Consider the following 473711-nt stretch of genomic DNA (forward strand, 5'->3'; position numbering starts at 1 on the left):
TATGAATTTATGACTCCTATATGCCTCCCATTACTCCTTGTTTGGAACAGGAACGTCTACAGCAGCTATCCTATGGGAGTCCCGTTATTGAATGTTGGGTGTGTGTGGAGAAGATAACTTGTCTTTCTTCACAGGTCTTCAGCTTGAGAGGAACTGTACTCAAAAGAATGTTTTCTTAAGGAACATCCTAAAGGTCAGATTAACACCTGGACCATCTAAATGAGAAGGAGACTCTAGACTCTGAGTTGATGCTGTAATAGGATGAGACTTTTTGAGGCCTCCAAAAAAAGGTGAGTATATTTTGTATGAGTGAGGGTTATGAATCACTGGAAACCAGAGAGAAGACTGGTTGTCAGGCTTCAACAAATGATTCTCACCTTCTAGTATTCATGGATTTATATAATCCTTTCCAAATGGAATAAGGCTGGCTTATAACCAGCCAATAACCTGTTCTTTCTTTTTTTTTTTTTTAAAGATTTTATTTATTTATTTGACAGAGAGAGACACAGCGAGAGAGGGAACACAAGCAGGGGGAGTGGGAGAGGGAGAAGCAGGCTCCCCGCAGAGCAGGGAGCCCGATGCGGCACTCGATCCCAGGACCGTGGGATCATGACCTGAGCTGAAGGCAATCGCTTAACCAACTGAGCCACCCAGGCACCCAACCTGTTCTTTCTTAATTCACTCATTCTTTTCATTGCACATGGAGCACACACATAGAGCACAAGATAGACTATATGTTAGGCAACAAAACAAGTCGCAATAAACTTTAAAAGATTCCAATGATACGAAGTATCTTTTCAATGACAGTGGAATAAAATTAGAAATGAATAACAAAAGGAAATCTGGAAAAGTCACACATATGTGGAAATTAAACAACATGTTATTAAGCAACCAAAGAGTCAAAGGAAAATTGAAAGGTAAATAAGAAAATACTTTGAGATAAAATGAAAAAACAACGTACCAAAACTTATGGGATGCAGTGAAAGCAGTGCTCAAAGGGAAATTTATAGCTATAAAAGACTATATGAAAAAAGAATAAAGATCTAAAATCAATAACCTAGACTTCTACATTACGGAACTAGAAAAAAAAGAGCAAAGTAAAGACAAAGTAGAAGGGAGGAAATAATAAAGATTAAAGTAGAGATAAACAGGGGCACCTGGGTCGCTCAGTCAGTTAAGCATTTGCCTTCGACTCAGGTCATGATCCCAGCGTCCTGGGATCAAGCCCCATGTTGGGCTCCATGCTCAGTGAGGAGTCTGCTTCTCCCTCCCTCCCCCACTCATGCTCTCTCTCTCTTGCTCTCTTTCACTCTCTTTCTCTCTCTCAAATAAATAAATAAAATCTTAAAAAAATAAAGTAGAGATAAGCAAAATAGAGAATAAACAAAACCAAAATTTAATTCTTTAAAAAAAAAATCAACAAAATTGATTAACCTTAATCTAGGAATAGAAGGGAACTCCATCAACCTAATAAAGGGCATCTATGAAAAATTCACAGCTATCATACTTAATGGGAGAAACTTTACACCTAAAATCAGGAACAAAGTAAGGATGTCCACTCTCCCCATTTCTATTAAACATTTTACTGGAAGTCTGAGCCAGGACAATTGGGGAGGGAAGGAAGGAAGAAAGGGAAGAAGGAAGGAAGGGAGGGAGGGAGGGAGAAAAGTACCCAAGTTGGAAAGAAAAAAAGTATAACTATCTCTAGATGACATGATCTCATAAATAGAAAACTGAAAGACTCCACATAGATGTTATTAGTACTCATAAACCAGTTCAGGAAAGTTGTAAGACACATCAACATACAAAATCAGTTTTGCAACAATCCAAAAATAGAATTAAGAAAATAATTCTAGCATCAAAATCAATAAAATACTTAGGTGTAAATGTAACCAAGGAGGTGCAAAACTTATACCTTGAAAACAACAAAACATGTTGAAAGAAGTTTAAAAACACCTATATAAATGGAAAGACATTCTGTGTTCATGCATTGGAAGACTTGGTATTGTTAAAATATCAATACTATCAGAAGTGATCTACAGAGTCAATGGAACGCCTACCAAAATACCAACTGTCTTTTTGTAGAAATTAACAAGCTGAACCTAAAATTCATATGGTAGTGCAAGGGACCTTGAAGAGCCAAAGCAATCTTGAAAAAAGGAGCGAAGTTGAAAGACTCATACTTCCCAATTTCAAAATTTACTTCAAAGCTATAGTAGTCAAAACAGTGTGTTACTAGGGCGCCTGGGTGGCTCAGTTGGTTAAGCAACTGCCTTTGGCTCAGGTCATGATCCTGGAGTCCCGGGATCGAGTCCCACATTGGGCTCCCTGCTCAGTAGGGAGTCTGCTTCTCCCTCTGACCCTCCTCCCTCTCATGTACTCTCTCTCATTCTCGCTCTCTCAAATAAATAAATAAAATCTTTAAAAAAAAAATTTTTTTTTAATTTAAAAAACAGTGTTACTAGTGGAAGAATAGACATATAGATCAAAGAAAAAGAATTGAGTCCAGGGATAAACCCATACATCTGTGGGTAATTAATTTTTTGATAGGGACACCAGTACATTCAATGGAAAAAGAGTAGTCTTTTCAAAAATGATGCTCAGACAATTGGATAGGCACATGCTCCAAGAATGAAGTTGGACCTCAACCACACACCACATATAAAAATTAACTCAAAATGGATCAAAGACCTAAGTTTAAGAGCGGAAACTCTTAGAAGCAAACATAAGGTTTAATATTTATGACCTTAGATTAAGCAATGTTTCTTAAATATGATACCACAAGCATAAGCAACAACAACAAAAAAAACAGATAAATTTGACTTCAGCACAATTAAAAACTTATGTACATTTAAAGGGCGCTATCAAGAGAGTGAAAAGACACCCAGACAATGAGAGAAAATATTTGCAAATCATATATCTAATGTATTGATAATCATATATCTGATTAAGACTATTTAAGGAACTCTTACAACTCAACAACAAAAAGACAAATAACCCAATTAAAAATTGGGCAAAGAACCTGAATAGGCATTTCTCCAAATTAGATATACAACTGGCCAATGAGCATATGAAAATATGCTCAAAATCATTATCTTTAGGGAAATGCCAATCAAAATCACAATGAAATTCCACTTCACACCCACTGGACTGGCTAGAAAAAAAAAAAAAAGAAAATAACAAGTATTGGTGAGAATGTGGTGATATTGCAACTCTCATACATTTTTGACTGGTCAATAAAATGGTGCAGTTGTAGAAAATAGTTTGGCAGTTCCTCAAAAATAAAACATAGGATCATTGTAGGATATAGCAATTCCCCTCCTACATATATACCCAAAAGAATTGAAAAGATATGTTCAAACAAAAACTTGTACATAACTATTCATAGCAGTCTTATTCATAATAGTCAAAAAGTGAATCAACCCTAATGTCCATCAACTGATGTAGAGATTAACAAAAGTGGTATACACAATCAATGGCATATTATTCAGCCATAAAAAATGGAGTATTAATACATGCTGCAACAGGATGAACCTTGAAAATATTATGCTAAATGAAAAAAAACAGAAACTAAAGGCTATATATTATATGATTCCATTTGTTTGAAATGTCCAGAGTAGGCAAATCCATAGAGACACCCAGAAAGCATATTATTAGTGTTTTCCAGGGGCTGGGGGTAGGAGGGAATAGAAAATGACTGTTTAGTGACTACAAGGTTTCTTTATGGGTAATAAAAATGTTCTGTGACAGATATACTAAAAGCCATCGAATGGTAAAAGTAAATTTTATGTTATGTAAATTTTACCTTAATTAATTTTTTGTTGACAAATACTACAAACATAACAAAATCTCAAAAAAATAACATAACATACTATACCTCTATTATAGTCTTTTCCCTATAATTTTCATCTAGGTGTTCTTTGTATAATTATCTCTTTACATAACAATAATTTCATACTATCATTCTCTATGGAGAAGTATAAGCAACTCAAATGCATTTTTAATGCCACTACTGAGCTGCATAATTGTTTAATTAAGTTACCCTATGCTATGTACAGTAAGTTACGCAGTAAGTTATGGATGAATATGTGTACGTATTTTTCAACAGGGATATTTAGGCTACTTTGCTGTGATTTTAGCATTTTAAATGACATTTTTTCTAGAATTGCCAGGCTTCATCAAGGTAAGGTATATCGGATGTGCTAAGACCAATTCAATACATTGGAAGCATAAAAATGCTCCTTCATAGTTTATAATATTGCTTTACGTTTGTGCTGGATAAACACAGGAATTATGATAAGTTCTGTTTTGCCTTCTTACTTAACAAGTATATTAGTGGAGGAAAAAAATCGATGGGGAAGAAAGGAATTATTTAGACCAGCATTCCATAAGAGCAAGAGCTAAAAAAGAACACCATTAACCTATTCAGTGCCTCTAAAGACAATAGGACTGAAAGATGAAAGCATAGAACGCACGCCATCAAGATGTTCCCTAATAGGAAAATAAACAAATAAAGCAAGAGTATGTTGATGCTGCACCTGGGGACTGTAAGAAGTGCTACTGGACTACAGTGTCTCCTTAGCTAGGGAAACAGGTTAGGGTAGACAGTGATTAGAGGAGCCTTCACAGAGGAGCTAATACCACAACTTAACTTTGAGGGATGAGCTGGATTTCTCTGCACACAACAGAAGTTAAAGAATACTACAAACAGAAGACTTTTTATGGGCAACACATACAGGAAAATGAAACAAGATGTCAGATCCTTGGAACTGTAGCAACTTCAGAGGGACTCACCTGCATCCAGTAGAACCATGAGAGATCGAAGTGAAGAAACAGTAGAGGCCAGATAAAGCTCATTGTTTTTTTTGTTCCAGGAATAATTAGATTTAGGAAGAGGCATAAATATATATTCACCCTTTTATCCAATTATCCCATTTCTGACCATTTATTCCATAAAAATAATTCAAAAAACTGAAAGACATTATATGCATGAAAATGTTTATTTCAGCTTTAAATATAAATGCAAAAAAATTATAATCAATTTAAAAGCCTTCAGGGATGTGGAGTGACTTAAAAAGTACTCCAATGCAATTATATGCAACTATTTTAAAAAGTGAGGGATTGAGGACTGCAGAATGTAGAAAATAGAACACAATGGTAAATGGAATAAAGCAGATGCAACAATATATATATGATTGTAAATATGTAAAAATGCCTGTCCCAGATATGGTAGGTCTGGTAGTGGACAGTGGCCAATTTCATAATAGGCCAAGTGGCCTCATGAAAAAAGTGATATCTGTGCCTACTTAATTATGTGTAATTAATAATGCAATTAATAATATGCATAGTCACTCATGACACTCCCCCTTCCATTCTCAAGAGGGTCCCAGAGAGCACATGAATTGTATGGTCATCTTCCTCATCTGATAAAACTTTAGCCCGAGGAAAGAGGATCAGGGCCCATTAGTCTGGACAACAATTATGGGTCATCAGAGCAGGGAAAAAGTAATTTTGAGCAAAGAGAAGGTAGACTTCTCAAATTCTTTTGGTCCTACACCTCATCCCTTAAACTGTTAGGCTCTTACACAAAATAAATTAAACATTAAAGAGTAAAAATTTAGATCACAAGGAAAGTTATGTCATAGCTATAACACAGCATAATACTAGAGTGCGGAAGGGATGTTTTCCCCATTCCTGTGATGAATATTGAAGCAAGGAACAGAGATGCCAAAGTCCACCTCACCTGAGTCAAAAAACCAGCAGAGAGAACATCAGATACCAGGTTATAGTAGAGGTGAAGGAGTTAAGGCAAAAAGAAATTGGTATGTAGGGGAGCGCCTGGGTGGCTCAGTCCTTAAGCGTCTGCCTTCGGCTAAGGTCGTGATCCCGTGGTCCTGGGATCAAGCCCCGCATCCGGCTCCCTGCTCCGCTGGAAGCCTGCTTCTCCCTCTCCCATTCCCCCTGCTTGTGTTCCCTCTCTCACTGTCTCTCTCTCAGTCAAAATAAATAAATAAAACCTTTTAAAAAAAAGAAAAAAAAATTGATATGTAGGGATGCACAAATTTTTGTTTGTACTTGTGCTTTTCATTTTAACGTATATCTGTGGGAAAGGACCAGAAGGTGATGTAGTCACCTTAAAAAACAGTGTAATGAGCACTGGGTATTATATAAGACTGATGAATCACAGACCTGAAACAAATAATATATGTTAATTAATTGAATTTACATTTTTAAAAAGCTGTTGTTTTAAGGTAAGGGGATTATAAGTGTCTTTTTCCATTTAAAAATCTTTATAGTTATTAATTTGTGACTCCCATAACAATACTTTTATCTAAAATGTTACTGGTTGTATCAGGGCACAGTCAGAGAAGCAGAACCACTAGGGTATAACACCCCCTTGCTCAATTATCTGATCACCCTTGGTATCTGACTGGGTTCCTCACCCTCCACCATCCCCTAAGTGATGTTTGATCACTCTGGCCTGTCTTCAGCAAGAATCCTGTGAGGTGGGTTAAACCCAGACTCCATTTTACCCCTAATGTTTCCTCTTAATAATTTTTTATCCACTGACCCCCTGGTTAGTTATAAATTCCCACTTGCCCATGTGTTTTTAGAGTTGGCCCAATCTTTCTCACCCACTGCAAAATTCATCACAGTGGTCCCTAAACTTATCGCCACAACCCCCTTCCTTGAATAAAGCCTTTCTTACAGTGACTTTGAGTACTTTTTCTTTAACTGAAATTTATTATGAAAAGATGTTGAAACCATAGAAAACCAGGCTTCAGTCTAGAAATCAAGAGAACAATGCCCATAATTATGGCACAGAACCGGTTTAGAGAGGAAATTACTACTGTTGCTTCTAAACTCTGCCCACTGTAATCTGCCAACACCACTGACTCTTGATATTGGAACCCCCCAGTAGTTTCACAACCTCCGCTGTTCAGGGATAGTCTTGCTTCCACCACTGCTGCTGGAAAACAGATTCCTTGTGATCCCCCTTTTTTCAAGTCACTAACTTTCATTGCAAGTCTGCAGAGAATGCATATGATCAGAGAAGACTCTTATGCCCACTCACCTCTTAGCTGCAGAAGAAGCTGGGGAAATGATTATCTAGTATCCTTCTGAGTCTCCTAAGTGGGGAATTCACACATAGAATGGATTTCTGAAGCTGGACAGACCAAAAGAACAACAATATCCACTAGACGCATCCAGCCAATTGGTTTGAGGATTGTCTCTGACAGTGAATCTGAAGAGTTTAGCAAGTCCTGGCTATAACTATGGAGCATCTGCTGCTTGCCTAGCAGGATGTTAAGTCCTTTGCTGGGTCGAAAGAAGTCAGGGTCCCTCTGCTCCAAGAAATCACATTCAATCCCCCAAATGGTCAAAACCTGACCTTCCCATAAGGTCAACACTTTTATCACTGCCCAGTGTCCAGGGAGAGCAAACTCTGCCTTTTGCTTTCAGAAGACCTCACTACTGTTATTGAAAAGAACATTTGGGTCAGATATAAACAATGGAATGTTTCCACTTTCGTGTTTAGAAAGCTATTTAGAGAAGAGGGAAGAGAGTGAGCAGGGTTGATGGTGATGTGATGGATGACAAAAGTTCCACTCCATGCCGCAATGGCCCAGAAAAGGCAACAGTCACACACGTAATGCTCGTTACTGCTAATGGGAGTTGGGTCTGGCATCCAGAGAAGAACATGCCCTTGGAGCTGTACTTCCCTCTGTGGACAAATTGACATTGAGAGAACCTTTGTCATAAATAATCCCTGCCATTCAAAAGAACATTTAGCCCATTTCTGCAGAGGGAAGACAAAAGAGTCACTGAAGTTTCACAGACTCCGGGAGCTCTCTTCAGGAAGACTAACAAAGGCACAACAGGCTTCTGAACGGCAATGATGGATAAAAGAAGGGGTTCTGCAGTGCTGAGACTTGTGATGGCTGTAGAATATACATGTTGCCAAATATCTAGGTACAAAATTCAGTTACTGTTCCCCAAAACTGTGGTCTCCTGCTTTGTGTAGCATGTTCTTAAAACACAGATACGTAAAATTAAAATAAATAAATAAAACATTGTCACAGTCCATTCAACCAAGGATCCTGTCCCTGGAAGAGTCTTTAGAAGTATTTGGTGAATGACAACGTTGGGCCATGTTATGTAAATAATAAATAAGTGAAGGAAGATTGACTGATTGACCGATTGATTGATTAAAAGACTCAATAGCCAGCTTCACTGAACCCCTTTGCCTGTCACCCATCTCCAAGAATCTTTCAGGGAGTTCATTTTAAATTCTAAAAGAGTTGAAGATCAGTGGCCTAAACTCTCCTCAAGCCTAAGTATTCAGTTTTGAGGGTAAATTGCATGAAACATAAGTAGGATATAGAGTTCTTTCAGAAAACCTTATCTAAATGGAGTACAGTTTATCAGAAGTTTCAGCTTAACAACTGTACCCATTCTTTCAACATCCTCATGTCGCACACTCCCTCATGCTCATTATGCTCTGACCACATTGGCTTTGCTCTACTCCCTAAATAGATGCAGCTCCTGTCTGCATCGGGGACTTTGAACATCTTTTTTCCTCTGGCCGTGCTTCAACCCCACCACGGCTCAGCCTTTCAGCCCCTCGCTAACAAGAAGACTGACTTTGGGCTCATCAGAAGCATTACCACCGCTGAGAAGACTCTTCTGATCACTCCATTTGCAGGAGACCTTCTCCCTTAGCTCAGTCCTTTGTTTTCTTCATAGCACTTCTGATCATGTGTGTTGATAGGGTTCAGAACATATCACCCTGAAGGATGCCATTTTAGTATATGGGTTATTTTGAGCTAAGGATAATCAGAACCAGCAAATACAGGAAAAGTTCTTTACCTCTCCCTCACCTGCCTAAAATGAACTGCATATTTCCCCTTTTGTAAAGGAAATTTACATTTATAAAGGAAATTTTCTCTAGTAAAGGTATTTGTGCTAGGAAGAAACCTACTCCCAGAGATACAATTTTTTTCCACACGAGACTTATCTTCATAACAAGGCAACCATTTTTTACCATATATGTCCTCCCTTCCCCTCCCCTAATTTGCTCCCTCCAACCAAGCACCAAACCCCTATTTCTTTCTGTAGCTCAGGATAGTATACAAGTCTCAATCACCTGGCCACCTTCGTCAGTCTCATTATTTTTGCAAAACTCCTGTGTGTACATACATAATTAAAATTATTTTTTTCCTCTCCTGTTATTCTGTCTTATGTCAATTTAATTCTTAGACCAGCCTTAGAAGCTAGAAGGGTAGAAGGAATACTTTTTCTTCCCCATCAATGTCTTTATTTTTTTGTATATGTTTTGCTTTTTCTTTTCTTCAAGCTCCATGAGGGTCTACCTGACTCCTTATTTTATCCTCAGGGCTAGTAGAGTAACTATCATATGATATGAAGTAAATAAACAAATGTTGAATAAACAAATGAATATATTCCCATCCCTCTTACTACAGTTGCAAGAAAATTAGGAGAACAAAAGAAAACAAGTTTATATTAATGGATACATTTAGAACAAAATTTTTCAGAGTATATCCTATAGGCAATAAATATTCACCCTAACCATTATATCTTTTATACTTATAGCCAAACACTAAACAAAAATAGCTCATTTAACAGGAAAATTTTGAAAGGCAGTATGAGAACTAACATTTATTTATCTCACAGATATTATAGGATCGATATCATTTCTTATAATTCCTCCAGTAATCCTGGGATAGATATAATTAGAAAAGCAAGTCTTACTATTTTGTTGTCTTTCCTTATCTGCAGATGTGAAACATTTAAACAACAAAAAGAAATACCATGTGTAGATGTACATCAGGAAAAAGTGGAATCAGTATGGATGCGAATGCTTGGAAGTGGCTTCATAGGAAATGTGGGGTTTATTTATTTATTTATTTATTTTAAAGATTTTATTTATTTATTTGACAGAGAGAGACACAGTGAAAGAGGGAACACAAGCAGAGGGAGTGGGAGAGGGAGAAGCAGGCTTCCCGCAGAGCAGGGAGCCCGATGCGGGGCTCAATCCCAGGACCCTGGGATCATGACCTGAGCCGAAGGCAGATGCTTAACAACTGAGCCACTCAGGTGCCCCAAAATGTGGGGTTTAAATGGAGTCTTGAAGAATGAGGGATATTCAGAAGGTAGAAAGAGAAGGACGGCCCATCTATGCAGATAGAGAGCATGAACAAAGTACAAATAGTGAAGGAGTCAGCACAGAGAATTGGGAAAAACGGTAAAGAGACCACAACGGTGGCCCATATCAAGAAGAAGTTTGAAAGATAAGTTCTACCTGCATGCTGGAATTCCTTAAATTCTAGGCTGAGGAGACCAGATTTTATTATGCTCCACATAAAAACAAACTGTAGAAGGTTTGGTTATGAAAATGACATTTGTGGAAAATGAATTTCTTCATGAATAGGTGAACTGTCATAAAGAGAAGCCAGAAAAGGGAGTGATTCTTAACAAAGCTAATGTTCTTATCCAGATGTTTGGTAGTTGAAGTAGGAGTAGTGTAATTCAATTGTATTATTCAGGGTTCATTCAGAAAAACAGAAACCACTCTAAGTACTTTAAACAAAGGGAATTTAATGTAGAGAATTAGCTACACAGATGATATAAAAGCTGAGAAGTAAAATGGAACAGTGAGACAAATCGGGTTAACACCAAGTAGCTGTTACCACCCTCAAGATTGGTGCAACAATGGGAAGAAGGGTATTACTAGAGTCTAGGATCTGGAACTATTTCTTATAAGCTGGAAACAAAGAGAGCCTGTCAGGATGTAGAAACTGTTTATCAGATCATGGAGCCATGGAGCAGCTCTACCTGGTGCTGGAGATGCTGCCCAATGAAAGAAAGCAAGAGGAAGAAAATGCCGTGGCCTCTCCCTCCACCAACCTCCCCCACCAGTGGTTCATTGGCTGACCCTAGACAGAAAGCAACTAACAAGGTATCTTGGAGAATGAAGTTCCTTGCAAGTCAAAGCAGAAGAAGAGGTTGGGGAATGAATCTGAGAGTTAAAAGGCAAAAAGACCAGCACATCAATTAAAGAGAAGAAAACTGGGATTTTGTGACTAGTAGTTTACAAGGGGTTAGGAAGAAAATGTGCCCAAGAATATGCTTCAGTCATACCATTAAAAGGAAATAACGAAATAAGGAGAAAAGGTTTAGAAGGAAGAACATCTATTTTAGTCACAGTTCTCCAGAGAAATAGAACCAATAGAGTGCACATGTGCATGCACGCACATGTGTGTGTGTGTGTGTGTGTGTGTGTGTGTGGAGAGAGAGAGATCATAAGGAATTGGTTCATGTGATTATGCAGACACAGTCCCAAGATCTGCTGGGTGAGTTGACAAGCTCAAGACCCAGGAGAGCCCAGGGTATAGCTCCAGTTCAAAGACTGGCAGGCTCAAGACCCAGGAAGAGCAATGTTTCAGTTTGAGTTGGATGACAGGAAAACTCATGTCCCAATCTGAAGTCAATAAAGCAGGAGGAATTCCCTCTTATTCAGGGGTAGATTCAGCCTTTTTGTTCTACTCAGGCTTTCAGCTGATTAGATGAGGCCCACCCATATGAGGGAGACCAATCTGCTTTACTAAATCTACCAATCTAAATGTTAATCTCAACCAAAAACACCCTCACAGAAAGACTCAGAATTATGTTTGGCCAAATATCTGGACACCCCATGGCCCAGTAAAATTGACACATAAAATTAGCCATCACAGCATCTAAGCTGAATCTGAGTTAACAGCACTCTATGTGGAAATTCCATGAAAAGGTGTAGAGCTTAAAGAGGTGGTCAAGATTGGAAAAATAAATTTAGGAGTTGTCCAATATACATGGAACAAACTGAGCCACGGACAGGAGCAAGAGAAGATGATAGCTAGAATCATAACCTGGAGGCATTATAAGTGTCTCCATCTAGAAACATTAAACAGTATTTGCTATATTATTATTACTAAGACAGATGAGTCTAAGTTAGTTTAAATAGACTTTCACCCACACAGGCTGAAAAGGTTTTCTTGTTGGCCTTCAGTTAACCAAAACATTCTACTTTCCAGAGCAGCTAAGCCCTAGTGATAATGAAATCTTGCTATATTGCTTTTTATTTAAACTAAACCATTTAATGGACACTGGGGAGGGTATGTGCTATGGTGAGCATTGTGAATTGTGTAAGACTGATGAATCACAGACCTGTACCTCTGAAACAAATAATACATTATATGTTAAAAAAAAAAAGAAGAAGAAGAAGAAGATAGTGGGAAGGGAAAAATGAAAGGGGGGAAATCGGAGGGGGAGATGAACCATGAGAGACTATGGTCTCTGAGAAACAAACTGAGGGTTTTGTGGGAGGGATGGGTCAGCCCAGTGATGGGTATTAAGGAGGCACATATTGAATGGACCACTGGGTGTTATATGCAAACAATGAATCATGGAACACTACATCAAAAACTAATGATGTAATGTATGGTGACTAATATAACATAATAAAATAAAATTTAAAAAATTAAAATAAATAAATAAACTAAACCATCTAGCTCAATTCCCAAATTTGTATCCTTGATTCTGAGATTTAGTGAGCCTGTCTGAACTCATCATGTGCACACCCTTATAGTTTTATAATCATTTATCTATATTGTTTAGAACAGCCCAACCTATTGTAACATTAACCACAAAATCTCAGTGACTTAAGATAATAAAAGTTTATTTCTTCCCATGTCATTCTCTGAGACTGCTGATGGTAATGGGCTCTGCTCCACACAGCCATTCAGGGACCCAGGCTCTTTCCACCTCTCCCAGTAGCCTTTGGAATCCTTCACTGGATCCTCAGGATCCAACCAGTAGATGAAGGAAAAGAATAAACTGGTGGACTGAGTGGGAGGTTTATAGGCCAGGTCCACAGATGATGTACATAATATGTTCTCACATCTCACTGGCAAGTACTTATTCACAGGACCACACTTTTGTGGGGGAAGCCAGGAGTATGATCTAGATATGTGCCTGGAAGCCAAAGGAAAATGGTTTGATGAGCAGCTAAGTATGTTCAACCATGTTGATCTGGCCCTTCTTAAACTATTTTCCAATTTGAAGCATCCTATACTTTTAAACTTTTATTCCCATGACTGTCTGACCACCCTCCCCTGTAAATTCTCCAGCTCAGTTATGCTTCTCATGACCTGAGACATCAGAACTACACTGCAAGCTAGCAGGGATAAAGGAGGAGGAGGTAAAAGGAGAACAGAGAACTTCTGAATTGAAAAAGACCTGAGGAGAAATGCATCTCAAACACCTCACTGCACAGAAGAGGACACTGAGTGCCAGAGAGGAGAAGTGACTTGCCCAAGGCCACACATCTTTAAATGTAAAACTGGGACTTCAACCCAGCTCTTTTCACTTTTCTGCTCAGGATTCATATTAATACACTATTATTTCAAATGTGTGTATGTCAAAATTTGGTAGAAAGATATAATAACATTTCCATGCGTTTTTAAACACTCTGAAGCTATATAATGATGTTGGACATTTTGCTGGTACTTTTGATCTGGGAAGTATATATTTGATAAGCAATCCTAGAGTCCAAACTAAAAATCCAGAGCCTTTCATTTGAACCATTATTGTTAAAAGTATTTTTCACCAAGTATTTACTAGGATGCATGTATGCCCTAAGTAGCCTTCTGAAAAGAAGTATTTGTAGTTTTTTGTTTTTGTTTTTTTTTTTGTTTTTTTTTTTTTTTTTTTTAAGATTTTTATTTATTTATTCATGAGAGACAGAGAGAAACAGAGGGAGAAGCAGGCTCCCAAGGAGCGGGAAGCCCGATGCGGGACTCGATCCCAGGACCCTGGGATCACGACCCGAGCCGAAGGCAGACGCCTAACCATCTGAGCCAACCAGGTGCCCTTGTTTTTGTTTTTAATTTCCCTACTTGCTACATTAGAATTCTTTCAATTGCTAACAAGTGCTTTCAACTCAAACTAGCTCAATTTTTTAAAAAGGAATCTACTGAATCATGTAGATATTGCAGGATTCAGAGATAGCCAGTATCATCAGAGCTCTGTCAGCCCATCACTCATGTCTACTAATTTTCAATTCTCTTTCTAGGCTGTCCTGATTCCCTTTTCTTTCATGTTGAAAATGATGGCCACTGGCAACACCAGTCCTACAAGTTTTAACTTGAGATCCAGAGAGAAGAGAGAGTCTTTCCTTACAGCAGCAATAGAAAAGCCCGACTGGACTCTACCGGGCCCACCCTCAGTCACCTGCCTTTCAATGAGTGGATATGGGTGGGGGTGCAGGGAGAGGGAGCAGATATTATGATGGACATCCCACCAGACATGGAAGGAGTGGTGAAGGATTCCCCGCCAGAAACCAGAAAAGGGGTTACGGAACATGCTGAGCAGAGAAAAATATTAACTATCACAGTCCATTCTGCTTGCTGATTAGGAAAAGGATATTAAAGATAGAAAAATAGAATCTATTTCTAATATACAACTAGACACATGATATATTAAGCATATACTTCTATCCTATCAAAGAGCCAACATGCAAATTCAGGACACTTTCCCTCCTCTCTTTTAAATTAAAAATTCAGAACATTAGACAGCACAAGATATAGTTGCTCTGTCAAATATCTCTTGCTATTTACAGTTATTCCATGACAAATATCAAATTTATAGTTAATTTGGTTACTTACGCAAAAACTAATCATTAAGATAGCCTCCCACCTTAAAAAAAAAAAAAAAGTAGAGCTAAGTATTGGGTTTAGGAAAGGGCTATGAAATAGTCTGGTTCATCTTTTTCATTTTGCAGATTATGGAATTAAAGACCAGAGAAGTGAAGTTAGCTGGCTCAGTTATGCAGCTTTTTATTGAATGAATCCTGGGTTAAAACTCAAGTTTCCTTCCAGGTAGTGCAGTACTTTTCCCATTGTATATCACTGTTCAAGTTTTGTACATGTTCCTCACATTATAAAAGATGTAGAAGCAAATAGACAATTGTCAATTGAAAAGAGAATTTATTGGATCTGTCATTCAAAAATTTTTATGCAACAAGTTTTAACAGAAGTTCTCCTCTAGCCATATTTTTGAATACACAATTCTGTCATACCTAGAAAAAATGGTGGCTTCTATGAACCAAGGTTCAAACCGTGTGTTAAATGCCTGTAAACGTAATTACCACATGGCATTAAAGTGACATGCATCATGAGGAATGTTTTTGCTACTTGGCTTCAGAGTTTCGTGGGTTTTGTTTTTTTTTCTAAAAAGTTTATCTCCTGCTGTGTCTTTATGCAATTATACACAGCATGATTAGATGGAAAAAAAGATTCCCTAAATACCATGAACAGCCAAAATACAGTTCTAATCAATTCACTTGACGTTAAATTGTTTCAAAATATATCCTGGGTACTAACACAAGCATTCTTAGCTTCTCTTATTTTTAGTAGAAATTAACTTCTGTTTTCCTTGACCAATAAACTTCTGCTCAAGGTAAAATATTAAGATCCTTAAAACCCTAATCAGAAAATGCAAATTAAAATGAGATACTACCTTTTGCCTTTCGGGTTGTAATGATTAAGAAAGAAAGTGTTTAGTTTAGCAAGAATGGGGGGAAAAAGGCAACCTTATATACTTTTAGGGCAAGTATAATCACTACACTTTAGGGTAAGTGTAGGAATTATACTCCTTCTGCAGGCCAACTTAGCAATATATATTTAGGACCATTAAGAGATAGCCATGTCTTTTAATCCAGTAATTCAACTTTTAGTAGTTTGCCCTAAGGAAATTATCAAATATATACAAAAATGTTCATCACCATATTATATATCATGAAAAAAATAACATTAAAAATCAGAAAAGAAGGTGTGGCTAAATAAATCAGTGATAGCATATATGATAGAATATTTTCTGACCTGAATGACTAAAACTAAAAGATTGGTAAATAAATTTTGTCTCTCAGTATGAGAAAATACTAGGTTGCACTTTTTTTGAAGATTTTATTTATTTATTTGACAGAGAGAGAGAGAGACAGCGAGAGAGGAAACACAAGCAGGGGGAGTGGGAGAGGGAGAGGGAGAAGCGGGCTTCCTGCTGAGCAGGGAGCCCGAGGTGGGGCTTGATCGCAAGACCGTGGGATCATGACCTGAGCCGAAGGCAGACGCTTAACAACTGAGCCACCCAGGCACCCCACTATTTTTTAAAAGGTAGAAATATCTTACAATATAATAGAATTCTTGTCAACTTTGTATGACATACATATGTCTCGCTGTACACACACACACACACACAAAGAATAAATACAAATACTTTACAAGTATATGCCCCAAAAATATTCATAGAAGTTATCTCTACTTCAAAATGTTGATGCCAGGATTCAATGTAATATATGTGTTATATGTGCGTGTGTGTTATATGCAATATATTATTCAATATATAGTACATATATGTAATATATAATATATGCAATATATAATGCACATATGTAATATGCAACATATGCAATATAATGCATATATGTAATATATAAAATATGCAATATAATGTACATGTGATATATAATAAAATAATATATACACATACACATATGTAATTGACATATATAATTATATATTATTTATTGTATATATTTATAGGTTATATATTTATTAACAATATTATGTGTAGTATATAAAATCTCCCCATCAGAGGGCCTGGAAAATATCAGACCTTCAAAGAATGATAGTCACCTTCTTGCCTTCACAATGTTTTCCTTATGTGACACCCACCCCACACTATCCTACGTCTAACATGATTTGGCTCCAAGAACACAATCAGAGAAGTACCTCAGGAAGAGAAATAAGTCAGGCAGAGAACTAATAAGCCTCTGGAGCTCTTTGCAGTATCTCTGCACATATCCTGTCAAGCCAAAGCTTTAAGCTGATGTCAGTTTTCAAATGATAACAGGATGGCAGGGCTTCATACCCCAGTGTGTGATCTTAAAGTCTACCTTACTGATGAATAGAGACTAAGGATAACCTTTTTTTCAGAAAGTGTTCTTATTACCTTTTAAAAGCATAAATCAGACCCTGGAAAAGATTAGGTTCATTACTTTAAAATAACCACGTGAAGGTACCCATGGCCACATATCCAAGCCTAATGGATTTTGCCCTCTGAAAGAGGCATAATTTTGGATTCTCCTTCGAGGTCCCTGTTGGGTTTCCATGGGAACAAATGTTTCAGGGTCAACTCTACTCATCTTGGGGTTGGGGAGTTATATGAACAAGTAAGGGAGACAAAATCTGTCTTCTTTGGGAACTGATTCAGTCTAACTAGGGGCATATATTTGGCCATAACAGAGGAATGGAAGGGTCTGATGTGATAGGAGGTTTTAAGGCCAAAGCAGTGAAAGCTCACTGAAGTATGACATAAATTTTTAGCCCCTCAAATTGCTACCTGTTCTCTGACCACCTTTAGTCTGCCTTCCCCTTTGTTCAGAGAAAGGGTAGATGGTATCTTTTCAGGCTATTCAACACAAAGGGAAAAAGGACTCACACCCCATTCTGCAATCTGACTTAATGGAAATAAAAGTCAAACTGAATGGAACATCAAGGTGTTAGTTACTTCACTGTGAAATAAATTAAACTTCAACACACACAATGACCTAAACTACAGGTTAACTCATTGTTGCAAATGTATATTCCAATAGGGACTTCCATTCACCCTCCAAGAAACTGCATTAGAATGCTAGGGGAGATTTAGACCATAATGAGTGGAGAATGCAAACTCCAAAGTAATTCTTTTGGCCAAAGTAGCAGATGTTACAATCAACCAGTAATTCCCGGGAAAATACGTAAAACATGATTGAAAATGCTAAACATAGGTGAGAGAGGAGACACTTCAAGAAAGGCCAAGTTCCACTCAGAACTTTCTGGTGAATGCCAGTAAAAAGTTTGTCTGAATCAAATGCTCATCACAGTAAACTTACCGTTACCATATGCCTGTTCTTTTTATACTGACCCAATATTGATCACTTCTTACCACCATAAGATACAACCTCCCAGGAAGAAGGTGTTTGGATGAGTATAGCTATAGCTTTTCTCCTACAATTTAATCTATGAAAAGATCTCTGGGGTCTATAATCAAGATTCCTGATAACAGCTTCCCCCCACAAAGCCCCACATTTTGTTAGTACATATGTCTATGTATAAGTATGACCTTCATAATCTTGAAGTCTCTAAAAATTAGGAAAGCAAACTTCAGTGGCTAGTTTGCATTTTAGGGAAAGAAAAAAAAAGAAAGGAAGGGTTTGCTATGTCAAGCTATACCCTTAGAGATTTGAGAAAGTGTAGTTACCTGTGGCCAAGCCTTTCCTCTTTCAAATTCCAAAAGCATTTGTTTCTGTCTCTCATTTTTATTCATTCAACAAGAATTCATGTGCAACTGGGATGAGTCAAAGCTAAATGCTGCTGCTTAGTCACTGACTGATGACATCTCTTGCCCTGCCTTGTACTTGAAAAGCTGGCATGTCTCTTCCCTCTCAACAAGGTCCATGTTTCTCGAGGACTGGCACCATGGCACATCTTTACCTAGAGAATAAAGATCTGACTCTCATTCCTCCATGAAGTGGCAATGACCCATCTTCCCAGCACCATCCCCTTAACTTCCTATGTCCCCTGTATGCCAAACAACCCCGGTTCTTTCTCATTACCAAATGAATTCTGTACTTCTCTGTTAAAATGTCCTGACTCAGGCTGATTGTTCCACATGAATGCCCTTGTTCAAACTCTTTCCTTTTATATTATGCCCATTCTTTGGTGTCTTTCCCAGCCAATATCTTATCTATGAAACCTCTGGCGGGCCTCCAGAACCTGAATCACTCTTTTCTTCCCCTATGTTCCTACAGAACTGTTGTTTCAATGCTTGCTTTTGGAACTTATTCTGTTATGTCTTTATTTTGAGCCAGTGGTGTCATCTCTTCTGTTAAATTAAAAGATTATGTAATAATGTTGTACTTCTCAGTGTGTACTTCATGTTGCACATAGCAGACACTTAATAAATTTTTGAATAAATTTTTGAATAAATTCATCGATCCTAGCCATCACGATGACTAATAAGGTCTCAGCAAGCTCAAATTAATTATCCAATAACAAAGTCTTGCTTACATATTTATTGTACAGCCACAAAACAGAATACTCTGCAGTCATTAAAAATGAATTAGAAGAGATTTCCAAGTTATCACTCTTTTTCTTTTCTCCTGAGTCGTTTTTTCAAACTACTTACACCATCCCAAACTCCTGAACTCACCACCTTTCTCTTCACTTTCAGCAAGATGAATTTACCTCCTAATTCACGGCGAAAATGAAAAACCAGATTAGGTTTTTTCAAAATTCTGTCACCAAACACACAACCTCACCTGCATGTGGGTCCACCCTGTTCTTCTTCCATGTGGTTACACTGGAAGAGATTTTCCTTCATCTTGTTTTAAAACTAATTTCCCCATATGTGTGTGCAATGTTATTGCCCACTGTATTCTCCCATCCCTCGCTCTTTTGATTATCCCCTCTTTTTATTTATCTTCAGGCTTGCTCAAAATCTCTCCCTCTGTCTTCTCCTCTTCTCTCTCCCCTCCTTCCCAATGGCATTTAGAGAAGTTCATATATTTGTGCTCAAGAAAATAATCACCTCACATTACTCTGCCTCCTGTTCATAGAAAAACTTTTCAATGGAGTCAGTTCTCTCCTATTTCCTGAATTTCAACCACTGTGTACTTCCCCTCACACTGAGAGTTAGCTCCCTTCTCCTCCACTAAAAAGACAAACAACGAAACAAACAGAAAACCAAACCAAAACATACAAAAAAAGGTCATCAAAATCATTACTTACCTCCTTATCACTAGAACTTTTTATTACTTCAAACTTTAAGCAGTACATGATAATTTGGACAGTTCCTTCATGCAGCACACTTTTTTTCCAGGTGTTCTCAAACTATACTTTATGTGGTTTTGCTTCTGCCTTTTTCTTTTTTTTAAAGCAGACTCCATGCCCAGCATGGAGCCCAACATAGGCCTTGAACCCACGACCCTGAGATCAAGACCTGAACTGAGATCAAGAGTTGGATACTTGGGGCGCCTGGGTGGCTCAGTCGTTAAGCGTCTGCCTTCGGCTCAGGTCATGATCCCAGGGTCCTGGGATTGAGTCCCACATCGGGCTCCCTGCTCGGCGGGAAGCCTGCTTCTCCCTCTCCTACTCCCCCTGCTTGTGTTCCCTCTCTCGCTGTGTATCTCTCTGTCAAATAAATAAATAAAATCTTTAAAAAAAAAAAAAAAAGAGCTGGATACTTAACCGACTGGGCCCCCCAGGTGCCCTGCTTCTGCTTTTCTTGATTCCCCATTGTGGAATCCCCTTCCTCTGAGATCCCTTAAATCTACTTATTTCTGGGGATATCCAGCCAGATCCTCTTCTTTTCCTACTCCACACATCACCCACAGGCATTCTCATCCACCATAACTTCAATTACTATCTCTGTGCTGTCAGTCTACAGTTTCTGCCCAGATCACTCTTTTCAGCTCCAGTCTCTTACATCCAACTGCCCCATTGACATCTCCACGAGGTTGTCCTATGAGCACCATATCCCAGCACTTTCCAGACTGAACCCATAATGCCCCACCCCACCACACCAGCATGATCCTCCTTTGCTTCCTTTCCCAATGGACAGCCTCACCACCATCCAAGTAAGAAACTCAGACAGAATTCTTAGTTCCTCTCACTTCTCACTTTCAATATTCATTCAATCATCATAGCATATAGAATCCACCTCCTCAATATTTCTTAAATCCGTCAGCATCACTCCATCCCCACTGACAGTACCCTATTTCAGGCCACCATTATCTCTTGCCAGGATTCCTGAAACTGTCTAACAATGAATTTTCCTACAGTCATGCCACATTCCAGTCTGTTCCCTATATAACAACCACCATGGCATTTCTAAAGTATATGTCACATCCCTCCTGAAAACCCTTTCAGTGCCATCCCATTGCCTTCAGAATGAGCTACAAAACCCTTATTATGGTCTCTGGGTTCCATATTAGTATGATACTTACTTACCTGTATGAGTTTCATCTTTCAAATGCTACCTTTCTTTCCTTTCCATGTTCCTAACATCCCCAAAATCCTTAAGTTCATTAAGGGACCCATTCTGTCTCACACTGTATGGCCTTTGCTTATTTTGCTCACTTTGCCTATAACATTTTCCTTTCTTCCAAGACCACCCTCCTATACCTGCTAACTGCACCTGGCTAACTCCTACTCACACTGCTCCTTTCAGGTAGCCTCATGCCTATAAGTCCAGTTTGGGGGCTTCTTTTTACTCCCATAACATCTAGAAACTCTATCATAATACCTAACCCAAGACATAATAATTTATATTACCTGTCTACATACTGTATTATAAAATTCTTGAGAACATATATTGTGTCTATGTCTACCATTCATCAATTCAACAGGGACTATTGTAGTACTGGTTCTAGAATTAACAATCAATAAAAAGGAAAACCAGGTATGCGAGTTCTTTTATGTCTCTTACAGCCTATGGAGGGAAACAGACATTGATCAAGTGGTCACACACAAAACTGAACTCTGGTAAATACTACAAAGGAAAATTAGGTTTGATGAAGCCTATCATGAGGAGACTGACATAGTCAAGATGGCCCAGGCAAGGAAGACCTTCTTGCTTCTGGACGATATGATGACTGAGGGGAGATCTGAGACTGAGAGGTAATTAATGAACAGAGAGGAAATGCTCCATTTTAGGGAACAGCATGTGTCAAGGCCCCAGGGTCAGATTCAAGGAAATGAAAAAGATTCAGTGTGATTGGAGCACAAAGAGAAAAAATTCAGATTAGTTAAGGCTGGAAAGTAAAAGTATAAATGTTCATATTTACATACTTGACCTACAGTCATGGAAGGATTTCCCATAGAGATTACGTGATCAGACTTTTGGTTTGAGAGATCAGTCTGATTGTCGAACAGAGGATGGATTGGATGGACCCAGGAACAGATGTCAGTATGCCTATCAGGATTCTGACTATGGCCGTAACCTCAAGGGCAGATGATGGGGGCATGGATTACATCGGTGGTGTTGAAGAGAGAAAGAAAGGGAAGACCTGAGAGATATTTGGGAGGTGAAATTAGTAGACTTGGTGATGGATTAGATGTGGAAGTTAGGGAGAAGAAATTCCCTAGAGTGGTATCTGGCAAAGAGTGGCATTCTAGCAAGTATCTCTCCAATAAATTTTTACATAATATTTACATTATGTAATGTATGATATTTTTTACTTTTAAATATATATACATATGAACCTAAGTACAAATTCCAGCTCTTTCACTTACTGGATAAGTTTGATCAAATCACTTAACTTCTATGTGACTACATTTCTTCATCTATTAAATGGGGACAAATATAGTAAAAAAAAACTCATAGGGCATTTTCACCAGAATAAAATGTGAAAATTCACATTAAGCACTTAGCCCAATCCTTATTATTTAGTAAATGTTCAATATATGTGAGCTTTAAAAATATGTATATAACTGCTATACATTATTATTACATAAACTGGACAAAAATATATTAAGGGTGTAGATCAGGTTTTTTAAAAGGATTACTGTGGTGGGTATGTGAAGAAAGGAAAGAAGAAGGAACCAAAAAGACAAAAACTACACCAGAAAAACAATAGATACAATATGACCATATTTATGAATTATAAAATTATGTGTCTTTATATACACTCTAAGACAAATGTTGAATGTTTTCAATAAAAATAAATGTCTTATTTATAAATTTATCTTCTTTATATATGCATATTTTAAAATCTTTTCTGCAATAAATATATACGTTGCTTATAATAAGAAAAAAATAATTTCAAACTACATTTTATATTTCACCTTCTGCAACTATAAAGAGCCTTGAAGTGTCCATTTTTTTATTCAGTGACTTTGAAATTTTATTCTCTTACGGCCTAATCTAGCCATTGGTATCATGTAGTAACTCAGAGTTAATTTCCCTAGATTTGAGGGTGCTAAATTTTCCCCTAATCTTGCCTGTATTTCTGTTTTAAACATTAAAGAGCTGAAATGCAAAAGAACTTCAAATATGTGTGTATCTAACCATAATGAAGGGAATATAATATTACTGAAGACAATGGCAGGGAAAATTAACCAAATAAAGCAGACCTTTGTATTTAAACAATGTGAACTCACAGCCAGTGACAGATAATAGCCCCCAAAACTGATGTAATTAAGTAAGAAAAAGATAGTCTGTAATAATTACCCCTCTTTGTTAATCAAAAGTACTCAAACAAATTCCCCCAAAACACAGTGGAAGCTTGCTTTAATACTGCATTTTGCAATCAAATGGACAAGCAGAGGAAGGACAAAATTAAGAAACTTATAATATTGAACATTTCATGTTATTTCCCAAAGCAGAGAAGTCCTAGGTTTATAAACACATATCTAAAGATTATGAGTGCAAGCAAGCAATCTGATTACAGGAACTATTTGGAAGAAAGAAAGTTGAAGGATATAACCTAAACTAAATGAAGGTCAAGATAGACTAGAATAAAATCATCAGAGTTTTGAGTTCAAAGATTTTTTGAATAACAACCATATTCGAGGTACTGTACTAAATACATTGCAAATGATACCTCACTCAATTTGCACAAACAACCCATTGAATTACTTTATGAGGAATCCAGACACAGAGAAAGGATAACATGCAAATGAATCCAAGTCCTTGAATTTTCTCTTTGTTCCCACAGTGTGAGTGTTGGAGAAGAGGAACTAAATTTCAGATTTCACTTGAGAAAATCTCTGCTGAGTATAAAGGCAGAATTATAAAGTGGCATTTGGAAGTGTCCACCCATCCCTTAAGATCAGATGACTTTTGTATGATTTTTTTAAAAGAAGAAATTTGGATGATAATTCTAACATGATAAAGCTTGGAGGAGATTATGCTAAGTGAAATAAGTCAAGTAGAGAAAGTTAATTATCATATAGTTTCACTTATTTGTGGAACATAAGGAATAGCATGGAGGACATTAGGAAAATGAAGGGAAAAACGAAGGGGGGGAAATCAGAGGGGGGAAGAGCCATGAGAGACTATGGACTCCGGGAAACAAACAAAGGGTTTTAGAGGGGAGGAGGATGGGGGGATGGGTTAGCCAGTGATGGGTATTAAGGAGGACAGGTATTGCATGGTGCACTGGGTTGTTAACGCAAACAGTGAATCATGGAACACTACATCAAAAACTAATGATGTATTGTATGGTGACTAACATAACATAATAATAAAAAAAAACAGTACTATTAATAAACTTCAAAGCTGCAAAAAAAAAAATGCTTGAACTCTGACATTTGAGCATGTTGGTTGTATCAAAGGGCAGACAGGCTCAAAGAGTTTAACTGAAAAGAATTTAACGAAGAGGCTATTTCCAGAGATGAGGGAGGGTTAAAGAGACCAAGAAATTATGGTAAGTAACCCAGTGCTAATAGTACCTCAGCCTTGAGTGGTGCCCTAACAAGCAGCCTGTCAAGAGCAGGTAATGGATCTATGGGAATGGAACATAGCAACACATTAGGGATACCTTCACTGCAAATGTTTAGAGGGCTGGAGACATCACCTGAAAGAGAATGAAATGGAACACACCTCAAAAAACACACAAAATTTAAAGCAGAAATACTAAGGGTATCCTCTTGGCTTTTGGTGGATACTGGTATGATAACAAAGATTTTTATCATGGAAAGATGGTATCTATTGTTAACTCCAAATAGTTATCAGGAGAGTGAGATGCAAGTACAATCTATCTGTGTTTGGAATAATTGTGAAACAACATCCCAGAGACTGCATCATCTGAAGATGTTAAAGGAACAGAAGCAAAAACCAAGAGATACTGAACTGGGACCTTTTCTGTACTGAAATATCCACAATTTCTCATTTTAAGAATGAGTAAAAGCTGAGAGAAGCAATGCTAAGGCAAAGCTAAGTACACATTTATAAGCAATGATTATTTAGGATGAAACATAGCTATTAGAGGGCTGGCTACCAATCCAATAGCCTTCCCATTAAACCATTCTGTCATTACTTCCTGGTGTCATTTTTGCATGGTTTAGGTATTAACATAATATTATGTAGAATTGTTCTAATTGTTTCCAAGCACAAATATTATAATAAATAAGAACTTGATCCATAAACAGCAGCCTTGTTCCCTGAACCCTTATTCAAAACTACCAGAAAAGTAGACTACTAATAAAAATACACAGCAAAAAGATGTATCTACTAAGTCAATGGAGGAAATATGATAAAATCATGTAAAATGATTTTAGGCAAGAAAAGAGGTAAAAAGCAACAGAAAATAGATGGGACAAAGAGAAAACAAATTGTAACACAGTAGATTTAAATCCAACTATCTCAATAATCACAAGAAATATACTGTCCCTCTCAAAAAAAGAAGAGATTGTCAAATTGTATTAAAAAAAAACGCATGATCCAACTTTATGTTGTCTATAAATCTTTAAATATAAACATAGGTAGAAAGAATAAAAGGATGTAGAAAGATATGTCACACAAACACTAATCAGCTGGAATGACTATATTAATATTTCAGAACAAGGAATAGTATCAGTAATATAAAGGGGCATTATCTAATGATAAATTAACGAATTTCTCATGAGGGCATAACAATTCGAAATGTGTATGCACCTAATAGCCATTTCAATGTACATGAAAGACAAACTATCAGACAGAGAGAATAAATAGACAAATCCATAATTATAGCTGGAGATTTTATCACCTCTTTCAATGTTTGATAGAACAGGTATACAGAAAATCAAAAGGATGTAGAAGGCCTAACAATATATTGGCCTTAATTGTAATGTATTCAACACTCCAACCAACAAAAACATACTATGCATTCTTTGCAAGTAAGCGTGGAACACTGACCAATATGGACCATATGATGGACGTGAAAAGAAGACTCAATAGATTTGTAACTATTGAAGTCATATAAATTATATTCTCCAAGCATAACAAATTAAACTGAAAATCAATAATCAATATCTGGAAAATTTCCAAATATTTGGAAACAGAACATCACCCTTCTAAACAACCAATGAGTCAAAGAAGAATTCAAAAGGAAAATTAGAAAGTATTTATAACTGAGTGAGAATAAAAATACAGCATATCAAAATATGTGCATGCTGTTAAGATAGTGCTCAGGGGTAAATTTATACCTCAAATGCTAAAAGAGAAAGAAAGAAGGCAGCCTCAAATCAATGATCCAAGCTTCCACCTTAATAAACAAGAAAAAAAAAAAAAAAAAGAACAAATTAACCCTAAATTTAGCAGAACAGAAAATAATAAAGGACATTTTAAAATCAATGAAACAGAAAATGTAAAAACAACAGGGACCATCAATGAACTCAAAACGGGATCAACGAAATTAATAAACCTCTAGCCAGATTGATCAAGAAAAAAGAAAGGACACAATTTGCCAAAAACAGTAATAAAAATAAGGATAACACTAAAGATCCTACAGGTATTAAAAATAATAATAAGTGAATATTGTGAATATCTTTATGTTAATAAACAGTATAACAATAAATAACAACTAAGGTGAAACAAAAATTACTTAAAATACACATACTAGGGGCGCCTGGGTGGCTCAGTTCGTTAAGCGACTGCCTTCAGCTCGGGTCATGATCCTGGAGTCCCAGGATCGAGTCCCACATCGGGCTCCCTGCTCAGCGGGGAGTCTGCTTCTCTCTCTGACCCTCTTCCCTCTCATGCTCTCTCTCATTCTCTCTCGCACAAATAAATAAAATCTTAAAAAAAAAAAATTAAAAAATACACATACTAATCAAAAAGAAATAGATAATCTGAACACCCTATATTCAAGAAAATGAATTTTTCATTAAAAACCTTCTCATACAAAAATAGCCAGCCAAATGGCTTCATTGGAAATTTCCACCAATATTTAAAGAGGAAATAATACCAATTCTACACAAATTCTTCCAAGAAAGGAAGGAAACATTCCCCAACTTGTTCTATGAGGCCAGAATTGCCTTGATACTAAAATCAAAGAGGTTACAAGAAAACCATACCAAAAGCCCTTAAGAATATTGATGCAAACATTCTTTAAAATTTTTTTAACAAATTGAATTCATCAAACATGAAAAAGATAATACATTATGACCAAATATTTATTCCAGGAATGCAAAAATGATTTAACATTTGAAAAATCAATGTAATCCCATCAATAGAGGAAAGGAAAACATATCACCCCAATACATGCAAAAAAAATCATTTGACAAAATTCAATTCTTATTCATGATTTAAAAAAAAATAAACTCTCAGCATACTTAGAAGGAAAATTCCATAAATAACAAAAAGTATCTATAAAAAAACCTACAACTAACATCATCCTCATGCTTTACCCTTAAAGGATTGGAACAAGGCAAAAATACCTCCCCTCACAACATCTATTCAACATTGTACTACTGGTGGTGCTAGCTCATGCAGTAAAGCAAGAAACAATAATAAAATGCCTGCAGATTGGAAAGGAAGAAGTAAAGTTTCCTTATTTGCAGGACACATAATTGTCTATACAGAATATACCAAAAGAAAATACTGAGTTTTGCTAGATTGTAGATAACAAGATCAACACAGAAAATCTGTATATCCTATTACAATTGAAAATTTTATAATAGGCCATTTACAAAACCACAAAATATGAAAAAAATAGAAATCAATTTAAGAAAAACTATGCAAGACTTGTAAGCTAAAGTGACAAAATATTGCTGAGAGAAATTAAAGATCTAAATAAATGGAGAGATATACCATAGATTGGAAGACTAATTAAGATGTCAATTCTCCCCAATCTATAAATTCAATGCAATTGCATTTGAAATTCCAGTAGTCACTTTTGTGAAAACTGGAAAGCCTATTCTAAAATGTATATGAAATGACAAAGGAACTAGTATAGCCCAAAATATTGACAAAGAAGAACAAAGTCAGAGGACTTACACAACCTGACTTTAAAGCTTCCATCCAAGGTAAAATAATCAAAGCAGTGGGGTATTGGTGTAAAGATAGATATATAGATCAATAGCATAGAATAGAGACCCCAGAAGTAAAACCATGCATCTATCTGGTCAATTCATTTTAAGAAAGATACCAATGTAATTCAATGAGGATAGATAATACTGTCAAGAAATGTTTGAACAATTGAATATCCAAATGCAAAAAGAAAAACAAATATGAACCGCAACCCTTGCATCATACCACATGTAAAAATTAGTTCAAATGAGTCATAGACTTAAATGTAAGAGGTAATAGGATCAAGCTTTAATTAAAAAAAACACATAAAAATCTTAGCAACTCTGAATTCAGCAAAAACTAAATAGATTTAATAAACAGGACCCACAAAGCATGGGATACAGGAGAAAAAAATCAACAAATTTGACTTCATTGAAATTTAACCTTTTGCTCTTTAAAAGACATTGTTAACAATAAAGAATTCTTACAATAATGAGAAGACAAATAACCTGACTAAAAATATGGACAAAAGATTATAGTTTACCAAAATAAAGTATACAAATAGCAGAAAAGCCTGCGAAAATATGCTTATCATTCATCCTTACAGAAATGCAAACTAATGGGCGCCTGGGTGGCTCAGTCGGTTAAGCGACTGCCTTCGGCTCAGGTCATGATCCTGGAGTCCCGGGATCGAGTCCCGCATCGGGCTCCCTGCTCAGCAGGGGGTCTGCTTCTCCCTCTGACCCTCCTCCCTCTCATGCTCTCTGTCTCCCATTCTCTCTCTCAGATAAATAAATAAAATCTTAAAAAAAAAAAAACCTGGTAAAACCAGGGGCGCCTGGGTGGCTCAGTCGGTTAGCGTCTGCCTTCGGCTCAGGTCATGATCCTGGAGTCCCAGGATCGAGTCCCGCATCGGGCTCCCTGCTCGACGGGGAGTCTGCTTCTCCTTCTGACCCTCCCGACCCTCCCCTCTCTCATGCTCTCTCTCTCTCTCTCAAATAAATAAAATCTTTAAAAAAAAAAAAGCAAACTAAAACCACAATGAGGTATCATTACACACTCATTACGAGAGCTAGAATTAAAACGACTGACAATACCAATTACTGACAGGTACATGGGACCACTAGAGCTCTCCTACATTGTTCCTGAGAATGCACACGAAAACAGCAACAATTTCTCTAAAAGTTATACATATTCTTCCCACATCGTCACAGATTCCATTCCTAGGTATTCATCCAAGAAATATGGGACCATTGGTTAACCCTTGTACTCAAAAAAGCAGATTTATTCATTATACTCCCAAACTGGAAAGAATCTAAGCTTCCATCCGTATCTGAATTGGAAAGAATCTAAGCTTCCATCCGTATCTGAATTGCGATACGAGTATCCCCCACTTTTCAAACACTTGCGTTGTAACACTTTGCTTTCATGACACGCCTGCATGGTTACCTGACTTCTCGAACTGACGCAAATCCGAAGAGGATGCTCACTTTTACGACAGAAGACGAAAAGCGAAAATGGCGTCCGGCGTTGGTTTTGCAGCAGCCGCTGTAAGAAGCGGCCCGACCCCAGCAGCAGCGTCCCGGCATCAAGTCGCCGGAGTTTCGCTTGTGTCTGGTGAGCATCTGTGCTTTATCTCGATTTATTTTGTGCCTGTGTTAGCAAGATGTGTCCGAAGGGATCAGAGAAGTCTGAGAGGTGATTTTTTGGGGGTCTGACAATGCTCAGAATTTTGTCCGTATAAGTTAATCATAATTGCTTCTTTGCTTTTATGCCATTTTGGTTTACAAAAGGTCTCATGGAAATGCTCTACTTTGGGATAGTTGTGGAAACCTGTATATACGTATAATGAAATACAACGCAGCAATAAGAAGCAATGAACTGCTGATAAAAAGCAATGACATGAATAAATCTCAAGAACATTTTGCTAAAAACACCCAGACAAAAAAATACTACCTACTGTGTAATTTCATTCATGTAAAATTCTAGAAAAACCACAATTATAGTAAAAAAAAAAAAAAAGATCAGTATCTACCAAGAACCAGTAGTCAGGAAGAAGAGACTGTTTTGTTTTGTTTTGTTTTGTTTTTGAAAGATTTATTTACGGGCGCCTGGGTGGCTCAGTTGGTTAAGCGACTGCCTTCGGCTCAGGTCATGATCCTGGAGTCCCGGGATCGAGTCCCGCATCGGGCTCCCTGCTCGGCGGGGAGTCTGCTTCTCCCTCTGACCCTCCTCCCTCTCATGCTCTCTGTCTCTCATTCTCTCTCTCTCAAATAAATAAAATAAATAAAATCTTTAAAATGGAGATGTTAAGAGGGCGCCTGGGTGGCTCAGTTGGTTAAGCGACTGCCTTCGGCTCAGGTCATGGTCCTGGAGTCCCGGGATCGAGTCCCGCATCGGGCTCCCTGCTCGGCGGGGAGTCTGCTTCTCCCTCTGATCCTCCCCCCTCTCATGTGCTCTCTCTCTCATTCTCTCTCTCAAATAAATAAATAAAATCTTAAAAAAAAAAAAAAGAAAGATTTATTTATTTGAGAGAGAGCGAAAGAGCGCGAGGAGGAGGGGCAGAGGGAGAGAGAATCCCAAGCCGACTCAGTTCTGAGTGCAGAGCCCCCTGCTGGGCTTCATCTCACCACCCTGAGATCACGACCTGAGCCGAAACCAAGGGACGGATGCTCAACGGACTGTGCCACCCAGATGCCCTAGAAGAGGTTGACTTTAAAGCTATGTAGAGGAGATTTTTAGAGTGATGAAAATATCCTGACTACCATAGAGGTTACACAACTGTATATAATTTTCAAAACTCAACAGTTTTTACACATAGATTAGTGAATTTTATTGGGTGTGACTTACACTTCAATTATGTTGATTTTTTAAAATGCAGGGAAAAGCACCCACAGCTGTAGTGATTTGTCAATGGGAATTTTTTTCTTGAAATTTAGTCATCAATGGAATTGTCTTAACTATGAAAATGTAATCCTTTGCTGATTAATAAGTTACATGCAATGACACATGATATGATAATGAAACTGTACTTAAAATACAGATTATTCTAAGGAGTCATGGTAACGATACCAAGTGTCATTGAGGACATAGAGCAACCATAACTCTCAAACGCTGCTGTGGGAGTTGTACCAAATTGGCACAACTGCTTTGGAAAATTCTTTTAAGTTATCTATTAACCTTAAAGATAAACACACCTTATGACCCAACAGTTTCACATGTAAGTTTGTATGTAATAAAAATAAGCTCTTCAGGGCACCTGGCTGCCTCAGTCAGTGGGGCATCTGACCCTTGATTTGGCTCAGGCCATGATCTCAGGGTCTTGGGATTGAGCCCTGCATCGGGCTACCTGCTCAGTGGGTGCTCTGCTTGAGGATTCTCTCTCTCCCTCTCCCTCTGCTCCTTGCCCCATCTCTTTCTAAAATAAATAAATAAAACTTAAAAAAATAAGCTCTTCTGTCCATCAAATAAAATATATAAGAATTTCATAGATGCTTGATTCATAATACCCCCAAATAAGAAATTCATGAAATGTCTAAAACCAAAATATATAGAAATAAATTGTACTATACTCACAAAATGGAACACTATTCAGTAATAAAAAAATGAATGACTGTTACCCACAACAATATAGATAAATGTCATAAACAATGTTGAACAAAAAAGCCAGACCCCAGTTTCATTCAAAGTAAGTTAAGAATAAGCAAAATGAATCTAAGTTGGTAGAAGTCGGGATGGTGCTGTTTTGGTGGAGAATATTGTCTAGAAGGGGGCATGAGGGAGCCTTCTGCAGTGCTGAAAATATTCTTTCTTGATCTGGGTGCTGGTAATATGGCTATATACACATGTAAAAATTCTTTGAATTGCACACTTAAAATTGGTGCCCTTTTTGTGTGAATTACAATTTAAAAGATTTTGAAAGTTTAAATCATGTTTTAAAAATTTATGAAAAAGAGAAAAAAAATCATAGTCTTAGACTGATAAATACTACTCTTGTTCTGTGGATAAGAAGCTGAAGGGAGAATGCTTTTGGAACATTCTCTTTGTAAAAATCCCTCTGGAGGGTACTAGGGAATTCCCAGCAGCAGATCAGGTGAGCCTGCAAGCCGTAAGAGAAGAAAGCTTGTATTTTATTAAATTATAATGTCAACACTTTCCTTATTTCTCCAGTGGTTATTTCTTTTTGGTTTCCCATAAGGGTTGACAGTGGACATCTGTCGACTTGGCCTGACTGGGGATCAGCAGATTATCCTTTAAGCCCCCTCTACTTCTGAGTAGTGGTATATACTTGGAGGGGTCAGTTACCCTCCCTGTGATTTCAGCTTATCAATTGATAAAAATATTATTACTAGCAATAATGAGAACAGCTCCTGACTAATAGCTCTTGAATATTTGTTCTGAGCTGGCCACTGTGATGGCATCTTTGTACACAGCACCTCCAACGTTGTATGGTAGGTCTTACTATAGAGAGGCAATATAAGAGTATGTTCTCTGGAGTCAGATTCCCTGAGTTAAAAACCTGGTTCTGCTTCTTTTCATATGTATAAACTTGGACCCTGGTCTCTTCATCTGTAAAATGGGAATTAAAAAAAAAATACCTTCCTCCCAAGATTATTGCTAGGATTAAACAGATTCATATTAAAGCATTGAGAATATGCCTGGCACATACTAAGGGCTATAAATGTATTTGCTAAATAAAATGATAAAAGTAAAAGCGCTGAGTGACACAACTACGGATCCATGGCCTGCAATTCAAATCCATATCCATCAAATTTTAAAGTCTGTACAACCTGAACCTCTTCTAAGGGCCATTTTTGTTCTTCAAATACATCTTTTGAATCCCTATCTGCTGTATATAATATTTACGCCTTCTTTGAGACATTTTTTTATTCAAGAAATAAATAGTAATATCTACCAATGTACTGGGTTCTGGGTTCTGTTCTAGCCACTGGGCATACAGCAGTGAACAAGACAGCTTCCTCTCTCTCTTAGAGCTGACGTTCTAGTAGGGTGAGACAGAAAATAAATAAACAAATGCATTGTTTTCAGATGACAATAAGTAAATGAGGAAATAAACCAGGCTGATGGGCCCAAGCTGTGCTGCCCAACGAAGTAACCCTTAGTCACATGTCCCTATTGGGTAGTTAAAATGTGATTAGCACAAATTGAATTGCGATGTGTGTGTGAAACACATATGATTTCAAAGACAGTACTAAAGAAAGAGGGTGAAATATCTCATTTATATATTTATGCATGTTGATAAGACCAAGACTCCTTCATGTGTAAAACAACATATATACCACATCCAGTGTTCTTTAATATTTTCTATAGCGCAGATTTGCCAGTGATGAATTTTCTCAGATTGTGTTCATCTGAAAAAGTCTTTATTTCTCTTTTATTTTATTTTTCTAAAGATTTTATTTTTAAGTAATCTCTATACCCAGCATGGGGCTCAAACTTACAACCCTGAGATCAAGAGTTGCATGCTCTACCAACTAAGCCCGCCAGGCACACCTCTTTTATTTTTTAAAGTTATTTTCACTGAATAGAGAATTCAGGGTAGATGGCTTTTGTTCTTTTAGCACTTTGAAAATGTCTTTCTATTGTCTTCTGGCCTACATTGTTTCTGATTAGAAATCCACAGATTTGTATCTTTTACTCTGTATGTAATGTGTATTTCTTTTCCCTGGCTGCTTTTAAGATTTACTTTTTTTTTTTTTTAAAGATTTTATTTATTTATTTGAGACAGAATGAGAGAGAGAGAGAGAGCACATGAGAGGGGGGAGGGTCAGAGGGAGAAGCAGGCTCCCTGCTGAGCAGGGAGCCTGATGCGGGACTCGATCCAGGGGCTCTATCCAGGGACTCCAGGATCATGACCTGAGCCGAAGGCAGTCGCTTAACCAACTGAGCCACGCAGGCGCCCCTAAGATTTACTTTTTATCATGGGTTTTCAAAACTTTTATTATAATATGTGAGGCTTTTCCTTGCTCCACTTGCTTGGGGTTCTATTGAGCATCTTGAATGTGTGGATTGATAGTTTTCCTCAAATTTGCAACAAATATTATCAGTGTTTTTTCAAATAATTTTCTCTTTTTTCCCCTCTCCCATTTTTATGAAACTCTGAGTACACATATGTTGACACTTCATATTGTCCCCCAGCCACTAAGGCTCCGTTCATTGGTCTTTTTTTCCCTGTGTGTTTCAGTTTGCATAGTTTCCATTGCTATGCTTTCAAATTCAGTGCTTTTTCTTTTCTTCTTAGAGTCTAATCAGTTGTTAATCCTCCCAGTGAGATTTTCCATTTCGGGTATTGTTTCATTTCTAGAAATTTCATTTTTTAAAGTCCTTCAGTCCTCTCCTCATTAAGCTTATGTTTCCCTTGAAATCCTTAAAGGTATTTATATTAGCTGTTTTAAGATCCTTGTCTACTAATGCCATTACCTCTGTCACTGTTTATCTTCTTTATAGTGAGTGACTGATACTTCTCCTTGTAGTCAGTTGTATTTTTTCTACTTTTTCAAATGTCCAATATTTTTTTCTTTTATTAGTTTCTGGATGTTGTGCATTTTATAATGTTGAGTACTGGATTTTTTAAAGAATATGCAATCCTTTAAAAGAAATTGGACTTTATTTGGGCAGGCACTTAAATTACTTGTTATTCAGCCTGAGCTTTTTAAAGTTTTCTTGTAAGCTTTTTTTAGGGCAGGTGTTGAGTGTCCTTGACTGTAGAGCTAGTTTATTTTCTCTCATAAGACATGACCCTCCATTGTCACCACTGAATTCCTCAGGGTTTCAACAAGGACTCTTTACTCTGGTTGACCCAAATTCAGACATGTCCCAGCCCTGTGTGTGTTCCAGGAACTCCTCAGTTTACAGTTGTGTGGTTATTCTTTGCCCAGCCAGCCTCATGGACTCTCACCCGTCACATCTGTGGTTTAGTATTCAACACCATCTTCAAGGGGACCTTTATGCAGATTTTGGAGCTCCTTCTCCAGGCAGTTCCTTCCTCCCTGGTACTCTGACCTTCAAATTCCAGACACCTAACTCTTCCAAAATTCCAACCCCTGTCTCCTGCCTTCACTGCAATCTGAAAAGTGCCTCCAGACAGAAAGACCAGATGCTCAGAAAGTCCACATTGCTTGTTTCCCTTCTCTCCTGAATCACAGTCCTGCACTGCCTCTGGTCTAATGTGCAGAAACAGTTACCCCCATTAGGCTTCCTCCAGTTTTCTCATTGTTTACCGTAAGAGGGTATTCCCATCACGGTGACTACATCGCAGCCAGAGGCAAAAGTAAGCCTGTATGAAATTTGACAATTTATAAAAATAAAAATGTTTTATTTACTTTTTAAATTTTGTAAGTGTTTTATTTTTTATTTATTTTTGTAAAGATTTTATTTATTTATTCGACAGAGAGAGTGAGAGAGCACAAGCAGGGAGGAGGAGTAGAGGGAGAGAGAGAAGCAGGCCTCCCGCTGAGCAGGGAGCCCGATGTGGGGCTCGATCCCAGGACCCTGGGATCATGACTCGAGCCGAAGGCAGATGCTTAACCATCTGAGCCACCCAGGCGCCCAGGTGTTTTATTTTTAAAAAGTAAATGAATTACAAAGGCATCTCATCATAAGAAACATCTAATCTAGTACACTGACTTTCAAACTTGGTTGCAGCTTGGAACAACCTGGAGTATCACTCCCAGAACTTCTGCTTTAAATAGTCTGAGATGTCATTTAAGGCTCAGAAATGTTTAAAGCCCCCTTGGTGATTCTACTCTGTAGTCAAGCTTGAGAACCACTGGTTTGGTATACTGAAGTAGTCAGTAACTGACACCATACTATGGAGCAGTGGGTGTAGTGTATTTGTGGGTGTAGAGGTGTTTGGGTACACACATGACTGAGTATACATGTATACATGGAGTATACCCTCCACCTAGCTCTCCGGATCAGTAGCTCTCAAACATGACTGTTAGAGAAACCCTGCTCAAGATAAATGCCTAGCAAAGGATTTTCTTCCAGTTCAGGATGTCCCTAGCTAGGCCTAAGAAAAGAGTAGAGAATGCTGTTCAGGTGGTTAGGGACCCCTAGGAGCAGCTGTTTACAAATGAGTAAGGGCTTATATTTCATGGATCAACCTTTTGATCGTCCGTTCATTAACACGAATCAGAGTGGCTACACCAGAATCAGACCAGAGAAGGCATATATCTAGAATACCAGGGCTCAGAATAGAGCTCATGTCCCTCTCCTCTGTTCTCCAGTTGCTTAAGTTTTTCAGACCAAACCCACCACATAAAGGAATATTGATGGTTAATCTGTCTCTATCGAATCAGAGATTGCATTGAAAAACTTCACACCCTAAACTGAATTTTCTTCTCTGGATATATTCAAAAAGAATAAAAATATGGAGGAAAATACACATTCATTGATAGGCAGGTAGTTCATATATGTCAGCTCAATAATAGCACCAACCATCTTAGGGGATAGGATAGCCTCACTGTAAAGAAGAAACCAAGGAAAGCTTTAGAACCTTCTTTCTCATGATTTTACTCAGTGAGCACAGAGGAAAAATACAACTGATGGAAGTATATCTGCCCTCGACGAAGCAGATGAGCCCCCCTAAGGCCAGCCTAGTGTCTCTTTGCTCCTCATGGAATCCCAGAGGCTCCTGGGTCAAACTGCTAGTTCTCCACTGAGTACACAGCATGAAAACTATTTCTAGATAAGGACCATTCCAGGTCTAATGTCCTGTGATCCTGTTGTTACAGAATCTTGCCCAGGCTAGGCAGCTAATTAATGTTTATAGAATATGACTTATTCTTGGGCACCTGGGTGGCTCATTCAGTTAAGCGTCTGCCTTCGGCTCAGGTCATGATCCCGGGGTCCCGGGATCGAGTCCTGCATCTGGCTTCTTGCTCAGCGGAGAACCTGCTTCTCCTTTGCCTGCTGCTCCCCCTGCTTGTGCTTTCTCTCTCTCTCTCTGACAAATAAATAAATAAAAATCTTTAAAAAAAAACCAAACAGAATATGACTTATTTTTCCCTCATCTCACAGAGGGATCCCTCCCAGCTAAAGAAAGCCCCTTAATTTTACCCATGAAAACTCATACAGGCTGGCATTATGCAAAGGATATAGGCATCTTCAAATCCCAGAGCCAACTATTTCTAGTTACGTGCGTGTGGGCATGTTACAAAGAAATCTCTAAAATTCATTTATCCCATTTACGAAAGGAGAATGAAAACATAGTGTGTGGGTCACTCAAGAGGACATCCTGAATTTGGTAATTGATGAGAATTTAATAAAAGGACTATTCACAGAGGTGTGGGCAGGGTTTAGGGGAACCCACAGAGTAGAGCAATTATGAGAGTCAGCCTGAAGGGGGTCGGGCAGAGTTACTGGGACCTAGCTGTATGGAGAGAGTGCTTAACAGAAGCGGCATGTCCTGGCAGAGGGATGCAGCCAACCCAGCATGACCCAGAGAAGTAAATACCTGACCTCACTCTCCTCTCACCTTCCAATTGCATGTCACTGCCTTGCATTAACCAAACCCAGTGGGAAGATAGAGGACAAAGGAGAAGGGTAGACAAGGATAGAGAGTAGAACTTGGAGCGGGGGCACATTAATAGTACAGTACCTACATAATGTGCTCTGAGGATTAAATAGCCCGGCTGCAATGGATGCTTAGTGTGTGGCAGCTCATTTCTTTCCTCTGGCACTTAGCTCCTTCCTCTTAGCTCATATCTCCTGTCATTCTTCTCCTCCTCTGACTTTCCTCCTCCCTCCTCCCCCGCCCCAATATAATTCTTCCCAGAAGCCTGGCTCCGACTCTGACCACCCAGCCTTTACTACCTCCATCTGTTCTTGACATACTTGCCATTTGTGAAGAATTGTAGTATCACATTCTTTTACCTGGAGGGCAGTCTGTCCCTGGCTAAAACCCCTTCCCCCTCTACCCTGAAAACATCCACAATTGAAGTAAATGGGGAAAGGAATGAATTCTGGCTACAGAGTAAACAACACCCTTATTCAACCTTGTACTTTAGGGATGCCCGGGTGGCTCAGTTGGTAAGTGTCTGCCTTTGGCTCAGGTCATGATCCCAGGGTCCCGGGATCAAGCCTCACATCAGGCTCTCTGCTCAGCGGGGAGTCTGTTTCTCTCTCTCCCTCTGCCTCTCACTCCCTCTGCTTGTGCTCTCTCTCTCTGTCAAATAAATAAAATCTTTAAAAAAAAAAAAACAAAAAAAACTTGTGGGATGCCTGGGTGGCTCAGTTGGTTAAGTGTTTGCCTTCGGCTCAGGTCATGATCCCAGAGTCCTGGGATCGAGTCCTACTTCGGGCTCCTTGCTCATCAGGAAGCCTCCTTCTCCCTCTGTCTGCCACTCCCCCCTACTTGTGCTCTGTCTCTCTCTCTCTCTCTGACAAATAAAATCCTGAAAAAAACCTTGTACTTTACTATGTGGACACAAGACCTTTGCTACAGTTTTAACTTGTTCAATTGTCTGGTTGTTTAGGCCAGAAAGATTGGCACCAGCAAACAGAAAAGGAAAAAAAAAAAAAAAGGAAAAGAGAAAGAAAGGATCTGCAAACATGGTGGGAGTGATGACTGAGATTCAGACTAAGAGGAAAGAGAGAAAGACAGAAGAACTAAACGGAAGCCCCAAGGACATCCATGAGCAAAATAAAGATGTTCCAATCCTTGAACAAAGGTAAAATTATGTTCAAAGTTTTCTGGTTAAAAATGCAGAAAGTAATATAATGTTTTACTGTATGGTTTCTCTCAAATGATGGTGAAAATCAAAATTATATTGAAACTTGCAGAAATATTGCCTAAGTTACCTGGAAAATTCACTCAGGTGGCATACTTCGTTCTAAAGATAATAAGGAGTTAATAATACTGTCTTACATTGGTCATTTTTATTTCTTATTTTGGCCATCTCTCCTTTGTGTGTAGAGTCCAAAGACTGTCATCTTTGGGCCCCTCTGAGGTTACCATGGAGGTGGATACATGGTAATTCTTCCCAGCAGAAGAATAAACAGCTATTGAATCAGGCAAACTTGAGTTCAAATCCCACCATTAAATAATATCAGTTAAGTCTGAATATGATTACTTGCAGATTGGTCCAAACTGAAGGGCAGAATGAGGGAGCAAAGAAGATAAAACCTGTTTCAAAACATACCTTTATGTAATGCACAAGTTACCCCCACCATACACGGATTCAATTGAGAAACCATTATTGGAAGTCTTCTATTTTCACTAGGGTATCCCTAGCATTTAGAAAGGTTCTGGCAAGACAAATAGCACAACATTATCAAAAAATAGGTCTTTATTTCCTGCCTGTCACAAACGACAATCAATCAATAATAGATCATGAACAACTAAAAAGAAAGGAGAGAGAAAGAGAGAAAAGAAAGAAAAAGAAAGAAAGAAGAAAGAAAGAAAGAAAGAAAGAAAGAAAGAAAGAAAGAAAGAAAGAAGAAAAGAAAAAGAAAGAAAGAAAGAAAGAAAGAAAGAAAGAAAGAAAGAAAGAAAGAAAGAAAGAAAGAAAGAAAGAAAGAAAGAAAGAAAAGTAGGTTCTGGCACATAGTAGTCACTCAGTAAGTGTTCAGGTACTGGAGGTTTAAAGATGAATATGGGTCACTGTTATCTAAAGGTTTTGGAAAACAATGAGAAAGTGTTTAGATTACCTCCATCTTTTTTTCACCCAGATCCCTGAATATCTCCTCATCTCTCCTTTTATGCAAGGCTAAGTGTGGATCCAAATGCTCTAAGACTCCTAGTCGGAGGAGTCTTTAGGAGGCTTGGCTATTTACAGCAAGGGTTTGTCTTCTTGTTGATAGGCCTGGTTTATCCTACTAATATGTGTTGAGTCACTTCCTGTCAGGGTAAGTTGTGTGATCATATTCAAACCTCCTGAGGTAATATTATGCCATAAGAGATAATATTATTCCCAAATTTACTGATCAGAAAATTAAGGCTCTGAGAGGTTAAATAATTTTTCAAAAGTTACAGCTAGAAATAATGTAACCAAGATTCCAAACAAACATCTGCCTTTCAGATATTCTAATTTTCATATCACAGCTATAACAGAACAAATCAACTAGCTTCCCATAGAACCTCTGGACTTGGGGTCCAGGCATGACCCTTAGGGTTTAAGCCAGGTCTCCAACACTTACTCAGTTTGTTTTAGTCCAGATGATAAACAGGGTGACTAAGAGAGTTGTGACCAGGGCAGAGTTTACAAAGGTATTTGCAACCAATCAAATCCCAAGGGTGGGAGTCTGCTGTAATGGAAAGGAGTTCAGACACCTGGTTTTTAGACCCAGCTGTATCAATTAATGTCAGATGGTGGTACAGTTATTTACTTATTATATTTGTTAGGAAGCTCACATGATGTAATGTAGAAAAAATCATAATAACAATATAGTTAATTCCTTTATTTAAAAAAAGAAGAAGAATCATGGACCACTACATCAAAACTGATGATGTAATGTATGGTGACTAACATAACATAATAAGAGAAAATTTTAAAAAAATTAAAAAATTAAAAAAGAAGAAGAAAAATGTGATAAAACTTTAAAGAAGGTGCTGTTTAGCCTTTTATGAAAACATTTGGTGGAAGCAGTATTTTAGACCATTGATTACAGTGAGAGTTTTCATCTATCTTTGGTTTTAATTTGTTCTGGCCTTTTTCCTATCACTCATTAACATGAATCATTAAGGTCTACTTCAAGGTCCTGCACAAACTTGTATATTCAGTATGATCACAACTATGTTAAAAAAATAAATGATTCACTTAAGAAACTGGAAGGAAATACACTCAAACGCTAGCACTGATTATCACTGAGTGATGAGGTTTTTTTTTCCTTTTCATAAGAGCATTCTTTTCATAATGAACACATACTATTTTCTGAGTGAAAAAATAATACATGTTCATTTTGAGTCCTGTTGGTACTCACTCAAATATGTGCCTTCAAACAAACAACAATGAAGTAATTGAACAAGTAAAGAGTGTCTCAAATATCTATAAATATGATCTACTTAGAAATAAATCAAAAAGGAAAAGGAAAAGATTATTCTGTCAAATATACCCATAATTTTTATAACTATGATTTTATTTCTGGAATGCTACTGATCCCTGAAGGCAGAGGTTTCTCCATAGGATATTTCAATGTTGCAAAATATCTCAAATTATTACCCACCCAGAATTGTGGCCACAGAACAGAATAACCCATAATCAGCACAAGCTATGAGCTACTCACTAGAAATATCTGACAATATCTACCTTAGCCAGGGTTTTCTTGTGGGTGGGTGTTCACTGAGCTGGGCACGAAGTTAGAAGAGCACATGTTTGAAAGTTCCATGTATATATTCCATTTTCTTTGAATACAGGAAAGTATCCACAGTCCAGTCATGTGGACCAAGTTCAAGGTGTACCCCACCTCCCTATACACACACACTGTTGCTTTAAATACTCAACATCAGTTGATGCCCAGTCTTGTTGAAGGCTGGCTGAGGTTCTTCACCACTCCTTCCTCAACTTCAAATATTTGTTCAGCTGCTACCTTCCAGTTTAAGCCATTTTTCCAGGAGAAAAAAAATAAGACAGAAGTATTTGTATTTAAACCTGTCAAATGTTCTGGATGCTGCAATGGTCTAAGTGAAATAAACCCAAAATATGGGTAGTCACAGGTGACTGGGAGCATGTTTTGGTGATGCCACCATATTTGTAGACAATTCACCGTCCAACTGGAAATTTAGTGTCAACTCATCATTACCTTATGAGACATAAAAAGGTTTCATAATCACTTGTCATTTTTTGCTATTTGGCAATCAGTTTATTACTTTCCCTCTGACTCTGTTGTGTTTTTTCTGATAGAATATCTTTTCTCAGCAACTGTTTTGAACAAAGCACTCTCATCTGTTGTGGTAAAGGGAAGAATTAAGGCTAATCTGTTGGCACTTTTATCTTTGCTTCAACCTCCTAAGGGAATGTGAAGCATGTGTGATTCCTCTTTCAGAACATTTGCTTTACATGTCATTTCTATAGTGTACTTCTATCATTTCTTAATAATGACAATGATATAAAATTTTCAAATACTTCTCATAATTTTCTCATGTGATACCTATAGGATTATTACTGGTTATGTTTTATGATGTAGAGATATTATAGATACCCAAACCAGGTCTACGTTTTTTATTCACTCTACAAACATGTCAAATACTGGGGAGTGAAATCCCTAGAGGGTGAGTCTTGACCAATGAAAGACAGGAGACAGGAAAGAACCTTGTCAGTTCCAGTTCAAGATAGTGACACAGGAAGATCCTGAACTCATCTCTTCCCAGAGACACACTGAATCTATAGCTATGTATCGAATAATTTCCTCTGAGAAGAGAAACAAATAAACCCTTTTACATCAGGCAAATGAAAGAGAAACCGCATTGAAGTGAGTACGTAGGACTGAGACATAAGGAAAAAAGAGAAAAGAGAAAGAAAAAGGAGAACAACAAGAAGATGGCACTTGTTTCCTTTTTTCTTTTTTTCTTTTTTTGGGAAGTGCCATCTTTGTTCTCCCCAACTGTCCTGCTTCAACCAGTGGGAACTGTCTTTTCACCCACCCTCTGCCATGTTCCAGAGCACCACTGTCTTCCAGAGGGGAGCTTACACACACCAGGGTCTGGTGCCCTGGTTTTTACATATGGTGACCTTGTTTTTGCAGCTGCTACCCAGGAAACACCCTTTGATCACCTGGCTTTGGAGGCCAGGAGGGCTTGCACTCCAGGGTCCCTTGGGACTGTAACATTTGGAGACACAGTTCTGGATAGAATTTCCAGGGCACTGGGAATAAAATGCCTAGGAATAAATTTAACCAAGGAAGTAAAAGATCTATACACTACTAATTATAAGACATTGATAAAAGAAATCCAAGAAGATATAAATAAATAGAAAGATATTCTGTGCTCATGGATTGGAAGAATTAATATTATTAAAATGTCCATACTGCCCAAAGCAATCTACAGATTCAGTGCAATCCCTATCAAAATTCCAGTGGCATTTTTTTTTTTACAGAACTAGAACAAACAATTATAAAATTTGTATGGAATCACAAAAGACCCCAAATAGCCAAAGCAATCTTGAAAAAGAAAAACAAAGCTGAAGGCATCACATTCCCTGATTTCAAACTATATTACAAATCTGTAGTAATCAAAACAGTATGACATTAACACAAAAGCGGACATATAGATCAATGGAACAGATAGACAGCCCAGGAGTAAGCTCATGCATGTATGGTCAATTAATTTATGACAAAGGAGCCAAGAATATATAATGGGGAAATTGTAATCTCTTTAATGAATTGTTCTGCGAAAACTGGATAGCCACATGCAAAAGAATGAAACTAGACCATATCTTACACCATACCCCCAAATTAACTCAAAATGGTTGAAAGACTTGAATGTAAGATGTGAAACCATAAAAACTCCTAGAAGAAAACATAGTAAACTCTCTGATATTGATCTTAGCAATGAGTTTTTGGGTTTGACACAAAAAACAAAGGCTATGAAAGCAAAAATCAACAAGTGGGACTACATTAAACTAAAAAGCTTCTTCACATCAAAGGAAACCACAACAAGATGAAAAGGACTTAATGGGAGAAAATATTTGCAAATCATATGTCTGATAAGGGCTTAATATCTAAAATATATAAAGAAGGCATACAACTCAATAGCAAAAAACAATCTGATTGAAAAATGGGCAGAAGGTCTGCATAGGCATTTTTCCAAAGAAGACATACAGAATACAGATGGCCAATAGGTACTTGAAAAAGTACTCAGCATCACTAATCATCAGGGAAATGCAAATCAAAACCACAATGAGATATCACCTCATATCTGTTAGAATGGCTATTATCAAAAAGACAAGAAATAATAAGCATTGGCAAGGATGTGGAGAAAAGGGAAACCTTGTGAACTATTAGTGGAAATGTAAATTTATGCAGCCACTGTGGAAAACAATATGAAGATTCCTCAAAATATTAAAAATAGAACTGCCATATGATCCAGCACTTCTACTTTTGTTTTTTTTTTAAGATTTTTATTTATTTATTTAACAGAGATAGAGAGAGAGCACAAGTAGGCAGAGCCGCAGACAGAGGGAGAGGGAGAAGCAGGCTCTCTGCTGAGCAGGGAGCCCGATGCGGGGCTCGATCCCAGGACCCTGGGATCATGACCTGAGCCAAAGGCAGCTGCTTAACCTACTGAGCCACTCAGGCGCCCCCTACTTTTGGGTTTTTATCTGAAGAAAATGAAAAGATATATGCATCCCATGTTCATTGCAGCATTATTTACAATAGCCAAGATAAGGAAAAAAACTTAAGTGTCCATTGATGGATGAATGAATAAGGAAATTGTGGGATGTGTGTGTGTGTGCATGTGTGTGTATAAAATGGAATATGCAGCCATAAAAAGGGATGAAATCTCGCCATTTGTGACAACATGGATGGACCTTGAGAGCATTATGCTAAGTGAAATAAATTAGAGAGAGAAAGACAAATACTATATAATCTCTCTTATAAGTGGAATCTGGAAAGAAAAAAAAAACAACACAAGCTCATAGATACAAAGAACAAACTCATGTTTACCAAAAGCAGGGGATGGGAGGTGGGCAAAATGGGCTAAGGGACTCAAAAGGTATAAACTTCCAGTTACAAAATAGATTAAGTCATGGGGATGTAATATACAGCATGGAGACTATAGTTAATAATACTGCATTGCATTTTGAAAGTTGTTAAAGTTGTTAAACTTCTCATCACGAGAAAAAGAAAGTCTGTCACTATGGTGATTAATGTTAACTAGACTTATTGTGGTGATTGTTTCACAGTGTACGAAAATATTAAATCATTTTGTTGTACATCTGAAACTAATAGAATGTTGTATGAAAATTAAACCTCAATTAAAAAAAGAAGGGAGTCACCTTCTCTAAATTCATTCCACAAACTCGTAGTGAGCACCTAATATATTTTAGGCACTGTATCTGCTTAATGATATTACATGGACCTTTGATGTAGGCCAGATATTCCTGTTTCTCTTTATGGTAAAAGAAAGATTTTTTTCTCCTTTATCCTGGAGCTACTTAAAAAGTGGAGTCAATGGGAATAAAATAAATGGGTTTGAATGCACAATATCTTCCCAATTCAGCCATTTCTCTTAGTGATAGCAAGTCTTGGAAAGCTGGCTGGAAGCTACATGACTCTTTTAAAATACACAAGATCTCATCTTCCCATAATGATAGTATCAGGTGAAGAAGAAATCTTAGAGATCAAGAGGATTATAAGGGTCAGGACACTTTTAAAAACTAAGAACTAATGCAGAGATACCAAATTTCCAATTTTTTGTTTCCAATGAGAGCATTCAAAAGTAAACTCAAACTACTACTACACAATTTCATAGTATAAAGAACATTTTAACCCCATAGGAAGGAAATGATCTCACAATTCTAGAATTCTGTTATAAACTTAACATTATAAAAAACTCATTAAATATTATTTTCTCATTTCACTCCCACTCTGGTTACCCTGATACTAGACCTTTCAGTAAGGTCTAAATCATGAGCTTTGTCGTAGACTCTGTTTTCTAAGAAAATTCTGCTTATGCTGTGCTATTCTTTTATCCTCATTTTAGAGATTAAGACAAATGAGACTCAAGCAGGTTTGTTCAAGGTTACATAGCCAGTGAACTGCACCCCTGGGTTTCAACAGCAGCTGGCCCAATATGTCTGATTATTCTGTAATGTTTCATTGTCCCAAAATATTTGTTCTGATAATACAGAATCATGTAACTTAAGACAATGGCTTATAAATATTTCTTTGTTTGGTAATTGTGAATTTTGTGAGAAGTATCAGATGTGTTTGACAGTATCTGTGTTAAAATAAAATCAAATGTGTTAAGATTGAAAATAAGAAAAATTATGGCAGATACCTAACCCATATTTAGTTTCTCCTTCTTCCTCAGTATAAAAGCTAAGAAATACTTGGTTTGGGATACCTTCATATTTTTCAGCTTCCTTTACAGCTAAAGGTTACTATGTGACACAGTCAAGAATGAGGAGATGTAATTGGAAACCACTAGGAAAGGATTCTGGGAAAGCTCTTTAATAGGAAACACTCAGCTAAAATGTGCTCCTTGCCCTTCACCTTTTTCCTTCATTCTACCTAGATTGTAAACTTGATGTTGGGAAAGGAGCATTCGTCTTTCTTTTTTATTATTTTTTTTAGATTTTTATTTATTTATTTGACAGAGAGAGAGAACAAATGAGCACAAGCAGGCGGAGCAGCAAAGGGAGAGGGAGAAGCAGACTGTCCACTGAGCAGGGCTCGATCCCAGGACCCTGGGATCATGATCTGAGCCGAAGGCAGATGCTTAACCAACTGAGCCACCCAGGAGCTACAAGGAACATTCATCTTTCAATGCTAAACAACATTTTGCAAATGAAAACCACATGCCAAGCAATCCCTAACTGATCAATGATACAGACATGCCTTTTAAAAAATAATAAAAGGATTGAAAATGTGGGTGCACATTAAGGAATTATGAGGGTATCAAGTAAAGAATCTGGATGCATAAATGTAGGCACTGGAATTGTCAACAGATGTAAATAGGACACCTTCTAAGGTGGAAAAATGGAGCAAGGGAAGAAGAAAAGAAAATTGTGCATTTGAGTGAAGAAAAGATCAAGAGATGGACCCGATGGTGGATATTAAAAGCTGAAAACATACAACCTCAGCCATCAATGTCTAGACTAAATTAACATGAGCTTCTGAGTCCACGGACAGATGAGGCTTCCACCAACCTAAACCTAATGGGACAGCATGAACTCAACTGATCATACTCTTCAACGGTATGTAATACTCCCTCTGCCCACACTTACATAAAGTAAGTCTGAACCAAATCTGGTTTAAGCTGATGTGAAATGCAGAGACTGAGTCAGAAGTTACCAATGAAGATAACAGATTTGTGGGGATCAAGAGCTGTCAGGACTCAAGGCTCCTTCAGGCTTTCTTCAGTAGTTCAAGCTTTAGTTGATTTTTCACTCATTTTTTCAATAAACATACGCTGAGTGCCTGGTATGTTCCAGGCATTGCTAGCAAAAGACGGAGATCCCTAAGTACTGTCAAAGCATGATTTTCAAAAAGTTAAAAACATGACTCACATGATCAGTGTATTTAACTAATTTAGTATAGAATGATCAATTTATTAATTCACATGGAATGATCAGTTTATCTAAGAGGGAATCAGCAGAAGCATAAACCATTATCAAAGAGCATATGAGGAACTGAGGCTTTATAGAGATTAAAGAAAGAATATTCAAGCAAAATTGCTAGGTTAGATATAAAATGAATAAACTGTCCTCTGCAGTTAAATTTTCTACTAGACAGAAATATGCATCGCTATTTGAAAGAAATCTTCAAGTTAAAATGTAACATCACAGAGTCAGGGCCCTGATCCACAAAAAAATAGAATTCTCAAACTACAGGCATTTTCTCCTCAATTATTGAATAGTCCTTGGGTAGGTCCAGAATGACACTGAAAGGACATGCAGTCCTCTTTGCCTTGTTTCTGAGTATCAGATAATTTTGAAAACAAAAAGCAGATTCTTAGGGCTGGTCTATTACAACAATACTTCCCAACTTCAGGAAAGGAAAAAAAAGGGGGGTAACGAAAAAGAATGAAGTCCTCAGTATAAATATACACCTGCAACTTGCACAGGAAACTTCATTTCACTCACCTGAACAAAGTGATTATTATTAAACTTTAAAAATGAAAAAATCGAAACTGAAAGCACCGAGATCACCCAATAAGAGGAGCCACTCGTTTCAAATCTGTACACGTCCATTCGAACCTCCAAGTTCTGTCCACCAGGCCACACGGCCACTCATGAAACTCACCAATTTGTGGAACCAGTCACTCACTGGTTAATCGGACAGTATTTACTGACCTCCTCCCACACACTCAGCTCTGAACGAAATATTTAGGTTCTATACTCATTCAGTCTCCGTCTCCCACAGCTCACATTCCAAGGGGGTCCCAGAGCTTCACTGTAGCCAGCTGTCACCACAAGAATTAACCACTGACATATTTTTTAAAAGGGGGTGGGGGATCCAGTAATATAAAGCGCTTCCGTTTTCTTTTTAGAAGCGCGTTCCTCTTGCTGCCCTTGCCGCACACAGATGCCTGCCCCTTTTATCCAGCGGCCTCTGCCTCTTGCTACCTCATCTTCCCCTTCCCAAGCCATTTCATTCCCGAGCTCAGAGCTGCAGAGCTCTCCTTGTAAGTCAGACAGACACCTCACACACTGGATTCAGAGGTTTCAGATGCCTAACGGACCAGCAGCTGCTCTGGGGCAACCCGAGCCAGGAGCCCTTTCAAGCTGCCGCCCCACCAATGCCCCTCCCTCTGGGGACAGGTGTATGCTGGGCCCGGGCTGGACAGAAAGTCAGCCCAGGCTAGAGCTCGGTTTTCACTTAGGACACGTGTCTCAGGAAGCTGTTCCTTATTACAAAATGTCACAGCTACGTGTCCAGTGTGAGCATAACTCAGACAGCTCTCCGGTGGTCGGCCCCCCACTCCCACCCCCGGATTGCGTCACTGGTGCAACAGAGCCCAAAGGCAGGCTCCACGGTGGTCCAGGTGTGGAAGGGATGACTTTGGCGCTCAGGAAGAATGCAAAACAGCAAGAGCATGTACCTTTACAACTCATGCAGACTTTCCTTACTTCCTTGGAAACTGATAAAACGCATTTCCTGCCCCTGAGCTGCAATGATGTGATTGTGCAGTGCTTGAGCCACAGGCCATGAAATTTTAGACCTGTAAGGACCAAGGACCATAGAAAAGAAAGAAAGAGAGAGAGAGAGAGAGAAAGAAAGAAAGAAAGAAAGAGAGAGAGAGAGAGAGGGAAGGAAGGAAGGAAGGAAGGAAGGAAAGAAGAAAGAGAAAGAAAGAAAGAAAGAAGGAAGGAAGGAAGGAAGGAAGGAAGGAAGGAAAGGAAGGAAGGAAAGGAAGGAAGGAAGGAAGAAAGAAAATGAAAAAAAGAAGGAGGGAGAGGGAGGGAGGGAGGAAGGGAAGAAGGAAGGAAAGAAAGAAAGCAAAAGAAAGAGAGAAAGGTAACTACCAAGGTGATGGCTGTATTAATTAGCTTGATCGTATTGATTATTTCATCAAGTTCTACATCTTAAATATTTACAATTGTCATTTGTCAATTATACCTCCCACCTTCTCCCTCAATCAGCCATTCCACAGTTTAAGGGTATCTGCTGCCAAACTGTTTATCTCCTGGGGCATAAGTGAAATCTCTCAAACAAACCACAGCTTAATAGTTCCTCCATCCTCTTGTTCTGTGTTTGTGGAGATGGCATGAGACTGGTCAGTATCCACCAAAGTATAACTCACTGCAAACATTTAAGCACAGACTTCTCTTCTGTAAATATCCTCAATCCCCAAGTGTCTAGAATTACATGGCTGTTCTAGGTGAGCCATGAAGTTGGACGAGAATCCAGTTTCAGTACGTTTCCTGTGGGTCTAAAACCGGAGGTTCTAACTAACCTGTGGGAAAAGGCCTGACAGGGCCAGGTCCACTCCTACAATTGCTAGACCAAAGGCTAGGAGACAAAGGGAGGCCCATGTGCCATATACCTATCTATCTCTATATATTTTTTAAAGATTTTATTTATTTATTTGACAGAGAGAGAGCAAGCACAAGCAGGGGAAGCAGCAAGCAGTGGGAGAGAGAGAAGCAGGCTCCCTGCGGAGCAGGGAATCTGATGTGGGGTTCAATCCCAGGACCCTGGGATCATGACCTGAGCCATCCAGGCACCCCTCAATATATTTTAAAGAATAAAACAAGCTAACAAGCTTTGTTAAGATATGTTCTTTCTTCCTTGTTTGAAAAGTATACTTTCATAATGCCAAAGTTGAAAAATATTTCTAATACTGTTTATTTTAAAAAGACTGAAAGTCAATATAACATGAAAGATAATTTAATTCAAGTAGGGGTATTCTGTTGCTAAACTGCCAGTGTTAGAATGAGTTCTAAAGCAAACACATACAATTTGTAAATTATTATTTTTTTCCTAAAAGTATTTTCTTGCCTTATTTCAGCACATCACTAATTATATTGTTAAAGATTTTTCACATAATTTGGATTCTACTGACAGCAAAGCAACATTAGACATACTTTCTTGAGTCATTGTAGTTCTTAGATTTTTTTTTATTTTTATTTTTTTAAAGATTTTATTTATTTATTTGAGAGAGAGAGAATGAGAGAGAGCACATGAGAGGGGGGAGGGTCAGAGGGAGAAGCAGACTCCCTGCCGAGCAGAGAGCCCGATGCGGGACTCGATCCCAGGACCCCGGGATCATGACCTGAGCCGAAGGCAGACGCTTAACCATCTGAGCCACCCAGGCGCCCCCCTACTTTTTTTTTTTTTTTAAGATTTTATTTATTTGAGAGAGAGAGAATGAGGGAGAGCGAGCACATGAGAGGGGGGAGGGTCAGAGGGAGAAGCAGGCTCCCTGCCGAGCAGAGAGCCCGATGCGGGACTCGATCCAGGGACTCTAGGATCATGACCTGAGCCGAAGGCAGTCGCTTAACCAACTGAGCCACCCAGGCGCCCAATTTTTTTTTAAATTAACTTCAATTTACAGAAATGTTTGTCTTCTGGGATAATAGCAATTGGAATTGTCAACGAATTCTTGAAGCAATACCTAGACTCAGAAGTTATAATTTTACGTATTATGTTAAGACATTTTAATGTGGTCACATACAATAAATTATCTTTACAAAAATGTCATAAAATATCTTAATTTTAGCACATAAGGTACAATTGCATTGTAATCTTATCATCTCTTTATGCAATAGTCAAATTCATAAGATCTGTGTTTCATGTAGCTATTCTAGTGAATCTCATGTGTTATCTAAATTTAATCTAGTTGTTTTAACAGTGTTTAGTCATTATTCTCAGCAGCCCATGTCTGAGAGTAGTTATGACATTAGTCCTGGTATGTGTTTCTTCAAGATGTCTCTCCTTTGACTCGATCCAGAAAACATTGCATATAATCTCTGAATTGTTCCCAATGTCATTACTATAAGCATTGTGGAGGCCATTCTCCTAGTAATAAATTCCAATTATGTACCTTACATAAGGGCATAATTGTGCATAATTGTGCATATATAAGGGCACAAAAAATGTTTCTGTGTTTTGGCCGACATTCTACTTTGAGCACTTTTCTCCTTACCCACTAAGTTTGTGCCATTACCCTACCCCTTTCCTTGGTGATCTTTTAATTACTTAAATAAGCTGAATATAGTTTTTTTATTTGTTAAATTGTATTAAATATTTTTATAAAAATAAAACTATTTGCAATTTTAGCTCCAGTACCAATCTAACTGCCAATGTGAAGAATCAGTATCATGCTCCATATCTGCTAACTCTAGACCAGGGCTGTTCACCAGAATTTTCTGCAGTGATGGAGATGTTCTTATTTGAACTGTCCAATATTGCAACCAGACTGCACGTGTGGTTATGGAGCACTTGAAATGTGGTAAGTGAAACCAAGAACCTACACTTTTAATTTTGTTTAATTTCAGCTTATTTAAATTTAAATAGCCACATGAGACTACTACATCGGATAGCATAGATCTTGACCTATGTACAAATTTAAAAGTAATATGAATTTTTCATATTGCAAAATATTTCTCAGTTGCCAATGTTGTGCTAATAAATGAATGCCTCTTTGTCCCTACTTGGAAACCCTCTTTCATTATGCAAAATTTATTGACTTCATACTACCCGAAAGGGAAGATTTATTAATTAATTTATCTTTCTCTTACTTAAGAGTTCTGCCACTCAAATTATTCCCATACTGTGATATAGTATCCGTCTCCACTGTATTGTCCCACCCAGGACAGAGATGTGGAGTACTGTTTTGCTGGGGCCTTACCTGTTTTTGTGCTACATGAGACCTTCTAAAATGAAATCCTTTGTCAAGGGCTCCTCTTGATGGGTGGGTGAGGCATGTGGATGAGGCATGTGGATATAAAGGAGGATACTGAAGTGAAAAGAAGGTGAGGAGAAGAGGAAGGACAGTAGAGCACAGAGATTGCCTTATCCTCTCCTCACCCCTTAATTTTTCTACTCTGGATGCCCAGTTGTGGAAATAAATGGTAGTTGGCAGCTTCCTGACCACAACTTTCTTTCCATGAAAGTGTTCTCTATTCTGAAGGAGAAGGCTAGGACTTTGCATAATTAATACTCAATAAGTAATAATTGATTAAATGAATGAACAAAGGGCACCTGGGTGGCTCAGTTGGTTAAGCGACTGCCTTCGGCTCAGGTCATGATCCTGGAGTCCCGGGATCGAGTCCCGCATCAGACTCCCTGCTCAGCAGGGAGTCTGCTTCTCCCTCTGACCCTCCCCCCTCTCATGCTCTCTGTCTCTCATTCTCTCTCTCTCAAATAAATAAATAAAATCTTTAAAAAATAATAAAATAAAATAAATGAATGAACAAAGCCTACATCCATACCACCCCCATCAACACTAGGAGGGGTTTTGCAATCAGCCACCTTTGCAGTCTAACAATTGGACACATTTTGCTATAGTCCTGAGAATCCTGGGATTCAGTTTTATCTGTAAATGAAGAAGTTTGCATATTAGGAAAAAAAGAACCCATCTTGATCTTCACTAAGGTGTTTTAATGTTTGATGTCTGGATTTCTAATACAATTGTTGGATCTGTCACATGAGAAGACAATAAAAAAGGTACATCCAAGAATTCCTCATTATAGGAACACCATTTCAGAAACACTGTATTTGTTTGCTAGGGCAGCCATTGTTGGTAGGACCATGCTCCCTCTGAAAGCACTAAGGAGGGATCTGTTCCAGGCCTCCCTCCTGGCTTCTGGTAGTTCCATGGCTTGTGGCAACATAACTCCGGTCTTCATGTAGCATTCTCCCTATGCATGTGTGTGTCTATGTCCAAATTTCTCCTTTTTTTTTTTTTTTTTTTATGGGGACACCAGTCCTACTGAGTTATGGTGCCCACTCTACTTCACTAAGACTTTATCTTAACCAATTACAACTACAATAATTCTATTTCCAAATAAGGTCATACTCTGAAGTTCTGGGGTTTGGAACTTCAACATATGAATCTGGGAGGGACACAATTCAACCCACCACATACACACTCCAGATTCATCTGTTTTTAAATATATTGCTATGTTGCACTCACCTAGTACCTTCTCCTTTTCTAAAAATTTCATATATTTTGCCGATAGATCATGTATCATTTTCATTTTATAGATACGAGGTAAGAAGAGCATAAAGTAGGAAAGTGACATTCCTAAATTCACACAATTGTTTCCAATACTAGTTTCCAAGTGTCCTGATTTCTAGGCCAGTGATTTAACTCCAAGATTAGATTATATTGCCTTTTCTCCATACATAATTTATTTTTTTAAAGCCACCATTATTGCTATTGTTCTAATTCCCAACCAAACTGAATGTTCAAATCCACTCAGTCTTGCCTGTTTTGTGTTCCCATAAAAATTTCCAACTTCATCTTTTGTTTTCCTGTTTGGTCTGAAGAACAAGATAAAAATTTTCGCAGAGATTGACACTGGGTCCTGAGTCGTCCTGGAGGCAAATCAGGTGATTTGTTACTCTGAACTTCAAGGCAAGCCTTGGTTCCTCAGAGTCATCAGAGTATCCTGGGCATCTGGCTGATGGAATCTCTGCAGTTCCTTAAGGGCAAATCACAGAGAAGGTAGCAAAAACCAAAAATCTGAAGTCAGGCAGGACCTGGCTAAAGTTCCACCATGACCACATACTAGCTGTAAGTAACATCTCGGACTTACTACAATTTCAGTAATATAATAGGACTCATCAAAACCCATATAGGAGCATTTTATAAATCATAAAGCACTATACAAATGCTAGCTCTTCATGTAATAGTAAGTATATTCCTCTAATGTCCCACTGAGCATTTGAGCTAGATGTTCTGGCCCTAACACCACCTCCAGCCATATAGGTGTTCAGAACACTCCTCTCTGTTTCTGAGCATCCTGCCCATGGATAGTGTGTTGTCTACACGAGGTGAGTCAGGGAAGAACTAAGTAAGTGTGGGGCACAGTTGGGTACCATTTCTGCTGATGACCAGCACATGATGAGGCTGTGGATGGGGAGACCTGTCCAGAGTAGATGGTCTGGGAAAAGGACTATCCCCATGCTGCTTCCTGGCCCTAGCTCCAGATGTTCCATCCTCTGTCTTTAGAACACTGTCTTACCCGTAGAGTCCTTCCCATCTCTCTTTCCTCTGTACCATGCAGTCTTCACCTAGTCTAAAGTAGGGAAAGTTTCAGTACGGTCTGGGGAAGTTATAGTGGATCAAATATCCTTCTAGTTCTTTTTGAAATTTTCAAAGCAGAAAATCAAGGGTTTGACTGCTCTCTGATTCTCTCTATTGACCTTCCTCATGCTAACAGATAATATATATTTAGATATCTGGTGATAGGAAGGGCTTCAGGCCTCAGAAGGAAAGTGGACTGTGTGAAATATATATATCAACTCTAAGATATATTATTATTGAAAAATCTGGTCGATACATAATTCATAGTGGAGACTTCCTCTGCCCCATTAGAAGACAAAATCACAGATTTACTCCATTAACTCTAGTATTTGCATGTGGGATAAGAGATCCCTGGGGCAGACAAGGGGAAAGAAAGCCTCCAGGAGAAACCACGACAAGAACTGAGTGGTATGAAAGAGAGTCAGAGGGGCATCACAGCAAATTCTAGCATGTCCCTTTAATGTTCAACAGCCTTGCTCTCCTGGGAAGGGTGAATGAAATCACCCCTAACAGTGAAGAAACACTGTAGAAGTAGGTGACTTTCAGAAAGGCTATATCAAATGGGAAGCCAATTTACTTCTATGCTCTGCCAGAATAAAAATCAAAGGACCAGAAGGAATCCAAAGGACTCCCTTTCTTAATGATTCATTCATCCATTTATGAAATATTTATTGGAGTGCTTCCTTGTGTGCCATTCAACATTCAGTCATTCAACAAATACTACAGGGGGCATACTGTGTATCAAATATTGTTCTAAGAACTTGAAATCCAGATAAAATCCAGAAAGATCCTATCCTTGATGAGCACTGGTTGGGGGTTGGGGGGACATGTTGTGATGAAAAATAAATCAGGGATGAGGAACAGGAAATGGGGTGGGAGGTGGTGTTCATGGTTGAACAGAGAAGGTCTCACAGAAGATATATTTGAGAAAAGCCCTAAAGTGGGTGAAGGCAAGCCTTGGGCATTTACTTAAAGAGCTTCCCCAGCAGAGAGTGACAAGAACTGATGACCACTGTTTTCAGTGAATCTAGAGAACCCTCTCTCCTCAGAGCTTGATTACTTGATTTAAAAATAAGCGTATTCTCTTCTGCTTTGCCTTATTTCACAATTATTTGGAAATGGAAAATATGAGAATCTGTTTAACTCTAAGGAAAGCTCAAGGATGGGGAATCCTACATTGGTGAAGAATTGGTTCTACCAGTAAGTCCCTTCTCTACCATTTTTAGCAATAAAGAAAGCAAAAGGAACCTATTCAGGCAAATATCCCAAAAGCAAAAGTTGAGCCACTGTGGGGCTTTAGTCTCCAAAGGGCAAATTCCTTGACAGGAAGCTGAAGGGAAGGAAGCACCGTAACCAGGGCAGCAGAAGCTTCTAAGCTCCACGCTGATTTTCAGCACTGTGATGTGATTTCCCTTTTATCATTTTTGGACCAGTCCCCCTTTCCAATTAGGGATCACAGCTGCTAAGAATAAAGTGGTGTCTGTTTAACTGGCAGAAGGCACAATGGCCCACTCACGCCATCAATGGGAGTCATTGTTCAGGAAATATTACCGCTGAGATTTTTTAAAATGCTAATGGAATTAATTTCTCCTTCAATGCTGATTGTCACCCAGTTCTTTTTTTTTTTTTTTTAATGCAGGCGGGTTTGTCTCTTTTTTAATTGTAGTAGATCAAAAACATTTCTTCTGAAACTACAGATTCAGAATTTTTAAACTTCTAGGAATCTTTGCTATTATGTGTTTAACCAACTTATTTATAGAGGAGAATGCAGTGCAGAAAGGCTGAGGAACTTGGTGAAAGCACCATTGCTACTTAATGATGGACTTGGAACTGGGAATGAGGAACCAGCCTCTTTGCTCTTTACCTAGAGTTCTGTTTACTCTAACAGGCTGGACAGTCAGAAATAATTTTGTTGGAGAGATCTCTAATTCACCATTAAATTTTCTTTGCCATAAATAAGTGCCAAGTGTCTTCTCCCAGCAATCTTTTCTTAGTGCTCAAATATGCTGTTCAGTCAAATTTCACATGGTCTTCTTGTTGGATGGGTGCTACCTTTTCCACTGGGGAAAGAATGTCCTGGTGCACCAGATGGCCTCAGGGAATCGAAGGAATGTGTTGCTCTTTCAAATACAGGCATGTTTCCTAACACAGCATATTCTGTGGCTTATGTGGACTTTGGATATCAAGGGTTTGTCCTCTTTGAGAGATCTATCAGCTTTTTGTTGTGGGTAAGTCATTCTTTCCGGATAGGGGAGGATGCTTCAGCCCTCTGAATGCTGAAGACTGTGCACTCAATGAGCCTCATTTGAAAAGGGGATCCCTCGGGGCGCCTGGGTGGCTCAGTGGGTTAAACGGCCAGCTCTTGTGTTTGGTTCAGTTCATGACCTCACCGTGCTGGGATTGTGCTCTGCGCTCAGCATGGAGTCTGCTTCAGGGTTCTCTCTCTCCCTCTCCCTCTGGCCCTCCCCCCCCTCACTCTCTCTCTCTCTGGAATAAATAAATCTTAAAAAAGGGGGGAATCCCTTTAATATTCTGGACAATGCAAGTGTAATTCGCTTTACATTAACATTAAGCAAGCTTTATTTTATTTGCTTATCCATAATTCTGCTCTCATTGGCAAAAAACAGGCCCCTGGGCGCCTGGGTGGCTCAGTTGGTGTCTGACTTCGGCTCAGGTCATGATCTCAAGGTCCTGGGATCAAGCCCCATGTTGGGCTCCCTGCTCAGCGGGGAGCCTGCTTCTCCCTCTCCCTCTGCCTTCCTCTCCCCCTGCTTGTGCTCTCTCTCTCTCTCTCCAATAAATGAATAAAATCTTAAATAAAAGGAACAAAATTACTAAGAGGAAACATCAGGAGTTGGGGAGGAAGAGGAGAGATTCTTGCTAAACCAACCTAAAAAAATTCTCGCTGAAGGCAGGCCAGGATGATCAGACATCATTTAGGGGATGATGGAAGATGAGGAACCCAATTAGATATCAAGGGTGATCAGATATTGAGGATGGGGGATTCTGACTAACCCTACCTGGCAGGATACTTGCTAAAATCGGACAGTACAGAAACAAACATGGAAATCCAAAAGTTGAGGCCTAGTTGAAAAACAATTCAGGAGTGCCTGAGTAGAGTTTGCTTAAGAAGAGAATCTTTTGTTAGAGGCAATACGGGATATTGTTGACTTTAGACAGGTTTCCTGCTCTACCATGATTTGCACTGTGACCTTTGAAAAATCCATTTTATATCTCTCAGCCTGGGTTTTCTCATCTTTTAATACTTGCCTTGAGATATTCATACACAAAACATCAATACCTTATAAACTGAATCACGTTTCACATGCAATGAAGATTTTAAATACAGCTCTTTGGGGGATGCTAGTTGATAACAGTAATATGCCAGGCACAGTATTAGGGTAATGTAACCATTTCAACATCCCACCAGGTAGGTAGCACTATTTCCTTACCACCAGAGTAACTGAGGCTCAGTGAGGTGAAGTGTTTGTCCAAGTTCCCAAGACCAGGAGAGACAGCTCCTGGGATTCAAAGCACTCTGTGATGTGGAAGGCTCTGCAGTGATGGGCATACATATGTGACTTCTACAAAACAGGCCTGCCTTCAATTGAGCAAGAAAAAAACATAAATGGCTGTAAAACCTTAGAGTAAACTAACCAAACTTGTTTGTAAAATTTCATGCACTTAACGATGATGCACATCCCCTGTCCCCAGCAATAGAAACTGCCTCCCAGAGCCAAACATCTTATCTCTTGATACAAATTCCAGAACCATCAAAACTATACTTGAAATCATATCTCCAGTCAATCAGTCTACAAATTTGACAGCTTAATCAAGAGATGTGTGGTCTCCATTGTCAAAAAAGTGTGTGTGTGTGTGTGTGTGTGTGTGTACGTCCAAGCAATTTCAGTATGATAAACTCAGAAAAAATAAAGTTTAGCTGGGGCTCCTACAGAGATTTTCAGGAACTGACCTTTGCAGGCTGAGACACTTTTTTTTTAAACCACACGTGAAAAATCAAAATCAAAACAGAACAAAGAAGCCTGAAAAACTGGCAACAAAAATTTCTCCCTCGATAGCTGTTCTTTAGAATATTAAACACCCAAGAAGAATTATCAGGAAACAAAGCTGTCTGTGAGTTTGCACTCATCTTTCCTTTAAGGGGTCACCAAAGGTGCTACTTGTGAAAGCAGACAAATAAACCTACAGGTAGCCTTGACTGGAGTCAGGGAGACATGTAGGCCCATCGTGGTGTGGCAAATTTGTAGCCACACTCCTGCTCCTAAGAAATAAACCAAATTCTAACCTGTGGCAACCTTGCAGGGTTAATTCCAGGATGTCTTAGGTAGAAGAGGTGTGCAGAGAAATCATGTCATCAGATGTGATTATCGGGCAACTTCAGCTTCCCCTGGGAGCCTGAAACACGTCTATCAGGGTTAGAACACATCGAATGCAAAGAAAAAAGAGCAAATAAAGACCAAAGCTGTGAGTCAAGGCCAAAGAGCAATAGTTGGACTCAGTTCCAAATACCATCCAGAACCAATATTAACATCACTATTTCTCCACTCTGAAAGTGACTTTTATTTAATTCATTAAAATAATTCAATCACACTATCTTTTTAAATTCGCATTTTTAAGATATTTTTCCCTCTGTGCTTTTGTAGTCCATCTGCCAGACTGCAGAAAGTGCTCACTTAGGCACAAATCCTCACTTGGCCCATATATACGCCACATGTATGTTATATTTATCATGCCACGTAGTCCAAAGTTGGAGATAAATGTGTTCATTACTGTGCCCTGAAATGTCCAAAGGCATTGTATTGCTTTTCACTCATAGCAAACCCCATACATGTTCTGTCTCTTTCTGTTTAGCCTATGAAAAATCCTGCAAAGTAACTGAAAAGGGTACCATCGCTCCCATTTTACAGATGAGAACACAAAGACTCCAAGTGGTGAAGTGACGTGCCTTATAAAGGCTAATAGATTCAATGTCATATGTAGGAAGGACGTAGACTCTGGAGCTGAGAAGACCGATCACTGAACTTACACCTGCTTTTCTTTCCTCTCTTCCTCCATCCCTCACTTCTCTCCTTTCTCCAGCTAGTCCGTAACTATTGAACTCCTTGAGTTGTATTTGCTTCAGGCATTGATTGGCAAATCTGCAGCCAAGCTCCTGTTCCAATAATCCAAAGGTAATAATGCCAAACTTGACCTGTGCCAACCTTAAAATTTTAGCTCCATCACGTCTTCCAAAACCTGACCTTACCTTGTACATCTTAGCTGTCATAAGTATTTTTACTGGCTAATATGGATAAACATGGACACTGTTTAATGGCGCACATAATCTCATCACAACTATGTTGTGATTACATAAGTATTCTTTTGTCTCCAAGTATCCTTGAGAACAATGATTTAAGGCTACAAAGTTTGAAGTCATAAACTGAGCAGACTTCCTTATTGGAGAACAACTCACTGGAGACTTGAGGAATGAAATGGAGGTTTCACTCCCATCTCCAGCAGACCTCCCCCATTCTTTTAAACACCCTCACAATGCAGCTATGTTTTGTGTTTAGCAATAATGCAGTCGTTACCATTGTTCTTTATCACATGACCTGGGGCAAGCTTCTGACCCCTCTATCTTGTTCCTGCCGTAAAGATACATATCAATTACTTCATTGTAAAGTCTGAATGAGACTGTTGGAAGGCAATCAGCATTTTTTATGATTAATATCAATAGCAAGGAGATGGAGACAGAAAGAAGAGACATGAGAAGCAGTAGCATGGGAAACTACAAAATTCTACTTGTTAGTCAATTACAGATTTCCACATTTAGTTCCTCCTTGGAGGGAGAAAAATTAGTCTTTCCCAGAGTATGTGTAAAGACATGATACTGAGCAGGCTTTACCACAAAGAAAGGGGAGGAGGGGAAGAGGGCGGGAGGTCTTCTAGTCAATAACTGGGCTAAATAACATTTGAAGTATTCTCTATTTATAAACTTTAATATGTAAATGAGAATTGTAAGACAAATTGAGTACAGAATAATTCGGACTTACCAAACTGATGTGATTGTGGAAATGTTTTCTCACAGTCTATGTCACAGAATGTTCTGTGAAACACACTTTGCTCAGTTATAACAGTTATAACTAAGAAAAAAAGGAACTAAAAAAATAGAGAGATAAGAACTTCAGATAAAATACAGTTGAATTACTCACATTCACACAGTAATTTAGTTTGTCAAATACTTAACTGACATAATCTCAGTATATGATATTTTGATCTCACTGCCCTCCCAAATTTCTCCTAATTCCACATGGCCCAATGAAAGCAGCTCATGACCTATGTAAACGATAGCAGAATTCTTTCTCTGTCTCCCTCCATTTGCTCCCATTCTTTTCATTCCTATGTTCTCTCCTTTTTCTCTAAATACTGGGTACACGGCCAAGGGAAAAGACACCTCCTTACTCCTGGACCCCAGGTCCAGTACTTTCTTTTCTGGTAGGATCCTAAAGAGAAGGGGAGTCCCAGGAGTGCAGCTAGTTAATAGCCCAACTGATACTAGTTGGTGATGTTCGGGAGGCACCATGCTCCTGACACTTGGAAATACGGGGATAAAATAAGAACAAAACACAACTATCTATGCGGAAAGGTAAATTCAAATTAGATTCATATTCCAGCTTCATTGCTGCTTTTGGACAAGAAAAGGAGACAAAGGACGAGTTTTTCTTTGCCACTTTACATTATAGACATTGCTGGTCTCTGGACAGAGCAGGTAAAAAATAACTATCTGGTAACCTCTACATCATTTTTACCAGCTTGGCATCTATAGGAGACATTTGGTACCTTTGTGTGTGTGTCTCTCACAACATCTCTTTCTTTTGGAGAATCATGCCTTCTCCCAACTCTTGGGTCCATATGGTGTGGAAAGGAGGATTCCATCTTCCTGATCCAGTAGAGAAGACACATGGTGAACAACTTCCTTTGGTCAAAGGGATCAATTGAGGGATAGGCACATGATGTCAGCAGGTCAATTAGTGTTAACCCTCAGGACTTTTGCAAAAACTCTCAGGAAAGAGGAGTTCTTTGTTCTCTGTGATCCCTAGCTATGAGGATGATGTAACCTAGAAATTCTGGTGACCATGTTAACCACTACATTAGAGTAGTTTCATATGAATGACTCCAAAACTGAGGAAGGCAGGGTCAAAACAGAGAAAGAACAAGGCAATTTACTGATGGCATTGTTTGAACTACTGGATCAGCCCTCCTGAAGCTAGAAACACTTCTAGTTTTATGAGCCAATAAATCCTTTTATCTAGAGAAGTTCGATGTGAAATTGCAACTTAATGGATTTTGATTAAGGCACTTTAGAATTCTAAACCTCTATAAACTGAAGAATATATCATTTTAGCATTTTTGCCAAAGATGATTGGAAGGAGAGAAAACGTTCGCCTTCTGTAGAAGCTTAATATATAGTGGTATTTTAATGATTTTACTACATTTTATTTTAAATTTAAAATGTTAATGAAATCATTAACATGGGAAAATAATTTCACTGTCATTGTAGAAATTGTCCACCTCCTCTAATTTTTAAGAAAGTATTGCCATAAAAATATTCATTAGAATTTCTTTTTAAAAACTCTATTGTATATACTTATTCCCAATTCCCTTGCTCCCAATTATGTATATTTGTGTATTCTCTCTCTCTCTTTTTTTTTTAATCAATTGGTTCCTAGGTTTGTCTATGTTGTTATTCTTTACATTGAGTCAATTTGGGGCTTATGTCCTCTCTATTTTTTTTGTTTCCTACTTCATTTATTTCTGCTTTTAAATTTATTATTTCTTTCCCTCTACTGGTTTGTGTTTAAATTGCTGGGATTTTTTTCCTAACAATTCCCTGTAGTACTATTTTAGATTCTTGATATGTAAGAAGTTCATGATTTCCATTTTAAATACTTTCTGAACTCCATATGACTACTTTTTAATCAGTGGGTAATTAGGAAGTTTCATTTTTTAATTTGTTTTGCTTTCCAATCACATCTGGTGACTTTTTAAGTTTTTTTAAAAGACTTTATTTGAGAGTGAGAGAGTGAGAGAGAGAGAGCATGCACACAGGAGGATGGGGGGTGAGGGGCAGAGGGAGAGGGAGAAACAGGCTCCAAGCTGAGCCCAGAGCCCAGCTCAGGCTCAATCCCAGGACTCCAGGATCATGACCTGAGTGGAAGGAAGATGCTTAACCTACTGAGCACCCCCAGGCACCCCTGGTAATTTTTTAGTTTTATTTTGCTTTTGTTTTCTAATTATATTGTGGTTACAGGAAGGAGTTAGTATATTACTACTGAAACTCTGGTTTTTCACTGAGATGTGCTTTGGAGGTAAATACATAATTAGTTTTGGCAAATGATCAATATATTTTTGCAAAAAAATGTGTATTTGCTAATTGCTAAATACAGAGTTTGATATAGGTCCATTAGGTCAAGCTTGTTAGCTGTGTGTTTTTAATTATTCTGTATTTCTCCTCACTTTTATTTTGGCTTGATTTATTCATTCATGCATTCATTTACTCAACAAATGTTTATTTAATAGCTACTACTGGCTTGGGTAATGCCAAGCACTACTTTAGAATCTTAAGATATAGTGATAAAAACAATAAAAAAATCAAAGTTCCTGGCATCATGAAGTTTTCTTTCCAACGGGGGAGAAGTAAGATATTTAATATCTTGATATTTTAGGGGAACGGGAGGGTAAGAATGAAGTATATAGAATTTAGATATTGATAAGAATCATGGAAAAAATTAAAGAACAAGGATAAGGATGGGTGGGAAAGGGAAGGAGGCTGGATTTTAAGTAGGATTGACAAGAAAAGGCTTACTGAAAGAAGCACACTTGAATAAAGACTCAAGAAAGTGAGGGCATGAGCTATGCGGATATCTAAAGTAAGAGAAATTAGCAAGTACAAAGGTCCTAAAGTGGGAGATTCTTTTTTTTTTTTTTTAAGATTTTATTTATTTGAGAGAGAGAATGAGAGAGAGAGAGCACATGAGAGGGGGAAGGGTCAGAGGGAGAAGCAGACCCCCTGCTGAGCAAGGAGCCCGATATGGGACCCGATCCCGGGACTCCAGGATCATGACCTGAGTCGAAGGCAGTCGCTTAACCAACTGAGCCACCCAGGCGCCCAAAGTGGGAGATTCTTGTTATGATCAATGAACACTAGGGAGCCAGTGAAGCTACAGTGGAATATGTAAGGGAGAAAGTAGGGGTTGATGAGTGCAGCAGGAAAGGCACTGGGTTGGAAGTGGGAGGAGATTATGTGGGGACTTTTAGCTATTTTCACATCTTTGGCTTTTATGCTGAGTGAGATAGAAAGTTTTGGTGTTTTGGGTGTGGTTTTTTGTTTTTTTGGGTTTTTTTGAGATGTAAAGTTATTGGGGAGATGCAGAGTGATAAATATTAATATTATCATAACCAGGTCTACTCAGATGCCTTTTTTATTTTGTGGAGATAAAGGTGGGGGGCGGGTATAGAAAGAGCAAAGGGCGGAACCAAGGAGAACAGTTGGAAGGTAATTGAAATGTACATGCAAAAAAGTACTATGGCCTGGGCCAGGAAGGTATTAGTGGAGGTGGTTAAGATGATATTCTGAATATGGCTTGAAGATGTAGCTAGCAAGACTTGCTAACAGATTAGACTTGGAGTATGAGGGGAGCAAAAATGATTCCAAGGGAAGTTAATCTTTTCCCTCCCTGCATCACACCAAAGAGGCTGAAAATTTTCACTTTGCCATGCCTTTTCTTTTTATATGTTTCTTTTCCAGAATTTTACTTCCTTCTTGCTTTACACCCTCCAAGTGAATCATTATTATTTTATTGTTTTATATATGGCCACTGCCATTTAGATTTGACCACAATATTAACTGTTGGGTTTTTGACTCATCTAAGTTCTTGTGTTACACTCCTTCCCTCTGTCCTTCTGTATGCTACTTCCTTTTATCTGAAGTTTATTATGTCAGCTATCAATTTATTGCTTCTCAGATCCAATTTCTCCCTTTAATAATTGCTTTGTGATAATGGAAGAAATTCCTTTAAGATTTCTTTACAGTTGAATGTGATTTTAAGCTTTTCAGTAGAGGGCAAGGAGGGGTATAACAGTAGGAAGGAGTTCTGCTGTTTCTGGATGCACCGTCAATCAGTGACATGAATATGAGGACATTCAGTGGTGATTTGTCCTAGCCACACACACAGAACATATGGACCCTTGGCAATCTTGTAGTTGCAGCCTGGTCTGTGATCACTTTTCATGGTCCTCTCAGTGGGGACACTGAATTCTGCCCACACTGGCACCCCAACTCTCTCTGCATACCCTCCCCCACCCAGAGGTGTTTCTCTCATGACACTGTGCCTCTGTGCCAGGCTTCCCACCCATTCTGGCATCCTGAGTCCCTCTGCTTGCTTCTGCTCTGCAAGGCTTGTCTTTTGCAACCTTCCTGATGCTAACAGCCCTCACGACAGGAATGGCACACAATGTGCTTCAGACCTCTTGCCCACACCAGTGCCCCCATCTGCCCTGCAAATCTGCATGCCTGGCCACCCCCTGTAGCATGCAGTGGTTTGCCTCTGTACTCTGGAGTGTTTACAGGGTACTCTGTCATTTTCATTTTCATTCTAGCTGCTTTTAAGATAATCTCTTTGTCTATGGTGTTCTGCAGTTTAACAGAGATGTATCTAACCCCTTTCCATCCTATTAGGTTCTTCTTGAACTTCCAAATATGAGAATCCATACCTTTTATCAAATCTAGAATATTTTCACCCATTTTCTCTTTAAACATTGCTTCTTCCTAGAAATTCTCCCTACCTTTTTCTCCTGTACTCTTATTAAATGTACTTTAGGCCTCTTCGTTCTAACCTGAATCTCTTTAACCTCTCTTTCCTATTACCTGTTTACCCCTCTGTGCTGATAATTTCCTCAGATATACTTTCTACTTTCCCTAATTCTCTCTTCCAATGTATCTAATCTGGAATTTAATCTATTCATTGAGTTCCTGAGTACTTGACTGCAGTTTACATTTCCAGAACTTCTATTTGATTCATTTTTTATTTTTCCTATTCTTTTTTCATAGTTTCTTATTCTTTTATCTTTTATTAAAGGCTTTTGTAGTTCTGTGATCATTTTAAATGCACACATGCTGCAGTTTCTATACATCAATTTTATCATTTAAATTTCCTGCTATTTGTTGTGTCTGCTAATTCTCATGGTGAATTTTTTTCCTCAATTGCTTTGTAATTTTTCATTGTTTTTCTTCAGAAAGGATTTCTCTGTAAAAATCCTGTGTCATAGTGCTCGCTTCGGCAGCACATATACTAAAATCCTGTGTCATAGTTGAGAGTACATCCTTCAGAAGAAAAATTTGACCTTCTGAAAAATGTCAGAACCATTTTTATGTTTTCACCATGGAATTCTCAAACCATGCAGACAGTAAAAAGTACAGTCTCTTATCCAAGTGAGAAAATGTCCATGGTTAAATTTATCCAAAGAAACTGTTCCCACTCAAATTCCAAGCTGACAGACAAGGTTCCTCGTTATCTCACTGTGCCAATAGGCCATTTGTGTCTAGTCTATCCTTTCTCTAAAATGATAGCCCTTGAAGAGTTTAGGCCTAACACAGTGGTCTCACTTACAATCCTTTGTCTCATGTGGGCTCATCTTTCTCTTGTCTCAGTGTACACACCTAACACCCTAGGTTACTAAAACTGACAACCACTCACTTTAGGATGTACACAATTCCAAGGTATCAACTCACTTTTTAATAGTTCTCTTGGTATCTTGTGTCTTCCCTTACTTACTGATAATCTAAGCCATCTATACTTTCAAAAGAATGTTGTTTGTATCTTAACTGGTATTTTGAAGTGCTTTTGTTAGGAGAATCTCAGGTTATCAATTCTACCATGCTTTACAACTATTATTTTAAAATATGTTTCCCATAGTAAAATGTAGGTTGTCCTCATTCTGACACAAGCAGTTGTAAAAAAAAAAAAAAAAGCTGTAATACAACCAGAATTACAACTGGCAAAAGAGAAATGTAATTTTTCTATTGATCATTCTTTGTTTCCCAAAGTGCTAAAAGTTTAAAGACAGAGAGCATGTTTTTATTTGAGTCTTCTGAGTCATATTAATTAGTCAGTGTTTTCAAAGTGTTTTTGAGATGAAACCATTATTCATGAGCAAACCCAAGATTTTTGTTATCATAATGATGACTCCTTTTAAAGATGCTAATTGGCCCACCTGCCGTGAAAGAACAATTTCACCTTTGCATTAATGCCTGAAAACAACATACCTAGGTATCCTACTTATGAATTCATAAGTGAGGACTTCATAGGCAAAATATATATGATTTTACTGTTACCAGAGCGATGAAAATTCACTGCAATGAAAGCAAACATTTTGGCAACGCTTTACACCTCCTGAAAATAGAATGTTGCTTATGTGAGAGCCACAAGAGAAAACCCATTATTATCACTGTTTCCATATCATTGTTTCTACATATATGAGAAATATTTCCATATTTGTCAGCAGACTACACCTTACTGAAGTAGTCCATTCTCAACACCTGTTCTATGAATATTGTTTTATGCTATTTCTATTCTGTTTCTATAGAGGAGAAAGAGCTATTAAATGATATTTTCAGCATTTAAATGAAAATAACAGTAACGAATAACTAGACAGTAACATGAAGAAACTTTCTCTCAGATTCTTTTCTAACGTGCAAAGAGAGACTATTATGCTCTATATAATGTTATCCAAATATTCTTTAGCATTTTTTTTCAAAATTATATTTTTAGCCACACTGTATTTCATTGGATATCAAATGTTTGATATGGTATTTGAACTGACTTAATTTTTTCCCAAGGGCTAAAATGATTTTTTTAAACCTTCTCTACAGAAACAAAACTATTTGGAAGGCAACATTAATAGCCCTCTCATCTGAGAAAAGTGAGAGGGCTATAAAAATCTAGCATACAGAGCCAAGTACACTGCAGTTCTTGTAAACCTTAAATCTAAAAATAAACTTTTTCATGACACTTGTTTGAAAAAAGAGTTGTTCTAAGAGAATATTCTAGAAATAAATTTAATCCAAATGTCTCATTTAAAAAAAATTAGTTTTGAAGACTTTGTTCCATAATAAAACAGCCTAGTATATGAGCAATTCACTAGTTGTCAAGTAGGCATTTGGGGATCATAGGTTAACTCTTTTTTGGACCCAGATGCCCTGGAATGGAATGATGTATTCATTTACTAAAATGGCACCCCAAGTTCAGTAGAGCTAAGGGAACACCTAAATCACTGTCAGCAACCAGATTCTATCTCGAGATAATCTATCTGCTTCATATATAAAATGAATCCAACTGAAATTTTTAAAAATCTGATGATATATAATGTTGAAAATCTAGCTTTTAAACAAAAATCTTTTTTCTTAATTTCAAAAATTGATCAGACTGGCTTAGGAGTTTTCATACTACAGAAGCTACACTGTCTAAATAAGGAATTTTAAATACTGGGCAAAGAAACTCTCAGCCATCAAAGAAGTTAATTAGATACAGTTTGGGGAGCTGCAAGTATGTCTATAATTTAAGATTTGGATGTGTTTTGTGTTGGGTGTTGGATACATAAGAGGTGAATATACAACCTCTGCGGTCAATAGTCCCAAGTCGAGAGGGAAGGCAGACATCTAAATCTGCCTGTTATAAATAATGTAATAAATAGAATGACAAAACATGCTTCAAAGTGCCTTGATGGCCAAAAGGAGTGATCAGTTCTACTGGGGAAGCTCAGAGAGGTCTTCCATAGGAGATGTTTGCACTAAGAGTGAAAGCTACGGAGGAGTTCTGTAGGTAGGCAAGGGGAACAAGGGGCATCCCAGCAGAGGTGTGAAATTTGATGGTTGATTTGGAGAATTATTAATTTCAGTGTGATTGGAGCATTAAGTAAACCCAGGAGAACAGTGGGAATTGAGGTTCCAAAGACACACACCTATATATATTTACACTTCAGTATTTCAGCTATTTTTTTCAAAGGGCCCAAGGATCAGATTATGTTAAGGAAGATATACTTTGCAACAAATTACTACAAATTTAGTGGCTAAAACAACACACATTTATTATCTCATAGTTTTCATGGGTTAGGAGTCTAGGCATGGCTTAGTTGGGTCCTCTGCTCAAGCTCTACAGGAATACAGTCAAGATGTCTATTGGCTGTATTTTCACCTGGAGGCTTATGTGAGGAAAAATTCACTTCCAAGCTCTTTCAGGTTGTTGGAAGAACCAATTTCTCTGTGGTTGTAAGGGTGTCAGATCTTTGCTGGCATAGCTAGAAGTCACCCTCACATCTTAGAGGCTGCCCACAGTATGTGGCTCTCACAATATGGCAGTGTGCTTTTTTCAAGGTCAGTAAGAGAGTTTCTCTCTCCAGCTTGCTGAAACAAAGTCTTACATAATGTAGCCTAATCAAAGAAGTGATAACCCACCGCTACCATATTCTATTGGTTGCAAGGAACCCATTAGTTCTTCCTACAGTCAAGGGGAGGGAATGAATTCTAGAAGAGTGTGACTCATTGAGGGGTCACTAGAGGGTGTATCCAACTCAGAGGGCTTGAAAGAATCTTTCAGTGGAATCAAATAGAAACTGAGTAGGCAAACTGTTTGATTATTATTTTCAATTCCTAATTTTCCAAAGACTTGTATTATAAAATTGGAGGTAAATTCCTTGGGAAAATGACTGGCCCTAAAATATAACGTGACACATAGAAACATAGCAAATATTCTCAAATCAAAATAAAGACTCGATGAACTAACAGTGCTCAAAATAGTTCAGAAAAATTCACACACTAGAAATAGTATCAATTCTGTGTTTGACATAACAAGTTAATATCTGAAGGAAGGCAAAAATGACAAAGTCACATTGGATTCCATCATCACAACCCTTTCCGTGGTCCACAGTGGAGAATCCAGCACTTTGTAGAAACTATCTGGCTTCTGGAAATGATCAGGAGTAAGTGAGATATGAAATAAAGCAAGAGAAGTAACAATTCCAAAAGCAACAAGTGATTACATAGGGTGACTTTATTGAAACTAGAGAGAAGAAAAACTTAAAACTTCAATTTATTCCCTCAGCAAATATTGACACTTCTAACATGCCAGGCACTGTGGAAGGCACTGAGGACATGATGCCAATCAAGGCGGACTTAGTCCATGTCCTCAAGGAGTTCATGACCTTGTAACGTGCAAGTATAAAGTGAGCTCCTTGCTCTGTCCTTATGGTAGCCACTGACTACATGTGGTCTTATATTGAGTACTTAAAATGTGGCTAGTCAGAATTGAGATATAAGTATAAGATATTCACTAGAATTCACAAATTTGCTACCAAAAATATATATCTTATCAGTAATTTGTATATCAATGACAGTAAAATAATATTTTTGATGCATTGAGTTAAATAAATATATAGACTATATTATTCAAATTAATTATATTATTCAAATATATAGACTATATTACTCAAAGTAATTTTCTTTTCATGTGGCTCATATTTGTGGCTTGCATTATATTTTTATAACATTTTATTGGACAGTCCTCTAGACTGGGCTTCTCATTTCTGTAACTTTTGTGCCTAAGATGGTGCCTGATACAAATTTATTCTGTACCCATAAGGAAACAGAAAGGCCACCTGGAACTGTGTAATACAGTAAAGGACAGTTGTTGTCAACTAGACAGTGGTGACCCACCAGATAAAATACAATAATGGTCTCTTCTCAGGTTTGGGGGTTGGAGGAAGTCAAAAGAAATAATTTTCTTAAACTAGTATTTTTTTGCTCATCCATTTTTCTGAATCCTTTGTTACCAGTTATTGCTTTTGTGCTGTAAAATAAATAAGAAGTTAGTATGATCAGTGGAAAAACTGGAAACAGCCCTCATCTACCACACACTGAGAGTTTCCCTAGAGAACGGTTTTTCTGGTCCCTCTGTGACTTATTTCCAGACTTTTTCCATTTCAGTCCAGTTTGTGCTTGGTTTCTGACCTTCAGTCTCATGTCCTGTTTCGGATCCTCTTCTGCCCTTTGGACAGAAGTCAGTATTTGGTTTTGCTAGCTTTAATGTTTGGTGCTATTGATGTTGGTTCTGTTTTCCTCTTCTGGCCTTGGGTAGGGGGAATCATATTCCAGTTTTGGCCTCTTAGCCTTCCCAGCTAATTCTAAATTATACTCACAAAACCATAAGGTGTTAGACTAAGGAGACATTATTGCTTTTAGCTTTTTGCCTTAGGCAGTATGAATCATTCCTAAGCATCTAAGAAAAGAGCATCTTCTCCCATAGTTCACTTGATTCCACAGATGACATTGTCATACTCCCTACAAGGAGAGAGAACATTTTCTCCCCAGAAATCCAAGGCGGTTAGGAGCTTTGGGAAGTTATTGAGAATCTAATAAGTTACCTGTTCTTCAGATTACTTGTCAGGAGAGTGGGATGCTGAGAAAGAAGACTTACATGATACAGAATGCATAAACTAAGACCTATAAGAAGTATTACTTCTCTTGTTTTCTTTAATTCAACTTGACTCTGATTCTCCTCCCCATCCTACCAGGCTGCCAGAATATCCAATCTCAGGCATTATTGGGGTCCCCTCTCTGTCCCAGGTTTGCACCAGAATATGGGAAATATAAGTAATATCTAAAATACACACACACAGATAAGACAGAGGGAGAGAGGGGGAGAGAGAGAGACACCAGGGTGAGAGAGAGAGAGAGAGAGGGGAGGTGTTCTAATCTCCAGTCTATATGAAGACCACTGATGTCTCAGAGTCCAAGCCCATAGTAGCCCCCCTGGCCTCTGATGGTTGTTGACTTCTGTGTCACTAATGGGGTCTGGGAACTCCTCCTAAAGCTGACAACTTTCACATTATAGGTCCCACCCTCCCTAGGCATTCATCATAGTTTTAACTTCTAAAGTCATGTCTCCTTTTCAGGGACAGCCACAGAGCAGTATATAGTATACAGATCGCTACTGGTCTGGGGACACACAAATTCCTCTCCCATTTCCTTGACTTCAAAAGCCTTCACCCTCTCATCTCTTCCTCTGGGATACAATCTTTTTAAATACCTACAGGATTTTTATAAAAGACGAAAGAGTTTTGACTTCAAGTTGCTTTTACCAAAGCTCTGGCTTCTACCTGACATTGTAAAACTACAGATTTAGACAATGGCTTTTTTGTTTTTTCATATGTCTCTAGTGACTAGTGTAGTACTTGGTTCAATAAACATAGATTATATAAGAGAATGAATGAAAATTTTATTTTATTTATTTGACACAGAGAGGCATCCATTTGGCTCTTACATACGAGCAGCCAGTTGATATGGGCAACATTATTTATACTACTTCATCTTTCCACAGATAGGTAGCCCCACTAGAGTAATGTTCTTGGCCTCCTTCCCCACCCTCTTACTCACTTCTCTTCATGAGAGAAGTGATTTCTCTAACTGAGGAGTTTGGGAGAAGAGATGAGACAACCCCATTCCATAACAGCTATTGGGATAGCTCTGCTTTTGTGAGGGGTAAGAGGGTGTCTTGGACCAACTGACCCTGTGATTGAGTAAGTAGGTCTGCCTTATCCTAGAGCTCAGTGTTAGGAAGTAACATCCTCCAACTCAACTGTGGGACCCCTTAAAACTCCCAACACTACTATGTCGTGTTCGCTGTGACAGCCATTGGAAATACAAATACCAATAAGTCATGGTCCCTTTACTCAAAAAACTCATGGGTCATAGTGGGGACCAGGCATATTCACATAATTACAATATAATGTGGTAAGTAATGACTCAAATGAGGATTGAGTACTGTGAGAACACAGAAGAAAGACACCTAATCCAACCTGAGGGGTTCCAAGAAAGCTCAAGAAGCAAGCTGAGTCTTAAATGAGAATTAAAATTTAACCGTCAAAACAATAAATAAAACAACTACCATTTTTTTTTAAAGATTTTATTTATTTATTTGAGAGAGAGAGACACAGTGAGGGAGGGAACACAAGCAGGGGGAGTGGGAGAGGGAAAAGCAGGCTTCCCGCGGAGCAGGGAGCCCAATGCGGGGCTCGATCCCAGGACTCTGGGATCATGACCCGAGCCGAAGGCAGGTGCTTAATGACTGAGCCACCCAGGCGCCCAAACAACTACCATTTATTAACAGTGTGTAATGTTCTAGGTAAGTGCTTTACATTTAACTATTAATTTAATCCTCAGAACAGTCTATGAAGTAGGTTAATATTCTCATCTGAACAATGAGGATGTTGAGACTCAAAAAGCAAATTTTTTGAGTTCATACAACGCATAAGTGACGAAGATGGAGGCATGCATTTTTTGGTATTTTAAAACAGGATTCAGTGAACTTTTTCTATGAAGGGCTCGATGTTACAACTACTCTCAACTCTGCTAGAGAGCCGACGTAGTGCATAGAGCATGCATAAATCAGTGGGCGTGGCTGTGTTCCCATTAAATTTCATGGACACTGAAATTTGAATTTCATATAATTTTCCTGTGTCTCTAAGTATTTTTCTTCTCCTAATTTTTTTTTCAACTGTTTAAAAAGACAAAAGCCATTCTTAGCTAGGTAAAAACAAGCCATATTCAAAGATTGGGCCAGATTTGGCCCATGGGCCATGATTGCCAATCTCTGAATTAAATTATTTTATACCCAAATTCTTCTCTGATTCTTGCTTGCAGTTTTCCCCCTTCTTTGTGATGGCTGGGATTTTAGTTGGCTTTATTTTGTCTTTATTGTTGTGAGTTATTGGATTTTCTTTGATGTTTTCTAAGGTGGAAAATAATTTTTAAGCCTTCCCAAAGTGCCAGTTAGCTGAAAGTAAGGAAGCTTGTGCGGGCGCCCATTAGGAACCATTACAGTCTGTCTGCCCTGCTGTGACTCTGAAATATTTGGCAGAACTTTACTTCTTGTTCTTTCAGCCCATTTTGGTTTTTCCTCACTATTCTCTGGTATATCCCTCTGAGTTAAGAAGTTCCTTTCTTTATAAGTCCAGATGGGGAAGCTGATAATAAACAGACTGGCGACTTCACAAAATGACCTGTCAGTTTTTACTACATGGAGGTTTTGGGTGAGCCATAGAACATTCCTTCTATTTTCCAAAGATGAGGAGTTAAAGGCTCTTATACATTGTGATATGGAAGCCTTCTTGTAGGAAAGGCCCAAGTAACGTAAAATTGTCAAAGTTCAAATCTGACTCTTACGAAAATTATGAAGAGATAGAACTTACTTTTTGAGCACTTCCATCCTTTCTTAGAGTTTGTTATGCCTGCTTAACATCTGCTTACCTACCTGCACCCTGAGGTGCCCAGGACCCTCAAATGTCCCTTGGTCAGCTACTCAGATCAGTCATAAGTAGAATGGTTTTTAGTCTTTTGAAACTGTTGGATGAGAACTCCTCCAGACAACCAAAAATGGATCATTTTTGGCAGAACTACTACTTGCCTCCCTAATATCCATTGTCCCTTTCTTCCTTAGTAATAGAACCCCAGATTGTTACCCAGACAAATGACTGTCTAGAAATAAAGACTAATTTTCATAGCTTCTTTATAACCAGCTGTGAACAAATGGCTATGTTCAAACAATGATACATATGGGAAATTGACCTTCAGCAGCTTTCATGAAGCACACTTAGGTCTCTGGTATGCACCACTGCTATCTCTTCTTTTTGTCTCTTTGTCCTTGAAATAAGGAACCTATGGCTGAAGCTCCAATAGCCACTTTGACCGTGAGTATGAAGGCCACATACAAGGGATGGTGGGTGAAGAGCTGAAAGAAGGAATCCTGGCCCCTAATTTCCTACAGCCACCAAAATAATTCTGGATGACCTCTGGATTTCTTGTATATGGGGAAAAAATAAATCTTTATCTTATTTAAATAATCACTTTATTGTGTTCCTATCATTCACAGCTCCCTTAACTCTAACTGATACAATAATCAAGTTAGCCAAACTCCTATGGGTAGAAATATTATCTCTCTGGCTTTTTGAGGCAGTCCAACTCATGTATCACCAGGTACCCAGTGGCTGGGAAAGGTGATCAGGGGCACCTCCACAACTGTTACAGCAATTTCCTGGCTCCTCCTTGTCAGTTTCAGGTCAGTCGTCAGCTCAGCTTTGAACTTGGATGTCTTCCATTTTACCTAGAGACACAGGGTAGGAGAGAGGCCAAGAGCAGAAACTCAAGACTTCTCTCGCCCATACCTGCCCAACCACTTATTCCCTGCTTGTCCTTGAGTAAGTTAACCTCTTTATGCCTCAGTTCCTCATCACTAAAATGGTGGCGTGAGTAGTTAACTACTTTATAAGATTATCATAAGGATGAAGTGAGATAATGTATGGGATGTGCTGAAGACAGTGTCTAGCACAAAGGAGTGCTAAGTCTGTGTTTGTTACTATTATTATTATCATTAAGGTATTTGATGCTTTGGATGTGATGTTGATAGCACTTTATCTTCCTGGTATAGAGTTACTGTTTTTCATTTTATTCCTTTATAAGTTCATTTAAAATATGTGTCCAAATCTGCCCATCTCATCCCCTCTCCCATCTACTTAGAACAAGGGCATTTGGAGCCAAGACCCTGAGGCCCAGATGCCAACTGAGTGGCTGGTGTCAGAAATCAGAGGGGATTGAATTACAACAGGTGTCCCTTGTGAGGTGCCTCAGGCACAGAAAGCCAGAATCCTTGAAGAAACGGCAAGACATAAACAAAAGTTATCCTATTAAAAAAAACCCAAACAAATAAAACAGACGATAAATTTCCAAAAAGCTCTTCAGCCTCACTTGCAATGTAAGTTAAAACAATAAAGAATCATTTTTCATCTCTCAGGTTGACAAAGATTTAAGAAGTTTGATAATGCTTAATCTTAAAGACAGTGTAGGAACATAATGAATTCGGGTTCTGTCTCCCCATGTGATCTTTAAGCACACAGAGACATATGTAGGGAGAAAGAGAGACATATATGGATAAACAGATCCTTTTGTTGTTTTATTTGAAAAAATAGCTCATCCTATACCTCCTATTTTATTATTTGCTGTTTTGACTTAAAATGATTGTTTTTAAAATAAGATACCATCAACATGTAACATTGTATTAGTTTTAGGTGCACAGTATAATGATTCGATATTTGTATATATTGTGAAAGGATCACCACACTAAGTTTAGTTAACATCTGTTACCTCACACGGATGCAGTTTTTCTTCGTGTGATGAGAACTTCTAAGATCTACTCTCTCAGCAACTTTCAAATATCCAGTGCAGTATTAACTGTACTGTCATCGAGGTGTATGTTACATCCCCAGGTCTTATTTATCTTATAACTGGAAGTCTGTACCTTTTGACTTAATATTATTTTGACATCTTTAAAAATATTTGTCTAGCATTCCCAATTTTGGACACCTCAAACATTTCCAGTTTTGTACTACTATAAAAAATGCTGCACTGAACTCCCTCACATGGTTCCTTTGTGCACTTGTGTGAGGGCAGATGTCAGAAAAATTCCCAAAAACGGACTTGTTGGGTCAAAGTGTATGTGCATCATAGTGCTGAAAAGCTCTCTCAAAAGTTTGTTTTATTGCCATTTCTTCGCGGATTCTGGCTTTCTGTGTCTGAGCCACCTCGCACAGGGACCCCTGCTGTACTTCAGTCTTCTGATTTCTGACATCAGCCATTCAGTTGGCATCTGGGCCTGACTATCCTGGCTTCAGATGTCCTTGTTCTAAGTGGATGGGGAGGGGATCAGAGGGGATCAGGTTTGGACACACTCATCCAGGAGAGTTAGTTAGGTGACAGAATGAAAAACTGTAGATCTTCTTTTTCTAAGTCATGCCTCCTCCACAAGGAAGAGGGAATAGGCTATATAAGCCCCTAGGCATCTCCAAGCTGGTGTAAGTCTTCACCCAGCTCCAAAGTCTCCAACTGCACAATGTGGCCTCTTGAGAAGCCATTACTCTGTACTGAGGACTATTCAGAAAGCCCAAAAAGTTCTCCCATCCTGCTATCATCCTATGCCAGAATTACCAGAATTGAATCCCTTAGGGAATGTTGAGAAGCGCCGGATTCTCCAGGCAGTAAGATCTCCCCAGCCTGGGGCCTTTAGAGCCCACAAATTTAACTCTGGCTAATACATTTCCCAGAGCTCCTGGCATCCCCTCCTAGCACCAACTACAGCAGATGACACATTAGAGAAAATAGAGTCCAGAAAACTATGTTCCCACTTTTCAAATAATGCAGATCAAGTAAAATCCATCTGTGGGTCACAGTTTGGGTGGGTACAAACTTTGAATCACTTTTTCAAGAACTTGTGCAAAGCCCTGTGTTGTGAAATAGGTATATATACAGCAGCCTTCAGAGGCCTCCTAAACCCCTTTCACCAATCCCCTGAGAAAAGGCATGGTTCAATGCATCCTTCCTTAGGGGAGCCTCTCTTCTCCCACGGATATTGCAAAATCTTGCTTTTCCTAAACCCCTTTCACCAATCCCCTGAGAAAAGGCATGGTTCAATGCATCCTTCCTTAGGGGAGCCTCTCTTCTCCCACGGATATTGCAAAATCTTGCTTTTCCTAAACCCCTTTCACCAATCCCCTGAGAAAAGGCATGGTTCAATGCATCCTTCCTTAGGGGAGCCTCTCTTCTCCCACGGATATTGCAAAATCTTGCTTTTCAACCACTCCAGGGAGTACCTGAACTCAGGAAGCTAGGGCATTTGGCAAAAGCAACAAATTCCCCTTCAGAACAAAGAGGCAGAGTGATAAACCCAGGTCTAAGAACACACCGTGCTAACCTGTAGCTCTCTCGCCAGGTAAGCCACCTGAGCTCTGAGAATGACTGCATCACACAGCTTAACCAATCACCCAGCCGTGACTCCTGCTTCTCCAGTCAACCTGTGCCCTCCTCACCATCACCAGCTCTGGTCTGCATGCATCCGCTGTCACCACGTCTTTCAAGTTCTAACTCAACACTCACTTCTCTGGCCCTGCCCTTCTCTGCGGATGCCCACCTTCCACATTCTCCCAGACACCGAAGTGTTCAATCTCCACCAGAGTGGGTTCCTGTGTGTGTTCAGAGAATCGGAATGACACAGTGAACCTCTCCAGGACTTTGACATCTGGCAGACGTGTGGTTGAATTCCAGCTCTGGCAGTAGCCAGCTATGACCTTGGGCAAGTTACTTAATAGTTGCCTCCACTGTCAGATGGATTATCACAGTTGCCTTGGAGAGTTGTTTCAAGGATTAAATCAGATAATACACGTAAAGACCTTAGCTCTGTTCTTGACTCATGCTATCAGACCTATTATTCTTAGTGTTACCTCTATTTCTCTAATTTCTAATGTCACATAATTATTTTTTTTAATTCAGATTGTCCATCCCTTGAAACAGAAACCAAGTCCTGTGTTTTTTAATCCCATAAAAGCATCTAACAGGCTATTTATGGATTAGTCAATAATAGTTTCTGAAATTATTGAAATATTTACATAATATTGAGGTCAAAGGTGAGAGGGACATATGAATCAGGTTTAAAAGTTGATGGCCTCAACAGAATTAGCACAGTATTGTATAGAGACTAAAGAAAAATGCTCAAGCTTAACTCAGAAAACCTGAGTTGTGGTAACCTTCCTAAAGTCTCACAGCCATGCTAAGCTTTTGTGTCCTCAGCAGAAATGATGCTTAACAATATCTGACCTGCTTACCTTACCAGGCATTTTGAGGATCTGTTGCCATCATCATCATGAAAACATTGTCAAACAGTAATATAAAAAATGAAAGACCTGAGAATGGTTGGGTAAATTAGACTTATTATGATTACCTAGGAAAGGAAGAAATAGGCAGGCTCTTTCTCCTGGAAACTGCTAGACCTCTGAGCATTGTTCAAATTTGTAGCCTTGAAATGTGTGCCTCCTGTGGATGATGGAAGGGCAGGCTGTACTTCCCAAGGCTGCTCAGAACCAGATCTGCTTGCTCCTTAAACTCTGCCCCTGCCCCTGCATTAAGCCTGTGGTGTGGCTAAAGCTAATTTCTAAAATATTAGGGGCATTCAGAGGGAACAAAGTCCAGAAATGTTCTCTGGGTTGACTACATTTACCGAGAATAGAATTCTGAAACTCCTATAGATTCAAAGAAACCTAAACTTCACCTCTATACAAATCCCATTTTTAACACTCCTTGGTTCGTGTTATTTGGGTTTCCTTTCATTTGTTTTTGCTACAAGTGTTTGGAAGTGTTTGCTTCTTGACAACTGGGAGTTTGAAAAGAGGTGGAAAATTACTATCAGATAGCTGTTCCATGCCCTTTTTTGGTAAGAACCTAATATAAAATCATCTGGTCTGGTGCTGAACCATGAGCAGGAAACAAAATGTCTGCCATCTTATTTCTGTCAATAGCTTGGGCATGGATATAGGTTGAAGGAGCACACCATGAAGCAGAAGGAAGGTCAGCTGGCTAGCTGCAAGAAAACCTACCTTGTAAGCTTTACATTTAGTATATGAGCAGGGATGGGTAGACCTTGGAGCTCAGACACTTGATTCTATGAGAACATGAGATTGTATCAGAGTACCGAGGATAGAACTGCCATATGCAAACTTCCCAGAGACAGATACAGAAACCCAGACCCTCGCTTCAGTTCCTTTCACTGGGAGATACAAAGGCATGATCTAAAGATCAAAACCAGACTGTATATGTCTTTGGTTTGCTTGTGTTTTTTTCATTTGTGGGGCCAAATTACATTCAACACAATTTTAAGCCAAATTTTTTCCAGCTTAATTGAAATAAAATTGACATATAACATTGTGTATGTTTAAGGTGTGCAACGTGATGATTTGATATACATCTATACTGTAAAATGATTAAGTAACCTGAAGGTTACTTAACATACCCATCACTCACATAGTTACATGTTTTTACTTTGTGGTGAGAACTTTTAAGACCTACTGCCTTAGCAACTTTCAGGTATATAGCAGTGTATTGGGTAACTAGAGTCACCATGCTGTACATTACAACTCCAGAACTCAATCATCTTATAACTGGAAGTGTGTATCCTTTGACCACCTTCACCCATTTTCCTCACTGTCCCCCTACACCAATGTACTCTCTGTTCCTATGAGTTCATTCTTTAGATTTCACATATAGGAGAGATCATACAGTACTTGTCTCTCTCTGTCTGACGTATTTTACTTATCATAATGCCCTCAAGTTTCATCCGTGTTGTCACAATTGACATGATTGCCTTCTTTTTTATGGCTGAATAATATTCTACTGTATTCATATATACCCCATATTCTTTATCCTTTTATCCCCTGACACTAAGGTTGTTTCCATACTTGGCTATTGGGAATAATGCTATAATGAACATGGAAGTACAAATATCTCTTCAAGATAGTGATCTTATTTCCTTCAGATATATACCCAGAAGCAGGATTGCTGGGTCATATGATTGTTCTATTGTTAATTTCTTGAAGAACCTCCAGACTATATTCCATAATGGCTGTACCAATTTACATTTCCACCAATAGGGCACACGGGTTCCTTTTCTCCACATCCTCACCAGCCTTTGTTAGCTCTTGTCTTCTCGATAGTAGCCATTCTAATTGGTTGAGCCAAATTTTAAGAATCATTTAAACGTAGGTTTCTTGATTGTCTTGGGAGATCAGAAGACCTGGCACCTCTGCTTTCCCAGATGGCAACAATCCTCATTGCTGAGCAATGGTGCCCTTTCCAGGAAGTTTGTGCCCTCTAGATTTACACATCTGTTACCACTGATTATTACCCAACACTGGGGCCATTTATCACGGCACTTGCATGGTTTTTCTTACAATAGAGAAATATCTCTTCTACACTTATGTCTCTATCAAAATTTAGAAAACAGAATAGAAAATTAGAAGGCAGAGTATTTCTTTCTTTTTTTAAGATTTTACCCATTTATCTGACAGAGAGAGAGCACAGGCAGGGGGAGCAGCAGGCAGAGGGAGAGGGAGAAGTAGGCCCCCTGCGGAGCAGGGAGCCTGATGCGGGACTCGAACCCAGGACCCCGGGATCATGACCTGAGCCGAAGGTGGACGCTTAACTGACTGTGCCACCCAGGTGCCCCTAGAAGGCAGAGTATTTAAAGAAAATTGAAAGAGGCCATACTTCCTTTTGGAGGTGAAGAATAACAGAAACAATAATAAACAGAATAATGTACCGTAATAATGTAAATATATATAATATGTATAAAATAGTACATATATTATTTGCACTGTCACAAATCTCTCCATCCCTAACGTAAAACTGCAATAATTTCAGCCTTGAAAGAATTTTAGATTTCATTGGTTACACCACCGGACTTTTTGTGATAGAATCTAAGTTCACTCTAAGTAGATTCTATTGGGAAAAACAAGAAAAAAGAAAGAAAGAAAGAAAGAGAGAAAGAGAGAAAGAGAGAAAGAGAGAAAGAAAGAAAGAAAGAAAGAAAGAAAGAAAGAAAGAAAGAAAGAAAGAGAAAGAAAGAAAGAAAGAAAGGAAGGAAAAGAGTAAAAAGAAAGAAAGAGAAAAAAGGAAGGAAGGAAAGAGAAAAAAGGAAGGAAGGAAGGAAAGAGAGAGAAAAAGAAAGAGGGAGGGAGGGAGGAAGGAGAAAGGAGGAAGGAAGGAAGGAAGGAAGGAAGGAAGGAAGGAAGGAAGGAAGGAAGGAAGGAAGGAAGGAAGGAAGGAAGGAGGAAGGAAGGAATCAAGGAATCCCCAATAACCCCCAAATAAATTTTTCAGCTGCTAGACTTTTTGGAAAAAAGAAAATTGCAATAAAGTTGTTTTTGCTTTTGTGCAAAAAGAGGACACCCTTGCTCTGATTGTAATCTAAAGCTGCTTTTACTTGGGGCATTGACGTTGGTGACACCAAGAGGAACAACCACAGTTTTTTAACCTTTCAGAAAGCCTGTGAGACAGAGTTCAAAACACAGCAAATGTTAAGGGTGCCAAAGACTCACTCTGGAAGAGAGGTTGATCCTCTGGAGGGCTTCCCTTTAAAAATGATTTAAAGGCCTTCACTCAGAAGACCACAGATGTAAAATCAGAGCTTCGGTCAACTGAAGCTTAAAAGGTGGCAAAGGGAGCAAGGTAACCCAGCGGAAAAGGGACATGATGTGGAGTTTGTCAGACTTTAGTCTGAATTCCAATTCTTCCACCCCAAACTGCTGTAACCTTGAGTGGGTTTCTACAAAGTTGATGTGAATAGTACACGAGAAAACATAAACTGGCCTTTTGTAAGTACTTTCACATGCTGGTTCTGATTCTCTTCTCTGTTTCCTTGATACCTACTAATGGTGGCTATCACGGCCTGGAATGCCCACTGTTTGCCAGACCAAACAGTCCCTTCACCGAGTTCCAGGTTCCCTTGCTTTTCAAGTGGCTTCAGACCTTTTCTCAGCATTTTAATGCATTGGAGCAGGGGGCATTCCCTTTCTGTAAAGGGCCCGCTTAGAAATACTTTTATATTTGTGACTCTCTCTACAGTCAAAGGGCTCAAGGGTCAGAGGGCTCTACATTTTCTGTCACAATTACTCCACTCTGCCTGCCACTGAGTGTGAAAGCAGCCAGAGACAATATGTGCACAAACGGGCATGGCTGTGTTCCAAAAATACTTAACTTACAAAAACAAGAAGCTGGACCAGGGGCCATAGTTGGCCAACCCTCGTACTTGACTATGAATCTTTGCATCCCATACACAGTTCCTGCTTTCCGAATGCACACTTTAAAAATTTCAATGTGTTTTAGGAATGAGGGAGGAGGGCTGAGAGGAAGGGACAGAAGAAATAGCAAGAGACCTCAAGTGAATTTCTATATGCATAAAAAGAATGGATTATCCACTTATACCTTGCTAGGTTCTTGGAAAGATTGCAACAGTGAAAGTATGTGAAAGTGCTTGGGTCAGAATCAGGGAGCATTAAATCAGTTCCTTTTTCTTTCTCTACCTACCGTTCAAGATTATCCACAATTACTAAATATTTGTTGAGTACCCACTATCTCTTCAGGTTTGACTGAGCTAGAACCACTGAATCCTAGAAGAAGGGAGATTTAGTCCTGGCTTTGCCTCCAAGGAAGTGTGACTTTATGGAGTCTTTGGCCTTAGGTTTCCACACCTGTAAAATGACACATATCTCCTCAGCCCTTTTAAGAATGCGATCATATTTGCATTTACATTTGGAAAAAATATACATTTTTCAGACCCTACCTAGGACATCTGAATCCTTTGGGATGGGGCTTAGTTTTCTGCATTATTATCCTCAACTCTATTTTGGAAAAAAAAAAAGGCAAAACAAAACAGTATTAAACCTACAAAAAAGTTAAAAGAATCATACAATGAACCCCCATTTACCTCTCACTAGATTCACTTATTCTTATTTTTGCCATATTTGCTTCATAGATCTTTCTTTTGCTCTTGCTGTCTTTTTCTGTCTCTATATTTGGAAGTCAGTTGATAGTTTGCCACATTTTCTTGGTAATTACTCTCTTTCCCCATTTGAAAGCCAGTTCCAGACATCATTTCACACCTAAAGACATCAGTGCATATCTTCTAAGAATGAAGACATTCTGTAACGATAATGCTGTTATCACATCCAAGGAATTTAATTAACATTGATGCAATTATATTATCAAATATATAGTCTATATTTATTTATTTATTTATTTTTTAAAGATTTTATTTATTTATTTGACAGAGAGAGACACAGCGAGAGAGGGAACACAAGCAGAGGGAGTGGGAGAGGGAGAAGCAGGCCTCCCGCGGAGCAGGGAGCCTGATGAGGGGCTCGATCCCAGGACCCTGGGATCATGACCTGAGCCGAAGGCAGACGTTTAACGACTGAGCCACCCAGGCGCCCCTATAGTCTATATTTAAATGTCTTTGATTGCCACCAAAAAAAGTCCTTGTATGTTCTCTTTGATGATCTAGTCCAAGATCCTTCCTTTTATTTGGTTTTCATGTCTCTTTAGCTTCCTTTCATTTAGAAAATTCCATCATGTTTTTTTGTCTTCCATGACTTGACATTTTCAGGAAATCCAGGCCGCTCGCTTTGTAGAATGCACCCCACCCCCGTTCTGGTTCTGCCTGTTTTCCCATATCTAGATATTTAGATGGTAAATTGGATCAAGCATCTATATGTTATTTTGTGTACCTTTATTGGAATATATTCTAAAGACAAAACGAATTGCAAAGAAATTTTGAACTTACTAGGTAAGTTTGTTGTTGGTATGGAATAGTGATAGTAACTCTGAAACAATTTCTTTCTATATTGCAGGACACATTCACAACAATGAATACGTTGACATTTTTGGAAACCAGATTCTCATGTATCAGAAGACAAAAATATGGAATAAGGAAAAGTAAGAAAGTACCTTATGGTGTTGGATTCAAATTGGGGATATGAGTACAAACTCAATCTACCTGCCACCATAGTAGAGATAAGCACATCTAGTCTCCAGATCTTGGTTTTTAAATAACATTTCATACTAAAAGGAACCAGGGCTCCTTAAGGAATGGCTGATCCCAGGGCTAGGCAGATAACATACAAGTTATAGCTTATTATGCCAGAAAACAAAAGGAAAAAAAATGTATGCTTAAAGACAATGGGGGTCTATCAAAAGTACACAGGAGTCAGCTTGAGGAGGCTTGTGCTGGCCAAATATGGTATATCTAAGCAAAAAACAGAATAATAATAGTAATGGAATATAGCACATTAGATAAGAATCCATCAGAGTGAAATTAAAAAACAATAGCAACAAAAAAGACTATATAAAAGGAAGACCCTCATTTCAGATGGATGTCTGTTAATAAATGCAGAAGGAATTACTGAATTCAGTATCATTTTTAATATGCTCCCCAGGTGGTTCTCATTCCCTCCCAAGTTTGGGAACAACTGCTAGATGTTTCCTTGAAGCTCTTTAATTCTACAACAGCTATAAAACCTTAAGTGCAGCCCCTGCCTTGGAAAAACTAATAATAGAAATGTAGGAAAAACAGAAATTCTAGTCAGCCTGTTGACAACGTGTTTCCTATAAAGTACTCCTGAAAGTATTTTTCCCCACTATTTAATATCCAGTCATCCGGGCTACTCTTGACACTTGCCGTTCTATTCTAGCATGGTCCTAGGGGAACTCCTTCCTTCCAAAACCAATGGAGATATTGGCAGTACAAAATACTGACAAAATATTGACACCCAATGGAAATATTGGGTACAAAATATTGACACCCAATGGAAACAGGAAAAGGAGGCAGCTACCTGGGATTGTTTCCAGGCTCTGCCTTTTGCTTGCTCCTACTTTTCTTTGTCCCTTCACCAGGCAGACAAGAGCTTTCAGGCATCAAGGCATTCTTGGAGTTTAGTCCAGTGGACCCTCTATGTAAATCCAGTGTCTTGTGATACCTCAGAGGGCTTTAATTTCCATTCCAGAAGTAGGGCAATAACCCTTTGCTTTTGAATGTGTCTTCTGCCTCTGGGCTTCCAAGTTTTCTAATTAATTGGGGCTATTTATTTTATAGTTCTAGTATAATCATGCAGAGAAGCAATTTAAAAGTGAGCATATAGTTATGAATTTCTCTGCCCATAATCAATCTTTTCCTTGGCTTCCCACATCCAATGGCTGGACTCTAATAATTCTGCTTTTAACATTTTTCAAGCATCATCCTTTGACTTTCCATTTTCTTGCCTTCATTACCAAAGAGCCACTGCTGTTTTCTCTTTAAAGTTTCTCCCTTGATCATGTTAGACTCTAGTCGAAGCAAATGACACCAAAATACCCTTATCCAGGCCCTTGACTTCAGTGCCTTTAGGACACTACTTGTTGCTTGCTCTACCTTTCCCTCGAACTCAACAAATCTAAAAGGAACCCATACCACCTCTTGACCAGTTCTGCCACCTCCTTCCTGGCCACCTAAGCTCATTTAGTATATTGTAACAATTAAAAAGCATGAGTTTGGAATCAAACAGAACAATTAGAACGAGGCTTAAATTCCAACTTATAAGCAGTGTGATCTTGTTTTTTTTTTTCCATGTGATCTTGTTGAGCTCAACATTCTCATCTGTAATATGGGGATAACATGACATATGTCAAATGGTTGCTGTTTGGAATCAATGACATGCTTTGTATGTACAGGGCCTAACAAAGTATAAAGATTTAATAAAACTATTTCATTGGCTTCTCTTCCTCTTTCTAGTTCCGTATATGGTAAATTATCACAATCTGTTCAATATTTCTTTAAACTCTTTCATTTCCACACAAACAAGCTTAGGTTACTGAATAATCTTTCCAAGTTGTTTTCTTGTCTTCAGTAGCCCCAGAGACTTGTGTTCCTTATGTGTGCAAAGAATCTTGCTAAGACACTTCAGTCTTTCCAACTAACCCATTCCTCATTCTGTCAACAGATTAATCTTCCCTAGGATCTGTTTTTATTGTGCCTCTCCCTTGATTAGGAAGAATCAGTGGCTTCCCAGGACCTTTAGGATAAATTCCACACATGGGGTAAATAGGCTCCAACTTATCTGTAGTGGAGAATTATAATTTGGTCTGGCCCAGTCCTTTTTCCTGCCTTATTCTAGTAAATATATCCCTTTATTTTGGTGAATTGCTTATTATCCCCATTCCAGCCATGGAGCTACATTGGGAGCTGTCAATCATCGTATCTATCTTCAGCCATCAGAGTAGATATGTGATCCAAGCTGAACCATCTTTTTCCCTTTGGATACTTTCTAATTGAGGTGAGGGCAAGAGACCTTTCCTTCTTGGAAGCTGAGTTGGGTACTCTAAACCTTGGCATTGCCAGTGGCCATGGTTTGGCCTTGTGCAATCCGAAAGAATGAAGTGCACTAGTATCAGTTCCAGCTGTACTCAAGGCTAGCCTTTCTCTTGCCCTTAGCGAATTGGCTATGTGAGCACATGCATTTCCCATTTGGTGTTTGGTGTCGGTTGAGGTTCTATCATTTGGAGCCAAGCATTCTGACTAATAATACTATCTTTTCACCAGATCTCTGTCGTACTTCTTTCTCAAACCCATCTAAGCTGATCAACCCACTGCTCAGTGAAGATAATCTGTTCATGCTTTTCTTCCTGCCTTTGACCAAGTTGTTCCCCCTGTCAGGAATGTTTGTTCTCTCTTACCTCATTCTCCAAAGTCTGTGCTTCCCTAAGACTCAACTCAAAACCTTTACCTTTCCTGGAGCTCAGTGTGTCCTTCATGAGCACTAGGGAGTATTCCCTTAGCTTAACATCTAAGCTTTAGATTCCAAACCCTAAAAGTCATCCGATATTTAGTTACTAATTGGATCATTCATCCTTGTTATTTCCTACCTTTCTATCAAATTAGAATAAAAATTCCAAGCTCAACTAAGGTCTAGAGGTGAAGGAACTAGTTCCAAATCACAAACCCTATTTGGGGCAGAATACATTGAAGTTTCCTTAAAAATACTCATGTCTGACTGATGATAGTGGAGGAATGAATTTAAAAAGGAAAAATGAACCAGGAGCTTAAATTATCTGAAAATGTCTAGATTGCTAGGGTTTTGGGGGGAAGACAACATAATTTAAAGAAAGTGCTAGAGTTTATTAAATGATGAAAAACAGAAAACCATAAACATTCCATGATCTGGAGGTATTACTAGGCATCACAAATATTGGTGTAATGTCTGAGAGCCTTCCAGGGCTGTCAATGAAGGTGAGGCTCTTGACAGAGAAGGCAGTAGGTGGGAGATATGGTATTTGGGAACTAGCCCAAGTTTCAATTACAGTTTCAGTTAGAATAGAAGGAATGGGTGAGAAATCAGTCTAGGATAAAAGAGGATCTGTGCATAGCCATGCTGATGGACTAAGAGTTCAGAACAATGAGTTAACAGGGATATTATCTAGGGGAACACAGCTATAGTAGGAGGGAATAAATTGGGTGTTGAACAAAAATGGGCTATCAGGTTGTGAGGTAGAGTATGAGAGGAAGTTTCTCATGGGGTCAAGGGGGATACAGGGGGATGACTCCATAAAGGGAGTAGAGACATCATGGAAAAATTGAGTTTCCCTCACTTTTCTGACTCCAAAGGTTCTGAACGTAATTTAATAATCAACTTCTTTAGGAGTCTAAGGAGCAGCTTAGCAAGATCCTGGAATAGTTATTTGAACTTTCATGTCTATTTCATTTGCTGTTATTTGAAAGATGTGTATGGAAGAAACTTTGATTTCTTATTCCTCTTGACCCTCGGACCAGGACATGATTTATGCCTACCTAAGCCAACTTGCTAAAGTTCCTAGGATGTGGAGGGTTCTCTTACCTACTGGGATTTCAAAGAGCAATTTTGTTCTATGTATCTTTAATATAAGATCTAACCTACCACTCACAGTTTTAAAAAGGATCAACTGTAGGGAACTTTCCAGAACGCTCGGTGAGACGCGGAGGAGCGGCGGCTGCCCGAGCTGCGCCCAGCAACGCGCTCCTTCCTGCTCCCCCACACCGGCCTCGGCCCTCTCACCGGCTGTAGAAAATGGTGAAAGAAACCACTTACTATGATGTTTTGGGGGTCAAACCCAATGCCACCCAAGAGGAATTGAAAAAGGCCTACAGGAAACTGGCCTTGAAGTATCACCCTGATAAGAATCCAAATGAAGGAGAGAAGTTCAAACAGATTTCTCAAGCTTACGAAGTGCTCTCTGATGCAAAGAAAAGGGAATTATATGACAAAGGAGGAGAACAGGCAATTAAAGAAGGTGGAGCTGGTGGTGGTTTTGGCTCCCCCATGGACATCTTTGATATGTTTTTTGGAGGAGGAGGAAGGATGCAGAGAGAAAGGAGAGGTAAAAATGTTGTGCATCAGCTCTCAGTAACCTTAGAAGATTTATATAATGGTGCAACACGAAAACTAGCTCTGCAAAAGAATGTGATTTGCGATAAATGTGAAGGCCGAGGTGGTAAGAAAGGAGCAGTCGAATGTTGTCCCAATTGCCGAGGTACTGGAATGCAAATAAGAATTCATCAGATAGGACCTGGAATGGTTCAGCAAATTCAGTCTGTGTGCATGGAGTGCCAGGGCCATGGGGAACGGATCAGTCCCAAAGATAGATGTAAAAGCTGCAATGGGAGGAAGATAGTTCGAGAGAAGAAGATTCTAGAAGTTCATATTGACAAAGGCATGAAGGATGGCCAGAAGATAACATTCCATGGTGAAGGAGACCAAGAACCAGGACTGGAACCAGGAGATATTATCATTGTTTTAGATCAGAAGGACCACGCTGTTTTTACTCGGCGAGGAGAAGACCTTTTCATGTGTATGGACATACAGCTGGTTGAAGCACTGTGCGGCTTTCAAAAGCCAATATCTACTCTTGACAACCGAACCATCGTCATCACCTCTCACCCAGGTCAAATTGTCAAGCATGGAGATATCAAGTGTGTGCTAAATGAAGGCATGCCAATTTATCGTAGACCATATGAGAAGGGTCGCCTAATCATCGAATTTAAGGTAAACTTTCCTGAGAATGGCTTTCTCTCTCCTGATAAACTCTCTTTGCTGGAAAAACTCCTACCTGAGAGGAAAGAAGTAGAAGAGACTGATGAAATGGACCAGGTAGAACTGGTGGACTTTGATCCAAATCAGGAAAGACGGCGCCATTACAATGGGGAAGCCTATGAGGATGATGAACATCATCCCAGGGGTGGTGTTCAGTGTCAGACCTCTTAATGGGGCCAGTGAATAACACTGCTGGCATTTTATATGCAGTAGTGAATGAGTGAAGGACTATAATCATAGCTCACTACTTGCTATTGTTTTTGTTTTAATATTCAACTATAGTAGTGTTTTAAAAGTTAAATGAAGAATAAACTCAAATATAAAAAAAAAAAAAAAAAAAAAAAAAAAGGATCAACTGTATAATCCCTTAGGAAAAGTGCCTTAAATTTACATCATAGGTATTGAAAGACTGGTATAAGGTTTGTTTCCCCTGCAGGTTGTTATGGAAGGGAAGTAAAGGGGGTGGAACTCAGGAGGAGAACCTGGAAGATAAACATCTAAGTACGTTCAGTTCTGCCCTGGGCTAGCCCTGCTCCTAAAAACGTGCCCCGTGCAGCATTCTGACAACAGTGTGAGCAATCACAGAACTCTCACCTGACTGTCCGGCCAGGCTGATAGCCTGGGTGGTGGTCTATCTGGTTTACCAAGGACCCTCCCAGAAAAGCCAGGCACATGCAATAGAGGGTGTTGCCAACCCTCTTCAAATTGATGAAGGACCTGTTAGCCAACTGGGGCATACCAGAGAATTAAGAACCTGCTTAGCCTTCTTTCTACTCAGTGCCATCCCCCAGTCTCGGTGCTTCACCTCTGAAGTGAGAATCTCTAAGCCAGCATTTTGATTTAGCTGTTTCCACTGATTTCACACTCAGCACTGCAGCTGGCTCCTTCTCCCCGTGTACTCTGTGTTCATGTCTGTCCTCTTGTCTGAATGATCTTTGCATCCTAGCGTGGGCCTCCTGCTGCTTCCTCGTACTCCACAAGCCTTTCGCCAATTGTATTGACATCACTAGGTCTCACCTCAGGAGTTTTGCATTTCAAGTACCCCTCCTGCAAACTCACCCTCTCTCTCTCTCTTTTTCATTCTTTCTCTTTCTCTCTCACTCTTGTTCTGCTCTCTAATCCCCCCTCCCCCAGATATTAAGAAACTCTTTGTCTCCTCTTCTTCACTATTCACCTTGTATCCGCTGTCCATCCTGCAGATTGGACAAATCTCCCTAAAGATGCTCTACCTACTCTTTAGGAAACAGTGCCAAAAATACAGTGATGATATTTTCCAAACCCAAATTTTGGATCACGTGTTCAACCCAATAGAAGTTTACTCAGGAGCTAATAGTAAGTAACATTTTAATCAAGACTGACACTGACAATCCAAAATGTTTGGTTGTTGAAGCTCAAAGAGGACAAGGAGGAAGGTCTGTGTTGCAATCCTCCAAGGCCCTACCTTGTGATCTGGTCCAGCCTCCCTCTCTGATCTTGCCCCTACCTCTCTCTTCCTCCCACAGGCTGCCCCAGCCACGCTGACCTCCTTCTGGTTCCATGAGCCAGACAAGCTGGGTTCTGTCTCAGGTGCATTGTACCGGCACATCCTTCTTCCTAGGACCTTTTTCCCTAGATCTTTGCAAGACTCCCCTCTTCTTACCATCCACGGCTCACTCCCAAGTCACCCCCTCCCAAAGCCTTTCCTTAACAGCGCCACTCCTGGTCTCCCTGTAGTCGCTTGCCCTGGTTACTCTTGACTCTATCACATTGCTCTGGTTTCCCTCTAGTATTTACTTGTGCAAGAAAATATCTTACGTGTTTGTAGTCTTTCTCTATGTCCACTCTACCACCCACTACAACGTAAGCTCCATAGGGCTCGCCTTTGCCGGTTTCTCTGCTCCAGATCATAATGCCTAGAACACTGCCTAGGATGTAGTAGCAACCAAACTCTGTGGGATGACTGAATGAACACATGCTGCTCCTTGTGCATGTACCCTTGGTGTCGTGGAGCTGAGGATTCTGTGACCTGCTCTTGCAAGGCTACGTTCACACAAACCTCTGGAGGAAAAGGCAAGTCCCGCAGGAAGGGACCCACAGAGGAGGATCCCAGTTCTGGCAGGGTGGGAAATGAAAATCAAAAGCTTAGGCCAGAAGGCGGAAACTGAACAGGAGACAGAGCTAAGCAAGAGAAACCTGGTTTAAGAAAAAGGGGGTCGGGGAGCTTCAGGTATAATTTCGGGAATACGGAGTTGGACTGGTAGTCACGAGAACCCAGTTGCAGCTTTGCCACAACTCTGTGGCCTTGGGTCCATCGTTGCTCCACTCTGAGCTTTAAATGGCACACTTATAAAATGAGGAAGGGGCGCCTGGGTGGCTCAGTCGGTTAAGCGTCGGCCTTCAGCTCAGGTCATGATCCTAGAGCCCTGGGATAGAGCCCCGAGTTGAGCCCTGCGTAGGGCTCCCTGCTCCACAGGGAGTCTGCTTCTCCCTCTGCTCCTCCCCCACTCGTTCTTGCAATCTCTCAAATAAATAAATAAAATCTTTAAAACAATAAAATGAGGAAGCTGGAAGTCTTTTCAGTATTTTCCAGTGATCATTCTTTTAAAAAATAAAGGAGATGTAGGAGGGGATAATCTGTTTAACTGCAAGTACTAAGGAGCTACAGGGCACTAGTCTCAAGTCCTGCGAAGAACTAAGAAATGAGGTAAAGAAGGTTTACTCTTGAGAATCCGCGTTGCCAATCAGAGGCCAGAGATGCAGAGCTATCTGAGGAATGAGATAAGACTTTTAGGCCCGTAAGACCACAACAGTCACCAGTTTCAGTATTTTAACATGTCTACCCCCCCCAAAAAAAACCTGTCAATGAGGGGAGGGCAGAGTGTTCTCTAACCCTGGATAGAGGGAGAGGCCAGAGAAAGGGGCGGGCCCTACCCCTCTACATTCAGGGCGGCTGGGTGCTCCCTTCCAGTGGAAAGGGTGGCCTCACAGCAGGATGCACCCTGTAGCTAATAGGCTCCAAGTCTTTAGGAGAGTGTAGGATAGTGGTTCAGAGTCCAGACTCTTCATATCTGGCTTCGGATCCTGATTGCCATCGACTAGCTACAGAACCCAGGCCAGTTATTAAACCTGTATCTCTACTTATTCACCTATGAAATGGGAATGATGATAGTGGTAAGGATCCGCAAGAATCCCTGGGAGGATTAAATTAATATGTGTAAAGCACGCAGAATAGAGGCTGTTCATATAATTCCACGACAAAGCCACCTCCAGCTAACAAGCATGCCTCAGGCCTAAAGATATTCAGTATTTGTCTCCCCTCCTTCTGATGCCACTTTCAACAAGCTACCTACTTCTTTCCACGTAGGTTTGCTTACACAGGAAAAAAATGTGTTGATCACAGAAATTCTGAGAAATTACCATTCCAGAGCCTGCGCGATATCTTATGGCAAATCAGTAAGTTACTTGGAGTTGTGTCTGGACCTCCCACGTTGCTTGACCACTGAGGTAGGACACAGACATGATGGAAATGGAGGATATCAGTTCCGGCAGGAGGATATCAGTTTTGATTTCCAAATCATCACGCTGGGGTTCTGGTGCCTAGCTCCTCCTTAGTGTTTTGGGTTATTGCATAGACACTCAGGCTCTGATTTCCCTAAAGAGTGAGAGGAGTGAATCCTCAGCCTCTAAAACGGAGGGCATTTCCAACTGGATTTCCCAATCCACAGGGGTACACCCCTATGGGCTCCCTATCTGACCCTGTGGTTGCTGTCCCTGCAGCCGTGGGTACTTTACAGGAAAGAACACAGACCTTCCAGAAAACTGGTGGATTAAAAATGTAGGAAAGGAGGGAGCTGCAAAAGAAAGCTTTAATCCAAGGGTCTCCACTCACCTGCCTCCGGTGACTTCTCAAAAGAAGTCCAAATGTTTTCATGTCATCCGGGGACCCTGCCTGGAACTCCAGCTACCCTTTAGGGGTTCATCTGAGTTTTAAAGCATTGTCAATTAGAAGTGTGGGTCATTCTGGAAGGGTTAGAGAATGTTCGGTGATGTCAATGGTGATACACATCAGTGGGAATGTGTTTGATAAGATTTCTTTCCTCTGGACACCTTGCTGGGTTGGGTTTACCTTAAGGAATGAGCAGATTTGTGAGTTTTGTTTTGCTTTGATTTTGGACAGAGGGGAGAGAGGTGTAAAGGGGCAGGGGGTTACATGAGAGACTTAAAACTCTTAAGGAGGCCCATGACACCTGATTAGGGTGGGGGGTGAACCTGAGAGGTTCAAGGACCAGGAGGACTCTGGGAGGTTCAGCTGTGACCTGGGTTATGTTGGCATTTCCGGATTGGCCTAGTAAGGTAACCAATAATTATCATATTGTTCCCCTGGAAAAATGCAGCCTGAGCTCCAAATAAGTAACTAGTAAAGGAACTTTTCAGATACATTCAATCCATTGACACTGAGTTCTCAAATGGTGGACTTCCTATAGTGGATCTTGGGAAGAAAGAAAGTCCCAGGAAACATTTGGTATGGCGCTGGGGGAAAAAAGGTCAGAAGCGTAGAGTATATTCGGTGTGAAAGCTGGAAAGACACCAGTTCCTGGGGTCTGGGGCAGACAGTGACCTGCTGAAAACCCCCACCAGCACAGACAGCTTTCCAGAGATCCGGCAGAAAAATGTCCTGCATTTAAAGAGAGGCAGTTTCGGGCACTCGGGTTATGCTGCCGTTTCTTGCGGGTTCCCGGGACAGCCTTCCCTCGTGACTCTCAGGGAACCCGGGGCCCCGGTCCGAGTCTACCTGAGAATCGTCGCGCGAAGGAGAGACAGGTGAGAACTCAGCAGGGGAAGCCAAGCTTCGGTTTGAGGAAGCCAGCGTGAGGAGACCTGGATACAGATATAGTTGGGGGTGAGGACTGAGGGACGACCCGGGGGACGGGTGTGAAAGGGAAGGGGTCAGGAGCGTCGGGTTCGGGGACGTCGGCAGGACGAGCGGTCCCGGCAAAGGAGCGGTGTGGGCACCCGCGGGGAGGGAGGGTCGGAGGAGAGGCCCGGGCTGGGCGGAGAGCTGGCGCGAGGAAGCCGGCCCCGCGGCGCCGTGGGCTCCCGGGAGCGAGGCGGCGGGGGTCTGGGCCGGCGCGCGGCCGGCGAGCGAGCGCCGGGGCTGCGGCGGCTGGAACAGGTGAGCGGCCGCCGCGCGGCGGGCCCCGCCCCTCCCCGCGGGCGTGCCGCCGCCTCCCGCCCCTCCCGGCGCCGAGCTGCTCCGCGGCTCCCCTCGGTTCGGGCTGTCGCGGCTGGCAGCTGGCTTGTTTCCCCTGCCCTGTGTCTGTCTCTCCTGCTTTTAGGTCGCTCCACCCCGCCCAGGATCGGGCGAGGGGGAACGGGCTGGCTGCGGCCGCCAACTCGCGCCGAGCGCGTGTGCGAACTCCCCGAGCGGCGGCCGGCGCCCGGCCTCCTCCCTGCGGGGCGCGCGCTCCTCGCTGCCCGGGCCCGCGGCCTCCCCCGCAGCCCTTCCCCACTTTTCCCCCCTGTGGCAATCACATGGCATTTTAAGAATGCCGGAAAGATGGCGGTAGCGGCGGCGGCGGCGGCGGCGGCGGCGGGGCCGAGCGGCGGGGGAGGCGGCCGGGCGCCGCGGAGCGGGCTGCTGGAAGTTTTGGTGCGGGATCGCTGGCACAAAGTTCTGGTGAACTTGAGCGAGGACGCCCTGGTTCTGAGCTGCGAGGAGGGCGCCGCGGCGTACAACGGCATCGGGACCGCCACCAATGGCTCGTTCTGCAGGGGCGCCGGCGGCGCGCAGCCCCCGGACTCGCCCGCCGGGGTCCGCACCGCCTTCACCGACCTGCCGGAGCAGGTGCCCGAGTCCATCTCCAACCAGAAGCGCGGCGTGAAGGTGCTGAAGCAGGAACTGGGCGGGCTGGGCATCAGCATCAAGGGGGGCAAGGAGAACAAGATGCCCATCCTCATCAGCAAGATCTTCAAGGGGCTGGCGGCGGATCAGACTCAAGCCCTGTACGTGGGCGACGCCATCCTGTCGGTGAACGGGGCCGACCTGCGGGACGCCACCCACGACGAGGCGGTGCAGGCGCTGAAGCGCGCCGGCAAGGAGGTGCTGCTGGAAGGTAAGGGGTTAACGCCGCGCGGGCCGCGCACACACCCCCTCACCCTCCCACCACACCCGCACACTCCCCCACGTGCCGGCACAGCCCAGGGGCCCGGCGTGGGGGGGTGGGGTGGCGGGGAGTCTGGACCACTTTAACCCACCTGGGGGCAAGTTGTCGCTACCCTAGAGTCGCTGCAGGCTTGGACCCAGCAGGGGTGTGTGCAGAGGCTCGGCGAGCAGGGTTTCTTGAGCTACGTGGCAGGCGCAGGGTCGGATGCTTAGGGCACGGTGTCTCATTTTTCCCCGCGGATAATCCGAGGGTAGCGTAGGGGCCGGGAAGTGGGACTGGAAATGAAGGGCAGCCGTCCACGCCACGGTGAGAGCTCACTGAATAAACGCACCTCTCCTAGTTTTCTGCTTTCGCACCATGTTCTCCAAGAAGCCTGGGCAATCCATTTACAAGGGTTCAGTCCTAAAGAAGACAGAGAGGAGTGGCAGTGTTTGAACGCTAAAACCCAGTCATCCTTCTGGACTTCCCTCCTCTCAGATTGGAACCCGGGATTATGCTGGGGAGTTGTGCCAAGAGCTGGGAAGTATGTTGCAGCTTTATGCACAAGTTCCCTTCTGGTGCCAGGTGTTGGGCCGGTCAGTCTGGATTCCAGGCTGCTCTGGGTGGAGGGTTGCTTGAGGCAGTTTTTCTGCCTGCCTTTTCCCGGGATTTTTCCCGAGTGGGGTGGAAACAGTTTTGCATTTGGTAAGTTTCCCCTGAGTGTGAGGCTTCTTAGAAAGGACTTTCTTGAGATCCTGTGTGCCCAATCCCCTAATTTTTCAAGTGAATAGAATAGGTAGCTGCGTTATTGTACCCTTTTCCGATTATGTACAGAAAGGCAGTAGGGTATTAAGTGGATAATCACTCTCCTTTCCCACTATGTCTGTATTTCTTACTTGGTAACTGCCTCCCTGCCCCATACCTTTGTACTTACCTCAGCACAAATATCATGTAATTATTTTTGTCTATTTACTCAGCTTCCCCCTCACTGTAGAGGGGTCTTTTATTTATTTAGTTATGGGTCATTTCCCTTGAGTTTAGGTGCTCAGTGATAAGCATCCTGAGTGAATAAATCAATGAACCCATAGCCACAGAAACAGTGTTTCAACCCAGATCTTGTAAACTGGTGGTTGGTTTAAATCCTAAATTAAGGACTTAAGTCAATTTCCTGCTCACCAGATGTGGTGCTGGTGTGTGAAACTGAGAAAGTTCAGAGTTGGGAAACCAGCTTTGTTACATGTGACAGCTGATGCAACTGCTCTGGTACATGATCGTCCGCCTCCTGCCTAGAATACGGAGGGCTCCCCACACCACACATCTTTATTTATCTAGAGGATTTGTGATGTCTTCATATTTAATTGCTACCCTGGATCCAGAAAGGGGAAGGCTATTTGCTTTGGCTTGATGATTAACATAAATAAACAGAAAAAAGTTTTCTTGACTCAAGTGTGTGTTGGTTTGGTGACAAGGGGCAGGTGGGATCTGGGGCAAGTGTAGTTTGGACTACAAACCACTGGGCACCTGCTCAGCCTGCAATGTTTACTATAAACTATCAGGGGGGACAAAAGGCAGGTCATTTCTATTTCAAGGCCCTGCCCTTCATTATGTCTTTTCTTCTCCTTGGTTTCAATGTAATGAATGATGACTTAGCAAAGAGATATCTCTCACCCAAAAAGAGGAAGGAAAGGTGACTCCCTGCAGTTGAAAATAAACTTAAAGAAAAAGAAAGAGAACAGTTATGTGGCTTTTATGGATGCAGCAACTGAAGAGTGAGTTTTGTAAAAAACCTCTAACATGACATTCTTGGAACACATCATCCTTTGTTGCAGGCAGGACCTCTGGGGGAAGGCCTGTGGGCCTCCTAGACGTGAACCACCTGGGCTTGGGGCAGCAGTTTTATTCCCAGCCTGAGTTTTCAAGAGATCCACTGCAGTCAAGAGAAGCAAGTAGAGGCCCCCCTCAAACCAATGTCTCTCATACTGAGTTGAAGTGTTGGTTCGGAGTGCAGTAGGAGAGATCATATACCATCAAAGCAAATATCACACATCCCCTCTTTTGTAGCTTGGACTGTTACATGGATTCCCAACTGAAGGGGCATATCAGAACCACCGGAAGGGCCTTTTAAAATCTCATACCTACTTGCCCATATTGTGAAATGCAATCTTGATTGCTGAATTTCTACTCAGGAATGGCTTTGTAGATGTAATCAGCTGGGACGAGAGGCTTAGGGAGATGTTTTAAAGATATGTTTATATGGAAAATACACAGTTTTTTACTTAGATTGCTTTTTTTGTTTTGGGGGTGGTTTTTTGAGCCAGCCGAGTCCCTCAACTACAGCCAATACACACCCCATTGCATGACATGCGCCCCCTAGTGGAGAATCAATGCCACTGCTAGTGGAACACCCTGAAGTGAAAAGCTGAAAGGCAAGTTTCAAAGCCCGAGTTCTAGTTACTGAGTCAGTCACAGACTTAATCTTAACCTCTTTGAGCCTCAGTGTCTTCTGAAAAAATGGGAATAAGGAGATCGGCTGGACATTCTTACTCTACAGGGCTGCTGTATGGAAGAGAATCTGAGAGTAAAAGAAAAAAAAACATGTATCAAGTGGCTGCTATGATTCATTATAATTCCATGAAATGAAGCTGAAATTGCCCCTCCCGAGGGGTAGTCCATTCCTCATACTGTACTCAAGTTTATAGTTCTTATTTTTAGTCTACTTATTATTATTATTATTACGTAACTGTAATGTTAGGAGACCATTCCTCTGTGGGAAGGGAATCATGACGACAGCTAACCTTTCTTGACTCTTGTATGTGCCAGGCTTTACTTGCATTCGTTCCTTACACTTTTAGTAACTCTGTGAGGCTAGTACTGTTGGTTATTTGCTTAAAGTAACCGGGAGGAGGCTTCCAGGTCTGTCTGACTTCAAAGCTCAGCCTTGTAACTTCTGGCTGAAATTGATACTCCGAGCTTCTCCTTCATCTGTGTACTTAAGCCAGTTGAAGCTTCTTCAGTTCTTGGGCTCAAGATGTTCTTCCCCACTTCTCAAAAATGCTGAAGTGCTCGGGACAGCCTTGAGCAGGAAAAGCAATTGTGTGGGCTACTCAAAAGGGAGGGACAGGAAAGAGGATTGAGTCTAAAAACCTTCATCCACCCAGTGTCTGGCTATATCAAAGGGAGCTCCCGCCACAGTGACCCAACTTCACAATGAGGCAGGGTCTCTGTCATTGAACACCAGGCCAGCAAGGAGATTACGCTGTAATTCAAGCTGAAAATAAAGCGTGGATACACTGTGCCAGTGAAGTCAGTGTTTAACCGGATAGTCATCCAAGTTAAGATCAGACATCTTCACGTTATGAACTCATTTTCCTTTTGGGGGAGGAGGAGCAGGGACCCTGCATTCAGCCATGGAGATATTGAACCATAGAACTGCAGGGGATACCGCATACACAGAGTACAGAGTGAGTGGCCCCCTGTGGAGTGGAGCTGGGCCCAGCTGCATAAATATCCCTGGTAGTTCTGGGTCAGGGGAAGGATGAGGTTTTTTTGCCCTTAGATGGATAGCAAAATAGTAATTTGGAATCTGTCAACCTTTTTATAACTGAAACTACAGTAAAGTTAGTTTCTCCATAACTTTGTCCAGGTTGGAGAGTGCAGAATGTTCTGGAAGACTCCTCTTGGGGTATGGAAGGTGGGGGTGGGTGATGAACAGAATCTTATCTGGGTCCAAAAGGTATCCTAGGGAGCTGGACCAGAAGAAGTGGAAATTCAAAGGAGAAGGTCAGAGACTGTTGTTGACGTGAACCCTGTCCATCAAAGCTCCTCCCCCAGCACTGCTCCCAGGAATGCTTGGCTGCTGAGATCATCTAAAATGTCACTTGCACAGTCACTTCCTTTAGTGGTAGAAGTAGGGATGGCAGGATAGGGAGATGGGGTATGAGGCAGAGGCAATGGATTTGTTGGTATGAAATCTCAGAATTGGACAAGAATTTGTATTTTAGAGAATCTTACTTTATTTAGGATGTACAGAATCTTTTTTTAAAAGATTTTATTTTTTGAGAGAGAGCACGAGTTGCGGGGGGAGAGGGAGAAGCAGGCTCATCGCTGAACAGGGAGCCTGAACGTGGGGCTTTATCCCAGGATTCGGATCATGACCTGAGCAGGTTTCAAACGCTTAACGAACTGAGCCATCCAGGCACCCCTAGGATGTACAGATTCTTAAAGAATATCCAAGAACTCTGGAATTTAGAGTCTTGAAACTTGGACGCTTATATTTTAACTAGCAGTTACTCTTTTCACAAGATGCTTTATCTTGTTGGGCCTTGATTTTCTTCATTGGGAAGCTAAGGAGCTAGGTTAAGCCATCTCTGAACCTTATTTCACTTCACATCCTATAAATTCAGACCCAACACACTTTTTTTTTTTAAGATTTTATTTATTTATTTGACAGTGAGGAAGAGGAGAGAGAGAGAGAGAGCGCGCGCACAAGCAGGGGGAGTGGCAGGCAGAGGGAGAGGGAGAAGCAGGCTCCCCGCTCAGACGTGGGGCTCCATCCCAGGACCCTGGGATCATGACCTGACCCGAAGGCAGACGCTTAACTGACTGAGGCACCCAGGTGCCCCCCAACACACTTCTAATAACAAATCTTTCTAACCCCCCTTTTATTTTTATGAAACAAATTTCATAAATAATATAACCTAACCGTAGTTTAAATTTAAGAATCAACATAATGCCCTATTATTATATTATTACGAATATTAATAAAATAAAAAAATGAGTAAATTATTTTTAAAAAGTTTCAATTGATAAGCACATAGTACAACTACCCCAGAGATCATAATGAAGGAGGTAGATGCTAGTACATGTACATAAAATCACCAGCAATGAATAGCTACAACTGAAGATGGGTGGGGGTGTGTGGTGTCTTTTGGGATCTGGAAAAATCTTGCACTGTGAAGGGCTACCTCAGATGTTGCAAGATGTCTAGCATCTTTGGCTCCTATCACTAAATGCTAGGAGTATGCCCCTGCCACTCCCCTTGATCTCTAAATGCCTCCATAAATATCCGAACTGCTACTGAGAAGGACTGTATTGACCCTCCACCCTCTTGATGAACCCATATTCTATAAGAACGCTGATTCTGGGGGCGCCTGGGGTGGGCGCAGTCGGTTAAGTGTCCAACTCCTGGTTTCAGCTCAGGTTGTGATCTCAGGGTCATGATGTTGAGCCCTGTGTCAGTCTCTGTGCTCAGCAGAGTCTGCTTCAGATTCTCTCTCCCTCTCCCTCTGCCCCTCCCGCTCGTGCTCTCTCTTTCTCTCTCTCTCAAATAAATAAACAGATCTTTGATAAAAAGAATGCTGATTCTGCTTTACCACTTTACACAGTAGTCCCCCTTATCCGGGGTTTTGCTTTCCACGGTTTCAGTTTCCCATGGTTTCAGTTTCCCAAGGTTCCCTGCAGCCTGGAATCAGATGATCCTTCTCTGACAAACCATCAGAAGGTCACGGTAGCCTAACGCTCTGTCACAGCACCTGCATCATCCTCCTCGCTTCATCTCATCACATAGGCGTGTTAGCATCTGCCATCATTATGGGAAGGGCGAGTACAGGACAATAAGATATTTGGAGAGAGGGAAAGGCCACATTCACAGAACTTTTATGACAGTATATTTTTGTAATTGTTCTATTTTATTATTATTGTTGGCGATAACTAATTTATTATTAGTGCCTAATTTATAAATTAAACCTCATCATAGGTATGTGTGTATAGGAAAAAAACCATAGTATATATAGGGTTCAGGTCTGTCTGTGGTCTCAAGCAGGCAGCCACTGGGGGTCTTGGAAGGTGTCCCCTGCAGGACCCTGCGGTGCCTAACCTTTTGCAGACTCTTTACATATGTGATAAAAACTAACATTTATATAATACTTGCATCACGCCTGATGCTGTTGTAAGCACTTTGCATGGACTAAATCACTGGATTCTCACAATAACCCAAAACTATTTACAGATGAGAAGACTGAGGCACAGATCATTGAAGTCACTTGCCAAAGAAACACAGTGAATAAGTTCCGATGCTGAGATCCAAACGCAGACCTTATCGCTTTGGATCCTCGTGAACAGCCTTATGCGAGAAGCGGATTAGGGACCCATATCCCCCGTTTGTTGATTAAGAGGGTGAAGTCTAAGAGGCCCCATGATTTGTCCTATTCAGGTCTTCTGCTTTCTTGTCTAGTATATTCGTTTTCTTTTCTTTTTTATTTTTTAAAGATTTTATTTATTTTATTTGACAGAGAGAATGAGAGAGAGAGCATATGAGAGGGGGGAGGGTCAGAGGGAGAAGCAGACTCCCTGCCGAGCAGGGAGCCCGATGCGGGACTCGATCCAGGGACTCCAGGATCATGACCTGAGCCGAAGGCAGTCGCTTAACCAACTGAGCCACCCAGGCTCAGTATATTTGTTTTCTACTGCTGCTCTAATAAATTACCCAAAACCTTAGTAAATTAAAACACAAATTTATTATCTTACAGTTTTTTAAAGTCAGAAGTCTGATGCAGATCTCACTGAGCTAGCATCAAGGTGTCCACAGTGCTGCATTCCTTTCTGGAGGCCCTAAAAGAGAATCTGTCCCCTTGCTTTTTCCAGAAGCTTCTAGAGACCACTCAAATGCTTTGGCTCATGGCTCCCTTACATTTTTAAGCCTGTGGTGGCAACTTGAATCTTTCTCACATCAAAACACTCTAGCTGGGGTGCCTGGGTGGCTCAGTCGATTTAGCATCTTCCTTCAGCTCAGGACATGATCTCCAGGTCCTGGGATCGAGCCCCACATCGGGGCTTCCTGCCCAACAGGGAGTCTGCTTTTCTCCCTCTCTCTGCCCCTCCCCACTGCTCGTTCTTTCTCTCTCTCTCTCAAATATATAAATAAAATCTTAAAAAAAAAACCAAACAAACAACACTCCAACCTTCATTCTGCCTCCTTCTATTTTTAAGGACTTGTAATTACCTCAGTCATATCTAGATAATCCAAGATAATTTCCCCTTTTTTTTTTTAATATTTTATTTATTTGACAGAGACACAGTGAGAGAGGGAACACAGCAGGGGGAGTGGGAGAGGGAGAAGCACGCTTCCCGCTGAGCAGGGAGCCCGATGTGGGGCTCAATCCCAGGACCCTGGGATCATGACCTGAGCCGAAGGCAGACGCCTAATGACTGAGCCACCCAGGTACCCCGATAATTTCCCTTTTTAAAATATTTTTTAAATTATAACTTCCCTGATAAGCAACGTTAATTCACTTTGCAACCCTCATTAATCTTGGCCATACAAGGTAACGAACGTATGGTTAGGATCTGGAGACTAGGAGGTGTGCATCTTGGGGGTGGCAGTAGGGGCATTTTCCTGCATATTATGTCTGGTTTGCTGAAATGGTGATGGTACAGAGTTCCCGGGTAGCTCTTCAAGAATATCCTCAACCACAGTAAACAGTCCTGTCCTGTCATGTGGCAGAGGAGTTCCTCATTCATTCATTTGACTGTCTAACAGGTAACTTACTGAGCGTCCTCTATGTGTCATGTACCACCAGGGCATTGGCCTTGAGAAACAGTGTTACAGTGACAGATGCAGATAAGCACCAAGCCGGCAGTCACAGGATGGAGTAGAAAGAGCTACATCAAGGGCGTTATGGGATGCTGTGGGAGCCTCAGGGAAGGGCATCCGGCCCATTCTTGGACAGGGCTATGCAAGGCCAAGGTCTCAAGGCAGCCCAACGAGAGCGTGGCTACCAGCTGTAGCTCAGTGTGGTGATGTGGGAGGAATGTGGCCTTCAGGCCTTGCTAAGGGGCAAGAATGAAAAAAAAAGACCAGAGGCTTGAGCAGGAACCAAGGCTTCTAGGCCTTGTTATAGACTTAGCTGTCCTTCTCAGGGTGAAGTGTGATAAGCAGGGAAATGTCACGCTGAGTTTCACATTTCAAGAGCGTGAGATGGGCCCGGCTCTCGTGAGTGACCGGCTTCACGTGCCCAGCCAGCAACACCAGTGTTCAGACCCTGACCCCGAGTTGTGCTTCGGAGCACCTTGCACAGCGAGGCTTAGGTTTGTCAACGTGGCTTCGCTCACATTATGATTTTGTCACCAGGCCACCCCTCTGTGCATGATCGGACTGGTGTAATTTGTAGAGGAGGACATGGAAGTACCAGAGATGAGGTGACTGGTCTGAGGTTACCTCCTTGTACATGAGGGAGCTGGACATCAGATTATCTGACACCCGTCAAACTCTAGCTAGTGCATATTGCACGAGACATTGTGGCAGGACATGGCACAGTGGGCAAAAGGAGGTCTAAGAGGTATAAGGCAGGGAGTTGCAGTTATTAAGGAGGTGGGGGCATTTGAGGCTGATTGTAAAGTTCTTGAGATTCGTCATACAAATGGCATGATTTTCACCCCAGCCTATGTAGCATAGTACCCGGCACCTATTAGGCTGATTTTAAAATGTCTTAGGAAGGAAAAAATAGTAGGACAGAAGGGAAGAAGAAGGGAAGGAGAGAGTGAGGGAGGGAGTAACGGAGGGAGAAGGCAAGGAAAGACAGCAAGAAAGGCAGGAAGGGAAGAGGGAAAGCAGTCTGGGGACTTGGTGACCTTTCTCGATGACTTCCATCCTCTAGCACTAATGCTGTTGGACTCTGGTAATGATGAAAACCCTATCTGGGGCTGTAGTGAAGAAGAATACAGAAGTCAGGGCGCCTGGGTGGCTCAGTTGGTTAAGCGACTGCCTTCGGCTCAGGTCATGATCCTGGAGTCCCGGGATTGAGTCCCGCATCGGGCTCCCTGCTCGGCAGGGAGTCTGCTTCTCCCTCTGACCCTCCCCCCTCTCATGTGCTCTCTCTCATTCTCTCTCTCTCAAATAAATAAATAAAATCTTAAAAAAAAAAAAAAAGAATACAGAAGTCACTTTATAGAGCTGGGAAGCACTTACTTAACATAGACGAGTCTTGAAAGACAAAAGAGGAGCCAGACGTGATTTTAAAAGTTACTGGAAAATGTGATTATCCTTTTAATGTTATATTTATAACCACCCTTCCTTTGCCCCCCTGTGGCTCAGAGACCTACAAGTCTGAATAAATAAGAACACTTTCTACCTGTGGAGAAGAAAACTGTCTGCTTAGATATTTTAATTGTTTCTTTTTTGAAGCTTATATATCAGCCTGAAAATTCAGACCATATTCCTATGTGAAGCCGCTCAGACGAAGCGGATCAGGACTGTCCTTCAGTTTCCTCTTTCTGCCGTGGAGGGAAATGCTTTTTACGTTCCGGGGTGCGCTGTAGCATTCACCTCATGGAGTGTGTATTAAAAATAACTCACTGCACACAGCTCCACATTTGTGAAAGGCATCTAGCCGAAGCCGCCGCTGGTCTGGTGGGTGAAGGGAAATTATTCTCTGGCAGCTAGTGGCCTACTAAGAATTCTATTTCAAATGATGCATTTCAAAGCAGTTAATGTTAAAGAAAAGCCAGAATTTTCCCTGCATTTATACCAAGTGTTTTATATACTGAACCTCATTACCCACTTCACTGGCTTTGATCTATAATAATAGCTTGCCTTTAGCTCCGGCCTGCAGGTTGCGACTTCAGAGAAAATATGTAACACACACCACGAAGTAAATGCCCTAACAGACCCATGCAGATGAGCCCCGCTCCCAAAGTGGGATAGACAAGATGGAAAAGTTCATGCTCAATAGTGATTATTATGGGAATTAAGATGATGACCCATCCTGTGGCTCAGTGCTTTTTTTTTTTTTTTAAAGATTTTATTTATTTATTTGAGAGAGAGAATGAGACAGAGAGAGCATGAGATGGAGGATCAGAGGGAGAAGCAGACTCCCTGCCGAGCAGGGAGCCCGACGCGGGACTCGATCCCGGGACTCCAGGATCATGACCTGAGCCGAAGGCAGTTGCTTAACCAACTGAGCCACCCAGGCGCCCGGCTCAGTGCTTTTTAAAACTACTTCCCCTTCCTGTGATTTGAAGCATTGTTCATAGCTTGTTGATAAATGTGGGAAGCTCCATCTCAAATGTGATGACTGGTTGCTGAGTGTTACTACAGTTGACACATACTCTGCTCCTGGGCTTGCTCTTCAAACCCGCCTTGTTTCTTGCCCTTGCAATTTCTTTCTCACGGCAGTGACATATAAAATATGTCATGTCACATGCTTAGCTAAGTACTGTTTGCAGATAGAGGGTTCAAGCACAGAAGTGAAATGATGGGGCTAAGCATATGTGATAGAAAGGCCTTTTGGGGAACACAAAGGACAGTTTGGGATTTGCCATGTTTGGGAACCGAAGGATGCAACTGATGGCCTGGGAGAGTTGGTTTGCCTTGTAGAGGTGAATTAGGATCCCACAAGGGTATATTTCATTGATGATTTTTAGCAGCATCAGATGTTTTCCATCAACCAAGTCACAATGTAGGCTGCTGTGGTTTTTGGTGGGCAAATGCGAACTTTGTCTCAAAATGCTGATCTGCAGGAACATGCAGAAAAGTGTTTTGTAAAGGGAAAGTGGGCAAGTACGGATTTAATCTACACAGCAAAATTCACAATTCTTTGAAAAATTGTCTAGGACTTAGAGGAACGTGGAGGTCTTATTAGCCAAAAGAAGCCCAAATGTTTCTTTTGTTAAAAATGTGAAATATTTGTACAACTGTTACTAAGCTAGCGTTATACTTTAGTTTTTTATTCTTTTATTTAATACTGTCTTTCATGGAATCCGAGGGACAACCCAGTGGAAGATAGATCATTGTTTATGTGCCCTCGAAAAAGAAAAGCTAATGTTTAAGATGGGGGGTGTCTAATAGGGTATCTGCTTAGAGTTGTGATGTCAGGGGCTATCCCTTCAGTACAGGGATAAGTGAAAAATAAATCCATCGCACAGAAAGGGACAACAAGGGAATTCACACATCTCAGATTTGGTTTTGGTAGAAGGAAGAAAAAATATATCTACTAAGATTTTGAATTGCAAGTTTGTTCTAATAAATATTGAGGTCTGAATGTACAGTGTCAGCGTAAGTTAAAAAAAAATACATAGGCAGATGATGTAAAGTGGTTTCAGGTTGGGAGGGCCCCTGATGAATGATAGGAGTGGTTGTAAATTCTGTCTGCAAGAACTCAGCTTCCATCTGGGCCTCCAGCGATGTTGAGGCACATTCCTCAAATCAGAAATGATAAAACGTGAAAAAAAATGGACAGTTTAGATTGATGACATATGGTGTATAGTAGTTACACAACTAGTTATTAAAATAATTTTTCTTGTAATATTTGTAAGGTGGCACCTTGTCAGTAGATTGAAGGAAGAATCTGCAGGGGGATGAGATGAAATTCCTCTTCTTCTGAAATTGAACATTCCAGAGGGAGACAGGTGTGGAGTAGTAAATCACATTTATATAAATTACAACTATATTCTATAATAATAATAATTTATAAGTTATGTAAATGCTGTAGCAGAACTTAGGGAGTATCTGAAGCTGCTAAGGATACCTGGTGTGCAAAGGAATGCCTTACAAAACAGGTGACTTGTACAGTAGGGTTACATAAGCAAAGTGAAGTTTAAAATATAGGTAATTACTTGGCTATTTGGGACCCTGCATTTCAAATACTTTCATCTGAAAGCTTTTCGTCTGAAATAAAAATCAAGGTTAATGATTTTTCTTTTTTGCTTGCAGTATCCACGTACTATCCTCTGTTCCCTACTTCATGTTTAGAATTTGTCTATGTGCTTATAGCATTCCTATGCCCACCCTAGCCTAGTACCTTCTCTATTTTCCCCCAGAATGTTAGAATATATGTTTTGGTTTTTTTATTATGTTCAGTTAGCCAGTCAGAATGGCAAAAATTAACAAGGCAGGAAACGACAAATGTTGGTGAGGATGTGGAGAAAGGGGAACCCTCTTACGCTGTTGGTGGGAATGCAAGCTGGTGCAGCCACTCTGGAAAACAGCATGGAGGTTCCTCAAGATGTTAAAAATAGAGCTACCCTACAACCCAGCAATTGCACTACTGGGTATTTACCCCAAAGATACAGATGTTGTGAAAAGAAGGGGCACATGCACCCCAATGTTCATAGCAGCAATGTCCATCCACAATAGCCAAACTGTGGAAGGAGCCCAGATGCCCTTCAACAGATGAATGGATAAAGATGTGGTCCATATATACAATGGAATATTACTCAACCATCCGAAAGGATGAATACCCACCATTTGCATTGACATGGATGGAACTGAAGGGGATTATGCTAAGTGAAATAAGTCAAGCAGAGAAAGTCAATTATCATATGGTTTCACTCATATGTAGAACATAAAGAATAGCACGGAGGACCACAGGGGAAGGGAGGGAAAACTGAATGGGAAGAAATCAGAGAGGGAGACAAACCATGAGAGACTCTGGACTCCAGGAAACAAACTGAGGGTTACAGAAGGAGGGGGATGGGAGGATGGGGTAGCCAGGTGATGGGTATTAAGGAGGGCACGTGTTGTGACGAGCACTGAGTGTTATATGCAACTGATGAATTGTTGAACACTACACTAATGATGTACTATATGTTGGCTAACTGAACATAATAATCCAGTCAAAAAATGGGCAGAAGACATGAACAGACACTTCTCAAAAGAAGACATGTAAATGGCTAGCAGACACATGAAAAAATGTTCAACATCACTAGCCATCAGGGAAATACAAATCAAAACCACAATGAGATACCACCTTACACCAGTTAGAATGGCAAAAATTAAGGTAGAATATATGTTTTAATTAATAACTTAATTTAGTGATTTTTATTAAAATACATATTCTAATAGCAGTATAAGCATATAATATTTGGAATATTAGAATATATTTCTAATTCTAATATACATATATAAATATATATTCTAATATTCCAAATATAATATGCCTATGCACTGCTACTTCATTTATCAGTGTCAGCCATTATTGACTAAATCAGTCTATTTTTATAAAATTGTGATCATTTCAACATTGTTCCATTTTCCAACCATGGGATAGTCTATGATTAGGTTTCTTGCAGTTACTAACAGCTTCTTTTTTTTCCATTTGCTTCATTTTCTTATACCTATCGAAATTTTTTTTTTTCCCCAAAAGCAGCACTAGAGTTATCAAATTTCTAGGAATACTTCTTTTTCAAATGCTCTTACATGTCAAATCACACACCCGTTCTGTTGATATTCCTGCCCTGCCACGGTGGACTGGTTCTCTCTTGGTCTGGTGCATGGCGATCTTCCTCAGGCTGTCCTGGGCTTTCTCCTCCGTCTGTTTTCTTGGATCCTCTGTCACCTTCACTTGTGGTTTACTCCCTAGTTTTGTGGAGCACATTCATCAGTAGCTTCCTGAGAAAGAATGTGTGGGAGTTAAATAGGTGAAAATATCTTTAATCTGCTCTCTCACTGGACTGATACTTTGGGTGTGATAAGTCTGAATGAGCATTTTCCCTCAGCAGTTTTCAGAGTTTTTGTGAGAAGTCTTTCTGTGATGAAATGTCTCATTCTCTTTCTTTTACGTGTGGCCTACTTTTTATTTCTGGAAATTTGTAATTCTTCTTTTTGTCACTGATATTCTGAGTTGTATCTAGTGATTGGCCTTGGTGTGGGATTTTTGTTCATCGGTTTTCTACGCCCTTGATGGGCACAGATAGGCTAAAGCTACGGTTCCCAAACTGTGTGCCAAGGTGCCGTAGGGTGCCCCAGTGAACTCAAAAGGGGGCCATGGAATATTTTGAAATTTTGAGGAAAACAGCAACATCTGTTGGACACTAGGCAAACCATTAACTGGAGACTCAATATTAGATTGCTACATTCCTTCCATGATGTCCAAATCTTTGCAAAACTGTTTTTTTGCAGTTGCTGTGATTTCAAAACAAACAAAAACAAGTACCACACAATACAAAAAGTAGTGTGGAATAGGAAATGAGGCGTGGCAGTATCCAGTATGATTCCAAGGTTTGGGGAGTTGTATAATACCCAACAGGTGCTAAGTTTTTAGGACATGAAGATGTACATTGTTTGGATTTAACTACTTAAAACACTGAATTGGAAGATATCTCTTTGGGCCTAGGGGTGTCATAAAAACAAAGACTGAGACATTAAAGGTGCCATTTAATGAGTAGACTGGGACGTGGACCTGTAGTCTGAATACTCTTACACTTCGGTTCTGGAACATTTTCTTGTTTTATCTCTTTGACAGTTCCTCTTTTCCCTTTTCTTTGCTCTCTGTGCATGGGAATTCTTTTGGTTGGATGTTAGACCCTCCGTACTGATACTGAACTGAAAAATAAGCTGATTTTTGTTGTTGTCTTGTTGCTTTTTCTCCATTGTCCTTCTCTGTTTATTTTTATTCTTTTTCATGGAGGATTACTAGATTTTTATCTGCAGCTCTTGTATTGATTTTTTTTTTTTTTTACATTTCATCTGTCATACCACTAAGTTCCAAGAACATTTTCTTATTCTCATTGTTCACCTTTTTAATAGCATCCTCTTGTTGTTTTGTGGATGCAATGTCTTTGCTGATCTCTCTGAGCATATTAATAGTTTTTTGAAGATTTTTTTTTTCACCAGTATTGACTCGGATGTCTCCAAGTTCCTTTCTCTCTGCTTCACTTTTCAGTGTGTTGTGCATATCTAATAGTTTCATCTATTTTGAGATTTTTTCCATTTTTGTATTCCCCTAGAGGCAACAACTGAGATGAGGATGTCAGGGTAAGAAGTTTATTTGGGATATAATCCCAGGAAGCACAGGTGGTAGAGTGGGGACAGGAGATAGTAAAGGGAACGAGCCCATCAAGACCATCAAGGCCTCACCGTGGGCCACTTGGTCACTCTGGCACTTAGTGTATTATCCCCTGAGGTGCGATCAAACAGATAAAACCTACAACTCTCCACTCACCATTTGGTTAAGGGCTACTGCTAGGGGCATTACCTCTCTGGTACTTCTGCTTGGCATCTCTGTGAGGTCACGAGTACTCCCCTGCCAAAAAGATGCCCCCAGGCAGAGGAGTGCAGGCATTCCCTGTCACAACCTCCTGCGTGTAGCCGGACTGCAGAGGAGACACGTTTGAACGGGCTCCAGTAGCACCACAGTGCCTAATTTAAAAGTGTTCAGAGGAAATCCTAGTGGAAGATGGACTGCACTCAGATCCAAATCTTTCATAAAGGCCAGTTCGGGCACGATCAAGATGGCGTATACCGCCCTCGGAAAGCTTTGCAAAAGCACAACTTTGGCTACCTATGCTTGGTTTTTAATTTCTTTAAATGTGTGCTTAGTAGAGAGTCTTGCCCATCTAGTTAGTTGATTGCAGTTCCTGTAAGTCGATTATGTGCGAGTTAGATAGAGCCAAAGGGGAGTATTGTGTTTCTCAACCTCAGTCCTATTGACATTTTTAGATAAGGACTGGGCATGAGCAAAGTGGACAAACTAGGTGTGTGACCTTGGCAATAGCCTTACCTGCCTAGAACTCAGTTTTCTCATGGATCACAGGGGATGACAATAGTACTTTCTTTATAGGACTGATACGGGAATACAAACAGTTAATACAGAACTCATTACAGTATCTAGCACAAAGAGTTCAAAGTGTGTTGGCGATCTTTATACTGTGTTTGTCTATTTGTCTTTCCCCACTAGACTGTGATTCTAAAAGAAGGGATCAAGTCTTTTCCATCTTAGAACTTTAGAGAACTGGGCGCCTGGGTGGCTCAGTCATTAAGTGTCTGCCTTCAGCTCAGGTCATGATCTCAGGGTCCTGGGATCAAATCCCACATTGGGCTCCCTGCTCAGCTGGAAGCCTACTTCTCCCTCTCCCACTCCCCGACTTGTGTTCCCTCTCTCGCTGTGTCTCTCTCTGTCAAATAAATAAAATCTTAAAAAAAAAAAACAAAAACTTTAGAGAACTGAAGAGAATTGACCCATTGGCAATTGTGTTGGTCATTAGCCATGGCCCTAACATGGCAGGATTTAGGCAAAAGCAAGAAAGAAACAACTTTGCTTGGTGAGACTGTAAAATAACGTACATGGGTCCACAACTGCTCAGGAACGTCTTCAGGCTATAGGCCTGTATTATCTCAATCCTTGGTTGAAAGAGGGCCTAAGTTAACAAAGCCAGGTGATCCTTCCCTTTCAAACTTGGAAAATAGAATTTTGCAGTAGATTTACTAGTTTTCAAATAGTTTAAAAACTTAAAAATTTTTTATATGGGTACATTTTATTTTGAGTTATAACTCATGTCACCGAATCATTATTTCTCATTTTGCCAGAAAATGTACTCTCCACCAATTTGCCTCAATAATAATGAAGTGACAGGAGATGGTGTGTTCCTGGTATGGTATGTGTATCAGTCTGTATCTATCAGGGAAAAATAGTTAATATAATTTTATAACTGCTCTAAGAACTCACTTAAGTTGTATATTCTTTGAAAAGGCCGGTAAAGCCTGGAAGAATGATCCGAAAGAAGAAACGTTTTTTTTTAAAGATTTTATTTGTTTATTAGAGAGAGAGAGAGCACAAGCAGGGGGAGCGGCAGGCAGAGGGAGAGGGAGAATCAGACTCCCCGCTGAGCAGGGAGCCCGATGCGGGGCTCGATCCCAGGACCCTGAGATCACTACCTGAGCCAAAGGCAGACACTTAACCAACTGAGCCACCCAGGGGCCCCAAGAAGAAATTTTTTAAAGAAGGAATCTCACACACTGATTTGTAAGATTCCTGTGTGCATCTAATGTAAAACATGCATGCAAAATATACTTGGGGACAATCAGAAGGTTCCCCGATACAGTTGTAGAGACACAATGTACGGAAGGAAACGCATATAACAGTTTTGCCAGAGGTGTGTTACAGAGAGTAAATATTATACACAGAGTGAGGGAGGGATCCTGTAAGTGGGGGACAGTGGGCCATGATTTCGCAGAGCCAGCCAGGGCCTGAACCGGACCCAGAGTACGTCGTTCTGGTCTACCACTGCCTACTTCCAGGCTGTGTCAAGGCAGCATCCTTGCCGTGCGGAGCTGCTTTCCTCTGCCGCTCACCAGCCTCTTCCCGACGGTGTGGAATGGACAGACTCTTGCGGCAGGACCCAGGCCCTGGGAGCCTCCCACTTCCCACACCCTGCCTGTTAGTTTTCATATACAGACGTGTTCTGCTTGGTTTTTGGCTTCCCTCTCCAGTCTTTCTGACACTTCTACGGATTTACCCCCATTATAGGTTGACTGCATCCCCTCCAAATTCCTACACTGAAGTGCAAACCCCTTAGAACCTCAGAATGTGGCATCTGGAAATACGGTCAGTGCAGATATGATTGGTCAAGATGAGGTCACACTGGAGTAGGGGGAGCCCCCAGTCCAGTATGACCTCTGTCCTTGTAAAGAGGGGACGTTTGGACACAGACACCACACACAGAGAATACCATAGGAACATGAAGGCAGAGATTGGGGTGATGCATCTATAAGCCAAGAAACTCTAAAGATTGCCAGGAAACCGCTGGAAGTCCGAGGAGGCCTAGAACAGACTCGCCCTCCCAGAAGGAACCAGTCCTGGCAACACTCTGACTTCAGAACTGGGAGAGAATGCTTCTATGCCGTAAGCCACCCAGCTGGTGGCACTTTGTTATAGCAGCCCTAGAAAAAATAAATAAATAAATAAATAAATAAATAAATAAAATGCACCTCCCATGGGAGGCTTTGGAATACATTTCGTAAAATTTGGCAGGGAGTTTAGGGAGTGAGCAAATAGTAATTGAGATCTCGCGCAATTTTTCTCTCTTCGTCAAATGTCTAATGAGACCAGCTGTCTTTCCTAAGTGTTCAGATAGATTTCTCGAGGTATGTGAGTCAGCACTGAAAGGGCGAGGCATCGGCAAAGGTTGTGAGAGGTTGTTGCCGTGAGTCCACACGGCGCTGCTAAATTTTGCTCTCATGCATGTTAGCCTCGCCCATAGTACTGTTATTGGGAGCAATTTCTCTATTTTTTGTGTGAGTCAGAACTTGATATCCATGCTCCTGAAATCATTAATCTAGTTCCCAGAGTCTTCACATGCAGGGTCCTGGATAAAAAACACAGTTATTGGATACAAATCATTTTTCTAAGTATAAATATGTCCCAGATACTGCATGGGACATACATATGCTAAAAAATGTTTGTTGCTTATCTGCAGGTCCCATTTAACTGGGCATCCTATGTTTCTATATGCTAGAGCTGGCCACTTTATTTACATGGCTTTCAAAATTGTGGCCTTGCTGGGATGCATGGGTGGCTCAGTCGTTAAGTGTCTGCCTTTGGCTCAGGTCATGATCCCAGGGTCCTGGGATCGAGCCCCACGTCGGGCAGTTAGTTAGAAAGAAGGGGTTTACCCTCTGAGCTTTCTATGGGAAGGCCTGAAAAATTTCTTCTGCTGTGAATTAACTTGGGCTGCTGGGGCCTGAAAGCCGTGGGGGGAGAAGTTTAGACAGAGCAAGATCCTTTAGTCCAAAATTTCCTGCATTTCATTGGAAGTTAGTGAGTTGTGTCCGGCTTTGGGATGTTGTAGGGTCTAAGGGACTTCTTGAAGTCTCTCAAGCTTCTTGCTAACTGGTGGTGAAGTTGCCCTTCTTCATACTGAATCCACCAGCTGTTTGCTCATTCTTCCAGTTTGATTCACAAAGGGAAAAAGAGACACATGGGAAGAAGATTTCATTTCCTGGATCTTACCCTATTATTGTTACAACTAAACCCAGTTGCAGGATTTTTTTTCTTTCCACAACTTGAAAAAATTTTTTTTTATCATGCTTGACCTATATTAAAAATAAGTTGAAGCATGTATTTATCACTGAGAAAGACACTGTGAGCTAGTCACAGTTATAAAAGTTCTTTGAGGGGTGCCTGGGTGGCTCAGTCTGTTAAATATCCACCTTCGGCTCAGGCTGTGATCTCAGAGTCCTGGGATCGAGCCCCCGCCCCCCATTGGGTTCCCTGCTCAGTGGAGAACCTGCTTCTCCCTCTCCCTCTGCCCCTCCCCCTGCTCCTGCTCTCTCCCTCCCTCTCTCTCAAATAAATACAGAAAATCTTTTTTAAAAAAGTTCTTTCATGTGCTTCAGATAACAAATATATGAAGATGACAAAACAACTCCAGTTTTTTTCACTGTTGTTCTTTGGCAGCGGCATTAAAATTCAGATTAAATCTTTGATTGTTAATATGTTCTAGAATCTTGTAAATAGGATTTTTTTTTAATCACCTTAGAAAAATAGGTATTTGACTAGTTAAAACAGTGTAGGGTTTGAAGTTAAATAGCTGATTTGCACAACAACTTGGACCCTGACTGCCCAAATCTTTATAATTCTAGTTGTCCGAAGCCTAGGACTGGGCAGCAGGGCGGGGGGCGGGGGGGAGTTTTTGAATCAGAGTTGGTCCCTGAGTGGAACACTTGATAGATTGTGTGCTGATAGATTACATTTGGGGACAGCGTTTCTTCACGGGCAGCCTGTGTCCTCCCTCTCAGACCCCAGCCTGCCTTATCTTTTTAGCAGCATGATTAGAAGTGGTTGCCGAAAAGCTTGCTATGGAAAAATCCACCAGGAGGTTATCATATTTAATGTTTCAGAAAAACTTCTTTTGAAGGCGATAACAGTATTTCTTAATCACGGTGCCGTTGGGCAAGCACAGGTGTGTTGCATACCGTTAAATCACTCTGTCCTTAGGACATAGTGTTGTTCTTTGAAAGTATTTGGCTCTCTTTCCACCTTTTTCCTCCAACCCCCTCTTTATGCCAAAGAAAGCGCATTTCCCAGACTTACTCTCCACACCCAGCAAGGTATTCTTTCAGAAATCCTGAGTGATTATTATTTTTTTTAACTCATTCCACCCCAGTTGCATCTCACAATGCAAGCTCACGATGCATGTTTCTTACTTGGTTTTGGTCTGCACATATTGACTGAGGATCTCCTATGTTCCAAGCATTATAGCAGATGACAGAGGTAGAAACTTATTAACAAAGCACCTCCCCTCAAGGTGCTTACCATCCACTGAGGGAGGAGCCCCATAGAGAGGACATGTTCTTCTCTTTTTTTCCATTGGAGTTTGCCGTGCACTGAATCCAGGAGAACCATGGTATGAGAGATAGTTCAATCCTCATAATAAAAAAGGTGGGTTGGAATTGTATTTCAGTCCATTTTGGTTACATTCAAGGTATGAGTCATAAAAGGCAAGTGATGGAAAAGCAGAGGGCTTCTCTTCACGAACCGGTTCAGAAACATTTTGTAATGCCAGCTTCTTTTTCCATTGTAACTGCAACATAAAACCCAAATTTTTGGTCTGTCATCTGAACCTGCTACAATTTTAGCCTCAACCTACTTTTCTAACTTTCCAGGTAAACATGATGCTTTAGCTAAATTCTTCTACTTCCTACCTCCTGAAAACACTGTACCATATAGGACCTGCCTCAGTACCAGGCAATTAGTAAGTATTCAGAGGATGAATGAATGAATATGAATGTAGGTGTTTCCTGGGCCATGCTGTTTTTTCTGCATCATTTTGCATTATGTGCCGAGAGTATTGCAATTCCAAATTCCTGACGGAGAGGGACTCTGATTGGTGTGACCTGAGTCAGGTGCTTCTCTCCTTTGTCCAGATAGCTGTGTCCAGGAAAGCAGGCCACATGGCCAGGTGCTCACTCAGCAGGGATTCTAAGCACATTCTCCGGGAAGGGTGTCATGAGTATGACTTGCCACACCTCTGAATAGCTTAAGGGACAGAGTTCATTGAGAGATTGTAGGGGTTCAAGTATGTGGAAGGGACAGTAGGGAACGAGGAGCTTGCTGATTTTTCTTCTTTGCCCTTGAAGGTGGACAGAAGTCAAGGAAACGGTGCAGAACTGGAAAGAGTTACAAAGGAAGTGGTATTTTCTGGAAATACCAGGAAAGCCTGGCTTCTGGAAAGCCAGGCTTCCATCAGGGCAAGTAGAAGGAGGAGAAGGAAGTGTTAAAAAAGATTAAAGATAAGGAGAAAGAATTCTTTTTTATGACAAAGCATAATTCATTTTATTTTATGCTTTAATTACAAGTGTTGACATATTTTTTGCTCGTTGTCTCATTTTGATTACATTGGCGTTTATTGAATATGCAAGGCCAAGTCTAATGTGTAATATCGCTTTTATTTTAAACAATGCCTTCCAGTTCTAAACAGTAATACTATAAATTTGAGGTAATCGACCGACTTTTAGGTTAGGCTTTGCCAATGATTGTTGAGTGACTCGGTGCAAAGTGAGTGAATGAAAAGAATGAGTCAGCAAAAACAAACTAAGAGTGAGAAGTAGGTGTATTTGGAAAATTATCAGCTTTATATAATTTACTCTCATGAGAAATATTTGCTACTCTCTCTCTGAGTTTGCTGCTAGAGCCCTTGTTTTCAAAATTAACCCAGAAGAGTTGTCCCAGGCTGGACATATTTGCAAAAGCTCTTTAAGCTAATAAACAATTGCTTATTTTAGGAGAACTATTGCTTAGACAGACTGAATAAGAGGAAATTGTTCCCCTTTTAAGTTTCCTGTAATGTGGGTGCGCTTGCTGCAAAGACCCCTGTAGTAGAAGATCTGACTAGAAATCAAAAGGAAACCTGTTGTCCTGGTTTTTCTTTCTGCATGAAAAGCAAAAGGTCAGTATCATGGTCAAATGAAAAAGTAAACTGGATTTTAAATTTTTATGTGTGTTTCCACGGGTTAAGGTGCTCCGACTTCATTCAGCCATCGGTTATAATTGACAAGACCCCCTAAAATGTGACATATCCACCTGAGGGTTGAATCTTTTAATGTAGTTATTAGGTGAATGCTTTTACTTTGTTGGGTGATGACGTCAGTGTGTAACATCTGTTACATTTAAAACATTTGGTGTGTGGGGGTAAATGTATACATGTTTATGTATAATTTAAATTATTATTACTTTTTTTGATCCCAAAGCATTCTAGAGTATATATTCACTTTGAGGCCATAATATTATGGTTAGCATTCTCCATTTTATTTAGTGGAGGGTTCAAAACTAGGTAACGTAAAATGAATTTCGAACCAGTAAATATTGGTTTCCAATTGATTTTAAATTTTAATGGGATATATCCCCAGGGGGAGAAAAAAATCTGTAGTAAACTCTATAAATATTTGGGGAAAAACTTCAAGGATTTGGTCATCTCCTAGTGTTATGGGTTGAATTATATCCCCTCCCCCCACCACCAATTCATATGTTGAAGTCCTAACCCACCCCCCTCCCCATACCACAAAAAATGACCTTATTTGGAAACCGAATTGTTGCAGATGCAATTAGTTAAGAGAGGTCATACAGGAGTAGGGTGAGCCCATAATAATTATAAAAATCTTGTAAGAAAGAAAATTTGGACAGGCAGCCATCCACAGAAAGAAGACCATGTGAAGGGACACAGGGAGAAGTTGGTATCTCCCAGCCATTGAGAGAGCCCCAGAACACAGCCCTCAAAGGAAACCAACCCTTCCAACACCTTGAGTTATTTAAGATTTTATTTATTTATTTGAGAGAGAGAGATAGCAAGAGAGAGCATGAGGGGGGTGGGGAGCAGCAGAGGGAGAGGGAGAAGCAGGCTCTCTACTGAGCCCGGAGCCCGATGCGGGGCTTGATCCCGGGACCCTGAGATCATGACCTGAGCCGAAGGCAGACGCTTAACTGACTGAGCCACCCAGGCACCCCTTCTCTGTAACATTTCTGATGTCTAATAAGGCTGAGCTGTGATAGAATAATGCTCCAGGAGGGCCTATAGTATAGTCTGAAACTTCCCGAGTAAGAATAAATCCATTTCCTGTTTTGGGAAATTCATCAAAAGAGGCAGTTTGGGAGTCCGTGGATAAAACACAGACCTACTGGAGTGGCTGGATTCTTGCTTTGGCTGTACTGTTTATGGCCTTAGGTAGTGCGCATAACCTATTTGGGTCTCAGTCTTTTTATTAAAGACTATTTCTTAAAATAGAAGATAATCTCTATCTTTTTGCTTTGTGGTTGTAAATCCAAAAATCTGTATCACACAAGATGAAGTAAGCGTACATGCAATAGTAACATTTAAGTGCTTTTTCTCACTTTCATATTATCCAAATAAAAATGCCCATTGGTTAAAAAAATTGCAAATACAGAATGTTTTATAATGGAAATCACAGACTCTTGCTTCAGCCATCCCCACCCTCCCCAGCTCCCAGCCCACTTCCCAGAGGAAACCACTTTTAACAGTTTCCATATTTAGCTCTTTCAGTGGTTACCACCCTAACTTTAATAATATGCGTATGCTACATTTCCTTGATGATCAACTGTAGACATTATCTCTTCACTCCACCAGCACTTACTAGTTTTAAAGTGAAGAATCACTGATTCAGCAGACATTCCTGATAGCCTATAGGTCATTGGGCCTCTTTAGGGCTCTTACTCTCTATGGATCTAATTTGGAAAAAGAGCTTTAGCCTCAGTCAGAGGGAAACCAGGGATGAGATGATCTTCACAGGGCACAATACAAGACGAGAAGAGCTTGGTTTAATTACTCAAGCTCAAATTGGGCCCGAGTTGTTAATGTTTTTGCTCTTTTATATTTTTCTGTCTGCATATATTTATTTTAAATGAAATAAAATAAAGCACAAACTGAACTTAGAATATCCCGTGTTACTTTTATAAAAGGAAAAATGTCTATCCTGATAGCTTGAAAAGATTAAGAGATGTTTAACAGATAAGATGCTTTTGCTTCAGACTTAAGTACTAGCCAAACTGCTGTATGTCAGTTGACGTTCATTTGTGGCACTAGCTTGATTTGTTTTTGTACCTTACCCTTTCCAGAAAATTGCAGCTGGTTATCCAAAGAGTAAGACAGGGAGCCAAAGAAACCATTACTGTTTCTTGGAAACACAGCATTTCTGTAATTCAGATTTTTCTGGAAATGCTGTTAAGCAAATGACTCTGACTTATAATTTAGAAAACCTCTTTGCCATCCATGAGGACAAGTAAGATACACTTTACAAGGGTTTTCACGTTCACCTCTTGGGGTTCCTTTGAGCCCATTCAAATTTCTAGCCCTTGATCACATTGGATATCTCACCAGCACTGGTGTTAATAGGCTCTTGGACTCAACTATTATAATGACTATAGCCACAGATCAGAATTCAGGCATAGCTTGAAAAGGTGTTAAAGGATGTGTCTGCAAATGGGACAAACAAATTTGGTTGGGGGGGTGGGTGAAAGGAATGTGGAAGGGCTTGTGTTTCAGTGCTTTCTGCTATTTACCAGCCCTCTTTCTGGAAACTCTCTCTTGCCTTGTTGACTTCATACTAGCAGCCTTTCCTAGTTCTCCTGTTCTGTCGCTTATCTCTTTTCACGAGGTCATCATCCCCCGTATGTCTCTAATGGGCTTTGGTAAGGTTCTATCTGTATCTGCTTCTTTTCTACTTCAATTGTTTCACCTGTCACTTATCTGCACACAACGCTCAAATCCCTTTCTCTAGCTGCTGCCTCTATCCTGAACTTCACGAAGGCCCACTGGACATTCTTGCATGAACGACCCAGAAGTGTCTCAAATGTGGTATGCCCCCAGCTTGTCCTCTTTCACTTTCCTGCTCAAACTTACCTCCTCCAAGACCCTTCAGCTGGGTCACAGACTCACACCTTTCCCATTGATCCAAATCAGGAAACTGAGGCTCGGGCGCTCTGTACCTGCCCATCTCTCAGAGCTCTGTTCATTGTCCCTAGGCGGTTTGCAAATCCTTAGGCCTCCCTCTCTGCCCACTGCCCCTGTCCTAGTCAGGTCTTACCATCCTGTTTCTCCACTGTAGCAATGTCTTCATGGCTGTGCTGTCACTCATCGGCCTCGCTAATCCTCCATTTTCAAATTTTATTTTTGGCCAGAACTATTTATTTTTTTTTTTAAAGATTTTATTTATTTGACAGAGAGAGACAGCGAGAGCAGGAACACAAGCAGGGGGAATGGGAGAGGGAGAAGCAGGCTTCCCGCCGAGCAGGGAGCCCGATGTGGGACTCGATCCCGGGACCCCAGGATCATGACCTGAGCCGAAGGCAGACGCTTAACGACTGAGCCACCCAGGCGCCCTGGCCAGAACTATTTTACTTGATAGAAGTTGTGATCATGTCATTGGCAGCTCAGAAATCCTTGGCTGGATCCCTAGTGACATCAGGACATAAGTGAAACTGTATAGCCTGACATCAGCTACTTTTTCATCGTCCCCACAGGCTTCATTTGATACAACATGTCCAGGGCCTCATGTGGAGCCTGGTGCACCGTAGAGGCCTGAGAACACATGCATAATGCATAAAGGAATGATTGAATGAATACATGAATGAATGACTCAACAGGTAATAGGTACTGAGCTTGGCAAACATGCATGTCTCATGCTGCCAGGAGAGCTCCTTCCTGCCTTCTAAAGTGAATGAAATTCTATTCAGTATGTCATTTTGTGAAGTTTTTCATGACTGTCTAGTCTCGCGGTCCTCCCAGTTTGTGATTTGGGGGCATTTTATTCATGCCACAGTCATAACACTTAAAGAGATGTCATGGTGATTTATTATATTTTAATTTATTTTTAAAATATTTTATTTATTTATTTGTCAGAGAGAGAGAGAGGGAAAGAGAGAGAGCACGAGCAGGGGGAGTGGCAGGCAGAGGGAAAACAGGATCCCTGCTGAGCAAGGTGCCCGATGCGGGACTCGATCCCAGGACCCCGAGATCATGACCTGAGCCAAAGGCAGATGCTTAACCAACTGAGCCACCCAGGCGTCCCTGTCATGGTGTGATTTATTTGTGTGCTGGGTGCTCACAGAGACTGGGACCCTTTATGGCAACGAAGACTCAGCCCCTAACACAAAGCCTGACACACATAGGAAATCAGTCCACGTTTGAATTCCCACCACCACCATTTTCTTTCAGAGTCTCATTATATTTCTCCCGACCATCTGCAATAGCTTCTTGAGTGTTTTCCCCACCTCCATTCTCTCATCTTGAAATCTACTATTCACAGCCCTGCTAGATTATTTTTTTTTTTGTCCTGAAATGGAAAAGTTTGCAGAAATGCTAGAACACTGATGGAAATAGGGGCTGGGACTCCTGATTTGGAGGTTGTTGCCTTCTCAAAAGCAACTGGCCTTTTCCCTTTTTGGGTGACTCTGATCATTCTAGAGTTTTAGGTGTGCTCTGTAGCAAGATAAATAGAATATCATTTTGCAGAGTACAGAAGATCCTTCAATAAATTTTAGTTGCTTAACCATTTCACAGGATTTGTGCTTTGAGAGTAAATAGAGTTAGTTAGGAGGCAATGTTCCAGGAAGGAGACATACTTAAGCCTAAAATGAACTTAATAACTCTGTATTTTCCCTGCTAACGGGAGTCTTGGAAACCACCTGAGTTGTATCAAATAAATACAGTTATTGCAGTTTGACTAGATTATGTTCATGTGCACATAAAGTCTGGATGTGGCCAAAGCAAATGAGCATGGACTGTTCACAGAGCTGTAGTTTGCAAAACAGCTGAATAAGTTTTAGACTTGAGAAAGGACGGAGTTCAGGGAAACATCAGTCTCACCAAAGTGTTTCTGCTGCTGCAATTGCCACTGTTAATTGGAATTGCTTATTACTTCGGTTACTTTCAAAAGTGCTCTGGGGGATACTCTTGCCTTCGTATTGGATAGATCTGTCCCTGCCACCAGTGGCTGGACAACCTGGGGCATTTTTACAGGCAGGCTATTACCCGAGACCAGGCATCCAGTTTCTTGCATCCAAAGGAGACATTTCTCATGGGATGTTACCTTCTGTTCAAAGCCTGAACCATCTTGGGAGGAAAAAATGTGGTCCTAATAATGTTTGCCAGTCACCTGTGGCTTGCAAAGTACTTAATGCTTATTAACTCCTTAATCCGCTCTGTGAGCTCTGGGAGGAAGGTGCACGTCAAGTCGTGTTCGCTTCCTTCCAAGGGCTATGAATTTGAAGCTCAGATGTGCACAGACCGTTTGAGCACATCCGTGGGCAATCCGGAGAACTGACCCTACCATTTTGAGGTGTCTGAAACCAACATTTGGCAGCTGATTTTTTTTTTTTTCCTGTCTCTCCAAGATGGCTCTCCACTCCATAGCCACCAGTCAGAAATGCTCATTGGGAAAATCTAGCAGGAGACATTGGCTCAAAAATAAAACTTTGAGAACAACAACAACTGTTTGGGTGGGGAATAGATACTGGTAACATCGAGACCATGCAGCATGATCTTGGGGTTTTTCCAAATCCAACATTTTTGTTGGTCTTTGAGTGTCCTGTTTATCCATGAGGTAAAGGTTCAGTTAAACATCTGTTTTCTCCTAATCCCCTCAAAAACATTTATGAATAAAACCCTGGCAGGTGCTCTTTCAGGGGACCTAGTCTCTGGCTTCTGGAGAGTTCTGTCCTTCCTCATTGTAAATCTGAATGATAGAAATGTATCCCAGGTGTAGATTGGTATTGGAGGCTTACAGCTAAAACTGGGGATATTGTTTCTACTTTGCAGGTAAGAGTCTTATTTCTGCCCCCTTAGATCTATAGATTAAAGGGGATTTCTGAGGATCTACCCAGTTATAGGGTCTGACTGTAATCAACATGCTTCACAGATAACCATATTGTCATCTTCTTATTTTCCTAATGAAGTATGCAGAGCCCAAGGACATGCAGACTGTTTATTCATCCATGTGTGCGTTTTCCATTTAGCAACTACTTCTTTATTATCCACCATGTGACAGCGACATGCTAAGCTCCTGGTGGTAATGAAATGATCAGATTTATGAGAGAAGAGCAGGTGGGCCATTTTGCCGTAGGCCTCAGATTCATAAAAGGTCTCAAATTGAGACTTTTGATATTGTTCCCAAATGAAGTTTTATTTTGGATGTAAATAAGAGTCATTTGTGACATATAAGCACTTGTGAATATACAAGAGTTTTGTTAGTCCTGTTTTGGCATTTCTTAATTTCATAGCATATTGGGAGTTTCAGAAGTGGAAGTGACCTGGGCCCCTTACCACCTCTGAGAGTTTTCAGAAATGGATCAGCACCTTCCCTGTGTCTCATTACCCCCAGGAGAGATCAGGCATCCTTCCCAGCCAGAGAGAAAGAAGGTAGTATGCCAGGATAAAGAGCATCTTCTGGGAGCAGCCATGAAATATGAATGTGGGACGGCTAGAAAGGACTGGAGACTGCCTCTGGTTAATAGCCTGAAAAGGTGCAGGGCGTCCTAATGCCCCACGGGCAGTTTATGGCAAAATGAGGCTAGAATGAAGGTTTCCTGATCCGATGTGCTCTGCTCTTTCCTCCATAGGAGGGGATCTCAACAAAAGATACTGTGCCTTACCTTGCTTCTGCATCACTCCCTGGGACTGACTTTAGTTTCTTTATTTCTTCTCTTTCCTTTCTTCCTTCCTTCCACCCTTCCTTCCTCCCTTCTCTCTCTTCTTCTCTCTCTCTCTCTCTCTCTTTTAATCGAGTACATTCTGGTTTATACTTAGGGCTAGGGTCCTCTTGCTACACTACTCCATTGTTTCTACCAACAATAGAGGTTAGCCGGCATCAAAAGCAGAAAGTTTGGTTTTGATCAGAACAATATTTATGTTGCATGCTTTGATCTTGACTCTCCTGCCCGAGGCCAGAGCAGAAGCCTTCACCACAACAGTGAACCTGAGGCCGCATGTTCGCTCTGGAGCTGGGATCACCAGGATGCGGTTAGCCTGTTGAGGAATGAATATCCCTTGGACCAAAAGCCTGCAACTGGTTTTTCTCAGTAGATCCCAACTACATGAGGAAGAGTAGGAGGAAGAAACCCCACATAAACAAGCAACCTCATCTTCCTGTCACACAGGAGACAAACCAGGCCCGAGGGACTATTTACCTGCCTTGTCCTGTTCATACTGACTCCTTTCCTTTGGGTCTTAGACACATGCAATATGACAAAAGTTTAACTCTATGACTTTTATCAAGTCTTCCCTGGAGTTTCATAATTATCTTTGAGCTGCCTCATGGGAGCCCCATTCGATGTGCCAAAGGCTTTTCAAACTCAGCATACCAAGACCGCACATACTGCTTTCCCCTAGAAACCTGTTCTGCCTCCTGAGTTTTTGTAATCTGCCACCAGGCTCCCGAGCTAGAAACTTCGGATTCATCGTACACTCCTTTCCCTCACTTACCGTGTTCTGTCAATTTAACCACATAAATGTCTGCAAATCTAAATATTGCATCATCCTAGCCACTCTGTATACCACGCGGCTGCCAGGGAGATCTGTCTAAATTACAAATCTGATTGTGCCTTTCTCCTCCTTAAAAAGGTCTGAGGATCCCCCAAACTCCGAGAATCACATCCATACTCTTAAGCATGGGATAGCCCAATGGTCCTGCACACCCAGGCTCAGCTGACCGAGGCCACCGTCTTATAAGCCCCTCTGCAGCCACACTGAATGTCTGCCTATGCTCTCGTGGTGCGTGCTCATAAATGCCTCTGTGTCTTTGCTCCTGTCAGTCACCCCACCTGGAATATTCTTTCAGAATTGGTCGCATCCTGCTCTTCCAGATTCAGCTCAACTCTCTTAGCTTTGATCAAGTCTTCCGAGACCTCCCCTAGTCAGATGGTGACTTTATCTTTTTCCTCAGACTGTGGTTTACTAGAAGGACCATTGGCTTTGGAGTTAGACCAAACAGAGCTTGAGGACCTTCGCCACCCTGAATCTCAGTTGTCTTATCCATAACGTAGACAGCGTGACTCTGTTATGGTGCCGTTGATAGGAGTAAACAAAATAGCACTGTGTCCAATAATTATTTGTTTCCTTCCCACAGCAAACTATACAGAGGTATAGCATAGTAGTTAAGAGAATATAGCCTCGAATCCAGAACATGTGGCTTTAAAGCCCAGCCTCGCCCCACCCTTATGGTATCGGTGACCTTGAACAATTACATTTGCTTGAGCAAATGGCTCTCCTTTCAATGTCTTCATCTGGATGGTCACAGTACCTACTTTGTGGAGTGTTTGGAAATACTAAATGGGATCAGTGTGAAGTTACCCTGTTTGGCAGGCAGTAATCACATAGTGGATGTTGGATGTAATCATTTTTTCCTGCATTTGCCATACTGGCTCGTGATTATTTCTTTATGTGGTTCTTTCCCTATTAACTTGAGGATTCCTGAGGGGACCAGACCGTATTTTACTTATGCTTGTATCCTCAACTACTACCAAGAAACCTGGCATAAGCATTCAGAAGTTGTTTCTTCAAATGGATAAAGCCAGGAGCATTTCATCTGAAGTTTTAGTTCTGTCCTGTGGTTAACAACACAATCTGGCCTTCTTGTAGGCCACAGGAGCCTTCTCATACCCCTGCTAATCGCCCTTTAAGACTCATTCAACAGAGGCTCCTGCAAGAAGCTTTCCCCTGTATTACCCCAAGTCCATTCACATCTCTCCTTTAGATCGCAGTTCCTTCTGCTTTGTTAGTTCTTAAAGAAAGTATTATTATTTTGCCTGTGTGTCTTCTGTGGGATTGTAGACTTGTAAGCGGTAGGGACTGCCTTCTTCCTTGGGCTGGGAGTGATGTGGTACCACCAATGGTCACACTTGTGGCTGCTTTTAATGAAAGGTGGTACTTGTCAGGCTGCCTCTGGCAGCCTCGTTTTTCCCCCATCCCCTTCTTTTCTTCTCTTCCCATTCCGTCCAGGGGCCCCTCCAGCCTTTAATGAATGCTGTTCGCTGTAGTAAACTAGAGCACTTCCGTTCTTGCTCTGGACCCCAGAGTCCATTGGTTTAAGGCCTGTGTTCTCCTCTGTCCTTTCTGTGGCAGGTGCACACCAGTTTGGGTGTTCCCCACACGTCTCATTTCAGTTTAGTTGACTCCAATGGTATTGGATGCAGGGAGATATTTATCTGCCTCCTTTGTTATAATATATATTAAAAAAAAAAAAGTGTGTCCCTAACCTCATATCTAGGCAGTCTAAAGTGTTCTTGACAGCACAAATAGAGGCAAGAGGTAAAACATGTATTGTAACATTGTTACCCAGTAGAATTCCTGAGAGTAGCGTATTTTGGAAGATCTCTGTTAGTAGGGCAAAATTCTGTTACAAAGATGCTTAGAAAACTTGATTAAAGCTCTATGTTTGAGGTTAAGTTTCAAAGAAAAGAGGGCATGGTTTTATTTTGTTTTAAGCGGGTTTTTCCATTGTTTTCAAGTCAGACCCTTGAGCTGAAAATGAATCTTGACTGGGAAGAAGGCAGAGACCCTAAAAGTCTTCTCCAGTCCAAACCGATTGACTACCAGGAAAAAAAATGTAAGCATTTACATAATCTTAGTTGTATTCACTTCTTAGCAAAGAAATTTAAACACTTGTGATCTAAGGGAACAGAAATTACTTACACGTTTTCCCCTAAGTCCTTTTCTTTATATTTGTATGGAAACAAATTTTTCAGGTGCTTTTTCCTGAAGAACAATCGTTTCTCTCCTCATCAGATAACAGAAATAATAAGAGACGAAAAGAGAATACCACCCAGGGTTTCCATAAATTTTAATTCCATAAATTCTGATCTTTTATCTCATTCTCTGGATTCTGAGATTCTAATTTTTGACTGGTTCTCTGGACCTTTCTCTTTTCCCAAAACCTTGTTCACCTCCCTCTGAGACAGAGCAGTTTCCTTTCTTGGGGATATGGGGCTGCTGGCTCCATTCTTTTCCAGCCACAAATCCGGTGTCACCGTCGCTGTCAGATCTGCCCAACCCTCCCCGCCACCCCCCCCCCAGGATAACTTCTCTCAGCCTTCCATTGAGGGAATAGTCTGGAGATAGACAATGATAGACAATGCCTCTTCCTGCTAGAATTCCAGGACCACGACGCCTCCATACCTCTGCCATCTTTCCTATTCCCCAGCCAAATGAAAACAGAGGTAAAGATTGGTACCAGAAATACACTGCTTAAGAAAAATAAGCATGGTCCATTTAGACTAAACGATTCCATTGTTAAGAGTCTGTATTTTAAGAGGAACATGTTGCATGCAAGATTTATATACTCCTGTTAAATATTGAAGGCTAAATTGTTTTAAGGTCTGATGTTTTTCGGTAAGCACTTGACATCAGGCAAAGAATGCCCAGTTATTAGGCACGGCTCATATCATGAAGGCAGAAAGGGATATAGGGAACGAGGTGAGGAAAGCCAAGGAAAAGATCCACACTGACTTCACTTTTGGCAAAATGAACGGTACTTGTTTTTCTTGTCTCTTTGTGTCAGTTCCTCCATGAGGATCAACGTTTCCTGGGAAGAAAAGCCACCTGTCCATGTGGGCCTAACAGGAGAGAGCCTGCCAGGATTGGTTATTATAGAGTCAGGCGTCCACATAGAGACATAAACTGCCATACTGATTAGCAAGAACAGCCACTTGGAGGAGAGGGGTGCATGCCCATCGATGTTCTAGGCCCTGCCTAACAGCAAATTTGCTATGTGAGTTTGGGTAAATCACGTAATGCTAATAACATCACATGTTTGGACTACATAGAGCATTCTGGTAGGCGTTTTATGGGCGCTGGTTATTTGTTGTTGCATTATTTGCTGATTTCACAGTGTGGTGGGCTCAGGGAGACGGACTCCTGACCTGGCTGCTGGGATCCCCCAGAGCGAGCATTCCAAGAGATGGGAGGCGGTCGCGGCCAGTCTCTTCGGTCTGGACTCAGAAACTGGCACAACGGGTCATTCCAGCCATGTAGAGGAAGTCCCAGCAGCCCCAGAGCCCATCCACATGAAGGAGGAAGAGAAGTCAACCCCACCTCTCCAAGGGAGAGTCAGAGAAGGCAGCGGGCTGCCCTGGTCAGCCGCTCGGGCTCTAGGCTACCAGCACATGGCCAAGGGCCTTGGATTGGTGCTGTTCCGCTCGCACTTGAGTAGCGGGAAGGACTGCGTCTCCCCGGGGAGACCGTGGTGTGAACGCGAGCAATCCTCGGTCCCAGGCGAGCTCTTGCTGGCTTGGCTGAGGTTTTCTGCGGCGAGTTTCACACACAGGAACCACTGCCTTTCTTTCGGGCAGAGCACTTAGCTCATCAAAATGATTGTCTGGCTCTTGGGAAGATTAGCAAACTAGTTGAATGCGGCTGCAGTGAAGTAATCTGGGCCCCAGCAAGATCCCGCTGCTTGGGTGGGCAGTGACCCCCTTCCCTCGGGGGATTCCAGCGTGACTCATGGCAGGGGATACAGAGAGGTAGCATTTCTCCTTTCGTTCTTCAAGTCCTCATTGACGACCTCCCAGGAATGAGACAGGTTAGTGTCGGAAAGGACAGAAAGGTAAACTGCAGTTACGAGTGTTAACTAATCAGGCCACTGTGCTCAAGAAGCAGCAAAGCCTGCTAAAAGCCTAGGAATAGACAAGACTTTTAGTGAGGCATCTTGTAAGGACTCTATGTGTTTTATCACACCGAAGACCCAGAACGACCCTCCGAGGAGCTAGGATCCCCATTTCACTGAGGCCGAGGCACAGAGATCCTACGTGATTTGCCCAAGGTCACACAGTCATAAGTGTTAGAGCCAGGTCTGGACCAAAATGGTCTAGCTCTAGAGCCTGTTCTTAACAACTCCACCGCTAGAGCCTTCTAGTGCCTTTTTTGTTTGGGATTGTTAGCATTCTCAAGGCTCAAAGAGTATATAAGCAAACTACCTCAAAACAGGAAGCTCTTCGTATTGTTGAGCTATATAAACCTGGTGTGTGTCTGAACGCTTTATATACATTGTGTACGGCCATAAAGTACATTGGGGTGGGAACGGGTTTCAGGAGCAGTTTATTCCAGCTTCCCAGCCACTGCAGGGATCCCCAGAGGATCCTCATTCAGCAGTGCTTGAACTTTAAGGTCAGGCGAATAAAAATACTAATGGCCAGCATAAGAACTGATGCTAATAATTGCTGTAACGATGGAAACAAGCTAGATACAAAGGACAAAAAAGGTTGTTGAAAGAGAATTAAACACACGCGTGTGCGCATGCACAAGGTAATGACTAGGTTTGGGAACCCAGATAAATTAATTAAGGCTGGATAATGGAGGAGAGTGCATTTCTGGTAATCTATAAAACACGGTCTAACACTTTTTTGTTAATTGTTTTGATTAGATAAATACGATTTTTTGTGTGTTTGTTAAAAAATCTCTGTGATAACCATTCTTATAATTGAAAACAGGATGCTTGTCTTCTAAGTGGATTTAGGATAAAAAACATACGCTATACAGAAAAAAATAGTGGAAAAGAAAAAACCAGGAAACAACACTAACAATAAACCCCAAAGTGTATGCATTATGGTAAATACATAGGTTTACATTTTTCTCTTAAAACATAAAATATTTCAAAGTGGGTTAAAAAGCAATGGGCAGTAATTTGCATTCATTGCCAATTGAATAAAAATTGCCTAGTCCATTATTGTAGAGTGTTTTATTAGTTAATATCTTCTTCAATTACCTTGAAGACAGACTTTATTCATTTTGGTATTGCCAGTGGATAGTTGGTATATGGTTGTACTCAAATACGTGTGAAATGATTTAATAATTAAAACAGGTAATAAGTGGATAACAATGAGAAAAATAGTATTGAATCAAAAAGTGTTATATATTATTGTTTCATGTTGATAAATGGTACAATCGATGGTGAAGATAATAATAGATTAAAAACTTTATGTGCCAAAGAGCATCGCTATAAAATATATGGAGCAAAAACTGTTAGGAATACAGAGATAAATGGGTGGTAAGAGGCTGGGCTTTGTAATCAGTCATACCTGGATTTGAATCACTGCTTTGCTGTTTATCAGCTTGGGCCAATTATTTATCTTTTCTGAACCTCATTTTCATCAGCTACAAAAATAGAAGTAACCTCATTGCTGTGATGATTAAATAAGGGAATGTAAGTAAAATACTGGCCCACAGTAGTCAGCCTTTCCTCCCCCACCAGGTCCTTTACCTTTTAAAAGAGGAAGGAAGGGAGGAAGGGAGAAAGGGAAGGAGGGAAGAAGGGAGGAAGGGACAGAGGGAGGGAGAGAGGGAGGAGGAGGACTGACATCTTCCCATTTTTATATTAGCCCATTACATTGTGTTATCAAACTTTCTGACCTTTGCTGGTCTAATCAGTGAAAAAAAAACCCAGCATGGTAGGTTTGATTTGCATTTCACTTACTTTGAGAGAGGGTGAGTATCATGTTGTAGATTTAAGAGCCTTTAAATATCTTTTCCTGTTTATATTCTTTGCCCATTTTTTTGTTTGTTTGTTTTTGTTGTTAGGTTAACTCTTGTAGGTGTTCTTTATAGTTTAAGGAAATTAACCTCTCATTAGTTGCAAATATGTTTCCCGTTTGTCTTTGGACTTTGTTTAGTGGTATTTTTTTTCATTCAGTAATTTAAACATTTTTTGAATTAGTCAAATTTGCTAATCTCTTTTTAAATGGCATTCTGGTTTTATGTCATATGTGGAAAGGGCTACCTCAGCTTAAGATAATTTTAAAAGGTCATTTTTCTTCTAATATTTGTATGGTTCCTTTATTTAAATTTGTATCGTGATCCATCTGTGATTTGTTTTATTTTGTTGAAGGTACATTGTTTTAAAATGCTCTATAAATTGTATGTACTAAAAACAAGTTGTAGTCTTTATTAATACCATGCCATTTGGTGTCTAAAATAAATGTAGGGGGGCACCTGGGTGGCTCAGTCGGTTAAGTGTCTGCCTTCGGCTCAGGTCATGATCTCAGGGTCCTGGGATGGAGCCCTGTGTCGGGCTCCCTGCTCAGTGGGGAGTCTGCTTCTCCCTTTCCTTTGTCCCTCCCCTTGCTCTCTGTCTCTTTCTCTCTCTCTCTCAAATAAATAAATAAGATATTTAAAAAACAATAAAATAAAATAAATGTAGGGAGACCAGGCAACGAGCTCCAGATATCCACCAGGTGGTTGTGGAAAAGGAGGAGCATGTCATTTCCCTTAGGACAAAGACCCGCGTAACTGTGAGTTACAGGGAGGCGGAGTTCGGCTCCTCCAGGAAGAAAGAACATTTTAACAATTAGAGAGTCCAACAATAGAATCGGCTTCTTACATTGAAGTTTTCTTTATGGTGGAGTAAGTGAACCATCTTTCTGAGTATTCCAGGAAGCCTGCATTTCTTATGTCTACAGTCCTCTGTCTGATTTTTCAAGAACAACTTTGCATTTTACAATGGGCATCATTACCAAGCAGTTCTTGGGAAGTAAGTGCATATAGGAATGAGAGGTGTAGGACTCCTCATGTCTAAATATCAAAAGAAATTTTGTGGGAATCACATACATGCTGGAGGTAGAAGTTTCTGAAATCGTTCAGTGTGGTGCTAAGAGACTGAGCTTCAGTCCCAGCTCTGTGCCTGGCTGTGTCCCTCCGAGTCTCAGTGGCCTCATCTAAAAAATAGGGATGTTAATCCTACTTACCGCAAGGGATTGTTGTCAGGCACTCTTGAAAGGTTAAATGCTCAATACATATTAGCTATTTTTATGTTTATCCTATTTAGGCAAAATTCCATTGCCTAGATTTTTTTTTTTTCAGCAAGCATTTATTAAGTACCCATTGTGTATTAAACAATGTATTGGAGGGGCGCCTGGGTGGCTCAGTCGGTTAAGCGTCAGACGCCTTCGGCTCAGGTCATGATCCCAGTGTGCTGGGATCGAGCCCGGAAACGGGCTCCCTGCTCAGTGGCGAGTCTAATTCTCCTTCTGCCCCTCCCCCCTACTCATGCTCTCTCTCTCTCTCAAATAAATAAATAAAATCTTAAAAACAAAAAGCCCAACAGTGTATTGGATTCTGGGGCATAAACAAAGAAGATTAAACAAGGAACCTATCCCCAAAGACCACAGCCTTAGATTGTACAAAGGTAGGGACAAATGTTAATAAAATCCACTATTCGATCAATAAGGCCCAAAGCACTGAACAGTCCAATCTAAACTAGAGAAAGGATGGCGTATATGGCAGAGTAACTTACGTTGGCCGCGAGCCTACAGATGAATAGCAGCTAGATTGGAAAATCGCCCCGCCCTCCAAACCCAAACAATCCCCTTCTTTCATGCAGGTAACAAGAGATGACAGCACAGGGATCAGACCCTAATGCACAGCCTTTCATGAACCTCGTCCCTCTTTTCATCCTGATTAGGGGATAAAGGAAATGGGTTTCCTGGCTGGTCTCATCCTGGTACACATTTTGCCTGCTTTGCAGAACCACTATCCTAGTTAAGTGCAATTTGCTGGACCTGCAGTGGGTTGAAAACAGCAGGGTCTTTGTCAGTGAAAAGAGCCGTAGCGACAGGGAGGACATCTATGTCTCGCGTTCCCTGCCACCTGGTGCCATTGGTGCTCTTTTATGTGACTCTTGAAATTCCCAGTACTCAGCCCTTAAGGTCCAGCCAGGACATAATGAGTAATCAGGTTCGGTTCTCTGGGATCATGGTAGCGGTGGCTTCTAAACGTGGGTATTGTCCCACTGAAATTGGAAAGCTTCTGAGAAGTTGAGAAAAATAGGTTGTTCTCGAAGAGGTATCTGAGATATTTTTGTAAAGAATTGCTTGAGTTCTTTTCCAGTGGTTTTATTTTTATTGGGGACCAGCAGTCCGGGAGTTGAAGGTCATGTGTCTTAGTCCATTCCGGCTACTATAACAAAATACCATAGACTAGGTACCTTATGAGTAATAGAAATTTATTTCTCACGGCTCTGGAGGTTGGAAATCTAAGATCAGGGTGTCAGCCCGGTCAGATGAGGGTCCTCTTCTGGGTTGCAGACTTCTCATTGGATCTTCACATAGCGGAAGGAGGGGCAAGCGTTCCTTCTGGGGTCTCTTTTTAAGGCACCCTCATGACCTAAGCACCTCCCAAAGGCCCCCTTTCCTGCAGCCATCACCTGGAGCATTAGAATCTCAACATATGAATTTTGGGGGTCACAGACCATTGCAACATGGGTAGCTGGAACCTAGCCTTTATGTGAATCCTGTGTCATGGTCTGAATTATGCTTTTGATAAAAATAAACCTTTCCACTAAAAGTCTCTGGTTGCTCCATGGAATGTCCTATACCTATTCAAAATTATAAGTATAAAGATTATACAGCAGTCTGCAAAGTGATGATTTTGAAAAGCCAGCTGCAGCTGCATCTCCCTTACGATCACCACTATATATATATATATGGAGAAGGTCTAGGAGAGATCTCCTCAGTTAAAAATATTTGATATGTCTAGGTAATGGAACGTGTTCAAAGATTTCTCTTTTCCTTTTAAAATTTTATGTGCTATAAAAAATAATAAAAAAATGACTTAAAATAGAAGACCTGTGTTTGGGTAAGTCTGTAGGCCGCTGTTCATTTTCCCTAATGGGCATGGCCTAGGTCAGTTTTTGCATATGGGCCTGAGCTTCCTAGAGAATGGCATGGAATGCCTGGCTTTTCTTACACTGTAGCTTAGGAGTGGGGCAAATATGGCCTATGGACCAATTCTGGTCTACCACCTGTTTTTTTGTTTATCTGCTTGGGAGGTAGGCTGTGTTTACTGTTTGCCATAGGTCTAATTTCTTCTGAAGTCCTTGTTTTTGTCTTCCCTGTTGTCTTGGCTTTCCCTAGATACTCCTTTGTAGGTAGCATCTGAGTCTTGCATTTCTTTTCAGTTTTCCCGTTATTATACTGGAGCCCTACTGATAGTGCTGTTAGGACATGGGGTGAGGGAAGCACTCTGTTATCTCGTGATTAGGTCTCAGTCCTCAGTGAGTTTTTTAAGAGCCTTTTAATTTCTTTTCCTGTTTATATGTTTTGCCCAATTTTTCCTGATGTGTTGATTACCTTTGTAGGCGTTCTTTATAGTTTTAGGAAATTAGCCCCCTATTAGTTGCGAATATGTTTCCCATTTGTCTTTCGGCTTTGTTGATGGTCTTTTTTTGTGTGTGTGCCGAGAGTGAAAAAAAGATTAATAAATTTGACTATATAAAATTCTTCACAAGTGCTGCTCACAAGTTTTTTTTCACACCATGGGTGAGACAGGAAGCCAAAAGGGGCTCAAGTTGGGTATTTCCCTTCTCTCATGTCTGTTAGGCTCTGATAAAACCCCCAGGGAGTGGTTTAGGCTCTGGTAAAATAGTTTCCATTGAGGGCAGGTCTTGTTAAGGAGAAAAGAACAGTCTGGGTGTATTTCAGAATGGTTTCTTTCCTTCCCTCTGCTGGAAGCATGAGGAGAATTTCTACCCATCTTTATAGTAAGAAACTTTATGGGGCTCCTTGAGATAAAATCCAGGCAATTGTGTGGGCCCCTCAAGTTTTGGATTCAGGAGTTCTTAATCTCTCAGTATCCAGTAATTAATAATTAAAGGATAGTTAGCCAGTTATCTGTTAAATATTCTTGCCCAGTGCTGGCTCCAGCAGAGTTTCTGTTCCAGGTGAGATGTGATTCTCTGGATCTGCCCATCTCTCCAGGTTTGAGAATATTGATTTGCTCTATGATCTCAGTTCTCTAAGGGACGTAAGAAGGGTTGTTGATTTTCAGCTTTTCAGCTTTTTTCTTGCCATGAGGATGAGAGTGATGACTTCTCAGCTCTTTCCATGTCAAATCAGAAACTTAAACTCACCATCCTGTTTTTGTACAGGCTGTACTAAGAATGGTTTCTATATTATTAAATGGCTGGAAAAAAGAAAAAATACATTTTATGACATGTAAAAATTATATCAAATTCAATTTGATAAATTTCAATTCAAATTTCAATTATATCAAATTCAGTCATATCAAATTCACATTTCAGTATCCAGAAATAAAATTCCACTGGGACGTAGGCGGTCTCATTCATTTATGTATTGTCTGGGGCAGAATTGAGTAGTTGTGACAGAGACTGTATGGCCAGCAAACCCTGAAATATTTACCACCTGACCCCTTTTCAGGGAAAGTTTGCTGAGCCCTAGGTTAGCCCACTCTGGTCACAAGCCCTGGGTAAGTTCAAATTCTTTGGCGCTGTGCTGGAGTTGAAAATCAACAGTTACTGAGCACCTATGAAGTGCTGGCGAGGATTGTTTCATTCAGAGATGAGTGAAGACATAGGCCTGCCCCCAAGGAGCTTACATGCTTGTGGGGTATACCCGAGGGCCAACCAAATAAGCATTTATTGGACTGGTTCAGAATGAAAGACATTGGTGTTAGTCTCGGACAAGAGAGAGTCCGTGGAGCCCAGCCTATTTGGTAGGACGGGAAGTACCTGAGGATGGGCCAAGGGCTGCATCTTCTTAGAAGGTCACTGCTGCAGTTTCTGACGGAGCAATGGTTGTTAACAGTTATGGACACCCAGTGTTGGCTGTGGCCCCCTCAATGTTATAATGCCACTTCCGAATATGCGCAGCTATGTTCAGTGTGATTGTCAATTCTTAAAGTTACCAAGAAGTAACTCCCACTTTGGGGGGGAAGTGGGCTCATTTGTGAAAAAAGGATTCAAAGTGGACCGCCAATCTAATCTCAAGAAGTAATCACCAATGACCAGGGAGAATCTCCTAAGCATTTATAAACAGGTAGACATGCTTGAATATTTTTGGGTTGGTCTTAACTCTGTTGGTGGTGTTTCTGCTCACTCTGTTCTCTGAAGCCTGCCTTGGGTTTCATGTAGAAAAGAAGCTCAGCCTCAAACTGTTGAGGTAACACTTCCACCTCTTACTGGGTTGATGCTGAGGAGGATCTGTGCTGGGCTTAAAGAATAAGACGGATGCAGGCAGCAAGTAGATACAGTATCTGGATTTTCTCATTCACTAAAGACAACTTCCTTGTGGAAAGTGAGGTGACCACACTAGCCTCTTGAGCCCCCTTTGGAGACCATAGCATTAAGGTTCATGACCGAGTAGCAGCTTTGAGTCTTTCTGGCTATGTCCTCAGACTGAAACCCTAGTAGCACATTGTGCCATGGTTTGGCATAGAAACAAAGGTAAATTCTCTTTCCTCCTCCCTCTTACCTTTTTTTTTAATCAGAGTGATTGTGAAATCTCCCCAGGAGGTCTTGTAAGTGGGCCATTGCCAGATGATATCAGATGTTAATGGGGCTGGAGATAATGAAGCCAATGACCCATGCAGAAGGGACTGAGGCACAAATAAGAACATGTTCTTGACTATCTTGCAGCTCTCCTTGAATTTAGACTTAAGAGGACCTCCAAATCAGCATGCAAAGATCATCTTAATGAGAACTGTGTCTTATATTCCTCCTTGATTATGTCCAGAGGTGGGGAACTCATGCCCTCACCTCAGCCCATGTGCATTGGGGTTCACTAATGACTGCTAGGGTTCTTGTGGTTCCAAGTGACAGAATCCAACTCAAACTAGTTTGAAAAAAAAAATCAACATTTTTTAGCTCTCTTAACAAAACGTGGGAACGAACGGTAGGTTTCAGGGGTGAGTAGAATCTAGGTTTGACTACTACAAATCAGTCAATTTCAGTTTCTCCATCCCTCTCCCTGCCTCCCTTGGAATCCTCCTTTCCTCTTTCCATCTGGGATTTTCTCTGCTCTTCTTCATTCTGTCAGATTGGCTTTCTCCACTTAGCAGAACACACTCAGCCACCCAAGTAACTTCGCATACACATCCTGCTTCACGATTATAAAGAGTTTGGTATTTGATCTTTCTGTTTCCCTTGTTCCCCATGTGGGGGAGAGATCTGGTTAACTTCACTTTCCTCTAGCATCTATACCTTCTCGGTCACAGTGGCCAGGAAGTAAGGACACCCCCACGTTATGGTTGGAATACAGGAAAGTTTTTCACAGAAGAAAGGCAGAGTGGTAGGCCAAGGAAACTAGAAATGGACATTAGAAACATCTTGGGTGATTGGGAATGCTTTCATGAATGCTGTACTTCCTACTTTTGCCTTCTCTTGAAACACAAAATGAATGAGTTATTTATTCTTTGTGACCTTTCAAATACTTGAATATGGCTGCCCCATCTGGCTACTTGCCCTGTTACAGCAGTCTCCTGCCCCAGGTGTCCTGTCTCTGAGTTCCTGTTCACTCTTCCTTTCAGTTCCAGCAGGACCCTCGTGGACTCCTTCCTGCTTACTCTTTTTCTTCAGCCTCCTTAATCACCCTGCCATTGCACCTCACCCTGCTTCCATCCCCAGAATTCCCCTTAATCATTGCTCACTGGCCTTGGCAGCTAAGGACCTATTACCCAGTATCATGTAGGAAAGCAGTCCTTTCCATAGAAAACAGGTTTGGGAACCTGATAGATCTGTCTGGATTCCATCTTTCCCAGTGAGTAAAAGTGTGACCTTGAGAAATTGAAAATTAGCATTTTGAAGTGTTGTAATAGGATCATGGACGAATTAGTATCTACCACCTCGTTCCCAGCCCAAAGCCAGGCCTACGAGCAAGCACCAATAAACTGTGGCCATGGTTACTGTCCATTCTGACATCTCATAGGAAAGGGACAGTAGCTACAGACCTTATATCCCATTCTGTGCCATGGAGAAAAAGATGGGGTTCCTCCTAGCGTAGAAAAGACAACTTGAGGGCGTCTGGGTGGCTCAGTTGGTTAAGCGACTGCCTTCAGCTCAGGTCATGGTCCCAGGGTCCTGGGATCGAGTCCCGCATCGGGCTCCCTGCTCTGTGGGGAGCCTGCTTCTCCCTCTCCCACTCCCCCTGCTTGTGTTCCCTCTCTCGCTGTGTCTCTCTCTGTCAAATAAATAAATAAAATCTTTAAAAAAAAAAAAAAAAAAAAGACAGCTTGAAGATGTGACCTGACTGCATAGGCGGGCAAAACTTGGACCTTGGGACTTAAATTTCTTGCTCCCGCAGGCCTTAGATTTTAATCTCAGTGCCACAGGGAATGTAACAGTTGATTTTCTCTTCTTTTCTATCTCAGGTCCTGAGCTAATTGTTTTGAGGAAAATAAAAGCCTCATTACCCCAAGCGAGGGAATTGGCCAGAACGTGATTGCCATCTGTGTCAGCTACTATAGACCCTAAAGGTACAGATGGTTCCTCCCTGGGCCTTGTTGCAAGTGCCTGCTCAGCTTGTTCCAATCATTGGAAGAAAGATGGTTTCCATGTTACTACTTTTGCCAAGTGTCTTGGCATTTGAGGCTCTCCATATGTTGGCTCCAGCCTACTTCTCCAGCCCATTTAACTCCCTTTACCCTCTCATACTCACCTTCTACCCATTCAGATAAGGTTTCCAAAGCCTGCCTTGTGAATAGAAGTCCCCCTGAAGTTTTCCCACATCATTACCCAAGTGGGAGTCCTGCACCAAAATAAATCCATGCACCTTATGCCTCCATCCATCCATATCCATCCGCCCATCCATTGAATAAATTCATGTTTGTTCTATCCTATTATTGTTGTTCTGTTCCAGTACCAGAGATGCAGAAATGAGTAACATCAAGTTCCTGGCCTCTTGGCATTTACATTCTAGTGAAAGAAACAGAAAACACACACACAGATAGATACTTTGACGCCAGGTGTGTTAAGTATTGTGTTGAAAACTAAAGCAAAGTAAGAAAAGAGAAGATGATATTGGGGTTGGGGAGAGGGGAGGGAATGACTATTTTAGATAAGCTCATCATGGATTCTAGAATCTTAATGATTTGGGGGGTTGGGAAGAGGAAGGGCATCTAGTCCAGAATACCTCCTAATTTAGGGATCTCTTTGACAGCATCCCTGAAATATGACGAGCCATAGAGGTAATACACTGTTGCTCTTAAGAGAATAGGTGATAACACTGGGAGGGTGTGTGCTACGTTGAGCCCTGTGAATTGGGTAAGACTGATGAATCACAGACCTGTGCCTCTGAAACAAATAATACATTATATGTTAAAAAAAAAAAAAAGATATTAGGAAGGGAAAAATGAAGGGGGGTGGAATCGGAGGGGGAGACGAACCATGAGAGCCTATGGACTCTGAGAAACAAACTGAGGGTTGCTGGAGTGGTGGGGGGTGGGAGGGATGGGGTGGCTGGGTGATAGACACTGGGGAGGGTATGTGCTATGGTGAGCGCTGTGAATTGTGCAAGACTGTTGAATCTCAGATCTGTACCTCTGAAACAAATAATACATTATATGTTAAAAAAAAGAAGAAGAAGAAGATAGTAGGAAGGGAAAAATGAAGGGGGGAAATCGGAGGGGGAGATGAACCATGAGAGACTATGGACTCTGAAAAAACAAACTGAGGGTTCTAGAGGGGAGGAGAGTGGGAGGATGGGTTAGCCCGGTGATGGGTGTTAAAGAGGGCACGTTCTGCATGGAGCACTGGGTGTTATGCGCAAACAATGAATCATGGAACACTACATCAAAAACTAATGATGTAATGTATGGTGATTAACATAACATAATAAAATTAAATTAAAAAGATAAAAGAGCATAGGTCTTGGAGTTAGATCAATCTGGGTCTGAATTCCAGCTCAATCACTTGTTACAACTAGCTTCCATCTCAGAGATGTGATTTTTAAATGATATATATATGTATCATTTATATATATGTATATATATCACTTAATATATATATCATTTATATATACATATAAACATATAGATGATATATGAATCAATATGTAGCCTAAATTATTTAAAATCTTTAAAATTATTTAAAATTATATATTGAAAAATGTATAAAATTATGTCTATATGATATTAATATATATTTAATATTTATTTAAAGTTATTTACAGTACATATATACATATGTGTTTGTTTGCTTATTGCTAACCCCAGTGTTTCTGGGAACTTTAACTTAACCAGGTGGCCTGGCCTGAGATCAAATTGGATTTTTCATTACCCTTTTGTCTAATGAACCAAGTAAATCTACCCTTCTACTAGGCTTGGCTTTTGTTAATTATCTCTTTAAATTTGATGTTCTTTTTTTTTTTTTTTTCTTACTTTGCATGTTGTTTTTAGTGAGACAAATATGTGAGGCAGTGTTTTGGGGAGATTTTTATGGGCAAGAGAAAATGAGCCTGTCACCAACAACAGGTAGGAGGTTATAATGCCAACATTACCTAAAACATTTTAAGTGACATGTGAGCGGTGTGCTGAGTTGCACTGTTTGTGGTCACCTGCTTTAAGCTAGACCAAGATGAATAAATGGAATGGGGGGGCAAAGCTCCCTGGTCTTAATGGCTGATGTTTCTTGGGCACCCCATTGTGCGCAGACACTGTACTCAGCCCTTACCTGTTACTTCTCTTAATCCTCATACTCTTGGTATCCATTTACAGAAAAAGGAATGGAAGCTTACAGAATTTAAGCAGGTAGCTCAGGATGATCCAACTAAGAACTGATGGGACTGCTGGGTTGAGAACTTGTTTTTATTTGTAATAAAATATTCCATTGACGTACAAGGGAATAAAGCTTTAATCATGAGCCAAATGCATAAGGGAAAAGGAAAAATGGGGCCAGCTGTAAGACCAGACATTTTCTTCCAGGGCCAATAATAATAGTGTCACCTCTGTAGATAGAGACGTGGTCATGGGGACAGACCTCTTGCGTGCAAAACCCAGCTTTTAAGATGTACTTTGTATGGACATCTGAAAGGGTTGTGTAAAAAAGAAATGGAGGGACGCCTGGGTGGCTCAGTTGGTTAAGCAGCTGCCTTCGGCTCAGGTCATGATCCTGGAGTCCCGGGATCGAGTCCCGCATCGGGCTCCCTGCTCGGCGGGGAGTCTGCTTCTCCCTCTGACCCTCCCCCTCACTGTGCTCTGACTCATGCTCTCTCTCTCTCATGCTCTCTCTCAAATAAATAAATAAAAATATTAAAAATAAAATAAAATAAATAAAAGAAAAGATACCTTTAAAAAAAAAAAGAAATGGAAATAAACACATATAAGGAGTCACTTGAGGGGCTTCATCAAACCCTCCTGTCCCAAATTACCTCCTCTGCCAATGTGTCATGTCTGAAATTCTTTTGTTAGAGATAATATCCTCGCATAGTTTTTCTAGGTGTCCTGTTAATGCGGGCAATGCATTCATAGCCTATCAGATTTCATCAAAATTCAGTTTGTCTTTTCACATTTACTCCCCACTGTTCCCTACCCTGAGATAACTTCGGGTCCTCACTTGACCTTTTGCTTGCACACTGTCACTTTTTTGTCCCCTCCAGCAGAACATCTCCATTCTGTGACTCTGTCCCTCACTCTTTTGTTCTCTAAAGCTGCAGTGGGTGATCATGGGTTTGTCATAGATGGAATCCCTTAGCCATCGATTACGATTCCACTCCTTAGAAAACACTGTTGTAATGTTGAAGAAGCTGGCCAATTCTGTGTGTTTGCCATGTTTGAATTTTAGTATATTGGGCTGGAGGGATGGGTGAAAGGGAGGGGGCAAGTTTCTTTTAAATTCACCAGAAGCCTTTCCACATTCTTAAATCACAGCTCCCTTTGCTTATGCATCAAGCTGGTTCTGCTTGTAAAATAGAAGCCAGCCCTTCGTTTTCCACCTGACACCTCATGACAGATGGAAATGTCCCTTCTGCTTCTCATCCTTATCTCTCAGCATCCTTCTTCTCTGAACAAAAGAGCATTCGTGACCCTTCGTGAGTCAATTCCGTTTAAACAGAAGGCCAGATACACCCCGGTGTATTCAATTATTTTATAATCATTTCCCTTTTCTGCAGCATCTTTCTTCTAAGGGTCAGAGAGCACTTTACAAACTGTATTGGCAACATTATCAAAAGTCAGAGCACAGTGACCGGCATCTGAGGACCGTGATTTACAAGAGAGGGAACATGGAAAGATGGATTTGATTTTGGTCAAGGAATGATAAGCCCTTTGTGGGTTACTTACAGAAGGTGACACCAAGAGAAACCAGATCAACAAATAAATCACGAAAAAAAGAGTTTTAGGCAAGCCAGTTGGTGTTGGGGCAATTGAGAGCCCAGCAAGTCATCTCTTGCTGTGGACACTTAGCAGATCTCTATAGATTGATTAACTGTATGAATGCATTAATTCACAATATTTGTTCAGCTCCTGTGATGTGCCAGACAGAGTGTTTGTCCAGCCCTGGACATAATGGAGGCTTGGGATGCTGCCATAGGATGCAGTTGTGAATGAATATTCCACACTGCTTGCCTTCAGGAGGCTTATGTGAAGACCCATGAGACATGATAAAGATGATTAGTAGGAGAGATGAGCAAAAGGAGCAAAATGAAGATGAAATCTAAAGAGCAGAGGTTATAAACTGGTGTATTTATAGTGGTCTACTCAGGGTTTAAAAAGTAAATGTTCTTGGGGCGCCTGGGTGGCTCAGTCGTTAAGCGTCTGCCTTCGGCTCAGGTCATGATCCCAGGGCCCTGTGATCGAGCCCCGCATTGGGCTCCCTGCTCGGCGGGAAGCCTGCTTCTCCCTCTCCCACTCCCCCTGCTTGTGTTCCCTCTCTCGCTGTGTCTCTCTCTGTCAAATAAATAAATAAAATCTTTAAAAAAAAAAAAGTAAATGTTCTTTTAAGTCGATACTGAAAAACTGAGAGATTACATATACACATATACTCCCACACATGCATGCTTGCACATGCTCTCTCTCTATCTCACACACACACACACACGCACACACACACCCTCCCTCAGATTTTGAGCTTCTTTTGAAGAGCTCAAATCTGCTAACATAAGCCCAAATTCCCATTGTAATGACTAGTTAAAGCATAGCCTTTTAGACAGGGCAGTCTGTCTCTGATTAGCCACAGCTTCCCCACCCCCACCCAGTGCACATTACAGACATTTATATACAAGTGACCCTCTTTTGCAAATACGCCACCTTGCCAGTCTAGCATTTAAGTTGAAAGTTTGCTGCTCTGAGATGCAGGAGGGAATGAAGAAGGAAGGTGTCAGTCCTATTTTGAGAGGTGTCAGGAGGAAGTGACTGCTGAGTGTTGTTAAAAGCTGAAATGTTAATTAGGTGGAAAATGGTGGATGGACTTTCCCAAACAGAGGGGATATGAAAAGGAAAGGCAAGCAAATGCGTGGGAACTGTGAGCTTTTGCCCGAAGCATAGTGTTGGGGAAGGGAGGAGAGAGAGAAGGAAAGGTCAGACCACTGGGGGACTTTGCTGGGCAAGCTAAGGAGTTGGTACACATGTGCAGCGTCTTTCTCTCTGTAACCCCCTCTCCCCAAAGACACTAATACAATGAATTAAAATTCTAAAAGTGAGTTCAAGGTAAAGCCACTTAGTTACTAAGGCCAGAATCCTGACGCATTACATGGTTCTTGTGTCTCTGTCCCTTCATGAAATTTATTTATCAAGCCCTGCCGGTTCCACCTTCTAAATATTCCTCAATTTCCACTCCTGCCGTCTCCATTCCGTCCTGTTGACAGCTTCCTTCCAAGGCTCACTGCAGTTCCCGGATGTGCTTCTTCTCGCCTCAGGGCTGCCTCCCTGCCCAGATCTTAATTTCCCTTTGACAAGCTTTTGCCCACCCTTTAGCCTCCAGCTTAATTGTTGCTAATTTGGGATACCTTGCCCTGACCTGTCCCCATTCTCTACTTCTTTCTTCACAGGATTAGGTCTCCCTCTAGATGTTCCCAGAACATCCTTATGCATCTCCACCCTGGAACATACAACAGTTTTTTTGCTTGTGTAATTATCTGCTCGGTGGTTCTCACCATCGTCCAACCATTAGCTCTGAGGGAACAGGGTAAGTTGTATCTGGCCTGCGCATTGCATCACCTGCCCCATCCCCAGGCAGGTAGTGCAGCAACCTCCACATTGCGTCAGTGGCATTATCATTGTGGAGTTAGTTACAAAATAATTATCAAAAACAATGCTTTGCACGGTGGTAGTACTGTGGTATAGTAATACTTGCTGCCATATTATTACTGAGGAGTAACGGGAGTGTAGCTATATGAGCAAAGGGACCTTATTTATTTTTTCATTCAAACAGTACATATTGAGGCTCATTATGTGCCTGGTTTTGTTTTAGGAGCTAGGGATAGAGCAGTCTGTGACTTTGTGGGGTGCATTTTGATGAATACATGAATGACAGGCAGGAAAGGATGGATGGATGGATAGATGATGGATGGATGGAAAGAAGGAAGGAAAGAAGGAGGGAGGGAGGGAGGGAAGGAGGGAAAGAGGGAAGGAAGGAAGGGATTATTACCCTAAGTAATGGAATAATTTGTCTCTGGTAGAGAAGACTGGCCTTGAAAGATCACATGAGATTTCCTAATACTTCTTCCCCCCCCACCCCAATCTCAGCAGCTTTTTTTTTTTTTTAATTTTTTATTAACAGGTAATGTATTATTTGTTTCAGGGGTACAGGTCTGTGATTCATCTTAATACTTCTTTTTTTTTTTTAAAGATTTTATTTATTTATTTGAGAGAGAGAGAATGAGAGAGGGGAGGGTCAGAGGGAGAAGCAGACTCCCTGTCGAGCAGGGAGCCCGATGCGGGACTCGATCCTGGGACTCCAGGATCATGACCTGAGCCGAAGGCAGCCGCTTAACCAACTGAGCCACCCAGGCGCCCCTTCTTAATACTTCTTAATACTTCTTAATAATGAAAATCATCATGTGTATGATTGATTTATTTGAAAAACTGAAGGTGGAAGTTTCTGTTCACATCCTGTGTTTGCTGGAGATTTATAAAGTAAAAACCTTAAAACTTGGCAAGAACCATTTAATGGCTTTGATACAAAGACTTGGACAGTCTGCTCATTTAAGGAGGAGAGAATGTAGACAAATGAGGATTTAGGTGAGTTCACAGATAGGCACTCAGCAGACCGGGACCCCAAGGCCAGCATAGAGCTTTCCCTACTGTTTCAAGCCAACACAAGTGTTGTAGCTACTGCTTTCACTGGAAATATAAAGACAAGAAAGATACCTGGTTCCTGACTTCCCCTAAGTCTGTTTCAGTTTTCTTCTTTGCAAACCTTTATCAACATATTCTCATAAGACTTTCAGAATAACCAAAACACTCTGCCATCAGCCACAAGAGAGGGCCTCTTCACAGCTCACAGACAACCACAAGATACCACCAGAAAAGTAGAATAAAATGTACTTGGTAGGTACATAGAGGGACCGTAGTGGTTTATGCAGAGTATATTGATCCAACTCTTGACATGGAAAGATCAATAAATTTAAGTAGTCTTAAAAAAAGATTTGGCTTCTCAGTTAGCAGTCTGGTCAACTAATAGCATATGATGAAAGGAATAATTTCAGACTTAGCCTCTGTTGCAACTAGATTCTGCAGCCATGCATGAAAGAAAGAGAATGCTTATCCTTTGTCTTTTACTTGCTCCTGCAGCCATGGGGCGGTTGAACATTTGCCCTTAGCAGTTAATTTAAAAAGTTGGGGAAAACAGATCATTGGAAGAACGAGCTAGAAATAGGCTTTGACCCAGACCTCCTTGACTAATCCCTGGAAGGCTGTCCTCTGAATTTTTTTCAGGCATTCCCCTGATTCAGAGTTTTAAAAACCAGGCAAACTAGAAGATTATATTATAACCAGTGTTAGAAACAATCATATTTTTATTACTTCTATTTATTGAATTAGTAAAGTAGCTAGCCTTTATTATTTCCCGTTTGGGTACCAGGTACGACGCTACCCACTACATACAGAATTACTGACAATTACAAAATCAGTACATGGTTGGGAGTATTATTTCTACTATTTTCAGGAAAAGAAATTGAGGCCCAGAGAGATAGATGCCAATGCCTCACTCAGTCCTGCAGCTGCAAAGTGACATGGCTGAGGACTTAAGTGCCTGGGGCTGTGTGGCTCCCAGCGTGGATTATTGTCACCGCACCAGGCTCACTGAGACCGGAACACTGCCCTACTCGGTGTGACCAACCTGGGTCATCAGCACCATTCTAGTCTGTAGCTGGGCACGGAGGTAGTAACCACACAACCCCTAGAAGAAATTCTCGTATTTTAGTTTTCTTTGGAATTCTCTGCCTCCAAGTGACACAGCAAATTCCAGAAACTTAATATGTCTCCCCTTCTCTGGGTAGCTCCAGAGTGGTCCTGTGGCCTCCTGATGCAGAAATTTGGCTTTTCCCAGACAGCAAATCACTTCACCATCCCCCTTCCTCTCTCGTCTTCATGCTCCCTGCCTGTGCCAGATGCTTCAGAAAACAAATCCTTTGTGTTGAATTTCCAGACCACAATTCCCAGACCGCGGAAGGATGAGGACCAAATTTTTTTGTATTCCGTCATCTTTATTTTTGCGCATATATTTTTAGAGCCAGTTGAAAAGGAGGGGGACGAAAAACCCACTCCCAAACAAACAACTCCCTGATCTAAATGCAGAAGATGGCAGGAGTCTTCACGTTCAGGAGAAGGGGCAGGATGTCGGCTCTTGCTACAACAGACCTTGTTTGAATAGACTCGGAGGGTAACTTATCTAAGAGAACGCCCAGTTGCCCAGGAGAAAGAGGAGTGCAAGGTTTGGGTGACTTAGTGAAGCCAACAGGCATTCTTTGGCAAGCGTCGAATAGTTAAAACTCTGGCAGACAAGTCCCTTCAACATCTCATTCAACAGAAAATGCCTAGTAACATGTGAAATGTATTTCTTGTGGGGAAAAAAATAGAAGAAAAAGGAAAAAATAATCCCTTTTTATCTCTCCACCCAGCAACAACTGTGTTTTAAAAATTGGTATGTTGTTCTAGATTATTTTGTTTGTATAAGTACCTGGGGAGCATGGATATGCTTATATATATATATTTAAACAAAAATAGGGCCATGCTATATATTCTGTATTTTCACCTGCTTTTTTTTACTTTAAAATACACCATGGACATCTTTATTGGGTAAAAAAAACAAAAAGAAGAAGAAGAAGAAGAAGTGGGGGGGGAGGGGAGAAGGGTGCAGGGGAGAGGGAGAGAAGAGAAAAGGAAAAAGGAAAAAAAGTACATGATTATTCTTCATTGCTTTAGAGTATTCCTCGAATGAATATACAATAATTGTTGGCTGTAGATGTTGCTTTCTACTTACCTATTACAAGGTATCCATGTTGACATACTAAATCTTTATTCAATACTTAACTAATTTTCTTAAGGTAAATTAATAAAAGTGGCATTAATGAGCCAAAAGCTCTGCACATAATCAAGATTAAACTGCCCTTATTCTCTTGTTTTGGTTTCAGGAGACTGAAATATGCCCCAAATTAATCTATGTGTAGCATCTATTCAGATTTTCTTTTGTCCAGGAAAAAAACTCTACCAACCTTTAAAAAAATAGTAGTAAGATATTAAATAAAAGGAAAAAGTTATGCCCATTGAGTCCTCTGCAATTATATAGCAATACATCCTATTTGCTGGTAAACAATGAAATTAATGCCATATCAAACATATGAAGAGATACTGAAAAGTTTAGTTTTGTTTCTGAATGAGTGAGATGATCCTTCTTCTCCAGATGAATCAGCCTGAAGGTTGGTAGAAGGACCAAGACAAGTGACAGTTCATAATCATCTTCTTGTGTAGCTCCAGGAACCCGTACATCTTTCTAGGTCAAGGAATTGCGTTAACATTGATCTTTGCTTAAATGGATCTGTCTGCTTTTAGAGGAAATGAGAACTACTAGTTAATTTTTAGTGTGAGAGAAGTAGATGCACCTTCTTTCAAGGCTGATTGAATCAGCTTCTCTTCCTAATAAAACTGGAAATAAATGGAGACAAAGACATGAATTTCCCTACCACATTAGCTTTTTGTAGGAGGGATTTCCTGATCAAAAAAAAAAGAAAGGGCAGCCTGATGTTTCTTTCATTGGGCACTATGGTAGAACAGTACCATAGGGCCTTGTGTTCTGTGCTCTAGTCTGAGACACACAAGTTAAGGAGAAGATTTCAGCTATTTCAGTACCACCTGCCAACATAGTAGTGATGACCCCCACAAAACCCAGGAAGTCCTGCCAATGTGCCTCATTGCTTACTTGCTGTTCCTTTAATGTTGTAATCAGAGATTACAAGAGGGTCTCGATTTATCAGGAGATGGAGAATCACTACTTGTACCTTTGCTGCAAATCAGACTCCGTTAGATGTTTGACTTCCTTCACTGATGCTCAGCCCTGTCAACAGACCTGTGTGTAACCCGTCATTCAGATTTCCATTAATATGGTCTGGTTATACTGCTTACATTTACAGTCATCCATTAACTAGAGTGATGCTGGCCAGGTATCAGGAACATCGATCAAGAAGCCAAGGAAATGGTGTCGAATGTGCTTTCATAATTAACTCTGCGTTATTTGCAATTTCCAGACTGAGTGATAATGAAACATAGTCAGAGGCTCAGTGTTGTTTTAAGATCTGTGTCCTTTGAAGATGAAGCTTCATTGGGATTGCCCTCACATACTCTGTTCCTACAAATCAGAGGTTTCCTGGCAGTGCAACTGAACAGAAAGAAGAATTTCTGCTTCCATATTGCAGTCACTGTCTGGGAACCCAAAGGCGTCAGGCCAAGTTGCCAGCTCCACACCTTCCTTAACACTCATAGGAGAAAAGCAAGTCTATTAATTTGTATTTTGGGTTATGTTAATGGTACGACAAGAAACCCAGCAGGCAAGTAAGAGCACTTTCGACTGTACCTGTCTTCCACAAACAGCTCGAGTTTTGATGGTTATCCTAAAGGAAGAATGGCTCTATTATCCAAACATCTGCTTGTAGAACTTTTTGATCTTTTCTTTAGGAGTTCTGTTGTTCGAAGGACTTGAATGTGCACAAGAATTACGTTAGAAGTTTACACACACAATGCCACATAGAGAACATTGAGAAATTTCTCATCCTTCAGGTCTTTTGCCTTGAATTTGAGAACCAAATGTCAGCCCCCACCATTGGCATGCAGTGAGCTTTCACTCTTGTTCAACGCAGTGATTCTGTCACATGGTTATGTCTACACCTAAAGGTCTCTAGTATCCTGATCGGTAACTACTGATTGTTCTCTCAGTCTGTTCAGGCTGCTATAATAAAAACCTATAAACTGAGTGGCTTATAAACAATAAATATTTATTTCTTACAGTAGTTGGGAAATCTGAGATCAAAATGCTGGCACATTCTAATGTCTGGTGAGAGCCCACAACCTGGTTCATACACAGCCGTGTTTTCACTGTGTCCTCATATGGAAAAAGGGACAAAGGAGCTTTTCTGAGCCTCTTTTATATTTATTTTTTAATTTTTTATTTCATTCCAGTATAGTTAACATACATTGTTATATTAGTTTCAGGTGTACAATATAGAGATTTTTAACAATTTTATATCTTGGGCCCCTCTTATTAGAGCACTAATCTCGTTGATGAAGAAGGAGCACCTCCCAGAGGCCCCACCTCCTAACATCCTCACCCCAGCGATGAAGAGTTCAACATACGAATTTTAGGGGGACACAAATATTCAGTCCACAGCGATTGTAAAAGCAAACACACAAAGGCTTTTTAGTCATTTCATTTTGAACCGCTTTAGTTACGGTATTTTCTGATCATACAGAATAGGTATAATGTCGATGGGGGACAAAAAGAACAAAATAGACTCTTTACGATGCAGAATTTTTTGCCAACCTTAGATGGTGTCTTTAGGATACAGCGTCCTTGTTTCCTCCTTGTTCTTCTCTGACCACAGAGTGGTTCGGCATCCTTTTTCTATAGGTGTCAATCTTTCCCTAGATGCACTGTTTTGCATTCACCTTCAGGGAAGAGGCAGCCCCTCTGGTGAACCTCTGCGGGGCCTTGAGAGCTTCCTGTAGTTTACGTCCACCTCACTTTATATTTCTTTGGAATGTCTTATTTTTGCACACTTGGAAATCTTTATAACTTTCTCTCTTCCCAATCATTATTAAAAATCTGAATTGAGACCTGGTGTAGGTCTGATCGCTGAGGTCACTATTGGTTTTACTTGTCCCCACGTCCCCTGCAAGACTTGAGTTGATCTGTCTTCCTCCCTCCCTTTTGCAAGAGCCACAGGGAAGCCCTGGCTTCGTTTTGAGAAATGCATGCTGTGTTTGGGGCCTTCTATGATGTTTGTGTGGGGTTCCCCATCAAAAACTAAAGCAAAAACCTATCAATCTAATAATTTCCAGAAAGAGGAAGGCAAAGCCATGATTCCAGTCTATCTGTGATCATTTAAAGCTCCTGAATGGAACAACCTAATGAAATGCCACCCATATGGCTTGAAATAGTTAACAAATGTCCAAAAGGAGGAAAACTTCTACCCTAACTATAGGAGGAAGCTCCTACGGCTGGGGCAGGATGCTTAGGGGCCATCCCATCAATGAATCTCTCTGCCTTCTGTAGGAAAATAAATGACTTCCGATGAATGTGATACTTTCAGTTGAAAACATCCTCCAGGACAGGTGAACCTGTTACCTCTTTCAGTAATTCATCTCTTACTCAATAATCCTGCATCGGTACACTTTTCCTTATAGCTCATGAAAATCCTTTTTATTGCTTTTCTTCTTTTTTTTTAAGATTTTATTTATTTCTTTGAGAGAGAGAGAGAGAGAGAGAGAGAGAGAGAGATCGTGAGAGACAGCACAAGCGGGGAGGGAAGGGGGAAGTAGGCTCCCTGCTCAGCAGGGAGCCCCATGTGGGGCTTGATCCCAGGACCCTGAGATGATGACCTGAGCTGAAGGCAGATGCTTAACCGACTGAGCCCCCCAGGACCCCCTGGAAAATGTTTTTGAAGGCACAGTTTTCTATCTCAAAATGTTTTCCTGAAGCCATTGGCCATAAATTGTCAAGCAATGTTTTGCTTGAGTGGCAAAGGGCTTGCTTTTCTTCTTTTTTCCTTTCGTTTTTAAGAATTTGAATGTTTGATTTTGTCCTCTTATTTGCAAAGACTTGTCATTTCCTATTGTTTTTTTATCCAGCCCATTCATGTGTATATTCTACCCACCCAGCCCTTGTGAATATTTGGGTTTTTGACTTTTGATTTAAACTCTTACTTTTTCAACTTTTTTTAAAAATAAAAGGCAGTCTTCGTATATATCTCCTGCACATTCCTGACTTTAATCCTGACCCTAGGATAGTTTTGGAGAATGAGGAGTTACTGTGATGTATTTTTCTTCCATATGGTTAGGTAAAATGTGGCAGTGTTTGCCAGTTCCCATGGCATAAATACTCCATGATGCTAGGTACCAAGACAAAGTCATCGAATGCTGACTTGGGAAGATGTGCACATGATTCATTATGCAAGCCAGCTCTAGCACACCACTAATTATTGCCACCATCAGACCTATGATCTCTTCTTAACTTATTTCCTCAGATATGGGCTCATCAGATAAAGAGGATATTTGATTATGGCAATGAACAGAACAAAATGCCTAGAGAAAAAGGGAAATTCTTTTCTCTGGCAAACTCTAGAAATTATATAAAATATGAGATCAGCAGTTTTTTTTTTTTTTTCTATACAGGGCCAAAGAGTAAATATTGTAGGCTTTGTAGGTCACATATGCTCTTTAATACACACTCATCCTTCTTCTTCCTCCCCTTTTTTTCTTCTTTTCCTTCTTCTACTCCTCCTTCTTCTCTTCTTCCTTCTATTCTATTTTACAACTTTAAAAACATAAAAAAAACTATTCTCAGCATGCAGGCCATAGAAATGCAAGCTAAGAGCCAGACTGGCCCATGAGCTATAGCTTGTAGACCCTTGATACAGAAAAGTAAAAATGGGGAAGATGCTCAGATTCATATTTTTAAAAATCAGGAGGTGGTAAAATACCATATTATATGGTTACAATTTTTTTTAAAGGTTCTTTTTTTTTAAAGATTTTATTTATTTATTTGACAGAGACACAGCGAGAGAGGGAACACAAGCAGGAGGAGTGGGAGAGGGAGAAGTAGGCCCCGCGCGGAGCAGGGAGCCTGATGTGGGGCTCCGATCCCAGGACCCTGAGATCATGACCTGAGCCAAAGGCAGATGCCCAACCAACTGAGCCACCCAGGCACCCCTGGCTACAATTTTAAACATGTATATCTGAGTACCAATGCAGAGAACATGAATCAAAGTTACCTAGAGATTTTTAATTCAAAGAAATAAAATCATTGAATAGTTGCCGTCAAGACTTAGTAGACTTGGACATACATCTGGAATATCATCATGCAAAGATAATGCCTCATCTAAAAGGAAAAGAGCTGTAAGAAGTGGATGTGGATGCACTGAACACCAAGAAGATGCATCCTTGTGTGCAAACTCACGACCTGACCTTAGGGTATGGACGGAAGGCTGATAGAAAGTTTCTGTGCCTAAGTGATTAAGAGCTTGAGCTGTGGATTCAAGTCCTTGCTCTGCCACTGATCAGCTGTGGTGTAACCAGTCTTAGAAATCACTTGGGCTTGGATAGCGCTTCCTAATTCTTCTTAAATTTTTGCCTTCCTCACAGAGAGGTTAGTGTTGCTATTACTCCTCTATTTTATTGGTGAGGAAGTGGGGGAGAGGGTCATAAATGCCAAGTGACTTATTCAAAATGGCAGTTAATGGAAGAGTTGGGGCTGGCGTGAGGGAAGATGATGCAGGGCCTCCATTTCCACATCTGTACAATGGGAGTAATAATTGTAACCACCTCATTGTGTTGCTGTGAAGATTGAGGAAATAGACTTAACGTGCTGATAATGTGTCTGGCACATGTAAATTCTCTGTAACTATTAGTCATTATTATCGTTTGATGGCAAAATCCAGTAAAGGAAATGGATGATGCCTTCTTGAGGGAATCACTCAATAGAAGAAAGAGGTGGAGGTGATGGAGAATCTGAACTTGGATGCTTTATTGTGGAAAATATAAAAGATAGCATGTGCCACATTCTTGACATGACAGCTTCATGGCTCAGCATGTAGAAAGCATGATCAGGGCAGTGGTGGCTATGGGCTTCACCTTGTCTTTGGCCATATTTATAAGTGGTACATCACTCCCTTTCCCTTCCAGCTCTTCTCATGTCACTAAAATTAAAGAATGAAAAAAAGGGGGGAGGAGGAATCCAATATCTTGCCTATGGCAAACACAGATCATAGACATTTTTTTTTCATAGAAAGGAAGCAGGTGATTGCTTTCCTGTTGAAGTTTTTTGGGGGCCATTAGCTCATTTCTCCTGGGTCTGGATTGGTTACTCTGGGAATATGGGTTCATGCCTGACTGCATCATTTTCCCTCATGCTGGCCCCAATTCTTCCATTAACTTTGCCATTTTGAATAAGTCACTTGGCATTTATGACCCCCTCCCCCCACTTCCTCACCAATGACATAGGAGTAATAGCAACACTCCCCTCTCTGTGAGGAAGGCAAGAATTTGAAGAAGAATTAGGAAGTGCTATACAAGCCCAAGTGATTTGTAAATATTTAATACCTAGTAGTTGAGGTAAATGTCAGGAGAGTGTGGAACTCAACATTAATCTTTTTGTTCCGAAAGCCCTTGAGGTGTGTCTAATTCCCCAATCCAAACACTGGGGACCCCGAACTTCTCTGACCCTTTCTTCTTTTCCTTCTTCCACGATGCCCAAATATTTCCTGTCCAACATCAAATTGACAGTTCATTCTAATTCCTCTGCAAAAGGTAATTTTAGTTCATTAGGGAGCCCCGGTGTCCTGCTCTCCATCTTGAGTCCCTAAATGTTTGCACAGAAACACTTAGGCTTCCTTGGGAAATTCCCTTTTTTTTCTGTTTTTTTTACAGAAGTCCCCCTTTGTGTTTGAACTCAGACTGAATGCCTTTATCCCAGAACAACAGCCACTGTTGAAATTCCTCTCTTCTCCTTAGGCTAGCTTATTTCCTCGGATAGGCTGGAGCAGTTTCCCCTCAACTTCACAACCCTGCTGGGTCCGGGTACCTAATGAGACCCTGCATCTGCTACTGTCAGCAAGGCTCCCTGATTGAGGATACAAGGGATGTAGGTAAATTGGAGAGGGAGAGGGACCATTTGAAAAATAATTTTAATAATGCATGGAGCTGTCTCCAGATTAACTCTGTTCTTTCTCTTGAAATTACGAGGGCTTTTCCGTAAACACTGCTCTGGACACGGTTTCACAGGGGAGATTTGCCCCACTCTGAGGATGGCTTTGGCTTCTATTGTTCCCTGCTGTACCCATGTCACACCCACCTCAGCTGCCAGACAGGGGAATGATTCTTATGAACAATGATTTGCTTTGCAATTTTAGCTTATTCCTAAATTGCAGAAATGGTTGATGAGTGAAGTCTTCCAGTTACTTTTTATTGGAACAGAATGGAGCACAGATTCAGGAATTCTTAGAGCTGGCCTGTTTGGTGAAAAAAAAAAAAACTACAAACAACCCAACCAACAATAAAAACTTTGTCATTTTTGTTTAAAAAAAAACAAAAATGAAAAACTGATGGTGATGTATGCAGTTATGTGAAGCTAGATAGCTTATATTTGTACTGAGTTTTGCAATTTACATAGGGCTTTTAGGTACCTGATGTTCTCAGCTTGAAAGTGTTGTTTTTGAGGCTTTTGGTTGATGATATTCAGTGACAGCTTTTGAGGACAGAGGTAGGATGAATGGAGAATTATAGGAAGGAACATTTCTGTTACATTTAAGAAGGAAGGAAGAGGTGTATTGAGGAAGGACAGGAGGGAAGAAATCAGTCACTTAGCCTCTCTAAAACTTGCTTTCCTTATTTGAAAAAAAAATCTTTTTTTTTTTTTTTCTTTTGAGAGAGAGAGAGCACAAGTGGGCGGGGTGGGGGGCAGAGGAAGAGGGAGAGAGAGATTCCCAAGCGGGCTCCACGCCCAGTGCAGAACCTGATGCAGGGCTCCATCTCACAACCCTGATCATGACCTGAGCCAAAATCAAGAGTCGGATGCTTAACCAACTGAGCCATCCAGGCACCCCGAAAATAATAATCTTTATCCTATTTTTTTGCATAAGATTTTGGATCATCTGCAGTAGACTCTATATGAAAGTCCTGCTTCATCCAAAACATGCTTACAAGTTTGGGTGAATGTTACTGCTTATATTAGGATGATTAATGACAAGTAGGCCTACCTAAAATTCTTTATTCACTGGCCTACCACACTCTCAGGTTCCCACTTTGGCGGGTAACACGGTAGCTCCTTAGCACTCATCAACACTTCAGTCAGATTGGTTTAGCCACTTATCTGTTGTCTTCTAGGGGGAGCTACTAGGGATGAGAAATGGGATTATACGTTATGACCTATGACAGAGGGTTGAGAAAAGTTCTGAATTGGAGAATCACAAGGAGCCGATGAGGACTGCATTACAAGGGTAGGTGGAGAGCATGCTAAAGCCAGATTTCATGAAGCTAGACCCTGGCACGGTTGGCCCTGGATCTGCCCTCAGCCATAAAAGTGTCAGCAGCTGCCTGTTCCTCTAAGTGATTGAGGAACTCCAGTGTGTCCCCCAGTCTCTGGATAGTGCTTGCAATTAGGTTTTTCTGAGCTTGTTTTTGTTTTCATTTCTTTATAAAAAATTGCTAGTTTAAAAAAATTGCTAGTTTATAGGAGATGATGTCAGGTTTGGATATAAATTGCCTTTCCTCCTCCTCCTCTTAGAAAGCACCAGTAGGAACATCCACTATATGAATCATGAGATTTGTTTAAACTGAGAACAAATTGACAGCTAACTAACATTTCTTTGGTGCCTTGTAGTCGACAAAGTATTTTTCTCATGTTATATAATTTACTTAATAACTCTGTGGAATAGGTACCCTGGATATTTTTGGGAAAATGAAGGTAATAATACATACTTGTCTCATGAGATTGAGAGGATTAAATGAAACAACATTTGTAAAGAACTTCCCATAGCCCCATGGCATATAGAAAACACTATTTCTAATGCTTCTATTTTATGGGTAAAGAAATTCAGGGAGATTGTGTGATATGTTCAAGGTCATAGGACAAGTTGAAGGTGGATCCATCACTTAGGCGGCCATTCTACCATGCTAGCATGTCAGTGAGCAAGCAAACCATTTCACATTTAAGTTTGGATTATATGTTACAAACTGTTGAGAAAGAGAGAGAGAGAGGGGAGAGCGGGAAGAAAGAGAGAGGTGGATAGATCAATAGAAGAGAGCAGAGAGAGGGTGCTATGGTCTGAAGGTTTATATGCCCCCAAAATTTGTATGTTGAAATCCGAATGCCTGATGTGATAGTATTAGGCGGTAGGGCCTTGAGGAGGTACTTAGCTCTTGAGGATGGATTCCTCATGAATGCGGTTAGCACCTTTATAAAAGAGACCCCCCACAGCTCCGTAGCCCCTTCCACCATGTGCACTGCAGTGAAAACTCTGGGACCCAGAAGGGAACCCTCACTGGACCCTGCTGGCTTCCTGACCTCAGGCTTCCAGCCTCCAGAGCTGTGAGAAATAATTTCCTGTTGTTTACAAGCCACCCAGGTCTGTGTATTTTGTTATAGCAGCCCAAACAGACTAAGGCAGAATTGAAAATGTTAACTTGTTACGAGCAGGTGAGAGCTAATGAGTACTTCACCCAGGTGTGATTGAGGAGAAAAACATGCGCGCCTGTGGCTTTGGTATGGTAATGTAATCAGAGGGCTTATGGGAATGAAGTGCATTTAATTTTCCTGCAGCTTCTGGCTTTCAAGGTTTCCATGCCTTTTGCCCTGCCACCTCATCCCTTGCATATTAATAGATGGCTGGCATGGCGATCCCTGGGGGGCCCAGGGTGAGGGAGAAGCCCTCTAATCAAATCCAACCTGGTTCACTTGAAGGTGTGAAGTCTTTTTGTATACTTTGCTTCTTGACCTCCCCACACGCATCATGGAAATGTTATTTCCAGCCAAAGAAGTTTTGGTCTCAAGTGAAAGTAGCCCTTGGTAGAATTTTGAGGTAAGCAGATTCATGTTCATTGGCTCTCAGCTTTTCTTTTCTTTTTAAGATTCATTTATTTACTTGAGAGAGAGAGAGAGGAGAGAGCTCATGAGCAGGAGGGGCAGAGGGAGAGGACCTAGGAGAGAAGCAGGCTGCCTGCTGAGTGTGGAGCCCTACATGGGGCTTGATCTCACAACCCTGAAACCATGACCTGAGCCGAAACTCGAGTCAGAAGCTTAACCGAATGAGCCATCCAGGCACCCCTCACAGCTTTTCTTTATGTCCCTTCTCTACCACTACTGTACTTTCAGCTGACATCTGCCTGCTGCAAAGCCTTATAAGAGACCTAAGGTCTCTTCAGAATATCCCGAGCCTTAGCTATTATATCTGTGTATGGGTGCCACAGACTGGTCATTCCTACTGTGAACCTTAGAGTTGCCATCTGCTCGTTTGATAACTGAAGGAGTATTATTTCCCAGAGGTCTCAGCATCTTCATCTATAAAGTGGCCTTAACATTGCTGGCAGACTTTAGAGGAGGTAGCAGAGAGCCTGGCCCGTGGTAAGCCCTCCGTAAATACTCGCTTTCATGACTATTGTGCAAATAAAACTTAGCGCCGGTCTTGAACTTCTCAAGTTATAACCTGCCTTCTTCCTCTTTGTGTCTCTATTATTTTTATTCAACAAAATATTTATTGAATATCTGATATGTTCTAAGCACTGTGCTAAGGTCCTTACATTCATTGATCTTATTTAATTCTTCATGATAAGCCTCCAGGTTGGTATTTTTACTAACAGAACTTTATAATCTTGGGGTGATAGCCTTGAACAAGACAGATACTGTACCCTCCTGCCGTATAATGGGAAAGTCTGGTGTTAACTCGTTTAAACTAGTAATTGCAACAAAGTCATCCCAGCAGATATTCCTCCTTTAGGCATTACCTACTTCTCCATAGTGATTACTGGATCCTGAAGTTTAAATAGAGTTTGCCTTACTATTGCTAAGTGCCGGGTATTGTGAAATTTATCACCAATGTCTTGCATCCCTTAGGGAATCTTATCAATGAAAGCTTAGAGATGGCAGGGGATCGAATAGATGGGGTTGTTTGTATGTGGAGCTTAGAGCTAATTATTCCTCATTACCTAGTAAACAAGAGACACAGATCCACGCTCCATTCCTTCTTCCTGAAGGGACCAAAGAGCTTGGAATTCCCAGCCAGCATCCTTGGGGAAGGCAGTTGAAGATAGAGAAAGGTAACTCGGTTGGCTAAATGGGAGCTTCAGACAGACCTATTGCTTGGAGATCTAGAGTCACCGAACCTGGACCCTGCAACTCCACGAGCAATATATTGACCACAGAACCAATTTTTTAAGAAAAGAGTGAAATCGACACCTCTGCCTGTACCAACAATGGCCAGCCCTGGAGACTCTTCCCAGCCCCCAATTTAAAACCACAACCAGATTTTTAACACGGATAGACATTCTAATCCATGCAAAGCAGTCCTTAGGTATGATGATTCATTCCAGGAAAAGGAAAGGAACAGGCTACCAAATGATTCTGAAATAAATTATTGTGTGTGTGTTTTTAACCACTTTGTGAGTACCTCTTCGAGACGATATTTGGCTACCTCCTACTTTGCATACATATAATTTTATTCCCAGTCAGGGCCTATTAGGTAAAATTAGTTTTTTCTGTCACTTCCCTGTGATGTTTGTCCCCTGGACCAGCATTCCTGGTAATTGCTTATAGCTCTGGTTTGCATTGCCCCTTGAAAGGAATGTGTTTTATCCCAGTATACCAACTCCCGAAAGTGAAAGCAGATGGAGTTGACTGATGCCCATTATGTAAGCAGCCATGCCCTTTCAATCCGGCAGCCTGCAGGTGTCTCAAAGGAGCCGTATATGTACTCCCTATTCATAGAATATTCCTTTGTTTCAAAGTAGAAATGATCAACTCTGAGCTGCAGCAAATGGCGTAATGATTTGAAAGCAAAAGAAAAATTTTGCACGTTCAAGAACCCAGAACCCACATCCTCAGTGTGAGATTTCTGCTTTTCTGGTCAAACACATGAGGAGTCACCAGAAAAATCTCCTTTAAATGTGAGCTCTGCTGGAGATGGCAAACATCATTTTGGATAGCTTCGCTTTTTTTTTTTTTTTTAAATCATAAACTGTAATGCTGTTTTTCCCTCAGTGGCGCAAGGTTGCAGAAATGAGTAAACATACAAATTGTCAGGCGCTATTTGATAATCACAGGGGACTTGAAAAAGCAGCCGATTTACCAACAAGTCATATGAGCCCTTGGAGGAAAAGAACACAGCCGCCATATCCTCTTGAAAGTGTCAGTAGTAAAACTCTTTACAAAGGTTTTGAGCTTTCCAACTTTTAATTTTCATCCCTTCACAGAGAGATAAGCATCTTGAAAAGAGCCAAATTGCTTCATGTGGCTGTCGGAGGAAACTCCAGTTTTGAAATCGCTGTTCACTGCTTATACAGTCCCCCCATTTTCACGAAATAAAATCATCGTACTAGTTGCCTTTGCAGAGATGATACGGCATTTGGGAATGCTGAGTGTTTTCAGTTGAAGTTCGTTTCAGGGGGAAGTTAAAAATTTAACAAGTCATAATCATTTCTTGGAATTAAACCCACGGTATCGTGTAACAGCTGGGGAGTAGAGCGACGGAGAGGAGGTTGGGCTGCGGGCATCTCGCAGGTTTGGCTTCTGTTTCTGGGCTTGGCACTTGCTCTCTGAGCGACTGAGGGCATGTGTCCTCTCCGTGGGCCCCAGTTTCCTCCCTCGTGACCAGAGCGTGATGTCTGCGTGCTCACCCAGGTCCTTTTCTGCACTGACACCCTGTGACTTCTGGAAAGGCCAAGGAGCCAAGCTTTTCTAGATGAAACAGTAAATAGTCAAGGAAGTCTCAGATGTCAGCTCTTGCAAACCTGGCCCACTGGGGGATTTCCAAAACCGGCCAGTGAGATGATATCGGTCCTGTTGATTCATTCCCAATACCCTGCCGCTGACCCTCTTTCATTCTTTCTGGATCTGGAAGGAAGGAGCCGCTACCTCATTTCATGGAACTGTGTGGTTCTTAATGATTGCGGTCACATAGTTTCTTTACTCTAACTGGTGAAAAGAAAAAAAACAAAATGAGAGAGGGAAGCATTCTTTCCCCCACCCTTACGCAAACTAAAATGGACAAGATATAATTTGACTTAGAGTTATAAAACTGCAGTTTATTCATTTAACTGAAAATACCTGTATTTTTTCTTCATAGCTATATTTATTAAGCCACCCCACGGCAGGCTAAGCTAAGCCAGGCTCTCTTCAGATATACACTATTTAAAATCTTTAAATCACCATGAAAGATAGATGCCACTATGCCCACTTTATAGAAGATGAAACTGAAGGGCAAAGATATTAAGTAACTTGCCCGGGGTGACTCAATTTGTGGTGGAACTGAGATTCCAGCTCAACCCAGTGACCCTAACTGCAGGATACTGTACATATTGATTATGTATGTGTGTATAAAACATATTGAAGAGGCATAAGTGAGGGTAACACTACCATTTGCGAAACAGTTTGTGGCAAAATGAAACTCATTTTGAGGTCCCTTTTAAGCTCACCATGTGAAGATTTAGAATTCATTAGAACAGTCCCTGGTGTATAGCAGGTCCTCAATTTGATTGAGCGGATACTTGGATTTATAACAATGGAATTTATGTATGGAACATCACTCTGGGGTTGATGATAGAGTTGCCAGTGCATCTGTTGGATGTTGAGATGATTGTTTTTACAGTCTTTATGTTTGCAATTTGACCTGATGCAACAGTCATTGGCATAGTGGCCGTGGGGACAGCAACCCTTGTATTCGGGGTTCTGGGACATTAACCCACACTCTCTGCTTAAAAATATGTGGGTGAAGGGGCACCTGGGTGGCAGTCAGTTAAACATCTGCCTTCGGCTCAGGTCATGATCTCAGGGTCCTGGGATCGAGTCCTGCATCGGGCTCCACGTTCAGTGGGGAGTCTGTTTCTCCCTCTTTCTCTGCCCTTCCCCCTGCTCATGCTGTCTCTCAAATTAAAAAAAAAAATATGTGCATGAAAATATTGGATCCAACAAATGGAATTTCACATCAGACCTGTTTTCCAGTGGCACTGTTATTTTGTGTGGTTGATGATAAGTTAGTCCTGGCTCCTGCCGTCATTCAGCCTGCTCCAAAAGCGACAAGACTTTCATTATGGGTACCTTCGATAAGCATAAGAACATATGGGCAGAGCATGGAGCTATTAACAATAACCAATAATAAATATAATTATAGCCCCATAAGGAAACATTATTTTAAAAAATAACTTTAAATAATGAACGCATGCTTCGAGTGCATAATTTGACAAGAGCCAAAAGTTTCACCTCCCATCCTCTCTCTCATTCACCCAGTTCCCCTCCCAGAAGCAACCACAATTACCAGTCTCTTCCAGAATATTCCAGAACTAGTCAAGACATATTCAAATACTTCTGTATGTATGTATTCTTTTCCTGCACAGTAGAACACATTTTACACTGTTCTGTACCTTGGTTAGGAAATAGGATTTTCTTAAAAAAAAAAAAAAAAAAAGGCGTCCAGCACATAGGGGTCAGTTAATAAGTATTTTTTTCAACAAATAATTCACAAACGTAACAGGCAAGAGGGAGGGGATGGAGAAAGGATATTTGCCTGGTAATACCATCCCACAGTAAAGCTCAAAAAGATTTGCCCAGGAAGCTGGCTTCTAACCTATGAGATGTAAGCTAGGAAGTGTAGCTAAAAGACCACAGGACTTGGAATCATACTCACACAGAATTTGTTAACCTTTATTCACCCAGTGATCAGCAAACTGAGAATTCTCATGGGAAACCACCCAGCCCAGTGCTAGGCACATGGTGGATTTTACACAGGGATGGTAGAAACTTCCATTCTGTCATGAATGTCTTCTATGGCATTTTGTCTCTACTTCAACCTGAGTCTTATAATAATCTACATACTGTGAGAAAAAAAAATCTGGCATTAGTTTTCCTTGTCTCTGAAAGCAGCGGTCATGAGAATTACTCATTGAGTAATACTCTGTACTGGGTACCGTATGAAGCACTTTTCATACATAATCCTGTTGAAGGCTCACAGCAACCCTACAAGGTAGTTATGGTTATTACCATTATTTTTCAGACCGGAAACTGAGCAGAAAAATAAAATATTTTCTCTCACAGTCACTCCTCAGGTAAACGGCAGCCACAGAACTTGGACCCTAATCTGCATGCTCCTAATGGCACTCGCCTGCTCCTTCTCTGGATTAGATGGTTTCAGGTTCTGTAGGCACAGCCCTTGGACACCAAAGAGAAGAAAAGAACTTTTGACCTCAGCCTAGGTCCCAGCACACATCCCTGAAGTCATAGGCAGATTTCTGGAGCTTTTTAAGTTATTGCAAATGCAAATGACGAGATGAGGCACACTTTGCCCCCACATGTCAGAGATCCCCTACTGTTCTTTCCTGTGTTGGTCAGCAGGGGAGGGTTTGTACTGAGATGCGTTTTCTGATCTCGCCTACTCCAGCCTTCCAGCCCCCTATTCATGACAACCCTGGTGCCTCTTCATCTCTTGATCACAGCGGGATCCATACAATTCCTGCAGCTCAATGCAAAAAGAGAGGGAGACAACTGTTGACTGAGAATTCTGGCAAACATTATTTAAGCTGAAAAGGAGCACTGCAGATTGACTACTAGACTATTAGTTCTAGTAATGCCAGGCTGCTTTCCAGTTTCAGATGTTTATGACTGTTTAATTACCTCCAGCATTCCTCAGTGCCAGGATGTGCCTCTTCAAAACACCACTGGAAGTTCATTGTCAATTACAACCAGCTACACACACTCTCTACATTGTGGATTTGAATAGCTTTTTTCATTCCGAGGACTGTCACAAATAGTCCAGATAACGGCTCTAATTTTCCCTTTTAGAACTCGGATTTTTTTTTTTTTCCATTTGTACCATGAAAAGAAAAAAAATCTGGTGGAACTGTTTTCTTTCTGCTGAAGGTGTGATTTTTCCCTGTAATGATTATTTAAATAGGAGTCTATTTCAAAATGTCCACCCTCATCTTACATGCTATCTGAAATTTACTCATAAATTTATTTAGCCATTTGAATAATTCTGAGAATTACATACTTGATATCAATGTTGAAAGAGAAATTTAATCCATAGAGGGTGATCTTATCAAGAAAATAGCTTTGCTATGAAAATATATGGTTCTTTAACAGAGCAACAAAATGAATTCTTAGCCAATAAAATTTATACCAATGATACAAAATTTATATCAATGTCTCTGAGAACATCTAAGAAGCTAAAGAAGAGAGAGTCTGAGAGCTAAAATAATATTTAGGTTGTTAAGTGATACCTGATTTTTTTTTAAACCTAAGTGTTAAAAAATAAAATTTTCAAAACTGAATGAGCACAGAGCTTTTAAATAAGAGTGGGCAAAATCGTTTTGCTTATGCTGCACCAGTGAGCAGGGAAAACTAGCTCTTGTCCAATACGTGGTAAAAACAGAAACCCTTATTGAGGTGGGAAGGGAGGTCGTACGTAATTCAGTATAATGAGCCCTGAACTCACACACTGACCTTCCACATGATCATCAATCAGCTTGATCGGATAGGTTTATAACAAGTTAACAGTAATATCTTTTTTTAGGCTTTTGCTACTCGTGGTCCAATTCATTATCAGTGCTAATGATAACTCTTAACTTCATAGCGTTTGTGAATGACGCTAAGGAATTTTCCCCGTAGCAACTTTTAAGAAAGGCTCTCCTGTCTGGGATGATGAAGTAGCTGCCTTAAGGTAAGAAGACAGGCATAGATAGTGTCTTTTTTTTTTTTTTTTTGCCTTTTTTTTTTTTATTCTTATGTTAATCCCCATACATTACATCATTAGTTTTAGATGAAGTGTTCCATGATTCATTGTTTGTGCATAACACCCAGTGCTCCATGCAGAATGTGCCCTCCTCAGTACCCACCACCAGGCTAACCCATCCTCCCACCTCCCGCCCCTCTAGAACCCTGTTTGTTTTTCAGAGTCCATCGTCTCTCATGGTTCATCTACCCCTCCGATTTCCCCGCTTCATTCTTCCCCTCCCGCTACCTTCTTCTTCTTCTTCTTTTTTTTTTCCTTAACATATATTGCATTATTTGTTTCAGAGGTACAGATCTGAGATTCAACAGTGCATAGATAGTGTCTTAAGATTCCGTTCAGCCCGATGTCCCTGTGATTAATATTGTGTGTTGTAGGACCTACACGGACGTTGTAACGTGCTCTTTCTCCCTTGGGGCCACTGCTGCCACCAACTTTCTTCCCTTCAATCCTCTTTTAGTTTGGGGTCCCTTGAAAGCAGAGTCTGAGACAAGGACTGATGTGCAGATCGTTTACTTGGGAGGCGACCTCCAGAAACTGGAGTGAGGGCGGAGAGATTGATGGAGGGGAGAATGGGAAGTCCATGAAGAGTGCTATATTGAAATATTGAGCTGGTCACCACTTTGGGCAACCGGGGCTGAATCTCACCGGCGACCCTTTGAGGAAGTCTTCCGAGCGCACCTAGAATAACTTGTCCCCCCCTTCCCCCCCCACCATAGGTTTGAAGGCTGGAGCATTATCCACCAACTCCTCATCCTACCCTTGTTCCCTCTCCTTACCTCCCACTTCCCTGCCTCACATTAAATCCTCCACACTTGGCTGAGTGGGTTCTGCAGCTTCGGAGAAAGTTCTGAAGCAGAGGAGCTGGGGAAGCTTGAAGATGGGAGGCTCGCAGCAAACTGATGGTTGCCAGAGGGGAGGAGGGTGGGGGATGGGCAACATGGGCAAAGGGGCGTGAGAGATACAGGCTTCCAGTTGTGCAATGAACAAGTCACGGGAATAAAAGGCACAGCATAAGGAATATAGTCAGTGACGTTGTAATATGTCCTATGGTGACAGATGGTAGCTGCACTCGCGGTGAGCACAGCATAATGTGTAAACGTGTGGAATCACTGTTATACACTTGAAACTAATGTCACAGCGTGTGTCAACTATACTTAAAAAAAAAAAAAGGATGGGGGATGTTCTCAGTGTCCGAGGGAATGGCCCGCCGCAGCTGGAGCTGAAATGAGATGTGGCTCAAGTCACAAGCGGCTGAAGGGATGTCTCATGGAACCCTGTCAGCAGCTGCCGTGATATTCTAGCTTAACCCCTGTCCCTGACCGCCTTCTCCACCTCTGCCTGCTTCCCCACTAATCAGGCTCTGCCTGGTACATTTCCTCCCACCACCATCAGTGCTCCCTGCCCACCTCTCCCTGCTTTCCCCCTCACCCCCATCTCCACCCTCGGGCCGAATATTCCTAACTCAGCTGTGCAGTTCTGCAACCCCCTGCCTTTCTCCCTCTCTCGCTGATGTCATCCCTGTTTGGGGGCCCTTTTTCTCTTATCTGCTTTCTAGTTCATCGAAACAATAAAAGACCAAACAAAAAGTGGCTTTCAAAGCTCCAGTCTTACATTGGGTTAGAGATCGTACAAGATACCCTGAGCTAGTCTGCAGCCATATCTTTAAAATCTAGTGCTTCCTTGCCATCAAATTATTCAAAACTCTTCTGTATTCCATATTCCTTAGAAGGGACTCGCTACTGAAAATAGCTTTCGGAGTCTGAAAGCTGGAATATGGTGTGGGTTGAGGAGTTCAGCTTGTTGGGGAGAGAACTTTATTCTGAAAGTTGCAGCAGATGCGCACCCCTGTGGAGCAGGTGACACATGATGATGGGACCCCATGTTCTATAGCAGCAATGAAGAACGTACGCCAACTAGGACTAGTGAAAGTAGGCAGGACTGAGACCACAGGGACAGCTGTGTCCAAGAGCTGTGACAGCCATATTACCCACGCAAGTGTTGTTCACTGCCCCCTGACACAGGGCACCTTTGCCGGGTACCTAGGCTGAAGGGCTGACAAACATCCAAGGGCCGTCTGCTCTTTGCTGTTTCTCCTGGGTTTCTAGCTTCAGGGACCCAAAAGATTTGGCAGAGGGGCGCCTGGGTGGCTCGGTTGGTTAAGCGACTGCCTTCGGCTCAGGTCATGATCCTGGAGTCCCGGGATCGAGTCCCGCATCGGGCTCCCTACTCGGCAGGGAGTCTGCTTCTCCCTCTGACCCTCCTCCCTCTCATGCTCTCTGTCTCTCATTCTCTCTGTCTCAAATAAATAAATAAAATCTTAAAAAAAAAAAAAAGATTTGGCAGAGGCCGAAGTAATCTCTTTCCTTCATGGTCAATGAGCAAGAAGTTCAGCTGCCTTCCCCACTAGACTGGAAGTACCTTGCGGCAGGAAACACATCCTAGGACTACTAATTGCTGCCATTTGTTGGACCTTCGTTGTGAACTAGGCATGGTACTAAGGCTGTAAGCATATTTCGCTTTTTTTTTTTTTTTACAATAGTCCTACTAGATAGGTATCCCTATCTTCACTTTGTAGATGAGGAAATTTGACTGTGAGAGCAGTCAAGTGTGACTGAGGATATACAGCTTTTCAGGACAGACTTAGAACTTGGACCGTTGCCTATATACATCTAAGCCAGTGCTGACACCACTGCTCTGTATGGCCTCCCTGCTTCTGTCCATGTGTCTCATTGTCAAGCAATCAACGGGGACTGAATGAAGGAATACACAGAGTGTACTTAGCCAGCCCCAGGCTGATCTCACACATTTATTCGCTTGCTGCATTTGGAAGTACGTGCCAATCACACCCATCTTTCTACATTGAGAAATGTCATGTTTCTTTGCTTTGCTTTCTAAAAATAATTCTCATTGGCTTTTTGTATAATCTTTAACATTGGCATATACACGCAAAGTCTTTTCTAAGCATATATACGATATAGTGTACATGTGTGTATCTGTGTGCATATGTGTGTGTGTGTGTGTGTGTAATATGCTGTATACGACTCATTGGAACCTCCTTTGTTCATTTAACAACATATCACCATGAATATTCTTCCATATTAAAATTTCATTTCTCTGATGTGGTTGGACAGGTGATGGGATAAAATAATCAGATCGGAAGGGACTATTTGAAGTTCCTACCCACCTTTAGCTAAACCAGTGGTCCTAAACTAATTTTTCACCATGCCTTATTCCTTTTCCAAATAAATAGCAGAACTGAAAATTCCCTCAAAGACAGAGCCTAGATAAAAATGGCGGTAGGGGGGCGCCTGGGTGGCTCAGTCGTTAAGCGTCTGCCTTCAGCTCAGGTCATGATCCCAGGGTCCTGGGATCGAGCCCCGCATCGGGCTCTCTGCTCAGCGGGGAGCCTGCTTCTCCCTCTCCCACTCTGCCTGCTTGTGTTCCCTCTCTCACTGTCTCTCTCTGTCAAATAAATAAATAAAATCTTTAAAAAAAAAATTCTCTTAAAAAAAATGGCGGTAGGGTTGTGTTTGTATGAATTTATTTTATAAGTGCAGCTTTTCACATTTCCTTATTGAGGAGCCAGCCAATCAGAGTAATAGATCTGTTTCAGTTAGCCACTCTGTCTCAGCATCTTATTTGGATCGTGTACTGATGGGAAGACCATGGCCGCACAGGTAAGTATTGGGAAGTGGTCCTCATTATGTACCAGATGCTGCTGCAATCAGCCGAGGACGTGCTGCAGGAGAAGCTTGACGTCAGTGTTTATACAAAAGTGAATTAGCCCCATAGCTGCAGTCAGGAGCTTGAGCGCTCCAACATGTCAGGGTTCCGTGTAAGACACATTTGAATACACGAGCGCTCCTTTTTAGTACCACTTTTTTTTTTTTTAAGATTTTATTTATTTGTTTGACAGAGATAGCGAGAGCAGGAACACAAGCAGGGGGAGTGGGAGAGGGCGAAGCAGGCCTCCCGCTGAGCAGGGAGCCCGATGCGGGGACTGGATCCCAGGACCCTGGGATCATGACCTGAGCCGAAGGCAGACGCTTAACGACTGAGCCACCCAGGCGCCCCTAGTACCACTTTTTAAATAGTCAAAAGTAAATTTTTATTAAAAACTGAAATCTTAACCAAGTATCCTTGTAACCCCTTAAAGCATGTTTTATAGAAATGAGGGATTCCATGACACCTGAGAGGTTTCTGGAATTCAGCTAAGAAACCACTGATTTAGCATTCCCCCAAAAGTCTCACAAATTTATAAAAGCTGGAAAACAGGGAGGCTACCCAGGACCACCTCAGGAACACACCCAAATATTTTAAATCCCCTAATTAGGGTCAGAAAATCGTTCCTGATGCCTGACGTGAGTCCTTTTCACCTGCTGCCTAAGCTCTTGGAAAAGTACCTGAGGGCCAGTAGACTGAGGCGTCTCTGGAGGGGTAAGGTCGTCAGTCACCCTCCTTCTCACCAGGTAACTATGAGATGTTCTCCTGCTTCTGTCTTGCACTGATTACCTGCGATTAGGCAGCATTATTTTCTGATTAGCCCAATGTCCTGCCAAAGCAGTAATGACTTCTATAAGTCACCTCTGTATGGAAGACAGTTGATTCACTGTCTTTTCAGAGCGTGGTTTTGAAAAGATCCTGGCCGGGGGCGCCTGGGTGGCTCAGTTGGTTGAGCGACTGCTTTCGGCTCGGGTCATGATCCTGGAGTCCCTGGATCGAGTCCTGCATCGGGCTCCCTGCTCAGCAGGGAGTCTGCTTCTCCCTCTGACCCTCCTCCCTCTCATGCTCTCTGTCTCTCATTCTCAAATAAAAAAAAGAAAAGATCCTGGCCGAAGCTCTTACAGCACTCACGTGTGTCTCTGATTCGCCTTGTCATAACTCACTCTGGGATAGGGGTCATCGTGGTGGGTCAGGTGGAAAGGGGAAAGTCAGTAATGTGATCTGGCCACTTGAGTCAACTAGTTCTTTGGGAAGTTGGATTCACACACAGCAGGGAAGGACAGGAGGTCGTAGGCAGTTCTGATGAATAAGGAAAAGACCCAGTTGTCAGAATGGGATCATAAGGTCAGAGAGTCCAAGGGACATCTGCTGACTGTGTGTTGTAGGGAGGGTAGGAAATCTATCCTTTCTAGCTCATGGCAGCCTTGTGTGCTGTAGCCTCAGACTCGGGCAAAGTGGGGAGCCAGGGGAGAGGAGAGCTTCAGAGCTTGGGTGCAGGCAAGGTCTAATATGCTTAGCATCTGGCTACCCCAAAGGGCATATGGGGATTTGCCCCCGCAGTCTTACGGTATAGCTGGGGCTGTCCTGGACATGGCAGGCCGGGAGGTAAATCTAAGTTATTCCGTGAGCTCTTGCTTCTCTTGCTGCCAGCCCCTTTTCCCTCACCAATACAGTTACTGTGTGACCCTTCCCCGGAAGGTGTGCTGGTTGCCCAGACCGCAAAGAGAATTTGCAGCTACGTTCCAGTCCTGGCAAGTGAGTATACAATTTTTATTAAAATACGGATAGTTTGGAATTGTTTTCCACACAGGAGGACAAGAGCTTTTGGCTCTCTGAGCATTTGCCACTACTCATATAATTGGATTCCTGTGTGAGAGAGGGGGAAAAATAAAAAAAAGGTCAGGCCCATCCCACCGTAGCAAAGGGGAAAGCTAGGTAAGTGTAGGCCCCAGCACATCATATTGCCTTGTCTCCCTTCCCTGTGTCTCTCTCCCCACATCCTCATTTTTTTTTTTAATATATATTTTTTAAAGATTTTATTTATTTATTTATTTGAGACAGAGAGAATGAGAGATAGAGAGCATGAGAGGGAGGAGGGTCAGAGGGAGAAGCAGACTCCCTGCCGAGCAGGGAGCCCGATGCGGGACTTGATCCCGGGACTCCAGGATCATGACCTGAGCCGAAGGCAGTCGCTTAACCAACTGAGCCACCCAGGCGCCCTCCCCACATCCTCATTTGTGCTTCTTGGAATCACCTCCTAAATAAGCCACCTGCACCCAAGTCCTTGTTTCAGGCTCTGCTTTTGGGGGCGGGGAGAGCAAAACGAAGACAGTGAGTTCAACACTGAGGCCCATCTTCTTGCACTGGATGTGCCACAGCTTGGGAAGAACGTTGCGTACAGCAGACCCGGGGCAGGAACATCAGCCCGGGGCCCTCTCAGCCTGAGTGAATCAGAGACGGGCCTGGCCCACCAATCGTCTGTGTGTCCACAAAGTAGGGATGTGCCTGCAGTGGGAATTTGTGCAGGGTGCCGTGAGCGAGAGGTGGGGGACGGTCGCTTGGAACCAGCTGTGGAAAACTTGGATTACTGTGGGTGCTGCTTTTCGGTTGAATCTCTCCAGTGTGATGCAAGCCTTTTTCTTCACCCGCTGTTTGTCAAGGCAGAAGAGAGTATTCTTCCCTTTTTTTTTTTTTTTTTTAAGATTTTATTTATTTATTTGACAGAGAGAGAGACAGCGAGATAGGGAACACAAGCAGGGGGTGTGGGAGAGGGAGAAGCAGGCTTCCCGCCGAGCAGGGAGCCCGATGCAGGGCTCGATCCCAGGACCCTGGGATCATGACCTGAGCCGAAGGCAGACGCTTAATGACTGAGCCACCCAGGTGCCCCGTATTCTTCCTTTCTTATACAGGATTGACACCTTTTTGCCTAAGTGCTTGTAACATCTGGAGTTAGAAACGCAGGGGAATAAGGTGCTCTATTTTGATTTCTTTCTGGCAATTTTAATTTTCCTTAACTTCTCCGTTGGTTCGAGGAGCTCTATAGTACCTCCCACGTGCCCCCTAACCCCCTCACTTCCCACCTCCTGAATAATGCTAGTCTTTCTTTCCCTTTCCCTCCCAGAAGCAGTTAGTGGGCAGGTGGGGGGCAGGGCAGGGTGGGCATTAGGACCAGACCCTAGTATCTTCGAAGCGCTGGGCGTGGGTGAAAATGGAGGTTCACATACTATTTTAACGCTATCTATCAAACTTCTAAACATAAGATGAAATCTATCTGGCCACCTGCCGTGCTGGGCTATATTGAGAATCTCAGATCCCTTGGAGTTCTACTCCGGGAAGTAGTGGAGGGAAAGCTGGTGGGGGGCTAGGGGAGCAGTGGGCCTGCCTGAAGCTTGCATCCTCTCTCTTCCACCCTGGCACCATAGGTGCCAAAATCTCTTGGTTCACGCGGATGGACCCCCCGAGCCCACACAGGCTGTGTCCACACCTTGGCCCTGCAAGCATGTGTCCCTTTTGCCCCTCTGGAGCCTAGAGGGGTGGCATACTGTGGCGCAGTGAGCCTCAGGACAGATGGGGAGGAGAGATGCCTACATGCTGTGGAGCCAGCTTGAGGCCATTTGGACAGGAAATTTCAGGGTCCTGAAGGGGGACACAGGCTCCAAGTGGGTGCATCCCCTTGGCCTGGAGGACTCTCACCCCTTGGGGAAGAGTTTGGCTAGAGAAGGACCAGAGCAGAGCCCTCTAGGAGTAGAGCTCAGGGCAGTGGCCTCTCTTGCCTGGTTCAGAGGGCAGGACTGTTCTGGGCTGATGGGTAGACACATCCAGCACCTCTTGTCTTCTACCCTGAGCCTGTCCTCAGGCACCATTGAAGTGCTTTCTTCTTTGAGCCACTTGAGGACAGAGGGTTCTGTTTCCCATTTCATTTTTGTTTTCTCTAAAATGCACTAAAGAGCTCTCTCTAAAAGTGTGGGGACTGAATAAGCAGCTTCTGACCCTGGCGCTGTTTGTTTTGAGCAAAACAGTAGACAGTCTGCCTTGACCCTCCCCAGCTCTCTTCCACCCAGCACATCGTCCTTGACCATTGACCACCTGGGCCGGAGGAAGGAGCCATCTGACGGTGCAAGCCAACTGTGTAGACTCCCGTCCAGCCTCTGCAGCAAAGCCGGAAACTTCTAAGTGTTGGAGAAGGCAAACCTCAGTGCGCTGGACGCTTAGTTGAGAATCTCTATTAGTAAAACTGAAATCAGAGAGAACGTGTGGTGGCAAAGTTGGAACAACAACAGCAAAAGCAGCTGATGAGCAGGAGATTTAGTCACATTCCCTGGGCCATTGGAGTCATCCAAGCATTCCTTTCGCTTGGGCTGCCTTTCTGCGAGGGCTCAGTGTCTTAGCTCCCGACTCATGTAGTTGGGAGAGCAGTCTTAATAGAGAGCGGGCCCGTTAGAGTGGGGTTCAGTGGGCTGCATCTCGGGCTCTGGGATAGCAGGTGATATTTCATATCCTCTAGGCAGAACTGAAAGGAACATTAAACTGCATTTCCATTATCAGTGAGGTCCTTGGTGGCCTGAGGATCAGAATCAGAACATTCTAATCAGTCTGCCTCCCGTTTTCCTGTGCCGTCTCCTACAGGCCCGAGATTAGTTTGCAAGGAAGGCTGAACCCCCTTCCACAGGGGAAGAAGTGCTTGACGGGAAAGCGTAGAGAGCATTGAGCCAGGGGAAGATTCAGTGACACGTTGGAGGGCCTTGTACTATGAACAAAAGGGTCACTTCTGGGGAAACCTAAGGATTTCTGCAGAGAGGACTAGCTCCCTTGGCTAGAATTTTCAAGTTCATGAAGACTCCGGAGAGGAGATCAGTAAGGACATTGCTGTTCAGAGAAGCCCAGGCTTGAGCCCTCTTGGTCTTTGCCCTGCTGCAGTCCCTAAAACTATTTCACAGTACTAGCAAAAACTTCTGTTTGCACTGCTAAATTGTGAAATTTTAGGATTTCGGGTTGAAGGGAAGGTCAGGGGCGTCTTAACGGAAATGTGATGTTGGGGTCCTCTCCACAGTGCTGCTCTGTAGACTTCCAACCTCCGCCAGAAGCCTCCAATGGGAGGGAACTCTGCATGTAGCTGTGGGCATTTCTCCTTGTTAAAAGTTCTTATTTTCTTCTTATTACCTGTTAAAGTCCTGAACATCACCTGTCCAGAACCAGGGACCTATATCTTAACTTTTAGCATCCTCCCCAAGGGAGGGGGGACATGTAATTTGCAAAGTGTTGGGGGGGACGTGTAATCTGCAAAGTGTTGACTTTCACAGGGTAGGATAGTTTGCCTAGAATGTTGGCTAAGGAATCATTTCTTTTCTGTGTGAATGTGTGAAGAAAGTAACAGTATAATATGTGAGTAGCTTAAATAGGGATACAAATTTAAGGTTACTAATATCTGCAAACACTTTGAAGTATATTTTGAGGGGAAATAATCAATAATAATAATAGAATTCTGCACAGAGTGTATTCTCTATCCTCAGGCAGGCAGTCTATGGCAGGTGTGCTTGAGGTAGAAAAATTTATTCCCCGTATTCACTCATTTATTTATTCATACATTCATCAAACATTTATTGGGCACCAACTATGAGCTCAGCCCTAAAACAACAGGGATGAAAGACCTGAGGTTTTTCCCTTATGAAGGAGCCCAGAATCCAGTGGGAGAGATGATTTAAACCATTCATTATAACTCCCCAAGAAGAGTCCCAGGGTTCTAAGAGGACTGAGGGATTGTGTTTAGATTAAATCAGAAGGAATTTCCCAAGATAAAATAGGACCAGCACAGATTGTTATAAGCTGGTTCTCTTTATTGCTTTCTCCAGAAACCCTAGTTCCTTGATGAGTTCGAGACCAGGCTTTTTGATTAGTCCAGACTCTTGATTAGTTTCTCAGAATATTTCCCTCCACTGCTATGCAAGCAGGACAGGATCATGAATACAGGGGATGCTTCCGAGATATGAGATGGGGAGGAGGAGAAGACAATGGAGAAGCAGTGCCCCCTCCCTTACTTGTTACTTCAGCCTCTGGGTCTGTGCCAAGTAACTGTGTCTCAGTGCTTGACATCACATGAAATCTTGCATAGATGTTTAATCAAGTCCCAACCACGTTCTTTGTTTTTCATACATTCTAGGGGCATCTTTTGTTTATTACTCTTTTAAAGGGGACGTCCTTAAATCATAAAACCCAAGTCTGTTTTTTTTTCCTTTTTTAACCACTTTTCTCCCCCAGGTGCACAACTCATATGAAGCAAACTCATTTGCTGATGTTTTCTGGGCTCTGTTGAGTAACTGCCAGCCTCACATTTTGATGAGAATCGAGACACTGGAGCATTGGATAAAAATAAAATGTAAACCCCCACTTAAATATAAGCAATTTATCCTTCATTAACAGTTAGGTTAATGAACCTCTGTTTCTCCCAGAGGGATATTGTGAGCTTAATGAGAACCAAACACATGCTTCTACTCTTCCTGCATTTAATCTAAACCTGTTCTGGAGAAGTGAATGGGTTAAGTCATGACTGAATGACCTTGGATGTACCTCATTAAAGGAAACGGAGCTATGTGTGTACAGGAAAATGAAGAGAATGTTATAAGATAAAGGTTGGACGTCTTTTCTACAACTTTTACAGTTGTGTATTGAAAGAGAATTTGGTTGTGTTGGGGATTTATATCTTTTGGGTACATGAAATTTCTCCATTTTGTGCTATTATGTAGCTTCTCTTTTCAGAAATCCGACTGCCGACAGATCAAGAGGTTTAACATTTCAGATGCTTTCAGCATTCAGCAAATGCAATAAATATCAGAGGTGGCTTGTGTTGAATGTAAGAACAGATGTTGTTTCTGCAGGAAGCAGGGTAGAAACTTACACCCACAGGCTTGCGGGAACTTTGAGGAGATTTCTTCTATACCTTGCTCTAAATGTGGCTTATATTTTGATAAACTTTGTATACTTTCATGTTTCTCTGTAGGGCGTCCTTGCCTGAGCTACAAGCTGAACAAGGGGTCATTTCCAAAACTCATCTGGCTTCTGAACTTTTTGCTTGAGAGTTTGGAATTGGAGTTGGAATATTTCTACCTCACCCTCTATGACTGGTAGTTGGGAAAAACCTTTTGGGAATGATACCTGCTTCCCCATGACACCGTGCTTTTAGGGAAGAATGCCTCTGCCAGAAAGAAAGGACTTAAGATATGCGTCTCAATGATTCTGTTTCCTTCTAGAGCGTGGATTTATTTATTGTGGCCAAATCGCCTTCTGTGAAATGCAGTATTGGTTTCGTGCTTGTGAGGGCCAGGCTCCTGCTTCATTGGAAAAATTGAATTATACAGCTGGCCAGAACTGACAGCATAAACTTTGGCTTCTGCTGCAGGCTAGCGTTAATGTGTGGCTTTGCACTTGCTGGTCTCTCAGATGTAATCTTCTGACGTAGGCGGACCTCCATCTCTGTGGTGGGCAAAAGGGGGACGTTTCAGAAATACGGTGGGAAGGTATGCTATCAAAGTTGTCTCTGCATGGCAGAAAATTAATTTCTGGTCCGGTAGGCTAAATTCAATCCACTTTCACTTAAAACATCAAATATAAGTGTTTTTGCCATCGGTGTTCTTAAACATATAAAGGGTGCGATATGAGAGCCACTAATAATGAACCCCTTTCTCCAAATGTCTTCCAGCCTGTGATAGATTTAAATATTCCTCCCCTCCTATTCCTGGGTTTCCTCTTTTAAATAATAACTATTTGGGGGGAGAGCCTTTAATTGGTAATAATGTCCATTATCTCTTTTAATGCTTATATCATATTGTTATTATTGGGAATGGACAGTTATTACACACTATACAGCATGGGTGAATCTCAAAAACATTATGCCGAGTGGAAGAAGCCAGAGACCCACAAACAACTACGTACTGTATAATTCCATTATAGAAAATTCTAGAGTAAGCAAATCAGGTTGCGGGCGCCTGGGTGGCTCAGTTGGTTAAGCGACTGCCTTCTGCTCAGGTCATGATCCTGGAGTCCCGGGATCGAGTCCCACATCGGGCTCCCTGATCAGCAGGGAGTCTCCTTCTCCCTCTGACCCTCCCCCCTCTCATGTGCTCTCTCTCTCCTCTCATCCTCTCTCTCAAATAAATAAATAAAATCTTTAAAAAAAAATAAAAAAAAAGCAAATCAGGTTGCTTTTCTGTGGGATGGTGTGAGGGACAGTTGACTGAAAAGGAACATGAGGGAAATTTCTAGGCTGATGGAAATGTTCTGTGTCTTAATATGGATTCATCCAAACTTACTGAACGATACACTTAAGGTCTGTGCACTTCACTCTATGTAAATCATGCCTAAATTTTAAAAATTATGATTTCTATGGGTATACATAGATGAGGAGGCTGAGCTTTAGGGAGATGGAATGTGTTGTCCATCATCATGCAACTGAAGGAGAGAGCTATGCCTCAAGCCAGGGGTCCTAACTCTCAAGTCTAAGGTTTTCCACTCTAGCGCAATATCCAAGAATAATGATATTGATATTAGTCCACTCAGTGGTCAATGCATTTTCAGATGCTTTACTTCCTGGGAGTAGACATGGGTTTCCGAAAGCACTTGCTGGATGCTGGAAAGAGCCAAGAGAAGGGGACCGGCATCTCAGATGCACAGCATGTATAATGGTGAATGGCTAGAGCTATAGTCATAAAGTGGGTTCAGATTCCCCCTCTGCAACTTAACTGTGCGTGTGATGGTGCTCAGCAAGCCTGTCTTTGCGTCCGCTTCTTCCTGTGTACAACACGTTGTCGTGAGGCATAAGTGTGGTCGTTCGTAAACATTTCATAAGTATCTATGAATTACCAATGAGTGTTTCCTATTATTCACAGTTTTGGTTAAAGGAGAAATAAATGTCTCTGTGGTATTAATGGGTTTATCATTATTCTACGTCTTACAATGTGAAATCTTTGTGCTGCAACTTTCCAAGTGGCCACATAATTAATTTTTCATCATATTAGAGAAATGCATATATAGCTAAGATTTAGTAATTCCTGTGCTTTTCTCCCTACCTCTTTGCTTTGGCAACAGGCATTATTGAATAATTTAGAATTGGATATGCTTCATTCACTGTATGAATAATGCCGTGTATTTCTAAGTTCTGGTAGAAAATTCATTCCAAGTATAATGCACTTATAAATCTACAATTCCATGAACTCTGGGTATGATTCACTGAAATATGTCTTAATGTTTGTAAATGATTGTTGAAGTAGAAGGAACCATTTCTGGGAAGTAATTAGTATAGTATATAGTTTGATGTGGGTGGACTTTCTTAAAGCATAATATCCATTTAAGAAGTATTTGGGGGCATTACACTAGAAGAGAAAGGAAGTCTTTTTTTTTTTTTGATACTTGACAAACACAATACACTGCTGTAATGGTGTAAGTTTGTTTTTTTGCATTCTGCCTCTGTTATTATAGAGAGCATATTAGACTGTAAGTATTTGATTATTTTATATCAGAGCCCTCTTGGGCCTGCATGATTTGTATGCTTATCCTAAAAGGTAATATATTTTAGATGAGCATTATCTGTTGAACAAAAAAGAAAAAGGAGTGAAAAGTTTGGAGCCTAAGAGAAAGTAAAACACTTCTATTTTTCCATGCAGAAATACTTTGAACTCTCTGGTTCAAGATGTCTGGCTCCATCTGCAGCTGTTTCCATGGCACGTTTGTAAGGAGGGAAACCTGGATGGCCAGGTCCATGAATAGTGAGAGCGTTCAGTCTGTAATTCATAGCCAGGATTTCCCATTTCACGATACTAATCTCATGGGGTTATTGTGTGTTTTAAACCAGGTAATATATTTATAGCTTCTTATAAAAAAAAATTATACCATAAATGGTATCTCCCTTTCTTGTTTCCAACCAAGGCAGACATTCCAGCAACAGACAAAGAGAGCAAGGACAGAGGGAACTGGCTGATGTCTAACACCCTAGAATCATTGTATGGGGTGGCAACCTTCGTGATATTTTCCTATCTTCCAATTTATCCATATCTCCGCCATCTTCCCCTCACCCCACCTTCTTTGCAGACAGCCGAGGGCCAAGCAAAGGGCAGAGTGAAGCTCAAAACTCAAAAGGGAAGTAGCCATTGAACTGAACAGATGACTTAAACCCTTCCTCCTGTTCTAAAACACTATCTCTGTTCTGAGATCTAATCTAGGAGCAGGAAAGATGAGGGAGGAGGTTGCGGGTGTTGTGAATGGAAAGCTCAAACTAAACAGGAAGCTTATTGGGTAATTCAAGAACCAGTATAGTTTAGCTAAAGGATTACAGGCTTCGAGTCAGACCAATCTGGCTTATGCTTCTGACCTCCACAAATGGCTACATGGAACATTTCCTGACCTCCTTAAGCCTCAGTATCTGCAACTGTTAAATGGGGCTAATGACACATAACTCATATATTTGCTGTAAATATTCAACTGGATAATATTTAGCACATATTCAGAAATGTTCTAAAAGGCAGCTTTACCTGAGTAGCGATATGAACCTCAAAATAATCGCCAGAAAATATTTTAAGGCATATCTGCCTGCCCTTAGAGAAGGATCTAAGCCAGAAATCTTTTTGGCTTATGCAAGGGACAAACCATTGTTTGTGATAGAACACTAGAACCCAGGTATTCATTGGCAGAGACTAAAACCAGAGTTTTAACAAGCCTGGGGCAAGCAGCCTGAAAAATATCTCAGATCAATTTTGTGATTCATGATATTGCTTATAGACAAGTGCTACTATAGTGATATGCTTTGCTTACTCTAGGTATTAAATTCAATGGTATTCTATAGGCTGAAAGAGTACAAATAACACCTTTAATATTGCATAATTTGAAAAAATTATTAAAATTTTTTATATACTTTAAATTTTGTTGCCCTAAGGCAAAGTCTATCAGAAATCCTCTGAGGCAAGGTCCCCCAGGTCCCCCAGACCAAAGCTGTACTGTCTTCTGTGTATATTGTTGGACTTGGTTTGCTAATATTTTGTTTAGAATTTTGCACTTATATTTATGAATGAAATGAGTTTGCAGTTTTCCTTTCTGAAATTTTCTTTGTCTGGTTTTGTTATTAACATTATGTTAGCTTCACAGATTAAATTGGGGGAGATTCTGTCTTTGTCAATTTTCTCAGATAGTTTGAGTAAGATTTAAATGGTCTGTCTTTGAAAGTTTGGTAGAATTCACTGATAACATCTGGTTCTGGTGTTTTCATTGTGGGAAGAATATTAACCAGTGTTTCCATTCCAAGTGTTATAGGACTAGCCACACTTCTTATTTCTACTTAGGTCAGTTTTAGTAAGTTTATTTTTCTCCTCTGAATTTGTGCATTTCATCTAAGTCTTCAAATTTATTATCATAAATCTGTCAAAAGTCGTATTTTATTATCTTTTTAATCTCTTTTGTATCTGTTATTTTCCCTTCTATTTAGAATACTGATCTTTCTGGGGCATTTGAGTGGCTCAGTCAGTTAAGTGTCTGACTCTTGATTTCGGCTCAGGTCATGATCTCAGGGTTGAGATCAAGCCCCGCGTAGGGCTCCATGTTGGGCATGGATCCTGCTTAAGCTTCTCTCTCTCCCTCTCCCTCTGTCCCTCCCCTCCACAAAAAAAAAAAAAGAATACTGATTTTCTGTCACCTTTTTAATTTCATCAAATACTCCAGGCGGTTGTCTATTATTTTTATTTTTTATTTTTTTGGTTTTTCCTGTGCTACCTTTAGATTTTTCCTTTATGACAGATGTGGAATATTTTGATAATTTGAATTCTGATATGACCACTAGAGAATGTTATTAGTTTAACCCCCTCCTATCCATAGATATGCCCAGCTTTCATAGCAACTCATTACTCATTAGCTGCAGTCAATCAGCCTATGTCTCCATGACACTGAACCAGTTGTATTGTTACAGCTGTGGTTATTAGATTTATTAGATTAGATGAGAACACGAGGGACCCCATTCCAGGGCTGCTGCTTGCTTCCTGGAGGTAGGATATTTAAACTCTCTGAAGCTCAATTTTCCCACCTCTTTTATTGTTAAATTTTCCTAGGGGTCTATTTATTACCAAAAGTCGTATCTCTTCTCTGATGCTCACCATCATCCCCTCCAGACCTCTTTAAAAACAAAAGCAAACAAACAACAAAAACAAGCCCTTCTATCTTGACTGGTCAGAGTCCAGTGAAGCTTCTGGAAGTTTAGAGGAGAAACATGTTTTATTCTCCTGGCTCTGACAGGCAGATCCAAGAAGCTTGCTTAGGCCTTTCCTCTGCCATCCTGATCGACTTCTTAGAGTTCTTGGCAATTTCTCTCCCCAAAGAGTTACAAACAAGGCCAAGCTACATTTGGCCTTTAGGAGAAAATCCAGTACATCAGGTGGGTTCTGTAGGCATGGTTCTGTTGAGCAAGATGTGTTTGGGTGTGCGTCATGTGTGTGCTTGGCAGGGGGTAGAATTTGGTGGGGAAAGTTGCTAGGCTCTTACCTCCTGAGCCATGGGAGTCTCAAGCAAATAAATGCATAGTCAGATTCTTACAGGACTTTTCGTTCATGCATAGTTCTGTGGAGATGGCAGTAAGCAAGAAATGAGATTGTGCACATGGAAGTGTTTTAAACTGTAACGCACTTTTAAGATAGCAGGTGTTCGTTCATAACATTGTCTAGTTTGGGAGACCCTGATGTTTCAAAGTTCATTCCTGCCATCCCCCTTTCCTCCATATGCCTGTATGATTGCTTTGGGTCTGCAGCATATCTTTGGGTAAAAAAAAAAAAAAAAAAAAAAAATCTCAGACCTGGCCTGAGTCCACCCTTGGTAATGATATTTTGTTTACTTAATGTGGTTTCCTTTGGAAAAGCTTTATGACTTTTCTGGGCTTCTGCCACTGAAAAGTAGCTGCAGATTTACTGAACCTGAGTTTGATTTGCAGGATGTTTTCAGCAAGCTACACCTGGAATAATAGAGGTTATTTTCCAGAGATGCCTGTAAGGAGGGAGTAAAAGCAGCGCTTCCTGCCTGTTGACGTAAAGTCCTATTCACATAGGATCTTCTGTATAAGAAAGAGTAAAAACAATATTAGGGCTTGAGTATCAGACATCCTTTCTACCCGTTACTCACTTCCTGTCTTCAGATGTCCGGGGATAGCTGTTAAAATAGTTACTGTATTTTCCCAAGGTGGAGAAATTAAGAGTGTTTGTGAGGGTGAAGAGCCGGCAGCAAATTGTTGAGGGATCAAGTCTGTAGACATCAGAATCCATGTCCTCTCAGCACTTGCTACTATCTGATGAACACTTTAGGCTATTTGTGTGTGTACTGAATTTTATTCAATAGCAATTCCCAGGTTTTTGGTTTGTGCCTTTTCTGGTTGGCATGATCATAAAATTCTCAGAAGCAGGAACTTGTAAGTCTGAGTATCCATCTTGCCGAGTCTAGTCCCACTGAGTGCAGAGTAGGGGCTTAATGTATATGCAGTGAATCTATAATGAAATGACACTTTCAAGCATTGATGATTTTGACAGCACCTATAGTTAGAAAAGAGATCGGTGTCCCCACAATGCATTTTCTCATTTAAATCTCAGAAGAGCAACAACAACATAATGGTAATAATAGTTAAATATGAGTGCAAAGTATGTGCCAGGTGCTGTTCTAAGAGCTTTGCATACATTTTTTTTTAAAGATTTATTTATTTATTTTAAAGAGAGAGAGAGAGAACGGTGGGAGGGACAGAGGGAGAGGAAGAGGGGAAACAGACTCTACGCTGAGCAGGGAGCAGGATGCAGGGCTCTATCCCTTGACCAGGAGATCATGACCTGAGCCGAAACCAAGAGTTGGACACTCAACCGACTGAGCCACCCAGCTGTATACCCGGCCCTGTATACATTTTTAAAAATTATTTAATCCTCATAACAAGTCTTTGAGATAGGTCCTGTTATTATCAGGTGAGGAAACTGAGTGACAGGGAGATTGCATACCTTGCTCAAAGAAGCCCAGCTTAGAAGTAGAAGATTTGGGATTTAAACCCAGATCCTTTGCCTGGAGCTCATTTATTAAAGTTTTACATCGTATGGCCTAAGGAATGTATTGTGTTCCCGTTTTACAGGTGAAGATTCTAAGACTCAACAAACTGTCCCAGTGTCATGTAAGTCATATATAGCTAATAAGCACATAAGAGTAAAGAAGTGGATGGCATGATTTTATTGGTATACAACCATGACGTGTCCTCACTGTATTGTAGTCTTTGGAGTAGACATCTTAATCACCCACATTCCAGAAGGAACATAGAACATGATAACTTGAGGGGATTTTAGAAAACAATATGTCCTCCCACAGAGGAGACAAATCCTTTCTGCCACATGGGACATATCTCCTCTGGTTTCTGCTTGAATGTCACGAGCAATAGGGAACTCCCTACCCAAATTTTACCCCAATAATTTGTATTCACGAACTGTGGCTCTACCCTGCAGAGAAACACAGAGTGAGCTTCGCCCAACCCACCACTTGTTAGGTCCCATCAATCTCTTTCCGAGGCTCACTCCTGATAATGGTAACTGACCCTTATGGTGTTTACTATGCCAAGTTACCTGTACATTTTTTAACTTGTATTAAGTCACCTTGTCCTCACAACAATCCTCTGAGATAGGTGAAAAAATTAACCCACGGGGAAACTAAGTAATCTGCTTAAGGACACAGAGCTCAGCAATAGGAGAGCTAGGAATTGGACCCCAGCAATCAGACTCCAGACTCTTTCCTTCTGTGCTCTAAGGTCTCTCATTTAATTTATATTTTCTTTGTTACTTGAACCTTTCAACAACCTGGTCATCCTTCTTACCCTCATGTAAACATTGTTCAACCTGGGGCACCTGGGTGGTGCAGTCGGTTGGGCATCCCACTCTTGGTTTCAGCTCAGGTCTGATCTTGGAGTTGTGAGATCGAGTCCCGCATCCGGGTCTGTGCTCAGCGTGGAGTCTGCTTGGGTTTCTCTCTCCCTCTCCCTCTGCCCTTCCCTGTTACCCCTCTCCCTACCCCCCACCGTGTGCACACTCTCTCTCCCTCTCTAAAATAAAAATAGATAAATCTGAAACATTGTCCAACCTATGAGGGTTTCAGGTATGGACCAATCAAGGTGATAAAGAGGGGCTCTCCTTTTGTGATCACCTACCTCTATCAATGGAGCCTAATGTCCTATTTATTATGGCAGCCATAGTCATGGAAATCCCTAGAAATTTCCTTCACATTAACTATAATACAGTTCTTCCTCTCCTACATGCTACAGTGATGCTTATTTTGAATACGCAATGACAGCATGTTCCATCTTATCCCTATTAATTTGGGGCCTGTGTAAAACTCTTAAAATCTTAGTTTTGTCATCTAAGGCATTGGGTACCTCTTCCAGCTTTATCTAGGGGCCTGAAGTAAAAGTAACATCTGTCATGCCTGTCACACATTAAGTTCATCCATTACCACCTTTAGGCTCTGAGAGAATGTAGACAGGGACCCTATAACATCTGGATGCCAGATGAGCAAGGGACCAGTCGTGCCAGTCTCTTTGTAATCTGGCTTATCTTTTTCTTTATAGAAAGCCAAACACTTAAGTATTACTAGTTTAGACGACACTCAAGATGCTTTTTATATCTCTGCAGAGGAGAGCCATGATCAGTGAATCCAAATTATAGGAGTGAGATTTGGGTTCAATATGAGAAAAGGAATCTGTGGAAGATATCTCACACTCAAAATGGTGTTTGAAAAGCATGATTTCTAAACTGTTCATGGCTGGATAAACAGAACTCAGGCAGGAGCATTTGGCCACATGTGGAGGCATAGAGAGCGCAAGGAAAGAGCTCGTTCACTTTCTAGTGATCAGGACTGGACACTTTGGAGCTGGACTGCATCAGTCCAGATCCCAGCTCTGCCAATCTCTGCTCTGAGACCTTGGGCAAGTCTCTCCAGCCTCCATGCCACACTCACCTTGCTTGTCAGGTAGGCATAATAATAAACCTACTTCATAGAATTGCTTTTATTTTTTTATTATTTATTTTTAAGATTTTATTTATTTGACAGAGAGAGCACAAGCAGAGGGAGAGAGAGAGAGAGAGAGAGAGAGAGAGAGAAGCAGGCTCCCTACTGAGCAAGGAGCCCGATGTGGGACTTGATCCCAGGACCCTGGGATCATGACCCGGGCCGAAGGCAGCCGCTTAACCGACTGAGCCACCCAGGCATCCCCATAGAATTGCTTTTAAATAAGCTAGTAGACCTCAGACATTTTAAGTGGGGCCCGATGCATAGTAAGTAAGTCATAGTAAGTAGTTATTGCTACTTTTCTAAAGCTCCCAGGTTGAATCGGGCCCATTGCCTGTTTTTGTAAAGAAAATGTCATTGTCACACTGATTTGTTTGCATGTAGTCTGTGGTTCTTTCATGCTAGAATCGGATAATTGTGGCAGAGACTCGAAAGGTCCACAGAACCTGCCAAATTTTCTGTCTTGCCTTTTCCAGAAAAAGCTTGCTAACCCCCATTCTACAGGATAGAGGAAATGGATTTCTGACCTTCGTCTGTTGCTTCTTTGTCTTAAAACCTTGGACAAGTGACAGGTATTCTCTGGCCTCTGCTGATCAGTTATGACTCCTCCTCAAGAACAAATCTGTGAAAAATTCTATCTTGGAGATCCTGTTAACATTGTCATTCATTTGCTCAACAATTCCATATTTGACAGCCGGACGTAGTGTTAATTGCTTGGCTATAGATGTGGATACCAAGTTTTCCTTTTTTCTAACACTGATGAGCACTTACCATGTGCTAGACACAGTCCTGAGCCCTCTGTGTGTATTAGGTCATTTGATCCACCAGCCGGCACTCCTATTTATCCCCATTTTACAGGTGGACAAACGGAGGCATTGAAAGATTAAGGAAATGTAACCTCCCAGTTCACTGCCCACCATAGGTGGCAGAGGCAAGATTTGAGACTATGTAATGTGGCTCCAGAGTCTAGAGTTTTCACTTCTACTGTAGAGTATTCACTCAACTTTGAAGACCTCATGCTTCCACCGGAGAGACCTGTGTACAAAGAAAGAACTGTGATGTGTAAGTGCTCAAGTGTGTGTCAGATCATGAGCACAGTGCCTTGCGTGGCATAGGCCATCCTCATAATGTTCATGTCCTGATGCTGGTCATATCAGTGGAGATCGCAAGGCGCGGCTGGAGCTTAAGGAAGGCATATCGGGAGGACTTAGGGAGGAGGTTTTACCTGAACTAAGGCTTACAGGATGTAGAGAGGAATGTTTTCCAGACAGGTTTCCATGCAGAAGAGACCACATGTGCAAAGAACAGAGGCAGGAGAGGGCAAGCGTGGCATGTTCAGAGAATGAAAGAGAATTTCTTTGGGCGCCTGGGTGGCTCAGTTGGTTGGGCGACTGCCTTCGGCTCAGGTCATGATCCTGGAGTCCCGGGATCGAGTCCCGCATCGGGCTCCCTGCTCGGCAGGGAGTCTGCTTCTCCCTCTGACCCTCCTCCCTCTCATGCTCTCTGTCTCTCATTCTCTCTCTCAGATAAATAAATAAAATCTTAAAAAAAAAAAAAAAAAAACCTGGTAAAACCAGGGGCGCCTGGGTGGCTCAGTCGGTTAAGCGACTGCCTTCGGCTCAGGTCATGATCCTGGAGTCCCGGGATCGAGTCCCGCATCGGGCTCCCTGCTCGGCAGGGAGTCTGCTTCTCCCTCTGACCTTCCCCCCTCTCATGCTCTCTGTCTCCCATTCTCTCTCTCAGATAAATAAATAAAAAATCTTTAAAAAAAAAAAAGAAAGAGAATTTCTTTGTGGCTGGTGTGTGAACTGTGGAGACCAAGAGGTGGTCAGTCAGCTGAGATGACAATAAGAGGCAGGCAGGAGCCAGCTAGTGAGGGGCTCTGTGTGAACTGGGACAGACTCCAGGCCTCTGGTGTGTGTCTCTTTCAGAGCAGTGCCCTATATTTATCTATTGGCCTGATGTTCCCCCTCCCCCCGCAACAGGCACATGTGCACCTCAGTGCGGGCACCTCGAGGGTGGGCACCCAGCCTGTCTTGTTGACTGGGATAACTCCAACACTCAGGGCCCTGCCCATAGCAGGAACTTATTAAATGTTTATTGTATTAATGGATAACCAAACCAGTCAGTGTGTTTCTGAGTGGTGGTAGGACTTAGGGGATAGGATACTCCCCTTGGGTCTCTGGAGGCTTCTCTGGGGGCAATAATCTTGCTTCATTGAAGAATCAAGGCAGATTACATCGAATAACTGTACTGTCTAAAATAGGATAATTTTGAGATAGATTTTTAATAGGAGGCCAACAATTACTCAAGAAATTCGTAACCAGTTTATCTTACTCCTGACGCCAATCATTAAAACTCAGTACCCTCTCCCAGAATGTGCTTATGACTTCACGAGAGCCTTTGGGTCATCCTTCAAATGTCTCTTAAAATCCTACCTTGAGGGGCGCCTGGGTGGCTCAGTCCTTCGGCTCGGGTCATGATCCCAGGGCGCTGGGATCGAGCCCCACATCGGGCTCCCTGCTCAGCAGGAAGCCTGCTTCTTCATCTCTCATTCCCCCTGCTTGTGTTCCCTCTCTCGCTGTGTCTCGCTCTGTCAAAAAATAAATAAAATCTTAAAAAAAAAAATCCTACCTTGAAGGACCCCTCCCCCTGGCAGAATGGAAGAGAAATAAATATTGGTAAGTGAATGAGAATAATGATTCTTCTAGACAACTCTGCCAAATCAAAGAAAAAGTAACTTGAGTACATAATCTCAACATAGACTTATTGTCACATTTGTCAGATGCCTGTAGAGTTTGGTAAAAAGTCACAAGATGCATCTACCTAAGGACTAAGATTGTGGCACACATTTTAACAGAGCTGTTTGTTGGTGAAGACACAAACAGCAAGATGAGGTAAGAAAAGAAACCTTTTTTTTTTTTTAAATATATTGTCAGAAGAGACAGCTTCCCAAGGAATTATAGAATGTTTGAAGGGTAGGGACTTTTATTTCGCTCCTTGACAGGTAAGGAAAATGAGGTCCGGGAAGGGCAGTGACTTGCCTGGGGCTGGAGAGCTAGTTAGTGGCAGAGCTGAAACTGTAACCCTGGTCCCCGACTCCCACGGCCAGTTCTCTTTCCAGCTCACGACTCCACTTCCCGAGAGGTTAGCTATATCCTCCAAGAAGCTTGTATTCCTTCGCTCATCATTTCTTGATTGAGATCATTGATGAACCCCCTCTGCTCCTTTCCTCCCTGAGATGGCCTAGGAAAATGCCATGAAGGGAAAGTCTTACATGGCATTTTGTCAGCAAATCGCATTGTCACCAACCTGTCCCCAACCTGAAAGCTTCACCCGCGGTCCGAATGCCCAGATTTCTTGCCTCCAGCTGGTCCCCTCTCGCCTTAATCACATTAGAAAATGCACATTTTGTGTTCACCTCGCTCAGAGTAATGAAGTATTTCTTTTTCTTCCTGTAATCTGGAAATCCTTTTTTCTGTTGTTTTTGTTGTTATTTTTAAGAAGACTCGCACTTGTCAGAGGGACTCGCGGGCTCCTCAGAAACCAGCCTAGTTGGAGAGCTGATTGGATTTGCCTCAAGCATTTCCTCATTAGTAGCCTGTGTGTGCTTTTCCTTTCAAATGTCATCTGGCCGCCTCAACAAAGATTTAATTGTGGCAACTTGGGGCCTTCACAAACTTGGGCTCTGCTGAAGGTTCTTTTGAAAGCTTTGCAACTGCTCGTCCTTGAGATGACAAACCAGAAACATATTGAAAGTGACTTGGTGGATTATTGGTTTGAAGACCACTCCTTACGGCTCTCCTGCCCCGCCTTTTCATTTTTTGCAAGTGAAGATTGGAATTTTAATTGCTCAACCACAGTTTTTAATTCATGATGCCCAGAAAGGGCATGGTTCATTAATTAGTTCTGATTATGAGCACCCTGACCTGGGGCCTGGCTGCTTCTTGATCGGTTTCAACAGCTCGTTGCCTGAAATTACTGTCTGTAAGCACATGGAGGTGTAATTATGCAAACGCTAGCTCTTAAACCCTCTATTATGCATACATATTACAGTGTCTTAAAAGGCATTTATTGAAATGCCATAGTTTAATAGTTTAGGCTTACAAAATCAAGCTCCCTTATGTTACAGGCAATAGCCACTTAATTGGATGTTTTCTCCCAGTGCATAAAAATGTTGCCTTAAATACACACACATACACACACACATTCAATTAATTAAAAAAAAAAGTGTGAGAAACAGTATTACTTCGTAGTTAAAAGCAAGAACTGTGGAGCCACGCTGACTGGATTTGACTCTGGCTTCTGCCTTTTCTAGCAGTGTAATCTGGGGATATGATTTAACCCTTTCCCGTCGTTGCATCCTTGCTAAAATGAGGGTGATCGCAGTGCTTGCATCATAGAGTTGTGAAGTTCTAATGAGTTAGTATGCAAAAAACACTTAGCAAAGTTCATGGAATCTAATCATTGTGCTTTTTACTGATCTCTCCAACGCATTTATTTGTACTTATGTGTCATAAAATTAGCTGTGATGGGCTGACAGCATTAGGGATATTTTTTGTGTGGTAGAAACCGAGAGTTGTCCCTTAATATCTCTTCTCTTCTTCTTCCACAATAGTAGCCTCCCTTCTCCACCAGTTTTTAGCTGGGTTGGCACCAGAGTTAAGAGTAAACTTTCTTTTCCCTCTAGAAATGGCCCTGTGGCTAAATTCTGGTCGATGGTTTGTAAGCAGATGTAGTGTGTCAGCTTCTGAAAGTGTTCTTAAGGGAGGAAGCGTGGTGTGTCCTTTATTTTTTCCCCCCTTCTTGCTGATAGGTATTTGGTCATAATGGCTGGAACTCAAGCAGGCATCTTGGGTTATCAGATGGCAGGCTAGGATGCAGAGCAGGAAGGGGGCAGAGGGCTGAGCCCCTGACAACTTCAGGGAGCAAAGCTTGTCCTGGCAGCCCTTTTCTTTTGCTCTAGACTTTGAGGAAAAGAAAAACAAACCTCTCTATCATTTAATACACTGTAATTGGGACACCTATTGCAGTCACATCTAGTCTTTGGGTAACACTTTACCCTTCCTGAATTAAATCCTCTCATTATTTTGATTGCAAGGTGTAGAAATCTCAAGAGGCTAAGGCACCAAGAACCAAGAAAAGGTTTCACACATGGTTTTTGTGTTAGAGGCTCTGCTTTACCACACCCAGGTGTGGCCACACTGTTCTTACTCTCTGCTTGAGGGGAGAAGGGACTTAGCCTCAGGCCTTAGTTGGTGATTGGAGAGGGACAGCTGGACAGCAGAATTATGCTCAGAACTGATGACCAAGCCTTGTAGCAAGAAGGGATATTCTGACAATTTTATTACTTCCTCTGGACCAGAAATTGTGGGCCCTTGGAGAAAGCCAATGGCAATTTTCTGTTGCTTTCTTTGTTATACACAAAAACAAGTTTCTCCATTTTCTGTCTTCTATATAGATCAACAAGAAGCAAGACTCCTGAACAAAGGGGCTTTACGCAGGGATGTGTTGACATTACCTGTTTTTCCTCAAGACTGATGTGGAAACAGTTCAGTGATTTCAGCATATCTTGTTCAGGGATGGTGATGATAATCTCTTTGTTTCCTTGTTGTTTTTTTCCCCTTGAAATTGCAAACTTGTTTTCTGGTGGTGCCAGAGATTGCTGGACTCATTTAGGGATTTGGCTGAATTTTCCTTACAAAACTTTAGTGAAAGGGAGAGGTGATATCTAAAGTTCTCAGAAGAAACATGGATTCTAAGGAGAGGCTTAGCCTACCTGAGGTTGAAAGCAAGATGACCCCTTATTTCTCTTTGTCTTGATGGGGAAGAGCACAGGTGGTGTTTATCAAAATTAAGTCAGGTTTCTTAAAGTCGTGGGTTGTTGTCTTTCCTTCAGGAAAATCCTTAGCCTCTGCCACATTCTGTCTTTCCTTCTGGGGCTTCAGTTAGACATACATTAGACCTTCTCACTTCATCTTCCACATCTCTATTCCATGTTTTCCATATTTTTATATTTTTGTGCTACATTCTGTAAAATTTCTTCTGATCTACAATTCACTCACTAATTTCTTCTTTAATATGTCTACCTATTGAAGTTTTAATTCTGGTTTTTTATTATAATTCTATATTATATAGCAGTAATTATTATTACAGCTACTACTACTAGATATTTTATTTGGTTATTTTACCAATCTGTTAGGTCACTGTTTAAAAAATCTTCTCTGGAAGGGGCGCCTGGGTGGCTCAGTCTGTTGAGCATCTGACTCTTGATATGGGCTCAGGCCGTGATCTCAGGGTGGTGAGATCGAGCCCCACATTGGGCTCCATGCTCAGCGGGGAGTCTGCTTGAGAGTCTCACTTTCCCTTTCCCTTTGCCCCTCTCCCCCTGATTGCTCTCTCTCTCTCAAATAAGTGAAATCTTTAAAAAAATATTCTGTGGAAGATTCTCTCAGACTTTCATTTGTTTCTTTACACATGGTAAACTTATTTGTTGCTTTGTAGTTTCTGTTGGGACTGTCACTGCTTTCAGTTATTTTTACTAGTTCTTGCTCATGCTACCTCATTTCTATGTGAACAACATTTTCTTACTTTATGCTGTTCATTGCCCTTGAAAGTGATTCATAGGAACTCTTTGAAGCCTAGGATGAAATTGCCTTCCTCCAGAAGGGATTTGCATTTGATTTTGCCAGTCCCCTAGAGACTCCTCTAGCTTGGGACCTCCTTAAACTAGGTGTAAGATTAACACAAGAACTCACGCCACCTACTCACTTCCCTTCCCCCTTTTACAGGCTTACATTGTTCTTAAACAGGGACTTTTTTTTTTTTTAATCATCACACGTGGATAGCATAGTCCTCAGCACATGATGAATAGTTGGATTTGGGATGAATGAAGAAATCTTTAAATGACCATCCCTACCTTGTTAACTTATTTTCTCTGTCCTTATTTTCAGTTGGTCAGTTAAAAGGATTACTATTTTAAATATCATTTCCAGGCCTTTCTTCAAGGCGTTGCTATGTCTTCTCTCCATAAATTCCCCAAGTTCTGTGCAGCACAGGAAGTGGTTACTTGGTCGGTATTGCTTCTGGGCCAGGACTTGCTATATTCCCCATGCTCCTGCCCATGAGTGGCTCAAACCACACATTTCTGGGACTCCTCACGCTTTCCATGCATATTTTGAGTACAGCTCAGGGTATCTGTGGCAGTAACTCCCAATGGCTCCGTAATTAGTGATGTACCTCGGATACCTTTTCTCTTCAGTACACCTGACCTCACTTGCCAGACTTCTCTCTATGGCTAACCTCTGATTCCCCTCACTCACAGACCAAGACCACCATGGCTATCAGCTCTGCCTGTGGAGTAAAGTCAAAGCCTATTAGCTTGTCATTTTGCCTTCGTTAGCTAGGTGAGGTAGCCAGATGTCGTTAAAGAATGTAATCTCTGGGAAGTCAAACTACAGCTCCACCACTCACCAGCCACATAAGCTAAACTTCTGTGCTTATTGTGCCGATGTGTAAAATAATACTAGTCTTGCAAAGGATAACATATGTAAAGCTCCTAGTGTCCATCAGAATAAGAATAGCCCTCCAAGGGGCGCCTGGGTGGCTCAGTCGTTAAGCGTCTGCCTTCGGCTCTGGTCATGATCCCGCGGTCCTGGGATCGAGCCCCGCATCGGGCTCCCTGCTCAGTGGGAAGCCTGCTTCTCCCTCCCCCACCTCCCTGCTTGTGTTCCCTCTCTAGCTGTATCTCTCTCTGTGAAATAAATAAAATCTTTAAAAAAAAAAAGAAGAGCCCTCCAAGACATTTCTTTTTAGCAGGGTCTGAAAGGAATAGCAACTTATTCTTTTATTGTTTGTACATACATGGATACTCAAAAAGTGGAAGATCCCTTACCCAGTTTTTTCCTTTGGACCTTAGTTGTCTTATAAATATGGTGGTGCCTTGAATAGTCATTTTGAAGCTTAAATGTGGGAAGATATGTAAAGCCCCTGGTTCCATCCATAGTTAGGTATATAATAAATGTTTGTTCTTTATTCCCCTTCAAACCGAGGTCCAACTTTTCTTTCTTATGGGACTGCAATGCGATTTGTAAATCAGAGTACATTATATAAAAGAAGGACTGTTGTTCCTATCTCTGCTTTTTTAAAGTCCTGTCTACCTTTTAAGGCCAAGTTCAAAGGACACCTACTTCATGAAGCATCTCTGGATTCTCACTCCCACCACACTCATCCCCTACTCCATCTGGAAGAATAATAATACAACCAAAGGAGAACCTTCAAACCATCTCAGCTGATACTTGAATTTCCTGTATATAATAAGTACAAGTCAGTAATGTACAAAGCTAAGCAGTGTTTTAGCTTCTACTAAAACATTTTTAGAGATAAAAAAAGTTAAGTGTTTTCAAAACAGATCTATTTACTCCAGCTTTGGACAGCTTAAATCTGTCCCCTTAAATTTTCTGCATTTGTTCTGAGGTATATTTGTGTTCCTCTTTAAATATATTGCCCACGAATAAATAATATTCCTTAAAATACACCCGTCTGTGAATGCCCTTTCTTCTTCCGTAATGGCAGCTTATGCTAACAGGTTTGTGGTGACCGTGGAGCTGTTTTCTCCTAATTGCACTTATATTCAGTTAAAACCCTGAAATCTTTTCAAATATGTGTTGGTACTAAATGACATCTGTCTTGAATTAATATGGCTGTTTTTGATACCTGTGGTTGAGTTCCCTAATATCTGTCCATATTACATGCATCTTGGTGTGTTTGGTCTTACTAAATTGCTGTGAACCTACCTTGTCCTCATACTCCTAGATTCAGTTTCCTTGTGAGTTCCTCCAACGTACTTTATTCCTGTTATAACACACATCTCTCTCTGCTTTGTGCCATACTTTATGTATTTGTGTGATGTCACTATCTTAGGTGGGGTTCCTGAGAAGCAGAGCCTCTGTCTGGGGGATCTAGCAGCAACTGTAGCTTCCCAGACTTGCTGGCTTCTGTTGGGTCAACAGCTGTTTTCTGGAACAGGTGGGCAGCTTAAGAGTTGTTCTCAGCCAGCACACAGCATCTAGGAAATACGTGCTCAGGCTGGTGGAAAGGATCTGATGGGACCCAGCAGCATCCATTAGAGTTACCCATGATTTGAATTGTTGAGTATGGAAACTACCTATTGCTTATTTTGGTAGTCTCTATAAACCTGGCCCCATGTCTTGTGCCATAAAGGTGTTAGTTTGTGGACTTGAATTACCAAGGTCTGGAGTAAATATCTTCCAGTGTGTACCCATTCCAGTCCACTGCCATTTGTAATAACAGATACCAGTAAGGAACTTAGCCCAATTCCCCCTTGCAAAGCAGCACAGAACCAAACTGTGTGAGTGACAGAAAGATAGGGAAATTTATATTGCACCTTCCAAGAATCTAGTTGCCCTGTCAATACAAAAGTTGTCTAAGGACCAAATGCTTAAATTTAGAAGAGGCAAATAACTTCCTTTTTTTTTTTTTTGTTCTAATTTTTTTTTATTATGTTATGTTAAACACCATACATGACATCATTAGTTTTTGATGTAGTGTTCCATGATTCATTGTTCTGTATAACACCCAGTGCTCCATGCAGAACGTGCCCTCCTCAATACCCATCACCAGGCTAACCCATCCTCCCACCCCCCTCCCCTCTAGAACCCTCAGTTTCTTTCTCAGAGTCCATAGTCTCTCATGGTTCATCTCCCCCTCCAATTTCCCCCCCTTCATTCTTCCCCTCCTGCTATCTTCTTCCTTTTTTTTTTTTTTAAACATATAATGTATTATTTGTTTCAGAGGTACAGGTCTGTGATTCAACAGTCTTACACAATTCACAGCACTCACATAGCACATACCCTTCTCAGTGTTTATCACCCAGCCACCCCATCCCTCCCACCCCCCACCACTCCAGCAACCCTCAGTTTAGGCAAATAACTTCTTAAGACCAAGGAAACATACCAAAGAGCAGACTTTCAGTCTGCTCCACTCAACTCTGGAACTATTTTTGTTTTTTTTAAATTTTATTAAAGGAATAGGCGCATATTGGCTAAACATAAAAATGGTATAAAAGGGTAATACAGCTTGACTTTTATTTCCACTCCCCAGAGCTAACTGCTGTTAATATTTTCTTATGTTCCTATCCAGAAATAGTTGTATATATGCAAGGCTATGTATTTATGATTTAGATACAAAAGATTACAATATATGCACTTCTCTCTACCATTTTTTAAACTAATAATAGATCTTGTAGGTCTTTCTACATCAACACATCTGTATCTATCTCATTTTTAAAAATGACTGTATAGATGTCTTATAATTTATTATTTTTCTGGTGGATATTTAGGTTGGTCCTAGTTTTCAGCTCTTACAGAAGATATTTTTGCTCATACAAATTTTTTCCATTGCAAAATAAGTATCCTTTTATGTGAGGGTTGGTTGTTTTTTTTTGAGGTTTTTTTTTTTGTGTGTGTGTGTATATGTTTTCTTAGCACTATTAACTTGAAAAGCCTGTTCTTCTTGCTTCTGAATAAGGACATAGTTAGAGAATATGGCTACCAGATTCCCTGCTTCTGTATGGAACAATTATGTGCCTTTAAGCCTAAGTTATGCTTTCTCCTTCTCTGCCCATTTGTCTTTCAGCCTCTTCTCCAGAATGCAACTTAAAATCAGAAAAGATAAAAGTTGTCATTGTTGAAAAAAGTTTAAAGTAATTCTCAAGTTCAGGTCATTGTAATAGCAAGTTCTAAATACCACTTTGGTATAGAATTTAAATAACAGAAAAACTGTTTTGAGAGGAACAGCAATTGTGACTCTTGTTCAGAATTTAAGAGCATCGGTATTAAGAGCTCATCTAATGCAAGTTTCGAAAACACAATCAGACTTTCCAGAAATTCAGCCGCGATGTACTTAAAAGCACTGTTGTTGTCTTTTTCCTTGCAGTGAAGTACATGCGAGAAGCCACACCCTATGTGAAGAAAGGCTCCCCAGTATCAGAGATCGGCTGGGAAACACCTCCGCCCGAATCCCCTCGGTTAGGGGCCGGGTCCTCAGATGCCCTGTCATCACAGCCGTGCTCCTTCCACAGAGATCGGAAGAACATCCCCCTCAAGATGTGCTATGTCACCCGGAGTCTGGCCTCTGCTGACCCTGAGAACAGGTAAAGGGACCCAGAGACCTCTGGATCTCAGCCATGTGGTGGCCGCTGAGGTTGTGAGGGCCATGCTTGTGTTCTCAAAGCACTCAGCAGTTTCCAGAGAAAAGCCTGAAAGGGCCCCGCTGAGATAATGTGCTTGTTCAAGCCCTGGCCGGCCTCCCTCCTTCTCTTCTTCCATTCTTCTTCCTTTTATCCTCATGACTAATCTGTGCACTGAGCTTTGGTTCTGGGAAGAGTTGAAGAATTGGATCCCAAGTGTCTTCCCTGGGTGTACCACTGCTAGTGTATGGGACTTTGGGCAAGTTTCGCAAACCAAGAAACCTCAGTTTTGTCCTCTGTAAAATGGGAATAATTGAAATAGATATCTCACTGAGCTGGAAATCCATGTGAAGTGCTTAGTACAGGAAATCCTTCATGAATATAAGGTATCATAATATTTGTTATTAATGTTAGGTGGTAGTAAGCACATCAGCCCCCCTGGACCTTGGTGCCCTCAGCTGTGTACTTGGAAGTTTCCACAAGAGGATCCTTACTGTAGTTTTCTGCTCTAAGCCTCTCTTTATGCTCAAGAGAGAAAAAGGAGTGGCTTTGATCCAACCCTGGAGTGCTATTTCTCAAAGTCTGTACACAATTTCTCTTGCCACGGGAAAGAGATATCACCCAGTCTGTGGTGATTATAAAAAGTTTAGCAAGAGGAGCAAATATTTGGGGTCCCTGTTCCCCCAGATATCTACTTTAACTCATCCAAACAGAAAACGTCTATTTGGGAGGAAAATAAGAGAGATGTGGAGGAGAGGGAGAGGAATTGAGCCAGCAAATGGGGAATCTTGGTGATCTTGGCAGCCACATTCAAATGCTAAAAATAGGGACAGCTCTGCTGGCCCTTATTTGTAACATGTGTGGGACAGTGGCAGCCCACCCGAGTAGGATGTATTTGGCTACGTTCTGAGTTGCTGATGGGGAAAAGCCAAAGGGAATAGGGACAGGGAGGAAGTTGCCTCCTTGGCTCAGAGCTCAAAGCTTTTTTCGTTCTTTTCCTAATAAGCCTGGCTGACTCCAGCAGCTGCAGGATCTAGCCTGCTCCCCTCCCACACCAGTATGTCTGCCCAGGGCTCAGAGCTGTGGTTGCAGGAGAGAGAGGAGACCATCAGCCAAGGAGGAGTCGGAGCAGGCAGACTGAGCAGGCATGAGCCACTCCAGCCTGTTCTCTACTTTGTCCCGCTCGATTTCTGCTGATTTCCCGGGCCCGCAGTTGATGTTCTGGTTACTCTGGGCCTGATCTTTCCTGGTCTCTAGGTTACCCAGTCAGATAGGTCCTTTCTTCCAAGAGTCTGATGTCTAAGGTGTTAGATCTGGTGAATTCCTAATTTATCAAGTGCCCATCTCGTGCTGGGCATTATGCTAATTACTTCAGATCAGAGACTGTTGACAGGTGTACCCAGCCCGCAGATAAGGTGTGTCTGGTGTTTTAAAGAAATTGGAATTACTGGGGCGCCTGGGTGGCTCATTCAGTTAAGCGTCTGCTTTCGGCTCAGGTCATGATCCCAGGGTCCTGGGATCGAGCCCCGCATAGGGCTCCCTGCCCAGTGGGAAGCCTGCTTCTCAACCTCTCCCACTCTCCCTGCTTGTGTTCCCTCTCTCGCTGTGTCTCTCTCTGTCAAATAAATAAACAAAATCTTAAAAAAAAAAAAAAAAGAATTAAAAAAAATGGCAAAGAAATTGGAATTACTTACCACATTGAATCATTGGGAAATTTCACATTAGAAAGCCAGATTGCTGCTCTTCTAGAACAGTGGAAAGATCTGGTGAGATTATTTGGCCCATGTTGCTGCAGGCAGGTTTCCAATCTGCAGGAGCCCAGTAGAGACTTCTCTTCGTACAAGGGAATGGATTCTCCTCGTCACTCCTATTGCCATACCCTTGGGGGGTTCTATTAGCTACTTGCCTGGTCCTTCACATTTCCTGCCCAGTCTTTGAATCTGTGACCCTGCTTGGTCCTCTTAACAGCACTCTGAGTTTTGCTTTGTCTCCATTCTGTAGATAAAAAATGGAGGCTCAGCTCTTATGTAAGTTCCAAACATCATAGAGCTAATATATGGTTTTGCTGGGTTTCAAATGCAGGCCTATAGTGTGGGTGACAGTGTCAGTTCACCAAGACCAGAAAAAGGCAGAGACTAGGAAATGTGGCGTATTGTAGAAGAGATTCATGCCTGGGGAGAGAGTTTAAGTCAGTGATGTCTAGGCTTCTTTCCAGCTGTGGACTATATGCTCTAACTCCCTCCTAAGGCACCGAATTCTGTTTTAAAGAATATTTTGGGAGACACCAGGCCTTGGTTCAAACATTGGAGACTTCATCTGTGAAGCCAGAAGAGGGAATGCATTTGTACACTTTCATATCGTGGTCTTCAAGTCCACCATTGATAAGGTGGTGCGGAAGAGCCTATCCTGCCAGGAGGTGAGAACCACAGGGCAGGACTGAAAATGGGACTCCAGCTAAGCCAGAGGGTCCGGAGGGGACTTAAGTCCAGAGAGACCCAGAACTGCGGCTAAGGAGATTGACCTCTGACAATGTACACGTATATCAAATCACCAAAGATGTTAAAATTTTGTTAATTATACCTCAGTAAAGCTGGGGGAGAAAAAGAGATCATGGTTTTAGGTGAGTCTTGACCCTGGTTGAGGAAGAAAAGAAAAGGAAAAAGGAAACAAATATTTTACGGAACTCTGGTTACATGCTGGACAGAGTACAATGTACCAGTCAGAGAGGTGGACTCTGCAAAACCCAACTCGGTGCTGGACCCAAGACACGCCTAACACAAAGGGATTTTCAAAGGCAGAAACCAAAGAGATGGGCAAAGCGTACAAGGCAAATGCAGACAAACAGTGCTGACAAAAGGTACCAGTTTTGAGCTTGATATATGATAAGGTAAAATGCAGACTGAAAGCACAAAACAGGACAAAGGACTGGTTGCTGCTAAAGGCCAGAATGCACAAGGAACATTCACCACTTGTGAATGTGCACCCAGTAACACAGCAGCGGCCTTTATAGTGGAAACTCTAGAAGATGCAAGACAAAATAGAAATGTACTAATAGTAGGCATTTCAACATACTCTCCATCCAAGTGGACAAAAGGTCAGTAAAGATATAAAAGACCCAAACAACATAATTAATAAGGGAGATCGGGATACATCACAAACTTTGTACACTGATAATAAAGAATATATTTTCCTTTCAAATCCAGGCAGAACATTGACAAAATTATATATAGATTAGCTCACCAAAAATGCAATAAATTTCCCGAGGTTGGAATACCATAAACAGCATTCTCTGATGTTAGTGGAATCAAAGTAGAAAATTATTTGCCAAACTGAAGCACAATAAGCCTTTCTTCTTGGATTTTTAAAAGCTCTTTGTGAAATATCTCTTAGGTCAAAGGGGCGATAGAAACTGAAATTGTAGCATTTCTTAAAATATGAAAATAATGCGTATGTTAAACATGAAAGAGAAAGAAGGAGAAAGGGAGTGTCGTCTCTGCAGTCAGCTAGATCCATGATGGAATCTGGGTTCTGCCACTTATGCGTGAATTTAAGCAAGTATCTCATTCGATCTAAATAACGGCCCTCGGTCGTAGGTACTCTAAGCTTTATTGTATAGACAATGAAATTTAGTTCAGAAGGGAGAGTGGAAACAAACAGTAGATCTGGGGTTCCAGTAGGAAGCCCAGTTTCTTAATCATGATACCCGAGTTCCTGTGACTGTAGCACCTGGCGGAACAGCCCATCTAAACTGTAGGGACAATGGCCAGGACTTCATGGGCTCCTGGATGCTAAAACTTGAGCAGCAATGACAAATGCCCCCGCATCTTGGGCTCATCCCCTTGGTTGGTGACACATAGCTACTTAAGAGTTTGCATTAAAAACTCTAATATTCAGTTTCTCAAATAGAAACCTCCATAGAATAGCAGGCAGGATTGCGGCTCTTTCTGTGGAAAAGGTCACCCAGCAGGCACTGAATCCTCAAGAATATGTCACTTCATAAATATCTAAATACCTCGTTGTTCATATTCAGCTCTTTGCTGCCCTGGTCCAGGGCTATATCCCCTGTTCTCCAGACTCTTTGGACATATTCCCTACCAGGTGCTTCGTTTCTGGCTTGCCCCTTCCCCATCCTCTACCATCTACCCTACACCCAGCTAGCCAAGGCAGTGTTTTACACTCAAGATTTATCCATTTGCTCAAGATGGCGCCCTGACCCTTCACTAATCTCAAAACTCCCCAGTATTACATAAAAACCCTATGAGGTTCTGGGTCTTCCCTAAGTGTCCAGTTCCTCCCATCTCATCATTTATGCCCCAGCCACCCTTAAATAATTCACTCCCCTGACAATTTCCTTAGTCGCCTATTAAAAATCAGCATAGGGCGCCTGGGTGGCTCAGTTGGTTAAGCGACTGCCTTCGGCTCAGGTCATGATCCTGGAGTCCCGGGATCGAGTCCCGCATCGGGCTCCCTGCTCGGCGGGAAGTCTGCTTCTCCCTCTGACCCTCCCCCCTCTTATGCTCTCTCTCTCTCTATCTCATTCTCTCTTTCAAATAAATAAATAAATAAATAAATCTTAAAAAAAAAAAATCAGCATAAGTGAAGCACTGGTCCCACTATACCTAGTGTGTAGATCCGGCCATCATGGCACCCTTTATAATGACTTGAGATTTTTTTCTTATGTGCCTACCTAGATCTTAAAGTCATTAAGACCCTTGAGGTCTGGAACACCCATGTTATCATTTTAAAATCCCAGCTTTCTAGAACATTGCTTGATACAAAGCAGGCATTCAAAAATATATATGTTAATGATTACATGGCATATTCGTCTGTCCATTTTTGGTATTCTTACCTTCTCAAACTTTAAAGGAAAAAAAAAAACTTCCACTAAATAACCTTGGGAGTAAAAGGACAAATAAAAACGCAGTTCTCTCCTACCAGACTCAGCGAACTTAAATAAACCAGAACAACCCATTAGTGAATTTTGTTCAAAGTAACAAAACCAATATGGACTTTTCAAGGCAGCCTAAGCAGTGCATTCTCTCCATGTGGGAAATTAAATTGTCACCAAAGTTATCAATACAAGAGATGCTAACAGACCTGAAGAAGTGTATTTTAGACAAGGAAGCTGGAAGCCACTCCTTCTGGGATCAGGAAAGCCTTGCTAAGGTGGCCATAATGGTAATTACTACTTTACTGAGACCCCCATCTCCTTTGGGCTGTACCTAAATGGGCAGGGCTCCCCCAAGTAGATGCCTCCCCTCCCCTTCTGTTCACCCAGTCTTATTCCTGATGGGGATCAGAACATAGGACTTCAAATTAAATCACTTTCTAGTCTTGGCTCCTCAACATTGTTCCCATATGACTTCGTTCTGGGTTTTAGATGATCTCAGGCACTTCAGTTACATGTTCGTGAACACATGGTCTTTTGGCAACCACCAGAAAAGAGTAATCATTTTACTAGTTTAGCCTTATTTCCTCCTTTTCCCAGTGTTTGGGGGCACACTGTTGTCTCCCTCACCCAAAGCTTATGTAGAGTTTTCAACCATATTCTTTGAACTTGGAACACTATTGAAAAGGCCCCTCTGTTAGTTCATCCGGAATGAAGATTCACGCAGTTCTTCTGTCCGTCTTCTCTCCACCATAAATCCTTACTTGTGAAGTGCTTCTCCTCTTAAGAGGCTCACAAGATGTGTACTTTCTTGGTTCTGTTTTCTTCAATCTTAGTTGGACACACTGTGGTGGCCTCATAACTGAACGTATTGCCGGCCACACCATGATTGACACTGCATTTTGGAAACAAAGGGAAAATGTAAAATCAAGTTACATTGGCACTGTGGTCAGTGGACACAGTTTCAGTGTCTAAAACAGAGGCCCAAATTAACCGCCCACTAATACTGGTGAGTAAAACTCTGGAATTGAGGTTAGAAGATAGGAGTTTGAATCCCAGTTCTGTCACTCAGTCCCTTTCACTTTAGATGAATTACCAAATCTCTCTGATTCCCAGCTTCCTTGTCTATACACTGTGCTTGCTAACCCTGACCACATTTAATTGTTGTGATGGTTTGGTGCCAGTGTAGACATCCCTAATTCCTGGCAGCATAACTGTGCCATAAATGCAACTTTCAATCAAAATACCCTCAGTCCTGGGTACAAGGGGAGGGAGGAGGTTTTTTTGTTTGTTTGTTTGTTTTTCCCCAGCGGAAAGAAGTTTCCAGGTCATCTCCCCAAGCTGTTGAGCAGAGATTATTTTGTAAGACATTCTTTCACAGAGGTTTTTATCCTTTTGGGATTTCTGGCTCTCTGCAGGAACCTTGTTCCAGTTTCCCAAGTCATGGGCTTACAGAGCCTTAACGATCATGTATGTATTGACCTCCCAAGTCCTCAGCCCACCCCCTCACTGCCAACCCACTACCTGCCATGACCCCACTCCACTCCACTTTCCAGGGACCAGCTTGAATAATACTCACCACCCTTGTTTTCAGTGCCTTCCCACCCATTCACCCCCCCTTTTTTTTTTGGCACCTGGGAGTTTCCTTTTCTTTTTTGCAGCTCAGCAGTACATTAAAGCCCAAACAAGCAACCTTTTCTTATTACATCTTATCTAGTATATCCAGGTGTTCATAGCAGAAGGATTTCTGAATTTGTAGACCACCATAGACTTGGAAGCTTCCTCACGTAGCTAGTTTAGTATAAAACTAAAATCAAACAAACAAAAAAAGTGAATATTATCTTTTGGATGATGTACCACTTTCATTTGAAAGTGCGGACTTCCCTCTACCACCAGAAGCACCATTTTGGTCATGCTTATTCATCTGTCTGTATCTGTCTGTTACCTCTGCCCCTCCGTCTGTCTGTCTATTGCCTCTATCTACTATAGCCTGTATCACATAGCTGTTATCTATCTCTTCTTGCTTCTTACCTAGACAACCCCTAGTGAAATATTCTTATTACTATAGAAGGATATGCATAAAAAGAGAGATGATCTTGGTGTTTGATTCAACAGCACTCACATTCTGCTTTTAAGAAATACAGGAAGTGAAATACATAGTAACAAGTTCAACAATTTGTTTAAAAGTGGTTGGGAAAGGAAAGTTGGGCTGAATTAGTCAAAAATCTGAAAAAGGAAATAAAGCCCTAAATAGTTGTTCTTTTTTAAGTGTACATAGTTAGGCAAAGGAAGGGGGCATGGCTTTGGCGTTCATAACAGACCTAAGAAAATAGATAAGATACTCCTCTTTAAAAGTTATTTTAAATGAAAGTTTAAATGTTATTAAAACAATAAAGACAGGTTAAAAATCAAATAGATCTAAAAGATTTATTATTAAAAATCAGTGGGTGTTTATCACTCATTTTGAAACCTATTTGTAAACTAATTGAAAGACTCATATCTGAGATCTCGGAAATGTTCTCATATTATGTATTTGGCAATGTCCTCCTCTCTTTTCTTTGTTCTCTCTCTCTCTGCATCCCCTGTTGGAAAGATGACCTCCTGGATTGATTTTCTAAGTCTGTTTCTTTCTCTCTTACTTCTGTCACATTTTTTTCTTCTTACTTTATTTTTGTGACACTTTTCGTGAATATAGTGTGTTTAAATTTCAGCTATTTTAGTTCTTTGAATGTTCCCTTTTAATGGAATTTTGTTCTTGTTTTCTGGATACTGTATTTTCCTCTTAATTCGTGGAGACTATTAATTAGTTTTGTTTTCTTTGTGCTCTTTGTCTCTCCTATTATTATTATTATTTTGTCTATTTCTCTGGATCTTCATCTGACTTGCTGGAGTTTTCCTCAAATGTTTGGTGATCTTTTGCTAGCTGCTCGTTTTTTACATTGAAGGATGAAGAAGCCTATTGGAACCTGTGGGTTCCAATCCACATCCTCCCGTGTGTGGGGAGAGGGGTTATCAGTTGGTGGGAATTTAGATACAGTTACTGTTTGGCAAGTCAGCCTTACCAAGAGACCTCTTCCAATTCTGCAAATGTTGGTGTTGGGAACTTTTGTCTGGATCCATTGAGTTACTGAGGAAAATTATCCAGTCTTTGGGTGTGGTTGGTGGGAGACCACCCGGTTGAAAGCTTTATGAGAGTCTCACCACTCAGCTTGCAAACCTCCCATAGGACCCTGTTTCCAGCCCTGAATCACCCTTAACTCTCTCTCGGGAGGTTCCAAGCCCCTGCAGGTGTACAGAGCCAAGAAGCTCACACTTCTCTGGAATGCTAGAGAGAATACAAGCCCTTCAGGTTGTAACGTTCTTGGCTCCTTCTTTCCTCTGCAGTCGATCACTGGGCTGTCTGTCCTCAGACACTGTCTGATCCATTGCTGTCTGTCCTCCAGACATGTATTGAGCACTCATTCTCTGGTGGGCTTATACATATTTTACTGGGATCTTTTAAGGGAGAGGAGATGAACACGAATGGCCAAGCCACTATGTTTTCCCCCTTTGGATTAGGCAGAGCACGGAGAGCTACAGATACATTTAGACAATACCTCCATAGGCTTATGGGTCCTGTGTCTGTTGACATGTACCTTCTTTGTTCCTAAACAAGACTAGGATAGGAATTTTCACATTGCTGGTCCATCCAACCTGGTTGAGATTTCTTTCATTTTCTTAAATTTCAACAGTTTGGACAGTCTTGACCCTTCAGGGTTTTGGCTAGGTCCTGATCCACCACAGAGGCAGAGTTCTTGCCCTGACCCAGCTTACTGTCAGGGAGGGAATGTGGGCAGGCAAGACGGCAGTTACAGAACAGTACTCGAAAAGGCGATGCAGGAGGAAAGGATGCTCTGCATCTTTGTATACAACAGAGTGCACAAAAGGTTCATTTTAATGAGCTTAAAAAACATTTTCATAGCCTTGTTATTTTTAAGAAAATCTGTTCCTTCCATAGACAAACTTAAGTATTCATCCTAATTATCATACATTTTTAATCAGTGGGAGATGAATTAGTAAGGTTTCCCTGGCAATGCTAAGCTAGTGAAAAGGGGCATTTAACTATTTTTGGATAGCCTTGAGAAAAAGAGTTGAGGAGAGTGCTCACCAAGCATGGTTCTGTGATTTCATCAATACCCAATAAGATGAGTTCATTTTAGTTCATTCCGTGCCTCTAAGCACCATTCCAGGAAAATCTGTTTCCCCTCTTCTAAGAGCATTTCAAGAGGTTGAACTTGACCATCTGGGTGCTGAGAGACTTTTGCTAATGTTGATTCTCAATATTTAGGTCTTGATCCTTTGCTCTCGATACATTAATTGAACTCCATTTGGTTTGCAAAAAGCTGCCCCAGGATTTTCCAGCTGAGATAATGAAGCCTCTGAAAATAACCCAGTGCTATAAGGCAGGCATCCTCTATTCAAGCAGGTATCACCTACTGTGGGATGGGTAGAGGGGGGAGAGAGGGGGATCCACAGAAAAGGCCCTGCTCTCCTTCCTCAACTCATGCATGGAATTTTACTTGCCTCAGGGTGGATGGTTTGGGAGCATGGAGAGCTACAGATATATTTAGACAATACCTCCATAGGCATACAGGTCCTGTGTCTGTTGACAGGTACCTTCTTTGTTCCTAAACAATACTAGGATAGGAATTTTCACACTGCTGGTCCATCCATCCTGGTTGAGATTTAAGAAATTTCAACGTTTCGGACAGTCTTGACCCTTCAGGTTTTTGGCTAGGTCCTGAGCCACCACAGAGGCAGAGTTCTTGCCCTGACCCAGCTTACTGTCAGGGAGGGAATGTGGGCAGGCCAGCTGGCAGTTACAGAACAGTACTCGAAAAGGCGATGCAGGAGGAAAGGATGCTCTGGATGCTCCTTCATGGGAGCACTGCCTAATCCAAAGTTCTGTTTCTGGAGGGGGGTGGAGGATGGGGGCAATGGGGAATGACTATCAGAGGAAGTGATGCTTGTGCCGAGATGCAAATAATAAAAATAGAAGTTAGCCAGGTCCAGGTTGGGGAAGGCAGACAGAAAGGGTATTCTTGACAACAGAGATAGTATAGGTCTAGGCACCGAGGCAAGAAAACACGTAGCTCTGTTAAAGAACTGGAAGAAGTTCGGTCTCTTTGGAGCGCTCCATGAGAAGAGTGTCAAGAGTCTGCAGAGATGGTCATGATCAGAGCTAAGCCACTTCATGTTTGGACTTTATCCGAGGTGGGATCTGCGGCGGGAGAATGACATCACCAAGATCCCTCTGGCTTCACAGTCAGGTGGGGACTGCAGGGGCCAGACTGGAGGCTGGGGGAGCAGTCAGAGGGTTATTGCAGAAATGGAGGTGAGAAATCATCCCAGCCTCTACTAGAGTAGAACAGGAACACTAAAAAGAAATTGGATGAATTGGAGAGATTTTTAAGGACCAGAATCTGCAGGAGCTCCCGATACAATGGGCTTGGAGGCATGAGGCAAAAGAAGGAGTCCAGAACTAGTTTTACTCTGTCATCCATGGACGTAGAGCCATGGTCTAGTCATCCCTGAGCCCTATTGCCAGGTGTTTACACTGGCTTTCGGTGACTGGGACCGAGGACAGCCATGTTTTGGTGGAGGGTGGGGGTCGCTAGAAGCATAGGACAAGTTTGGGCCTTTGGAGATATTGCCTTGATTGAGCATCAGACTCTGTCTTTTGGCAGTCTTATGTCCCTACCTGGACTCTCAGGTACCGTGAGAGGAACAGTATGTCCTGCGTTTCTTCTGTATTTGCCCTCATTCTTAGAACAGCATGTAGAAATCACTCAGTAAATACAGAATGGCAAATGCAGTGATGTTGGTCAGGGTTGCTGGTGTCATTCCCTGAAGGGTTAACTGAAGAGTGTTTAATGAAGGGACCATTTTCAGAAGGGCAGGTTGTGTGAGCGGAACCAAGGACGGATGGAGAAGCACCCAGGGCTCAGTCACTCCGGGAAGCTGCTCCCACCCCGGAACAGAGGAGCAAAGAGAGAAAGTTACTGCAGCCTGGTGAGGACTGGAGCCCTGGGAGATACCGAGGCCCAGGGAGGGTTTGGGGCATGGCAGCATCCCTAACCTTCCTCCCTCCTGCCCTAGGATCTCTTGTTGGTGCTTCTGATTGTCTGCACACAACCGGACGCCAGAGTCTAGGGAGCCTGAGTGACGTGCTTACTAGAGTTGTACTCTTAGAGCACAGAACAAGGCAAAGAAGAACAAATCTGGAGGAGGCAAAAACAGAAAAAAAATAAAATCAAGAGAAAGAAGTGCATTTACATTCTGTCTTTTTGAAAATGGGTCTGATGTATATGCAACAAGTGGTAACTAGTTATGAGAAAAAGGGTTAACTCGAACACTTCATTTCCTGACCTTGTTGGATAAAAATATCTTGGACTGCCCCAGATCCATATTTACAAGGTCCTGCTTCATAAAAGATGTTATGCCCCTTCTAGAGTTTTGGTTAAGATTTCTTTTTTTTTTTTTTTTTAAGATTTTATTTATTTAAGAGAGAGCGCGTGCACCAGCAGGCGGTGGGGGAAGCGGAGGGGCAGAGGGAGAGGGAGAAGCAGACTCCCCGCTGAGCAGGGAGCCCAACACGGGGCTCGATCCCTGGATCCTGGGATCGTGACCCGAACCGAAGGCAGATGCTTAACGACTGAGCCACCCAGGTGCCCCAAAACTACAAAATCCTTTTAATGTTAATTTTTCTCTCACCTAAAATGCCAAATCATTGACCCTGAATAGACACACTTGCAATTGGAGTGTGGTGCCTTTTCTTCCCCTTAGAATAAAACCGTCACCTCCACCTCTGTTACAAAACACACAGTAAAGGCCAAGTAGTGCAATTTGTTTTCGTTTCCTGTGCTATTAAATATTCAGGCAATCAGAAGATGTTTCCTCATGTTACCTGGAAACAAAACACTAGATCCAGAAGTTAGAATTCTTGGAGCTGGTTTCTCAAGCTCTCTGGTAATATTTTTTTGTGGGAGGTGTTATGCAATCTTGAAAAGATGGTTGACTTTCAGGCCAGGCCAATCCATGTTTCATTGCTAGCTTTTCTCCTAATTATCTGCATGACTTTGGTCAATTTACATATCTTCTTTGAATTTTTTAAATATATAAAATTGGGGAGATAGTGTTTCTATGTATGTACCGTCTTATGGATTAAATAAGTTGGGACGTGCCTAATGTCTTACACCAAAGTAGGCAATTAGCAAATGCAACCTCTTCCCACTTTTTTTCTATTCTAGAAATATCCATTCCTCAGGAGATCACCAAAGGATTCTTTCAGTGGCATGAAGATGTGTTAAGAATTTTTTTAGATAGTTTGATTAAGTGCTGGGAGAGCCCTGGGTAAAATATTGAGTTGAAAAGTATACAACAGCTGTTTGGACAGGTGAAAACCACACTTTGATTTTATATGTTTCTGCCTGGTGCCGCAGCTGTAGGAATTGGCAGCTTGAAGAAGTGGGTCAGTTTGCAAATAGTATCTTTAGATTAATTTCTCCGGGAAAGACAGAGACAGGGCTTGAATCACTAAGAAGGGGTGGAATTTTACCACGGCCACACAGTTTTATAGAAATAGTCCAGTAAGCCTCGATGGCAGAATTCACTAGCCTGCTGTCAGATATGCAGAGAAGGAGAGTGACAGGTAAAACAGCATGCGTGAGCTAGCATAGGAATTTGAAGTAGCATATTTCTGCTGATGCCATAGTCCTCCCAGGATCCTATTGACTTCACTTGATACTAGGCTTCCAGGCTTCACAAGTCTATTATCATTAGGTATGTGCACAGAGTCATTATAGTGCTGGTCATGGGTGACCAGCAATGTAGAACACGGGTTTTGGTCTTTTTTTTCTTTTTCTAGTTCTACAGATCTTTCTACTGTGTTCCATCCATCTTTTCTTTCTTAATCCTTCCTAAAATGAGAAGTACACTGTTTCGAGGCAGATGCTTACAGCTTTTGAGGTCTTGGAAGAGAGAGAAGACCTAACTAGTAATACCAGCATTGAGCTAAGTGAACTAACCAAACCGTTTATAACAGTATTTAGAGTGGCTGAGAACTAATGAGCTGTAGCTCTCTTAGAAGTCTGCGTGTTGCGGTGGAAAGAGCTCATGGCTTTGAAAACTGACAGACCTAGGTTTGAATCCTAGCTCTTTGTGATTTTGGACACCTAATTTTACCCCTCTAAGCCCCAGTTAATCCGTCTGTAAATAATAAAATAATGAAAGCGTAATAAGAGCCACTTTTCAGAATTTTTACACAGATAAAATGCCTCTCAAGATGAGGGGTGTATACCGTCTTGGATAAGGTTGGCTGTATCGGGAAGTATATAAAGCCACTGAATGAAAAGGTTTACTTCCAGGAACGTGAATTCTGCTGTGAATTTTGGGAGAATAGAATTTTTTACAGAGTTCATTCACATGCATTTAAAAGCTATAACGTGAGATTTAAAACAAATTTATGCTTGCAGTTATTTTCGCTCAAACCTAGATTCCCTGAAGGTACAAGTTCACTCATTTCAACAATTAAGAGTTCTCAGAAAGTTGTTAGAGGAACTAACAACTTTTATTATGTACATAATAATATGTGGCAAATGTTATCAGTCAGGTTACAGTGAAAGAAACAGAGACCAGTCTAGGTAACTTAAGCAGAAAGGTATTTAAGGAGTTAGTTGCTTACAAAAAAATGGGAAGGCCTTAGGTCTCCAATTGAGTCTCCATTAATGACCCTCAGGAGTCTATAAAACTGATACAATCAGGAAAGTAGAGAACCAGGAGGTTGCCATTGGAAGTACCAAAATGGTGCAGGACCAGAGGAGTGATCCAGGAATCAGGGAACTGGGATGAGGGAATTGGCACCTTGTAATTCCCTCTTGACACCCAGGAGGCTGGTGATTGGATGCCGGCACTCCCAGCCAGCTGCCGTTGCTCCTTGCTTTTGACCCTGACATCCTTGCTCACCAGCAGTGGCCGTCAAAACTTCCATGTTCCCAATCTCACGGGAATACATAAAATAATATATTTGGCAGAACCTACTATATTTACAAAACCTTACCTCTAAGGGAATCTGGGAACATGGAATTTCTTTTTTTTAATTTTTATTTATTTATTTTTTTAGCATTCTACGTTGTAAAGAGGGTGCAATGAGGTTGCATTAGCCAGCTCACAGTATCTGTTACACAGTGTTGGCTACATGGTGGGAGCTCAAGAAATGCTCATTCTCTTCCCTCCCCGTCCAGACTCAAAATAAGAGCTTAAAGGAAACTTTGCGCCTTGATACGGTTGGAGGAGTTGTGGGAAAGACAGTCCCTTTCCTACTGCATTGGTTTTGTTGAGTTTTGGAAACAGGCTGTTGTGGCAGAGATGCTCACCAGATAGTCCTTTTGTTCCCCCGAATTTCCACGTCGTCTTATAGTTGTGTTGGGCATTGTAACTAATTCTGGCTAATGAAATATGAGCAGAAATGATGTGTGCACTTTTGAGCCGAGACCCTGATGGGCACATGGGTTCTTGGAGGTGCAGCTTTGAAATGGCGGAGTTTCCTTACGGCTGGCATCCCGAGTGACCTAGTGGAGCAGATCCCCACCCTACTCACGTCAGACCCCTTTGGGAACAGAACATGTAATTTTCATAAACTTTGGTTATGTTAGATGACTGAGATTTCAGGACAGTTTGATAACCACAGCATAAACCTGTTGTGACCAATATGATCTTCATGGAGATGTCCTAACAATGCCGTCAAGCTGATTAATATTTACTGGGACATAGCAGTAATTCTCATGGAGCTAGGTGTATTTAGTAAATGAAGTTTTTTCCCTCTCTTTCCCACTTTATGTAGTTTTCCCCCCCTTTATATAGTTTTTAATGTAGAGTCTAAAAGGAACCATATGGTTTCTTTTTTAGCTGACATTATCCAAGTGAGTGAGCATGACCTAAAGGTACCAGATAAAGGACCATTGGGCCTTTTCACACTCAGAACATGTGAAAAGCATGCTTTGTTATTGCAGTTATAGGTGTTGCTTTGGGAACTGTTATTATTTGTGGCTAACGCTCTTCCCTGTGGGTCTAGAGGATACTGTTGTCCGAAAGGAAGTCTTACCTCTGTTTGTTTCAGCAAAAGTAGATGTAACTAGAGTATAACCAGATTCTGTCCCAGCTAAATTTGTGTGTATGTTTGTGGCCTTTCTTCTGCCTTTCTAGATTATAATTACACTTTGAAGTAATGACCAAGACCACCAACTTTTGGTAAATGAAGAACAGAGACTTGAAAATGCTCTATTCTCTTATTTACCCTCACCTTTACTGGTCTCTTATTTTCATGCAAATTAGCTTCCACTGCAATAATTCTCAACCTTTTTAATTTAATTTTTTTTTTTTAGATTTTATTTATTTATTTGAGAGAGGGAGAGCACAAGTGGGGGGGATCAGGGGAGAAGCAGGCCCCCCACTGAGCGGGGAGCCCTATGCGAGATTCCATCCCAAGACCCTGGGATCACGACCTGAGCCAAAGGCAGACACTTAACCGACTGACCCACCCAGGCACCCGCAGCCTTCTTGTTTAATTCTTGTCATTGCAGCATGGGTATGAAAATAAAATGATATAATGTGTGTTAAAGTATTTCATAAGCTATGAAGCTGAAGAACGTAAGAGAAAAACATGCCTCACTAAAGAATTCTACACCTCCTCACCCCTTTACTGCAGCCCACAAGAAACCCAGAGCTGCCTCATCCTGAATCTCCATGTGTCACCCTTTGTAGCTCTTACCATGTGGTGGTTTTACATTTATTTGTGTCTTGATTTGGCTAATCTCTGACTCTCTCACTAACTCCATGAGTACAGTGGTCTGGTTTGCCTTTGCTTGTCATGCTATCCCCAGTGCCCAGCCCAGTCAGTGATGAATAAATAGTCACTGGACAGAGGTGTGTGCCAATGAAGGGACTGATGAGTGGATGAGGGAAAGATAACACAAGGAAGACCCAGGAGATAGGGCAGAGCTTCTCAGCTTCCCCACTCAGCATTCCTACGGTCTGCATGTTACCACCGACAGGGCCAAACAGATGTTTAGAATTTCTTCTGCTATGATCTTTGTGGGGCCTTGGAAGTTCTCCAAGATACTCCTGGTCCTCAGATGGAAAAATCTTTTACAATGATAGCCTCAGTCAGTATATTAGGTTGCAAAAGCCGTGATGCACCATTTCTGAGAGGAAAACGACCTTGCACGGTACAGTATTCGTGTTTTTCAAGGAACCAGGACTGTGACCTGTGTGAGCTTATTTATAAGAGTTGGGTGGCTTTCATACTGTGATGAGCTCCACGGAGCTTCCCGGCTTCTTTGTGACCAGTGTTCTGATTGCAATGGCAGGCCTGCAGTTTAGAAATGCTTGTGAAGGGGCGCCTCAGTGGCTCAGTCGGTTAAGCGTCTGCCTTCGGCTCAGGTCATGATCCCAGGGTCGTGGGATCGAGCCCCTGCATCGGGCTCCTTGCTCAGCAGGGAGACTGCTTCTTCCTCTCCCTCTGCCTGCCACTCTGCCTACTTGTGCGTTCTCTGTCTCTCTGTCAAATAAATAAGTAAAATCTTAGAAAAAAAAAAAAAGAAAGAAATGCTTGTGAACCCAGGCCCAGAGGGGCTGGTGGGGAGGAGCGGGTGGTCTTGGGGGCCGCCTTGGGAAGGTCAGCATCTGTTCCCTGGGTTTTAGACCCAGGCCCTGGAGCTAAGCTGTCATAATGGGTCTAGAGGGCCCCAGCTGCAGGCACTTCTGGGAATCTAGCAGAGTTTGTGCTGATCCAGGTTGCCCAGCTGTCCCCGCATTGACCTGCAGAGCCCAAGCAGAGAGGATGGCTTCCAGCCACAGGAAATCCACATCAACCCTGCAGAAGCATTTCAGTCAGCATCCAACCAGGAAAACAGACTACTCTAGGCATTTTATTTTATTTTTATTTGTTTTTTGCGGGGGGGGGGGGGGGGTTGCGCATTTTAAACAGAGGGAACGGAATGCAGTGAATTGGTTATAATGGTCAAAGATGAGCTGAGAAGCCAGCCCAGGTTTTCCCTCCCTCTTGCCCTACGGTCTCCCCCAGTGTCTCCTGTGTGCAGAAGCCATGTGACACAGAAGCCCCAAGTAATCATCCCCTCGTGATATTGAGCAAAGTCACGGAGAGTGCAGGGAATGGATTTGAGGACCGACAGTACCAGGACAGGCCCAGGAAGGCACCTCATGCATCTCGAAATTTCTAGTGGTTAGCACGCAGTAAGTGCCCAATAACTATTACATTGAACAGAATGAATGATCAGCACGTGGCTCTGATACTCTGTGTGTTATGTGAAGCAAGTTATTTTATCACTTTGAGTGTATTCCTGAACATAAGGGAGAGACAATGTAGGTTCCCCATTTTCATCTTAACAAGTAGACGATTCTGATCTTTCATGTCTTCCCAGAGCTCTGTGTCACTTTCAAGAGCTTCTGTTCTCATTGTACAAGACTCTCTGCTCAGTAGCTTTATTACCCTGACCCCCAAGACTGACTCTGGAAGTCACTCTTTTGAATGAGCCTTTCATGTCACATGGCTTTAAAAGGATTTCTTTCTTTGATGGAGTACAAGAAACCAATACACTTCATGGCATTGGTCCCAAATATGTTGCTCTAGGATATTGCTTTAAAATATTTAATGATTTATTTATTTATTTGTTCCTTTATTTTTTCAATAGATAATACAGACATGTGGTTTACTATGCACAAAAGGACATGCAGAAGCAACCACTGTTACCAGATTTCCATGTCAAATTGTCAATTTAAGACAATTATTTCCCTGAAATTTCCAGAAGGCAAGTGTATTCATTTCCTATGCCTGTAATAACAAATTACTAAAAACTGAAAGGCTTAAAACAACAGAAGTTTATTCTCTCAGAGTTCTGGAGAGATTTAGTCTGCTCTTCCTAAAGGATCTAGGGAAGAATACTTCCTTGCTTCTTACATTTCTGGTGGCCCCCAGCAATCCTTGGCATTCCTTGGCTTATAGCTAGTTGCAGCACTCCAATCTCTGTATGTCTTTACTGGCCTTCTCTATGTCTGCGTATCTCTGTATCCTTTTTTTTTTCTTTTTTGAGAGAAAGAGAGAACATGCATTCATGAATGGGGAGAGGGGGCAGAGGGAGAGGGAGAGAGAGAATCTTAAGCAGGCTCCACACCCAGCATGGAGCCCGACATGGGGCTCGATTTCACAACCCTGAGATCACGACCTGAGCCAAAATCAAGAGTTGGACACTTAACTGACCGAGCGACCCAGGCGCCCCTATGTCCTCTTCTTATAAGAATATTAGTCATTGGATTTAGGGCCACCCTAATCCACGATGACCTCATTTTAACAAATTATATCTGTAAGGACCCAGTTTCAAGTAAGGGGTCACCTTGAGGTCCTAAGTAGACATGAATTTTGGGGGGACATTATTCAACCCACTGCAATAGGTAATGATGCTTCTCAAGTTACCCCAAAGATCATACATATATGGTGGCAAGGGTGGGGGTAGTCAGTGATTAAAAATACAGATTCCTGGCTCTATCTCAGACCCACAGAATTGGAACCTCCATAGAAGGAGCTTAGAAATCTACAGTTTTAACAAATTTTCTCATTGTGTCTAATCATTAGGTAAAGCATGGAAAATCCTCTTTTAAAATAATCAAGCAAAAGCAAAAATCCCAAAGCATAAAACTTGATCCAATAGACTTGAGGTCAAATACTGGCTCAGTCCATATTTACTAGTTAATAACCTTGGGCATTTTATCTAATCCTTTTGGGGCTCAGTCTTCCTATCTGTAGGATGGCAGTAATAATAATGGTAGCTGAATTGTAGAGTTGCCAGAAATGGGAAGGTCCCATGTATACAGATTCTAGATGTTGGAGAACTAACGGCTAGGGGGCAGATCTGGGACTTGAACCCGGGACTTCCGAGTCCATGTCCATTGTGCACTTGCTACTGAAACCTGTCTTGCTTTTGACTTCACAGACGAATTGTACATAGGAGTCCTTTAAAGAGCTAGTTTCTCTCAAGGAATATTAAATTTGATTCTGTTCACAAGGCCATAATATATGCACATGTACCAGAAAGTACTTAGTGAATAGAGCACTGTGTAATTTGACACCTTGGTGACACATTCTACTTAGAATCATCTACTTACCTCGCTACCTGCTAACCCCTAACAGATCTGTTGCTCAAGCTACCAGTCATCCTCAATCATCACACAGATATTACCTGCTCTGGGCAGTCTTTCCTGTCTCCATCCCTCCAGATAGAATCATTGCTATTATTATTCTGAGAAACCCTAACCATCATTTTTTTTTCGGCTTTTGCTATACTAAGACCAAGGCAGTAAAGTGACAGGACTGGGCTTTGAGCCCAGCCCTTTCTGACTCCAAAGCTCATGTGACATAGAATTATCACTGTACCCTCTCTCTCTCTCTCTCTTCAAACCCCTCCCAGTGTTATCCTAACCATTCTGTATGCAGGGAGGGAAAGAAAGCCTATTTCTTCCACTGAATTGTGACCCCTTCCAGTCATTCATTCTAAAGCAAAAAACCTGTCTCATTCGTTGGTGTGTCTTGAAGTCTCGAACAATGTTTCTCAAAGTGCGATCCCAGACTGGAAGCATCAGCATCACCCGGAAATTTGTTAGAAATACAAATTCTCAGAGGTCTTTATGTGGGACCCAGTGATCTATAGTTCAACAAGCCCTACAGGTGATTCTGATGCACACTGAAGTCTGAGAACCACTGTAGGATGACATCCCCTCCCAGCTGCTTTCCAAAACACAGATTCTCAGACGTCTGTGTACTCTTTTTTTTTAAAGATTTTATTTATTTATTTGAGAGAGAGAATGAGAGACAGAGAGCACGAGAGGGAAGAGGGTCAGAGGGAGGAGCAGACTCCCTGCTGAGCAGGGAGCCCGATGCGGGACTTGATCCCGGGACTCCGGGATCACGACCTGAGCTGAAGGCAGTCGCCTAACCAACTGAGCCACCCAGGTGCCCACGTCTGTGTACTTCTAACAACCATTGCTGAAGCAGCTTGATAGCATGCATGGCATTCACATTATCATTGCTTGCTTCTCTCTCTGAACTGATGCCTTTTTGCAGGGGTTTGATCTAGTGCATACTTAATAGCCAGGACCTTATGCAATGCCTGACACATAGTAGGTGTTCAATGCACGTCTGCCAAAGAATGCATGAATTCATGTGTACAGGGAAGCTAGACCTGTACTTTCGGGAACATGATACATTTTTAGGATCTGGAAGGAACCGTAGAGAGCAGTTTATATCAGAGTAAACTGAAGCTCAATTGAGAAGGTTCCCAGGTTAAGACAGTGACGTAGTAGAAAAATGAAACATGAATGAGGTCTCAGTATCTTCCAGCTCCTTGCGACTCAAAGTGTGTTATAGACAACAAGCAGCGATGCATCACCTGATAGTTTGTGAGAGATACTGAACCTTAGGCCCCACTCCAGGCCTGTTGAACCAGAGTCTGCCTTTTAATATGATCCATCTCATTACAGTTTGAGAGGCACTTTCATTTTGACTCGATCACTGGGCTTTCACCAAACTAATCTCTCCTCCTTTAGTCAAATGTCCTTTTTTAATTTTTTTGGTTTGTTTTCTAGAGCTGAAATTCAATTTCCTAGTGAATCCACAGGTGTGAGGAATTTATTAAGGAGGGGGTGGTGTTGGGAAAATTAATTAAATTCACCCAGTGCCTTGGAAATAAAGCTTTAACAAATGATGAGGGGGGCACCTGGGTGGCTCAGTTGTTGGGCGTCTGCCTTCGGCTCAGGTCATGATCCCGGGGTCCTGGGATTGAGCCCCACGTTGGGCTCCCTGCTCGGCGGGAAGCCTGCTTCTCCCTCTCCCACTCCCCCTGCTTGTGTTCCCTCTCTCGCTATATCTCTCTCTGTCAAATAAATAAAAATCTTTAAAAAAAAAAAAAAAACAAATGATGAGGAAAAGTTCCTTCAGCGCAGATGGGATAACTGATTTCTCATTTAGAATAGCACCCACCCTGGTTCAGATCCAGGCAAAACATCAGCTGCTCCAGCTCATGAAAGGTCAGCATATTGCTTCGAATGACTTTTATGAAATGCTCATCTAAAAATTGGAAGCACTGTGGAGATGGTCATATGTAATCCAACTCCTTGATGTCATCAACCTTATACCTTTACCCCAGCCTGCTTTGGTCCCTGAAATTCTTGGAGGCAGGGGGACATTTAAGGCTTTATCTCCTCCTATCTGAAGTAGAGCCAGCTTTCTATCCTGGTTATGGGAGCGGAGTCATAGCATGAACTAGAGGAGTCAACAGCTCATCAGCATAAACCATTTCCCTATAGAGTTTCAACTTCTGCCCCTAAGTCTAAGCCTAAGGGCTGCTTAAAATTAGCAGAATCCTGTGACTCGAGGTTCTTATTTCCTCCAGCTGTCCTTTTTGCATAAGTAGTGATGGTGTTGGCAGGCGCCATTCAAAAAGAGGGAGTGTTAAGAGCACGGATAATATACAAGCCCGATAATCGGTTCCTTCCAAAGTTGTTTGCTGTATCTGGACACTGATGCCAGGAAGGCAGAGCCCCTTTTGGGCAGGTTCATCTTTATAAACACAGTAGCTTATAAATGCCTTTGAACTGACATGAAGTGAGTATGGTCTAATCTGTCCCTTAATACATCAGTGATGGTAAATGCCATAATGCCTTCATCATGAAGACTATCATGCTAAAAAGACTTTATCTTAAAGACTTCTATTGATGGGCAAGGTACAAGACTTCCACTTTGAGCAAAACGGAGTAACCCGAACTAGATTTATCCTCCCTCCTACCTGAAACAACCAAACGCACGTGAAACGTGCTTGAGACCTTGGATTTCAGGCAGTGGTTCCTGAGAGATGGGCAACAAGACAGTCCCTGAGATTGCCCTAGCTTTCTGCCTTAAGAGAGTTTTTGGGCAATGGCACAGGGACAGAGCACCCCAGTGGAGCCTGAAAGGCCCCCTCAGTTGGGAAGACAGGGAGGAGAGAGTCCAGGAAGACCAACACAGCTAGCAGCCACAGGCAGGCAGGTAGTAGAGAGGAGAGAGCTGCACAGAGAGGATTCTGGAGATTTGAAGAGGATCCCCTCAAGGTGAGCGGAGTACTGATCAGCATGCGTATGAGCAAACTGCGAGAGACCAAGGGAAAAACTGCCCCAAAGGATTAGAGGTAGCATTGCTCAGCACTCACATAAGGCCGGGAATAATGCCTGTCCTGAGGTGGGACTGGAAAATGTCATGATTCACAGGAGTAGACAGAGTACAGAGTGCACGGAGGGACAGAATTCATCCTAGATGGAACACCACCCTAGTTCTACCTAACAAGCCTTAAAAACAACACCTAAAAAGATAAAATGATTTCCAAGTAACTTAACTGTGCCCTGGAAAAAAAACAAAACAAAACAAACAAACAAAAAACACTCAAGAATATTTTTAGGACTATAAACATATCCAGCACTCAACAAGATAAGATTCGCAATGTCTGGCATCTACTAAAACATTAGCAGGCATGCAAAGAAGGAGGAAAAATATGTTTCCTGATGAAGAGGAGAACCAATTGAAATTGACCCAGAAATGACCCAGATATTAGGATTAGCTAAAAAGGACATTAAAACAGTTCATGTAACTGTATTCCATACATTCAAAAAGCTAGCCAAAGACATGGAAGATACAAAAAAGATCCAAATCAAGCTCTTGGAGATGAAAATTACATTATGTGAAATGAAAAATACATTGGATGATATTAATAACAGAAGAGACCCAGTAATAGAAACTGTCTGTAGTGAAACAGAGAAGATAGTTAAAATTCTAAAGACATGAACAGAGAATCAGTGAGCTATGGTACAAAGTCAAGCAGCCTAATATACCTATAGTTGGGTCCTCAAAGGGGGCAGAGGAAGAAAAACTTTCAAAGAAAAATTGGCTGAAAACTGTCCCAATTTGATAAAAACTATAAACCCACAAATCCATAGATGCTCCATAAATTCTATATACAAGAAACATGTAGAAAAGGGACACCAAGGCACATTATTATCAAATTGCTCAACACCAGTGATGAAAAGCTTAAAAGCTGCCAAAGAAAAAAGACACATTACATAGAAAGGAACAAAGAAAAGGCAACCGCTATAGATGAATGTTTGTGTTCCCTCCCCCGCGAATTCATATGTTGGAACCTAATCCTCAGTGTGATGGTGTTAGGAGGTGGAGCCTCTGGGAGGTGTTCAGGTCATGAGGGTGGGGCCCTCATGATGGGGTTACCATCCTTAAAAGAGATCCTAGAAATTCCTGGTCCCTTCCACCAGGTGAGTGCAAAGAGAAGATGACCTTTCTCCTCACCAGACATGGAATCTGCTGGAGCCTTGAACTTGGACCTCCCAGGATGCAGAACTATGAGCAATAAATTTGTGTTTATAAGCCACCCAGTCCATGTTATTCTGTGATAGCAGCCTGAGTAAACCAACACAGCAACTTATTTCTCCTTAGAAGCAATGCAAATGAGAAAGTCAAGCAAGATTGTTCCATGTACTGCAAGAAAAAAACAAGTGTCAAGTTAGAATTCTATATCTAGTGAAAATATCTTTCAGAAATTAAGGTAAAATAAAGACTTTTTCTGACATACAAAGGCTGAAAGAACTTGTTACCTGCAGGCCTGTACAAGGGATGCTAAAGAAAGTCCTTCAGGCAGAAAGAAAATGATGCCAAATAGAAATATGGGCCTACAGAAAAGATTGGCTCTGTCTTGTTGAGAAGACATCTCTCCCCTCATTAATCTATAGGTGCATTGCCATACTCATCAAAATCACAACAGGTTTTTTTCCTACAGAAACTGGAGAATGGATTAAAAAATTCATATGGAAATGCAAATAGAATATGCATATAGAAATAGCCAAAAAGCTTTGAAGAAAACAATGTTGGATGATTCACACCATATCATTCAAGAGTTTTTATAAAGTTTACAGTCATCAAAAAAGTGGGATAGTGACACCAAGATAGATAATTGGTTGATGGAACATAATACGGAGTCCAGGAAGACTCCTGCATAGATACGCAACTGATTTTTCAAGAGAAGTACAAAGGCAATTCAGTAGAGGAAGAATAGTCTTTATTGTGAGTAGTTCGGTAAAAATGGGATATTCAGATGGAAAAAAAAAAAGAGCTTCCAATCCGTGCCTTATACCCTATACAAAAACTAGTTTAAATGTGTCATCAACTTAAATGTAAAACCTAAAACTATCAAACTTCTAGAAGAAGACATAAGAGAATGCATTTGTGGATTTGGGTCAGTCAGAGATTCTATATATGGCAGGAACCAAAATTGCAATCCATAAAGAAATGTTGAAAAATTGGATTTCATTAAAATTAAAACTTATTCTTAAGAGAATGAAAACACAAGCCACAGACTGGGAGAAAATATTTGCAAAGCATGTATCTGATAAAGGACATATATCCGGAATATATACATACATATATATATATATATATAAGCTCTCTAAATTCAATAAGAAAAAAGCAATAATACCTTTTTTTTAAAAAAAGCGCAAAAATTCATAAAGACACTTCACCATAGAAGATAGATGGATAGGAAATTAGCACAAGAAAAGATGTACATCATCGGTCATTACAGACACGTAAAGTAAAATCACAGTGTGATACCATGATGCAATTTAATTTGGCTAAAATTAAAAACACTGATCATATCAAGTGTTGACAAAGATGTGGAAGAATTAGAACCTCCATCCACTGCTGAATGGGAATGAAAAATGGGTCAATCACTTTTTTAAAAAAGATTTTATTTAATTAGTCATCTGAGAGAGAAAGAGCGAGAGCATGAGTGCGGGGAGGGGCAGAGGACGAGGGAAAGAAAGAATATCAATCAGACTCCAGCTGAGCGCGGAGCCCGACATGAGGCTCGATCCCAGGACCCCGAGACCATGACCTGAGCCAAAATCAAGAGCCGGGCCCTTAACTGACTGAACCACCCAGGCGCCCTGTTATAACCACTTTGATACAGTTTGGTAATTCCTTAAAATATTACACACCTATGGTATGAATCAGCAATTCTACTCCTAGCTATTTACCCAAGAGAAATGAAAGCATGTATCCATAAAAAAACCACAGATGTTCCTAGCACCATGATTTGTAATAAGCAAAAACTAGAAAGAACCCACATGTCTATCAAGAAGTGCATGGATAAACAGGGGTGTATGGGACAATGGTTACTACTTGGTCATAAAAGGGAATGAATTATTGACACATGCTACGACATGTATGAATCTCAAAATAATTATACTATGTAGAAAAAAGGAATATATACTAGATAATTCCATTTATTAAAATTCTAGATAATGCAAACTAACTCTAGTAAGGGAAATAGAGGGAAGAAGTGTCACCATGGTGGGTATACATATGTCTACACTTACTACATACTGAAAGCCCAGTTCATTGTCTGTCAGTTATATCTTAGCAACACGGTTAAAAAAAATCAGTGCAGTTATAGAAATAGTTTTTAAGAAAAACTGGACTATTTGCTATTCTTTAACACCCTTAGCATCTCTGTCCCTGGTCATGGATGGTCCCCACAAACTGGAATGCCCTCCCTTCATTCCCCCCCTGTCAGAATCCTTTATTCCATGAGCCCCTTCTCAATGCCTTTCTCTTCCTGAACTATTTCCTGATCCTTACCCTCCAACATGCTTCCCTTGGATACTCTTTGCTTCTCTAATGGACACCTGTTGTGCTCTGTATTATAATTATTTTGGTACCATCCCCCTCACTAGGCTTTTATAAATGGCTTGGACTACATCCAGCTTATCTTTGTATCCCACTGCCTCCTCCCATGCCTAACAAGACTCTTGCATCCATGCATGTGTATTTTTGAATTCGATATTTGGAGGACATGTTTTCCCAAAGATACAAGTATTAATTCGTAAATTAGATGGTCACAAGAGAACGCTCTTCTTACTCTGCTGTAGTTTAACCTTTAATATCTAATGTGGTCTTTCCTTTGCATTTCTACTGCTGCCACCCCCGTCACTGCAGAGATATCCTGGCCAGTCTCCGTGCCTCTAGTCTCTGTCCCCTCCAGTCCCATCTTCCCAGTGTGATCTCACTAAAATACGGCTTGATCACATCACTTGCGTAAATGAAATTCTGTTGGTGTGTCCTCATTGGACTCCCGCGTTTGTGTTCCCACTTCCTTGTCTACCTCTCCCCTAAACTTTTTCTAAGCCATTAAAGAACTATACACAGTTTTCATAATGTGCAATGCAATTTTCCCCTTCGGTCCTTTGCTCAGGCTACCCCTCTCCCTGGGATACTCCCCTTGGCTATTCCTCCTCCTTTTTGATTTAGCCAATTTACCCTCTTCCTTCAAAAGGAAGGAAAAATAAAACAAGGTAAAAACAGAGAGGAAGGCAAACCATAAGAGACTCTTAACTCCAGAAAACAAACTGAAGGTTGCTGGAAGGGAGGTGGGTGAGGGGGGAAGGGGTAACTGGGTGATGGGCATTAAGGAGGGCATGCAATGTCTTGAGCACTGGGTGTCATATGCAACTGATGAATCACTGAACTCTACACCTGAAACTAAGAATACACTATATGATAACTAAATTGAATTTAAATAAAAAAATGTTTAAAATAATTAAGCTTTAGGATTATCACTGTTCCAGGGGTTATATTTGTTATAACTCAGCCCACTCCTGTTTGTAAGATGAAGACACTAGGATGCAAAGAGGTTGAGTTCTTCACTCGAGGAAGCTCAGCTCAGAGCCAGTGCAGAGACCAAGGCCGACTGACTCCATTAACGATGTTCTAACCACTGTATTATGTGGCCTGTCCTGGAGAGCAATCACTGGGCTCTTGTCTACCAGCCACTCCCTTAGCCCCATGGACAGTGAGCTCCTCGAAGGCCACGGCTATGTCGTTGGACTCAGTGTCCCTAGACCCAGCAGACTGCCCCGCGGAGAGTAAACATTCAATAAGTATTTTTGAATGAATGATTCAGATGTGATTAAGGTTATCTGTACTTGCCCCACATAAGTATCTGGTTTCTTTTCTTTTTTATTTTTTTTTCAGGGGGTATCTTGAAATCTTGGTAAAAGCAGTCCAGGCTAATTGATAAGCAGCCCTCATGCAGATTGCTCAAAGGTACAAAGCTGAAAATAGAAAGTTCAATCAATTGACTGGCACATCTGGAGGGAACACATGTTTGGAATGCTATAGACAGAGGCAGGCTTCTGACCAGCCCAGGAGCTCAGCTCTTCCTGTAGCAACCACAGAATCAGGGCATTCTCCTCTCCCCTCCATGGCCTGCCCACCCCCCCATTCCTCCTCCCCGTGCACCTCATTTCAAGAAGCAGAAAGCTTTAAGTAGATTTCCTTCATGCGTAACAACGTTTCCGTTCTACTATTTTAACACATATTTTCTTTAAGGAAAAAAATAAAACTAATAAAGTCAAAACAAAATTAAACAAATCTAACCCACATCTTTGCTCCTTCACAGAGAGGTTGACTCTCTTCCCAACTTGTTTGGCACCTTGGCATTTACTGTAAGAATGAAGAAGATTGAATTTTATGTAGCGTGACCTTTTGAGACTTGGGATGATCATTAGCATTATTCTGATTTGCACCTTCTCTTGCAACCAGTACAGAATTGCATGACAATTTAAAACTTGTCTAGATCAGATATAGATTTTTTAAAAATAGCAATTTTGTGCATAGCTGATTTGTTTGTGCTTGTTTAAATCCTTCAAGTAATGAAATGATTATTGCTATCTACAAAAGAGGTGAACATGTCTTTGAGCAAAGGCTTCACAGAGAAAGTAATTATGAAGCTGTCATTTCCATAAATACTTTGACAGTGAAATATGTACAAAGTATTACAGTGACTGTTTCAAATGCAGAAAGAGGTACTGGCCCCAAATTCAGGACCAGCTCCCTGGAAAATTGTAAAGAAAGGTAAGTTGGCCTCCAGCGCATGAGCTCTGTGTGTCCATCCTCTGAACTTGGATAAACATCATTGTTAGGAATTCTGGATTCTAGATTCAATAATACTACTACCTGCAGCTGTGACCTTGGATAAATAAATCACTTCTCCTCCCTAGAGATTTTTCACCTTTGAAATGAGTGGTTGGGGTAAATGACCTCTAAATTCTTTCTGGATTGCTAATTCCGTCTTTGATCATTCATCTGTTCATCCATTTAACTAGGATCATTTTGGTTTCTGCTTCCCCTCTTCCTCTAGTGCCCCCTCCCATGCTAACTAAAATTGCCTATGGTCTTTTCCACTTTTCTGAACCCCATTTCCATGGCTGGTCTAGTCCCTTCACGTGGTAGAGCCTATTCAGATCCTTGTCGTCTCATCCAACTTTTGCCTCATCTTTACCGTTCTCACGGGGCCCTCTTCTCTGCTGGGTGGTGGCTACTAATAATCCTTGTTGAAGGATATTAATGGCTTAATGGCCTTCCACCGGTAACACATCCTTCTCTATATAGCGGCACTGGAGAAACAGTGCTTTTGTCCTTCTCCCCTTTTCTTCTCCTCCCTCCTTAAAAAGACTTAGTAGAAATTAAAACAGAACAGATGAGCGGTATCTCGGGTTTGGTGAAGTACTATTACTATGTATAAGCGGCTGCGGACTTCACAGTGGTGAATTATTGCTTAGTTTATTAAGAACTGAATAAAAGATTGTTCCTAAAACAGATACAAATTATTCTTTCATGGTAGGAATTTTTCATGTTATTTGAAAATTTAAGAAAGTGTGTGCCTGTCCAAGATTGCTAGACTGTAATCTCAGGGATCACAGAAACCATATCGACGTTCAGTTCCCTTCCCCTCATGTGCTTCATGCCGTGGCTAGGTACTAGGCACTCGAAAAATAATTGATTAATTAACGAGTGACAAGCCATCTTGTAATTTTGTCCATGAGTCAGACAGAAATGAATTAAACGGCATCCACTTCTGTTCTGACCTCTCAGAGAGAAGTATTCCTTATTGCTCTATGTTGTGTCATCTCTTGACCCTGATTTACAAATTTACAAGTCTGCCTCCTTTTACGTCCACCCTGGATAAGGCTGGCAAGATCACAAATGGATCATTTTAGCCCAAGAAAATTATGTATGACAAATTGTCTGATAAACAAGATAATATGAAATAAACTAAACACTTCAGAGTTGACTACTATCTCACATTATCCATGGAAACTGTCCTTCTGGGACATTAAAACATGTTTGACTTTATTTATTTAAATACATTAAATAAATCTTACGATGTAGAACTGAAGCACTTTATACCATAGAATTAAATTTCATTATTCAAGACTGAAAGGGTTAATGTGTAGTAAGGGAAAAGCACAATGTAAAAGGAGACAGTTAAAGAACTTTGACAAGAAGTTAGAAAGGGAGCCACCATCGAGTCTGGACAAACTTTCAGTAATAGACGGAGCCATCCATTCACTTAGCCCAGGAGAAACTTACGGGTTATGCCCCTCTGTGTCAGGCAATAGGGGGATATTAACATAATATATATCATACCCTCAAGGAATTTATAGTCTAGAGGGAGAGATAAACTATGAAGGGATAAGCCTTGAGAGAGAAATTATTGGATGACGGAAAGCCACGACTGTCTCCAAGCTGGGGGCCATCAGGAGCTACATGTGAGAGCTACATTTCAAAATGCTTTCTAGAAATATCAAATAGACAACGTGAGTGCTGCCAATCCCCACACCCATATCCATGGCAGATGTCAATATATGATGATGCTACTTTTTCTCACTGAGTCTAGAATGAGACCTCAGGCTCTTTTTAATATCATTTCAGGCAACTGTTACCATTTGATCAAAGTTGGCCTACAAAGTAAAACTCACATCCCATCCTAGACCAGTGTTTACCCTAGCTCTGCTGAGAAAACTTGTAATTTACAGTCTGGCCATCTCTTCTGAAGGTAGATACCACCGAGGTAATACTGATAAAACTTGGAGACTGAATGGATCCTGGGAGAAGAGGACAGGAGACATCAAGAACGATTGGGTCATCCAACCTGGATTATTGGAAGATGTTGATTCCGTGAAAATAAAATAACCATAGAAAAGACAGACTCTTGAGTCTATGTATACATTACAAGTTTGAGGTTATTACAAGATACCTAAGTGAAGGTGGAGATATTTACCCAAACTCATGTTTCTTGCCAAATCATTTTCAATTTTTTATCTTAGTAAGAGACACTGTCATTAACTCAGCTGTCTAAGCCGGAAAACTCCTTGACACTCCCCTCTTCCCCATCCCTCAAAGCTAATCCATCATGAAGTCCTATCAGTTTTATTTTCGATACACTTTCTAATCCATGTACTTTATACCATTTCTACCAGTAGGTATTGCGCAAGACATACTTAACACTTAAAACTGTTGGCTGTTTATTTGAAATTCAGATTTAGCTGGGCATCCTATATTTTTATTTGCTAACTCCAGCCCAAAATAATCTAATTCGGAAGAAGCAAAAATAGATATTCGGACGGCAAATGCTATGCTCTGGACTGGACTCTGGGATGGACTGTTTATGCTGCCAGTGTAGGATATTAAGAATCTAGAGACGAATGTAAATTTATTTGACCTGCATAGCACATTGTATATTTAAATGGCAAAAAAAAATCAGTTGAGCTAGGTCAATTCACAGAGTTTTCTGTGAGGTACAGATGAAGTCTGTAGTGGAAAAACAAAATGTTTTCTCTAGTTTGACATTAGCTGACTCCTCTTCTAAAACTTTGATAATGATATCATTCCCCTAGGAAAGTCAAAGTGCTGAAATTCTTCACATATTTTGTAAATTTATGTGTTACTGAAAAACTGAAGGCTAGCCAACATGAGAGATATCGTCAGGTTCCCTCAGAGCCTAGTAGAATACTATATCATGCATGACCTGTTTTTGAAGTGGGATTTTGTGAAAAATAGCAGAACACCTTTTCTGGCTCCTTTTCTATTCACTGCTCGCACTTGACATATTCCTTAGGTGATCTCATTAGCTCCCATCATGGCAGCTGGATTCCAAAATCTGCATTCTTAGCAGGGGATTGTAGTTTCGGGCAATAGAATCAACTCTGGCTGAGGATATGAGAGTGCTCACATATTTCCCGAAGAGTTCAGAGAGGCAGGCTAAGCTCAACACCCATCCACATTGAGAATGCTGTTCTAGAAGAAATCCCGCTCTTGCTGCCACTTAACAACCATGCCACAGTTCGCACAACTTCCTTAGCTTGCACCAGTAACAACTCGGGACTGGCCAAGCTCCCATTGAGAGCTGGATGCTTCCGCCGCCATACTTGCCAAAAGAGGGATTCCATACACAGCTACTTTCTCACGGTGCGTCCTTGCCATTTTGAGTGAGTGGCTCTGAGCCCTAGCAGCAAGAAAGACAAGGGAACTCGAATTCTGGCTTCTACCGTGGGGGAAGCTCAACTCATAATTTGGAAAACTTTCCAAATACACAGGAAGGGTGTCTGAAAGATATTGAGCAGCAACCAAGATGAAAAGTGTTCTCTACTCTTGTAAGCAACAGACCGCCTTCTACAAACATCCTACTCAGTGGAGCATAATGATTAAGACACGGACTGTGCAGTCAGACATGCTAGGGATCCAGTTCCAGCTTTGTCTCTTACTGAGTGGAAGAGTGAACAAGCTAGCCTCTCTGAGGTGCCAACTTCTCATCTGGAAATTAGACACACTAATACCATTCACCTCACAGGCCGGTGGAAGGGACAAAATGAGGAAAGTGAACACCTGCGGTGGTGGAGTTTTCATCCCTACAGGACAAGTTCGCCTCCTCATTATGAATATTGTAAATACAGATCTCTTATCTCTTTCTTTTGAAGTCTTTTAGTTACAACCAATTTGAGGATTTAAAAAAATAATCCATTTTTTTTTTCTAATTTTTTCTGTGATGTTTTCTTGTCTACATAAAGCTATTTTTCCTAGTGAAAAGGGGTGCAAACATTCCTTTTCTTAAACTTTCTTCCTCAGCGGGCGCCTGGGTGGCTCCGTTGGTTGAGCGACTGCCTTCGGCTCAGGTCATGATCCTGGAGTCCCGGGATCGAGTCCCACATCGGGCTCCCTGCTCGGCGGGGAGTCTGCTTCTCCCTCTGACCCTCCCCCCTCTCATGTGCTCTCTCAAATAAATAATAAATAAAAATAAAATCTTTAAAAAAAAAAAACAACTTTCTTCCTCATCTTTGATTACATTGCAAAAAGTTTAGAAATTCAAGAAAAGCAGAAAGGTGGAAATAAAAATACCTCAAAATTCAACTATGTAGAGATAGCCACTAGAAATGGTGTGCCATACATCTGTTTGTGGGGAAATATTTTGCATCAGCCTTGGGAATCACAGGTTCATGGAACTGGGAGCAACCATAATGACCAGGAACCCCGTGGTTTGAGTTCCCCTCCATTCCCAGTGGTTGCTGAAAGCCCGCAGGCCTTCCACTCCCGACTGCCTTCATCTGTGTTTCCTCCAGCCTCGCCTTGGAGGGGAGAGGTCGCGGGAAACGCTTTATTTATTAATTTTGCGGTGCGAGGCTTCGCGGTGTACGTGGCAGCCTCGTGTCTCTGAACAGGGTGAGTAGAGGATTCTGGGAAAATATTATTTGTCTCAGCGGCAGTCTTTAAAAGAGTAAGAGGGTAAGGAGATTACTCTTTTATTGCGACGTTTGCCACATGATCTCCGAGAAGCTGTGCTCTCATCCACCAGCTGTGCCAAGCTGGATCGAAACTGCCCGTCTTGGCAGCCGGCTCGAGTGAGTGTGTAATTCCTCGGGGTTGGTTCGGGCCTTTATCAGAAAGAGTTCCATAGGCAGTATTTACATAACTGTGGTGGAGTGTGAGAATAAACACAGCTGTGGCATTGCCCTAAATATTTCCATTCAGCAGGGAATTAAAAGAGAACTTTATCGCTGAACCACAGATAAACACAATTCATCAAGCAGTGGTCAGTTCAACTGGGGAACAAAATCGGAGTTATAAAAGACTGGCCTGCTAGAAATAGCTCCATTCGGCCGTCCTGACTTTATTGCTCCTTTATTCGCTCCCTCCCTCCTCTTTCCCGGTTCCAGAAATGCAGGACTCATCAGCTAGCAAGGAGGTCGACTGGATTTTTTTTTTTTTTTTTTTTAATGCCAGGAGGGAAGTAGAAGGCACTGTGATGGACTGAGCAAGGCCTACTGTGGGCCTGCATGCTTCCGACTGCTTTATCTATGTCCCTCATTTCAGGAGGGTTTCCTTTTTCTTTCTGGTTATAGAATTGAATGCTGGTGGGGGTAAGGGTATTTTGTTGTTGTTGTTGTTTTGCCAAGGAGGAGACTGTTTAACTCCAATGTATGTTGAAGTGGAAGCCTGATTGCCATAGTCCTAAGTGATCTGCATCTTACGAGTTACCTCCAGCATCTGTGTGTTTTACACATTAATGCAGTTCCCATTCAACTATGCGCAAGAAGATAGTTACACAGTGTATTAGTTTTCTAGGACGGCCGTAACAAAGCGGGCACAAACTGGAAAACTTAAAACAACAGAATTTCTTCTCTCTCAGTTTTGGAGGCCAGAAGTGTGAAATCAAGGAGTTGGCAGGGCTGGTTCCTTCCAGAGCTTTGAGGGAGAAACCATCCCCTGCCTCTGTGCTAATTTCTGGTACCTGCCGATCTTTGGCAATCGTTGGCTGTGGATGCATCACTCCAGTCTCTATGTCCATCTTCACATTGCCTTCTTCTCCGGATCTCCGTGTCTTTTCTGTCTCTTAGAATGACACCTCCTTGGATTTAGGACCCACACTAATTCAGTGGGTAGATGAATAAGGATCTCATCCCCATCCTCACTTTAATTACTTCCACAAAGATTCTATTTCCAAATCAGTCACATTCTGAGGTTCTGGGCAGACATGAATTTGGAATGATACTATTCATCCTACTATGGACATGGTGAGCTTCCTGGGGACAGGGACACCCAACACATGCTAAACACCTGTGAGTTTCCTTGAACACTCACGTATAGGCACAACATATCTTTGTGTATGTATTTTTTTTTTTAAGATTTTATTTATTTATTTGTCAGAGAGAGAGACACAGCGAGAGAGGGAACACAAGCAGGGGGAGTGGGAGAGGGAGAAGCAGGCTTCCCACGGAGCAGGGAGCCTGATGCGGGGCTCGATCCCAGGACCCTGGGATCATGACCTGAGCCGAAGGCAGACGCTTAGCGACTGAGCCACCCAGGCGCCCCTCTTTGTGTATGTATTAAGAAATCACTGCATGTTTCCAACTCCATTTTGTAACTCGAGATTTATTAGGATTTTGTTTCAATGTGCATGCCTCGTTTCTCTATTAATGGTGTAGTTAGGAAAGAACTAACTCGCTTGTATGTGCTCATATGTGCAGACAACTCAAAAGCATTGTATTCACTAATATAGTGCCTTTTCCCAGTTACTGAGCCAACAGAACAGTCTTAAAATGCCAAAAGCATAAATGGCACCTGCTAATATCAGGATTTACAAGTCAGAAAGCACTTTCACAATTATTATCTCATTTGATGCTCTAGTAACCCCGTGAAGTTTTTATTATTATCACTTCCATTGTAATCATCATTATCACTTCATCATCATTATCATCACCAGCACCACCCCTATTATACAGGGTAAAAAGATACTCAAGGCTCATAGAAATTATGTGACCTATTTGTGGTCAATGAGTCAGGACTTTCAGTTGTATTTGACAACCCAATTCAAATAGGTTTATGCAAAAACCTATTTGAGAAAAGTACAAGGGTATGCTGTGTGTCAGGTATGGCTGGATCCAGCACTCTCGGCTCTGTTTTCCTCAGTGTTGGCTTCATTTGCAGGCAGGCCCTCCCCTCTTGATGGCAAGATGGCCTTCAGTAAATCCATGATTTTATCTGACCCCTCAGTAGATGTGGTAAGGAAAAAACATCTCCTTAACAATTACTCCTACAGAAATCCTGGGCCAAATCTCCATGACCCAAATTAGATCGCACCTACAACATTGAAACCATTGAACCCCCCATTGAGGCTGAGAATGGGGGTAAAGCCTGTTTCCAGAAAGGGGGAATGGAAACTGGGCAGAAGGAATCACAGATGGTCATAAGAGAGTATATATAGTTCATAAGTGACAGAGCTTGGATTTGAGACAAGTTGTTTTAACCTGCGGCCCGATCCACCTGCCCTTCCTCCTCCTCCTCCTCCTCCTTCTCTGCCATTCCAGTACAGTGAATACACAATGCATACATGGAACAAAATTCAGAAGACAGAATGTGAGACAGTGAAGTCTCCTTTCTAATCTTGTCTTCGTGTTGCTCAATTTCCCTCCTCATTGAACCCACCTGGATACATTTCTCAGCATAGTCTCCACAGTTACAAGCATCTATAAAAATCACTTTTACATCATTGATACCACACTACTCTCACTGTTCTGCCCTGTGCTTTTTTTTTTTCAAGATTTTATTTATTATTATTATTTTTTTAAGAGAGAGAGGGACAGAGAGAAGAGGAAGGGAGGTAACTGAGAGCATCTTAAGCCCTCACCCAGCACAGAGCGCCACGTAGAGCTCTCGATCTCACAACCCAGAGATCATGACTTGAGCTAAAACCAAGAGTTGGTCGCCTATCTGACTGAACCCCCCACAGACACCCCTGTCCTGTGCTTTTTAACTTCCATTGTATCATGCATTTGTGGTTCTCTGACTTTAATGACTTCAGCTACTCAGCCACAGTAGCATTTCCACCCTAGAGTTTTTCTTATTATCCTTTTCTTCCTCTCCCCACTCCTCCTCTCCCCTATTTTTAATTCATTTCTTCACCTTTGTCTCCTTCCATACATTTACAAATTGATGAAGTACTTGTTGGAGTTGAAATTGCTTTTAGAAAAATGGCTTACATGAAATATGTGAAAATGGTTCTTTTGTAGTATGTTATCAGCAAAATCTTTCACCCTCACAGTTGCTGGTTGGCTCATGCATTGAGAAAACAAAGGGACTTTAGCAGATGTTTGTAGCTCTAGTGATGGTCCTAATTCCTATCAACGTATGCTCCTGAACATGGGCCTCTTGGGGCTCTTTTAGGTAGAACAGAGGTAGAGGGGATCACAGGGGATGGAGTATCAGGTTTGCCCCAAGTCATCCAAGATCTTGCAGAAGACTCATGCCGCTCTCCCCAAAGTTACCCTTTTTCCATTCCATGACGTTAGAAATAGTGAGATCCGAGAATTTACTTTTCTAGTAAGTTCCCCAGGTGGTGCAGCTGCTGCCACTCGGCGGCACTTTGAGAACCACCACTAAAAGTATAGGACCTGCTAGTTTGCCCCAGAAATAGCCCAAGATCCTCCCTGTACTTCAGGCAACAACAGCCAATGAAAACAAAAACTCACACATTTTGGCTGAGATAGAAGTAATTCGTGGTGGTAGAAATAGTGGTGATTTGGTGAGGGGTGGGGCGGTAATAGCTGGAAAGGGGGCCGGAAGAGAACTTCTGGGACGCGTGTAGTGTTCCGTTCCTTGATCTGAGTGGCGGTTCCACAAATGCATTCCCTTTGCAAAAGTACATCTGTGCACTGCGATTTGTACACTTCTCTGTCTGTAGGTTATACTTAAAAAGTTTACTTAAAAATTAATGATGATAAATGCTGTTAGGGCCCGGGAGAAACAGGCCTCTGTATCATTAGCCTGTACGTTTGTTTACAAGTCAGCTTTCCTCTGGGGCTAGGCTGACAATCCAACAAAGATGTTCTTTGTTTCCTTTCTTCCTTGCTGGCATCATGTGCATATATGTATGTGACACCTGGGGGGTGGCGGCTTCCCAAATCATCATTTGTTTAAAAACAAACACACGTCTTCAAAAGAAAATATTGTAAATAAAATAGTTGCAGGTTTTAAATTTCTAGAATAACAGATCATGTTAGAATAATTTGAAAAGCATGCTGAGAGGCACCTGGCTGGCTCAGTCAGTGGAGCATGCAAGTCTTGATCTTGGGGGTTGTGGGCTTGAGCCCCATGTGGGGGTAGAGATAACTTAAAAATAAAATCTTGGGGTGCCCGGGTGGCTCAGTTGGTGAGGTGTCCAACTCTTGATCTCAGTTCAGGTCTTGAGCTCAGTGTCATGAGTTCGAGCCCCACGATGCTGGACATGGAGCCTACTTAAAAAAAATAAATAAATAAAGTAAAGATCTTTAAAAAAGAAAAAAAGAAAAAGAAAAGTGCTTTGAGCTCTCATTAATGCTTTTTGAGAACCCTGGTTGGTATTTGGCTATGTAACTTTACTGAAGAGTGAGAACTGGGGGCAAGAACTACCTCCCATTTCTTTGAAAAGTGCCCAAGAGGTATGAGATTTTTTTCTTCTGAGGACAGATGTCACCTAAAGAATTCCCTGTTTTATCACAAAAAAACCTTTGGAGTCTTAGTGAGGAGTCTTGTTTTGCAAATTTTTTACCAAAAAAAAATGTTAATTTTTGCTAAAACTCCCCCAGAGACATTCCACTTTCTAAATCATTCCTTTCCTACAATTTTAGTTTATGAGTAAAACGGTTTACTCACTCTAAAAGTTTGGTTTTGAATGTTAACGAGGCCAGGTTGCGTTGGGATTTCTGATTTTCAGGTGATCTGCAATATTGTTATTTCGAAACTCAGGAGCTAAGGACACTACTGAGCATGAGAATGAGACTTCAGACAGCTGTGGAAGAAAATGAGTGCCCCCCTATGGGGTATTGTCCCGTCTAAAGGAGAGATACTGTAATACAGTAGCTAAATTGATGGGATTTTGAGCCTAACCAACATAGGTTTGAATCCTAGCATCACTGTGTGGCCTTGGGTAAATTCTCTCTCCCTCCAAACTTTAGTTTTGTCTTCTATTAAATAGGATTAATAATAACAGTCCTAGGGATATTAGGAGAAATACATATATAAATAGTAAGTATTCAATGCATGGTAGCATAATAATTAAGGGATGAAATAACAAATGGATCATTTTTATTCAGTTTTGAATTTTCCCAATTCCTGTATCTTTCTGATGCAAAAGTGAATGTAAAATATTTATTTGCATGTATACCTGAATGAATAAATGCAATAAAAATTAGCTGTCTAAAAAGTATAGGTGTGAAGGACAGGTTAATGGTTGCCAGGGATTTGGGATGACAGTGGAGAGCAGAGCACTGTAACTATCAGGGGTAGCTGGAGGGAGGGATTTGTGGGGTTGGAATAGTCCTGTATTCTGAGTGCTGTGATTCCCAGGTGATAAAATGACATAGAACCACACACCTGCATTGTACCAATGTCAGTTTCCTGGTTTTGATATTGTAGGGTATAATGGACGGAGAGTCCATTATACTGTCTGTATATACTATTTTTGCAATGTCATGTTAATCTAGGAGTACTTCAAAGAAATATCTATCTAGAACTTCCTTCTTTTACCACAGTCACAGTATGCAGATCTCACTTTGTATCTCAGGTGGTCTATGTGGAGTTCTGGAGTAAGCTTTGGTGTTTGACTTTTGCTTTCTTTTCTTATTTGGCTTTAAAAGAGCTCTTAGTGCGCCTCTCTCCCCCACTGTGACCCCATCCTAGGCCCATTCACTTCTTCATTACACATGTCCAAGGATTAAATGGTGGGTAAGTGTGCCACGGACAGGATTCCTAAGGAATGCAAAGTTTGGTCATCTTTCGTTCTTAAATATTCACAATTAACACTGAGCAGTAGGATTAAGCATGTGGCTGGATATTTCAGTCTACTTTCTGCAGGAGCAGCAAGCATGTGTGTACATTATTAAAATCCTCTGTGGATTGAGAGGTAAAGCAAATTAGTATCAGCTCACAGTTTGGAAGTCTTGATATGATACTATTGATAAGCCAGTCAGCTGAATAATAGGAAAACCAGACATCCTTAATTCAGGTGATCTGATGGTTGAATAACTATGTCCCCAATATCTAGACCAATGCCTAAGCACTCAGTGGATGTTTGTGGATGAACAAATGGGTGAATGAATGAATGAATGAATGAAACATTAAGATAAACCATGCAAAGCTGACAAAGTCCAAAAGTAAGAGTACAGAATTAATTCACCTCTGTGGCCCAGGACTTGACAAAGCATGACCTACCAGGAAACATTCTAACCCTTCTCTCTCTGCTTCTCTAGGCAGCTTGAAATCCACTCTCCAGATGCTAAGCACACGGTGATCCTAAGGAGCAAGGATTCAGCCACTGCCCAGGCCTGGTTCAGTGCCATCCATTCCAATGTTAGTGACCTGCTGACCCAAGTGATTGCTGAGGTCAGAGAGCAGCTGGGGAAAACAGGCATTGCTGGGAGCCGAGAGATCAGGCATCTTGGCTGGCTTGCAGATAAGGTAAGGAAAATGCTCCCCTAGGAGTAGACATTTCCCCCCCGGGTTCCCCCAGCACTTGTTGCAACCATGAAGTCAGTTACCTCATTCCATAGGCTGGATCTCTCATTCACAGGCTATTTGGACTTCCTGTCCATCTCTAGCAGGCTTGTGTTATACATGGGGGACTATGTCCTAATCTGCTTTGATTCCCCGACATAGAGTCCAAGACTTTGCAAATTACAGGTGGTCACAGATTGTTTATCAAATGGATGAATGAGTGAGTAGATGCGTAGCTTGTCACACATATGAAGGTCAGGGAAAATAACTCAAATGCCCAATGGAGCTTTTGCCTTGTGAGGTAAGGAAGTGGAAAAGGTTGCTTAGAAAGGGGGTTTCTGTGAGTTTTCATGAACCTGCTTATTAATAATGTAGATGCATTCATTTACAAATAATAGCAATAACAGCAAGGAGTCCTTAGCAACTACCAGGTGTGGGCTCTTTCGATATATTATCTTATATTTTATCTGTATTCTTAAGCCAGCAGGCCCTGAAGGTCATCATTTGTGAGCACCTATTTTGTGCAAGGCACGGTACTAGGCAGGGGTGAGGTGTATAAGGATGAATGAAGATTTAATCTTTGTTCTCAGGGAGGACAACTACTGTGGAAAAGGACCTGGGGTCATGTTAACACTGTCACTCTGATTTCTTTTCCCAAGCTACATGATATGTTGAAGATAGTAAAACTCACTTTGCAGCATTCTGCTGGGAGTTAACCCTTCTCTTCATTTCAAAGGATTGAGCTTTTGCCATTATTCCTATACCTGATTGCTGTCCCTTGAACTTGACCTTGAGTGCTCAGGAACACTGGGCTTTTGGAACAGTCTGACCTCCCAGTGACTCACACTGTAATAGGCGGTAAATGGGAATAATGATTGTCGCAATAAACAGCTTTTCTGCCACTGAACCATGTCATCTGAGAAGGCCCAGTCAAACGGCACTTGAAAATAATACTTGAACACAGCATTAGGCTGTTTTCCACCATTGTTCTTTGTTTGCACCAGTTCATGCCTGAGTCTCAGCCGCAGAGTTCAACACAGGGTGGGTTGTTTGATTTGGTGTTGTCCCATCTCTCACAGATTTCAAAGGATGAAAGGAACAATGCAAATGGTGTAGCACCCAGAGTGTAATAAACAAAAACCATAGGTAGCCTCTCGTGACCTATGTGCTGGGGTTCTCAATGAAAACAATACTGCAGATCAGGATGACATCATTTTAGAAGTCAACAGTCTCTAATACTCTCTACTTTTTACTTCCTCCAACTGTGTGGGGGATATTTTCATTGCAAATGACAGAAAGCTCACCTCAGCTTGAGCAAAAAAGGGATGTATCGCTTTTAAGAAAAGTGAACAGTACCCAAGGATCAGCTTCAGCCATGGTGGGATCCAGGGATCCAAATAATGATACTAGGCCTGCTTCTCCATCTTTTTGCACCCTGCCCACTTCATTGGTGTACATGTAGGCAAGCTTTCATCCTTGGCCCAACAGTTCCAGGCTTGTGTTTTCCATTATGGCCTACTTGTCTACCTGAATAAAAGCCTCTTTGCCCTCACAGTTGCAACAGAAGTCCTGAGATTAAGCCTACTTGAACTGACTTAGATCAGATGTTCATCCTGGGTTGTGCTGAGATCAGCCTCATCCAAACCTTGTGCCCTGAGAGATGAGGAGAGGTGGTTCTCTAATGGAAAGTTTGGCTGCCATGCAAGGAAGAGACTGAATGGAGTCTGGGGAAGGCAAAGCAACAGACATTACCTGCTATAGGAGGAATAGAGGATTGGGATGAAAAGAGGTCCTCACTTGCTTAGGGGCCCGAGTAGATTGGCAGATGTTCTGGAGATCTCAGGGTCCTGGCAGGAAGTGGATGGCAAACTCTAAAGTGATGATTGGACAGGATTTAATGAAGGGATAATTTGTAAGGTGTGGCCAAGGTAAGGAAAACCAAGAAGAGATGGAGAAGCACTCCAGAGCTACCAACAGCAAGAGGCCACAGCCACCCCTTAATCTGAAATGGTAAGGAAAAGGAGCAATTACCTGAAACTGGCAAGACTGGTAGCTATAGAAAAGGGCCACCACTAAGAGCTATGGTCTTTGGAAGGGAAGCACAACCCCTGTGACCCCGCCCCCTGATCTCCTGCTGGTGTCTCCCATTGGATGAGGCTGACAGGAAGCCAGAGGCAAGGGAGCCCCATTGATGTCTGATAAGCTCTGTCTCCAAAGGCACAAGCAGGGTCTGGAAAAGGGTAGAGACCAGACTTGGAGGGGCAAAGGGAGCTGTCCAGCACACATATCTCTCTACCTCCAAGTCCAAGGGACTGAGCTGCTCTCAACTCCTGGAGGTGTTTTGTTTTGTTTTGTTTTGTTTTCATCTCTTTTAACACAAACTTCATTACTATTTGGATGGTTGGAAAATACAATCGTATTGTTATTAATGATGTTGAAATTTTTTCCAAAGTTTCCATTTCCTCACTTACAAGTTGTCTGTTTATACCGTATTATCAGTAGACACATTCTCAGGCATTCCCATGGAGCAGTAATAAAGGCTCATAAAAACCTCTTTTTGGTTTTAGAATAGTATTGTTCTTATAATTTCAGGTAACCATTACAGATGTTTCTTCAAGTTGTATTATGTGTTGTATTCCTACGAGCAATAATGACTTACCATGGACAATTATCAGAAGCAGGAATGTCTTTTATTGCCTTCTGCTTCTGAACTTCTTAAAAGATTACCATAGATCAAGTCCTAGGGAAAAAAATCCAAGCTGGAATCTTTTTTGATTAAATATTTAATACTGAATTCTAGTGTGGAGGCATACAAATGGTTTTCAGCAGAATGTTACAATGAATGGCAAATCCTTAATACTGTGGCCTTCTTATATTATCACAAATACCAGAGAATTTGCTTGGTATTTGTAAAGATATAAAGTGTGATCCTATATATATTCGGCTGTAATTTACCTTAAATTGTTGTCCTTTGTCTTTTCCTATGCTGTTAATCTTTGATTTTGTGATTAATAACAGCAGCTCTGGGACATGATTTGTATATATTAAATTTAATTTCAAATTTTTAGAACTGGCATTTACATGAACTAAAACAATATGAAACAACAACAACTTCGCTTTTAAAATCCCTGTCTATGCTAATCCTAAAACCTCCTCTATACTACACAGGAGGAAAACTTTATATTAATGTTATTCTTCCCTGTGACATAGTCTGAGGACTGGAAGAATGGCTCCCACAAAATGGCTAGTCCTTGAGGCAATGGAGAGAATTCAGTGCACTCCAAGAGAGGAGAATGAACATGGAAAAAGTTGGAGGTAATCAATTAATACAGCTTGTAGTGAAGGCATGCTAGAGACTGATCTAAAGGGAGGCGGGTGTTCATCAAACACATCTGGTACCTTGGATAACATCCAATTATGGAAGATCTTGAAAACTGGACAGATGATTTGAATTTGATTTGGTGGGCAATAGGGAACCTTCATATACAGTATCAGAGAGAAGGGACTCAGAGGTAATTGCTAGGGACTGAACATTCCTGTCCCCCCAAATCCATATGTTGAAGCCCTCATCCTCAACGTGATGATATTTGAAGGTTGGGCCTTTGGGAGGTAATGAGGCTTAGATGAGGTCATGAGCATAGAGTGCCCGCGATGGGATTGGTGCCTTTCTTGGGGATGAAGAGACCAGAGCACACTCTCTCTACCGTGTGAGGATACAGCAAGAAGGTAGCTTTCCACAGGCCAGGAAGAGGGCCCTCACCGGAACCCCATGTTGGTACCCTGATCTTGCACTTCCAGCCTCCAGAACTATGAGAAATAAGTGTTTGTTGTTTAAGCCACCCAGTCTGTGGTATTCTGTGATAGCAGCCTGAGCCACGACAGTGATCTAAACCGACTTCTTCTTTGAACAGATGATGACCCAGAGAATGGAAAGTGTTTGATCTAAAGTCACACTCTAAATCAAGATACAGGAATAATTAGAGAGTAGAGCAATACGGTGATATCATTATTTCTTTAATTTTTAAAAGAATCCAGTGCAGCTTATCCATTGCAATTGATTTTAGTCTTTCCTTGAACTCTCATAGCCATTCTTTGGACTCCCTACAGTGTCAAGGTCAGCAATGGGCCAATAGCCTTTGAGCTAGGGCCATTTTTTGTTGCTGTTGTTGTTTCCTTCACTTCCTGGTCCTTGGAACTATGACAGTAACAGCCCAGTCCCTGTGCTTCTTTCCCTGTGAGTACCCTCACCTGTAGATGGGTCAGGTGTACCAATGTGGTCTTTCCCTTGTTCTTATTGGTCTTAAACCTTTTACCTCCTTCCAAGCCCCAATCTATCCCCAAAGGGCCTGTCAATGCTAATTTTCACCCAGAACTGTAAAATATAATATGCCCCAAACACAGTTTTTCAATCATTGTTCTTTAATCTTTTTGTAGTTATTATTACTGAGGTGTTTTCCACGGTCCAATTTCAGACAAGAGAAAAACAAACTAGGCTCTGACTCTCTTGCTACTTAGAAAAACACTCATCAACAGGGGCAGGCAGAATTGTTGGATTCTGTTTTGTGCTCAGTGCATCAGGTGTTGCCTTTGCTTTACCTTGTTATCTTACTTTGCAAACCATTTCTTGTCAGGTTAAAAACACAAAAACACAACACAAGGAAAGAAACAACAAAACCCAGTTGGGAGCTCTGAGATGCAAATTCAATTCTCAGCTTTCCTCATTTCCACTTCAGATTTTTAAAAATGGGAACATTTATATAGCTGTGCCTTCCTAGGGTGTTGTTGGAGGAAGGGAAGTTGGTAATTAGTATTTATTGTGTGCCTAGTCTGTCGCAGGCAATGTACTTTAAATAATTCCTATCCTATGAGGCAAGCTTGCAGAAGTTGAGTAACTTCACTCTTCCAGCAAGTGGCAGAGACAGTGTGAGCCCTTCTTTCTAATCCTCAAGTCCAGAATTCTTCACTAAGCTGAGCTCATACAGGGACCCAGGGAACATGTGTCCATCTGCGTGAGACCGCCAGAATCCAGCGTCAGAGCAGTATTACGTACCAAAAGCATTGTTTCATAATGAAGAGACATATCAAAAAAACTCAAGTCTTTTATGTGTCTTTATGAAAATAAAGGGTGTCTTCATCCATTCAGGCTGCTGAATCAGTGTATGGTATGCTGGGTAGCTTATAAACAGAAATTTATTTCTCGCAGTTCTGGAGGCTGGAAGTCTGAGATCAGGATGCCAGAAGAGTTGAGTACTGGTGAAGTCCTCTTTCTGATTTATAGACAGCCCTTTCATTGTTTCCTCACTTGGCAGAAAGAGAGGAATGGTAGCTCTCTTCTTCTTGTAAGGACACTAATCCTGTTATGGGGGCTCCATCCTCATGACCTGATTACCTCCCGAAGGCCCTACTGCAAATATCATCACATTAGGGCTTCAACACATGAATTTGGAAGAGAAGGTATTCAGTCCATAGCAGGGGGCACTCACATATCAGCAAAGGACAACCCTTATTAAGATCTTTTCTCTCCTATCCACTTCCATCCTAATCTTGAACTACTTTCATTCCTTTCATGACCCTAAAAGAAGAAATCCAAGAAGAGATTCTCTCTTCTCTGTTCTTCCTGTCCATCCTTGACTATGTCATTCAGTTACACCTATCTGGCTGGTCCCAGTTTTTACTGTCCACACAATAATCCTCTGCCCTTCTCCTCTTTCTTCCTGTTTTGTTCTACAGAAGTCTAGTGAACAGGTCCAACAAAGACTGAAATTGTCTTTGATAGGACAGGTTAGGGGAAGACTAAAATACACACACAAACATGCACACACACACAGAGTTGGCCTTGCTTTGAATGTTTCCAATATCTATGAATTCAGTTATCATGGTTCAAGTTGATATCCCCAGTCTCTCAACAACACAGTTCAAATTTCAGTTACAATAGTCTATTAACTGCAAGTAATTTTATAAAGCAAACTTTTCATTCAGAAAATCACTATGTAAATAGCTGACATGCATCACATTGTGAACAATCCTGTGTCTTCTCTCAAAATCTGTCAGTGATCGGTCACCACATGTCTGTTCATTCACACAGACTGCAAAGTGGGTAGTAGTGTTTCCTCCTTGTTTTGTGGTGATGAATCTATGACATTTTATAAGAATGGATAATAGAAAGGGGGAGTTGTCCAAAAAGGGTGGAAGTACAGTAAAATGAAAAGTGATCATTGTGGAAGCGAGCTTCAAATCAAACATAAATGGAATTACAGAAGAACTACTTGACCTTGGGGGCGTAGATGCTGGTGCTATTCAAGAGACTCTTGATATGCAGCCAGAAGTCAGTGAAGAAAGGATGAAGATGCCCCAGAAGAAGTGAGAAGCTTCACAGCATGGGAACTCTCAGAGACATTTCGCATCACTGAAAGTAGAAAGGATAAAATGTTGCTGGCTGATCCAGACTTAGAAAGGAGTAGGATGGCTTGTCAAGGCATGGAAAAGACACTCACTCAGAATCCTAAGTTATGTGATGAAGAGAAGGCAACAAGCACTGCTCACACCACTCTCAAGTTTTTGACAAAGAAATAAAACACATTAATTCTCAATCTTTCTAATGTCTTAAGAGATAAATTACTAAGTAAATAGGTTTTACTTTTTTTTTTTCATTTCTGTATATACTTACAACTGACAGGAAGACAATTTTTAATGTGGTAATAAGAAATTTTACGTGTCCAGAGAACAATCCTAGTTTTTCCAAGTGATTGAGATCACTTGGTGTGGTTTCAGCTTGCACAGTCATTTTTATTGTCCAGCACTGCTGTGCAAAGGCAGAACCATCTCTCTCTCTCTCTGTCTATCCATCTCACCCTATATCTGTTTTTCCATCCATATCCACCTCCATCTCTCTCATCCCTCTCTCCATCCATCCAGCTCTCTATCTGTCCCTATCCATCCACCTCTATCTATCATCTCCCATCTGTCAACATATTTTCCCCATATTCTCGCATAATTCACTAGACCATCATTAGTTTTCAGTTCCAATAATAGCAATTTATTCATCCCCCCCACCCCTAAAAATCCACATGAATATCACCAACCAAGTAATTTCATCCTGTAGCTGCACTGTCCAGCTATCTTAGAGCAATCTCGAATGCAAATGTAGAATAGCCTTGGCCTCAGTGAAACGGGCTGCCGGTAATCAAGATCTTGACAGTGTAATTAAGGGAACGATATTTCTGGAGCCTCTAAATATATCAGCTCCACCATCTGCCTAAAAATCACCTACGTAGGAATTTCCCACCACTTCTTCCATGGAGAAAATAGTCTCTGACCTGAGGGAACTCCCATCTGATAAATAGAAATAGAGCTACTGTAGTTCAGGCTACCCCTGACTTGCATCATCCCTAAATCAAGACTGTTTGTTATGCTAGGAAACACAGACTGTTAATGCAATTAAGTGCTAATGGGCCTGTTGTGCTGCTTTAAAAGGCAGTCATCAAGTTCCTGAGTGAATCACCTCTGAGATGGAGCAAGACTGAGGAAAACCAGCAACAGCTTGGTTATCTTCCTGTCAGTCTTTCACTACAAGTGTTACAAGCAAATGTGTCAGTGTGAATGCAAATTGCCCCCATCTTCCATTCTCTGAAAAATCAGGGATCTAAAATTGGGGTGGGTAGGTGGCAGAGAGGCAGCTATAATGGAAGGATGGAAATATGCCCACTTTTCTGCGTGACTTCACAGTGCAATTTAGTAATGGGAGTCATTGTCACCAAGGTGGACACATCAGCGCTGCCCATTTTGTTCCTGTAGGGCTGATTCCCACAAATTCATATGAGCCCTACTTGATCTCTTGGGAGAGGTGTGTAGAACTCAAGATTGAAAGCTCCCTGTGCCTGGTTGTATGGCCAGCACACTCTGCTAAACTTTATCTTATTGGTCATTGCAGATGACCCTACCTTTATGAAATAGATCTCTTCCAGAAAAACTCCCTCTCTTTAGTGAAGAAAAAAAAGATTTTCCTATTGATTTCCATTACCTGATTATTCCAATCACCTCTATTCACCCCCTTGGTGAGGGAGAGATTGCCACTGTAAATAGCAGGAGATGGCAGAACTCATGACACCAAACATTGGACAGAGGAACCTGGCAGCAGCTCATGAGTTACATTTACTCAGAGTCTGGGGAGGATGCTGCAAGCCTTGCCGGACCACATAGGGTTTATTAGGGGGCAGAGGGAAACAGCAGGGACAGTGAGACAGGCTTTGTATTAACAAGTGGGTGAGATGCACTCTGGTTCCCATGGGAGTATGGGATTGGCTTGTTTGAATCATTTTGCAGGCTGTCCGAGAAGTAAAACCCATTAGGGTAAGGACTAGGGGGAGTACAGGGAACTGGGGTGGTGGGCATATCTGATGAGAGCAGGAGCCCTGGGAGGCTCAAAGAGGTCAAGGCAGTACATGAAATTTTAGGCCTTACGATACATTGATCAGTGTCTTAGGATTCTTTAGAAGCCAAGTTGGAGATGGCGATTCTTGGGGAGGGATTTACTGAGGGAGGACACTCAGGAGAAATCTGTAAGGCAACTATTGAAGCAAGAGATGCGGGGGAGGAAGTTAAGCAAAGATGTACTATCAGCTAGAGTCTAGCCTCATCCCAATCCCACAGGGGGCTCGAGCATGAAGGGCAGCACAGAGCCCCCCCCCACCTTACATGGAAGAGTTGGGATTTTATATTCCCCTATGAGTCAGCCACTGGCTGTAGGCTACTTTGCAGGTGAAGAGAGGCCACTCCTGTCTTCCACGGGCAGCTCTCTAGAGGAAGAGAAGGCTTCTACTGTGGGCAGTCATTATTCACATCATGTGAAGGTTGAAGGCTCCAACCTAGAAAAGGGAATTTTGGCAGAGGACCAACAATATCTGCTGTAATCCCTTGTGTGTTCACGTGGGGAAAGACATTCCAGCGCATGTACACAGGATCTTCAGGGGGCAAAGAGAGTAGCCAGTTCTGGGACATGCAGGGGGCTCTAGCCACCACCTAGAAGTTTCCTTTCATTTACAACTATATTTAAATCCTAGTAACTCACCCTGGCATTTACTCATGACTTTCTCCCCCACACCATGGAAGAATTATTTTTTAATGCTTTAAAAATTCCCAATGTCATTTTCAGAGTCCCTTTGCAGCCTTACATTTTTGGCTTGGGCTTTTTATTACTTCTAATAGGACTAGGCTGCAATATTACAAATGCAATGCAAATTCACATGTTTCATTTTTAATCCTGAAACTCTTTCAAGTTGGTATTTTCAGGTTTGGTAAGCTGAAGCCAAGTGATGAAGTTTGAAGTCCGTTATTGATTTTATGTAGAATTAGGAGTAGGAATACAGATGTATCTAGAGTTCTAGAGTCTGATTTAAGAACATCCATATTGACATAGGGCCTGAGTCGAGATGAAAATGAGGGTCTTTATGGAGTCTCAGAGGTCAAGCAGGATTCTCAGAATTACTCTTACTCATTTCCCTTTCATAAGGATTCAGGGAGAGACCCTAAAATATTCCTTGATCTGTTTTGGTCCTGCAGGTACAACCTTGCAGAGAAAAGAGGCAATTTCTTGTTTAGGCCCGTTGCTTCAGTGCCTAGACAGTGTCTGTGTTGTCAAATGAGTGAGTCAGTGGACTAGTGGTAGTAGCCAGAAATGTATTGCTGTTACCGGTAGACCCTGCAATAGATTTCTCTGAGAATAAAGTACAGTCTCACTTTGCATGTTCAACATGGCTTTCTTGGAAGAAGAGAGGAGCAATCCCGGGCACCTGACCCTCATTTCTGTGTTTTAAAAAATCATCTTTCCACATGAGACTTCTCAGACCATAAACTCGGTGAAACTTAGGGATTCCCTCATTTGAAAATGTCAAGCTTCTCAATTTCCTGAGTGAGCTGCAGGAGTGATGGTCTTTGAGTGGCTGTTAGGTTTTATGAATTTATCATCCTTCCTAATGAGAACACTAAATTAAAAGCCAGAAAAGGGGGGCTCTAGACTCAGGTGTAAATAACACAATTCAGATACATGCCTTACTTATTCCATGGGTTCTAAGAATCATATTCTTACAGAGTTTTAGAGCTAGGAGGGACAGAAAAAAAAGAACATGAAAAAAAAAAAAAAAAAGAACATGAATTGGCAATTTTATGTTACTTGACCATAATCATGTAGCTAGTTTGCATGAAGTGTGAGACTAAAATTCATGTATCTCTGATTTTCAGCCCAGGGCGTGATTTGGTCCGCCCAGTATACCTCGCCATCCATGTAAAGTGTCCTAAGAACAATTCAGAATTGTGCAAGTATACAATCCTTTTATTATTGTTTCGCCATTGGGGATCATGGGGGCCTGCTGGTCTGGAACTTCGGTGAGATGGGAGGTCAGGATAGAGATTGGGAATACATTCTAGAAAAGATCAAAGGGTGGAAGAGATCTCTGGGAAAATAAGAGAATGACAGAGTGAAACCTTGGGGAGTATCAGGAAGAGAAGACGAGAGGAGAGTTGGTTTCTGGTCATGATGACCCATTGGCCAACGCCTCTCTTGCCCTAATTAGTATGGACACTTTCCTCTTGTCCTGAAAGACTTCTAGGATAGCACAAACAGTGCTTCTTATTGTACTTGTCTGTCAAGAGACTTTATTTTGGCTTACAAAACATGGGACTGTGTAGTTCATCTACCTCTCCAGCCTCCCTCTCCTACCCCCCACCTCCCCATTCCTCACTTCTTCTTTGTTCCACGTAGAGACGGACTACATCTTGTGTGAACCATGCTCTGATGCTTCTCAGTTGCAGCTTCCCTAGACGCTTTACTATACTTCCTTTTCCCTGGTTAGCTGTCTACCTTAGGGCTGCTTTCTGCTCATTAGCAGTAATGGGTTTGAAAGGGAGAAATGCAAGTCAACCCAATCTTTATCAGAGGCAATGGAAAAAGAATGTGTCAGGGGATTCCATCAGCGAAGATGGAGCATGTAGGCCTGTCTGTGTTTCACAAAAACTTCAGATGAACATTTTGTTTTGTGTACCCAGATCTCCCAACACAGACACACAACACAGAGACAACACGAAGTTAATAGTGTCAGTGCTCAGAACACATAAAATGTCCTTGGTGTGTATATGGGTGTGTGTGTGAACGCAGTGGACACTGTAATTGTTTCTATCTTAGCTGTTGAATTCAGGAACCAAGCCTTTTGGCTAAGGTGAATTTGGGGAACCTTGAAATAAGGTTAGAGTCAAATAAATCCAATAAGAACTAACTGAATGAGTGTGTAGGAGGCAGGGAAGGCTGGTGAAGCAGGATATAGAGGCTGGGAGAGCAGGGCTTTGGTTGGGGACCTACCTGCATTTTAATCCCTGCTTTGTTACTCACTGGTTGAGTGACTTTAGGCAAGTTTTTTTTTTTTTTTTAAGTCTTTGATCCTTTGTGTCTATAAAAAAGACATTAATACTTACTGAATTTATATGGCTTAAATGAAATATTTTGTGTCACGGTCTGGCGCAGTGCAGGCAGTAAATTGAAAGCAGTATAAGAAGGCAGGTGGCTCTCCCTTCTAAGCAGTAGTTTTGAAGTGGGATGTATTAGAGGCCTCTAGAAAGCCCCAATCTGTGAGTGCTACTAAAATATATGTATATATTTTCTTTCATTAAATGTGGTAAAAAGGATTTGCCCTGGTCCTTTCACCAAATTACTGACTTCACTGTGTGACTCAGAACTACCAAATCAGTATTCTATTGTTTATCTCTAACTTCTATTATTTTCTGGCAGAAAACCATCACTTTCATAATCAGTACTATCATTTGCCTTTTTAGGCCATTTTCCAAAAAGAAATGGAGTAGAGCGTACATGTATGGTGTGTGGGTGTGTCTTTAATGACGTCAGGCAGGAGGGGAGCAGCAGAGCCAAACTGACGGGTCTGGGGAGGGCAGCCAGCCCGCACCTTCAGGACTGGCCCCTAGCAAAATCAAAAATGACTGCAAGTCATCAGCATTCAGGGTCACGCACAGTAACAACTGTATTAAATCCATGAAGGCCAAAGATCTACTGTCTGTGGTAGATTGAAAATGGAATAAAAATACATACCCAACAATAGTGCTGCCAAAGTTAGGAAGGGAGAAAGAACAGCATAAATTGTGGTTTCTAGGAAAAGCTTGATGGGAAAAATCAGACTTGAGTTGGTCTCCAAAAAGTGAAAAGATTTGTAGTTAGCCTATTTTTTAATTTCACAAAGAAAGTCCTTAAATAAAGGAGCTTATTACATGATGCCTAGAAAAAAGGTCATAAGTCATAAGTACAATTGATTGATTGTAAATCAATCTCAATTTCCCTGTAAATAGAATATAAAATTCATATATATGTGTAATTTTAACTAAGACTCTATTATCAAGCTTACAAGCTTGATATAAGGTATCAAGGTAATTATAAGGTTATAAGGTAATTCCATATTTAGCCAACTCTAAATTATAAAAATACCTGTCTAAAGTTTATATAAACTTGATTAAATAAAGCAATAAATAATAAGTCATTCTAAAGTTTAAATAACTAAACATGTAAAAATGAACTTCAAGCAGACATAAAATAATGTATTCATAATTCCTGTTTTTCGTCTTTTCCCTAGAAGAGATCAGAAGTTGAAGGAACAGGTATTCGTTCAAAGTTTAGGTTCTAATACATAAAGTTGTATTTTGTTGTTTTCTCCATTTTATATTTAAGCTTTTTTTTGTTTTGTTTTTGAGAGAGAGAGAGCGCGCGTGAGTGAGGGGTGGTGGGGAAAGGGCAGAGGGAGAGAATCTCAAGAGGAGAGAATCTTAAGCTGACTCCATGCCCAGCTCAGAGCCTGACACAGGGCTCCATCTCATGACCTGGAGATCATGACCTAAGCCGAAATCAAGAGTCGGACGCTTAACCAACTGAGCCACCCAGATGTCCCTATATTTAAATTTTTCTTTTAGCAAAAAAAGAGCCTTAAAAAGAATTGCTAGTTACTCAGGTTTCTGGAAACCTCACCCTGTACCCTTATATTATTCTGAGAAAGCAGGCCTTAGAATTTTAGAAGCCAACTTTTTTTTTTTTTAAAGATTTTATTTATTTATTTGACAGAGAGAGACACAGCGAGAGAGGGAACACAAGCAGGGGGAGTGGGAGAGGGAAAAGCAAGCTTCCTGCTGAGCAAGGAGCCTGATGCGGGGCTTGATCCCAGGACCCTGGGATCATGACCTGAGCCGAAGGCAGACGCTTAACGACTGAGCCACCCAGGCGCCCCAACTTTTTTTTTTTGAGGTTTTACTTATTTATTTGGGAGAGAGTGCGCACAAGCTGGGGGGTGGGGTCGGGGAGGGCTTGGGGCAGAGGGAGAAGGAGAAGCAGACTCTCCACTGAGCAGGGAGCCAGACTCGGGGCTGATCCCATGACCCTGGGATCATGACTGGAACCAAAGGCAGACACTTAACCGACTGAGCCACCCAGGTGCCCCTAGAAGCCAACTTCTTCTGGAACTTGGTTTTCCACCAATGGACCCTCGGCCATGTTGTTTTTCCTCCATTTCAAGCTTTATAGCTTTAGCTTGAATAACTGGATTGAAAGATAATTTTATCTAAAATCCAACAGCTCTAAGTCCAGAATGAAACTGTCACAGGAATCTGTGTTTACATCATCTTTTAGGGGTTGAACATCTTTTTGATTATAAATAATTCAGTGATTTTTAAAAACAAATGCATGATTAGTTGTTTGCTCATTCACTTGATAAACATTATTTAGTACCTATAATTCATTCATTCAGTAAATTACCGTGGATCACATACAATATGCGAGCAGGTTCAAGTACTGGGAATAGAACAGTGAGCAAGTCAGACAAGTTCTTACTGCGCTGAAGCCTGCATTTCAGCAGATGAGATGGATGATACACAAGAAAACAAACAATCCAGATACAGTGCTATAAAGGGAATGAAGAATGTGAAGGTAAGGGGCTAGGGGAGTTATTCTAGATAATTGCTTATAATGGGCAAGGCAGTGGGTTGGAAATACCAAGATGTTCTCCAGGAACTCACAGACAAACGAGAAAGATAGACGTGGAAACTGAGAATTTCAAATGTACACGCTCTAAATTTCTGTCTTGAATCTGCAAGGGCTCATAGGAGGGAATCTGCTAATTACACCCAGGAGCATAAGAAAGGTATTAGTAGAATCTTAAAGATCGGGAAAAAAAAGACTTTCTTGGTAGCAGGAACTGCATGTGCAAAAGCTTCAAGGTGCGTAATGCATGGCCTCATTTAAGAATAACCATTAATCTTGGGTGGCTGGAGCACTGAATGTGTATATTCAGGTGATGCTGCCTTTCTTAGCAATACCCTTAGGCAGTTGTACCGTCACTCGTATGCTGCTGTATTGCATTTTTAGAATTCTTCTTTGGAAGTGCCTTCAAAGACAATTTCTTAGCAATGTATGAAAATCTACTCTAGAGTCACATGGGCATCCCTCTTGGTCTGTGTTCTATTTTTTTTTTTTAAGATTTTATTTATTTATTTATTTGAGACAGAGAGAATGAGAGAGACAGAGAGCACATGAGAGGGGGGAGGGTCAGAGGGAGAAGCGGACTCCCCGCCGAGCAGGGAGCCCGATGCGGGACTCGATCCCGGGACTCCAGGATCATGACCTGAGCCGAAGGCAGTCGCTTAACCGACTGAGCCACCCAGGCGCCCGGTCTGTGTTCTATTTTTCACTTTCACCCTGCTCGGCTCAGCTCTGCACCCTCCATCCCTTTAGACAATGGTTCCTGCCTCTCAGAACTAGGTACCTGAAGGTGAGTCTTGAGCCTTAGAATATAGTTGGGCACGGTGTTGTGCCAACTGAGGCTGACCACCAGGGACACCACACCCAAAATACACGATGAAGCTGAATGGCATAAATTCTTAAGGAAAATAATTCGGGGCACCTGGGTGGCTCAGTTGTTAAGCGTCTGCCTTCGGCTCAGGTCATGATCTCAGGGTCCTGGGATCGAGCCCCACATCGGCCTCCCTGCTCAGCATGAAGCCTGCTTCTCCCTCTCCCACTCCTCCTGCTTCTGTTCCCTGTCTTGCTGTGCCTCTCTCTGTCAAATAAATAAATAAATAAAAATCTTAAAAAAAAAAGGAAAATAATTCAACAACATTTGTGAGTGCCTACCACTGGGCCAGGTGCTCTGTTCTACTTTGCTATTAGTTCTAGTGAGCTCTACTTATTAATTCCATCTTCACCCAGTAATGTAAATCTGCAAGCTCACGACTGTCCTTCTTTTAAAAAGTTAGAGAACTGTAGCATATTGCTTCTTATGAAATACAGCCTAGGGCCTTATGTATTGTACCCAAATAGATTTAGAAGTGAACACTTCAGTGTCTCTCCCACAACAGTGTTCTTTCTTGATAACTTAGAACTGCAGAAGTTATAATAAGCAATTGTCTTGATCTGTTTGGGCTGCTATATATAATAAAATACCATAAAATACACTGGGTAGCTTAGAAATAACAGAAACATGTTTCTCACAGTTCTGGAGGCTGGAAGCCCAAGATCAGGGTGCCGGCATGGGCAGACAAGGGCTGTCTTCCGGACTGTAGACTTCTCGTCACGTCCTCACAGAGGGAAGGGGTGAAGGAGCTCTGTGGAGTCTCTTGTATAAGGGCACGAATTCCATTCACGTGGGTTCCATCTTTACGACCTAATCACCTCCCAGAGGTCCCCCCCACCACCTTCTAATACTGTCACCTTGGGCATTAGGTTTTTCAACATAGGAATTTGGGGGAGACGCAAACATTCAGACTAACCCAATGAAATATTTGCATTAGGAATTTATGAAGTGATTTCCTGTCTGTTTCCCTCAGCACTCCTGAGAACTCACTGATTCTATAGCATGTGACTACCAGAGCACAGGGGAGTTCTGTTGTCTTGATGGGTGAGCCCATGCCCATGTGCAGGTGTGCCCAGGTTAGAGGTGTGGGCCACCTCGCTGTGCAGGAGCCTCACTCCCTTTCAGGAAGGACACAGACACATCCAAGATGTTGTGCCTGCCTCATGGTTGTCATGGTGCCAAGTGCTTACTGGGATTCTGCCAAGAAAGGTATGATCATGGAGAATAAAAGCACCTCTTTGAATCGTGCTGACAAGAAAGCTGATTCTTGGTGTTGCAGTGATTAGTTTGACCTTTCATTTTTAAGTGGTTCTATGAAAATGTGAGCCCTGCATGCTCTGTAATTTTGAACATGGAGGTTTTTCTTGTTTTGTTTTGTTTCTTCTTTTTCAAACCAGGCCTACAAAACTCGAGCTAATCTTAAACACACATGTTGGGTCCACTAATCATCTCTAAAATTACCAGCTGCTGGTGGGGTCCACTCATTGTGCCATCCTTAACGAAAAGGGAAACTGTTAGTAAAAGCATGAGAGTGCTACCCAAAATGTCCTATTAAATCATTACTTAGAAACATGACAGGCATGGCGATCTGAGGAAGCCCTTCTTTCCTAATATAATTTTCCCGGTCCTACTAAAGATTGTTGTCCTCCAGGAGGGATGATAGGAAGTGTGCGGGCAGGATTTATGTGCCAAATGATGCATGGCAGGGGGTGACTTGAGAGGCCCCACTCTGGGGAGAACAGTTAGTTTTTCTTTTTTTAAGATTTATTTATTTGAGAGAGAGTGAGAGTGCGTGCATGTACATGTGCAAGTGAGCTGGGGGAAGGTCATAGGGAGAGAGAGAATCCTGAAGCAGACTTCTTGCTGAGCGAGGATTGGGGAGCTGGATGCGGCGCTTTATCCCAGGACCCCGAGATCATGACCTGAGCCACAACCAAGAGTCGACTGCTTAACTGACTGAGCCACCCAGGCACCCCAGAACAGTTAGTTTCTTAAAGACCTATTCATTACTAGCTCTTTAGTAAGAGCTGAAGGAAGAAATTGGTAGGAAGGAAAGAAGAACAGAGGAAAAAAAGAAAGGAAGGAAGAAAAGGAGGGAGGAAATAAACAGAAAGGAGAAACACATGCTATAATCATTTTACCTCCATTAGATTTAAACCAGTTTACGTCATTCAAAGGATAGAAATAACATTTGGATTTAGAGACATGCTCTAAATCTTTTCACCCTGACCTTGGGGCTGCTTGCTTGGATCCCTGATGAATGGTGTTTGGTTCCTGGAAATATGATAATGCCACTTGTTTCTTATTTTGGGTGATAAACCCAAAACGTTCCTCATGTGAGCAGAAATGCACATCGATAACCACGAAGGCCCATGGGTCCAGCAAAGGAATTTTTCCTCCCCTCAATTTTTAATAAGGCCCTGTATTTGTCATCATCCCCAATGGCTACTCTGAGCACAATGTCCTCAGCGTGTGCACCAGAGCCGATGCCAAGCTGCTGACCCCTGCATTTGATGAGGCCTCAGCTGAGACTCTGGCCCAAGCTCCAACATATTGTTGGATCCATCACGTTCATTCTTGGCTCTGATGCTAACGTACAGCTCATGAGTTGCATGGTGCCCATGTGAACCCGGGCTCTGGCAGTGCTTATGCCAGACGCATGATGAGATGAAGCTGGGAGGAGGGCAGCAAGACCCCCTGCGCACTGGCATCTTAACAGACGTGAGCAACGAGAACAGCTATGTTGCAGAATCACTATTTCAAAATAGCTTATGGGAAGTCATAAGCAATCAGGAGGTGGAAAAAAAAAATGCTGTCTTCTAGCTCCTCTTTTTTTTTTTTAATTTTTTTAATCTTATGTTAATCCCCATACATTACATCATTAGTTTTAGATGTAGTGTTCCATGATTCATTGTTTGTGCATAACACCCAGTGCTCCATGCAGAACGTGCCCTCCTCAATACCCATCACCAGGCCAACCCATCCTCCCACCCCCTCCCTCTAGAACCCTCAGTTTGTTTTTCAGAGTCCATCGTCTCTCATGGTTCGTCTACCCCTCCGATTTCCCCCCCTTCATTCTTCCCCTCCTTCTAACTCCTCTTAAATAAAAAAAAACCCCTCCACATCAGAAAGGTACTTTATGAATTGTGAAATGGGGAGGAAAGTTGACATGTTTAAAGAGTCAGGTAATTGCTTTTATTATCAAAGGGAAGCTGACTTCCAGCCCAGCTGTTGAGTAACCGGAGATTTAAGAGCCTCGGGCATGGCCATGTGGCACTGACCACAAGGACACTGGTGATATTTCAAGGCAGCGCTGTGTTGTCTAGTTCTTTTTTTTTCCCCCCCAGGAGTTGGCAGGCCAGAGCCAGGGCACAAAAGGGCATGCTACTCTGGCCTAGGAAGCAATTTTTCTTTTCTTTTCTTTTTTTTTTTTTTAAAGATTTTATTTATTTATTTGAGAGAAAATGAGAGAGAGCACATGAGAGGGGGGAGGATCAGAGGGAGAAGCAGACTCCCTGCCGAGCAGGGAGCCCGATGCGGGACTCGATCCAGGGACTCTAGGATCATGACCTGAGCCGAAGGCAGTCACTTAACCAACTGAGCCACCCAGGTGCCCGGAAGCAATTTTTCAAAGGGCAGTTGCACACAAACATTTCTACCAGCACACTCTGTGAGACACAATCCTCTGTCAGAGAAGGAGTTGTGCCTCTCTTATTGCACCCAGAGTTCCTGGCGCGGTAACCGGCTCCTAGTTCAAGACAGATCTGTTGGACTCACTAAGGAGCTATGAGAATTGATTGTAAGAGCCGTGCTACTAAAGATAGCTATTAGACTTCGGGCCAGGGACTGCTCTTAAGTTTGTTCCAGATGCCTCATTTCACAGATAAGAAATCTGAGGCAAAGAAAAGGTCAATAGCTTTGCACTCTATTGCACAGCTCCCCGTAAGTGCTAAGGTTATATGGAAAAGAAGTGTCCCTGCGTGGTGCCCTGGGTGAACAGTAGACACGGAGCCCAGGGACCCAGTTCTGATGTTCACACTGCGTTTGTGAGCTCTTTCCTCTTAGGTGAACTCTTGCTAGTCTCTCTGAGTTTCTGCATCCACCCCTGGAAATGGTAATGGTAGTAATGCATGCGAAGGCACTTTGTAAACTGCAGAGCCCCATAAAAATGTAAGGGATGATTAATTTTCCAAGACACTGTTCTCCAAACTCTGTTGTTACAGTGTTTTGTTTTAAAGGCGTCATGTAAGAGTAAAGGAAGGAATGGAATCCATGACCAAATGACTTTGAAGCAGGGGCGCTTGGGTGGCTCAGTCGGTTGAGCTTCTGACTCTTGGTTTTGGCTCAGGCCATGATCTTGCGGTTGTGGGATTGAGCTCCACGTTGGGCTCCATGCTCAGCAAGGAGTCTGCTTCAGATTCTCTCTCCCTCCCGCTCTGCTTCTCCCCCTGCTCATGCATTCTCTCTCTCTCTCTCTTTCTCAAATAAATAAATAAATATTTTAAAAAATTACTTTGAAGCAAATGCTGTATTTTGCCATTAATATTTTGCTTATATTAAAGACTCTGAAAAGCCCTGGTATAAAGAAACCCATTTGAATGTGTTTTTGTTTTGTTTTAAAGATTTAGTTATTTATATATTTGAGAGACAGAGAGTAAGCATGTGAGCCAGGCCGCGGGGGTGGGCAGTAGGAGGTGGGGCAGAGGGAGAGGGAGAGAGAAACTAGCAGACTCTGCACTGAGCAGGGAGCCCGATGCAGGGCTCAATCCCAGGACCCTGCGATCATGACCTGAGCCGAAACCAAACGTCAGCCACTTAACCAATTGAGCCACCCAGGCACCCCCATATGAGTATGTTTAACGCCGTGGTTCTTAAATCCATCTCAACCATTATAATTTTCCATCTTTACCCATGTAGAGACAGATGTGAAAAATGTCACATTCTTATTTTGTATGAATGTCGATAAATATTATATTCATTCATTCACCATCACTGATTGAGCCTCTGGTGAGCAAGCAGCAGACTGTGGTGTGTCTCCAAAGTAGTTTACGGAGCTCCATCAGGATTGCCTGGAGAGGGAATGGTGCTAGTTAAAGTGCAGCTTTCTGGGTCCTACCCCAAACCTACTGAATCAGAATAACTCCAGAGTCGGGCCTGGGAATATGCATTTGCAGCCAGTCCTGGGAGATCCTGATGCACACGGAGGTTTGATAACCGCCCCTGTATGCTGTGCTAAAGAAGAACTTAGTTACTCTGGTTTTATGAGTTACTAGCTATATGACCCGGGCAAGCTACTTTCATGTTTCTAAACTCCACTCTAAGAAAAGCAAAAAGGCGTATCGCCACTTTGTAAAGGTTTTGTGAAGATTTAATGCTATAATCTATGCAAAGTGCTAATTATATCTATCTTGGTCCTTTTGGGCTGCTGTACCCAAATTAACACAGATTGGGTGGTTTATAAACCACAGAAATGCATTTCTCACAGTTCTGGAGGCTGGGCGTCCAGGATCAGGGTGCCAGGTGGGTAGGGTGAAGGCCCTCTTCTGGGTGGCAAATGTCTCCTTGTGTCCCCACATGGGGGAAGGTGGGAGTGTCTGTGGGATCTCTTTTATAAGAGGGCTAATCCCATTCCTGAGTACTCTGCCCTCATGGCCTAATCACCTCCCAAAGGCCCTACCTCCTAATAGACCACTTTGGGGATTAGGATTTCAACATACGAGTTTTGGAGGAACACAAACATTTAGACCATAGCAACATCTACTATAATGAGATCTCATTAATGGTGATAGTAGCTGTTGCTGTTATTATTACTGTTGTTGTTGTTCTTATTCCTGGGACCACTGTGCAGGTGGAGACATAAAATAAGCATGATCACTCTCCTCGAGTGCTCTCTCCAGTTAGCAGTCAGCTACACACACCATGATCTAGGTGCTGTAGGAGTGAAATCTAATGGAAAGCCAGACATTCACTGTGTGGAGGGGCTCATGGAAGGCTGTATGAAGAAGATATTTGAGCTAACCTTGAAGGAGGTGTCATTAGGTAAAAACCAGCCAACTCCCCTAATGCACAGAAGAAAAAGCCATCCTAAGGGTCCTTCCAGCAAACCCGAAGGAGCATTGCCACATATCTGGCCTTGCGTTTTTGGTAACTGGGAGTTGGCTTCCCATCACTTTGTGTCTGAGAGGTATTCTTTCTCTGATTTAATTTTCTTCACAGATTATCATAGGGAACATTTTTTTCTTAAAAAAAAAAAAACAACTCTGCAAATATTCAGAAATAATTTAAAATAATAGTTCTAGTTTCTTTGTTGACTCTCCCCCCACCCTGAGCTTCTAGTGGCTATTTGATAACATTTGATTTTGCTGCTTCTCTCTTTTTTTCCACTCTGTTCTCTCGCCAATAGGTGGCTAAAAGTGACCATGAACAAAGATCTAATTAATTCCAAGCTGAGTGGTGGAGAGGACTAATAACAACCGGCATTAATTTCATAAGTGTTCTGTTTAGCATTATTAAGAAAATTTAGCAAATTTTAGTTGATTGCTTGCCATAGGATCAGTCTTGCTCAAGGGTATTAGTAGGCTATAAATGCAAAACATAGTCCCTGTCCTTAAGTAGCTGATTAATGAAGGAAATGCCAAAGTGAGAAGTTTCAAAGTCAAGTAGTGATCCACAGAGAAACTGTGCAAGGCAAAACACAATCCTATTTGATTAAATAATTGTATAAGTCTTTCTGTGATTAATTATGAGATCAGGTGGGCTAAGTACATTGGTCCGGCCCCATGGAGTATTCCAAAAGAAAAGATTTGGGTGGAAAATCTGAATTTAGTAAGTCTCACTTCTGGTACCCTGAAGGATGCATATTTTCTCATGGGGCAGCAGGTCCGTGCTATGATTCTAGAGAGTATAGAGCCAATTTTTCAAGTATTTTCTACAAAGATTGGCAAACATCACGCGGAGCAGTAGCCCAGCATTGCTGGAATGTCCATGCACACAGACATGTAATGTGACATAAATTGAGACACATCTCTTCCCTCCCCACCCCATGCAGAAAAGGAGGAAGAATAAATGAGAGGATTGATTTGGTTTGGTATTTAGCCATTTTGGTGATTTTTTTTTTAAAACAAATTTTCTTTTTAAAAATTAATGTGTGCTCATTGTGACCACTATTGTCCATTCATTTTTCAGTGTGATTGTGGATATTGCAAGAGTGGCTCCCATGGGATGGGAGGCAGGATGGGTTAGAACTGCTAACCTTAGCAGCAGCAGACTCTTCTGATGGCTCAGGGCATCCTGCTCCAGACGGACTGGGTGGTGGTGGGAGTCTGGCTGGCAGGTGGTCACTTGATCGGCCACAACAGTCTTTGGTGAGAGAAACCCTCTAGCACAGAGCTGTATACGCGGTCTACCCCATCATTTCCCTCAGTTTAAGGAACATGGAACATGAACTACACAAGAAGGAAGCAGGCAATTCGACAGAGTTCTTCCTATGTTACGATCTTTGATTTTCTGTTTGTTTGTTTGTTTTCTTGCCTGCTTCTTTTATTTTGTTCTTCCTCTTATTTTATTTTTCCTTTCTACTTATTTTGGAAATCATATAGTCTTTATCTGTCCTTTTAGTAGTTACCCTTTAATTTTTGATGTGTGTATATGATTTAAAATCCAAACAATTAATTTCTCTAACCCCCTCTCCTCAAATACAAGGATCTTAGCAAGCTTTCACACCACTCTGTCTTCCATGTTATTTTGTTCAGGGTCTTATTTCCCACCTCCTTTTACATTCCCCAGGCCGGTCGTCACTTTCGTTATCTAGCAGTGATGCTGGCTTGGGTTTGTGGATAAGTCGACTGGTTTCTTTGCTCCCCGTTGTTCTCTACTCCCACTCCTTCCTTTGGGATTCAGTTTCTTTTTTTCCTGAAGCACTTCTTTAGTGCTTGTTTGGTTTTGTAGCAAGAGTCCTTGTCTTATTCCGTGTGTGGCTTCTAATACTTCAAACAGGCTTCTACCACATGTCTGTCCTTTCTTGTATTATAGTGCATTGGGTTTGTTTACCTGGGCGCCATTACAAAGTACCACAGACTGAGCAGCTTAAACAATGGAAACTTACTTTCTCGCACTTCCGGAGGTTCGAAGTTCGACATAGGTGTCAGCTGTGTTAGTTTCTTCTGAGACCTCTCTTTGGCTTGTGGGTGGCTGTCTTCTCCCTGTGTCCTCACATGTTCTTCTGCCTGTGTATGTCTGTCTCTTAATCTGCTCTTCTTGCAAGGACAACACTCATAGTGGATTAAGCCCCACTCTAATGACTTCATCTTACCTTAATTGCATCTTTAAAGAACTCTTGTCTCCAAATACAATCGCATTCTTAGATACTCGTGGTTAGGACTTCAACACATGGACTTAGGGGCCGGTGGAGACACAATTTAGCCCATACCGTAAGTTCTTAATGGTCTAAGAACCCCATGTGATGTGTCTGTTAACTCATTCTCATGGAGGATTTTCATCACATGTGCTTTGAAATTTTGGACTGTGAACTCATCTCCATTGGGTGTTTAACCATGGAAATACCATATACGTGGGTTAAAGGGTGTGTCCCTACAGAGCAGCTTTATCCAGAAGGATCTACCCGGTGCTGCCGGAGTTTCAGTGGCTCAGGCCAATGTTTATGATAATTACCCTGCTTGGGGTTTCCCAGATCATGTAGGCTATAGAAATACCAACCCCAGACCCTCACGAATCCTCTCAGCCTGTGGTTATAAAGTATCAGAGGAGAACTTTTATCCTATGCAAATTATAGGATGCTGTGAAGACAGGTTTGTTGTTTTTTTTTTTTCTATCGACTCTTTCACTAGCTTGACGCCCTTAAAAGGTTCATATTTATGCAGAGACATCAGTTACAACCTCTCACCTTATAGGCATGGCCACCTACGGAGTCTGCAGTAGCTAATCTCACGTGATGTTAAAACCTGTTTTGGGTTATGGAGACAATGACCTCTCCTTCATTCTATCCCCAGCTTGGTCATACCATCAACTTATTGCTTCACAACACTGCATTCTTTTTTTCTTGCACCCGAGCCTCTCAGATATTCATTCATGTCCAATTTTATCCAGCATGTTTAGGTGTTTGTAACACAAGGATTTTCAAGACATTTAGTCTTCCATTACCAGAGTAAAAATTTAGGTGGTGAGATGGCCTTAAACTTATAGATTAATTTAGGGAGGAGTGGCATCCTTATGATAATGAGTATTCCCTTCCAAGAACTGGATATTTGTTTAGATTTTCTTGGTGTCCTTCCATTAGGTTTTTAAAATTTTCTTTGTGTGGTTTTGTACTTCTTTCTATTTCTTATTTATCTCTAGCTATTACACATAAGATCTTTTTTATTTTAACTCTTACTGACTTTGCATATGCAAAGGCTATGATCTCCATATGTTAATCTTGTTTCTAGCTAACTTGTTGAATTCTTCTGTTGTTTCTGTCAGTTTTCCAGTTGCCTCTCTTAGGTTTTTCGGGTATGCAATCATCTCAGCCCTAAAATATGACACTTTTACCCCTGCCCTCCAATTTTTTATGCCCCTATTTTATTTCTTTTGCTAGATTGGTAGTACTTTTGTAACAATGTTATATAATAGATTAGAGCACATTATTTTTTTTTAAGATTTTATTTATTTAGAGAGTGAGACAGTGTGTGTGCATGTGGGGGGAGGGGCAAAGGGAGAGGGAGAGAGAGAATCTCAAGCAGACTTCACACTGAGCATGGAGCCTGTGGGCCTCGATCGCTCATGACCCAGAAACCATGACCTAAGCCAAAACCAAGAATTGTACGCTCAACTGACTGAGCCACCCCGGCGCCCCGAGAATAGAGAGTATTCTTATATTTTCCCTAATTTAAATAGGAATGCTACTGTTGGTTTCTTGTTAAGCTTGACTCTGGCTAACTTGCAGCTTAAAGTGACTGACATTTATGTAAGTCTCCAAAATTTAAAAGCACTTTCTTGCATGTTGTCATGTTGAATTCTTGCCACCACCTGGTTTTATGAGACACGGAAAATATTCAGTTTGATCAATTTTCTTTTTTTTTTTTAAAGATTTTATTTATTTATTTGAGACAGAGAGAATGAGAGACAGAAAGCATGAGAGGGGGAGGATCAGAGGGAGAAGCAGACTCCCCACCGAGCAGGGAGCCCGATGCGGGACTCGATCCCGGGACTCCAGGATCATGACCTGAGCTGAAGGCAGTCGCCCAACCAACTGAGCCACCCAGGCGCCCCCCCCTTTTTTTTTTTTTTAAAGATTTTATTTATTTATTTGAGAGAGAGAATGAGATAGAGAGAGCATGAGAGGGGGGAGGGTCAGAGGGAGAAGCAGACTCCCCGCCGCGCAGGGAGCCCGATGCGGGACTCGATCCTGGGACTCCAGGATCATGACCTGAGCCGAAGGCAGTTGCTTAACCAACTGAGCCACCCAGGCGCCCGATCAATTTTCTTTTAAAGACAACTTACAGAAAATTTTCTCTGAGTGGCCAGTGACCTTCAATTGTCCTGGCAGGTGAGTTTTATCCACTTTTGGTTACCAGATACAGTGATAAGACCTACCTAGTCACAAACATCCTATTGTCTGTTTTCTTTTCTTTTTTAAAGATTGTATTTATTTATTTGACCGAGAGAGACATAGTGAGAGGGGGAACACAAGCAGGGGGATGGCAGAGGGAGAAGCAGGCTTCCCACCGAGCAGGGAGCCTGATGCCCGGCTCGATCCCAGAATCCTGGGATCCTGACCTGAGCCAAAGGCAGATGCTTAACGACTGAGCCACCCAGGCATCCCTATTGTCTGTTTTCTTATTGAAAACCCAGATCTGGTCTTCTTCTCTTTAACTAAAAAGCACCTAAGAAAAATTAAAAAACAGTGTACTATTTTGGACTGAAATATATATGTCTCAATATAAACTTATACAGTAGTTGCTATTGCTTTAAAGTATAAAAAGCACTGCAAAGCCCTGGTCTGGCCCATTTGTCTTTATGCAATTAGCATTCACTGAGTGGCTGTGTAAGTCTATATGGTTTGTGCACTCCTCAGAGGTGCCCAGCAGTGGAGGTTAGAGGGGGGAAAATCCAAATGACATTCTACTTGCTAAGCTTCATGTTGTGGATGATGGCCTGATCCTGACCCCACCAGAGGAAAGGGCGGTTTCTTCAACATAAAGGCTTTCTGTAGCTAAATGGTGTGCCTGCAGGGCTGCGTCTTCCCAGAAGAGGGCGCCTTTCCCAATTCTCTTAAGGAGTCCGTAAGGCTTATATCACAACCCCTGAATTAAACTCAACCCCCTAAAGCACAATTCCATACACAGTTCATGCAGTCTCACCTTAGAGCCGTATCAGGTTTTTTCTCATCTGGACTTTAAGAAATATGAGAGAATCTTTGTAGAAGGTTCCCTTTTATAATTCTCAGTTTTGAAACATGATGCCATCTTTATCACCATCAGCTGGGCATCTACCAAGCAGGGATCCCTAATAAGCACTGGATAGAAAAGGAGCTGAACGCACAGCTTAGCATGGCTACTTAACAAGCACTAGCCAAGGTTATACGTCATGGATGGTCTTGTGAATGTACATTACTCTTAGCTGAAGTGAAATTTCTGAAGAAGCACAATCAGATGCGGTAAGGGGTCCTGATTACATATTCCCATCTATTAAATGTCTTGGAGCTATTTCCTGGGAGTTTGGCAAGCCCTGTGGAAGATGGGGTAAGTAAAATCTCCTTCGAGAGCAAGTTATGAAGAATGAGCACACTGACTCCTAAAGGCAGATAGAGGTCCTGAGCCTCTGTCCACTGCAGAGGACTCAGCCCATCTCCTGCTGCTCCTCCACAGTTTGGAGAAAGGGAACTGCTGAGTCAGCACTGATGAGTCTAATAAATACAGAGGTGGAAGGAATTTTATACATCGCCCACTCTGTACCCCTCAAATATGAGGAATGTCAGTTTAGGAACATTCTGTACCATCCCAGATGCATGCTTGTCAGTGGGAAAGTAGAGACAAAATGCAGTATGGGGGCACCTGGGTGGCTCAGTCAGTTAAGCATCTGACTCTTAATTTCAGCTCAGGTCATGATCTCAGAGTCATAAGATCGAGCCCCACGTCTGGCTCTGCGCTGGGCATGGAGCCTACTTAGGATTCTCTCTCTCCCTCTAACCCTCTCCCCCCACACCCCCCCTCTGTCTCCTCTGAAAAAAAAAATTCAGTGTGGGGGCACCTGGGTGGCTCAGTCGTTAAGCGTCTGCCTTCAGCTCAGGTCATGATTCCAGCGTCCTGGGATTGAGCCCCGCATCGGGCTCCCTGCTCCACGGGAAGCCTGCTTCTCTCTCTCCCGCTCCCCCTGCTTGTGTTTCCTCTCTCGCTGTGTCTCTCCCTGTCAAATAAATAAATAAAATCTTTAAAAAAAAAATTCAGTGTAGACCTCATCTTTGAGATTCAAGATGTCACTCCTTGTGAAGGTTTCATTCCTTCAGTAACAACTTATGACATACATACTGTGTGTATTCATAGTCTCTGGAATAGTGATGGCTTGAATAAAGAAGCACATCTTACTGGACACAAGTGCCTGGTTTTGAATCCTGATTTCTATCTGTCTTACCAAGAAATCATTATTGTTGTTCAGCCTTTAGATCTGATGCTTCTATTTGTGGAATCACTGGATACATGAATATAAGACACAAATTTGTAAGCTTTCATAGGCTAATCAGTGGCCTATGACAGGATCACATGAGAAAAGAAGAGTTGAGGGGCGCCTGGGTGGCTCAGTTGGTTAAGCAGCTGCCTTCGGCTCAGGTCATGATCCCAGGGTCCTGGGATCAAGCCCCGCATCAGGCTCCCTGCTCAGCGGGGAGCCTGCTTCTCCCTCTCCCTATGCCTGCCTCTCTGCCAACTTGTTCTCTCTCTCTATCTCTCTCTCAAATAAATAAATAAAATCTTAAAAAAAAAAAAAAGAGAGAAAAGAAGAGTTGATATTTGGGGAGATGGGAGAATGGGCCACTTAGCAGCGGAAGCCTAACAGGGGTGGAGACTCAGGTACCGAGATCTCCTCCATGAGCCATGAGAAAACAAGAGACGCCATATGCAAAGACCAGTGCATGGACAGATGGAGAAGCACTTCTTTCTGCTGGCTTTCCCCTTTTCAGAAGACCTGTTAGGGTGATTTCTGAATGAAACTTGAACCCCATAGAATCTCTGGGCAACGTGGCACTCAGCAGATGTCCCTTCTCATCCTGTGAGCAGAGAACACTTGAGCATGTGGGCAAGAGCCCACTCCTTTCAGGTTATGTTCCACAGGACAGTGGTTCTCAAACTTCCTCCTGTGTCAGAATCACCTGGAGTGCTCCTTGAGTCACCACCTACATGGCTGGGCCCTACCCCAACAGTTTCTGGTTCAGGAGGTCTGGGTTCGGGATCCAAGAATTTGCATTTTTAACAAGCTCACAGCCAATGCTAATGACTGCTCTAGAACAGTGCTTTTCAGAAAACAAGTGATAACTAGAGAGTGAGTAAGAAAGCATCCAGGGGTCCTTCTAAGAATAATAGAAATATTTTTAAATTAGATTACAGTGCTAGTCATACAACGCTATACATACAGTGAGATTCACTGACCCCTACACTTTAAGTGGGCGAAGGTTGTGGTATGTCAATCACGTGATAATAAAACTGGTTTTTAAAAGTCATTACTTACTAGAGTGAATTACAAACAACAATTTTCTTTCAATTAATTAGAATGAAAGAGAAACTCTTCTGTGTTTTACATAGTGTATGAGGATTCTCCAGAGAAACAGAACTAACAGGATGCACACGCACACACACACACAGAATGAGAGACCAAAATCTTCAGGGCAGCCTGGCAAACTGGCAGGAGGGACAGCTGTATTCTTGAGTCCGAAGGCAGCCTAGAGACCGAATCTTTCCACTTTGGGGTACCTCAGCTGATTGGATGAGCCCCTCCCATATTACAGAGGATAATCTACTCAAAGTGCACTGATTTAAGTGTTAATCACATCTAAAAAATACTTGCACGGCAACACCTAGACTGTTGGATCAAACAACTGTGCACCAGAGCCTAAGCAGACTGACATATAAAACTCACCATTGCACACAAAAATACTGTTTTGCAAAACTGTTGTTTGCATTTTCACACACACACACACACACACAGGCATGCATCTGGGTGAAGTGGCTGGTGGTTTAAAATGTCTTCATTAGGGCGCCTGGGTGGCTCAGTTGGTTAAGGGACTGCCTTCGGCTCAGGTCATGATCCTGGAGTCCCGGGATCGAGTCCCGCATCGGGCTCCCTGCTCGGCGGGGAGTCTGCTTCTCCCTCTGATCCTCCCCCTCTCATGCTCTCTGTCTCTCATTCTCTCTCTCGCAAATAAATAAAATCTTAAAAAAAAAAAATTAAAAAAAAATAAAATAAAATGTCTTCATTACTGTGAGTCGCCGATTAAAAAATACCAAAGACTCTGCTTTAGAACACTTCTTCATAAAATAGACAAAACGAGCCAGTAACAAAAACAGCTGCTTTCATACTTTTGGTAAAAGCACACTAAATGGAATTCAATGCAATCTTTTTATGCCTCAAGCTTAAAGACTCAGTGGAAAGAGAGTAGTCCCCAGACTCGGGAAGCCTTCTCTGGCTATGACCTTTATTACTTCAGACAGCCATATGCTTGTGACCGTCTGAGGGCTTGTAATGCCAAGCCTGGGATGATTGAACCAAGTGGAAAACACGTGTAGGCTGGCAGGCACATCTTGTAGACAGATCAAGATGATTAAGCAGTGCTTCCCTGTGCCATTAACTTGTGACCAAAGCAGTTCACTTGGAGGAGGCTGTTGTGCTGTGGCAACTTCAAAACATACTAACACTGTGCTTTCTTAACCAGTTCTGTGCATAGCTGGTGATCCTGAGCTCCCGCTGCATCCCCAGGCAGGGCTCGCGATACGAGTCGTAGATGGGGTGAGACATAGGAAGTGGACGACGTTGTTCATGATATACATTACTTTGTATTTTTTGTTTTGGTAAGGGCTTTACGATGAGGGTCTTTGTTTTTTAGCATGAGGGATATGATGAGGTTAGAGAGGTCAAGCTCAGCGTGATGTAAGGACGTCTGTGAGCTATTTTTGGGAACACACTTACAATTTACATTTTTTATGGTAATTTCAAATTGTCTCATCCAAGTAAGATGTCTTTGAGTATCAGATATTTTCATCCTCATGTGACGAGTGAAATCTAAATTCTAACATCTAAGCTTGCCATTGTATGTAATGAGCCCACCCCCACCCCACATGCTGCCTACCCCCTCCCACCTTGAGATCACTCTAATGATGATAACAGGAGCTGGCCCCATTCTTCGCTGAGATTCGGGATTATTTCCCAGAGTGAGAGGGCAGGACTGGGAGACAGCACCCAGCCTAAATGCTATGCCCCTCCTCCTTCGCCTGGGACCCTTGGGCACCAAGCTCTTTCACCTGCTTAAGTGTGGGGAAGTGGTAGCATGTTTTCCCATCCACCTGAACTGTTTGCTTTTTCTTCCAGCTTCAGTCTAGGCAGTTCCCTTTTCTCAGGCTGAACCAGACTGGGCAAGGCTGTGCTGGGTTCTCATTCTGTCTTCTCCAGCCAGACTTCCCAAGATGGCGCTGCTCTGTGGCTTCTATTTCTGCCTCCTTCACTCCGCAGGCTTGCAGCTATGGTCCATCCCACTTCCTGAGGACCAAGCCCAGTTTTCCCCCATCTCATGGCCAGCCCAAAACTGTAGTGACACTACACCATGCTGACCAAGACAATTTGTAGGTGAATTAAATGATCAATTTATCGGGGCACTGGGTGGCTCAGTTGGTTAAGCGTCTGCCTTCAGCTCAGGTCATGATCCCAGGGTCCTGCAATGGAGCCCCGTGTCGGCTCCCTGCTCAGGAGGGAGCCTGCTTCTGCCTCTCCCTCTGCCTGCCACTCCCCCTGCTTGTACTCTTTCTCTCTAATAAATAAATAAAATCTTTTTTAAAAGATCAATTCATAAATAGAATAAGAGACAAGTAGAGAATTTCAGTTATCTATGCTCAGTAATGTCTATACCTACTGCATGCTTTTTTAACTGGGGTGGTGGCTTAGAACAACCATTTTATTATCTCTCACAATTCTGTGGGCTGACTGGATTTGGCTGAAGAGTACTTCTGCTCCATGTACTGTCCGCTGGGGCAGCAGTCATCTGGAGGCTTGACTGAGTTACCCCATCCAACCAAGATGGCGCACACCTATGGCAGGCAGTGGGCACTGTTGTCAGCTGGGACCTCGGCTGGGATTGTCAACTGGAGCGCGTCGGTTCTCCGTGTGCCTTCTCCATGTGATTTGGACTGCTCGCAGCCTGGCAGCTGGATCCCAGGGTGGGAGCATTCCAAGTGTATGAAAGCAGAAGTTGCAGACCTCTAAAATCCAACCTCCAGAGTTACACACCATCGTGTCTGCTACACCCTGATCGTCAAAGCTAGCCACGGGGCCAGGCTGCAGAAGGGAGACAGATTCCACCTCTTTTTTTTTTTTTTTTAAAGATTTTATTTATTTATTTGAGAGAGAGAGAATGAGAGAGAGCGAACACCCGAGAGGGGATAGGCTCAGAGGACGAAGCAGACTCCCTGCCGAGCAGGAAGCCCGATGCAGGACTCGATCCAGGGATTCCAGGATCATGACCTGAGCCGAAGGCAGTCGCTTAACCAACTGAGCCGCCCAGGCGCCCCAGATTCCACCTCTTGATGGGGTTGTCTCTAATCTAGCACATCAGTACAGATAAACAGGTGAAGAGTCGGTGAATTGAAACGTTCCAACTGAAGTTTTCAGGAAATAATGGTGGTTTTTATGTACTTCTTGTTGTTTTACTGCATTTTCTGATTGTTCTAGCAATAGATGAATTGCTGTTTTTTAACTTCGTTAAGTATCATACATGCATAAATGTTCGTATGTTGTCAGTACAGCGAGGTGAATGTTAACAAATTGAACATCCTCTTGTAACTTGCATCTAGATCAAGAAAGAGAACATTATCAGCATTCCAGAGATCTTCAATAGCTGTTAATTACTTTTGCTAAGACAAAACAAACATTTAATATTTAAAGAGAAGCATCTATTATAAGAAAAACAACAATTCTTACCAATCTTTTATTCTTTACAAGTAAAACACATCTTTGACATTTGCAAAATAACCACAAACCCTTAACGGTTCTTTAAATTATAGATTTCAAGGCTCAATTGGCTAATATCCAATTACAGCAAATGAATAGAGGAAGTGGATTTTCCCAACAGTTGAATGGCTAGTCTGAACATTTAGTGAATTGACTGATGGCCTAATCCTTATCAAAAGCTTTTATCATTGTCAAACAGTTATTTAATTCTTCAAACTTGTTTTGAAGTGAGGCATAAATAAATAAAAAATCAGGGTTTTGAGCAAAAGCATCAACCAGCAGTTAGCTTCAGAAACATACAAAAAACAAATCCACATGTACATGAGTGTCATTTTTGTCCATCTTACCATTTCAAGAGGCAATACGCTAGATTATCATGAGATAGAAATGACACAATTATACAGCTCGCCATTATTCAAATTATTTACATATAATTTTGATTGATTTTTGATGCATATTTATATTTTGAGATGGGCACTGATAAAGAATCAAGGACCAAGACTTGTTCTCATTCTTTAATTCTTGACTTAAATTTCCCTCATGGCATTCACCTTCCCTGGCCACCTCATTTAAAGGCAGCATCCTTTCTTCCCATCCTGACTGTTTTCTGCAGGGCCCCTGTGGTAAACTCAGTAATGGCTGCCAGGTATATCAGGTCCTAAGCCCTGGAACCTGTGAATGTTATCTTCTATGGAAAAAGGGTCTTTGAATATGTGATTAAGTTAAGGATCTTGAGATGAGTAATCCTGGATTATCCTGGTGGGCCCACCATGTAATCACAATCCCTCTTGTCTTTATGAGAGGGAGGCAGAGAGAAACCTCACACAGAAGCAGAGAAAAGCATTCAGGGAGAGAAGACGCTGTGCTCTCTGGCTTTGAAGATAGAGGAAGGGGCCCTTGAGCCAAGGACTGCAAAAAATGCAGCTGTAGATCCTAGAAAGGCAAAGAAAAAATTCTCCTTTAGGGCCTCTGGAATGGGTACAGATCTGTAGACACCTTGACTTTAGCTCAATGTCGCTAGTTTCAGACTTCTAGCCTCCAGAACTATAAGAGAATGGAATTTTTTTTAAAAAGATTTTATTTATTTATTTATTTATTTGAGAGAAAGCGAGAGAGAGAGCATGAGCCTCTGGGGGTGGGGGGTGCCTGCAGAGGGAGAGAGAGAAGCAGGCTCCCCACTGGGAAGGGAGCCTGATACAGGGCTCCATCCCAGGACCCAGGATCATGACCTGAGTCAAAGGCAGATGCTTAACCGACTGAGCCACCCAAGTGCCCCTGGATTTCTGTTGTTTTAAGCCACCAAGTTGTGGTAACCATAGGAAACTAATATAGTACCTGTCACAATTTGAATTATTTGTTGACTTACCTTTTTTATTCTTATCTCCCTCATTGGACACTAAGCTCCTGGAGGTAGAGACCTGGTTTGTCTTCCCTGCTGTATCCCCAGTACCCAGTTGGGAGCTTGGCATAGAGTAAATGTATGCCAAGTGATTCTGCAGCTAATGACAAGTTGGAGGAGGTGCATGGACATTAAGGGATGGGTAAAGGTTGGTGTGGTAAGAAGTGGGGAAGAACATTCCAGATGGGGGTTCTGTTGTGAGCAAACATGAAAATGTGAGGGTGGAGAATTAATGTGGGGGTTTGAGGAAACCCATGAGAAAAAAGGCCAGATAAGCCTAGAGAATCATAGAGACACTCCCCCCTCCTGCCGGAAGGAAGGATAACATGAGGCCAGATTAAGGACTTCGAGAACCACAAGGAGCAGAGAGGAGTAGAAAAGGATGTGGTTAAAGCTGATGGTTTTGAACTGTGTGCAGATGGCTTACTCGGTGGACAGTTATAAGCACCAGCAAAGCGGTGCTCTCCAAAAAAGAGAGAGGTTGAGCTCTGAGGAATGAATGAAGAATTTTACAGCTGGAAAATCTACCAAGACTCTTTTTTCCTTCAGCATACAAAATATGTTCTGTTTTGAAGTGAAGTCTTGCTTTTAGTTTGAACTGTGTGTAAGTAAGCAGAACCACAACCTTTTTTAGGATTTCAGGCCTCTGCAGATCAACACCGCAGGATGGGATCATCCGTGGTAGGAGGCTGAGTCCCACCGCTGTGCATGTGGCACAGGCATAGTGGACTGTTCCCAGTCTGAAGAGATCAGCAAATGAGCTGGCTCTGCCTCCTTGGTGGTGCTCCCAAACCCTCGTTTTGCATAATTAGCTGATGACTTACGTCCTCTTTAAGAGCTTACTAGTCAAAATGGTGATCAATTAGCAGACTCATTCATTAGGATCTTTCTCTGTGGTTCTGTTGTGAAGGATACTCATTTTTTTCCACTGGTACTCCTGAAAACTGCCATTCTGTTTTAAAAAAAAAAACAAAAAACAATTTAGCGAGAACTCTGGCTATTACACAGGTGTATGCAAATCACACAGGGTTATAAAAATCCTTCACACTACTTGTGGGAGGCAGATTAATGCCCCATCCCAGATGTTGTACTACTTTCTGATGGCTGCTATAATTACCACAAACTGTAAGGTTTGAAATAATACAGAAATATCAAAATCATTTGAGGTTTATACATTAAGACATGAGCTCTTTAGAAGAGACCCCCCACACACATACTTTGTGAGTGACAGAAGTAATAAAGACTCATTAAAACTCAAACAATACAGAATTGGGTAAAATAAACAGTGAAAGCCCTTCCTCCCTGCCTGCTTGATCCCAAGAAGGAACTCCTTAAACAGTTCTGTATTTCCCCACTTCTAGACAAGGACTTTTTTGTATTTGTGAATTCGGGCCAGCTTTAAAAATAGGCTCCCTGGATGGTTTCCTAGATGAGGTGATTTATGGGATTAGGAAAAACCCCGCTCCGTGTGCCATCTCCAAATAATTTTCTCATTATGCCATTTTATGGCTGAAATCCCATCATTAACGATTTATTTCTTTGGCTTAGTGGTTTGTCCCTTCTTAAGGTGCAGATACCGTACAAGACTAACCCTGGCAGCCTAAACAATCCTTGTAAGAATGAGTTTATTTAAATGAAGTCATTCCCTCTCTCTGCTCCCTTATCTCATCATCTGCTTTGTTCATGATCACAATTTGCAATCCTTTGTGTGTCCCCTTGCCTTTTTCTTCTATCACCACCACTGACTCAAGTCCCATGAGGACAGGGAGTGCTTGTGTTTTCTTCCCTACCCACTTCCCTGGCTACGACGACATAGGATGTGCTCCATAAACATTTGATTGGATGAAAGACCTTGGGAGACTGGATTCAGGCATGGGTGCTGGAACACGATGGAAGGCCAGAGAAGTGCCATGTCAGCTGGTGAGGCTGCCTCCCAGGCCAGCTCCGAGGCTGGTGCCCCTGATTGGCACCTAGGGCTTGCTTCCCATGCCTGCCCCACTTCGATCGGTGGCTCTGCTGTTGTTAAATATTTGAATGTCCCTCATGGTGTCACAACAGAACGTTGCTGACCTCACAGTCCTTGCCATTATCCACCCTGTGAATCAAAATCCTCTGGTACTGATTTTTTAAAGTCTGAGAAGGTGGAAAATCAAAGCAGGAGAGGAGTATCTGTTTTGGTTGGATATTATGTTTTGTTTTGTTGAGTGAGTCCCAAAAGCTGTTTCTTCCCCCCTTTTTCTTTTTAACAGCTGTATAAACATTTGCAAAAAAAAAAAAAAAAAATAGCCATGGGAACAGGGTGTGGGTGAAGAGCTGCTGTTTGCAAAAATATGTCCAAAAAGCTGGCAACACCCATGTGCCCTTTATTCCAAGTGTGCACATCGAATTCATTGACCTGGTTAACACTTGCCTTTAACGGCAGTCAATGCAAAAGGAATGTCAGAATGAAGAATAGCAAAGCTTCATACATGTGAAGGAATATAACATGGCATCACCTCTTCTTCAATAAAAATTAAAACAAAACAGAACAAGAGAATAGCAAACCTTCCAGAGTAGGAGAAAGTGGACTTGACTCAGTAGAACTCCCACGTAAGCTTCGTAAGTGGCAGCAGTCAGCACCGTGTATAATTGTGTATTTATTGTCTGTTTGATGCTTTATGTAACATTGGTCCCCCTTCCAGCCTAGAAGCTCCATCTGGGGAGTACTGTCTGGTTCTGCTTGTCACGACGTGCCCAGTTGCTCGCACAGTACTTGGCATACAGCGTGTGCTAGGCGATATTTGTCGCGTGAATGAATACGTATCACCTCATTTAGTTGGGATGACCTGTTCCAATGTGAATGGATTTTTAAAAATTGCCCAGCTTCTTAGTTTGACATAGGACTGTTTATATTTTTTGTCTAGGTAGTTTTCTAGCAAAGCGTTCAGCCTTTTTTTCACAGTTAAAAAAAAATCTGTTTATAGATAACTTAGTTTTTCTCACAAATGGGGTCAACTGTAGATAATTAGTGACTGTTATAACAGAATCAGTAAGAAAAGATTGTTCCCTAATATTCTCTTAATGAGAAAGTAGTAAAACTAAAGTGGTATGTTGTTTGTGGGTTTTTGTTACTTGTATCATGATCATCATCATCGTCATCGTCATTGTCGTCAACTGAACGATCCCTTTTTCAATTTAATTTAATGAGAATGGATCATTGCAGCCACTGAGACCAAAATGCTTGTTTATTAAGGAAGCCCCTTCCTTTAAGCTAAGTTACACCTCTTTGAACACAATGCAGATGAAAGAGAACTGAGTTCCTATGGGGGTGGGAGAGAAAGGGGTGGAGACAGGATGTGTGGGACACTCAGGAGGACGAGGCTGGAAAGGACTCCAGAATTCGTTGGAGGTGAGGCTTGTATGAGGCAAAAGAGGTCAGAAGGAGTGTGCTGACAGACTCATAAAACAGAGAGTGGTTGGTGCCAGCTGCAGTACATCAGCAACCCATCATATTGTCATTGGTTAATGTGTTTTCTACCCAAAACCTTATACTCCCCACACTGTAAGTATAAAGGCAGAGTTATTCATAGATACTCCTTCCTGGCAGAGAATGAGGAGGTCCCGGACTTGCTATGCATCTCTGGCCAGTCTATCTAGAATAGCATGTACGCCTTTTGGTCCTCAGGTCTTAAGATGGCTCGAGGGAAAAAGTGAGTATAATGAAAAAGGTCACCAATTCTCTAAGTAGAGATGAAGCAGACTAAGTCCAACAGAGTTTGGTAAATGAAAAGCACATAAGAAGATGCTATAGGAAGAAGTAAACTGTTCGAAGCAAAAGATGAAAAGACAGGAAGTGTGTTCTTGAGTTTGAAATGGCTAATTTTCAGAACTTACTGATGATCCAAGGACCCAAGAAAATCCAGGGCAGAAGTGTGTTTGAGACTCCATGATGCTGAGTGCCAGGCTGCTTAGGGTCTAGGTTTTGTGTGTTGCCCTCCTCTACAGAGGCTTCCTTCAGGGAAGTAGAATGCCATGCAGACAACCCATTCCAGGGAATCAGAAAGGCTGTCATTAAAACACATGATTAGCACAGGGATAGCAGGGACCAGACTTGGTTAAGGATGTGCTGATATGACAGTGATGTCATTTCATAACTGATGAGCCCTGCAAGGCCAGCATTATTGAAAACAGTGCACACTTGACCACAGGTACTCCTATTAATACCCTATGTAATACTTAACCGTGCTTGCTCCTTTTCATATGATACTTCATTTGATTCTCAGTTATCCTGTGAAGTAGACACTGTTACCTACTTAAATTAGGCCAGTGTGAGGCACAGGTAGAAATTGGAGGGCAGGAGAATGGAGAAGCCAAGGTATTTCTTCCCTCTTTCTGCTTTGAGGACCATCGCCTGGAGCAGCTACGTCTCGTCTGGTTCTAGCTCTTACCTGACAGTTCCTTCTTCCATGGGGCAAGCTCACCATTGGCCGACCATGGTTTTGTTTCCTGCTCTGGTCCTTAGAATCTCCCCGCTCTGGAGCTCTACTCTCATCACTACCCTCTCTCAGTCCCATTAGCTGTACCATGGGAAGAGCTTCAAGCCTTTGCTGGCCTAGGGTTGATTTTTCATTCCCACTTTGACTTTTCAGCTGTTCCAAAGCCTATGTAACTAGCTCCATATATTCAGTCCTCTGGACTACCAGGCAATGCTCTGTTTTCTTAACTGGACCCTGAATGATACGTAATAAACTGATTTTTATTATGTTCAAGGTAGATACTATTGTTTGGATGACTTTTGAGTGTCAGGGAGAACAGGTGTTTACCTATATTTCTGAAACCAGAGAAAGAGAGAGACAGAGAGAGAGATTGATTTTAGTTCAAGGAATTGGCTTATGTGATTGTGGGGGCTGGCAAATCTGAAACTAATAGGGTGGACCACTGAGAAGGACAGGCTGGACACTGAGAGACTTACAGGGGGACCTGAAGCTGTACTCCACAGGTAGACCTCTTTTTCCTCAAAGAAACTTCAGTTTTGCTGATAGGGCCTTTCAACTGATTGGATGGGGCCCGCCTGCATTACCCAGGATAATCTTTTTTTTATCCATCATGGGGAATGCTCATGGGTCAGGGCCTGGTCCAAGTAAGTGTAGTGTAGGGTTTCCCAGGAAGGGAAGCCAGGCATGCTGGAGCCCTCAGGGTGTGCTTTGTGGTTCTGGGTGTGTTGGAGAGAATAAGTTCGGGTCCAGATGGAGGGGCAGGCGGAGGATGCCCTGCAATGTTCTGAGCATCAGAGGCAGCTCAGAGGACAATGGAATATAATATAATCAACTGATTATAGATGTAAATCACATCTACAAATACGTTCACAGTAATACCTTGATTAGTGTTTAATTGAGTAAATGGATAGCATAATCTAGCCATGTTGACACATAAAACTAACCATCACACTGGAGAAGAGGAAGAAATGGAACAGAGAGCAAACAGACAAACGAGTGATTCACTGTCTGGTTGATGACACACACAGGTACAAAAAACAATATGAGCACAAGTATGCTCACAGTGGTGATGGGAGTTTCAACCACTTGGTAGAGTCCTAACCCTATCTGCGAAGTCTAAGGGTATCTACCTCTTAGGTGCCCCATTGTCTGGTAGTCTTGGTAATAGCCGAGGGCTCTTGTCTGGTTTCCAAAGCATTCTAGACTCTCCCACCTTCAATCCAATTTGAACTTCTTGCCAAAAATTTAGAGTCCCTTGAGTAAGTCATTGGCTTCTGCTTCAAGTTAATCTTTAATTAAAGCAAAAATACACACACACACACACAGAGCACCTGCTCTACACCAAACTTGTCCTGGATGTTGGAGATATAACAGTAAACAAAATAGTGTCTGTGTTTATGGAGCTTACAGAGTAGTTATGACTGGCTACATAATTTCTGAGACCTACTGCAAAGTAAAAATGTGGGGCCCCTTGTTCAAAAAGTATTAAGAATTTCAAGACAACAATAGAAAGCATTAAACCAAGTGTGAGGCCCTTCTAAATACAGGCTGCTTGTCTCTGAAACTGGCTTAAATTGCAGTGATCTGGCCTTGACCAACTACCCAACAGAAATAGGCGTTTCTGGTCCTCTGCTTCCAGTGGGGGTAAAACATGGAGGGAAGCTATTCTGTAACCGTGGTCTTCTTCCTCAGGGAGGGATTTTCCTGTCAGGATGTATTACCACTTGGTCTTCCATAGACCATACCGAGCATCTATTATATGCTAGACACTGTGTTAAGTGTTGCGGATCCAGCATCCTTTGTGTATCCATCAATAATAAACCATAGAATATCGTGGCATAATAAACAATAAAGTAGAGTTATGTAAACTGGGTATGGGACTCAAGATCTCTGAACAATAGCTCGCCTAATTTTATAATGAGGATAGTAATGGCGTACCTCCCAGGATTGTTTTAAGGTTAAATGAGATATGCTTATAAAGTAATGCCTGGTGTTTGGTAAATACTAAAAAAAAATGTAAGTGTTATTATTATAGCAACTTAAATAGATTAAAGTTATAAGAAACCGTAGAGTCAGTTTCATAAATACATACTTAGGTACCACCATGGAAATAGTTCACCGTATGTTAAAATTAAAACTCAAATAAATTCTTACAAAGAAAACTCTTTCTACCTCAGTGCTGGCGTGCTCATTCAATAAAATGGGGGTGTTACCACAGAACGAAGTTGGGGCTGAAGGAGAAGAGTTCAGTGAAAGCATGCAACTCATTCTGGTAGGAAGAATGCTGAGGCAGGCAGGAGGGTTTCATGTGAGGGGCAGAGCTAGGGTCTATCTATAAAAAAATATTTACGATGCCCAGAAAAGCAAAAGGGAATGAGCTGCAAGGTTGGGGTACACGCAAAAGTCCGGGGTGTTGCCTGAGTGGGAAGCGCTGGTTGAGCTCTGGAAGCATCCCCTGAACAGTAGCTAATGGGATAGAGTTAGCACCATGAGCTCTGCCTTGGAAAGATGTAGGGATTCCTGCCAAAAACATCAAGGGCTCAGATAGTGTCATGGCGCCCAACCCTGTATGAGGCATGAATTCATGGCCGTGTTAGGAGAAATCTTTAGGGTGGTTCCTAGACACATGGGCAGCATAACCAGGGCACGGAACCTGAAGTTGTTGAGGTAATGGAGTTACAGAAAGAGTTCTGATGAGGGCGGTTCCACTGTGCAGGGTAGCAGGGGTTATTGATGGTCCCTGGTTCAGCTGTTGGTCTGGTCTTTGTGCTCCAGGCACAGGAGAGACAACTCTCACCACAGCTCTCCTGAGGACCTACTGACTGCATGACTGCCTGGCTTAAAAGGCAAGATCCTGGACCAAGAGTATGTTGTAAGCACGGGACATGTGGGTTTCAGGAAGTTAAGTCATGTTTTGTAAAAAGCCATTAGTGGATTTGTGACACCTCAGATTGCTGCTGTCTTTCCAGTGTTGTCTCTTTTCCTCTTCAGCCAACACGCCTGCCCCATGGAACTGGTGACCATTCTCTGGATGCATGATTTTTCTTCCTAAGCTTTGCCTACACTACTACTTTACTCTTGTACCTTCCTCCTCCTCTTCTTGACTAGGAGAGTCCCAGCTGTCGCATCAGGAGAGATGACATCTCCTCCGTCCTAACCCTCATCCTGTGAGGCAGGATCAGTGTCTTCCTCCTTGGAACACACAGGACATTTCCTCTTCCAGCACTTACAGTCTCCTACTGCTTATGTTCCTGACAGTATGAATCCCTTAGATGTAAGGGTGAAGTCTTATTCATTGTTTAGTTCCTGAAGCCTGGCCCAGGGCTTGGCTTGTGGTAGGAATTTGGTAAGGACTCCTCGTGTAATTGAATGACTGGATGGATAACCATCCATTATTAAAATAGTTACCATAATATTTTGTAGATTCCATGTCTTAAAAATATTTGGTCGACTTCAAACTTGCTGAGTAAATATTCTCAAAGACTGTAGATGATTATTAAATCAGAGTAAATATAGTCCTTTCAAAAATGTTTATCCCTATTTTAGAAACATTAAGTAAATGCTTAGTACTTTTGCAAGTGACACTTAATGGATGATTAATATCGTAGAAGCCAAAATTTAGATTTAAAAAAAATTCTCCACAGAGCTAGAGCATTGAACTGTCAGAGGACAGCAATTGAACTGTTCCTAAGTGAAAATTTCTTTCTTTTTTTTTTTTATTTATTTGTTTGAGACAGAGAGAATGAGAGAGAGAGAACACATGAGAGGGGGGAGGGTCAGAGGTAGAAGGTAGAAGCAGGCTCCCTGCGGGATGCGGGACTCGATCCAGGGACTCCAGGATCATGACCTGAGCTGAAGGCAGTCGCTTAACCAACTGAGTCACCCAGGCGCCCCCTAAGTGAAAATTTCTATTACACTTTACAGCGTATTTAAATCATATTAGCCTATTTTGTTTCTTTATAACACTTGCCAAAGTTACTTTTTTATATTTGCTTATTTACTCTTCCTGACTTGTCTGCCTTCTAACACCATTCAGTGGCAGTGAGGCCACTGAATGAGCAGAGGACCCAGCACACAATTTATGCTATAGAAATATTCACTGAGGGGCGCCTGGGGGGCTCAGTCGGTTGAGCGTCTGCCTTCAGCTCAGGTCATGATCCTGGGGTCCTGGGATCGAGCCCCACATCGGGCTCCCTGCTCAGCGGGGATCCTGCTTCTCCCTCTGCCTGCCGCTCCCCCTGCTTGTGCTGTCTCTCTCTCTCCCAAATAAATGAAATCTTAAGAAATGTTTATTGAATGAATGAATATGTTCAGAAAGCCAGACAGAAAAAAAATGACAAGAAAGATTTCTTTTTTCAGAAAGCCACGTTTCTTTAGGTTCTCAATAGTTAGTGTACTACATTTACAGTTTTATAAATCTGAAGATGGATCTCCTATTTAAATAGTATAAAGGTAATTTTATATGAAACTTGTAATTAAAAGCCTCTGCAAAGGTCCAAGATCATCCAGAAAATGTTTGTACCTGGCATGATTTCCACACTGACATGGTACTACATTCGAAACACTGCCTTCCTATGTCTCACTTGCTGCTGCTGGGCTTTGATAGAATGTTCAAATGCCCTTGGAATTTTCCTTGTGACTCTTTTACTCCAGAAAGGAACACGTTGGCCACAGATAGATTGTGTTGTGTTGTGTTGCGGAAAGGCAATCTGAGGAAGAGAACATAAGGCTAGAAAGAGGAGGGAAAACATGTCACCCTGTTTTCAAAGTTATATTCTGCTCAGAAATAACATTTCTATTGTCTGTTGTGGGACAGCTACAAAGAGCATGCCAGCAGACATGAAAGAGGCTTCTTCTCAGTGCGGGGTGTGTCTGTACGTGTGATCCAACCAAATGCGTGTCAAGTTGGATATGTATAAACAAGCCTACTGGGTGAAGGCAGAAGATACATCTGTGTTGGGATTGTTGGACGGGGGGACAGGAAGGATAATCGGGATCAGGGAAATAGAATTTTGTAACTGGACATATTGTCACTCCTAATAATTTTGGAGTCCTTTTACTTAAAAGAAGAAGAGAACAGATATCAGGTGAGCGGCTAACAGTGAATCCCATAATGGTATAAGTGAAATCAACAAAAATCATGAAAATGGTACATGAATGACTAGGGTTTGAAAAAACGATGCAGGAATCCAATGTTCATGGATGTCACATTAGGAAGAAATGCGGCGGGGGGGGGGGGGTTCCCTCAGCAGAGCCCATCATAGCTCAGAGGTGTACTTGGGCAGACACACCTTTATTCAGGTCAGCTGATTTTAACGACAAACATTTTCATAGCCTCATGGACACTGGCTAAATCGCTAAAAAATGAAGGGCTGTGAGCCAGTATCAGAATGAGTTATGTGGGCCAGGGAATCCCAAAGCAGGCTGTGTATCAGAGTCTCCGGAGAAGTTGCAGAAATAGAGATGTGTAGTCTCAATCCCTAGATACCAGGATTCAGTGGATTTGGGATTCAAGAATTGGTATTTTCACCAAATCATGGTGACGATAATTAACACTCATTGTAGATGTTCTTGAATAATCGTACACACCAGACTTGTCCAGGGCCTTTGTTATAAGTGCAGGTTCCTGGTACCACCTCTAGCACTTTTCCCCCTCCCCCCCCCCTTTTCTTTTTACAACCCCTAGCACTTTTGAATAATTGGGTCTTAGAAGGGGCAGACATCAGAATTTGTCCCTCGCAGCCTAGCTGATTCTGATGCAAGTTAGCTGCCGACCACACGTGATCTTTGCTGAGCATTGTACGATGAGCCATTTATACACATTATCTGATTCCATCTTCCTAATGGTCTAACGGGAGAGGGACTTTATCACCCCCATTTTACAGATGAGGAAATTGAAACGTGGAGAAGATAACTCATTCAAGATCACGTTGCGAAGAGCTGAGCTGACTTGCAGACCAGAACTGTCTGACAGCAAGATTTATGCTCTTAATACTACATTGCCTCTCTGCTTCCAGGAGGTCAGAGAAAAAGAAAAATGAATCTTCCTAGTTGGGGCACGGTTTATGAAGGCATTTAAACTAAAGTAGGATAAGTGGACTAACTAATGTTGAACTATCTCTAAAATGAATTATTTTTTGCTTCTGTTTATTTAGTTTTGAAAATCTGATAAATCCACTGAAAGCAAACATGTTCATATTTCTTTCATACAGTGAATAGTGTTATGGTGTCTGAAGTTATTGAAGAGCTGTAAGACCAGGGCATGACTTTAGAAAATGCTGACGTGGTGAGAGGCTAGACACTCCCTACGTTTTAATAGTCTTCCTCCTTCAAAGCACCCTTCCTTTCTCCTTTGAGGGAGAAATAAAATGAGAAAATCTCCAAGAAAACCCACAGACACACCCAGTGAGAACAAAACAGATGATGCTGAAGCAGAGACTTTTTTTTTTCTTAAGAACTCGCTCCTTTTGGATTTAATGATAATGTCAACTGCCTTTCAAAAGATAACTTTTTACCACATTATGAATTTCTGCTGCACATCAGCATCCCTGTAAAGGGCATGTTTCCTGGGTGTTAGAGAAGGAAAGGCTGTTAGTCAAAGATAACTTGTTTACCCAACAGGGACTGTAATTGAAAAGGCCCTTTGGAGTTAATGAAAATATAAAATAGCTTTCCCCACCAGACAGGGAAGAGTCTAATTTAATTATCTGTGAGTGTCACAGATTAGAAGCAACTTTTCATCCATTTCTGGAAGCTGAGTCTGGGCAGCTCACTGCTTGTGAAAGGAACAGGGAATTGGAGCCCTGGGTGGGTGAAGAAAGCCCATGAGAGACACAGAGATCACGGGTGTCTGGGCTCTTTAAACAGTGCTAGACGGTGACAGTTTACCGTGTTTATCTGGGTATGACTTCCATCCTTCAGTGTTCAGCTGGAGTCTCTGGAACACCCTTTAGATCCCAGGCATTAGGAAGGTACATGGATACCTCACGAAAATATAGAACCAAGAGCCCATGAGGACAGTCATCCCACACAAGATGAGAATTTCCAAAGGCTGCGTTTTCAAAAATTAGAAGGAATAAATAAGGGGGCAGAAACAGGTAGCATGTTAGGGGCAGAGGACTATTATGGAGATCTTTGTCATTTGTGAGAGCTGGGTTTCAGAAGCTTGGAGAGTCCCTAAATCTTGAAGCTACTGTATCGAAATTTCTCCAATAAACTTCAGTTTTCCAAGAAAGATCACTAACTTACATCTTTCCCTGACCCTTCACTTGATCCCCTGAACTAGGTGTCCACTTTTTTTGGTGTCCACTTTTCATACAGAGACAAAGGTGGTATTTCTTCAAGAGAAACACCAGCTCAGCCACGATGAATACACACACACACACACACACACACACACATTTTGAGGATGGAGGCTGCTCTTAGCCAATCTGTCTCAACAGCTAATACCCCCTGTTATACCTCAGCCTTCAGTTAATTCAGGTCACACTTGCACTTCAGTGGAAAGTTGGGGCCCTTGAGGAACACAAGGCACTCATGGAAACCCTGCCTTGTGAGTTCTGCGCATCCATTTGCCGGGATTGTGCACTTATTTCTCAACAAGTAAGTGTCTTTATTTGATGGCAAGTTGGCAGTCTGTGGGCCATGCCTGGCTTCCTTGCAGGTGTATTTTCTCAGTCCCTGTGTTGTTTAGTTTTTTAAATTTTTATTAGAGGAATTTAATTTTTTTCATATAAAAAGAAAAAAAAAAAACAATAATGAACCTCCAGGTGCACATAACCCAATTTTTATGATTGTCTATATTAAGTCTATCTTGTTTTCTCTGTTTACCCATTTTGGGGGTGGAGTAGAGGGAAGAGGACATGCAGGAGATTTTTAAAGTGCCAGACTTCATATCACTTCATTTCATATTATTGTTTTTCTAACTTGAATTAGTTGCCAACTGAGGTAAGCAGAATAATGCTCTCCCAGAGATGTTCACATCCTAATCCTCAGAACCTATAGATACATTGTCTTACATGGGAGGAAGGACTTTGCAGATGTAATTAAGGATCTCGAGATGGTGAAATTATCTTGAGTTATCTCAGGGGGGGATTTAATCACATGGGTCCTTATAAGAGGGAGGCAGCAAGGTCAGAGTCAAGAGTAGGTGATGCTGTGACAGAAACAGAGGGTGAAAAGGCAATTTGATGTGGAATCATGAGCTAAAGGAATTAGGAAGCTTCTAGAGGTTGGAAAAGGTAAGGAAATGGATTGTCCCCTAGAGCCTCCAGAAGGCAGCAGACCTGCGATCACCTGGATTTTAGGACTTCTGATTTCCAGAACTGTAAGAGAATAAATACCACTATTTTTGTGGTGATTTCTTAGAACAGCAATAGGAAACCAGTACACAAACTTTTAAAAATAGGGAGAATTCACATTTAAAAAATACAGATTTATGGGTTCTTTTGAAATGCTTCTTTTGACAACATTGTGTCTATTATCTTTCCTGGTAATGAATGATTGGCTAATGCTAAAAAGAAGCCCCCCCGTAAATGGGATATGGGTTGTCTTTTTTTTTTTTTTTTTTTACATCTGGTTCTCTGTAGTCTCTAAATTTGTGACTCCTTGTCTAGAAGATTCTGTGGTTGATACAGCCCTATAACATTGCTGAAAGCATATGCTTTGAATCTGGTGTTTTTGTAGCCATGAGCTAGGAGGGTCAGAAACTGCTTAACCTCCTAGTGGGTCAAATATCTAGGAAAGTATAGTAGTTACAAATATCCAAATTTCATAGCCTACTGTACTCTATTATTATAGAGTTGCTGAACATAGGATATATGGTTGATTGAGAACTGCACAGCCCATTAATTTGGACTTAGAACTGGCAGACATTTGTACCAGAGTGAGCACCACCAGCGAAGAATAGGGTTTGCTAAAATAACAAAAGCCTGCAAATTAAATTTATAGTATAATGGAATATTTCACTGCCTTTAGAAAACAGACCATGTTTCATTTACTAGCCCTTCAATTGTGCAATGAAGAATAAACATAAGGGACTAATTTTGTCTCACCTACTCATTATAAATAGAAATATCCCTCAGTGGAAAGACATATTAAGGGTTATGAGTCATTTACAACTTAGTCTTGAATTACTTTAATCAGATGTGACACTTGGGGAATAAAGAGCTTTGATTACTCAGAGGAACTTGCACTGAGCTGATGTCTGGCCTGAGGGGAGCCCCGTGTGCCAGGAGGTGGAAAAGAAGGGCGAGGAGTATGTTGCCAAGTTGCACAGAGCTGGACCCCATGCACCCCAGTCCGCGGGAGACGCTACAGCCGAGTTCCCAGCTGGTCTTCCCTCCTGCCTTTCCCCTCACGTCACCACATTGCCCCCCTTTTCCTTTCTTCTGAGAGGCAGCTTTGTGATCTGAAAAGTATCACAGCTTTGAGGTCAGGAAGGCACATACGTGGCTTTGTAACTATCACTATGTAACTTTGGCTAGTGCATGACCTCTCTGAGCCACGGTTTCTTCTTCTGGAAAATGTAGATAATAATACATGCTTCGAGGTGTTGAATGGGGTAAGGGAGGGGAAGCGGAGCACCGTGCTGATATTATTTCCTAAGGCTGCCGTAACGAACTACAACAATCGGACGACAGCAGTGGATTGTCTCGCGGTGCGGGATGCTAGAAACGCATGAGTCAGGCACCAGCAGGGTTCCTCGCTCCCGAGGGCTATGAGGGAGCATCTGCTCCCTGCCTCTCTTCTCACTGCCGGTGGTTTGCTGGCAAGCTTCAGCATTCTGGAGCTCGATCACTCCTGTCTTCGTGTCCACGTGACATTCTCCCCGTGTCCACATTTCCCCTCTTACAAGCAGACCAGTCATACTGGTTTAGGGTCTGTTGTGTTCCAGTTCGACTTCGTCTTAACTAACTACATCTGCAGTGACCATCTTTCCTAAAATGGTCACATTCCGTGGTATTGGGGGTTCGGACTTCACCATCTGAATTTGGAGGAGCGGGAACCACCATGTAACCCACAACCCTGCTCATCACACAGTAGGCTCTTAATACACGTTTACCCCTTCAGCCTCTCTTCCCTTAATAAAAGAATTCTTTTCCTGTGATGTAGATTTTTAAACCATCAGACTGTTGGGGTGCCTGGGTGGCTCAGTCATTAAGCGTCTGCCTTCGGCTCAGGTCATGATCTCCAGGTCCTGGGATCGAGCCCCGCATCAGGCTCCCTGCTCAGCGGGGAGTCTGCTTCTCCCTCTCCCTCTGCCTCTCCCCACTGCTCCTACTCTCTCTCTCTGTATCTCTCTGTCTCAAATGAATAAATAAAAAAAAAATTAAAAAAAAATAAACCATCAGACTGAAATGACTCAAAACCTAACATGTCACATTCTCTCTAAACCTTTCTCTCCTAAGTGTCCCTTCTAAGTTACTACTATTTTTGAGGTCCAAAGACAGAGCAAATCCCAAACAATTCTGACCTTACTCAATTATAATTTTGTATAATTCAGGCAGGGAGCGGCGTTGAAATTTACTTTTGGACTTTCCTCAGAAAAGGTTGAACTGAGCACACAAGTAAACAAGATGAAAGGGAATGTTTACAAGTTTAAAAGAACAAACCCATATGAAGCAGTGTAAGGAATTCATTTGTGTAGAAACAGCAGGTCTCCTCTTCAAACAGCTGGTGTTTGGACGTGTCCAAAGGAAGTTGCCAAGTCCTGGGGGGAAACTCAGGTTGTTCCCAGTTGAGCCAAGGCACCAAGTGGGGAGGCAAATACATCTTCTGACTCTAAATGGAATGGTTGGTGAAATAGGCTTCTAGGAGCTGGGGCTCCCTCATGAGAGAAGGAATTGACAGGTCGGGCAAGTCTAGATCCAAGAAGCTGGGTGAGGGAGGTGAAAACAGCTGATGATCATGGAGCTAGAGCATCTCTGGAAGGAAGGAGAGAATAAACTGTCTAGTAGTAAAAACTAATGTGGGCAGGGGGGAAAAAAAAAGGGCAGAATTATTCAAAATGGGCATGACAAGGCGACACACAGCAGAATCCAGTTTGGGGGTCCAAGTTCATGGCCAGGTTTTCTTCCAGAATGCTGAGTGTTGGGTGGTTCAGAGTAGGATTTGGGTAGTGTAACTACACACCCCTTCTCTTTTCTGGGGTTCCCAACTGAGAGTGAGAGGGAATGATGTACTAATGAAGAACAAGGAAAAAACCCATCTTTATTAATAGCTAGGCAAGTGCCCAATAAGCCCTAAATGATGCCAAACTCAGATAAATGCTGCATCATATAGAACACGGCCGAAGTGATGTGTCTTGCCTCCTCTGGCCTCTTTTGAAGTTAGGATGCTTGGGTATTGAAATGAGTCAACAGTGTGGACCAAAATGGCCAGGCTGCTGTAGGACCAGTCCAGCATACATGTTCCCTTCATGCAAATATGGTGATTTGCAGTGAATGGGTAGTGACCACAGACACCCACTTGTGATGAATATGACAATGCCTTCTATTAAAAAAGACCCAGTGACAGCTCTAGATCTGAACAATTAGAGTCACAGCCCCTCTTTCCTTGGAGGGGAAGTTAATTAGATTGGGATAGACAATGGGCAGAAAGGCACTCCCCTTTCCTGTAGTTGAGTTCTCCAGTAAGGTTGTCATTCTGCTTTTTGCAAGGCAGAGAAGAGTGTAGGGTAGAAAAATCATCCCCAACTTAACAAGACACAGGCTTGGGTGGCTGTATCTGGTTCTTCCAATTTTTTAGTCCAAATTGATTACGCGTAGCCTGAACTGGAAGTGACACAGAGATACAGAGTAATCCAAGTAGAATCCAACAGTCTTTAAGAAGCAAGACGAGACTTTGGAATGTATCTTAGAATGTGGTCATTTTGAAGAGCTGTCTCATTAGCAGTAAGCAAAATGAGGAAAGACAACTGAAAGGCCAGGTTCATGTGGTTGAACTGCTCTTTGCCTCGATTGGGACTAGATCTTCATGTGCCTTCTATCTCCTCTTTCCATGATGCTGTATGACAAAAGAAGATTTAAAACCCTGGCTGTGCACTTATCTCCTTGGATATGTGTCATCTGCCCTAGGGTTGGCTTCATTATGAAATCCTGGGGACCAAAGCATTACTTTTAATAGAGCCATCAAAGGCTTCTGTTAGAGTACATTAACATCTGACCTTCTGCATACTCAGTAAATAAGATAACTTTCAAAAAACATACCCCGTGTCTGCAAATGTTTAAAGAGAGAAAAAGAAAACTGGAAAACTGACTGAAAATGTAGTGGGTTCTTGCCATTTTCTTATGATTAATGTCTTGGCTTTACCCACCTCTTCCCAATTCATGTCCACTCGGGACCTCAGAATGTGACCTGATTTGGAAATAGGGTCTTTGCAGATGTAATTAGTTGAGTTCATACTGGAATTGGGTGGGCTTTAAATCCAGTGGCAGGTATCTTGATGAGAAGGCCACCTGAAGACACACAGAAAGTCCATGTGACAATGGAATCAGAGATGGGAATGACACAGCTTCAAGGAACACTGGTGGCTACCAGAAGCTGGAAGAGGCAAGGAAGAATTCTTCCCTAGAGCCTTGAGAGGGAGCATGGTCCTGCTGTCCCCCAGAAGTGATTTATCCATAATGCAAGCACCAGAGTCCTGCTATGCTAACTTGCATGTTGACTCTAGTGAGAGTTCTATTTATGAACCCTGAATCTGGGGCTTTATTGTATATGGCTTATAGAATTCCAGAGCCAGTTTCAGAATTTGGCAGGAGGGAACACATTTGAAATCGGGGACTGCTGCTATTGGGAACGTTGGCATGTGAAAATGATAACCTCCCTAAATGTCCCACAGTCAAACCATATTTCTCTTTCCTTAATTTCATTCTGCTTTCTCTAACATTTTTCAGCATTGTCTTGACATCTATCAAACCAGACGGATCATTCTGTCTGTTCCCCACTGTAAGCCACCCTTGAAGTCACCATGTGATCCAGGTGCCGACAGTTTGGGAGTTGTGTGAGAGGAGAGAAGCGAATCCAGTAGCGAGTCCAACGGAGCTGAGGCTCCCTCAGACCCTGGGTTTTGAACTTGCTGGCTAGTCCCCTTTCCCGTTCTCCTCTGCCTTCTCTTCCTTTCCATTCGGCTCTGCATCCCAGGTGTGCATGTCCCACCTGGCTCCCGACCGCTGGGTCCCGGTGTTGTTTGGGACCAGCTAGAAGAGGGCTGCAGACTGCGACTTGTTAGCATGTTCCCTGTGTTCCCGTGGCCACATTGAAACTTGTTCCTCTCCTTTTGGTGAAGTGGAGGGGATCTTTATCTGCCTCTCTGAGAGTTGGTGCAGGGATCAATTATCTCATGTTTGTAAAGCATCTGGAAGTTGATAACTGCCCATTATTATTACCCTGGTATCTTGTCCTTTGTTCTACATTCCTAGCAATCTGAGGTGAAGAGACTTAAATTAAAAAGTTGCCAAGATCTCCCAAACACAAGTTGTGATTGACCTTCTTTCTCTGTGAACTTTTTTTTATCCTGCTTTTAGTCACTGGCCTCACATCCAGACCTTTCTTCCTGAGCAGGGTAGCTGGAAGCAAGTGTGTGCGTGAGGTGTGGGATGGGGATAGTTTAACGTTTCCAGTATCTGCCGTATGGGAAGTGCTTTATATACATTGTCTCATTTAATCCTCATAAAAATATGCAGGGGCGCCTGGGTGGCTCAGTCGGTTAAGCGACTGCCTTCGGCTCAGGTCATGATCCTGGAGTCCCGGGATCGAGTCCCGCATCGGGCTCCCTGCTCGGCGGGGAGTCTGCTTCTCCCTCTGACCCTCCTCCCTCTCATGCTCTCTGTCTCTCATTCTCTCTCTCAAATAAATAAATAAAATCTTTAAAAAAAATAAAATAAAAAATAAAACAAAAATATGCATAGGAGGCCATTATCGGCACGGTACACGTCAGTGAACAAGTGCTTACAGCAGTTAAGAAATCTCTTCAAATCTCAGCTGGGAAGTGGCAAAGCCAGATTCCGAAGATGTTGCCCTTGGGCTCCAAAGCCTCTGAGCTATCCCTGCCACTCTGTGCTCAAGGAGAAGGTAGAAAATAACCGTGTTAGGAAGAGTGACTTGGCATGAGTGGAGAAAAAGAGATCCATACATTGTTTTTTTTGCCCTCTGAATAGAGTCCATGGAACACAGAAGTAATAAAGCAAGAGTCCTAGTAGCTGAAGCAGTTCCAGCCTAGGAGCAGGCAATTTTAAACTGAAAAAGCAATAACTTTGTCTTACCCCATTCTTTTTTTTTTTTAAGATTTATTTATTGATTTTATAGAGAGAGGGGAGTGGGGAGGAGGGGCAGAGGGCGAGAGAGAATCTTAAGCAGACTCCCCGCTGAGCGTGGAGCCCGACTTGGGGCTCGATTTCAGGTCCCTGAGATCAGGACCCTGAAATCACTGCCTGAGCCAAAACCAAGAGTTGGATACATAGACTGACTGTGCCACCCAGGCTCCCCTGTCTTACCCCATTCTTTGACAAGGGAGGACATTAGACCCAGAGAGGCAAGTAATTCTTACCCAAGTTTATTCAGATCTTTGGTTTGATAGGCACTATTCCTACTTTGATGTGGTAATAAGAATATCTAACATTTTCTTTTAAATTAATGTATAGTTGACATACAATACTGTATTGGTTTCAGATGTGTAACATAGTGATTGGACAATTACGTACATTACAAAATTATCACCACAGTAAGTGTCGTTACTATCGGTTACCATACAAAGTTATTACAACATTATTGACTATATTCCCGATGCTGTACCTTTCATCCCTATGACTTGTTTATAACTGGAAGTTTTTGCCTCTAACTCCCCTTTACCTGTTTCGCTCATTCTCCCATACCCCTCTCACCTGACAACCACCAGTTTGTTCTCTGTATTTGAGTCTGTTTCTGTCTTTTGACATTGTTTGTTTTGTATTTTAGATTCCACATGTAAGTGAAATCTGAGGTTATTTGACTTTCTCCGTCTGACTTAACTTCATTTCACATAATACTCTTTAGGTCCATCAATGTTGTCACAAATGGCAAGATCTTATTCTTCTATAGGGCTAAGTAATATTCCATTATACATAATGGAATATATTTATATATATAAACACACACACACACACACATACACACACATATATATAATGGTATATACAATGATAGATATATAATGGTGTGTATATATATATATATAGTGGTATATATAATGGTATATATATGTGTGTGTGTGTGTATATATATATATATACACACATAATGATACACACACACACACACCATATCTTCTTTATCCACTCATCTGGCAATGGACACTTAGATTGCTTCCATATCTTGGCTTTTGTAAATAATGCTGCTATAAACATAGGGGTGCATATATCTTTCCGAATTAGAGTAGCTACTATTTTTAAAGGCTTGCTTGCTTACTGTATGCAAGACACTTTTCTAAGCCCTCTGTGTGTATTAATTAATTTTATCATTACAACTTTGCCTAGGCAACCGCAGTAGTATTCTTTTTTTGGAAATAACCTACAAAAAAGGTACTGAGAGAATCTGCAGATTCTAGGTATTTTAGAGAAAACAAGGCCAGCAGCTTTCAAACTGTATCCCAGTGGTTGCTAGGAGCCTCGCTCAGAGGTGCGGCTCGTGTGTGGCTGGCGGTAAGACAAAGGCATAAAGTCTCGGATCTCAACCAGGCTGTAACCCCATACAGAGCCTCTTTCAATTGTTTTACATTTTGTTCTTTGACCTGTGATTTAATCTGATCAGAATGATCAAAGAAATTTAAAAGTTTGAAAGCTGCTCCATCAAAAGGAATGAGATCTTGCCATTTGCAACGACGTGGATGGAACTGGAGGGTATTATGTTGAGTGAAATAAGTCAAACAGAGAAAGACATGTATCATATGATCTCACTGATATGAGGAATTCTTAATTGCAGGAAACAAACTGAGGGTTGCGGGAGTGGGGGATGGGGTGACTGGGTGATAGACACTGGGGAGGGTATGTGCTCTGGTAAGCGCTGTGAATTGTGCAAGACTGTTGAATCACAGACCTGTACCTCTGAAACAAATAATGCAATATATGTTAAGAAAAAAAAAAAGAAGAAGGTAGCGGGAGGGGAAGAATGAAGCGGGGGAAATCGGAGGGGTAGACGAACCATGAGAGACGATGGACTCTGAAAAACAAACTGAGGGTTCTAGAGGGGAGGGGGGTGGGAGGATGGGTTAGCCTGGTGGTGGGTATTGAGGAGGGCACATTCTGCATGGAGCACTGGGTGTTATGCACAAACAATGAATCATGGAACACTTCGTCTAAAACTAATGATGTAATGTATGGGGATTAACATAAGAATAAAAAAAAAATCATAAAAATAAAAAAGTTTGAAAGCTGCTGACATAGATGACTTACAAGCCCTGTCTCAAATAGAGGATTTAATGACTACTTCCCTCAGGTTTTTTTTTTTTTTTTTTTGATTGAAAGAGAATTGACATGTAACATTTTGTAAGTTTAAGAGATACAACGTGTTGATCTCCTACATTTATTTCTACTTCCCTCAGTTGTGACCAGTGACTTCTTTCCACCGTCTCAAATTCTTCTTGTCATTTTGTAAACCTTTTCTCTCATGCTCTGCCGAAGTGATGAAGGGGACAGGATTCAGCTGATCCCAGTTGTGCTTCAGGGTAATTTCAGAATTGTGTGTCTGTTTCCCTGTATCTTCTCCTTCACCTTCTTCATGAGAAACATGATCAGTTCTTATATATATATGATATATATATACCACAAAATATATATATATATTATATATATAATATATATATATATCACAAAATATTTTAGGGCTTTAGAATGACTCATACCTATCTATACTATTTGACACGTGAGTGAGTTGGTGATTCCACCATTAGAAAGATCTGCATTTTACTGTTGGCATTCACTGTTAAGGTTTATTTTGCCAACTTAATACTGTTTTTGAAGAATGATGCTTATTTTTGTTCACATTTAAATGGTCCCAGTCAAAGTTAATGGAGCAGATCTGACTAGGTAAGTGAGATAGGCACTTGGGAAGGATCATTTGTAGCTTTTCCAGTCCAATTTATTGAACTGGAAAAGTAATTTACTAAGTGTAATGTAGAGGCTAGAAAAAATTTATTCCAAACCCCACCAACACTATGCCTTGAGACTATAGCTTGGTTACTTTGTGGGGTCTAGTACATTGCTTACTGTAACAATTTATTTTGATATCTTAAAGATTTGTTGTTCTGTTGGAAAAAGCAATAGGCTAAAACTAGATTTTTTTTTAATATGTATCAAATGCATAATTGGAGAAGTAAGTCAGGTAGTTATTCACATTCTAGTATAAATAGCTTTACAGTGATTTCTTCTTTCTAGAAAGGGAGGGTTTTTGTTTTTTTTTTTAAGATTTTATTTATTTATTTGAGAGAGGGGATGAGAGAGAGCATAAGCAGGAGGGAGGAGCAGAGGGAAAGTGAGAGGCAGACTCTCCAGTGAGCAGGGAGCCTCATGTGGGGCTTGATCCCAGGACCCTGGGATCATGACCTGAGCTAAAGGCAGACACTTAACCGACTGAGCCACCCAGGCGCCCTGAAGGGGAGTTTTTATTTGGAATTGTTGGAAGGGGTGCATGATCATTGTGTAATGGATTCTTCCTGGAAGAACTCTGCGATGGATGGGAAAAGAAATTGTTAGCACCGAAGATATTCTTGGTTTCCTTATATATATATTTTTTCCCAAAGAAAGTGTCATATTGTTGCCATTTCCAAAGAATTCCTTTTGACAAGTTTAGAAACCAGTGAGTCTGCTACAATTTTCCCACCCTATGGTTCACTGAGGGTCTTACCATCTGCCAGATATTATGCTAAGCACACTATATACGTGGTATTTGTTTGTTTATTTATTTATTTATTCATTCATTCATTTATTTATTTATTTAAAGTAGGCTCCTCGCCCAACTTGGGGCTTGCATTTACTACCCTGAGATTAAGAGTCACATGCTCTACTGACTGAGCCAGCCAGACGCCCCCCGTGTACGGTCTTATTTAATCTCCACTCTAGCATTATGAGTTACACGCTACTTACCAGGTTCTAAATGGTGCTTATTCTGCACTGTGGTAAGCATTTTAGACATTTAATTAATTAATTAATTAATTAATTAATTAATTAATTTTTAAAGATTTTATTTATTTATTTGACAGTGAAAGAGACAGTGAGAGAGGGGACACAAGCAGGGAGAGTGGGAGAGGGAGAAGCAGGCTTCCCGCGGAGCAGGGAGCCTGATGCGGGGCTCGATCCCAGGACCCTGGGATCATGACCTGAGCCAAAGGCAGACGCTTAACCGACTGAGCCACCCAGGCACCCCGCATTTTAGACATTTTAACTCAACCTTCACCACAGTCCTCGGGTATAGGTACTATTATCTCCCCATTTTACAGGTACAGAAACTGAGATACAAAGAGATGAGCTGACTTGGCCGAGATCCCACAGCTAGTAAATTGGGAAGAGCTATGATTTATGTTCAGGCATTCTAGCTCCAGAGACAACACTCTTAACCACTGTTGTGTGCGATATTATCTTTATCGGTGAGGAAATAGTAGAAGGACAGAGAATAATAACTCTCCCAAAGTCACCTGGGCAATAAATAATGGAGAGAGGGGGACTCAGATTCAGGCAGCCCATAAAACTGTGTAACCTATAAGTCTCACCCCTTCTGCCATCTTGCACATCTTCTCTGCTTTGATCATTCAGTCTTAAAGCCACTTCAATACAGATATCACTGTGGCACTTAAGAAAAGTAATGATAAGAATAGAAAGGGAAGAAATTAGCTTTATCATTTATTCAGTTTACTGCCTAGCTTAATTTTGAATAGATTTTGGATTGCGGTTTGTCATGAAAGGGTTGAACCTTCCCTTTGAATTGCCAGCGTCAAAGACGACCTTGACTTCATATAGCACAGTGATTCTTAATCTTTAATGAGCCGCCCGAAGGTCTTGCTAAAATGCAGATTTTGATTCAATAGGTCTAGGATGTGATGCTGATGCTCCTGGGACATGATCCATGCTTTGAGTCACAAGGCTAACACAGTGTTTTCAAACTGAGCATAAAGATGTATCTCAGGGCCCAGAGTTCACATTGGAAGGAGGGAATTTTCATAGATGGAAGAACATGTACAGAGTTTGGTGATCAACACCGGGGAGCGGGGGTGGCTCATGAGATAAGACCTGAGCTACCTGACTCCCGGGATTGGAAGGGACCTTAAGGGTCTCCTGCTCCAAACATCCAGCTTGACGTTTGAATCCTCTTATATCCCTGCCAGGTCATTTCACTCCCAGAGTTAAGGAATTTTCTGTGCTGAGTGAAACTAAGAGAATTTTAAGATGGTGCCTGAGTCACAGAAACAGTCCAGATGAAGGGCTCTGATGTCTCCTACCTCTCCAGACAGACATTTGCCGCCATAATACATTTTCAGAGCCTTTAGGTATTTCTTCAAAAGCTTTCAAACCTTACCATTTCCTGATAAAAACAATGTACTCTACCAGAGAACCATCTGGGAGTGCTTATTTCCCCAAGCATCTGTGTCCCACTCTGAAATAGTGATTTCAGGGCTGACTGGCAGGTGAGAAACAGTGACAGATGTCTGGCAGCTGGGCTCCTTCTTGGCTGTGCTGACGATCTGTGCCAGGGCCCTTGAGAAAACATATTTTCCAGAATCAAGAATCCTGCGACCATGAATGGTTTCTTCTCATTTTGATTTCACGACCTGAACCCAAGGCTCCTATGGTCAGGTCTTCTGATTGCGGGGGAAGCCAGCTTCTCCTTTCGTCTCTCCTCCTGCAGGCTGTGACTTGACAGCGCCCTGTTTTCTGTTCCAGGTGCCCGGGGAGAGTGAGAAGCAGTGGAAGCCGGCACTGGTCGTACTGACCGAGAAGGACCTTTTAATCTATGACAGCATGCCGCGGAGGAAGGAAGCCTGGTTCAGCCCAGTTCACACGTACCCTCTTCTTGCCACCAGGTAGCCTTGGCCTTGTGTTTGAGTCTGATGTACTTGCAGTTTGAGACGGTTCTGGTCAATTACAAGTATTTCAGTACATTATATTCCTGCGTCCTGTTGTGTCAGGAACTGAGAACTCCCCCAAAATATAGCCACACATTTCTATCCGGATAGGTGATTTATCATTGACAGCCCGGCATGGGGCAACACGGACCCAAAGAACAAACTGCTTCTCCATCGTGAAGGAACAGTGACATCTGGGAGATGGTCCACACCCCGTCACCCTCCTGGGTCTCCACCCCAGTTCCTTTGAGAGGAACTATGCCCATGCGTTTACAGTCTTGAAATTCAGGTAGAATCGTCAAGCAAGGGCCTTCACTTGTGGCACAGGGATTGTCATATGGGAATGTACTATTACTGTGCTTTTTACAGTTTGCTTGGCGCGAGACCCCATAGCAAGTTCTTCCTCGGTTGTTGGTGCTTCCTGTGGAAATGGGGCTGCCAGGGTCTGTCTGTTTCTTAGGACCTTCAATGCATGTTTATTGTTCATGTGACATTATTTTAATGCATCATGTGCTTATCCTCTTTTTGAAGGTCTTTATTCTGAGCCCAAAAGCGCACCAAACCTGAGTCTTGATCCAAGTAGTTGACAGCTCCCAGACTTGGCTCCTGTTGCCATCTCTTTCTGTATGTGCTTTATGATTCTGGACACAGTTTTCATTACTCCTCTACCTCTCCTTCCTTACCTAGAAGGTAGGCATGCTAACGTAACGTTTATGGCCTCCCTGGCATCGTGCTTGGTGGTATGGGGCCCTAAAATGCCTGTGAATGAATTACTGACCAGTGTGGCACAAACTCTGGAAGAAGTTTGGGACAACAGACAGAAAGCATAGAGGACTGAGGTTTGGGGGCTTCTGTCCTGAGCAAAAGATAGAAACAAGATGGGTTCTCCATTCTGAAGGAACTGAGGTGCCAAATAGGTTACAGCCAAGGCTCGGGTGCAGGGAAGAGAATGAAACCCAGGAACAGAACAAGAGGAGACACGAGATTAAAATGGCAATGGTGTGTGGAGCTGAAACTCCTTTCAAAGCCCTCTTACGTCCACGTATGGTGATTATGGAGAACAGCAAGGGTGACCTGAAGAAGAAGTGATTATCGGCCCCAGAGGTGAATAGAGGAGGAGGCCTTCAGGGTCAGGGATCACACCTAGAGCATTTAGATACAAATAAAATGAAATAACAAAACAGTAGTTTAATTTTTGAGTATCCTAAGCCTTAAAATCTTTGGCAGGGTAGCTATGAAAGCACTATTGATGTTTGCAATAAAATCTCAATAATCAGAAGCCAAACATCCTAAAATGTTCCTGTGGAGCTTCAGGCTGTGTCTTGGGGTCCATTCAAATTCATCTCAGCCTCCATCACGTTCCACAGCCCTCACCCACTAAGCAGAGAAATTGGACTCAGGCCTCTTAGACTGATTTTCGGGAACAAAAGTCTATGTAAGGTGAAGTTTCTAGGTAACTCTCAGGCAACTTGAAAATAAAACTTACCTCATGCATAGCCTACTCGGAGTTTCTGAGCGTTCTGACATGGAGGCTGCCTTTTTATTCATGCATGCATGCATTCAGGATTTTAAAAAACTCAGCGCCTCAGTCTACAATAGCCATATTTCAGATACTCAGTAGTTGTGACTAGTGGCTATTAAGTTGGACAGCACAGGTCTTAGAACATATCCATCGTCACAGAAAGTTCTGTGGGACAGCACCACCCTAGAGCATAAATGACTAGCTCCGAATTTGTCCTGATTCGGGCAAGTGACTGGACTGACACGCTCCAACGGCAGTGTGTCCAAAGCTCAGGCTGCCTGACGGGAGGTCGTCTTGCAGGCTCTTGGGGCCGTCTACACAGCAGGCCGTCAGTGGCTCTGCGAAAAGGGTGCGCAGGCGCAGCAAATGGATCTGAGTAGGTTTGGGGGAGCACCAGCAGTAACTGTGAAAGGCTCAGGAGCCACAGGCGTGCCAGGGCTGGGCTGTGAGCAAAGCACACGAGTAGCCCGAAGCCACGAGCCAGCGTCCGCTATGGAAATAAATAATGGAAACCCTTTCAGTGCGAACTGTGCTCAAGATGCATCCTAAGAAATCGGCGCCTACCGTCTACACCTAGAGGAGATGCAGTGGTGATACCTGACCTCCCAGTTTACTGCCTCTTTCCCAAATCACCCAGCCTCACCACTGAACTGCAGAATCAAAACGTGCTGTGTGTGTGTGAGCCCTACAAGCAGTGGTACGCGGAAGCTCCAACCATGCCCCTGATCTCCAGCCGCTAGCCCGGGAGGCAGAGACTGTGCGCGGCGTTAGGGCAGCCCCGGCTCTACGTTCTTATTTCGTGCGCTCCAGCTAGTAGCTAACTTGCCGTCTGCTCCTGAGCAGCAGCTTGGAAATGCAGGAGCTGGAGTTTCCGTCTTCGTTTTCCTCCCGCCAGAAGAGTGCCTCCCGCTCCCGGGCTGATCGCTCCGCCTCCTCTTCCCGGGTTGATCGCCCCGCCTCCCCTTCCCGGGCTGACCGCCCCGCCTCCCCTTCCCGGGCTGATCGCCCCCCTCCCCCTCCCCGGCTGATCGCCCCGCCTCCCCCTCCCGGGCTGACCGCCCCGCCTCCCCTTCCCGGGCTGACCGCCCCGCCTCCCCCTCCCGGGCTGACCGCCCCGCCTCCCCTTCCCGGGCTGATCGCCCCCCTCCCCCTCCCCGGCTGATCGCCCCGCCTCCCCCTCCCGGGCTGACCGCCCCGCCTCCCCTTCCCGGGCTGATCGCCCCCCTCCCCCTCCCCGGCTGATCGCCCCGCCTCCCCCTCCCGGGCTGACCGCCCCGCCTCCCCATCCCGGGCTGATCGCCCCCCTCCCCCTCCCCGGCTGATCGCCCCGCCTCCCCCTCCCGGGCTGACCGCCCCGCCTCCCCCTCCCGGGCTGACCGCCCCGCCTCCCCATCCCCGGCTGATCGCCCCGCCTCCCCTTCCCGGGCTGATCGCTCCCCTCCCCCTCCCCGGCTGATCGCCCCGCCTCCCCCTCCCGGGATGACCGCCCCGCCTCCCCTTCCCGGGCTGATCGCCCCGCCTCCCCCTCCCCGGCTGACCGCCCCGCCTCCCCCTCCCGGGCTGACCGCTCCGCCTCCGCCTTCCAGAGTCCTCCTCCGTTAGACGCCGCGGTGGAATGCTGCTTTCGCTCCAAAGCGTAGTGCAGATCTACTGTCTTGTGCAGCATGGTCGTCTTCCCTCCACCACCCTGTAGATGTGTTTGGAGAAAGGCTTTTGGAAAGCAAACAAAAAGCGAGGAGAACGACCCGTCCCTTCGCCGGAATCCCGCAATCACACGGGGGAGCCGCAGTCCTTGTGTGGCTCCAGGCTATGGAGCTGGGCTCCCTGCAGATGAAGGCAGAAACTCATTCTATCCTTGCGGACAAAGCTGGCTGTTTGAGATGAGAGGCTGGGCTGAAGCTGTTCGCTTCCCGCAGAGAACTCCCTGCCAGAGGTGGTAGAAGTCAAAGGGAAACTCTGGATCTTTCCATTACTTAAGTTACCCCGGTCTTCCACTGGCAGCTTCCCAGTCACATATTGAAGTTCATCAAGTGACTCATTTACTTGCTCTGTGTTCCATACAGTCACATAATGGCAGTGTGTCCTGCATATATGAGCACTTAGGCTCATGGCCTATCTAGTAGCATGATTTGTCTTTGAGTGCATTTTTCTTTTTTTTTTTTTTTTAAGATTTTATTCATTTGACAGAGAGAGAGAGGCAGAGGGAGAAGCAGGCTCCCCACTGAGCAAGGAGCCCGATGTGGGGCTCGATCCTAGGACTCTAGGATCATGACCCGAGCCAAAGGCAGATGCTTAACTGACTGAGCCACCCAGGTGCCCCTGAGCGCATTTTTCTAAAGAAGGGGACTCATGACTGTTTAAAATTTCTTTTTAAAAGAAAAAGAGGTGGCTCAGAGGGTTAAGCATCCAACTTAAAAAAAAGGGTGGCTGGGTGGCTCAGAGGGTTAAGCATCCAACTTTGGTTGTGGCTCAGGTCATGATCTCAGGGTCGTGGGATCAAGCCCCAAGTGGAGCCCCTCGAGTCCCTTATCAGGCTTCGAGCTCAACGCAGAGTCTGCTGGAGATTATCTCCCTCTCCCTCCTGCTCTGCTCTTCTCCCTGCTTATGCGTGCTCTCTCTCTAAAATAAAGTCTTTTTTAAAAAGTGTGATTTATAAATAGTAATGCACACAAATCTTAAATGTACAGTTCACTTAGTTTTTATTTACAGATATAGAGCCACATCGTCTAAAATTTTATTATAGGGTGTCTACAGATTAATCATGCTGAGTGACATTATCAAGAAGGCCATGGTGGTACTATTTGCAGATAGGCCCAGGTGCTAATCAGTCAGTGGCTGACCTTCGTGGAGGGAGCCTAGATCAGGGCCTGGTGCTTTACTTAGATTCTATCCGATTTTGCAAAACTTGCCAATTTAAGAATCACCTGGCTGTTTACTCAAGAGGCGGGTCCTGAGGACCCTGCCCTGGAGATTCTGGCTCAGAAGGCCAGGGTCCCGGAATCAGGAGTATGTGTTCTCCACAAGCATCAGGCAGATGTCGTCCTCAGAGTGACCGCATTTAACCCTTACAACCCTATGAGGTGTAGATTTTATTCCTGTTTCACAGATGAGTAAACTGAGGAACTAAGTATAAATCATAAGCTAGTAAGAGATAGACCTGAGATTCTGAGCGTACCTTTTTTTTTTTTTTAAAGAGGTTATTTATTTATTTGACACAGAGAGTGAAAGAGAGAGCAGGAGCAGGGGGAGGGGCAGAGGGAGAACTAGGTTCCCCGCTTAGCAGGGAGCCTGACTCAGGGCTCGATCCCAGGACCCCGGGACCATGACCGGAGCTGAAGGCACAGCTCACCTTTTTTAACTTCTGCTCTCTGCAGCCTCCCGAAAGAGCACGTTCTTATTCCCTGGAGTTTTAGTGGCTCTTGGAATTTGCTGAGTAGAACATATAGATCTTTCCTTTGCTCTCCTGACAACTTAATCATGCAATAGGCAACCACCCAGATTCCATGACAGAGTGAGGACAGGGCTGTGGGTGCCATCAGAGGCCTAGAGTTTCTACCCATGGCTTCGACCCGGAGTTCTCAAAACAGGCATGAGCACCACCTGGGAACTTGTTAGACTTGCAGATTCTCCGCAACTGCCCCCCCCGCCCCCCCTCCCGACTCTAGGCCAGGGGAATCAGGCACTGGAGGTGGGGCCCCGCCTCTGTCTGAATTTACAAGCTCTCCGGGTGTTTCTCATTGAGGCCACAGTTTGAGAACCTCTGGTTTGGGACTCTGCTCTGCTGCCAGGGTTCGCGGTCAGAGGGACACACCACAGACTTGGATCTTCCATCCCTGCCGTTCTTCAGAAGCACTGTTTTGCCTCATGTAGTGACGCGATGAATTCGTTCAAAGGCTATCCTGGATCCAGTGGTCCTGGAGTCATCAGAAGCTCCCAAAAATGTGCTCTTTGCCTGCCCTGCTTTTTCACTTAACACGGCCTTATAGGAATCTTCCACTGATGTTTTGTACTCTAAGCTTTATTTTACTGCCTGAAAAGCGTTCCATTGCATGGATGCTCCGGGCATAGCTTCTGGAAACGTACAGCTTGGCTCCAAATCCCAGCTACTTACCAGCTTCGGAAACTTAGGTGAATCTTGTAATCTCTTCCTGCCTCGTGTCCCTCATCTGTAATGGGCATAATATTGGTACCTACCTGATAAGGTGGTTATAAGGTTACGTTAGATAACGTAAAGTGCGTAGGGTAGTGCTTGACGTGTGGTAAGTGCTAAATAAGTTTAGTTATTGGGGCGCCTGGGTGGCTCAGTTGGTTAAGCGACTGCCTTCGGCTCAGGTCGTGATCCTGGAGTCCTGGGATCGAGTCCCGCATCGGGCTCCCTGCTCGGCAGGGAGCCTGCTTCTCCCTCTGACTCTCCTCCCTCTCATGCTCTCTGTCTCTCATTCTCTCTGTCTCAAATAAATAAATAAAATCTTTAAAAAAAAAAAAAGACACTAAATGCTTATTGGAAGAAGTTGCAAATCTAAAATGATGACATTTTAGTGGCTTTGGACAGTATAACAATCCTGATTAGAAGAGCCTATTGTGTGGTCAATATCCTTCCCTTTAATGATGGTTTTACCTTTATCCATTAAGAAAAACATAACAGGGGCGCCTGAGTGGCTCAGTTGGTTGAGCGACTGCCTTCGGCTCAGGTCATGATCCTGGAGTCCTGGGATCGAGTCCCGCATCAGGCTCCCTGCTCGGCGGGGAGTCTGCTTCTCCCTCTGACCCTCCTCCCTCTCATGCTCTCTGTCTCTCATTCTCTCTGTCTCAAATAAATAAATAAAATCTTTAAAAAAATAAAAAAATAAAAAAATAAAAAAATAAATTAAAAAAAATAAGTTTAGTTACTTTTACTCTTATTTTTTAACCTTTTCTCTGTTTGGGGGTTTAATAGTACGTTGGCCACATTTGAAAAACAACTTCATCACACTGAAAACTTGTGAGCAACTGAAACCCACAGGTTATCATTGGAGCACCTTGGGAGAAATCTTTGAAAGCCCAGCCTGTCAGCAAAACAAATAAAAATAAAAATAAAAATAAATAAGTAAAGAGAAAGCCTAAAAAACCATCTCCTTAAAAAATAAAAACAACAACTGAATTTGCTGGTGGAGAAGAAAGATCACAGTATTGGATTCGACAGCCCGGGGTTCACATCCCAGGTTTGCCCAGTAAAGCCCCATAGTTTACAGGCTGTGTGACCTTGAGCAAATCATGTCACCTCTCAGAACCTGTTTTCCTCACCTGAAAACTCGGATCAGAATGTCTACTGCAGAGTGATTATGAAAATGACAGAAGGACGACTGTGTCAGTCAGCTCGGGATAGCTGAAGCAACAGGTAATTCTGTTTTCACAATTCCGGAGGCTGATGAGTCTAAGAGCACAGTGCCAGGGTGGTTGGTTTCTTGGGTTCTAGGTGGCTGCCATCTTGCCGTGTGCTTATATGACTTCTTCTTTGTGTGTGTGTGGGGAGGATGAGCCCTGGAGCTGGGCCCCACCCTTACATGACCGCCTTTAACCTTCATGACCACCTTGTTGGCCCTGTCTCTAAATACAGATGCATCGAGGGGTAGGGCCTCAACCTCTGAACCGACGGGGTGACAGTGGGGCCGGATTCGATCCATGACCATGGCAGAAGGACAGCCTTACTTAACATCCCGACTGGCACGCAGCAGGTCTGGGCGACGGCCAGCCCCCTTCCCTTCACCTGAGCAGGGCTGGGCAGCATCGTTCAGACTGTCAGAGACTGTCTTTTGTCTTGTGCAAGGACAGGCAGGGCCAGAGTTAGTGGGAGGCAGGGTTCTCCGAAAATTGAGCTCCTCCCTCAGACAGTTCAGAGTTGATTTGTTTAGGGTTGGTTGGTTGGTTTGGGTAGCCCCAGGCACATCTACTTTATATTTTTCTGGAAGATGAAAATTTGATTGTGTTTCACAGCAGTGACACCAGCCGCTCGAAGCACGTGCTTGGTGTCGGCCCCCCACGCGGAGAAGTTTCTGGGCCTTGGCCTCGGCCACCGACAACATGGATGGCGCCTTTGTGCTTCAGTCGTGCAGTTATTTATGGCGGTGCGCTCATACTTTTAGCTGTTCTCATCCCTCAGCTTTTAGGAGTCCTTGGGAAAACATTTTTTTTTTTCTCCGCTTAGCCAAAGCTTATTTGAAGTTGCTGAACATTAAAAAAAAAAAAAAAGGTCACTCTTGTCCATATGGAGGAAGTGGGTTTTTTTTTTTTTTTGTCACCGTCGTTATAATTGGCGAGTGAGATAGGCCTACAGAGAGTGAGGATTAAGGTCGCAGTCTTTCTGAAATTCTAGAGGAGATGTAACCCCGAAATTCTGCACGCCCAGTCCCAGTGGTTGGCGAAAGCCCGGGACGCACAGAGCTTGCAAACGGAGGGATGCTTCTCTGAGCCCCGTTTCCCCGCCTGTGGGCCCCGGGGGAAGGCTTGGGGTCCCTGGAGACCAGGAACTGAGGAATGTGCCCTTGGCTCTTTTGACTCCATGGGGAGCCCAAAGATGCTGGCATTTCGATTAAACACGTTGGGTAATCTTTGGTGCCTAAGGAACTAAGCTGTTTCTGAGTGCTGAACGTAGTTGCTCCCTGAGGCCAGCCTCGAAAAGCTTAGGAATGCTTTCCACTGGGGAAGTTTGGCTAATTGCGTGTGTCAGACATTGAATTACAGTCAGCCTGTGGTTTTCACGCTAAGCCTCGGAGACCTCCTCACTGTTAGGGAATGTGAGCGTGTGCCATGGGCATTCCCTAGGGTAGCACGAGAGGATCTGCAGGCCCGTGGATCCATACTCTGTTAGACTGAGAAGTCTGCCTTCCAAATCCACCCATCCCGTTTGGCCCGGTGATCCTAGTGTTCACACCAACTGCTGGCCTCTTGTCCTCCCTCCTATTAATCCAGCAGCTCCTTGGAGTTGGATGGGAGATGAGCAGGGGAGATGAGTGGGGAGACTGCAACCCCTCAGCTCACACCAGAGGAGGTCCGCGGACTTTGGAGTCAGACAGACCAGGAGTTGGATCCTGAGACCTCGACTTGCAGTGTAATCTTGGGCAAAACATCAGTTTCTCTGAACCCAAGTCTCCTCATCTTTATGAAGGGCAATCATTTCTTCTGCTTCATACAGTTATCGATAGGACCAATGAAGACAGTACCTGTAAGTGTTTAGCCTATGACTGAGACCCAATAAGTGATTGATAAATGTTAGCAATTGTTGAGATCGGGAAAATGAGTGAAATTAATGTATGAATAACTAGTAAGTAATTAGACAGATTTGATCCCACAGGTAATACCGCATTTGTCAGGGATTCGTATAGTGTCTTAAAGTCGTTGAGATAGAAGGACTGGGCTGAGGAAGAGTTTGTTGCTTTGTTTGTAGGGAGAGGGAAGTGGGGAGACTGGAACCCCTCAGCTCCCCCCAGAAAGCTAGTTCTGAATGATACTTGTAACAACACTGCAGGCCTATTGATGGCTTCTTCCTTGGAGCAGGGATGTCCAGTTCAATTGAGGAAGTGTTTAACAGTCCCTTGTGAGGGGCCAGCATTGTACCAAGTGCTGAGGGTAGGGGGATTTTTAAAAAGTGCAAAATGTGAGAGCTAAAAGCCAAGTGTTATAAAAGCTAATTGTTTAGGTTATTCACTCGTGGTTTCGTTTTCCTGGTAAAAGAGTACAGATTTTAATTGTCATTACCTTCCATGGAGAAGTTCTTGAAGATTTTTTTTTAAAGATTTTATTTATTTGACAGAACGAGAGAGCACAAGCAGGGGGAGTGGGAGAGGGAGAAGCAGGCTCCCCGCTGAGCAGGGGGCTTGATCCCAGGACCCCGGGATCATGACCTGAGCCAAAGGCAGATGCTTAACCAACTGAGCCACCCAGGCGCCCCATCTTGAAGATCTTTTTATAATACATATTCTCTACTCATGGTGATAGATGTTGAACTAAGTAAAATATGGGTGGGATGAGGGAATATGGAAGAGATAACCAGAAAACTCAAAGAATATATTTAAAAATTAAAGTTCTAAGATCGCGGGACGCCTACAAGGCTCCATCAGTTAAGCATCTGCCTTCGGCTCAGGTCACGATCCCAGAGTCCTGGGATCGAGTCCCGTATCGGGCTCCTTGCTCAGCAGGGAGCCTGCTTCTCCCTCTCCTCCTGCTCCCCCTGCTTGTGATCCCTCTCTCTCTGTCGAGTAAATAAATAAAATCTTAAAAAAAAAAAAAAGTTCAAAGATCGCTAAATGATAAAAAGACTATTAACTTAAAAGGAAAACTTTCCAGTACATTGGACTGTCATGATGTGAGAATATCCATCAGATGGTAAGCCTTGGTCATCTCTAGACATGGCAAGTGTGTGGGTGTGTGGGTGAATGAAATCCGTGGGTGACCTGAAGAGCTCGTTATTCTCTCTCACTATAATTTCCTTTCCACCCGTAGTTGATAAGCTGGCGTGTGGCCCCTTTTCCTGGTATAGTGGGCTTGTTAGGGACCTACCCCTCACTTGCCTAGACAACCTGTTGGCTGCTGGGCCCCATTAGGGCGGCCAGTGTTCAAGAGCACCGGAACCATTTAAGGGATCTGACCAGTTGTTCCAGTTGTTTTCCTTTCTTTTCTTTGTGTGTGTGTGCGTGTGCGTGTGTGCATGGCTTGCATTGTGGCATCTGCTGGGAGATGCTAATTACAGCAATTAAGTAAAATGAGACTGTAATATTGCTTAGCAACCCAGTTACCTAACGTGTAATTTTACTAATTTGGCAGAATCTGTGTGTTGCAACTGTTTTTGTTTTAATTAAGGATATTAATAATAATGTTTTTGTATGGAACATTTGACGCAGCATTCTCTAACACCTATCCAGAATTAAATTAGTGCATGAACATCCTTTGTGAGACGGGTTTTTTGTTTTTGTTTTTCTCCAAACCAGGCAGGCAGAGGGGCGTATGTGAGGATGCGGAAACTGTGGGCAGTCTAGTACCTTGGTTATTGGTAGAGATACATTTTGCCTGGCCTCCTGAGGGAATGAGGGGATTTCTTACTGCCAAGTTTGCCCACGTCAGACAAAGAATTTGACCTGCAAGTGGGCTTATCCCATAGCCACACTGAGCCTTGTGGAATCCACCTTGAGAGCCACTTTGGACAGTAGAAGTGATTTGAAAACATTTCACCCTTTGTTTTTATCTGGGTGAGGGACCCATTTATAGACAAGTCTTTAAATGTAGGTAGCCTGGATCCATGCTGACCATGAATGTGAAATCTTAAGGACTCACTTTTTTGACAAAATGGTCACCTTCTACTCCCAGACCAAAAAAGAAGGTAACTCTGACTCCCTAAACGACCAAGTCACTGCTGAAAACACTAGTTGCTAAAGATGGATTTGAAGGAAGAAACAGGAAATGGATGTTAGGCTAATCCCATAGAACATCTCATCCCCATTACCTTTCCAGATCACTTTTCGCCAGGAAATGAGCATTTAGTGGATGTAAACCCAAGTTCTTTGGATCTAGCATTAGCTACTGTTTCATGTGGATGGAAGACCCAGGGTGGGAGAGAAGTCGTAGTATCTCATAGCAAGGCATTCATCACAAACTTCTTGGAAAAGAGTCCTCCTTGTATTCTGGCTATTCATTCAGTCATTCATTTCACAAATATTTACTGAGTGCTTGCCATGGGCCTGGAATTGTTCTAGGTTGTACACATACAACAGGGAACAATCAAATAAAAAGTCCTGCCCTGATCAAACTAATGATAACAGTTGCTCATCCTATATATTCTGTTCCAGGTGCTGTTCCACGCAGTATTCACATAACTCATTTCATCCTTAGTAACAACACAATGAGGTAGGCATACGGCTATCCGCAGTTTGCTTTTCAGGAATCTGAGGCATGGAGGATTTAAGTAGCTTGTCAAGGTCACTCAGTTGGCAAAGAGCTCAGTTGGGCTATCCGACTCTGCTCTGTCCCCTCACATCCAAGGCCTCATTCTCCTGCCCCACTCAGGTTATATGGGCCTTTCAGTGGTTCACTTACTCATACACCCAGATAATAGGAAATGTAGAGTCTTGCTAGAGTTTGTGGCTTTGCTTCCAACCATGGGAATGTGCGTTTGAATTCTATAACCAGGGACCAAAGCATGTCCTTGGGCTTCTCACGCAGTTTCATATAAAACTTAGAAACTGGGTGTGAATTGCAGCTTGAAAGCCTGTCCCAGGGTGCCAGTATTTTCTTCCCACTGGGTAAGAAAGATATCTTCTCTTGGGAGACAGCATTCTCTTGGTTGCTGTCACTTAGTCCTGCCACAGATAAGAGATAGATGGTCATATTTTTAAGTCTACACAAATAGCTTAAAATATAAAATAATTGAAACATAAATAATAGCTATTTCAGAGTCCCCCTTGAGACTGCAGATCACAAAAGATCTTTGGGAAGAATCTTGGGAGGAATGTCAGAAGGCTGTTCCTTGTTGAATGGGACAAACTCTGGCAGATGCATTCTCTCCTGATGCCCTACTTTTCTAAATGTGCACATGATAACTTTTTAAAAAATCTTAATGTCCAGCTGACATTCACCTGCTACTTAGTATCCAGAATCCAGCTATGGTGATGTGTTCCCAAATATGGGCTGCAAATGAAGAGCCCACGAGGGGGCCTTTTCACTGCCCCGTGTTTCGTAGCATTTCAGAACAGGTCAGGGGTGTGTGTGTGTGTACTTTCCTTTGCAAAATTGAACTCATTTTTTTTTTTTAAGGTTGTATTTATTTGAGAGAGAGAGAGAGCATGAGCGGGGGGAGAGACAGAGAGCGAGAGGCAGACTTCCCTGCTGAGTAGGGAGCCCGATGTGGGTCTCAATCCCAGGACCCTGGGATCATGACCTGGGCTGAAGGCAGATGCTTAACTGACTGAGCCACCCAGGTGCCCCTGAACTCATATTTTTAAAACATTTTGGAAAATTTGTATTCATGCAGTTATTCAGCCAACAGAATCAGTGAGAGATGCAACGAGTCTCCTTCTCTGAAGAACATCAGGATCTAGTAAGGGAGATGAGGTTGAAATCTTAAATGCTGTGTAGGAGTCCGGAGAAGGGGTGCCTGCCTCGAGGAGATCCTGCTATACTTGGTCTTGAGCTCCAGCAGATGCTGTGCTGCCAACAGCCAGTTTGTTTCCCCCCAGTATTATTACCAAGGAGCCCTCAACTTTGATCCATGAGCAACACAGGACCTTATGGAGTGGTGCCCGGGAACCATTCCTGGCTGCCATTGTAGGCAGCCTCAGCCTTGCTGGAAGAACTCCTTCCTCACCTTAGATCCCCGGAAGCAAATTTTCTGCTCCAGACGGGGTTCTTCCTAGATGGACCAAGGTTCAGGGATGGTGTTGATCAAACCGTAGACTTTCAAGGTGAGAACTCTCTCTACAGTCTCTGGGAAGTCACTGCCCAGCCTTTGCTTGAGCACTTCCCCAGACATGGGGGACATTGGTGGCTGCCCCCTCCCCACTCCCATTCCTCACACAATGTCTTCTCTTTTCCAGACCCAGTATCTCCAAGCAACGTTCCTTCTGAAACAGTTTTGGGTACTTTGCTGTTTTGATCATTGTTTCCTAGCATCATGATATTGTATGGAGCTGTATTTCAGTAGCACTGGTTTCCTTTGAAATTCTCTTGACTTTATAATTTGTACACATTATTCAGAATAGGGATCCGCAGGCTTCATTACACTGCCGAACGGATGCAGGGCACAGAAGGATGAAGAAGCCCTTTCCGAAAACTTGGTGCCTAGGACCGAATGCTGTGTCTTAGGCGTGGTCTGATCAGTACAGGGCAACGCAGGACCAGCACCTGCTTTCATTCCATTAATTCATCTTAAATTCGCGTTAGTGCTCTGAGTCGAGTCAGCCACCAGGTAATTTCCAGTGGTGCTTCTACACTGAGTCTCCCCCATTCTAACTTTGTTGGTGTTGCTTGTTTGGGGCTCTAACTGCAGTACTTAGCAATCTTATGTCTTGATTCTGTATTTCTTCTTCTTACCAGCTTTGGGTCATCTGCTCATGCTCTGCTTCCATTCCTAAATCGGTTGACCCTTCATGTCTCTGGCCACTTAACCAAGGGCTCCTCTAACTGATAAGCTTGGTACCCAACACTTTTTCCTTTTAAGTCCAAATGAATATTAAAGGGAACTGTCAATACGTTTTTTCTGAATATTCACTTCATCTATTCCTTTTCTAGTAATCTGGTTTCTGGATAAAACAGTTGATGTAAGGAAGCCACAGAGGCCCTCGTGAACTCCTATTTCCTCTTTTCCAAAGTAAAAAAAAAAGGTTACTTGAAAAAAATCCATTACTGAATTTGGCCTGGGAACAAGGTCAAAGAATCTACTTTATTCTGTGTTCTGAAAATCAGGATATAATTTTCACTTTTCCAGTCTTGGAACCTCTGACTTGTTCTCCCTGATTTCCCAAAGATCCCCCACCCCCACCCCACCCCGAGTTTCACTTCTGTAGCCTCTAAGCCCTTCTGGTACGTTGGTGTGTAATTTTCCCAGCAAGGACTTGAGTTCATTTAAAACATCCGGCTGCTCTCTTCCAAATGCCATTCCCTTCTCGGCTTCCACTGCACTTTACTCAGGCTCACATCTCAAAAACATTCTTTTCATTAAAGCAGCAAAGCAAGAAGTTTCAAGTCATCTTCTCTCAGCCATCCATCAATAACACTTTTGGCCTGGAGAGGCCAGCTGCCTCTTCCTTATCTTCGCACACCACAGACATCTAAACATAGCCACTCATGTCATCTTTGCCACTGTTAGGAAAACTCCCCTCGTGTGGACCCTCAATCTCCCATCTACATGACTGTTTCTTTTGAATAGTGGTTTGACTCCCAGTGAAAACATCCTGTCCTTTGCAATGGACGTGGCCCTTGTGGGTCCTGGTGTTACTTAATTTGGAACCCAGGTATTGGGTTCTTAAGATCTTAAGGAACTTAGGCAATATTGCTTCAGTTTATGTTGATCGGAGGTGCCTGGGAGCCCTGAGATGCTCAGTGAACAGTTGGACAATACGGTATCCAGTATTGTATAGCCGATAGTATTTTATTGGTTGGAGTTGGAAATAGGCCAATACAAATTCATGTCGAGAAAGATTCCACAGAACATTTATAAATGTAATCATGCCACTGTTTTTCTCTCTCTCTTCCTTATAGCTGCCACTCTTAACCCGGTGGCAGCCCACATAACTAAAAAGAGGTAAGAGAAAGGATCTTGGTCTTGTCAAGTGGCCTTGTCTCATTTTTGCAATGCCATGATTTATAAAACATCTCTGTTCGGACTTCTCAAGATGGCATCTCTTTGTATTGTCTCCAGCTTACTACTATTGACAATTAAAAGCAATTAGCTGGAGATGCTATAAAGAATAAGGAAATCTATTATTTCCAACATCTTGAGAGGAATGAAATGATAAAGATGTTGACAAATGTAGGGTTCCTCTTTGTCCTTGTATCGGAATCCACTGCTCTTCCTTGTTGATGGGACAGCTTTTACTCCAGGTTCCGGTTCACCCTCTGGAGAAAGACCTCCATAATAATCGGGCTGCCCCAATGAAGAGGAATAATTCTCCACCCATCCATCTGACCCTGGTTCATCTCTTCTACTTGTCATCTGCCAGAGACTGGTTCTGACTTTCTTCCATATTCTAGGAGTGGGTCTCCCAAGAACGGGGGCAGAACCTGGAGTGAAGAGTTTGTGGTAATCGGAGGGAAGAGGGCATTTTTCCTGTTGAACTTGGGTCACATCTGTTCTACTCACCCGTGCCTAGCCTTGGCTTTGCATAGAGTAGGTGCTTTTATTAGTTGGCTAGGGCTGTCATAACAAAATACTGCAAAGCAGGTGGCATGTGCAACAGAAACTTATTTTCTCACAGTTCTGGAGACTAGGAGTCCAAGATCAAGGTGCCATCAGGGTTGGTTTCTAATGAGGGTTTCCTTCCTGGCTTATAGACAGCTGCCTTCTTGCTCTGTCCTCACCTGGCCTTTCCACTGTGTGTGTGTGTGGAGGGAGAGAGATCTCTGGCATCTCCTTCTTTTCTCGTAAGGGCGCCCTCCTATTGGTTGAGGCCCCACCCTTATGCCTTCACTTAAACTTTATTAGCTCATTATAGGCCCTGTTTCCAAATACAGTCAACACTTGGGGTCAGGGCTTCAACCTATGAATTTTGGGGGACACAGTTTAGTCCATAACAGTGTTCCATAAATGTTGGTAGGATATATCAGTTGGCGAATGGCAAAATCTTTACTGATTGATTGAATGAATGAATGACTTAGTGACTTTTTTGGTGGTCATTTGAAGGTAGAGAGAAGACTTGAACAGAGCAGGAAGCTCCCCTAAGGCCCCTCATAGCACCCCCGAAAATCCAAAAGCGTTCTGTAACTTCAACTGGCAGGTCTCAGCGTCTCTTCTGTCTCATTTGCTGGAGGCCAGTTGGTTCCTGTAAGGGATTAATGAGGCCACAGATGTAGGTTTCATCCCACACGGCTCAGTTAGCTTCACGTTGAGAAAGACCATTCCACTGCAGGTGTTAAGTCTGAAGAGCTAGACGGGGACAATTTAGAATAACCCAGACATAAGCACATGTAAGAGGACATAGAGGAGCTCATCAGGTATTCCAGTCCTGACTTGACACTAATGTTAAACAAACGACAGACAAAACATGTATGACACGCTGAGTCAGAATTGTAGGTATTTTTCAGTGGAATGGAAATTTTCAGTGGAATGGAAAATTTTAAGCTAAAAAAAAATTAGAAGAAATGAAATCACCCATAAAATTACTCGACATTTTAATGGATTTGTTTCCAAGTTTTTCTCTTACATAGTTGAATTGCATGCTTAGAGATTTTCAATAGATCTATATACATTTCCCCACATTTGCCATGTGTGTTTATAAAATAATTTTCAAGGTCTGTGTAATACTCCACCCAGAGGAGTGTATCCATATGCATCGTGTGGATATTGGGTGTAGTTTACTTGATTTTTTTTTTTTTTTTTTAAGATTTACTTATTTACTTGAGGGGGTAGTATGGAGGGGCAGAGGGAGAAGGAGAGAGAAACCCAAGCAGACACCATGCTGAGTGGTGAGCCAGACGCAGGGCTCGATCCCAGGACCCTGAGATCAGGACCTGAGCTGAAACCAAGAGTCTGATGCTTGAGCCATCTAGGTGCCCCTGTAGGTCACTCGATTTTCATCTGGAAAAGTATCTTTTTGTTACCAATATGCACAGTAGGTAGTGGAAAAGACAATTTGCTTTATCTGATTGTTTACATACAGCTCTGCACGTTTCATTAACCAATACTGGTGTATTCAAAAGAATGCATTATTCAGCATGTCTGCTATTCTTCAGATAGCAAATCAATTTGTTCTTTTTTTTTTTATTTTATTTTTTTTAAGATTTTTTTTTTTTTTATTCATGAGAGACAGAGCGAGAGAGAAAGGCAGAGGGAGAAGCAGGCTCCCAAGGAGCAGGGAGCCCGATGTGGGACTTGATCCCAGGACCCTGAGATCATGACCTGAGCCGAAGGCAGACGCTTAACCATCTGAGCCACCCAGGCGCCCAATTTGTTCTTTAATAGAGATACTAGATAATTCATGCTTGATTAGTGGAAAAATCAATTTCTCCTCTTCCTTTTTCTGTTCAACGAATGAAATTTGGTGATGAGACGAATAACAAAGTACAGCAGTAGTCCTCCCTCCAAAGGCTCTTTTCTCATCGTTAACTTCCTGTAACTCCTCGAGTTTCCCCATGAAGGACTCCCTGTGCCCCGTATCCATCAGCTAGATCCAGGCCTTTCTCACACCTCCTTACACTTGGTTAATAATTTCATTCCCTATACCCAGATCTGCCAACTGCAAGTTTTCCAACAAATTGCATTTTCCAGTTATTATTGGCTTCAATTTTATAGTCTCTCTGGAGAAGAATTAATATTGGTAGGAAATTCACAAACAAGTGACACTCCCCACGAGGATGGTACATCTTTTTCTCCCTTCGCCTGTGCCTCTGTGTTACATTTCCCCTGGCCCTGGATTGTGACAGAGTTGATGTTCCCTTGGTGGAAACTTAGGGATGGAGAGTGAGAACATGTCAGGCTAGGGAAAGCATAAGGGAACTAGTGTTTACGGAATGCTTCTTATGATCACTAAGCACTGGATGAAGTGCTTTATGTAGCTTATTATATTGAATCCCAAGCATAGGAGGCAGCAATTGCATTTTTAAAATAAGGAATCTGAGGGTAGAGGCACTAAGAGCTATGGAAAGGGTATGGGAATGGTATTTAGTACAAACCATAAGCTAGGTCTGTGCTGAATGTGGAGAGTTTACAGTATTATTATTAATATTATTATTTCATAGATTTCATAGATTATTTCAATTATTTAAGTAATCTCTACACCCCACGTGAGGCTTGATCTCACCACCCTGAGATCAAGAGTCACCTGCTCTTCCGACTGAGCCAGCCACGCACCCCCAACTGATACAGATTTTAAGATTTTAAAAAGGAAGAGGTTAGGTGTATTTCCTGAAGCAACTAAAATGTAAACACCTTCAAGTATAAAAACAATTTTTGAGCAACTAAGAAAACAATATAAACTCTCGGTTTTTTATACATACCTTTTCTTAATGATTTTTTACCTGACCCTCAATCCCTTTAAAACCCATGGCAGGCTTTTGAGAAATGCTTTGTTTTTCCTTTAGCCTCACCTAGATTTTTAAACCCAGGTCAGCACACTCTCCCAGATTCTTCTCTCAGTGAGATTCATGGAACTCCTCTTTTATTATTATTTTTTATTGAGGTATAATTGATAAAATTTTAAATGCACAATACAGTCATTTCATATACATATACATCGTGAAATGATTTACCACAATCAAGTTAATTAATACACCTATCACCTCACCTAGTTACTTTTTGGGCATGTGTGTGTGTGGGGGGGGATGTTTAGATCTACTCTCTTAGCAAATTTCAAGTATACAATACAGTATTATTAAGTGTAGTCACCATGCTGTACATTAGATCCTCAAAACTTATTCATCTTATAACTAAAAGTTTTAAAAGTTTGTACCCTTTGACCAACATCTCCCCATTTCTCCCACCTTCTAGCCCCAGGCAACCATCATTCTGCTCTGTTTCTATGAGTTTGACTTTTTTCAGATTCCATATATGAATGGTACCAGCCAGTATTGTCTTTCTCTGTCTGGCTTATTTTACTTAGCCATAATGCCCTCCAGGCTCATCCATGTTGTTGCAAATGGCAGGATTTCCTTCTTTTAAGGCTGAATAATATTCCAGTGTGTGTGTGTGTGTGTGTGTGCGCGTGCATGTGCGCACATGCCACATTTTCTTTATCCATTTATCCATCAATGGACATGTAGGTTGTTTCTATATCTTGGCTATTGTGAATAGTGCTGCAAAGAACATGGGGTTGTAGATATTCTCTTTGAGATACTGATTTTGCTTCCTTCAGACATATTCTCAGAGGTGGAATTGGTAGATCTGGTAGTTCTAGTTTTAATTTTTTTTGCACAACCTCCATACTGTTTTCCATAATGGCTGCACCAATTTACATGCTCACCAACAGTATGCAGGGGTTCCCTTTTCTCCACATTCTTGGAAACATTCATTATCTCTTGGAAACTTCGCTATCTTCAAAGAATTTTACACCCAAAAAGTTTTCCAACGAACCTTTTTCTTCAAGTCAGCATTGCAAACCACCCCTCCCCCAATACCAGCTTTGTGGGTAAAAGAAATCTCCTCAGAGTTATACAACAAGCTCGTTGCTAGAAATTCAAGAGTGCGATGTTTTAGTTCACCAGTAATTTTGCTCTATAATATTTAAGCTTGTGAGAGAAAATAAGCTTTTGCATTTTCTTTGTGCAATTTTTAATCTGGAGGGAATAAGCCCCTTGCCTAAGAAAGTACCTCTCCCGTGCACCAAGGTGAATAGACACCTGGCATTTCCCTAGCAAATGGTAGTATTTCTTTCTATATTAAAAGATAAGGCTGGAAATGCAAATATCCTGGGGAGAAGTAACATTTACTAAATTATATTCGCGCTATCCTGCAAATTATTGATAGGAGCATTTCTCCCCAGTGGGGGTTGAGATATCAAGGAGCAGGAGAGAACAGGAGAGGTCCAGGGGTTTAAAGGGGACACGTGAGAAGTAGGAGCCTGTGCGTGCTCAGAAGGTAGCACTCAGAATCTGAGAGTCCTCATTTTTTCCATCTGGCCTTTCGGAAAGTATGTACTATGGGAGTCACATTTTATGCTGAGCATGTGTTTTAAAGTCAGTGTGAACATCGTGTGGTAAAAAAAATCACTCTCGGAAATCCCTGAAATCTCCCATAAAGTGCAGTTCTCTTCCAGTTCTCAGGAAGCCTGGCATGGCTAGCTCTTCCTGGGCTTTAACACAAGGGCACGGATTGCTGCTGCTTCACTGAGTCTCCTGGTGGTTTTGCTGGCACGGGGAGGCTGTGTGCTCGACGGACACGTGCCCAGAAGGACATTCGGTGCAGCCAGATGCTCCAAACTACAAGAAACACGGGGAAATGCAGCCTAACGCAGGGAACAGTGTCATGCTCACCCTGGGACATACACGTGTCCAGGAATGGAATGGAGAGGAAAGGGTTGACACACTATTTAAATTGTTCTCTTTTGCACTTGCTCAATTCTCTTTTTGGCTGAGTGAGTATAGTTGAATTTATCTCATTAAAGGCATGTCGTGCAGCTCTGCATGTGTCACCAGACGCAGTCCCAGGCACCTTTCAGTCTCACTCTAGCCCTGGGGACGAACTAGCTGCGCAGAAGGCAGAAAAACCACAGTGAACCCTGGTGCTAGAGCAGACCCTTTGGTTCTAGGGCAGAAAACCGAGCGCAAATCACCAATCTGGGAGCTTTGTACCAGGCGACAAGTCAGGGGAACACAGTGGTTTCCAGTCCGATGATTTTCTGTCTCCCTCTCTTTCTCTCTCTCAACAGGCTGGTCCATTCAGGTCCAGGCAAAGGATCGCCCCAGGCTGGTGTGGATCTGTCCTTCGCGACACGAACGGGCACCAGGCAGGGGATTGAAATACACCTGTTCAGGGCCGAGACCAGCAGGGACCTCTCCCACTGGACGAGGAGCATCGTGCAGGGCTGCCACAACTCGGCGGAACTGGTCGCCGAAGTCACTACCGGTGAGCACCCCGGGCTCTCCAGCACCAGCACACCCTCTACTCCATCCCAGCCTCCGTGTGGTTTCCAGTGTTGGCCTTCTGGGCTGTTGGGAATTCCAGAAGTGAACTCAGATTCTTCCAAATTAGGGCACTGTATGCCCCACTCAAATGTAAGCCTTTTCCCATCTCCATTCCAGAAAAGTTGGTAATTCAGGGAGTCAGATGTCGTTTTCCTGACTGTGACCCCAGGGTGGCTTGCTGCAGGTACGAGCTTTGAGGCACCAACCAGCAGGTTCTTGTTACAAACATAGAGATGGACCCTGGGTAATTATCACAGAATAAAATTCTTGGAAATAATAATTTTGGTAGCTCACGGAGTTGATCCAGAAACTGGGGCACGGGTTTGTGAAAAAGAGCAGGAAACAGAGGCATCCGGGCGGGGGGGTGGGGGTTTCCAACAGCAAAGGGCAGAGCCTTGGGAAGAGCCACCGGGGCCACTGGTCTGAATGTTGAAGCCGAGGCAGGATGGAGGGACCACATGGTGACGCACAGCCCCGTTCATGCAGAGCCCTAAGAAAGGACTAGTGAGTGCGGGAAGTGGGATTTACATGGATTATTTACGTGGGTTACATGTGTGCAGAAGGAAGAACCCTTCTATACTGTCCTGTTTATTGAGTGTACTCACGACGTGCCAGGCATTTCATATCATGTCTCTCCGTGTTTTCCACACTATGAGAAACAATCCTGCTGTGGGTCTAGAAGTCAATGAGTCGAGGCAAGACCAACATTTAAAAAATTAAATTAAATGGAATACACATATCAGTGTAAATATTGCTTAGATTTGTGGAACTTTGGCATCAGGGGTATGTGTGTGTGTCCCGGGTCGCAAATCATTGCCTTATCTTATCTAATCCTCACAATTCCCTTGCCAATCTGATTTTACCGAATCCGGAAGCAAACCCTTAAGGAAAGGTTAAGTAACTTGTCCAGGATCTCACAACTAATAAATGACAGAACTGATTTTAACGCTATGTTGTGTCTTTCTAAAGACCATTCTTCATTGACTTTAGTGTCTACTGAGACATGGATCTCACTCCTGTACCACTGGTCAAAACCCAGCAATTCTGTTCAGGCTGCTGTGATAAATGATTTTCATGCCACTCTCCAAATCAGATGATTGATAGGTGATGGATAGATGACAGATATAAATGCATCTATATGTAAATATATAGATAATTTAATTTTTTAATTGGGCAAAGGTAAAATTGGAGACTAGAAACTAATACGAATCTCAGCTAAAATGAATAAGCTAAGTATATACTGTAAAATCTTGTACATTGGGGCACCTGGGTGGCTCAGTCAGTCAAGCATCCAATTCTTGGTTTCGGCTCAGATCATGATCTTCAAATCATGGTCATGAAATCCAGCCCCGCATCGGGCTCCGCACTCAGCACAGACTCTGCGTGAGGTTCTCTCTCCCTCTCCCTCTGGCCCTTCCCACCTCTCTAAAATAAATACATAAATCTTTAAAAAAATAAAATCTTGTACATTTGCTAAGGTGGATTCCATATGAACCCAGTGATTTTCAGCAGCCAGCACAATGTACCGTTAACAGTGTCCATGACTCCTGGTTCTGAGATCAAAGATCGTTTCTGGTCCTGAGATCGAAGACCAGCCCCTCTTCCAGGTCTCCTTCCGTCACTCGCAAGGAGGCCATATGTGACAGAGTAGCTGGTATCCTGAACAACAGTCTTCCAGTAAATCCACCTTTAAGTCCCACAGGGTTGTTTCTTAGAATACTCTCTGCTCGGGCGCCTGGGTGGCTCAGTCGTTAAGCGTCTGCCTTCAGGTCAGGTCATGATCCCAGAGTCCTGGGATCGAGCCCCACATCGGGCTCACTGCTCTGCAGGAGGCCTGCTTCTCCCTCTCCCACTCCCCCTGCTTGTGTTCCCTCTCTCGTTGTGTCTCTCTCTGTCAAATAAATAAATAAAATCTTAAAAAAAAAAAAAAAGAATACTCTCTGCTCACCCTCTTCTATCATGTTTTCTTGCCTGTTCTTTCATTTCTCTCTGTCTCTGAGGAATCAGTACAAGGCAATAGCCACAGTGTGGGATTTAAGTCAGAAAGGCCTGAATTCAAATTCCAGTCCTATTTCTTTCTTTTTAAGATTTTATTTAGTTATTCATGAGAAACAGAGAGAGACAGAGGCAGAGGCAGAGGGAGAGGAAGAAGCAGGCTCCCCACTGAGCAGGGAGCCCGATGCGGGACTTGATCCCAGGACCCTGAGATCATGACCTGAGCCGAAGGCAGTCGCTTAACCAACTGAGCCACCCAGGCGCCCCTCCTCTTTCTTCCTTAATCTCTTACTCTTACTTGCATCTCTTGTTTTCTTCATCTGTAAAAAAGAAGGAAATAATAGTACCTACCTCATAGAGTTGTAAAGAATGAAGAGAAATAGTCCATGTAAAGCTCCTAGCACGGTGCTTGACACATAAGTAAGCACTCACTGCATGTTCGTATTAGTTGTTACTCTTGGCATTATTTCCCCAGACCTGTGCTGTCCAGTATGCTAGCTTCTGGTCATGTGTGGCTATTTAAGTGTAATGTAATGAAAATTAAATGAATTCCTCAGTCACACGAGCCACATTTCCAGGGCTCAGTCACCACGTGTGCCTGCCTAATGGCTGCCATGTTGGATGGTGCAAACCTAGAACATTTCCCTCACGGCACAGCATCCTCTTATACAGCTCTGCTCTAGAGGAACAGATTTCCCACAAGACATCTTAGATACAGCGTTTCCAAACTTCAGCCACACTGAAAACAACAACAGAAGTAAAGTTCTTTTTGTTTTACCCCTAAAAGCCCCAGATTGCTGACCTCCACCCCCAGAGACTGTGATTTAGCCGTTTGGGGTTGGGGCCCAAGAATTTGTACCTGATAACGTCCCATTTGGTGTGGATGCTGCTGGGCCATGGAGCAACCTCCCCCAGGAGCAACTCCCACCCAGGAGTAGTTGAAAAGATGGCACACACGTTAGTGTGTGCTGGGGTTTCTCCACATTTCCTTTGCTCATGCAAACATGAGAAACCAGATGTTTTGTAGAATGTCTGTGGCAGCAACTCCAACAAAATCAGTGTCTTTTTGTAATCACCCTGAAACGGATTGGTGCCCCCCACCATTTCCCATCATTGCTGGAAGCATTTGAGAGTGTCACCGAAGCTCTTGTTTTTATGCTGAGTCTGTATGGCAAGAAAAACTAGAGTGTTGGACCTGAGAGTTGGAAAACCAGAAAACTAGACTTAATGAACTGATATGTGTAAATGCTGGAGAAGTTCACGCTCCTTGCAACAAATTCAGGAGTGTTCTAGGAAAGAATGGAGAAGGCCAAGGGGACTTGGTTTAGTTTACATTTCACAGATTTTGTAAAATCTTTCTCTCTCAATAAGCTGAACTCTACTTGGATAGGAAAGCCATGGGGCTGTTGGTAGACCAGCCAAGGGAAATAACAAAGCACTGTGTGCACTGAGCTAGCCAGGTGGTGGGAGAGAAGAAATTCTGGAATGACCACAGGTGCAACCCAGTTACAGATTGAAAGATGCCTTCAGGGAGTTGGGGAACGGGGCTTATGTTTTAATCAGAGCTTCAATTAACTTGCTAATGTGTTCGATTTGTCCTGTGTGGATTGAGAACATCTTCAGATAATCAGTTCCATTATATAAAGACCGCGAACACCAGCTGAGGTCAACTAGAATTGAAAGTAACCACAATCAGTTATTCTGAGTATCTGAGGGCATAGCTTTAAAGTTCAAATACAGAGGAAGAAAAAAGAAAAACATGGTTAGAGCTCATTTGCCCACTTGTTCTACAGAACAGAAGTAAAGAGTGTCAAAAATAAGGATTCAAGATGGGAAGCCATACCTACACCATGCCACTGTCTTTGGTCACCCCAGGACTGCGGGGATGGCAGCGGTCTGCGGACCTTCGGAGAAGATGAGATTTACGGAGGGCCTGTAGCTCAGAAGGACTCAGAGATCTATTAGAGAGTGTAGTGCACCTTGGGGAAGTACCAACCCGTAGTTACAAATTGAAAGATGCCTGTGGGAAGTTGGAGGAAGGGGTACACTTTTCACCAGAGCTTCAGTTAAAAGCCGCCTCATTCTGTGAGCAGATAGAGTCCCCTATTTCTTTCCCCCAAACCTTGAAGGCCCCCCGGCCGTACAGCTACTACTCTCTTTGCCAAGGTCCCTCTCCACATCCCTCTGTATCCTGACTGCCAGAGTATGAGAAAGATACATGGCACCGAGTGGAAAGAACTTGAATTTTGAATTCTAAGCCACCTCAGTTGTGACGCATTTCACCTGTCTGAGCTTTGCTTTTTTTCACCTGTCATATTAAGCTTAGGTCCTGCTTCAGAAGTTTGGGGCAAGGTGAAGTTCAGTGTGGCTTATAAAGCCGAGCTGAGCTAAGGATGGTACCGCGCAGTCAAAATGCCCTGACTCTTACTCTTTCCAAACCCCATCCCCAGCCAGGAAAATGTCCTGGTTTCCCTAAAGAGCTTTTCAGATGTCTGTGAAGGTCTGAGCCAATTTACTTGCCGGGTTCTGTTAAATGTGGTATTCTGTGAGGCAAAAAATCCAATCTGATACTTAATAACCTTTTTCAGAACTCTTTGATCAAAGGTTTAAACCTTCACAAGTCTTCCTAAATAGGAGCTAGGATTCTGGGGCAGTCCCCCGTCCAGCTCATAACGCTTCGAGTACTGATCCGTTTTCCTAAATGCAGTGAGGACCACACATAAAAGCTGTCCTGATCAAGAGGTTTTAGTTTTGTTTCTTTGGATCAGAGAGTCCCTTGTGACCACCCCCTGAGCGGTTCCTGAGTGTCACACTGGGCAGAGACGGGGAACAGCCTTCTCCATGGAAGGAGCCACCTCTGAGATCTCTCTGCAACCCAGCTTCCCCAGGACCCACAATCATTAGATCGCCTGGGAAAGTTTTAAAACACTCATTTCTATTTATAAAATGAGCTTCATTTGACTTTTTAAAAATTAAAAATGGGATTATTTTTAAGTGACTTACTCCCGACTTCTTAGGTATGTTACGCTTGTTAATATTGGTAATGGAATGGAGGAATGCTCACTCCGTTCCCCAGGTGGTGGGCATGGCAATGGGGTGCATGTGTGTGATGACGATGACAACTTAGAGCTGGCTTACCCTCAATCAAATGTCAGTTTTTTTTTCCCCGACCCTCGAGACCAGGCCAGTGGCAGGCAAGTACGCCCGTCTGCCTATGTGCTGTCAGAGGGTCACATAAGGGCTGGAGGCCAGATAAAATTCAGTAAATCCCGGCAAGAGGAATTCTTTCAGCTTATCTCCCTTGGTTTCACGGGACAAGTTAAATTACAACATCAAAATCAGTCCAAGGAGAATACTTTCATGAGCAACGACTAGTTTTCAACTTGAGAAGAAATGTGTGGCTGGCCCTGGGACTGAGGAGGCTTGCAAGGTAAGTGCCCGGGAGAATGGACGAACTTGCTGTTGATACCTCACTCTCTCCTCTCCCCTCAGCTTGCACCTACAAAAACCAGGAGTGCCGCCTGACTGTACATTATGAGAATGGATTTTCTATTACCACTGAACCACAGGAGGGTGCCTTTCCCAAGACAATCATGCAGTCTCCCTATGAAAAGCTGAAAATGTCTTCAGATGATGGAATCAGGATGCTGTATTTAGATTTTGGAGGCAAAGATGGAGAGATTGTAAGTGTATTTCTTTTTTTAAATTTTTTTAAAGAATTTTATTTATTTATTTGACAGAGAGAGACACAGCGAGAGAGGGAACACAAGCAGGGGGAGCGGGAGAGGGAGAAGCAGGCTTCCCGCCGAGCAGGGAGCCCGATGTTGGGCTCAATCCCAGGACCCTGAGATCATGACCTGAGCCGAAGGCAGACGCTTAACGACTGAGCCACCCAGGTGCCCCTCTAAGTGTATTTCTGTAGACAGCGTGATTTCATATATTTTTCATGGGGCAACACATCTGTGAGGGCTCGCAGTTCAAATATAGAATATATATCAAATATATAAAGCTCAGATATTCAGAATCAACTGATTGTGGTTACTTTCAATTCTAGTTGACCTCAGCTGGTGTTCCTGTAGAATAAGTGGGCAAATGAGCTCTAACCATGTTTTTCTTTTTTCTTCCTCTCTATTTGAACTTCGAAGCTCGTAAGTTATTGACACTCTCAGGAAGACCTAGCATCTCATTTAAGCCGTCAAATGCCGAACTTTTAAGAGGACCTTGATTCTGTAATAACTAGGCTCTCTTTAGGTCCTTCCTAAGTCACTAGGTTAGTCAACAAATACCCATTGACTTCCGCTTGATAACAGGGATGGGGAATAGATAAAATGCAGAGGTAAAGCTCAATTTTAAAGCTCCAGTAATTTCGGCGAAGCTTCTGGCCTTCCTCCATCCCTCCCTTCGCCTCCAGCCCGTTCAGCGATTTCTCCCGTGGGACTGGATGGTACTTCTCTGGAAACCATTCAGGGGGACTGAGCAGGAGCTGACCGAAGGGGAGAGCTGAGATCACACTTGAGAGCATAAGGCCTTCATTTCCCGGTCGGAGCACGGCTGTTGTGGATGCCGCCACACCAGCGTTGTTGTTTGCGTGTTGCAATGAGTTAAGTTCGGCCTGAGGCAGCAGTTTGGAAACAAACAAGTGATTTGAATCAAAGTCCATTTTACTAAGAACACTTATAGTTCAGTTGCTACTCTATCAATCATTCCACTGAGTGCTCTTTCCTAAAGGTGACTGACTGCTCCCTAGCCAAAAAAAAAAACAAAAACAAAAACAAAAAAACCACAAAAAACAAAAACAAACCAAAACCCAAAAGACAAAAGGCTCTTAGCCTTAGCTTGAAAAATCAAGGCTATTTTTGCCTGTGAGGAAAATCACTTATGTCTAAATTTCAGCCTTTCTGAAGCCCGTAATTACAACCTGACTTGGAAGATGTGTGCAGGACTGAGTTTTGCTGCCAGTCCATTCGGCTGAGAAGTGCAAATTCACGCACGGCTTCCCCAGGCCTAGTTCTGCAACCCCAGGAGGCAGGCACCACCAGGCCTTTCTTCTCCCTTCCTGGCAAAGGGAGCAGACATGGGCTGTAGGAAATGGAACAAATTGAGGGTCAAGAGACCCATGTTTTCTTTCTGTGTCTCTAACTAACTCACCAGTTGTCTTGGGCAAATCCTTTATGTCTCTGGATCTGAGTCTCTCTGTCCGTAAAATACAGTGACTGAAGTAGGTTCCTTCCAAAAGTTGCTTTCTGTGTTAGCGAGACTGAATACTGTGGTTCCATCTTGACTCTGGCCATACCTCCTCTCCCCTGTAAGATCTGTGATCTCAGAAAGTTTTAGAACTTCTTCAAATCTTAGTTTTCCATATAAAACACGCAGATAATGGCAATAAGCTCACAGGGGTTTTGTGAGACTTAAATAAGACAGTGTAGAGGAAATATTTAGCACAGTGCCTGATTCATGATAAATACAACCCTAACTTTGCTAGATGTTATTATACATCCAGGTGCTTGCTCCCCAACAGTGTCATCAGCAGAAGAGAATTGGGAACAACTCCTCCAGTTTTCCTGACTTAGGTGATAAAAATTCCACCTGACTCTTACTCTCTGGTCATGTGCTGGGCCACACGTAGGAACACGCTGAGAAGGGTAAGACTTTAGCAGGGGCCTTAACAGGCGACGCCCATGCTTACGGCAATCCAAGGGCATAGGACAGTGGGGACACAGCTGCTTAGCAGCATGGCTTCCCCATTCTGAGTTTTCACACACAGTATCTCATTTAATACTCTAGTTACCCTGTGAATTTGGGAGGACTGGGGAAAATTTTAAGTAACTTGTCCAAGATTATATATCTCAGAAGTGTTTTTTTAAAAAAAAGTATGAAAACCGGGGCTCAAACTGAACCTTCAGATGTGAAATTTAGTATTGCTTCAAGCTGTACCTAACCCGACATAAATAATATCACTATTGTGATACCAAAAACAAACGGTTTTGACAGTCAAAAAAGGCAACATCAATATTTATGGTACTGGTATATACAAATTTCACAACCTATTTCGGAAACAAAGATAAATGTAAGAAATAAGTTCAGGGTTATTTTTCTAAATCTCACTGAGGGGCAAGGAAAGAGGGCATGTACTGCATGGAGCACTGGGTGTTATATGCAAACAATGAATCATGGAACACTACATCAAAAACTAATGATGTCATGTATGGTGATTAACATAACATAATAATAAAAAAAAAATTTGCTTCTACAAAAAAACCCCACAAAAAACAAAAACCAGGGCGCCTGGGTGGCTCAGTTGACTGCCTTCGGCTCAGGTCATGATCCTGGAGTCCCGGGATCAAGTCCCACGTCGGGCTCCCTGCTCAGCAGGGAGTCTGCCTCTCTCTCTGACCCTCCTCCCTCTCGTGCTCTCTGTCTCTCATTCTCTCTGTCTCAAATAAATAAATAAAATCTTTAAAAAAAAAAAACAAACCATAATTGCTCCAGTTAAAAGCAGGAAGTGCGCAGATCCGTTTGATATGTAAATCGCTCTTCTGCATCAAGCATCAATTTAAAATCGCTCACGCTCTCTTCTTTTGAAATTTCAGCAACTGGACCTTCATTCCTGCCCCAAGCCGATTGTTTTCATCATTCACTCCTTCCTGTCGGCGAAGATCACAAGACTGGGCTTGGTGGCCTGAACAGAGCAGAGGGGTGACTTGCCTTAGAGAAAAGGAGGGCTGGTGACATGGGACACCAAGAGCGCACACCATTTGGCTTGCCACAGTCAGCTTTGGATCCCCAAGTCCTCTCACCTGCCCCAGACTTCTCTGACAGCTTCACTGATGACAAGGGGGGCTCCCAAGAAAACACCATGAGGAATATCAGAAAGAAAACGGGCTTTTTAGAATAGTAGAAGGGTAAAGAGGTGAGGGCAAATGGAAATAAATACACAGCCTAGCTTTGAAATAATGACAAGCAAGGACATCACAAACATGAGAACAGCGCGTGCAGATCTTAATCATACCAGTTTCTAGGCAACTGGTTCACCCAGGTAAGCAAGAGCTGAATAGTTGAGGAATGGACATTTTCACCTCTCTCGCCCCCTGTAACAATGATCCCTTGTTTTATTGTGATTTATTGCCTACTTCTAATTGAGTTGACTTCTGCTGGTAAGGAAAGAGAAGTGGTTCAAATGGAAACCCACCTTTTATTTTAAGTATGAAGCAGCTGTAATTCTTTTCTTAATGAATTATCTTTCAATGATGTAAAGTGATCCTGAAGTATTCTCATTAGCATATGCTGAGCAGGAATTAAATAAAGCATCAGATACTGATCTGAGCTGGAAGCTGGTGGAATCTGAGCCAAAGCAGACTGTTTATATTGCAAAGCTTCACGGTGCAGAAGAGTGGTGTGCTTGAAAGACGATTAATCTGGGGACTGCACTCACACCAAGGTGTGCTTAGAGCCAAGACTGATAGCTTTACTTACAGAAAGCAAATTATGGGTATTTTTTTTAAAAGATTGTCATTTGAGATGTATATGTAACATATATATCTCATATATATAACATATATATAAACAACTCACATGTGGTTAACTAATTGTCCCCATTCCGTGGTTTTCAGTGGAAGTACTGAGCAATTCATTGACCCTTGTTTCTGCCTTGCTTGTATGCATGCATTTTCAAGCCAGTCCTAGAGCAGCCTCATGTAATTCTGACAGTATCCACAGCTCTTAGGCATTCCAGGGAAATAATATAACGACCTGATTATTTTTCTACAAGAATATTTTTAGACAACATAGAGTGTATTACTGATTTAACGCTTTTATTTTTACCTTTCAATACAAATTCACCAAAAAGACACCTATATTATTTGATTTTGGAGTCACCTTCCTGGAACCTTAAAAATTAGCTCTAGAGTTTCTGTAAGCATTTGCAACTCTTCTTTCCCCTGTAGTTTATATAAACAAATGCTCTGGATTTGATCTGTGTGTTTTTTTCAGAATTGTCCTTCAGCAAATTCCTATGCAAAGAGCTTTTAAAAGTGAAACTGTTTTAAAGGAATGTAATTTTGCCCACTGAGACACATATGTTTATTGAGTTACAAAGCAGCGTCCAAAGTATGTATCATGTAACACTAGTTCCAAAGGGCATTGACTGAGAGGTGTTTTGGGGAGGGGGTGGTGGTGAGAATGAGGTTTGATGATCAAAAATGTGTTAAATATGGAGGTAAGAAACAGATTTCATGATCGTGGGCCTCCTCAAAGACTTTAATGTACACATTGTAATTCTTCAAGGGGGGATCCTGTGTACTTACAGAGCTCCTTTCTGACAGAGCATTTTGTGAAGCAAGTGTTTTAAAAAAACAAAAACAGGGCGTCTGGCTGGCTCGGTCGGTAGAGCATGTGACTCTTGATCTCAGGAGCCTCGGGTTCAAGCCCCATGTTGGGTGTAGAGATTACAATAAAATAAAATAAATAAAATAAAATAAAATGAAAAAACACTTCGGGAAACACAGCTTTAGGTCACTGATTTTTTTTTTTTTTTGGTTTCCCATTTTAAAATGCTGAAGAGTGAAGTCCCACCCTGCAAAAAGCTTTGATGCATTTATAAATTATACTGCACTCTTTCATTACATATTTTCGAAGGCACTGGAATGTTGTTATACAAGAGAATTATGCATTGTAAATAACATTAAAATACATATATTAATGCCAATAGTTCAACAATATGTAATTTAAGGTGCTCAGTACTACATGAAGTATGAGTTACTTATAATTAAATTGCAAAGATCCTATTCTATATTTATAGAAAAGTTAAAATGATAATTACAAGTATTTCTTCATCGCTTATGTTTTAGACTGATTAATAAATGGGTGGGGGTCAACAAATTACATTCTCTGCATTTATAAAAACTTAATTTAAATATTTATATTTTAGAAAAAATACATTTGAATAAAGTAATGCATTTTCTGAATTAAAATGTATTAGCAAGAAGTAGACAGTTTTACTAAGAGAATTGTGTATATGAATCCTTGTTTTTTCCTTCAAAGTTAAGTGTATCATATCAGAGTGGCTATGATGAATCAATTTCAAATACTCATTTTTCCTTGTTCTGAATTGAGGAAATTACATAATGATTTTACACTGTAGGTTTTAATCTTGTCTTCATGTGTGTTATGAATGTTGTGAATGACACACAGACGTCTGGATCATGCCTGGGTACAGTCTGTGAATCAACTGATTCATTTTGGGGAATTTGTTTTTGTCCAGTCTGCTCTGTGCTTAATCTGTTTCTTATTTGAATCAATGAATTATTAAATTCACGTTTGTCCCTTTAAGATCAAATCAATACAAATGGCTGATGTTTCATCTGTACTTAGTGGCAAGCCACCCATTCGCTGGTAGATGAGGTGAGCCTTAAGCATCCCAGGGATTTAAAGAAGGCCAATAGGAATACAGTTAGCAATCTCTTTTCTGACTTGAACTAAGTGGAAAAACCATCAACCTCTTAAAAACACCCAGGTAGAGGCGTTTAATTAATTCTTTCGGTTGATGTAGTTAAAATGCTGAATAATGCATTCGCCTGAAATGAACGAGCAGAGCCTTTCTTTTACAAATATTAGGGATTCCATCTTGAGGGGATTGGAGTGGATATTTGAATGTATGTTGAGTTAAAAAAAAAATGTGCCTAGGGGCGCCTGGGTGGCTCAGTCGTTAAGCATCTGCCTTCGGCTCAGGTCATGATCCCAGGGTCCTGGGATCGAGCCCCGCATCGGCTCCCTGCTCAGCGGGAAGCCTGCTTCTCCCTCTCCCCTGCTTGTGTTCCCTCTCTCGCTATGTCTCTGTCAAATAAATAAATAAAATCTTAAAAAAAAAATGTGCCTATGTTTATAGCACCATGGATATCATGTATGTGATATTAAATAAATATTCACCTCTGAGTTTGGTGGACTGGCTGGTGGTTTCATGACAGCCACAGAGGGAGTGTGAAGACACCACTTGCTATTCTCTTCCTCCAGGACCGGCTCTGGAAGGTGCTAATGGGTAAAGGGGATGCCACTAGAAAATTTGGTGGGGGGCGGGGGCGTTGCGTATAATTTCAGGTCTGCATCTGGGACTTAGGGATCTTGGCTCTCATTTTTAACTAAATTTTGATGGGATTTGACCTGTACACCAAGCTCCAAATACTCAAGTTCTCTGTAGTACTACAACTTGGTTTGTGTTCCAGTGGCTTATAATTAATGTCAGTCTATGGCTGAGAAGTCTTTTTACTATTTGAAAATTGGGATTACATTTAGATCTGTAGAATCTCGCTTTTGAAGAGACTTCAGAGGTCATCAACCCATTAGTGCTCAAAGTTTATTTATAATTTTAGCAATACTACCTTAGGATCTTAGGGTATATGATTTGCTAGTAACATAGCAACACAGTATATACATAAAAATGAATATACACCAATTTAATGTTTAAAAAATTCTGTACCACCTAGAGTCATCCTGCATACATTTGGGGAAATGCCGACCTTGTATGTGTTTCCACTGAACTCAGGCACCTCTTCCTGAGCATCCCTTACAGTTGTTCATTCTGCCTGAACTCAAAAGTTTTCCGCGATGGGGTGGGAGCTCCTTCTCTCCCAAGGCAGGTCCTTCCACTGCTGGATGGTGGGAGTTGTTGCAAAGTTCTGATATTAGAGCCCAAACTTAGATCTGCCTTTCAGTCATGACCCTGTTCTACCCTAGAAAACACTGGAAGTCCGATCTCTTTTCCACATGAATGTCCTATAGAATAAAAAGGCCTATCAAGGCTGGGGGCTATTGGGAAATAGAAAATGATCTGAAAATGGCTTTAAATAGGACACCTAAAATTCCTTCCTTTTATCTTTAAAGAACCAATTGGCCAAGATTGAAACTCTCTGTAATACCTAGTGGTGGAGAGTGATGGGAAAACCGGCATTTACTTACACAGCCATGGGTAGGTATACATTTGGCAATAATTTGGAGGGTAATCTGGCAATATCTATAAAAATTTTAAAATACACGTACATTTTGACTCTAAGAATTTATCCTAGAGATAAAAGTGCACAAAGACTAACATATATGAGGATCATGTTGGCAGCATTAGTTGCAACAAGAAGCGAAAAAGGTCAATAAGACCATCAATAGCTAAATAAATCCCAGCACACAGACGCACTAGTTCTGCAATGTCACCATGATCCATCTCTAAGTACTACTGTGGACAAAGTTCTTAAATGCAACTTCTGCAAAATGCAGATAAAAACACAGATACATTAGATATGTATTCCACGTGTTGTTTAAAAAGTAGTTCCAGGGGGCGCCTGGGTGGCTCAGTTGGTTGAGCGACTGCCTTCGGCTCAGGTCATGATCCTGGAGTCCCGGGATCGAGTCCCGCATCGGGCTCCCTGCTCTGCGGGGAGTCTGCTTCTCCCCCTGACCCTCCCCCCTCTCATGCTCTATCTCATTCTCTCTCTAAAATAAATAAATAAAATCTTTAAAAAAAAAAAAAGATAGATTTAGGGGCGCCTGGGTGGCTCAGTTGGTTGAGCGACTGCCTTCGGCTCAGGTCATGATCCTGGAGTCCCGGGATCGAGTCCCGCATCGGGCTCCCTGCTCGGCGGGGAGTCTGCTTCTCCCTCTGACCCTCCCCCCTCTCATGCTCTCTCTATCTCATTCTCTCTCTCAAATAAATAAATAAAATCTTTAAAAATAAATAAATAAATAAATAAATAAAAATAAAAAAATAAAAAGTAGTTCCAGGAAGAGCAGCACCTGCCAGGGCATTTTGGAAATCTGGGGTAGCGTTGTTTTGCCACCACTATGCTGGGGGGTGGGGGCACACTTAGTATTTACTCAACAAGAGCCACAGCTGCTAGACTTCCTGCAATGGGAGGACAGTCCCCAAATCCAATGGGACCGTTTCCCACACAACTGTTTTGTCCTCTGAGTTGGTCGTGCAGGTGAAACCCATAATTATCCGAGCCTAGACCCTGACTACATTTTACATATGAAAGCATTTTTTGACTGATTCAATACATTCTGAATTTTCTAGGTATACAACTACCACACATATGGAAGGAAGACTGTGTTTTGGGTTTGTTCGGGGCATTTTATAAAACATTTTATCAAAGCAAGTCTCCCGTGGCTGGTGTGTATATGGGACTCGAGTCGTCGAAACAGACCCGGACCACTTTTATATGTGCCTCATTCACACTGAGTCGGAGTTATTTTATCTTTTGGTGTGGTTGTACCCCAGCATCTCCAAATTGAAGCACATATTATTTCATTATCACTATTTTCCTTTTCTAAAACTTCTTTACCTTACAGTGAGGAAATAGCAATTTTAAAAAATCCTGAGCGCACGTAGGCTGTTACTGCTGGCCACTGTCTGGTGTCCGAGACGCGCGGCTGCTGTCCCAACCTGAGGCCCCAGCACAGCCGGCTCTGCCTGACCTGAGTGTTTCTGCCACTGAGGGCCAACCCACCGTTGCTCAGAAGCACTGCCCCTCCAAGCCCCGTGTCCACTGGGTACCACCACCAGGCGGCCAGGCTAAGGAGATGCACGCTTCAACCTCTGGGTTTTGCCATCGGTTCCAGATTTGGATGAGAAGCCACACACCGTAGGGCATAAGAACTGGTGTCCTGAGCGGCCACGAACGACCTGAGCAGTCTAGAACTATACAGGATTTAAGGCTTTGTGGGGCCCAACAGGAGATAATAGGAAGGAGCCAAGCGGGAAAATAACTCTCTTCTTCCTTCTTCTTGTGTACTTCCCTGAGACATAGTTTCAGCATACACCATGTATCCTGAGACACTCCCTGTGACTGAGAACACACCTACTGGGGGGCTGGCTGTGTTTCTTTGGACCTCAGGAAGCAGTGGCCAGTGAGTAATGGATCACCTGCTTTGCTTGCCTGCCGTCCCCACCTCTTCTCCCTTTTCTTCTTCACTCTCGGGGCCCTGGAATTGGACATTCCACATACAGTGTCAGCACCTAGTCATACCCTACACAAAAAATCACTCCAAATGAATCACAGACCTAAATATACAAGATAAAACTATAAAGTGAAAAGATAACCCACAGAACGGGATAAAATATAAGTCATATATCTGATAAGGGACTAGAATCCAGAATATATAAAGACCTCTGACAATTCAACAACAAAAAGACAAATAATCCAACTAAAAATGGTCAAAGGAATTGAGTGGACAGTTCTCCAAAGAAGATGTGTAAATGGCCAACAGGCACACGAAAAGATGCTCAACATTAGTAGTTATCCGGAAAATGCAAATCAAAACCACAATGAGATACCACCTCACACTTCATATCATTTGTCAAAAAGACAAATAATTACAAGTATTAGAAAGGATGTTGAGAATTTGGAACCCTAATACATTAATGGCCAGAGGAAATGTCAGATGGTACAGCTAGTTGTTTTGGAAAATGGTGAAAACAAGAAGTTTAAACATTGAGTTACCCTATAGTCCAGCAATTCTATTCCTAGGCATATACCCAAGAATAATGGAAAACCTATGTCCACACAAAACACTTGTACACAGATGTCCATAGCAGCATTATTCAGAATAGCCAAAAAGTGCAAACAGCCCAGATGTCCATTAGTTGATGATAAACAAAACACGGCTGAGTCACACAATGAAATATTTGGCTCTAAACCAGGATGAGCCACTGCCACGTACTACAACACGGCTGAACCCTGAAAACCTCACGCTAAGGAAAAGAAGCCAGACACACAAGACCATGAACTGTATGACTCAGCTTACGTGAAATGTCCGGGAGAGGCAAATCTGTAGAGACATAAAGTAGATTACTGTTTGCCAGGGGCTGGGAGGAGGGAGAATATGAAATGACTGCTAGTAGATAATGGTAGGTCTGTTTGGGGGGGATGAAAATGTTCTGGAAACAGTGGTGATGGTTGCACAACTTTGTGAGCGTACTAAACCCACTGCATTATCCATTTTACAGCGTGAGTTTTATGATGTGTGAATTACATCTCAAAAATACACGTTGTAGGCTTTTTATGTATCCGGTTCTAGTCTAGTCCCTTAGATGAAAGCCACACCCACAATTCTTTTTCAGGACAGGTTTCTCTTCCCTTTGGGTGTCAGCGTGCCTGTGGTCTAACGCCACCCCTCATTCTTAAAAGCCCTTCTGTCTAGCTGAGAGGGTCTACTTTGAAATCACTAACTGTAAATATTTCTAAGGTCTTAATAAAGGATTACATAAGCAACCTTAGGTTTGATCTGTTTCCTTTAGAAACTTTTGCCATTTGAGATGTTGGAAGTGCGAAACCATTTTATTTTCGGATTCAGAATGCCCTCAGCCCTCAGGATCTCCTCTAAATGCTGGAAAGCCACCCAGTTCCTTCTTTGGCTCATCTATCTTTTCCTGCATTTTACCGTATTCAGCTAAATTAGCAAACAAATGGCCCACTGTCACCCTTTTTTTTTTTAACATTCTGCCTAGAAATAACCTGAAGAATCCATGAGCTCATTAAGTACAACTTCTTTTCCAGCTTCTGCAGGCAACAGTGTTGCCAAACGTACCATCTCTGCAAAACACAGCTTAGCTGGTTGGGCCCAGTGGCTCCCCTTTTCCCTCCTGCAAGGGCCTCCTTCTAAACTTCTCATTTTAAAGAGCGTGAGCTTTCAGCATTGTTCCCAGCACCGGTAAATAACGCCCCGGCATAGCTGATGTCTGAGCCCAGCCTCTGCCCTCTTTCCCATTTCCCTTGGAAGGTCCCTGTGATGCTTCCCCTATAAAGGCAGAACAACTGCTCTGCGGGATTCCTCGCGGGGAGCAGAGCTCCAAAGTAGGTGCGGCTGTACCCAGCCCAGCCCGCTCTTCTTCCGGGTGCTTAGCTTATACTAAATGCTATTTGCTGGAAGTTCCTGGCTCAAAACGTCAAAAATTGACCTAAGTTTCTGGACTTTTTAGGTCTCTCCTTTGTGCCAACTTTCAGATTTATTTGAAATATCTTTAACCACTTTTTAGTCGGGAATTCAGGCCCATGAGGTAGACAATGTGGAGATGATGCTGGTAAGGCATCTAAAAGTTTAGGAACCAATTTCTCTGATCAGCTGAAATGACCTAAAAAGTTTTCCAAGTCACAATAACTGGTTCACTTTGGGGATGTAACTGGAACAAAACAAAATCTCCAAAACACAGATGGGAGTTACTGTGTTTTCTTGGCAAGGACACATCTGGTGTCCCTTGCCTCTCTCCACACAGCTTCACCTCCCACCCTTCACCACCCACTCACCTCCTAAGGCTCACCGGCCTCGTGCAGCAAACAAAGCTGCAGCAAATACACAGTGCTTTTGGAAACTGTATTTGATGACTCAAAATTTTGAGGGCAAAAATGGTTTGTATCAGCAGTTTCATACAGTTCAACCTAATAAAACAGAGAATACACAAATTTAATCAAGTAGACTGGATCTAGGATCCCTCTACTACTAATTATCTGGGAATATGAACAAAGTGGAGACTTTGATAGGACAATGGTATTTTAAAAGGAAATAAACGCAGAGTGATTTTATTAAGTAGCAAAGAACATTCTAGTACCCATGTTATACAGATGCACCTGCAAGCATACAGTTTGAGCAGTTTTGATAAATGTGTATGCAGTGTAGCCACCATCACAAGAACGATATAGAACATTTCTATCACCACAAAGTTTCCTTGTGCCACTTTCCAGTCACTCCAACATCTGGCCCCAGGAAACCATTTTTGCTTCCTGTGACTCTGTATTTCTCTGTTCTATAATTTCATATATCTGGCATTTTCTTCTCGGCATATTTTGAGAGTCATCCCTGTGGCTGCCTATTTCAGCTTGTCCTCTTATATTGATAGGTAGTATTCCATTATATATATGGTTTATAATTTGTTTATCCATTCACTTTTTGATGTACCTTTGGGTTGTTTGCAGTTTGGTGCTATTGAGAACGAAGCTGGTGAGCGCAACTAATGAATCATTGAACACTACATCAAAAATTGATGATGTACTATATGTTGGCTAATTGAACTTAATAAAAATTAAAAAAAAAAAAGAATTAAGCTGGTGAGGAGGAGCTAAGATGGTGGAGGAGTAGGGAGCCCTAAGTTTGTCTGGTGCCTCCGGTACAGCTGGATAGTTATCAAATCATCCTGAACACCTGAGAAATCAGTCGGAGATCTGAGAAAAGAAAAGCTCTAACTCTACAAGTAGAAAAGCAACTATTTTTTGGAAGGTGGAGGTACAGAGACTTGAATCCGATGTGACATAGCCAAGGATACAGTGCAGGGGAGGGAGCCTGCTTAAGGAGGCTGCCCTAAAGTATTATAACCAGTGGAGCAGAAAATCAGAACTTTTAGAAGTCTGCTTCAGTGGGGGTGCTCAGGTGGCAAAGTGGGGCAGAATCCCAGGTGGGACAGCATTGTCTCAAGATCCCCGAGGTCTCAAGAACAGGGGTGCCTGGGCGCCTGGGTGGCTCAGCCTTTGAGCGTCTGCCTTCGGCTCAGGTCAGGATCCCAGGGTCCTGGGATCGAGCCCCGCATCGGGCTCCCTGCTCCGCGGGAAGCCTGCTTCTCTCTCTCCCACTCCCCCTGCTTGTGTTGCCTCTCTCGCTGTGTCTCTCTCTGTCAAATAAATAAATAAAATCTTAAAAAAAAAAAAAAAAAAAAAAAGAACAGGGGTGCCTGAGTGTGGCAGAGTTCCGGCATAGGAGCAGGGAAGCCGGCTGCGAACAGCGAGTCTAGGCATCGGCATTCTGCTCTATGTTGCCATAAACCATGAATGGCTCCACAGTAGGGAGACTGCTCTCCTGGCAGGGGCCCAGCAAGAGGCAGAAGCACCGGGAGACCTCCCTCTCCCCGGGGGGGAGCAGCATGGGTGCATGCCATAGGAGTCCAGAAACTTTGGAGTTTTGAAACTCAGTTGCAAAACTCTCAGTTATAGCCTGGGTGAACACAGAGTTCTGACGGAAACTAGGGAGACAAGAGCGATTGACTGCTTTTCTGTGAGGAAGTGTGGGGAGCATGAACTTTCAGCTCTGGGGCTAAAGAGCTGGGCGCCTCCATATTCATCCCGCCCCACAGCACTGAAACCCTTCAGGGAGCAAAACAGCGCCACCTAGTGCAGTCCAGAGCTGGTTACACTGATCCCTGCCTCCCTACACACTGCAGGTGCATTTGCACGAGGGCAAGTCCACCAACAGTCGTCCTCCGGAGGACCAGCAAGGACAGCTGGCTCTCACCAAGTTGACCGATTGTAGAGGGCTGCAAAGCTTCAGGTCCTGGGTCAAACAGTAGGTAGCATTCTTTGTACTTTTATTCTTTGGTCTTTCAGTATTATTTTTTTCAGTTATTTTCTTATTTTTTAAATTCATTTTTATTATTTTTTAATTTTAATTTTTATATGTTATATATATTTTCCCATCATTGCATTCCTACTACATGTTATTTTTATTTTATTATATATACATTATTATATATTAACATGATTGTATAATTATATATTATAATATATATCAACTTATTAAATATATACTATATATAAGTTTCTCTTTCTTTCTTATTTTGAGATCTAGTTTCTTTTAACAAGCAGACCAAAACACACCCAAGATTTAGTTTTTTGTTTTGTTTCTTCTGGTTTGTTTTTTTGTTGTTGTTGTTGTTGTTAGTTTTTGTCTTTTCTCTTTCTTTTTTTCTTTTCTGGACATAATGACAAGACAGAGAAACTCACCCCAAAAGAAAGAACAGGAGGTAGTACTCACTGCCAGGGATATAATCAACACGGATATAAGTAAGATGTCAGAACTAGAATTTAAAACAATGATTATAAAGATACTAGCTGGGCTTAAAAAAGCATAGAAGACACTAGACAACCCCTTACTATAGAAATAAAAGAACTAAAATCTAGTCAGACCTAAATTAAAAATGCTATTACTGACATGTAGTCCCAAGTAAAGGCTATAATAAAACAAGGATGAATGAAGCAGAAGAGAGAAAGAAAACTATTAGATCATTAAAGGTGACTGAGAGAACACAGCAGTTCCATAAAGTGAAATAATATCCATCTAATAGGGGTCCCAAAAGATGAGCAGGAGAAAGGGGCAGAAGGTTTACTTAAACAATTTATAGCTCAGAACTTCCCTAATTTGGGGAAGGAAACAGGCATTCAAGTCCAGGAGGCACAGAGAACCCCCCCCCTCAAAATCAATAAAAATAGGTAAACACCTTGACATGTAATAGTGAATCTTGCAAATTTCAAAGATAAAGACAAAATCCTGAAAACAGCTTGGGACAAGAGGTCCTTAACCTATAAGAGTAGACACATAAGGCTGGCAGCAGACCTGTCCACAAAGACCTGGCAGATCAGAAAGGACTGGCATGATATATTCAACGTGCTAAATGGGAAAAATATGCAGCCAAGAATACTTTATCCAGCAAGGCTGTCATTCAGAATAGAAGAAGAGTAAAGAGTTTTTAGGACAAAGAAAAACTAAAGGAATTTGTGAACATTAAATCAACCCTGAAAGAAATATTAAAGGGTATCCTTTGAATGGAGAGACAGCCCAAAAGTAACGACGACGAGAAAGGAACAAAGACAATCTACAGGTACAGTGACTTTACAGGCAATTCAAAGGCACTAAATTCGTATCTATCAATACTTACTCTGAATGTAAATGGACTAAATGCTCCTAACAAAAGGCACAGGGTATCAGAATGGATAAAAAAACAAGACCCATCGATATGCTGCTTACAAAAGAGACTCATTTTAGACCTAAAAACACCTCCAGATTGAAAGTGAGGGGGTGGAGAACCATTTATCATGCTAATGGACATCAAAAGAAAGCTGGAATAGCCATTCTTGTATCAGACAAACTAGATTTTAAACCAAAGACTGTAACAATGCAATCCCTATCAAAATAACACCAGCATTTTTCACAGAGCTGGAACAAACAATCATAAAATTTGTATGGAACCAGATAAGACCCTGAATAGCCAAAGTAATGTTGAAAGAGAAAACCAAAGTTGGAAGCATCACAATTCCGGACTTCAAGCTCTATTACAAAGCTGTCATCATCAAGACAGTATGGTACTGGCACAAAAACAGACACATAGATCAATGGAACAGAATAGAGAGCCCAGAAATCGACCCTCAACTCTATGGTCAACTAATATTCGACAAAGCAGGAAAGAATGTCCAATGGAAAAAAGACAGTCTCTTCCACAAATGGTGTTGGGAAACTTGGACAGCCACATTCAGAAGAATGAAACTGGATGACTTTCTTACACCATACAGAAAAGTAAACTCAAAATGGATGAAAGACCTAAATGTGAGACAGGAATCCATCAAAATCCTAGAGAAGAATGCAGGCAGCAACCTGTTTGACCTCAGCTGCAACAACTTCTTGCTAGACACAACTGCAAAGGCAAGGGAAACAAAAGCAAAAATGAACTATTGGGACTTCACCAGGATAAAAAGGTTTTGCACAGCAAAGGAAACAGCTGATAAAACTAAATGGCAACCTACAGAATGAAAGAAGATATTTGCAAATGACTTATCAGATAAAGGACTAGTGTCCAAAATCTATAAAGAACTTTTCAAACTCGACACCCCCAAAACAAATAATCCAATCAAGAAATGGGCAAAAGACATGAACAGACATTTTTCCCAAGAAGACACACAAATGGCCAATAGACACATGAAAAAATGCTCAACATCACTTGGCATCAGGGAAATCCAAATCAAAACCACAATGAGATACCACCTCACAGTAGTCAGAATGGCTTACTAGTAAGTCAGGAAATAACAGGTCTTGGCGAGGATGCAGAGAAAGGGGAACCCTCTTACACTGTTGGTGGGAATGCAAACTGGTGCAGCCACTCTGGAAAACAGTATGGAAGTTCCTCAAAAAGCTAAAAAGAGAGCTACCCTATGACCCAGCAATTACACTATTTATCCGAAGGATATAGACATAGTGATTCAAAGGGGCACCTGCACCCCAAAGTTTATAGCAGCAATGTCCACAATAGCCAAACTATGGAAAGAGCCAAGATGTCCATCAACAGATGAATGGATAAAGAAGATGTGGTATATGTATACAATGGAATATTACTTAGCCATCAAAAGGCATGAAATCTTACCATTTGCAAGGACTTGGATGGAACTAGAGGGTATTATGCTAAGCAAAACAAGTCAGTCAGAGAAAAATATCATATCATTTCACTCATATGTGGAATTTAAGAAACAAAACAGATGAACATAGGGCAAGGGAAGGAAAAATAAAATAAGATGAAAACAGGCAGGCAAACCGTAAGAGACTCTTAACTATAGCAAACAAACAGGGTTGCTGGAGGGGAGGTGGGTAGGGGGATGGGGTAATTGGGTGATGGGCATTAAGGAAGGTACTTGATGTAATGAGCACTGGGTGTTATATGCAACTAATAAATCACTAAATTCTACTCCTGAAACTAATAATATAGTGTATGTTAACTAAATTGAATTTAAATAACAAATTAAAAAAAAATTAAGCTGGTATGAGTATTTAGGTTCAAGTTTTTGTATGATATAGGTTTTAATTTACCTAAACAGGGGTAAACAGGGGAATGGCTCAGTCATATGCTAAGTATTAAGTTGAATTTTATAAGAAAGTCAAATATTTTCCAAAATATTGTAACATTTTCCTTTCCCATCAGCAAGGTATGAGATTTCCACATAGTCACCATGGTATCATTAGTTTTAAAATTGTATCCATTCTAGTGGGTGTTTAGTGGCATCTCGTTATGGTTTTAATTTGCCTTCCCTTGATGATTGATGATACTGAACATCTTTTCATGTGTTTATTGCCATTCCTGTATCTTCTTTTGTGAAATGTTTTTTCAACTCCTTGCCTATTAAAAAAAAACCCTTAGGTAATGTCTTATTTTTAAACTGTAAATGTTCTTTATATATTCTAAATAAAATACTCATCATCACTATTTTCAGTCATCAAAAAAAGGAAACAGGGACTCTCCTGGTCTGTGTCCAAACTCATTTCTCAGAAGGGCAATTTGGAAATATTACCATCAATCTTAAGACCCACGAATTCCACTCCTAAAAAGTTATACTAAGGAAATAACTAGTGATGTATTAAGAAGATTCATTATAGTTTTATTTATAATAGGGAAAAAGTAAGCCTATATGTCCAATAAAGAGGATTTGTTAAACAAACTGTGGTTCCCTCATATTATGCAGTAATTAAAATGATACATGATATAAAATTCATGATACATTTTTAAGTGAAAAGCAGGCTATAAATAAATACACATATGCATATAAGCACACATACACACATATGGATGACCCCCACTTTAAAAATATTCTAAAAATAATTACATATTTTTTTAACTTTTTTTTATTATGTTATGTTAATCACCATACATTACATCATTAGTTTTTGATGTAGTGTTCCATGATTCATTGTTTGCATATAACACCCATATGCACCCATTGTTTGCATATACCACTCCATGCAGTACGTGCCCTCTTTAATACCCATCACCAGGCTAACCCATCCTCCCATCCCCCTCCCCTCTAGAACCCTCAGTTTGTTTCTCAGAGTCCATAGTCTCTCATGGTTCGTCTCCCCCTCCAATTTCCCCTCCTTCATTTTTCCCTTCCTGCTATCTTCTTTTTTTTTTTTAACATATAATGTATTATTTGTTTCAGAGGTACAGATCTGCGATTCAACAGTCTTACCCAATTCACAGTGCTCACCATAGCACATACCCTCCCCAATGTCTATCACTCAGCCACCCCATCCCTCCCAACCCCCACCACTCCAGCAACCCTGTTTGTTTCCTGAGATTAAGAATTGGAGGGTATTATGCTGAGCAAAATAAGTCAATCAGAGAAAGACATGTATCATATGATCTCACTGATATGAGGAATATATATATATTTTTAAAATATCAACAGTGGTGGGGCACCTGGGTGGCTCAGTCGGTTAAGCGTCTGCCTTCGGCTCAGATCCTGATCTCAAGGGTCCTGGGATCCAGCCCGAGTCAGACTCCCTGCTCAGTGGGGAGCCTGCTTCTCCCTCTCCCTCTTTCCTCCCCCCAGCTCATGCTTGCTCTCTCTCTCTCTAATAAATAAATAAAATCTTTAAAAAATATATTAACAGTGGTCACATATAGATAGTGAGGCAATGTTGGAATTTTTTTTTTTTAACTCTGTTTTGTATTTTCTGCACTTCCCAGATTTTAGACCATGGGAAAGGTGGGCAGTCTCTACTTAGTCATTTTTACTCTATCTTATTTTCACAATTTCTGCCCTTTCTTCGTTTTTAATCCCAAATAAACGTTGATAGCTTCAACAGCAGTGGCTCTGGGGCAGGGCTAAGGGAAGACGGCTACCTGTATGAATTTTTTTACCAATATTTTCTAAACCAGGAATCGTCCGATTAAGTATGCTGTTGGGTCACATGAGAAAAGCCACTGGAAATACCTTACTGGAAATTCAGTAATTTAAACAGGTCTGCCAACAAAGACATTTTCCAAGAAGAAAAGAAGTAACATTTTCAATTTATTGGAAATTATTAAATAACAAAGAGTAAAAATTCAAAAACATATAAAATTATTAACCTTAAAAATTAAAATATAGTGAAACTATAAAATAAGTATACAATTAAAGAACACATTAACTGAGCATCCTCAAGACTATATAAATATTGGATATTTATGAAATTCTTTAGAGATGTAATATCTATTCTTTTAATAAAGTTTGAAATTTATAATTTTCAAACTAAGGAAGTAGCAAATAATAGCTCTGCCCAATTTATAATTGTCCAAAGAGAAAGATTCCGTGTTATTTCTTGCTTGTCTTTTCTAATACCCATTCAATCACCTAGAAGGAGAAAAAATATGATTATGGTTTATTTCTACTGAAAACACAAGGGACAGAAAAAGATACACTTAAAACTTTAAAAGAGTATGGTAGAAAATTTAAAATAGAAAGTTATATGTCAAAATCTTAAAACACATTTTATCTTCAAAACACATTTTATTTTCTAACTGAAGAAAATAAAACTGAAGCTGGATTTCTACTGCAGAGTACAATAACGGTCCTCACTGAACACAATAAAGATTCTGCTCTGTTTTCTTACCTTTTTTCCCAATTGTTTTCAAAGGGTCACTAGAAAGAAATTAAACCAAACTTTGAAAACAACTATTCAAAATGGATTAATTTTTCCAGCTCTCTGGATTATTTAAAAGAAGTTTTTCTTTCTTTTTTTTTTTTTTTTAAGATTTTATTTATTTATTTGAGAGAGAAAGAATGAGAGACAGAGAGCATGAGAGGGAGGAGGGTCAGAGGGAGAAGCAGACTCCCCACCAAACAGGGAGCCCGATGCAGGACTCGATCCCGGGACTCCAGGATCATGACCTGAGCAGAAGGCAGTCGCTTAACCAACTGAGCCACCCAGGCGCCCGAAGTTTTTCTTTCTTAACATCATCTTTAGAAACCCTTTTGTTAACAGCAGTCTATTCAGTACTCCTAAATGCTCTGTTTGCGTTAGTCTATTATTAAGTATTTTAAAGAGAGTTCTTACACAGCAAAAATGACAGCATCGTAGCTACCCTGAAATAAAATAGCAAGTTAATTGAATGTAATTTCTTAGGAGAAAGTTATTTACCTGTACAGCATTGTTGTTTGCTGCTTTCTTCATTTCTTCAAATAGACCCCTTGAAGTTTTAAGATCCTAAAAATAACAAAATAAAGCGTTTCACAAGTTGTACATTAAATTACAGAGAACAAGTCATTATTAAATAAACTTGACATTATCCTAAATCATTCTACAAGTATCAATGTGACACAGGAAATACTACAAAAAAAAAAAAAATCGAAGTATTATAATTTAGCTTTATCCCCAAATATCAAGATACTCTAACAACAAAACACACATACATAAATTTCTGTCATTCCTTTTTTTTTTTTTTAAGATTTTATTTATTTGAAAGAGAGAGAGAGCACAAGCAGAGGGGGTGGCAGAGGGAGAGGGAGAAGCAGATCCCAGGACCCCAGAATCATGACCTGAGCCGAGGCAGAGCTTAACTGACTGAGCCACCTAGGTGCCCCAAACTTCTGTGATTCTAACCTCATATTCCCAGCAGCACTAACCAAATCTAAGCCCCATCCTTGATTATGAGTATCCATGAATGCTTTGGTACACAAGAAATGAATATACAGCATTTATATTTATTTTTCAGATAAAATATCTTTTCTCTCTCTTCTTTTTGGTTATTTTACTCCATAACAAAGAGGGAATGACATAGGAAAGGAAACTGAAATCTCTGACTTTTAAAAAATATGATTATATCAAATTAGATTACAAAGTAAATTTAAAAAAAAATCTAATTGTATTTAAAAAAAAGCAGTCCTCTGCTGTCCCTCTGAGTTATGCTTCTCAGAGGAGAAAAAACCACTTTCAGTTTTTTCAGCTGTTTCCCTTATTTATATCTTCATGTTTCTAAATAATACGCTTATGCTGCTACTTTTTGATTTAGCAATTTTAGACAAATGATTTAGACAAATTTAGACAATGATTTAGACAATGTAACAAGCAGTTACAAAGGTAGTGGATTCGGGTCTCTGAATCCCGCCACCTCCCTCTTCTTCCTCTCAGTAACTGTTGCACCAGTTTTGATCAGTAAATAGTCAGTGTCTGCATTATTATACCTATGTACATACAGTTCAGTCCTGAGCTAAGTAATGTTATTATAATTATCTTCTCACATTTCGTTTAACCTGTAGTTAAATCATATTTGCTCAGGTTGCCATGTATGTAATTCTGAGTCCCCCCTGCCAAATGCTGCAATCAATTGACTAAATGTACAAATAGCAAAGTTGTTTCAAATACTCAAATACACTGGGTAACCTCTCGGTTCAGTTTTTCAAAAAATCTGATTTTCATTATTATTCTTATTTTTTCCCCTGGCGATCTTTCTCCACAGCCTGCTCTGATTTAGTCTAACTGCTCCCTGGGTTAGTTCTTATTTCTTGACTCAGTCCCCGTTCTGCTGAACTTCATCCTCTTGCAGTTGCTTCCAAAGGGTATACAAATGACAGATTTTTTTAGACCTTCACCATCTGAAATATCTCTACCGAATCCTCACACCTGATTGAATTTGTGACCAGGTATAACATACTAGGTAAATCCGTTTCCCTCAGATTGGAAGATACTTTTCTACTGTCTTCTAGCATACAACATTAACTTAATGTGGAGAAGTCTAATGCCATTCTGATTCTCAGTTCTTCATATGCAAACTTTCTTTCTGGGAAGCTTTTAAGAAGTGTTCTATTCCAGGAGGTATGGAATTCCACAATGAGGTAGCTTGTTGTAGAACTGTCATTTACTGGGATGGACAAGCTGTGTGCCCTTTTAATCACGGCACTTGTGTTCTTCAGTTCTGGAAAACTTTGTTAGATTTTTGATAGTTTGCTCTCCTTTATTCTCTATTTTTAAAACTTCTATCATTAGCATATTGGATCTTCTGGATTTAGTCCTCCCATTTTCTGATCCTATGTTTCATGTTTTTGTCATCTAATTTCTGGTAACTTTCTTAATCTCAACTATTCAGCCTCTCTATTGGATTGATTTTATCGTATTTTTAATTTCGAGGAGCTTTCATATTCTCTACAGTTTCTGGAAACAGCATCCTGTTCCAGCTTTATGGATGCGATTATCTTTTTTCTGAGAGAATTATAGTTTTTATAAAGTCTTCTATAGCTTTCTGCCCCTTAAGAATTCCCTTCATTCCTTTATGTTTTGGCATCTCTTTTTTGGAAAAGTCTCAAAAGTCTGCTAATCCTTGGCAGTCCAATCATATTTAAAAATGAGATATAAATCTTAGTGGAAGCTCTGTCTGGTGGCTTTACAAGGCAGGGTTATTAGGAGGCCAGTTGGTTTTTTCCCTTGTGGCCTTTAATTCTTTTTTCTCCAGAGACTATTTCCTGCACTGTCACAGAGGTGGGGGAAGAGAAGTACGTGCAGTATACCTTGTAGTCACCCCTGTGGGAGAAGGACTTGTAGGGGCAGTTGAGGGATCCCCAGTTCACTTTGTAGATCTTTATTCAATTCCCCTATCTTCCACCTGACACCACATCCCTGCTTTCTATGATACCCGGTATCTTCAAATCCTAAGCACCTCGGAGACTGTGTCCCTTGAAGTGGTTTGATTCTCACTGGCACTCCACTGGGCAGGCATTTAGGTTCGAACTTCTTTAACTCTGTGATACCACACTTCTGGGGGCTTTGTCTTGTTCAACAAGAGACTCAACATTTTCTTCTCTCTTCTTTTCTTTGTTTTTGTACTTTAATACCATCTTTCTTGAGAGATTTTAAAAAGAAGGTGAATTGAATGCATGCCAGGAGCCCACACAAAACTGTGACTGAGTCAAAAACTCTTCACTGGAGATAATCTAACACCATCTAAGTTTTATAGACACATCATCTGAATGGCTGATCTGTCCAGTGTGTCAAAACTAGCTGATAATGGAACCAAAATTAGAATTGGGGTATTCTGATACCCATTCCAGTTGTCTTTTTACTATATACTAAAATTACTAACTAAACATGTTTTGAGGGGTGCATGGGTGGCTCCGATGGTTGGACATCTGCCTTCGGCTCAGGTCATGATCTCCAGGTCCTGGGATGCAGCCCCATGTTGGGCTCCCGGCTCAGTGGGGAGTCTGCATCTCCCTCTTCCTCTGCCTCTCCCCCTGCTTGTGCTCTCTGTTTCTCTCTCAAGTGAATACATTTTAAAAAGCTTTAAAAAAATAAAATACATATGTTTTGAAGCTTATTATCAACTTAAGCCAAAGACTAGTCAGGGAAATACTGAGGATACCAGTTAAAATGTAGTTTTCTACATATGAAGACAAAAATCAAACAAGTCAGATATAAAATATTTTGGCTCCAATTTTTCTATCTCCACTTTAAAAAATATCTGGCAACAAGTTATAAGTTATCACTGTAAAAAATACTCACTAAATATTACTTTATGTCAAAGAGGAACATCAGAACATGACTTCAATTTTGCTATTAGTAGAGAAGACACCGTACCTTCAGATAGAACTTGGAGATCTCAAAGAGACGTTGGCTGCATGCAGTGAAACAGCCATGGGCCTCAGTAATGCTGTGTTTCTTCAGGGTTTCCGTAACTACCTCTTTCAGTATCTTGAATAGAACATAACGTACGATTAATATTTCTTGAAAAAGGTACAAACGTATTATTTTATCTTTAGAATTCAGTTCTGTGAATTGCATAATCATGTAACTATGTGAAAGACAGATAAGTTCATTAAGATAAAACAACTGGTAAAAAAAAGAGATCTGGAACATATACATGGTCATACATGTCATCAGATAATTTGTTAGGAAGAAATGACTGGAATATCTTTTTTTTTTTTAAGATTTTATTTATTTATCTGACAGAGAAAGAGACACAGTGAGAGAGGGAACACAAGCAGGGGGAGTGGGAGAGAGAGAAGCAGGCTTCCTGCTGAGCAGGGAGCCTGACGTGGGGCTCGATCCCAGGACCCTGGGATCATGACCTGAGCCGAAGGCAGGCGCTTAATGACTGAGCCACCAGGCGCCCCATGACTGGAATATATTTAAGAGGAATTCAAATCATGAGTTCTGAATCAAAATCTGGGTGTAAAAACTACACACATTAGGGATAGACAAGGGGATGTATTTATTTTTTATTATGGTAAATTTCGAACACTGAAAAGTAGAGAGAACATTTTATAACAAATCCTTATCTTGATAGATCAACCAGTTTCAATGAGGATCAATTTGTGGCTAATTTTGTTTCATTTATAGCTCTGCCCACTTACCCATTATCTTTCTTACACTGGATTGTTTTAAAGTACATTATAGATACCATTTCATTTCACTCATAAAATTTTAGAGATACATTTTAAATGAACCAAATAAAGGAATTTCTTCTCATGTAGAACTAAGAGACAGGAAATAAATCTTTACCCGTGTGTGTTTCTGTGATCTTGATTCCTTAATTTGCCTTGATGTTTTTGATCCATGCACACTTTTTTGACCTGAACTGGCCTTTGTAGTGACTTTTGGAGTTTCATAGCTTAGAACTGGAACTGATGGACAAGTCACAGATAATGATCGCTCTGCTCGGGGTTTTCTGGATGTCACTGCATGATGATGATGATTAGTATTGCCACTTGTTTGAGGAAGAAGAGAATCTGAACTTTCAGACTTCACAAGTCTATTGTGGAGAAATACATCAAAAACACAGATTAAGTGACTCAACACCAAGGTCCATTTTTCTGTCCCAAATGTGACAACCAGATCTACTGAAACATAAACCCATGAAAAGCAAACAAAATTTCTTGCTACTACTGCTTTAAATAAGTAATGTGACATCATACTATAAAGTTGCTCTCTTAGGTCTTCAAATAGTGACTAAAACATACAAAGCAAGGAATAACTAGAATTTCAGCTAATTAGGAAAAGCAACAAGCAGTTATCACTGTCGCCCTCCCCATCAATTTATAATTTCTCACATAAATCAGCTCTGGCACTCTAGGTGGTGAAATCTGTAAATTTCATAATCATCTGTTAAGTACTTACACTTTTCTATGAAGATAATTTTGACAAAGACATCACAACCTATGCTTATTGTACCCATGTGATTACCCGGGCAAAATAAATAGGTGCTAAATACAAATAAAACTACAAAATGGGCTCATGTTTCAATCTTTTGAAAATGTTTAAATTTCATTTTACAAGATAGGGTCTCATATCCGTCAATTCTGCTAACCCACAGGCCACAGTGTACTTTCTTTTCTGGAACACATGTCTTTTTATTAGTCGCAAGTCACAAATAAGAAATATTGTTACAAAATACAGTATCGGAAATGTTAACGGATTTGCTTTTTAGCTTTATCACATTTAAAAAGTACCATGAATTTGTAAAGTCCCCATAAAAATAATTTAGTTATTCCATACCAGGAAAATAGTATTCTAATATTTTTAACTGCTCAAAAAAAAAATATTTAAAAGTCGCACTGTAATAATATTTTATACTTTTTGAAAGATTTACATAACAGTAAGAATTTAAGATTCTTTAGATGCTAAAGACCTAAATTTGACAAAGATCCTAAAGACATATAAATTCAATGGAAATGAGAGTGTTTATGAAAACTTCTGTTCTAGTATATGGACATTTTACTTAGCTAGCAAAAAAAGGATCTGGAAAAGTTCCATATAATATTACGTAGTGTTTAAAGTTACAGGTTACAGAAACAGTGTTTAAGGGGCCAGCGCAGGCAGTGCGAGAAGGCAGGAAGACCTACAGCAAGAAACACCCTCTTTGATAAAGCAGCTCCTCTACTTAATCTATTGGATCAGACCGCTAGTGTTCCATGGCTTAACAACTTGACAATCCATCGTGCTAATGCACTGTATATTAGCACAGAAAGCAAGAAATTGTGTCTTTTCTAAGTCATTTCTTTTTTTATTTTATTTTTTTTAAAGATTTTATTTATTTGACAGAGACACAGCGAGAGAGGGAACACAAGCAGGGGGACTGGCAGAGGGAGAAGCAGGCTTCCCGCGGAGCAGGGAGCCTGATGCGGGGCTCGATCCCAGGACCCTGCGATCATGACCTGAGCCGAAGGCAGACATTCAATGGCTGAGCCACCCAGGCGCCTCCTAAGTCATTTCTTTTTATAACTTATAAGCATAATCATAACTGCTCACAATAAAAATAAAATTCCTGACACAAAGGAATTAATCTATGATCTATGCAGAAAGCTACTTAAAAATAGGAAAGACTAATTTGAAAAAAAAAGATTAGGGATTAACACGCTTTCTGTCAAGAGACTATTTTTATGCACTTAACAGATCACCTTTTTTGCGGATAAAGGCAGTTCAGATCTTTTGATCTCCTTTTCAGTCGAGATACTTCAGTTCGGAGCTCGCTTTGTAAGGCTTCTCCATCAGGGACACTTCCAGGCTCTGACAAGACGGCAGGTGATGGAAGAGGGCTCAACACTTTGGGTACCGGAAAACTTTCTCTGGTGCAGGTGGTTTGGGTTTCGTAACGGATAAGACGAGACTGAAGTTCAGAAAATCCCCCATCTCTTTCTAATGCTTTTTGGTCATCCAAGCAATATCTAAATAAGAGAAAGACCATCAAAATCACAGGCTCCAAGACAGCAACAGACTTTTCCCTGCCAATGAGGAAACAGCGAAACACTTACTGGAAAACCTCTTACTTAGCTTCCTAATAATTGTTGGAGGGTTGAGTGAATGGCCGACTTTCCTCACAGTTCAGTTTTTTTCTAGCCTGCTAGATGACATGGCAAAAGATTAAAAAATTTGAAGTACGATCTGATTCCTCTTTGACTATTTCTGGGCAACAGATTAAGTTAATCCTCTGGCTTATTTTCAAAATAATAGAGTTGCTGTTTTAATACTCTTAAATCCCTACCAACCTCTGATTCCTCAGTATGGCTGATATGTAACAATGTGAAATGCTGACTTCTGTTAGAAGGGGCAAGTTTATTTTCAACAAAAAGATGAAAAGGGTATGAAGGTATATTCTAACTGGTTCACCAAACACAGCTCAGAACATTTTGAATTTTTCTTTGAAACTCCCTTCCCCCATTACTGCTGATTGACGGATTTTTCTTCAAACACTTCTGTTGTCCCTGTGTATCTGGTTTCTAGCTAAATCTGACTCAAGGAATCAAGATGTTAGCTCAGGGGGCGCCTGGGTGGCTCAAATGGTTAAGCCTCTGCCTTTGGCTCAGGTCATGATCCCAGGGTCCTGGGATCGAGTCCCACATCCGGCTCCCTGCTCAGCGGAGAGCCTGCTTCTCCCTCTCCCTCTGCAACTCCCCCTGCTCATGCTCTCTCTCTCTCTCTATCTCTCTGTTTAAAATGAATTAAAAAAAAAAAAATCTTAAAAAAAAAAAAAGATGTTAGCTCAGTGAATGCTTCTGGACTTAAAGAAATCCCATGTTGTTAAGTACAACAAAGAAGCATCTCAGGAAAATCACCTATGAGATATGTGACCTTGGACAACTCTTCACCTTCTCCTCGTCCACAGCTGCATCAGGGAAACACAAATGGCTTCCCAAATGTGATGGGAGGACTATCAAAATTAAACCCTTTCTCTGTTAGCTGTCTTCTTGGCTTGTAAAATTCTAAGATGCTCCCTAAAATCAGCACTTTGGATCCAAAAGCTTTTAGTTCAACTCCCAAGGAGCATATCATTACCCTAATATCTGAGTGCCTGGTGGAAGATTTAGGGACTTTGTCTTTCCCTTGTGACACTTTCATATTTGATTTCTAAGAGCTGGAATCCCTGGACTTAAATCTGGCTCCACCACTGAGGAGCTGTTTGACTTGGCCAAATTACTTAACTTTATCTATGCTTCTGCTGGCCTCCTCTGCAAAATGAGATTTATAGCAGTCATTTCCAAGAGCTACTGTGAGGATTCCTTATGTGTTCCTTGGGTACGTGTAGGCACTCAGAAGCGGTGCCTAGAACATGCAAGCAAAGCAGTCTATAAATGCATGCTGCTGTTGTTATTGTTATTATTATTATTAGCAGGTTTATCTTCTACCACAGCAAATCTTATAGTATGCACATTATTTAAAAAGCTGTCCAGGTGATTCTAAAGCATAGCTAGGACTGAAAAATCTCCAATTTAACCCAGCAGTTTAATTTAACAGGGAAGAACACTGAGCTCCTAAGTCAGAATGTGAAGTGGTGACAAAACAGTAACTAGAACCTAGGTCTCCCAGTTCTGTAACATTCTTGCTCTAGTCTGTTGTTTAATAAAACACAGTTCATTAAAAACCAGCAGTAACTCTAAGGATTACTGATGAGTCCTATTTCTCTCCTGGGCAACTGACAGAATCGAAAAAAAAATCAAGTACCATGAATGTTAAGGTTCTAGGCAAGAGGCAATGTAATGCCTGATGAGCCTATAGAAAATTTTTTGAGAAAAAAAGATACAGTCTGATTCCAAATGAATATATTTTTCTACTCTGAGATTTTGAATCTAACATGCAGATATTTTCCTTCCAGTTTTAATATCTCTTGATCACAGCTGTTCATAACGTCATTCCTTCAACTGAATTATGTGTACTGTGCCTGTTGACTTTGCCATTTAAAATGTCTTCAAATGATTATACTATGATCTGGCACTGAAGCAAAAAGTACTTTGTAAATAATAAAGGAACAGAAACAGAGAGGCAGGGTACATATTTGATATTAGTCAAGTAAATATCCATAGTTAGATGAATGACTATACTTCCATATTTTCTTGCAAAACAATAAACAAATGCTTTAGGCATCCAAAGAAAAAATATCTTCAAGAAGACGAAACTATTTTTGTTTGGTAACTACATAATAGGCAAGATACTTCCTAGCACACACCAATGTCAATGAAGGCAGGAGAACCTGCCAAATCTCTTGGAATAGACGAAACAAATTTGAAACCAACAGAAGGCTGGTGTGGCCACCCGCCACAATTTGACAGCAGAGTTTAATTTGTTGTTAAAGAAAACACTGCATCTTACAATCAATGGTATCTAACACTCTAGGGTAAAATACATGAAAAAACAAACAAGCCAACAGTGGAGATATTTCATTTTGTCTTAAGAAAATACTGATTTGTACTTGAGCAGTCTATATATGTTTTTTCCAAATATTCTTTATGTCTGGGTATAGGAAGAGCTCAAGGATTCCAAAGACTTATAGCAACATGAGGAAGAGAGAACTCTCCTGTCAGCTTCATAATTACTTTGACATCCTACTAGAATTTTGTTCCAAGTAGATCCATTATCTCTGTTGAACATAGATCTTCCTGAAAAAAGCATGTTCCTGGATTCACTGTGCTCACCTCCTACAACCTTCTTAGTCTGATCTCAATGCCCCCAGGTTAAGGAGCATAAATTTAGAGTAAAGAAAACGGAGTCACTAAAAGATTTATTTGTTTATAGGGGTAGGTAGTTGCTATTGCTCATTTTAAAGTCCTCCAATTCTTACTTCAACTGTTTTTCCACACACAGACAGAAGTGTAATGTTATTGTATGTAATTCCTTGTTATTGCTGAGGAGTATTGCTTTGGATACATATACGAGTTTATTTATCTACTCTGTTGACATACACCTAGGCTGTTTGCTGTTTAGGGCTATTATGGATAAAATTGCTCCGTATGATCTTGTTCAAATCTTCCTGTGGAGTTGTGTTTTCATTTCTCTTAGGAAAATGCCTAGTATTGGAACTGCTGAACCATAGGATCTGAGTATGTTTAGTTCTTTTCTGGAGTAGAGATATCATTTCATACTCCCACAAGCAAGGTGCTCAGTTCTAACTGTTCCATGTACTTGGCACTATTTATCAGTCTTCAATTTTAGCCATTTTGGTGACTGTATACAGAATTTTATGGATGTACTATAACGTATTTAACCAAGCCCCTACAGGTAGACATTTACAATGTTTCTTATTTTAAATAACATTATGGAAAATACCCTTGCATAATAGCTTTCAGTGTATACCACTTTTTTTCATCAAGATAAATTAATCAATCTGATGTTATAAACATTTGCATGGGTTTGGTAAATTAATGAATAGCCCTTCAGGCAGGTTGTAGCAACTTATACTTCTATGAGCTGGCTTACTCATTCATGTTCCTTCATCACTAACATGACTTCATAAGTGAAAAGTATCCTCACTGTTGTTTCAATTTACATTAAGAATGCAAATTAAAAAGCAAATTTTAAAAAGTTGATAAAAACAACTTGTCATGTGTATCAGTCATTTGTATTTCCTCTTTGGTAAGCAAATGGTTCCAGATTTTGCCAGCTTTTTCATGTTTTGTTTTCTTATTGATTTGTAAGCAATCTTTTTTTTTTTTTTAAGATTTATTTTATTTATTTGAGAGAGAGCAAGCAAGGAGGGTGCGTGAGCAGGGGAAGGAGCAGAGGGCAATCTCAAGTGGACTCTGGTGCTGACTGTGGAGCTGACGCTGGGCTCAATCTCATGAGCTTGAGACCCTGACCGGAGCGGAAATCAAGAGTCAGATGCTTAACCCACTGAGCCACCCAGGGGCCCCAGCATTCTTTAATTATAAAAGAAAACACCTTCAAATTTATGTTAAAAAATATTCTCCTCAGCTTAATCCTTAGTTTAAGGATTTCTTTTGCTTCTGTTGATTATTGACATTGCTGTTTTAAAACTAGGACAAATCTATCATTCTTTTCTTTTTGGTTTCTTCCTCAGAATGAATAAAAAAGTCTTCCCTACACTTAGAACAGATTTTCCCCTAAATTTTATACTAGTCCTTTCCTTTCACAGTTTTTCACTTTTAATTCTGCATATATCTGCGATTTATTTTGATATTTGGTGTGAACTAGGAATCATTTTAAATTAATTTATTTTTATTTGCATATTTAATCATATTCTCACTACTATCTACTGAATATTTCATCTTTTGCCCTCTGATTTGAAATTTTTCCTCTATTAGATCAAATTCCTATGTATATTTGCTTTTTTCCTTGGATTTCCTATTTTGTTCCAGTCCTACACTGTAATTATAATAGTTTTATAATAAAATTTTCTGGTTATATGATAAAATTAATCTCATTCTTTAAGTAAAAAGAAGGAGGCTTCTTTACCAGATAAATTATAGAATTATTTCACCCAAAGGTTCAAAGTTGTTAAAAATTATATTAAATATTTATATTTCTTCCAAAAGAACTAATGCCTTTGGAATATGGAATCTGTCACAAGGAAACAAGGCATGTTTCTGCCAAGTAATCAACGTCGTTTTTATGTCCCTTAATATAGGTTATTTGCAATTTTTTCCATTCTACATTTCTTCCAAAAATACTTCTAATATTTATGGTTTTATTGCTATTTTGAATGAGATCTTTTCTCAGAGTGTTTAAAATTGGAAATGGCTGGTTTAGAGGTAAACTAGGCTTTTTATACGTATTTTATCACTGGTCACTTTTCCAAGTTTACTACTTCTAATAATCTTTCAGGTCTCTTCTCTGCAAAACAAAAAATAAAAACAAAAAAATACTTCTATGGTCTCCTTTTCAATACTCTTTTAAAGAGTTTATAACTCTTTTAAGCTCTCTAGTTTTCCTTATTTTAACTGACTAGCCAAAACAATGATTAAAACAGAAACATTCAGCACAATGGGTAAAAAAGAAAAAAGCAGTGATAGCAGGTATCTTTTAAAGTCTTGCATCTGACTTTAATGGGGAATTTAAGTCTGATGCTTGAAAATAAAATAACTGAATATTTTGCCCCTAGTGTCAAACTTACAAACTCTTTAAGTGAAATAAATCTTATTTAAACATAGCAAGGAAACTAAACATTCCTAGAATGCCTTGTTGGGTGGCCTTCCATACCTTCCATATTTTCTCAATTGTACCACCATCTATCCAATGTGCCCAAGCTAGAAACCCTAAAAAAATTCTTGTCATCTCCTTCTTTCTCATCTCCAACATCTAGCTGGTCTAAGGTTCCTTAGATAGCTATTAGTTTGTATTCTCTTTCCTATTTTTCACTGCCTTGATAGCATTTTAGTCCTTCAACATCTGCTTGAAATACTTCAACTCAATTTATCAAAGCCAATGAGATTTCTTTCAATGGCACAAACCCAAGCATATAATTTCATGGTTTAAAATTAAAGGTTTTTTACTCCTCAAAAATAAAGATCAATCTCCCTCCCATGTCACTAGTGACCTTCATGACTTCATAATTTGGTCTTATTATACTACAATACATTTATCACTCTTATTCAAAAATAAAAATCTAGGGGCACCTGGGTGGCTCAGTCGGTTAAGTGTCAGCCTTCAGCTCAGGTCATGATTCTAGGGTCCTGGGATTGAGCCTGGTGGCAGAAGTCTGCTTCTCCCTCTGCCCCTCCCCTCTGCTCATGTGAGCTCTCTCTCTCTCAAATAAATAAATAAAATAAAATAAAATTTAAAAAAAAATAAATAAAAATAAAAAATGAAAAATAAAACAATAGAAATGTAGTTTATCTTCCTAAAATCTGTAACTCTGTACTTTGTTCCTCCCCCAGACATTGCCTTTTCTGCCAGGTACACTCTATTCAGTCTTTCAAAGTTAGTTCAGATTTCCTCTTTGAAACAATCTCAAATAGTTCCTGGCATTTAATTCTTCCATCCACCAGGCAGATATCTGTATTTTAACACTATTTATACTCTACTAAAATTATATGTTTTCTTTCTCCCCTATAATAGTATATGCTTCTTAAGGGCAGAAATAATTGTCCTTTGTATCTTTAGCCTCTGAGTGAATGACTATCCGTATTTTTAAAGTTTACATGAAATAAAGATTAAGTTCACAAGCCAATCAAAATAGGATGTTTCAGGCAAAATATTTTACAAAATGAATCGCCAAGGTCTTGAAAATCTATCATAAAATATTTTATCACCATCACTGAATTTCTCATCCTTGTGAAAACGGTAGATGTGCACATAACCTCAGAAACTGCTAATCCCTTTATACAAGAGAATTCTTTGAAATTTTATTCAAGCTGGTCAATTAAAATTCTAGAAAAATTTACATATAATTAACATATTACAAATGGGAACACATTTCATCTAATAGTTTCTGAGTAATTACAATGTAATTAGTGACCAGGAAATATTAATGTAACCAGTAGTATAAATACACATTTGTAACATAGGGATGAAATTAATTTTGATTAAAACATCTGGTAATAATAGAATATTTAAATGCTTCAAAACTGATCAACCATCAAATGACTTTTTTTTTTTTTTACACAAATTCTTATTTGTGTACACACTGCTTTGTTTTCTGAGATTTTTTGATATACTTTCTCTTTGGCTTTATATCTGCATCATTTTATTACAGATACTCTTCACACTCACAAAAGAAAAGCCTCACCAGCAACATGCAGAAGAGTAAAGTGTAAATAAAAACTTACTCAATCCCATGATAATGACACACTGAGGCTTTTTCAAAAGGTAAACCCTGAAGTTTCCGAGGACTAAGTTCCGGTGTCAGAATAAAAGTCTTTTCCCTAAAACAAGAAGTTTTTCATTTGTATTTAAAGTTTATTTAGTGAAAAAGAGAAAGTTCAAGAAAGCATCTAAAAGACGAAATCTGACTTCCTTCTCTGTAAGTGAATCTTATATGGGATAAAAATTATGTAACATCAGAAAGCATAAGAAAGAAATCAAACAAGGTTAAGCCTAAGTGGGTTCTGTCACCTATATTTTCTGTGCCTCAAGTTTCTGAAGTTATGATGTTATTCATTTCACAAAACTATTCTGAGAAATGGATAAATCAAGAATGAAAAATGATTTGTAGTGGAAATTCAAGAAGCAGCATTATTCCTGAAGGATTCTTTTTCTTGGTGTAGTGAACTAATGTTTATGCATTTAGTTAAGTTCTTTTTTGCAGGGAAATAATTAAAGTCAATTCAAATCTTTTGGTAACAAAAGTATTTACTTCCTACTATAACACATGAAGGATCCAGATTTTTCTTTGCCTGGGAATGTAGGCATCTTGACACCTACTCTAAGAGTTAGCAACCTGTTAAATATCAAAGGATATGGAGACTGCTGACTTCCATTATGCTTTTGAAGTAGATTTCCAATCAGCAGGTATGTGAGAACTAATCATATGGTGAGCTTATGTAAAATATTCATGCTCAACCCCTTCCTTACCCAGACCCGCAGGGGTATATCAAAATCTCAGGAAGAAAAAGGTCACTGTAATTAGGTTAAGCTCTCCTGCTTATTCTAAGAGGCGTCCACTCTCCCCAACCCTCGCCTTTCTCTTCCTGAGTTGAGAGGCACTGTTCTAATGCACTGGATCATGTTCCTGAAGTTCAGAACAGGTCAGATGGGAATGGGAGAAAAATGCAATGGTGCTTTTACAGAGTTAATAGAATGAAATACCAGGGGCCTCAATTCAGAAGACTTGGAAACGGTATATAGAAAGGCAAGCAGATAGTATAGTTCCATGAATAAGTGTGCTCTCACATTTTTTGCCCTATGGCTTTAATAATGAAAACTGCTCACTTGCCACTGAAAATTATTGAGGGTACTATAATAAGCATTTGAAATTATTACATTAAAATGTAAGGCATATGCTAAGTATGAACCTTAGAAAACAGAATTTATATTCTAATCATCCACTTGAAGTGTTTCACAAAAAAATAACACTAATTAATTGCAATGACCCCAGTATTTTGATGACTCACTATTAAAATGCATAATTTCCTAATATAAAATGATTTAGGCATCTAGCATTTCACTTCTTTCCCTTACCTGGGTGTCTTCCATTTCTTATTTCAACACTCTCAGCAACTTTACGTATTTTTCTTTAGATTTACTCACAACCTATTCTTTCCAAAGGAAATGTTTTAATTAATATGTATTTTGTCAGTGTTTAATATTTCTTTGGTATACACACAGGAGTCATACCTGCACTTTCTTTAACATTTCAATAGCTCCTTACATAGGTAGACATTTTAATAAGAGCCCAAAGGTTCTTGATTCATTGTTAGGAAAGCTCATTCTTCAACTTCAATGTTGATAAAAGATTATTGGGTAATGATGTCATTCGTTACTAACACGAAGGAACTGTATCAAATTTCCCTAAATAAAATACCTATAAATTACAGAAAAAAATAGTATCTCCCCTACAAGTGTATCTCCTAACATTGCATCTAGAAAGATAGTCTGTTCAAAAAGAGTACAACCTATATAATTCAGTTTTGGCAAATCTGTTCAACTTTGTCAGTTCACACCTAATGATCTGGAAGGACAATAATCTGATAGCTAAATAGATGAAAAATGTGTATATACTTCTTCACTGTCTTGATTCCCATAAAAAAGATTACCAATCTCTCAAAGCTATGAGGAAAGAAAAATTACACAACTTTTATGTCATTAAGATCATCAAGTCATTAAAACCCATAATTAAGATCCTCAAGCTTTCAAAGTTGCTCCTTCTCTCTCTCTCTCTAGTGAACATTCACATGAAGGCAATATGTCCAGGATTATTTTTGATATACAACTACCTTCAAATAAATCCCTTCCAAAGTATACCTTTAAAATCAATATTTGCCAAAACAAGTTTTGTAGAAGTGATTAAAATGATCTATAATTTTTAAGGTTCTCTGGGAGGTCTTCAAAATAATGGATTAACAATTAAGATGGGATAGTGATCAAATGATTCAAATCTCACAAGTAACTGACATCACAGTTTTACCTGTAATTAAGTCAACTTCAGCAACATCTGGTGTTTATTAACTAGTAACTTAGTGCAAGTTGTCTTGGAAGTCAAATTAGCAGTAAACTATTCATATAGACACTGAGTACTCAGTAATATTATAGTTTCAAAAGCATTTTTATTAAACTTTTCCATTCTCTTCAATTGAAAGGCTGTGCTTTTTGCTAATATTAGGCATGACATGACAATGTCATGACAGGTAATGGCAAAATCAAAACTAGAGAATAATGTAGAAAAATAATTTTAAAAATTTGCAAGCCAAATTATAATTTTTCCTTAAATAGCACTGTCCTTTGTATACAAAGTAGAAGCTACTGACCTCCTTAGGGAATAAACTTAGGTTGCTCTTGCTTTTATTATCCTTGTTTTCCTTATATTCAATAACACAAAATAATAGGACATTCGGCTAAGGTAAAATGTGAGGATTAAGTCCAACTGATAAACATTGGAATCAAACATGTGAATTCTGCCCAAGCAGCATAGGGCATCGATTAACTAAGGAAATGAGATGCAATGTGTTTTAAAAAATTAATTGGCAATTATAAGTTTATAACTTACCCCTTTTGGATCTGTAAAGGCTGAAGATCTCCAATTGGTAACCCATCTGAGGTAAAGAATTTTAGTAATTCTTTAGCGTCCAATAATGTGATCGAGTCCCGTGGACCCTCTTTGTGACCCAGCAACTGTTCAGATGAACGAGGTAATGAACCAGTTCTGAGAAAATAATGTTATGCAGATTATTAAAAGTGGGTTAGAATTCACCATAGTCAGGAAAAGGTGATATGAGCAGAAACCAGAAGAACAGACAAAGAAAACTACAGAACTATATATTTAGGAAAGAAAATAAAGTAAAATCTTTGTGAATCATTTAGTATAAAAGTATATTTTTAAAAATCTGTAGGTCACAGTGAAATTTGTAGTTAACCATGTCAATAATGCTACTATTTAACTAAAATAAACATAATTATATTCTTTATAAATGACATGAGGAGCACCTGGGTGGCTCAGTTGGTTGAGCATCCAGATCTTGATTTAGGCCAAGGTCATGATTTCAGGGTCATGGGATCAAAGCCCCACGCTGGGCTCCACACTGAGTGGGGAGTCTGCTTGAGATTCTCTCTCTCCCTCTGCCTCTCACCCCTGCTCTCTCTCTAAAATAAATCTCTTAAAAAAATAAATGATGGCATGATTATTTAGTAGTGTGAAGTTATCAATTTTATAAAATTTAAATCTAAGTGTTTTGTACGTTCTGAAACCCCATGATCTCATAAATTTTGATGGTAGAGACTGAATGAACTTGAAAGATTTTCTATGAACTTCAAAGATACTTGAAATGAGACAGTAGTCAAGAATCTCTCCCAAGGTCTCTCCTAGCCATGATTATAACATTATGAATAAGCACTGGATCATTATTATACCTGAAATATATACAGGAGTTCATACTTCTCAAACTACTTTAGATACAATATGTTCTTAATCCTCACAAATTTCCTTGACAAAGACAGAACAAGTCTTATCTCAAAATGAACACCTGGAAATAAGTACTTTCTAAAGTGAAAGTCAGCATACCAAACCTAGAAAAGAATTATTACTAATTTCAGATAAAGATACCACCACACATTAGTTTGTATTACAAGCCCAGGGTGACACAGCCATTTAAAATGACAGAACCAGACTGACTCTGAATTAGGTACTATTTCTATCTACACTCTCCCTCTGTAAACCCAAAAAGCTCACAGGAAGTTTAAAAACTGGAAAAAGGAAAATACTTTACTTTCAGAGAATGGTAATGGTTTTATCAAGCACTGAGTCAGACCATGCTATTGCTCTGTCACCAAAGCTTAAATAAACTCTTTTAATACCTGCACAGAAAATTAATTTCATGACTTTCTATTAATACTATTTCCTGATTATTTAATCACTCCAATCAAGCATACTTATTGGTGATTATATGATTAAAATGTTGACATTATGGTTTTAGATTTCTGTTTCTAAAAAGATCAAAAATGTACCAAGAGTGTGTCCCTTTCCCCCTCCTGTCCCCTTTATTTTTAAATTGAAAATATAAATCTAATAAAAATAGTCAAACAAGAAAATACTCAAATGTTTTCTCTGAACTTCATACTCCAAGAAGGTAGGAACTACATTATGAGTTTAATTTAATTTCTATATAGCTATTCTCTAATTGTGATTCACAAGTTTCTTAATGAACATTACTCCTAATCATTTTATAGGCTAGGTGGATTGGGGACATGTATAATTTGCATTTATATAGGACCCTGGACACAAAGATATCAAAGCAATTTCAAAGCCCAGTTTGTGATAAATTACACCACCAAGATACATCTTGGTTTTAAAATCAATCAATCAATTAATAAAATAATAGCACTTTATTTTGTCCAGTGTTTGCAAGGTTACAAAGTATTTTTTCATACATCATCTCATTAAGCATTGACAACTTTGAAGTAGAACTGGGATTGTTATCTCCATCTTACGGATGAGGTAACAAAGTCACACAACAGGTGAGTTTGTCCAAAGCCAAATTCTTTTATTTTATTTTATTATGTTATGTTAATCACCATACATTACATCATTAGTTTTTGATATAGTGTTCCATGATTCATTGTTTGCGTATAACACCCAGTGCTCCATTCGGTACATGCCCTCCTTAATACCCATCACCAGACTAACCCATCCCCCCACCCCCTTCCCCTCTAGAACCCTCAGTTTGTTTCTCAGAGTGCATAGTCTCTCATGGTTCGTCTCCCCCTCTGACTTCCCCCCCTTCATTTTTCCCTTCCTACTATCTTCCTCTTTTTTTAAACATATAATGTATTATTTCCAAAACCAAATTCTTATGACTTCTGAATTTCACTATGTAAAGCATCCTTAATTCTCCAGTTAATCCTATTTTAACACAATACAAATTCTGAAAATATGCAAAGTAACTTTTGTTCCCAACCAAGAATTCAATGACATCTCCCCATACTGTGACGTACTCTCAAGTATTTGAGCACTGACTCTGTAAATATCATTGGAAGATACTAAAAAGAGTTCACTGATGATAATGTATAGACTCAAAATCACTGCGTGTAATTTAGTAATATAGGTATGATTTGAGTAGGAGAAAAGGAGGTAAGGACAGTAAAAGGAGATAGATATACCAATGTAGAATGAGGTAAAAAAAAAAGGTGCAATAAAATAAGCTTCATGAAAGAAGTAATGATATAGTCCTTGGGTGCTTAATGAAGAAAGAGAACACTGAGTTGTAACATTTATAAAAAGCTTAAGAGAAAGGTGATATTTGATTGAGACTATGAATGACAAACAATCTAGTTCAAGATGATGGTGCATTAAGCATCATACAGATAAACCTCTTCACTCAAACAAATGGGAATCACATGATGAAGTACCAGACACTAAATTCCTAAGAAGGTTGAGAAATGAAAGATGAAAAAATGATGGAACAAACAAAAGGGATAAACTAGAGCAAGCATGTAAATGAGAGCTAGAGAGAGAAACTTACAAAAAAATGTAGAATCTGTCTTCTTCCCATCCCACAATGCCACAGTGAGACTCTACACATGGGCTGAGTGACAATGGGCAGAAATCAGGCAATGTATTTTAAGAACCCTACTACAACAGTTGTTCAAGTATCACCCTCCCACACCTCCCCTTATCCCTGCAATTTTATCTCCAAGTGAAAAACAGAGAAACTGCTCTCTGAAGATCCAGAACTAGGTACCTGTCCCAGTCTCCGTGCTGATGCCCCCAGAATAAAGCCCTGTTATTTCAGTCTTGGGTGAAGGACGAAGGCTGCCTACCTTCTGATACCCCCAGAAGTGCCCTAAAGTCTACTAGGTACGCTCCACTCTCCCTACCCACAATATTCAAATGAGAACAGGCGAGAAACATGACTACACATATAGAGAGAAAATAAACACCAACTACCTATATAAACCAGCTTCGTACTAAATTCCGACCTAGTAACAATCAAGGACCATCAGACATGGAAGGAAAGCTACACATAAGAAAAAAACACCAGAGGAGCAAACAGAACAGATACAAGAATAATGAGATCACTAAGGAACAGAGAAAACAAGTTAAAAGGAGATTCCAATTAACATCCTTTTAGTATCTTCTGAATTCTCATTATTAACAAAAGAAGAGATCGCTAATGAAAAAACAGTTGAGAACAAAAAAAAATTATTAGGAATTTAAAGTATGACTATCAAAAAACTTAAAAGATGAAAGCATAGGTCAAGAAAATATCCCAGATGTAGGAGTGCTGACAACACTGACTCCATCTTTGGCCCTCCGTCTCGTTCATGCAATGACCTCTCTTAGGACTACATGTTCCAGGCCCCTTGGAGGTTGATGTGTGCCCTGACCAGGATGTGGAAAGGCTTGTTCTGATCTTCCCTAAAGTTGTTTAGGTTAACTAGGAGAGACAGCCTAGTTTCTTCCCCTTTCTCCTCTCTGGCACACAGATGGCTCCACCAGATCTGTTAAACCCTTTGACCTCACTACAATGACCTCTGCCCATCCCCTCACTCTTATAAAAATCTGTAGATTAAAGTCCGGACTTTGTGGAGAATAGCTGCACAGTGCTGGATTGTTATCTGCTTGAAACCCCGTCAGTAAGTTACTCTGTGTGGAAGGTATGGAATGGTTTGCTTCGTTTTTATATTTCCAAGTGCCTTCTCAGTTTGGAGGATACTTTACTGTCTCTCCTCCACCTTCTAACACCCAGAACATAGAGCAGGAGAGAGAGTCTGGAAAGGGATCCACTAAAATGTTAACAATGATTATGTATACACAAAAGTGTAAGTAGCAGGTGAAGAAGAGCAGTGTTTTCTCAACATCCTACTCTGTAATGCTCTATCTACCTATCTACTTACAGTATGCATGTATTCCTTTAATAAAGGAAATATTATTTCCTATTAAAGCTGGAAAATACTTATATTTCATAAACACAATGTAAGAATTAAGAAAAAAATGCCCATTTAAAAATACTGAGCTATTTAAATATTACCTCATTTTTTGTTTAGTTTTTTCAAAACTTTCCAAATTTTGAAGAACATGCCTTTCTGGCCATTCCAAAGGATTCGTTTCCATTAGATTTGAAGAAGTAGGTTCTACTGAACTGGTGTCTAAAGTGAAAGAAACCTACGTAAGTACTGAAAATTATTAACATATTGAATTTTGCTATATGAAAACATATACATGTAGATAGATCCATCTATCCATGTGCACATGCATATATGTATATATAAAGCCGTGTTGGATTAACTGTGCACTACTTACCTCAGGCATTTATTAAGGATATCTCTGATGGCCGAAACTGTGCAAAATGCCATTGAAAAGTTTTTTGAAATGAAAAAAAAATCACTGTTAAGCTTTGTTTATATTACTGTCTCCTCATAATACAAGTTATGAGCTAGAATTCAGAAAATGAATTAGCACTGTGGAATAAAAGCATAACTTGCTTATTTGTGTGTGTGCGTGTGTGAAATTAGTACTAAATGAAAAGGAGGCAATTCTCTGGAGAATATATTGGATATACTATGTGATTTTCATACCAGAAACAGGAATTAGCAGCATTATCCAGAAAAGTTCATATTTTTGAAAGAGATTACTTCATTCTCAAAAGTATAATAATACAATAAATAACATAGGATGTTCTCAGATAAAGGTTACCTTAGAAAGAATTTTCACTTATCCATTAATGTAAGATGCCTTAACATATACATCTTCAAGTAAATCACTAACATTAAATGTTATTTCACTACTAATAAAATATTTTATACCAGAGTGTGTTTATCCTTCTAGCTAGTATGTTGCAATGAACTGAGATTACTAATAACACTACAATTCGTATCAAAAACATAAAGGGACAGCTTCCATTTGCATTATAAATTATTAGTACATCCAAACTATTTTAACACTGTCAAAATTACTAACTGTACAACTTTTTGGATTCCCAAAATATCTGGTTTTTAATATTGTTTTGAGCTATTACACACTATTCTAATAAACTAACTGAAAATTACTGGACATTAGTTGTCTGACTATTAATTCTGACAAAAATACCATTTTATACTTTGAAGTCTTACAAAATGGTGATTTGGTAAAGGAATTTTTATACAAAAAAGAAAACACTTAAACATAAAACCGAAGCCAACTGCTTGTTATTTTCCCTTTATTCATTAAACTACTTAACCTTGAACATTTTAAAATATCTTTAATGACTACATTGCATTGCCCCCACCAAACACCATCCAAATATACCACTTCCCATTTCATAATAAGGGTAGTGAAATACTATTTTATATAGCAATAAACTTTATAATAAAATAATCTACTTTTTAATGTTGACATGGCTTTCCACTAAAATCATAAAGCAAATATCATTAGCAGATCTGAACAGTTAGATGCTGAGAACTCAAAAGAACACAAGTCATGTTAAATAAAAGTAAACATTAATTGTTCTAAATATTACAATATAATTAATTATTAGCATTGACTATACAATTTACATAAATATAAATGACATAGGCTAAATAGTAAGGAATGGATGGACAAACATTCATATGTACTTTTGGGTAATAATTTAATACAATTCTTACAGGAAAGTAAGACACAATATTTTATTTATGTGGCAGTCAGGACACTAGGACATGCTGACAACCAAAAAGCATAAAAAGGGCCTCTGAGAAACCAAGAACACTGCTTTTTTTTGTTTTGTTTTTTTTTTAAGTGTTTTACTTTACAGGAGAAACAGAGAAATGGAAGTGATGCAGTAGGGACTCAAATACCTGCCCTACACAAATCAAAGCAAACACAAAGGAAGTAATACAGCAGGTGATAATATGTGCATAGTAACAGAGGCCATCATAGCCTTACATACACAAAGCCTTACAATCACAAAGAAAAGGTTATATTATAATTGGCATATTCTGTTTAATAAAGCAAGAATTATAAACACATACCAGAAGATTCTTTTTTTTTTCTAAGATTTTATTTATTTGACAGAGAGAGACACACAGCGAGAGAGGGAACACAAGCAGGGGGAGTGGGAGAGGGAGAAGCAGGCTTCCCGCTGAGCAGGGAGCCCGATGCAGGGCTCGATCCCAGGACCCCAGGATCATGACCTGAGCCGAAGGCAGACGCTTAAAGACTGAGCCACCCAGGCGCCCCTAGAAGATTCTTATGAAAATATTTGAAATAATAAAACTGTGATCTTATAAAATTACCTAGAAAACTCATTTATGCAGTGTTGTTTATGTGCTCCAGTGGCCTGAGGTAAAGGAGAGAGCTGCTGCATTTTGAGTTCAGATATTACATTTGGCATTGTGAAGGTTTTTAGCAACTTTGTGGCAATGAGTATAGAAAATGGTTAGATCAAGACATTTTGTCCATGCTGATTTTCATGTTACACATGCTAGAGTGCTATAGTTTTTATACACACAAAAAAAGGGAAAACAATAATCTTGATGATTACCAATAATTCCTAATGAGCATGGTTATTAAAGAATGGGATCGGAATATGAAACATGATTGACCTTATTGGTTCCTTTGCTGTATAATTTGCATCTAGATGTATTTACTCAAACAAAAGCTACGGATGTTAAAAATCACAACTCCATTCTTAGGAGTCATGTTCAAACGTATAACCTGTCAAATTTCATTTCAGGCTCTAAAAAATCTTCAGGGTTTCTTTCATTTGTTCAGTATTATTTTGGGAGGAATGAAATATGCCAGGTACGGTACTAGGCTCTAGGGCACTGAAGAAAGCAAGTAGGCACACTCCCTACTCTCAGAGAACATATGGTTCACAGTGAAGACAAATAGTTAATAAATAATTACATCTATAGTATATAATTTAACATAGGAAAAATAACTTAAAGAAAGATACAGAAGATGAGTACCACTGGAAACAATTTAAAATGAGGAAGGTCTGGGAAAGCCTCTTAGAGGAAGTAACACTTAAGTCAAAATCTAAAGAATGACTATCAATTAATCAGGTAAAGACTGGGAGAAAAGTATTCCGGAAAGAGAACACCGTGTGTGTCAAGTTCCCGAGGTGGAAAGGAAGGTGACGTGCTCAAGGAATGGAAAGACTGTGGCACCAAGGAAACAGAAATGTGACACTGGAGGAAGCCAGAAAGAGTGTGAGGGCAGACATCTTTTAGGGTTTTTGTAAGCCGTATTAAGGATGACACATTCTACGTACAATAGAAAGCAATGACAAAGGTTTGAGCAAAGGAGTGATATAATCTGATTTACATTTTAAGATGAGCACCCCTGTAAGCTCAGGGTGTTAATAGTGTCCTAGGACTTGATTTTGTATGAGTAACTATAAGACACATTTCCATACTTACAGAAAAACCCGTGCAATGATCACAGCCCTTCCTACCTTGTAACTGTTAACTCCTGCACAAATTCTCTGAGTAAGCCAACTTTTCTCTGGAACTCAGTCTGCCCTTTCTTACCTCTATGACTCTGGGTATTCAGTTCCTACCTCCTGGAAAATCCTATCTTCTCCACTCTACCCAGATCCTATGCATCACTGAAGGCCTACATCCAAGTCCCTTTGCTCCTAACAAAATGTTCTGTGACTATCCTACCCTAGTTATATTCCTTGCCTCTAAATTCACATTCATTTATTTAAAAACAAATATATAGCACTTCACATCAGGCAACTTTCTAAGCAATTTATAAATAATACCTTTAATCCTCATAACAACATATGTCATCTCTCATTTAAAGATGAAAAAAAACCTGAGGCTCAGAGAGGTTAGAAAACTTGCCCAAAGTCATACAGCATGTAAGCTGCAGAGCTGCATCCAACCTTGTTAGTCCAGCTCCAGAGCCCAGGCTGCAACCAAGAAACTGTGTCTCTCATTTACTGAACACATGCCCCCATTTACAAGTAACCTTGCACTGTCTCCAACACCTGTCAGATTATTCTGCACTGTTATTGACCGTTCGTACTGATATGTCATGATGACAATCATGATAATACAAACAGCTAATAGTTCTTTGGCATTTACTGTGTTCTTATATGCATCAACTCATCTAATCCTCACAATAACCCTAGTGAGTGGGTAATATTATTAAGCCCATTTTATTTTATTTTATTTTATTTTTTAAAGATTTTATTTATTTATTTGACAGAGAGATAGACAGAAGAGCACAAGCAGAGGGAGTGGCAGAGGGAGAGGGAGAAGCATGCTCTGCACTGAGCAGGGAGCCCGATGCGGGACTCGATCCAGGGACTCCAGGATCATGACCTGAGCCGAAGGCAGACGCTTAACCATCTGAGCCACCCAGGCGCCCTATTAAGCCCATTTTAAACATGAGGAGGCAGAGGCAGGGATAGGTGGGATAACTGCCCAACGACACTCAGAGAACACGTGACAAAACTCAGACTTGAGCCCCGGCAAGCGAGCTCCCGAGCCTGGGCTCTTGAAATGGCACTGTGTGCTGCATTTATATTTTGTTTTTGAAATAGATCATAACCTACTGAAAGTCAAGGATCCAAATTTTTACTTCTATGTATACCTTTATGGTGTCAAACAGAGAAAGGTACCCCACAAACATTACTGTTAACTTGACTCTTTGGCTATTTTCTTATTGACCAATGGAATAAAAATGATTCTCAAGGAATAAAAACAAAAAATTACCCTGTACGTTTAAAATGCCAGGCAATCATCAAATGCTTTCCTGCTAGATCTTGTAAAGCTTCACTGTATCCAAATACATCACAAGAATAGGAACCAGGAAAAGACAGAGTTGCAAGTTAATATAGAAATGATTTCCTGCTCCTTCAGTGAAGTTTGGTGACCGTTCCTACTACAATGAATGGCAAATGCAGAGCATCTTATTGTAGGTAGTTTTAACTATAGTCAACTTATTGTGTAGGTTCTACTATTCTCATCTTCCGAAAATATGGCTTAGTAGAAATCTGCCCATTCTAGGAGCTTAGTAAAATTAATAAGAGGAATCACCTTAAAGTGCTTCTCCCTCTGCTCAAAAACAATTATATTAAACATGCTTAATGAAAGAAGTGACAGAAATTTTTTAATGTTTAAATGATGAGAAATACATACAAAAAGAACCAGTATTCTACAAAAAACTTACCATTTAACATATTGGAGGTTTTAATTTTGTCTGTCTTTATTGGAATTGTTTTAGGTATAAAGGCATCAAAACGATCTAAAAAGCGTTCCCTTGTGAGTATTAATAGACTTTTGAGTTCATCAACTGAAACTACTTCAGGCTGCTTTGCCAACTTTCTCCTTTCTGTAAGACAACAAAACAGTATGATTAACCATATAACTATTATTTTAAAGACTCTCAAGAAGTGCATCTATTACGCTTTCATGATAAATATTTTCAAAAGTAAAACAGTTGAATTTCTCCAGCAAATCAACATTCCTATGTAGGTTTTCATTTTAACCCAATTTGTAGGTAATGATAGAATTTCCAGTTATGTGTGATAAACAAAAATAAAGTAATCTGTTCACACCATGAGGTGATGAATGGTAAAGGCAACTTTGCAAGTTTTCAGAATATACCGCAGAGCACTAAGAACGTTGGTGTTTACGTGAAAATAAAACTTGTAAGACTTTGAGTTAAATGTGGTAGCTTGGCCACTTCCATCTGTTTCTTCTCCTTCCCCAAACCTAAACTCACAGCAAAGGAATTTAAAAAAGGACAACAAAAGCAGAAACAATAAATAATGAGAGTTTTGGACATTTTGGAAGATAAGATGATGGTGGAGTGGTAGCTGAGTTGGTGCAGCAGAGGGAGGGTCAATTGGGTACCTAGAGAGGCACTCCTATGAGGTATTAGGAAGATGATGGCGAGACAGGCTAAAAGAGGACTGCGTGCATGGATGTTTAGGGAAGGAGCAGTTAGAACTAAAGGTCTTTATACCCCACCCTCCAGCCTTCACAGCCAGGAGACTCTGTTCTCATTTTTTTTTTTTTTTGGTAGAAGCTGAAAAGGAGTCCCAGTCCAAGCAGCATCAGGCACACTGAAAGGTAGCACTGAAACTGGAGTTAAAACTGGGGGACTAAATAGAAGTGTACATACTGAGGGGTCTGATTCCAAGCCCCGTAGCGGGAAAGCTAGCAGCTATAAATGCTCCACTAGAAAGATTAAGGAGTCCCCCTTTTGAAAAACTGAATGCCCCTGGAGGAAAGAGCTTCGTCCTGATATTGAAGTGCAGGTAGGGATAGGAGCTCACAACCAGGATGACTTGTCACTCTACCACTCTACACTGCAGCTTGCCAGATGGTATATTAGAGCAAGGTATGTAAAGCTTCCCATTTAAAACAGTACAGACAGAAAAGAATCACCAGACATTTAAGGAACATAGTGATTTGGGACACTTGGGTGGCTCTGTCAGTCAAGTGTATGCCTTCAGCTCAGGTCGCAATCCCAGGTTCCTGGGATTGAGTCCCTCATCAGGCTCCCCATCAGGCTCCCTGTTGAGCAGGGAGCCTGCTTCTCCCTCTGCCTGCAACTCCCCCTGCTTGTGCTCTCTCTTTCTCTCTCTTTGTGACAAACAAATAAATAAAATCTTAAAAAAAAAAAAAAAAGGAACACAGTGATTCGATGTTTATAGCAGCAATGTTCACAATAGCCAAACTATGGACAGAGGCCAGATGTCCATCGACAGATGAATGCATAAAGAAGATGTGGTATGCATGTGTGTGTGTATTTATATGGCATTTATATATAAATAAATATATATAGGAATATTACTCGGTCATCAAAAAGAATGAAATCTTGCTATTTGCAATGATATGGATGGAACTAGAGGGTATAATGCAAAGTGAAATAAGTCAGTCAGAGAAAGACAAATATCATATAATTTCACTCATATGTGGAATTTAAGAAACAAAACAGATGAATATAGGGCAAGGGAAGGAAAAATGAAGTAAGATGAAAATAGAGAGGGAGGCAAACCATAAGAGATGCTGAACTCTAGGAAACAAACTGAGGGTTGCTGGAGGGGAGGCGGGTGGCAGAAGGGGTAACTGGGTGATGGGCATTAAGGAGGGCACTTGATGTAATGAGCACTGGGTGTCATATGCAAAAGATGAATCATTAAATTCTACCCCTGAAATTGATAATACAGTATATGTTAACTACACTGAATTTAAATAAAGAATTAAAATTTAAAAAAAAAGAAAAGGTGTTGAGGAAAGAGGGGACTCTGCATTTCCATAGTCTTACGTTTACACATATAAGGAAGGACTTTGATCCAGTAACACTTCTAGCTCCTATCTCCCTCCTGTCACTCACTGAGCTAGTCTGGAGAAGAAACAAGGCATGCTCTGATCAGATCCTTCTCTCCAACTTTCCTCTGAGCTAGCAAGTCCTCAGGATGCATGCTCTCTACAACGCGGTAACCCTGCCCCCACAGGGTTGATCTTCATTTGCCTAGTTCTTCATTCAAGGGGGGGAAATTCAATTCTGGGTGTTCAGAAAACTCACCTGGCCAAGATCTAAAAAGTCATATCCTTCAATACAGCTTTTATCTGTTATTTATCTCCATCAGTGTGTTTCTTAGTTTTATTTTTCAATTGGTTCCAACTTTGGGAGAGTAAGGGGGTTTATTTATTGGGACCCTCAAAATAGAAAAAGTCCAAGATGAAAAAGAGAGACTAAAGCAAGCAAAAAGGAAAAAGGAGCCCAGCAGAAACAAAAACACTGCAGGGAACAAAAGAAAGCTTGCTATAATTAATATTCTCGTAGAACTAAGAAAAGATACTACACCCCATGAAACAAGTACAGGATTCTTTAATAAAGGAACAGATGATGAACAAGAAAAGACTTTTAAAAATTAAGTATATGAGAGCTCAAATTTTAAACATTCCATAAAAGGGCTTAAAATAAAATGGAAGATATTGCCCAGAAACTAGAACAAAAAGAAAACAATATGGAAATAGGAAAGAAAATTAGGTGTTCGGTGCAGAAAAGTAGGTATTCTGTCCAGGTATTTTTTATATAACTAATAAAAGTTCTAGAAAGAAAAAAAAACAGAAAAGGAAAGAAAAATTATTAACATTTTCAGGTTTAAGAATGTGAATCTTCTATTGAAATGGCTCATCAAATACATAGCTTAATAAATTGAGGACAGAGAGAGAGGACAGAGAATACATACACACCATGATTCAGAGTAAAGCTTCCAGGGCCAAAGCTTCTGAAGATAAACATTCTAGAAAGGGGTTAAAACAAAGAAACCAAAAATAAACACTATAAAGAATAAGAATAGAATTGGGTTTCTCAATAGGAACACAGTCACACAGAAGATAATAAAGCAATGTCTTCAAAATTCTGAAGGTAGATGATTTTCAACCTAGGATTCTTTATGACCTATCAGTCAAGTGAAGATATTTTCAAATACGCAAGAGCTTAAAAAAATTTACGCCCCATGAAGTTTTACTCAAAGTAGTTACTGAAAGATATGCTCCAACCAAACAAGGGAGCAATCCAAGAAGAAGGACAAGTGGTCTAGAAAAAAGGAGACTCCAAAAGAGGAGAAGAAGATAGAGAAGTCTCTAAAATGTTCCGTTATCAGAACAAAATATTAAACACTCTGAAAAAATAAAGAGAAATAAAAAGGAACTGCTGTGTTTGAACATACAATGAATTTAATGATAAGTGTGTAGAAAAATGTTGGAGCCTCTGGAAAAACATAAAAATACTTTGCCACGGGTGCCTGGGTGGCTCAGTTGTTAAGCGTCTGCCTTCAGCTCAGGTCATGATCCCAGGGTCCTGGGATCGAATCCCTCATCGGGCTCCCTGCTCCACTGGAAGCCTGCTTCTCCCTCTCCTGCTCCCCCTGCTTGTGTTCCTGCTCTCACTCTCTCTCTGTCAAATAAATAAATAAAATCTTAAAAAAAAAAAAATTTGCCTGTACAGACGAATGGGCAAATTAAAAATGATCATCAACCATAAGAAAAACAAAGATGATACAAGAGTGATAATCATCGTATATTACATGACTCAGTGGTAAACTTATGCATATAGTGATAATAATGTTAAAACTAACCACTGATTTAACCAAAATTCATGACTTCATTGTAAAGGGTAGAAAGGGAAACTGAAGATGATATGAGAAAGCTAAATGTTTATCTTTCATAGTTAGATGCTAAGATAATGTCTGAAATTTGCAAATTAATAAACAGCAGCATACGCATACTAGTAACAAAAGTGGAGGAAATGTTAGGAAAACCAGCTGGGACAGCTGCGGGTCACTGCCTACAGACGGAGACTGAAAGATGGAGAGGAGACCGTAGGGTACTGCTGGTTTCCACATGAAGTTTTTCAATACCATTTACATCTTAAACTAGACCCATGTATTACTTTTATAAAAATATTCCACTTTTTTTTTAATATAGTTTTTTTTTTAAAAGATTTTATTTATTTATTTGAGAGAGAGAGAATGAGAGAGAGCACATGAGAGGGGGGAGGGTCAGAGGAGAAGCAGACTCCTCGCTGAGCAAGGAGCCCGATGCGGGACTCGATCCCGGGACTCCAGGATCATGACCTGAGCCGAAGGCAGTCGCTTAACCAACTGAGCCACCCAGGTGCCCAAAAATATTCCACTTTTAAAACACTTCTGGACTAATAACATTTTCTTCTATAATAAAATAGTAAATTGTAAATGCACAGAGAATTCACTCCAACATTTATTAGGTACTGTCTACAAAGCACTGTGCTGTGCCCTCAGACACAGAGGATTAGAACCCATTACCATATGAGGTTGAAACATAAATAATGCAAGAGAGTAGGCTGAGAAGGAAATAGCCAGCCTAGAGGCTCTACTTTAGAACATCAGCTTTACAACGATGCCTCTGCAAAATCCCACCATAGCAATGTGGATATTGGTAGGGTCATTCCAGTTGTGATCCAAGGTAAGTTACACATGGTTCCTGCACTCAAGAACATTGGTAATGGTAAAGTAAGACTGTAAAATATGCTGCTATTATTACATCTTCTTGGTGAGAAAATAAAAAGCTTTATTGCCAATCTGCTGGGAGCCATCTAAATGAAAAGTTATCAATGGTTTGTTTTCATCTGAAAGATGCACAATAGGTAATGTGCTTCAGAATTTAGCTCTACATTTTTATTAATGTTAAAAATAAACTTAAATCATGAACCGGACCATGCTTATTAAAGTAGTCAATTATATTATGAAATTGGGCTATTTGGAGAGTAGTGTAAGACTTCCTCCTGGCCTTAATGACCGAAAAAGAAAGAGGAAACAGATGAAGTTTAACAAGGTTATGAGCAGAATAATTTACCTAGGCAAAAAATATTCTCTACACAAATGAATTTGCACACAAGTGAGAAAATATTTGGGAGAAAAATATTTGACTAAAGTCTAAAAATGAATCAGCAAAAGAATACTATTCCTAAAAAGCTAGCCATAACTTGGGATCTATTAAATAAAAAGATAGAGTAGAATATTCAAAAGTACCAGAGACTGAGTGTCAATCAGGTTTGTACTAGGTTCTATAAATTTAAAACAGATGTGGGAAACTCAGAGGAATGACTGCAATACTGGAGCAAAATGACAACCCTGTTGTTGTTTTGGTATTTGTTTTGCATCATACTGAATAGTCTTTTATTTAAAAATTGTCTAGCATTCTTAAACTTTTTCTTTAAAAATCAGTGAAACAAGATACTTAATATTTCCAAATTCAAAGTTACAAACCACCAAAAAACCAAGTAAAAAAACTTATAAAATTATAAATATCATTCTAATATTATTAATATAATTTTTAAAAAATAAAACTACTGGAAGTAATTATTCTAAAAAATTAAACCATAACAGAAACTTTATTTGATTTTTGTGTTATTTTAAACAACAAAGTGTCTCGATAATGTATGTACATTTTCATGCAAACTTTTCCAGTTGCTCTTTCTGATTCAGTACTGGGGCAGAGAAATAGTGGGGAGATAGTAAGTCTACTCCATGTCTTGTTGATAATTTTGAAGGAAAAAAAAAAATCTTCTTGAACAACTTCTTATTTTACAGCAAAGGCTATAATCTTTGTATTGATTTTGAATTGTTGATTTTTCCCCAAAGAAAGCTGTTCATTAGTTACATTAGTTTTTAGTACATTAGTTTTTACCATGTGTAAATTAATTAACTATATCACTTTCACTACTTTTATATTTATATATCACTTCTTTGAAAGTCACTGAAATACACTCAGACATTCTTATATCAGAAACTTCGTTTTGCTGTCATCTTGTCTTTGGAGATACAGGAATTCTGAACAGATGCAACTTTACCCCAAATTTTTAATCCAGTATTGACTCTCTGGGTAGAGAAGAGGTTGGTTCAGCTAGTATTTCCATCATAAACTGATGAACTGGATCACTAATTTTATCATGATGTAATGCTTTGGACTGCAAACTGGTCATTTCATGGATATGCCTAGGGCTGGTATCTCCAGCAGCTACTAGCTGTAAGGTTTCCCCCAACTTCAAGCCCCCTCCTTGTCCTTGCACCTTGCCGAGAGCTGCGGCATCCTTAGAGCTGCGGTACCGCTCAGCCGCTGGTGCTCCTACACTTTCGGCATTTATTGAGCACTTCCGTTTCTGCTTCCCGCAGCAGAGCTTCTGATCACACCTGCAGGCAGCAGTCTAGTTAGAGCTGTCAGTATTTCCCTTCCCACCTAAACAGGAGAGCTAACTCTTCCTACCCAAAGCAGAAAAGCGTCAGCTTCAGAGAGCAACCTATTCTTCCACTCTGGCAGATTTTCGGGTTGGAAGGATGAGGAAGAGAGGTGAAGATGAAGGAGAGAGGAGATGTTGAGGGAACTAAGTTACAAAGAGCTGCAAAAGGCTTAAGGCAAGGGAGCAGGGCCTGACGATGCGTTTAGCGGGGACAGAACAAAGTCAAGAGGTAAATAATACTGCAGGTTGATATTTGAAATAAAGATTTTCCAGCCACAAAAATACTATTCCAGTATTTATTCTTTTTCTTGGTTTTAACATGTACTACTTTTTATTGAAACTGATTTGCCTTTCTAACTATATTTTCCTTGAGCTAATATCATTGATACAATTAAAAAAAAAAAATCAATGGTTGGAGAAGTTCAAGACTACACAATCACCCTGATTTGTACAACTGAAAAAGTAGGTAATTCTTAAAGAATAATTGAGACCAAGTATCCTAAAATTATTTTCCGTTGAATAAAACAGGCTACTGAATTGAAGATATTTTTAAAATGCTTTTAAAGGATGATAGTTTTTATTTTATAATGTATCTAATTAATTCTAATATCATTTTTTCATATGCTACTCAAGAGGCCTCACAATTTGAATCAATTTCTTAAAAATTCCCTATCAGTTACCTTAAAATAAGTTTATATTAGGTACTAATGAATGATTATTTATTAAAAAATGTTAAGACTGATACCAACTAAACATTCAGTAATAGAGGTAAAACCTTAAACTATGACCCTTGGAAAAAGTGTTAATTTCCTGAATAAGGAAAAATCCATAATGCTAACTTTACTCTGCACATATGTGAAATGTGTTATTATTAATAGTCATGGTTAAAGTCTAAGAATCAATGCTCAAGTTAGCATATTAATTTCTCTGTAGTTGTATTTCCCTCTATTTGTAGTCTTTAACCTCCTGATACAACCAAAAATATAAAATGAGGAATTTTATAAAAAATTCATATTAATCAGAATTAAAAAACCATAGCTACCTTTTTCAGTACACAGTTAAAAAGAATGGAATACAAAATTTTCCTAAAGAAATATTTTTATAGCGGTGCCTGGGTGGCACCGTCAGTTGAGAATCCGACTCTTGAATTCAGCTCAGGGTCGTGAGATCGAGCTCGGTATCGGGCTCTGTGCTCAGTGAGGAGTCTGCTTGAGACTCTCTCTCCCTCTGCTGCTGCTGCTCCGCCCTCTTTCTCTCTCTCTCAAATAAGTCTTTAAAAAATATACTTTTACAAATGTTATCAGTGATATATGAATAAATAGGAAGATTCTGAATCTGGTGGAAAAAGGCTGCAGACCTTTTCTACTCTGCATCACCTCTATCAAGAATAGTTCTACAAATGAGCATTATACCTAAAAGACAAAGTAAGAAAAAGTATGACAGTAACAATGCATTGCTGAACAAGTCAACATTCTTGGAGTAAAATGAAATGTACAAATCATTACTTACTCAGACATTCTCTCAAAGCCAAAGCTTGAACATTAGCTAACTGTTTCTCTCTCTGTATAAGTTGCTCGCCAGAAAAATGTGGAAGTGACAAGAAGTCAAAAGGAAAGCCTGAGAAATAGAGAAAAGTATTAAGGATGTTCTATGACAATAATGTTCCGTTCCCAGAAAATGTGTTATTATATAATTTTTTAAAAAAAAGCCAGTTACTCAACTCTCCTGCTCTTGCTTATTTCAAAATAATAATTAAGATGCAGAAATTAGGCATACTAAATTATTTTGCATTTTAAACCCTGACCTGTCTCTTAAATTGAGGGAATTTAGGTAACAGTAGAATTTCCCCCATCACATTTTCTTTTATGGCCTCAGCTACTGAAAGTCCTACACAAAGCACAGAGGCAGTATGGCAGCTCGTCTCTAAAGATGCTCCCAATCAACCACACTTACTATTCACCCATTGTGTAGTCCTTCCACAATGAATCCAGGTTAGCTCTATGAAATCAAAAAGGTACTACGGTAAAAGTGACAGTGAATGAGTTCAGGCTAGGTCAAAAAACCTGGAGGCTTCTTACAACAATGCTCTAAGAGAAGATAGCAACCAGGTAAGAAATCAGACTACCCTGAGACTATAGTGTTGTAAGGAAGCCCAAGTTGGCTATGAAAACAGAGCCTGTGAAGAGAACGCCAGCTCTCATCTGTTCCAGCCATCCTAACCCAGGAGCCAAACAGGTGGGTGAAGAAGTCATCTTACACAACAAGCTCCGTTAAGTCTTCAGGTGAATGGAGCCCCAGCTTTATGTGGCTGCAAACGTAAGTGGGACTTTAAAATAGAACCATCCAGGGCGCCTGGGTGGCTCAGATGGTTAAGCATCTGCTTTCGGCTCAGGTCATGATCCCAGGGTCCTGGGATCGAGTCCTGCATCAGGCTCCCTGCTCAGTGCAGAGCCTGCTTCTCCTTCTCCCTCTGCCATTCCCTCTGTTTGTGCTCTTCTATCTCTCTATCAAATAAATAAATAAAATCTTTAAAAATAAATAAATAAATAAATAAATAAAATAGAACCATCCAGCTGAGCCCAGTCAACCCACAGGACTATGAAAAGTCATTTTTAAGTTAAATTTGGAGTGGTTTGTCATCTACTGATGGATAACCAAAACTTGGAACTTGGTGAAAAAAAAAAAAGATGGGCAATAAAATGGAACAAGATGCTTGAGAGGAAGTATGTAAAAATGAGAGATAAATTATAGAAAAATATTATCTGTTTTAAAGTGTGTTTTAAAGTGGAAAATACAAACAGGATGCCTGGGTGGCTCAGTCGGTTAAGTATCTGCCTTCAGCTCAGGTCACAATCCCAGAGTCCTGGGATCTAGCTGCTTATTGGGCTCCCTGCTCAGTGGAGAGTCTGCTTCCCCCTCTGCCCCACCCCCTCATGCTTCCACACGTGAGCTCTCTCTATGAAATAAAAAAATAACACCTTTAAAAATAAATAAATAAAGTGGAAAATACTAAAAATTTCCTATTTGGAATCAAAGGCTGACCTACTAAATTTTACTAAGTATAATGAAAAAGGGATTAATTATGTGTACTTTCAATTGTTCATATATGCTATAATATGTTCAAAATAAAAGGTAAAATGAAAGTGAAATGGAGTTTGGGGAAAATAAAATCATTAAAAACCACATAAGTTAACTGCATACACAAACAAATATAAAAACGTTTTCCACCTAAAATTAATACTTACTCAGTTTGGCTTCTTCTGTCCTTGCTTTCATCTTTCCATGAATTAAACTGAGTGCAAATGAGCCATTGATCTGGTTGGCTGAGTGAATCAATGTGGCTTTACATTTTCTATTGCCATTACCTTGTAACAGGAGATAATAGCTAGAACACTCTCCTTTCACTTCAACATCTGGAACTAAACAAAAACAATTATTTTGTTAAGTATGTGAAAATTCAGCATGCAACATGGCAGAATCAGTCATTTGACCCATAGGATATAATGATTTTCTATGTTATTTGAAAACAAGCTCTTATGCAACCTCTTTTGGGTAGCACTTGTTCATTTAAGTCAGAAAACTGAAAGCAGAGGATCATAACAAAAATGATATAAAGCCTACACACTTTACTTTAAAACGATGTGTCCTTGTTCATTACCTTTTGATATGGCCCACTAGACTTCCACGATATCTTTCTTATATGACCACACCCATAATGTACCAACTACTATTTCCAGCTTCTTTTTCTTTAAAATGGAATTAACTGACCCCTGTGAGCACACACAAAATTCCACTGGTGCAGCAGAAGTGTACAGATACACTCCAAGGTAGCTTTTCAGTCCCTGCAGTGGGCATCCATAATGTATTTTACAGAGGGAATGGAGAGCATTCATTAATCTGGCATGCCAGTTACATGAAGGTCACTTAAGACAGCTTCTTGTATTTTTAAAAACAAATCAAGTGAGGGTTATATTGAAGGTCAAAGAAAAACTGTGAAGCCTTTGAGATTAAAAATAGAAGTAGAGTCCCTTTTTTGTTGAAGATGGTAAATGGACATAAGCATTCATTTTTACTATCTCCTGAAATTCCACAAAATGATAATAAAGAGATTTTTAAAATAGCACAAATCTACAAGGACTAATATCTAACAGAAGAGACAACAGAAACTAATTTTGAAAGCCGGAAAGCAAATGAATAATTGGTAACAGACTGCTAAGGAAGCTGAGAAAAACTGGACAAGGCTTAGAAGCAACATAATTTATACTACAGCCCCTGACAAGACTCTGGGATGATGGTCCCAGACGGCACTGGAAGCAACATGAAGGTAAAATAGGAAAATAGGTTGAAGTCTGTGAGTGAGGTGAAGTCTGGCAACCTGACCAGTCCTTATTCTATTGAGGCACATGATTGTCCTTTTCCCAGTCCAGAAGACTAGTGGCTTATTTTCTGCAGAAAGTAAAACAAGGTGTCTCTGGCCTGAGAGATACTGGACAGAGAGTAGGGTTAGAGTTAATTATCAGTGGATTAAGCATGTACTTGTATATTGAATATTGAGATCCTTTGCCCTACTTCACCTATATAACTTCTAGAATTTTGGAAGCCAGATAACAGAATTGAGCTTTCTTTTGGAAATGTGGTCAGTCCTAGAGGAAAGACCGAAGAATCCCAACATCGGGATCAGCTAAGGTCCCAGGGAGATCACCCTAAAATGAAGATCACAGCCAACAAGCTACACTCATGCACCTAAATTTTCCCATTAGTTTTCTGGTATTATCCCTTAAATGTGAGCAGGCAGGCAAATGTTATGAGATCTCAAGAAAAAAGTTGCTAGTATGAAAACTAGATGCCAAAATAAACAGAAAAAAGTGACTTGCAAGGAAACAAAGAATACACAGTAAAAAGAAATCACACACAAGAAACAAACAAACCAACCAATCAGATCACTAAAATCCTCAGAGAAGATACTTCATCCATTAAATAAGAACAGGAGATTATAAGAACATTAATAAGAAAGAGCTCATGGAGATTAAAACTAAGAAAAGCATAAACATATACTTCATCTAAATTGGTAGAAGAAAAGTTCAGTGAATCTACAGAAAGTAGTGAAGTAAGAAGACAAAAAAATGGAAAATAGTAGAGAAGATAAAGAGAGACAGACACTCAAATCAGGAGGAACAACATCTACACAGGAGTAATAGAAGTGAGAACATAAAACAACAGGAGGAAGGAAATTACCAACAAAATAAATTATAAGAACTCTTTCCCCAATAAAAAGACAAGCTTCCAGGCATGCTGAGAGCCCAATACAAGAATAAAAATAGACCCACCAAGGTGCATCATCATGAAAATTCAGAAGACTAAGAACAAGTAGAAGATTCTGCAAAATTCCAGAGAAAATATGGATTTACTATTAAAAAAAAATCAAGAATGAAAACAGCACTAGAATTCTAAACAACAGCACTAAGAGCTGGAAGATAATGGAGCAATACCGTCAAAATTTCAGGAAGATTTTAGCAAATCTGCTCCACCAAAATAGGGACTAAGGGAAGAGACAAGACGATTAAAGGCACCAACAGAGAAAGGGCAAAAGAAATTTCCATGATGATGAAAAACTAGTCTTTTAAATCCAAAGGTATGGAACAAAGCTAGAGAAACCAGTCTGGATTAGACAGGTCATAAAGATCTGGAAGAGATTTCTTACATATACATGACTGATAGAATACTTAATGTGCTTGAAGGTACTGAAAGGAGTTTCACCACTGGGGGAAGGCTTTGTGGCTGGATATAAAAAAAGATTCACGGACTCTAGCTAAAACAGAATACTGTAGAGGAAAGGAAAATAAGATACATTACATGGCTCAACTGTGAAGAGCGATTACATAATCAAAATAATGAAAACAACTAATATTAATTTAAAATTACTGTATGAGAGGGAAATGAGAAGAATTTGAGTGTGTGGTGAGAGTGAAGGAGCTTAGAGGATCCATACTTGCCTGTTTGAAAACTCACTATAAAGCTACTGTAATCAAGACACTGAGGCACTGGTGTAACAACAGACATACAGAGTAATAGAACTGAGAATCCATAAGTGAACCCTCACATTTACAGTCACATGATTTTCAACGAAGGCACCAAGACAATTTGATGGGAGAAGGAACAGTTTTTTCAACAAATGGTCTTGGAGCAACCGAACATCCAATATGCAAAAGAATGAAGTTGCACCCCTACCCCTCTACCTCACATATTAATCTAAAATGGATCAAAAACATAAATTTAACAGTTAAACTTTAAAGCTCTTACAATAAAACAAAGGAAAAAATCTTCATGACCTTGGGATTAGGCAATGGTTTGTTAAATAAGAGACACAAAGCACAACGAACAAAAGAAAAAGAGAAAACTGAATTTCACCCAAATTAAGAACTTTTGTGCTTAAAAGTACACCATCAAGAGAACGAAAAGTCAACCCACTATGGGCTTCGGATAATAATGATATGTCAATGCAAGCTTATCAATTTTAACAAATGTACCATTGGGGTGGAATGTTGGTAAAGGGAGGCTATATGTGTGTGAGGACATGGGCTATAAGGAAACTCTCTGTACTTTCTGCTCAATGTTGCTGAGTACCTAAAATGCTCTAAAAAAATAAAGATTATTAATTTTAAAAAGAAGTATCCATATGACAAGGCTGCTGTGAGGAATAAATATGAGATGCTGTAGGGAAAGTGCTTAGATTGATGCCTGACATATACTATTTATTCAGTAACTATGACCAATTAATAAAAAAAAAGTCAACCTACAGAACACAGGGAAATTTTTTTTTTTTAAAGATTTATTTATTTGAGAGAACGAGAGTGAGAGAGAGAAAGAGTACATGAGAGGGGGGAAGGTTAGAGGGAGAAGCAGGCTCCTCGCCAACCAGGGAGCCCGATGCAGGACTTGATCCAGGGACTCCAGGATCATGACCTGAACCGAAGGCAGTTGCTTAACCAACTGAGCCACCCAGGCGCCCGCACAGGGAAATTTTTGTAAATAGTATATCTTATAAGGGATTTGTATCTAGAATATATAAATAACTCCTATGGCAATAAAAAGACAACTCAATTAAAAACTGAGTAAAGGGGGCGCCTGGGTGGCTCAGTTGGTTAAGCGACTGCCTTCAGCTCAGGTCATGATCCTGGAGTCCCTGGATCGAGTCCCGCATTGGGCTTCCTGCTCGGCAGGGAGTCTGCTTCGTCCTCTGACCCTATCCCCTCTCAGGTGTTCTCTCTCTCTCATTCTCTCTCTCTCAAATAAATAAAAATAAAATCTTTAAAAAAAATAAAATAAAATAAAAAAATAAAAACTGAGTAAAGGATCTGAATAGACTTTCCTCCAAAGATATATACAAATGGCCAATAAGCACATGTAAAGATCCTCATCATTAGCCAAAAACATCATGTAAATCAAAACCACAAAGAGATACCACTTCACCTCCCTTGGATGAATGTAACAAAAAATACAGACAATAACAGGTACTGATAAAGATGTAGAGAGAATGGAACTCTTATAGATTGCTGTTGGGAATATAAAATGGTACAGCTACTGTTTGGCAATTCTTCAAAAAAGTTAAACATATAATTAACATATGACTCAGAAATGCCACTCCCAGGTTTATATCCAAAATAATTTTAAACATATGCTCACACAAAAACATGTACATAAATATTCATGGCAGCATTATTTACAATAGCTTGAAAGGGTCAACAGCTAAAGTGTCCATCAACTGATGTGTGAATAAATAATAAGTGATACATTCAAATGACGAGTTGTATTCAGCAATAAAAAGAACGAAGTATCGGTATGTTGTACAACAAAGATGAACCTTAAAAACATGCTATATGTGAAAGAAGCCAGACATTAAAGATGACATTTATTTATTGTATGATTAGTTTATATGAAATACCTAGAACAGGCAAATCTATACAGAAAGAAATAAATTAGTGATTGCCTAAGGGCTGGGGGGAGGAGCACGCAATGGGAATGGGGAGGGACTGCTAAAGGGTTTGGAGTTGCTCTCTGGAGACATGAAAATGTCCTAAAATTGACTGTGGTGAATATAGTACTAGAAGTCCTAGCCACAGCAATCAGACAACAAAAAGAAATAAAAGGCATCCGAATTGGCAAAGAAGAAGTCAAACTCTCACTCTTTGCAGGTGATATGATACTTTATGTGGAAAACCCAAAAGACTCCACCCCAAAACTGCTAGAACTCATACAGGAATTCATTAAAGTGGCAGGATATAAAACCAATGCACAGAAATCAGTGGCATTCCTATACACCAACAACAAGACAGAAGAAAGAGAAATTAAGGAGTCAATCCCGTCTACAACTGCACCCAAAACCGTAAGATACCTAGGAATAAATCTAACCAAAGAGGCAAAGAATCTGTACTCAGAAAACTATAAGATACTCATGAAAGAAAAACACAAAGAAATGGAAAAAACGTTCCATGCTCATGGATTGGAAGAACAAATATTGTGAAGATGTCAATGCTACCTAGAGCAATCTACATATTTAATGCAATCCCTATCAAAACACCACCAACTTTTTTCAAAGAAATGGAACCAATAATCCTAAAATTTGTATGGAACCAGAAAGGACTCCGAATTGCCAGAGGAATGTTGAAAAAGAAAAGCAAAGCTGGTGGCATCACAATTCTGGACTTCAAGCTCTATTACAAAGCTGTCATCATCAGGACAGTATGGTGCTGGTACAAAAACAGACACATAGATCAAAAGAACAGAACAGAGAGCCCAGAAATGGACCCTCAACTCTGTGGTCAACTAATCTTCGACAAAGCAGGAAAGAAGGTCCAATGGAAAAAAGACAGTCTCTTCAACAAACGGTGTTGGGAAAATTGGATAGCCACATGCAGAAGAATGAAACTGGACCATTTCCTTACACCACACACAAAAACAGACTCAAAATGGCTGAAAGACCGAAATGTGAGACAGGAGTCCATCAAAATCCTAAAGAACACAGGCAGCAACCTCTTCGACCTCAGCTGCAGCAACTTCTTCCTAGAAACATCGCCAAAGGCAAGGGCAGCAAGGGCAAAAATGAACTATTGGGACTTCATCAAGATAAAAAGCTTTTGCACAGCAAAAGAAACAGTCAACAAAACCAAAAGACAACTGACAGAATGGGAGAAGATATTTGCAAATGACATATCAGATAAAGGGCTAGTATCCAAAATCTATAAAGAACTTATCAAACTCAACACCCAAAGAACAAATGATCCAATCAAGAAATGGGCAGAAGACATGAAGAGACATTTTTCCAAAGAAGACATCCAAATGGCCAACAGACAACATGAAAAAGTGCTCAACATCAAAATCTCAATGAGATACCACCTCACACCAGTCAGAATGGCTAAAATTAACAAGTCAGGAAACGACAGATGTTGGAGGGGATGTGGAGACAAGGGAACCCTCCTACACTGTTGGTGGGAATGCAAGGTGGTGCAGCCACTCTGGAAAATAGTATGGAGGTTCCTCAGAAAGTTGAAAATAGAGCTACCATACTACCCAGCAATTGCACTATAGGGTATTTACCCCAAAGATACAAATGTAGGGATCCGAAGGGGTACGTGCACCCCAATGTTTATAGCAGCAATGTTCACAATAGCCAAACTGTGGAAAGAGCCAAGATGTCCATCAACAGATGAATGGATAAAGAAGGTGTGGTATATATATACAATGGAATATTAAGCAGACATAAAAAGAAATGAAATCTTACCATTTGCAACGACATGGATGGAACTGGAGGGTATTATGCTGAGCGAAATAAGTCAATCAGAGAAAGACAGGTATCATATGCTCTTACCGATATGAGGAATTCTTTTTTTTTTTTTTTTTTAAGATTTTATTTATTTATTTGAGAGAGAGAGAATGAGAGAGAGAGAACACCTGAGAGGGGATAGGGTCAGAGGACGAAGTAGACTCCCTGCCGAACAGGAAGCCCGATGCGGGACTCGATCCAGGGACTCCAGGATCATGACCTGAGCCGAAGGCAGTCGCTTAACCAACTGAGCCACCCAGGCGCCCCAATATGAGGAATTCTTAATCTCAGGAAACAAACTGAGGGTTGCTGGAGTGGTGGGGGGTGGGAGGCACGGGGTGGCTGGGTGACAGATATTGGGGAGGGTATGTGCTATGGTGAGCACTGTGAATTGTGTAAGACTGTTGAATCACAGACCTGTACCTCTGAAACAAATAATACATTATATGTTTAAAAAAAAAAAAAAAGAAGAAGATAGTACGGAGGGAAAAATGAAGGGGGGGAATTGGAGGGGGAGACGAACCATGAAAGACTATGGACTCAGAAACAAACTGAGGGTTCTAGAGGGGAGGAGTGTAGGAGGATGGGTTAGCCTGGTGATGGGTATTAAAGAGGGCACGTACTGAATGGAGCACTAGGTGTTATATGCAAACAATGAATCATGGAACACTACATCAAAAACTAATGATGTAATGTACGGTGATTAGCATACATAATAAAATTTAAAAAAAAGAATAAAGGCACATGCTTCATCAATTCAAAACATTTCATTAGCTCTTATTAATCTAGTCCCTTTAAAAATATTTTTATTAGAAGACTTGTCAATCAACAAAACAGTAACTTTTTTCAAGAGTGCCTTTAAAATATTTCCTTTCAAAAGAATTCCAATTAAAAAAAATGAGACAACAATAGGACTCAAGATTGTAAAATTAACATGGATGGTTTGTAGATGCAGTCAGACTTGGGTGAAAATTCTGACTGCACCCTATGATATTAGAGAAGGTTGTTGATTTCTCTATACTTTAGCTTATTCATTTGTAATGTACAGTGAGGCAATGATCAACATCCAGTTTTTTGACAATTCTGTAAAACTTCTCTGTGAACATATGGTAAGCCAGCACTTTTCATTATACAACTGGCTTTTCAGTACAAGTGTTAAATATAGAAGCCTTTCTTCAGAGTAATTGGGTTTAGCTCAGTTGCATTTGTTCACATAGTTCTTTTGCATTTCTCCTAGTATCATAATACTTTCTGGGTATTTCACTGAAAATCACTGTTAAAAATCATTCTTTGACTACACTTAATTTAAGCATAATTCAAATGGGACATTGGTTTTCTATTTTAGGTCAAACCATATGAAACTGCTGATACTTAACAATTTTTGATATACAAATAAGCAATACCATATGGTTCAAACTATGTATGTATTTTATTTCATCAGAGATGATTTGTTAAACTTAAGGAACTGATAAAAACTGGGGCACAAATTTTTATTCACATTGCACCATGGAATCCATTTAAAATCTTTCTACTTTTCCAGACAACAGTTATTACTACCTGGAAATATATATTTCACATATTACTTAACAACTATTTTTGAGTACCTAATAAGTAACTGGTACTGTTCCAGGCACTGAAAATAAAATGAATAAAAGTAAAAAATTCCATCTTGTCTCTTGTCACTTCGAGTGAGAGAAAAAGACACACACTTAGTATATTAGATAGTGATAAGTACTAAAAAGAAAAAATAAAGCTGGGGAAATGGATAAAATGTCAGGAGAAGAGTCTATTTGCAATTTTAAATGGGATGGCAAATTAGGTCCTGAATGAGAAAATGCCTGGAGTAAAGGCCCATCAAAACTGAGAGACCTAACCATACAGGTTTCTGAGGTAAAATCTAAACCCATTCCCTCCACGGTTATGTAAGCTTCCCGAGGACATGGACTGTGTTCTATTTACTGCCAGTCCAGCACGTGTAATGGGGCCTACTATATTGTAGATGCTTGATTATATAAATAAATATGTACAAGTGCTTACACCCCCCCCCATTGTTGTTGATAGCCTTTCCACATCTAACCTTTTTCAAGATACTATCTTTTGTGGATTTATAGTCGGTTGCTACTGAATACAATGTTATAATTAAGACTTAATAATGACTTCTCAATATCTATTTCCTATTACAGGTCAAATTCCAGGAAAGGAGGAGCCAGGTCTATCTTGCTCATTACTAATCTCCAGATATTGTACCATGCCTGATCCACAATATCTACCAATCTCAAAAAAAAAAAAAAAAATGAATGAAAGGTATGACTGACTGACTGACTAAATGAATGAACAAGGTCATAAAGGATGAAAATCAGAGAACAGCTTAAGGAAACAGTATAAAAGTTTAGCTTGGAGGACGGGACACGCAGGGCCAACAACAGAGCACAGCTGGACATAATGCAGTAAGGCATGGGAACAGAATGCTGACTTAAGAGGCTGATCGCACAGTTGGTATCTTATTTGGAATAGTGAGAGAGGCTACGGGTAGTGGTACTAAGTAAGTGCTTCCTAAGTAAGAGCTGTGAAAACTTTATCCTAGCTAAAACTTGGCTCTTCTTTTACAAAAGGAGCTCTGTCGATGAGATAAATAATTTCCCCTACAGAAAGGGCTATGGGTAGAAGAGAACTTAATAATCAACTGTCCAATTTGATTGTTTCTACTTCTAAGATAAAAAAAAAAAATACTGTAAAGTGTCAGCTTCATCAGCACTTAATGATACAGCCTGATCAGTAATCAACAACCTGCCTTTGAAGAATGTCATGTGATATATGTCTTATTATTCAGAAGTTAACCAATATTAATCTCCAAATTTCAAGAGGTGATAATTTAAGGAAATCAAATCAAGCCACATACTAAGGTATTTTCTTAAAGTTGCAATAAAACTCATGAAAAAAAAAAAAACCTATTTAAGAATAAATTCTAAATCAGTAAATTACCTTAGAAAAAGTTACAAAGAAAAAATAAATAATGGGCTGTCCAGAATATACTCAAGTTTAGTTAGGAGATATTAATATGCAATTCATATTAGTAAGCCTTAAACATGTGTAATATTGAGAAATGGATACATATTATCCTATGATTTCACGTAAAATAAGTGAAATTGCCTCTACTGCCACCTAGCACACCTATTTCTGATTTTGTTTTAGCAGGTGCCCAAACCCCCACAGCTACATCTGCTCCCTGGGAGGAGTTGAGAAGGGCCAGAGCTGCACTTCTTTATGTACGAGTACAGTGCATTTAACCACATGAACAACATCTGTTCCCCCAGGAAGCTGCTCTGAATTCTTGCGACTATGCCAGGCCAAACACTCTGGAAGTATCCTCTACTTTACCTTCGCAGTGTCGACTAAACAGATTTATAATGATTTTTCAAAGTGCTTTCATCACTTGACTACAAATTCCACAAAGAAAAAGACCGTGCAACTACTTCCTCAAGTGTAAGGACCCAGTTTGACTCCCCTTTATTTCCCACAGTGTGTCATGCAATAAATGATACTTTGATGTTGATGTTAATGATTATAGCTCTCTAGGGTCTTCCAACCACTATTTATTAAATCATTTCCTAGCTTTTCTTCCACCTTTACCTTAAATTCAGGCATTTCTGAAGATCCTAGCCTTGGCTCTCTTCTCTAGTCATGCTGTCTATATGGTTTTGTCCAACTACTCCTAAGGCTTCAACTATTACCTATACACAGTCACTGGGAGGCTTTCTACACTGGTGGCTTCTCAGTATTCACACCCTTGTCTAATCACCTCCCCTTTGAATCTGGGCCACTCTTCTGAGCAGCTTTAAATAAAAGAATACAGCAGGGGGCGCGTGGGTGGCTCAGTCGTTAAGCGTCTGCCTTCGGCTCAGGTCATGATCTCAGGGTCCTGGGATCGAGCCCCGCGTCGGGCTCCCTGCTGGGCAGGAGGCCTGCTTCGCCCTCTCCCACTCCCCCTGCTTGTGTTCCCTCTCTCGCTGTATCTTTCTCTGTCAAATAAATAAAAATCTTAAAAAAAAAAAAAGAATACAGCAGAAGTGATGCTGGGCCAGTTCTGGGATCAAGCCTTAGAAGTCCTGGCAGCTTTGACTTTTGTACGTTTTGGAGTCTTAAGCCACCGCGTAAAAATTCCAGCTAACCTGCTAGAGATCACATGAAGAAACCATGGGCCAAGAGAAAAGGCTCTGAGACTACACGGGGAAAGAAAGATAGCTGTCCCTGCATCCCAAGCTGAGCCCAACTTCTGAACAACCCACAAGCTCAGCGCAGCCACATCCGTGACCACGGGTGAGAACGGGAGAACTGCCCAGCTGACGCTAGGTCAAACTGCAAAACTGCGAGCAAATAAAAGCATTTGCTCTTTGAAGCCACTTAGTCTTAGGCTGGTTTGTTATAAAATAGGCCAGACAGCTGGTAAAATCTAAATCTCTAGCCCTGACCACTCTCTGGGGATAACAGATCTAATCTCAAACTCTTAAATTTAAATTTCCATATAGCTATCATCTCCTTTTCAAATTCAACATTTCCTAAGATGGATTTCAGTATCTCACCTATATAATACTGTGTAAGTTGCTGATTTTAAATCCATATTCCTCAGGATTATACGGCTCTGAAGTATTGCTAGAGAGGTCTTCTAGAACAATCCAGGTGGGCATGTTCAAATTCCAATTCTTAGTCCCATCATATCATGGGTCTCGAAAACTAACTACAAGCTCAAAACTAATTTAAACAAATTATTATCCAATAAAAAAAACACATATAAGCAAAGTATGAAGAAACATTCTTTAGCTATATGACTTCGGGCAAGTAACTAAAATTTTTGAGCTGTAATTACCTAATAAAATACTAAAGTTTGGATATAAATGATCTGATTTTACAACAGAAATTAAGATTTCATTTTGACAGTGACATTTTGAATGTAATAAAGTACTAGATGCAATACAGTGCAGTAGTTAAGAGCACAGAGCCTGGGTTCAAATTCTTGGAGAAGTTACAGAGCTATTAACTATTAGATTCTGCCAATTAACAGCTCTGTAACTTCTTCAAGCCCCAATTTCCTAGTCTGTTAAATGGATATAAAAATAAGTTTATAGGGCTATTATAAGAATTAAAGGAGCCAATATTTCTAAAGTACGCAGAACACTGCATAACATATAATTGTTAACTTCTAATTTCTTTAGAAAACTTAATCACCAGTTTGTTTTCTTATGTACCTACCATATAATAAAATAACCACTTTTTCTTTTTCTTTAAAAAAAGATTTTATTTATTTATCTGAGAGACTGAGCAAGAGAGAAAGATTGTGCATGAGCAGGGGGAGGGGCAGAAGGAGCCTGACCTGGGCCTCGATCCCAGGACCCTGGGATCATGACCTGAGCCAAAGGCAGACGCTTAACTGACTGAGCCACCCAGGCACCCTCACCACTTTATTTTCATAAATTTCATTCTTGAAATGTCTCTAAGAAACCCATGTTCAATATAATTAGCTATGTACTTAATCAAAACTTCCGCCTTTAGATCACTGATATTTTTTTGAATAAGGTAGCATACACTTTGTTGTTACTAACAGGAGGTTACTAAGAGATTATAAAAAATCTTAAAAGGATGTGGGTTCGTTTTAATCAGTAGTAATAAATATTATTTTCTCATCAAGCATGTTATCTCCATTTCATAAAACAACGATTTACTACTTACCACTGATTGTCTTAGGCTTTTTAGCTATGTATTCTCTCCATTTTCTTGAACTGAGCTGGCTGGGAGGTGGAATGAGTGTGTTACTAATAGCACATGGCAATACAAAGAGAGCACCGACCTGGATAAAACAGAACATATTTTTAGTGACTGCACACTGAGATTAATTCTTAAATAGTGTCACCTGACAATTTTCCACTCGAATTTCACCTAATAGGTACTTTGTAATGCTCTCTCACAAGTCCACTGGAAAAACAAAAACAATGCCCAAACTGTCAGAAAAAAAAGTAAAAAACCAGACAAAGGTAGTCAAACATGGGGTCTCTTTTCCAGTAAGTTACAGATCTCTGAAAACCTTGTTATTCACAATATTTGCTTCAAGTTCAGGTTGTGGTATCATTTCTTTGTATATCTGCAAACGAGTGAGAGGCTGGGAACGCCATCATCAAAAGATTTTGTCATACTTAGCCATAATTTTATAACCTTTTGTCTGGCTGGATTATTGTTCTGGTTTCAAAATTATAATACATCTGTAGGTAATTTCGAAACTCTGTTCCTAGAAATTAGAGATTTAATCCTAATAAGGTATAAACTGCAAAGAAACCATGAATCATATGCCAGAAAACATACAGCAGCTTCTGACTGATTTGTGAGAAAACTCAGCTTATTCATCTTTGCCTTCCCAGGGCTGGGCATACAGATTTTTATTAAATATTTGTTTTCCCAAAGCCAGCATATGATATTTAGGCAAAATCTCAATTTGATTAGGTACTGAATAAAACAAACTGCACTCTGAAAGCTACACTTTGCTTGTTATTTTAGAAATATAAGCTACAACAACCAGCAAATCCCAATAAATAACATTTTTTTTTAATTCTGGGGAAATTTAAGTAAGATATCTTATAGATCTCAAATCTAATGAAAAATGACTTCTTTTAAAATTTTATTTTATTATGTTATGTTAATCAAATACCATCAACTTTTTTCAAAGAAATGGAACAAATAATCCTAAAACTTGTATGGAACCAGAAAAGACCCCGCATAGCCAGAGGAATGTTGATAAAGAAAAGCAAAGCTGGCGGCATCACAATTCCGGACTTCCAGCTCTATTACAAAGCTGTCATCATCAAGACAGTATGGTACTGGCACAAAAACAGACACACAGATCAATGGAACAGAAAAATCACTTTTAATTGTCACTTGTAGATGGATGAGTCTCATGACATATATGATATTAAGTCAATACTTTAATGTATTAGTTTTACTGATATTTATTATCTTATGCATTCTTAGATATACAAATAAGTATATTAGGAACAAAAAAAAGGGAAAATTAAATGTTTATTTTTGTTATTACAGCCATGCCTTTTTTTAATTCTAAGACAAATGTATTTCACATAATTATTAGACACTAAAAATAAAAAAATATTAGCAATAGAAAATAATCATTAAATATAAAAAGATCTATATTTAACTTTGAAACACTAAATCCTAGTTCTTCATACTTGCATAAATAAGACTATGTAGCACAAAATTCATAACAAAAGTATTTTGCCCAAAGGATAGACAAAGCTGTGAGTATGCTAGATCAGGGCCCAGTTATAACTTAATTATGTAATTATTATAGTTAAAGCTTAACAAATCAGAGATGCTAAATGCAGTTCAATGCACAACTTAAAGCCTGATATTATAAGTATGTCCTACCCAGGCAAAGAAGTAGCCAAATGTTTGAGACAACTTATTCTTGAATAAACATTTGCTACAAATACAAAAATAAACATTTCTAAATCCCATAAACTACAATTTCCTACAAAATACATTTATGTCAATTGTTTATACTGTGTTCAAAACAAACTTGGATTCTGATAACTCGTTCTCACTCATGCACTAATCATTAGATACACTCTAAGACTTGAGGATGGTGCTTCTAGGTTATCATACTATCTCCAGAATTTAAAAACCAAATACCATTTCAAAACTTTGGTTCATTCTTTTCAGTAGGCACCACCTGGACAAGCAGGCACTAAGGGAATCACATTTCTAACCTTGCAAACTCTCTTCTTAAAAAAATATTTCCTGGGGCGCCTGGGTGGCTCAGTTGGTTAAGCGACTGCCTTCGGCTCAGGTCATGATCCCGGAGTCCCGGGATCGAGTCCCGCATCGGGCTCCCTGTTCGGCGGGGAGTCTGCTTTGCCCTCTGACCCTATCCCCTCTCATGTGTTCTCTCTCATTCTCTCTCTCTCAAATAAATAAATAAAATCTTAAAAAAAAAAAAAATTTCCTGGGGGGCGCCTGGGTGGCTCAGTCATTAAGCGTCTGCCTTCGGCTCAGATCATGATCCCAAGGTCCTGGGATAGAGCCCCACATCGGGCTCCCTGCTCGGCGGGAAGCCTGCTTCTCCCTCTCCCACTCCCCCTGCTTGTGTTCCCTTCCTCGCTATGTCTCTCTCTATCAAATAAATAAATAAAATCTTTTAAAAAAAATATTTCCTGGGGTGCTTGGGTGGCTCGTTTGGTTAAGTATCCGACTCTTGATTTTGGCTCAGGTCATGATCTTAGGATTGTGTGATCGAGCCCTGTATCAGGCTCCATGCTGGGTGTAGAGCCTGCTTAAGAATCTCTAGCTCCCTCTCCCTCCGCCCCTCCTACTACTACCAGCCCCCACCCCTGCTGCTCTCTCTCAAAAATTTTTTTTAAAAATAAATAAAACAAAATAAAAAATATTTCCTGGTCATACAATTAGTAGATATCATGATTCCTTAACAATCTTCTTATTTTTTACTAATCTAATAAAATAAGCTTCACTATAAAAGGTTTTTATTTTTATTCTGGGCCTGATCAAATTTGTTTTTTTAAAGTCAGAAGTTGACTTAAGATCATATAAATCACTAAAATTTAAGTATTATGAAAGCTTCCTAAGGAGGGACCTAATCCATTTTATTCTCTCCAGCATCTGAAACAAGCCCCGGGCACACAGCAGGCAGTCTCTGCCCCAGCCCCTCACACAAAACTGCTGAAAAAATAAATGAAAACCAAGTTATAAAGCACTAGAATTATTTCAAAGGATGAGCGTGCAAATCAAAACTACTTTTTTCTAAAATGTAAAAAACTAATTATGACCTAGTATAAAAGGAAAATACAGTACTTCACATTCAGAGATATGTTAGCTAAATTATGTTTCCAAAAATCATCCCTTTTGCTGCATTAAAGTAGGAACATCTATAAAAAATTCCATCATTTATTTGTCCCTTACTGATAAAGAATACTCTAGTATTTTTTAAAGATTTTATTTATTTATTTTAGAGAGAGAGAGAGAGGGAAAGAGCACATGAGCAGGGGTAGGATGCAGAGGAAAAGGGAAAAGGAGAATCCCAAGCAGACTCTGTGCTGAGCACGGAACCCAACCAATGCGGGACTCGATCTCATGACCCTGAGATCATGACCTGAGCCAAAATCAAGAGTCGGATGCTCAACCAATGAGCCACCCAGGCACCCCAAGAATACTCTAATGTTTTATAGTCGTTGTCCAAGAAGCAATAAAAATGACAATCTAATATACCAAATTTAAAACAAAACAACTGAAAATACGATATAAATATCATTTAGTTTGCTTCTAATATTAGTGTTGCCTGTCTTCAATAACGAGATGCATTAAGGATTATTTTATACCTGTATTAAATAAATTACAGGTATGTATCTGATTTTGACTTGAAAAGTTACCTATAAAAGCAATTCCTAAAAATTTCATTTTATCTTCAAAATATCTAGAGGATATTTGGAGCTTTATACCTTTCAGGAAAATATTTCACATATGCATGTCTATCATTCAGGCCAGATAAACTTCAAAGACATTAAAATTAGTTACCAACCATCTTTTATAGCATACTTCACAGCTTGTAAAATATATTCCAATTGGTTTTCATTGCAACTTTCGCAACAGGTAAAACAGGGATTATTACTTACAGTTTACAATTTAAAAAGCTATAAGCCAGTAAGTGGTAGAACTAGGACTTAAATCTAAGTTTTCTAAAGTATATACACTCTTACTTGAGACTTTCTATTCTACCATACTCCTCCCCTCCCCTATTTGAAAACACAGGTGAAATGGTTAATGATAAATGATATTCTCATTTCCTAGAATGAAGAGGCTCCCCAAAATTAGGTGAACTAGATAAGGTTAAACAGAGAACTATTTAGTTACTTGGGTTAAAGCAGGAACAGATTTTTTTTTTTAATTCTTTGTGCTTTTTTTTCTTTCCTTTTTCTGCTTTTTCTTTTTACTATACAACTTTGCAAGATTTCTATGTGCATATTTTTATAAAGATATATGATCTTATTAATTCGATTAAAGTAAGTTCACCTTATTACTCTATTGCAGTCTGCTTGTTTTCTTCATAGTTCCTTTTGTTGGAGGGGGAGAGAGGGAGTATGAGGAATGGGGGAGAGGGAGAGACAATCTTAAGCAGGCTCCACACTCAGTGCAGACCCCCACATGGGGCTGGATCTCACGACCCTGAGATCATGACCTGAGCTAAAACCAAGAGTCAGCTGCCTAACTGACTGAGCCACCCAGGCTCCCCTCTTCATATTCCTTATTATTTTCTCTTTTTCCCACCAAAATATAAGTTCCATGAGGATAGTGTTCATCTCTCTAATCCATCACTGGATCCCTAATACCTAAAACAGTGTCTAGCACATAATAAGATACATGTTGGATAAATAAGAAAAGATAAATGTTTTAAATTTCACATTAGGTATTCTTTAGAGGATGAAAACACAGGCTAATATTATACTTCAGGCTGTTCCTTCAAAGGCTACTTCATCAAATAAACACAAGTACACTATTAAAAAACTTAATTTTATGGAAAAAGAGGCTGAAAGTCAAAATTTTAAGATTTATTTATTTGAGACACACAGAGAGAGAACATGCAAGGGGTGGGGCGGGGGGAGGGCAAAGGGAGAGGGGAAGAAAATCTTAAGCAGGCTCCATGACCCAGAGTGGAGCCCAACATGGCTTGACTATGCCACCCTGAGATCATGACCTGGGCCAAAATCAAGATTCAGACGCTTAACCATGAAAGTCAAAATTTTAAATTATCTATAGTCAAGCATCTTAAGGCCAAAATCATTATTTCCATTACTGTATCAATTTTCTAAGGGAATTATAACCAGTATTTGACTATAGTGCCATAGGGAAACTATAATTTTAATAATAATTTTCCTCCCTACACAATTGTTTGAAATAGTTTATTTGTTGTTAAAATAGTAAAATAATGTTAAATATTGCCAATGAATATTCTGTGCATTAAAAATTGTTTTCATAGAAACACAGTAAATAACCAGAAAGAAAAGCAAACTTTTAGTTTTTCCCATTAAAAACTATACTTGAATTTAAATAGATGACTTAAATATATACATATACATATATATGTGTATATATATGTATATGTGTGTGTGTGTATATATATACACAACTATTGAAATAGCCACAAATCTCATAAACATCACCAGAATTAAGAAAGAAAAACTGAGGGATGCCTGGGTGGCTCAGTCAGTTAAGTGTCGGCCTTCGGCTCAGGTCATGATCCCAGGATCCTTGGACAGAGCCCCACATTGGGCTCCTTGCTCAGTGGGGAGTCTGCTTCTCCCTCTACCTGCCACTCCCCCTGCTTGTGCTCTCTCTCTCTGACAAATAAATAAATAAAATCTTAAAAACAAAAAAAGAAAAACTGAAAACTTATTGATAATACTGTGAGGCTTTAGAAGTTTTTCTCATTTCCACCCATCTGTCCTACCATGAAAAAGATAATGCAAGTGTACGAATATCTTCTCATATAACTGAAATCAGATGTTGAAGGAGTAGATTAACAATAATCTAACGTGTTTTCAAATTTTAAAACTAACAAAATTACCAGTCATGAAGCTTATTTTTGAAAATCTCTTCCAAAAACTTAATATCACTTCATGTCTGCAGAGTACTTTGGTGTTATTATGGGAAGTTCAAAGTATCTTAATATCAATTAGGACCAAAATCCTTTGTTATATTAAAGAAGCAAAATTATTATGCAAAAACAGATTAACAAACTATATTCCCTTTTCTCACCCATCCTTAAATGTTAAGTTAAAAACAAAACAAAAAACCTATACCTTGCCACGCAAAGAAGAAATCTGCTCCAACAACAACATGGAATTCTGTTTGGTATTGTTTTTTGTCAACCCTCTGCACTAAGGAGTTAAAGAAATGACAGAATGGTAACCGTGAAACAATACTAGTCCCTAAAACAAGTTTGGTCCTCTAATTCACAAGGTGCTTAGATTAATTTATTAAAAATTTTAACTGTAGGAATTCACAATTGCTCCTCCCCTTAAGGAAAAGAATTTTTCTAATGCTGAAAATATACCAAGAAAAAAGTGCTTCTATGAAGAGCATCCCTATAAAGCACCGGAAAAAGAGATTTGTAAAAACTATAGTTTCTACACAAAAATTTAAGAACACCATGCTAGAGTTCCAAATCCAGGCAACAATTTCTTTTTATATAAAATGTTCTGTTCTTAGGTGTACTTCTAAAAATCCTTTTCTTAAAAGACAGTCTAAAATATGTCGAATATTTGCAGATACATGAGACAGCATTTGTATTTACTTAAGTATATAAAAAGATACAGTGGACTGGTGCTTATATATCCAGCCTGCTGATGGCAACAGAAACATCTGCACATTTCAGGAGTATATAAATTACTCAGTTTTTCTCCACATATTCCTAACATTTCTCCATCCTCCCTACCCCATTAGCAATGAGTAGCAATACCAGAAAGTCTTCTGCCTATTCTAGGAGCATATAGTACTTGAAGGAAGATTTTTTTCCTTTTGAAAGTTGTAGAGCTTCTCTTAAAGCCATGGCAATGAAAAATATACTGAATATTATTAAAGAAAAAACCCAGTATGGTCAAATATCTAAATGTGGAGGAAACATTCTACCTGACACAGAAAATGTAATCTAAAATGAACATGTAAATAAAAGGATACAACTCAAATTCAATGTCCGACATATAGCAGGAGGGTAGATCTGATAACTTTATCATCTGCACAAATTCTAAAGCAGGGCCATAATAATGGAAAACCTATGAAAGAAATAAGATTATGTAATACTTTAAATTCTACAAATAAAATAAAAGTGAACAAATTAGTGATCAGAGTTTAAAACTTTAAAATCGATCTTTAAAAGCAGGTGTTTACACATTATGCAAGCCAAATATTAAATCCTCTATAGCAGACAAGAATTTCTTCCATTTTAATTCTACCTTTCAGAGTAGAGACAGACATAGAGATTTCTTAGTAACTGAAGAGTTTTAACAGAGGGAAAATGAGTCTGGAAAGAGGCAAGCAAAGGAAGACAAGAGTTCTCAACTTTTCCTGTTTATTTTCAGTAAGACAGGTGACCCAAGAAGCTAGGATATTGAAGAAACAAACTTAGAGCGTTTGCAAGACTGAGAGATAGAAAGAGAAGATTCTCCAGAATGAACTTAGATTGAGTGGTGTGCTGAGATTTAAAAAAAAAAAAAAAAAAAATCCTTGAAAGAAATGCTGAAGAAGTTAGGAGAGCTAGTGAAGCCAAGAGTCCTAATTAACAAAGAGAGCTCCACTCAGAGAAATAAAATTGCAGTATTTCTTTGGGCAGAGTCTAAAACTAAGCTACCAGTGAGCTAGTGAGGGAGGACAGATATTTTAGAAGTTGAGGCTACAATACTTCACAAGAAGGGTAAAGAAAAGCAAACATATTTTGAGGAGACTACCCAAAGTTTTAAACTTTGCAGAAAGCTGAGTAATTTCACCATCTTTAATTATGTGTATATGTACACATAAATACACACACACGAGAGAGAGAGAGAGAGAGAGAGAGAGAGAGAGAGAGATTGTACCCTAAGATTCCCGTCCATAACAGCAAAACTTAAATATATTATCCATACTTGAATGGTGTCTTATGAAAGAAGAGACACTGAAGTCATCAATCTTATAATCTTTAGAAAAGAATATATTGGGGCGCCTGGGTGGCTCAGTCGGTTAAGTGACTGCCTTCGGCTCGGGTTATGATCCCGGGGTCCTGGGATTGAGTCCCACATCGGGCTCCCTGCTTATCGGGAGCCTGCTTCTCCCTCTGCCCGCCGCTCTTCCCCCTGCTCGTGCTCTCTCTCTTTCTCCCTATGGAGATATGGGACACAAACCAATACTTCTTAAACTGTGAATGAAGCAAATGTCAGTTAGTGTAATCCCTTTCCTCATTTAACCTTCGTAATAACTTTGTAAGGTAAGTGTGTTACTGTCTTCACTTCACGAATGAGTTAATTAATCTACCCAGGTTACAACACCTTATAGGTGACAGAGCCAGGTTTCAAACCCAGGTCTACCTAACATCAAAGCCTGTTCTCTTTCCAGTGTATCATATTCCCTCCAAACCGAGTCTCAGAAAGGTCCCATAGCAAAGTCCTCACCAAAGGAAGTTTCAGGCCTATACTGATCTAAAGTTAGGATCATTCCATTTTAAAAACAAAATAATGATAGTTTTGCCAACATTCAGTGCTGATAACACAGTATAATTTAAGCGCTTAATTATAATTAAAAATTATGCCAGTGAACACATTTAAGCACATATATTAGAAAGGTTAATTTTAAGATTCAAACATATCTTATAAGAACAAAAATATGCATGAATGGATGATTGCAAAATGAATTAAACATAGATTACCTTCGGTAAAATGTTCTTATCCCTTGATGGTATTACCCTTTTGGCAAGAATGCAAGGATTTAAATTAGATGTACCAAAATTTTTAGGTGTGACTCCCTTTAAACAAAATTCAGGAAAACTAATTTCAAATCCAAACTGAAAAGAAACCAAAAGAACACAGTTAGAAATACCATGAATAAACTTACAAAGACCAATACATCTTATTGCAATGTAAAAGTTGAGAAGAAAACCACATGGAAATATATTTTTGATTCCTCAACTCAAAATGTGGTTCTTCCGTTTGTGTATACATCCTTCCTGTTTTAACTTACATATGGATCTTTTCATGAAAAGCTCTCTTTGGTGCTATAACAGCCCACAAGAATGTATTAAGCCCATTCTGTGCAACCAGAGAGCCAAACAATTTCCTTTACATATACTTGTTCAATATGTGGCTTCCTATCAGTCTGCAAGTTCTGCAAAACAGAGCGTGTCTGTCTTATTTAAACAAATTCTTAGGACAGAGCCTCACACATAGTTTGCTTTCAAAATAAACTGTTGATGAAAAGATCAATTCCTGTAGAAGCAGTAATAGTAGGGGTCTTAATAGTAATGGTAACAATGATACTAACATTTAATGAGTGGTTACTTTGTGCTTTACATAATTTCACCTTCATAAAAATCTCTGAGATAGGAGCTATTATGACCCCTATCTTACAGGTGAAGATAACTGTGGGACCAAAAGCCTAACTATTACCCAATGTGTCACACAAAACTAGCAAGAAATAGAGTAGGGATTTGAATGCGGACAATTTAACTCCAAAATCTATGTCTTTAATCACTATAATGCCTCTATGCTAAAAGCTATTCTCCACCAAAACAAGTGATTTCAAGTTTTAAATTCATCTTGTGGAGATATGGACATTTAATTTCCTATTCATAAAAGAATCACATGAAAAGAACTCTGCCATTATTTGTGTGTATGCAAACGTGCAGTTTCAAAAAATGTGTAAAAAACAATTCTCCTAGCTAATTCTATCCTACAGACTTCAAGCTGGCTCTGTGGTTTGTTTACATCAAAACCACTTGCACAGAAGGTTTACCTGCAGATTGAACTTTCCCAAAGTAAGGATGAGGCAACATGTAATCAGCAAGAAGGACCCAATCACATTAATTCCTATTGTCTTATTAGAAGGTTTTTTTTTTAAGATTTTATTTATTTATTTGAGAGAGAGAGTGAGAATGAGAGGGAGGGGAGGGTCAGAGGGAGAAACAGACTCCCCACCGAGCAGGGAGCCCAATGGGGACTCGATCCAGGGACTCTAGGATCATGACCTGAGCCGAAGGCAGTTGCTCAACCAACTGAGCCACCCAGGTGCCCCCTTATTAGAAGTTTTATTAAGCCATAGTTAAGGGTGAATTGAAAAGGAAAAAAAATCTAGTAATTAGTGCAATAAATCTTTATAGAAATATAAGACCCAACTCATGCTCCCATGCCACCCCGAACAAACATTAAGAAACTTTATTGTTGGGTGCCTGGGTGGCTCAGTTGGTTAAGCGACTGCCTTCGGCTCAGGTCATGATCCTGGAGTCCCAGGATCGAGTCCCACATCGGGCTCCCTGCTCGGCAGGGAGTCTGCTTCTCCCTCTGGCCCTCCTCCCTCTCATGTGCTCTCTCTCATTCTCTCTCTCTCTCAAATAAATAAAATCTTTAAAAAAAAAAAAAAAGAAACTTTATTGTTTTTTGGTATTTTTCTTTAAGATTTTATGTATTTATTTGTCAGAGATATAGAGAGAGAGGGAGAGCACAAGCAGGGGAGCGGCAGGCAGAGGGAGAGGCAGGCTCCCCACTGAGCAAGAAGCCCGATGTAGGACTCGATCCCAGGACCCCAGGATCATGACCTGAACTGAAGGCAGATGCTTAACCAACTGAGCCAGCCAGGCGTTCCAAGAAACTTTATTGTTTTAGTTTTACCTATATTCAAAAATATATAAAATACCCTAGATACTTACTTTAACATGCACACAACTTATAAAAGCCACTCAACATATTCATTCATCATAAAAGATGCCAAAATAGAATTGGAGTCTCATAGAAATTTAAGATCAGAGAAGTTGAACTAATCCAATATTTTCATCTTGTAGTTGAAAAATCTGGGATCTTGTGAGGTTAAAAAAAATTGTTCAAAATCAGAGCTGATTAGTAGAGAGCAGTGATCATTTAAAGTAGTATTATACCTGGGTGGCTCAGACAGTTAAGCGTCTGACTCTTGATTTTGGCTCAGGTCATGATCTCAGGGTTGTAAGACTGAGCCCAGTATTGGGCTCTGCCCTCAGTGAGGAGTCTGCTTGAGATTTCTCTCCTTCTCCCTCTGTCCCGCCCCCTTCTCCCACTCTCTCTCCCTAAAAATAAATAAATAAATCTTAAAAAAAAAATAAAATGGTATTATAGTTAAGATGCTCTAAGCAGCTTTCCAGTAGTTTACACATGTAATGAAATAGGCGTCTTGGATAAACAACATGAACTCAACTAATGTCAAATTCTATATTTTTAAAAGACTGTTAGATTCTAGAGCTGCAGTGTCCAAAAGATAACCACGGTGACTATATAATTAAAATAAAGTTTAAAATTCTATTTTTTGGTTGAAATAATCACATAAATAATCACACATAAAGTGCTCAGTAGCAATATAAGGCCAGTGGCTACTGTACTAGCAAAGGCGGAACATTTCTATTATCGCAGAAAATTCTTAGATAGTGCTATTCTAGAACATCTTTATAAGGTACATTTTCATTCAAATTCATTTAAATTATCTGTGCTGTAAATAAAGCTGAAAGGCCTGCTTCGCAAACTGTGATAACTGAGAAATCCACTTACCTTTCTTTCCCATATCTGAATCTTTCCCCTCCATAATTCCTTTGAGTCAATAGCATTTTTGAGATCCTCTAAAGATACAACATTAGCAGAGAGGTATTCTGCAATTTTCTGACAATTCCTATAAATAAAAGATTATGATGGTTAAATACAGGGTTTTATATCTTCCTTAGATTTAACGGTTATAGTTAACTATAATCCTAACAGGGAAAAATGCAGTTTCTATTGCTGCTTTTATCTACTAATATTATAGAACATCCCTTAAGTCAGTCTCTGAGGGAGTCACTATTACATGTCCATTTAATCTCAATATCCCTGTTAAGAGGAATTACCCTTAACACTACAGATGAAGGTACAGATTTTCCTATTACTACTTATTAGCTTAAAAGTGTCAGATATACACATAGGTACACACACACATAGACTTAGTATCAGTCCTTTATCTTCAAAGGGAGAACTGCTCTCCTAAATTTTTCTCATACAGCTTTGTATGGAATTCCATAGTAGCACTTCTCACAGATGATCATGACTATTAGCACTCCTGTTTCTCCCTGTATTTCAATGAACAAGATCAAATCTTGCTTTCTTAACTCATCAGCATCTATTGCTGTGCTTGGCATAAAGTCAGTGCTCAATAAACATTTGTTAAATGAAGAAAATCATGAAGTTAATAAATCCAATTGAATACTTCTTTAAGGATACAACTGGTCCTTACTAAAATATCATAAAACACAACCGTATAGACTTGTTTCTACATTGCACATAAAACAAAAAAAACAAATATGACATAACAAATCCTGTGTATCCATGTATCCATGGTATTCATCGTGGTGCTCAATGAACAATACACACTTATTTAAAAGCACACAGTGTGTTTAGATAATTAATGCTCAATAATGGTTATAAAACAGCATTGATGATATTTACTAAAAACTTAAATACCTCAGGAATATAAAGTATGAAACAAGAAAAATCATTCTTCTCAATAGATAAACCTCTAATAACAGTATGACATAAAACTATCTTGTCACATTAAAAAAAAACTTCAAATCATAAGTCTATTAAAAACAGGATACCATGCTAATTGTAAAGACATAACACTGAGAGCCAATAAAAACAGAACAGCTTACATTTCACAATGATTTCCTGCTATAGTAATCTTTGCTGAATACCATTCCTTCAAATGTTTTAGTGCTCCCACAGTAGGCAGACAGTCTTTCAATTTAGGAGGATCTTTGTCAGAAGGCAACAGTATTATATCTATCATTGCTCTACCTAGAAAGAGAATAAGGCATTTTCGTAATTTTTCTGAAAATCAGAAAGTCTCAAAATAGTACCCTAAAAAATTGAATTTTACATTTATTTAGAATACAAAGAAGGATTTTAACTTTAAGTTCTGAAATTCTTCAAAACAATACACATCTTTAGGAGTTCAAAATTTCTAAATGTTCATCATTGATTTAAAGCCATGTTATCTTGAAATAGCTGGCATATGCCAGGAAACAATGGAGTCTATCATAATTACTTGCCAATTATGCACCAGTGCTTAATTATATATATTGCTCTTGAGATCATCAATGCTATTGTTGTACTGAACAGAGAAAAAAAACCTGGGCAATTTCAGTATATTTTTCTGTACTTAATTTATACAAAAGGGAATGAATTAATATAAAATTGTAATGTTCAAATAAATTATTTCTTTGTATAGGACAATAAAACACTCAGAAAACTCAATTATACTGACAACATCATTAGTTCCTAAGAAAAAAAGTATAACTCCATGAAACTTCACATTTTATAAAATTATAAATTTACCAAAGAACCAAGATAATATAAAGGAAACAGAAACCAAATAGAAATTTGATAATGAAAGCATTCTAATTTGCCAAAACAGCAACTATATGTTTCAATGCATATTTTGAACTTGACACATTTCATTTAAAAAACTGATGTTTATTTATCTATGTATTCAGTTATTTTCCATGTGGGATCTTTACACTAAAATAGGATCTTGAATATAAGGATTAGATGATGAGCTATCAAGTCCTTCATGGTAATCACATATGCTTTACTCATCATTATATACTCAGCTCCTAGTACATGACATACAATGCATGCAACAAATATCTGCTTAATAAATGACTTTCAATGATGACAATGTTCAAGAATGCTCTTCAAAATTATTTATAGATGCCAAATTGTACCTCACTTTAGATGCCAGCTACTTGATTGACACAAAGAAAGATAAATTTAAGACAGAATACAGCTTTAAGAATAGTATGATGCAATATTTTATAAAATATGCTTTCCATTATAGTAAAAAAAAGGGGGGGGGGCTTTGTAAAAAAATGCTGAGTAGGGGCACCTGGGTGGCTCAGTCAGTTAAGTGCTGCCTTCGGCTCAGGTCATGATCCCAGGGTCCTGGGATCAAGCCACGCATCGGCTCCCTGCTCAGTGGGGAGCCTGCTTCTCTCTCTCTACCACTTGTACCCTCTCTTTCAAATAAATAAATAAAATCTTTAAAAATAAAATGCTGAATAACGGGTTCTTTTACTGTATAACTTTCTTTTTTTTTATTTTTTAAAGATTTTATTTATTCATTTGAGACACAGAGATACAGAGAGAGAGAGCACGAGCAGGGGAGAGGCAGAGGGAGAGGGAGAAGCAGGCTCCCTATTGAGCCAGGAGCCAGTTGCAGGGCTCGATCCCAGGACCCTGGGATCATGACCTGAGCCGAAGGCAGACAGACGCTTAACCATCTAAGCCACCCAGGTGCCCCTACTGTATAACTTTCTATTTGATAATGTATATAGTGGCCTCACACCTTATAAGAACGTTATCCAAATGATCTAGGTTGAAGAACTTCTTTCTCCCAGAGGTATTCATAGGACTAGTGTTCTATAGAACATACTGTGGAAAACAATGGTATGTAGTGGAAACATTCCTCAGTAATAACTACATAAGGAAACGGAGATGGGTATTTAATTTTCTAAGTTCTAATTTCTGTCTAACTAAATAAAAACAATTAAGAGAACTGTAATGCTTCAGTGATATACTTTATTAAAGCGTGTTTTGTGTCAACTTCAATTAAAAAATTATTTTTCAGAGTGCCTGGGTGGCTCAGTCGGTTGAGCATCTGATTCTTGAGTTCAGCTCAGGTCATGATCTCAGGGTCCTGAGATGAAGCCCCACATTGGGCTCCGTACTGGGTGTGGAGCCTGCTTAAGATTCTCTCTCTCCTTCTCCCTCTGTCCTTCCCCTCCCTCTAAAAAAATTTTTTTTCATTTTGAATTTCGAAATTAGAAGTGAGGACACTAGCATAAAGACTGATTTCATCACTCATTCATAGAAAGTATAAGATAAGATATAAATTATTGAAAACATGGGGCACCCAGGTGGCTCAGTAGTTAAGCGTCTGCCTTTGGCTCAGGTCATGATCTCAGGGTCCTGGGATTGAGCCCCACATCTGGCTCTCTGCTCAGCGGGAAGCCTGCTTTTCCCTCTCCCACTCCCCCTGCTTGTGTTCCCTCTTTCGCTGTGTCTCTCTCTGTCAAATAAATAAATAAAATCTTTAAAAAACACTATTGAAAAGTCATAAAATATTACCAGGAGCAGGAAGTTTATCGGACAGCTGATGCAAATTTTCTGCAGATTCTTCATATAGGCTAAAATAAAAGGGTAAGTTAGAAAAACACACCCACACATTTCATATAGTAATGATAGGTAATATTAATTAAATGGACCTATGTGCCAGACACTATTAAGTATGTTAAATGCATTATCTTATTTGATCTTCATGACAATCCATGAGGCACTACTATTATTATTATCCTTACTTTAAATAATTTGCCTCAGCCACATAATTAGTAGGTGTAGAAGCTAAGATTCAAACACTGAGTCCAAGTTTTTAACCACACCATCAAAAACAAACAATACTAACAAAAGAGGGGGGAAAAAAACTCTAAATTATATCTAGTATATTAAACATAAATCATAACTAGTAGACCAAGCATTTTTCTGAACCCTAAAAGTAAGTATTGCTAAGGGTTTAATAAAGAAGGCTACTGCTTTTCTCTGAATGGCATACTACAGCCCTGGGTGGAAAATATGATGATGTCCTCCAATTCTTCAAAATCTTTTCATTTTACCCAAATGATGATTTTTTTTCTCAAACATTTATTATATAACATAAAGTTACCTAAATCCTTTATTACAAACCTGCCATTGTCTAGAAAACCTAAGGCATGTTATGTTAAAAAATAGTTTTCAAGCTCCCTCTTGTGGAAATAATTATTAGGTCACTTACTAGAAATAATTACATTTACACTCTTTTAGTAATGGTGGGAAACATGGGATGATAAGAACTCTAAGGCTGGCAGGCACCTTAGAAATCACCTGAAAGGATCTCAACCCTTTATGGACGAGAAAATAAAGGACTAGAAAAATGGAGTGACTGGTCCACGATCATGTAGCTAGAAACTACCTCTAATGACTCCTGGTTCAATAACCGTTGCTCAGTTCTACAAGATCTCCTTTCATTAATCATACAAATATAATTTGAAAAGAGGAAAACAGAATTTTTAAAGTCTCCAGTAATTTATAGAAATATTATAATATGTGACTCCTGCAACAAACAAAAGTGGGATTTTGTAATGAAATACTGTGGAAGACTAAAATGAAAGGTATTAATTATGAGTCAAAGATGGGCTATTTTATGAAGAAAAAAATAATCACAACTTACATCACCTGGACCAACTTGTACCAACTTGTATATTATACCACAATTCAAAAAACCTGAAAGTGAACCCAATGGTCTATATAATCCTCAGAAACCCTATGCATTTTAAAGGTGTCTAAATGTTCAAGATATACATAAATTGACGAAATCATATATTTCAACCTCAAATAGCAAAATGAAAATCATACTTTTAGAGTTTGAGTTTGAATGCCAGTTATTAATCTTAAATAAAGTTTCTAGTCAAGCTCTTAAAATTCATAATCAGGCAGAATTCATCTTTAAGAAAGTGACATATTGGGGCGCCTGGGTGGATCAGTCGTTAAGCATCTGCCTTCAACTCAGGTCATGATCCCAGGGTCCTGGGATTGAGCCCCGCGTAGGGCTCCTGCTGGGTGAGCCTGCTTCTCTCTCTCCCTCTGTCTGCTGCTCCCCCTGCTTGTGCTTTCTCTCTTTCAAATGAATAAATAAAATCTTAAAAAAAAAGGGAGAGTGACATATTAATTAGAGTATCACTTTTTATGATTCCTGCAATTTTCTCAGCTTGAGAAACTAAACATTTTCAGATGCCCATTTTCCATTTTAAATAGTTTTATTCAAATAAAAGGCCCAAATTGCCTATCTTCCAAGATAAAGAATTGACAATTTCAATTAACTAAAATTCCCTTTTGATAGCTAAAACATTTAACCTTCACTCTTGTGGCTAAAATACTGTCTAATATTAAGTATTTTACAGATACTATAGAAAGATATTATAGAAAGTAAGCTATTATAAGCATACTCAGCCAAGAATAATGATTCTCTGCTATTACTATCTTCTTCCTCAAAACACTCTGCATTCAAACATTCTTCGATATTTGTTTGAAGAACATCTTCAATTTCATCTTTTTCCATACCAAAATGTATCTCTTCCCAGTCAGAACTGCAAAACTAATACATGAAAAGACTGCATTAAATGATGGGTTCCTGAAATTATTTATATTAACAAAGACATTTACTAATGGTTATTTTTTCATTTCTGTTACCTGATAAAATCCACATATTGCCTGCACTGCAAAGAACCACTTCCTGGAACCAGGTATACCGCCTACCGAACATGCTTGAAAACAAAACCATGATTATTAGAAGAAAGGCATACCACAAATAAGCAGATGTTATAGCATATATACTTAAAGAATTATATAATTTTTGATACATATTATATAGTTCTTTAAGATATGTGTGTGTGTATCTATGCATTTACATATAACGTGGATCTTTTTAAAATCTATAAAAATTCAAAAGAACAATCTGCCTAAAGAGCAAAATTATTCACTCACAATGAATACTTTTATTTTGTCAAAATCAAAATCCATACTATTTTATTTACCATTTTAAACACTAAAGTCTACCAAAAAAATACACCCACTCAATTACTGTTGAGTCACACAAAAGTGTGTAAGTCATTTTAGGAAAAACTATCCCCTCTTCAAAGACCATGAAGGTCTGGTTCATCCTGGCTAGAGAGAGAGGAGATACAACTACAGCCTAAACGTAGGGAAGATTCTCTTCTTGGAGACCAGAATGTTACATGAGGATGTGAACTTAAGGGTCATCTCCAGGGTGCATGTCAATCTAGAGCCACGAAGAATGTAGAACTATGTAAAGAAACTGGATTCACAGGAGAGAGGAAAAATGAAGCTTAACTCCTGGGAGCTAGGTAACATGCTAAGTGCTAATTACCGCTTTCTGCCAACAGCCTCAGCAAAAGACTTTACCTCCTACTTCCTTAAGAAGATAGAAATCATTATTAGGTAATTACTCCCAAACATGCTGTCAGGAAACATAGGACATTACTCGCATTCCCATTAGTCTTTCCTCAGTACTTTCTGTGAGTACATGAGGAGTACTGCCCTTTCAATTCAATGTTATCCCTCAGACTTCCACTGGGACCCCAAACCCCTGATTAGACCATCTTTCTTGCACCTTCAAGCTCTCCTCCTCTGTCAGTTCCGTCCCGTTAGCATTTAAGTTTGCACAGATATTCCTCAAGTTAGAGAAAAAAAAAAAACTCCTTTAAATCACCTCCCTTTGCTAGACAGTACTATTTCTTTACTTTTCTTCAAGGATAAACTGTAAGTATTGTCTACACTTGACTGTCCCTATTTCTTCATCACATTTTCTACTCCCCTCTAAATCCATTTCAATCTGTTGGGTTTTTTTTTTTGTCTCCAATATGCCACTGTAACTACACCTCCTAAAGGCAATAATGACTAGCATGTTACTAAACGTGGCAGCTCTTATGGCTGTTGTTACTTGACCTCTCAACATAAGAGTAAGAAAGGAATCAAAGATGACACAGTTGTCATCTTTCTCCCTTAAAACACTTGGCTTCTGTGGAAGCTATCTTTCCAGGTGCTCCTCATGCCTTTAAAAACCAGTGCTCAGTTCCTTTAAATACTGGGATTCAGTTCAAAATTTTCTGCTCTTTTCACTGTCCATAAATCCCATCCTTTCTCACAGCTTGAACTGACATCTATATATTGATGATTCTATAATCTTTTTTATCTCCAGCCTTTTGAGTTCTGGACACAGGTATCCAACTTTTACAAAACATTTTCACTTTGACATCTTACAGGCAACTGTTTAGAGTATTTACATGTTCTAAATTGGACTTGTCCTAGTCCCTCAAAACCTAATTCTCTTACCTCACTAAATGCCACCATCTACACTGTAGCCAAGCCAGAAACCTAACGTCACTCTTGATTGCTTTCTCCTCTTCCCTTCTCCTAAGTCACACCAATGCAACACTCAGTCAGGTGGATTCTACCTCTATAATTTCCTTTAGATCTATCCATTTTCCTCTACCCTGACTGCCTCTCTTATTTCTCAGCTGGTCTTCTGCAGCAGCCCCTTCATAACTACACTTTTCTCAAATTTGTCTACTCTACTGTAGCCAGAATACTTCACTAATACAGATGGCATGTCTCTTCCTTCATTAAAGCCTTTAATGGCTAATTATTATTATGATAAAGTCCAAACACCCCGACATGATTTACAAAGTCCTCCATATAGCTATGCCTACCTTTCCAGCCTTAGCTCAATTATAATCATACTACACTTCCAGTTTCTCAAACTTGCCATATTACTGAAAGCAATAATGCTCCCAGGGTAAGAAATTCAATATGAGCAGTTCTTTCTTTGCATGGTTCTGATATGCAGATTTCAGTTACCATGGTTTCAATAACTCCTGGTCCCCCCAAAATTGGTTCAAACTCCAGTTACCAAGGTTTATTAATTAACCATAATTGCATAAAGTAAAAGTCACTGCTAGCTTCTCGGATCGCAAATCACTACATAAATCAAAGATGTGTATCATGATCAGTGACCAATCGCATTGCTACTTTCCAAGTTTGTTGATTGGTCACTGCACATCTGTTATTCAGTTCATATGAATAGAGAACAAGTATGTAATTGTGTTTCCTTCTTGTCTCCCAGTGCTAAATCCACATATTATAGAGAATTGGATAATGGTAAGAGGAAATGGGCAAAAGGAAAAAAAAAGATGAAAGCGCAGCAAAAAACATAAAGTGATATTCAAATCTAATGTAATTGGATTCTAGAAATAGCTGCTGTGATAAAAAACATTTTGAAGAAAAGGATGAAGATGTCTCAGAGAAAAATGACGTTGGCAAATACCTTCGCACTAAAGGAACTCAGAGATATTTCAGGACATTAAAAGTGCAAAGGATAAAACACTGGAAGCTAATACAAACTTGGGAGTACAGCAATTCACCGAAACATAGAGGAGATGCTCACTCTATATCCTAAGTTGTATGATGACAAGAAAGTGACAAGAACTGTTCAAAGGAGATGCTCACTCTATATCCTAAGTTGTATGATGACAAGAAAGTGACAAGAACTGTTCAAAGGAGATGCTCACTCTATATCCTAAGTTGTATGATGACAAGAAAGTGACAAGAACTGTTCAAAGGAGATGCTCACTCTATATCCTAAGTTGTATGATGACAAGAAAGTGACAAGAACTGTTCAAACTACTTCTGATAAAGTTTTTACAAAAAAAAAAAAAGACGAAGAAGAATAAACACTCTAATTCTCAATGCTTCTAATGCTTCAAATTACAGCCTTTGAAATAACTATTAGTTTTACTGGGGTTTTTTTCCCCCCATTTCTTCTACATGTATAACCAACAGTGAGAGACTTTTTAATGTTTTGACAAAAAATGTCATGGAACAATTGTGATTTTTTTCTCTATTAGGATTGCTTAGCGTGGTTTCAGTGTGCAATCACCTACATAGTCCCAGATTACTGGGCAAACAAGGACTGCCTGGATAAGAAATGTCTATCCACCCAAACAGGAAGTGAAATTTATCACGAGAATTCCTAGAATGCTCCCAATAGCTCTTTAATGTATACTTTCAAGGCACAAGTGAAAGAAAATCTTTCTTGCAGTAATAGCAGTACTGACTTAAATTATACCAGCTTGAAAATTTAATGAGTACTACTGCAACTGGGCAAACGGACTACGGCAGCACAAAGCATTAGAAATAACTTCCCCAGGGTGACAGTTTAAACCTGACAGACAAGAGGTTCTCTAATGAAAGAAGAGAGAAAGGAACAGACAGTACAGTCATGAGAATTACGTTATCAAAATGAGCACCCTATCCCTAGCATCTCCAGAAGCTTCCTTCACCTTTTAGGCCTTGGCCTGTTTTGGTTATCTCTTTTCTCTGAGCCTGTGAAAGACACTCTCAGAGGCCAAAAGAGGAAGTAAAAGAGAAGATAACTATCAAAAAATAAATAGATGGATCTGTATAATGCTAATAGAAACCACAGGAAAAAAGATTTTTACAAAAGCAAAGGTGCGGTCAAAAAAGCCAAATACTTAGAAAAAGTTAAAACAGATAAGAATGGAGAAAGGATCACTGTGTTTAACAATTATTAAGTGCTTTAAAGAGAATCTGTTAAGAGGTAAGGTGGAAAAAAATGGTAAGAAATGGGTGTAAAAGCATTAATGTATTTGTACTCAGGACAAAATCGCAAATCCTTCTAATAATGCCACATTACCCTATTTTATATGGAACTAAAGATGGGCAAAAAAATCCCATAAACGGAACAAAAGTCAAGCTGAGAACCTAAAGTAATTTCCACACAATTTGATTACATTGAAGCAGCAAGATGAGAGGGATATCATCTTTTTCAGGTTTGTATTTCCTTAATTCCCTATCCCAGTGGCTTATGCAGAGTCAACAAATATCTCTTGTAACTTTAAGTGACCAAATTAATTAAATTTACTACCAATACAAATGCAGTGTCAGAGAAATAAGGGATTTGTGCTATACTTACCGGGAAAAGTACTATCTTCTGGATTCATTGAAGCACTAATGTTTCTTTTCAGGAGATGATAAACGTTTGCTGCTGTTAAGTCTGAAAAAGAAAAGACTAACTCAATGGGCTCAAGAGTTATGTAATCTAGGCCTATTCCAATTTCACCATCAGAGACTCTCAAGAACATTATATGGTACATAAAAGAACTACACATTTTCTAGTTTCAATATAATAAATCAAATGCAAACAGAGAAGAAAGGCGCCCAGTTTGTATATGCTAGCCAGTTAACACAAATCCAAAAATCCCCGCAAAGAATAACTTTAAGCGGAGAAGGGAAACTCTACCACAATACTCTGTATACAACCACATATATTTTCTCCTCAAAATGCTTGCCCAATCAAAACAAATAAAATGGAATACGGATTAGACAGAAACGCCAAAAAGGAGTGCAATTTCAAACGGTTACAATTGTTTTAAATTTACCAATTTTTTTTTTTTTTAGCTTAGTTTATGTGTAGGATGTCTCCTCCCATTAGGATGTAAACTTCAGGAGAGTAAGCCCCTTTTACATCTTGTTCCTTTCTGTACTACCTGCATTTGGAACACACAGGAGGCGGAAACCCTACTGAATGCATATATTTCCAACAAGCAGACATTCCATTCCTAAAGCACAGAGAATTGTTCAGTTAAATTTTTACTGTGCCAAGAACTTCTGAGCGCTGGGATTTTGCATCCACAAATTTGTCCCTATTTTTCCATTAAGATAACGACATTTGTCAGCCCTTATTGGGCCGATCCCAGAGAGAAACAAATCCCCGGGAGAACTCGAGATAGGTCCTTCCCCTGCAGAACTGGGTCTCCGACTTAAATTTCTTCCCTCCCCGCAAGCCGTTCCCGCTCTTTCTCAGCCCCGCGCTTACCCGGCAGCTTCTCGGTACCCTCCACGGAAAACTCCCCAGGCCCATGCTCCACTTCCCCACCCGCTGCGTACTGGACTTTTCCTTCTCCCCAGATCACAAGGAGTAGGTACCGATCCATCTCCTTAGAGCTGAACTACTGTTTCAAGTCCCGGTTTCCACATCCAAACAGTCGCGCGCTACTGATATACTTCCGGTTCCCTTCCACTTTTGGTCGGCTGGAAATTGTGCGCCCTCGTCTGTTTGCTGCAGCTTTTCCGGCTGGTGGGTTCTTTTGGGGAGTTATTCTCTCAATAGCTGCCTTATTTCCTCCTTTCATGATGAAACTGCTACCATGGGAAGATTGGAGGTGACCCAGGAAGAGCAGGGAAGCTGACGAGGCCTGGCTGGCCTAGGAACTGTCATGCTTGGGTTTGTAACGTTTCCCGCCGGGCGAGTGATGCTGAGGTCTGGCCTTGGATCCTGGGAAAAGGACGGTCCTGCTGGTGGGGGAGACATGTCGAGTTTCTCTAAGGCACCCCAGGTGAGCTCGAACTCTTGTAGCTTGATGGAATTCATTACACCGGCAGAAGGAAGTCAGTGGCTCGGGTGGATTTAATGATGCTGAGTCGGCAGGAAAGCCGACAGGAAAGCCAGGATGCCTCGGGAAAGCATATACGAGGGTCGTGATTCTGGCTACTGCTCGCTGTGCTCTTGGCACTCTTCTCTTTTCAGCCAGCCCTTTTCATGTCCCCCGCCCCGGAAAGGGTATTCGGAGAGAAGGTCAGAGATAATAAGGAGGATCAGATAGGGCATTGTAGATCATTGTGAGAATTTGTTCGTTACTGAGTAAAATGAGGATCCATTGAAAGATTTGGAGCCAGGAGCCATGATGTCATTAGGTGTTAAAAGGAGCACTCTGGCCGCTGAGTTTAGACTGTTCAGAGATGGGGATTGATGGAAGATAGAAACAAAGAATCTGTTTGGAGACCAACTGCAGTAATCCAGGCTGGACATGATGGTGGCACAAACCAAACTAGGTCCCGGTAACTTTGGCAGGTGGTAGAGTGAGGGCGATGAGTGTTGAAAAGTGGTCAGGTTCTATTTGAAGGTGGGGCCAGAAGGATTTCCTGAAGAATTGAATGTGAGCTAACAAAAGAAGAAACAAGGGTTACTCCAACGTTTTTTGTTTCCGTAACTGGAAGGGTGTGCCGTCAGCTGAGATACGGAAGACTGAAATTGAAGCAGGTTTCAGGTGGAAGAGCAGTTCAGTTTGGGGTATGTTGGTCTGAGATGCTTCTTAGCCAAGTTCTGCTCCAAGTATGATTGCTTTCTTGAACTGTTTGTTACCTCTCCTGGATGAGCCATATACAGGAAGTAAGCTTAAACATTTTAAAACTTTTATAGCAACTTGATGATATAGCAGTATTTTAATTTTTTTAAACAAAGTTTGGGGTTATCTTTAGTCAGAATAATTGATCTGCAATGGAATGGGGAAAAACTAGTCTTTGCTACATATGGTTTAAAAAGCACTGTGGGGCAGGGGCCAAGTGGACAATTGAATACAAGTGTAGAGTTGGGGGGAGAAGGTCCAGGCTAGAGATGTAAATTTCTACATTTGAGAGTGCTAAGCATGAAAATGGCATTTCAACACATGAGTCTGGTTGTAGTCTTTGAGGAAGTGTGTATTGAGAAGAGAGAAGGACCAAGAACTGAATTCTGGGACATTTCAACATTTCAGAGGCAAGAGGTAAGAGAAGAAGCAAAGTAGGAAAAAAAAACCAGCAGAGGGTGGTGTCCTGGAAATCAAGTGAGGAAAGAATACCCAGGAGGAGAAAGTGATCACCTATACTGAAGCTTAGAATTGAACAGTGGACTTAGTGACATGAAGGTCCTGGTAACTTTGGCAGGCGGTAGAGTGAGGGCGATGAGTGTGGGAGGGCAAAAGACAGGTTGGAGTAGGTTGAAGAGAGAATGAGGAATAAAGACAATCTCTTTGGAAAAATGTTGCCACAAAGGAGAGGAAAGAAATGAAGCAGTGGCTAAGTGAGGTCAGGAGGGTTTGTTGTTGTTGTTCTTTAACTTTATTATGGAGAATTTCAATCACATATAAAAGTAGGTATCACCCAGTTTCAAAACCTCATAGCCAATATTATTTCCTCTGTACCTCCATTCACTTCTTACCTTTCCTTATGAATTTGAGGTGAATCTCAGACTCCTGTTATTTCATAAGTAAATAATTCAATATGTTCTCTACAAGATAAGGATTCTTTTAAAAACTATAATCCCAATACCATTTATCAAAGACAAAAGAAAAATTAATTATAATTCCTTAATCTCAAATGAGTAGTATATGTTCAATTTTCTCATATATGTTATAGAAATACATAAAATTTGTTACAGAAATACATAAAATAAAAATATAGAAAACATAAAAATACATAAAATATAGAAATACATAAAAACTGGGTGGCTCAGCCAGTTAAGCTTCTGCCTTCAGCTCAGGTCTTGATCCTGGGGCCTGGGATCAAGCCCTGCATTGGGCTCCCTGCTCAGCAGGGAGCCTGCTTCTTCCTCTCCCTCTCCCCCCTCCCCTTGCTCTCAATCTCTCTCTGTCAAATAAATAAATATTTAAAAAAAAGAAATACATAATATTTTTACTGTTCCTTTGGTTTTAGGATCCAGAATGTAATAATTTCCTGTTTTTTAATTCTCTCTTAATAAATCGGTTCTTTTTCCTATTTTTTTCCTTTGCAATTTATTGCAAAAGATTGTCCTATACACTCTGAAAAACAAACAGGGTTCTGGAGGGGAGGGGGGTGGGAGGATGGGTTAGCCTGGTGGTGGGTATTGAGGAGGGCACATTCTGCTTGGAGCACTGGGTGTTATGCACAAACAATGAATCATGGAACACTTCATCTAATACTAATGATGTAAGGTATGGGGATTAACATAAGAATTAAAAAAAAAAAAAAAGATTGTCCTATACAGTTCCCATTGTTTGAATTTTTCTTAGTTAGTCCTAAACTGAGAGTAGTAGGGAAAGGGTATGGGCTAAAAGCTGTCTTTATTTGCAAAGAACATGATTTTCTATGTAAAAAATCAGATGGAATCTAAGAAAAGCTACTAGATCTGATAAATAAGTTTAGCAGGGTTGCAGGTATAAGAGCAGCATGCAAAAAATGAAGTGTATTTCCATATACTAGCAACAATCAATCAAATTTAAATTAAGGGTGCCTGGGTGGCTCAGTTGGTTAAGCGACTGCCTTCGGCTCAGGTCATGATCCTGGAGTCCCGGGATCGAGTCCCGCATTGGGCTCCCTGCTCGGCGGGGAGTCTGCTTCTCCCTCTGACCCTCCTCCCTCTCATGCTCTCTGTCTCTCATTCTCTCTCTCTCAAATAAATAAATAAATCTTTAAAAAAAAATTTAAATTAAAAATACAATACCATTTACAGTGACGTCAAAATATATGAAATACACGATGTGGATGGAACTGGAGGGTGTTACGCTGAGCGAAATAAGTCAATCAGAGAAAGACATGTATCATATGACCTCACTGATATGAGGAATTCTTAATCTCAGGAAACAAACTGAGGGTTCCTGGAGTGGTGGGGGGTGGGAGGGATGGGGTGGCTGGGTGATAGACATTGGGGAAGGTATGTGCTATGGTGAGTGCTGTGAATTGTGCAAGACTGTTGAATCACAGACCTGTACCTCTGAAACAAATAATACAATATATGTTAAAAAAAAAAAAAAAAAAGATAGCAAGAGGGGAAGAATGAAGGGGGGGAAATCAGAAGGGGAGACGAACCATGAGAGATATGGACTCTGAAAAACAAACTGAGGGTTCTAGAGGGGAGGGGGGTGGGAGGATGGGTTAGCCTGGTGATGGGTATTAAAGAGGGCACGTTCTGCATGGAGCACTGGGTGTTATACACAAACAATGAATCATGGAACACTACATCAAAAACTAATGATGTAATATGGTGATTAACATAACAATAACAAATTTTAAAAAATATATGTGAAATACTTAAGAGATAAATCTGACAAAAGATATGTGAGGAGAACAAAGTAGAAACTAGAAAAGTGAGAGAGAAAAACAGAAATGGTGAGCAGTTTATAAGCCGATTTGAAGTTTGTAATTTTAAAATAAAACAAGTTAGCCTTGTTGTATTTTTTCCAGCATTGTTCAGCAACTTATGTATATGCACAGAGAAAACATCTGGTTGAGATCTTTCTGGGCTGGAATTTTCTTAGAGTTTGAAGTTACTGATGGATACTGCAAAGACAGTGGTTTATGCCTGAGGCAGCTTAAAGATGTCTAAATCAGCTACTTAAAATTTAAGTTTATTCAACATCATCCATCTATACTTGTCCAGCTATATTCTGTTACTGTATTCTCCCATGGAATTGAACTTCTGAATGGTCTTCAGTTCTCAATTGGTCACTCATCTTTCAATTTAATATCTATTAGTCTCAAAATATTTTTGAAGACCTTTATAAACAGTTTCTACTTTCATAAGAGTTTCTCATTACCATTCCAGATTCTATTTTATGTGATACAAAAAAAGTCATAATATAAAGGAAAATATATCTTTGAAATGTTTTAAATAAAGCATCATCCATATTGCAGATAGAAAAGCAGGCAGGAAAAATTACTGTGTTAATCTTTGTGTAATGAAAAAAAACCCTCCTTTTCCAGAAATAGAAATGAATACAAAATGAAGGCTCTTTGTGATTGATTTATTATTAATATTAACTGTAGAATACTCATGATGGTATATAATAATAAACTTGATTATTTCCATTTTAATTAGAATTTTCTTTGTTTTCTCTCTTTTTAAATTTTTTTTTCCCTTAGCAATGGGCCACTTTTGCTCGGGTTTGGTATCTCTTAGATGGGAAAATGCAGCCACCTGGCAAACTGGCTGCTTTGGCATCAGTTAAACTTCAAGGATTGCATAAACCTATATACCATCAACTGAGTGAGTATCATTTTAGATCTGTCACTAGTAACCATAATTTTCATACCAGAATAGAATCTTGAAAAAGTCTGACTGAACTACTTCTAAGGACCTCTTTTTTTCCTGGGATCCCTTGTTCCATTCAGCAAAAAACCTACTGGGGCACTACAATGAGTTTGGCTTATTCATAGGAAAACCATACAGACCAGTTTGCCTGAGACGACCCCATTTTATGCCATTACAACAGCAAAATTAGCTGTAGCCCTCCTTTCATTCTCAGATATCCTGATTGGGACTATAAATTATATGTTCACTCTTATACATGTTTCTTCACATGGCGATGTGCATTTGAATAGAGAATTTTTGAAAATGAAGAAATAAGTTTGCCCTCTCTTCCAAAAACCTTTTCCCCCAGGAAGATGGATAGAACTAGCTGGACATGGAAAGTTTACTCTTTCTGTTTTTAATTGATAGATTTGATTTTCTGTAACCCTTTTCCAATACAAAAGAAAAAAGTTGTTTTGTTTTGTTTTGTTTTTAAAGATTTTATTTATCTATTTGAGAGAGAGAGAATGAGAGACAGAGAGCATGAGAGGGAGGAGGGTCAGAGGGAGAAGCAGACTCCCTGCCGAGCAGGGAGCCCGATGCGGGACTCGATCCCGGGACTCCAGGATCATGACCTGAGCCGAAGGCAGTCGCTTAACCAACTGAGCCACCCAGGCGCCCCAAGAAAAAAGTTGTTTTGATACTAAAAGACTTTTGCTTGTTACACGTAGTTTTGATTGACTTCACTTAACCTGGGACTTCAGGGACCACCCAGCAAGATCTAGGTGTTAGCTCTTACTCTTCATCTTGTTTGACCTATCAACACCATTTTTGGCAACTGATCGTAGTTTTAGCTTTTTGAAACATGAAGTTACATATACAGTGTGTAGATATAGATAAATTAATATTTAAATATAGGTAATATTTTAAAGAAAATTAACAGTTATAATGATGATGAAATAAATACCCATACTCAACATTTGGGTTATTTCCATTTTTTTTTTTTTTCTTTTACCATTACAAACAATACTACTGTCAGTATTCTTGTATTTTTCCAGTGCATATGTGGATGAGTTTCTCCGAGGTCTGTTTACAGCACAGGAGTTACTGGGTTTGGGAAACTAGTTAGTCTTGACGCTGATGTCCAGAGTTTGTATTATCCCTCATCTTCAGTAACATTGATGTTTTCATTCTCTTTAAGTTTGACTATTCTGGTAGATGTGAAATACACTCTTCTGATGTATTGTCCTGTATGCATTGTCCTGATTGCAAATGGTGCTATGTATCTTTTTTTCTTTATTGGCCTTTTATCATTTCTTCTTCTGTGAAATGTCTATACATGTCTTTTGCCCATATTTCCGCTGAGTTATTTGTCCTTTACATTTTTATAACTTTTACTGTGAAAGTTTTCACATTTTCAGAAAAGCTCAAAGAATAGTACAGTGAATTATACCCTCCACCTAGATTACACAGTTACTAACATTTTAACATATAATTTTTTACTCAGTCATTGGAAAATAAGTTGCAGATGTCATAATAAATCCCCCTGAATACTTCAGCATGTGTCTCCTAAGAATAAGAATACTCCCCTGTGTAACCAAAATGCCCTTATCACACATAACAAAACAAACATAATTTAATTGTATGATTTAATGTCCAGTGCCTTTTCAAATTTCTTTAATAGTTCCAAGAATGTCCTTTATAGCTGTTACCTCTTTTTAAGACCAGAATCCAACCAAGGTTTTTGTATTGCCTTCAGTTGTTATGTTTCTTTAGTCCTTTTAATAAAGAATAATCCTTATTTTCTTCTTGCAGCTACCCTTTTGGGGAGTCCGGGCTAGTTTTCATGTAAAGAACTTTCTTCTTAAACACATTCTCCATTTGTTCTTGGATGCATTCTCTTGCTAACTCCTCCTTCCCAGTTCCTTTTGTTCTTTTCAACTTTCCAATTTCCCAGTCTTCTCTCATTAAAACTTAGGAGTGCCCTGGAACCTGCTCCTTGGACCCCTTCACATTCCTTAAGCAATCACATTCAGTTTCATATCTCTATCTTCTATCATGCTTATAGCTGCCAAATTTATATCTTCATTTTTTTACCTTTTCCCTGTATTCCAGACTCACATAACCACATTTCTACTCAGCAAATCTTCTTAGGTATCTAGTAGACATCTCCAGCATGTTAATGTGTGTTTAACTTGGAGGTGTCATACTTCCTGATTTCCCCCACCCAAACCAACCTGTTACTTCTAGTTTCCCAATCTCAATTAACAGCTTCTCTATTCTTTTTCTTACTCTAGTCAGATGTCTTTGCTTTATTTGTGACTTCCCTTTTTCAACTCCCTGTAAAAAATATATATATATATGAAAAAATATACCTGAAGAAATATATATATCTGAAAAAATACATATATCTGAAATCTAGCCACATCTCATTAACTCTCTCTTCTACTGTAATTTTAAACCACTGTACTCTCTACTCTGGGTTATTCCAAAAGCCTCCTCACTGATCTGCCTGCTTCTGCTCTTGCCCCAATAGGGTCTTTTCTCCACAGATCAGTTACAGTTGTCTTTTCCAAATGAGAATCAGAGTAAAAGCCAAATTATGTCAGTGCCCTACAAGGACCTACATGGTGTGGTCCCTATTATCTCCCTGAGTTTATTTCCTACCTCCCTTGAGTAATCCACTAAGGCTTATTACTGTTTCATTAATATACCTGCCAACACATTTTTGCCTTAGGGCCTTTTCACATTTTGTTCCCTCTGCCTGCATGGGATTTTCCAAATTTATGCCTTATTCCTTCACATCTTTCAGATTTCTGCTCATTTATATTCTGAGAGAGGCCTCCCCAATTCCTCTGTCAGCTCCCCCTTTCACTTATTATACTTTACCTTGCCTTTAAAGAAAAAAAAAATAGCATTCACTGATCACACATAGTATATAAATGTGCATTATCCACCTACCTTTACTAGATGAAGTTCTAAGAGGACAGGAACTTGGCCTGAATTTTTCACAGCTATATATGCCCAGTGCCTAGAATGGTGTTTGACACATAGCTGGACTGCATAAAATGTTTTTTGGTGGATATATGCATTCATGAATACCAGTTTTGAGAATGAAGAAATTACTTTCAATCAGGGCTCTGGCATTTCAACTAAGTTAGATTTTGGATCTTTGGAGCTAGGAGAAAGAGACCTGTAGATGGTTTGATTTGGGTAAGAGCAAGAACTTGCGAGTTTCCCCATTTCTCATACTTGCTGCTCTAATCTTTTTCTTCACTTAATGAAAATTTCAAAGTAAGCCCACAACCTGTGAAATCTTTAAGTACAGTATTTGAATGTAAGGATTCTGTCATGTTGATCTTTGTTCTTCAGGCACCTTAGTATAATGTCTGGTCCTTCAGAAATGCTTGTCAGAAACATTTTGTGGAATGACACTTTTAAGAAAATGTTTTACAAGCACAGTCTCAATATTCGCTGTAGTTCTGTTCTTTAAAGTCACCACGAATGCTGAATGAGAGTGAACACCGAATCGTTGCTTCTGGGAGAGACACTGTTAGGTTCCTATGAGCCTCTGGTCACAGCATTTTTTGTCAGCCAATCAATATATAGTCTTGTTTATGTGTTTTTGTTTAAAGACACCTTATTTAATACACACATTGTTGAACTCATGGCCAACTGCAGAGTAACTCATGACTGAACAACACTTATCTAACACACATTTTCTTTGTAAGACACACTGGAGCCTTCTTGTACTTAGGAACGCTACACAGCACTTGAGCATCAGACTTGAGGGATATTTAAAAAGTAAAGTCACTTTAAAAAGAACAAAAATGCCAAAAAGCTAGCACTAAATGGACCACAAAGGGACACTTGTTTATAGTAAGAGAACAGTCAGTGCATTACGTTATTTGACCTCAGTTGGAAACGAGTACATCAAGCCACTCAAATTTTCCACTGATGTGCACATGTCTGCAAATGACTAAGAAAGTACCGCAGGTATTGAGATTATAAATAAATTTTAAGAGAACAGGCAAATTTGTAATATGGAATCCATGAATAATGAGGAGCACCTGTACTTCCAAAGTAAAATAGTGATGAGCAGACTTATGCTTGACTAATTAGAAATCTCTACTTTAAAAATCTCTTTTTTGGCAGACAAGGAGAATGCTATAGTCCTAGAATTACCAAATCATAGAAATTAATTCCTTAGGACTTCAGATATTTTGTTTAACTGCCTCATTTATATGTGAGAAAACTAAAATCAGAAGAATAAAGTGACTTTCTCACTGTCACTCAGCTACTATATTATAATAGAACTGGGACCAGAACCCAGGAACTTGTTTCCTCAGAGGTAAATTACCCATTCCACCTCAGTGTGGTGATTCTTAGCCACTTAGGCTGTGTTTTCCTGCTGATTTGTTGGTTTTTTTTTTTACCTTAGCAATGTTATTAACAAGGTCGTACATAAGATCTCTTAGATTGTTTTTGTAGAAATACAAACAGTACAAAATTTGGGGGAAAGTAAAATTAGTAGTAATCTGATTTCCTTAAAGTATAGCACTTATCTGTTCACTGAATTAAAGTTCTGCATTCTATAAGCAGGTCATTATTGCAAAAGTATTCCTTAGGTACCTAATGAGAATATTCTTCTAGAACACCAGACGAGCTTTTGTGGCTGCCTCTCCGGTCATCCTTTTCTAGTAAAGGAGAACAGCTTTTCTATGAAATTAAAAATTTACATTTTAAAGACGGAGTTATTTTTGTTTTACTATATAATTTAATATGTAACATATCAGCAAAACTTTTTATTTCCACAAGATGTCACTAAAATCAAGACTTAAATTGCAAGCAATTTTCTACTTACAAACATCTCATGTTGTAAGTTTACTTCTAACATTCATTGATTTAGTAAGCATTTATTAAGCATGTGTTATGTGCTCACAATCACTGTAAACATGTTTTTTTGAAAATTGACATGCAGTTTCCCAGAAAAATAATACTATAAATGATGGTCGTATATCCTGGAGTGATTATAAAAGTTAGCCAACAAAAAATAAATAAATAAATAATAAAATTTAACCAATAATGTATCTAAACATGATATATATGATATTTGAACTACTTTATAGGTCCAGTGGACTTTGTCAAGTGTTGTAGAAAACCAAATTTCCACTTACGAGATTATTTTTTATGGAAAATGTGGTCTGGGTCAAGCTGGAAATGATGTGGAACTAGGAAAAGCATTCTCTCCTCTTTCTAATTAGAGCTGCCCTTCTGAATTTGGGACCTGAGAGCTTTTTGAGCTTGTTTCTTTGTCACTGATGAATGAAAAGAAAGGACACATGGTAATTTTTGGATTATGACTTACTCTTCATGAGGATTCCACTCTTTTTGCTGCTTACAAATTGAAAAATTGAGGAGGACTGTATGAGCATTTATAAGAAGCAGAGAGGGGCACCTGGGTGGCTCAGTCTGTTAAGCTTCTGCCTTCCACTCAGGTCATGATCCTGGGGTCCTGGGATGGAGCCCCGCGTCGAGCTCGGGCTGAGCCTGCTTCTCCTTCTGCCCCTCCCTTTGCCCCTCTCCCTGCTTGTGCTTTTTTTCTCTCTCTCTCAAATAAATAAAATCTTCTAAAAATAAATAAAAAATTTAAAAAGAAAAGAAACAAAGAGAAACTTTTATTTAGCATTTTCTAAAGTTATTATTAGATTATCCTAAAATACTCCTGATCTACATGAAATGAAACAAAAGTTGCAAACAGTTCTTTTTTTTTTAAAGATTTTTTTATTTATTTTTTATTTATTTATTTTTTTTATTTATTTGACAGCAAACAGTTCTTAACATTATGAATGCTAGCACACCAGTTTAACAAAGATTAGATTAGATCTAGTCCAATCTCTAGCATTCTGCCTTGTATTATTTACATCTTGTAAGGACTTGTTAGAAAATAAAGTTTAGGATGCTGTTTTTAAAGTTAGCCAGCTAACATATTTTTCTTTCTTACTATCAAGTTCAGTGTCAATTTATTTCAAATGTCAATTACTGCATCATTTTAATTTTGCAGTCTTAATTACACATTTATTCTTCCGCTCCTAGGATATCATCGTACAAAACAGTGAAGGAGAATTTTGCTTCAGGTTACATCCAGAATACTTAGCTCCTTTGGAAGATATTTAGATATTATCAATAAATTTGAACAACACTCCTTAGTCCTATCACAGTGTCTTTACACTCAGTAGATTTTGTGGTAACCTACATGGTCATCTGTTGTATTGGCTATGCACAAGTTCAGGGATGCCAAAAATAACATTGAGCTAGGCATTTGGACATTTATCTTTCAAGGTTAGAAACAAACGTAATGGCCAAAGCCAATTTTGTTATGTATCACTAAATTGAAATAGCTATTTTTCAAACATTTCTCAAACCAAATCTTGTATGGAGACCCAATATATAAAAACAGTGCTGCACAGGGGCACCTGGGTGGTGCAGTTGGTTAAACGTCTGACTCTTGGTTTCTACTCAGGTCATGATCTCAGGGTCATGAAATAGAGCCCCGTGTCAGGCTCCACGCTCAGCGCAGAGTCTGCTTGAGGCTCTCTCCCTCTGCCCCCGCCCTCCATGTGCTCTTTCTCTCAAATAAATAAATCTGTAAAAAAAACAAAGCAGTGCTGCGCTGGCTGAAGGAGGGAGAAGATGCTGGACCCTTGCTCCTGTGAGTCACCTTCTCAGAACCTGACATCTCTATCAAATACAGTTTTAAAACCACCAAGCTAAACCAAAGAACTTTTATTTATTTATTTATTTTTAAGATTTTATTTATTTATTTGAGAGAGAGAGAGCATGCGTACAAGTAAGGGGAGAGGCAGTGGGAGAGGGAGAAGTAGGCTCCCCACTGAGCAGGGAGCCTGATAACAGGGCTCGATCCCAGGACCCTGGGATCATGACCTGAGCCAAAGGCAGACGCTTAACCGACTGAGCCATCCAGGTGCCCCTAAACCTGGGTTTATTTTTTTAAATTTTTTTTATTATGTTAATCACCATACATTACATCATTAGTTTTTGATGTAGTGTTCCATGATTCATTGTTTGCGTGTAACACCCAGTGCTCCATGCAGTACGTGCCCTCTTTAATACCCATCACCAGGCTAACCCCTCCCCCCACACCCCTCCCCTCTAGAACCCTCAGTTTGTTTCTCAGTCCTTAGGCTCTCATGGTTCGTCTCCCCCTCCGATTCCCCCCCCTTCATTCTTCCCTTCCTGCTATCTTCTTCTTTTTTTTTTTTAATAAACCAAAGAACTTTTAAAGAAGGATTTGACGCTGTGAAGGGGATGAAAAGACAAGCTACAGACTGAAGGGAAATATTTGAAAACTACGCAGCCCGCAAGAAATAAACATGTAATTAGGAAATGAGCAAAATACATGACCAGCTGGCAAATAAACACATAAAAAATTCAACATTATTAGCCATTAGGGAACAGATTAAAACCACAATGAGATATCACTGCACATCTATCAGAATAGCTAAAATAAAAAATAGTGGCAATAAAAATGCTAGTGATGATGCAAAGAAATTGGATTACTTACACATTGCTGGTAGGAATGTAAAATCGTACAGCCAGTCTGGAAAAGAATATGGCAGTTTCTTATAAAACTAAACATGAGTTTACCATATATCAGTTGCACTTTTGGGCCTTTGTCCCAGGGAAATTAAAACACAAAAACCTGTACCAATTAATAATACTTCTGTATTACTCTTTATCCCCCTCTATTTATCAGCTCCTGGCATATTGTATATTTACTTACTTGTTTGTTTAATGTCTAGCTCATTCCACTAGAATGTAAGATTTATTATGAACAGGGATTTCAGTTGTATTCTTTGCTATATTCCCAACATCAAGAACAGTACCTAGCATTAGTAAGTAGTAAGTTGGTTAATCAATCAATCAATGGAAAAGGAGTATAAAGCAGATTTTGGAAGAGAATCCTGCCAAACTTATATATATCTCCATCTGAATCTACCCTTGTATGGAGTCTGAGTAGCTCAGACGATTTTGAATGGTCTGATTTCTAAGATAAGAACTAGGAGTATCTCCCATGAAATCTAAGAAAGGAATTGAATGGGAGCCAGATGTGATAGAACAAGCCCTATTTACATTAAAGTGAACACCAGGAATTTTTTTTTTAACTGTGACTGGTAACTCCCATTATATGAGTCTACATTAAGAGTCTTCAGAAGGAAGCTTATAATGTAGGTGGAGGGAATAAAATTGTACAAACAATAGGACAAGATAGAGTTAAATCAGTATCATAAGAGAAATTCAGGCACCTTTGTGGAATCAAAGGAGGTTGGCTTTGGTATTAGGAAAGGCTTTATGGAAGGACTGGTATTTATTTTGGAACTTGGTATTTATGTGGAACTTAAATTTTTTGGATAAAATTTAGCAAGTGGAAATACATCAGGAGAGTATTTCTAGTGGATGGAACAAAGAAAAGATTGGAGGATCTGTGTATACATTCCTCTATGTGTGTGTGTGTTTTGAATAGAAATAATGGAATAATGCTTCGGAGAATAGCAAGTATAGTAGTGAGATGACTGTGAGACTTACAATGTAGAAAGTGATTTTAAGATGCCTAACTCAGGCCCTTGCATGTAGAGGATACAGAATGAATGCTACTTCTCTTTCTCCCAGGCAATTTTGAGGAAAAATTGGGAGTTCTGGCTTAGGGGAGAAAACGAGCCAAAACACTGAAGCCGTAGCACTGAGAAGCACTCCTGATAGTGTAACTCATCATGAGACCTTCAGTTCCCTGATGGGAAGCTTTTGAGTTTCCACTTTGATTGATTTTGTCTGAATTTATTTGGCACCTAATATTTATTTATTTATTTATTACATTTATTACATTTATTTAGTTTAGCACTGAATATTATAAAAAGGGGCCAAATAAGGTTACACATCTAAGGTGAGAATTTTTTACAAATAAACTCAGAATTCCTATTCTAAAAATTACTTACTGAACTCTAATTTTTTTTAATCTGAAGGGAATTAATTTCTCTTGGAACATCTCTTCATCAGGCAATAGAGTTCCAATTTATATGCATTTGGTGCATATTATAAAGCATAATTTTTTAGTTAAAACCTTAAAATGAAATCTGTCTATTTAACAAGAAATTTAGACAGAAATGATTGTACTATATTCAGGATCTCAGCCTTTAACAATACTGGCTTTTGTTTTAATACATAATGCAGTCAAAAAACCAAATATTTAATTGCTGGTTAGTTCTATTTAGAGTCAGAGAAGTGCTTCTAAGAATATATTTAATAGAGATCTGGCATAAGTTGTGGAGAGAGAGTAACTTTTCCCAGATTAGATAGTCATACCTTAGAGATGAAAGAACATGATTTTCATCTACTCCATGGTATTCTTTCTAATATCCTTTGAAAGATCCTTTTTGATCTCTACAAAAGAGAGTAGCTTTGTTTGGAGTAGCTCAAAGTGCTTTTTGCATACTTACAGCTTAAGTAACATTTTAAAAATAAATTCAGCTTTTGTGTAAAGTTAACAATTCCATTTTTCCTCCACGTAAGTGTCACGGAAAGAGCCAGAACATGGTGTTAAATAACATGGCATGTGAGCTTTGGCAGATCACTTAATCTTAGCAGGCCTTAGCTTCTTCAACTGTAAATGTCTGCTTGAAAACTAAGGTAACTGAAGCATTCTCTGAAACGATGTAGATCTCTTCTCACCCTCTTTGTTTTTCTTTTCATTTGCCCAATTGCATTCCTTAGTAGCCCACTATGGGTCACTTATAGGAACTCTAGGCAATTCACCAAATACAAACTATCTTTTCAACCCACTCACAGCAAACTTCCTGGATCTTTCCTTTACATTTCTAGATTCCTTTTCACTGTGGTAAAGAAAACCTACCTGCTTTATCCTCTTTCCTTTACCCTTGTTCCACATAGACTATGAATGTATGTCTCTCTGAAAATGCTGTCATTCAAATTCAAAGCTCTGCGTAGAATCTTATAATGTAATCGTTAGTTTTCATATATGGTATTTATTTATACTTATTTTTTCAAGTTTTTTTTTTAAAATAAGCTTTTAGAATCTTTTTAAGTTTCCCTTTTACTATAATAGGCATTTAAAAAATGTTTCTGATTACTTGATTTTGTGATGTATAGTGACTTCTTCAAAAACTGCATGTTGACTTTTTAGGGTTTTTTGTTTTGTTTTAGATGAACAGCCAAATTTAGGGGTACTTTCACTGGAAAATTAATCTAATACATATATTTTAATTTTCAGGTCATCTGTCATATCAAATATGCATGTTGTCATAGTTGAGAGTGGCAGTTTAAATGTAGCTAGTTAAAATGTGGGTGGAAAAAGCCTTGGGTTAGTAGTTAAGCATAAGATCATAGTACTCTATTGTTCTCTGAATTTGAGAAGAATAATCAGTTGTGATGTTTTCACATTTGTTTTCAATTTGCCTATTGGTAAAACATACCTTTTTATTTCTATATGCATATTGTTTTCAATTTGTCTTCTATTTTTAAGACAAAGTTTGTATTAGATATTTAAAGGTATGTTAATATAAACATTTTAGCAAAGTGTGATTATTAATGGGAAAAGACAATAGGAATAACAATAGTTTGCCTTTCAAAGATGTATTGTCGTTATTGGCATCTTTATTATATTCTCTGTTACCTTACAGTGTTGAGATTTTCCAAATGTCTGGCCAATTCTTTCTATACTTAAATGTTATATAAAAGAAGAACAGAACAGCAAAATCCTGTTCAAGGATTTTGGTGTTACACTGTGACTTGCTTTATATATTTTAATGTGTTGTTTAGGCTTTGAAAAGCTTTATAAATAACCAAGATCACTTTTTCTTAAGGTCATGGCTTTCATATAAAATCTTTCTTTCTTTGTTCTTTTTAAATCTAGGTGACTGTGGGGATCATGTTGTCATTATGAACACAAGGCACATTGCATTTTCTGGAAATAAATGGGAACAAAAAGTATACTCCTCACATACTGGGTAAGATAAAGCTATTGTCCAACAGACATATGAAAAAATGCTCACATCACTAACCATCAGGAAATGCCAGTCAAAACCACAATGAGATACTACCTTACATGTGTCAGCATGGCCAGAATCAAGAAGACAATACATAACAAATGTTGGTGAGGATGTGGAGAAAAAGGAACCTTCATGCACTGTTGGTGGGAATGTAAACTGGTGCAGCCACTGTGGAAGACAGTATGGAGGTTCCTCAAAAAATTAAAAATAGAACTACCATATGATCCACTAGTTCCACTACTAGGTATTTAGCCAAAGAAAATGAAAACACTAATTTGTGAATACATATATACCCCTATGTTTATTGCAGCATTATTTATAATAGGCAAAATAGAAAAGCAATCCAAGTGTGCACTGATAGATGAATGGCTAATGATGTACACATGTGCACATGCACTGGAATATTACTCAGCCACAAAAAAGGATGCAGTCTTGCCATTTGCAACAATGTGAGTATATAATGTTAAGTGAAGACTCGGAAAGATAAATGACATATGATTTCACTTATATGTGGAATCTAAAAAACAAATAAATAGGGGCACCTGGGTGGCTCAGCCCATTAAGCATCTGCCTTTAGCTCAGGTCATGATCCCGGGGTCCTGGGATGGAGCCCCGCGTTGGGCTCCCCGCTCAGCGGGGGGCCTGCTTCTCCCTCTCCCTCTGCTCCCCTGCTCCTGCTCTCTTTCTCTCTCAAATAAATAAATAATCTTTAAAAAAATAATAATAAATAAAAAATAAATGAATAAACAAAAAGCAGAATCAGAGCTATAAATACAAAGAACAAATTGATGATTGCTAGAGGGGATGAGTGGAGGGGATGGGCAAAATGGGTGAAGGGGAATGGGAGATACAGGCTTCCAGTTATGGAATGAATAAGTTACAGGGATAAAAGGTACAGAGTGGGAATATAGTCAGTGGTATTATAATAGCATTGTATGGTAGCAGAGGGTAGCTACACTTGTGGTGATCATAGCATAACATACAGAGTTATTGAATCACTAAGTTGTACACCTGAACTAATGTAACATCATGTGTCAACTATACTCAAAAAAGAAAAAAGATAATGCATTGTCAAGAAAGATAGGTAGTTGAAATATATTACTTTAAAAATACTATTGGTCTTACTAGGGGTGCCTGGCTGGCTCAGTTGGAAGAGATGCCTCTTCATCTCAGGGTTATGAGTGTGAGCTCCAAGTTGGGTGTAGAGATTATTTAAAAAAAAATTTTTTTTTAAATAAATAAGTAAACAAACCCATCCCTTAAAAGAATACTATAGATCTCACTTAAAAAGCTATTTTCAAAAATTGGCATTTAAGAAAATACTAATTTTGCATATGCTACATACATAATTTAATCAAAAAACCCACAGAACTATACCAAATACTAGTTATTACTGACAGTATTTGTTTTTCCTAGGAGCTTTTCACATAACTTCTCTGGTTTAGATTATTCTCATTTTTTAGTCAATCTTCTCAATTTTTTCTCTGTTTCCTATCATTCATGTTACTGCTATTTCCTGAACCATAATACATGAGATGTTTAAGGAATGGTGAACAAAATCCCAAATTTGGAAGATACCTAAAATCCCCACAACATACTTTTCAAGATCCAGGTCTCTCTGCCAATGTTTGAATAATAGCCATCTTGTGGCTTGTAAGGCAGCCCATTCATTCCACCTTTGAAATGGTTTAAATTTTAGAAAGCTCTTTATGCTATTGAATCATAATCTGTTTTTCTCCAGCTTTCATACTGGTCTTAGTTCTCCTCTTTGGACAGTGTTAAATAATTATATCTCTTCCACAGGACATCCTTCACATAATTTTGAGAAAGGGATCAATAAGAGCCCATTGATTTGTCTTTGGCTAAACATGTATAGTCCTTCAGAGTTCTTCATATGGCTTCCCTTTGACTATCGCCTTTATTTCTTGGTCACTCTCTAGATATAGTCATTTCTTGTCAGTGTCTTTCATAACGAAATATACTCAACTGGCTATGTTCTGATGGTTTCCTGGTATAATGGGAGTCCTCCATCTTTCAGTTGCAAACCTCTATCGCAACAGAACTTTTCTTCAAGGCCATATCACTGGGTAGTACACTAGTTCATGATCAGCTAAAACTCCTAAGTCTTTCTTAGACATGTTGCTGTTCAACCATGTATCTTCCTTGTATGTTTTAGTTGCATTTTAACCCAACTGCAATACCTTAGTTAAATTTTATCTCCAGCCTTTTAAAATCTTGTGAGATCTTGATTGTGTAATGTAATGTGTTAGTTAACCCTTCTGCTTCAGGTCATATATAAATTTAATTAAGCATACCTTCTGTACTATCATGTAAAAGATGTGGTTAGAAATGTTGACCTTTCATGGGTTTCTGGGTGGCTCAGTCAGTTAAGCGGCTGACTCTTGATTTCAGCTCAGGTTATGATCTCAGGGTCCTGGGATCAAGCCCCGCATAGGGCTGCATGTTCAGTGGGGAGTCTGCTTGAGATTCTCTCTCTCCTTTCACCCCTCTCCCCACTCATGCTCTCTCTCTGTCTCTCTAAAATAAATAAATAAATCTATCTTTAAAAAAAAAGTTGACCTTTCATTCTTGATTAAAATTATTATTTTATTTCCAAGTACACCTTCATCTTAGACAAGCAGACTTTAATAGCCCCCCTAAGTAGGTCTCAAATGCTGGGAATAACTTTTTTGTTTCCATTAGCCATCCTTTGCCCATACAAATGCCCAAATAAGTTCACAAACGGCTTTAGTAATTTCTACTATTAGGAAATCTCTACAGATAAACCAAGTTCTATAAAATTTAGAGATAATGGGGGAAGGAAATATGAAAAGTCAGGATAACATGATGTGATAAAAGCATAAAGGGGAAGTATTGACACAAAATGCTACAGTAATTGCTGTAGCAATAATATCTGTAGTGATACTGCAGATGAAGGAAAATAATAGCCCTGCCAGTAGTGAACAGCTCGTGTAATGTACCCTCTGCTGGTGGTGTCCTCTTCAGTAAAGCTCTCCTATCTATGGATGAAAATCTAAACTGTTGTAAATTGTTGGTACCCAGCTATCCCTTCTGCTTCAGAATCCTTCATTTTAGCCAACATATTGCTGTTTCTTGCCTCTCTGCCTTTGCATGTGTTATTCTCCTTCACAGGAGTGTTTCTCAAGAATTCTCACATTTATCCATTAAAACCTGACTCAGATATCACCTCTTCTGGAAGGCCTTCCCTATTTCGTCATCCCCCGTAGGGTTAGTCACTTTTTCTTTCTGTTTCTCTTGACTCTTCACTTTGTTCCTTCACCTCACTGGAGGTACCACTCTTATTATGCTCATAACACTGTTACATTATGTATTCAAAATTTAATTCTCTAGTTGTAAAAATGTTAATATATGATAATTTTAGAAAATGCAGAAAAATGTAAAGAAGGAACTAAAAATCATTTTTCATCCTGTGGAGTAAACATTTTAATACATACACAAGTTTACATCCTTTTTCACTTTATATAAAATTCCCAGAAAGCTTTTTTATAAATATTATTGTTAGTCACTGTGTAGTAGTATACAATATGATTTGCATATATAATGATTGTTCTGTTTTTTAAAATTAAAATTTTTAATTTCATAAAGAGCCCCCCAAAAATCTTTATCCATTAGGCTTTTTCAATATATAGGGTAATCTAAAATAAAACTAGAAATGTAACGAATTTCAAGATCAAAGGGATGATAATAGGTCTTTTAAGAGGTATTTCTAAACGTTACTGTAATATTGCACTAGGAGTGCATAAGAATGCCTGTTGTAAAACTGCTGACACAGTGCTGCCATAAAAATGATTTAATAATAAGATTCTGCTACTTCGATGGGCATCTGATTGTTTACATGTGCCTTATAATAAGGTATCAATGCCTTCCTTAGCACCTTCTCTGCGTATTTTATCTATTAAGAATGTTAATCCACTATTAGTTTACTTTTTACGAATTTTCTTGATATCCTTTGTTGTATGGTTATTTAACTTTTATATAATTAAATCTCTCTTTTCCCTTGTAATTTCTTCTGTGTTTTCCAGTCTCAGAAAATCTTTTCTCATCTAAATATTTCATAAACATTCGCTTCTCGTGGTTTTAGAGGTCAGGCGAGATGTGTATGTGTGCACCTTGAACTTTGACTCTAACTGTTCAGTCATCTAAAATGTATTGATATGAGTTAGAAATACAGCCTACTGTTAGATGCCTCAGTAGAATTCACTTAGTCATTTTTCCTGTGGACAGGATACTGTTAAATTTATTGTATATCCCCAGCACTCAGCACAATAGGCATTCAGTATTTACTGAATTAATTTGAATTGAAAAAAATTTGACGAACATTTAAAACAAAGTTTCTTCTCTTCCATTCAGGCTATCCCTGGAGGAAGAAGTGTAATTACTTTTTCACCAGTAAAAATCAACTGAGTATTTATTACACTATGCAAGTCATTCGTCTACTCAGAATTTTATGCTCTCTCTCCAGATTCTCTAAAACGTAAATGGTATTGTGCTTTAGAATTTGGCATCCCAGTGTTGAAAACAGAGAAGTGATCTTTAGCGTAGAAGGTGTAAAGTACTTTTTTCCATGGAGAGAATGAATACGGGAATTGAAGTCTAGACAGGTATTTCTTTTTCTGAAACTGAAATTCCTTGAAACAAATGCAAGAGTATCACTTTGAAAATTATCCATCTTTCTCAGCAAACTTCTAAATCTGCTTCTTCAATTTTATTCCTGAAATGTGGTTCTTTCAAACGTTTTCAAGTCTTGTCGAAAGAAACTTACGAAAGGAATCACATTTTAGGTAATCTTTAACTTCTTTTGCAGAGTGCACTGAGTTTATGTTTTCTTTTCCCCTTCCTCAGAAATCATTTGGGCTATATTTATCCATTCAGCATAATGAAACCTCACATCTGTATATTGTTTTTGTTTTAAATTTCTTAAGCAGTTTCACAAACATTTTCTCATTTGACTCTTGTAAAAATCTTGAGAGGTAGATAGAGCAGATAGTATCATTTTCTTATGTGAATAAACTCATATAAAAAGGTAAAATGAGTTAACTAATACTATACTGGTAGCCACTGGCAAACCTAGATTCTAGACTGGGATATGGGGCATCCAAGTTACTAAACTACCACCAGTACGATCCCAAATATATATGTATCCCATATACGAATGTATATATAGTTTTTAACCTCTATCCGTTTTATATATTTTTTATATGAATTCAGTGAAATATTTTATTACTTAAGACCAGCGTATAACTCTTAGTGGTCTTTTACCAATTGTTAGTAGGAAACAGGACCATCCCCTCTTCAGAGTATGAACTTGACTTTAGAACCAAAGTGGTCTACCACTATTTTCCCCAAACTTGACCCCTAGGCTATACAGACATTCTGACTTGGCAGGAAATGTGAAGCATATTGGCTCATTGCTTTTTCTTTCTTAATTCAAGCATGATAAACTACCCCATAATGAATTAATGAATGAATCAATGAATGAAAACTTTAAATTCCCTTGAAAGATAATTATGCCATGAATTTTCCACGATGTGGAACTTTTATGAAACACTGATAGTTGACCACTTAAAAAGAACAGCATTTCAAATAGCATAGGTTACTTATTAATTTTTTTTTAAGATACTAATGAACAGCATAGTTTCCTAAAACAATAATTCCATAATAAAAATAGTTTTCATATTATAAAACATTCATTCTCCCAGTTTTAATGTCTTTGCTTCTTTTCACAGCTATCCAGGTGGATTTAAACAAGTAACAGCTGCTCAACTTCACCAGAAGGATCCAGTAGCAGTAAGTTTATTGTATTTTTTATTATTTGTCATCTGTGGAAAGACTGGTTCAGAAACTGTTTTTCCAGTCTTGCTTCTCTTCTAATGTAGCTAGCATGCAAGGCTATAAATTCTGTGCTTTAACTGTCTCACAAGTTTTGATAAGTATTAACCCATTATTATTCAAATCTATATATTTTCTAAATACTATTTACTATGTTTTTCACGTAGCCAAACAGTTTTGTTGCTTTTCTTTTTAATTACTTGATACCAGCCTGATTACCTAGAATATGATATGTTCACAAAAACATCTTGGGAGAGAGAGCGTTGTTTGTATCTATGTATGTTTATATATCCATTATATCAAATATGCAAAGTATGTTGTTCCAATCAAAAGTCTTACCTTTTTTTGTTCATTTCATTTATTGATTACCTGAAAGAGTTATGTTACATTCTCAATTGTGGATTTGTTTTTTCCCTGTAGTTCTAGCAGTTTTTGCTTTGTATGTTTTGAAGATTTAGTGTTAGATGAATTTAAGTTTGGAATTATACTATTCCTAAGAATTAATCAGCATATGTACTTGGCCCTTTTTATCTCCAATAATGCTTTTTAACCCAGGTGTATTTTTTTTATATTAATAAGCTGCATCAGTCTTCTTTTGATAGTGTTTGCCTGAAATGTCGTTTTACTTTACACTTAAACTAGATTTTATTTTAATTTTTCCCCTCTTTCTTTCTTGCCTTCTTTTGGATTGAGTTTATTTATTAGAAGTATAAGATTAATCAATATCTTTATTTTCCTCCAGATCAAATCAAGGTCCTTAGAAGATTTTTAACACCTTCTCTCCCTCACAGTTATGATTCTTTCTCTATTCAACAGTTTTCAAAACCCTTCCAATTCAACATTCTTGTTATTGTTTTACCTAGTTACTGATTTTTTATGATTCTCTTTGCTTATAAATCCTTTCAGGTAACAGCCTTCCTTTGGGATTAATTTCCTTCTCAAAATACTTCTTTTGACATTCCTATCATAACATTCTCTTAATAGTAAACTCATTTTTGTCTGAAACTCTTTATTTTTGCCTTCTTTCTTGAAAGTTAGTTTTGCTTATTCAGTATATGCAATTCTAGGATAACTATTTTTCTCTCTCACCTGTTTGAAGCTATTGTTCAAATAGATTTTAGTTTCTATTACTGCTATTGATAAATCACATGTCAGTTTAATATTTCTTTGTATGTATTTTGTCTTCTTTTTGGATGCTTTTGAGATCTTTCCTTTGGTGCTGGTTTTCCTGTTTCTATTCAAGTCTTGTTATTTATTTTGCTTGAGGACTGGTATCTTCAGTTCTGAAAATTTGTCAGCTCTTACATCTTTTAAATATTGGTCCTTTTATTCTTTATCTGTTCTTTCCCTTTGGAAATCTGATTATATTTACAGTAGATTGTCTCATTTCATTGTACATGATTCATTAGCTCTCTTTAATATTTTATGTCTCCCTGTCTGTGCTGCATTGTCAATAATTTCTTTATGTCTGAGTTCTAGTTCTCTATCTTTTTACCTATATCTCATCTGATCAATCCTTTTATTGAGTTTCTAATTTGAATTATTATATTTTTTTTTGAAGATTTACTGTTTGTCTTTTTTTTCAAGTTTGCTGGTCAGTTTTGATAGTTTTTCTGTTTCTTTGTCATACTTTGGTTCCTTCTTATTTTTTTAAGCCTAGTAAACATAATTCTTAGTGTTTATATCTGATTCTAATATTTTTGGTCTTTGTGGATCTGTAATATATTGTTTCTGCTCAGGATACTTGATAAGCTCATGTACCTTGAAACTTCATCACTGAGAACTCTTTGAGACCTATATCTTCAAAGTGGATTTCTTCATAAAAATTTGCTTAGCAGGGGCACCTGGTGGCTTAAAGTTAAGTGCCTGACTCTTGGTTTCCGTTCATGTCATGATCTCAGGGTTGTGAGATTGAGCCCCACGTCAGGCTTTGCCTTCAATGGGAGTCTGCTTGAGATTCTCTCTCCCTCTCCCTCTACCCTTCCCCCCTTCTCTTGCATGCGCTCTCTCTCTCTTTCTCTAAAATAAATAAATCTTAAAAAAAAAAAGATTGGCTTAGCTTCTGATAGGTGCATGGGGCTATACCAACCTAAGACCTCTTTAAGCTATACTTTATAGATTTCTGGGTTTTGATCCCCATTTTAAAAAGGGTGTATTTGGGGCCTCAAGGCCTTCTGCAGTCAGGCTCATGGTTCTAGTTTCCTATCAGGAAAGATTTTTATTTTTTAATTTCCCCACTCTATACCCTGGATATTGACTTCTGTTGAAAATCTAGGTTTATGAGGAAGTCTTTGATCCTACTTCCTGACCGAAAAAGAGGTAGTCCTTTGAAATCCAAGCCCTGCACTAAGCTGATACCCTCTGGGCAAATGCGAGCCTTAGGACTCTTTTTTTGTACTACTTTCTCCTACTTCTGGCCTCTAGTTGCTTCATGCTTTAGAAAAGATTTTTTAAAACAATATTATTAATTTCATTAATATTTATTTCTTTATCATTTGAGTTATATACTAGAAATTTCTAATCTAAATATTAGCGGTCAGTATTGCTAAAAACAAAATCTCCTGTTGCCATTTCACAATTTTATTTTTCCTTCCTTAATTCTTTATAACTCAGTCTTTGAACTAGACTCATAGAATAGACAATAACATTTTCCCCATTATGAACTATTTTAGCTTTATACGTAAATACATTCATAAATGAACAAAGTGTTATGCTGTGAAGACGTTCTTTTTTTAATTTCCCTATAGTGGTGAATAAAAATAGATACCTATTGTCAGGATACAATCATTTGTTTGGTGTAATACTGCCTAAAACTTCCTTAGAGGTGAGGGAGAGAGACATGTTTTATTATAGTAAGTTCTGACGTAACATTTGGAAGTTCCGTGCTTTGCCATTTATTTTTACTTCTTATCATTTATAGGTGTTTTACAAAAATATGCTCAGATTGCTTAAGAAATATTTAACGTTCTGTTTCAAAACATGTTTTTAGACTATTACAGGTCAAATAAAATATCCTGTTTTGACTATTTATATGGATTGCATGTAATGGTATTAAACAGTTATAAGGGCTGCTGATAATATGTACCATAAGTGCTACAACAAATTGTAGTTTTAATATTTGACAGATATTTTTAAGATTTAAATTTCTGTGTTATTCAGGCAGGCATGCTCACTGTACACTAGGAGGCAATATAGTCCCAACTTTATAATTTATAAGGATTTGGCAATAGATAACATTTGTAGAAACTGTTTCAAGTTATGTTTTATAAACAAATATTAAAACACATTACAAAATGTTTAATGAAGGCCTAGAAAATAGTTCAAAGTTAAATCCATTTGAATTATTATGTCATTTAAATAATGTTAATTTTTTTTTTTAAGTCTTAATTTTGACTTTGTATTTTGAAAAAGAATAGCTTGTTAGGGAAGAGTTCAGTTATTTTACTTCAAATCAAATAACGTGTTTGTCTGGAACAGTAGGTCTTCTGCCTGCAGACATAATTTGCTTATCAGTACTTGGTGTATGGGCTTGTAAGAGAATTTGTTTCTGATTATTAGTACAGTCCTGGAATATTGTTTGTAAAATACATTAATTAATACATTTAAATAGTTATTAGTAGGTTATTAAATATTTCAAAATATTTTTATAATTACACAGATTATTTGTAAACTCATATAAATGTGTTAATTCAGCCTTTCCTTATCAACCTCTATCATATATTTTAGTTTTATTAATAGTTTCTTTGTCCTTACATTTTTTTTTTTAAGTTTTTATTTATTTAAATAATCTCTACACCCAATGTGGGGCCTGAACTCACGACCCTAAGTTCAAGAGTTACATGCGCTTCTGACTTAGCCAACCAGATGTCCCACCTCTTTGTCCTTACATTTTTTTTCTAACATGGTTCCTTTCTTATCTCTCCCCCCACCCCCATAGTTAATAAAGTTATTTTGTGTGAAACAAATGGGCACATGCCCTGGTTTTCAGATGTGGAAGCTCTTTAATATTTATTAACCTCGCTTTATTCTCTCACTTTCTGAATTCCTTAGAACTTATGCTTAAGCCTATGCAGCTATAATTACTTGATTGCATGCACACGTTGTGTTCTATTATTTGGGGCATATATTGTTTGTATGTCTGCCTTTTTCTCTCCCCTGTCAGCTTAAAACCTTTCTACACTTTCTAGCTTTCTCTAATTTGACTCTTATGTTTGCATGTTTTAATAGGGCAAGTTTTAAAAAGCCAACTTGTTAATTCAAGTGACTACAACTATACTTTTTTAAGAGCATGAACCCTAAATGCCATATAACCCTACCATAACAATAAAATTGCTATTTTGGGATATTCAGAGGATATAATGACTAGCTTATCCAGAAAAGATGCTCAGTAGTCTTAACACTGTCGATTTCTGCTTAAGACTTTTAAAAATAAAAATTTTTAAGGACAAGTATCTACATCAATGTTGTCCAATAGAAATTTCTGTCATGATGTTCTATGTCTGCACTGTCAAACATGGTAGCCACTAGCCATATGTGGCAATTGGCCACTTGAAATGTGGCTTGTGTGGCTGAGTTAACTGAATTTTTAATTGCTTTTAATTTTAACAATAGAAATCTCTATTAAAATCTCTAGAACATAGAGTATTAATAGCACTAAACTGGAAAATATATATGGGATGCCATTAGCTTGGGTATGTAGTAAGGGTTTTTTTTGTTTGTTTGGGTTTTTTGATGAGAAAATTAAAGATACAGGAAATCTTATAGTGCAACACTGTTCTAACATGTATAGTTTTAGTGGGTTTTTTTAAAATTTTATTTTATTATGTTACGTTAATCACCGTACATTTCATCATTAGTTTTTGATGCAGTGTTCCATGATTCATTGTTTGCGTATAACACCCAGTGCTCCATTCAGTACATGCCCTCTTTAATACCCATCACCGGGCTAATGCAGCCTGCCACCCTCCTCCCCTCTAGAACCCTCAGTTTGTTTCTCAGAGTCCACAGTCTCTCATGGTTCGTCTCCCCCTCCAATTTCCCCCCTTCATTTTTCCCTTCCTACTAACTTTAATACACGTCAAGTCATATTCCTGGATTATGTGTACAGATGGTAAAAATTGATGTAGCCCTCCAAATGTCCCTATCAGCAGCTTTATGAAGACCTCGCAGTGTATTTGTATATACTAGATGCCAGCAGGCCCCCAGGAGATTATGGAACACAGGGTGACACTGTGTGACCTTCTCTTGATAAAGGATATCAAATCACATTCAGACCAACAAAGAGGATAATCTTAAAAAAGAAAAAGTAAATCACGGCAAGGTTAGTTTGCCATCTTGGGAATGGGTATGGTAGAGAGAAGGGACTTTTTGTCTTCTTGAGAGGTGACAGAGAGAAACACATTATAGGTGTGATTGCATGTACTATATGTCTATTCTGGGAGTAAGACCACTGCCTGGTTTGTATTCCAGCACCACCAAGTTAGATATATAAAATTGGGAGAGTTCTTTAACCTCATTAAATCTGTTTTCTCATGTGTGAAATGAGACTCGGCATGATAAACAAGACAACAAATGTGACGCAGTTAACAATGTTAACATTGTTGTAGATTTGTGACCTACGAGTCATTCTCAAAACTGTATGGTCATGCTTACTTTATGAATTTGAAACCTCCTGATCTACCTGGAGGAAACAGATTTTAAGGCCTCCCTGGGTTCTGCTATATTCAGTATGGGACAGATTATTTGAGCCGTAGCTTCTTGTATAAGCTTAGAGAATTTCTTCTTATTCTAGCTAACATCAGTACATATGTAGATTATTTTTAATCTTTCCCTATTGTCCTTTTCCTTTAAAACTAAATTAAAGCAAATAGAGCCTAAAGAAAATAGTAATGCACAAAATAATGACAATTCCTTTGCTGTTGCTTTCACATATATCTACTTAGGTCTTAATTTCTTCCCTTTCGTTTTTGTTGAATCTTAGCCTACTTGTTTTCACCACTATCTCTAAATGTGGTTGCCTTTTTATATCCCAAATCAGATTTTTCTTGTTGAGTCCTACATATATCTGTTTTTCAGATTGTGAAACTAGCTATTTATGGCATGCTGCCAAAAAACCTTCACAGAAGAACTCTGATGCAGAGATTGCATCTTTTCCCAGATGAGGTAAGTCAGTGGTCATTGGTAATGATGCTGCAACAAGGAACATGGCCAGAGCCCCTGATAAATTGAGGGTATTCATTGCTAATTTCATCAGCTATAAAAAGCATCAATTTCATATACATTTTATGTGACTAGTAGCAAACCTTGTATGAATCATGGATTAATAACTTAGTTTTGGTTGCTAATTATTTTCCTTGATTTAATTTTAGAATACTTGTTCCTAACTCAAAATTTATTCAGCTAAAAAAGTATTTGAAAAAAATAGTTTTATTTATTACTATTAAACTATTTTAAGTCCTTAGCTTTTCCCTTTAGTATAATGTAATGAAACAGTAGAGGTTCTATAATAAAATAGTTGAGTTCAGGCTCTGGAATCAGACCATCTGGATTAGAATTCATGCTCCACCATTTACTGACTTTATGGCCATGGGTGGTTACTTATTATCTCTGTTTTCTCATCTGTAAAATGGAAATAAGAGTACCTACTTCACAAGATTGTGGTAAGGGTCAAATGAGGTAACATTTGTAGAGCACCTAGAATAGGCCTGACACAGTAAGTGCCATCATTACCATGATTGTGATTGTTGTCCTTATAATTACTACTAGAGGAATAATGTAGGAACTAATTCTAGAATATTAAGTTATATCAACTATTTAAGCCACTGTGTGCTCTATTTAGTTAGCTTAATGCATGAGTAAATTACTCATGCTTTTATCAAAATGGTTAATGTATTACCTCTGCTTTGCATGAATGAGTAGAATTTTCCAGTATTCACTTTACCTCTGAGGTAACAAGTATGGGAGCTATGTCATCATCTAAGAATAAATGACCTTCATCAAATCACAATATTAAATGTTGTATTTCTGATTGTACTGTACCATTTTTTTAGAATCCGTACTTTCTAAAAGACACACACACACAAAATGTGTATATATAGATAGATATATAATCTTAGTTATAAGGCAGTCAGGTTTGAATGTGGATGTTTTAAGTTTTCATGGTAGTTCAGTTGAACAGCAAATTACTTAAATAGTTTCAGTATTGACAATCCCCAAAAATGGATTGTCAAATATTCAAAAGCTTCATATAACATTTTGTTGTCCAGGCCATAGGGAAGTAGACACTCATAGATTGCTGGTAGGTGTACAAAATGGTGCAACCCATAAGGAATCTGAGAATTAGGTAACATTACATATAATACAATACATACATAAGGAGATTCGTGCTTGGTTCAGCAATCTGTTTACTCTGAAAATACACAAGATTATTGTTTCCACCTTATTTATAATAGTAAAATAATAGAAAGAGTTTATTCATAGGTGATTGGATAAAAAATATTACATCCATTCAGTTGAGTATTATGTAACTATAAAAAAAGAATGCCAAATATTCTTGTGAATTGATGTTTTCCAAGACATATTGGTAAGTGAAAAAAGGCAAGGTTAAAAAATACAGATAGCATACTGCCTTCTCTGTGCATAGGTACATATACATGTTTACACACATACATACCATATCTGCTTTTTGCATAAAGAAACTCGAGAAGATGAAGTTGGCTACTTATTGAAGCATGGGCACAAAGAGATGGAAGGAGTAGGGAAGAGAATAAGGTTTTTGGAGAATGTCTTTTAGATTATTTTTTTTTTTTACTTTAACTTTCTTATCATGTTAAGATTTTTATTCAAGGGGCACCTGGGTGGCTTAGTCAGTTGAGCATCCAACTCTTGATTTCAGCTCAGGTCATGATCTCAGATCAAGCCCCACCTTTGGCTGTGTGCTCAGCTTGGAGTCTACTTGGAATTCTCTCCCTTTCCTTCTGCCCTCCCCCCTGCTCGCACATGCTCTCTCTCTAAAAATAAATAAATAAAATCTTTAAAAAAATAAATAAAAATTATATGACAGCACTAGTAGAAGTAAGTACAGCTAGTGCCCAGATCTCGTTTTTTTTTTTTTAAAGATTTTATTTATTTATTAGAGAGAGAAAGAATGAGAGACAGAGAACATGAGAGGGAGGAGGATCAGAGGGAGAAGCAGACTCTCTGCTAAGCAGGGAGCCTGATGCGGGACTCCATCCTGGGACTCCAGGATCATGACCTGAGTGGAAGGCAGTCGCTTAACCAGGTGAGCCACCCAGGTGCCCCCCAGATCTCATTTTCTAAATGCTATTCCTTATTAAAAGGAACCTGGTTCTCATTGGAGAAATGGTTGATTCTAGGTCTGGAGCAGAGAAAGAACAAAGTTATTATGGAGTATACACATGTACATAATTATTATTTCTGCATTGTTTATGCTGGTAAAATAATAAGTAACAGAAAATAAGGCAGTGTTCAGAAATGGGTGGAGAAATACCAAGAGAACATGGGAGGCATTTTGAATTGGTGCCCACTGACCAAATATGGGATTTTGTGAGCCTCAAAATGAATGGTAATAATAATGGATTACATTGAGTAGAAGACAAAAATCTGTGAGCCCATTAAAAATTTATTTTTAACTTGTTATAATTTCCCTTTCTTTTCTGGAGAAGGAAAAGCTTTTCCTTAGAGAAGAATATCATCTAAAAAATGTAGAAATAATACTGAATTAGAAAAGCCACCATTATCAGCATATTCTGTAGTCACTGGGTGAAAGATTATTGTAGAAAAAGATAATTCACGCAATTTCAAAACATGTCACAGAGTACTTACTATTTGAAAGGAGAAAAGATACTTTATGTTAAAGATACCTGGTGGATGGGCGCCTGGGTGGCTCAGATGGTTAAGCGTCTGCCTTCGGCTCAGGTCATGATCTCAGGGTCCTGGGATCGAGTCCCGCATCAGGCTCCCTGCTCCTTGGGAGCCTGCTTCTCCCTCTGCCTTTCTCTCTCGCTCTGTCTCTCATGAATAAAAAAAAAAAAAAAACTTTAAAAAATAAAATAAAAAAAGATACCTGGTGGACACCAACATAACCAAGAGATCAAACATATCATTGGTATGGGACAGACTGACATCATGTGCTCCTGCTATGAATAAAGCACTGAAGACTCAAACTATGTATAGCGTTCTGTCAAAAATGTTTAACCTGACTTTAATGAGGAAACAATCCAACAAATCCAAATAAAAGGGCATTCTACCACATAATTGGCCTGGACTCTTCAAAAGTGTTAATTTTATGAACAACAAAAAGCAGGGACAGGCTTTGTGTTAAAAGAGACTGAAGAACTTATTATGTATGTGAAACAACATAGTAACAGCATAATAACTAAATGTAGCATGTGATCCTTGACTGGATCTTAGACTGAAAAAAAGATACATAAGACAATATTGTATCAGTTTGGAAAATTGGAATATATACTTATATATCAGATAGAAAGTATTTCATCAATGTTAATTTTCCTAAGCTTGAATTTGTAATGTGGTGACATAGGAGACAATCCTTATATTTAGGAGATACACGCTGAAATACTTAGGGATGAAATATTTACAAATTACTCTCAAATGGGTCAGCCAAAATGAAAGTTTGCATGTGTTTGTATATAGGTGAAAAGAAGGAAAGCAAACATGTCCTATTTTGACAGTTGGTGAATTTAGGTGAAGGTTAGAGGAGTGTTCACTGTATTCTCACAATTTTTCTGTAGATTTGAAATTTCTTTAGAAATTGAAAAAAGTAATAACTGATCACCTTGCCCCGTTTATTCTACTCATTCTTCTCCTTATTCCCCCCATTTAGGTTGATCATTCCCTCCATGCAGCGGGAATGATTAAATCTCTTAAATCTCCATGAACACATTCAGTTAGCATGTTTGGGTTACTACCTTCTCAGTGTGCAGATTAAAGGAGGTGCTTCCCCTCTTCCTGGTTTCATGTGTAATGCCTAATCAACAACTTTCATTCCTCATTTTGCAGTGTTTTAATCCATTCTTTCAGTAAATTGCTCTAAGAGTGGGGAAAATTTGTAAGCTCGTTTCAGTCAGAATTGTCTTCAATTCGGCAAACATTTACTAACCCAGTATGTTCCACACCCTCTGCTGTGTAAGCACTTGGCAACTTTTAAAATTGTCTTTGTGAATGATAGCGGGATTGTTTTTCTTAATAGCTTCCCAAAGGAGTGTGAAATATTCATAAACTTTTAAAAATCTCAAACTGGCAAGTAGACTTTTTCAGGAAGTAAAAAATTAGAGCAACTTAATATTTATATGTCCAGGCATCCTCTCCTTGTTCCAGTTTTGTGTGATTAAACTTACAGATTTGAATATATTGGGGAAGGGATGTCAAATATTTTTAAAATGCTTCTCAGTGAAGAAAAACATTATCGATAGTATTTATTGTATTTTGTATGTATTGGTAGTGACTCACCCTATACAAGCCATAATTTTAAAAAGCCAACCTAAGTGTTTTTAAGTATTATTAAAATTTTGCCATATTAGATTTTAGAACAAATTTATAATGCCATAGAGCTCTGATTCATTAAAGCTATTTTAAAATTATATTTTGATTCTTAAGACGTTGACTGTTTTGGGCCCATGTTCTTGCCCAGATACTTGATTCCCAATTATGATATGCTCTTTGCACGGAGAATTGTAATTTACTATATAACTTTTTTTAATGTTTAGGAATGTACTGTTATGAAAAGAGGGAAATATATCTACTATCCCTGTGGAAATACTCATAGGATGCTTTCATATTGACATCCAACCATTACTTCAGTAGAGTCTCCAAAAATAACTTACCATCCAGACTCACAAGACAGTTCCCTTTCCCATATGTCTGTATCATGAGCACAAAATAAATGTAAATTCTTTTGGTTACTCAGGCTCTTCATTTTATCATTTCCTTTACTTTGTTCAATTCTGTTCTTCTTTTAAAATATCTCTCAAATATATGCCTTACTCTTTTTTTTTTTTTTTAAGATTTTATTTATTTTCAGAGAGAGAGAGCACAAGCAGGGGAAGCTGCAGGCAGGGGGAGAAGCAGGCTCCCCACTGAGCAAGGAGCCCGATGCTGGACTCTATCCCAGGACCCTGGGACCATGACCTGAGCCGAAGGCAGACGTTTAACCGACTGAGCCACCCAGGCATCCCTATGCTTTACTCTTTAGTTTACTTTTCATTACCCAAATTCAGACTTTTTTGCATTTTACTTTTCCTTTCATTTTTCTGAATATTTGAATATATTAACCAGGGGAGAGTCATTATGGGCAGAGGGAATGCCATTAATAAAGGCACCAGGATTTCAGTGTGGAACAATGCATGAAAGGCAAGGAGGTTGATAACTCAGACACCATGGCCGGGTGTGTGTGAAGAGGTGAAGTCTCAGAGATGGCCTAGGAGTGAGGACACTGGTTTGAGAAGTGACATTTTTAAAATTATAAGCCTATGGGATGCCTGGGTGGCTCAGATGGTTAAGCATCTGCCTTCGGCTCAGGTCATGATCCCAGGGTCCTGGGATCAAGTCCCGCATCGGGCTCCCGGCTCAGCGGGGAGCCTGCTTCTCCCTCTGACCCTCTCCCCTCTGATGCTGTTTCTCTCTCGCTCGCTCTCTAAAAAAAATAAATAAAATCTTAAAAAATAAATAAATAAAATTATAAGCCTGTAGAGGCCATCGTCTTTTTATTCCCTTTTATATTCTGAGCACCTAGCACAATTTCTGGTTCATAGAAGGAGTTCAGTTAATGTTTGTTGGCTAAATGACTCAAAGATCCAGCAGGTTTTCATTTTCCCAAGTTTTTTCTGGCAACAACATGGAGTATGAATTGAAAGGTTGTGTCTCTGCAAGCCACAGACCCCGTACATCCACTCAATCAGATGAAAAATCATGAGAATCAGCCAAGGCAGTGCCTTTCTGCAGTTGAAAGGCTGGGAATAAATTAAACAGTTTAGAAAAAATTGATAGAACTTAGTGACTCGATGGTCCTCAGAATTGAAGATATCTAACTTATCATGAGAAATAGGTTTGTCAAGATTAAAATATAAGGTACAGTATTATAATGAGATTACTTTTATCATTAATATACTTTCCAGGGATTTTCATGGATTTATAGAGATTGTATTGTGTTCCTCATTCTATAAATATTCTTTTGTTTGTAATTTTTTAATATTTACTAAGTATTACTAATTTATTACTAAAGGATGTATTTTAAGAAAATTAAGCCTAAATTTTATTTAACCTAGGACATACCAGAAGATATTCGTAAGAATTTGGTGGAAGAGCTTCCTCAACCACGAAAAGTACCCAGACGTCTAGATGAGTACACGCAGGAAGAAATAGAGGCTTTCCCAAGAGTGTGGTCTCCGTAAGTCTTTTCTCTTTCCTGTCTTTTTTTTTTCCCCCTGTTTTTTTCTTAAGCTCAGTTTAGTATCCCGTTTCCTTAACCAAATGACCAAAGATCCTTGAGGGTGGGAAGAGTGAACTTTTTTTTACTCCCCTGGATACTCTTTCCATCTTCGACCTGCAAATAAATTCTAGATGTTGGTATTAGAACCAAAAAGTCTCTAAGTCTTAGAACCTTGCTATATACATGCAAGGGTGTTCATAGGTGCCTATAATTGTCAGATATTTTGTTTAGGATGAAATTACTTAGATTGATTGTTGTCTCTTGGAATGATAAATAAATAGTCATTACCATTTTCCAGATTGCTTCACTAAGCTTGAGAATATCATCTAATGAAAAGTCATCAATTCTGGATAATTAATAGTCCTGATCCAAATAGAAAAACAAAATAACAAACACTTTTTGCTATCCTCTACACAATTTCCTCTGTCTGAGGTCCGGAAAGCTGCTTGGTATTGACATACTATCTCCCATCTAATTATTTGCAGGTTTCCATATCTGGCCTTCCAGGGTCTTTGTGACCTGGTTCCTCTCTGTCTCTGAAGCTTAACTTCTTCCCACTTCACTGGTCTAACGATAGCAGCCTGTTTAAGATTGTCACCCTTTTTACACAATTTAATTCTTCCTGGTCTTTGTTTTACTTCACTTTGCCTAGAACAACATGTCCCTCCCCCATGCTCTGAAATAACTCTTAAGTCATTCTTTAGACCTTAGTTCTGATACAACCACCTTTAAGAAGCCTTGTGTAAACATCAAGACCAGACTAAGTGCCCAGCTATCTTCTGCCATAGCACCTGCTGTGTAACTGTCCTTACCACAGTCAGCTCGTCAAGAGCAAGGGCTGCATCTTGCTCATCACTGATCCTCAGTGCATACAACAGTACTTCATCTAATGGGGACTTGGGAACATTTAAGAATTTATATAGTAGATCTAAAAGAGAACCATACATCCTTATTGCTTATACCCTAGACAGCTCGTCTTCCCACAGACGCTACCCTCTGTGCTCTGAAAATTCTTATCTCTTTATTGGCTCTTTGGCCAGATAGGTTTGTGAAAATATAAGCCTTCCCAGCATTGTCAGTATGTCCAACAATCTAATCCTTGACTCTCTCATTATTGTATGTATATAATCTTCAGACTCCACACAGAGAAGTCTGTAGGGTATTCTCTTTGAATCTTTTTGATTTTGCTGACTTTTATCAAGGTTCTCCTTTACTAAATCTGCAGATGAAGAAAATAATATAATTATTAGTGACCATTTATTATAGTGACTATTTGTTGGACACTTTCCAATTGCCCAACACTGTACTAGGGAGTTTACATGTATTGTATTTAATTCTCTCCACAAGCCTCTGAGATAGATCTATTATTCCTATTTTGAAGAGTAAGGCATGGGTCATCTGGTTTGTTAGCCTGCATTTGAACCCAACTGTCTGATTCCAAAGCCTGTGTTCTTTCCACAGAAGCAAACTTCCTCATTAATTTATTTTTTTCAACAAATATATTTTAGCTGGGGCACCTGGGTGGCTCAGTTGTTAAGCGTCTGCCTTCAGCTCAGGTCATGATCCCAGGGTCCTAGGATCGAGCCCCGCATCGGGCTCCCTGATCCGCGGGAAGCCTGCTTCTTCCTCTCCCACTCCCCCTGCTTGTGCTCCCTCTCTCGCTGTGTCTCTCTCTGTCAAATAAATAAATAAAAATCTTAAAAAAAAAATACATTTTAGCTATCTCATCTGTACAAGACACTGTCATAGGCACTGAGACGCATGTTGGAGAAATTCCATTAAGAACATTATTTAGGGGCTCCTGGGTGGCTCAGTCGTTAAGTGTGTCTGCGTTCGGCTCAGGGAGCCCCACATCGGGCTCCCTCCTCCACGGGAAGCCTGCTTCTCCCTCTCCCACTCCCCCCTGCTTGTGTTCCCTCTCTCGCTGGGTCTCTGTCTGTCAAATAAATAAATAAAATCTTTAAAAAACAAACAAACCATTATTTAATTCAGCTGCACAAACTTTTATTGAGTTTATCCTATGTGCTAGACATTTGGATAGATGTCTGGGATATATAGATGGTGAAGCATTTAAATCTAACTTCCTCCAGAAGTCCTTCCTATAATCCGTGAACTGGGTTAGGCCCCCTTTATAGAGGCTCACTGTACACTTTCCTTTTCATTTACTGCACTTATTCTAATGTAATTAAGTATCTGTGTGATTTTTTTTGTTTAATGTCTTTCTCTAACTAGATTCCGTGAGGGAACTCTGTGTTGTCTTACTTACCTGAGCATAGCATCTGGCACATTAAGTAGGCATTCAGCAAATATTTATTGAATGAATAAATGAAGAAGCAAATATCCTTGTATCAGCTTTTATAAATGACATTAGGAAAGAATCTCTAGAAGATATGAAGTGAAGGTAGTAAAATCCTCCAATTTAATACTAGTTCTTCATGCTAGAATCATTGAAATTGACTAGCTTTAAAAACATTTTATTACTTTTGTTTCTGTTCACTGTATCATCTGAATCATCAGTTTTCAGTTGATAGTAAATGAGTGATTAACAAAACTCTACATGAAGAACTGAAAGAACTGATTTTATGGTGTCTGATATTAATACCAGCTAGTTATCAGGATACATCCTCATGATAAATATTTTTCCCTAAAATAAAGAAGTACATTTTCCATCACTCCTTAGGTTCTGGTTTTCATTGCTTGACGATGACCAGAAACCATACGTTATGTGACGTGATTTGATTCTAACAACTAAGTTTAATGTGAGGTGATTGTCTCCTTTTGACCTTTTTAGATGCCTATTTAATAGTTTGCCTTCTTTTCAAAACCCAAGAGTCTATTTTAATTCTTCTTATTAAAATTCATTTTTGGGGGGCGCCTGGGTGGCTCATTCGTTAAGCATCTGCTTTCGGCTCAGGTCATGATCCCAGGGTCCTGGGATCGAGCCCTACATCGGGCTCCCTGCTCGGTGGGAAGCCTGCTTCTCCCTCTCCCACTCCCACTGCTTGTGTTCCTGCTCTCACTATCTCTCTCTCTCTCTGTCAAATAAGTAAATAAAATCTTAAAAAATAATAATAAAATAAAAAATAAAAATAAAAAAATAAAATTCATTTTTTTATCCAGATTATGTAGTGATTTATTTAGATAAATCAGTAGTTTCTGAAAATAAAAGGCTTTAAGTTTGTTTTACATGCTATGATCTTTACAGTTCTTCCCCCTTTGGCGTCTGACAGATGAGACTTCTGTACTTGGATAAATTATATACTTTTGGAAAAATAATTTTAATTTAACTTGTTCTTACAGACTTACATGGTCATTTATTCCAGACATATTCAATGTGCCTTTTCCTCCTTAAACTACATTGAACTTATATTTATCTTTACAACTGAACCCACATATACAGAACATTTTTCTAGGAAGACGTAAACATTTTTTTTAAATTCTTTTAAAGAGATGTACAATTTGCCACAAATTGAAATTAATCTCTAATTTATGAAAAACATTTACTAGCTTAAATTTACCACCCTGGAATCTTTAATTTACTAAGAATTCACATAATATAGTCTTTAAACTCAAGCATTTGATTAAAAACTTTCACTTTGGGGGAATTAAAAAGTTTTTTTTTTTTTAAGATTTTATTTATTTATTTGACAGAGAGAGAGACAGCGAGAGAGGGAACACAAGCAGGGGGAGTGGGAGAGGGAGAAGCAGGCCTCCCGCTGAGCAGGGAGCCTGATGCGGGGCTCGATCCCAGGACCCTGGGACCATGACCTGAGCCGAAGGCAGACACTTAACAACTGAGCCACCCAGGCGCCCCAGAATTAAAAAGTATTAAATGAGGGCTCCTGGGTGGCTCAGTCAGTTCAGTGTCTGCCATTGGCTCAGGTCATGATCTCAGGGTCCTGGGTCCAGCTCAGAGGGGAGTCTGCTTCTCCCTCTCCCTTTGTCCCTTCCCCCACTTGTGCTTTCTCTCTCTCAAATAAATAAATAACATCTTTAAAAAAAAATTAAAAAAATGAAACGTGTTAAATGTTTGGGGCGCTTGGGTGGCTCAGTCGATTAAGTGTCCGACTCTTGATTTCCGCTTAGGTCATGATCTCAGGGTCATCAGATTGAGCCCCACAGTGGGCTCTATACTGAGCAGGACTCTGCTTGAGATTTTCTCTCTCCCTTTGCCCCTCCCCTTGCTCTTGCTCTCTCTCACTAAAATAAATAAATCTTTTTTAAAAAATGTTAAATGTTCATTGTAGAAACTATGAATAAGATACAAACTTAAGGAAGCAAATAATCTCACCATAGTTAACATTTTGGTGTGTTAGCTTCCACTGTTTGTGTTTGTGTGTGTGTCTATGTCTTATATTTTTTATCCTCATTTTTTCATAGAAAAGGAAATGTAGGCACAGAAAGAAAAGTAATTTGACTAAGATCATACGATTGTTAAATGGTGGATTAGGGATTCAAGCCTAAGGTCATCGTCCTAACCACTCTGCCTGAGTGTCTCTTGTAGCATCTTATGTGAGTGTACTTAAGTCCTATGTAGTTCTCAAATATTTTGCTTTAAAAAGTTATATCATAAAAAAGTATTTTAAGTGGTCTTTGGATTTTGGTAGGTTACCATGCTGTATGAAGTTCTGTAAGTCTAAGAATGTCATATCTGATTTTTTTGTAGAAACACCATCATAAATGATTATATTCTGAACCAAAAGGGGTATATGGTACTTTTTTTTTTTTAACTAGAAATACCAAAGGTGCTATTTAATCAAATATGTGCTTATTTGGGTTATGCATTTGGAGTTGTATATCATGAATAAAGAGTACTGATCATAACTGCTCATTATACTAAATGATTCCTGGCTCATTTAAAACAAATTAGAAGATGACTGAGTGCCTTTATTATATTAATGGAACTAGGAAGGGTTTTTCTAGAATTATTTTTAAGGAGACTTTTAGAGAAACTTAGAGTAACTTGATGCATTTTTTAGACTACTATGGAGATGTATTTCCCTGCCCTTTCTTTTCATTCCAAATTTCCCTCTGATAAGAATATGCATTAAGGCCCCAGCCTTGCCTTTGGGCTTTATTAAAGTATGTTCTTTCCTCCCACCCCACCCCCCACTCCAGCAACCCTCAGTTTGTTTCCTGCGATTAAGAATTCCTCGTATCAGTGAGATCATATGATACATGTCTTTCTCTGTTTGACTTATTTCGCTCAACATAATACCCTCCAGTTCCATCCACGTCGTTGCAAATGGCAAGATCTCATTCCTTTTGATGGCTGCATAATATTCCATTGTATATATATACCACATCTTCTTTATCCATTCATCTGTCGATGGACATCTTGGCTCTTTCCACAGTTTGGCTATTGTGGACATTGCTGCTATAAACGTCGGGGTGCACGTACCCTTTTGGATCCCTACTTTTGTATCTTTGGGGTAAATACCCAGTAGTGCAATTGCTGGATCATATGGTAGCTCTATTTTCAACTTTTTGAGGAACCTCCATACTGTTTTCCAGAGTGGCTGCACCAGCTTGCATTCTAATGTGGGTACATACTTACATATTACAATTTAAATGGCCAGGACTGTCTAATAGAACTTTCCACATGATGAAAAAGTTCTGTATCTGAGCTAATATAGTGACTCTTGGCCACATGTGGGTCTTGAGTACTTACACTGTGGCTAGTGTGACTGAGGAATGGAACTTGTATTTTTTGTCATTTTAATTAAGTTTCATTCGCCCCATGTGGCCACTGACCACTTTAATGAATGTTGCCATTTTAGTTGTTTGCCATTTCATAAAGTTCTGTTATTAAATATTATAGACATTAGAGTAAAAATGAAAATATGTAACACACTATGCAGGGCAACCCATTGAAAATGGGATTTCTCATTACTGGTAGATTTGCTTTCATGAGAAAAAAATTTTTTTCTCCTTTTGGAGAAAGAGGCTGCTTAAAATATGCTCTCATTCCACCCAAAATAGCTAAGCCAACAATATAATCTTCTTGGGAATGTAGCAATTGGAATTTAGTCAAGATAGATCTGATGGTGAATCTGCAGAGACTTGACTGAAACAGATGTACCTGGATTGCACCTAAATCAAGAGGCATAAAAATAGCCTGCTTTGGTTTTTGTTTCCCTAGTAATAAAATTTAAAATATGTTGATAATGTAGAAAGGTACATTTTTTAATTGGAACTGTTATTAGCTTTTGGTCAATGTATGTTTATTAGCTTTTCTAGTAGAAACTAAGGCTTTTGAGCAACGGTCAAACAGTAATGATAGTCAGAACTAAGGTTTGAACCCAGTAGATGATTGACAAAATTGTTTTAATCTTAATTAAAAGTTCCATTTTTGGGATTTCCTTTAAATTATTTTAAATTGCTTACAAAAGTTATGCTCTCTCAGGCCTAATTTCAGTTTATGCAGATCTTCTTATGCTAGTTGTATAGTCATTTTTAAAACAATGTTAGACAAGAAGGAAAGAAACTGATATTTATGAGACAACTGAACTTTAATAACTAAAAGTCATTTTCTTGTATGAGAAGTATTGCCTATAAACCTCACTTCTTAAATTAGTGGATATACTTGGTGTATTAGTATTTTTTATAGCTCATGCATACATAGTGTTAGAATATGTTATGAAATTATAATTTGTTTCTTGATGGTACAAAATAAATGTGTGGTTGCCATGTGCAAGTGATGATTGGAGGGTATGCACGGAGAATTTGTCTGTCAAAGAAAAAGCAACAGCACTGTTTTTTCTTCACAATTCATTTGCCTGCGTTGTGGCTTTCAAATGGTCAACTTATTTTAATTCTGTCAGTAATTATTTCCATAATCATTGTAGTTTTGCCAACACATTACAAAACCACAATAATCGTAGAAATTATAATGCTATCACTGCAATGGAAACTTTTCATTATGTAGGGTAAAAATAAAACTTGGATCATTTTAAACTTTATTTTCATTTTTACAAAATTCTGTAGGAGAGCTTTTCTTAGGAAAAACAAGGTATGTGGAAAATTTCAACTGGAGTTGCTTCACATAGTCCATAGAGTGAGTGATGTAACGATATGAAAAAAGAAATATATTTTTGTATTCCTCACTCATTAAGTCCGTAATGCGTTATTTTAAGCAAACCCCTCACCTTTATATAGAAATTAAGTGTGGAAAGGTCAGCATCAATAAATCTTGAAAAGAGTTGTTTATATGAAAACCCATGTGTCCAGCGGTTAATGCCCTCTGCAGAGTGTGCTATTGGAAGTGTGCCTGCAAAGAAGAGAGTGGCAGGGATGGAAGTGGAGAGATACGAGGGCAGTCGTGATTGGCCCTGACTTGTCTTTGCTGAAAGCAGGATTTGGTTTATGTTTCCTGGGTGATGCCTCCAGCACTGTAAAAGGAACACAGGTGTGGGGACATTAGCCCTGGAAAAGGGCCTTGGTGAGCATCCTGTGTAGTCTAGTCTGTAGCTCTAGGAGAGAGCAATGATTTAAACTTATACCTGCCTTCCGATAGGAAACTTACCAGTTCTAAAAATCTACAGATTTTCAGTTGTATTTAAATTAATATGCAGAAAACAGTATTTTTACCTATGCCTCTTTTATAAAAGTGCTTCACATCAGAGGCTTAATTTATTTAAAGACTGTAAAGAAGGATTTTTACCTTTTCAAAACCCACAAGGAATTGGGATCTGGACATCTTCAAGATTTTCCATAATTTTATGCTAGTCTGGTCATATGGCATTTTCCTACAAGATTTAACTTAATTTGCTGCTCTTCACAGACAGAAGTTATTAGCTGGACTTCAGGAGCAGGATTATATTCCAATTTTCCCATTATTTCAACCAGCTCTGCATTGGCAAAAACTGTAGACCTCAGTATTTCCAGTGCTGAATTTTGCTCAAATTAGACATTCTAAACTTTACTGTTCTTTTGGCAATGAACAGATTAGGACTGGTTGTTAAAATTAAAAACAATCTCTACTTGAACAACCAAACCAAATCATTCCAAGCCAGTAGAGCTTACGACTTAAAAGTGATAATTGAATGTAACAGCAATTCCTATTTTTTTTTTGAATTTTTAAGTATATTATTCTTACATGTATATTAAGAGCTTATATATCATCCCATTTAATCCTCATTTCAAAAGAGATTTCCTTTTTTTTTCCTTCAGAATTCATGTCTCTCTTATTTTTTCATTTTTTTATTTTATTATGTTATGTTAATCACCATACATTACATCATTAGTTTTTGACATAGTGTTTCATGATTTATTTTAACTGAAAAAAGCAGTAAGTTGATTTAAAAAATTTTTTTAACAATCCTATTAATTTAGTTGTTTGTTTTTTAAAGCACTATTGAACTTTTTCTAATCAGGATTTGGTACATGGTACAGTGCCTGGAGAAATGAGTATAAAGGCACCATTATTCTGCCTCACGATTTCCTGTACGGCTGACATCTTTAGTTCAAAGAATTTTAGTTCAAGGAATATGCACTGGTACCAGATTTCCTGTGACTGTTTATTCTAAATAGTTTCATCAGTACAATGGAAATGACTTAAAACTCAATCAAACTGACCTTTTATTGCTCTTAAGATTACTCCACTGTCCAAGTTTTATTCTCGTTTGTTTTTTTTCTCATTTAAATATTTTGTTGGAATAAACATTATACTGACAAATATTATTTATGAGTGAAAAGACATAAGACCTAAGGGAGAATAAAATATTTTTGAGATTTATTACACTTAAGTTATACCCAATTTCGTGGATTCACAACTGAAATTCAAATGCTTTTTTCTTCTGCAAAATAAATTATCTTAATGGGATAAATAATATTAAGTGTCTAACTGAACCATCACATTATCTGTGTGTTTTATAGCTTTATATTTCATTTTATTCACAAACCAAATGGATCTGTCCCATCATTTTACAATGAAAACTAAAATCTCCCTAAAGATTTTTCCTGAAGTCAAAAGATAAATTTTTTTATAGAAATGTCCCCATTTTCAAGATAATTTAAAATGTGTTGGCCTCTGTCAATCTTTGTCCTAAATTTTAATGAGTGGCGGTATTTTGCCTGTTTCATTTAGTGAGTGACTGGCAACATTTTGCATAGGGATGTCAGTGGTAAAGGATTTGCTATGGAAAATTGAGAATTTTGTGAGAGGTGGTATGATTTTAACTTTCAAGTTTCTGAGCAATCACAAGTACCATAGAATACTTCTTCAGACAGCCCTTTTTTAAGTCCTGTTTCTTCATTCAAAAAAGTGATTTTTTTTAAAAACCATAGTGTTTGAAGGCAGTTTTCTGCTAGTGACAAGCATTAAGTGCAAAATGAATTACTGCTATAGAACATTTAGTAGCTGTGTAATTTTAGCACAATTTAGAAAATGGATTAAGGAAAGTCTTAATGTTGGCTAATTCTTTGAAGATGCATTAATCTCCCAAATTACCCTAAATATATCTATGAAAGCTTAACATTTTTAGCTTTCACCTCAGAGGTCAAAGTGTACATATGTGTGTGTGTGTGTGTGTGTGCATCTCCCTCTATGAGAAAATGCACGGTCTACAGACAGAACTTTGTCTTGCTTGCTGCTGTGTTCCCAGTGCCCACGGGTAGACCTGACATTCAGTAATCGTTATTCAATGAATAAATGAGTGGAGTCTTATCTTCCTGAAAGAGGAATTGACTTTTAATTCATCAAGTATGGTAAATTCATATTTTGGGCTTTGCTTCTTTCTTAAAGCTGGCTTAATAGTTATAGCTAAAATAGAAATTTTCCTTAACAGTCTGTGCTTTAGTGTAACTCTGATATTTTTAGTTTTGGATACTTTGTATTACATATATAAAGAAAAGATTATGGTAATTTTGTTAAAATATAACTTATTTCTGTCAAGGAAAACATTTCTATAAAAATTAATAGAGATTAATTTTCTGTAACAGCATTTGAAATGTCTCTTTAAAGATTTCCTGAGATTATTTTAGAATACTGTTATTTACAAAAACATTAACCTTATTTAAGATTATCTTTTATTTTAAAACTTCATGATTTTTTATTTGCACTGAAACAGCAACGAAGAACTAAGGCAAATAGATATAGAATATAAATTTGCTCATCATCCTTCTAGCAAAGGATTAAGTCATTTCATTTAAGTTCACTAAAGTTTCAAACAACATTTAAGCATCCATACTATGAAAAGCAATATATTAGATGCCAGGTGTCTTGCTTTTAAAAATTATTTAATCTAGTAACTACATGGACTACAATTTAAGCTTTCTTTGATGATAGATACCAAAGGAATTCCGGTATCCAGCCTCATCAGTACATGTTATCATAATTTAAAATTATTATTGTATCGGAAAAGCTTAAAACTGCCTGTCAATAAAGTCCTCTTGTGGGTAGAGCTGTGAAGGATACTGTACAGCAAACGGAATCACCTCTGGCTAAGGAGGAAGTATGTTACCTTCTCTTAGGCGCAGGTTAGTTTTAGAAATTTACTTCATTTGCTTCTTCAGCATCTTCAAATAGTCATCCCCTCGGTCTTATGAGTAGCTCTGTGGGAGGTCTAAGGTGAACCCTTGCTAAGTCATCCTGTGGTCCATAGACCAGCACTGCAGCATATCGGAGCTTGTTGGAAATGTAGAATCATGAGCCTCTCTACAGATTAACTGAATCTGAATCTGCATTTTCACAAGAGCCCAAGCGATGTGTATACCCACTGAAGTTGGAGAAGCACTCAGGTAAATAGACCTCCCCTCCCCTTTCTTACCTTGGATTCCTTTTAGTGGAAGAAGGTAAGCAGTATAAATGCATTGGATGTGTGCCTGCTTTTGTGTGTGCACGTGCGTGTGGAGAAATAAAACCGTATTTAATGTAAAAGCCTCACTTTTCCCCACAAGGGTACCTACTGAACGCCATATAATACCATTAATTGCCTCCAGTATAAGTTGATGTTTCTGGCTATGCCAACATCTAAAGTACCTAGTCCCTTGGCCATGATATTGTTTTCCCCTCCTGGAAGCAAATTAACAATTCATAAAAGATCCTGACTACCTTCTGTAAAAAAAGGAAGAGTTTGTAAAACAAAGTGGCATTTTCAAGGCAGTCACTGTACTGTAATGACAGATATCTTACAGATATCCACTATATGCTGGGCACTGTGCTAATTGCTGGAGGCATAATCTCAGTTATACGGGGACCCTGCCTTCAAAGGAACCAACAGCCTACTAGAAGTGATAGAATAAAATGGTGCATGCAGGCACTTGCAGTCAGGAGGTCTGCACTAGGCCCCTACCATCCACTTCCTAGCTGTGTATCCTTAGGCTAGTCACCCAGCTTCTCTGAGCCTCAATATTGTCAACTATACAATGAGATTGATAAAGTGTCTTTCTCACAATGTAGTTATGAGAATAAAATGAGATAATGCATGTGAAGCAGTTGGTGTACTTCATGGCATCTAATAAGCATTCAGCACATCTTACATAAGTAACATTTATTTACATAAAGTCAAGTATAATTTGAGAAACACTGTAATAGAAGTATGCATGAGATTCTCTGGCAATCTCACAAAGAGGAGCCCTAAGTTAGAAAGGAAGGTCGTGGAGGGCTACCCAGATGATATGATTTTTGAGGTGGATTTTGAAGGATTAGTCAAGTCTATCAGGCAGAAAAAAAGCTCAAGTACCCAAGTCAAGAGGTATGAAAGTTTTTATCTGGGCAGTAGCGGGTAGTGTAATGGGATCAGAATGTAAAGGAATGGGATGTAGAAGGAATAACTCAGAAGTGTTAGCTGAGGCCGTGTCATGGAGGGTTATATATTGGTTTCTGGGCTGTTTGAATTGTGACAAAGCAGTGGAGGACTACTGAAGATTTTTTAGGCAGGGCCACTTGATATGCAGAAGTGGGATGGAAAAGAAGGAATTTGTGGTAGGGACTCTTGACAGGTCTCCCTCTTTGCCCCCTTTCTCCTAAACTCCACATCCTAATCGCTAGCTGCCTGTCATGTCCAAATCTTACCATTTTCAAAACCAAGATCCTTCCCCCCCTTCCAGTCTGTTCCTCTGCCTGTATTCCCTATCCTGAAGAGATCAGCAGCGTCGCCATTCACGGAGGTCTTCAAGCTGAAAATCAGGGATCATCCCTGAATCCTCATTTTCTAGTAGCTCCTTCTTCCTCCATCTCCCTGGCCCCTTCCCTTTTCCCTGTCCCTTCCCACCTTCTCCCCACCAACATGGTACTTTTCTGCCTCTTAAATCCTGAACCTGTCCTTTCTTCTCACTCATCACTGTTACAGCCCCAACACAGCCCTCTTCTTTATCCTCCTCTATTCCCGCCAGAAAATCTTCTTGAAACAGATTGGGGCCTTATTAGCCCCCTAGAGCTTTCAGGTCACTACCTACTACATACCTTGGATCACGGATTACACCCTTCACACACATTTCCAGTTTTATTTGTAAATCCCACCAAAAGGTCCTTTTGTCATCTCATTGTTACTTGATAAATTAACCTTTGGTGTGGAAACAACTAGACTAAGCACATTTAGTTTTATCGAGTGGAGTTGCAGAGACTTCTTGTTAGGACCTTAGCTTAGAAGATTCCTTTCTGATGACATCGTCACCATCCTTTAGTCGTAATTACATGAACCAGCTGAACAGAAGAAGTAGTTTCAAATGTGCTGGTGTCTCCTGACTGGGAACTGCTTCCACTAAATTGAGTCACTAGCCAAAGATTAAAAGGATGCACTTGGGAGCCACATTGAGCTCTCGAACCACACTGTCATTTCCCAGACTTTGGATGTAGTTTTTACATTTGGAAAGAGATTTCAAAAACAGTGACAGAATCCTGCAGTTTCTCCTCTAGTTGTTCTAGAACAGCTGATACGGTGAAGCATATTTGGCTGGTTTCCCAGATCAGAGCCCGTATTCCTCGGAGTTAAATAATAACTTTAAATTGTAATGTAGTTTATTTACTCAGCCACTAGACTGTTGGTCTTCATAGCTGAGCTGTCTGGTATCTTGTGAGTATTCTGTTGAAGAAAACATGCTGTGAGTGTAGAAAGGGACTAGATAAGTTATTTCGGGGCAGACAGAGTTCATCTACTTTTTAAGGGAACTCAAACTATCGAATATTTTTACAGCTGTTTCAAAAACATCTATTCAATTTACTGATTACAAACTCCCTTCTGAAAATCGCATGGGAGCTCAACACCTACAGATACACCTGTGGAAAAGATAAAAGGACACTTGAACATTTTTTTGCATTTTGTAATTTCCTGTTCTTCATTTTCTCCACTGTTAAGATTCAACATTTCCCTAAAAAAAAGTGTTTTTTGTTTTAATTTTCTACTGGAAGTAACTTTCAAGTATGATTAATCCTATAAATGCATGAATGAGGAAAAGACCAGTTATATGTATGTAATTAAAATATCAAAGGCCTGGTGTTTATACATTTATTTGGTATTTGTATCATAATGAAAAATAAATTTAGCATGATAAAATAATATAAATAGGGAAATTACTCATTCAAAAATGGCCTTGATTAGGCAAATCCATATGCTTATATGGGTTTTTAAAGATCATAGCAGTCCTTTCTGTGAAAAAGTCTTTAAGAAAGTATATTTAAAAATAGAACAGAAATGGAGTTGAAGTTTTAAGTTATAACATTCACGCACAGGCACAAGGCAGTCTATATTTATACTCTCGAAAGAGCTTGGGAATTGTCACTTCACGATGATTTGGCTTTAGTGTTTTTCACCAGAAATCTAATGCTTGTAGATAATTTCTCAATGAACAGTTACTTTCATTTTAAATTGAAAAATAATCTTCCTTCATCAGGCAGGAGAAAATGATAGGATGATTCATAAAGAAAGAAATGTTGATTTTTGTCTTTCAGACCTGAAGATTATCGCCTCTAGGAGAATGAAAATTGCTGGAAAGAGCAATGAGGTGACTGAAGCTTCTTCCCGAAGAGTCTCCCGAGCTACAGGCCGAGTGAGGCAGCTGCTGCGTTTTGACAAGAAACTTGTCATGGGCACCGAAAGCTTGTGGAGAAAGATCAGGAGGGGCTAATCCTTCGATAGATACGTTATTTTATAGAATTTTTTTATTATGTAGTCCAGTTTGGATGTTGTACATGATGATAAGAATAAAATTGCTTAGTTGTTTAACTGTTCAATTTTTCATTTAACAAAAACACAAACCCTAGTGTTGTACCTAGGTACAAACCTAGGTGCAGATAAAGTTGCCGACAAGTGCCCGTCGGTGCAGATTCCCTCAAGTTCCGCCATCACTGTTCTGCCCCCCACCCCCCGCCCTGGAGAAAACAAGGCCCACTTTCACTTTTCCTTTCAGTGATTATTTTAGCTAACCTCCCAGCTCAGAAGGGTAAGGTTTGCGCTGAGGTATTTACAAAGCGCAATCATCTTTTTCCCATATAGCTCTTGGTTTCCATGACCCCAAAATAAACTATTGCCTGTCTGCTCCCTGGAAATCTCACTGCCCTGCCTGTGCTACCATGTTCAGACCCCTGCACGGTGTCTCCGGATCTTCTCCTGTTGGCTCCTATTCACCTCTGTGCAGGGCACTTAGACTGGACTGCTGAGATAAATATCCCTAGCAGAATCTCTTGAGAAATTAAGACGTGGAGCCATTGTATTTGGGCATTTTTGTGGGAGTTTGATTTTTTTGCTTTTTTTCTTCTCTTGTCCTGGCCAGTCGAGGAGTGAATTTCAGACCACCTTTCCCATTCACTCAGCAAACAGGTATTTGCCGGGCACAGTGCTAGGTGTTGGGAAAATAGAAATCACACGTGTCTTGCCCCAGCTAAGAGCATATACAGTCTACCGGAAAGGAGCTGTAGATCGACTTGTAAATAAGTGCCCTTGGGTGTCAGAGGTGCAGACATTAACTCTGTATGAGCTGTGATGTTAGTAAGTGTGTGTAAGTAAGAGGAAAACAGTAACTAAAATTAAAGAGGAAGTATTGCTAGTAAGCATCTGCCAACTTGCCAAACACAACAGCTTTATATAAGTGTATGTAATCCATGCAGCAACCCTATAATGTACATAATGTAACCCACCCCATTTAAAAACAGAAAAGCTGAAGTAGCAACAAGTTAGGTAACTTGGCCAAGGTCACAGAAGTGAACTGCTGAGTGGTCATCAGGATTTGAGTCCAGGCCGTCTGGTTCAAAAGCCCATGGACTTAGCCACTGCTCGCTGAGAAAAAGTGTTTATGTTTCTGTATCACAAATTCTGTAATAAAGCAAGCATAACCTGGTCCAGGTCAACAGCTACTATTTGCAAGGAAGTGGCAGTTCTATTTTAAACCGTTGGACCAAAAAAGAAGCTCCCCCCTCCCTTCCCTGTGATGTGGTAACCGTAGGTGTGAGTCAATATGAAATAAGCCTCCAGCTCCTGATGCAGTAGCTTTAATAGAGAGGAAATTAGTCTGGTGTAGCCCAAACACCTAAAACAATGCCCGGCAGGTATTTCTTGATTGAGAAAGGCTCACTAAAGAAAGCCTTGGTTTCTAACTGCAGGATTTGAGGAGGTGAGAGCAGAGCAACATGCTCTACAGTAACATTGAGCCCAGTCCTCATCATATTCAGTAAGAATATGGGCACCGATCACCATAAACCCCGCTCTCACTTGCTGTGGGAGAGCCCCCTTGGTGGGGGAGGGGCCGCCTGACCCTGTAGAACCATCTAGACCTAAACAAAGGCTATATTGGTGGACTGAGTCGCCCCTCCTTACCATTAGGTGCTGACTCCATTTTGCATACGGAGAAAACCAGAGCAGGGAGGCTTTTGCACTCCGTAAATGGCCTCCCGAAGCAGACTCTATTACAGACCTTCCTGCCCTTTTGCCATTGCTCGAGAGTTTAACAGCCTGACCTGTACGTATCGTAAGAGAGCACCACCACAGGTAGCCAAGTGGAAATCACCACTCGCTGTAGGGGACCCAGAAACCTCAGGGAGGAAGACAAGACCGACCACTGGAATCGTGGCTCCTACTGAAGTCATCACTGAAATGAGGAGAAGAAACAAAAGAGAACTTTTGTTTTCTTACAGAAAAAGAAGGAAACCGTAATTATTTCAAGAGTCCTATGGGAAGGAAAAGAAAGCTGATATATATAGATATAGATAGATAAATATATATATAATGGCTATGTGTAATGTGAAATTGGTGCAGATAAATAGGAATCAAATCACTAAACCAAATTTGTATTGGTTCATACGCGGTTTTGCACTATTCACTAACACCAGGTAAATGTGAAAAACACCATCCAGCTGCGCATAATGACCGGTGGTAGAATAATACAAAACACCTCTCTCAGTTTTCCGCAAGGGCATCGCCTACTGTATTCTCTCAGGAAAACACAGGGTGGTGTCCTGATCATAAGTGGCAAAGGAAAAGCCTTAGGCATTGCAAAGCTCTGAAACGAGAGTGCTCTGTTGCTGTCGGCGGTCGACCTTAAGCACACTCATGAACACAGGAGGCAACACTGAAAACAAACGAGGCAAGAGCGTAATCTTAACTTCCCAAGAATCACCTGTTTTCCAGGCAGCTGAAGCCTGACAAGCACTCATTTGCTGGGGGTTGACGGTAACCCCAAATCTGATGCAGCACGAGAGCACTCTGTCATCTCCTCATTGGGGACACGCAAACAGCTTCTTTATGAGAGGTGGGAACTAACAAAACCAGAAAAGTCAGATTTCTGTTTGAAGCTAATGCAGAGGAACGAAAACCAGGACAAGGACCAGGACCACAGCCATCTACCTCCGGTATCCCATTTCATTCGAAAAACTTGAATCTTCCTTTTACCTGTTTTCCATAGTTCAAAAGCCACAACCCCACACTATAAACACCTCCACTAAGCCAACGTCATGTCTTGTCAAAACATTCTATATTTACTATCATGTTTCTTAGGAACTTATGTTTAAAATTATGATAGTTTTCTTGTATCACAAGACGGTACAAGGTCTGAGCTTCCTGCCCAACTCCCCTTTTCCCATAATCCCTGTTATTTTGGGAGTGCAAAATTCTGCCATCCAGGGATTATTTTTTTAGGAATGCATATGCCATGTTATAGGGCAGACGGCTCTACTCACTGTAATCGCTGGTTTGGCACCTCCTTCTGTCAGGCTGACTCTTGTGGGGCCCTAAGAGTTCACCTTCCCCCAACCCCAGCAGAAGTTGGCCACATGGGAGATACCGTGCTGAAGTCCGGTGCCATCTCCTTGTGAAGTCTGAACCCGAGTTGGGAGCACCTCCCTGGAAGGCCTCCTTCGTAGGCGCGGTGGCCTGCCCTTCTCTGCAGGCGGGGCCATCCCCAGGCTTCCATCAGCACCTCGCAGGTGGGCCAACTCAAAGCTAGGTTCTACAGCGGGCCTTTTAAAGGCATCGTTGCCCAGAATGCAATCCTTTTCTTGCCTGTCCTAATTCCTACTCCAAATTTACAAAGCAAATACAAAGAACTAGGACCAGTGAGACTGATAATGTCCCTTGGTGTGGACAGACCCGGCCACGTGCTGACCCAGAGGCGAGGATTGTGCTAATGAAGCAATGTTGCCATCTTTAAAAGTGATTGCAAAGCAGAATTTTGTTTTAATTGTAAGGTTTAATTTAGATGAAGGAGGTTTAAAAAAACATGCAAACGGCCATGATCAGATTCCCACCATAGTTCCTCCTCTGTTGCGAATTCCCTGCTAGGTGCACCCAGACACTGTCACTGTGCTTGTGACCCCATCTTTTTTTTTTTTTTTTTTTTGCTGCATAATTTGTTTTCTGACCTTCTTTCCTGTTGAAGGGGCTTAGTACCACATGTAGCAAGAACAACACTAACTGTCCACTGTTCTTCCTGGCTGAAAACTTCCCGGTGGAACAGGGAGCAAGTTCTGAATCTGCAAAGCCTTCGAGCCCCAGGAGGGGTTCTGCTGCCAAGCTCCACAGTGCTGAGTTTGAATTGGATAAAACCCTATTTAAGAAGGTATGATCTTTCCAAGACCGACACGAAGGCTACATTTCAACTTAAATACAGGCTCTTACAGAGAAATGGTATCTCCCTCTCTGCCCAAAAATCTGAAATAAGAGAGTTGAATAGTTTTGCAGCATCTCGACCGCTCAGGGCTTCACCTTAGAAGAATGTAAATCTGAGATCAGCTACTGGTAAAACAGATGGGTGCCCCACACGCGCCCCAACTTCTAGTAGGCTGGCCGCCAAGGTTTAGGATACGTTTTCCACACGAAGGCAGCATAAACAGGACCTCAGAAGGAGACACGGGTTTGTATCTGTGCCATTTGGTCCACGAGAAACCCTTTGATTTCAAACAGATCTTTATTTCAAGGCTTAACTTTGCTTTCACTGCCCTCACTTCTCAAGTCCAAAGGTAATACTCATTAAAGCCTTGCAAACAGAGGCCCCTAGAAGACCCTACTGTTTCAAGCGTGACACCTGCGCTTTATAGGGTGCTCTGGTGGGACTCCAGCTCATCAGCCTATATTAAATCGTTCAGAATCACCACTCCGAAGTGATGATGCCATCCGACGTCTTTTGCAATCACAAAACTCAAAGGGGTCTTGGTATTTAGAGAAAATTTTGAGTATAATATAAGCAACTGTCTTTGACTTTTTGGCAAATTCACAAAATCCAAATAAAATATTTTCACAACTTGTGTGAGAAAAATATTGCCAGTTATTTCATTATTACGCACCGTTACCAGCACTGTGTATAGGTGGAGTCAGTAAGTCATGAGAAATGTGAGTATGTGTACCCTTCAGAAAACTGGACCCCGAAGTCTAAACCTTGGAAGCGGTGATTCATCAGCCGGCTCTCCAGTCTATATTAACAAAGGATCAGCTGCTGTGTTTCATTCAGCCATTCAACCAATGTTTATGTTCCGGAAACTGTTCTAGGTGCTTGAAATAGATACGGGAATAAGTTTCCTGCTATCATGGTGTGCTACTGTGATTTATAATAAGAAATGTATATATTTGGTCTTCATCCTGTTTCTGGCACAGAGCTAAAACTCTTGGAATTTCCTAACTGGTGAGAGTGGTAAAGATGTATTTTGTTATATTAACGAGATGACTTTGGGGTCGCACCTAAGGATGGGGACTGGTTGCCAGAACCAGCCACAGAGTAGAGGATTGGAACCTTCAGTCCCACCCTGACCTCCAGGGAAGACAGAGGGACTGGAGGTTGGATAAATCACCAGTGGCCAGTGAGTTAATCAGTCATGCCTCTGTAATAAAGCCTCTGTGAAACGCCGAAAGGTCAGGGTTCTGAGAGCTTCCAGGTTGGCGAACCAAAATACATCCGCACATCAACATGCCGGGCCCCAAACCCCATGGGGACAGAAGCTCTTGTGTTTGGGACCTCACCCCATGTGTCATTTCATGTAGCTGTTGAGTCGTATCCTTTTAATACCCTTTGTAATAAGCTGGTGATCCAGTGAGTCGATGGGCTGCCTGAGTTCTGTGAGAGGCTTTAGCAAAGTAATCAAACCCAAGGAGGGAGGCGTGGGAACAGTCAGGAGGCACAGGAGACAACCTAGATTTGTCGTTGGTATTGAGTGGGGGACTGAGCTCTTAGCCTGTAGGATCTGTCCCAGGATCTGTCTCCAGAATTGAGTTGAATCTGTGGGACACGATCAGTGTCCACAGAGAATGGAGTTCATTACTTGAGGTGTTAAAGAAAAAGCACACGTTGGAATGGGTATCAGTTTCACACTGGAGTCTACATTCTAGTGAAGGGGTGCGGACAGCAGACAGAATACGTTACCTAGAGAGAGGTTATATAAAGTTATATTCGTAGCTGTTAAGTATGAGATCTCTCAGCTATTGCCATGATCCTCTTGCACAACACCACTCGAAAGCGATCATTTGTTTTTTTCCTTTCATGTGTGTGCAAGTCAGCTGGAGTTCAGCCAGCTGGAACTGGGCTTGCCTTCAAGCCACAGTCTGGGTCCGGGTCTATTCCACACATCTCTGGCCATCCTTGGGCCAGTGGCTGCTGGAGGCATGAGGCACATTCTCATGGTGAAAGACAGAAACACAAGAAAGCAAGCCTAACCACGCAAGCAAATTTCAAACCTCCGCTTGTGTGATGTGCGGGGACATCCAGTGTGTATCATGCTGGTTGATGTCTTCCAAAGCAAAGTCAAGGGATTGGGAGGTATTTTGCTACCTTGGAGACAGAGGAAGTGGGCGGTGAAGTGGATATTTTATATATTTATATTTTATATACAATTTACCCAACATGCAAAGGGAAGAAGAGGTTGACTTCTGTGGTTTTTAAGCCAGAGTTAGCAGGAATTTTGACAGATGGAATAGAGTGGGAAAGAAAGAGGTGATCCACTTTGACCCTTTAACCAAACCTCTGGGCACTCACCTGCGGCTTCCCTTACCCCAGTATGCCAAGACAGTGAAATAAGAAGAAAAATGAAACAAATTTGAGTCTCCTTAAGGAAGTAAAAAAAAAAAAAGTTTTTCTTGACCCTGCTTTTTGCACCACACACTCCCCTTTTTCTTTGCTCCTTTTTGCACCAAGACTCATCCAAAGAGTGGAATATACTTGCTCTCTCCATTTTTTTATAATCCCTCTTTTTCTCTTCAATTCTCTCAAGCTTTTGCCCTCGCCATTCTACCAGAATTGCTTCTTGATTCAAATGACCTCCACACTTTCCATTTATCTCAGAATAAAAGCCAACATTTATACCATGGCCCACAGCCCAATATGTAATCTGGCCCCCAGTGACCACTCTCATCTTATCTCCTGCAATTCTTCTTCTGCTCCTTCTGCTTGGCCATGCTAACTTTACTGCTTCTGGAATACCCCAGGCATCTTCCCACCAAGGGCCTATGCTCTCGCCATTTCCACTGCTGTGAAGGCTCTCCGTGGCTTCCTCCTCCCTGTCCTTCAGGTCTTTGCTCAAATGTCACTACTCGTAAGGCCTACTCTGACCACCTTATTTAAAACTATAGCCCTCTTCCTTCTCACCCTCAGCTCCTTCAATCCTCTTACCTTTACTTTTACGTAACACATTCTTCCTATGTGTGTGTGTGTCATTTACTTACTTATTAGGTTTATTGTATATTTTCTATCATTCTCACTAGAATACAAGCTCAAATGAGAGAGCGATTTTTGTGCATCAATCTTATTGATGTATTCCATGTGCCTGAAATATGCCAGGGATACGTCGTTGTTGTGCCATAACCACATTCCCATAGTCCAAATGTATGTAATAACTTGGGCAAATCGCAATGGTTCCTAACTAGTCTCCCGGACTCACATTTCTACCCTCATATTACATATCCCTTCTGCTCACCTATGGCTTAGCCAGAGTTATGGTGGATAGTTCTGTGAGTTCAGACGCAACCCTGCTGGCAGCGTCCTATCTCATGCGTATGCTAGGAACTTCTGCTTTCTGTCTCATAGTACTGTCATGCAAAGACAGTCCCCGAAATTAGAAGTTAATAGCCCCAAAACCAAGGCTCAACCAGTGGGAGACAGGGAGTCAGAGGAGGAAAGCTTCAGCCTCCCACCCTCTGGAGACAGTTCTAAAAAGCAGTCTCTCACTCCTCAAAGGGCATGAAGGAACTGAATCCACGCAGCCTACAGCAGTGATCCTGATTATCTATCTTTATATTGACTTTCCCTTGTTCCCTGTCTCATTTGCACTGCTCTTCATTGCTATTTCTTTAGATCACCTCCCAAATAAACCACCTGCCCTGAAATCCTTGTTTCATCCAAAAGAACTCAAGCCAACACATACCAAAATCCATCCTTACATTGAAGCCAAAGAGATACTTCTAACATAGAGGTTTCTTCATATCACTCCCAAACCAAAATACTTTGGTGATTCCCCATCACCTGGTCTAAAATCCACACACCTTAGTAAGGCCTGTAAGTCTCTGTCAGAGTTTTGTAAGCCCACCTCTCCATTCTCATCTCCCTCTACTTCTATTGTAGGACTTTACATTTCAGTCCTTCTTAACCATTGGTAATTGCCAAACAAGCATGTCCTCATGCCTCTATGCCATGGAATAAACTCTCTTCATTTATTCTCTACCAATCCCATTTCCACAAATGCTCATACATCTATTCTTTCCAGGCATTCTTAAGTATTTCTTCTCCCTTGTTATCTCTGTCCCATGTAATACATCAATATAACCATTGTTTTATTGTGTTATAATTGCTTATTGCTCCATTGATGAGCTGAGCTTATTGAAGGCAGAGAATGTGTCTCTTCTTTTGTGTATCCCAGCACCTAACACAGCGTGTGGCTCATGGAAACCTCTAAGAGTGTCTGGCACATAAGAGGCCCATAGTCTATAATAAATATTTGTTGCATGAGTAACGGCAGCTGTATTAGCTACAATATGGTTAGCTAATGTAACACACACACATATTTCTGGGCTGTTGTTACTCTATAAAAGTTTATTTCTTGGTCATGTAACAATGCAATGCAGATGTTCCTAATCAGTCACTGGCTTTTTGCAAAGTCATTCCGGAACCCAAACACCTTCCATCTTATGACTCCAGCCTCCTAAAAGACCTTGTAGTCCTCTGCATTCAGGTAGCAAATGGGAAAAAAGCAAGTAAACAAAACACACACACACATACACACACATCTTAACTTCCTTGACTCAGAAGTCACATATATATTTCATTGGTTGAGAACATGTTATACAGCCATACTGAGGGGGTCTGGGCAATAAAAATCTACTTTGTATTTGAGAAGACGAGAATATAGTTTTAGCAGAAGCTAGCTAGTCTCTAACATCGAAGCCAATAGGAAATTATTGGTACATTAGATGTAAGTGTCTCTTTGGTGATACTGGAGTCAGGAAGGTAAGAAATCTAGACTTTCATCAGTTAAGGAAAGAATGCATGGACAAGAAGTCCAAGATAATATAATCCCTAACAAGTAACAAAGCAGGTGATTGCTTCCAAACGCACTTGCATTCGCTGTAGTCAGGGCCTGCTTTGATAGGAATACAAATTCAAAAACCAAATAAATGTCAAGATTCAAAAATGGTGTCCAAGCCACAGTCTTCCTGGTAACCATACACATCATTGTTCAGCTGTCTAGAAATATAACAGTAGAAGCCATCAGCCTATTTCCAATAGAAGCCATCAGCCTATGTCCACACTGCCAAGCTACTGGGTTCATGGCCCCTTTGATCACTCCCCATCCTTGAACACTATCTTTAGCCATACAGGTATATTTCCAATTCCTTTCAAAAACACCCAGATACAGAATGGTAGATATTTCAGGAGAAGAAAAGTAAACATCCCCAAAGCTGTAGAATGTGGACAGACTGTTATTGCTCCCTGCACAGCTGGCTTTTGAGTCATATCCATTTTTTCTAGCTTTTCCATTGCTCTTGGTCACGAGAGCTGTGGCTCTGTCCTGGTTTGATAAACCATGCTCATACCTGACAGTGGAATCAGATAGAACCCATTGGCAACGCTCCAAGGACACGAGCAGGAGCGAGCGGACATGGAAGAGTTAGTTGCCGGCCTTCTAATTGGGGTGTCCAAATCGGATAGCTGGCATGTGCATAAAAAGAACTCAATTTGGGAAGTTGAATCCTGTCAGCCTCCAGACTTGCCAGTTCACAGGCATAATGTGAGCAGGACGTGAGAAAGGGCAGGTAAAGTGAAAACACGTGAATTTTCTAATAACTGACTTCTCTTCAATACATCTAGTCAGTGACACATTCAAATAAAAATGACTCCTCACAATGAAAGCTGAGTTGGTTAATGATTTTGTGACATAGTTTTTAGTGCATAACAGGGATACAATTTCATCAGGATTCACTGATTTGGGCCAGATGACAGGAGAATGAAAAGTGGAGATAAATGTCTTCAGTAATTACACTTCTCTTCGCTCACTTAGTTTTGCTTTGTTACCATACAACATTCATTTTAGAGCTGAAAAAAAAAAGGTATGTTTACTTCTCTGGATTTCATTATAAAATTTCTTTTAAACTTAAGTTAATGAAGCTGAATTTCATCACATGGGTCATGGGTCTTTTCTAATCAGTGAGATAAAATGCAACTAAACAAAGAAACAAACAACTAACAAAATATGGTAAGTCAGCCAGCATGTGTTTTTTATTACTTAGCAAGATACAGAGAAAAAAATAAATCATTACCAACATTTATGCATTTACAAATGCTACCAAAACAAGCAAATCATTCTACCACTCCTGGTAACGCATTTAACCTCCTGCCCCTTTTGTTCTGCTTTTAAAATTATCGTTGCCTACGATCTTTCTAAATATCCTAAAATGACTCATTTTTCTTCATTTATTCCAAGTCATTAGTTATGACGAGGATATTAAGAAGGTAAAGTCTTTATAAAGCAGAATTTTATTTTAAAATCTTTTGTGATTTTCCTGTAAAGTGTTAAGCTTCTGAGAGCACACGTTTTTTGCACAATGTTTTCATGCAATACAGAAATGTCAAAAATCAGCATTTCGGTGAAATTAATACTTTACTTAAAAACCTGAAAGTTCCCCGCAATCCCCGCAAACACAGGAGATAACCATGGTTAGGTGTCTGGAGTTTATTCACCCCAATCTTTCATTATGGATAGATGAGAGCAGAATAATAGATAAATATCATACATACTGTTCAGCAATTTGCTTTTTTCATCTAACAATACAGTTGAATATCTTGTGTCAGCCACGTGTAATCAAATTACTCAGTCTGATACATAATGTAAAAATATTGCAAGTTTATTCATGTAGTTAATTTTTCTTAGTGACAGAATAATTCTAAAGAGTCTAGAAGAACCAGGACTTTGTAGCAAAGGAATTCTCTGAACTCTGAGCTTGTCTAGCACAAATGAACCTTTTACATCAGTGTTTCCAAGGCCACATCAAATCAGAATAAGTTGTTATGATTTTTTTTTAAACTAAATATTTTGGTTCACACCTTGGAAACCTCCACTCTACATCTGAACAGCCCTTCTGTTGGGGATGGCCCAGAGAGATTAAGTCCTGCCCGGCTGTTGTAGTTTAAATTAGTCATCCTCAATCATCCCACCCTGTTTCGTCCTTCTTAAGTCCCTGTTGTCTGCTTATATTGTACTTACTCTGGAAAAAGCAGAAAAACCTCAAAAACCAATGTGCCATGCTAAAGTTATTCTCTCTTCCTCCTCAAGTTTCTAGCTCACTTAGTGATATTACCATTTGCTCCATCTCCCAAACTTGAAATCTTGAAGCTCTTCTTACCTTCTGCCTGTGACCTCCCCACCCCCCTTATCCCATCAGTCATCAAGTTCTGCTCATCAGACTTCCTCATCTGTTCTCAAAGCTGGCCCCTCCTCCTATTCCCCATTGCAGGGCTGTGGGGCAGGCCCTCCTCGCCTTCTGACCCGCAGCAACTGGCAGCACGGAACACACAGGAGAGGGGCCATGAGCTATGGCAGCAACCAGAATTAGAAACCCTTCTTTGCCTTTTCTGTGTATTTGTGTAACATTGGACGTGTTATTACCTTACGTGTTTGAGCCTTTGTAAAAAGGGAATACTTCGCTTAACTTGTGAAAATCAACTTAATGTAGGGTATCCAGAACAGAAGCTAGCAAATGGGAAGTCTTCATGAAATGTCTTTTTCCTTCCTTGATCGTCCCCAACACCAGTCTGTCACGCACACTGGATCAAAATTGTGCCTCCAAATAATAAGTGCAACCAGATTGCTCATTTGCTTAGATATCCAGTGATTTCCTACTGCCGTCAGGCAGAAATCTGAACATTTTAGCCTGGGATAGATCTTCCACAAGCTGGTACAAATGACCTTACCCACTTCCAATTCCAGCAGGAAGTGAGGAAGCTCCCATGACTCTGTATTCATCTTTTCTTCTCCATCACCCCAATCCATGGCTGAACCCACAGCAGATACTAGTTACAAATCCGACAGATGCATGCATGCATGTACAGAGAGATGGATGGGTACATGAGCCCATGAATAACTAGATTTATAGGAAGACATGACTTATATACCTCTTCCTCACATTCTGCAATACTTAATAGATCTCAATTTGCAAGTCCCTATAGAAGATGATCATTTGTTCCTAGGCTTTATTCCTGTCTCCCAAATGTAATGGCTAATATATAGAGAAAACTCTTCCTACTGCAGACAGGTTATAAATGAAACTGTGCCAGGATGAAATGATTCTACAAACATTTATTGAGCAGCTTTCAATGCTAAGCACACTTGGGCAGTTGGAGAACTCCTAAAGAATGCACACAAATAATATGGGGACACAGAGGTTAAAGAACTAACTAGAAAAGGGGACTGTGGTGTCATGGTTGTCAAGGTTGTCCAGGTGGTCGTGGTGGGGTTCAGGGAAGACTTCATATAGGAAGAGGAACCTGGGTGAGTTTTGGAGGTTGAGTATAAATATAAGTAGGTCATTTAAACTGAGGTGGGGCAGAAAAGGGCTTTCCAAGTGGGAAAAAAAAGGCAAGCAGGTCAAAGATAGAGAAATGAGAGAGAACATGCATTAAGGGTTTTGCAACTAGTTTATTGTGGCTGTAGTTTGGAGACTATGAATAACTCAGCTGAAAGATACATTTCAAGGGCGCCTGGGTGGCTCAGTCGGTTGAGCGACTGCCTTCGGCTCAGGTCATGATCCTGGAGTCCCTGGATCAAGTCCCCATCGGGCTCCCTGCTCGGCGGGGAGTCTGCTTCTCCCTCTGACCCTCCCCCCTCTCATGTGCTCTCTCTCTCTCATTCTCTCTGTCAAATAATAAATAAAATCTTAAAAAAAAAAAAAAAGATACATTTCAAAATAAAATAGGGAAAAAAGACAGGTTGAAGAATCTGTGGAAACAAAAATGAAAGAGGGAGAGAAGGAAGCGGAAAAATCTCCAGGGGATCTCGTTCATTCCTGTGGCCTTTAAATGCTACCTACAAGCACATGACTCTTAACTTTATGTCTTTGACCCGGATTACTTTCGAAGCTCCAAATGACCTACTTAGCACCTCACACTCAGTTTATCTCCGAAACTGAACTTTTCCACCTCCCTGCCCCAAATCCATGATTCTCAGAGGGACAGATGTGTCTCCATCGCCCAGTTGCTTACGCCAGACACCTGGATTATCCTAGTCACGTTCCTCTCCTCGTCTCCATTTCTAACGAGTCCCGTCAAATCCACCACCTTGGTTCAGTCCTCCACAAGCTTTCATCAGACCATGACAATAGTGTTACTAATGCTCCCTCATCTACTGTGATCTCCTCCAACGAACCCTTCCAACCCAGACAAATGAAGCACGATCTTTGGGCATTCCTCAGGGTCCAGGAATTCATACCTGAATAAGCCCTATCACCATCCCTTTTTGCCATTAAAATGTGAGAGTTACCAATATGTGAGGCAGAGTAGCCTAGAGATTAAGAGTGGATACTTTGAGTCAGAATGTCTACATTTGATTTCTAGCTGTGTGTTCTCATGTAGGTAACCTAACTTTTCTGTGCTGCTATCTCTTCACCAGGACAATTAAGAAAATAGTGAACTAGCTCGTTAGTTGCTGTGATGATCAAATGAATTAAAACCTAAGGAGTACCTTTTATTGCTTCTCACCAATATTTCTGGTTCTCTTCTGCTTCCTAGCATGTGGGAAGATTGTACTTCTTCACCCCTGTGGAGTTCGGTGGGCTCATGCGATTTACATAGACCAATAAAATGTGAGTGGAAGTAGCGTGTGTCACTTCTGGAGGAAGCTGGGGGAGATGATTCTCCATGGCCTCTCTTCTCTTCTCATAGCAATCATGGAGGTACATGCTGATATGGAAGTGTCGAAGAAATTGTTGTTACCGCAGCATATACAACCCAACCTCACTGGTTCAACTTTAAAGACCTTGGCGTAGGCCTGGCCTGGAGTAACTGCTTAATGGCAGCTTCAGAAGAGAATTCCAGCAATGTGGCTCTTTCAGTTCCTAATGTCTCAAGAGCTTAATACAATATGCATCTATTTCTTGGTTACGCAAGAGAGCAGGGAAACTGTCCTCCATGTCCTGGCTCATTGTTCCACACTGCTTCCATCTGAGACAAGATAAGGCTGGAGACCACAGCAATGTAGGCAGGATTCCAGCTGGTGATTGAGATTTTAAGTTCCATGAGAAACAATTGATGGAGCAGAGGAGTGACATGATCAGGGGTATGTTTTAAGCTAGTGACAGACTCAAAATCTAAATCGCTAACTGGCACATTGCCTACATTGCTGTGGTCTCCAGCCTTATCCTGTTCACTCCCCTGCCACACTGGCCTTTTAGCTCCCTGAACATGAACAAGCACCTTCCTGACAAAGGGCCTTTGTATTTGACAAGATCTGGGCTTGGATTCTCCTTCCATGCCTCAACTTAAACATCAGCCCCTCAGAGAGACCATCTCTGTCCACCCAGATGGAAGCAGATGCGCCTTTATATCCTCTTCATATTCCTTTCTCAGCACTTTTCTTGTGTCTTTCATACTATCGGACACAATTGGAGATGAATCTTGCTTGTTTATTCACTCCTTTCCCGTCTTCTCTAGCACTAGAAAGGAAGCTCCATGAAGATAAACCCACATTTCTCTTATTCATGTTTTTATCCTAAGAATGAAACAGTTCCTAGTATACAGCAAGATTAGTTATGAGAGGATGGAAAGGGGCAGAGGAGGTAGGAAAAGAGAGGGAGGGTCATCCTGCAATTAAATTGAGGTTTTCCTGAATATAAGATACTACCCTAAAACGACTATTCCCCAAAGACATTGAGAGTTTCTAACAGAAGTGATGAGAATTCTGAAAAGTAATGTTTTTCTTTATATGGGACGATGCTTTCTTACTTTTAGAAACGGGATAAGCTATAAATTAAGATATAAGTATATTCCTGCCAAAATAGGTAAGTCAATAAAAATGCAATTCAAAATCAGCTTTTCACAAGGCAATTTATTGTAACCACAAAAGTCCTGAATCTGAGTTTCACTCAATAAAAATCTGAAATACTGGGTCCAAGTGATGACATTTCCAAACTAATGGAACCTTCCTGTAGCTTAAATAAACAGATTTAGACCATCAAGTGAAATCAAAGCCAAGCGTATCTGCATAACTCAAGAATGATATGAATGGATTAGAACCTCCGGTAGTTTATGTGTCACCATTTATTAGAGACTTTGAGAGTCCTCTTAGTGCCACGATATTAGACTATGCTTTTTCAAGAGCCAAGCACACAGAATATTCTCTCTACTCACCTGTTAAAAGACTAAGAAATCTGATATAAAAATATGAAGTGACTAATGACATACCCTAGTCATTTACAGAGGAGTTCTCTTAGGTGATTCTGGGTCAAGTCATTCTGATCAACCTTGTGCAAGCTTTCTTTCTCATCAGTCCTGCTTCCTACATGTGGAATGATTTGCCATAACTAAAAGGAAACAGCTGTTGGTTATCTGCTCACGGTCTTCTTTCATTTCCTGCAAAGGCACCACAAAACTCTTTGCCTTGATCCCCAAAGGCACATACGTAGACCTTACTGTTTGAATCCTTTGGCTGGAGAGGTCTTAAATCAGATCTGTTTGGTGAAGGAAACCAAAGAAGGTCGAAAGACCTTACTGATCTAGGAAGAATCCAACTTCTTGTTATAAATGACCCCATCTTTACTTTTTAAAATTAGCTGTTACTTGGGAGATGATACAGGAAAAGAGCATACACTAAGTTTGTGACTCTTCCATTTTGTTTTCAACAAGCAAATAATAGAACCGAAATCTTTTTCAAATATCTAGATTTTTCCTTTGTGAGCAAAAGATATATTATAGTTCAGGTGTTAGAGTCTGTTAGGTTCAATCTCATATCCTTTCTTCCTTTCTAGAGTTTTTCAGACTCTTCTTAATACCAGAAGAAAGATGGCTCTTTAGTCAACTGTTGGTAAACTACTGGTGAACATTTATTTAGCCCCAGTCTTGCGTTTTCTTGTGGGTTTTAAATGAATGATAAAATTCTACCAGTCTTGGGGTGCCTGGGTGGCTTAGTCAGTTGAGCATCTGCTTTCAGCTCGGGTCATGATCCTGGAGTACCAGGATCGAGCCCCACAT

The 473711-nt window shown here is 40.4% G+C and overlaps 4 protein-coding genes and 3 long non-coding RNA genes across 11 annotated transcripts; 4 read left to right on the forward strand and 3 right to left on the reverse strand.

Annotated features, from left to right (window-relative positions):
- Window positions 1–87916: 87916 nt before the first annotated feature.
- On the forward strand, window positions 87917–89243 carry LOC135361464 (dnaJ homolog subfamily A member 1). Its single transcript, XM_064587951.1, has one exon. The coding sequence runs from the start codon at window positions 88031–88033 to the stop codon at window positions 89222–89224; it is 1194 nt and encodes a 397-aa protein (XP_064444021.1). The 5' UTR covers window positions 87917–88030; the 3' UTR covers window positions 89225–89243.
- A 171-nt stretch (window positions 89244–89414) lies between these two features.
- Window positions 89415–96310, reverse strand: LOC135364070 (uncharacterized). Of its 2 annotated transcripts, XR_010410533.1 has the most exons (4): window positions 96110–96310; window positions 95288–95598; window positions 93825–93910; window positions 89415–93707 (listed from the first exon to the last, which is right to left on the reverse strand). It is a non-coding gene; the product is annotated as an uncharacterized LOC135364070 (long non-coding RNA). The 2 variants fall into 2 exon arrangements; XR_010410532.1 differs by having other exon boundaries at window positions 89415–93910.
- SNTB1 (syntrophin beta 1) lies at window positions 94213–324969 on the forward strand. Its single transcript, XM_064587955.1, has 7 exons — window positions 94213–95145; window positions 194523–194739; window positions 233927–234134; window positions 292042–292181; window positions 312789–312985; window positions 318532–318722; window positions 321630–324969. The coding sequence occupies exons 1-7, from the start codon at window positions 94590–94592 to the stop codon at window positions 321720–321722; spliced, it is 1602 nt and encodes a 533-aa protein (XP_064444025.1). The 5' UTR covers window positions 94213–94589; the 3' UTR covers window positions 321723–324969.
- On the reverse strand, window positions 174771–197741 carry LOC135364072 (uncharacterized). Its single transcript, XR_010410535.1, has 3 exons — window positions 196470–197741; window positions 186005–186159; window positions 174771–174995 (listed from the first exon to the last, which is right to left on the reverse strand). It is a non-coding gene; the product is annotated as an uncharacterized LOC135364072 (long non-coding RNA).
- LOC135364071 (uncharacterized) lies at window positions 292189–301549 on the forward strand. Its single transcript, XR_010410534.1, has 3 exons — window positions 292189–292913; window positions 298682–299459; window positions 299719–301549. It is a non-coding gene; the product is annotated as an uncharacterized LOC135364071 (long non-coding RNA).
- A 5329-nt stretch (window positions 324970–330298) lies between the features above and the next one.
- Window positions 330299–409420, reverse strand: MTBP (MDM2 binding protein). Of its 4 annotated transcripts, none has more exons than XM_064587952.1 (22): window positions 409215–409420; window positions 408312–408392; window positions 403991–404064; window positions 403747–403895; window positions 401837–401895; window positions 399361–399505; window positions 398234–398351; window positions 395377–395511; window positions 393660–393754; window positions 392783–392855; window positions 386640–386757; window positions 374341–374514; window positions 372605–372712; window positions 364529–364690; window positions 359418–359535; window positions 354941–355096; window positions 352065–352160; window positions 344967–345233; window positions 343072–343321; window positions 342148–342261; window positions 338719–338784; window positions 330312–330455 (listed from the first exon to the last, which is right to left on the reverse strand). In XM_064587952.1, exons 1-22 carry the CDS (start codon window positions 409330–409332, stop codon window positions 330327–330329), a joined length of 2805 nt encoding a protein of 934 aa, XP_064444022.1. In that variant the 5' UTR covers window positions 409333–409420; the 3' UTR covers window positions 330312–330326. The 4 variants fall into 4 exon arrangements, with proteins under 4 accessions (XP_064444023.1, XP_064444022.1, XP_064444024.1 ...); XM_045895971.2 differs by lacking the exon at window positions 330312–330455 and adding an exon at window positions 336944–337931; XM_064587953.1 differs by lacking the exon at window positions 372605–372712 and having other exon boundaries at window positions 330299–330455.
- Window positions 409421–409598: 178 nt separating this feature from the next.
- MRPL13 (mitochondrial ribosomal protein L13) lies at window positions 409599–457792 on the forward strand. Its single transcript, XM_045895972.3, has 7 exons — window positions 409599–409734; window positions 414056–414179; window positions 425152–425245; window positions 431056–431116; window positions 437234–437320; window positions 443464–443585; window positions 457519–457792. Exons 1-7 carry the CDS (start codon window positions 409615–409617, stop codon window positions 457538–457540), a joined length of 630 nt encoding a protein of 209 aa, XP_045751928.2. The 5' UTR covers window positions 409599–409614; the 3' UTR covers window positions 457541–457792.
- Window positions 457793–473711: the final 15919 nt, after the last annotated feature.

The sequence above is a fragment of the Mirounga angustirostris genome, unplaced genomic scaffold, assembly GCF_029215605.1.
Source record: "Mirounga angustirostris isolate CCGP_5_RB_7025 unplaced genomic scaffold, mMirAng1.0.hap1 SCAF_4, whole genome shotgun sequence".
Taxonomy (NCBI): Eukaryota; Metazoa; Chordata; class Mammalia; order Carnivora; family Phocidae; genus Mirounga; species Mirounga angustirostris.

Bases quoted from the DNA above. Each gene is read 5' to 3' on its own strand.
- LOC135361464 (XM_064587951.1), top strand. From the start codon at position 88,031: ATGGTGAAAGAAACCACTTACTATGATGTTTTGGGGGTCAAACCCAAT.
- MTBP (XM_064587952.1), bottom strand. From the start codon at position 409,332: ATGGATCGGTACCTACTCCTTGTGATCTGGGGAGAAGGAAAAGTCCAG. The intron at 398,352-399,360 runs GTAAGCTGTTCT...TTTTATTTATAG, and splicing joins GCAGGAAATCATTGTGAAAT to GAATTGTCAGAAAATTGCAG. The intron at 355,097-359,417 runs GTAATATTTAAA...TTATTTTCTCAG, and splicing joins AAAACTAAACAAAAAATGAG to AACTGGTTCATTACCTCGTT.
- SNTB1 (XM_064587955.1), top strand. From the start codon at position 94,590: ATGGCGGTAGCGGCGGCGGCGGCGGCGGCGGCGGCGGGGCCGAGCGGC. The intron at 194,740-233,926 runs GTAAAGGGACCC...CTGCTTCTCTAG, and splicing joins TCTGCTGACCCTGAGAACAG to GCAGCTTGAAATCCACTCTC. The intron at 234,135-292,041 runs GTAAGGAAAATG...TTTCTGTTCCAG, and splicing joins TTGGCTGGCTTGCAGATAAG to GTGCCCGGGGAGAGTGAGAA.
- MRPL13 (XM_045895972.3), top strand. From the start codon at position 409,615: ATGCTTGGGTTTGTAACGTTTCCCGCCGGGCGAGTGATGCTGAGGTCT. The intron at 409,735-414,055 runs GTGAGCTCGAAC...TTTTTCCCTTAG, and splicing joins GTTTCTCTAAGGCACCCCAG to CAATGGGCCACTTTTGCTCG. The intron at 431,117-437,233 runs GTAAGTTTATTG...TCTGTTTTTCAG, and splicing joins ACCAGAAGGATCCAGTAGCA to ATTGTGAAACTAGCTATTTA.